This window comes from Ostrinia nubilalis, chromosome 10 (assembly GCF_963855985.1).
Source record: "Ostrinia nubilalis chromosome 10, ilOstNubi1.1, whole genome shotgun sequence".
Taxonomy (NCBI): Eukaryota; Metazoa; Arthropoda; class Insecta; order Lepidoptera; family Crambidae; genus Ostrinia; species Ostrinia nubilalis.
Window position 1 is genome coordinate 15,979,515 of NC_087097.1, and position 576,716 is coordinate 16,556,230.

General features: G+C 41.4%; 24 protein-coding genes and 6 long non-coding RNA genes across 43 annotated transcripts in view; 17 read left to right on the forward strand and 13 right to left on the reverse strand.

Moving 5' to 3' along the window:
* Window positions 1-8,179: 8,179 nt before the first annotated feature.
* On the reverse strand, window positions 8,180-17,080 carry LOC135075475 (uncharacterized). Its single transcript, XM_063969914.1, has 2 exons — window positions 16,942-17,080; window positions 8,180-8,850 (listed from the first exon to the last, which is right to left on the reverse strand). The coding sequence occupies exons 1-2, from the start codon at window positions 17,078-17,080 to the stop codon at window positions 8,297-8,299; spliced, it is 693 nt and encodes a 230-aa protein (XP_063825984.1). The 3' UTR covers window positions 8,180-8,296.
* A 57,795-nt stretch (window positions 17,081-74,875) lies between these two features.
* Window positions 74,876-91,919, forward strand: LOC135075366 (ubiquitin-like modifier-activating enzyme 1). The gene is made up of 10 exons (XM_063969812.1): window positions 74,876-75,949; window positions 78,441-78,848; window positions 79,034-79,292; window positions 81,787-81,962; window positions 83,539-83,760; window positions 86,272-86,523; window positions 88,140-88,445; window positions 89,026-89,341; window positions 90,004-90,206; window positions 91,097-91,919. The coding sequence occupies exons 1-10, from the start codon at window positions 75,215-75,217 to the stop codon at window positions 91,349-91,351; spliced, it is 3,132 nt and encodes a 1,043-aa protein (XP_063825882.1). The 5' UTR covers window positions 74,876-75,214; the 3' UTR covers window positions 91,352-91,919.
* An 814-nt stretch (window positions 91,920-92,733) lies between these two features.
* Window positions 92,734-103,878, reverse strand: LOC135075358 (uncharacterized). 2 transcript variants are annotated; one of them, XM_063969797.1, is made up of 7 exons: window positions 103,725-103,878; window positions 103,358-103,504; window positions 100,868-102,958; window positions 99,407-99,595; window positions 97,981-98,120; window positions 94,523-94,611; window positions 92,734-93,787 (listed from the first exon to the last, which is right to left on the reverse strand). In XM_063969797.1, exons 2-7 carry the CDS (start codon window positions 103,448-103,450, stop codon window positions 93,717-93,719), a joined length of 2,673 nt encoding a protein of 890 aa, XP_063825867.1. In that variant the 5' UTR covers window positions 103,451-103,504; window positions 103,725-103,878; the 3' UTR covers window positions 92,734-93,716. The 2 variants fall into 2 exon arrangements, with proteins under 2 accessions (XP_063825867.1, XP_063825866.1); XM_063969796.1 differs by having other exon boundaries at window positions 103,358-103,511.
* Window positions 103,879-104,255: 377 nt separating this feature from the next.
* LOC135075627 (protein-S-isoprenylcysteine O-methyltransferase) lies at window positions 104,256-108,107 on the forward strand. The gene is made up of 5 exons (XM_063970037.1): window positions 104,256-104,625; window positions 104,959-105,217; window positions 105,401-105,510; window positions 105,969-106,076; window positions 107,612-108,107. The coding sequence occupies exons 1-5, from the start codon at window positions 104,410-104,412 to the stop codon at window positions 107,828-107,830; spliced, it is 912 nt and encodes a 303-aa protein (XP_063826107.1). The 5' UTR covers window positions 104,256-104,409; the 3' UTR covers window positions 107,831-108,107.
* Window positions 108,108-110,444: 2,337 nt separating this feature from the next.
* On the forward strand, window positions 110,445-113,335 carry LOC135075628 (uncharacterized). Its single transcript, XM_063970038.1, has 4 exons — window positions 110,445-110,549; window positions 110,700-111,222; window positions 112,563-112,824; window positions 113,156-113,335. Exons 1-4 carry the CDS (start codon window positions 110,504-110,506, stop codon window positions 113,312-113,314), a joined length of 990 nt encoding a protein of 329 aa, XP_063826108.1. The 5' UTR covers window positions 110,445-110,503; the 3' UTR covers window positions 113,315-113,335.
* Window positions 113,336-118,392: 5,057 nt separating this feature from the next.
* LOC135075361 (uncharacterized) lies at window positions 118,393-137,560 on the forward strand. The gene is made up of 4 exons (XM_063969806.1): window positions 118,393-118,808; window positions 132,662-132,767; window positions 136,315-136,492; window positions 136,829-137,560. The coding sequence occupies exons 1-4, from the start codon at window positions 118,423-118,425 to the stop codon at window positions 137,149-137,151; spliced, it is 993 nt and encodes a 330-aa protein (XP_063825876.1). The 5' UTR covers window positions 118,393-118,422; the 3' UTR covers window positions 137,152-137,560.
* A 3,672-nt stretch (window positions 137,561-141,232) lies between these two features.
* On the forward strand, window positions 141,233-142,911 carry LOC135075477 (rab GTPase-binding effector protein 1-like). The gene is made up of 3 exons (XM_063969915.1): window positions 141,233-141,417; window positions 141,494-141,607; window positions 142,724-142,911. Exons 1-3 carry the CDS (start codon window positions 141,387-141,389, stop codon window positions 142,909-142,911), a joined length of 333 nt encoding a protein of 110 aa, XP_063825985.1. The 5' UTR covers window positions 141,233-141,386.
* Window positions 142,912-146,657: 3,746 nt separating this feature from the next.
* Window positions 146,658-155,667, forward strand: LOC135075629 (uncharacterized). Its single transcript, XR_010258075.1, has 4 exons — window positions 146,658-146,756; window positions 149,987-150,076; window positions 154,695-154,811; window positions 155,594-155,667. It is a non-coding gene; the product is annotated as an uncharacterized LOC135075629 (long non-coding RNA).
* A 1,149-nt stretch (window positions 155,668-156,816) lies between these two features.
* Window positions 156,817-165,397, forward strand: LOC135075478 (early endosome antigen 1-like). The gene is made up of 8 exons (XM_063969916.1): window positions 156,817-156,931; window positions 157,784-158,016; window positions 160,351-160,444; window positions 160,750-161,777; window positions 162,342-162,444; window positions 162,528-162,644; window positions 163,995-164,105; window positions 165,230-165,397. The coding sequence occupies exons 1-8, from the start codon at window positions 156,836-156,838 to the stop codon at window positions 165,395-165,397; spliced, it is 1,950 nt and encodes a 649-aa protein (XP_063825986.1). The 5' UTR covers window positions 156,817-156,835.
* A 4,252-nt stretch (window positions 165,398-169,649) lies between these two features.
* Window positions 169,650-209,086, forward strand: LOC135075364 (structural maintenance of chromosomes protein 1A). The gene is made up of 26 exons (XM_063969811.1): window positions 169,650-169,877; window positions 170,156-170,276; window positions 176,161-176,260; window positions 176,803-176,951; window positions 177,518-177,686; window positions 179,176-179,388; window positions 180,096-181,232; window positions 181,940-182,098; window positions 184,189-184,296; window positions 185,257-185,418; window positions 186,510-186,721; window positions 189,725-189,899; window positions 190,460-190,582; window positions 191,013-191,144; window positions 191,354-191,419; window positions 191,972-192,105; window positions 192,673-192,794; window positions 198,559-198,740; window positions 201,255-201,377; window positions 202,393-202,502; window positions 203,257-203,401; window positions 204,175-204,279; window positions 204,781-204,855; window positions 206,463-206,641; window positions 207,504-207,681; window positions 208,883-209,086. The coding sequence occupies exons 1-26, from the start codon at window positions 169,760-169,762 to the stop codon at window positions 208,940-208,942; spliced, it is 4,557 nt and encodes a 1,518-aa protein (XP_063825881.1). The 5' UTR covers window positions 169,650-169,759; the 3' UTR covers window positions 208,943-209,086.
* A 1,319-nt stretch (window positions 209,087-210,405) lies between these two features.
* Window positions 210,406-210,576, reverse strand: LOC135075354 (uncharacterized). The gene is made up of 2 exons (XR_010258014.1): window positions 210,498-210,576; window positions 210,406-210,464 (listed from the first exon to the last, which is right to left on the reverse strand). It is a non-coding gene; the product is annotated as an uncharacterized LOC135075354 (long non-coding RNA).
* Window positions 210,472-212,524, forward strand: LOC135075353 (transmembrane protein 222). Of its 2 annotated transcripts, none has more exons than XM_063969791.1 (4): window positions 210,472-210,645; window positions 210,777-210,990; window positions 211,231-211,361; window positions 211,535-212,524. In XM_063969791.1, the coding sequence occupies exons 1-4, from the start codon at window positions 210,512-210,514 to the stop codon at window positions 211,611-211,613; spliced, it is 558 nt and encodes a 185-aa protein (XP_063825861.1). In that variant the 5' UTR covers window positions 210,472-210,511; the 3' UTR covers window positions 211,614-212,524. The 2 variants fall into 2 exon arrangements, with proteins under 2 accessions (XP_063825861.1, XP_063825863.1); XM_063969793.1 differs by having other exon boundaries at window positions 210,780-210,990.
* A 1,034-nt stretch (window positions 212,525-213,558) lies between these two features.
* On the reverse strand, window positions 213,559-214,914 carry LOC135075355 (uncharacterized). 2 transcript variants are annotated; one of them, XR_010258015.1, is made up of 5 exons: window positions 214,755-214,914; window positions 214,410-214,517; window positions 214,215-214,302; window positions 214,037-214,102; window positions 213,559-213,841 (listed from the first exon to the last, which is right to left on the reverse strand). It is a non-coding gene; the product is annotated as an uncharacterized LOC135075355 (long non-coding RNA). The 2 variants fall into 2 exon arrangements; XR_010258016.1 differs by lacking the exon at window positions 214,755-214,914 and adding an exon at window positions 214,602-214,745.
* Window positions 214,915-216,496: 1,582 nt separating this feature from the next.
* Window positions 216,497-315,356, forward strand: LOC135075479 (histone deacetylase 4-like). The gene is made up of 19 exons (XM_063969917.1): window positions 216,497-216,682; window positions 221,345-221,387; window positions 291,874-291,986; window positions 293,286-293,357; window positions 294,151-294,258; window positions 295,966-296,202; window positions 296,897-296,970; window positions 297,698-297,849; window positions 298,834-298,938; window positions 300,204-300,436; window positions 301,248-301,454; window positions 302,358-302,557; window positions 302,756-302,875; window positions 303,665-303,806; window positions 304,551-304,762; window positions 308,802-308,940; window positions 311,417-311,653; window positions 314,056-314,196; window positions 315,144-315,356. Exons 2-19 carry the CDS (start codon window positions 221,354-221,356, stop codon window positions 315,354-315,356), a joined length of 2,739 nt encoding a protein of 912 aa, XP_063825987.1. The 5' UTR covers window positions 216,497-216,682; window positions 221,345-221,353.
* Window positions 263,372-264,093, forward strand: LOC135075630 (uncharacterized). Its single transcript, XR_010258076.1, has 2 exons — window positions 263,372-263,753; window positions 263,850-264,093. It is a non-coding gene; the product is annotated as an uncharacterized LOC135075630 (long non-coding RNA).
* A 222-nt stretch (window positions 315,357-315,578) lies between the features above and the next one.
* Window positions 315,579-321,415, forward strand: LOC135075480 (histone deacetylase 4-like). Its single transcript, XM_063969919.1, has 2 exons — window positions 315,579-315,764; window positions 320,573-321,415. Exons 1-2 carry the CDS (start codon window positions 315,579-315,581, stop codon window positions 320,741-320,743), a joined length of 357 nt encoding a protein of 118 aa, XP_063825989.1. The 3' UTR covers window positions 320,744-321,415.
* A 6,837-nt stretch (window positions 321,416-328,252) lies between these two features.
* On the reverse strand, window positions 328,253-340,305 carry LOC135075481 (GATOR2 complex protein MIOS). The gene is made up of 14 exons (XM_063969920.1): window positions 340,095-340,305; window positions 339,804-339,998; window positions 339,104-339,253; window positions 338,869-339,027; window positions 338,417-338,612; window positions 337,262-337,518; window positions 336,436-336,611; window positions 334,778-334,794; window positions 334,496-334,681; window positions 333,442-333,770; window positions 332,813-332,951; window positions 330,650-330,866; window positions 329,656-329,834; window positions 328,253-328,643 (listed from the first exon to the last, which is right to left on the reverse strand). Exons 1-14 carry the CDS (start codon window positions 340,225-340,227, stop codon window positions 328,571-328,573), a joined length of 2,406 nt encoding a protein of 801 aa, XP_063825990.1. The 5' UTR covers window positions 340,228-340,305; the 3' UTR covers window positions 328,253-328,570.
* Window positions 340,306-340,939: 634 nt separating this feature from the next.
* LOC135075363 (ras-related protein Ral-a) lies at window positions 340,940-369,653 on the forward strand. 5 transcript variants are annotated; one of them, XR_010258019.1, is made up of 6 exons: window positions 340,940-341,079; window positions 355,777-355,959; window positions 360,249-360,409; window positions 361,146-361,320; window positions 366,933-368,211; window positions 368,954-369,653. XR_010258019.1 is itself a non-coding variant. In XM_063969810.1 (5 exons), exons 1-5 carry the CDS (start codon window positions 341,545-341,547, stop codon window positions 363,598-363,600), a joined length of 687 nt encoding a protein of 228 aa, XP_063825880.1. In that variant the 5' UTR covers window positions 341,168-341,544; the 3' UTR covers window positions 363,601-366,390. The 5 variants fall into 5 exon arrangements, 2 of the variants coding, with proteins under 2 accessions (XP_063825880.1, XP_063825879.1); XR_010258017.1 differs by lacking the exon at window positions 340,940-341,079 and adding an exon at window positions 341,169-341,598; XR_010258018.1 differs by lacking the exon at window positions 340,940-341,079 and adding an exon at window positions 346,771-346,826.
* Window positions 369,654-371,001: 1,348 nt separating this feature from the next.
* Window positions 371,002-395,664, reverse strand: LOC135075482 (uncharacterized). Its single transcript, XM_063969921.1, has 24 exons — window positions 395,349-395,664; window positions 395,144-395,260; window positions 394,937-395,052; window positions 393,471-393,577; window positions 392,763-392,976; window positions 386,659-386,747; window positions 385,934-386,093; window positions 384,965-385,143; window positions 384,236-384,361; window positions 383,358-383,475; window positions 382,804-382,925; window positions 381,366-381,502; window positions 380,000-380,197; window positions 378,731-378,845; window positions 377,745-377,875; window positions 375,048-375,160; window positions 374,213-374,373; window positions 373,965-374,126; window positions 373,734-373,878; window positions 373,345-373,691; window positions 372,951-373,053; window positions 372,225-372,863; window positions 371,851-372,165; window positions 371,002-371,147 (listed from the first exon to the last, which is right to left on the reverse strand). The coding sequence occupies exons 1-24, from the start codon at window positions 395,446-395,448 to the stop codon at window positions 371,022-371,024; spliced, it is 4,140 nt and encodes a 1,379-aa protein (XP_063825991.1). The 5' UTR covers window positions 395,449-395,664; the 3' UTR covers window positions 371,002-371,021.
* LOC135075632 (uncharacterized) lies at window positions 390,530-391,643 on the reverse strand. Its single transcript, XR_010258077.1, has 2 exons — window positions 391,035-391,643; window positions 390,530-390,748 (listed from the first exon to the last, which is right to left on the reverse strand). It is a non-coding gene; the product is annotated as an uncharacterized LOC135075632 (long non-coding RNA).
* A 783-nt stretch (window positions 395,665-396,447) lies between the features above and the next one.
* Window positions 396,448-430,117, forward strand: LOC135075483 (ubiquitin carboxyl-terminal hydrolase 30 homolog). Its single transcript, XM_063969922.1, has 15 exons — window positions 396,448-396,909; window positions 397,765-397,937; window positions 399,509-399,668; window positions 400,190-400,333; window positions 400,383-400,517; window positions 400,567-400,701; window positions 400,751-400,885; window positions 401,413-401,547; window positions 413,652-413,795; window positions 414,317-414,460; window positions 414,510-414,644; window positions 417,511-417,620; window positions 426,313-426,444; window positions 428,371-428,570; window positions 429,916-430,117. Exons 1-15 carry the CDS (start codon window positions 396,639-396,641, stop codon window positions 430,049-430,051), a joined length of 2,289 nt encoding a protein of 762 aa, XP_063825992.1. The 5' UTR covers window positions 396,448-396,638; the 3' UTR covers window positions 430,052-430,117.
* Window positions 405,086-407,660, reverse strand: LOC135075362 (THAP domain-containing protein 5-like). Its single transcript, XM_063969807.1, has 6 exons — window positions 407,350-407,660; window positions 406,871-407,115; window positions 406,596-406,649; window positions 406,034-406,186; window positions 405,476-405,562; window positions 405,086-405,357 (listed from the first exon to the last, which is right to left on the reverse strand). Exons 1-6 carry the CDS (start codon window positions 407,448-407,450, stop codon window positions 405,200-405,202), a joined length of 798 nt encoding a protein of 265 aa, XP_063825877.1. The 5' UTR covers window positions 407,451-407,660; the 3' UTR covers window positions 405,086-405,199.
* LOC135075369 (uncharacterized) lies at window positions 408,104-413,559 on the forward strand. Its single transcript, XR_010258021.1, has 2 exons — window positions 408,104-408,479; window positions 412,846-413,559. It is a non-coding gene; the product is annotated as an uncharacterized LOC135075369 (long non-coding RNA).
* A 4,268-nt stretch (window positions 430,118-434,385) lies between the features above and the next one.
* On the reverse strand, window positions 434,386-435,451 carry LOC135075356 (eukaryotic translation initiation factor 6). Its single transcript, XM_063969794.1, has one exon. The coding sequence runs from the start codon at window positions 435,314-435,316 to the stop codon at window positions 434,579-434,581; it is 738 nt and encodes a 245-aa protein (XP_063825864.1). The 5' UTR covers window positions 435,317-435,451; the 3' UTR covers window positions 434,386-434,578.
* A 5,806-nt stretch (window positions 435,452-441,257) lies between these two features.
* On the reverse strand, window positions 441,258-507,172 carry LOC135075484 (mucin-2-like). Its single transcript, XM_063969923.1, has 21 exons — window positions 506,848-507,172; window positions 487,576-487,630; window positions 487,049-487,160; window positions 486,530-486,655; window positions 478,751-486,432; window positions 477,482-478,661; window positions 476,903-477,120; window positions 476,423-476,856; window positions 476,303-476,363; window positions 473,306-473,816; window positions 471,658-471,759; window positions 470,999-471,265; window positions 469,826-469,962; window positions 452,418-452,516; window positions 448,925-449,000; window positions 448,678-448,743; window positions 445,208-445,300; window positions 445,040-445,133; window positions 444,259-444,397; window positions 442,823-442,974; window positions 441,258-442,310 (listed from the first exon to the last, which is right to left on the reverse strand). Exons 2-21 carry the CDS (start codon window positions 487,627-487,629, stop codon window positions 442,187-442,189), a joined length of 11,727 nt encoding a protein of 3,908 aa, XP_063825993.1. The 5' UTR covers window position 487,630; window positions 506,848-507,172; the 3' UTR covers window positions 441,258-442,186.
* Window positions 445,613-447,619, reverse strand: LOC135075385 (uncharacterized). The gene has a single exon (XM_063969830.1). The coding sequence runs from the start codon at window positions 447,617-447,619 to the stop codon at window positions 445,613-445,615; it is 2,007 nt and encodes a 668-aa protein (XP_063825900.1).
* A 12,888-nt stretch (window positions 507,173-520,060) lies between the features above and the next one.
* On the reverse strand, window positions 520,061-521,724 carry LOC135075485 (uncharacterized). Its single transcript, XM_063969924.1, has 2 exons — window positions 521,385-521,724; window positions 520,061-520,983 (listed from the first exon to the last, which is right to left on the reverse strand). The coding sequence occupies exons 1-2, from the start codon at window positions 521,722-521,724 to the stop codon at window positions 520,061-520,063; spliced, it is 1,263 nt and encodes a 420-aa protein (XP_063825994.1).
* A 3,438-nt stretch (window positions 521,725-525,162) lies between these two features.
* LOC135075486 (protein deltex) lies at window positions 525,163-551,874 on the reverse strand. Its single transcript, XM_063969925.1, is given in 12 exon segments — window positions 525,163-525,243; window positions 526,920-528,068; window positions 528,697-528,878; window positions 530,402-530,545; window positions 530,548-530,774; window positions 531,790-531,895; window positions 533,292-533,464; window positions 533,912-534,112; window positions 544,045-544,900; window positions 545,808-545,950; window positions 550,929-551,144; window positions 551,524-551,874. Coding segments are annotated over 10 exon segments (2,361 nt in total). The 5' UTR covers window positions 551,128-551,144; window positions 551,524-551,874; the 3' UTR covers window positions 525,163-525,243; window positions 526,920-527,938.
* Window positions 551,875-565,419: 13,545 nt separating this feature from the next.
* On the forward strand, window positions 565,420-569,689 carry LOC135075633 (uncharacterized). The gene is made up of 6 exons (XM_063970039.1): window positions 565,420-566,155; window positions 566,390-566,634; window positions 566,856-566,909; window positions 567,323-567,475; window positions 567,947-568,033; window positions 568,153-569,689. Exons 1-6 carry the CDS (start codon window positions 566,055-566,057, stop codon window positions 569,361-569,363), a joined length of 1,851 nt encoding a protein of 616 aa, XP_063826109.1. The 5' UTR covers window positions 565,420-566,054; the 3' UTR covers window positions 569,364-569,689.
* Window positions 569,690-570,051: 362 nt separating this feature from the next.
* The window catches only part of LOC135075359 (double-stranded RNA-specific editase B2-like), a 13,566-nt gene continuing 6,901 nt past the window's right edge, over window positions 570,052-576,716 (forward strand). For 5 of the 7 annotated variants that reach the window (XM_063969798.1, XM_063969800.1, XM_063969804.1 and 2 more), the window contains exons 1-5: window positions 570,052-570,190; window positions 570,334-570,392; window positions 571,817-571,924; window positions 572,195-572,288; window positions 572,927-573,057. In XM_063969798.1, coding sequence (XP_063825868.1) covers window positions 570,172-570,190; window positions 570,334-570,392; window positions 571,817-571,924; window positions 572,195-572,288; window positions 572,927-573,057 — 411 coding nt within the window. In that variant the 5' untranslated portion in view covers window positions 570,052-570,171. Of the gene's footprint in view, window positions 570,191-570,333; window positions 570,393-570,495; window positions 570,522-571,450; window positions 571,498-571,816; window positions 571,925-572,194; window positions 572,289-572,926; window positions 573,058-576,716 lie in introns of all 7 variants that reach the window. The other 2 variants (XM_063969801.1, XM_063969802.1) reach the window with 2 other exon arrangements.

Below are 576,716 nucleotides of genomic sequence, written 5' to 3' on the forward strand. Positions count from 1 at the left end.
TCGGGACCTTGCTCCTACTTTCCCAAGGCTTCTCGGGAGACGAGACTGTACATCAGAATACACATTTTTGTTCTAAAATAGCACCTAAATACAACTACATAAGAGTCTACAGAGCTTAACTGGATGTGCTGTCGTCGCTACTTGTCCTAAATACGGATTTAATGGGCTAGTTTATTGGAGTAATAAAGTTTTGGGTAAGAAGTTATATGTTACGGTTTGGAGTTATTATACAAGGTTCTAGTGTGTCGATTATACCTAGAGGCGTCCTCCAGTAACTACCACATTTACAAGAGTACATGAAGTTAACTATAATTGTATGTAGATATTATGTTATTACATACTACATATTAAATGTATCTGCTTCTACTGTAGCTTTGTAATTTTAGTGTCAAGTCATTTACGTAGACACGTCCTAAAAGCTAGTACTTAAGGACAAGACATTAGCTAGTGCTGAAAAGTGACAGAAAAAGCTCAGTCACCTCAGTCAGCCCACAGGATGCATAATTTTCAGGGATTCGCTCAGATCAGGCAGTCAGGTTTTAATGGTCCTGGCAACAAACATCATCATAAACTATCATACTATCTAGGTAACACTTAAGAACGCTTACAACTGAAAATATTTGGCAACTATTTCCACGGTGGAAACTACAAACATTGTTGGTCGTGACCCTCAGATATACAGCATGATTGTCGCATACCAGCATTTCCAGCTTAATCACACTGCGCTTGGCAACACGCTACTGCAACAACTGTTTACCGATTTGGCAGGTTCGGCTCTCGGCGGTGCCAAGTTGGTAACCCCGAACTTCATCTTTGAACTTGTGAACTTGTGGGTGTTTAACCTTTTGAGTGGTGACTGTTGACATAATATCTTGAAGACGGTGCAGATAAATAATACGTTCAAAATAAGCTTGTTTCTTTATTGGTTATTCTGTTTGAAGATAAACTTTAGCTCACTTTTTTATCGTGTTCTTTAAACTGAATAGTATCATTAATGTTTTAGGGAGTTTTAAAATTAAATTAGTAAGTTGTAAAACTGTAAGTACAACGCAACAGAAGAAGTAGTAGATTATGTGGTAGTGGTGAGTCTTCATGAGAAGATATGTTTTAAATTATCATACACCCAAAAGATTCAAACACAACAATACTGTTACATAGATTAAAATACTGTTCTGAAGCTACTAAACGTAAATTTACTCAACCCATACATAGGTTTGCTAATTTTCAAAGTGTATTTAAATTATCGTTACCTATTCTTCAACAAAATCACTCAATGAAAACTACAAATGTTTTGTAAGATGCTGATATCTCTTTTTTACATTGAGACTTGAGACGGAATGCATAATCAAATAGGCAACGCAGACTCTTCGACGCCATTTTATTTATTCCACTGCTGTATAAGTTACAATGCCGTGTCCCAAGCTGAATGCAGATGCACTTCCGTTCTTAACTCGTCTCATTAACTAATACGGTTAATTATACGGAAGTTAAGTCTATTTTTAACTCGATAAGTTTAACTCGATCAGTCTATAAATAATGTGGCAATAACGTTTCCTCCTTGGGGGAGGCCTTTGTCCAGCAGTGGACGTCTTTCGGCTGAAACGAACGTTTTCATAAGTGCAATTTAAAAAAGTAAACATCAAAAAAAGTTAACACAACTGAACACGATGGATAACTAGCAAAACTTTTTGTTAAATATAAAAATAACTAAAGATAATTTTATCATCAATCCAATTAACGAAAAATGATAATGGAAGTAGAAAAATTACATCTCATTATATCTACTTCTTATTATATCTACGACTGAAAAAAGTATTATTCATTCAGTTTGCTTGAGAATACTGCTCGTAATGCGGATCATATCAAAAGAAAGTTGAAATATTAATTAACACAGGTAACCTTAATGTACCTACCTATTTAGTTGGAATATCAAGAGAAACTTCACAACAGGCTGTAAGACGTTATGTTATCTCAAGTCCTAACTTGAACCGTAACTATAACGATAACCGGTGTTTTTTGTGTGTAGTTTGACGGATTTTTGGCGTTTTTTAAAGTTAAAGTAAGATGGTGCAACGCGGTCGCGGGAAGAGCCTGGATGCGGGCAGCGCAGGACCGTTCATTATGGAAAACCTTGGGGGGAGGCCTTTGTCCAGCAGTGGACGTCATTTGGCTACGGTGCAACGCAGCTTAGTATAGCCTTGTAAACGTTTCATAGAATACTTCAAATGATACTCAACTCACTTTTCGCTTGCCGGACTTACTGAGACATCGATTTAACCCGAGATATTCGATTTTAGTGAAATATTATCGTCATTTATAAGCAAAATCCCAATATCCATATTTGAGCCGCGTTTCAAAGAGGCTCGAATAAATACCGACAGTCAATACCGACGCAATGACAAATCCTGGATTAGGGCGATTTTACTACAAAAAGAGCGATTTGCGATAATCTCCCGACCCGACCCCGCGCTCGCTACGATTTATAGGGTTGCCAGAGACATTTATTGAACTTTTTTAAACCTTTAAATGCAAAAAAAAAAAAACTTAAGTATACTTAATGCAAAGTGCCCTACGAATGGTTTAGCTAGCCACTTTAGACAAAGTAAGTATAGACAGATGACAGTTGAAATTCTGAAATCGTTTCGGTATTTTTTGCAACTATGTAGTTTCGAAATGATTTCGGCATTTTACTAGTACAAAGAGAGATTTCCGTTAGATTAAGCTCAACGTTTAACGATGGTAAAAATGATTTATTTTTCACAACCCTAAACATCGCCCTGAACTGCACTCAACTACAATCCGTTAGCTTAAAGTTATTTTCGCAAGGTCCCATCTCGAGCCTGCACTTAGCGATGTTGCAACCTTGTCGCGCCAACTCCCTGCATATCCGACGAGCCACTACCACAAGGTTGCATTTCAAACGCGCGCCCAAGAATGTAGAACCTTTTCTAAGTAAATGCTCAGATGCTCACATTCCTGCAGAGTCGAGAGGTTAAGAAAGGGCTGTCTATCTGTAGACCTAAGATGCGTGCCGCGATAAGCAGTTATCACGTTATTTTATCGATTTTCTCCATACATTTTGACGTCGATAAAAGTTATCACGGCGCGCATCTTAGGCCTACTGGTGTAAAATAGACAACAGTTTGTTATTAATAACATGCAACCAGCTAGAAGCAGGGCTTCCCAAAGTGTGTGTGACACTATCCCAAAGACATCGTGAAGCGGTCGAAAATAAATGTAGAGAAAGAAATGAGAGTAGCAGTTTCCAAACTTGAATCACGTTTTAAGAATCTATGGTCAGAAAGCGCATCATTAGCAGCTATTCAACAAAGTAAAATATATAAACATTTTATTTTTTATTATTAGATGAGGGAGTCCTGAGCTAGAGAATAAGTTTCATTAAAATTCTGTTCCTAGCCAAAAACTTACGAAGTAATATCAACTATAATCAGAGTACGCAAGGCTTTTCTAACATTTAACTTTAGTTATCGCATCGCGCCTTAGAAAACTTCGCCTCTATCTAGAAAACTTCTGAGATTCAGCCTAACTTTAGATATTCAGGCTGACTTGTGAGCTAGATTGCACACATTCCGGCGGCCTTTAACGCCAGCCCTACTTGATGTACGGTTCAACTTACTGCCACAACGTTCCATTAGGAGCCAGACGGTAAACGCTTGGAACTTTGTCAAACTGAGGTCAAGGCCGCGTGTGGTTTCGTTAGAAAAAGTTTAAATTGCCACACTTGATATTATAAAATGACGGCAAAGTTGGAGTTTTTGTATAATTAATGATGATAAGCAATTTCAGGAGACAGCATTAGAAGAGCTATGAGCTACAATGACCTGCCTCGGACCTGTTTGATGTTATGTTCCATTAAGTATTGTAATTTGGGACACACCATAAGAGAATAAAAGAAATTACCAAGAAGTACTTATCGTGAAAAAGATGGTTTCAGTAGAGATTATGATTCATAACTGTACATTATTATACTAAACAAACTCTAAATTATTAATGCAAGTATAATTCAGGGAACAAACTTCAGTTTCGGGCGCTACTCCCCGCGGTTAACGTTTATGTAGAGACAGAACATTATACTAAACATGTTGCAAAATAACTCTTATTTCGATTACATAAGGTGCCTAAGTTTAGCTTGATGTGCAGTTTGTACATGATTTAGATACGGCAGTGTTGCCTACTTATAATAATTCAATGCTCTAAATTCCAGAAGCGTGCCTAGATTCAGAAGATTCAAGATTTATGTTGTTTACCCGTATAAACAACGCTAGAATATTAATAAATCTTTTAGAAAACAGACACGCCCGTTTATTTTAGTACCAGGAACGTATATGGTGACGAAATATAAGGCTAGAAATCGTATTAAATCTTAAAGCTTTTATAAATTAAAATAACTATGAAAACCGAGGGGAAACATACATCCATCCCTACTCAATATCGCTACAACGATTAAGTGAAATGATATTTTTTCAGTAGAACTTGATCGTCTTTATAAGCACCCAAAATGTCACATATAAATGGTCACCTGTATTTACAAGGAGCTTTTCTCCGCAAAAAGCTGCACGAACACCGCGTAAGCCCGCGGCGACGCCGAGCTTTACGTAACGTTTGAACTTCAACTTGTGGGATTATATTAAGCTCATTACTGTGGGAACACATTGTTTCGGGCTTTACAAGAAAGCGAATCTTGACTCTCATAGAGTTCAACGAATCTTGTAGAGTAATATTTTGAATAGGAATTATGAAATAGTAACCAAATTACTTTCAAAGGACAATTTTAGGGTTTTTGTGAGTGATTTCAAAATACAAATAGGAAGAACCAGCGAAAAGAGAGCTGTCAAAACGTAACCTTGGTCCTTGATCTTGAATACCCAGCTTTGACGTCACTCCGGAACTTTTCAAAGTCAACTGGACGATATCATATCGATTCTAATTTGGGAACACCAAACTTTGTGACAAACAAAATCATAATCCAAATAAAAGAGGTCAGCTAATATCCTCGGAACTCGTAAACAAGAGTTGCGCACGCATTCCTTTAATTGCCCGTATTAATCTTTGTTTTTCCAGCCTGTTGGAACGTTGCGCCATTTTAGAGGTGACCTTTGGAGACAGACGCTAAGGGCGGATTTACTAGGGATTCTCAAATGTGTCAAACGAACCGAATCCTAATACGTAAACGAAACGAACATCACTGTTAATTTAACAACACAAGTATTAGTGTCCCTAAAATTACTGGCATTAATGCATATTATTCTTTAAGAATTATGAACTCGTGGTCGTTAATTAAAAGTTACTGACCATAATTTCACCCTTTCACTTTTGGTGAAATATGTAGTCGTGAAAGTGTAATCCCTTATTCGATTTTCTGATAAAAGACTTTTACTTACACCTGCTACTGGGGTACTTACTATAAAATTCAATACATAGGTTGGGTTTTAGCACCCAATCTGTAAATTCTGGGCACAGAAGTTTCAGTCTATAAAATTGTTCTGAAAGTAAACCCTTTTTCGTTCGTTTCAGCCAAATGACGTCCATTGCTGTACAAAGGCCTCCTTCAAAGATTTACTATTTACTATCTGCTAAATAATACTTAATTAAATTCCTGTAACTACGTAAACTGCAGCATCATTGCGCAGTGACGTACTTACAATCTACAATCAGTGCTTGTTACGCGACTCCCACGCTTTGGCTCGCAGTCGCACGCCCGCGCATTTCCCTGGCCATAACTTCCATTAGCCACAATATGGACTGACCCGCCACAAAGCTGCAACTAAGTCGGTAAATGTACCACAGTGCACGTCATCTTTGCGCAGCGACGTACAATTTACAATTAGTGCTTGTTACGCGACTCCCACGCTTTGGCTCGCAGTCGCACGCCCGCGCATTTCCCCGGCCATAACTTTCATTAGCCACAATATGGACTGACCCGCCACAAAGCTGCAACTAAGTCGGCGTAATGTACCTATTTCTTACATTTTTTTTTGCGCAGTGATGTACAATTTCCAATCAGTGCTTGTTTTGTTACGCGATGCCGACGTTCTGGCTCGCAAGTTATTGTTCGCACGCCCCCGGATTTTTCTGACCATAACTTCACAATATGGACTGAGTCGCCACATAACTACAATTAGTCGGGCAACTGATGGCATAATAAACCATAGGTCACGTCATTTTTGCGCAATGACGTATACTTATAATAAGGGCTTCTTACTCCTACCCTTTCTTGTAGCTCATTAGCATTGGCCTGGACTGTCACATAGTTGCAATTAGTTCAACCACCACAAAACAACACACTTTCTTTCGCCACTTCTTCTAAGCACCAGTCAATATGTTGTCCCGAAATGGCAAGCTATATTTAGGAGCTATACGATAAATGCACTGAAAACGGCCCATAAAGAATTTTAATTGAATTCTTTGCACCAGTAAAGTACAGTTTACTATCTTTGTAAAGCAACTCCCACGGTCGCTTGCTGGTTCGCACGCCTTTTCATTTCTCTGACCATAACATTCATTAGCTAAGAATTAGCTAAGCGGTAGGACTGGTGTCGGATTTCGATGTTATATCACACTATCTTTGCGCAGTGACGTACGTACAATGACAATCAGTAATTACTAACGTAGCTCCCACGCATCGCAAGTTATTCTCATAACTTTAATCAAATACAGTAATAGCCAGAATGTCAAATTAAATGAACCTGATGAACGCAAATCCTAATAATTGCTTTCGATTTACACAACACTAACAGTAGGTCAAAACGAAAAACCAATTCAGTATTGATATTTGATGCGAGAAAACCATCATAATATCTTCTATTGATTTAAGTCAAATACTCAAGGCGTTGCTAACTGAAAACCAGCATTAACAATTCAGTAGGCAAGTTGTTCGTGAACAATTTCCCAATCAAGTTATCAAACTTTCAAGCTTGATTGGAAACTCTACCTTACGCTTCCTCAGTATCACACTCGTGACGTAGAACAATTGAAGCGTATCATCGAAGCGTGGGCGGTTCAGTCTCCCACGCCTTGCGAACCGGCCATTAAAATTTGCATTTACTTTTATGGTATGAAACTTCACCTTAAAGTTGCGATTAGTCGCAGTTACATTTATAAAATGGGAGATAACAATATTATTTACTACTTGTCTCTTTTGGTGCTATTAACAGATCTAAGTAAATAGATACGTAGCAAATATACTTCAGCCAACGATGGAAACAAGTCCTGGACTAGTTATTTATTATTTGATATTAAATCGTAGTCTTTTTATGTAACGCTTTAAACGCTTATTCCAAATACCAATGTTTTACTTCATTAAACTAAGGAGTTATGTAAGTTAAATCCAATGGTTCGTCCTTATTGAAGCAAATCAATTGTACTAAATACAGTATAGAAAACCCTTTTCTATTTCTTGCTTTTCGGAAAAACGTGCGACTAATCGCATCTATGTGGAGCACATGGCGGCTCCTTTACGTAAGTTCTATCAGCTGTGGGTCCGACTGATATAGATGAGGGTCAAGGGTGCGCTTATTTTTAGCCCCTTTGTTGTATTTCACTTATAATTTTCGCATCAGGACTCAGGAGAAAGGGTACTTAAGCTTTGATGTATTATTGAGGTAACAAGCTTTTGAATGGAAGACAGCACTCACTTATTTGTAAGCTTTGTATCCTTACGTAAGGTACACAAGCTTTTGTAACGAAAAATATTTTGAAAGATTTATTGAAAATATTTAGACGCTTTACCTAACGCTACTGCACAGATTTGATGTTAAGATTAGTCTTTTAACCCTACAAATGCACTTTTTTCACTACAAATGCACTTTTTTCATGTAAAACGTTCCGCCCACTTTTCATGCTTATCTCTACTATTAAGATAAATCCATCCTAGTTTCTTGATTTAAGGTTTTAATTCTAGATTCCACAAATGGTTTACGCGAGTTAATACGTTTTCCAAGAACTCAATGATAGTTCTGTATCTGAATGGGAATCCGAGAAATTAGTAGCGCTAAGCTTCCAAATACTTTCCACAAAACTGCCTCCCAGACTAATCGTTTCGGAGAATCTTTTATTAAGAATCTCCTTCGAGTTACTTCTTTTCAATAATACTTTCAGTTATAAGATTTATAATCATTACAATTTCTTCAGAAATCAATTTCGATTTAAGTGATCTTGTATACGAAAAAAATAAAACGAAAAGTCAACAAAAACGCGTTGTAATAAATAAACACTATGTACACTTAGCTATCAAATAAATAGAATGTCTACATAATTGCGAATAGGAACGTCTCACCTAGCTACTCCTTCTTCGGGAGAAGTAGAGGGAGAGCGGCGCCGTCATGCTGAGCAGGATCACCATCACACACACTAGGACCACCAGCAGGCTGTCCCACCGCCCAAAGAATTCACTGACCGTCCCCTGGCTCGAAGGGGGACACTCGCATGGCTTCATCTTCCCCAGCAGCAGTGCCTTCGAATCCGAACTGGGCATGAAAGAATCATCCGAGCCGATCCTCAGGTTCGGCTGCGACAGCGTCACCCTTTTTTTCTCCTCCCGAAATTCCTCTTTACTGTCCCTACTCTTTAAGTCCGTTTTAGACCTCCCGAACAATTTCGAGATGCTTTTCAGTTTCTTTGGGGAGTCGTCTATCCTCTCTTCGCTTTTGTGCCTGGCTCGAGAGAGGTTCTGACTGCTCTTTTTGCTGAGGTCCCCTGTGCTCAGGATCCCTTTCGACTTGGTGACGGGAATGTGAGAGGTACTAGGAGTGTTTCGCTTGAATATATTCGACCGGCTCTTGAGGAGTTTGTGGGAGGATTTGTTGAGGATAGGGATGATGCCGGAGGTACCTGTGGGCAAAAGGGAGGGTGAGGAATAGGGTAAGGAAGGATCATGGAGGTTGGGAGATGTGGGGTTTCAGGTGTGGTGTTTTAACTCTAAATAATGCCAGTGTTAAAATGCTTAAAACATTTGCGTCGTAATTTTCGTTTAAATTAACTATTCGAGTATATCTCTTTCGCAAAGCAACATTGAGTAGTTTATTTGAAATTCTGCTTTAATGTTGGTAATTTCAGCTATGGCTTTGAACTTGGGAAGCGGCTTGTTCGCAGCCACGAGCAGGTCCAAACAGGCTGAATAATTCATGTGGAACAGCGGCCGTGTGGGCCAAATGTTGCGTTCTCATGCAGGGTCCTATGCCTCACCAATGAGACATGCGTCATCATTAATAATTTATTGGGGAAAATAAGCCCCTAATAAATGTTTAAAAACCGATTCCGTAAAGGACGTTTGAAACATACTTGAAAGCCTTAGAATTAATCTTCATACGAACTTATCCCACACAAATAATTTAACTTCTAAACTAACATCTTTGGCCCCAACTTTGTTTTATATTGGATGGGCTCGCTCTTGATTACAATCTTACCCAAGGGTACTCTGCCGTGATTTATAAAGGAATAAGCTGACGTTTTCTTAGCGAAATAGATTTATACGCTTTGTGTTATCTTCTGCGGAATATTTTGACTATTTTCTTGGCGGTCAGGCCGCAATTTGACACGGTTCGGCATTTTATAAAATCTCGCAAAAAAAGAAATCAACGGGAAGGATTCGTTGACCGGTGACGGTTGTCTAACGGTGTTGCGCAACAATCAAATTTTCTACAAGTAAAAAAGCGGGCAAAATAACTGTTGCGTTGTTAGGGCTTAGGTAGAACTAGAATGGAAGGAATGGCAACGGATTGTGAAGTTTGCCACCAAACCAGGAAGGTATGACGACCACGATCACTTTACCAAGAAGAATAAGGAAAAGAAGAAGAACTAGAAACTTTGAAAGAAATTTCAAATTATTGAGGAAGCAATCCACTCGTAGCGAAAAAATATCTGTACTTCATTCTTTGTACCACTGTGAACTTTGATTGAAGATACTGAGTCAATTCAAAACTACTACATAGAAACCTTTCATCAATTTCCTGGGAATCGTTCTTTATTTCTAGGAGAAAAAGTCTGTAAAACTAACTTCGCGTTTGACCTCAATCTCAACTAATGAAAAGTAACAAAAACAATGAGGTCTAATCAATGTTTAAGTAGCTATCGCCTGGCAAGCAAAAGGTCGTGGGTTCGATTACTACAAAGAAGTCTAAGATTAAACACGCTTATCCCTACCAGATAATCAGGCTGAAGGAGGGCGGAATAATGGACATTAGAATTAAATTCCATTCTTTCACGTTCTGTTTAAAGACACTTATGCCCGTTGGGATTGATGGTGAATCAATCCCCAATTTTTAAGTGAACCCTATAAAAACAAAATTCCTGTAAAGTGTTACCATAGGGGTCACTTAAAATTAGGGATTGATGGTGAAAACGGGCATAAGGCTGAGTGGCACCACCTATTTTTGACCGTAACTTTGACGATAACCGATGCTTTTTGTGTGGATTTTGAAATATTTTTGCCATTTGTTAAAGTTAAAATAAGATGGTGCAACCCAGCCTTCAAAACACTCAATCTAACTGCCGTGACGTGAACAATGGCAAAAAACATACACTCCCGTGCATCATTTTTGTGCAACTTATGAGACAATGGACAATTAATCTGAAGACTGAATAAAACAGTATTCACAAACGATGCTTGCTTAAGTGAAGCAGCAAATCGAACGCACCGCATTGAATAAAGCTCTGTAATCGGTTCGTGTGTCACGCTGTGCGTCCACGCGCACTGTGAGACCTCATAGTAATGTTTGTGAATACGGGTGTTACTGTCTTACTATAATGCTGAAAGTAAGCAACGTCAGCTGTGAAGAATCGTATGTGCTTCACCAATCATTATCCGCGTATCAAATGGATTATCCTACTTTACTTTCTAAAATGTATAGCCCTATAAGGGGTCATCCATAAAGTACGTCACACGTAAAGTGGGGGGGAGGGGGTCGACAAAGTGTGAAATGGTGTGACAAGGGGTGGGAGGGGTCTTAAGTTTCGTGACATCACATTTCAATTGTTTCAAATATTTGATATAATGTTGATTTCATAAAAAAAAATACTTAATTTAAATGGAAATAAAACTAATTTCGGAACTGCTGTTTTAATTTAATAATTTATCGATGTAAAATTGCATATGACGTCACACTAGGGAGGGGGGGTCTCAGAAATGTGACCACCTGTGACAAGGACGGGGGGGGGGGGGGGGCTCAAAAAATCATGAAATTCGTGTCACGTACTTTATGGATGGCCCCTAAATTCTAAATCAACCTTGGAAACTAATAACCTACTTAAATCAAACTTCTACAACTTATTTCATCATGAGGGCGCGACCAAGTTTCGGCTCGTGAACACCGGGTAGAGTTCAGCCGACCCGATAAATGTTTTAGAGGCTGTTAAATATTCAATACCGGGCACTTGTACGGAAAACCTACTTTTTGGTTGATATTTGGAGAAAATTATTTGAAATCGAGAATCTATTTTTCTCAGAAATCAGAGATACAGGTACATTTTTTTATGTGACAGGAGGTAAACGAGCAGACGGACATACATAACATATTACATACATCAATGATTATCTACAATCATGTGGACCTTATCTTAGACTCTAAATCGACAGTTATAGGTATGCCAGTTGGTTCTTGGTGATGATTGTAAACGTTTTAAAATTAATAACAAGTGTCATCATCACATTGTCGGCGTCGAAAGCAAACTAAGTAGACACTAACATGACCTTCACTGGTTAGGATTTTACGGGCGGTCAAGCTGAAGATCCCGGCTACACAGGAGTTACAGAGGTGGGAACGAGTGGTGGGAATAGTCCCGTAAACTAAGTATAAAACCTGGTCCGTTAGCACGTAGAATTTTGTCCAATGACCCCAAGCTACCCATCCTTATCGCTCGCGCGTAATTATATTGCTGTCGCGACTGTGCGACGGGCGCCCGCAGTGAGTGTGCGAGCGCGACAAGGATGGGTAGCTTGGGGTCATTGGACAAAATTCTACGTGCTCACGGACCAGGCTTTAGAAAGAAACTACAACTCCTTGGACCCTCTTGCTCTTACAATCAACACCGCAACATGGTATGAAAGACATACAATTTTTCAAAGCTCGGCTTAAACCTTATAAATCTTGTGATAACGTCCGAGAAAGTAGTGAAAACTTATTTTATTCTCGCTCTTAATGCCTAGGGGATAAGGACTTAGTGGAGTTTAGGGTTTCCTAAGGGAGCACTCACACTGGTGTATATGACCCGAACGTACTGTTATGGTTATGACGCTAGCGGCAACCACGTCTTACTATAATAGTCGTTTACGCCTAATCTAATGCTACACAATTATTATTATGTCATTAGTGGAAACTTTAGGACTGCTTTTGTAGGTTCTTGTGAATTACTAGAAGAATTGCCATGATATCATGCGGTTTGAAATGAAAAAAGATATAAATAACATAATGTAGATATCAAAAACTTTAATGGGGTACTTACTAGCTATAACTTTTCATTCGAAAAATGATATCAGTCTATGTTTTATCGTACTTGTGCTCGGCCCACGTGCAACAGTGCGAAGGCGCCCTAAGGGTCCCAATAAATATCAATTTGATAGGGCATGTTCGCGCCGTATATTTCTCGCGTAATGCCAGCGGAACTTGATACCTTCGCTATAGATTTAGGCCAGATGTTCATCTAAAACTGTCATTTTTAGGAAAAGGGTTTTCAAGGACTGATTTACCTTCACGACAGAAGAAAACGTAAACGTTTTCTATCAATTTGTGAAGAACTAATATTTTTATAACGGGCACATGAAAAGGCTAGTTCAAAAGTAGAAATTGGAAAGCTCTACAACAAAAGAAAAAAGGTCACAACAAAACAATCGATCGCACTGAATAATAACCATCCACTTTCAGCGGGTTCAATTGAGTCTTCGCCACCCTGTTATTAAATACTGTAGAATGGAAATGGAAATTACATTTTTTCAGGGACACGTTTAATTGTAGTGTATATTCTTTTCCTGCTGAACACATGTTGTTGACGCGTTGAAATAACTTTATATTGTATTTCAGACAATGACATGTTTAGACAGGATAATAACAAGTTCATGAAACAACATAATTCAAATTGAGGATAAATTGCGTTATGCCATTACAACTCAAAGAATGAATAAAAAACAATCAGTGAAACAAACGATGAAATAATAAAGGCTCAACAGAGTGTGATTCGAAATGCTACAGCTTCAAAAGAGACAATGTAATGAATTAGTTCAGTGGGGACCGTGATTTCGGAAAGCGATTCGGGATTTTTTCATTCATTTGTCAAAACCATGCAAGATATAATCAAAAACCGGGAAGTCAAAATTCGATTATGACTAAATGTGAATTATCAACTGGCTGACGTCCTTTATGTCAAGTTGCCATTAATACTTGTATGACGTCACTCCTTCGCCACTTAACGATAACTTTTGATTTCAAAGCAACTAAGAACTGAATTTTACTTTCAGTTAATCAAAACTAGGGCTCGCTACATTACGCACATAAATTATGACAATGGGCGACCTGAATTCCCAAAAAAGCCCTGTAAGTGATCAAGTAGAAATAATTAATGAACTTTATCAGTACCCTGTCTGGCATTATATCCAAGATAATTCAGCGAGAAAAATGTCTCGCAAAATCTCGGTGTCGCAAAGTCAACCTTCCCCCCTCCCCTCAGTTCTAGGGAGCGTAGGCGTTTAATATTCACTGCCTTGGCCGTCCTAGGAGAAATCCAGGAAAGTTGGAAAAGCATTTTTGAAGATAGTTTATTTTCAAATAAATTGTGTGAAGTTGACAGCGGATTATTTCAAAATGGAAATGGGAAACTCTCATACCAGATGTAATGTAAAAGTTATATTACCTATTTTACTTTTGATAAACTGGAAATTACTGGAAATTTACAAAATGACATTTTGCAAGAATGATAGATGAAATGTATTTAATATAATCAATACCTCCGCCATTTTTTTTATTAGTAATCCCTTCTTCGCTATCAAAGCCAGACCCAGCATTACAGAAAAATAATCTTTAACAGAACTCTATTTATCATCAGTACCAAAGACAACAGCCACCCCGCTGAGATCAATAATCGCCATTAATATGCAGTCGCGCGCGTCACTGCCTGCAAGAGTGCAGAGGACTGACACTGACGTATGACTACGTCGAAACAATTAATTATTTTTCTGACACTAGGGCGGAGCCACCATCGTGGGAGATGAATTTTGAAATAATGACTTCGTCACTTTTTTGACAGATCTGTTTCGTCAGAAACAACACTGAAGTGTCCCAGATATAGATGACCCACGCTGAACTGTCCCACCAAACTAAATGACAGGGGGGCGCTACCATCGTTCAACTATATGGTTTCCAACATGGCAAAAATCGGAACCAGCAACCCGGTATTGACGGTGGCGCCCCGCTGTCAAAGTCATGGATAGGACAGTTCAGTATTTTGGAACTATATGACATTGACAGTTGAGCGCTGCTATCAAAAATCGGAAAAGTGGCAAAAATCTGATCTAACCTAGTAAAGTAGGATTGTTGCCACTTGGACGTTTCAGAATCGTTTGACTACATGACCTTAGCATCTTTGTTAAACGCATCTTAATCATTTCATCTCCGCAAATCAATTAATGAAATTAATGAGTGAGACTATTTAATTGGTGACCGGAATATGTTTTGCGCTCTTTGCTAACCAGGAAATAAATACCTATTAAATAAATGAAAATCCAAAATTAATAAGTATGTGCTCACAACATTGAGAAAGAAGTCACATGGCAAACGAATGAATAATAAACTAGATCATGAAATAATGATTACTTTCGCCCAACCTTGTAAAAGTTATTCGAATATTTAACAAAGATTCAAGGACTCAGCCCGACTGTCTGGCCTGGCTGCAATACGCAATGCGCACTAACCGCAGTCAAAAGTTTAAACCACAGTTTAATCTCTGATATTATGTTTTTCTGGTTAATTTCGTTGCGGGTCCAATGACAATGACAGTTTAACTTTTCCCCGGGGCAAAATTGACCTTCACTGGTTGGGTTGGCTTGACTGCCAATCAAGCTGTAGATCCTGACTACACAGGAGTTACAGCGGTGGGAACGAGACGTGGGAATAATCCCGTTGATTTTACTTTTTTGCAATGCCATCGGAATAATGCTGTGATCTTAAAATCCTAGTCTTTAATTTTAAAATCAAGCTAATAAAGAAGTTATCAAATAAAAGTTGGTACCTAATTCGCTATCAAACAACATCGTTTAAAAACAAAAATATTTTTCCCTTCCTTCTTTTTAAATAGCTACAAAGCTTGTTTAAACTTCAACGTTTGTGTGCCCCTGTTTAATTCCTCTGCTAAAATTAATAAACTAAGTAGGTCGTCAATATGACAAAACATAATAATTACTTATGCCGCAATATCATTATTCCTTTCTTTTCAATTTCGCGTAACCTTGTTATAATGCGAACTATTTACATGAAAAACTTTTTTTACAAAGCATTAACATTTTGATAATGTAATAACACACAGTTCCAACAACGAGGTCAGGCTATAATACCGGATTACTATGCGAATAATTTAGCAATTTGTTAGCGTCAATAATATTTATTTACATGAATCACTTGAAGTATTTTTCCTGATGAAATGCCTGAAACTCTGACGTATTTGCCTTTGTTATTTTCGGCAATACATATGAAATTAAGTCAGCAGATTTTTAAGTAACACGGTAAATGTTGCGTGCACTGTATTCGAGTGTCAGGAGTTGAACAAATGCCAATTTAGACAATGTCAGGGTGACGACACGACATTGGCACCAACTTGGCGACGACGCTCGTGAGGGCACTCACCTTTTTAATCTTCACGAGACTGAATTTCGACAGTAAAAATCGACTGTGCGAAGGTAATAAAATGAAGTTCAAATCATAAAAACTCGAGCATTGTCTTGGAGTTTGTAATGTGTTCCATCAAACAGAACTGTCTCTTGCTTACGACGACAAATTGCACGACTATAAAACAATTCATCTTAGTTATTGCATCGTTTCTTCACCTAAGTCTGTAAATATGTTATTGCGTACTTTTTGTTTCAACTGTATCAACCATTTGATTAGTATGTAATCGGTTGAATAAAGATAAAATACCTTTATCATAACCCTAATATTATTGACACTGACCTGGTTATAACACTTGCAACGTTATTCTATGACGTATCACCTGCTTCATCAGTTCACAGTACAAATCCCACTGCCGTAACTTTTTGACTAAAGATCAAACATACAATGCAGGTCAAGACAGTCCCAAACCCAATTTTTATTTCATTCGTCGGTAACTCCTATGGTGGCGGGTCGTAGAGCTTCTGCTGTAGCTGATAAAGGAGCCATGTAACCCATGCCATTAACTTGGCTGCGAGTGGCGCTTGGGATCGGCGCACGCGATTACACGACACATAATATGTATTTGGGGTCGTTGGCCGACCACTGCCAAAACTTATAGTGAATGAAGGATCTTTATTGCCCTCGTGCTATCTGCCTACTGTTCATGATCGCCACTGACCTGGCTGCGAGTGGCGCTATGTTGTGGTTGTGCTCGGGGTCGCTGCCCGACTGCTTCAGCTGTAGCTGACGAGGGACCATCGCCCCGCTGCTATGGAGCTGGCACTGACCTGGCTGCGAGTGGCGCTTGGGCTCGGCGACAGCGGCTCGGTGCCGCGCGACACGATCCTGCGGAGCTCGCGGTTGTGCTCGGGGTCGCTGGCCGACTGCTTCAGCTGTAGCTGACGAGGGACCGTCTACCCGCTGCTATGGAGCTGGCACTGACCTGGCTGCGAGTGGCGCTTGGGCTCGGCAATCTTGCGCAGCTCGCGGTTGTACTCGGGGTCACTGGCGAACTGGTTCAGATGTAGCTGGCGAGGGACCGTCTCCCCGCTGCTATGGAGCTGGCACTGACCTGGCTGCGAGTGGCGCTTGGGCTCGGCGGCGGCGCGCGGCGACAGCGGCTCGGTGCCGCGCGACACGATCCTGCGGAGCTCGCGGTTGTGCTCGGGGTCGCTGGCCGACTGCTTCAGCTGTAGCTGACGACTGACCATCTACCCGCTGCTATGGAGCTGGCACTGACCTGGCTGCGAGTGGCGCTTGGGCTCAGCGGCGGCGCGCGGCGACAGCGGCTCGGTGCCGCGCGACACTATCCTGCGGAGCTCGTGGTTGTGCTCGGGGTCGCTGCCCGACTTGTTCAGCTGTAGCTGACGAGGGACCATCTCCCCGCTGCTATGGAGCTGGCACTGACCTGGCTGCGAGTGGCGCTTGGGCTCGGCGGCGGCGCGCGGCGACAGCGGCTCGGTGCCGCGCGACACGATCCTGCGGAGCTCGCGGTTGTTCTCTGGGTCGCTGGCCGACTGCTTCAGCTGTAGCTGACGAGGGGCCATCGCCCCGCTGCTATGGAGCTGGCACTGACCTGGCTGCGAGTGGCGCTTGGGCTCGGCGGCGGCGCGCGGCGACAGCGGCTCGGTGCCGCGCGACACGATCCTGCGGAGCTCGCGGTTGTGCTCGGGGTCACTAGCGGACTGGTTCAGCTGTAGCTGACGAAGGACCATCTCCCCGCTGCTATGGAGCTGGCACTGACCTGGCTGCGAGTGGCGCTTGGGCTCGGCGGCGGCGCGCGGCGACAGCGGCTCGGTGCCGCGCGACACGATCCTGCGGAGCTCGCGGTTGTACTCGGGGTCACTAGCGGACTGGTTCAGCTGTAGCTGACGAAGGACCATCTCCCCGCTGCTATGGAGCTGGCACTGACCTGGCTGCGAGTGGCGCTTGGGCTCGACGGCGGCGCGCGGCGACAGCGGCTCGGTGCCGCGCGACACGATCCTGCGGAGCTCGCGGTTGTGCTCGGGGTCGCTGGCCGACTGCTTCAGTTGTAGCTGAAGAGGGCAGAGGAACCACATCCTGCTGCTATGGAGCTGGCACTGACCTGGCTGCGAGTGGCGCTTGGGCTCGGCGGCGGCGCGCGGCGAAAGCGGCTCGGTGCCGCGCGACACGATCCTGCGGAGCTCGCGGTTGTTCTCTGGGTCGCTGCCCGACTGCTTCAGCTGTAGCTGTCGAGGGACCGTCTCCCCGCTGCTATGGAGCTGGCACTGACCTGGCTGCGAGTGGCGCTTGGGCTCGGCGGCAGCGCGCGGCGACAGCGGCTCGGTGCCGCGCGACACGATCCTGCGGAGCTCGCGGTTGTACTCGGGGTCGCTGGCCGACTGCTTCAGCTGTAGCTGTCGAGGGACCATCTCCCAGCTGCTATGGAGCTGGCACTGACCTGGCTGCGAGTGGCGCTTGGGCTCGGCAATCTTGCGCAGCTCGCGGTTGTACTCGGGTCACTGGCGGATTGGTTCAGCTGTAGCTGACGAGGGACCGTCTCCCCGCTGCTATGGGGCTGGCACTGACCTGGCTGCGAGTGGCGCTTGGGCTCGACGGCGGCGCGCGGCGACAGCGGCTCGGTGCCGCGCGACACGATCCTGCGGAGCTCGCGGTTGTGCTCGGGGTCGCTGCCCGACCACTGCTTCAACTCCGTCACGCCGTCCGCGTGGACCTCCTTCATGAACGACTCGATGAGCTCCTTGCCTGGAGACAATTGATATTGTTACTAGAGAAAAGATATAGGGCTATGATGCTCTAGTTCTTCAAAAGGTACACCTATCAACGGAAACCAATTCTCACGCAAAAAAACCTAATTAATCTGAAGATTTCATAGTCATCATTAATAAATTAGCTCAAAAGAAAGTAATCGAACGAAGGCCAAATGTAGCCAAATAAAATAGACCTGTCGCAAGCTGAAATTGAAATGCCAGAGGGCGGGGAATGTCTGACCGATTGGACTAGTTATGCATAGAAATGTATGATTAGTGTTTAAATATTTTATGGGCTAAGTCGTCTATGAGGACTATGAAGTCGTTGACAGTCTGATTTTCTTACGATGCTTCTCTACACTGGCCCATTTACTGTCTCGAAGCAGTGGTAGGATTAGTACACCAACTGGGACGTCTAAAAGCGCTTTTTACAAGGCTGTTTGCAGAACATAAATAAGTTTTTTAAAAAGGCATAAAAGTTCTCGAGTGGCGGGACCAAGAAGACATAGTGTGGGTCCTGCCCACACTACGTCTCTCACTATGTGCAGCGACGATCTGGTGAAGGTTTTAGGAAAAACCTGGATGCGGGCAGCGCAAGACCGATCGTTGAGGAAATCATTAGGGGAGGCCTATGTTCAGCAGTGGACTATCCTATGGCTGAAATGATGATGATGATGATATGCTGACCTTTGGCGATGTTGGAGGCGTACTGCTTGATGGCGATTTTCTCTATCGTGTTCTCCAGGCCGAAGAAGTTCTTCACGTCGAGCAGCGCCTTCTGCTCGAAGCACGTCCAATCACTGTTCTCGGGGTGAACCTGGGGAAGAAGAGGCATCGTTATTACTGGATCGTGAGGATACCAGATTACTGAGTGGCAATAATGGACAAAAGTTGGTATGATAACATATTTCGTAAATGAAAACATTAACGTAAGCTTGGCTTATAACATAAATTAGGTACCTACTGTTTTAGATGTTTTGTAAAAAAAAATCTTTTTCATTGATAAAACCATCATTCTAAGTATTATCATTGACAGACTTCAGAACTTAGTTGGCAGTTTTAAAACTAAGCAGGTTCAAGTGGTGTGGTAAAACTTAAGACTTGCTGCTTGCTCCGATGGTGAAACATTGAACTTGTCAACTGTTATCTAAAATGGGAGAACTCAAAACTCTCAATATAATTACTTTATCATACAAAGTGTATGTTACACACGGAAGACGTGTGACCACATTGTGATTTCAAACTTTATCTAAAGATTTTAATCTTGTTTACTATTTCCCAAAAATATTGAAACAGCATACAATTTGGGTGCACAGATAAAAGATAAGAGACCAAAACAAACCAAAGATAGCAGCCATCTCTCAGTATTTGTCAACACTATCGTAATTAGTTATCTGATAACGCCGGTCATGTTTTGTTTGATGACATTCTGATAAGCGAGATGCCCTGAGTCTGAACTGAGGGCTGTGTGAGTTTACATCAAACGTCGTCCACTAGCGAGCGCATTAAATATATAAAGATTTTAGTTCTTGAAAGTTTCCGCTAGGGGCGCTGTACAATCCGTCATTTAATGTCACTTTTTTACGCAGTCGACATCGAATGCATTTGACGTAAACAATACGCCCCCTGCTCTTGTTATGGTAGAAGGCGCTGTATTTACTTTGCTATGTTTTTTAGTTACGAAAACCATTGAGCTACCTCTGTAGCATCTATGTGCTCCTCATCATCTCATGGCGTCCTCCGGGCCTTTTGGTGCGAGAGCCAAGAGTACCTATGACCATTCACGCACGTGGAACATCGAGCCGACTTTCGGCGTTTTTCTCTAATGCTCCACATGCTTCGATATAACTATGCCGAAAGAATATTCGAACAATACAGAAGAACTAAGTACATATACAGTGTGTCCGGGCTTGTAGTGATCAAACTTTAATGGCGTAATCTATGGACAATTTTATCGATGAAAATACTTCAAATTTGGGGCTTGACCCATTTGTCGCAAAATTACGAGGATTTAAGTTTTTAATTTTTAGTTTTCACCTATTCCTTCAAAAACAAGTGATAACGTGGGTACAAATTTCATAAATTTTATGGAAGTAAGAATGGATTGAATTAGAAAAAGACATGATTTTTTTCACTTCTTTTTCAGTTATTTTCCAACACAAGAAAAACCAGGTTTTATTTGCATTGTATTATTAGTATTTGAGCTATTCTACAAAACGAATGTAAAGGACAATGACCAAAAATGTATGGAGTGTGGTCCAAATGTCCACCACTAACGAGACCTATGTAGTAAAATAGTATAAAATATGCTGTCAGTAAAAAGTTATGACTGAATGAAAAGTCATGTTTTTCACCTTTTCATCCGAAAAATGTTCTTGATATCATTCTATCCATCGCACATTTTGGACTAATCTATGCATGTTATGTCATGTCGCTTATCATCTCGCATGCTGTGTTAGGTTCTCGCTAAAAGAAAAAAAAAATAAGCTCAGAAGAAAGACAACAATATTGGAATACTTGGAATAATGCGAAAGGGGTAAAATAGTCTTTTTTCCAACTGGTGCGGGGTTATAGATGAATTATACTAGCTGTGCCTACGACTTTGTACGCGTAAAAATAGTTTGAACAATATTTCCCATTTTTACAACATTTGTCTTTACTGCTCCGCCCCTATTGGTTGTAGGGTGATGTTATATAATCTAAAACCATCCTTGATAAATGGGCTATCCACAACAAAAATAATTTTTCAAATCGGACCAGTAGTTCCTGAGATTAGCGCGTAAACTACTACAATTTTTCAAACAGTCATAACTTTTTACTGACAGCTTATTTTTTTTTCATCCCATACTGAAAGTTAATCTTAAAAAGCCAATATAGGTCTCATTAGTGGTGGACATTTGGACCACTTTTGGTCATTGTCCTTTATTAGTCTATGTCTATTAGTTTCGACGTAATTGTTGAACAAAGATACCCCTTCCCAGCCGGTTCCATAGCGCTGCTAACATGCGAAAATGCACTGCCTGAAAGAATCACACAGCCTATTCCGACGCGCTATGGAACCGGCTGGGAAGGGGTATCTTTGTTCAATAATTACGTCAAAACTAATAGACGTAGACTGATAAATTTACATTCGTTTTGTAGAATAGCTCAAATACTAATAATACAATGCAAATAAAACATACCTTAACGACCTGGTTTTTCTTGTATTGGAAAATAACTGAAAAAGAAGTGAAAAAAATCATGTCTTTTTCTAATTCAATCTATTCTTACTTCCATAAAATGTATGAAACTTGTGTCCGTTTTCTACTTGTACTAATAGATAATTTTATTGACTATCGCATGATATCAAATATTCGCTTATTAATGTAAAGTTACCCACGTTTTCACTTGTTTTTGAAGGAAGAGGTGAAAACTAAAAATTAAAAACTTAAATCCTCGTAATTTTGCGACAAATGGGTCAAGCCCCAAAGGACAATGTTCGTTCTCCATACATTGTTCGCCGTTAGATCAACAGTGCCGAAAAAATACTTTCTAGGTTCTAAATGACACAAATCTTTATGTAAGAACAATTATACCTGGCGGACCAATTCTATAAACTTATTGATAGCAATATTGTTATCATAACCTCTTACTTACTAGTATTGTATTATATTATTTTATGCACATCGATTTGGGAGATGTTCTGTATTGTAGTTGTCGCAGCCAAATTGTATTATAATATTGGACGGGTTTTGGAAATAGCTCGGCGTTCCACTTTTATGATTTATTACTTACATTTTGCACGTAAATAAATAACATGAATCCTATGTTTACTTTACACTCTTGACATTTAACACGTGACTTACCAAACTAACTATCTCCATGGTTACCGTCTTAGTCTATGCATGACTAGGGATTGAACAACTTTTAATTGAATATTATTAACAATTCTCGATAATTATTATCGATTGAAAAATATTCGGTATTTGAATCGAAAGATATATTCAATTTTATCAATATCAAAATATTCAATTTTAATAATAAAAAAAATATTATTTACTACTACCTATGAAATGTTCTGAACATTGCCTGGAGCGCTCCCCCAATCCTGGGTTTTCCCTTTCCAAGCTGAGAGGACATCATTTTGGTTCTATCGATACATTATAAAGGTACTTAATATTTGAAATGTATTACCAATTATTGTTATAAGCATTTTGAGCGAATAAAACTTTCAATTCTATTAGAACTTTAGACATTTCTCTCACTTTAAGCGGCATTGGATTTTTCATCGGATTTTGAAACTGTAACAGATATATTAAAGATGATCCCATATTGTTGTCATTGTCTATATCAGTGTTATGATCACAATTCTTTTTATTTTATTCATAACCTTCGACCAGTTGGACACATTAGATAGCTTCTTGTAGTAATCGTGCAATATATTTTTAACTTTTAATTAAAATCTAGTCATACTGTAGCAATATGGACGATTTATTTTATTTACAAGATCGGTATCTTATTGTCTATGATGACCGCAGTCAACATCACTATTACATGGATTCCTAACAATGAAGTACGGCATTGCCTTGTGCCGATTTTACATAGATTTTATCGACACAAATTATGGAACTTCATAGGATTTGGAGCAGGCCACGCCCTAAAATGTCCGGATGTCGTCATAGTATTATGGAATACATATAAAAGACTTTTATTATTTCATTTTCTAATCCTCAAGTGTCCGTTACAATCTAATTAATATTTAAGCATTCAAAAAGTAAGAGATTAATTTTGATACTTTACTGCTGTGCCCAGGAATCTAAGGCGGTTTCTGACAATGTCCTTTGAAGTATTTTCATCGATAAAATTGTCTATAGATTACGCCATTAAAGTTTGATCACTACAAGCCCGGACACACTGTATAGAGTTTGGACACTCTTCACTGAAATTCAGTGTAGCTGACATTTACTTTTTTCTACAAGGTATTATTAATAACGACACTACTTCTTCTTCATATTACTTTCCTTTATTAATTACCGACTCTAGCATGGAGCGTATGTTAATACCTGACATATTATTAGGATCATACCAATCATTTGAAACTAGAAGGTCATACTACAATCCATCAAGTAAGGTAATTGGAAAGTGGAAAGGCAGCAAGGCATTTAGTGATCAATTTACTAAGACCATAATTGGCATTGATAAACGACCAATCTGGGCGTGGACGTTGAAAACTTAATGAGCTGATTACGAGGCGAGGTCGTCCTCGTAATCGTACGGTCATGCATGCCAGATTATAGAGTGCAATAATTTGATAATGCTTAGCTATTTAAAAGACCATTAATTTAATTTTAATTCAATATTCTTGTCATAAAGATTTATAGTAATGATTACACGTATTCTTCGGGAAGAATCGGACATTACGCCAAATTATACCTAGCGTGAAAAACTAGTAGTCAGACCACCAATTTTTGTTGCAAATTCACCCCTATGATAAGTAGATAAGAGGGCACAGTGTTTAACTTGATATCTCGTCGTTTGTACTTACATAACACTTAAAATTAACTAGAAAGATAAAATTGAAATTTGTTGTTAAATGAAAAGATGGTATCGTCGCAATTTATGTCACGACGATTTACGATTTGGACGAGACCTGTAGGCCTAAGATGCGCGCCGTGATAACTTTTATCGACGTAAATTTGTATGGGCAAAATCGATAAAATGGCGTGATAACCGCCTATCACGGCGTGCATCTTAGGCCTACAGTAAGAATCTAATTAATCACTCTTAAAAATTACTAAAATAATTAGGTTGATCCTTGATTGGATTGGAAGTTAAGTATATTTTGATTCGTGAAAAACCTACCCTGTTTATTTATAAATACTTCTAGAATCAACATTATATTATTTATTAATACTTCTCGAATCAACATAAACATAAACAGACGTCTCCAACTCAGGCAGTAAAGTTCGAGCGGCCTCCAAGAATAGACGCCATCCAGGGCTTAATGTAGTGCGGTAATAGTCCTGTTTACGGCTCCAGGATTCCCGGGACGTTTACAGCCAGACTGACTCACAGACGGGTCCCGACAAGGACATGTCTGAGCAGGAATAAGTAGGATTAACACCCTTATTCTGTGACGTTTGTGCTGTCGAGGTGAAGTTGAATGGGAGAAGTGATGGTACATTTTGAAAGTATAAGAATTCGCAATTCTTCCATAAGTGCCATGGGCGACGATAGTGAAAATAATAAATATCTTTGGACAACCTCACACATCGCCATCTAGCCCCAAAGTAAGCAATGCATATTAATTGCTTACTTTGCTAGCATTGTGCATTGTGCATATTTGCATTGTGTTATGGGTGCTAGCTTAACGGATATACTACTTATATACTTTTTTTTTAATACATACATAGTTAGTTAGTTAGTTAGTTTTGCAGGGCAATCGAATACCGCACTTAGCCTCATGATAGGGCCATTGTGCGCGATTTGTGGTTTATCTTCCTACTCCAACCACCCCAGATCCCCCCAGAAGGCGAGCAGCCCGTCCAGGCTGCTGCAGGCTTCCTGTAGCGACGACGGTGATCGAAGAAATTGAGCCCGTTGTTCTTCCACGCTACTGCACTCCATGAGCACATGCTGCGGTGTTTCCTCTGCCTCCATGCACCCCTTGCACAGTGGGCTGTCTGTGACACCTATGTTGTATAGGTGCTTGTTTAGCATACAGTGTCCTGTTATGACACTTAAAACCTTGCGGATGCTGTCCCTGTTTAGTCTGATGAGGCTGCGGGAGAACTTTTTCGATACGTCCGGAACCGCATCTTTTGTTTGCCTGCATCCTTCGCTATTTTTCCATTCTGTGTGGTGTTTTTCTTCTGTTTTGGAACGCAGCCAGTTCCTGATCTGTGCTTGTGGTATCGGCAGTATTGGTTCCGGGCCAAATACTGTTGTGTCTGAACCTCTTTTTGCCAGTTCATCCGCTGCGTCGTTGCCTAAAGAGTTACTGTGCCCTTTGATCCATTGTAGGGTAACTCCATTTACAGCTGCAATGTCTTATAGCGCTTCATGGCATTCCAATATAAGGGCCGTTGTTATTGTGTTGCTTTGTAGCGCTTGCAGTACGGATGCACTATCCGAGATAATTCTTATATTTAGACCTCGGATGTCTCTGGCTGTTACCGCCTGTGCTGCTTTGGTGATTCCAATGCATTCTGCTTGGAAAATTGTATTGTGTTTATCTAAAGTTGTTGATATTCTTATATTAAGATCATTCGAGAAGACACCAGCTCCTGTACCCGTTTGAGTTTTGGAGCCGTCCGTGTATATCCTAACTTCATTGATTCCAGAGTAATCTCGCGTCTCCGCTGTAAGTTGGATATCATATCTTCGGTCGAAAATGTGTTCACAGGGTATCCTATCGATTGGTGGCTCTACACATGGTAGTACATAAAATAGAGTCGGCCATCACAAACAAAGCGTCAACTCTTGCTGTCTTCATAGACATAGAAGGAGCGTTTGATAAAACTATGCACAACAGCATAAACCACGCCCTGGAACAATTCAACGTAGAACCAGCCGTAAGAAGCTGGGTCACTGAACTAGTTAGTAAAAGGGCGGTTCAGGTGGTGGCGAACACGACTACCAGAGCAGAGGTTGTCAGAGGATGCCCTCAAGGAGGCGTCCTATCGCCACTACTATGGAACATGGTAGTGGACAGTCTGTTAAGGAAACTAAATGACAGAGGGTACACGGCCATTGGATATGCAGATGACATCACCATACTGTTAAACGGAGGGGCTGAAAACGTGCTATGTGAAATAATGCGTTCAGCCCTGAACATTGTTGAAAACTGGTGCAGCGACCACCAGTTGTCAGTAAACCCAAACAAAACTGAACTAATCCTTTTCACTAACAAAAGGAAACTACCAGAGCTCCAGCTACCAGAACTCTTTAAAACAAAACTCTCCCTCTCAACACAAGTGAAGTATCTGGGCATCACCTTTGACCACAAATTGAACTGGGCGAGTCACATTGAAAACAAGACAAAGAAAGCCTGTATAGCATTTTATCAGTGTAAAAGACTCATTGGTAGCAGATGGGGTCTTAACCCAAAGATAACACTTTGGCTCTACACATCAGTTATCAGGCCCTCTGTCACTTACGGATCAGTTGTCTGGTGGCCCAGAACAAAACTATCCACAGTAAGATCAAAACTCCAAAGCCTGCAACGTCTAGCAAGCATAGCGGCCACCGGTTGCATGAGAACCACACCATCGGCATCACTTGAGTACCTTCTGAATCTTAGACCCTTAGATCTCATCATTCAGGAGGAAGCGCAAGCAGCCGCTCTAAGACTTAAAGGAAACGGCCTATGGAAGCAAAACAAGGAGACAGGACACTCTGCGATCCTGCAGAAAACCATAAAAGAAATACCTCTCACTTAATACATACATATTATACATAGTAACACCCAGACCCGTCACAGAAATTAAAATTCATCATTTCAATTTCTGCCCGGCCGGGAATCGAACCCGGGACCTCTCGGCATAGTAGTCCGTTCTGAACCACTACACCAAACGGCCGACAAAATGTGTATTTATAGACATCTACTCACTCGATAAAACACCCAGTAGTGGACATTATCAGGGACTTGTTAGGCGATTGTGTGGATGTGGATATCCCATTATCATCACCTGTTGTTTTCCAGCCCGGCTTATAACATCCGGATTCCCTACTGGTTTGTCCCTAGAACAATGTATTATCAGCGAAAGCTTTGGTTGATTAGTTCGGTTTTGAAAGTCCTAAGTCCGGCTAATTCGCAACGAATTACATTGTAAATTTATTGTACGAGAACAATGTGTATTTAAATTACGCGAATTCAATGCACAATCATTGCAGTCAGGTGCTTAATTGTATAATCCCTGCATTCGATGACGAATCAGTACCAGTATTTTGGTATTTCGAAACACACGTGTTTCGTAACACCGTGTATTGTACTAATTAAGTTTATCGCTCGATTGTTTCGATTAATTAGTATTCGTATTGTTAACGAGGATCCTGTAATAAGCCTTCAATGAGGATCAGTACTGTTGTAGAAAATTCAATAAAACTAGTATCTACGTTAATCTTTAAGACATAAGAAAGATATATCTTTTTGAATTATCCAAATCGGACCATTACTTACGAAGATATTAAGTAATAAACATAGGCCGTTTTTGCCGCTAAAAGTCAACGTACGCAAGGCCGCGTGACGTCATTATATCCGAATCGAGCGCAGCCGGCGTACTAATGGGATGGAAAAAATTTTTTTCCGGCTAAACTATCAGTTTTAGAAAAAAACTTTTTATAACATTTATTCTTCAAAATAAAGTAACCTATCGACCAGTAATTTTTAAAAATAAAAATTGTGAATTGAATTCAAATGTGATGAATTTTATTGCTATGTCCAAAAACCACATTTTCATAGGATTCGATGCAATGCGGAGACGCGGTTGGGGTGAGTGTAACTTAATGATTGTTTGTATTGAACATAATAATACTTAATATGATGCTAATACCCAGTTTCTGGCCTGGGGGGGGGGGGGGGGATAAGTCATACCCAGCTTATAGCCTGGGGGGAGGGGCAAGCCTTACCCAGCTTCTGGCCTTGGTGGGAGGGGGGAGAGGCAAGTCATACCCAGTTTCTGGCCTGGGGGGGGGGGGGGGGTAAGTAATACCCAGCTTCCGGCCGAGGGGGAGCATACCTAGCTTATGCTTATGGACTGGGGGAAGGGGCTAGCCTTACCCAGCTTCTGGCTTGGGGAGAGGGGGGGGGGGGTCAAGTCATAACCAGTTTCTAGGGCTCGGGGGGAGGGGCTAGCCTTACCCAGCTTATGGCCTGGGGGAGGGGGGGGGGGGGTCAAGTCATACCCAGTTTCTGGCATTTCTGGCATGGGGGGGGGTGTCATACCCAGCTTCTGGCCGAAGGGGAGTCATAAAATATCCAGCTTATGCTTATGGCCTGGGGGTAGGGGCAAGCCTTACCTAGCTTCTGGCCTGGGGGGAGGGGGAGGGGTCAAGTCATACCCAGTTTCGGGCCGGGGGGGGGGGGGGGGGGGGGGTAAATCATACCCAACTTCTGGCCGAGGGGGAAGTCATGCCCAGTTTATGACCTGGGGAGAGGAGAGGGGCGGGGTAGTCATACCCAGCTTGTAGGCTAAGATTAAATAGATTTCCAGCACGGAGCGGCTGTCCTTCCTGCAGCAGTTGGCCCGCCCATGGGAACGGCGAATAGATAGGTAGGTGCGTAGGTTTAACTCAGAAAAACTAAATAACAGGTAGGTATTAACTATTAAGTGTACATCGAAATGATTTTCATAGCAATGTCATATTGTTAGAAGTTATACAGTACTTATTATTATTCTGTGGTTATACCTTATTGTTAGAAGTAAATAAATTAATACTTATACATTTTTATATTTTACTTGGAAGAAGATATGACTCTAACAACACTTATGTACACTTTATTTGAATAAATCGCCAAATATACCACCGCGGAGACCCCAATCGCGTCTCTGCGTGCCATTGAATCGTATGAGCGTATGGATTTTTTGCGTTATTTTTCACAATTTCCATTTTTAAAAATTACCTATCGATAGCTTACTTTATTCTGATGAATAAATGTCATTACAAGTTTTTCTCTAAAACTGATAATTTGGCTAGAAAAAAATATTTTCTATCCACGCAGTACGCCGGCAGCGTTCGGATCGGATATAATGACGTCATCGTCCCCGCGCCGGGCGGTCAGTGAACTTTTTTAGTAATTTGGCCATAACTTCGTCAATTTTTGTCGTAGAACAAAAATTTTTGCACTGTGTATTAAGGATTTCTTAGCCCTATAAATCTGCATTCACAGCTAAAAATCGAAATGATCCTCATTGGAACACGAGGGGTCACGGCTTTTTGATACTACCTTTAATTAATTATCGTATTGAGTAATTAATTTGGGTAATTTTAGGTGATTAATATTTTAGAAAGTGCTTTTGCGGTTGGTTTAGGCATGTTCTAATCATAATATATCGCACTTTGTTAATTTTATTTATTATTGATTGTTATCATGCGCCATCTACTTACATTAATCATTTTAGTCATCTAAACGATGTTCTAATTAAAACAACTGGTCTGGGGCTTTTGTATTGTATCAATAAAGTATTTGTGGCCACGGAGTCATATTTCTGAACTTTCTACGTAGTTTCCTGGTGTCGGTCTTATACATGAAGTTCATGTTTGCCATTTTATTTTATGGCGGTTGTTCATCTTTTCAAATACCAGAAACTCCTATGGAGCCGTGAGCTTTTAAAGACACTTTATAGAATGGCAATACTCGTATATCCTGTGATCCACACATATGGGCGCGCGTAATGGAGAGCAAACGACAAATCCCGTCGTTTGTCGCGCTGAGTGGCGCATATCTCTCCACACAAAGGAAATGCGGGTATTCGGGGACGCGCGTAAAAATATTATCAAATGGTAGCCCGCTCCGTTGTTGAAGAGATAAATGATGGGTAAACATTCATTGATGTCTAATATTTTATTTTGTACAAGCTTTTGCACGCGGCATCACCCGCGTGTAATTAAATTTGTCACAGATCATTATAATTATAAGTTATAAATAAGCTCATATTTTATTACAACATATGCAGTGTTTACCTTGCCTACTTTTAACGCTATCTGGATTCACTTTAAAGAATCTTTATAGTATTTATTTAATACTAGCTTTCCGCCCGCGGCTTCACCCGCGTGAAAAAAGGGCTGTTTTTAGGGTTTTCCCGGAAATTATTCGAATTTTTCTCGCCAGAAAAACCATCTTTGGACTCCAAGGAACATTAAAAATAGAATAGAATAGAATAGAATATTGTTTATTTAGCACAATACACAATAAATAAAGAATTAGTAAAATTGGTCCAGGTGTTGTTGAGTTATGCGCTTTCCAACGTTTTGCGATTCATTTTTATTATAGAAGCTATGTGTAATAACAACTGTCACCACCACAAAAATGTTCGTAAATAACTGATGATGAACACATCTGCTTTCAATTAAATATTTTTAATATACCTACCTACACGTATAATAAAAATATTTGCTATTTTAGTAATGATTATATTATTGTAAACAGGTAAAACATTTTTTATTTTAATTTAGAACTTCTTCAGCAAGAGAAACAGTATTCTACTAGGCTTCATTTCATTGGACTCGCTCGCAGTTCTTAAAGGACCTTCATTTTTCTTTGTCAATCCGAAGAATACGCGACCGAAGCTATCATCAAAATAGCGTTTCGGAGAAAATTGAAATAGGTACTGAAGAAAAATTGCTCTAAGATTTAATATCAAAACAAGAATGTCACGTAGCGTTATAGCATTTCATTTTCTTTTCAAGCTACACGAGTCGAGAGATCGATACGTCTTCAATAACTATCCTGTTTTGTAGTCGGTACACCGAGGCTTTTTGTTATTTAAATCACACTGTAGGTACTAGGTGAGGAAGACGGTGGGCGGGAGTTTGCATCGTGCGGTCCACACAGCTTATGACCGCAGTCTGTGGAGGAACACTATCTGTGGTCGCGATCCTCATCAGTGAGGGACCGAGGAAGAAGAAGAAGTAGTAGGTGCTTGATGACTACTTTAACATAGTGCATACCAGGGCTTTGAATACCGTTAAAATTCAGGTATCGTTACCTTTGCCAGACGACGATAACGTTAATAGCAAAGGTAACGTTATACCCGGTAACGATACTTTGCATGGCCTTTACCGTTAAGCTGACATACCGTTATCGATAATTTTACCGGTAAGTGATAATGTTACCATGGTCTGGTATTGGTAACGATACCAAATTACATACTAGAAGTATCGTTAAGTAACGTTATTTTATTCTATCTCTTTCTTTCAGATTTCTGAGTCAGTGGTTACATTATAGATTCATGCTATTAGTTATTAGTGTCATCAATTAATAATTGGAATATTATGTACCTAGTTCCTAGATGGTGTAAAGTTTTTTTTAGCAAGCACATTGCGCGCATTATTAAAGAAAAAACCGGCCAAGTGCGTGTCGGACTCACGCACAAAGGGTTCCGTACCATTGATTTATGAAATTAAAATTATTATTTTTTAATTTAAGTTGTTTGTAAGAAAGATTACGCGGTAATAAGCGGTTTACGATTTACGAGGTATTAAAAAAAAACTACTTACTAGATTTAGAAAAAAGTATTTTAGAAACCTCGATATCATTTTTGAAGACCTATCCATAGATACCCCACACGTATGCGTTTGATGAAAAAAATATTTTTGAGATTCAGTTCTAAGTATGGGGAGCCCCCAATATTTTTTTTATTTTTATTTTTGCATCAAAATCTTAATGCGGTTCACAGAATACATCTACTTACCAAGTTTCAACAGTATAGCTCTTATAGTTTCGGAAAAAATGGCTGTGACATACGGACGGACATACGGACGGACAGACGGACGGACGGACAGACAGACAGACATGACGAATCTATAAGAGTTCCGTTTTTGCCATTTGGCTACGGAACCCTAAAAACGCATTATCTATAATTATCTATACTTATGATAAATCAGTAGAGAGGTCAATTCTGTACATGAAATATATTTTCAAAATAACTATCAGGGGGTGATTAATGATCTATACTGATGCCAAAAATGCAACCAGTAAAATTTTTGTCTGTCTGTCTGTCTGTATGTTCCTTATAGAAACAAAAACTACTCGACGGATTTTTACGAAATTTGGTACAATTATTCTTTGTACTTCTGGGCAGGTTATAGGATACTTAACAATTCCCACGGGAGCGGGAAAATTATTTTGTATGAAAATACTAAACCGCTTAAGTAAGACGCTTGAAATTTGGCATGCAGGTGTCTTAGTGAACTTAAAGCTTAGTTACAACAGGATATTACAAAATTCCCACGGGAACGGGAATTAGCGAGATAATCCTTTTGTATGAATAAATCTAAACCGCGTGATAGATGAATGGGGTAAAACGGGATCCACGCGTACGAAGTCGCGGGCGGCCGCTAGTTTACTTATAAATAAATCTTTAGAGAGGTCAATTCTGTACATGAAATATATTTTCAAAATAACTATCAGGGGGTGATAAGTGATCGATACTGATGCCAAAAATGCAATCAGTAAAATTTTTGTCTGTCTGTCTGTCCGTCTGTATGTTACTTATAGAAACAAAAACTACTCTACGGATTTTAACGAAACTTGGTACAATTATTCTTCATACTCCTGGGCAGGTTATAGTATACTAAGGGATTCCCACGGGAATGGGAATTACCGGCAAAATCCTTTGTATGAAAAATCTAAACCGCTTATGTTAGACGCTTGGTCATGCAGGTATCTTAGAAAAGTTAAAGCTTACTTACAACAGGATATTGCAAAATTCCCACGGGAACGGGAGTTAGCGGGAAAAACATTTATTTTGTATGAAAAAATCTAAACCGCTTAAGATAGACTCTTGAAATTTGGCATGCAGGTATCTTAGTAAACTTAAAGCTTAGTTACAACAGGATATTGCAAAATTCCCACGGGATATGGAGTTAGCGGGAAAAAAAAATTGTATGAAAAAATCTAAACCGCTTAAGTTAGACGCTTGAAATTTGGCATGCAAGTATCTTAGTAAACTTCAAGCTTAGATACAACAGGATATTGCAAAATTCCCACGGAAACTGGAATTAGCGGGGAAATCCTTTTGTATGAAAAATATAAACTGCTTAAGTTAGACGCTTGGCATGCAGGTATCTTAGTATACTTAACGCTTATTTGCGACAGGATATTGCAAAATTCCCACGGAAACGGGAGTTAGCGGGAAAAAACATTTATATGAAAAAATCTAAACCGCGTAAGATAGATGAAAGGGGTAAAACGGATCCAGTCATTCCAGTCCTGAGGCAGTCGCTTTTTTGAGAAGGGGCGAAAGCAGGCAGCCTTGCCGGACGCCCGTATGCACCTCGATGTCTTCGGAGATGAGGCCGTCGTGAGTCATCGTACAAGAATATTTCCTATAGATGGCCTTCAGTAGGTCGATGATTTTCGGCGGGACACCAAATGTCAGCGAGTCACGACCATAATACTTGCCTACTTCAGCGTATCAAAGGCTTTTTCAAAGTCTTCAAAGGTTGATAGACTTCCCTTTGCCATTGTGATGCCTGCTCCAAAATGATATGCAAAGTATTGATCTTGTCGATCGGTGCACGAGCAATTCGGGCGGAAGCCGCCTGTTCCCTTCGCAAAAGAGGTTGAACGGCCCCCGATAACCTCTCCAAGATAATCTTGCAGAAAACCTTTGACGGTATCGAGAGCAAAGTGATACCTTTCCAATTCCAGTGATACCTTTCTTTGGCACAGTAATTAAAAGTTAGTTCCGATTATGCGATGCTTCAACTGGGAAGCCTAGGCCTTATTTGCCACCTGAATTTTCGCCCCTATAAGGCGCGTTTTTTGAAGCTTCATGGTTTAAGTCATCCTGGTTTAAGGGCATCTACACGTCTAATGGCTGAACGTTACGTGTGGCCTGGTATGAAGAAGGACTGTCGAAATCGGGCTCGTTCTTGCCTCAAGTGTCAACATAGCAAGGTTAGCAGACATACCCGCACACCTGTTGGTGACATTGATCTTCTTTCCGGCATATCCACGTTGATATTATTGGGCGTCTTCCACTTAGCAAAGGGTTCCAGTACTGTTTTACTGCCGTAGGCCTGGTCCATCAGCAACATAACGGCCGAGGAAGTTGCTGAAACTCTTACTAGGGAATGGATGGCTCGTTTCGGTGTTCCATCTGTGGTAACAACTAGAGTTTGCAATATCGGATAGTTTTCAATTCCAGAACTGATTTCCGATATTGGGCACTCAACTCCGGAATTCCGGTTCTAGTTCCGGAAATGATTAGCGCCTCTCGACAAACATGTACACGTATGTGGCATCCACTTCAGAACCTTGCCCCATCGGTCGTCTGTCTGCGTACTATGTGCGCTGCCCATTGCCACTTTAGCTTGCTAATTCGACCGCTATACAGAAAGGGGTAAATGGGTATATGAGCCGACACTAGCCCATGTTAACGTGGGCATATAAATGATATGGTGAAGTCAGAAATTTGATGTCATCATTTTATCCGATTTGTATGAAAATTAAAATAATTAAAATGAAGATATCAATTTTCTCACTTCACCATACCATTTATGCCCATGTTAACATGGGTTAGTGTCGGCTCAATTATACAAATTTACCTAACACCCTGTATGTCAGGTGACTTTAGTTCGTTTACGAATCTCCTCATTTCTGGTTCGATCTCGAAAAGAAACACTGAGCATAGCACTCTCCTTTGAGCTTATTATAAGGCCTACAGTGAGAAGCCACGTTTCCGAACCGTATGTCATCACTACTAGTAACACACACTGATTGTAAACTTTCGTCTTTAGGCACTGAGGTGTTTTGGTCGAAAATATATTATGACGTAGTTTCCCGAAAGCTGCCCAGTCGAGTTCAATTCGATGTATTATTACATCTCCCTGCCTCACAGTCACAGCTCGCTGCAGAGGAATCGCTCTCGTGCTCAGCCAGGCTTAAAGACCTTATAGCCTGAACGCCAGGCATATTGGCAAGTTAGACTCTTCGGTCTTCTGTATAACCTGCCGTAGTGTATAGATGCGGTATATTGTAAACTTTTCGATGGCCGGCTTCTTCGAGAGGCTATAAGTCATCGGACCTACGCACAGAACTATTTGACTCAGATCCCAGATGGGTCTGTAATTCCTTAATAATAAGGCTTTTACCCCTTTCTTGAAGAAAAACACCACCAAACTTTTGTTCCATGCCTCTGGCATTATTCCCTGAAGTAAGACGGAGTTATAGTCTCTGAAGGACTTTCAGTATCGGTTTATCACCCGCCGCATTCAAAAAGCTTCGAGGTTATTCCGTCATCACCCGGTGCCTTGTTGTTCTTTAGCTGTTTGAGAGCCATCCAATCTTGTATGGGCTGATTTCCGAGATATCTTCTTCTATTTTGTGGCGTCGAACCTTTGACCAGGCATGTAATACGGCTAAGCAATGTAGTAGTACAGGAGGGTGAAGAAGGGCAGCCATAGTAGATAACACAGAGTCATTCAGGAGAGTGCAAATAAGAGTTGCAGCAACCCTAATTAAGGATCGGCTGGGACGAACAAGGATAGGCGAATCCAATTTGCGAGGCTTGACAGGGATGCGTTGGTTAAGGTGGCCCTTTATAAGGCTTGGGAGCTTGCTGGTAACGAGCTATTGGACGTAGAGAGGGTTATTAATTATACGTACATTTTCTACTTTGTCTAAGATAAGCACGAGAACGATTTGTCCAAAACATATGAATGTGGTCATATTCAATGCAGGATTAAGTGCCCTTCAACCTTCATGAAGACCACTTTTCGATAGGGTAAGTCCTTCACTCGGTATAAGTGGAAAACCGAAAAAACGCCCCTTTCAGGGGCCCCCATCACTTAAGCACAAGCACAACCCCGTCGAAGTCTAAAACCTAGGAGAGTCTTTATGGGCAACAAATGAAGCCATTAAAAACGTAATAAAATCTTTTGTAGGAATTATTTCCGATTTGATTAATTTTTGTGTTTAACTCTACTGGCCTATTATTAGTAACTAGCGGCCGCCCGCGACTTCGTACGCGTGGCTCCCGTTTTACCCCCTTCAGCTATCTAACGCGGTTTAGATTTTTTCATACAAAAGTTTTTTAAGTTTTTTTCAAACTTACTATGATTGTATACCTCTAAGTCTGAACTGAGTTACGAGCATTAGAAGTTGATAATTTTACATACTAGATTTGCTTTTATTCGCTCAAGTTTTGTAAGAAATTGCAACAAAATAGTGACATTGTATGTGTAAACAAACAATACCATCCATTATAGGCTCCAGCCATCAGTGTGAAGCAGAATCAGCGCAATAAAAAAGACGCCAATTTCCGGCATTGTTTTTTCTTACAAAACTTGTGCGCAGAAAGCAAATCAAGTATGTAAAATCATCAACTTCTAATGCTCGTAACTCAGTTCAGACTGAGTATAGAGGTATACATGTCATAGTAAGTTTGGTTTATTACACTATTTTGTAACCAAAAAACATAGTTTGGTCGATGGACGCGCGAAAAAAAAAGACGCCAATTTCCGGCATTGTCTTTTACTAAGGTACCTGCATGCCAAATGTCAAGCGTCTAACTTAAGCGGTTTAGATTTTTCACACAAAAGGATTTTCCCGATAATTCCCGGTCCCTTGTGAATTTCGGGAATTCCATGTTGTAACTGAGCTTTAAGTTTATTAAGGTACCTACTTACATGCCAAATTTCAAGCATCTAACTTAAGCGGTTTAGATTTTTCATACAAAAGGATTTTCCCGCGAATTCCCGTTCCCGTGGGAATTTCGGGAATTGCATGTTGTAACTAAGCTTTAAGTTTACTAAGGTACCTACACACCAAATTCCAAGCGTCTAACTTATGCGGTTTAGATTTTTCATACAAATGTTTTTCCCGCTAACTCCCTTTACCGTGGGAATTTTGCAATATCCTGTTGTAACTAAGGTACCTACATGCCAAATTTCAAGCGTCAAACTTAAGCAGTTTAGATTTTTCATACTAATTCTTGTTCCCGGTATACTATCACCTGCCCAGAAGTATCCGTCGAGTAGTTTTTGTTTCTATAAGGAATATACAGACGGACCGACAGACAGACAGGCAAAAATTTTACCGATTGCATTTTTGGCATCAGTATCGATCACTAATCACCCCCTGATAGTTATTTTGAAAATATGTATATTTCATGTACAGAATTGACCTCTCTACAGATTTATTAAAAGTAGGTATAGACATAAAGTTTCGAATACATGCCTCAAAAACTTCCTTATTTAAGGACCTATTTTGAAAACTTAAAATAATTTATGAAAAATTTCAATGCACGAGCACGCGTTTGCGAAACCAAAACCATTTGTTTGTTATTGACTGACGATGTTGCCATTCCGCCGGCTGGCTCGCGTGGCGCGCCGCAGCGCCCGGCGCGCGCTGGCAACAACGCTTTAAGTAACGAAAAAAGTATCGATACTTTTAACGTTAATTTGTTAACGTTATTAAACTGGATTCGATACCACACTACCGTTACCTGTGTTACCGTTAAAATTTTACCTTTATGAAATTACCGTTATTTAACGATTAATAAAGTTAAATTTGGTATCGTTAACAAGCCCTGGTGCATACTATACAGTTGAAATATAGAAGATTTGGCAAAAACTGGCTTGTTATTGCTGACTCTACATTACCAAGTTCTCCAAGATATTCCCAACCCTTAATAGATCTAAAGCAGCCACTTTTATATCTTTTTAAAAGCTCTTATAAATGTATTCATTTCATTACATTTGTGAGGCTGTTCTCACGAATGAACACACCTGTTATCGCTCATTAATTTCGTTCAAATAGGATTTAGAAAACGGCTACCATCGTTTACATTGGATACCATTGACAAATGCAGACTTTCAAGAATATGAAAGGGGAAATTTAAGATGGCGAAACAATTAGCGCATCTATAGTTTAGAAGCGAGAACTTTTCTAATAGTATAAGATCCCGCTATACAGGGTGTTAGGTAAATGGGTATATGAGCCGACAGTAGCCCATGTTAACATGGTCATATAAATGGTATGGTGAAGTCAGAAAATTCATATCTTCATTTTAATTATTTTAATTTCCATACAAATCTGATTTTATAAAATTTATTTTGTATGAAAATTAAAAAAAATAAAATGATGATATCAAATTTCTGACTTCACCATACCATTTATATGACCATGTTAACATGGGCTAGTGTCGGCTCATATACCCATTTACCTAACACCCTGTACAACGACCTTCACCGAGATGCTTATTTGATGAAACATATTTTATATTCAATTTAACATGTCAATAATTATATTGCTTAAGGGTTGCCTAATAAATTTCAGTCCAGGATATGATTAATTAATCATTAAAAAAAGTTTTATTTTTAAATATTTCATCGGTTTGATTATTAAACAAACTCCATACCAATCGAAAGTATGAAGCCCATAGAATATGCAAACGTTAGGTTGCCTATTCTTTTCCAGTCATAACTCTCGGGTTGCCAGGTATAAACAGGTAAATTGATAGAGCATTTTGCATCGGTCTGATAATTTAATCAAATATAAATGAAAATAAAGATTATTTCATTATGAACACGGTGGTATAGGGTTGCCTGCGAAAAATCAGTCCTGAATGACGGTTGTCGAATTTTGTAAAGTGAAATTAAAACTGAAAGGTGACATTTTTCGAGTAGTTGGCAAAATTTGGGAAAGACGAGTTGTATGAGGCGTTTGTGTGTCTTGTCAAGAGGTGTCGCTTGGGTGAAGAAATTTCTCCAGTGTTGCCATGCTTTCGGAGATTTGGTCCAAAAATGTCGAAAGTGGAAATAACGACTTCCGGTCAAAAATTTGGATGACGCCTCCTGCAAAAGGGTCGTACAAATGACATTTGACCATTTTCATCTCGATCACCTGGCAACACTTGCAGCTATGGGGAAAAGTATTTTTTTTCGACATGGGTGTCTTTAAAGTTAAGGACGGACAGAAGGAGATATGGCAGAAAAAATCCAAAAATGGGGTTTGGTCGGTTATACGACCCAAATTATGGGAAAAATCCGAAAATTCAGAAAATCAAGATGGCGACCGAGTGAGCGGCCATTTTGTAAAAAGTTTCAGATTTCTGATTTTTCAAATGCATTTTTTGGGCAGTTGGCAACATTTGGGAAACTCGAGTTGTATAGAGCGATTACGTAGTTTGCTAAGGAGTATCGTTTGGAAAAACAACATTTTCCAGTGTTGCCATACTTATTGCATTTTTCGCTTAATCTAGACCATTTTCCGCGCCGAAACCCATTTTTACTTTTTTTCTAACTTAAACCAATCCCGTGAAACAATTCCTTAAAACCACCCAAGTCCCAAAATTTTGTGGCCCCGTAACTGCCAGTGTTGCCAGGTAATCGAGATAAAAATAGTCAAATGTCATTAGTTTGATCTATTTGCAGGAGGCGTCATCCAAATTTTGGACCAAAAGTCGTTATTTCCATTTTTTACATGTTTTGACCAAATCTTTCAAAGTATGGCAACACTGGAAAATGTTGTTTTTCCAAACGATACTCCTTAGCAAACTACGTAATCGCTCTATACAACTCGAGTTTCCCAAATGTTGCCAACTACTCGAAAAATGTCACCTTTCAGTTTTAATTTCACTTTACAAAATTCGACAACCGTCATTCAGGACTGATTTTTCGCAGGCAACCCTATACCACCGTGTTCATAATGAAATAATCTTTATTTTCATTTATATTTGATTAAATTATCAGACCGATGCAGAATGCTCTATCAATTTACCTGTTTATACCTGGCAACCCGAGAGTTATGACTGGAAAAGAATAGGCAACCTAACGTTTGCATATTCTATGGGCTTCATACTTTCGATTGGTATGGAGTTTGTTTAATAATCAAACCGATGAAATATTTAAAAATAAAACTTTTTTTAATGATTAATTAATCATATCCTGGACTGAAATTTATTAGGCAACCCTTAAGCAATATAATTATTGACATGTTAAATTGAATATAAAATATGTTTCATCAAATAAGCATCTCGGTGAAGGTCCTTGTATAGCGGGATCTTAGACTATAAGAAGTTTATAGAAAGTGCCCCAGCGACTATCGCTCATTTCCAATCCATATCTCATTGCAATTCCACAGACGTACGATGACGTCCGCCGCAGATTGGAAACCAATATCGTTCCTATAGCAGAAACCAACGGGGTTCCTATAGCAATAGGATTATCGTCCGACCGCATTGGTTTGCTAAATATCAACTTTCTACGCGTTGCATCATTGGCGTACTATATCTGTATAATTGATCTACTATTACGATGTTTCCTCCAGTTGGTTAAATATCGGTTTCCTCGTATTACAGTTCGTATGCACGTCCGCGCTAAAATTGCATTTTCAACCGACTTCAAAAAAGGAGGAGGTTCTCAATTCGACCCGTATGTTTTTTTTTTTTTTTCTATGTTTGTTACGCGATAACTCCGCCAATTATGAACCGATTTGAACAAATCTTTTTTCGGCGTATAGGTAATACCTCAAGGGTGGTCCCATTTAAATTTAATAATAGAAAAAACAACCCCCAAGGGTGGAAAATTGGGGATGAACTTTTTTATACGCAATATCTCCGCCGATTATAAATCAATTTGAACGATTATTTTTTTGTTGAATAGGTATTATCAAAAGGGTGGTTTCATGCGAATTTGAAGAAAATATTTCACCCCTAAGGGTGGAAAATTGGGGATGAACTTTTTTATATGCAATATTTTTAATTTTTAGTTTTTTTTGTGTTCACGCATTTGAAGTCGGTTTTATTTTTTTAAAAAGGTAATTATTTAGATGAAATTATATGTTGCCTGGTGAGTGGTGACAGCTCTAGGTCACAGCATTGCATTATTTTAAGGAAATCTAAATAGTCCGTTTAATTTCAAATATACAGGATTACTCTGTCAGTGGGATTCTAGAAGGAGCTATACGTCATCATCAGCACATAAAAGCAAAAATATGAAAACCGTAAACTGCTGATACTATCCCATGTTACACATAAGGATAGCGCCGCGACGCGGTTATGTGTTTCGGCCCTTATCCTTAACTAGCTCCAGTTCAAAATTAAAACAACCGAAATATCATGTGGTCAATATAGAAGATCAATATAATATAAGCTGCAGCATAGCAGCCGAAACGTCAAGCCGTGAGTAGTACATAATGTAACTCATTCATAAACGTCGCGTTAAGACCCGTGTCTTTCTATTTTAATAGAAGATCAAGTCAATAACAACAATATACTCACAAAATACCGGCATTTCTCCACGACCTCGACCCTGGAGGCGAAGGTCTCGTTGGTGGCCTCGATCTCCAGCACCCTACCCTTCAGGTCCAGGTGGTTCTTCTGGATGAAGTAGATGTAGTCGACGCCGATCATCTGGAAACACACGATGCTTCAGTAAAGGGCTTCGAGTAGGGGTTGCCAGGTGTCCGGTTTTTGCTTCGGACATGTTTGGCTTTTTACGGTCTTGTCCAGCCTGTCCGGCTTTTGTTAGGCTTTTTATGTGGCTGCCGCGCCAGGCGAAAGTCGAGCTACAGAATAATATCAAGCGCACGCATCAGGACGTTGGGCAACCGATGATTATAGTACTCACTCGTGTGACACTACAATTAGTGTGCAATCACATGTCCGGTTTTAGGGTAAAATGTCCGGCCAAATGAAGCACAGAGTCCGACTTTTGTGTTTTTGGACCTGGCAACCCTAGCTTCGAGTCATTGTGCAGGAAAGAAACATCCCACCAAAATGGTTTTCTTGTTCTTGCCGTGTCGATAACAAACCTACACAGTGGCAGCCCAAAACTCCGCCACAAGAGTGGCGTTGTCAGCAGTTGGTTCCTTTTAGAACGTAGATGCTTACTAAGACGTTGCAAAATTCAACCCCTTAGGGGTATTTAAAACGGGATCCATGCGTACGAAGTCACGGCGGGCGGCCGCTAATTATAAATTTTCTTATTCTTATTATTCTAAAATTCTACTTTACAAGTGCCTTTATAAAGCACTTTAGACAACAAGACAACAAGGAATTCGTGTATAATCAAAAGCTAATCCAATCTGCCAACAAATTAATTATTTCAGAGATCTTCATCTCAAAGGACTTGGTTAGATAAAGGATCTGCATTTGGCTGGATAAAGGGTAGGAATTCGCTTGAAATAACATTCCCTTTTGCTTTGTTTATCATAAAACAACTTAGATGAGATTATAACAAAACTATGTTATTATGCTAGAACGCCGTAAATTGAGGCTTCTGTAATATCACGTTGTCACTGAAAACAAATTTTGTTTACGAAGATTTCTTTAATTGTTTCGGACTTAATTAAGAGGACTTGGTAATTAATTTATTCATACTTCCCCAAAAAGGTAAATTCGGATGAGCTTTCTGAGAAAACTTTTCAATGAGAGTTTTTCCACGATCTAACGCAATTGCCGAATTACATATTTATATAAAAATCTTTTATGGAAGGTTGTTAAGGTTTGCGTCCTTTGCAAAAATAAAGAAATTTTACTTTCCAAGTTTGGCCAGAAAGGTTGAGGAAGCCTGCCTTCGCATATTTAGCATTGTTAACAAATTGGTAGTTTGGTACTCGTATTCGTATGATTCTTAGTGTTCCTCCACAGACTGCGGTCATAAGCTGTGTGGACCGACTCGTATGATGATCAACCTTAAATATCTGAAGTGGCTGGTGGGTGCAGTGTTTCTATACTTTGAACTTCATGGAGATGGAATAACACCCAATACATTTATTTATTGGCACTTGAGAAGTAATATGTCACCTTTTTGAGCAAGTATGGTGCCTCCACATTGAGCTGGCAGCGGCGCGTGGTGTGCCGCTGGGAATCGTCCGCCGACCAGCTGTCGTCGGTGATAACGCACTTTAGCACCACCGGGATCCGCAGTTCGGGAATCTGCCCTATTCGAGCTTATTTTCTAATTAAGTATGATGAAGTTTTCTTAATCATAACTCACCTTTTTGAGCAAGTATGGCGCCTCTACATTGAGCTGGCAGCGGCGCGTGGTGTGCTGCCGCTGGGAATCGTCCGCCGACCAGCTGTCGTCGGTGATGATGCACTTTAGCACCACCGGGATCCGCAGTTCGGGAATCTGCCCTATTCGTGCTTATTTTCTAAGTAAGTATGATGAAGTTTTCATAATCATAACTCACCTTTTTGAGCAAGTATGGTGCCTCCACATTGAGCTGGCAGCGGCGCGTGGTGTGCCGCTGGGAATCGTCCGCCGACCAGCTGTCGTCGGTGATGACGCACTCCAGCACTACTGGAATCTGAGGGCAGTTCGGGAACCGCCTCTCGTATGCCTGGAACAAACAAAAAGGTGTCTTTAGGTATCATAAATAAGTTACTATTTCCAGCTGTCAAAGGTGACTCGAGTTTCATCCGCCACTTCTTCTCAGCTCCTGTCCAAGTTATATTTGGGACTTGTATCAGTGCCCTGAAAAGGGCTTACATAGTAATGAAGATTTTGATTAGATTTTTGAGCGCCCAAAGTAGGTTGTTAGAAAGAACGAAAAAAATGCTTGAATTTCGATGATTTCTTCGATTGCATAGGGGAGTTGTAATTTGAGTGCTTCAAAAATTGATGTCTTCAGAATTTATAAGACTGTGGAGCTTATTATTCCTACCGTATTTACGTTAAGGTTCAAAACAATGAACAATTTTACTTCTAGCGAGTATCGTTCTGGTAAAATACCATTTCCTTGCTTCAGGCGTTATAAATTTGTGTATTTAACCCAGCCGTTTGCTTAAATAATTACGAGGTTCCAGACAAGACCCCTACAATGACTGCAAACACATAGTTTAATAGAACAAACAAAGTAACGTGTAAGTAATCCAAATTACTGAGCGCTCGACCCACGCAAACAACAGACAAGTTTGATTACTTGAGGGGGTGGTGGGGTGATATTATGTAATGTAAGTTTACAGGGATTACGCTATTTCGTCTGATTTGCTCATATTTTATTTGCAATGTCATGTTCATCCTAAAATACAAAATAGTTTTATGTAGACACAGACAACACTTCTAGATCACAAAAGGAATGGTTCGTTATCTCTTTGTTGTATTTTTAATCATAAGAATTTAGTGCGTTAAGTATTTAGAATTTTAACGGTTCTTAAATCCTGGTCCGTGAGCACGTAGAATTACAGCAACATAATTACGCGCGAGCGATAAGGGTGGGTAGCTTGGAGTCATTGGACAAAATTCTACGTGCTCACGGACCAGGCTTTAGACAATAATGACTTCTATGACTAGCGAAGTTTTAGGCTGAGTTGCACCACCTAACTTAAACGGTAACTATGACGATAACCGGTGCATTTTGTATATAGTTTGACAGATTTTTGACGTTTGTCAAATTTAAAGTAAGATGGTGCAACCCTGCCTTAGTGTCCGCGCCACGCAGCTATGTGTAAACCGTACCTACTACATAACGCTTCTCGTATTCTACCAGAAATGCAAGAAGTCAATCAATGTACTTACTCGTAAATAAAAAATAACCCCGAAGCTTATGGATTCCATATTATTTCCCACGTTTGTTAACAGATCCCTAAGCGTAAAGCCTTTACGCGTACATTTTAAGATGCACTTCGACTTTTATAGAGCTTTGTTCTTAGATTTACGAGGCGCAACTTGATGACGTCATAAAAGCATACTGAATGAAACAACATACAGCAGCGCTGCGAAATTGCAACTATTATAACTACATACTTAGGTGGTAGGTAATAAAGTCCATAACCAGACGGTTTTTATTAAAATCATGGTTGATTGACTGACACCAGGATAAAACTTGTGAATAATAAAAGGATAATTCAATCAACAGTTCGTATTAAATACCTAATAATACATTCTCAAAATTCTCAAAATATCGACACCGCATCGACTCTACTACACTACAGCATTTAAAATGATTTACCATAAACCTCGTGACTTTTACTTGTTCCCATGGATGATGGCGGTGTTAACTCGAGACATTGTTTCGCCGTAAACATTGGATTACAATAGATCCCCACGCAGCACTTACACTTAGGAGAAAAAGAGACAAACCAAATGAATTCGCTGCGGGTCCCATTAATATAGGGACTAACACTCAACCTCCACTGGTTGGGTTTCATTGGAGGAAAATGTGGTGGAATAAGTCTCGAAAACAAATAAGTGATCGTTATTGTATCTTTATATCTTCTCTGCAAGGAAAAAGGGAATCGCACATCTAGAGAGTGGGTGTTAAATGGATCAAAACCACAGATCACAGAAACTAAAGGGAGATGTGAAAAGGGGGCGGGGCCGGTGTCGCAGCAATATGCCCAAAAACAGAGCCCCGATTACGGTATTTTTTAACGTCAACAATCCAGACACGCTTCTCGATTCTGCGATACGATTGGTCGTTCAACAGCGTACGTCAGCTGTTTTGACCAATCGTATTGCAGAATCAGAAACGCGTCTGGATTGTAGACGTTAAAAGTTACCGTAATCGGGGCTCTGAACACATTTCTGCAGACGTCAAAATGTAAACAGTTTACATTGCTTGCGTAGTACTAAAGATTATTCGAACGTTGAGTACTGATACCGCAGTGGATAATGAGGACATATTTGATGACTTTGTGTGTGTCAATTTCCAATGCTACACTGAGTTTCGAACTCAGCGCATTAGTTGGCATCTCTATGATCAAAACAAATCGAAAATCTAAATTAGTATAACTGTGTCGAAATCGTTCAGCGAAGTAGCTCCACAATCTTTCAGTAAAGCGTATCCAGGTCAAGATGACACTGTGCCCACCTGCACTGTGAATCGATGTACTCGTACATAGCATGTATGCTGTTTGTATGACGTTTGTATGTCATCACAAGTCGCCAACAACATCGCTCCATTCAATGTTCCGCTTTGTAAGTTACTATGTAGCGCGATCGTGGTGACAATCGCGTCTTGATAGGGTTGCCAGTAGAAAGTCTTAAAAATATCAAATATAAAAAATAGGAATAAAACCGGTACCGACGTGTTCAAGCAAGATGTGAAAAGAAACAAGCTTTCAATCATATGAGGGACTTTCTATCAATCAATATTCTACCGGCCATAACTGGCTACTTCAAGGTTAATTTTAAGTTTCCAACCACTTCATCTCTCCCTGAGTGAACAAGTCATGTACTTAGCTTAATTTCATCACAAAATGTGTTTAAACAAAAACGTGTGAGCATAAAGTTTTGAAACTTTGGTACTCACACTATTAAAATTCGCTGAAAATCAGCTTCGCGAGATGACTACGATACGATTTTTGCTAAGTGAAAAGTATTTGTTAATTTTTCTCTTTTTTTCCTAAATTCTAAAACTGTTTCCATATTACACTCCACTCACTTCTAGAAGTTTAACGCACCCTTTGATTGGCACCAGCTCCAGCGGAGATAATATTGTTCGCCGTGAACAAAGCGAGGCAACCCTGTTACTGTCGACTGTCAACTGCCAACTAGCACCCCTGTCAGCCAGCGCTGGCGTATTGTGTGATCGGTGTTTTGTTGCTGACAACAGAATGTTGCGGTAACTTACGGAAACAGTGCTGCTTCTATGTTCTGGAGGTTTTGTCTATTTACTTGTTAGTGAGGACGCGTCTATGTAAAGGAATAGGATATGAAAAGGGTCTTACTGGGAACTTAAATAAAAGAGTGAATTGTAGGTATATCGATAAGGCTGCAGCTGGTTTACAATTAGATTTAAGTACTAAACTACCTACTAGGTGGACCGACGATCTGGTAAAGGTCGCAGGAAGAACCTGGATGCGGGTAGCGTAGGACCGTTCATTGTGTAAAACCTCACACATTATGGAAGGCCTTTGTCCAGCAGTGGACGTCATTTGGCTGAAACGAACGAACTAAACTACGCGACGTGGTGTTGCAGAATGACGATCGCGAGTTGGAGGTCCTTATGATGTATGGCTGGGGGCCCAAGCGAGTGGCGGCGCGCTGGTGGTGGTGGGATCCCTTCTGCACATCTGCCGTGCGTCGAAGACAGGTCCACGACAGAATACGTCACCGTAATATTTAATAGCTAACAAAAATATTTATGATTCTGTGATGTAAAATTAAACAATCAATGGTACATACATTGAGCAATGTTTCAAAAAAGACAAAACAATTTGGATAATGAATATGAATGAGGAGGCAACCTATGTACACGTGTGCTTGTTAACCGAGGTTCTAAAATAGAAAACGATATCTAATAAGACGAAATTATGAGTAAAAAAACTACAGAAATATCAAATTAAATCCGAATGGCTTGGCTTTGCCCTTAAAGTATTACAATTTGAAACAAACAAAGATATCGGCTGCTTAAAACTTGTCGACCCAACAATAAGCTGCCTAATTGTAATGCAGATACATGCGTCTCCAACCATAAAGACATTGGATTAAGCCAGATCGAACCGGATCGCATGTACATAAACTCATTGATAGTCCATCGCGCGTATTCGTTACAGTCAAAATATTAAAAGCCTCTAGCGGTAAAGAATAGACTTCATCCAGTAAGTCATGGTAGGTGAGATTAATTTCAGGAGAACAGCTCCTTCCAAATATGTATTTAAGACGTTTATAATCATCAGCAGAGTCTTACAAAGTTAGGACTAAACTTTCACTTAATTGACTATTGACGATGAAGTTGGTCCTGAAGTAACAATGGTGGAAACAAGAAGACCTAATTGGTCTGTCTAGCCATTACTCATCACTGCATCAAACAGCTCCGTAATAACAAATGTTGCCTGCCAGTTCCATCATTCGGTCGGAATCGATTAAGCGAAGATATTGAAATCGAAAACGGTGACGGCCTTCGCCCGCCGGCCGGCGGATATGAAATCGGCTTGCGAAATGGCGTTGGATTCCCCGGCATATTTACTTACGGCAAATTGATGGAATAAGTAAATACGCTTCAGCGAGAAACTACGAATTGTACATAACTTTAACAGCAAATGTTTAGTTTCCATTGGGAGAACATGTGCAAAACGTAATAAAAGTGTAAGTTATGTTCCGGCATTTCCCAGGGCGCCAAAGAAAATTAACTTGGGGTTTTATAGTTCATTCGAATTCAAATAACAGTTTCCGTAAAAGCAAATTTCCATGACCTCGATATAACTTATGAATAAGCCCAAAAGCAATCTTACGGTCTCTACTTTTTGGGGTAACCTACTAATAGCGCCCAAAGTATTATTCCTTGTAATAAATCAATTTTATTTTCCGCACTAGTGGGTTACTGGTCTTAGGCAGGGTACTCACCTGCCACGTATCACGTAACGTACGTAGCATGTATCCAACCTTCAAGTGAGCTGAGTACGGCTCGTCTACGGTCATCGCGTATCTAGCTACGGGCTCCTGGATCCTACTGCGAGCCGCCTTTGTGATCGCAGTGATACCGTATCGCTGCGATCTCCCTGCGAACCACGCGCGAGCAGTTCGCAGCGGGCTCGTGCCTATGTACTCACTTGATACAGCTGATACATTACACGCTACACGGCTGGATGAGTACCCTGCTTAAGGTTTACTTAATCCTAATTCAATAAAAAAGTATTGAATTTACTCTCTTAAAGTTGATATCACATACAGACAGCACTTTTAGTGATCCATGCCATGATTGTTAAAAATACTAATTTTGATAACAATACAGTCGGTCATCTCCTAAAAATATTTATTTTTCCCGATACCTATACAATTCCAGCAAACGCTCGCGTGCCTGAAGTCGTAAAAGTGACCTTTGACAGTGAATGTCTGTAAATGAATTGGGTAAAAAACGGCAATAGGTATTAGGTACCCCCGAGCTCATTGAATGCTATTAAAGCTGTTCCGAGAACGACGCTGAATACACGCGATTCCCGCGAGAGGGCCGTGTATGTACAGGCCAGCACATAAGGCTATACAAATTTGTTGCAAATACCGCAGTGTTCAGGTTGATGTGCCTGTACATTACATTGTATCGACGAATTCACGTGAAGGCAGCTATTAAGACAAGAATCTATTATACACATGGAATTCAATTAGGCTTCTTTTCAATGTGGTCTGTAAACCCCCAAAATATAATGAACCTTTGCTGAAACGTGACAAGGATAAATAGCAGGACGAACGAATCTAGTTTTATGCGAGATAATCTTTCCGTTAGAATTTTAAGAACTGAGATCACAATCTTGGGGTTGGACTTTGAGCCACCATAAGCGTCAAACATAGTGTATTTTCAATTTATTTCTCGCATAAATAAATACTAGAAAAATATAAGCGCGAAACATCAGTTAGGTGATCAATAAGCCTTCAGCTTATGGCAGTAACAGCACACATGGGACATGCCAATTTTGTTTGCAGTAATTCAATATCACTGAGCGTATAGATCGTACATCATGTCGCTTCTGCCAAAGAAAAATATACTCGCATTTTAACCTTGGCTTATCTTTTGCAAATACAAAATAAAATAGAAGGCAATTTCCTGCAATAGAGAAAAAATCGGATGGAAACAATAAGTTTTATTTGTTCAATGGAATAAAACAGGATCGGAAAACTACAAGGATTTTTACGAATTTATAAAATGTAAGTACTCTATCAAAACTTCAGTGGATATAAGAACCATATTTAAAAAGTGGCCATTTCACTCACGAATCAGCCAGAGTAACATGCGAGCAAAATAATGCCCAAAGCCTCATGCAATTAAGAGCTTAATTAAAGGACAAAGACTGTAATTAGAATTACACGCTCTGCCATCTCGAAGAGGGTATTATCTGAGTCCTGGAGAGTCACCGGGACATTTTTAAATGGAATGTGTTGGAAGTGTCACAATGCCATCAAGAAGCTTGTGTCTCTTATCATTTATAGCCTGACCAGGAACATAAAAACCCTGGCATAGAGGCGCGTCAATTGCATTTGATAGTGCAACACTGAGTACAGTCGTACCTGTGTTAAATTAATAGGCTAACTTTATATATCAGGATTCAGGATTACGGGCTAATTTGATATTTTCATAAATTAACGAAAAAATATTATTATAGGTAACCTGATTTAAATAAATTAAATGAAACCATCAATCGAGCTAGTAGAATTTATTTTATTATTCATCAATAATCAAATTCAGAACTTGAATATTCAACTGCAATGTCTGCTCATGAACGCTTCAAACTCGGTACTTCTTTCCCAATCCCATAAAATTCAACACTTAGAAAGTGACAAAATTTTTTCAAATAGGTAGTTGAAACAAACCACAGCTAATTTTCATAGTGGACTGTACTATACGATAAACATGTCAGTCAATTTGACAACCTTTGTCGGAAACATTATTCAATGAAAATATTGTCCGAACCCTTAGTATTTCTCTTCGACAAATACTTTAACACATTGTGAACCAATTTTCTTTCACGACTATAAAAATATTTTAGCAATTTAATTCATAAAACCAATTGCGCACATTTAAAATAAAGTTTGTTTACACTTTGACAGCAATAGACTGACATGCAAGGTGACATGTCAATGAAGTTTTCAGTTACTGTTGCCATTAAAAGAAATTAGTACCATTAGTTTTCCGCAACATGGCGAGGGTTTTTATGTTCCTGGTCAGGCTATAAAACGTCTCTAAGTGTCTTAAATGCTCGGGACACTGACCTCATAATCGTTTTGCCCTACCAGCGAACATATCTGGCAAATGCATGGAAAATCACCGAAACAAACTCAATCACTGCAATATGTATTAATAAAGGTATTGATACTAAAACGTCAAATAAAATGTAGATAAGAGATGAATAGGAAAGATCCTTCACCTCGTGCCTGTGTCTGTGCTACTTATGGATGTCAATTAAGAGCACGTTTGTGTGTTCAATAAACCCCACATGGAGTACTTTCCGTGGATTCTTCTCCAGCTATTTAACACGACTTGAGCAGCAATAATAATCCAATAAAAATAAATCGTAAATACGAGTATAAGTAATGTGATGATAGAATGGCTATAAGTAGAAGAGGATTATCTAAATAAAGAATAATAGTAATAACAATAAAATAACTTTCAAACGTCCTTTTCCCATAATAGGCTTAACTCCCTTTTAGGGATAACCACAACCATACAAATACGATTCCACAGAACATTTAAGTGAGCTCTATTGTGAAATTGAGCGTCTCACGTGTCGCCCCAAAGAATAACAGCGGAACCACAAGGAAAATACTAGAAAATTGTTCCACCAAACGTTAAGAGGGGATTCACTCGCATTGTCTACAAATTCAAATAGCAGGTGTGGGAGGAAAACGCAGACAATATCCTTATTTATCGCCAGCTGCCACGAAGAACTTGCAAAAACAGAAATACCCTTATTTAACTAGAGGTAGAGTCGAAAATTGCAGCGATACTTTGGCAATAACTCACGTAATTCAATTTCAAGAGTTGAATATAAATAACATAAAGCACTTAATGGTCAACGCGATACATATACATACATATGCAATAATAATAATAATCAAATACCTACATACCTGCACAGATAAGAACAAAAGATACTACAAGACGTATCCAAGTATGAGGTAAAGTCGTTAACCTCTGATACTTTATGTTTTTTCATTAATGAAGGTTGAAGAACACAAATAAATTAAAATAATATCTGACTAAAGAAAAGTCGAAAACACAATATTTGTTACGGTAAGGAGAATACCGTGAAATTAGAAAATTTGTGAGTTTACAAACCAGAACGTATATCTTTTTATAATTGTATTGTATGACCTACCATTATAATTTTGAGCATATAAATAAAGTAGCCTTTGAACTAAAAACAAACAACAATTCCTTAGGATAACTAATTGACAATTAGAAAGTTTATTGTCTGACCTGTTATACAAAAGGAAAGAAAACCGTGTCAAATGTCGACCGAATAGTAGAGAAATAGCTCGAGTACTACAATTGACAATAAGTGCTTTATTGCCTCCAATAAATCTGAGCATTGTGTGGTTATAGATACTCATTTAAAACGTATAATAGGTGAAGCCGGGGGTAATATCTTTGGAATTTAGACTCTTCAAAACCAAATCGGCTGAAGGTCAATAGGATATTCTCTGATCGATCACCAGATGTCATGCTATAGTAAAATTAACTAAATAAACTATCGTTGTTATGTCTAAATCAAAATCAAAATCATTTATTCAGTTTAGACCACAAGTGGCACTTATGAACGTCAAAAAATAAAAAATGAAAAGGTAGCCCTTATGGGGCACTTTACATGTCTCCTTATCTTTTGGGCCCTACCAGCGCAGCGCAGTCTGGATTTCACATCAAAAAGATAAGTTGTCCAATTTGCCTTTTATTACATTCGCGAATACTAATAAATCTAATAATAACAATAACGGTTATTGCACTCTACAATAGGACGGTGAATCCTGCGCATCCCAAGCCGCTTTGTATTCTCGTCAAGTGTCCGGCTATTCTCAGACCACCTCGTCAATGCACTGCCGATTCTGTATGCAAATCATTGCCGACAATACGTCGTTCGCGGTTGATGGTGTCGAAATATGGCGATAATGACGGCCATGACACGACTTTGAAATTCGGTAAGGCCGACGAATTTCGAGTTAGGAAGTTGGGAAAACTTTTTCCGTAAATGCGAATGTATTCAGTTATTCCCAGCTGGGGAAACTATTCAGGCCCGGAAAATAGGAAATCAGAAAGACACTATACTCCAAGCATCCCTTGACGCCATTTTTCTATCTTGCATAAGACAGCAAGCAGCTTTCTGTGTATACTCCGGATTTCTTTAGTGTTATCAGACTTCAGAGATACACCATAAACCGATCCCGGTTTTTATTATTGGAGTAGAAGATGTATACCTACTTAAATTCTTTCCATTGATAGATGGAAACACCTAAGGAATTTGGTAAACACCTCGATCAGTTAGTTCGGCAATAAAAATAACTTTTCTATTCTAGTATTCCCAAATGTTAACAAGACCAGTGATATGCCCGTACTTTCGTCGATTTGTGTAACAACCAACAGGCCAGGCTGACGTAAGCAATGTATGACGCACACGCTCAATAGACAGGTTAGTGAATAGTGATAAAGAACACTCACATTAATTGCAGGATGTTCTTCTTCACTGTGCTGTAATAAAGAATGTTAAGAAATGACCAGGCAAGCAAGGCGCCGACCACTATGCGGCAGAAGGAACACCCCAGATTCTTAGTGGGTTCGAGCCCCACATAAACTGTCGTCCCCGGCGGTTTATTCAAAAAATAAGTTGTTTTTCTGTAAAATAAATTGGCTATAGCCAAACTCGAGTCAGTTTAAATATCGGAGATATTATTATTAAGTCTGCAGTCAGTTCACCAGAACACAAGGAAGATGGACTCGTTTATTCCAGTTCAAAAGCCTTTGATCCTAAGAGGAAATAAAAACCAAAATATTTTTTTACTTACTTATCATGATGGTTTAAGCCTCAGCTTTAAAATTAAAAATCCTTGACGGCAAGGTGTTGTTTTAGAAAACAATCGTAAAGATTGCAAACATTTGTGGACCTTGAAACTTTCTACAGCCTAGACAGATCTAGGCCTTGTTTTTTCCTGTTCTTGTTTGCCTAAAAATTAACGGAGAGAATATGGAATAAATTGTCACATGTGTATTTAACGACGCAAATAAACAAGATTTATAATGGGAGACGGTTGCCTGTTAGTTTTTATTACACATAATAAATAAAACGAGTATGGCGCAGTGGGTTCGCACAGTGTTTTATTTTGGCTTAGAAGCGGACATCCCTGTTTTATTGATTCAATCGTTAGATATTACTATTGTGTATAAAATTGATGAAGGAACTAGTAGTTGTATTTGTTTAGTTTCGAAGAAATATTCGATTTTGTGATTTTATAAAAAAAAGAGTTTTAGAAGCATATTTTCTAAAAAAATTACATTAAGTCAGAATTTTGTAAATAAATTTACCTATCACTATAACGTCTACTTTTATGCAAAAATAAATGGTTATTGCTGCAGTAATTTAGGAATTATTTAATAATTTATGATTTTCAGAAAACATTTTTTTCTCCGTTGTCCTAGAAAATTGGCAGCTATATATTTTTTTTTTATAAAATCACAATATCGAATATTTCTTCGAAACTAAGCAAATACAACTACTAGTTCCTTCATCAATTTTATACATAATAGTAATATCTAACGATTGAATTAATAAAACAGGGATGTCCGCTTCTAAGGCAAAATAAAAGACTGTGGTTCGGTACTGTAGGTAGAGAATCGATCATTAGCAGTTTTTCCTCTATCATACTGAATATTATAAAAAATAGTCTTTCACTTTATTTTAATGCACGGGAATTCGCAATCTCTTCACAATTCCTCGTAACACTGAGGCAGTAATGAGTTCAATAAAAATCCCCATCTGAGGGAGTATTTTGTTTATACCATATTTTTCAGAATAACTACGAATTTTTTCATAGTCTAACTCTAAGATGAGCTTGCGCAGAAAACTATTCACTCGCGTCTTTGGGTTTTACCATTACTACTCGAACATCCTGCGTTATGCGGAATCACGAACCGATGTCGTGGTCTAACTAAATAATAATTATCACAATAATAGCCGCAAACGAAGACAAAAGTACAGGTCAGCGATAAAACGAGGAATGCGACGTTTGAACCTGTTATCGAACTTTGCGCCAATTCCGGCGACAGTAACTGTGTCAAAACTGTCCTATCGTCCACGTGACGTTGGCTTTGTTCAAATAAAACATGTCCATGCTTATTATACTAGTACTACAAATCGCCAAATCTTTAACCACATGTATGACTAATCTAGAAAAGCTTGTAATGTGTCATGTGCCTTCACGTTTCAAAATCTTTTGAAGATTCCATCTCTATTTAGATTCTTTAACATCTCATTTACAAGATTACCCGATCCCATTGACGTCCACAGTTAAATACTATGACGACATACAAATAATTACACACAAGGCCAAAGAAATCAATTAACAAAAGACCTTTTGGAAACCTTACAACGTAAGTTAATCCTGTGAACGTCACTGCTGTCACGTGACGCCACTAATAACCGAATGAGAGGCTCGTAATACCATATTGTGTTTCTCTACGGACCCGCCTGCGATTGTCTGAGAACGATTTTAAGGCGCATGCTTCGAAAACATGTATGCTAAGAGGAAAAAAGTCAAGCGTTTCCGATGTTTTTATCCGATAAGTGCTGTATTTTTCACTTAAATCTGTCAGAGTCTGAACTCTACAATCTCATGTGCCTCATACAGCTATACAGTACCGAAATTAGTACAATAGGTACAAATAAAATAGATAGGACTCAAAACGCAAAGAACATTACACTATCTATCAGTCAGAATGTCTACATGAAAACCCTGACTAGTACAAACTTTACCCACGAAGGTCATGATAAGCATAGTAACGTGTAAAGTTAGAAGTTTGAAGGCTTGATTGCAATAGTTTAACATTTCGCATTCAACCCTGGTCGGCCGTGTAAAACCCTAATTTGTAACAACTATTTAGTTGTACTAGCTTTAAGCTAAGAAGACCTCCCTGAATATGAGTATTTAATTTTTTTAATAACGGTAGCTTTTTCTTCTTTTTATGTGTTAAAGGGGAGAAAATGACCTGACTGTGTTCCCTGATGGCTGTGGAACACACAACAACATTTAGTTCAGTACAGAGAACCAAAAGCCACTAAACTCTGCGACTAATCGCGCTCAGATGACTGTAACTTATTTATTACAAATCAATAAACGTATCGCTTCTTCTCCACGATAAATGAATGAAGAGAAACGTAGTATCTCTTGACAATGCTTGTTCTATTTTATGCAATCTCACTTAGGCCGAGTTGCACCACCTAAAATTAACCGTAACTGTAACCGGTGCTTTTGTTTGACAGATTTTTGACGTTTGTTAAAGTTAAAGTAAGATGGTGAAACCCAGCCTTAGTATTCTAGAAGAGACTTTACATGCTACTATAACCCTTAATATGCTCTTACAAGGTTTTCTAGTTCTAGCACAAACATGTTTTGTTATCTCGTCATCTATCGGTACCTCGGCAAAATGGTAAGTGAGAATACTAATTGCTTTAAGTGGGGCACATTATCGGGTAACGCAATGGATCTCAAAATTTGAGATAATAGAGTTGAGTTACTAAACAGAACTGTGTGAATTACCCCAGACGGGAAATATCTTTCAGCAGCAAGAAAAGCAACCTAATCGGAAGTTTTGGATGATTATGTACATAAGAGATTTATGGAAGAACATGATTAGTAAATTACAAAGTTTGAAATTGCCAAATAAGCTCAACCAATTAAGGATGATTTAGTCCTAAGAAGAAAACTTCTTCTTTAAAAAATCAGACTCTTCGGACATAAAATCTTTTATATTGAGAACCAACGGCAAACTGTGAATGGAAGGAGCTAATTAGCAGATCTAGTACCTAGCGACGCCGTCGACGCAAGTTCTAAGAAATTTTTAGAGGATAATTGAGCCAATTTTTAAACATGATATCATAAGATTCAGAATCACGATAATCATTTGGATTTCAACCCTGTGACCTGCGTAAATAGCAGCATCTATACTGTTACTACCTCATACAAAAGGTGTGTAGATGTGATGATTGCCAAATTACATGGAAACGCAACGGGCATTCATTTAGAATTTAACTTATTCCTTCTTCAGCTCGAAAATTGTGAGAACATTCCCGAACAGTAGCTCCTTCAGTTCACGACACAATGACACCAATGATCGTAATCCGCCCGATATCGCCCTCGTTGTGACGTCGTGATGGGCCACGTCCGTCGGAGCTTGTAGAAACGATCCGCCACGTGGGAGTGTTGTTGGAGGGATATACGGTTCCCGAAGAGGCAATACAATCTTTAGGATTGAAAACATGGTGGTTTTACTGTAGAAAACAACCGTTTAATCATCACATAACGCACATACTACGGTAAAATAACGTCATTTATGCAAATGTTGTAATTTTTCAGGGAAAGCATTTGAGAATCCAACATCCTATTGCAACGTACAGTTATCCTCGACTAAACATAAAATGATAATAATTTAACTACAACTTTGAACTTCATTTTAAAGTAAAACCAAACATCTTACTAATCACCATAAATAAAATTTCCTCATACTCAGTTAACTTTTGACAAAAATTGCATAAGTGACGTTTTTGTACCGTATGTGTTAAGATTTAATGAAGAATGAAGAGAAGCTGTGGTGGATCCAGGAGTTAATAGTACCCGACAGAATGTCCAGAATGAAATCCTGGTAACTTCAGACATGGAGCCGAAGCTTCCAGATTAGCATATAATTTCTTCGAGTACGAGTATGTAAAATCGTTTTATTATCTAATCACATTAAGTGCTCGAAAGCATAACGATAAACTTACTCCAACTGTCTGCAAAATAAAGATATTTTTCAGACGTTGTCCTAGGCACTAACATAACAACCCTAGGGACAATTTCGATGCCACTTTAGTAAATTAACTGTCCTGTTTACTTCAGAGCTTATGGCCTGTCTCATACAGGCTATCAATACCCTCCTTGAACACCTCAAGGGACAGTCTCAGACCAGACCTCTTCCAAATTGGTTTATTTTGATAAAAGCCAAAAGCAAAATTATAATGCTTCTTAATTAGATGAGCTTCCAGGAGCAATTAGGGGTTAGGGGTATAGTAGCCCCTAGGGGTGTTAAGGGTAATGATATGAAAGGAGATTAACTACTTACATGATTTAAAGCGTATTTAGTGCTTACTTTTTTTTTTACTTAAGCTACCCCGTTGAAGATTGTGTCAGATAAATAAAATATTAGACAAGGCCATTTAAAGGCACTAACTATCAAACGGCATAGTAGATATACTAGATAAGCCTAATTATCTAGACCAGCGGTTCCCGAATGGTGGTCCGCGGAACCCTGGGGTTCCGTGGAAAGGCCGCAAGGGTTCCGTAAAAAATATTATCCCACGTTTCGTGACCGACGTTGTTCGCTCGCACCGACTTGTTTACGCACAAGAGAGGGGCAGGGCGTGCGGGCGGAGTAGTACGGGGGTTCCGCTAGGAAAAGTATAATCAATTAGGGTTCCTTGGCAAAAAAAAATTGGGAAACCCTGATCTAGACGATTTACTGCAAAACCTAGGCATTAATAGTAAAAATAGAAACGAGCGAGGCTAGGATCCAGTCTTTAAATGGACAGGTCAGGTCGCAGGCTATAATTTGAGAAAATGATCTATAACCACAGCAACTACTTGAATCGCCGACTTTACCACTTGTGTAACAAATTGCTGCGTGCATGAATGAGTTACGCCAACCAACAGACTCGACTCGATAATAAATACACAATGAAGGCTGGTGGATTGGACGAAGATACTCTCCATTGAGTTGTACAGTAAGCTAACGGGTATAGATTTCTTTAAAAAAAATTGTAAACGTAGATATAAATTTAAAATTTCGATGACAATCGTGTAAAACATGAGCGATGAGAGATCGCACTAGATATTTCAACTACCAACCCAACAAGCTACATACTTATTAGTAACTAACTACGTCTTCAGTAAGATATCACGCGCGCGCGCAGTGCTCTAAAACTTTGTCTCGTAACTTTTGTCGCGTAGTATCACCACTATACCATGTATTTGGAATCTACGGTGTTGATGTCAAGCACAAAAGGAACAAATTACCTATCGCGGAGAGCAGTTAAGTTGTCCTTTGTTTACCTTCGCCATACACACGTGTAATTACTTGTACTAATGAAGAAGAAATAAACAAACAATGTATATTGACCAATTTGCTAATCTTAACGCCTTCAAGAGCGATAAACAATTCAGCGTTCTTAAAATAGACTACACGTGTAAGTTAATTTGTTTAATTTTGTAAAACTATTTCAGCAACGCGTATATACCGCTGAAGTTTACACAAACGCGGAATTCATAAACAAGGTTAAGTAACAAAGCTTCTGAAGGATGTATAATTAGATTAGAACGGCGAGACTATATGACATTCGCAATGAAAATTGTGCACAATTTTCTTGTCCACTTTAGGGAAAATCACATCACGGCTGTTCGCGCCACGTTCTGAGATCTTATTCAAAGACAATTAAGGTGATTCACTCTATGGTCCAATACGATTCGATTCGATCATAGTGGAAGTTGCCTAATCTCAAAATTCTTTGTTAATACGTAGGTCTTTTTCAGAGTTATTACATACTTCCCAAATGGTAGCCATCTCTACCATACTACCTAAATGTTAGGTCCAAACAAGTAAATAACAAAAATTCGTGCTTCATAACCCAATCGATAGATTATTATCATGACTTAAGTAAAACTCTTAATGTCTTGTAAGTCCTTTACGTGCTTCCACAATAATTCGCCCAAGAAGCAACGCAACTCGTAAGGCAAAAGATACTAAAACCGGTATCGGACTGGTTCTGCGAATAAGACTAATTATTTTAATAGCGCTGTACTTGTACGTATCGTACAACTCAGTGAGATGGTTATGTCTCTATCAAGAGTACAAACAACCTTGATGTACAAGGCGCTACATGAATACAAAAATGATTATGGAGACTCCTTAATTTCTAGACTTATTAATTTTCAAAATCAATTTAATCGATGTCCTTACCTTGAGAAATGAAGGTAGCCTTCAATGCGGATTGGTATTGAATTTGAATTTGAGGGATTAAATCAATGACATTAATCGCCCCAAATAAGGATCATTATGTCTTGACTTCCAATATTCGCGAAATTATACGACAAATATTAAGCCTAAAATATCTAGGTACTATACCCACCTCTCGATCAACAGCTTAATCTTATCAGTAAGGGCCAATTTTAATCACAATCAGTTAAGGCCAAGTTTGTCCCAGGGGAAAGTTAAACTCGTCGGTAAGCTAGTCTTCTACTCCAGCAGATTTATTCGTGTCCAAACTATCAGCATCAGTTAAAGTAAGATTAATATCCGAATCCTGAAACGACACTGAAAATACAGAATACAGTAAAACATTCACGTTTCTTATCCGTAACTCCGTTAGACAGTATTCTTTCCAATGATATTATATAAAAACAAAAGCAGATATGTTATAAGCGCTCGCGCTGTGAATACTCAAATACGTCCCAATTGGGACGTCTTGTGTTTAGTCTTCGTGTGGCCTGCGTCGTGCGCAATCGCGTGCGTACCACACCGTAAGTTCCTGTGTTCTTACCAAAATAAATAAAAAATGCCATCGTGTGTGTTTCGAAAGTGTACCAATTATGACTCTAAAGTAAACAAAATACAAGGGATCTCTTACCACATGTGATTATGCAAAATTATTTAGTATTTATATTTTCAATTATTTATGCAAACAATCAAGACGCCATGCGCCATGTTCAAGTTAAGAAAGAGAAAGCGATCTTGTTTTGACGTTAGAGCGATAAGGATGCGTGCGATGCGGACATAGACTAGTTAGTGCAGAATCGTTAAAACTATAGCTATCTCTTTCATTTGCGTGCTATTTCGTATCTTTTGTTTCACTTATCAGTTACATTTGTCAATGTGTGCAATTTAGAATAGCTCGGCACGGATTAAAATCGTAATTTCTATGAACGTAACATATCTATAGTTCTATAATATCATTGATTCTTTCTAATTGCGCTCTGCCCTAAAAACTTAATTTCTCTGATAACGACATCCTCAACAATGAGATAAGTGTCGTCGACCCGCCGAAACAGTATTAATCAACAAACCAATTAGGGAACCGCGTCTATTGCCAGCGGGGGAGCGCTGAAAAGCATTACCCAATTTGAAGCGGATCCATAATGGAAATACATGGAACAGGCTCAGGTCTCGGAGCCTTTATGGCAGTGACCCTTCAGTTTTATTTCTGTATGTTTCTGTTATTCATCAGACATAAAAAGGCGGACGAAAAACCAATTATAAAAACGCAAAAATACATACAAGTACCTATATCGCCGTGATTATTTCGAAAATTTATTTCAATTTCAATATTTGCTGTTAAAGCACTTATGAGGTTCTATATTGGCTCACATAAAATTCTAAATCCTATTCTTTGTCTTACTACCGATTTGTGTTCATAATAATCTCTCTTCATAATTTTATTTTTCATACTTTTTTTATTCATACATTTTTATTACTACCATCGGAGCTCATAACAATTAGTAATCATATTTTTTTTATCAATACTGTTAATACCAAGAACCATTTAAAATACATAATTTTTATTTTCAGATCTTTTCTCTTCATAACATTCATTGATCATATTGTTTTAATTAATAATGTTGTTACTAAGAACATACTTCAACTCATAATGTTGTTGTTCAGAATAATTTACTTTATAACAGATATACTCGTATCTTTAAAAAAATCATATATAATCTAATAGAGTAGATAAGCATGCAGAGCATGCAGCATGAAAGCAAGCATGCAGCATGCATTGGTATCTCCTCGTCTCCGGCGCTGCGGGATGTGCAGCCCTTCCGCCCTTGCGTAACGAGGCTCAGGCACCCACGCTTGCTTCCGCAGCTTCGGCTTTTTGGATCGCCATCGGCGCCTTCGGCGCCTCCGCGACCAGCCTCAGCCGCTCCAGCTCACCCGGGCGCCTGAGCCTCGTTACAGCGGGCGAGGGCTGCCCTCCCTCCGCGCCTCCGGCTTTTAAATTACACTCTAGGGGTAGGGCAGACAAGACTACGTGGAGTCTGTTTTGCAGCGATTCGTTTCTGTGCTGTCACGTTAGTTTTGTGGCACAAAATTTGCCTGTTTTGGACCATTTCAAATTAATTTAATGTTAAAATACGATTTAATACGAATATACACATCATGATTTTCAATAATATGGATAAATACACTTATGAGTAATAAATTTATGAAAACAAATATTAGGATACATCACATTTATGAATATTATAGTTATTTATTCGAATGATTATGAGTTTCGATCATTAGTATAGAAAAATATATGAAAACAAATATTAGTAAAAACTAAATGTATGAGTAGTGATATTATGAATATCAATGATTATGTTTTTAAATATGTAGGTTTTAAATTTTTTATGAAGAATGATCATTATGGTATCAAATTGTATGAGAAATATTTTCGGACCTCCAATGATAGGAATTGAAAAGTTATGTAAGAAAATGCGCTACCACTTATGAACATATCTAGCGTCTGCTTAGTGCTGTCGTTAAATTCAACAAACACCGCAAAAACGCGTTTCTTTACTTGTATGAGTGCCCCTTTTTATTTTCAATTCGGTCTTTCATCAAGTAGTAGATCTTCGCCACCTCTCTTTACTGTGGCAGAAAATCGTTATGAAATACGAGTCAAATCAATCATGGCGTGAAAACTACGATCCTATTATTTCAACGCTCGCAAGCAAATGTATGCTGTCCCAGTTTGCAATACGAGCTATATTACTTTGATGGAATTTCCTTTCAGGATGGAGGGTAGGGTGTCCCTCATATGGCCGAAAAAATTTTTTTTTTAGATATTGAAATGCATACCCTCTATTTCTTTTCGTACTACTCAGACATACTTAAATACAAAATTTCATCTTCCTACGTCCACATTAACCCGTGCCGACTTAGCTCTGAAGATTTTGAAAAATGCTGGTTTTAGCTCTTTCGTTATGTAGCTAAATCAATTAAAATATTTATTTTTTATAAAATATTTATAAAAAGAAGATAACATTACAGATCAGACAATATATTTTACTTTTGAGGGACCCTTTTTTACATTCTGGATACAGATTTCCATGCTCCTGAATATTGGCCTGATTTTTGCTACACTGTGCGTAGCAAAAAAAGCTTTTGCTCTTCCTTTGCAGTGATCAAACCATGAAAATCTTGCATAAGCTTTATAGCTCTTTCAGCTGTATCATTAACTACCCTTAAAGAAGCACTTTTTTGCCTTTAAATAGGCAACATCTTTATCTCATATAGAAATGTGTCTCAGGGGGAAATTATTATCAATTTTCAATCGAGAAAATAAATTTATACTCTTGACAGACATAAAACCACTCAATGGTTTTCCAGCAACAATAAATAAGGCAGTATTATTATCAATTCATTAAAAACAGGATAAAAAATTAGTACAAAGTCCTATTTACCATAGAAATAATCATACCTTCTTCAGATGGAATGTATATCTTCCCAGAATCATACATACTCTCTCTTTGTACTTTTACTACAATATTGACGGTGTTTGTTCATGACCTTCATCATCAAAGAGTGATAAAACGGCAATTTCTTCTGATATGAAGTACCAAAGATGTTGACTAAACTTGCTCAGGGCTGCTTTGGAAATCAATTTGTCAACACTCTCATATACCTTTTGGAAAGTGGATGTCAAGAGTTCCTTAAGGCTTTCCTCAGAGCTGGTAAGCTGGTCGTGATGTCATTGCGTTTGTATAGAATCTTGCGTAGTAAGAGATGATGATAAACCTCCGAAACATATTTGCTCTATTTTTTATTTATTTATTTATTTAATTTTCTTTGTCTTGCACTTTCTACTTTCTTAACTAACTTTTTGTCTACACCTTAACACTCTGGACGCCTTGGTTTTATTTGTTTTTGTTAAAATATTTTATTTGTTTTTAAATCCTCCTCACCGCGGCGCTTATAAATCTTGATTTTTTAAAATAATTTTTCTTGCAACTCCCTCCAAGCATGGTGAAGATACACAAGTTTTTTTACACAGTTAGGCTCTGGTAGGATTTATAGCTTTTCCCAAAATATAATACACTCCCGAATGATGAGATTAGAGGTTTCAATAACATTTAATTAACTTCGCAAAATATGTTAAAAACTACTGCAAAAACTTGACGATTAACGGTAAATTTGTGCCTATTATTTGATAAATTTACGTCCCCGACTAAGAAAATACTTTTTTTATTGCTTCTTAATTCCACAGCCATCTTCTAAATGTCAAACAATAGGTGTTTATCACGAGATTAATTGAGAACAAATGACAAATACCGTGAATACGCACCGCTACTGCCGCGCAACATGTTTCGATGCAAGTCGGCACGGGTTATCGTACTCCAAATAAGGTAAAAATTTATTTCCGAGTGTTTTAGAGGCAAACAAACAAAACTAAGACCTATGCGTTACAAATTTAAAACTTTGAAAAATAAGGGACACCCTAATGGAGGGGAACGGTTTCGGAGAATGAGGCTGACAGCTGACGGCCGGTCCATTTATTGGAATCTTTCTGGAATGGTTATTAGGTGTCGGTCGTGATGTAGGCAACTGCTGACACTTGGATATGAGAACGGATGGGAAATGCGCGATTAATGCCAATGAGATAACAAATCGGAAGGGGTCTACTCTGAGCATATGACACACAGCGGATTTAATATATCAAAGTTATGCCGCTTGTCGTTTTAAATAAGAGTTTAACAACAAGCACGTCATTAGACAACAAAAGAAGCCGTCTTTTAGTAATAGAGATAAACTTGCGTGGTCGCTATGTTAAAAGTTTAAATTTTTAGTTAGTAAGAGTAAGGAAATCATTGTTTGTAAGTATTTTTTGGTCTGAGTTTCATGTTATGCATAAATCTACCCCGCGTTTGATAGATACAGCAGCGGTTCATAGAGACATAGAAGATCTGACTCTACACAACCCAGAAGAGGAGTGTCTGCCGTAGCAAACTAAACTCCCCGCGACAGGCGAGTCAAGTGCCCCATAAAATGCGTCTGTCGCCTCGATGAGTCCCATTCACATGCCCGCACGTTGCCGCTCACGCGCTTATGGTTATGGTTATGGCTGATCAATGTTTTTGTTTGTGACCACGCTTCAGTATGTAAATCATAAGTTTTGCTATGAAGATTCTCATGCTCATAGCAATAGCTATAGGGATGCGATGGACCAACGATAACGTGTCGGTGGGTTCATGTGCAGTTCACACGGTAATATCAGCAACAGCATGATAAAAATAATTTTGTGATAGACCGCATCCGTGTTTGATTTTATCTAATCTAGAGTCTAGAGAAAGTTAAGATGTCTAAGATATGAACATTTACACTTAGGACCTCATTATATCGTATTTTGAAGACGGAGAGGAAAACATCGGTTTCTCTTCTCTAGACATAATACACGCGCATAATTGGTCGTCTCTTAATATCTCAAAGGAGCGATTTGTTTTAATGGCGCTTATTCTTCAGTGGATAAACTTCATTATTTCCAAAGGATGGGAAAAGCTCATTAATAAATTCAATAACAGTCACCCTACGCGTTTGATGTATGATATCGTGCAGCCGCCGGGTCACGTACGCGGGAGCATACTCACGTGTTGCGAAAACGTTTTCAAGTGTTTCAGAATGGACACTTTGCGCAATACACCCGAGAACCAAATCGATGTTTGAATTAGGTCTCTACTTCACTTTTGAAGGGTCAAAATAAACGCAGCCCGCATCATGTTTGTCCAGCAGTGGACATCTGAAACGAACGAACGAACCTGACCGCATCCAATGTGACAAAAGTGTTGTCGCTAGGACTTTTAAACAATCAAAAGTTCACAAAAAAGGTTTTGGGTGTGGGAAAGTGAACGCATCACGAATGTAACCATATTTGGTGGTGAAGGTAAACGGTTTATAATTTAATTACATCTAAAGGACGTTACTCCTGCCCAAATATGTCGCGTGCACGTCATGTCGAGACAGACATCCGAAAATGGGTAATCGACATACACTTTATGAACTGACAAAACGCGAGCTTCCAAAGAACGAGAACTAGACACCTATTTGCCAAAGAATTTTAAAAATCTGCTGAACTTCTCTTTGAAGGCTTGGAAGTGCCTAGACACTGATGAGATGGTGGTCTCTTTTAAAAATATTCTAATTTTTTCATTTAAATTCTTATCACTATCACTTCCTAAAAGATGTGATTAAATATGACCTAGGAGGCACCTAGTATTTTTACTTGATTTCGTGCAGCACCGAGTAAATATTTTGACGAAGTCTTTATCTGAAATGATATTCGTAGCATTGTTCCTGTTGACATGGAAGTGATTATCAGATCCTACGTAATGTTGATGCTAACTGTAGCATCACGACATGAGGGCACGAATTGTACCAGCCTCTTGTGGCAGATTTACCTCAACCGTGTTATTGTAAGTAAGGTAGTCATAGTCAACACGTCTTTGTTACAATATTGGATGTTGTGTTGTTAACTTTTTGGCCACTTTGGGTATCACGAACTATTTGACAGTGACTGTACCCATGTCGTCGTCTCTACAAGTTCAATGCACGAAAAGTATAATTAATAAAATACATAATATGCATAATTTGATAAATCCTTAGATTAATAAAACCTAGATAGATAGTCAGTGCACGAAAGGTGAGGCAGATTTTAGTGAGCCTGAATGGCTCACCCGTAAACGTCACATGAACTGTCAAAGTGAAAAATTGGTAAACACGTCCGACGACTTTTAATTAATTAAGACGGTTTGTGCTGTGAAAGGGTGTCTAAATACATCAGAAAAACGAAAGAAAGTCACCAGTGTTACATTTCATAAGTAAGTACTACGATTCGACGCGTACTTTGCTTGAATTTGGCTTTCAAAAATTAAATACGGGAATGATACCAGTAACAAGAAAATTTATTTCCCAATTGTTCGCCGTACAAATACACTTCCTTTTTTATGAAATCGAGACTTTTAAGTCGATTTATCTTATTGTAATTAGGTAGGTACTTTGAATTCAATAAATAAGTAAGTACATGATGCGTTTTGTTTTTGTTAATTATAAAATAATTAAAAACGTATTAAAAATTTCCCTACTTTCGGGAAAATCGCCTTCACTGTCTACACTCCCCAACAAAATTGACACTAATGACATAAGATTTTTGCCTCACTCTTGATGAAGCGTTTGTATGAAGACTATCCATCTAGGTTTTATTAATCTAAGGATAAATCATGATGCAATTAGAATGAACGGAACTCTCTTTGCGCGAGTATTAATTAAATTTTGCCAATTATTCCATTATTTAGTTAACCAATTAAGGTTTTTATTTATTAACACAGTAGGTATGAGCGTTTTAATCAGAAAAGCAAACACATTTTAAATCTGCTCATTAATCATGTGTTTTTAATTACTGGCCAGAAGATAAAATATAACAAGTTTTATGAGTAAATAGAATAAGGGCAACCGAATTCCAATGGGTAGGTGGGTATTTAATTCAGTCACATGACAAAATATTATCTGCAGGGCCACCACTAAACGCCGGGGGACCCATCCTCTTTATTTTTGGTATTAATTTGTCATTTTGGTATTAATAACATCTCTTTGCATCAAGGATAAGGAAAGGACATCATTGTAGAGAGTAGCATAGTTATATCAATGTTATTTTGAAGACTAACGCATCCAAAGATAGACTGAACAAGCTAAACGGCGAAGTGAGAAGCACACAGAGGTATGGTGACATACCGCAAAGGACAGCAATTTTGATTTGTTACGAAATTGATTCCGACGGGCCGCGCCGAGCCCTGACCAGTGTAACCAGTTGACGACGCTGCTGTTTTTCCACGAGATTAATTAACATTATTGCCAACTTATTATTGACTCGGCTATGTTTGAGAGTAGGTAGGTACGACGCTGGTATTGAAAGATACAATCACAAAATTCTTATACATATTTTTAAAGTGAGTGGGAAAATTTCACAGCCACTTGTCTCAAGCCAAGTGGCCACTGGCGCTCGCTCGCACTCTCTCTCAAGCGTGGTTTAGATTGGTTTGCGATACTTCGCGATATCGTTCCCGTGAACCGTGCCTATGTGGGCATTGCTCAAACGCACAGTGTAGGTATGTAGATTGTCTTCTGTTATTTCTATTTTGTGCTACAGTCGACTGTAGGCGGGCGCCTGCAATGCAGTATGCAGTTATCATCGGCTGCAGTCCGCAGCCATCGGAATCCGGAATGTAAAAGTAATCGCGCGCCGACGAGCATTCCAGCGAAATGACACAGGAACGCCACTTTTACATAAATCCTGCAATTCGTAATGTATGCGCTTCTTTAGAATACCTGGACCATACGATGACAAAGCTGATAAGCAAATTTTCAATTATCTTTTTCGTAGGTATAATTCCTTTTCTTTAATACACGATGGCGTTATTTGAGAAATAAATAATGTTAATTTATGTGTTCTCTATCTATCATCAATCTATGCTATTATACGCAAATGTAGTAAGACACGAAAGCTTGTAAGAATTGTTGAATGTTTGTGACTTCTTCAAACTTCACAATATATTAGTTTATAGTTTATAGTCTATTCTTCAGAATAGCACATAGGAGCAGCATAAAGTTTAATATTAAGTAACTTTACTTTAGACTTATTCAATCTGTTGCATAAAGATAGGTAGTTATACTACTATTTATTTTGTATGAAACAATACTTTCTTTACAGTAAATTGTTATTGAATAAACCTATACAAGCCTTGGAAAATAAATATTTACACTTGTACATAGTACTGCCATGGCCTTGGCAAACAATATGGCACATGTAGGTCCATATTATGTTGTTTTTAACTGAAACTATTCCATAGCAATTGATTACATATTTGTTTGTGGGCCCAAGATAAACAAAATGTTAATTAAAACTGTTTATAGTCTTATTCATAGTCCATGTAGACTTTTATATAATTTTTAATGATGAAAACAATTAATAATTTTTTTGTCCACTGTAAAATTATTCAAAAAGGTTAAAATTAAAAAGTTATTTTTAACTGTACAGTTCAGCTTAAATATAAACTGTTAGGTAGGTCAACAAAGGACAATCTTAACTTGAAACATGCTCATTGTTTTTGTTGCAATTACCTACTTGGTAACCCAGAAAGGCATAGTGGAAACAATCTTGCAACAGAGATGTAGCCAATTCTCAGGGTCAAACAGTAACAAGCTGGCAGGCAAATACACACAGCTTTGATGTTGAAAATTCGACATAAACACACATTTTAATGACCTCTAGGGCTAATGTAATGAAGTGCCTAATGTCATTTTGGCATAATGTTCAAAACATTAGGCCCTTTTAGAGCAAGATTTCTTGGGAAGGCTGATCTAATTCGGATTAATGTTATTACAGAAAGAGCTACTTCCTGAGCATGTGTAAACCACTCCAAACTGTATCTACACTAAACATTAAATCAAAATTGGGTAAATTGCCTATGATACGGTGATTTTGAAAAAAATAATTTCCGGTCCATGCTAGTAGAAGCATAGAATGTATAATTTTGAAAACATCAACCTGTAAGACTCATTAGTGTCATTCCAAATTACTCAAATTATGTCTTTTCAAAGAATCATAACTCAATAAAAATTATTGGCATAACATACATGCTAGATCCATGTTTGACTTTGATTCCAAGTTCAAAGCCAAACATTCTAGCGTGTATTCGTCAGCAAACAATAAATATGGGGCCTAACTTTGGCGTTGGGAATAAAACCAGTTTAAATCTGGCAGTGAGAGGTACCTGTAGTCTGGCTGTGAAGAATGAAGATAACCAAAAAGTATAAAAAAAAGTTTTGATTTGCTTTGTTTACAATTTCTACAGCTGATCCTAAACCTAAGGGCAGTGCTACAGTCTCTCCAACGGTGCCAAATTGACTATAGATACATCGAAGCGCTGAAGGGCTTGTACGAAAACGCCACAATGTCGGTCCGCCTCCAGGATCAGAACTCGAAACCTATCCAGTTGCAGCGAGGGGTGAGACAGGGAGATGTCATATCTCCGAAACTGTTCACCACCGCCCTGGAAGATGTTTTCAAGCTTCTGGACTGGAGCGGATTCGGCATAAATATCAACGGCGAGTATATCACACACCTTCGTTTCGCGGACGATATCGTAGTCATGGCTGAGACCGTGGAGGACCTAAACACAATGCTCGATGGCCTCAGTAGAGCCTCTCAACAAGTGGGTCTTAAAATGAACATGGACAAGACAAAAATTATGTCAAATGCCCGTGTTGTACCCACTCCTCTGAAGGTTGGAGACACTACACTCGAACTTGTTGACAATTATGTATACCTGGGACAAACAGTCCAGTTAGGTAGGTCCAACTTCGAGAAAGAGGTTAATCGTCGAATCCAACTCGGCTGGGCAGCGTTCGGGAAGCTTCGCGAAATTCTCACGTCCGAAATACCGCAGTGTCTCAAGACAAAAGTATTTGACCAGTGTGTGTTGCCAGTGATGGTGTATGGCTCTGAGACGTGGTCGCTTACTATGGGCCTCATAAGAAGGCTCAAGGTCACCCAAAGAGCGATGGAGCGTGCTATGCTCGGAGTTTCCCTGCGTGATCGAATCAGAAATGAGGAGATCCGTAGGAGAACCAGAGTGACTGACATAGCCCGCAGAATCGCTAAAATCAAGTGGCAGTGGGCGGGGCACATAGCTCGAAGAGCTGATGGCCGCTGGGGCAGGAAAGTTCTTGAGTGGCGACCACGAGCTGGAAGACGTAGCGTGGGCAGGCCTCCCACTAGGTGGACCGACGATCTGGTAAAGGTCGCGGGAAGTACCTGGATGCAAGCGGCGCAGGACCGGTCTTTGTGGAAATCCTTGGGGGAGGCCTTTGTCCAGCAGTGGACGTCTTTCGGCTGAAACGATACGAACGAACGAACGATCCTAAACCTAAAGATTTCCTATTGGACATTCAAAATAATTTGTTTCTTACGTTTTACCTAGTAGCTACCTAATTAACCTTAAGTAACATCCTTATTTTTGGTTACACTTTGAACACCCTGGGGTAAAAAAAATACCCCAAACGGAAATTGAAAAATTTTAAGTCAATATTTAAAATCAATTTAATTTGCGATTTATAATGTACTAATGGACTCACTAAATTATATTATTGCTTTAAAATAACGTCTATCTAGCATAAAGAACCATCTTAAATCAATCATAACAAAAAACAGAGAATTTTTCATTGGCAACTTAGTCTTCACATTGGTCTTCTAGAAAAATCTTGGAAAGTTATTGTGGGAACCAAAAACTTACAATAATCGGACATTGAATAGGTGTTTTAATAATAATAATAATAATAATAAATACTCTTTATTGCACACCACATTGTAAAAAGAAACAGTGTTTTATACATATTTTAAACACAAAATGAAATAAAACGAAAATTTCTGGCTTTAAAATAAAGCAAAATAAAAAAAACTTATTTTTTTATAAAATTATGAAAAAATATTTTTTATTTATTTTATTCCTAATTATTTTTTCATAACACATCAGACACGCTGAATTATTACGTAATTATCACTTTTGAGCTCTATTTTTGTGTCGAATTTATGAACGCTGTGTTTTGAGAGGATATCTTCAAAGTTCGAAAAGTATCATGTAAATCAAGCTCTATTTATTTCAATGCATTCTCGAGACAACGTGCTACTTAATCGTCATATACATTTTTACTCATTTTGTTTACATATTGTAAAAACCTATTAATAACATGTTAGGTGATGATAAATTAAAGAATGCGTAACTAACACCCTGGGGTACATTTCCACCCCACCTACCTGTACGAGCCAAACGGATGATTTTTTTCACATCTCGCGTCTACGAGCTTAAAGCGCACACTCTGCGTTGAGAATACACAAAACGACATTGCACTAGCTTCGGTAGAAAAAAAGATATGTAAATTTTTATGTGCCTGGGGTAAAAAATTACCCCACGGTGTTACTTAAGGGTTAATACTTTACTTAGATTTGTGCCAATTGCATAAAAAATAATTGTACAATTTTAAAACTGACTAAATTATCATAAATTATAATCTTGTAATATTTTTACTGTTACATCAGATTCTACATTGTTATTCAACAATGTTTTTTTTATATTGTGTAACTTGTTTAAATTATTAAGAAGTCATAAAAATAACAGGTTATGTGTCTACAAGAGACAGATCTCTTTGACCTACCTATAATGTTCACTTCCTCATTCCACATTCTATGACTTCCACCAAGTATGGATGAGGAAATAAACATTTTCAATAAGAATTAACATAACCTTTATACCACATCAATTATTCAAACAAATATTAAAAGTTGTTTATTTTGTAGTAGTCCACAATACAACACCAAGTAACTTAACTTTCAAATTAGTGACCTTGCTGTATGTTGATGCTGTTTTATTCACAAATTAAGAATTGAACATAAAGGAGCCAAAAATAAAGGATAAAATAATGTATAATACTCACTGCCATCACCATCTCGAAGGGGTACTTGTGGACCCTCAAGGGGGACACGTATTCCTGGACCATTTTCGCGAGTTCACTTTGAATCAAGGAGGTAATCAAAAAAAGGATTCGTTAATCCCTCACGTCAAACGTTTCACACAATAGTCATGCTGTTCAAGCACCTTTCACTCCCGATATTGTACAATCAAGAAAATAATCGACGTCAAATCAACACGACAGCGACGTCGTGAACTTGAAACGAGATTGAAAATTGTTGAAATTTCCACTCGGTCAGAAAGGAAACAAAATGGATTGTTTGCTGTGAAGTTAGCGGCCTATGATGTCAAATGTCAAACAAAAAATAAAATTGACAGCTAAAACATTGCCAGTGAGAAAATATTCGGATACACGTTAAAAATATCTCATACAACGGAAAAATTATATTAACGGTAACGTTAAAAATTTATGAGGAACCAATAAAGCTGATTTTACATTGCGATATAATGGCATGAAATGAGTTTATTAACACTAGTTTCAGCAATTCTTTCACGCTTAAACTTAAAGGACAAGTTTTACAGTGCATGCATTGATTTCACAACACTGAAACACTTTTATGTCGTCCGTGCAACAAATTTTATCGTATAAAAGCGACGTGAAACTATTGTCGCGAAAGTGCCCGTATTAAGATGTGTTTTTTGATAAAGCTTCGATGTTGGCGGAGCTCTGAACACAGTGACCAATAGTATTTTTGTAAATCACCTTTTGTTTTAGGAAGTTATTAAATGAGCCGTAATATTAACATTTGGTTAGTAATAAATAATCTTGATATTGTTCAGCAAATGCTGAATGCATGTGTTGCACAATCAACAACAGCCTTGTGGCGACGCCACTACAAACGAGTGACCAACAGATGGCGCTGTTACTACTTCACTATGGCACACTCCGCCGCTCATACAAACCTGCATCGCGGTGACGGAGTTTTAGATCCTGCTAAGTAGGTATATAAAATATAGACAAACCAAGATGGTGTAAATCGGACCTTGGTCCCCGAGCACAACACCCGCTCGGAAGGAAGCACTAACATCTAGCTTCCTTATTGTGGTTGAGCATCATATCCCACATTGGTGACCCCGACGTGATGTGAGACGTGACCTCCATCGCCACCATCTTCGGCATCAGCCTCCGCCATCCTCACCATCTCCGCCACTCCGTCATCAGCTCCAGTCTTCAACAAGCCAGCATCCAGCCTTCAGGGACCATCGCAGATCGCAACCGACCTTCCTGGTTCCTCGGCAGCAAGCAACCGTCACTTCACTGGTCACGGGTACAGCTCTGGCCCAGCTCCACGCCCGACCATCGAAGACGCCTCCGCTCACTATCCCGACTCACCGTGGATAGAGCACCACAACCCGCTCGTCTCGACTCACCGCAGACTTGAGGACACCTGGCACTTGTAAGCTCATCACGCACAGACTGCTGAGCTCATCCTGACGTCATCCACCTCCGGTTCTTCCGGTGGGAGTGGTGTGGCGACGCCACTACAAACGAGTGACCAACAGATGGCGCTGTTACTACTTCACTATGGCACACTCCGCCGCTCATACAAACCTGCATCGCGGTGACGGAGTTTTATATCCTGCCAAGTATATATAGGCAAACCAAGATGGTGTAAATTGGACCTTGGTCCCCGAGCACAACACCCGCTCGGAAGGAAGCACTAACATCTAGCTTCCTTATTGTGGTTGAGCATCATATCCCACAGCCTAAAATGAGACACCAGCGTTCAATTAGATTACCAATACCAATATGGGCTATTATCTCGCCTAACAAACATAGGTAGTGAATGACAGAATATCGAAATGTAATAATGAAAAACAGAATGTTTTTGGTGGGATAATTGTGAAAGAATCATAAAAATATCTCTACAAATAAAGAAGTTAAAGGCCTCAAAGTTGCGCATAACAAATAATTCGCGCCATTTGATCGGTGACGTCACGGCACTCATTCGGAGTACAAACAGTGAACACCCCTGGTCCAGTGCTCTCATCACTCCATGTGCCCTCACGTTGCGTGGATCTGTATCGAAAATAAGTATGAACAGTGCATGGCACGCGACGGGTACCTGCCTGGCGACAGCGAGTTTGAGCTCGTTTGAATCATGTTTATGAGAACTTTGGTCCAATGTGGTAAGCAGGAGCTGAATACGATGCAGCCCCATCGAGTTTGGGTTCATTTGAATCGTATCAATTGACGAGACGATTAACTTTGATCCTCCTATCTGATAACCAGGATATGTGTCCACTGCTGTGATAATATTATGCCCCTAACTAAATGGCAAGTAGCAAGCATTTATAAAATTCTACATAAATAAATAACGTTACTTAATAACGCTATGAAAAAATCTTTTAAGTATCCGAACAGATATCTATTGTTGCCATTTTAGGAGATTCATCCAAAAAAAAGTTAAAAAAACTGTTCTCTTTCCTAGCTGGAAAAGATTACGAAATAAGCATTTTTCATCGTTTTCTGTACTCATTTCATGCATTAATTACTTTATTTATATATATTCTTTGATTTTATACTAATTGCGACTCGCGTTTCATTAATTTTATTAATTAATTTTGCACATTATTTTCCACGTCCTCATGCAACTAACTTCAAGACAGTGAGTAAGCGGGCCTTGTCGAAGCGCGAATGTCGCTTTCCATCATTTGAAGACCAATAATTTCTTCATTGTTCCGTTGAAAAGCGAAGCAAAATTCTGGCAAAATTGTGCGCGTTCGTGCCCGATGTCTAGTGCTGAAGTCGCCGATAATTCCGTTGACCCCCCGGCAAAAAAGCGGAAGCTAAATACAGGAGAATCCCGTTCCAATTCCTCAGCAATGGCGAACAATGGAACGCGCGTGGAAGATGAAATCGACGAAAGTTTGTATTCGAGGCAGCTCTACGTGCTGGGCCACGATGCTATGCGTCGGATGGCAACTTCCGATGTGTTGATTTCGGGTCTCGGAGGACTCGGCGTGGAGATCGCGAAAAATGTGATTCTCGGTGGAGTGAAGTCAGTGACTTTGCACGATGAGCGAACGTGCACGGTTGCCGATTTATCTTCCCAGTTTTACTTGTCGGAGAGTGCCGTGGGTCAGAATCGCGCTCTGGCGTCGTGCGAGCAGCTCGCGGAGTTGAACCACTATGTGCCTACGACCGCCCACACCGGGCCTTTGACTGAAGATTTTTTGAAGAAGTTTCGTGTTGTGGTGCTCACCGGTGCTTCCTGGGCCGAGCAGGAGCGGGTTTCGGCCATCACTCACGCGAACAACATCGCGCTGGTGATCGCGGACACTCGAGGGCTGTTCTCGCAGGTGTTTTGCGACTTCGGGCCGGAGTTCACGGTTGTGGACGTGAACGGCGAGAACCCCGTGTCGGCCATGGTGGCCGATATTACACATGAGTACGAGGCCGTGGTCACTTGCTTGGACGACACCAGGCACGGGCTTGAGGACGGCGACTATGTCACGTTCAGTGAAGTAAGTTTTATTGCTATTTTTACTGTGTTGTGAACGTACATCATTCAGGAAATTATACAACTATTCAATCAGTAAGCATAAAGTAATTTTATTTACATGTTTTTAAAACAGTAAAGTAATATTAGGAAATATTGACTTTATTGTGAAGATTCTATGATAAACTGCAGTAGGACATGACTACAAGAAACTTCACCTACTTTAAAGTGCAAATGTTCATGTATCGTTGACTTACAGAAGATAATATCACCATGACATTAAATTATCACCAGTTTCATCATTACTAAATAGATTAAAACTGATCGAGTTCCCAACCGAGTTGCGCGGGTGTTGTGATCATATGTGTGATAATTTTAAACATAGATCTGTTATAGATAAAATTTACCAACAAATTGTAAATGCTCTTAGCGAGGCCGCGTCACTAGGACGTAATTTTAAAAAGAAAAGAAAAAAAGTTGTAATAGGCTGGAATAAACATGTAGCTGAAGCGCACCGGGAGGCGAAGCAAAAATATCTTTTGTGGTCATGGTACGGTAAACCGACTACAGGCATCTCCTTCAGTCAAATGCTCGAGACTAGAAAAATATTTAAATCGCGTTTGAAGTGGTGTCAGGACCGGGAGAGCCAAATTAAAATGGATATCTTGGCTTCACACCATTCGAAAAACGATTTTCGTTCCTTTTGGAAACATACCAATAAGTTACAAAACAAAGCAAGCCCCCCGGTATGCGTGGACGGTATAAGTGAGCCTAAAGAGATAGCTAACTTGTTTAGAAGTCATTTTGCTGTACAGTCACCATTGGGTCCCTCACAGTCGGAGCTGGATGCTGTCGCCGGAGTGGACAGGGTGATAACGCTTTCCATAAAAGAAATTAAATTAAAAATACAAGCGATGTCTAGAGGGAAATCCCCTGGTCATGACGGTCTCAGCATTGAGCACCTAAAATTTGCTGGGCCACATTTGCCACGATTATTGTACATGTTATACAATTTTTGCATAGGACATGGCTACATCCCTAGTGACATGACAAAAACGGTGGTAGTGCCCATAGTGAAGAATAAGACGGGCGATCTCGCGGACAAAAATAACTATAGGCCTATCTCGCTAGCAACTGTTATCTCCAAGGTCTTTGACGGCTTGCTTAATACACGGCTAAATGGCCACTTTGAACCGCGTGATAGTCAGTTTGGATTTCGGCCAGGGTTGTCAACGGAAAGCGCGGTGTTGTGTCTTAAGCATACAGTCACATACTACACGGAGCGCAAAACTCCCGTATACGCATGCTTTTTAGATCTTTCTAAGGCATTTGACCTGGTCTCATACGACAAATTATGGAAAAAACTTGAAAAAGCACACCTGCCGGTTGAACTCGTAAATATCCTTAAATATTGGTATAAAGACCAGGTCAACAATGTTAAATGGGAGGGAACCATGTCGGATGCGTATGGGTTGGAGTGCGGGGTGAGGCAGGGGGGGTTGTGCTCGCCAACGCTTTTCAACTTGTACGTTGATGACCTCATAGGCGAGCTCAGCAGCACCAGAATCGGCTGTCATATAGATGGAGTTTGCGTCAATAACTTAAGCTACGCGGATGATATGGTGCTGCTGAGCGCGTCTGTGTGTGGTCTGAGAAAATTGGTGGCCAAATGTGAGGAGTATGCGGGGACCCATGGTCTACTTTATAATGTTTTAAAGAGCCAACTCATGGTCTTTGAGGCCAGGGGTAGACGTCATGATGTATTACCACCGGTCTTCCTTAATAACTCTGAACTGAAGAGAGTGCATAAATTTAAATATCTTGGTCACGTATTGACCCCTGGCCTCAAGGATGATGAGGATATAGAAAGAGAACGGCGGGCATTGTCGGTGAGAGCGAACATGCTGGCTCGCAGGTTTGCGCGCTGTACAGCGGATGTCAAGATTGCTCTTTTTAGAGCATATTGTACCTCCTTCTACACGTGTAGCCTGTGGGTTAGATACACTCAAAAAACCTTCAATGCCCTAAGGGTGCAGTACAATAATGCATTCAGGGTGCTGTTGGGACTGCCCCGCTTCTGTAGTGCGTCAGGGATGTTTGCAGAGGCACGGGTCAACTGCTTTTTTACCACAATGCGCAAAAAATGTGCATCCCTGGTGCGCAGGGTCCGGAGTAGTGGCAACAGCATCCTGACCATGATTGCGAGCAGGTTGGATTGTGTGTACGTGAGGCATTGCTGTGACACAGCCTATGGAGTGAAGCGGGGATGACTCATGTATGCATAACCTCACACTTGTGGATTTGGAATTGAAATGAGTATAATTTATTATAATACTTATTTCAACTCTAAATCTAAATCTAAATTCAATTTTACATCTGTTTCAACTCAACTAACATAGTTTTTAAGTGCAATTGTTATTAACAAACTGAGTCCTAGTAACTTGAATAAAGAATGATTTATTATTTATTATTATTATTATTACAGAAAAAAGATAACATTTAATTTTTCTTTTCAGGTTCAAGGCATGACAGAACTGAATGGCTGTGAACCCCGAAAAATCAAAGTGCTAGGACCTTACACTTTCAGCATTGGAGACACTACTAACTTCACAAAATATGAACGTGGAGGTATCGTCACACAGGTCAAGATGCCCAAAAAATTACATTTCAAACCTCTGAAAGAATCCTTCAAAGAGCCTGAGTTTGTTATTACTGATTTTGGCAAGTTTGACTACCCTCAACAACTGCATGCAGGGTTTTCTGCTTTACACAAGTTTGAGGATGGTGAGGGTCGTCTTCCGAAGCCCTGGAGTGACGCAGACGCTGCTAAGTTCATGGATTATGTGAAAGCTGTGTCTTGTGACTGTGACAAGAAGGATGGAGAGCTTGAACTCAATACTGAGCTGCTGGAAACATTCTGCAAGGTAATATTCAAATCTTCTTACATTGCCTACTGTACATTAGTTAGTTTTCTACAATCTCTTTGCTGGTAATGGTACTAAAATCATCATTATCTAATTCCTGTGCAAAACAATCAATATTCTGAATACAAATTGGAAGTGTCAAAGAGTATGTCAGTGGTATTCAATCAATTTAACGTGCTCCCCAGGTGTCATCCGGTGACCTGAACCCAATGAACGCTGCCATCGGCGGTGTGGTTGCCCAGGAGGTGATGAAGGCTTGCTCCGGCAAGTTCCACCCCATCGTCCAGTGGCTCTACCTCGACGCCATCGAGTGCCTCCCCAAGGACCGCTCGCTCCTCACCGAGGAGAACTGCAAGCCCGTCGGATCCAGATATGACGGACAAGTGGCCGTGTTCGGCAAACACTTCCAGAAGAAGCTCGGAGAACTGAAGTACTTCATTGTTGGTGTGTAATTTTTTTTTATTAAGGTATATGTACTAAAAACTAACATACAAGTTCATACAACCATTTATTTGTCCTAAACTACATATACTAATGCAACACAATGCCTCATTTTGGATATATTCATTTACAACGTAATAAGGTACATTTTTGCATGATCTTTAAATGCGACTTTGTTGCGAGCGCGCCTATCCGCAATAGTTAGTTCAAGCTGAAGTATAATTCACTTCAATTTTAAGCTGCCTATAATGACTAGTAAATTGATGCCTAGCCCCGCCACAGAAAAAGGTAAAAACAATCGCGATAGCGTAAAGTCACTGTAAATCGCTTTGTATGCTGTTAGTCCCATGTTCGTGAAATATATAGGTGAAGATTATTTTGAATCTGAGTTGAGTTGCTCGTAGGTTATATGGAATGTTAACAGCATTGTTGTGTTCCGGCAGTTAGAGGTAAGGTAGCCAGAAGGAAAATTAAAATATTGCTCTCTGAACTCTTATTATGTTTCTCTTATTCACTGCAAGAAACTGACTAATTCAATTCGATACGCACGATTGTATTCGCGCTTAAATCGCGTCATCTGGACAAGCTAAGTCGCATATAACCGATTAGACGCTTTAATAAAAGTGATTGTGACCGTGACGTCGCACTACTGGCAAAAACCATTGCCCCTATCAGTGTGTTGTCTGAACTTGTCTCAGACGAGTTGTCTGCCGTATATTATTGTTTATTATCGTGCGCGAGTCATTGACTGACAAGCTTTGGTCGGGCGCGAGACAACAAAAGCCTTTGTCTTATAGTCATGAATTTTATTAAGATGGTGGTAATTACTACTTCAGTATTGCAAAAGATGTTACATATTTATGAGGTCACTGCCATGGGGGAAACTTTCGATATAAAATGTTTGTTGTGTAGAAAAACCAATGAAAAATATGTTATCATAATAAAGTCGTCAATGCCATTCAGTAGAGGCAACAGGAAAACCAGCCCAAGACAACATCACTTGAGTTGAATGAATCATGTTAGCAGAAACTACAACACAGAGGTGATAATAAGTTTCGGTCACATCACATGATATGGATTTTGACAGTAAATATTTGTCTAATCTATTTACAAAAGCCACACCATGAGTGCAAACTTAAACTCTGATTTTTAATTCGACGGAATTTTGACATTACAGAAGTGTTGTCAACATTGAAACATTCCCACTAAGAATGGAGAGCATTTTCACAAATTAAAAAATAATCCTTTCTTGAATTTAAGGTTTCACTTGAAAAACTAAGGCTTAAAAATGTACCGATCGTTTCAAAATGGTTATTTGAATTTTTATTATCATATTTTTGAAGTTACTAAAAAAATTGGGAAATTATTTTTCTATTACTGGACTCCCTGGCCAATAATCCATGGGTTACAAACCTTTTTATGAAAATCCTTTTGTTAATAAAATCTTAGCTTCATAAAATAACCAATTTAACAAGATGCCAATTTTATAATCCAAGTTTATTATGATGACGATAATGATGATTGATGATCAATACATATTTTAGTTTATGATAATATGTTGTTTTACTGTGTTAAAAACAGGTTTTTTTCTATTTAATTTAATCTCTAAAATGTACATAATAATTAGTGTACATTGAATTCACAAAACAAACAATAGTTCATTCTTGTAAGTTGTACTTGATGAAATTTCATTTCATATTATTTATTAATAATTCAAAGCAAAAAAGGCTTATGACATCTGAATTGTCAAAAAATGACAGCTGTCAGAATTCCGTCGAATTAAAAATCGGACTATAGGTAGAAAGGTTTTCATTTTGATATTTTTTGCTCCCAAATAAATGTACGCCATTGCCCTATAATAGGCTGCCTCACAGCATTTATAGTTAATTATTTAGTGTCATATTTTATCAACTTGCTGTGTAATTTTATAAGATAAGAATAAGATAATTTTAATGACTCGCACACAACAAATTAAATAAAAATCTGTGTGGAAAGCTATGATATTATGAAAGTAAAAAAATACTAAATCAACGAATCATATTTAATTGTTTGTAATTGCGCATATTTTTTTAGAAGAAATCCTATCGGCTTTCTGCAGAGAAGTATCTTAAAAACTCTGTCTTGAAACATTTGTCAACCTGTATGAAATCTTATAGATTTTCTGCACACAAGTATTTCATGAACTCCCTTTTGATATATTGACCAATAGGTATCTGTTTACGCCACATCCTTAGCTCAGTAAGATGCCTGAGGTGCGTCCGCAGCTGAAGACTTCGTCCGCCGTCTTTTTTTAACAATTTTAAAAACTGGAGTACCTGACCAGTAAAAAAAACGCATAAAACTTTTTTATTTTCGCAAATAGGCTTTTAAAAAGCACTTTTACGTCCCAGTATTAACCTTACCACAGCTTCGGGACAATAAATGGGCCAGTGCTGAAAAGCAGCGCAAGATACTTAGTCACTATTGTACAACTACAGCCTGTATAATCTGTCTGCAGGCGCGGGCGCTATCGGCTGCGAACTGCTCAAGAACTTCGCGATGATCGGTGTGGGGGCCGACGGCGGCTGCGTCACCGTCACCGACATGGACCTCATCGAGAAGTCCAACCTCAACCGCCAGTTCCTCTTTCGGCCCTACGACGTGCAGAAGCCCAAGTCCAGCACCGCTGCCAGGGTATGTCTTTAATTTTAAGTTGTCCCTAAGTAATGAAGGCTATAGTCCGGTCCCTGAGCACGTAGAATTTTGTCCAATGACCCCAAGCTACCCATCCTTATCGCTCGCGCGTAATTATATTGTTGCGTTCGCACACTCCCTGCTGCCGCCCGTCGCACAAAATTCTACGTGCTCCGCGACCAGACTTTAGACATTAAAGTTTGGCCTATTTCTTCTTCAAAATGACAGCAATTTTGACTAAACATTTAACATGTTTTCTTCTTAATGTGACTAAGATACATCGTCGTGTCGTGGCACCAAGTAGGTGGCGCGATATTCTGTGAAACGAGACTCCACTTCGGGTATCCTCAATGAGTCTTAGGTTTATGGAAACACAAGTACAAAAAGGGTAAATTAACTTCGTCTACAGCTCGTCCTTTATTCACTGGTGCATGATATGATCAATCAAAACACCAAGCATGATTGTACTTGGATTTTTGCCTCTCTATTTGAAAAATGTGGTTATTATTTTGTAAATAACTAACATTCGTACCAAAACACTTGTGTCATTTGATATTATTGTGCAATAATTTCAGCAAATGGTGTAAATATAAGTTTAGTCATTACGTCATCAACTATGGGACTCATTACAGCCGGGTGTTCTGACATCATGACGTGACTAACATGCGTCTGTCTGTTGCACGCGTTTCGTTCGAAACATTATTATGTTGATTCTATGATAAGATAAGGTTTACCCTACAGAAGGAACTCTGATTTTTGATAACAATATATTTGATTTCTCATTACCCTATTGAATAATACAAAAATCTCCTCATCGTTTTACTGACAGTTTCGTATTTTCATAAGTGATGTATTGCAGAAATGTACACACTATTTTAAATGCTATTATGATTGCTCAGCATTTATTGAGCGCGATTAATATGCTGAGTTATGTTAACTGTCTGATCTTAGGCTTTTCGACCAGAACCGCGCTTCGCCGTGTCTCGCCAGGCGCGCGCTGGCGGTGAAACAATAGTTTGAGATGTTAGCAGGCCTGTTCATCTCCGCGAGTTTACATCGAAAACAAAACACGCACGATGGCCCACCTACAGGATACTATTCGACAAGGCCTCACATACGAGCGAACATTGACTCACGCACGCGTATTCTTGTGTATGATGGAAGAAAATAAAGAAAATGGTGTACTAAATACTGTGCAGTATTTAACTGCCTAAATAATAATAAAAACACAGAATGTACTTTTTGCCTCAAGACACTGAGAGGTAAATAAGTACTTAATATTATTCATGATAATTCATGCTAAATTATGTATTTCTTCCGCCATTTTCCGCAGTTTGGCACCTCACGTCATATCATTTTACCGAAGTCAGCCCTATAGCTTCGGCGCAGTGCCGATCACTGACGTTTGTCAACAAAATGGTGCTTGACTCTTGAGACAGGCTAAATTACACCATATTGTTAATGACATTGAGCATACATTTTTTAAATACCTTCGCGAAGTAAAATTTCTGTACGTAGTACTTATTATTCTGTGATGTTAGGCAGAAAATTAAGATTTCCCTATCTCCACCCGCAGGTGATCAAGCGCATGAACCCTTTCATGAACGTGGTGGCGCAGGAAAACCGCGTGTGCCCCGAGACAGAGTGCGTGTACGACGACGCCTTCTTCGAGGCATTGGACGGCGTCGCCAACGCGCTCGACAACGTGGACGCCCGCATCTACATGGACCGCCGCGCCGTCTACTACCGCAAGCCGCTGCTCGAGAGCGGCACGCTCGGCACCAAGGGCAACACGCAGGTCGGTACTCGCGGCTCCCTCGTCTGCTCGCTCGCGCTCCGACAGACGCGCGTCTACATGGACCGCCGCGCCGTCTACTACCGCAAGCCGCTGCTCGAGAGCGGCACGCTCGGCACCAAGGGCAACACGCAGGTCGGTACTGCGGCTCCCTCGTCTGCTCGCTCGCGCTCCGACAGACGCGCGTCTACATGGACCGCCGCGCCGTCTACTACCGCAAGCCGCTGCTCGAGAGCGGCACGCTCGGCACCAAGGGCAACACGCAGGTCGGTACTGCGGCTCCCTCGTCTGCTCGCTCGCGCTCCGACAGACGCGCGTCTACATGGACCGCCGCGCCGTCTACTACCGCAAGCCGCTGCTCGAGAGCGGCACGCTCGGCACCAAGGGCAACACGCAGGTCGGTACTCGCGGCTCCCTCGTCTGCTCGCTCGCGCTCCGACAGACGCGCGTCTACATGGACCGCCGCGCCGTCTACTACCGCAAGCCGCTGCTCGAGAGCGGCACGCTCGGCACCAAGGGCAACACGCAGGTCGGTACTGCGGCTCCCTCGTCTGCTCGCTCGCGCTCCGACAGACGCGCGTCTACATGGACCGCCGCGCCGTCTACTACCGCAAGCCGCTGCTCGAGAGCGGCACGCTCGGCACCAAGGGCAACACGCAGGTCGGTACTCGCGGCTCCCTCGTCTGCTCGCTCGCGCTCCGACAGACGCGCGTCTACATGGACCGCCGCGCCGTCTACTACCGCAAGCCGCTGCTCGAGAGCGGCACGCTCGGCACCAAGGGCAACACGCAGGTCGGTACTGCGGCTCCCTCGTCTGCTCGCTCGCGCTCCGACAGACGCGCGTCTACATGGACCGCCGCGCCGTCTACTACCGCAAGCCGCTGCTCGAGAGCGGCACGCTCGGCACCAAGGGCAACACGCAGGTCGGTACTCGCGGCTCCCTCGTCTGCTCGCTCGCGCTCCGACAGACGCGCGTCTACATGGACCGCCGCGCCGTCTACTACCGCAAGCCGCTGCTCGAGAGCGGCACGCTCGGCACCAAGGGCAACACGCAGGTCGGTACTCGCGGCTCCCTCGTCTGCTCGCTCGCGCTCCGACAGACGCGCGTCTACATGGACCGCCGCGCCGTCTACTACCGCAAGCCGCTGCTCGAGAGCGGCACGCTCGGCACCAAGGGCAACACGCAGGTCGGTACTCGCGGCTCCCTCGTCTGCTCGCTCGCGCTCCGACAGACGCGCGTCTACATGGACCGCCGCGCCGTCTACTACCGCAAGCCGCTGCTCGAGAGCGGCACGCTCGGCACCAAGGGCAACACGCAGGTCGGTACTGCGGCTCCCTCGTCTGCTCGCTCGCGCTCCGACAGACGCGCGTCTACATGGACCGCCGCGCCGTCTACTACCGCAAGCCGCTGCTCGAGAGCGGCACGCTCGGCACCAAGGGCAACACGCAGGTCGGTACTCGCGGCTCCCTCGTCTGCTCGCTCGCGCTCCGACAGACGCGCGTCTACATGGACCGCCGCGCCGTCTACTACCGCAAGCCGCTGCTCGAGAGCGGCACGCTCGGCACCAAGGGCAACACGCAGGTCGGTACTGCGGCTCCCTCGTCTGCTCGCTCGCGCTCCGACAGACGCGCGTCTACATGGACCGCCGCGCCGTCTACTACCGCAAGCCGCTGCTCGAGAGCGGCACGCTCGGCACCAAGGGCAACACGCAGGTCGGTACTCGCGGCTCCCTCGTCTGCTCGCTCGCGCTCCGACAGACGCGCGTCTACATGGACCGCCGCGCCGTCTACTACCGCAAGCCGCTGCTCGAGAGCGGCACGCTCGGCACCAAGGGCAACACGCAGGTCGGTACTCGCGGCTCCCTCGTCTGCTCGCTCGCGCTCCGACAGACGCGCGTCTACATGGACCGCCGCGCCGTCTACTACCGCAAGCCGCTGCTCGAGAGCGGCACGCTCGGCACCAAGGGCAACACGCAGGTCGGTACTCGCGGCTCCCTCGTCTGCTCGCTCGCGCTCCGACAGACGCGCGTCTACATGGACCGCCGCGCCGTCTACTACCGCAAGCCGCTGCTCTCATAAAATGAATGTTATTTTAACAGTAGTATGCTTTTTAAAAGCACTTAGTGAGCTGCACTGGCGGATTGCAAAAGTTTTGAAACCGCTTGCAATCCGCCAGTGTGGCAAGGCCCTTATACACGTCCCAGTATTAACCCTACCACTGCTTCGGGACAATAAATGAGTCAATGTTGAGAAGAAGCAGCGCAAGAAACTCAGGCACTTACCAAGAGATAAAACATCCAGTAAACTAGCAAAAAACAATATTGATGACTAGGCAGCAATGGTCTTTGATCCTAGCCTGTTCCAGGTCAGCTTCTTTTGCAAGGGTTTACAGTCTTTATAAAAAACATGTTACTCGTATGCCTTCGCGGCTCACGTTTTTCTTTCTCTGGGACTTGGCGGATCGTTTGACCTTCTATCATGTACCAACTTAACATTAACCTCATTCCTTCGCAGGTGGTGGTGCCGTTCCTCACCGAGTCCTACAGCTCGTCGCAGGACCCGCCCGAGAAGAGCATCCCGATTTGCACGCTCAAGAACTTCCCCAACGCGATCGAGCACACGCTGCAGTGGGCGCGCGACGAGTTCGAGGGACTGTTCCGTCAGGCCGCCGAGCACGCGGCGCAGTTCCTCCGCGACCCGCAGTTCATCGAGCGCACCATGCGGCTGCCAGGCAGCCAGCCGCTGGACGCCGTCGAGAGCGTGCGGGTGAGTGACGTCACACGGCCTGTCCCGTCAGGCCGCCGAGCACGCGGCGCAGTTCCTCCGCGACCCGCAGTTCATCGAGCGCACCATGCGGCTGCCAGGCAGCCAGCCGCTGGACGCCGTCGAGAGCGTGCGGGTGAGTGACGTCACACGGCCTGTCCCGTCAGGCCGCCGAGCACGCGGCGCAGTTCCTCCGCGACCCGCAGTTCATCGAGCGCACCATGCGGCTGCCAGGCAGCCAGCCGCTGGACGCCGTCGAGAGCGTGCGGGTGAGTGACGTCACACGGCCTGTCCCGTCAGGCCGCCGAGCACGCGGCGCAGTTCCTCCGCGACCCGCAGTTCATCGAGCGCACCATGCGGCTGCCAGGCAGCCAGCCGCTGGACGCCGTCGAGAGCGTGCGGGTGAGTGACGTCACACGGCCTGTCCCGTCAGGCCGCCGAGCACGCGGCGCAGTTCCTCCGCGACCCGCAGTTCATCGAGCGCACCATGCGGCTGCCAGGCAGCCAGCCGCTGGACGCCGTCGAGAGCGTGCGGGTGAGTGACGTCACACGGCCTGTCCCGTCAGGCCGCCGAGCACGCGGCGCAGTTCCTCCGCGACCCGCAGTTCATCGAGCGCACCATGCGGCTGCCAGGCAGCCAGCCGCTCGACGCCGTCGAGAGCGTGCGGGTGAGTGACGTCACACGGCCTGTCCGTCAGGCCGCCGAGCACGCGGCGCAGTACCTCCGCGACCCGCAGTTCATCGAGCGCACCATGCGGCTGCCAGGCAGCCAGCCGCTCGACGCCGTCGAGAGCGTGCGGGTGAGTGACGTCACACGGTTGGAAATGACGTCATCATTTATTTATTTATTTTATTTGCTTATGTCGGTCCTCTCGACGGCTCATAACCTCACTTAGAATCTCAGGCTTTGTGAGCAGTAGCCTTATTCACGTAACAAAACTTCAACAACTACAAAACACTGAGTTGCGATCCTATCGAGTAATCGTTCTATCGAAATGACCCTTATGAATAGGGATTTAGAACTGTTTTTCAATGGGACGACTTCGGAACTTCAGCAAGATCCTGACTGTCAAAATACGTAAATTAGGCCACAGAGCCACAATACGCCGGGCCCGCCAGTAGGCCTAGGATGCGCGCCTAGATAAGCATTTATTGAGGCATTTTTCACGATAAGTCCCTACATTTGACGTCTAAAATCGTCGATAAAATTATCATGGCGCACATCCTAGTGCGACAGGTCTGCGCTGGCCCTTTTACCTAGTTGTCTCCGTCCCAATATATCTGTTATATTCTTTTAATCTTTTTAACGTTAAAATCCTACCCAAAGCAATAGGCTAGATGACTAAATTTCAATTATTTGTCCGTCAGACAGATAATTGCAAAATATTAGACTCATATTTTTTATTTTCTTTCATAATTAAATGATAACAGTGATATGCTACATCGAGTTGAAATGAGTAGATTTTTTACTCAAAAGTGACGTCACGCGACATTTCAACTCAATATAAAAACATGTGTTCAATTTTTTTATATTATCTGTCTGACGGACTAAATATAATTTAGATTTCATTACCCAGTCATCATCCCTATTATTTCAACTAACAAATTCCATTTCCCAGCACGCGATCAACGAGCGTCCGCTCAGCTTCGACGAGTGCGTGACATGGGCGCGGCTGCACTGGGAGGCGCAGTACTGCAACCAGATCAAGCAGCTGCTATACAACTTCCCGCCCGACCAGCAGACCACTAGCGGAGCGCCCTTCTGGGCCGGACCCAAGCGCTGCCCTGCGCCGCTGAACTTTGATCCTGAGGATCCATTGCATTTGGACTACGTGGTGGCAGCCGCTAATTTGCGCGCGCAGGTGTATGGGATTCCGACGTGCGTGGACAGGGAACACATCGCCAAGGTTGCTGCTAGTGTACAGGTAATTGTTTTGTTTTTGGTATATTTTTTTAACAGTGTAGACCACTAGCGGAGCACCCTTCTGGGCTGGACCCAAGCGATGCCCTGCGCCGCTGAACTTTGATCCAGAAGACCCATTGCATTTGGACTATGTGGTGGCAGCTGCTAACTTGCGCGCGCAAGTGTATGGGATTCCGACGTGCGTGGACAGGGAACACATCGCCAAGGTTGCTGCTAGTGTACAGGTAATGTTTTGTTTTTGGTATATTTTTTAACTGTGTGTGTGCTGGGCAAATATTGCTCCTGGGTCCTTCTAGCCTTTCATGTTAAACGGTTTGGAATAATAGTTGTAGTTAAAGAAATAAAGAAAATAACTCCTTAGTTATTCGTCGCTCTAAGAGTTACACTGAATAGCCGGGAAACGGGATTAGTAATGTAGAGTCTCGTAGCAACAACGCCAAAATCAAATGACCTACCATCTATGTAATTCAAAACCTTTGAAATCGTATCAGTCCAAGAGGAATCGTTTATGACTTTTCAAATATCCTAAATTATTCATGTTCACATGATTGAAACTAACACATTTCCCACACCCATTCCAGGTGCCAGAATTCAGTCCCAAGTCAGGCATCAAGATCGCGGTCACCGACGCTCAACTGCAGCAGAACAACGACGAAATGGACCAGGACAAGGTCAAGAACATGATCGCAGAACTGCCTCCTCCATCCAAGCTGGCCGGACTAAACATCACGCCGCTGGACTTCGAGAAAGACGATGATACCAACTTCCACATGGACTTCATCGTGGCTGCTTCTAACCTGCGAGCTGCTAACTACAAGATCCCGCCGGCGGATCGCCACCGCTCTAAATTGATCGCGGGAAAGATCATTCCTGCGATCGCTACGACTACGTCTGTAGGTGAGTGATACGCATTGTGTATAATAGACTGCTACTACTACTGGGTCCAACTTGGCTAGACTTCGAGAAGGACGATGATACCAACTTCCAAATGGAATCCACATCCTCTCCACATCGTGACAGTTTGTAATCTCAAAAAATGCCCCCTTTAGATTTCTCATTAAAACTCCAACTAACTTCTTTCTATCAACATGGTGTGGTATCCCATAAATTCTCGAAGACTTCTCCAGAAGTTTTTCAGGAATTAAATCCTTCTGGGATGCCGCGATCCAGTGTTTAAAGTATTTTACAGTCTACTACTAGTTTTACAGTCGATGGTAGCACAGCACTATTTGTTGGTGGTGCAAGAGGGATTTAAAAATACCCTTTGCACCACCAGTGGTGCAGGCCGGTGGTGCAAAGGGTACAAAAGGATCAACCTTTAGTAATCATGTAGATGATAGATACTTTTTATTGCATATTATACTACAAAACAGACAAAAGAACTAATGAAAGACGTAGTTGTATGGGACCCCACACTAGCGACTTTAGGACGCATCGACGATCCGCGGGCGCTGACAAGAGACGACCCTCGAAAGATGTTAGTGTCCCGCAAAGTCCCGTAGTGAGGTTCACTACATTTTTTGTCCTTTTTTTAACACCATTTTTTTTGCATATTCCAGTGGCCGGGCTGGTGTGCCTCGAGCTGTACAAGCTGGCACAGGGCTTCAACTCGCTGAAGGTGTTCAAGAACGGCTTCGTGAACCTGGCGCTGCCGTTCTTCGGCTTTTCCGAGCCCATCGCCGCGCCCACCAACACCTACTACGGCCACAAGTGGACGCTCTGGGACCGCTTCGAGGTCAAGGGCGAGATCACGCTGCAGCAGGTTGGTGGAACTGCTTTTGATATGCAGTTTAGATTACTTGGTTCAATCAGGCCTATTCATCTCCGCGAGTTTGCATCGAAAACAAAACACGCGCGACTTCACCTCCTGAGATACGTAATTGATAGGACAATCACGAGCGAGTACTGACGCACGCACGTGTCTTTTTCACCCATTTGCATTGTAGACAATAAACCATATTTATAATGTAAAAACGGTGGTGTAATTAATACTGTGCAGTATTTTTACTGCCTGAATAATAATAGAAACACAAAATATAATTCATGCTTATTCATTCGTATATTTCCTCCGCCATTTTCCGCAGTTTGGCACCTCACGTCACACATCATTTTGCCTTCGGCGCAGTACCGATCACTGACGTTTGTCAACAAAATGGTGCTCGACTCTTGAGACAAGCTAAATTACACCATATTGTTAACGACATTGAGCATACATTTTTTTAAATACCTTCGCGAAGAAAATCTTCTGTACGAAGTACTTTTTATTATTCTGTGGTTCAATCCAGGGCTAGCGTCTTTGTGTTGAATAGTTGACGCAACTGCCGAGTGATAGGACTTGAATGGAATTGCAATAGTCCTACCACTTCAGCGCTCGCTAGTTAGCGCTACTGGCGAGTTATAGAGCCTGACTTTGAGTGCAAATGCGAATCGTCTTATCGCTTCATTCCTCACTAATTGGCGTCTCTGTCTAGCTAGACACATGACCGACCTTACTCGCCAGTAGCACCTGCTGGTGAACTCAAATACGGTGGGCAGTGTTTTAATAACAGTATGAAACGCAGTTCAATCTATTAGTTATTTATGTCGTCGATAACAACCGCAAATACTTTGCTTGTTATAATAACGGAACTAAGGGTGTGTCTTTGTCCGCAGTTCCTAGACTACTTCAAGAACGAGCACAAGCTGGAGATCACGATGCTGTCGCAGGGCGTGTGCATGCTGTACTCGTTCTTCATGCCCAAGGCCAAGTGCCAGGAGCGCCTGGCGCTGCCCATGTCGCAGGTCGTGGCCAAGGTCTCCAAGAAGCGCCTCGAGCCACACGTGCGCGCGCTCGTCTTCGAGCTGTGCTGCAACGACGACGCCGGCGAGGACGTCGAGGTGCCCTACGTGCGCTACACGCTGCCCTAGGCGCCGCGAGCCACGCTGCACGCGGGTGTAGGCACGCTACACGCGGGTGTAGGCACGCTACACGCGGGTGTAGGTACGCTACACGTGTAGGCACGCTACACGCGGGTGTAGGTACGCTACACGTGTAGGCACGCTACACGCGGGTGTAGGTACGCTACACGTGTAGGCACGCTACACGCGGGTGTAGGTACGCTACACGTGTAGGCACGCTACACGCGGGTGTGGCCCGCTCCCCGAGCCCGGAAGCCCAGCACGAAATTATGAGGGTATTTTAGGAGAGATGACAAATTGAGACGTTTTATATGGCTCGCGTGCGCGAGAGTGTACAGTGATAGTGATACCGTGTGACTTTATATATTTTTGTGCTTCGAACGCGCTTTCGTCTGTCGATTGTTTCGCCGTATATTTATAGTAGTTTAATTTTATTATTTTTCGCTCACCACTCGCCGAAACGCGCCGGTCGTTTTCGTGATGCAATTGATTTTACACAAAAGTTTATCGGATATTTTTAATGTTCAAATCAGATGGGTCTGTATATGGAAAGAAAAATAAATAAAAATTGAGCAAATGGGTTGTTTCAATCAAACTAGTTAGTAAGTTAGATAACTTTATTGCGTAAAAAATTGTCTTTGCACAAAAATATTGTGGAATAATCTCACTTTGTTCAGCTGGAGTAATACAATTTAGTTATAAATACATTTTAGGCATAATTTTTACTTACAATATCTAAGAATCAAGAAAAATTTCAGCGTAATTTAAACATACAATCTTCAGCAAATACAATCAGCATGAAATTAGAAAATGACTAATAGTAAATGTGAAACTTTAAAATGTTTCCACAGCTCACGAATTATTGGAAATATTATTGAAGAAATTAAAAAATCACTAACAATCAGTGACTAGAGAGATTTCATTAGTATAATGAATGATATTAGATTTATTGCTTTCACTGTTCTAAACCACTAAGGAATTGATTATTATAAGAATGAAGGCTATTATTTATTTGATGTCAGTCTTATGAGTTTTTTTACTTTGTCAAACCATTATTTAACCAAGTTATAAATGTGCAATCAAAAATCCGATTAATTTGTTTGAAACTAAATATCTGTAATGAAAAATTTAAACGTTTTTAAGGTTTAACACATCAGTTTAAAAAAAATACATTATTTTGGCGGTGAACTAGATTTGATACAAAATTACTGCTATTTAATTAATATTGTATGATACGTGTGCATACTTCTACATTTCACTAAAATTATTTGAACTATGTTACCAGAGTTAGATACTTGAATTAACTTTTACCAGGTTCCAACAACCATGCATTGTTATGGTTTTTTATTTCCATGTTTCTTTTCTATATTTTCGCACTTAAATATTAAATGACATTATTAGAAAATGTTTATAAAATAACAGAAAACGGGTTTGTGACAAACTAGGCACTCGCGCTTCGGAAGCCACAGGAAATGTACAACCTTTCAATCACAATATAATGCATTGCTTAATTAATTTGGTTTTAAACCTTGAAAGATACTTGTTATTTAACATTTACTTAACCACAAGCATTTTAATATTTATTAACTGAAATAAAATTAAGTTGGTGATGCTAGCGATAGTCTAACGAGATAATGAGTATGACTTACGATATTTTGTGACCAAGATTATGCGACTTAGATTAATACATAAATTAAAACGTCATGGATTAAAATAGAGCACATACCAATAAGAGAGAAAATACTTCATGTGCAATAAATAAAGTAGGAAATCCATTTAAAGACGATCCGAAATTGCTAAAGAAGCAAAAGGCGATTTTTCTTTGCCGATTAATTTAGGCCGAGTTTACAGCAGCATTCAAATTAGGCGTATAATAAATTGTCAATAATTTATAATAATAATAAATACTTAACGATCACTCGACGCAGGCAAGCAAGTCGGCTTTGTAGGCGAAATATATTTCTGTGATTGATTTTATAATTAACACAAATTACGATACATTTTTATAATTTAACTTTGACTTAACAAGATGAACGCACACACAGAACTATTGTTATAAAATTTTCGTACAAAACTTTATAAAAACGTCATTTCTAACAACCACAAACTAAAAATAAATATTTTATTGAACTTTAAAGTCTGTGACTGCTGGGAATCTAGACTGCTGCGCGGCGTCCAACGTGTTACTGTAATTTAATTAGCGCCAGAAACCTATTGCCGAATTAACATAGCCATATATCACGTCGTCTTGCAAGCGTTCGTTCTAAACATATCCGAATAGTTCCATGCCTGCTCGCCGCGTATCCGAACACAACGCCTACCCTCATTCTCCGTAGAAGCATCCGAGCAGCGGGCAGCGCGCGCGCGCCGCGTGTCAGCGCCATGGCCGCCGCCGCGGGCTGGCCGGGTAGCGAGCTCGGGTGCACTTCTCGCCGCTAAATGTCTCTGGAAATGTTATAAAAACAACAATTAAATTAAGGCACATGGACAGTTAGGCCCATAATATAAAAAATAACGCTCAAGTGTGAGTACGGGATTCGTCCCAGCATTGCAACTGGGATGAGTCCCGTTACCGACTACTCGTATAGCCAGGATCTACAGTTTGGCTCCCAATGAGAAACCCAAACAAAAGTTGAGTAGTCCTGGGGGTAAGCTGACTGTTTTGGAACTAAGAATAGATTTTAATAGAAGTTTACATGGATATAAACAACAACATAATAGATTTTAAATGTGATATTATAGTACATTATATTTAATTTTGGTAAATCAAAGGTAACCGTTTCAATCATAATAATATGTGAACATACTAAAAAACAATAATCACGTTCATGAAAAGATAAAGTAAATGTGACTAAAATGAGATTAACATAAAAGATCCTACGGAATTGCTCATGCTAACATTACATGCTTGTTGCAACAAAAAATAATGTTAAGGTTTACATAAAATAACATTAACAACATAAGACTGCCAACATACAGTGATATCCTAGCGAAGACTGAAAAGTAAATAAAAGAAAACAGAACAACGGCAGCATGCTTGCAATATTCTTATTCGGTGTTACCACGTGACAAATAACGAAATTAATAAGCTTGCAACATTCAAGGCTGTCTTAGAAACAAAAACAGGCGGCTGCCAAGCTGATCAACTGAAATATCTGGCAACATTGAAGTCAGTGTTACCATAGTTGGACTGAGTCATGAGCGAACCCGCCGAAGGGCGCCGGGAGCGTGCCGGGAACGCGCCGGTGTGGCTTTGCGACATTAGGTCCCTGTTTTGTGCAAACAATTGACCTATAGTTGATACATATTCTAGACTTAACTTTAATATTATCTGAAAAAAAAAAACGTACAGGTATTCGGGTATCGATCAGCAATGCATCTACGGTTGGGTTTGTTATCTATGGTATGGTTGATTAGTCAGTTAATCTGTAATGTAACAATATTGAGATAGGAGAACTTTACTTATTATTTAAAAGCCTTCAATTTTATGTAAGAGAGAACTCTAAAAAGCTATTCGAATATTAGAAACTTGTTCCTGTTGTTGTTGTTGTTCAATGTTCCTATAGGAAAATCCCCTTTATGGGGCCGTTCAAGTATTACGTAAGCACCAAGGGGGGGTGGGGGGTCTCTGTTTTGCTTATTTTGATGACATGGGGGGGTAGGGGGGTCTAGATGATGATTACGTCATCGTTAATTATTTACGTTTTTTCGGGGATTCCCGCAAATAATACATATGCGTAGGCACTCGCTTTGAGAACTGATTAGGGGAATTATTACCGCACATTAGGGAAATTTCCGTGCGCTATTCACTTGTTTAATAATTGAGAATGTTACTAGGTATGCAAAATCACTTGAAACCTATGTTACAGTTAAGCTTTTATAGGCATTCAAAGTTCGCATATCGAGTCCCGCCGACGGCCACGTGACCCCGCGTGACGTACATTCACAGTGTCCGCTCACTAGACAACGGATATAAACATACTTAATTTTTTTTTGTAAATACATACATACTTATTATACATATTAACACCCAGTCCCATCACAGAAATTAAAATTGAACCAAACCCAAACTTGATGCGATTATGTCGTTTTATTGCGAATTACCTTCCAGCTCCATCATCAGACCCTGATTACTATATTATACAGTGTGTCCGGGCATGTAGTGATCAAACTTTAAGGGCGTAATCTATGGACAATTTTATCGATGAAAATACTTCAAATTTGGGGCTTGACCCATTTCTCGAAAAATTATATCGATTTAAGTTTTTAATTTTTAGTTTACACCTCTTCTTTAAAAAACAAGTGAAAGCGTGGGTAGCTTAACATTAATAGGCAAATATTTTATATCATGCGATAGCCAATAAAATTATCTATTAGTAGAAGAAGAAACCAGACACAAGTTTCATACATTTTATAGGAGTAAGAATGGATTTAATTAGAAAAATACATTACTTTTTTCACTTCTTTTTCAGTTATTTTCCAACACAAGAAAAACCAGGTCGTTAAGGTATGTTTTATTTGCATTGTATTTTTAGTATTTGAGATATTCTACAAAACGAATGTAAATTTATTAGTCTACGTCTATTAGTTTCGACGTAATTGTTGAACAAAGATACCCCTTCCCAGCGGTTTCCAAAGTAATCGGAATAGGTTGTGTGATTCTTTCAGGCAGTGCATTTTCGCATGTCGCGTGCGCTATGGAAACCGCTGGGAAAGGGTATCTTTGTTCAACAATTACGTCAAAACTAATAGACGTAGACTAATAAATTTACATTCGTTTTGTAGAATAGCTCAAATACTAAAAATACAATGCAAATAAAACATACCTTAACGACCTGGTTTTTCTTGTGTTGGAAAATAACTGAAAAAGAAGTGAAAAAAGTAATGTATTTTTCTAATTAAATCCATTCTAACTCCTATAAAATGTATGAAACTTGTGTCTGGTTTCTTCTTCTACTAATAGATAATTTTATTGGCTATCGCATGATATAAAATATTTGCCTATTAATGTTAAGCTACCCACGCTTTCACTTGTTTTTTAAAGAAGAGGTGTAAACTAAAAATTAAAAACTTAAATCGATGTAATTTTTCGAGAAATGGGTCAAGCCCCAAATTTGAAGTATTTTCATCGATAAAATTGTCCATAGATTACGCCCTTAAAGTTTGATCACTACATGCCCGGACACACTGTATAGAATTAAAGTACTCATTAATACAAAACGAATGAGTTTTATTATAGAGTTCCTATGGTCACCTTCCAGCTCCATCATCAGATCAGCTCCATGTCATCATAATATTGCATGGTCATCCAAATCACATGTGTATGCGAAATTTCAGCTTAATCGGTTGTCCGGAAGTGGGTCTTAATTCAGCTTGCAAGATTCCACCCATACAAATATGAGCCAGTCACTGTACTATGACGTCACGCGCATAAAATGGCGGGCCGGCCGCCGCCCGCACTTTTAAAATTCAATATCTTGGAAACTAATTGACGTATCGAAATAATTCTTTCACGTGTATTTTTTATTTTTAACAGAGAATACAGAAAGCTAAATAACAAAATTAGTGAACATTCTTTATTAACTCTCGTGCCGACACTGCCCATTGAAATTTGAGTCGTAGTCCGCAAAAAATATTTTATACGCGAGGCCAGCCTCCCGCGCGCGTGTTTTGTTTGGATACTAAACGTATTGTAAGCATTGAAAGTTATCATTTGTGTTTATGTTGATGCATAATTGATGCAATTATGTTTGTTATGTTCTTTTTTTCTGATTATATTTTTTTGTTCCTTACTCTATGTGTATCAGTTAAACCTAATATTTTCATGAATTTTCCTATTTTAAAAATTACAATATAAAAAACATTTATACCAAAATGTTTACGTAAGCATAGGGGGAGGGGGTAAGTGCTTTGCTTACTTTTGATGACAAGGGGGGCGGGGGGGTAAAAAATGGTAAGAAATCTGCTTACGTAATACTTGAACGGCCCCTTTGAAGTTTAACCCTTTCGTTTGTTTACTATATCAGGAACTGCCTGTGGGGGGTATAACGTTGAAAGTTGCTGCTCTTATTCACCAGAGTCAGTGCCGTAGGGCATTCGTCCCCTCCCTGGTGGACTAAGGAACCTGCTGAATCAGTGACAGAAACCGTAATTCGATTATTTCGCTGCTGCCTGCTATTCTTATATTAGAAGGTTGTAGATCTTTCCATCCACGAAGACGCGTCCCATCCATTTTTGGTCTCGGTCGCGCGGGGTGTGGGGAGTTTGATCTGAGCAATCCGAGCGTCTTTATTGTAGTGTGCGTGTGCACTCATGGATAATTTAGCGTGTACCGATAACACTCATACGTTAGGGGAAGAATGGTGGGGCGCGTCTTCGTGGATGGAACGATCTATAGTCTGGTCCGTGAGCACGTAGAATTTTGTCCAATGACCCCAAGCTATCCATCCTTATCGCTCGCGCGTAATTATATTGCTGTCGCGACTGTGCGACGGGCGCCCGCAGTGAGTGTGCGAGCGCGACAGCAACATAATTACGCGCGAGCGATAAGGATGGGTAGCTAGGGGTTATTGGACAAAATTCTACGTGCTCACGGACCGGGCTTTATATATCATCAGCTAGTCTTTTAAGTGACTTACGTGGGCCGATGAGCCCTCGGCGGCGGAGGCCTGGCAGCGAGCGCGCGGCGGCGGCCGCGGTCGGCGGCGATCATGGCGCAGCGCTCCGCCGGCGTGCTCGTTATAAACGTGTCGTGAAGCGCGTAGCACGCCGCCGTGATCTGTGGTTTGTTTATTGACAAGTTAAATGTCTATTTCAAGGGCTTTGGCAGAGTAAATACAAATGAGTAGGTCATCTTCATAGAAACGCCCGAGCGCGGTTTGATGTGAGCGCGCCAATACGTATGCGGCGCGCACGCACACACTGACAAAATTTAGCGTGGAATAGCGGTGAGGTGCGCTGCGCTATTTACTCTGGCTTTGGACACTGATGTGTATGTATGATGCTGTCCTTACAATGTTTCAAAGGGTAAGTTCGAACATGCTTTGATAAAGGGTTATAAAAATGCATGCTAAGGTTGCAGGAATTAAAGAAGAATGAACAAACTTTTTTATAATTAAAATGATCGTACATGCTTTGAAAAAAGAGAAATAAAATATGCAAGTAACTCCCATGGTAGAATAGGAGTTAAAATGGTAACAGTTACTTACTTTCATGCTATAAGACTAGGCGAGCTAAAGGTGTTCAAAATTCCATACTTTTATTTTGTAGATGAAGTAGCCCCATGCTTTAGTAAATCAACGTAAAACGCAAATAAAGAGGTATCGTTCATTTGTACACTACTTAAAAAGACTTGTATACCAATCACCAAGTTAAATCACAAGTGCAAAGAATAAGCAAGAGCACAAACAGATGAACATTAATCATGTAATCAGAACCCATGAGGTTAAACCGCAAGTGCAATAAAATAAAGCCATGCAGAACTATGAGGTCGTCCATATACATCTTCACCTACTGATCATGCAGGCAGTACTTAAGCCTGGTCTGTGAGCACGTAAAATTTTGTCCAATGACCCCAAGCTACCCATCCTTATCGCTCGCGCGTAATGAGGGCTATCGTTTTAGCGCTCACCAGTTAGCGCCACTGTAGAGTAAGGTCCTGTCACTTGCTAGTAGCGAAGACAGTGGCACCAACTGGAGAGCGCTAAAGTGGTAAGAGGACTATCGCATTTGCACTCATCAAGATGGCGCCACTGTAGAGTAAGGTCCTGTCAATCGCCAGGGGTGCCAACTGTGAAGTATAAAAACGATAGCCCTCATTATATTGCTGTCGCGCTCGCACACTCACGCAGGCGCCCGTCGCACAGTCGCGACAGCAGTATAATTACGCGCGAGCGATAAGGATGGGTAGCTTGGGGTCATTGGACGAAATTCTACGTGCTCACAGACCAGACTATAGCCTGTGCAATAAAATACAAGCGGGAATACAAATAAACATAATATGAACATGACATGAACCATGCAGATTGCAGAACCATCAGGTCGTCGACATAGTCAAGACCCCACCTGCTGTATGAGCCGGCGATGGAGCCCTACGTCGGCGCCGCGGATGCCCTCGCGCTCCTGATGCAGTTGCAGAGCGCACAGCAGCGCGTCGCGGATGGTCTGCACCGTGCCCTGCACGCGGTCCGTGCGGAGCAGCCGGCGCACCAGGTAGCCTTTCGCGAATGCCACTATTTTGGTCGCCGCCGCTCGCTACAACCCAAGTGACGGTTCATATTTGTTGTACATAAAATTGTGGATGGAACAGCAAGGAATTGGAATAAAATGCCTCTTGTATGTATGATTTGCAAAAAAATTAAATACAGTATAGTAAAGATAGGCAGACGTGCGGAGCCGCCTCCGCACCAGGTAGCTTGTTGCGAAAGCTACTATTTTGGTCGCCGCCGCTCGCTACAACCCAAGTAGCGGTTCAGTCATACATAAAATTGTGGATGGAAGGATCAGCAAGGAATTGGAATAAAATGCCTGATATCTTGATTTGCAAAAACTAAATACAGTATAGTAAAGATAGGCAAACGTGCGGAGCCGCCTCCGCACCAGGTAGCCTGTTGCAATAGCCACTATTTTGGTCGCCGCCGCTCGCTACAACCCAAGTGACGGTTCATTTGTTGTACATAAAATTGTGGATAGAAGGATCAGCAAGGAATTACAATAAAAATGCCTCATCTTGATTTGCAAAAAACTAAATACAGTATAGTAAAGATAGGCAGACGTGCGGAGCCGCCTCCATATCAGGTAGCCTTTCGCGAATGCCACTATTTTGGTCGCCGCCGCTCGCTACAACCCAAGTGACGGTTCATATTTGTTGTACATAAAATTGTGGATGGAAGGATCAGCAAGGAATAACAATAAAAATGCCTTTCTTGATTTGCAAAAAACTAACTAGAGTATAATAAAGATAGGCAGACGTGCGGAGTCGCCTCCGCACCAGGTAGCCTGTTGCGCAAGTAACTTTGGTAGACGCCGCTCGCTACAATCCAAGACGGTTCATTTTGGTACATAAAATTGTGGATGGAAGGTCTAAGTAAGAAGGAACCTCCGGAAGGTGTCAGAAAGAAATGCTCCTTTTATTGACGTGAAAATGAGGCTGTGGCGGACAGCGAAAAATTTCACATCAAGTCGACTGTAGGATCAAGTGGGCTTTACATGGGATTACTCATGATTCAACTTGAACGGAAATATGACTCGGTGATAGATAGTGTATATACACAGTACACACGCCTTCATGGAAAAAAATATTCATCCCATATCCAAGCTAGCAGTATTGAGGAAAAATATAATAACATAGAAAAACCCGAGAAAGTAACCGTTTTGATAAAAGACAGAAGGATAGTGAAAGGAAAATTTAAAAACGGGAAGAATCATAAATAATACAACAACATAAATGTGCAACAAAACCGCGAGAGTTAATCACAGATAACAATTTAACAAATACATATTTTAAAATTGCTAATAAATAGTTACCTGCTCAGCAGTAGGTTGGGAAACGAACTGCTTCATGGGGCGGCGGCAAATGCTCATAGGAGTCTGCAGGGGCTCCTCTAAGCTCCTCAGGGTCACGTCGGGGGTCCTGCTGTGGTGCCCCGACCCGGCGGACAGAGGCGCCCGGTGGACGACGGTAATATCTTTGTTGATCACGGTTCCATTGTGAATGGAGTGACCGTCCTCGCTGTGGTCGGAAGGGAAGGTGACGTTCAGGTCAGCCATCGTGTCGTTCGTTCGATCGGTCAACAGAGGCTCGAAATCACGCTCGGAAGAAGCGCTCGTGTCGTAATTGAGCCGTCTAGAAGTGTTCCTGCTAGTCGGCGAATGGGTCCTAGTTCTGCTGCCATCAGTTTTTATTCTCGGTGACGAAGTTTTAGCACCGTTCTGAGGCCTGGCTATCGGTTGCTGCTTCTTTATATTGCTAGTTATGTCCTTGCTCCGCTTCAACACATCGTCGCAATGGTTAATGTAATTGTTGGTTTCAGTCAAAGTGACCGACACTGGACTGTCAAATCCACTCGACTCCGGCGTCTTGTGGTTGATGAGCTGGCTCAAGCTGACCGGCCCCCTATCGGCGCGGTCATTGTTCTTGTCGGCCCAGGCTTCTTTCGCTTCTACTGGCGACTTTGGGCATATTGTTTTAAGCTGCTTGTACAAAATATTGTTTTGTTCCTCAAACACTTGCTGCAGAAGTTGCTGTTCTTTTTTCTGCTTCTCTACCAGGTTAGCCATCTGTATTAACTGCTGCTTTTGTATTTTCTCGTATAACTCCCTAACTCGTGCGGCGGGGTCCTCCGATTCAGAAATAGGTACCGTCGACGGTTTTGAAGCTACAGATTCTTGACTCGAGTTGGGCGTTTTGGTGGATACCGGTTCCTTGATGGGAACTGCACGCGTGGTGGGCACATTTCTTACGGGACTAAAGGATTTTCTGGGAGGCTGTTTTTGGATAGGTTCAGATTTGGGGATAGGTTTTGTGGGCATGTTAGGACGCCGAGTCTTCTCTTGCACTACTGATCGAGACCTCTGTGGTGATGGTTGTTGAGTTTTCTTTGGAATGGGTTTGGCGACGTTTGTTTTATTAACGCCATTTACTTTTGCCGCATTTATTACATTCTTCTGGTTGAGTTCTAAAGCCATTGAAGACCATTTCACTTTGGCTGATTCTAAGTCCCAGCTTCGACGTTTTTTGCCTGGGGAGCTTAGATTGGAGAATGACTCGCTCATGGAAATGCAGCTCATGTCTATGCCTGTATTCATTGACTGCACCTCGAGGTGAGCTAAAAGCTGGGGACTTGGTTTTAGGAGAGTGTAAGATCTTTGCCTTATTAACTGGGGGCCTATTTGAGATTCTTTCATGCTTTCAGTGTGTATGTCTATGAGGGAGCCAGTAAAGCTTTTGGAACTGAGGGATGATGGTCCATCTTGATTTATAGAAAGGTCAGGGAATGGGTCTGAGAGGATGTCTTTATCAATGCTAAAACTAAAGTTAACAATGTCATCTGTCTTGTTTTGTTGTTTAGAACTCTTTTTGCAGGACTCCACATCAGTCAGAACTTCTTTCTGAGTAACATTTTTAGGGCTATCATAGTCTCTTTCTGGTAGATCAATTGGAGGTGAGGAATGCTGGGGACTTTTCTTTAAAGTTTCTAGAACATTCCTACCAGTTTCATTAATACTTAGACTTAAATCAATTACAAACTTCTTTGGAGAACTTGTGACTGTGGGTGTTGCTATGGTGTTTGAGACGGTAACATTAGAAGTTATATTGTTGTAAAAATCTGTTGTAATAGAACAGGGTGGTGGTGAGTTAAGAATTGACTTTTCTAATGTGGTTTCATTTGTGACTGCTACTATTTTGTCAATGTTGATATTGAAGCCGGCTTGTATTTCTTCTTGGGGCAGCTCATAGCTTTGCTCATTTTCTGGAAGTTCTGGGGCATCTGTCTTATCTTCACTGGAGTCTGAGTCAGTGTCTATGATGTATGGTTTCAGTAGTGATATACGTTTCTCAACTTCTTTAGCCAGAAGCTTGTAGTACTGCATTTCTTTACGGCACTCTTTGGATAGCTGAAAGTCCACAAAATGTTTAGTTTACCAAACTGGCTGAAAAATAACAACATAATATTGCAAAGGTGATCACCTCAACATGGATTAATATAATTATGTTTTTCATGATTGCAATAACAGCAGCAAGTAGACTATAAATGTAATCTTGAGTGGATATAATTGATCTATACATACTAATTAACAGTTTCTGTCTGCAAAGCATAAAAAGTAGAGTACAGAGAGTTTAATTAAGAATTAGAAACTTAATTAGAGGCTAGTATGCATACTGCATGAAACCAGGTCAATGAGCAGTCTCAAGATAAAGATTGTATTGTTTTCTAAAGGAAGAGCGGAGATAAACTGTTATTGTTTAAAACAGACGTGCCCAGTGACCCGTGAGCGATCATAAATCAAACTTACGACTGGCGGCAGAAGGGGCACTCCATTTATCCTCATACAGGACACGTACTGTCCCGACTGCCGAACGGATTTCACGTCCCACGGGTCGTTCATTTCGCCAATTACATCGGCCTTCCACCAGCGAGCGCCCCGGCCTCTGAAGTAGCACTGAAAACTGCGTAAATGCGGACATTAACTCTCCCTCACTCCCATCACTCAGGAAATTGCACAGCACTTTTGAAAGTTCCCCAGACCACCACCGCATAGATTTAAAACCTTTCGAAGGGGAAATTAATTTGGTTGAAAGCCGCCTGCACGATAATCAAGACGATGTAGTCACGGCCTGATTACGTCAGTTGGCAAAAATTTGCGCCGGCACATATATTACCAACTAGAAATTTGAAGCTCGGTCTAACATAGTCACCGCTACATTATTATAAATCACTATAATTATTTAACATTCAATTTAAAGTTTAGTTTGTTGATAGGTTTGTCTCCGAAAAAACTGTGACAAATTTTGAAAACAACAATTCTGTTGTCAATTACGAGTCGGAATGATTGGTTTTACACAAAAATGTAACCAATCATGTTATATGATGCAGAAGAAAATTGTTACTGTTTGGACGGAACAACCAATCAGCGTAGAATTTCGTAGTTACAGTATTTTGTTTTCTACAGTGAAAACTGACTGTTTCTAGAATGTCAAAAAGATCCAAGCAGAGTGTGTTGCCATGGTAACGGTGCAGAAAGTGAATTTTCTTCTTTTTATGAAATACATAAATACTCGGACAGAAAATCACGTTTCATAAGTGTAGTGTGATTTTAAATACTTCCTCAAGATTTCAGATGAATGCATATTGCATTGCACTCATTAATAATTTTAAAAACAAATTTGTCACAATGACAGTCATGACAGGTAACGGAAAAATGTCAGGCAGGAGTTGTTTTGAGTGAATTCTGGATAAAAGTTATTTTGTTACTTTTCCAAGAAATTGTGACCAAATTACTACAAAATAACATCAAACTTTTAAAATTACACTCCCACAAAAAATTCCACACCTCAATGTAGCATTATGGACGTGATAATGTTGAAAAACGTGTGTCCTGCAGGGAGGCAGGCTTTATTCTGTTTTTTTCTCGCTCTGTTGATTTTTACGACTTCCTTCTTCTCCGGGAGTGCTCTAGGGTACACTTCTGAGTTGTGGGCCCTCACCTACTGGGGTCCTGCCTTATACTTCTGCCTCTTCAACTTTATTTTGAGATACTGTTACAAAGGCTTCACATATGAGGTAAGATTCTTATAATTGGCTTAAAACGTACTATAACAACATCTTTCGTAAAATTTAAGTGGTGTTCTAGGTATTCTTAACTTAACGATTGATATTTAATTATATTTTAAGTGTAAGAACTGAAATAAAGTGCTAACCAAAGTGATATTATAAACAGGTGTTAAAAGAAAGCACATTACTTTCTGAAAATTTTAGTTAATTTTCGATGTGTAAAGATGATAATAAAGGTAATTTGTAATTTATAATATAATTATATCTTAAATATTTGTCCTAAAACAGTTATCTGCTAATGTGATTAAACATTATTAATTAATATTTCAATCTGCTTTTTAGGTATTGGTGAGGTCAGCATTCCTTGGCACTGTGTTTGCAACAGGGATCTACATGGCCACATTTGAAGATGGCCTCCGAGTGTTTGGTCTGTACACAATGGTCCTATCCATGTTCCATTTCTCCGAGTTCATGGCGGTAGCGCTCACGAACCCACGGACTTTGACGATAGACTCGTTCATCTTGAACCACAGTGTGCAGTATGGTGTGGCTGCGGTGTCCAGTTGGATAGAATGGGGTGTGGAATATTACTTCTTTCCAGGTTTGTTCTTGATTTGCTTGTGATGTATGACTTTTACTTATTGCCTGTAATAATGACTAACAAGTATTTTTATCTGAAAATCAGTTATTTAAATATTTGTGATTTAAAACAGTAGTGACTGCATGAACAATGTCTATTGTATTTGAAAAATTTTCTGTGCTGATTAATTTAATATTTTTACAGAAATGAAGACCTACTTCTGGGTGTCTGCCCTAGGAGTTGTGATGTGCATTGGTGGGGAGTTGCTGCGGAAATCGGCTATGTTCACTGCCAAGACTAATTTCAATCATACTGTAAGCTAATATTATTTTCGAAACTAACTTTTGGTCATCAATTAATTGTACATTTAATACATATTATTTAGTGGTTATTGAAATATCCCAAAAGCTTTAGTGTTTTCCTTCTTAGAATCTCTAGTGAAAGACTGCACTCTACAGTTCAAATTCTAAATAAATAAATATCTTTGGACATTATTTATTGTTTCTTATTCATTTATTTATTGCATCACTTAAGTATGTACTTATGTACAATAAGGTCTTACATCTAGGTAAGGTAAAAAACACTGCAAGGGTGTTGCAATTTGAGAGTTGTAGTTTGAAAGACATTAAAACTGGATTTGAATATCTAATGACACAACGTCCATAGCAATAAGTCAGAATAAGTTGTGCTCTTTCAAATTTGTATTTCTTTTAGTAGTCAGTTTTGTGTGGTGTACAAATAGAGTGTCCATCTATCTTTCCTCTTCCTGCAGGTGCAATACGTGAAGCGGCCGGACCACCAGCTCGTGACGCACGGCGTGTATGCCATCTGCCGGCACCCCAGCTACGTCGGCTGGTTCTACTGGTCTATTGGCACGCAGGTAGGTCTATTAAATAAATAGATAGATAAAAAGTGTTTACTGCTCAATCCTTGAACCCTTGCTACGTCGCGTCGGCTGATTCTACTGGTCTATTGGCACGCAGGTAGGTCTATTAAATAAATAGATAGATAAAAAGTGTTTACTGCTCAATCCTTGAACCCTTGCTACGTCGCGTCGGCTGGTTCTACTGGTCTATTGGCACGCAGGTAGGTCTATTAGATAAATAGAGAGATAAAAAGTGTTTACTGCTCAATCCTTGAACCCTTGCTACGTCGCGTCGGCTGGTTCTACTGGTCTATTGGCACGCAGGTAGGTCTATTAGATAAATAGAGAGATAAAAAGTGTTTACTGCTCAATCCTTGAACCCTTGCTACGTCGCGTCGGCTGGTTCTACTGGTCTATTGGCACGCAGGTAGGTCTATTAAATAAATAGATAGATAAAAAGTGTTTACTGCTCAATCCTTGAACCCTTGCTACGTCGCGTCGGCTGATTCTACTGGTCTATTGGCACGCAGGTAGGTCTATTAAATAAATAGATAGATAAAAAGTGTTTACTGCTCAATCCTTGAACCCTTGCTACGTCGCGTCGGCTGGTTCTACTGGTCTATTGGCACGCAGGTAGGTCTATTAAATAAATAGATAGATAAAAAGTGTTTACTGCTCAATCCTTGAACCCTTGCTACGTCGCGTCGGCTGATTCTACTGGTCTATTGGCACGCAGGTAGGTCTATTAAATAAATAGATAGATAAAAAGTGTTTACTGCTCAATCCTTGAACCCTTGCTACGTCGCGTCGGCTGGTTCTACTGGTCTATTGGCACGCAGGTAGGTCTATTAGATAAATAGAGAGATAAAAAGTGTTTACTGCTCAATCCTTGAACCCTTGCTACGTCGCGTCGGCTGGTTCTACTGGTCTATTGGCACGCAGGTAGGTCTATTAGATAAATAGAGAGATAAAAAGTGTTTACTGCTCAATCCTTGAACCCTTGCTACGTCGCGTCGGCTGGTTCTACTGGTCTATTGGCACGCAGGTAGGTCTATTAGATAAATAGAGAGATAAAAAGTGTTTACTGCTCAATCCTTGAACCCTTGCTACGTCGCGTTGGCTAGTTCTACTGGTCCATTGGCACACGGGTACAATTTCACTGCTGCATCTCTTGTTACACGATGTTGATAAGATCCGGCTCGAAGGACCAACCTGGTGATATAAAACTTACAGGTTTTTGAGTCGAGTATTTTCGGCTCATATTTGGTGAGTGATTTTCTATTAGTCCAGATCCTTCTTCAATTTTTTGCTGAACGCCATATACAGACACTGAGGTCAGAAAACTCTTGCTTATTTTCATGATTGATTTATATGTTTGTACTTTGAAAGGTTTTAGGTTCTAAAACAGGAGACAAAAGATTTGCGTCTGTAATACATAACAGAAGAAGTTGACTATCACACACACGACATCTTTACTCTATCAGACTCTATCTAGCTATATTTGTGAGTAGAGCGAGTGTAAAACTATTAAACTACATTTCTTATTCCAGATAACCCTTCTAAACCCGTTCTGCTTCATCGTGTACGCTCTTGCATCCTGGACTTTCTTCCGCGAACGAGTCTTCGCCGAGGAGCTGACTCTGCTCGCATTCTTCGGGCCTCAATACGCGGAGTACCAGACCAAGGTCGGGACCGGCCTGCCCTTCATACAGGGACATGTGCCCAGCAACACCAGGCAAGACCTCAGAGATGACCACTGGAGCTACTGAGCGTGTGAGTTAGTTTCATTCTGAAATCATAGATGGCGTTGTGCCTAGTTAGCTCGCGCTGATGAAATGATCGCAATGAGTTAATCGAGATTCTTTAACGTTTATGTGAAGGCTCTGACTATGGTTGTAAGGTGACTTGGATGTAAATGTAATTTAGTTAGATAATTTTTAACAAAATTTCTTCTAGTTTTGGATATAACAAAAAATCAATGACATAACATGAAAACTTTGAAATAATATCAGTGATACTAAATATCCAAATACACATGAATGCAGATGTCACAAAATCCTTCAGTCATCAAAGATGGCGCTGTACTTATTTAACCGTTTGACACGTGATATTGTTTATATCGTCATAGAATATGTAATTGTATTTACTTTTAAACTCAATTTTATTCCGTCGGAAGAAACATACGAACGTTACGTGAAATAATTTAGCTTATTAACTTATTTTTGTTTACCGCTAGTCTTCCCTTCGACATGAAATTGTGCATTTATAGTGATATTACTATTTTTAAGTATATTCCTATTTCTAAGATCGGGGACGGCTTACGAGTTCGACATTTCAGTAATAATACTAGACGGTGTGAGATTCGTTTCGATTTAAGTGCGAATTTCACTAATCCATTAATTTTATCATGCCTTTAAGTATGCACTTATTTTTATGTATGTGGAAGTTGAAGTATACAGGGTGTTAGGTAAATGGGTATATGAGCCGACACTAGCCCATGTTAACATGTGCATGTAAATGGTATGGTGAAGTCAGAATTTTGATATCATCATTTTAATTATTCAAATTTTCTTACAAATCGGATTTTATAAAATTTATTTTGTATGAAAATTTAAAAAAATAAAATGATGATATCAAAATTCTGACTTCACCATACCATTTATATGCCCATGTTAACATGGGCTAGTGTCGGCTCATATATCCATTTACCTAACACCCTGTAGTCGACAGCACATCACTCTTTTGTTGTAAAATCGTACCACGTTTCAGCCAAATGACGTCCACTGCTGGACAAAGGCCTCCCCCAAGAATTTCTATAACGGTCCTGCGCTGCCCGCATCCAGGAACTTCCCGCGACCTTCACCAGATCGTTGTTGGTCCACCTTTGGGGGGCCTGCCTACACTATAATATTATCACAAAATAAGATGGCACTGAGTTTAGCCACAGTTTAGCTTTGTGTGCCGCCTTCTGTGACAGCCAAGTGGCCATAAAGTTGACTACACAGCAACCTTATTCCAATTGTAACAAAGACGTGTTGCGAACTTTTTGGCTACTTAGGATGTCACGAATTATTTGACGCTGGCTGTACACACGCCCACACTGTTAACTATCCATTTCCGTTTTTGCTCTCGCTCTAATCAAATGGCGATTCTTTGCGATAGAACGAGATGACATGACTTTCAATGGGCAGTTAACACTGTTGGCGATAGTACCTACATAGACGCTAATATTTTTAAGCACAAGACTTTAATAATACTTGTTGATTGTTGTATTACTAACTTAATAGCAAATTATTATGAAGTTTTAAAATTAAAAATAATATCCATAGTCTTCATATTGCAAAAATAATATAAATCAATGTTTATCACATTTTATGAAGTTACTAAATCTGAAAAATAAATGTTTTTATATCTATGTTAAAAATAGTTATAATTACATTATTGTAAATAGCAGTACATACCGTTTACAGTTAAACTAGTTATAACAGTTTTATCTTTTTCTCTTGTATCATCTTGGTATCGCGAACATACTTTTTAAAGTTCTTCATGATCCCACTCGAGGCCAAAGAGATAGAAATAGATGGATTAAGTTAAAATCCTGTGTACATACGCAGTGAACCTGTGAAAGTATATTTTTAATGGTATTTTATTGTAAAATAATGCTTTTTTGTACAAAGTTGTGAATTTCTTACTAAAATTATAATATTTGAACTGACAACACGCAAGGATTTTTTTTCGGCTACATCTAAATTCGAGGGTACTCGGATTTTTGCTTATGAAACTAATTCACCCAAATCTTAAACGATGGTACGTTACCTAACTCCTACGATTTTTCGAATATTTTAAACGTACGAGTTTTCAGCGCTAATTCAATCGATTTCCAAGGCCTTTATCGGACGTCTTTCCCAATAATTTGAACTTGAAAACCATGGTTTACCACACCATTGTGTGTGTAAGTATGCAGTGGCGGCGTAAGGCGTAGGCGACGTGGGCCACCGCCTACGGCCTCGCGGAACAAGGGGCCTCGCGCATCAAAAATTTTGCTCACATGTCAAATTCAACTTTTAAATACTATTAAATATAGTTAAATTATTGATAGCTAAACAATGTAGTTAAAATTTTTTTTTTCCAAACCAATTCAGCCATAATCAGACACAAAATTAAGCAACAACACGGTTTTAAGTGACAAACATTATTCTTTGGCGCAAAATTCCTTTAAAAATAATCACTGAATCAAGAAATCAGAAACTGTCAATGAATAGACCATTGACCCGTTTTTTTTTTATTATTTCATAAAATCAGTCTTTAGGTCGCCCCAGAACAAGGCCTCGCGAAATCTGTCTTGCCCACATCAAATTTAGGTCTTGCCCCGCCACTGTAAGTATGCGCAGACGCAACTGCAGTAAACACGCATTGTGTAAGCCGACGCTCGAAGCGGCGACATGGCGAGAACTGTTGTGTTGATTTTCTTACTCGAAGCGATTCCAGGTTAGTGGACAATTTTTAAGTATGCCTAGTATTGTGTCATTATTGTATAGGGCAAGTATTACCAGTAACACTGTGTCATTGTCGTAGCTTCTCTAGAGACCTAAGGCGCTAATGTTGAGCGTACCTACCGCTTGTTTTCTCTTTTTACAGAATCGCCTTTGAAATTGAACCAAACATTGCAAGAAACTCTATCAAAGTTGCCCACTGACCCCCATCACACCATACAAGAATGCAATCCGAATCTTGCCGATTCTGTTCTCCAAAAAGCTTATCTGGAAATGAGAAAAAATAATTCCAATTGGAAACTATTTAAAACCAAAGAAACTCCGAACGAACTCTTTGTACAACTACCCCCCGATAATATTTACAATGTTGATACAATTTTTGATAACTCTATACCAGATTCAGATGAGAATTCGCTCGAAAATACACAACAGTACTTCGAAAAAAATATCCTTACAAATGAAAATGACAATATTAATGAACACATGATAAAAGAAAATAGAAGCCATTCGAAAAGTATTCGTCCGGAAAGTCCGCCATCTTTGGTGGCCATATTTGAAACGCTGTCAAACGTCACTGCGCAGACATGCGCGGGTAGTTTGTTGTCCGCGCACTGGGTGGTTACCGCTGCAAGCTGCGTCGGCGTCTTGAACGAGTTGGATGGAAATGGGTGAGTCCAAACTTTCTTAGTTTAATATTTACGTTATAAGTTCAAACGGCACTCGAGTATTTTACATCCGAGGAGTGAAGAAGTTAACTGAAATAGGTGTATAACCTTGCTTATTAAAGTTTGACCAATCACAGGTTAGAGTTTATTATTTTGGCGTCGTTTGAGAATAGACCGTCCCCAAGTGTTCTATGTCACAAAGAATATGTGTGACCATTGCACTAGGTTGCTGATTTCGCAATCGCGAGGTTGCAGTAATCTGTCATTGAAGAGTGATAGGCGATAGCACTTTACATGCGGGCTTGTGCTCAGTTGTAGAACTATTCGCATAGTAATATTCGCATTTTATTTACTTTTTTGTGCCTAAGTTAATACCGTTTATACTCGACTAGCGGCCGCCCGCGACTTCGTGCGCGTGGATCTCGTTTTACCCCCCCTTCATCTATCTTACGCGGTTCAGATTTTTTCATACAAATGTTTTTTCCCGCTAACTCCCGTTCCCGTGAGAATTTTGCAATATCCTGTTGTAACTAAGCTTAAAGTTTACTAAGGTACCTGCATGCCAAATTTCAAGAGTCTATCTTATGCGGTTTAGATTTTTTCATACAAATGTTTTTTCCCGCCAACTCCCGTTCCCGTGGGAATTTTGCAATATCCTGTTGCAACTAAGCTTTAAGTTTACTAAGGTACCTGCATGCCAAATTTCAAGAGTCTATCTTACGCGGTTTAGATTTTTTCATACAAATGTTTTTTCCCACTAACTCCCGTTCCCATGGGAATTTTGCAATGTCCTGTTGTAACTAAGCTTTAAGTTTACTAAGGTACCTGCATGCCAAATTTCAAGCGTCTAACTTAAGTGGTTTAGATTTTTCGTACAAAAGGATTTTCCCGCTAATTCCCGTTCCCGTGGGAATTCTTAAGTATCCTATAACCTGCCCAGGAGTATGAAGAATAATTGTACCAAGTTTCGTTAAAATCCGTCATGTGGTTTTTGTTTCTATAAGGAACATACAGACAGACAGACAGACAAAAATTTTACTGATTGCATTTTTGGCATCAGTATCGATCACTAATCACCCCCTGATAGTTATTTTGAAAATATATTTCATGTACAGAATTGACCTCTCTACAGATTTATTATAAGTATAGATGTAAGGGGACATCCATATATCGCGTCACACGAATTTCATAGTTTTTGAAATGTGACGTCTCGAAATTTTCGACCTTTCCCACCCCGTTGTGACACAATGTCACACTTCGTCGACCCCTTCCCTCCTCGTTAACATGTGACGTAATATTGATGGCCCCTATACTAAATGTCTAATTCAAATAATCTATTTCAGTGCTAACAGCAAAGAAAAGAGCCGTTACACAATAGTAGCAGGGTCTACAGACCCCCTCATAGATGGGTCTATCCACAACGTCACCGACATCCTTCTCCAACCTTCATCTAAACACCATAAAAATGGCGAGACCTCTGCTTCCTTCAATCCACGTTTGGCCATGATGAGAATCAGTCCAGGACTAGCAGTTGTGAAGATGAGGATACTGAATGATGATGGAAATGTTTCGGATGCTGTGGTCTATGGATGGACCTTGGCCACGGTGAGTTACATGTAGTAGTCATATTTTGAAGATCTTTCCAATTGGACACAATAACTTTTGAGTGTGCTCTGTGCTCTGTATAAGGCGATAAAATATTTTTCAGAAGCGATTTCCTCCTTCCTTCCTCGGCAGACGTAAATTTTTAATTGTTATTTGCACAAACAATATTGAAATTTCGCATGCAATTAATACTTAATTCAATATCTACTGAATTCAACAACTTTACACGATGGTTTTTTATTGACCTATTTTTTCTTCCACTGGCTTTATTTTGACAGGTAAGAGCATGTTCTTCTTTCACGGTCATTCAAATTTTTATTCTTGCTCCCAGAATGAGCCAAGCCACGACGCGATGTTGCCCGTGTCTCTCCCAGTCAAGAAGACCAGCTCGAGTCGGTGCCAATCCCGAGACGGTGGAGTGACGTCACCAACGGCTCTGTGCTTCAGTCCTGCTGTGCCAGTCGCATCTAATGCCACCAAGGTATGTTAAGATTATTGTTTTCATTGTGAATTAGGATTTTTTTATTTAGTGTTATTATTATTTGTGCGTTTAACAAAGAAGATTAAACTGTTATCTACGTAAAACGACACACTAGCACTGTTTAAAAACGGATGAACAGTGCTGCACAGTGCCACTTATCGCTATCGCGAAGCCCATTGCAATAGGACTTCACTAAACATATCATTATGTTGTGACTCGTGACGTCACAAACAACCTTAAGTTACTCTGGGATATGGAACACACTCGATGCATGCTTAAGTGAAGCAGCAAATCGAACGCACAGCGTTGAATAGAGCTCTGTGATTGGTTCATGTGTCACCCCCTGCGTCCACGCGGTCTGAGACCTCATCGATGGCTCCTACGTATACTGGCGTAAGTGAAAAAAGTAAATTTTACAGGAGAGCCATTTTAGTGGCCAGAACCATATTTTTGGGTCATATCTTCTGACCTACTAAAACGAATTTAATGAAATTTCACATTTAGCCTTAACATGTAATGCTTTTGCTACTGCTGTTATCAATTTTTATATTTTTCTTATATATTTTGAGATTTTACGCATTGCCCTTTTACGTCGGCATATTTCTATAATTTCATGTATATTGTTCAACGTAAAGAGACTTAAATGACAACGTAAATATAATATTTTAAGCGATTACTCTCTTTATTTATGCATGTAATTATTTTAATTGTTATCATGTGCTATAGCAATAATAAATCAGTTAGAAAAAGTCGTTTAATGTACCGTTTTACGTTTTAACGCAAATACGTCCATATACTGTGCTCGAGATTTAGTTAGGTCTTTTAACATAATGTGTCATATTTTTAAAAAATATTAATAACTTGAAAAAATCGAATTGCCTAAGGCGGGAATTGAACCCACGATGCCTTAGGCAGTTCGATTTTTTCAAGTTATTTATAATTTTCAAATTAGTTTGAGATGCGACTCTTAACGCTAAAAATTAAATAACTATATAATGTGTCATAATTTATAAATAAAACAATTTGCTAAATATTTTCATGGCTTTATTTAAGATTTGGATTATAAAAAATATATGTTTATGTAAGCAACTACTCGTATAGATTGACGAATCGTATGATTGGGCTTTATACGTGGCGTAGTTTTGCACATACGCCTATTTGCCTAAAATTTTATTTTGTATCTAATGGAAAAAATTTTTTTTTTTCTTACTGATGTTATAGATTAGAGCAAAGTGAAATCATTGCTTAAATAATTGGAAAAAGGCGTAAGCGGCAGTTTCGCCCTTATACGTAGGAGCCATCGTCATGGTGATGTTTGTGAATACGGGCGTAAGGCCTTTACATGTCTCACTACCGTTTTGAAGTCCACCGTCTCAACAAATACATTTGACAAGCGCAAAAAAGTGCCATAAAAAGAGTCATTCTGGGAGTGGGTAGTCAATGCGAAAAAACGCTCAACGGTTGGAATGTGCAGGTGTCAAAATGTCCATACGGACTGGCTGTTAGTGTGGCAAAAAGTATGTACGTCGAAATGAGCAATGGTTAAAATGATCTGAAGTTAAAATGTCTTCGGGTTTATTCGAACAAGCGTCTTATTGTATAATAGCTAACGTAACAAATTACTAACTACTAACGTAACGTAATAAATTACTCTTTTCATTCTGGGAGTGGGTAGTCCCACTCCCAGAATGAAAAGAGTAATAAAACCAATATGATCGCAGTTGGGCGTGGGCGGTCCAGCGTTGGTCGACGGGCGAATGCTGGGGGTGGTATTGGACGATCGGCTGCCACTACTAGTCGAGCCTTTAGCTGCACTCGCGTGGGTACAAGTACTATTAAACGTTGACTCTTTGTGAAGGTAGCATGTTATTTGTAAACAAGATAGGGTTCAACTTTTTTAACTATTTCTTATTATACTTCGTCGCTGCATCCTCGAGATTTTCATATTTACCATGCAGTCCATATTGTGTATTACCAGAATTTAGCTAACAATTTGGGTTCGCAAGTGTGGTGGCACCGCAGACGTGCCATCCATCGGTTAAAACCAATATTTAAACAAAAAACAAACAATAAAAATACATAGAAACCTATAATAAGTACATAGAATAATAAGATACAGAAGGCTATGTTAATGTAACTGAAAGAGATTGAGTGTGTGTGAGATTTCTTAGAGCCTTTCAGCTTTCATTGTCTAGCAAGCAAGGTTCATGTTTCATTCAATCACTACGCCGTAGCCGGAAAGGCTTGGCAAAGTGGTAGGCAATCACTCAAACACATCCAACATACAAACTTTCTTATTTTTTTGGGATGTAGAGTCGGATAAAATCGTTAAGTACTGCTGTTTAACAGCCTGTTTTGCAGAAATAATCACTCACCCGTCAATCCGCGTAAAATCAACAATTAATTAACGTCGTCATCATAATTACAAATTATAATGAATACATTGTACAATTATATTGAATTAATCAAAACTCCGTGCAGTTCTTTTTGTGATATGGAATACGAAAAAGAAATTGTCGGGAAAGTAATTTGAAGAGTCTAGATAGAAATCGTGAAAGCATAAAGTAAACCAAATAAAAATAGTTTTACACGTTCTTGCACTCTCTTATGATTAAATCTTAGAAACAATTAAAACAATAGGCTAAATGATATTCAGCATCTGATATCTCTGCCAGTGGTAGAGATTATTATTGTTTGCATTTGGACAATGCGTTATTTGTTTGTGAATTTTGTCTGTTTACCGACTGCATTAGGTCATGATGATCTGATCATCTATGCTCAATGACAGCCAGTGGTCATATGTTGAGATTTTGACTATCTGCGAAAATCATAGATTTCATTCAAAAACTGAGGTGAAGGACGACATATTTATAGTACACAGATAAATTCCCTGAACTGTCGTTTCCACCACTGCATTTTCCGCACAAGGATTTATAGCTCCATCTTTCCACTATTACCTATTTATTATTACTAGTGGCAAAAGACCAGGATCTACAGCTATCCTAACTTGGTTGCTAATGGAGGCAAACTAAATAATCCTCTGATTCAGATGGCTTTTGTTCGTATAATCATAACATAATGATCATTAATCATTCCTCAATTAATAGATTACTTTCTTCGAACCAAACATAACCACGAGGCTATTTTTATCGGCCTAGAACCTAGATCTTGGCTCCACAGAGTTGTAGTGGTGGAAATAAAGCATGGGAACAGCCCCATTCTTGGCGGTCCGAAATAAACAAAACACAGCCAAGTCGGAACCGCGAAAAAGAGCGGATTGCGCGCACACCGGATTTCCCCCCTTACGTAAACACTGGCATGCAAATCATGTACGTGACGCGGTGTGTTACGAATGGTAACAATCCAATGCATTCGGGCTGCCTTTTAATTACTAGTGCTGGTTCGTGTCGTGATGTATGAGCGAAATCTAGAAAAGAAAGGAAACCATTCTCAGCTTTCTAGGTCCCCAAGGGTGTATGCTGAGTGTTGATGAATCAGTGAGAAAAGAAAAGTAAAAGCATTCTCATACGACAGGATCCATATGTTTTGAGTACATTTTCCCAGTCATTGGATTATCACTCTTGTCAAATTTAATTGGGAAGTTTTGGGAGCTAGTAGAGATCGTTGTGGCCTTGTGACATTTTGTCACCCCTCAGGGTTAGAATTTTAACTCTTATTTTTCCCACGTATTCCAGCCCAGTTTATGTTATGTCAAAGGCCAGGTAAATCAAGGAAGCAAAACAATACGATGAGTGCAAGGCTGCTAATTGGTGACGTCGTCGGTTATGTAAGGAGTGAAGCCCCAGTGCCTTACATTCGAGTGTGGCGTGAGGTTCTGACCTAACCTACGCTTAGGGATGTCGTTTTTATCAACCCTTTACTCGACTGCAGAAAGGAATGTATGCTGCAGAAAGTATCTTGATGTTTTATTAATTGTGACCTCACCTATTTTTGTTGGTGTTGTTAAATTGCTCTTTATCGTCCAAGTGACAAAATCTAAAAATACATTTTAGATTTCGCATGTGCCTTCTTTCGTCTTGATACTTTAATGTTGACAAAGTTGTGACCAAAGTTTAAAACGCCGTGATAAATGGGAATCTTAAAAATCAACTAATCAGTCTGCAAACTTGTTCTAATACCGGTCTTAATTAATTTGAATCGTTAAACTCAAACGCAAATTACTCTACATGGCAAATATGGACGAAGGTAATAAGTAAAATTTAATTTGCCCATCTAGGACTGGTTCCCAGAGAAATACTTAGTTTTCAGTAGTAGTAGAGGGAGAAGGGTAAAGGCAACCCTAGGGAGACTGGTTGAGCGGAACGCCCGTCGATTGTTTAGGCAGTCACGTGACCGTGTATACGGAAACACATGGATCCTCATCAAATTGGTCTGCCTACACTGAGAATTACCGCATTTGAGTTCCACCCAGCTCATCTAGGTAAGTCAGTAGCGTCACATGCTTAACTACTAACTGTCTAAAAGCTGTGCACTAGAGAGATGGACGCTTGGGTTTTGCTACATTCAAGTTAAATTGTTCAATAAAGTTCGTCCATTTGGGAAAGTAATATTTCTACTAAGAAATAACTATGCCCAAGGGCGCAATTGCTAATATTGCATGTTGAGCAAATTTTAATTTCAAAGTAGGTAGGTATAATTTGAAATGTTATCTTTACCCGCGGCCGTACCGCGCGGTGAGGTTACTACTTAACTAAGTTTTAGAGCTTTACTTAGCTGCAGCGCAATCCGCAATGCGTTGTCTTTCACCATCAATCCTATCTATACTTGTTTAAAAATTCAAATAGTTGACCATGTGCATTGCGAGTTGCCTTATTAAATAAGTACAAGGTCTGTTATTTTAAGATGACACTGGCTTCGCTTACGCAAGCCGTATTAAAAAAGAAAAAAAAGCTGTTATCAGAAAAGCTAGTGCGACCAGTTTCCCGCGCGGGCGCTGCATCCACCGTCCGGAAGTGCAAGCCGGGAGCACACGAGTGAAACGCGACACTGACCGCGAGTGACGTCACGGCGAAGAAAGTGGCCGCCAGCGCCGCCGCCGCCGCAGTGGCCGACGCAGCGCCGCGCGCGACGCACGCCTGGCATGGACGAGCGCTAACATGTCCTTCCGGCGGCTCCTGAGCGCCGTGCGCTCGGCGCGGGCCGCGCTCACCCGCGGCGCGCCCCTGGCCGACGGCCTGCTCAAGTCCTTCATCTCGGTGCTGGTGATCCTGTGCATCGCCGTGTCGTCCCCGCCGGCGGCGTCGGCCAAGCCCTTCGCCTTCAGCTTCCCGGCGGGCTGGTCGCTGGCCGGGCTGGTGGGCGGCGCGGGCGCGCGCTCCGACGCCGCCGAGCGCCGCGAGCCCACCGCCGGCGTCAAGCCCTACACGGGCCGGCGCGTGGCCAACGACACGCTGCGCATGATCTACCACCACGACCAGACTGTCGCCGTGGTGGAGCTCGGCCCCGGGAAGCTGCTGCTCAACTGCGAGCTCATCGAGACGCAGTGAGTATTCTAACGATTTGTTTATGTTTACGAATCGCGAATTAATGCAATTCTGCACAAATTATGTAGAACATTCGCATACCGTTGACCGCATTTTTTGGAATAAATTAATATTAGAAATGCTTTTGAATCGATAGGAAAATAATTTTGATATTTGTCAGAGAGGCGCCCGTTCCATTTAATTCGTGTCACCGCAGCATTCTATCGGCGATTTCCAGTTAATTGTTTTCAATTGATCTCGCTGTCGAATAACTGCCGAACTGAATACTTAGAAGGACCATCTGAAATTGAAAATACAACGAAATGAGAAGTTTTATCTATGGAAACAATCGTCGCAAATATGTTTGAACAAATTTTTATACAGAACAATTTTGCCACCAATTTGCAGTCTGCGTCTGAATATTTTTTCAGACCACTGACATTTTTTCAGAGTAGAATCAACCTGGTTTATAAACAATCTCGGTCGGCAACAAGCTCCTTCGGAACAATCGAGCAATAAAACAGATCCCTATGGTGTGGTGGTGGCATAGACAAAGCGTACCTCCCGAGTTTTAACTTTCCACATGACAGTAGAGCCAGACACCAGACCCAGAAAAGTAGAATTCGAGAAAAGCACTAAAACCTACTATAGCAATTTTGTCGTCAAATCACATTCGCACACAAATAATATCAGTACTGAATAATTAACATTGAGTACATTAACCGACGAAGGCTTTTCAGCAGCAGACACAAACCGCCATTAAAATTTCAGTCATTATCTATAAAGCAATCGGTACTCATTTCGCTGTGGGCTGAAACATGCAAGTAATTTAGATAGTATCGAAAAAAATGTTACAGAAAATCGTTTTACCTAAGTAATCATGATTGTTTTACTACCTAGAGCAGACAATATTGCACCAATTTACGCGGATTATGTCCCTTTAAATTTTTAGTAATTTTCCAACATTGAGATAAGATTACCCTTTTGCGAGAAACTGAAGCTAAGAAACTGGTAGGAGAAGGCAACAGTTGTTTTGCCATGCAAGAATAGTTAAATAGAAAAGTCAACCTACGACACTGCCCTGAGGGGTCTTGGTAATCTATCATTTTGTCATACACGCTTTTAGAATAGAGGTGGAAAAGTTCTACGACTCGGGCAATTACTAGGAAAAGCTCAATAACGCCGATTACCAATAAAAAATGCATGAAACCGCACAATCGAAATGTCACGTGACTAAGCGAAGGTCAGGGAAACAGGGGTGATACGTTGATTAGAGCCTGTGTCTAGGTGACTCATATTTATAGCAACCTATTCAATAAATCATGCTATAATTGCTATACATAATAGAAAAAATAACAATTCTACTTTGTAAAAAAATTTTTTCTATCTAGTATTTGGAGCAAATCATTAGGGAATTTTAGCTGAACGTAGCAGGTGTTATTGAACATCGATTTTCAAAAATACGGAAGCTTCAGAATCAGCCTCAGAACTGCACATGAAGTCTTCATTCACTCCGCGTCGTCGCATATCGAATTGCCCATTAAATCTGACCCATCCATGGTTACAGTGCTATAGTTGTTACCGTGCACGAGATATTAGAAGAAAAAGATACTTGATAGTGGATCTTTCAATTGTGTTGTGTGTGTTGCTTCTAGACTATACGTTCTACACATGCCAGTTGTTTTGCATACATTCGTGTTTTTTGGATTTGCTTTTACTTTATGGACTTAACCATATGCTTAGATGTTCTATTCAGTCTACAACAATGTATTATTATAACCATCAATCATTACAGCTAGAGCAACTCCTACATAGCTATCATGGTAATGATGTCAGGGTCGACAGGGACCGCAGGACCCTTGACTGTAAATTGGTGTTATATTATGCCCTTTCCTACACTTTCGATCCAATAATTTACTCAAGCAACAATGTGGTTGATGCTTAAGAGTCTATAGAAAGCTTTGATTGGGTCAAGGTTTAAAGCCCTACTTTACTTTGAAAACCTTATAATTTTTCTTTTAATTCGTCCCTTTTTTCCGGGAAGGAAATGTAGCGCCACCCTTTTCTTTGTTTTATTCTGTGGTTTCTCGTACTCATTTCCATATTTCTGGCTCTGGATTCGCACTATCGCGCAGTCACAAGTTTGTCAGTGTAGCTTAGAAGCTTGCCTGGACATTATGGGACTAACGTTACTCATAATGACTACCGTCGCAGTTTCGTTTGTTTTTTCGCCAATAAATTCACATGGGAATTTTTCCATAGGCTTCCGCTTGAATTAAAGTCCATAGAAATACAATTTGCATTGCGTTAAATAGAAGAAAATGGCCTCAAATTACTTAAAACTGGCTTGTGTAGCGTGAGCAACAGACGGACGTGTTCTGGACAACCATAATTCAGTACCTACTACAATTATTACAAGTTTCCTAGATTCTCTTAGGTATAAGACAAGTTGTTTCCTACTTGCTTAATGGTATACATTAACATGGCATCGACGAAAGCGCTAGGTCTGAAAACATGCGTTAGAAAGGAAATAAAATGAGAAAAGACTAATATGCAGCTGCGGACATAAAGTTTATTATTTTATGTAACGAAAATAACGAAAATTCAGAATCAAATTTAGTTAGTAACTACATTCTAAAACATTAAAATGAAAAATGAGCTAATTATCGATTCGAATATGCCACGTTCGTGTTCGAATCGATTAACTTATCAGAATTACAAATCGATCGAAATAACTTGTCATTCGATCATTTTAAACATGTCATCTGTACCTCTAGTAGGAAAAACTTTCGAGTTCGTTTCGTTGCGTATTCAGTGTCATCGAAAAATTTTGTATGAAAAATTAAACATCGCCCCCTAGGGCGGCTATAATATAGGGGGCGCTGTTTAATTTTTCATACAAAATTTTTCGATGACACTTTGAATACGCAACGAAACGAACTCGAAAGTTTTTCCTACTAGAGGTACTGAAACTGAGGCAGGTTGACGTTTTTTCGCTTACAAAAATTTCATATTTTGCTAGGTATATTGGCAATGACCTCTTAAAATCTAATAATAACTTGTGAAAAATAACAATTTGAAAAGGATATAGGTATCATTTAATTCGACATAAATTGGGTAAATAGCCCCACTTAACTCGATATTGCGAATAAATATCATTAAATTAAAAATCTTCCTCTTTTGTTCAGGGTTGAGCTGATTAAAGATGTGTTGTACTTACTTATTTTATTTACTAGATCACGGAAGTTTTCAACAAGGGGAAATTCCCTTGAAAACATCCAGATCTAAATTGAACCGAACCTTGTTTATCACCCGAGAGATCTTGATCACAATTTTATTATTATGAATTGAATTCTCGTGTTTTTAGTCATCCTGTTTTTGTGATCTCAGAAGCCCTATTGTAAAGATGTTGATACTATTACCGTGTTGATACCTACTTTTTTCCAGTTTAGTAAGGACTTGAAGTGGAATTGAAAGTAAGCATGTCAAATCGGACTCCTGGGTAATCAATCAATCAATCTTCTGGATTTGGAATTGGACTGGGTGTTTTCTATGTATAATATGTATGTATTTACAAAAAAAAAGTATTTAAGTATGTTTATATCCGTTGTCTAGTACCCATAGTAGGTACAAGCTTTGCTTAGTTTGGGACTAGAAGCGCAGTGTAAAATGTCCAAGGATATTTATTTATTTATTATTATTATTACCAGGATCTTTATGAGACGTTTTGAACAGACGCCAAATTTCTACCGTGCAAAGTTAGCACTGCCCTTTGTCCCGTTCTTTCGTTCTCTATCGTACCATTTCTATACTCATGTGATCGTACTATAACGCACGTCATAGCAATCTTCATTAATATGCGTACATTATACACGCTATCTAGACTGTGGGTAAAAGACCTTCAACTTCGAGCGACAGCTGTAGATCTTGTCTAATCCACAGGAAACCCTGAGGACTACACGCATCCGCATCTTGACCGAGAATTTGATCCAGGTCAGGATATGGATGCTTGTAGACCAAGTCCTAGGCTAATTGTAACACAGACCACACGAAACGGCCTTTAAATCAATCTTCAGTCAACATTAGAGCATTTTGTCACATTGAATGCGTTTTGAGGTCTGTGGTCAGGTCAAATGAACGCAGCCCGCACCTGTTAGTTGCGTTCTTTGCTCGTGCGCCCGCACTGTCAGATCACATCACTACAAAATGCATAGAGACCGACAATGTTGTTCATACATGATGCGGTCTGCGTTCACTTTGACCTTATCGCAGATCGCAGAACGCATACAATGTGGAAATCTTTTATGCAACACTTCCGTGCTAGGCAGTGATATCCTGCTATATGATTGACCATTAATGCCTGCGCGCGCGTCGGCCCATAGTTCCTTGCGAACCTTCGCGCGGAAACTCAGCGATTTAGCATTTTTCGCCCATCATCATAGCACTTTATCACTTGCGACATTTCCTTTAATACGCGGTTTGTGACGCCAAAGCGCCGGCGCACGCTTCCCTGCGCGAATTGAACACGATTAAGGAGTTACAACTTCCTCTGAGATTTATTAACTTTAAGGATTTAAACGTAAGTGCTCATACGCTCTGTTTTTTTTTTCGTTTAGTGACAATAAGTGGAGATATTTTTTTGTTTAGGCCAGTTTTTTTATTTGTGTGTTGCTACGTGCCTACAAACATAATAGGGCATCGTAAAATATTGTGATTGTAATAATCGTAAATAAATCAATTTAAAATACCTAAATAGCAACGGAAATAAAACAAGGATAAATACGAGTAATTTTATATTTTGAGAGTTCATTATTGCGTAAACGTAAATTGTAAAATTAACTCTGAATTTTGATTTAACGCACCATTTAACGTATTCTATAGATTTGTATCTGGTCAAAAATCATTATGAATAACATAGGTTCATTATTGAAATATTCCATCGAGGTATCCATCAACTAAATAAAAAAATCGTAATGATTTTCACATAATTTTACAGCAAGTCAGTGCTGGATCATTTAAATAATAATGTATTATTATTGCGAAATGTTAATGCGTCACTCTGACATAATGTTGGTTTAAATTTAACTGAGCCCTTGAGCCCGAGGCAATAGGGCCAACAGGTCGCATCGTTACCTAATGTGTCACAAGTTCACAACACATTCACCTAGACTGGGTTGCACCACCTAACTTTGACCGTAACTATAACGTTAACCGGTGTTTTTTGTATGGAGTTTGACAGATTTTTGACGTTTGTCAAAGTTAAAGTAAGATGGTACAACCCAGCCTTAATCTTTATTCATTAGCACAGATGCTATTTTGCATATTCATGTAAATATCACGAAATAAGATATTACAACTAAATTACACAAATCGTAACGACGAAACAGAAAACATTTGAGCAGAAATTGAGTGATATTTAAAAGAGTACATTGGGTCGATAACTCAATATACTTAACACTTTTGGGCATGGAATGATTAGAAGATTCGTAGTAAAGAAGGTATTGTCATAGTTAAGCTGATTAGCAAGTTAGAGTCGAATGTCGATACTAAGCCGAAGGATCGTTGACCGATTAGGAAGGTTTCATTCCCCGTGATTATCTGTAAACTGCAAAACATAAATGCATATTGTTCGGTTGATATGCCTGGTCAGATGATCTTTGCAATCGTAAAATGATTAGAAACATCAGTAAAATTATCATCATCATCATTAGTCTCGTCTACAGGAGCACGATCCTCTCTAATGAGCAATCAGAATTGTAAAGAAGAGGAGAGGAGACTAGAGTCGGGAGCTAAGTGTTTTTTTAATGTTCTTCTAACTCTTGAGTATATGAAATCCATTAGATTTTACTAACTATATCACACAAGGTTAGTGATTTAGTGGAGGATATCGTCGCAAGGACACCAAGGACGTGTAAATCGATACCCTCCCTGAATCCTTTATGCGCGGGAGTTGTTAGTATGGGCGGAGCGTCGTGAATTATTTAGTGCGTATTCTCGATGCGTCTCTAATAACTTTCCCCTTTATTTGTAGAACAATAGCCTCAGCTGTTTGCATTCGTAATGAGCTGTCTAATCACGATGTTAACCTTTGAGAATTACACTAGTAAGCCGATCGTCTTTGCGTGGAAATATTTAGAACAATTTAATTTATTGGATTTCTAAATTTCATCACCTATCATTGTGTGACAGATTTGTGTTCGGAAAACTGTTGTAAATTCATCTAGCTTTTGTAATCTTACCTTATCTATCATGTAATTGATTAATTTATGAACCATAAACTTTATGTTTGATTGTGGGTTTCAATAGGATTTTTCAGTAATGATTGCTTTGAAATTTATAGAGTCAATACACAAAACTCTATAATCCTTTGATTAGCTAAGCCATAATTTATACGCTTCTATTATGGCGGCTCATAAAGTATGTTGATATGAGTAATATCCCACACTTTGGAAGAAGTGCCCTCCGACGCGATGGTCTAGCTAGGCACCTAGTTAATTTGTTTTTTTTTCTAACGCTCTTGTAATAGAGGCACACGTATGGCGAGACATATATTACACAGTGCCAGCCAACAACAAGTAACTATATAACAGGTGTTGTGACCGCCACATGAAAAATAATAAATCAATTATGTCGGTACCATGAAATCGATACCCTACAGGTGGAGGACAATGTTAATAATTTTCAATGACAAAGCTATGAAAAAGTTCAAGTTAAATATTTTAAATCGAACAACATAAACGTACCTACCAAAACAAATGTAGAGGCCTGTACTAAAATAACAAATTCCCATTTTGAGATTGAAGAATGGATTGCCCGTGGTAAAATCTTGCATTTGTGGTTTATAACAATGTGCAATCTTGAATTTATTGCCTTCCTGAGGGTCGAGTTAGCCTATTGAGTATAAATCATCTTTTTGTGCAGCCAAGAGTGGAGGAAAAAAATATACTTGATTATCTATTGTTAAAGCCTTTCTCAGTGGAGCTAGATGACTTCAGGATGTAGAGTGTGGACATGTCAATTTGCAAAGTCCATCTGCTTTGAAAATGTTCGTTCGTTTCGACCCAATGACATCCACTGCTGGACAAAAGCCTCCCCCAAGGATTTCCATAACGACCGGTCCTATCTGCGCTGCCCACATCCAGGTACTTCCGCGGCCTTCAACAGATCGTTGATCCACCTAGTGGGGCATGCCCACACTACTTCCTCCGGCCTGTAGTCGCCACTCGAGAAATTTTCTGCCCCAGTGGCCATCAGCTCTAAGAGCTACGTGCCCGCCCACTGTCACTTGGTTTTAGCAATTCTGGGAGTTGGAAAATGTAGTCTCTTGAAAAGTAACTTACTATTTGACATGTAACTGTCCATCCTCGCACGAACCTTGTCTGAAGCGCTGAGCGATCTTGTTTCAGACACAATGGTGGCATGCGAACGGCTCAATCAGCCGACAAAGCGGCTCCATTGTGTGCGCCGGACGCGCTAGTCTAGATCCGAGGTCTGGATTTTGACCTGACTAGCCGCAAGCTAACTCTGTGGCACTGATTACAATGTAACACGCTAAAAACGAGCAAATCTATCATATGATTTTGAACTATACGACCGTCATTCTTTCAGATAGTGATTGTGTCTCTACATCTCTTCATTTCGACCCCTGTTTTAATAAACTATGAAATTCAGTGAGATTTTCTTTCAAAAGTGACATTTTGGTCAAGGCAATAAAGCGTCAAAGGTCAACAACTGCTATTACAAGCTAAAATCTAATCAAAACATTATTTTTCCGTCATCATTTCATCAAGAAAAAGGGCGTAAGTTTCTAGAAATAAATGGACTATGAAGAAGAGCTAGACACCTAGTCATACCGGTTCCACTCTCTAGCCGAATATCTCCCCTACGTGGTTATTATCGCGCGATCGCATAACACAATCGCGATCGTTACAGACATTAGACAACGTAAACGCTTTGTATGTACATTGTATGGAAAACTTAAAGCTTTCTCGCCTCTCTCTAAATTAACATGTCTAAATAATTAGCATCAAGGCATTTAAGTCAATCACGTAGCCATTAATTCAATTGTATTTAAAAAAGCTTTCTTATTTTATTTTCATTACTTAATTTTTTAAATTGATTCAGTAGATGGGCAAATATACCACCCTGCAGAAGACCACATCACCTCATCGAGAGAAGCTTTCTTTTTAAAATGCATGTTTGATTAATTTAAGCACTTTAAAATGATGGTCAAGTATTCAACCATGCATTTAAATATTGAAATTCGATTATTCTTGAATCTTGAGCGTGTCGTTGAGCTACGGACCTTAAGGCTCTTCCCAAGCATTTCTTACATTATCAGCTACTTAAAACAGTGAAGAACCAAATTGTTCTAAAATAGATCACAATACGGTTCAGCTTGCATGCTCGGCAACGTGAAGCCGTGTATTGTCCGCTAATGTGATAACTGGAACGCTTTCTCGTCGTGTGCCACGCCCGTATGGAACTTCACACTTCATTTAACTACTGTTTCTTTCTACGAGTATGTTACAAATCTTGGAATACGACTCAATTTTGGAGAAAGTTCACGAGAGTGCTTTGGATTTCTTATTTTGGGTGAAGCTAAAGGGTTTTCGACGCATCTTACCTAAAAATCTCGTCTAAGCATAATAATGTTTCCTTTCATAGGAATCAATATGAAATAGGTATCTTCTGTACTCGTAGTAGAGAGCAATACTTGCAGGCTGTAAGTTATTGGTTTCTATACATAGGTACAAGTCCTAGGCTCGTATGATCGTTATGTCATCTTCAATTCAATTAATTACAGAACTTTCTCTTCATCCTCCGCCTGACTCAGACATGTCAGTCGGCGAAACTTTCCTCCCTTAATCAAGTCACGTTCTAGAAGTGTCAAGTCTGGTCTAGATGCCGAGGGGAGGGGCAGCCATGATTGGATCATTGGATGATTGCGGGCAGGAATCTGACGGGGTTATGCAACGTGGCCGCGAAGTGGCCAAGAGCAACCATGTTCATTTATGCCTCATGTCATTTGTTATTAAATATTAAATTTTGCATAGATCATTGTGAGTGAAGTACATCGGCTTCTATTCACAATTTTACAAACAGCATATTTTTGGAATTACCTTTGTTACATGACAATAATAACGAGTTTATAAATATTTCAGCATTATTGCACGCGTCATGATCACGGAACAATAAAATCAATTCTAATGTTGCTAGTTATTAGTGACCATGAATGTTTTAATGTAGGCCACTGCCACTGTCAATCAATAACCCATCGCCATTGAGAACCAAGATAGAGTGGTTTTGTTAAATAATAGCACTTCTATTTCTTGCCGTTGTTATAAAACAAAGCTACTTATTACTCGTATGTGTCGTCATTTTGGTTCCTCTTGGCCAATTCAGTAGTCAAATTAAGTAACTATCTGGTAAAATTTCACATTGTTATGTAAGTTTTTCGTAACCTCATGAGCTCACTCGAACCTCTTTATCTTGCAACATTTTTTTCTGGTTTTCATCAAAAAGATAAATCATAATCATGCCTTTTTAAATCCTTCTTCATAGACTGTTTCTTCAACATTTTCGCACAATCGTGTTGATTTTCAGGAATTCAAATGCAATGCAATACAATCTTCTCCTATTGTCTCGACTCGGCACGTTCGGAATCAGAATAAATCCTTTATCGATCAAGATTACTTACAAGATCTTAGAATTTTTAGTGTAAAGGCAAGACTAATTGAATTAAAGAATATTTACTATCGTCAGCTTTCATCGTAGAGTCACGCGCGCTTGGTTCCGTGCGGCATGCCCCGTCAAATTGCTCGCGCGATTTGCGAGGGCTAACACGTGAGCGATACAGACGGACAATCTCTTTTATTGTTACAGCACGTTTGTGATACCATTGGCTCTCTCCTCAGCAGACGATGATTCAACCTCGTCAGTTCCGTCTGACTACGTAATAATACGATGTAGAGTAATCTGAACAGTGACCTTCTGAGATTCACTAAAATCATGAGCATTTCATTGGCTTCAGTCTTGAGCGGATAATCCGACAGATTTTGAAGCAGATAAGTTATTTAATAGACGCAACTACTTACCATACAGAATCGTATGGCTGTTAAAACCAGACCAGGTTTTCTAGTTTGTGACAGGTTTGATTTTCAGGTCTTGAAAAGCGAACCTTTCCCAAACTAGAGCCGACTGGTTTTGGGAGAATCTAAAATGGAATATTCGCATGAATATCTTGCGTGGATTACACAAGCGATAATAGGTAGAGTCCCCGTTAGAGAGTATTACCAGACCAGATCAGTATCGGATGGCTGTCCTAGCTACAATCAGATCACCGAAATAGGTGATAGGTAATGTGATTTAACAAAAACATGGTTTTGCCAGGGTCTTATGACGTGTGTGTGGTCAATAATGTGGTTTAAGATAAACCCACGCTCTGCAAATAAATAGGAAGTTGACGATACCGACTTTATTGAGAGATTATTATAATCATTTTCTTCCTTTTTGACCAAATGTAAATCTAATAAATGAACTCAGGCCAAAATCTATCGACCCCAGAAAGAATTCAATTGGTAAATGACCAATTGATTTGATTCTTTACCAGTCAATGTATCTTGGGGAGCTTTCAAGAATATTTTAGCTGGTAAATGGAAGTTAGCTTTGTATGTAACCATAAATAAATATCTAATACTGACGACTGAGTTAACATACCTAACATAAAATCATATCTAATTTAACTTAAAATTGGTCTTAATGGCAATGGTCGCAGCAGTCAAATTGTGAAATATGGAAATCTAGCCCAAGGATGTCTGCTCGACGTGGCTAGAATCGGCTAAATTAAGAACTTCGACTTCGCTTAGCAAAGCCAACGTCAATTACGTGGCTTTTTGCTCATTAGCATTCTTACCTAATATTGTGTCCTTTCGGCAATTAAATTGGCTATGAAATCCACTTGCATGGACTTGACTCTCAGATCTTGTCTAACCAGATTCTATAACTAAACTTGGAATTAACTGGTTGGGTTATGTAAGTATGATAAATACTAAAGCCTATTAATGCTATTGAAAATGACATAAACGACTAATTCCTAGTCTGTTTATGTGCATCCTAATAATGTTTGTTCGTAATAATCGCGCACACTTAAGTTCATAACATATTTTTTTTGCACATTAACGGTTCGTTTACTTGAAATTCGACCTTGTTTATCTTCGGTACTTAAATATTTATAGTTATTTGATTTATAGAATTAGCAAACGCTACTTGATTTATTAAATTAAATACCTAGTAATTAAGTATGTCTAGTTTCCCTTTTTACGGAATCATTAGCTGTTGGCTGCATTCCCGCACATGTTTTTCAATCACTAGGTTGTTGTTGACACTGCAATTTCTATTCCATTATCCTGAGGTAGTCAAGCATGAGTTATGTCCAGCTACCGACATAAATAAACTACGTACCTTATGCACTTCAAGTTCTTCCGTCAAATTGTGCACTTGTACATGATCTAATCTTACGTAATCGTTCGTACCATTACATGATGGGACGATGGGACCATGGTTAGCAGAATCGCCTTGACTGTGGGTCGTATGACAATGATGAATGTGACATATCGTGCATCAACGCTCGAATTAACTACTGGCGCAACCAGTCGAACATTAAATTCGAACTTCTATGTTCTTCTGAATAAGTTCTTTGCGGGTCCAATGACAGTTCAACTTTCCCCCGCCCCGGGACAAACTTGACCTTCACTAGTTGTGTTTATTAACTGTCAAGCTGTAGATCCTGGTTACACAGGAGTTGCAGTGGTGGGAACGAGAAGTAAAAATAGTTACATACTGGCGCAAAAACCTGTGCTGCATTTCAATTTTACAGTGATAAGTATACCGTGTAAACAAGGCATTAAAGTCGGCCATTTACAACCCAAAGCTTAGGCCTTTCGGAATATTAGAAACGTGTACCATACATTCCGGAAATCGTAAAAGCAATGGCGGATACATAAAATAAATTGATTTCTGCCGCAGCTTTCTCACCAACAAAGGAAGGAGAAACTGCTTCGGGGTCAGATACACTAATTACTTAGCAAGAACAAAAGATCTCACTAACAATAGTGTACAAGCACCGGTGGACTTTTACAAAGTTCGCCTATGGAAACTTATTCGCACAATAATTGAGTTGTATTCTTCATGCCATTGTCGTGTGAAATGAGAATTGGTGAGAATGGAGTGTAGTGTAGTGCAGATGTGTATGTCATTCTATGGTTGAAGATTCCGGATGAAGCTCGCTTACATTCATCCACCAGATATCACTTTCCATCAGCCGAGCTAGGAGCCTAGGATGCGTGCGCGCGTGATAAAATCTTATCGACGATTTTAGACTACAAATGTTTGGGCTTATCGCGTAAAATCGATAAAATGGCGCGATAACGTGCATCCTAGGCCTATTAGGGGGGATGCAGATCATAAACTTCCCCGTTATGGGTAAAAAATAATTTCAGAAAATGGTGGTTCAAACTCAATAAAATCAGCAAACATTTGGCTATGAAGAAACATGCGATAAATTATTACCTTTTTTTCATTCATACGACGAATTAATTCACGTAAGCAAATACTCGTTTATTGCAAAAGCAATTTATTGCTACTTTTAGTTAATCAATGTTTTTATTAGCGTGTAAGTACTTACACGAGCTATGAACATGCAATCGCTTTATTGAAAGTGTTCATTAGTTCTGCTGTCAACAACTTAGCAACAAGTTAACACATTATGTAAGTTACCTCGGACAAACACTACTCGTATCTACAAACACTAGGATCAATGCTAGCACTGCACATCAAGCATAAGTAGCGATAAATAAATAAAAAATCAACCAAGTGATGACCAGGGAATCTTAAGAAATTATTGAACCTGGGACCGCTAGTCGCTTCGCTAGTTGTGCGCTTCGCTCTCTGAAACTATTTGAATTGAAAATTGTCTCGTTTGTATTTGTCCAAGGGGGGCGGCGGTTTTAAGTGTTAACTTCTTAAGAAATCGAAAGTTGATGTAAATCTCGTGTAAGGTCTCAATTAGGACTTCGCATTTGTTTTGTTACTGTGTAAGCTATGTTTACTAACCATCTATATATTATCTAGTCGCTAAATGTCAACATTAACCAACCGTAAATGCCGTAAGGTAGGTGCATATGACTTGCGCGAGCTTTCCAAACAAAAAGCGTTATCTCACTTTGTTTACCAACTTTGTCAAGTCAAGCGGACTCGCGACCTAGCCCAGCTGGAACAGTGAGGCTCGGGTGAAAGTGAAGCGTGGGTCAACGCTCGGATGTTATAACATGTGACCTTACTGCAGCGATACTGTGAAACTGTATCAGTGGGTAGGCCGTAGGATTCAGTAGGATGCAGGAAAAGGTAGGAGAAGGGAGAAACTATTCTTGTTTGGACTCATTTAACTATGAGCAGCATGCAGCATCATGGCGCCCAAACATTTCTTAAAGCGTGGAAAAAATGCATAAAACTGCACACCCGTCGCTGTGTTCAGACGACGGGTTACCTATGTTATGTGGGGCTCTCTATCAGAAGGCCTACTGATACATCCAAGAAAGTCCTTCTTTCTGAGCGTAGGAAAAACCGGGAAACAAATCAAACTCTACGAAACCGTTCCTTACCGAATAGGGATAGGAAAAAGTAAAAAAATATCACGTGATATTTTAACGACTTAAATATATTTTTGTTATTTTTTATGATTGAATAATAAAACAACTATCAAATAAATTTATTTGAACAATTAATATTTATATTAATTGTAAAACACAATTAATTTTTATATTAATTGTGTCTCAAATCGCCTATAAATCATACCTCTTTTGTTTTGTTACAGCGATGAAGAAGACACAGCGAGGCTGCTGCGGCAGCTGAGTCGGATCAACAGGCCTCTTGGAGTCACATTCCCGCAGATGATCAAACTAATGAGTCAATGCCAGCAGGTAAATTCATGTCATATATTTTTAAAAGTCTAATATGAAATATGAAACTTTTTACAAGAAAAAAGGGTTAAATTATGAGTTGTGGTAAAGCGAGCAAGCTCCCAACTAAAATAGTTGTGATTAGTAAATATTTGATGTAATAACGGACTGTTAATAATAATAAATAACGAATTAGCGGCTACATAACGATGTAATGTTACATAAAGCAAAAATATGTCGTAATAACTGTTTAAGGCAATTAAAGAAACAACATTTAACCTGTACTATGTGTATTACTTAAAAATAAATAAACACGCGTCGCAGTCACTTACAAAGACTATTTATTATGTGTAATTATTCTTTTGTATGTAGTGGCACTTATCAAATTACTGTATAATATTATAATGTGTCATTCGTTTCATAAATTATTATTGCTAAAACTAAACGTAGCAGTTTATACGACTCATTAAGCAAGTTTTTAAATAGATTATTATACGCACTGTTAATTATTTCATAATAAATAATGTGACGCTTCGTATAATATACATAGATGTTTTTTTTATTATCCACAACGAGGAAGCTCTTGGCCTGTATCTCACCTGATGGTTTCGCATAATATCGATTTACTGGGTTAGCAATATAGGGTTATTGTTTCTTGATGTGGCAAGCGTCTATTACGAATTCAGAGCATGTAAGAAAGACTTCAAGGTAAGCGAATAGACAAAGGCCTAACGCCTCGTAATGCCATTAGATTTGGTAGATGTTGTACAGTTGAAAATATGTTTTACAGACGATACATATCCAATTAAACATAGGAAGTGAAGTGGTATGCTATAGGTACTACATAATAATAATATAAGTAGTTGTAACAGTTGTAACAGGTGCTATAGTGGCACATAACAATATATTCTGATGTGCTATCTAATGTACCTATGTATTATGAATAGGTAAATAAATACAAAACACGATCCAATAGTGACTCGTAGAGCTTAGTGGCACATAGGTTTCACATTACGTATTAAAGCAGAAACTGTCCGCCTACGGTTTCACAGGTTCTTTTCTTAAATGGTTGGATTCTTACTTGTCTAACAGGCATTTTTACGTGGTAGTCAATGGTTATAAGTCTAACATCTTTCAAATAACCTCAGGTGTACCTCAAGGGTCACATCTGGGACCGGTTCTATTTAACATCTTCATCAATGACCTGCCCGAATGCTTTAGTCATTCTACGCCATACTTATTTGCAGATGACCTTAAATTAACACGGACGGTGGAAAGACTGGAAGATGCCTTACTGCTCCAAAGCGACATTGACAAACTGCTATGTTGGTGCGCAAACAACGGCATGGAACTTAACATTAAAAAATGCTCACAAATTACTTTTACCCGGAAGATTAAACCATTTGTTCATAGTTACTCCATGAACGGTTCACCCCTCAATGTAGTTGATATTGTAAGGGACCTAGGAGTCCTGATTGACAGAAAGCTAACATTTGTCCCACACATCGATGCAGTCATCAAGAAAGCGTCAAAATGTTTAGGCTTTATAATGCGAAATTCCAAATCATTTAGGAAAGCAGAAACTAAGATTACTCTATTTAATTCACTGGTACGTAGTTTGATTGAATACTGCTGTGTCGTGTGGCGCCCTCATTATGCTGTACACAGCCTCAGAATAGAGCGAATACAAAAACGCTTTCTTTACCATTTAGCTTACTCTGCAGGCATTGCCAAAAGGGTTGATGGATATGCTTCACGACTCGATTACTTTAAAATAAAAACTTTAGAGAGCAGAAGAACCATTCATGACATATTATTTTTGTCTAAAGTCCTAAATGGTAATATTAACTGTCCAGATCTTCTATCCAAATTTAAATTCAGAGTTCCCACAAGGTATCCCAGAAATCCCATCAATTTTCTATATCCTCCTTTCCGTAAGACGGTACTGGGCTTTAACTCACCAGTCCCGAGGCTCTGTAAGCTTAATAACAATATTAATGGGGATATAGATATTTTTTGCACCTCTTTGAACAGGCTTAAATACCAACTTCATCATCTAAATTAATGTTGATGAGCCTCACTTTTTTAATATTATATATATATTTATTATATACACCTTTAAAAGTGTACCGTGTCAATCTTTCATGCATGCAGTGTTTACCGTACTATTATTGTGCACTTAGTTCTAAGTTATTGTTATCTAATTTTTTGTAAGCATTGGTGTAACAATTATTGGTAAACCAAATAAATAAAATAAATAAAAATAAATAACAATATATTCTGATGTGCTATCTAATATACCTATGTATTACGAATAGGTAAATAAATACAAAACACGATCCAATAGTGACTCGTAGAGCTTCGGCAGCCTTAAGAACTTTCCCTGTGCGTTCAGGGAAAATTGTGAAAGCTAATAGCATTTCCAACCAAGTTAGTACCATAGCGTTCCGACCCATATCAGCTTATACTATAAATGATGGATAATTTAGTAACATTGGGTTAACAATTTCTTCACTTAGAGATGTATTGAAATAGCTCTGAAACTTTCAGCACTTTTTGTATTAAGATATGAGTAACGAGAGTACTAAGTATTATGCTGATAAAAAGCGTAAATAGACAACTGTATTTTTATCAATCAGGAATCAGGTAGTTTTTTTATTGCTCGATTAATTGGCAATGCAATGCTCGGTGTTTCTTTACGAGATCGAATCAGAAATGAGGAGATCCGTAAACGAACTAAAGTCGCTGACATAGCCCGACGGATCAGCAAGCTGAAGTGGCAGTGGGCAGGGCACATAGTACGCAGAACTGACGGCCGATGGGGCAGCAAGGTTCTGGAATGGAGGCCACGTACCGGAAAACGCAGCGTGGGACGTCCACCCACAAGGTGGACCGACGACCTGATAAAGGTAGCGGGAAGGCGCTGGATGCAGGCCGCTACCAACCGTGCGATGTGGAAGTCATTGGGGGAGGCCTATGTTCAGCAGTGGACGTCCTGTGGCTGAAATGATGATGATGATGATGATGAATTGGCAATAAAGTAGGTCTCAGGTACCGACATTACATAAATTTTAGATGTATCCTTTAGTTAGTCATTACTACTTTTAAGGCCACTTATGACTTGATTTCTAAGAACATGCAGCTAACATCAAGGTTAAACATTTTTGCAACATTCTAATAATGCAGCCGGAAAAAAGGACCGCAACTCTTGGAACAGCTACTAATATCGTCTTATTGTAAAGGTTTTAGACTTAAGAACTGAACAATTACATTACTGAATAAAGAGTCAATAGATCGGTATTCTATAAGGTTGGAGATGCAGAGAACGCCTATTAATTAACTTATTACCATGTAACCTGTAGGTATTCCAGACCTTTAAAGCATTAATTGTATTAAACGTTTATGCAAAACTAAACATATGAATATGTCGTCTCTGTACATCCATTTTAATGAACCTAAGCTTGAATGAAATGAGAATACCTAATGGATACACTGTAGTTACCCGCTATTTATTGTTATTAATTGGTGATTGACTGCTTCCCTGACTTTTAATTTGGATGTGTTGCAGGTGGAAGGAGTAGAGGCATCGGATGAGACGAGAAGACCGTTACCAGGAGCCATAAGGGGAGAGTGGCGGCCTGAGGGTGCCGGAGAAAACGCAGCGAGAGCCCGTCTGGACGCCGGTGGTGCCCACGCCGGATTGCTCGGTGGTAGCCCCTTGACGCTGCTGCAGGGGATTATCCCTGGTAAGAGAACAAGTCGATCGCTTAAAAAGTGAAAATTGAAATGAAAAAGGGTTTTCCATGCATAGACCTCAAACTACCATGATAGGTACTTTTTATTCACTTCAATCAATGGTTGGTTACGAATGTTTCGATACTTCACATTGAATAGTCACTACTCACTTTTGCTTACATTTACCTAATTCTGAAGAACTTCTAAAGAATAAAGTCTGCATTTCTATCTACATTGAAGTACATACGGGCCATACGGCATCTTAGGCGTCTATTTTTATCCAACTTATTTTTTTTTTTTTTTTTTCGATAAAAATAATGCTAAAAAAATATTCCATTAACTTACAGGTACAAAATGGTGCGGCACGGGTGACATAGCTGCTGACTACCACGACTTAGGTGCCGATCGTCGCCTCGACCGATGCTGTCGGACGCACGACTTGTGTCCCACGAAGGTGCGGGCCTTCTCCCAGCGATACAACCTCACAAACAACTCGCTGTACAGCAAGTCCCACTGCACCTGTGACGACATGCTGTTCGACTGCCTCAAGGCCACCAACACCTCGGCTTCGCACCTCATGGGCCACATCTACTTCAACCTAGTTCAAGTGCCTTGCTTAGAAGACTTCCCAGCTGGAAGACATTTCAGAGACGCTAAGCAGGGCTTTTAATTACTCATTAGCGAAATAACTTTAAGCGCCATCTAGTAGCGATGTTGTTGATGTCTCTTGCACAGAGTTTTGTTGTATGTTTGTTGCATTTGAAATCCACGTGTAAATAATTAAATTAATATATTCTTCTACGTTAACATTAGTTATCAAACTGTGATATGTCTGTGCCTTTATTAATGTGTAGACGATGGCGCTCGAAAAAATGAAAACAAATAATTTTTTAATTGTATGTTAGTTAAGAAATTAATTTATTTGTTGCAATAACTAATTAAATTTCACGAAAAAATAAACTGTACTCTAGTACTTTACACATAAGAACTATAGTTTATCAAACGACTATTTGTAATTAATTACCAAGAACGATAAATGTGAACCAAATAAAATATATTTATTTTAAATGTTTTATAAATTCGTTTTATTTTTACTTATCAGTTGTGTTACACATGCATCAAGTTACAACTCTTTCATCTTTTAAACCTCGCCCTAAACTCCAATCGTGAACTACCCAATGATATTACAGAACTATTTTTATATAATATCATTGGAACTACCCTAAGCCACTTATCACCAATTTAATTAAATAGGTAAACCAGAAAGCTGCATAAATCATAATGGAGTAGTTTCCATTTTTTTCTATTAATAAAACATGAAAATATAAGTAAAACCAACCAATAATATTTATGAAAGAATCGTGAAAATATCTCTACAAATAAAGAAGTTACAGATGATAGAGAAGCTAAAGATGCGCTTAACAAATCGCACCCTTAATAATGAATGGGCACAACTCCAAAATTCAGTTTTTTGGGAAAAGCCAAAAAACCAATCGGCGGATCGCGGTTTTTTACATAATTGGCTCTAAAATCTTTATTTTATCAGCTACAACTTTCAAATTAAGCATACTTCATCACTGGTATCTGTTATATAGTTTGACATAAGACATTTTTGAAAATATTGATTATGAGTATTAAAAAAAATTGTTTAAAAAAATATTTCAAAGTTAGGCCTTTATTTTACTATTTCTGTTGTTATGATTTTGGGTATTACTTGTACTTGTGCCCATCTAATCCTTAGGCTGAATTGTTTTATATGGCATATTCCCTAATATTGCTCTCTAATATTTAAAAATAAGTGTATAATTCGATTTTTATATTGATTTACGCCCAATAACATTGGGGACAGTTATTGTGCGGTATAGTAGCTTATAGCCAATTCAGTATAAGAGTAGGGTGCTGAATACTAGAAAATTATTAGATATGTCTAATTAGATTAAAATAAAGACTATTAGCTATTTCCCTGAGAAAACCGATATGAAAATACTAATTTTATGCATTCAAAATATGTTTACTTAGATAGATAGGGAGTGGGACTCTTCCCTATAAAAAATATGCTTTTCATCAAATAAAGAAAAAACCTACAAAAACTTTTTCTGTAAGGTTTTCTGTTATGGATTTGTTCAGGATAATCACTTATTGAAGTCCAACAGCCAGTACCTTGGTATCTTTTTCCACTATCCTGCTGTCCTGGTGGAAGGAACCGTTCTCCTTGTCCCTTACTATAATCACCCACATTATGTGGGAATCAGTTCAAATGGCTATTGTAAAAAATACAATTTAATACTCAAATTGGCGTGTGTAATTTTTGAAGGATTTTAGCAACCAATTTTGAACACAAGAATATCCATTCTGGTGTTCTAACATTCCCCAAAAAATATTTTACTACTAAAGCACCTTAGCCATGCTTCAGATTCAATTTGTGTTATATGGTTTACAAATACAGTCTTTTATAAGAGCACGGATTTGCAGTCCATCGAAGATAGCTGCTTTTAATTTTTCCGTACACATCATCATTTTGCTTTTGATCATTTTAGTGATTAGAAAGCTCAATACATATCTTTGGCCCTCCAAATAGAAGCCCTTTATGTCCTGCTTGACTTCAGTATTGCAAAGAGTCTAGGAACACAAGGTTTATGACGATATTGGACACCCAATATTTATTATTTTGTACAATTTTTATCCCAAAGTATGCTTGGTTTGTTATCACAAACTCCGTGATCTTTTTTCTTTGCTTTTGTGTACAATATTTGCCACATATTCATAAAAACTGTTAGTGGTGTTAACACAAGATTTCATTACGAACTCATATTTTTTAAGACAAAAAACACTTTAGAACTTAAATTTAGACAAACTGAAAATTTCAAGGTTTTATAGCTGATCAGTAAAATTGTAGTAACTTTATACGTGAAAAGATAATTTTAAAATAAATTCGATGTATCCTCAGTCCTCAGAATCTGAGTGATTAATTAGCATCAATTTATGTGACCGTAATAAATGAATGAATAATATAATTAAAAATTATAACACTATCATATTATTAAAGTAATTCACCTTTTGGCTGACTAGTGCGTTTGTTCATAAAATAAACAAAGAAAAAGCCAACCCGAGCCCCGAGCGAAGGTTAATAGCCTTAATACGTAGGTTCGTTCGTTTCAGCCAAATGACGTCCACTGCTGGACAAAGGCCTCCCCCAAGGTTTTCCACAATGAACGGTCCTGCGCTGCCCGCATCCAGGCTCTTCCCGCGACCTTTACCAGATCGTCAGTCCACCTAGTAGGAGGCCTGTCCACGCTACGTCTTCCAGCCCGTGGTCGCCACTCGAGAACTTTCCTGCCCCAACGGCCATCGTCTCTACGAGCTATGTGCCCCGCCCACTGCCACTTGATTTTAGCAATTCTGCGAGCTATGTCGGTTACTTTGGTTCTCCTGCGGATCTCCTCATTTCTGATTCGATCACGCAGGGAAACTCCGAGCATAGCCCGCTCCATCGCCCTTTGGGTGACCTTGAGCCTTCTTATGAGGCCCATAGTACACGTAGGTATGTCTCTTATTTTATTAATCATTAGTTTATTTGTCGGGAAGTATTTCATAACCATCGCTTTATTTCTTAGCATCGCGATAAAACATTCTATAGGCTCCTAATCAACCAATAGGTATGAAAATTAATACCAAGAAGCAAATTACTTTTATAGGAGAGTTGTAAATTTAACTACAAACACCCATCCATGGTCCGCCTAACTAAAGTTAAAGTTATATTTTATAATTTTCTATGATTAACGGGACTTTATCAATGTAATAAAAATGAAAATGTAACATATTATTAGAAATATAAGGAATCAATAAGTCTTAGCTCACTAACACTTACTTAAAAGTTTGTCACACAAAGGCACAACTCCAAATTGGACCACAGTCGCGGGGGCCGGATTCGACAAATATCGGCATGTCTCTGATTCAGCCCTTCTAGCGGGAAGATAGACGAAAGTATGGAAGGGGCACAAAATGTAGAACTCTTTTATCTGATCATTGTTTTCGATTTCTGTGAAAGCCATCTTGTAGAACTTACGAAAATGTGCCTCTCTAGTACAAAAAGTAAAAAACCAAAAATTTTGAGTTGTGCCCCTATATTATTAAGGGTGCGAAATATTTCGCGCCATTTGAACGGTGACTTCACGTCACTCTTTCAGAGTACAAATAGTGATTCACCCCTGGTCCAGTGCTGTTGACAGATCCAATTTTACAAAATCTAGTAGGTTTATATTTTCAGCCAGGGTCACACGAGATTCTATTATAGTAAAATTTTGTGACCTTTTTTTAACATAATATCCCAGACCTGGCCATAATAAAACGCCAGGGGTGGTAAACATTGTGGTTGAAACTTAAATAAGGTAATATTATCTGATAAATTAATCAAATACTTAAAACATAGTTAATAAATCAAACAAGACAACAGGTGACAAGGCAACTACCAGTCAAAATATGCTCCGCGAACAACACATTTCAAAATTCCCATATAATACATTTCTACGGTCACGAGAACGCAAGGGTGGCACAGGGGTCAGTCAGGGACGAATTAGTAAGATTTTTTTAGAAAAAAAGATATTAGCAAAGTAAATATTGACAAATATACTTGGCCGTTACTTACAAATACTTTCACGAGTATTTTGGTCACGTAACGTACCGTCACTGGGCAACACTAGTTATTGTCAAACAAACGTCAAAATTATATTTGTCATCATCTGTCATGAGCTGTCATTTTGGTTTCCGCTGTAACACTTCGTAAAATCTTCTTTTTTGCAAAAATATCATCATAAATGTGGTGAAATCCTTGGAATGACGTTGATTATTACAAGACTATTTAAAAATCATCTTTAGTTGTCCAAATTCCTGCACCAGAAGCGCAAAATGTCATCTGAAACCAGTGATGAAAGTAAAGGTGTGTTTTTTTACTTTGCTTCTAGCAAATAGCCTTTAACTAGTTCCGGAGGACGTTATAGTGTTTCTGTTTCAAGTGGAGAGCGCGGAAGGGCGCCCGGGCTCGGCCCCGGAGCAGGCGCGGCGGGAGCTGGAAGAGGAGTTCAACGTGCAGCGAGCGCGAATGAAAGAGCTATTCTTGCAGAAAGAAGGTTCGTCTTTCGTCCCCGGCGGTGCAGGTCTTGGGAGCATGACGTAGACATTAACAGTGTTCGTTGCGTTGCATGTCCATTTACCAATCTCATGTTTTTGTTGGTCGTCAATAACCTGGATGTTGCGTTACAAACAAGGATGCTTGGAAGCGAGCTTGATTGTAGACCCACCTTGTCCCACATGTCCTCACACTCCTTAACTTCTCACCTTTTGATTTTAATGTTGGTGTTGTTGGGTGAACTGATATTAATATTAAAGTTTAGCTGATCGAGTTTTGTATTGTATATTCTTATTACAAGTATTTGGTCTCAGTCGATTCGTTACTACTCAGTGTCTTGTGTTTGTGCAAAATAAATATATTTTATTATAAATAAATTAATTAATTGACAAATTAATAAATACATTAATTTAATTAAATATTTCACATGACCATTTAAATAAATTTATTTAAGCATAGTAAATTAAACTTAGATGTATAAGAGTGTTTTGTGAAATTGTGCTAGTTGAAATATTACATAATTGTCTGTTAGGAAACTAGTTTTGTAAAATTTAATCAAATTTATAAAATGTTACAGTTTTAGGTAGAAGTATCATCAATGTGTTGTGCAATGCACTTACTTTATGTTGAGTGTATTAGAGCACTGATATTACCAAACAAAAATGCGATCACATTTAACTTCTGCATTTTTACCTACATTTTTGTGTCTTGTCCAATTTCAACATTCTTTATGCTCAGTCATTAAAACATTAAGTTTTTTCACAATTTGTGTTGATTCTATTTCTAATTAGAATTAAAAATCCAATTAGATCAGCCATCCTATTTTCATTTAGTCAGATTAGTAACATAGGGTTGAAACACAACAGCATATAGATAGTTTCATTCACGAAGACGCGCCCCACAAATTTTTGGTCTCGGTTGCGCGGGGTGCGGGGAGTTTGATCCGAGCAATCCGAGCGTCATTATTGTAGTGTGCGTGTGCACTCACGGATGATTTAGCGTGTGCCGATAACACTCAAACAGCGGAAGAATGGTGGGGCGCGTCTTCGTGGATGAAACGATCTATATCTGTTGACTTATAAACTTTGGAGTCACCTGTACTTCTGTCCGTTTGCAGAGGACATGAGGAAGGTGCGGCAGGAGAAGGAGCAGCTGGAGTCGGAGGTTCTCGGGCTCCGGGCCGAGCTGCAGCAGCTGCAAACCCTCAGCCACAACCAGAAGTCCGAGATACAGAGCTTGCAGCTGCTAGTCAATGGTAAACAACGTTATACAGCATTTATTTTAGATCAAGCCTACTATCCATAAAACCGAAAGGTCACTGATTGACTGACTGACTGACTCACTCACTCACCACGAAATCTCAGAAACTACAAGTGCTAGGAGTCAAATTTTGCATGACTTACTTGACTTATGGTCCTATGTTCCCTAGATGGGGCAAAGGGGGTCCACAACAGTCCTCCATCTCGTTCGGTCTTGAGCTTCTCGCTTGATCCCGCTCCAGGTCTTGCCGATCTTCTTCGCCTCGTCCGCCACAGTGCGCCGCCAAGTTTGCCTGGGGCGACCACGTTTGCGTTTTCCTTGGGGATTCCAATCCAGAGCCTGCTTAGGGATGTGATCGGGGTCCCTTCGGAGAGTGTGGCCAATCCAGTTCCACTTGCGGCGCTTGATCCAAATTGAGGTTCCTTTTAGAATGTAGGTGCTCACTAAGACGGGTAAAACGGGGGTTGGAAGTTTCCACGCGTACGAAGTCGCGGGCGGCCGCTAGTCTAATATAAAAATCAGCCCCACAATGTGAATAAACAAAGAAAAATGTGAATAAACCCACAATATTATAATAAATAATAATAATAATAAAATCGTTTATTACCAAAATATCATTACATATTTTCTCATAATAATGTTGGACTCCACACTAGGCAAGCCTGTGTCGTGGTTATATCGCAAATGTCATTTCTGATGCCACATACAAGGCGATCCTTTCCGTAATATCAAAATGCTTGTATACAGAGTGCTTATTGCTTCTCAGCCAAATTATATGTTGACACATCTAGAAATAAATTACTATCACTTATTACAGTTGTTCTGGAAAGTGTGGTTTTATTTTACTTACCATATCTACACTGCACTGAGACAAAAGCTTGTGGAAAACTAAAACATGAAGTTCCCCCACATGCAAACTAATTAATGGTTTGATTTAATGAGTATTGATAAATATCCCATTGATAACAACCGTGATAAAGTGACATTTTCCTTTTTATTTGTGAGCTGTTTGAGTGTGAGTAGCGTGCCAGTGATGCTGCAGTCATTCTGCTTAGGATGGGGCCCGAGAGGTGTGTATGCTTGTAATTATAATCTAGCTAGGCTATTTGCATTGTCTGACTCATTGTTATTATGCAAACATATAAGCTGAAAACTTGTTTGCACGATTCTTAGCACTTCAGCAGTACCTTTTCCATTGTCACTTGCTAAATGTACTGATATTATGACCGCGCGCCAATTTTATGCTAGAACTAGCGGCCGCCCGCGACTTCATACGCGTGGATCCCGTTTTACACCCTTAGGGGTGGAGTTTCGTAAAATCCTTTCTTAGCGGATGCCTACGTCATAACATCTACCTGCATGCCAAATTTCAGCCTGATCCGTCCAGTGGTTTGGGCTGTGCGTTGATCACTATGTCAGTCACCTTTGAGTTATTATACATATTTTAGATTCATATTTGAGCAAAGCTGCAGTATCTATTTAGACAAGTGCACCTGGACTTACTTACTCATCTCATTTTCCATCCTTGGGAAACAAAGAAGAACGGTCATCTGTGACCTAGGCCCGACAGAAACGAGACATATCTCAGTTTTTTTGTTATGTCTTAATTAGTTAGATTATACAGGGTGTTACTTTGCATTCTTGCCATATTTACAGAGGTTACTATATTACTGATACTGAACACAAATCCGTAAAAAAATAATGCCCGAAAGATTTTTTTTTTTAATCTTGAGTATTTTATTTTATCGACAATCTGTTAAACACACCACTAATTATCGTAACGCATGCACATCACTTGTTGGCGATGGCAATGGAGACTTTTTTACTTTTTATTGTATTTTTAAATATCTATTGCAATCTATTGTCTTTAAAATGTCTTTTTGACACTTGTAAAAAACTGAAAAATCCATCAAACACAAATCACGTTTTAAATAATACAAAAATGACTGAAGTGTATTCAAACAACGAATAATTTAATCAAAATGGTGCTTGGAGTGTCTGCAAGACGTCTTAGACGAAATGCTTGATGACGTACCCTTAGCATTACACCAAATGCTCTACTACCAGCAGGATGGTGCTCCCCCACAATAAGGACGTCAAGTGCGCGAATAATACGTTTGGTGAACAGTGGATTGGACGAGGGGTCCAGTAGCTTGGCCACCACGATCCTCGGACCTGACACCAATGGATTTTTGGAGTGACTTGAAACGACTGGTATGCGCAGAAGAGATAAACAGTGTAAACGCGTTACATGAAAGGATTGTTTTAGTGAAACTGTGATACAAAACGTTTATGTGTTGCGAAAACTAAAGCGAAAAACCTACGCTTCGCCGTGCTAGACTGTGCCTTCATCAGAACGGAGGACACTTTGAACACTTGCTTCGCAGTACGTAAACTTTGTAAGTAGGAACTTATAAATAAATAATTAATTGTGAATAAGGTGATTTCATTTCATACTTAATTTATTAATTTGTAAAAATAGGGTACAATGTTGTAAATTAATTGAAACCCTATTAATTATTACGTATTTTTGACGGTCCTAAGCCCGTAAAGTAGAAAGGAAAATCTGAAATCAACTGAAGAGTATTTTAAAATAGTTATTATGACTGGATAAAAATGCTGGTACCCAGAGCCATAAAATTAAGAACTAGGCCACGCCCACTAGGTTTATTCTACTTGCATCTGTAGAACGTGCGAGACAAAATTGGTTTATTCCAATTTGTACTGAAAAACCAAATTTACTAAAATCTTAGTGTACTTTCTTTATGGGAGTCTCTTGTTTATCTTAAACTAGCTTTCCGCCCGCGGCTTCGCCCGCGTGGAATTTTGTCTGTCACAGAAAAACTTTATCGCGCGCGTCCCTGTTTCAAAAACCGGGATAAAAACTATCCTATGTTCTTTCCCGGGACTCAAACTATCTCTATGCCAAATTTCATCAAAATCGGTTGCGAGGTTTAAGCGGGAAAGCGTAACAGACAGACAGACAGACAGACAGACAGACAGACAGACAGACAGAGTTACTTTCGCATTTATAATGTGAAATATGGCAAGAATGCAAAGTAACACGGTGTATATTTTTTATATTCGAAATCTATGTATAACACCAAAATATTACCCTTTGTTTTTGTTTAGGCGTTATACAAAAACTACTACAAAATGCCTATTTGTCACCAAAATTGGTAAATGAATGCACCTAAATGTCTATTACAGCTGCTGTGGTATGTATCTAGGTGACCTGGAGATACAGCCGGATTATACAGGGTGGAAAAAATAATAAGTTAGAAAATCCAAAAATTCAATGTTACCAGCTTCCATAATCTGTACCCTATTATTGGTACCATTTGAAAGAGCTCGTGAAGCACTTTCAGAATCAGTAACTAGTTTTTCAATATCTTGTATAGTTTAGAAATAATCGAGTGAGATCACTTATCGTTCCATATGTATAACCACCCTGTATAATCCGGTTGTATCTCCAGGTCACCTAGATACATTCCATAGCAGCTGTAATAGACATTTAGGTACATACATTTACCAATTTTGGTGATAAATAAGCATTTTGTACTAGTTTTTGTATAACGCCTAAACAAAAACAAAGGGTAATATTTTGGTGTTATACATAGATTTCGAATATAAAAAATATATAATTTAACTAATTAAGACATGACAAAAAAACTGAGGTATGTCTCGTTTCTGTCGGGTCTGGGTTTTTTTTGTATGGGGCGTGACCGTTCTTCTTTAGACTTGTAGGGCGATTGTTATAATAAAGGTTGATGTGTTGTGTTTCAGAGACGGTGGAGGCGTCGTCATCAGGCTCGGAGGAGGTGCGGCGGCTGACGGCGCGCGCGCTCGACCTGGAGCGAGAGCTCAACCTGCTCCGACAGCAAAACCAGGTAGGAACCAAGATACACGTACGTTGGCAATACAGGGTGTTTGGTAAATGGGTATATGAGCCGACACTAGCCCATGTTAACATGGTCATATAAATGGTATGGTGAAGTCAGAAATTTGATATCATTTTATTTTTTTTAATTTTCATACAAAATAAATTTTATAAAATCCGATTTATATGAAAATTAAAATAATTAAAATGAAGATATCAATTTTCTGACTTCACCATACCATTTATATGCCCATGTTAACATAGGCTAGTGTTGGCTCATATACCCATTTACCTAACACCCTGTATAAGGCCCCTCGCCCACGGCGACTTTTAACGCGCCTTAGTCGCATTTGCATCGCGAATGTATCGATATAAACGCGCGACCGTGTCCAACGACATCGGGAAGAGAACGAAGGGAGGGTGGCACGGCAACTGTAGCAATCGTTACTGAATCGCGTTTTGATTGCGACAGAAGCGCGACAGTATCATGTTTGCATCACGACTGAATCGTGTTTATGTGGGCGAGGGTTCATAGCTAGCGACTGCATTGCTACTGCATCGCTACAAAAAGTCGCCGTGGGCGAGGGGCTTTAGGTCCGGTGTCCACCAAGGCGGATTTCATTATTCAGGAAACCAGCAAATCTGGATGGTTATTCAAAGCACATCTCCGTTCCGCTCCGCCTTGGTGTAATCTGGGCCTTAGGCTCTGAAGCGGAATCTTCACGCAACTGAGGCTCTTACAAATGAATAAAATAGATGGCAAAAAAGAATTTCTCCAAACAAATGCAAAAAGTTGCAAGTGCAAACTACAACCGCAATTTCTAAAATTATTGAAAAAAAAACTAAATAAGTACACAATAACAGTTATGGTCTAAAAGAGTTTAGAAATTCGGCTCGGCTGTCGAAATTGATGTTACAAGGAATACAACCTACCTATACTCATCATCATCATCATCATCATTTCAGCCACAGGACGTCCACTGCTGAACATAGGCCTCCCCCAATGCTTTCCATGTTGATCGATTGGTAGCGGCCTGCGTCCAGCGCTTCCCTGCTACCTTTACGTCAATCGTCGAATCCAACTCGGCTGGGCAGCGTTCGGGAAACTACGCAACATCTTTTCGTCCAAATTACCTCAATGCCTGAAGACTAGAGTGTATAATCAATGTGTGTTACCAGTGATAACTTATGGCTCGGAAACGTGGCCTCTCACTATAGGCCTTATACCTATACTCACAAGAAAGTATTTGTAACTATAGTAGTTCTTTACTTTTTGAACCGTAAAAGTTAACCGCCCAGACATAAAATTACTGAAATCAAAATTGAGGTTTAATGTTTATTAGATCAAGTCGAAAAGTTAACTTTATGCCTGCTATTACAAATAAATAATTTTATTTGCCCCTAAAAGTAGCTGAAATTATTTTCCAAGTCTACATTTTCTTGTAACTTTCGTGAAAATCACTCCACTACCACTAGGTACAATTTAGAACTTACTGACAATGAAAACAACACGTTTATTGGGTTACCAAAAAATACAAACACTTGTGGCTCAGTAAGCCTGCGTCTTGCGATTGTCACTATCGGTCTGAGGCGTCACTTAGCGCCGTACCCGTTTAATAGTAGTCTTTACGCCGCACTTACGGCGTGCTTCTGCGGTGCCACATCCGGTCGCGTTATCTACCCCTATCCAGGTCTAGGACACACTTTTTATGGGAAAATTATCGTTATTTATAGTTGTATAATACTTAGGAGTTAGGCTTTACGTTGTGTGTGGTATAAGTCATATTACTATTTGGGCATTTTTCTATGAAATTCTACAGAATTTCAAACATGATTTTTAAGGCGAGTTATACAAGTAGCTTATATTTACCATTCTAATTCAACTATGCATTTTATTAATATGAAAAGGTCCACGAATGCATGTTTACACAGAAAACATGTCAAGTAAAAGTGCAATATTATAAATTCATATAACTTACATTTTAATCAAAAATAACTTTATCAATGTCAATTTAAATATTGATAGCAGATTTTTCCGCAAATGTATCCCCGCCCTAACGCTATCGGCGTGTCGATGACGAATTTGCATATTATCGATACGAACCTGCTTACACTGTGGAATTAGTTCTGTTTCACACGGTTTTTGTACGCATACGGAATTCTGTTCAAAGAGCATCCTTTCAAAATTCAGTTTTCAATACTTACGGGCTTCTAAAACTAGTAACTGAAATAGTTCAAACAATTAGTTTTACGTTTCGTGTTCAATGTAAAACATATTGATTTGTAACACCTTAATTGGAATTGGTTTGAATTATTTTCAGTGGTCTACAAGTTTAGCTAGTGGTTGCCAGACTAAGTGTGTTTGACAGTGAATATTTTTTGCATTTGTGGGGAGAATTTGAAAAATTCATTATTCATCAATTCTTTCCCTGAGTCCAGTAAACTTAAAAGAATGTTTTTTTACTTCATGAATGAATTTATTCTATTCTATTTTATACAATTTTGTAAAGGTTCTTATAAACGACCAACATTTTTGGGCAATATTGCAGTAAATTCATTGATATCATCTAAGAAATCGTTACGAATTAGTATAATCTAGACGTAATTAGAATTTGCGTAGCATTATCGATGTTTCCCGCATCGTTCGTCGTTTCCAAGAGCCTTCATTCAGCCTCTTATTTGCTAAGGGGACAACAGTCGCGCGACACGTATCCTTGATTGGTGAAGTACAAGTGACAAAGTTGTTAGACATCGCGACTATCCCTTGTGCATCTGAGGTTTACGTGATATAGTCGCCGGCACGGATCTTGAACGCTAAACGAAATGTTTTGAAGCGGTTATATTAGCAAAGGTATTTCTATTAGCCCATGATGAAAAAAATCGATTACAAAGAGTAAAACAAGTGGAATTTGAGCGCGCATCGAGTGTCGAGCGGGTTGTCCCGTTGGCATCTTGATGTAATCCATGAAATAACAATAGAACTGAAGCATCCATGTTCTAGTTAAGATCATATTAATTTTCCACTCGATATTGGCAGAAATAAACATCCTATAGTGGTTTGGTTGTCTATAAAGAAGAAAACAAAAGTGAATCATTATTTTGGAAGAAATAAACGATGCGCAAAGCGATCCCAGCTCTTTGCTCACGATCAAGATCCGTGCCGCCTATAGTGTGAGTGTGGTAGTGTTGTGACTTGTGATGATGTCGGGAATGTATGTGAGCTTGTCTGGCGCGTGGCAGGAGGTGTCGCTGGCGCCGGCGACGTTCGTGCGGTCGCTGGCGAGGAAGCTCGGCGCTGATGCGGACCTCGAGCCTGCCACCAAGGCTAAGGTGAGCTACATTTATTATTAGACTAGCAGTGCCCGCGACTTCGTACGCGCGAAAATCATTTTTGCTCTGCGCCTATTACTCGTAGCGTGATGTTGTATAGCCTTATAGCCTTCCTCGATAAATGGGCTATCTAACACTGAAATAATTTTTCAAATCGGACCGGTAGTTCCTGAGATTAGCGCGTTCAAGTAAACAAACAAACTCTTCAGCTTTATAATATTAGTATAGATTAAAGGCACAAGTTGGAAGTGGACGAAATGAGGCAGCAGCAGACGACGTGTCGCAGCGACACTACTGGTTTCTATGTATTTCTATGAAATACCATTCGCAGCAAGCGTCATGTCACCTGGGAATATTTAATAAAAATACATACAGGGTGTAAAAAAACCTATCACGAAGACTGAAACTACGCATTCTGTACACCCAACCAAGTAATATTACAAAATATTATTCGTGGGAATTAATTTTTATTTTTAAGATTAAAAAAAATACAATATTCCGCAGCCCGCAATGTACAGCGCGCCACGCAACGCAACGACTTTGCCTATGTGTGTGTGAGTGATTGGAGCGTACGCGCTTTCCCGCCACTACCTACCGCGACCGCAGAAGTATTTTGTACACAAAATTACCAGATTAATCACTTCCTACATTTAAAAAACACATTCCTTTAGCATTTGTTTAGGTTTAGAGCTAAGTACTTACCGACTATTCCACTTCGTCGTCTGGAATCGGCCGCTCCAACCGGACAAGTTGTGGCTCGAACTGACGACCTTCCACGTGCAAGCAAACGCGTGCCCGGTAAAGTGTGTTTTGATGTACGCGCTCCAGTATGCCCTCACGTACAGACCGGTATTTAAGCTCATCAAATACGTCAATAATTTTTTGACGCATTTGTTCGCTGGTCTCACAAGGGCGGTCAAAAACACGGTCTTTTACGTAACCCCACAGAAAAAAGTCTAACGGCGTCAAATCGGGCGAACGGGCAGGCCACGCATGCGGCCCATATCTGCCGATCCAGTGGTCGCCAAACAGCTCCGTCAGCCGCTCCCGAACTGGTCTCACAATGTGAGGCGGCGCACCGTCGTGCTGGTACCACGTATCCCGCAGCTCGGCCAGCGGCATGTCGTCCAAGGCCTCCGACAAGTGTCCATTGATCAAATTCAAATACGCGGCCCCGTCCATTCTAGGTGGCAAGAAAACGGGACCGAGGATCCGGTTCCCCACAATGCCTGCCCACACATTATGCTTCCACCGCGCCTGGAAGCCCGTTTCTTGGGTCTGGTTTGGGTTTACGGCAGACCAGTAGTGAGCATTGCGACGGTTCCACATTCCGTTGTTTGTGAAGGTGCTCTCGTCCGTAAAAATGATGCGCCGCACAAACCCTCGGTCTTGTCTCAGCAGCCACTGACAATAAGCCATGCGGCGCTGGGCGTCGCCCGGGACCAGTGCTTGCACGCGGTGAATTTTGTATGGCCTTTGCCTGTCCCTTCTTAGCACTTTATGCACGGTGGAATGAGACACGACATGACGAGCGCGATGACCATGCCTTCTACGCAGCAGCCTAGCTGCCGATCGCACGCCTAGACGAGGGTTTTCCCTCATCACATTTAGGATGGCTTGTTCCGCCGCAGGTCGTATTTGGCCGCGCCCGCCCTCCAACACTGGCACAATCGGCTGATTGTCCAGCAGGCGTTGTACAGCCCGAACAAAAATACGTGCATCAGTAGGGTGGTGCGCTGTAGGATGTTCAGCCCGATACAGCCGCAGGGCTTCAGATGCATTTCCATGTGCCCTCCCATAACTGTAAACCATGTTTACGTACTCACGAGCACTGTACGTATGGTTAGGCATTTTCCTAACACTCACTCACTCACTATTACCACACTCACTATCACCACACTCACTATCACCACACTCACTATCACACGTTCACACACTAACTACTCAAAACCGCCCGAGAAAACAATTAAAGTCGCAAATTTGCAATGAGAAAAGCGCATTCGATGACCGAAGAAACCGAACTGGCCGCGCGAGTGGCGCTGGCGCGAGGCGCGGAGCGGCCTAGCAACAAAGGCGCTGCCCAGCGCGGCGAGACTGACCAATCACAGTCAAGCAATACGTCTATCGAATGACGTCATCGCTTTGTTATTATTCTTAATTTTCAACTACAAATTTACGTAATTTTTAACATAACAAAACTTTAATTTCGTTAGTTTAGTACATGCAAGTCTATCAACGAATGAGAATGTAAAAGCGGCGGGAAAAATACTTTGTTTAATCTTGGTAACTAAAGATCCGTCCTAGCATACTTAATAATAATTAATGCTCTTAGCAAACTTCCAAAATACTCAAATTTGAATGAATTGTAGATACGCAATCGTTATTAATAAAACAATAATAATACCAATACATTTTGATAGTTATTTCGTGTAATAAAGTTACGTTCATTTAAAATAATCCCAAACAAGACGATGAATTATTTTTTGTAAATTATGAAGAATGTAAGTAATTGGTATGAAAGAAGTGCTAAAAGATATGAAATTTTGTTTAGTTTCTAAAATCAATCGAGTTTATAAACAAAATCTTATCTTTTATCTCATATCGAAAGTGAAGGAACAAGAGTTTGTCGGTGATTTATTTCTAGGCGTTCAGATTGCATTAATAAGTAAGTTAAGTTTTATTTTATTAATTACTATCGTAAAGACGGTAAGTTATTAAGGTAGAGAGCTAGAAATGTAAGCAATAATGAACCTGTGTGTAAAGAGCATTTGTCATCTGTTTACAGTACTTTTTAATGATACAAGTTTATCACACCTGCTTACTACCTGTGATTAGCGATTAAAATTACGTTTATTTAGAATCGCGTGCATGACGATTATTTATTTCAAGTAAATTATTAAGAAAGGAAGTAATGAGTATGGAAGGAGTGAAAAAAGATACTTTTTTATTTAGTTGCTGAAATCATTTAAGTTTACAAGACACACAATCATAACTCCTAACTCGAAAGTGAATGCCTCAATCAACGATAGGCGCAACATTGCTAGGGTGTTTATTCTAGGCGTTTAGAGCGGTGTGGTGTAAGCAATAATTTGAGTTTTACTTTATTAATTTCATTACTATCGTAAAGACTTCAGTTATTGAAGTAGAGAGTTATGAATGTAAAGAATGACGAGCCTGATTCAAAAGACCATTCATTATTCATGTGTTTACGGTACTTTTTAATGACACTACTTGTCTTACGCTTATCACACTTGCGTAGGTACTAGGACCTGTGATACTACATTGTGATAGAATGATGGTTATGCGTAAAAGCATGGTTTAGTTAAAAATGTTAACCAAGGTTCTGTAAGATTTTTTATTTTGCGGAGAGAAACAAATTCGTGTAAAGGGTTTTTATTAATTAAAGGGTAATTTATTAGTTTTTAGAACAAAAACTAAAGTGGTAAGGTGATAAGGTGTAAGTGACTAATTTAAGTACTCATTTCATTTTTACAAATTGGGTAGATTCGTAGTCGTTGAACTCACAGTAGAGTTGAATGACTCACGGGCGAGCGCGGGTTGCGGGGCGTGGGGGCAGCGCCTGAGCGTGTGTGCGCGCGCTACTGTACATTTCTTATTGTAAAGACAAAAGCCTAATTGTGACGAAAATACTCAAAATTTTAATAATGTTTCTTAGAAAAAAAGTTTCTAAATAACGAATTGAAATTGATATTGTAAAAATCTTGAAAAAATAATTCTGACTTTGACCTTCAATATCTCCTAAACCAGAAGTTTCCCAGGTATGGTCCCAAAGAAAAAAATGATCCTCATGATGTGGAGAATAAGTAGCCTTCGGCTTCGGGATAGGTTTTTTTACACCCGTTAGAAAGCGACGTGTCGCGGTGACATGTCGTCTGCAGCTGCGTGCAGTCGGCTACGAACTTGCACCTTTACCCATCAAACCCCAAGCGGTCGCACAAGACCTCGTAACAATTGATTTAAATTGTGTTTCGATTCACACGGCTTAATGGGTTAAAACATCACAAAAAGATCAACAACTCTATCACACTTAATTTTGCATACATTTCGCCTTTTTAGTTTTTAGTGAGTTTTGATAATTTAATAACTGAAGCACCTTAAGCTAAATACTATGGCATCTTTGTGGTTCTTATAAGTATGTCTGATTTTATAACAAAAATGTAAAGTTTTTTGACGTGCTATAATGCCATGCGAAGTTTAACAGAGGGGTAGTAGAAACCACCATGCTAATCTGGCACAAACATCACACTTAACTCTACCTCTATTTCACAGTTTTCTTAATATTTTAATATTGTAACATTTGAGATACGATGTAACAAATAGAGTACACAACGCGTCAAAAGTCCATCACCATTAGCGCTCCTGCACACGACGCCGCACACGCGCCGCCCCCGCGCCTTGCACTGTTTATTCGCGCCGCGTGAAGCCCGCTGCCGCGCCGCCACCGCGCCATGCTTTGAGGGCGCGGCGGCGGCGCGGCGGCGGGATGTACTCGGCGGTATACTCGCGGCGTGGATGAGTGTAGGAGCGCGGCGTCGACGCGGCGGCGGCGTCGTGTGCAGGAGCGCTTAAGCCGTGTATTGAGCTATGGTTTCTGTAGCCCCAGAGTGCCGAGGAGGGCGAGCTGCTGCGCTCCATCAACCAGGCGCTGCACGACGAGATCGCCGCGCTCAAGGGCAAGCTGCGCGACACCGACACGCAACTGCAGGAGGCTTTGGTAAGCGATTCACTGTTCGTAAGTTCCGCAAGTCAAATAGAACTACCATCCAAGGGCGTAGCTACTAAGGGGCAAGGCGGGGCAGTGCCTCAGGGCCCCCAAGCTTAGGGGGCCCCCCGAATCCTTACCAGAAAATCTCAATTGAACTGAACTATTAGTAACTAATTTCTCCCATTTTCAAAATAAGTAGAGAGAAATTCGAAAGTTATACCAAGGTAATTCCCCTAAATTGTTTCTGTGGGTTGGCAGTGTTGTAAATTTGACGGATAGCGATATGTGCGTTTTATTTTATTTGAATGTAAACTAACCTAAACTAATATGATTGACAAAAATAATTATTTAATTAAAAAAAAAATAATGTGATTGACAAAAATAATTATTTAATTAAAAAAAAAAAATGCTGTATTAAAAAAAATAATGCTGTATCAGGAGTAAGTAAGCTTATAATAAATTTAATAAAACTAGATTGCAGTGGGGCCCCATTTTTTTATTTGCCCCAGGGCCCTTGGTTACCTAGCTACGCCACTGCTACCACCGCAAGTTAAAAGTGTACAACGCCATCTAGCGGTGAGCAGTTTCCATACGTGATGTAACAAAGTGGCGTACATATAATTTGATATTGTATCATTAATTAATTGCCCTTTCGTGTAAATAAATATAGCATCCTACCTTACACCATCTTAATTTAATGGATCTTTTAAGGTCACACCAGAATGTATTTGGCTGTAAGAGATACAACAGAAGTTTCAAAATGAATTATGAATATAAAATATTGTTTATAGAAATCTCAAGCGGCGATAACGGGCAGCCCGGTGCCTACCGGCTCCAGCGGGGACGTCAAGACAGATGCAGGTACTTATTCGTTGATTTGATATCAAAATTGTTAAATGTTTCTTGTAATCATAATTTTCTTATGAATTTTTTACGGAATATGTTTTTCTGTAGCCTATACAAACAAATAAAAAAAACCCGGCCAAGTGCATGTCGTGCCGTAGGGTACCGTAGTTGCCCTACGTTACCATAGTATGTTTCAGAAAGGTCGGCAAGGTTTTATGCCCTTACGAGCACGTCAAGATAAAAGCTGAGCGGGAGCCTATTGGGTGGCTCAGTAATTGCTTTTGTTCTTGTTTATATTGTTGTTTTATGTGCACTTATTGTGCCCATATACAGGGTGTTTGGCGGAAGGTTAGACAAACTTCGTGGGTGTATAGGCACAGAATAATAATAAGTACTACGTACAGAAGTTTTACTTCGCGAAGGTGTTTAAAAAAATGTATGCTCAATGTCATTAACAATATGGTGTAATTTAGCCTGTCTCAAGAGTCGAGCACCATTTTGTTGTCAAACGTCAGTGATCGGCACTGCGCGCTGCGCCGAAGCTATAGGGCTGACTTCGGTAAAATGATGTGACGTGAGGTGCCAAACTGCGGAAAATGGCGGAGGAAATACATGATTTAGCATGAATTATCATGAATACTTATTTACCTCTCAGTGTCTTGAGGCAACTCAAAAAATTACATTCTGTGTTTTTATTATTATTTAGGCAGTTAAATACTGCACAGTATTTAGTACACCATTTTCTTTATTTTCTTCCATCATACACAAGAATACGCGTGCGTGAGTCAATGTTCGCTCGTATGTGAGGCCTTGTCGAATAGTATCCTGTAGGTGGGCCATCGTGCGTGTTTTGTTTTCGATGTAAACTCGCGGAGATGAACAGGCCTGGTATAGGTAAGGTCACTAATACAAGTTCGCCCATTTGACCCTAAGCGCTCCTGCACACGACGCCGCCGCCGCGCCCTTGCACTGTTTATACGCGCCGCGTGAAGACCGCTGCCGTGCCGCTGGCGAAATTATGCTTTGACGGCGCGGTGGCGGCGCGGCGGCGGTTTTACTCGGCGCGTATTAACAGTGTAGGGGCGCGGCGACGGCGTCGTGTGCAGGAGCCCTAAGTTTTTTTAACCTACCGCCAAACACCCTGTAGTTTTTATCCCTATCTTGCAGGCGCAGCGCGGCGCTGCGACATGTGCGCCAACTACGAGAAGCAGCTGGTGGCCGAGCAGGCCGCCGCCGACGCCGCGCGCGACCGCGCCCACAAGCGAGACACCGCGCTCAAGCTGGTGAGCATACAGCTTAGTGTTTCTGCTAGATACTGTAGCAGCTTATGGCTAAATTACATCTCCTCACATGATGCTACTTATAGTTTGCCAGGATATCCGAACGGTGAAGGGGTCGGAGTGGCCGACTTGAGATCCGAGGAACGCGGGTTCAAATTCCACCACCGCTCGACTATTGTGGTGAGCCCACTCGTAACACAAGCTTATTTAGCTTAACACGAGGGACTAACGGGACTATTAGTAATTTGTGCATATAATACAAATTGCTAATAAATAATCTTAATAAGTATTAAAAAAAAGTTTAACCATCTCCTCCACATTTATGACACAATAAAAATTTTCTATCGTTAGGGCATTTTCAAAGCATTACATATCCCGATGTAGCTTGCTTTACCACCGTTACAGGACAACATATCGACTGGTGCTCAGAAGAAGTGTCGGAAAAAGTTTACTGTTCACAAAACATCCTTTTCCTCTAATTAAGTATTATAGTATAACTTCTGTGCATCATGTAATTTCGAATTTGTCGGGCGAATCGTTAGTGTGAAAAGGCTCATGCGACGTACAAAAAGTTGATTTGTTCGTTCGTTCGTTTCAGCCAAATGACGTCCACTGCTGGACAAAGGCCTCCCCCAAGGTTTTCCATAATGAACGGTCCTGCGCTGCCCGCATCCAGGCTTTTTCAGTTGAATATCCCAACATATTTTCTTTGGCGTTCCCTACCACCGCTTCTACTGCAGAAACAGCACAGGAAACTCAATTACTATCGGTATTGCTCCAGTAACAGTACAGTCGCTCCCGACTACAGTTCAAGAGAATCCAGCTGCGTTAAAAATCGCTCGCTTCAATCGCCAGGCAACCGAGGAGCTAGAAGGCGTGCGCTCGCTACACGATGAAACAGTACGAGCGTGGCACGCCGAGCGCGCCGCGGCCGCGTCCACGCTGCAAGCGCTGCAGGCCGCTGTGGGCGAGGCGCAGGCCACGCTGCTGGAGCGCGCTGCCAGCGCTCGCGACGCCGAAAGCCGCGCGCTACACGCCGTCACCACGCTCACGGTACACCGCGAGACGCTGCAGAAGAAGCTGGACAGGTGAGGCGTAATTGCCTAAAAAAAGTTTATTAGTCCGTCAATTTCAATATAAAAGAAAAATTGGACACGTATTGTACACACCCCAGGTCCAGTCGAGGGAATGCTAGGCTAAATAAAAGCCAACTTCGCAAACAACGGTATATTGTTCCAAAGATAGTTTATTTCATACAAACAGATTTTACTATACAGGGTGTTAGGTAAATGGGTATATGAGCCGACACTAGCCCATGTTAACATGGTCATATAAATGGTATGGTGAAGTCAGAAAATTGATATCTTCATTTTAATTATTTTAATTTTCATACAAATCGGATTTTATAAAATTTATTTTGTATGAAAATTTAAAAAAATAAAATGATATCAAATTTCTGACTTCACCATACCATTTATATGACCATGTTAACATGGGCTAGTGTCGGCTCATATACCCATTTACCTAACACCCTGTATAAAGGACCCTCCGAATACTTCACTTGCGAGAGCTAAGTAAGCACAGCGCCATCTATTGGTAGTTTTACGAACTTTGTTCTTGTAAACACTTGTACACGTATATTTTTCATTGTCAATCAAACAAATAATTACAAAGTTAAGGTGCGTTGAAGTTCCGCGCGACCTCACAAAGTGCTGCACTTTAAAACACTCATTGACGTCACCAGCCTTTTCTTTTGAACTTAGGCGCGCTTTATCTCTTTAAATTTTCATTAGTTTGAAAAAGTGAAAAATACAAGTTAACTGACGGACTAATTAAAACTCTTTACCCAGGAAACATCCCTATTGTAGATAGTGGAGTACCACCATCATCTGCCCAAATGAATTTATCCTACGGCGGACGAAACCAAATAAATAAACTTTTTACAGCATCCAACTCAGAAGGCACTGATTTAGATATTAAGCTGCCTTTTAAGCTAGAGAAGCTCGACTTGAGATCAGGGCCCCGATTGCGTTAAACAATTTTCAACTGCAATGCGATTAGACGACGAACGAAAATCAGATTTTTGACAAATCAGTATCGCGGTATCGTTTTGACAGTTAGTTCAAACGATGCTAAAATGTAAACGGAGCGCAACTGCGCCTTTACGTAAAAGCTGACAGAAAGCTATTTTTTTTCAAACGCATGTCGAACGCTTCACATACTTTTGCTAAAATAAGATGTTCGGACTTTTAATGGAAAGTGCATAAATCTATTGTTTCGTCTTTTTTAGTGCGTGAACTTTACCGTGATAACGAATTGCACTTCAGCTGGAATGAAAATGGAGCGCTAGTCACGCGCTACTGGAGATAAAATGTGAATGAATTGGAGACATTACAAATTAGCGCAATCGGGGCCCAGCTCTCTCTTCCGAGTCAGAAGAAACCAGCTGGATAGATGAGGCTTAGGCCCTTTTCATATGTCCCGGTTGCCGGCTAACCGGCGCCGGGTACCCGGTGGTGAAGTGTATGGGCATGGTACGTAGCTTAAGCTACGGCGGACGAAACCAAATAAATAAACTTTTTACAGCATCCAACTCAGAAGGCACTGATTTAGATATTAAGCTGCCTTTTAAGCTAGAGAAGCTCGACTTGAGATCAGGGCCCCGATTGCGTTAAACAATTTTCAACTGCAATGCGATTAGACGACGAACGAAAATCAGATTTTTGACAAATCAGTATCGCGGTATCGTTTTGACAGTTAGTTCAAACGATGCTAAAATGTAAACGGAGCGCAACTGCGCCTTTACGTAAAAGCTGACAGAAAGCTATTTTTTTTCAAACGCATGTCGAACGCTTCACATACTTTTGCTAAAATAAGATGTTCGGACTTTTAATGGAAAGTGCATAAATCTATTGTTTCGTCTTTTTTAGTGCGTGAACTTTACCGTGATAACGAATTGCACTTCAGCTGGAATGAAAATGGAGCGCTAGTCACGCGCTACTGGAGATAAAATGTGAATGAATTGGAGACATTACAAATTAGCGCAATCGGGGCCCAGCTCTCTCTTCCGAGTCAGAAGAAACCAGCTGGATAGATGAGGCTTAGGCCCTTTTCATATGTCCCGGTTGCCGGCTAACCGGCGCCGGGTACCCGGTGGTGAAGTGTATGGGCATGGTACGTAGCTTAAGCTTTCACATGTTCCGGCGTAATTAATCCGGCATGCCCATACACTTCACGACCGGGTACCCGGCGCCGGTTAGCCGGCAACCGGGACGTGTGAAAAGGGCCTTAGTGACAGTGCCATAGTTGTTTCTTTCAGGCTATAGGCACTTTTAGACCGTTCTCAAGGAAGCCAGGGGAAAAGCGACAACGGCCATGTGTTTTAATGAGCGATCAAAACTGATATGACATCATTGTTTCAGTTTAGAAAGGGACAACGCGTACCTCATCGGCCAGTACACGAAGAAAGCGGCGGAATTACAGAACGAATTTATAGATCTCCCGGATAACGTCGAGGTAAACACATTTATGTCGCTTTACTGTCCCTATCATTCATTGACCTGTATGACACACTGGAGTGGTTGCTGTCATAATATATCTGTGTCTATTTGAGTTTCGTAATTTTGGCGCAGTAGGCCATACTGTAGGCAGATACGATTGTCCATGGAACTAAAGTTAGTGATGTTTTAACTCGCTTACTCCTTGCAATGTACGTCAAAATTAGTTCTCGGGATAATCGTAGTGCGTTTCAAATTGTCATACAAAATTAGTTGTCATTTGTATGGAGACAGCCTGTCCAGTGTGTAAAAAAATTCTTATAGGAACTACAAGAGCTGGCACTGCGCTTGCGCGAGCAGATGATTGTTTGCGCGGTCGGGCGCGAGGAGGCCGCGCGCGCCGAGCACGAGCTGCGCGCGCAGTTGTTAGAGCACACGCGCCTGCTGCACCAGCACGACGCCGCGCTGGCCGCCGCGCGCGCCGAGCACAGCGACGCCAGGTGGGAGCACACAGTCACAGGAGCCACAGGAGCCGAGCACGAGCTGCTGGAGCACACGCGCCTGCTGCACCAGCACGACGCCGCGCTGGCCGCCGCGCGCGCCGAGCACAGCGACGCCAGGTGGGAGCACACAGTCACAGGAGCCACAGGAGCCGAGCACGAGCTGCTGGAGCACACGCGCCTGCTGCACCAGCACGACGCCGCGCTGGCCGCCGCGCGCGCCGAGCACAGCGACGCCAGGTGGGAGCACACAGTCACAGGAGCCACAGGAGCCGAGCACGAGCTGCTGGAGCACACGCGCCTGCTGCACCAGCACGACGCCGCGCTGGCCGCCGCGCGCGCCGAGCACAGCGACGCCAGGTGGGAGCACACAGTCACAGGAGCCACAGGAGCCGAGCACGAGCTGCTGGAGCACACGCGCCTGCTGCACCAGCACGACGCCGCGCTGGCCGCCGCGCGCGCCGAGCACAGCGACGCCAGGTGGGAGCACACAGTCACAGGAGCCACAGGAGCCGAGCACGAGCTGCTGGAGCACACGCGCCTGCTGCACCAGCACGACGCCGCGCTGGCCGCCGCGCGCGCCGAGCACAGCGACGCCAGGTGGGAGCACACAGTCACAGGAGCCACAGGAGCCGAGCACGAGCTGCTGGAGCACACGCGCCTGCTGCACCAGCACGACGCCGCGCTGGCCGCCGCGCGCGCCGAGCACAGCGACGCCAGGTGGGACATCCTAGCCTGGCTCCCGTGGGGAGTCCGCACTCGTAGGACCCACGCACCGATCACCCGGCAGGATTCCGAGCGAATCTTGCTATGTTTTTTGTTATTTTCAACCGACTTCAAAAAAAGGAGGAGGTTCTCAATTCGACCCGTATGTTTTTTTTTTCTATGTTTGTTACGCGATAACACCGTCAATTATGAACCGATTTGAACAAATCTTTTTTCGGCGTATAGGTAATACCTCAAGGGTGGTCCCATTTAAATTTAATAATAAAAAAAACAACCCCCAAGGGTGGAAAATTGGGGATGAACTTTTTTATACGCAATATCTCCGCCGATTATAAACCAATTTGAACGATAATTTTTTTGTTGAATAGGTATTATCAAAAGGGTGGTTTCATGCGAATTTGAAGAAAATATTTCACCCCCAAGGGTGGAAAATTGGGAATGAACTTTTTTAAATGCAATATCTCCGCCGATTATGAACCAATTTGAACGATTATTTTTTTGTTGAATAGGTATTATCAAATTTTTTTAATTTTTAGTTTTTTTTTGTGTTCACGCATTTGAAGTCGGTTATATATATTTTTTTAAAGTTAATTATCGTTCATTTACAGGTATCCCTGAAATGTCTGACGAATCAAATCCCTTTGACGGATCACGTCTAGTGTTTTGATTACGAGTTTGTGTTTTCGACAGGAAGGAACTGGAGCAGCTGCAGACGGAGCGAGGTCAGCTGTCGGAGCTCGGGGACAAACTGCGGGCCGCCAACGATCTCACGGAACAGCTGCTCGATGACAAGGTGCCTTGACATACTTGTTATGATTCAATCTCACAAAAGCTAGGAACATTGTGCATTTGTAAAGTCGTCTTTTCCTCCCACAGCGGCGGCTGGCGGCGGAGGCGGCTGAGCTTCGCGGGCGCGTGGGCGCGCTGCAGCAGGAGCTCGACAACAGCGAGAAGGTGCAGCAGGACTTCGTGCGCCTCTCGCAGTCGCTGCAGGTGAGCTAGCATGCTGCAGGCGAGCTAGCATGCTGCAGGCGAGCTAGCATGCTGCAGGCGAGCTAGCATGCTGCAGGCGAGCTAGCATGCTGCAGGCGAGCTAGCATGCTGCAGGCGAGCTAGCATGCTGCAGGCGAGCTAGCATGCTGCAGGCGAGCTAGCATGCTGCAGGCGAGCTAGCATGCTGCAGGCGAGCTAGCATGCTGCAGGCGAGCTAGCATGCTGCAGGCGAGCTAGCATGCTGCAGGCGAGCTAGCATGCTGCAGGCGAGCTAGCATGCTGCAGGCGAGCTAGCATGCTGCAGCAGGAGCTCGACAACAGCGAAAAGGTGCAGCAGGACTTCGTGCGCCTCTCGCAGTCGCTGCAGGTGAGCTAGCATGCTGCAGGCGAGCTAGCATGCTGCAGGCGAGCTAGCATGCTGCAGGCGAGCTAGCATGCTGCAGGCGAGCTAGCATGCTGCAGGCGAGCTAGCATGCTGCAGGCGAGCTAGCATGCTGCAGGCGAGCTAGCATGCTGCAGGCGAGCTAGCATGCTGCAGGCGAGCTAGCATGCTGCAGGCGAGCTAGCATGCTGCAGGCGAGCTAGCATGCTGCAGGCGAGCTAGCATGCTGCAGGCGAGCTAGCATGCTGCAGCAGGAGCTCGACAACAGCGAAAAGGTGCAGCAGGACTTCGTGCGCCTCTCGCAGTCGCTGCAGGTGAGCTAGCATGCTGCAGGCGAGCTAGCATGCTGCAGGCGAGCTAGCATGCTGCAGGCGAGCTAGCATGCTGCAGGCGAGCTAGCATGCTGCAGGCGAGCTAGCATGCTGCAGGCGAGCTAGCATGCTGCAGGCGAGCTAGCATGCTGCAGGCGAGCTAGCATGCTTCAGGCGAGCTAGCATGCTGCAGGCGAGCTAGCATGCTGCAGGCGAGCTAGCATGGTGCGGGTGAGCTAGCATGCTGCAGGCGAGCTAGCATGCTGCAGGCGAGCTAGCATGCTGCAGGCGAGCTAGCATTCTGCAGGTGAGCTAGCATGCTGCAGGCGAGCTAGCATGCTGCAGGCGAGCTAGCATGCTGCAGGCGAGCTAGCATGCTGCAGGCGAGCTAGCATGCTGCAGGCGAGCTAGCATTCTGCAGGTGAGCTAGCATGCTGCAGGCGAGCTAGCATGCTGCAGGCGAGCTAGCATGCTGCAGGCGAGCTAGCATGGTGCGGGCGAGCTAGCATGCTGCAGGCGAGCTATAAAGGTCGCAAGGAATAGGCTGGAAGCAGGCCGCAACCGATTACCAATCTTGATACATTGATGTCTATGTGACAGGGTCAACCGAGTAAAAGCAAACCGAGGAAAATTTTATAAACTTCTCGTTGTGTCCAGGTGCAGCTACAGCGCATCCGCGAGGCGGACACGGAGGTGCGCTGGCAGCACGACGATGACGTCAGCGAGTGCCCCGCCTGCCGCGCGCCGCTGCCCAACAACAAGAAGAAGGTACGCACACGAGTGCTGACATGATAATTTTTTTTTTTTATTTTTTTTTATCCATAACGATTAAGCTCTTGGCCTGTATCTCACCTGATGGTAAGTGACGATCAGGCCGAAGGTGGACGCGAGCTTCACCCGGAATCCTCAACCACGGAGGAACTGGCTATCTTACCTCTAACTGTCGGAACACAATTATGCTATTAACATTGTTGTTATGGCGACAGACATCTTAGGTAAGATGGTGGTAGCTAGCCAGGCGGACTTAGAACAAGCCCTACCACCAACCGAACCGAACAGAAAAATCTGCCCCCACTGGGAATCGAACCCGGGACCTCTGCGTCTGAAGCAGGTGGTCTAACCACTAGACCACAGAGGCGGTTATACGCAATATATTATGTTGATAAAATTTCCCATCTCTCGTCTCTATCTTTGAAAATCCCTGGTTGGTAACTCTAACTTGAACGTAAAGGTCAGTTGTGACGCACCTCTTACGGTCAACTATGATAAGGATTAAGTTCTTTATTGACCCATATCAAAGTGATCTCAATCGCGTTCTCCATAGCCCCAACTGTTTCTCTTAAAGAACGCTTTCACATTTAGGCGATTTAGGAGCGCGACAAACGTAACAGACGCGCTGTCGAAAATTTCATACTATGTGACAGCGGATGCATGCCTCTATATTACTTAAGCCTGGTCCGTGAGCACGTAGAATCCCGTCCAATGACCCCAAGCTGCCCATCTTTGTCGCTCGTACGTAATTATGTTGCTGTCGCGCTCGCACACTCACTGCGGGCGCGCGTCGCACAGTCGCGACAGCAACATAATTACGCGCGAGCGATAAGGATGGGTAGCTTGGGGTCATTGGACGGGATTCTACGTGCTCACGGACCAGGCTTTACATGCGCTACTGTCGCGCTTCTAACGCCCTAATGTGAAAGCGCTCAAAGATGCCACATGGGCGTCAACGTTGCGGTGCGTCGCAACGGTGTCGCTCCGTAGTTTTTTTCACCTGTAAAACTAAACTGTGTGCCATACACGCGGCGTCGCAACGCAACGTCAGCGTCTATGTGGCATCTTTTACTTCGGCATTTGTTCCAAAATGTGATAACGTAACGGGTATTCCCTTGCAGGTGCACTGCCGGCACTGCGGACGCATCTTCTGCGCGGCGTGCGCGTCCCACCAGGTGCCCGCCGGCCCGCGCCGCACGCCCGCGCGCGTCTGCAGCGTGTGCCGCACGCTGCTGCAGCCACACACCGCGCCCTACTTCAGCACTGAGCCGCCGCACTCGCCCGCCTAACGCCGCCCGCCTAGCAAACTATACCGAGTCGCCGCAATGAGGGCTATCGTTTTTATACCTAACAGTTGGCACCACTGGCGATTGACAGGACCTTACCGCGCCGTAATGCAGCACCGAGTCGCCGCAATCGCCCGCCTAGCGCGACGCCCACACACGTGCGAGCGTCTACCCCGCCGCAAAAACGCACACCGCGCCCTACTTCAGCACCGAGCCGCCGCACTCGCCCGCCTAGCGTGCCGCCCTAGCAAGCTACAGCCGCCCACCAGGCGCCCAAGCAAGCTACAGCCGCCCACCAGCCGCCCACCAGGCGCCCAAGCAAGCTACAGCCGCCCACCAGGCGCGCCCAAGCAAGCTATAGCCCTGCAGCAAGCGTGCGAGCGTCTGCCCCGCCCCAGAGATGCACACCGCGCCTTAATGAAACACTGAGTCGCCGCACTCGCCCGCCTAGCGTGCCGCCCGCCCTGCCGCCGCCCACCAGGCGCCCAAGCAAGCTACAGCCCTGCAGCAAGCGTGCGAGCGTCTGCCCTGTTCTAAAGACGCAAACCGCGCCGTAATACAGCACCGAATCGCCGCAATTGCCCGCCTAGTGCACTACAGACGCCTGTCGTGCGTGTAATATCGTCTGCCCCGCCCCAGGACCGCCATGGCACTCGGCCACCTAGAGCCCTACTATCATTGCAGCGGGATTAACTTACTGCGAGTCGAATTTGAAGCTCAATACAGCCTATTGTTCTGTAGTACTGCAACTATGACAGCATAGCTCGCGATAGCCGTCAGTGTGCCGAGCATTCCATCTGAATCCTGAATGCCTTGCTCTGCATTCGAGTGTATACCCAACTGCGCAAGTCGAGAAAGACTTGACATGCACTGTTAGGTCACTCGCTAAACTAAGCGACGCGACAGCTGCATGGGTTGCTGATTATAATAATCGGGTATATACGTACCAGTTTTTAATGCTTTAGTACCAAAATCCGGATCCACGTCATTCTTGAGCCATTATATTACGTGCACAGTCCGTCGTTGACACTTCACCTACCCCACAAATGACTGATGGACTCACGCGGTCGCCGGTCTGATCGCGCTGGGAGCCCGACGTATGACGCTGCTCAAGGCTCGCTAGCAATCGCAGATGTGATAAGTTTTTGTTCATTATTATAGCTTAGATAGCTAGAAAATTTTATATATCTATAATATAGGCTCTAAATATAGTCTACCTGAAAGTAGAAACACTTTAGACTTACGATGTGGAATTGATGAGTTATATCAATTTTAATTTGATGTGGTTTTGATGTCTTATAATTTATTTATTATAACACTGAACTAAAAAAAAATTCCTGTTAAAATGAGATAAAACTATGATCATTGCATGGGCCAATAATTAAAACATTGTACAAATTACTATTTATTAAATTGAATTGATTTTTTTGTTCATTAAAACAAGTAATTAAATTCGGACCTTTGGTAAAAAATTATATTATGTTAATGAATTTTTGAGAAAAATCAACTCTAGCAATTTAAGTCAAGTAAATTATGACACTCATATAATATGTATAAAATAAGATTAATATCTATGCTGTGCATTAGCTAGTACGAAGTTCAGTCAATTTAAAATGTCAACAAAGGTTGCTTCTCACATATTGTTATTTGAGTAGAGAGATATACGCATGGTGGATTGTAGAGATTGGAAAATAATTGATTGGGCTTATATGCCATATTTATAGATAGGAGAGGCCTGAATGAGTGGCACTTGTGCCTTTGCGTGTTGTAAAGCCTGGTCCGTGAGCACGTAGAATTTTGTCCAATGACCCATCCTTATCGCTCGCGCGTAATTGAGAATGTTACTAGGTATGCAAAATCACTTGAAACCTATGTTACAGTTAGGCTTTTACATTTACAAATACATTAGTTTTTATTTCATTCAAAAATACCCAGTAGTTATGATTTTATAGGCATTCAAAGTACGCTTAAATATTGAGTGCCGCCGACGGTCACGTGACCCCGCGTGACGTACATTCACAGTATCCGCTCACTAGAAAACGGATATAAACACTTAAATACATTTTTTTTGTAAATACAAACTTATTATACATATTAACACCCAGACCCATCACAGAAATTAAAATTGAACCAAACCCAAACTTGATGCGATTGTGTCGTTTTATTGCGAATTACCTTCCAGCTTCATCATTAGACCCTGATTACTATATAGAATTAAAGTACTCGTCAATACAAAACGAACGAACCCAAACTCGATGGATTTAAGTCGTTTTATTATAGAGTTCCTATGGCCACCTTCCAGCTCCATCATCAAATCAGCTCCATGTCATCATAATATTGCATGGTCATCCAAATCACATGTGTTTGCGAAATTTCAGCTTAATCGGTTGCCTGGAAGTGGGTCTTAATTCAGCTTGCAAGATTCCACCCATACAAATATGAGCCAGTCACTGTAATATGACGTCACGCGCATAAAATGGCGGGCCGGCCGCCGCCCGCACTTTTAAAATTCAATATCTTGGAAACTAATTGACGTATCGAAATAATTCTTTCACGTGTATTTTTTATTTTTAACAGATAATACAGAAAGCTAAAAAACAAAATTAGTGAACATTCTTCATTATATTGCTGTCGCGACTGTGCGACGCGCGCCCACAGTGAGAGTGCGAGCGCAACAGCAACATAATTACGCGCGAGCGATAAGGATGGGTAGCTTGGGGTCATTGGACAAAATTCTACGTGCTCACGGACCAGGCTTTAGAGGCTATATATCAATATTTTATTTATCAATTTATATGTAGAGGTACAAAACGTGTATGTTTTTTTTTCTACTACCCACAGGTGTTTCTACATAAGATGAAATATTATCTGGCCACATTGTTGGGTTTATTGTTACGTAGTAGCAAAGTGTAATACTTTTTTAACGTTATTTAGTTATTATTTATTTAAGCTACATAATATTTTACTTTTAAAGTTTATATCACCTGCGGATTTTCTCATATTTTTGCTTGTGTGAAGAGAAGTTTGTTATTACTTTTAGTGTCGGTATTTGATAGTACTACTCTTATAAATGATACAGATTCCGGGTCAAATGTAGTATATTAATAGATCTAGATATCAAAAAATAGTTTACAGTGAAGAACAGTACCCTGTTATATGTCTTAAACATCGATAATATTGGTTCGTGTGGCGTACTGGTTTTCATATTTTTGAAATAATGGCAATGAATGAAATAATAATAGGTAAACTTCGATCCGTATCAATAGGGATGTGGATATATGTTTCAATTTTGTTAAGTTAAATAAGTGGTGATATTTGATGATAAAAAGTAATTCTATACGATGTGTTTATAAGGTAACATAACAGTGGTGTCCATATCCCTATTGCTAAATAAGTGAACGAGTATAGTTACGCGCCATGTCTCGAACGATTGTAAGTTGTAAAATAAGTATATTTTATTGTAAATACAAGAGCTATGGTTACAAAAACTTGCTATTGTTATTTTTATCCCCTCCACTTTTTAGGATTCCGTAGTCCTGACAAGGAGCCCTTATAGTTTCGTCATGTCCGTCCGTCTGTCTGTCTGTCCATCCGAGGTTTTGCTTAGAGACTGTTGGCACTAGAGAGCTGTAATTTTGTGGAGGTATGTATTCACAAACGATGCTTGCTTAAGTGAAGCAGCAAAACGAACGCACAGCGTTGAATAGAGCTCAGTGATTGGTTCGTATGTCACCCTGTGCGTCCACGAGCACTGTCAGACCTCATAGTAATGTTTGTGAATACGGGCGTAATCACGCCGACAGTGGTAGAATAAAATTATGAAAAATAAACTTTTTTAGGGTAGCTCCCCTCCTAATGTAAAGTGGGGATGAATTTTTTATATACTGAACTTTAAACTTGAGTGAGAAAGTGTTTCCACTGTCGCATTTACATCAAAAGTTTCAAACAAATCATTTATTTCAGTTTCCATTTCGCCGACAATAAAACTGTCACCTAACACTTAGGGGGCCGGAAATCGGGACCCTGAAAAAAATGATGATCCCTTATGGCCTAAGGTGCCCCTTAGGTGTTGGTTAGTCCTGTTAGGTGTTACTTAATATTTCATAGGAATCTCTTAAAAATTAATGGTGAAATAAAATACTCTTCACTCGACTAAATTACTCGACTAGAGCGAATAGAATTTCCGGTTTACATCACTATACGAAAAAACAAAAACTTTGTTTATGGCTCTGTCTGTTGTCTGTCAATGTCAAATATGTCAAAATACTTCTTTCGCGTTGATGTTGTGATGCGCTGTTTGGCGCTTTAATATTTACGTTGAAGGAGCTTAATTCATTAAATTTTTGATGAAACAGTGAATAAAATATGAAAATGCCGGCGTTTTTGAAGTATATAGACATGGAGAATTTCAAGTCCTACCGGGGCCATCACCGGATAGGACCTCTGAAGTCCTTCACTGCTGTTGTAGGTCCCAATGGCTCAGGTGAGAGCTTGGCTGACTTAAAACTACTTAATTCAAATCAGTACTAAGTCTTTAATGTATAAATTGACAATCTAATCAAGCTAGTGTATGTAACTCTGCTAAATATCATTTTTGGAAATGGGTCAAAAATGAACCTATGTGTACCTGTTGCTGTTACTTTGTTGTATATTCTGATATAGTTACCTTTAAAGCAACTAAAATACTAATGAATAATTGACCATATGTATAGGGAAATATTATTCCTGGGTGAGTGTTTAAGTAATATAAAACTTTGACAGGAAAATCAAATTTTATGGATGCTGTGAGTTTTGTGATGGGTGAGAAGACTTCCTTGCTCCGTGTGAAGCGCCTCAGTGACCTGATCCACGGCGCCTCCATCAACAAGCCAGTGTCACGCTGGTAATGTAAAGCTTGGAGATAAAGCAGACCTATTACAATAATCCCAACTAATATTATAAATGCGAAAGTAACTCTGTCTGTCTGTCTGTCTGTCTGTCTGTCTGTCTGTTACGCTTTCCCGCTTAAACCTCGCAACCGATTTTGATGAAATTTGGCATAGAGATAGTTTGAGTCCCGGGAAAGAACATAGGATAGTTTTTATCCCGGTTTTTGAAACAGGGACGCGCGCGATAAAGTTTTTCTGTGACAGACAAAATTCCACGCGGGCGAAGCCGCGGGCGGAAAGCTAGTAACTTAGTAAAGACAATATTTACAAGTTGCTGTAGAACTTTGTCATTTCAATTGTTGCATTGTGCTATGTTTATGTCACGAATGTCTCAAAATAAACTCTTACCCCCTTATTAATAAAAAGTTACACCTAGCATGAACACTGGATTAAAATTGATGTGATTCAGGGATCTTACCAGCACAGTCCTCTGATCTTTAAAACGCAGAGCGCATGCAGTTACGAATAATATACTAACACTTATAAATTATAGTTAATTTCGCGGATGTTTTAGATTTTAAACGGAATCACAGTTTCTTTCTATTCTTGTTTATACTTGACACTTTTTCAACTGACAGAAGTTTTTTCCTTCACAAGATTGTCACTATCTATGTCTATGTTTACTTTTGTAAGGAGTTTCTAAGTCTATCAACTCCAACAATTTCCCTAAACATTTACATAGTACACAATCCTAGCGCCTGGCGTAGAACTGCATATGACGGACGAGGTAGTGCTTTGGTGAGAATATCTGCGATTTGATCCTTTGTTCCGATCCTTACAACGTTGCATATACCCTCAGTTACCAATTCTCTGACGTAAAAATGTCTGAGCCGAATATGCTTCGTTCTCTTATGAAATTCTGGGTTGTGGGCAAGACGAACAGCAGCTTCATTGTCCACATGCAGAACCGGTACGTCCGCAATTGTAGTTAATGCCTGGTATATTCGAGTAAGCCACACTATTTCTCTGCCGGCTTCACTGGCTGCTACAATTTCGGCTTCTGTAGTGGAGATAGCAACCGATGTTTGTCGCTGACTGATCCATGAAACTGTGCCTCCGGAATAGCGACAGATTACTCCCGTCGTGGAACGTCCAGTTTCTGTATCACCTCCGTGGTCGGCGTCGCTAAATCCTTCTAGGATTCCAGGTTTGAGACCAGCTTTATAGGAGATCCCATGCGAAATGGTACCTTTGATGTAGCGCAAGATACGTTTTACCTTAAGCCTATCTGTCTTCGCAGGTTTTTCCAACTTTCTCGAGACAACTCCGATAGCATAAGCAATGTCAGGCCGAGTACCAACCATTAAGTATGCCAAAGCGCCGACAGCTTCTCTATAGGGGAAACTGGAATTTTCCGTTTCTTCTTTCCCTTCTTGAAGAGTCTCTCTCTCAATTGGTGTAGAAACGGGATTGCAGTCACTCATTTGAAAGCGGTCTAATACCTTTTTCGCGTATGCCTCTTGGTTGATGAAGATGGAGCCATCCAATTTTCGATGGATTTGAAGACCAAGATAATATGTCGCTGGTTTCGTCGTTATGCGCAGTCTTTTCTTCAAATCTTCTAAGAAGGTATTAGCCGTGTCTTCATCAGTGGCAGCTACTAACCCGTCATCGACGTACAACGTGATCAGAAGTTTCTTTCCGTTTACTTCTCTTGAATATAAGCAGCAATCAGCTTCGGACTGTTCGAAGCTCATATCTAATCTCAACAAGACCCGTGGCATATACGAATTCACGACCTGAACAAGGACCTCATAGACACCGTGAAACGCCTCGACATCCCGGATCTTCGAGACCCTGGCGAGCGCTACACTCGACACAACAAATACAACCCCCTCCTCTACGCAGATAGAATTGGCACGGTTGAATTTGTGAACAAGCGCGAGCGCAGCAAACCACTTGACAAGCGAAAGGCTCCCACCCGCCCAGGCCTACTAGGGTCCTGCATTCACACCACCACGCCTGACACGTAAATGCTCACTTACGGAATGTGCGAACACATTGTCCTCATTGCCCCTGATAGGGGAACTAAAACTGCGCAATCTGCGAGAAAAATATCACAGAAACAGTTCCACCAACCAAATGATCCCTCTCCCAAGGACCGGTACTCGGATATGAACTATACCCCTAGTGTAATTACTTGCAAACTGTAATAATTTATAAGTAGCTTGTAAGTACACACTCATGAACATGTACCATTAATTAGACGAATAAAAATAATTCTATTCTATTCTATTCTCATATCTAATAGGATCTCTTGAAAGCAAGAGTTCCAGCACCTTGGTGCTTGTTTAAGTCCGTACAGGCTACGGTTAAGCTTAAAAACGGTAGACGTGGACGTTTTTTCCATGAGGTTGCACCCTTCTGACGGTTGAACGTATATTTCTTCCTCGAGCTTTCCGTTCAGAAAGGCTGTGCAGACGTCGAATTGGACCAGGTGTAAATTTTCCTGCGCACTTACACTGAGTAATGCTCGTACAGTAGCCAGGCGTGCCACAGGACTGAAGGTCTGGTCATAGTCTACTCCTTTCCTTTGTCTGTATCCTTTTACGACAAGTCGAGCCTTGTATTTGTCGACCGAGCCATCTGGATTTCTTTTGATCCGTAAAACCCATTTGCATGGAAGTGCTTTTCGTCCTTTTGGCAGTGCACACGGTGTCCAAACGTTCAGGTCTTCGAAGGATTTCAATTCGCTATCCATTGCCCTTTGCCATTCTTCGCGATCGTCCCTTTTCATAGCGTCTGCGAAATTGTTTGGAAATGTTTCAGAAATACAAACGTCATCTCGAAATCTTTTAGGACGTTGAATCAGTGAGCGTTCTCTAAGATTATAGCCGGTTGGCGGTGGTTCCGCGTCATAAAATACTTCTGGAACTGTCGTTTCTTCTTCATGTTCATGGTCTTCATGGAGGACTTGATCCGATTCTTCTCCCTCGAGAACATGATCATGGTCGTTGGAGATCGGTTCGGGTGTATCTCCCTCGTGAACGTGAGTTTGCTCTGGAGCTGTAACTTCTCTTTCTATGTTCGGTTTTGGCGTTATGAAAATTGGGTATTCTCTTGTCTCAACTTCTGTTCTAGGAATTTCACTATCACAGATCGAAAGAGGTTTCTCATCAAAGATTACGTCACGAGAGCGGACGAGCGTCGAGTGTTTTCCGTCTGTGACCCAGATACGGTAGCAGTCTTCATCATACCCGATAAGTCGACCTTTTATCGCCTTTTTTTCGAGTTTTTTACGCTTCTGCTTTGGGATATGGACGTATGCGGTTGAGCCTATTATTCGAAGATGTTTAATAATAGGTTTCTTTCCATACCAAAGTTCATACGGAGATTTGTTACCTGAACTTGTGGGACCTGTTCTGTTCAGAATGTATGCCGCGGTATTAATGAGCTCTGCCCAAAGCACTTGTGGTAAAGGCTCATGAGCATACATCAACGATCTGCCTGTCTCAACTAGGGTTCTGTTCTCCCTTTCGCTTACTCCGTTTTGTTCCGGTGTGTACGGGGTGACGAGTCGCTGTACTATTCCATGAGTGTCTAAAACACTTTTTATGGACGCATTGTCAAATTCGCCGCCGTTGTCACTCAAAAGGCATTTTATGGTGTGTCCGACTGTTTTAGTTTGAGCGATCATCAAAACTAACTTGTCTTTGACCTCGGACTTCTTGCGTATAAAGTACACCATACGGTAGCCGGTAAAGTCGTCTTTAAACAAAACGTAGTACTTATAGTTTGAGAAGCTAGGTTGAAACGGTCCACAAACGTCGGTGTGTACGATTTCTCCGGGCGCGGTAGCTCGGGTTCTTGTACCGAATTTAAGTCGATGCGCCTTTCCAAAGATGCAGCCTTCACAGGTCTCTTTATCCATCGGCAAGTTTAGACCTAGTTCCCGTTGGATCGTCGCTTTTACGTGTCTTTTATTTTGGTGAGCGAGTCTCTCGTGGTACAGTTGCATCGTTGCTGTAGTTGCAAAGACTTCGGGTGGTGTTTCTGGCAGTACGGGTTTTACTTCCAGTCGATATAAACCACCTTGTTTTTGTCTCTTCCCTATTAAGCATACTTTCCCGTTGACAATGACGTTGCATTCAGTTGTCTTGGATGAAAAGGTGCTATTCGGGACTCGGTCGTGAAGTGCGAGTACGGAGAAGAGGTTCTTGCTTATGGCCGGAACGTACCAGACGTCTTGCAGGCTGATGTCGATTTGTTTCCCGTTAACATATCCTCTGAGCTGTACTGTTCCTTTGCCTTTGGCACGGACTTCATTACCAGCGGCCGTTGTAACAGTGTAGTTCTCATTGAAATGTTCGTAGGTTTGGAAAATGTCAGCTCTGTTGGTGACGTGGCTTGTTGCGCCATTATCGATGTACCAGTTCTCGTTGTCCCGTGAAACTGTGAAGATTTCGTTGTCTTCTAAAGACATCAGTAACAAGTTAGCGGTCTTTGAAGTAGAAGGCGTTTCTGTCTGGGTCGGATTTTGACTCTTAGGAGGTCTACCATCACGGATCCATTTTCGACAGTTGCGTACTCTGTGGCCAATACCTAGACAGTAGTTGCATTTAAGCTTCTTGTCCTTCTTCTTCTCCATATTCGAAACCAGGGCTTCCGATTGATGCGAGAGTGCGTTGTTACCTTGCAGTGCTCTTTCAAATGCGCAGAGATGACTGGTTAGGTTTTCTATGGTACGGTTGGATTTGGGCAGGAGGAGCCAGCTACTTCTGAAGCTGAAGTATGAATCGTCAAGCGTGTCCAGTATTTTACAAACAAGTAGCAGTTCGGGTAGCTCTTGGTTACTGTCCTTCTTGAGTTCTTGATTTAATTCAGTCCAGATGTTCTTTAAGTTTGACATGTGGGTGGCTAAGTCGACTGCTCGATCCTTCTTAAAGCTAAAGAAATTCATACACAGGTTGTAGGTTTTATCCTCATTTGTTCCGTCGAACAGCCTGTGGAGTTCTAACCAGACATCACGTACTTTAGTGAACCGCATTACTTTTCGAAGTGTGTCTTCTTGCATATTGGTGGTAAGTATAAGGATAGCACTGGCATCAGCTTTATCAAACTTATCTTTCTGTTGTTGATAAGCTGCCAATTCAGCATCGCCGCATCCGGTAGGTGGACGAGTTGGTTCCTGGAACAATCCTTCTACTACTTCTAGGGCCGACGGTACGGTGCGTAGTAGGCATAAGGCTTTGTACTTCCAGGTGTCCCAGTTTTTTCCATCTAGTAGGCCGATCTGAAGCTTTCCTGTAATACCTTCCATTTTCGTAGTCTGGGCCCGTAACCTGATGTGATTCAGGGATCTTACCAGCACAGTCCTCTGATCTTTAAAACGCAGAGCGCATGCAGTTACGAATAATATACTAACACACTTTTATAAATTATAGTTAATTTCGCGGATGTTTTAGATTTTAAACGGAATCACAGTTTCTTTCTATTCTTGTTTATACTTGACACTTTTTCAACTGACAGAAGTTTTTTCCTTCACAAGATTGTCACTATCTATGTCTATGTTTACTTTTGTAAGGAGTTTCTAAGTCTATCAACTCCAACAAAAATGATCATCATTATTTTCTGCGATAGGATGTCCACTACCACAATTATAGTGACTTGAGTTTCTTGCGCTGCTTCTTGTCAGCACTGGCCCATTTATTGTCCCGAAGCAGTGGTAGAGTTAATACTGGGATGTGTAAAAGTGCTTTTTAAAAGCCTTTTTGCAAAAATAAATGAGTTTTATGAGTTTTTTACTGCTGAACATGATATTTCCATACTAAACTTATTTCCAACTAGGGTGTAATGCCTAGATAATAAATGTTGATAAACTTTGTACCTATTTTGCAGTGCGTCTGTGACGGCCACATTTGTACTGGAAGACATGACTGAGAAGCAGTTCATGCGGTCTGTGGTGGGACAGTCATCCGAGCACAAAATTGATGGACAGGTAAGGTTATTGATCAAACATGCTTGAGAATATTTGCCTAAAGAAGTATGTAGTTTTATCTGCAGTTGTGCCTAGCAAATGACATTTGGCTAACTAATAGGATTTTGAATTTTTGCAAGCATTATTATTTACTTGAAAGAAAACTAAAGCCAGTCTTACCTGGTCCTTAATAATAAAAATCTCACAACACATTGTTGTTTATTTACATATTACTAACCACCTTTGTGGGGTGTGTGAGTGAGTGGGGCCACAGTTAAGAGAAATGATTATGTATAAATAAAAATGAATTGATGTTCGTTAGTCTGATTAAAACTCGAGAACGGCTGGGCCGATTGAGCTGATTTTAGTTTTAAAATGTTTGTCGTAGTCCAGGGTAGGTCTAAACGGTGAGCAAATACGCGCGCGATATTGTTTTTCTGTGACAGACAAAATTCCACGCGGGCGAAGCCGCGGGCGGAAAGCTAGTTTTAAATAAAACTGTAATAACTGTGGATTTTTAAAGCTATAATAAATAAAATAAATAATAAACCACCGATTTGCAGTCGGTGTCGGTGAGCAGCTACCTGGGCGAGCTGGAGAAGCTGGGCATCAACGTGAAGGCCAAGAACTTCCTGGTGTTCCAGGGCGCCGTCGAGAGCATCGCCATGAAGAACCCCAAAGAGAGAACTGCCCTGTTTGAAGAGATCAGTGGGTACGTATCTGGAGCTCAATAAGATGATCCCATGCGATAGATTAAAATAAACACTTGTTTAAATTTTATTAATAACATGTTTACATTTCCTGGTTGGTACCAATAGTAAATGTTGTGCTTGTTTGAGTCCAATTTAAAATATCCAAGGATTGATGTGAGCAGAGGTGGAATTGTGTAAAGCAATCGTAATTATTTGACAGTTCATAACGCACGATTATTCTGTCAAACACTTTGTTTAGCTGACTTTATTGTACATTATGAACTGTCAAATGATTACGATTGCTTTACACAATTCCACCTCAGGTTGGACTATTAGTAAACACTGACTGTTAGTGGTTCTTCATATCTGGCTCAAAGGATCAATTTTTTTCATTAAATGTTTAGTGTGAGAACTGCGCTCGCGCGTAATTATATTGCTCTCGTGACTGTGCGACGGGCGGCCGCAGTGAGTGTGCGAGCGCAACAGCAGTACAATTACGCGCGAGCGATAAGAATGGGTAGCTTGGGGTCATTGGACGAAATTCTATGTGCTTGGCGACCGGACTTTAAACAAAGAATGCTTGCAGGTCGGGCGTGCTAAAGGAGCAGTACGAGGCGTGCCGCGCGGAGGTGAACCGCGCCGACGAGGAGGCGCAATTCTCGTACCAGAAGAAGAAGGGCGTGGCGGCCGAGCGCAAGGAGGCCAAGTTCGAGAAGGAGGAGGCCGAGAAATACACGCGCCTTAAGCAGGAGCTGGTGAGCTACTTACACTAAAGCAAACACAAACACTTTCAGGGGGCATAGTGTGTGTGTGAGTTTACCTCAAACGCATTCGATATTGACTGCGTAAAAAAGTGACATTAAATGTATGACGGATTGTACAGCGCCCGTAGCGGAAACTTTCAAGAACTAAAATCTTCATATATTTTTTTAACGCAGTCGATATCGAATTCGTTTGACGTAAACTCACACTACGCCCTAGTTCACTTTTCAAAGGATCTCGGGCAGGTGAAGCTAGTGGCGATAACTCTTAAGACTTCATTTATAATCCTCGAGACCGATTTTTCTGGCAACCCTAGCTAGGAGTCTCAAATTTTGCATTGGGGTTCCTTTTAAAACGTAGGTGCTCACTAATAATGGATTTTACGAAACTCCACACCTAAGGGGGGTAAAACGGGATCCACGCGTACGAAGTCGCGAGTGGCCGCTAGTTTTAAATACATATTATTTACTCGTTCGTTCGTTCGTTTCAGCCGAAAGACGTCCACTGCTGGACAAAGGCCTCCCCCAAGATTTTCCACAATTAATGGTCCTGCGCTGCCCGCATCCAGGCTTTTCCCATGACCTTTATCAGATCGTCGGTCCGCCTAGTAAGAAAGAAAGATACATTTATTACAATGGACATCACACAAATACAGGCAATTACATAGACATGACAGTGGCACATAATAATGGAAGAAGAAAAAGGTAGTAGAAGGCCTGTCCACGCTACGGTGGTCGCCACTCGAGAACTTTTCTGCCCCAACGACCATCGTCTCTACAAGCTATGTGCCCCGCCCACTGCCACTTGATTTTAGCAATGCTGCGAGCTATGTCGGTCACTTTGGTTCTCTTGGCAGAGATGCGACTTACAGTAAAGCAAAGACAAAAACTTTCAGTTCACTTTTCAAAGGATCTCGGCAGGTAAAGCTACTGCAACCGATAACTAACGCCCGTATTCACAAACGATGCTTGCTTAAGTGAAGCAGCAAATCGAACGCATAGCGTTGAATAGAGCTCTGTGGTAGATTCGTGTGTCACCCTGTGCGTCCACGCGCACTGTGAGACCTCATAATGTTTGTGAATATGGGCGTATGACTCTTCATTTATAAGTCTGGAGACCGATTTTTCAATAAGCTTTAAAATGACGTCAGAGTCACATTTGATAGAGTGGTGTTTTGACAATTCGGATTTTGTTATCCTTACCGTTAGTTAATTACTGGCAACTAGTGGTGACTGAGTTTGTTCCGGCGTTTCTTCTCAGCACTTGCTAATGTTTGTCTCGAAGCGCTGGTAGGGCATAAAAGATAAGGAGACATGTAAAATGCCCCTTAAGGGCTACCTTTTTATCTTACTGTTACGTTCATAAGTGCCTTGTCAATTTTTTTTATCGTACTGCATTTGACGTTCATAAGTACCTGGTCAAAATTGAACAATACATTTTTGATTAGATTTGATTTGAACACTTCTCATCCTATCCCAACAGCAAGAACAAAAGGTGGAGCTCCAGCTGTTCCACCTGTACCACAACGAGAAAGAGATCCAGGGCTACGAGGAGGAGCTTCAACACAAGCAGGCCGAACTGGCCAAGGCCGAGAAGCGGCGCGCCAAGCAAGACGACGCGCTCAAGGACAAGAAGAAAGAGGCGGGAGCCGTGCAGCGCGAGCTCGCCAAGATCGACCAGGACATCCGCGAAGTGGTCAGTACGCTGCAGATGAAGTCCGGTCGCCGAGCAGATAGAATTTCGTCCAATGACCCTGACGCTGGCGTGTAATTATATTGCTGTCGTGCACGCACACTCACTGCGGCCGCCCATCGCACAGTCGCGACAGCAATATAATTCATCATCATCATCATCATTTCAGCCATAGGACGTCCACTGCTGAACATAGGCCTCCCCCAATGCTTTCCATGTTGATCGATTGGTAGCGGCCTGTGTCCAGCGCTTCCCTGCAATATAATTACGTGCGAGTAATAAGGATGGGTAGCTTGGAGTCATTCAATAAAATTATATCTGCTCCGCGACCGGACTTTAGATATTTAAGTCTTAACTTGTGATAAGCATGTATTTTTTATTTTCTCTTTGAGGTCTTTGAAATTCTAAACGGCTGCACTTTGTAGGTCGCGTAGCGAAAGTTGAGGCGAATGCCTACACATTGCACATTCAAGTTCAAAACTCGTATACACTAGCTATCTCGCTCTTGCTAAATGTGTGATAATGAAATGATACAAATCTTTGCTTGTGTTGTTCGGCTCAACTCTCGCAGCGCGAGTGAATAATTTCGTACTATTTTTGCGGTGAGCGCTCGTATACCGCTAAGAGATACTTTGAATTTACGCTTTATCTATTTTTATTAAATTCTTTATCGACATAAAATTCAACTTCATCGCTAACCCATTCAACAGGAAGCGGAGATATCCAAGAAGCGGCCGACGTTCATCAAGGCGAAGGAGCGCGTCACGCACACGCAGAAGAAGTTGGAGAGCGCGATCAAGACTCTGGAGCAGGCGCGGAAGGCGCACGAGGCGCACCAGGCCGACATCCGCAAGCTGGAGGACGAGCTGCGAGAGGTCGAGGAGCAGAAGGCCGCCTGGGAGCACACCGCCGGCGCCGGCACCGCGCGCCGCGCCGACGTGCACCTGGAGGAGGCGCAGGTACACCCGGGGGCGCAGGCCCGCAGCATGCAGCAGCAGGAGGCCGCCTGGGAGCACACCGCCGGCGCCGGCACCGCGCGCCGCGCCGACGTGCACCTGGAGGAGGCGCAGGTACACCCGGGGGCGCAGGCCCGCAGCATGCAGCAGCAGGAGGCCGCCTGGGAGCACACCGCCGGCGCCGGCACCGCGCGCCGCGCCGACGTGCACCTGGAGGAGGCGCAGGTACACCCGGGGGCGCAGGCCCGCAGCATGCAGCAGCAGGAGGCCGCCTGGGAGCACACCGCCGGCGCCGGCACCGCGCGCCGCGCCGACGTGCACCTGGAGGAGGCGCAGGTACACCCGGGGGCGCAGGCCCGCAGCATGCAGCAGCAGGAGGCCGCCTGGGAGCACACCGCCGGCGCCGGCACCGCGCGCCGCGCCGACGTGCACCTGGAGGAGGCGCAGGTACACCCGGGGGCGCAGGCCCGCAGCATGCAGCAGCAGGAGGCCGCCTGGGAGCACACCGCCGGCGCCGGCACCGCGCGCCGCGCCGACGTGCACCTGGAGGAGGCGCAGGTACACCCGGGGGCGCAGGCCCGCAGCATGCAGCAGCAGGAGGCCGCCTGGGAGCACACCGCCGGCGCCGGCACCGCGCGCCGCGCCGACGTGCACCTGGAGGAGGCGCAGGTACACCCGGGGGCGCAGGCCCGCAGCATGCAGCAGCAGGAGGCCGCCTGGGAGCACACCGCCGGCGCCGGCACCGCGCGCCGCGCCGACGTGCACCTGGAGGAGGCGCAGGTACACCCGGGGGCGCAGGCCCGCAGCATGCAGCAGCAGGAGGCCGCCTGGGAGCACACCGCCGGCGCCGGCACCGCGCGCCGCGCCGACGTGCACCTGGAGGAGGCGCAGGTACACCCGGGGGCGCAGGCCCGCAGCATGCAGCAGCAGGAGGCCGCCTGGGAGCACACCGCCGGCGCCGGCACCGGCTAACTTTTCCGCTGGCTTTTTGTGTGTATTCAATGAGGGCTATCGTTTTTATACTTAACAGTTGGCACCCCTGGCGATTGACAGGACCTTACTCTACAGTGGCGCCATCTTAATGAGTGCAAATGCGACAGTTCTCCTACCACTTTAGCGCTCACAAGTTGGCGCCACTGTCTTCGCTACTAGCAAGTGACAGGACCTTACTCTACAGTGGCGCTAACTGGTGAGCGCTAAAATGATAGCCCTCATTGACTGTAATTCTACTAACGTTACACCATGACATCTGATTTTTATGTATAATATTTGGACAATAATTAGAAGTATTTTCCCCAACAACCAAACAGTTTTGACTGTTCCAACTCTTTGCCAGACTGTTTTTTTAGGCTAGCTCCCAAAGCCACGATGACCCAAACTTCATAATTCACCAACAGTATATCCTATATTGGGAGCATACGCTGACAAACTTTCAGCTTTTATAAAATGACGTAGGTCTGGCGTTCATTAGCTCTAAGTCTATTACGTCTATCCATTTGGACTCGCTCGCCGAAATGCACGTTCACACTCAGCTCGATTGACCGAAACTACATCGCATCGCATTTATGTCATCTATAACAGTGTATAATGTATCGCAGATCCGCGAGTACGAGGAGCTGAAGATGGAGGCGTCGCGGCAGGCGGCGCGCTACCTGCAGGAGCTGGACTCCGTGAACCGCGAGCAGAAGGCCGACCAGGACCGCCTGGACAACGAGCTGCGCCGCAAGGGCGAGTTCGAGAACAAGCATCGACAGAAGGTGCGCCCACACAACTCATCCTAAACTAAAGCCTGGTCCGTGAGCACGTAGAATCCCGTCCAATGACCCCAAGCTACCCATCCTTATCGCTCGCGCGTAATTATATTGCTGTCGCGACTGTGCGACGCGCGCCCGCAGTGAGTGTGCGAAACTATATCTATAAAAGCGAAAGGTCATTGACTCACTCATCACGAAATCTCAGAAACAACAAGTGCTAAGAGTCTCAAATTTTGCATAATCCTTTTAGAAAATAGGGACTTACTAAGACGGGAATTTTGCAAAATTGAACCCCACGGGAAACAGGATTCACGCGTACGAAGTCGCTTGCGGCCGCTAGTTATTTTATATTACTAAACATTTGGCACCACTTCAAACTATTATGTTGCATTTTTACCATAAATTATATTGTAGGAGATGTGAAGATTTGCGGCGACCGTCCCTATACAGTGTGAGTCACGTTAAAGTGTACATATGAAAATAGATGAAACTAAACCTATTTTTATCGACAAAAAAGAAGTCAAAAAATTTTTGAGATTTTTTTTTAATTTTTTATAGAATTTTTTTTCTTCCAATTACTTATTGTAAAGAAAACGTAATAACTTTTAAACTAAGCGGTATATCCTGATAAAATAAAAACAGTAATAATGCTAAATAACAGGCGATACTAAAAAAAATACATAAAGTACACAAAAAAGGCCAACAAATAATAAAAAATGATACTTTTTTTAAAAAATCTGCTTAAAAATTCGTGTTTTTTTGGTTATTTGATAAATTTCTCCAAAAAATGCCCCTATAACCGGTAGTTTTTATTACTTTGTATTATTTTCTATCGTATTACCTTCGTAAAACCAAAAATCGCATGTCTCTATCCCTATCACAACGTTTGCAATGATCGTTTGAACTAAGCCTCTCCGGGCGCGCCATTCAACGCTTCGTTAACAACAAAACTGAAAATGGCTCTAGATTTGTAATTTTGATAAAGACAAGTTAGATTTCAAATAAAAACAAAAGATTTCGAAGTAAAATTAGCATTTTAGTTAAAATTAAAATTGTCTCTACCTGTAGCGGAGAATAATGTTGTGGCAGGCCTTTGTTCAAACGATCATAGCAAATGTTGTGATAGGGATAGAGACATGCGATTTTTGGTTTTACAAAGATAATACGATAGAGAATAATAGAAAGTAATAAAAACTACCGGTTATAGGGGCATTTTTTGGAGAAATTTATCAAATAACCAAAAAAACACGAATTTTTAAGCAGTTTTTTTTCAAAAAGTATCATTTTTTATTATTTGTTGGCATTTTTTGTGTATTTTATGTATTATTTTAGTATCGCCTGTTATTTTGCATTATTATTGTTTTTATTTTATCTGGATATACCGCTTAGTTTAAAAGTTATTACGTTTTCTTTACAACAAGTAATTGGAAGAAAAAAAATTCTATAAAAAAATAAAAAAAAATCTCAAAAAATTTTTGACCTCTTTTTTGTCGATAAAAATAGGTCTAGTTTCATCTATTTTCATATGTACACTTTAACGTGACTCACACTGTATAAGTCAGCGCGCAGTGCGACTCGGGCTCACTTTGCCTTCAGCCGTCGCTGCGATCGGAATTCTCGGATTTTGCATTTTGTGTGTTAATTATTTTTGATTGTAATTTGTTTTCTTATTAAAATCAGTGCGAAGTCATTTTTGTCTTTTTAAAAAAGTACTTTCCCTCGGGATTCGCTACAATATATTTATCACTGTCACGGGATTTTGCAAAAAAATACTTTTATAATGGTTAACAGTTATTTACCTTCCCGACCTTTCAACTCGGTTGCACGAGTTATGGTCACGGGCAGACTGAGGAGATACGGCGCCGTCTGCTCGGGCGCAGGATAAATAATTATCTGTTTATCGTTATAAAATTGTTTTTGTTGCAAAATCCCGTAACAGCCATGCGATAATTTTCCTATCGCGCTCACTAGCTGGCGCCACCGTCTTAGCCACTAGCAAATGACAGAACATTACAGTGGCGCCAACCGGCAAATACAATAGCCCCCATTACACTCTTATACATCATAGTAACATTTACACGTATTTGTTGCAGGGTCATGAACGTAACGAAGCTATGAAGAGGGTGGAAAAACTAAACGAGCACATCAAGAGCTCGGAGCAAGCGTTGGAAGAGCAGCGGCGGTTGAGAGCTGAACTACAGGTACGATACCAATTCTCGACCCCGTTGTACGGCGTCGCTTCGGTCTCGTGGCCATCTTGCGTTAACGTTTTGCTATTATAACCGTCTTGCAGTGTCTCTTTGCTCTTATGACTGTACCATGTTTTCGCTATGACCAGCTAGTTCTGGTGAAATGAAATAATAGTTTATTCGGTACATAGGCCCTTTCCAGGGCACTTATACACGTCCCAAATATAGCTTGCCCTACCATCACTTAGAGACAACATAATTATGGGCTGGTGCTGAAAAGAAGTGGCGGAAGAAACTCAGTCACCTTTGTCAGCCTCTTTTTCAATCCAATGCAGTAATTTATAGCTTACATGACACGTAACAAGTGCTATTCAGGTAAAGTCCACGCACTCTACTAGCTGTCATTTAAATAATCGTTTACTTTGTAGTATTTATTTATTTATTAGATCTACCAACATTGTTACATAACAACATGTACACTTAAAAATAACATCCTTTATCATAAGGATTTTCTTAACCTATACTTTGAATTTGAAATAAAGAACTTAAAAAAATCGAACTGCCTAAGGCGGGACTCGAACCCACGCAGTCGCCCGGCATGCGGAAGATAGTGGGTTCGAGTCCCGCTTTAGGCAGTATGATTTTACAAGTTGTTTTTTTTAAATTAAGTTCGAGAAGCGACTCTATTCTCTAAGAAATGTTAATAAGTTTGAATTTATGAATAGGTAGTTCTATAAGAGAATAGCGGCCGCCCGCGACTTCGTCCGCGTGGATCCCGTTTTACCCCCTTTTCCCGAATTTTCTTTGCTATAAACCTCACGGAGCCCGAGACCTTTCCAACGAATGCAAAACCGTGGAAATCGGTTCGTGCGTTCTGGAGTTATAGCGTCAGGGAGGAAAACCCGACTTATTTTTATATAGTAGATTGTGGTGGTGGTACTTTATGGTAGTGTAAGACGTGTGTTTTGGCAGGCCGACGTGGGCGAGTGCCGCGGGCGCGCGGCCGAGTTGCAGGCGCAGCTGGAGGACGTGGCGGGGCAGCTGGGCGACGCGCGCGTCGACAAGCACGAGGAGGCGCGCCGCCGCAAGAAGCAGGAGATCGTCGAGAGCTTCAAGCGGGACATCCCCGGCGTGGTGAGTGCTGTTCAACTACGAACGAACGGAGAGCGGTGAAGGCAGCCGTAGATGGACGATCGGGCGCGCTCGGCAGTCTTCGGTTTTTTTTCTAAAGCCTGGTCCGTGAGCACGTAGAATTTTGTCCAATGACCCCAAGCTACCCATCCTTATCGCTCGCGCGTAATTATATTGCTGTCGCGACTGTGCGACGGGCGCCTGCAGTGAGTGTGCGAGCGCGACAGCAACATAATTACGCGCGAGCGATAAGGATGGGTAGCTTGGGGTCATTGGACAAAATTCTACGTGCTCACGGACCAGGCTTTAATTGTCTTTATTTTCTTCCAAATTAACGGCCGGCCGGCCAAGCAACGTGAATTTTGGAAATATTGGAAAAACTGCAAATCGTCAAATCTACGGTGAATATTTATTTCTTGTAGTTAACAGTGCCAAAACCCTTAGGCCGCGTTTCCACTATGCCGGATCGGCAGATTTGCCAGACGGACAGAGTGTTCACATTACACCGGATCCCGCAAGAAAATGGGACAGTTAACGAGTTCACTTTTGTCAAAAAATACAAGCCGAATGACGCGAGGGACCGATACTGGACAAACTCGTTCACAATGCGCCGGTCCGGTAACAAAACACTCGGTAAAAATTCCGGATTCAGGATAATGTGAATAGCTTCATATAAATTGTACAGCCACTAGCTGTTCCGGGAGGTTTACCGGTCCGGCAGATTTGCCGCTCTGGCGTAGTGCGAACCGGGCATTAGGCCTAGTTCACACAACAAATCGCGCGGTCGCTCGGCCTTAGGGCACGGTTACCGCTTCAGGGCCTCGCCAAAGAGAACCCAGAAACCACCCGGTTGTCGCGCGTGTTTGAAACAGGCCTTACTGTGACGTAGGTCACGCCCGACTGAGCGTGGCGTATTGTGATGTCACCCGGCCAGATTGCGCCCGGTCGTCTTGACTTCTCGTTCCGGGTTGACGAATATACTTAAAGCTTTAATACCTGACATTTTTAGTAATAATAAAATAGTAAAAACAGTAATACTGTCATTTTTCTTAGATGTTAATTGTCGGTCATGCTCACTTCTTCCTTGCCCGCAGTACGACCGCATGATCAACATGTGCCAGCCGACGCACAAGCGTTACAATGTGGCCATCACCAAGGTGCTGGGCAAGTACATGGAAGCCATCGTCGTGGACACCGAGAAGACGGCGCGCCGCTGCATCCAGGTCCTCAAGGAGCGAATGCTGGAGCCCGAGACCTTCCTGCCGCTCGACTACATCCAGGCCAAGCCGCTGCGGGAGAGGCTCAGGTGAGACGGCGCCGCTGCATCCAGGTCCTCAAGGAGCGTATGCTGGAGCCCGAGACCTTCCTGCCGCTCGACTACATCCAGGCCAAGCCGCTGCGGGAGAGGCTCAGGTGAGACGGCGCCGCTGCATCCAGGTCCTCAAGGAGCGTATGCTGGAGCCCGAGACCTTCCTGCCGGGAGACTACATCCAGGCCAAGCCGCTGCGGGAGAGGCTCAGGTGAGACGGCGCCGCTGCATCCAGGTCCTCAAGGAGCGGGTGCTGGAGCCCGAGACCTTCCTGCCGCTCGACTACATCCAGGCCAAGCCGCTGCGGGAGAGGCTCAGGTGAGACGGCGCCGCTGCATCCAGGTCCTCAAGGAGCGTATGCTGGAGCCCGGGACCTTCCTGCCGCTCGACTACATCCAGGCCAAGCCGCTGCGGGAGAGGCTCAGGTGAGACGGCGCCGCTGCATCCAGGTCCTCAAGGAGCGTATGCTGGAGCCCGAGACCTTCCTGCCGGGAGACTACATCCAGGCCAAGCCGCTGCGGGAGAGGCTCAGGTGAGACGGCGCCGCTGCATCCAGGTCCTCAAGGAGCGTATGCTGGAGCCCGAGACCTTCCTGCCGGGAGACTACATCCAGGCCAAGCCGCTGCGGGAGAGGCTCAGGTGAGACGGCGCCGCTGCATCCAGGTCCTCAAGGAGCGGGTGCTGGAGCCCGAGACCTTCCTGCCGCTCGACTACATCCAGGCCAAGCCGCTGCGGGAGAGGCTCAGGTGAGACGGCGCCGCTGCATCCAGGTCCTCAAGGAGCGTATGCTGGAGCCCGGGACCTTCCTGCCGCTCGACTACATCCAGGCCAAGCCGCTGCGGGAGAGGCTCAGGTGAGACGGCGCCGCTGCATCCAGGTCCTCAAGGAGCGTATGCTGGAGCCCGAGACCTTCCTGCCGGGAGACTACATCCAGGCCAAGCCGCTGCGGGAGAGGCTCAGGTGAGACGGCGCCGCTGCATCCAGGTCCTCAAGGAGCGGGTGCTGGAGCCCGAGACCTTCCTGCCGCTCGACTACATCCAGGCCAAGCCGCTGCGGGAGAGGCTCAGGTGAGACGGCGCCGCTGCATCCAGGTCCTCAAGGAGCGTATGCTGGAGCCCGGGACCTTCCTGCCGCTCGACTACATCCAGGCCAAGCCGCTGCGGGAGAGGCTCAGGTGAGACGGCGCCGCTGCATCCAGGTCCTCAAGGAGCGTATGCTGGAGCCCGAGACCTTCCTGCCGGGAGACTACATCCAGGCCAAGCCGCTGCGGGAGAGGCTCAGGTGAGACGGCGCCGCTGCATCCAGGTCCTCAAGGAGCGAATGCTGGAGCCCGAGACCTTCCTGCCGCTCGACTACATCCAGGCCAAGCCGCTGCGGGAGAGGCTCAGGTGAGACGGCGCCGCTGCATCCAGGTCCTCAAGGAGCGTATGCTGGAGCCCGAGACCTTCCTGCCGCTCGACTACATCCAGGCCAAGCCGCTGCGGGAGAGGCTCAGGTGAGACGGCGCCGCTGCATCCAGGTCCTCAAGGAGCGTATGCTGGAGCCCGAGACCTTCCTGCCGCTCGACTACATCCAGGCCAAGCCGCTGCGGGAGAGGCTCAGGTGAGACGGCGCCGCTGCATCCAGGTCCTCAAGGAGCGTATGCTGGAGCCCGAGACCTTCCTGCCGGGAGACTACATCCAGGCCAAGCCGCTGCGGGAGAGGCTCAGGTGAGACGGCGCCGCTGCATCCAGGTCCTCAAGGAGCGAATGCTGGAGCCCGAGACCTTCCTGCCGCTCGACTACATCCAGGCCAAGCCGCTGCGGGAGAGGCTCAGGTGAGACGGCGCCGCTGCATCCAGGTCCTCAAGGAGCGTATGCTGGAGCCCGGGACCTTCCTGCCGCTCGACTACATCCAGGCCAAGCCGCTGCGGGAGAGGCTCAGGTGAGACGGCGCCGCTGCATCCAGGTCCTCAAGGAGCGGGTGCTGGAGCCCGAGACCTTCCTGCCGCTCGACTACATCCAGGCCAAGCCGCTGCGGGAGAGGCTCAGGTGAGACGGCGCCGCTGCATCCAGGTCCTCAAGGAGCGTATGCTGGAGCCCGGGACCTTCCTGCCGCTCGACTACATCCAGGCCAAGCCGCTGCGGGAGAGGCTCAGGTGAGACGGCGCCGCTGCATCCAGGTCCTCAAGGAGCGTATGCTGGAGCCCGGGACCTTCCTGCCGCTCGACTACATCCAGGCCAAGCCGCTGCGGGAGAGGCTCAGGTGAGACGGCGCCGCTGCATCCAGGTCCTCAAGGAGCGTATGCTGGAGCCCGAGACCTTCCTGCCGGGAGACTACATCCAGGCCAAGCCGCTGCGGGAGAGGCTCAGGTGAGACGGCGCCGCTGCATCCAGGTCCTCAAGGAGCGTATGCTGGAGCCCGGGACCTTCCTGCCGGGAGACTACATCCAGGTCAAGCCGCTGCGGGCGAGGCTCAGGTGAATGACTGAAGACACTATCGAAGAAACCAGCTCTTCGTATTTTTAGATCTTCAACTTCTAAATGTTGCTGAACAGGTAAGCACGTCGTACATTAAAAGAAAGAAAAACATTTATTTGGTTCCAACTTAAAATATAACACACAGATAACAAAAAGCAAGTACAAGTTAGAACCAAAATTGGCCACCGCTCAGCATGTGTCATGCTCTGGAGTAGTAAATAAAACCGAGAACATGACGCTGTTATTCTGCGGTGACCATTTTTGGAGAGAGCTGGAATACTGGCCTATAATTAATTATTAACAAACATGAGACAACACACAAAAAAAAAAACAAACAAAAGAGAAAAAACAAAATAAAAAATACAACATTAAACATTATACCGCGCTATCTTCATTTTGACCTACTTTTGCAAATACTCGCGTACATTTCTAGCGTAACAGATTAGAATACAAGTTTGGTCCTTCGAGCCGGATCTCTTGTACATCTCCTTTTCTGGTAAGGTGACATAAACCCTAGGGTACATTGACGTCTTGTCTCCAGGGACATCAAAGAGCCGAAGAACGTAAAGCTGCTGTTCGACGTGCTGCGCTTCGAGCCGCCAGCCATCCACCGCGCCGTGCTGTTCGTGACCAACAACGCGCTGGTCTGCGAGACGCCCGAGGACGCCTCGCGCGTGGCCTACGACCTCGACCGCATCAAGAACTCGCGCTACGACGTATGTACTCTACTGTACACTATCTACAGGGTGTAATTTTTTAATGTTTTAGTTGGTTCAATTCCCGGGTGTGACAAGCTTTTTGGAAAAGTTTAAATGCAGTTCCATTTCTTTTCAAAAATAAAAGAATGTTTTCTTTGAGTTTGGAGGAGGAGGAGGAGGATCCCTTATGAAATGAAATGGTGGCCTTACAAAATTCCACAGTACAGTACCGTACCGTACACTATGTCACTATATTACCGTCTCTTACAGTCCAGTACTCTCCCGTACTACAGTACAGTACTCTCCAGTACGGTACAGCACCCTCCCGTACCGTACAGTAAAATCCGGTCGGTACCGTACTCGGTAGCTGCAAGGCCACCACAGCCGAAACAGTAATGTGTAAATGTCACACACTCATTCTTTGTTAGGTACGAGGTATCATTATGTGAACATCTGTTGCTGAAAATTGTGGGTCCACATTGTATAACTGCCTAAATTGTAAGAGCTAATGTGAATGTGCTAATGTGGTTATGCAATAAACGATTGAGTATTGAAAATAAGTAAAATGTATGTCATAGGCGCTAGCTCTGGACGGCACGTTCTACCAGAAGTCCGGCATCATCTCGGGTGGCTCCTTGGACTTGGCCCGCAAGGCCAAGCGCTGGGACGAGAAGCACCTTTCACAGTTGAAGGCTAAGAAGGTATGTCTAACTTTTGCTTAAATTTTTGTGTGGCATAAAGAAACGCTAATCCGTGGCATCCGTAAAGTGGCAATGGGCAGGGCACGTAGTACGCAGAACTGACGGCCGATGGGGCAGCAAGGTGGAGTCCGATGGAGTGGAGGCCCGTGGAAATCGCAGCGTGGGACGTCCACCCACAAGGTGGACCGACGACCTGATAAAGATAGCAGGAAGGCGCTGGATGTAGGCCGCTACCAACCGTGCGATATGGAAGTCATTGGGGGAGGCCTATGTTCAGCAGTGGACGTTCTGTGGCTGAAATGATGATGATGATAAAAAATGCTTTAATTTCTAAACTTTTCGGCTATTTTTGCGGAAAAATATTTGACGATTGTCAGTACTATTTATTAGTCTATACAAATTAAGAAATTTTGACATTGACTTTTCGCAGGAAAAACTGACAGAAGAACTTCGCGAGTCGATGAAGAAATCGCGTAAGGAGTCGGAGCTGACGACGGTAGACTCACAGATCCGCGGTCTCGAGTCGCGTCTCAAGTACGCCATCACCGACCGCGACACCACGGTAATTTAATTATTCCTTTCCTTACCGGTTAACAATATATTGTTGGTCACTAATTCGGGATTGCTACCATGTACCTTAAATTTTGAGTTTCCGATATTTCGGCACAGTTGCAAGCGCCATGGTCATCGGAAAATTATTTTATTTCTTTCCTTTTTTTATTCCACTGATTTATCATTCAAAAATTTAACGGAATTCCGTTTTTGTTACAGTTGAAACAAATAAAAGCTCTCGACGCGGAGCTTGCAGAGCTTGAAAGGAAAATGGATAATTTTGGTGTAAGTAACTAATCATTTTTATCGAAAATGCTTTGTTTTCCAATTTTCACACCATAGAACCCTGATTCTATTTTATTTACTGTATACCTTTGTAAACACATACAATGTTGCTTTTACTGAGACACTTTGAAATTCAACAATTCCTATCTGAAATTCAATATTGCCAACGAAGTATTTTGATGTAAATTATACAACACAATGTCAACAGATTACGTTTCCTATATTCCTTTGTGATTTTCAGAAGAATCAATTTGCTTTGGATCAATGTGTAAACTAACTTGAAAAATTTAAACCCCCTTATTAATTAAAATTTTACACAAGCGTTGAACAATGGTTTAAAATGACATTTCCTTGCTAAACGTCGCTTTAAACAAATGTTCAACGAGCGTGTAACTTTAATTAGTAAGGGGGACGTATCCCCCTTACCAATAAAAAGTTACACAGTTGTTGATCACTGTTTTAAAATGTCATTTCCATACTAACGTCACTTTAAAACACTGATCAACGAGCGTGTAAGTTTTATTAGTAAGGGGGTATATAAATAAATTGCAGCCGCAAATCGAGAGCATCGAGCACACGATCCTGGAGCGCGACGCCAAGATCCAGCAGGTCAAGGAGAACATGAACAACGTCGAGGACGTCGTCTTCCGCGGCTTCTGCAGGGACATCGGCGTCGCCAACATCCGGTACCACTCACCAAATTATTATTTATTTCATAAATGGTCCGTGACCGTCACTTGGCATGGGGCACACTGGAAACCAGCGCCGTGGCTTTCATCACCGTGGGCTACGGCACATGCTGAGTGAGGTCCAGTTTCAGTGGGAATCTTGTTTGTGAGTTGGTGGCACTGCTCAGTTTACCGTTTTCGTTTTTCTTCCATTATTATGTGCCACTTATGTCTATGTATATTATTATGTTATTGCCTGTATTTGTGTGATGTCCATTGTAATAAATGTATCTTTATTTTTTTCAAAGTCCCATTTGCTGTCTATCACGGTTACAGATATCTATTTAGGAAAACCAAGGTTTTACTGTGTCATACGTTGGGGCACGCACATTATGTAGTTGCTGTTAAAGATGAATCATGCGTACGCCTTTAGGCAATGTGTGTGTGGCTCACGTACAAGTTATTAATCTGTGCATAACCATGATACATCAGTGGTCGCCTCGGCACGCGCAAGCGTGGACCCATTTGAACAAACTGTGACGTCACGACACGACGCTGCAATAACCGCGTCCCTTCCGTCCGCAGGCAGTACGAGGAGCGCGAGCTGCGCGCGCAGCAGGAGCGCGCCAAGCGCCGCATGGAGTTCGAGGCGCACATCGACCGCATCGCCTCCAACCTCGAGTTCGAGCGCTCGCGCGACACGCAGAGTGAGTACCCGCCTGCTGACGTAGCTGCAGGAGCCGCATGGAGTTCGAGGCGCACATCGACCGCATCGCCTCCAACCTCGAGTTCGAGCGCTCGCGCGACACGCAGAGTGAGTACCCGCCTGCTGACGTAGCTGCAGGAGCCGCATGGAGTTCGAGGCGCACATCGACCGCATCGCCTCCAACCTCGAGTTCGAGCGCTCGCGCGACACGCAGAGTGAGTACCCGCCTGCTGACGTAGCTGCAGGAGCCGCATGGAGTTCGAGGCGCACATCGACCGCATCGCCTCCAACCTCGAGTTCGAGCGCTCGCGCGACACGCAGAGTGAGTACCCGCCTGCTGACGTAGCTGCAGGAGCCGCATGGAGTTCGAGGCGCACATCGACCGCATCGCCTCCAACCTCGAGTTCGAGCGCTCGCGCGACACGCAGAGTGAGTACCCGCCTGCTGACGTAGCTGCAGGAGCCGCATGGAGTTCGAGGCGCACATCGACCGCATCGCCTCCAACCTCGAGTTCGAGCGCTCGCGCGACACGCAGAGTGAGTACCCGCCTGCTGACGTAGCTGCAGGAGCCGCATGGAGTTCGAGGCGCACATCGACCGCATCGCCTCCAACCTCGAGTTCGAGCGCTCGCGCGACACGCAGAGTGAGTACCCGCCTGCTGACGTAGCTGCAGGAGCCGCATGGAGTTCGAGGCGCACATCGACCGCATCGCCTCCAACCTCGAGTTCGAGCGCTCGCGCGACACGCAGAGTGAGTACCCGCCTGCTGACGTAGCTGCAGGAGCCGCATGGAGTTCGAGGCGCACATCGACCGCATCGCCTCCAACCTCGAGTTCGAGCGCTCGCGCGACACGCAGAGTGAGTACCCGCCTGCTGACGTAGCTGCAGGAGCCGCATGGAGTTCGAGGCGCACATCGACCGCATCGCCTCCAACCTCGAGTTCGAGCGCTCGCGCGACACGCAGAGTGAGTACCCGCCTGCTGACGTAGCTGCAGGAGCCGCATGGAGTTCGAGGCGCACATCGACCGCATCGCCTCCAACCTCGAGTTCGAGCGCTCGCGCGACACGCAGAGTGAGTAGCGGCGGGTGTCGCGTAGCTAGGGCGTTACCTGTTATGGGGCAATACCCTCCCTAAGTGAGCTGCCACACTGGCGGATTGCAAGCGTTTTAAAACGGAGCGACGACGCGGCGGAAACTTTGTGCATCCGCGGCGACACAGCGTAGACGCCGCGGATGCACAAAGTTTCCGCTGTGTCGCCGCTCCGCTTTGAAAAGGCCTCCGCTTGTCGGCCGTTTGGTGTAGTGGTTCAGAACGGACTACTATGCCGAGAGGTCCCGGGTTCGATTCCCGGCCGGGCAGAAATTGAAATGATGAATTTTAATTTCTGTGACGGGTCTGGGTGTAAATATGTATAATATGTATGTATTTAATAAAAAAAAAGTATATAAGTAGTATATCCGTTAAGCTAGCACCCATAACACAAGCATTGAGTTGCAGAGAGCAGAAATAACAGGAGTAGCAGCGCGCGTTTATTTCCATACAAAAAAATTTCGCCATTTCCTGAGGGGGACGAGGTAATGACATTTGTGTAACAGCTGATGGCGCTGAGACACTATCGATATTTTTGTCGATGAGAATCATTGCTCTATGGTTCATAGTCTATGGCTCGTTTAAAAAAATGATATGAATTAATTTATTATCCTACTAGCTTTCCGCCCGCGGCTTCGCCCGCGTGGAATTTTGTCTGTCACAGAAAAACTTTATCGCGCGCGTCCCTGTTTCAAAAACCGGGATAAAAACTATCCTATGTTCTTTCCCGGGACTCAAACTATCTCTATGCCAAATTTCATCAAAATCGGTTGCGAGGTTTAAGCGGGAAAGCGTAACAGACAGACAGACAGACAGACAGACAGACAGAGTTACTTTCGCATTTATAATATTAGTTGGGATTGGGATGGGAGATTCAACATTTCAGATCTCTATTTAAAGGAAAATACGCAAAAGTTTGGCATTTCTTCCCTAGCACGAATACGAATTGTGAAAGTTAAGAGTTATATGAAAAAAACTAAAAAGTCATTTATATAGGCTCTTAAAAAGCACTTTTACACGTCCCAGTATTAACCCTACCACCATTACCCTACACTACCCATGAAATAGGTACCTAATATTCTTATATACCAAACATGACCCACGGCCATACTCCCTTGGCAAAGGGGATCGACTATCAGCCTTAGGCCCGGTTTCCACCAAAGCAGAGCGGTACGGAGACGAGAGATGTACGACGAAGCTGGCAGGCTATTTCCACCAAAGCGGAGCGGAGAAGAGCGCAGCGGTGCTGAGACGAGAGGAGATGCGTGAGCTGTGCGTAGCTGTTAGCTGTCAGTCTATTGCTATCTATGAAATACCGCACCGCTCCGCACAACTCCACACCGCTCCGCTCTTCTCCGCACCGCAAGGCAGCGTCAAATTCTATAGAAAATCAAGTGCACCTGATTCTTCTCCTCTTGATTCATTTCCATCGAAGCGGAGGGGAGTGAAGATGTGCAAATAAGGGAATCTGATTGGATTCAAAAAACTTCTCTGCTCCACTCCGCCTTAGTGTATGAGCATTTTCATTTTGAGCATTCATGCTCTTTCAATATTCTTTATTACTTTAGCGTATGTGAAGGTACATAGAAGGTTAGTTCAATGTCGAAATTCAACTTTGAAAGATGGTACGGAACTCTGTTTTAATTTTCTTTTGTTCGGTTTATACGTAAAATTATTTACAGGAGAGAAGTAAATCTTTCTAACAATACAATCACCAAGTCGATGTCGATATCGATATTTCATATTGTGCTGTACCACACTAAAATTTCCGCTGGGTGGCCAGCGTATTGAAATAAAAATGTACACACTTTTGACTGACCATAATATGTAAAATAATGAAACAGGCAAATTCCACGAACATAATTAATTGTATTATTACAAACGTTTGGATATAGGATTTATTTACATTAATTAATTAATATATTGGCCAAAGCTGTTATTGGCATTCATACACACTAAACTTCTTTAAGTAAGATTTTCATATAATTACTTTGTATGTAATGTTGTTGGTATGCCTCATTAGATAAATAAATAAATAAATTTTCCAGACTGGCAAAAAAGGAAAGTGAGAAAAACTGAAAAACTTAATTTCAATTTTTATTTACGGTCAAAGTGATAAATGTGAAAATTATGAATAATCGCCGGTTATTATGAATAATTACCGCATGATTTGGTAAATGTGATTAATATGAGGTTATTTATGTGTGTATAAAACTAAATAGGCGGCATAGGGGTGGCTTATTATGCCAAATTATATTAATATCAAAACGTTCAAAAGTTTGGCTGTACAGGAGCATGTACACAAGATGTTGTTCTCTTTTATGAAATTTGTTAGTACTAAGGTTGAATTATTAAATAATCACTGTTAAATGTGACTAATTTATCACTTTTACCGCGACTGTCGGTAATTATTCATAATAACCGGTTATTATTAATATTTCAATTTATCACATTAACCGTAACAAGTACACTATCCTTAAAATATTACACAATTAGGAATTTTTGCTTTCCAGTCATTCCAGTGGCAACACTTCTAGAAATTTAGTTTTTTGCAAATTTAGTGTATTAATTAATGTGAAATAAATAAAATAATATTTACCGATGGAATGTAATGTTGTCCTTTTCAAGATTTGATGTTTCAGATCCCTTCTTACAATTAAAAACACTGCAATTCACCATTTTTATCGCAGCACGTTACTCTTCAATAGTGACATTTGGAATACATATGTCATTGGTGGCGCTGCAACTAGTTTTTATAAACTGAGTGAACCACTGGTCTACTTACATTGCTAGAGGGGATTGCCTGTCAGTTCCACTCCTGTTATTTCTGCTCTCTGATTGAGTTGCTTACTTTGGGGCTAGCTGGCGCTGTGTGAAATTGTCCAAAGATTTATTTATATTTATTTATTTATTTAATCCGCCAGTGTGGCAAGGCCCTTACAATTACCATTGCCCTATCTTAACGACTACCAGAAAAAAACAGCTTTCATCAAACCTCAAATTGTCAAATCGACCCACTATTGCCTCAATAATATCGTAGCCATAAAAGTTACGCGGTGTTCAGCAATGAGCGCGACGCGATGTCGCAAACTGGCGCGTGGGCCGCGAGCGAGGCTGATCACGCTCGTTGTATTAGCCGCGTCGCGCTCCTCGCTGATTTAGGACTCCGTCTCTGTACGGGCGGAATACAGTGGTAGTGTCTTAAGGCTATATTTCACCGGGACACCATGGCGGCGCAACCAGTCGCCGCTACGAACATAGTTACTCACCTGGTGTCCGTTTGGTTGCGCAAAGCTGAATACATTTTGTTGGTAGCCGACGACTGGTTGCGCCGCCCTGGTGTCCCGGTGAAATATAGCCCTTAGGGAATAGGGACTCTAGGCCCACTAGGGAGTTACATAGCTGCCTTCCTGACGGCATATCCCGGGTACGGGAGCGGTGCCTTACAACCACTGCCTTCCGCCCGTACAGTACATACGTCAATTATTGAGGTATGTACTTACTTTATAAAACTGTCAAAACGAAACTCTCCCATAGATTTTGTATGGCACTACAAGCAAGTGACGTTACTATTTTCTGAATTCAATTAAATTACTTTTTTCAATTACAATGGTAACAGTGTCTTTTAAAAAAAAATGTAATATCGAATTATTGGGGAATGGTGTCAAATCGTCTATTATTGCTGCCATAAGTTACGCGGTGTTCAGCAACGAGCGCGACGCGTTGTCGCAAACTGGCACGTAAGCCGCGAGCGAGGCTGATCACTAGAGATGGGTTATACTAGGTAAATTTGATACTAGGTGCACCTATTCCTAGTATTTATTAATACTCGATCCAAATACCTGTTCCACCTAGTACGTAGTAATTTAGCATACTTGACGCGACTAGTGCGGACTAATCCACGTAATATGCTTTAAAATACAATTTTCTTTGAAAAGATACAACCGTAGTATGAATAATGCAATTTGAAATTGAATAATAATTTTATTCCTCCCTTCATACTTCAACAGGCTTAGGATTGTCAACTTAAAAGTTGGCGTATTAGAAGATATCAATTTCATAAAAATATTTACTTATTTTTTCTTATTTACATGAATATGGTTTGACTACGTTTGTGTGCGTTTGCTTCGTCGCGCTCAAATTTGTTTGGTCAGTCAGAGACGGAGTGAATCTCTACGTTCGCACATAAGCTTAGCGAGAAATACTAGGTGCGCGTAATACACGACTACGGATTACGCAATAATAACCTCTATTAATTTGACAGTAGGGTCGGAAATCGTGTAATTTATAAAATACTAGCTTTCCGCCCGCGGCTTCGCCCGCGTGGAATTTTTTCTGTCACAGAAAAACTTTATCGCGCGCGTCCCTGTTTCAAAAACCGGGATAAAAACTATCCTATGTTCTTTCCCGGGACTCAAACTATCTCTATGCCAAATTTCATCAAAATCGGTCGCGAGGTTTAAGCGGGAAAGCGTAACAGACAGACAGAGTTACTTTCGCATTTATAATATTAGTTGGGACTAGGTGGATCAAGTATTTTAAAAATTAGAATAGGTGCCGCCTAGTACTGTAAAATACCTAGTGTGTGGATCTGTTCTAGTAAATACGTCTCATTTATACTGATCACGCTCCTCGCTGATTTAATACTCCGTCTCAAACGCAACTGTCCTCGGCAGAGAACGTGACTCGCTGGGAGCGCACGGTGCAGGACGGCGAGGACGAGCTGGAGGCCGGACGCCAGGCCGAGGCCAAGCAGCGCCAGGACATCGACCGCGAGCTCAAGCGCGCCGACGCCCTCAAGGCCGACCGCGCCGCCGCGCGCGCGCGCTCCCAGGCCGCCGACGACGCGCTCGAGAAGGTAAGATCGCTGGATGCAAGCGGGCGGTATAGAGCCCTAACCTAACCTATAATATGAATACTATTATAGGTTCTATTCAGGGTATTTATACACGTCCTAACATGGTTTAAAAGAATACAAAGGTACCTAAATATCTAATATAGTAACATTTTTATGAAGATACTAGCTTTCCGCCCGCGGCTTCGCCCGCGTGGAATTTTGTCTGTCATAGAAAAACTTTATCGCGCGCGTCCCTGTTTCAAAAACCGGGATAAAAACTATCCTATGTTCTTTCCCGGGACTCAAACTATCTCTATGCCAAATTTCATCAAAATCGGTTGCGAGGTTTAAGCTGGAAAGCGTAACAGACAGACAGACAGACAGAGTTACTTTCGCATTTATAATATTAGTTGGGAAGGAGACATGTAAAGTGTCTCATAAGGGCCACCTTTTCTTTTTTATTACATATTTATTATATTTTGACGTTCATAAGTGCCACTTGTGTGTGTCCTGTTAGCCCCTCGCACTAAGCTAAATATGCTTGTGTCAGGCAGGAGTGAGCTCACCACAACAGTCGAGCGGCGGCGGGGACCGAACCCGCGTTCCCCGGATCACGAATCGGCCAGTCCGACTCCTCCGGAAACAAAGTAGCAGATGAACTCGCCAGAGATGGAGCCGATAACCCTCAAATCGGCGTAGAACCGTTCTGTGGCATTACCAAACAACGAGCCACCACGCTACTAACCGCCCTCTGCAAACAAGAGGCTATTGAGTAGTGGAAGTCTACATCGGGACAAAAACACTCAAAAGCACTCATTCAGGGATATAGCAACAAAGTAACTGAGGAACTGCTAAAGTTCAAAAGATACAAAGCCTGTGCAGTGACTAGAATACTGACCGGCCACTGCAAACTAAACAAACATTAATCGAACATGAACATGACCGAGGAAACTCTGTGCAGATTCTGCCATACAGAAGAAGAAACGGCCATGCATGTTCTTTGCTCATGCTTCCCGCTTATGAGCAAAAGAAGTATCCATCTCGGGCGACACATCATGCACCCGGATGAGATAGCAGATATCACGCTCCAAAGAATCTGAAAATTTACAGACTCAACGGGACTAAGCAGTGAACTCTAAAGACAAGGGCTGCCACAATAGATCAAACCTGGTCGAGTTGGCGCAAATAAAGGCCCAAAAACCAATAATAATAATAATAAGCGGGCGGTAGTTTGAGGCCCCTGAAACGGCAATTGAAACGTAAAAACGGTGGGCTGAGTGTGAGTTTACATCAAACGCGCTCACTAGTAAAAAATGTTTGAAAATTGTAGTTTTTGAACGTTTCCCGCTACCGGGGCGCTGTACAATCCGTCATACGTTATTGTCATTTTTTGATGCGTTCACTTGTAAGCGCGTGTGTTGGCGCTTCTCGGGTCCTCGGGCATCTTCGACATCGATCGGCCATCATCGTCTCCGCGCGAGGCGCCGGCACACTCCGTACGTGCCCGACGCCCACTCAGCCTCACGACCGTCACCGGTGTCAGACGCGGCCCTCCCACGTAGGCGCGAACTAGCGATATATTTTACAATATTATACCTATGAAATACAGTCCGCCTTTAATTTATATATCTGAAGTCTAGTCAGACCCTAACAGCGTGTGAGCGCGTTTTGATGTAAACTCACACTAGGCCCTCGGGTGAAAAAATCAGAAAAGTGAGAAGTGACCAATAATATGATATCTATCACGCATTGACAAAAACATCAACTAATGTGAAGCTGAAAGGTGACAGCTCTATATGACGTCATCGACCGCATCGGTGGGGACAAGTGACTACATTCGGACTGGACTCTCATTTTGTTTTTTGCGTCTTCAGTTTTAACCGTTATGCTTCAACCACTCCAACGCGTGCATAGGCCAATGACAGGTCGCTCGGACTGTCATGGGTCGCGCGACACATAAACGACAAAATTGTGATTGTTATTTCGAACCGTAAATCGTGTTTCTGTAAGCTGTTGATATTTCGGGGAAAACCAATGAAACTCGGAAATATTATATTAACAAACGTATTATATTCCAGACTTCATACATTTACAGGAAGAAAGATGGCGAGAGAAAGAAAAAATGCTGCCAACATGAAACGTCAAAACAAACAATAAAGCCAACATAAATAATAGGGATGTTTCCTGGGTCAAAAAGCAAGAGTTTTAACTAGTCCGTCAGTTAACTTAGCAAAAAATACTCTACACGTATTTTTCACTTTTTCAAACTAATGAAAATTTGAAGAGATAAAGCGCGCCAAAGTTCATAAGAAGAGGCCCGTGACGTCAATGTGTGCATAAAAGTGCCGCACGTTGTGACGTCGTGCGGAACTTCAACGCACCATAACTATGTAATTATTTGTTAGATTGACAAATAAAAATATGTGTCCAATATTTTTTGATATTAAACATGACGGACTAATAAATTTTTTTAGGAAACTAGCCTATTAAATGGTTGCGTTCTCATTTACCAACATAAGCGAATGTTTTTCGCAGGCGCGTAAAGAGGTGCAGACGCTGCAAAAGGAAGTGGCCGGTATTCAGAAGCAGATCGCCGCCACTGAGGCGCGCATCGAGAGCAAGCGCTCCGACCGACACAACATCCTGCGGCAGTGCAAGGTGAGACTGATTGCTCGGAGGCTTGAAGGGTAGCCTGAGGCTTAGTGTGAGCTTACATCGAAAGTCCTCACTAATGAGCGTGTTAAAAAAAATGAAAATTTTAGTTCTTGACAGTTTCCGCTGGAGGCGCTGTACAATCCGTCACATATTTAATGTGATTTTTTTACTCGCTCACTTGTGAAGACGGTTGATGTAAACTGACACTAAGCCCTTTGAATAGTATCATTAGCCTTAACACTTAACAAGAAGTGTTTCGTTTAAAATCATGTTTTTTTAATTGTCATTATTACGTAGAATTTAAGCTTATTGAAGTGGGTTGAAAAAAAGTTTACTTTCATCAATGAAATCGATCCCGTGGCATCTTACAGCAGCTGAGCGTTTTTGAAAAAAATCTACCAGTATACAATTACGAAATGGCAATTTGATATTTCGTTTTATTTTCGTCGTTTTTGGTCATGCGACACCACTTTCAATTTAATTTCAATTGAAACTTTTTTAATATTAGATCCACAAGCGATTCTTTTAGAACAAGTGAGGTTGCTAAATTACCTTCGAATAGCTGGCACGATCAACAGCGAAAGATGAGCTTTATTTATGTGGTAGCTTCTTTAGACATTCCTGAGGCTACATTTGCAAGCACGAAACTGGCGGGGCGACGCGACGTTCGACCGACCGACCGCCCCGCCCATTTCGTGCGCGTCACCATATACTGTCATGTTGTTGTATGCATCGCCATTCGCCGCGCCGCCCTGCTGTCGCAATCACTCGGCCCGTCGCCCGTTTCATGCCCGCAGACTAAGAGCGTTTTCTCATTAGGGCGTTAGAAGCGCGACAGCAGCGCGGCAGCGGCGTTTTTATAATATGAAGTCATGCATCCGCTGTCACATAGTATGAAATTTTCGGCAGTGCGTCTGTTGCGCGTTTGTCGCGCTGCTAAATCGCCCAAATGTGAAAGCGCTCTAAGGGCTCTGCCAGAAGTTCCATGTGATCTAACATCGTATACTGCTGGCTACAGATCGACGACATAATGATCCCGCTGCTGGAGGGCAGCCTGGACGACACGGCCGACCAGGAGTCCGAGCCCTCCTCCGCCTCCACCACGCAGCAGTACAACCGCGACTCCAGGTACCGACCGTCTGTCGTTATTCATTCCACCGGTTTGTAGTTTTGGGCCTCAGAATACAGAACAAACCAGGAGTGTTAGATTACATTTATACGCGGAAACTTGTTTATTTATTTATTACACAACAAGTAACAATCACAACTAGATCATCACTCAAAAAACGTGTACACACAGCATGGTTAAAATATTGCGTAAACAGTATTATATTAACAGTATTAAATATAGTAAATAGGTAGGTAATACAAAATAAGTAGGTAACGTTACTTAGTTATGTCAAAGTAATACCCGAAGAGGAAGCGCAGTTGAGGATCTTTTTGACGTTGCGACGGAATCGGACGTGCTTAGGCTCAAAAATATCGAGATCCAATGATATCGATGTGATGACTTGTGTCCAAAATACTTCTATAAATAAATAAAATATCATTGGACATTTCACACTACTCTTCTAGTCCCAAACTAAGCAAAGCTTGTACTATGTGTACTAGACAATGGATATAAACATACTTAAATACTTTTTTTTTTTAAATACAGTACATTATACATAATAACACCCAGACCCGTCACAGAAATTAAAATTCATCATTTCAATTTCTGCCCGGCCGGGAATCGAACCCGGGACCTCTCGGCATAGAAGTCCGTTTCGAACCATTACACGAAACGGCCGGCCGAATAATAAATACATATTCGTAAAAAAAGTTTTATTACATTACTGCAACCAAACTTAGCACATATTCAGTAGCATGCGGTTTTGTCCAGGATCCGCGTGAACTACCGCTCGCTGCCGGAGAGCCTGAAGGACCTGGAGGAGCCCGACGAGATCAAGCGCAAGGCCGACAAGCTGCAGAAGGCCATCAACGCGCTTCAGAACACCGTCGACAAGATACAGGCGCCCAACATGAGGGTACGCTGCTGTGACAGTGATGAGTGTTTTATTTCTTGTAGAAATTAGTGGTGCCACTGTCCTCTGGACTGGCTGCTGTCATAACATTTTTGTTCCTATTTGATTTTCGCCATTTTGGTGCTGTAGGCCATACTGTAGGCAGATACGAGTGTTCATGGAACTAAAATTATAAGATAAGGTACGTCAAAATTAGTTCTCGGGACACTCGTAGTGACGCTTCAAATTGGCACACAAAATTAGCTGTCATTTGTATAAGACAGCCTGTCCGGCCGGTGCCCCGATTGCGCTAAATATTTTCAACTGCAATGCAACTGGACGACGAAGGAACATCAGCTGTTTTAACAAATCCGTACCGCGGTGTCGTTTTGACAGCTAGTTCAAACGATGCTGTATTATAAATGGAACGCAACTGCGCCTTAGAGTAAAAGCTGACGGAAAGCTACTTTATCTCAAACGCAAGTCAAACGCTTCACAAACATTTGTTGTGTTTTAGTAAGTAGTTTCAAAAGTAAGGTGATCGGACTTTTATTGAAAAGTGCATTAATCCATTGTTCCGTATTTGTTGCGTGTGAACCGCGATACCGAATTGCACTTCAGCTGGAATAAAAACGGAGTGTGACTGGAGTGTGGACTAGAGATAACATGCGAATAAATTGGAGACATTACCAATTAGCATAATCGGGGCTTTGTAGTGGAGATCGGATGACCTTCACGATGAGGCTGTGGTATTCGTCCACTGTGCGTTGTCTGACGTGCTTTATGACGTGTCGCAGGCGATGCAGAAGCTCAACGAGGTGCGCGAGAAAGTGAGCGCCACCAACGAGGCTTTCGTCGTGGCGCGGAAGCGCGCGCACAAGGCCAAGCTTGCCTTCGAGAAGGTACGCCATCTTAACTTCAAATTTATCAACTCATGAAACTCGTTTATTAATTATGCAAGTAGGCTTTCAAAAAACACTTTTAGGCTAAGAACTCATGGCGCAATTTTCACCCGCGCCCGCGGCGGTTGTGGAATTGCGGTTTTATTTCAAAACTCACGGGACCGGCGGGCGCGGGTGAAAATCGCGCCGTGAGTTCTACGCGTCCCAGTATTAACCCTACCACTGCTTACCAGTGCTGACGAGTAGCAGCGCAAAAAACTCAGCACTATTTTGTCAGACTTTAAAATATAAATATTTATACGAGCTAGGCAGTTAAGCATTCCAAACATTTTTATCTTTTAAATAATCATCGACTTTATAGTAGCTCTTTTTCATTATGGTACTTTTAAATACGTTTTGAATGCAACGAAATAGAATCATTGTAAATTGAACTCATTTAATTATCCTCGTCGTAAACGGGTTACAAATGAATATAGATTTGATCAAACTTGCCTCCCACAGGTAAAGAAGGAGCGACACGACAAGTTCATAGATTGCTTCGAGCACGTGGCCAACGAGATAGATGCCATCTACAAGGTATGTACAATATTATTACACGCTAACTTTATCAGTGCTACGTGTGTGCCACCGAATATAGTCCGAATATTTGTCGTAAATGTCACTGTAGTTATAGATCGTTTCATCCACAAAAACGCGCCCCACCATTTTTTGGTCGAGGGAAGAGCGGGGTGCAGGGAGTCTGATCCGAGCAACCCGAGCGTCATTATTGTAGTGTGCATGTGCACTCATGGATGATTTAGCGTGTACCGATAACACTCAAACATTAGCGGAAGAATGGTGGGGCGCGTCTTCGTGGATGAAACGATCAAAATAAAGGCCAAGGCCAGCATGAATTGGATTTTATTGTCACTAATAATAATAATAAATAATAAAAATGCTTTATTTCCTCACCACAACAATCATTACAATATTTTTAATACAATTTAGACTTATAGTAGAATTCGATTATTGTGGGAGACTGATGCCTAAACTAAGCTAAAAGAAGCTTGTATTTCAGGTCATCAGGCCCCCTCCACAAACCAACTTCCCAAAAAAATACATCTATACTAATATTATAAAGAGGAAAGATTTGTAACTATTTTTGTATGTTTGTAATGAATAGGCTCAAAAACCACTGAGTGGATCTTGATGAAACTTTACAGTATTGTTGTTCATAATCCAGAATAACACATAGGCTACAACTTACGACGATCTGTGACAAACGAAACTTCACCCGTGCGAAATCGTGGGCGGAAAGAAGTATTATATAAATATAGAAAAAAGAAAACAAAGTATAAAGATAGATACAGGTTATTGCAATAATCAGTTTTACAGTGTCAAAAGCAGAAACAGTTACACTCAACTCGCTTGTTTAAATACGTCTAAAGTGGTACATTTAATAGCATTTCTGTTTCATTATAATTTAGAGTATTCAGCCATTCAGAAGTTAACACTTTACATTTCACTTTCGTTAGCGGGTATATTGTAAGAATTTTATTGATTTTATTATAAAGGAATCCGCCAAGATAGCAAAAGAACTTCTGTGAAAAAGATGTTGAGAACTTGTGAGTTCGTCGGTCCACTGGCAGTTGACGCCTACGTGGTGAACTTTTAGAGGGGTTTTTGTAAGGGACAAGGATGTGCTGCTTGAGCACTATATGCAATATAAACAGTTGGCGCACTGTTAGGACCTTAGCTTGGGTATACAATTGGAACGTGGGATGTCTATATGTGTGAAAGTAGGAGACCTTGAGAATAGCTCGTTGCGTTCTCTCAAGATCAATGAGGTTTGTTTTGGGCGAGCCTCCCCAGGCAGTGATGCAGTAAGTAATCAGTGACTGCACTAGTGCAAAGTAGACCGATTTGCGCACGAACTCATCAGCAACGTGTCTCAGAGTTCTAAAAACATAAATCATTTTTCTGAGTAATGTTGATCATCAGTGTGGAAATCATTGGGGGAGGCCTATGTTCGGCAGTGGACGTCATATGGCTGAAATGATGTTGATGAATGTGGGAAGTGCCTGGATGCGAGCGGCGCGGGACCGGTCTTTGTGGAAATCCTTAGAGGAGGCCTTTGTCCAGCAGTGGACGTCTTTCGTCTTTTCGAACGAATGTGGATGTTAATTCCCGGGGTGTTCCTCCAGGCGCTGGCCATGAACCAGTCGGCGCAGGCGTTCCTGGGGCCCGAGAACCCGGAAGAGCCGTACCTGGACGGCATCAACTACAACTGCGTGGCGCCCGGCAAGCGCTTCCAGCCCATGTCCAACCTCTCCGGCGGAGAGAAGACCGTCGCCGCGCTCGCGCTGCTCTTCGCCATACACAGGTAGATATCCACCAAGTAGCCACGCTGCATACATGATAGAGGCGCGACGCTCCCACAACGTGTGGTGTCTTGGGTCTGGGCTGGGGTGGTAATAAAATACAGAATACTTACAAACCGCCGTGCGCGCACGTCCGCAAGGATCTGCGGTCGGTCGAGTAATGACCGCCAGCAGATTGCACGCAATGAGGGCTATCGTTTTAGCGCTCACCAGTTAGCGCCACTGTAGAGTAAGGTCCTGTCACTTGCTAGTAGCGAAGACAGTGGCACCAACTGGTGAGCGCTAAAGTGGTAGGAGGACTATCGCATTTGCACTCATCAAGATGGCGCCACTGTAGAGTAAGGTCCTGTCAATCGCTAGGGGTGCCAACTGTTGAGTATAAAAACGATAGCCCTCATTAGTACGTCACACAGAACAAGACAACATCAGATGGATACGCTTACGATCATTTCCATAAGCGGAACAATTTTATTTGAGTTTACTAAGAATACACTAGCCCAGCAATCGTCAACCTTTGGACGTTAAAGATGAAAGGGGCAAAAGTAACGATTAAAAAAAGTTTCACTAAAAATATTGTTGTTATATTTAACAAGGTCGTGGTTGAGTTATTGCCCTCTCTGAAGAATTTATGATTTATCAGACGTTTTGATTTAAAAAAATAACTTTAATTTTAACTGAGAGGTTGCATCTTTACCTACTAAAGAGCTGGCGGGTGGGAGTGTAAACATGTTTTAACGTCAAAGTTCACTGAGATAAGTTATAGAGAAGTGCAGCCTATCTCACCAGCGCAGCTGGCATGTGATTTTGTTCAAAATATATGTATCCATTAATAAATTAAAATTATTGTCAAATGTCGTTTCCCAGTTATCAACCGGCGCCATTCTTCCTTCTCGACGAGATCGACGCGGCGTTGGACAACACCAACATCGGCAAGGTGGCGTCGTATATTCGCTCCAAGCGCGGCAGCCTTCAGACCATCGTCATCTCGCTCAAGGAGGAGTTCTACGGCTGCGCCGACGCGCTCGTCGGGATATGCTCAGAGGTAAGCCAATATAGCTACGAAGGCACATTGGCCATAAGGCCCTTTTCACATGTCCCGGTTGCCGGCTAACCGGCGCCGGGTACCCGGTGGTGAAGTGTATGGGCATGGTACGTAGCTTTCACATGTACCGGCGTAATTAATCCGGCATTAATTACGCCGGTACAAGTGCCGTACCCGGCGCCGGTTAGCCGGCAACCGGGACATGTGAAAAGGGCCTACCACTTGCTTGTTGCTTACTTTGGGGCTAGATGGCGCTGTGTGAAATTGTCCAAAGTTAAATAAATTAAATTAATATTATACAGGGTGTTTGGCGCATCGTGTGCCAAATTTATTTGGCGGATAGAATGGGTCATTTCCTATATTTTCAGCCCCCATAACACGTTCCATGCCAGGCGGCTACTTTTATATGAATTTTTTAGTAATTTCACCAAAATACCCAAATCGCATCATTTAATTTCGATTTAAAAAAAACTACTAGGCGTAGCCTCAAAGTAAACATTTTGTTTTGACGTGCTTTGATGTAGAGTTGCATCAAATTTAAATTTACTGTCAAATATCATCTAGTTTTTTTTAAATTCAGCTTTGAAGTTTTCCGAAAAGTTAAAAATGGACTGAACATTTAAGTTAACATGGCTATAATAAAAAAATTAAAAGAGATAGCGATCTTCGGATTTTATCAAAACTTCTCTAGTCTATCCCCAGTCAAACGGTATACTAATCTTGTTTAAATAATAACAACAACTTCACAAATTCCTTAAATTAGTGCATTGACTCTACTCGGAATGATATTCAAATTTTGAAGTTTGAACCTTTTTTTTACTTTACAATAAGTTCAAAGCAGGTAAAAACTTAACAAAATATTTACTCTGAGGCTACGCCTAGTAGTTATTTTTTTAAATTGAAATTAAATGATGCGATTTGGGTATTTTGGTGAAATTACTAAAAATTAATATAAAAGTAGCCGCCTGGCATGGAACGTGTTATGGGGGCTGAAAATATAGGAAATGACTCATTCTATCCGCCAAATCATTTTGGCACACGATGCGCCAAACACCCTGTATAATTTTAGCGATTTGCTGTCAAAAATACCTGCTTTGTCTTGCATAAAAAAAAAGATTCCCATTGGTTATGCTTCTCTGTCAAATTAAGGAATCGAATAAAAACTGAACTGTAACAATTGTGACGTCAATTTTTCTTGCAGCCTGCGGACTGCCTCGTGAGTGACGTCATCACCCTCAGCCTGGAGAACTACGACGACTGAACCATAGGATAGAAATAAATTAATTTTAACATGAATTTTACAATAATATTACGAATACGATTAGTGCATTCCCGTCGACTTCATTCATCCCGTCGACACCATTAATTGTTAAGTTTCTGACATACAATCTAATGACGTTTGTAAGCAGCGTTTTTTATTTTGGCCGTTCCTCTACGTTGAATGTTATTACCTACTCATATAACATTTACACTGATATCTCTTGCATAATATTTGTTAACTATGAGAATCAGGAGATATGAATAAAAATTAGCCAAGTGCGTGTCGTGCCACGCGCATTGTAGGGTTCCGTAGTTGTCCGTCGTTATAGATGACCCACGCTGAACTGTCCCACCAAACTCAATGACAGGGGGGCGCTACCGTCGTTCAACTATATGGTTTCCAACATGGCAAAAATCGGAACCAGCGATCCGGCATTGACGGTGGCGCCCCACTGTCAATGTCATGGATAGGACAGTTCAGTATTTTGGAACTATACACTTACGGGGCCGGAAATCGGGCCTTTGTTATAAAGTGATCCCTTAAGTAAGACCTAAGGTGTCCCTTAGGTGTTGGTGAAAACGAAGTTCCTGTTAGGTATTGCCTAATATTTCATAGGGGTCACTTAAAAATTAGGGATTGTGTAAACGGGCATTACAACATTTACAACCCCGATTACGGTATAGTTCCAAAATTCTGAACTGTCCTATCCATGACATTGACAATGAGGCGCCACCGTCAATACTGGATCGCTGGTTCCGATTTTTGCCATGTTGGAAACGATTTAATTGATCGATTTTAGCGCCCCCCTGTCATTGAGTTTGGTGGGACAGTTCAACGTGGGTCATCTATAATTTTTAACGTCTTTAATCCAGACGCGCTTCATCGATTCTGCGATACGATTGGTCATAACAGCTGACGTACGCTGTTTTGATTACTATGCTGACCAATCGTATCGCAGAATCGATGAAGCGCGTCTGGATTGGAGACGTTAAAAATTACCGTAACCGGGGCTCTGATTACAACAACAATGCTATGCTAACAATCACAGATTAGAGAGTATGTCTAACCACAGAGTAATAATAAGTACTGCCCCCTTAGACAAAACGCACTTTTTGATCGAATCGAAAATCGAATCCGTCAAAACTCCATACAAAAAAGGGGCTTTTCGACTGGTTTGCGATTATAATTTGCACTTTGTCTAGACCCACTGGTCTAACTAACAATGCTCTTTTCTGCTGAACGCAGCCACATGATATGGGCATTTTTTAGCCGTCTTCAAAAAAGGAGGAGGTTATCAAGTGACGTTTACCATTTTTTAAGAACTGCACAGTGACAGTAGAAAGAAATTCTAAAAAAGGACGCCATTTTACTTACTAAGCGCTCTATTTTCCGCAAAACGCCCCCATTGATATAAAAAAAAAGTTATGCTGTCAATATGACAGATGTCAAAAGTTAATTGTTGATTTGATTACTTTCGATTTCCATGTTTTGGTAGAAATGTAAAAGAATCGATTTGTCTAGCCTTGCGAAGTTAATATGAGTCGATTTGTCTAGCCTTGCGAAGTTAATATGAGCGGCGACCGAAGTCCGGGAAGTCCATTAGACATCGGCGACACCGAACAAGCGGTTCTAATGGATCCTATTGACCACGAAAGGGCAAGGTACCCTTACTGCATAGTTTGGACTCCTATCCCTGTTTTAACGTAAGTTTTTCGTGCTAATAATATTTATTTGCCTCAGTCAACTGTAAAAGTTTGTTGATTCTTTGCGAAGTTTTGATATGCAGTACCGATAATCTAAATAATGTGATAAAAATGTATAATATTTTTCTAAGTAGATGGATCTTCCCCTTCCTTGGCCACATGGGCATTTGTATGTCCAACGGTGTGATCCGAGACTTTGCTGGGCCATACTTCGTGTCGGAAGACTTGATGGCGTTTGGCAATCCCACCAAGTACTGGCAGCTGACCCCGCAGAAGGCGAGCAACGGCCAGTCCGGCTGGGACGCTGCTGTTGCTGAGGCTTCAGAAATATATAAAAAGAGAATGGTGAGGATATGTAGTTGACCATTTCATTTTTAAAATTGCTGTTTAAACAAGTTTGATAAGGTAGGTAGATTTTGTTTATTTAAAAATATTTTCTTGTACATCTTTATTTTTTTTATTTTTTATTTTTTTATGTGATAGGAGGCAAACGAGCTTCTTACTTAATAGTTTTCTGCATCATAAACATATTTATTAATCATTGCTTTATTGCTATTTTAAAGATTGTCTTAATTGTTTTTCCAGCATATCATATTTTATGACAACTGCCACTCCCACGTGGCCACCGCGCTGAACATCATGAACTATGATGGCTGCAAGAATTGGAACATGGTGAAACTAGCACTCTACATGATTCCCTACTCAAGATATGTTAGGTGGGTATTTGCTAGACATTGTACTTTTAACAATCACATTTACATAATGAATATTAATTTTTATTGAAAACAAATGGCCATATTTACAATTTAAATTAAGTTAATTTTGGAATTTGTCAATTGTAGTAGGTTTGTTGGCATATTACCAGTAAAATAAATGTTTTAATTTTCAGTTTTGGGGCATTTCTCAAGACTTGGCTTCCCTTCCTCATCATAGTGGCTTTCATTTGTGGTCTTGCAGCACTCATATAGACTGTCTTTGGAATTGTTGGTGACTTGAATACCAGGTGCTCTATAGAGGGGATGGTGACTGGAAGTGATGATGGTTTCAGATCTTGTTGTTTTGGTCAGTCAGCACAATTTCTACAAAGTCTAAAATACCTAAATGGACCTCTTTAATAGGAAACATAAGTGATGTAATTTACAATATCTACTTTAAAATCAGTTGTTTTTAGTCTCATCAAATTAAGAATTGTATGCTGAACATGATTCATAGTCAAAAAGGTTTTCTTCCACTCTTATAGAACTGATTTTTAATTCCCCAAACAATAAGTTATATCTAGGTATTATATTTTGTTACCAGATTATTATTATTAAAAAGTTATTACTAACTCACATTTTTAGTTAATAATAAACAATTTTTATGATTTAAAATTTTATTTACACCTTTGTCTTAAATAGCTAATTTACAATCTGTTCATATTAACTTCTTGTTGGTAGTATTAATTATGAATGTTATGTATTCCCAGTACTGATAAAACCATAATGTTTTTGATAGCAATTTCTTACCAGTTTTGTATGACTCGTATAGATTTTATTTATGTGGACTGGAAACATTGAAAACAGGACACTTCCCTCACTTGAAATGGGGGGACAATTCAGTGAACATTGGTTGGTTACATCAAAATAAAGTAAAAAAAGAAATAAAATAATAATATAAAATGAAAAAAAGAAATAAAATAATAATATAAAATGATACACTAGACTAGCTACACAATATTGTGACTTAAATCAAAGTTTACATCACTATTTTCTTCTAGATTAATTTTTAGTGCATTTCTACAGTACACAGTAATGGTACATATCATAGCAGTACATACCTCTAAAACTACAGGCTGTATTGTTGAGTAATTTAAATAACAAATATTAAGTCCTTGTGTAAATTCTGGTGTTTCAGTTAGTTACCTCCACTTATTGATAGAATATATTTTGATTTAACAACAAATTTACAAATTAACATCTCTTGAAAACAAGGCACATAAAGCATACTTTAGTTAGTATTATTGTAAAGCTTTATACATAAATTTTTATAACATAATTTTGCTGCAATGTCCATTCAGGGCCAATAATTTTATTATCTTCTTCATGCATTAATGCTAGCATTCCTTCAAGACACTTTTTTCGACTGAAAAATCATATTGATAACTCTCGAGTTTCACTTTATTTGTTAAGTATGCCAGAAGGTCGCCAACTTCAGAAACGAGGGAGTCTTTGTTGGTGGCCATACGAAGTTCACGGCAGAAGGAGAACGGTACGCCTTGAAGATAATGGAAGGATTGATCTATAACAGCTCTCGGTTGGGCTTGAGGCACGGGCGGCGGAGGGCGCAGTGGATACGGACTAGCTGGGGTCGAGCTGCCAGGCACACTGGGGTATATACTTCCTCTTGGCGACGATGGGTCAATTACAACGAAACCATCATCCGGTTTAGGTCCTGGAATGGGTGGCGTGTCATCTTCTACTGGTGATGATCTCCGTTTGCCAAAGAATGACGAAAACATGATGGGAAGGTAGTTTTATTTGGCTCTTATCTCAAAGAACTTGTATTCAGAATAAATTACTTGAATTTACAGAAACAAGCAATAATTCGGTAGGAATCAGGAAAAACTTTCAAATCAATAGCTTATTTTAAATACTAAATACAGGAAAATTTATTTCCCGATGACTCAGAATGTGTTTGTTGGGTTTGTATCACAGATTAGAGAGTATGTCTAAAGACAGATAGGAAACGGCCCTAGTATTTGTTGAACGATAAACAAACTGGTACCGAGCTAGATTGTCCAGTAGGTGGCGCTGTAAACAATATGGCGTCTGCCGCCCACAGATTAAATATATACCTCTCATACTTTTTTTATGATCCGTTCCGTTTCATGTAATGTGTTTAAAAATAAAACTATTGAAGTATACAATAAAACTTTATTGATGAAATATAACATGAAATATTTTGTTTACGAAAATCAATAAGCAATAAAACTACTGGATTTTAAAAGATTACAGTTACTGTTGTGATAACAGTACATTGTTTTAGTTTTTACATTATGTACTCACAGATTGACATTTGTATGTAACTCATATAAAATATGTTGCGTTAAGACTTATAGTAAAATAGTTTAATGTTCTCCATAAATTCACACGTTCACTCTCACGTTGGTTCTGTCCACTCCACTGTAAGCAGGCCAGATCTACATGTTTCTCACCACCTGTAAAATATATGAAATATTTGTAAATTTAGAGCAAAGAGTCACCGTAAGTCTGTAATCTTCTACATCTACATTCTACACTAATATTATAAAGAGTACAGCATATAAACAAGTGATCGATCTATCTATCTACCATGCCTACTGTCTGTTTTGTTTCTAGATTCATACTACTTTGTTAAATGAAAATTAATTTACCTTGTCAAATGTGTACTTGTCAATCAATTACTTAATATATATTCACAGAATCTGGATTCCACCAATCTGTAATCAAATAATTAACTTTTAGGTCTTTCTATTTGATCCTAGATGAAAAGCGTCAGAAGATACGGGTAAGAATGATTTTGAGGGTCTTTTCAATTTTATAGGTACTTACCGAATGTTCTTATAAATAGAAGTTGTTTTAATTGTTATCTGGGTAATTCATCCAACACAAATCTTCCTAATTTAATGCATGGCATAACCTGCAAATGAAATGAGTTCATCATTTGTAATTAAGCATTTTTGGTCTTGTTTTATTGTTTAAATAGGTCTCTTTTAAACTTCATTGAATATGTTGGTTCATCTGGACCTTTTTAAGTAACAGTTGACAATAATGAGCAGCACCAGTGATTCCACAGCAAGCACTTTTATTGTAATTGCTGCTTAACACTTTATAAGTTCGAAGTTCGATATTAACCTGAAACAAATAGGTACTTAGATTCATTGTATAAAACACGTATCATTCACTGTATCCTGCAATCTATGCCTGCAATGTACCTACTTGTATTGTATTTTATGTCCAAAATCCAAAGTATGTTGTTACTCCATGAAACTATCCATATTTGGTTTCCATTGATTTAAATGGAGTTATGAATGATTTTGTAATGAAGATTTAATCCTTTGTGTGGTTCAATACTTAAAACATGATGTTTACTTGAGAGAATTTTTTTCGTAAACAAACATCAATCCAACAGGCAATCCATGCACATGTAGTTCTTATTAATAATGACTGAGAAATTATTGATTTCAATTAGAAACAATTAAAAATCGTAGAAAAACACGTTTTTTCGATGAAAAATTTTTGACGTTTATTTTTTTTTTTAATAATGTCACAGTTGTAGACTTGAGACGGAACTAAAGTGATTAAAGTGAAAATTACGACTTTGAATTATTATACTTTTAAATAACCATTTAATTTATAGAAATCACATAGATTCAATAAAATAATTTATGAATAAAAGCTGAAGTTGTAATTCGAAAAGGTTTCTAAGGTTTCTAACATGCAAAAGACCACTGTCGCATACAGAAGGAAGACAACTATAAAAAAAGTCACTTCCTCTCGGAACTGTCAAAAAAATTCACTCTCTATGGAGCTGTCAAACTCTATGGCGTTTCCACCCCGTGGTTTGTATTTTGACGTTGTCTGTCTGTCAACCAACTGATGAGTGCTGTTTTTTCAACCGACTTCAAAAAAAGGAGGAGGTTCTCAATTCGACCCGTATGTTTTTTTTTTTTTTTTTTTTCTATGTTTGTTACGCGATAACTCCGCCAATTATGAACCGATTTGAACAAATCTTTTTTCAGCGTATAGGTAATACCTCAAGGGTGGTCCCATTTAAATTTAATAATAAAAAAAACAACCCCCAAGGGTTGAAAATTGGGGATGAACTTTTTTATACGCAATATCTCCGCCGATTATAAACCAATTTGAACGATTATTTTTTTGTTGAATAGGTATTATCAAAAGGGTGGTTTCATGCGAATTTGAAGAAAAACTGGTCATGGTAGGTACAACTCCTTAATGCTTAGGAGTTGTAGGATAATTCTTTAAATATTATAAGTACAAATAGACCAACAGTTGTATTCTTTCATGTTTTTAAGGTGGGCTAACGGTTTAAGGTCTTTTTAGGTTTCCTATATTATGGTAACCTGTATTTTGTAGGGAATATTATTTTACACTAGACATTAAGAATATGGTCTCAATGTACTGCCTACCTTCAGTGGTAACATCAAGGTAATAAATAGTTAACTAAAAAGCAAGAAATAAGTAAAATTTTATAAAAAATATAAAACCGACTCCAAAAAACCTACACTAAAAAAAGTAGAAAAATAATGACTAATTACCTACTTATTTATTAGGACGAATTATTAATATTTATGTAGGTATACCATGATTGATACTTTTGGAGTCGGTGCAGGCAAACTTTACATGTTTCATAATCTTGGCACCGACTCCAGAAGTATCAATCATGGTATACCTACATAAATATTAATAATTCGTCCTAATAAATAAGTAGGTAATTAGTCATTATTTTTCTACTTTTTTTAGTGTAGGTTTTTTGGAGTCGGTTTTATATTTTTTATAAAATTTTACTTATTTCTTGCTTTTTATTTTAGGATAATGTTGAGGCACTGAGTAAACTGAATTTGCCACGTTTATATAGGACTAAAATAGTGTTGCTCTTTTTATCGGTTTTGTGCTTTATAACGGGTTTTGATTGATAGAAATTCAGTATGTTTTCATTAACACACTAAACTTAAAAATACTTGGAATCTTATTGGTTCCTCAATAATACATTACTTACTAAATTCATATTAACCAATGATGATAGAGTAAAACAGCGACGTGTGATTTCAACGCAAACACATTATTTTTGATACAAAAAAATACGTCAAATTCTGGTCAAAACATACATTTCCACTTGTTTTGAACAAAATGTGTTAATTTTAATTGAATGTTAAGTTTAAATGTTGATTTTCTTCAAAGTTTATTGAAATATGTTGCCAAACTAGTGTTCGAGACTTTAGTTTTGTGTAATTTCACGAAGAGGGTATTGTTAAGAGTTCGTGGAAGTCCAGCTGGTTTGTATGAGTTCCTATTCATTTTACGCATCGTTTCATGGTTTTTTCATAAACTTGTCTGACCTACAAATCAACTGTTTCAAGAATAAATAATATTTGAGTATATATTACTCAGTTAAATATTTTTTTCAATAATGTACAAAAACATGGATTGAAGTTGATGTAAAAGCTTCATCACAACTACCTACATACCTAAATGATTATTATTTTTATACTTGTTATGTTCTGGTAGTTATATACAAAACACAATACGTATTGGATATTAATGAAACATGAACATTCGCCTCTTTCTAGCTTAAACAAATAAGAATTTTGGCTTGGTTGGAATGATCCAAAGAATGACATTTTGATGATGTAGGTAGTTTTGTATGTTTTGATTAAAAAGAACTACAATATTTAAAGCACAATAAGTAACAATAAATTTTAAGTAATAAAAAAGAACTGCATTATAAAGTATCTGGAACAATATTTAGCGATTTTATTGGGCTCTCTCATACCATGCATATCTCAATAATATGTATACATCTACTATTTACACATCACCAATCAAATATGACAATGCTTGCTTACAAAAGAATAAACCATATGTAGGTACTGTTCTGAAAACAGCTTATACACAGTTCTTAAAATATTACTTTACCGAAATGTGCTTTTTGCTTTTTACCACTCATAACTCTTTTATGTTTACTGGTAGCGAGTTGATTGAGCCAGCACCTGGTATGCATAGAATGATGATTGAGTAGCCTAATATTATTTATTTTATTTACAGAGTATTATCCAATTGGAATCAAAATATTTTCATTGCAATCCCAACTAATATTATAAATGCGAAAGTAACTCTGTCTGTCTGTCTGTCTGTCTGTTACGCTTTCCCGCTTAAACCTCGCAACCGATTTTGATGAAATTTGGCATAGAGATAGTTTGAGTCCCGGGAAAGAACATAGGATAGTTTTTATCCCGGTTTTTGAAACAGGGACGCGCACGATAAAGTTTTTCTGTGACAGACAAAATTCCACGCGGGCGAAGCCGCGGGCGGAAAGCTTTACTAATAAAAATGAGTCTATAATGTAAAGAATTGAAACCAATGTTCCCACATATAATTTCAAATCAAATCAAATCAAATATATTTATTCATAAAACATTTGAAAAATAATCAAATCATTTTATTTATGAAAGTGTAGGTAACATATAATTATTTATCAGCATTGGCTTTTTCTCCCCCTTCAATTTTTTAACAACATAAGATTGCCTATATTCTTCACCTAGGTACATACATATTATACAGCTTAGTTACTTATCATAAATCATTTAATTGCCAGATTAAAGTTACAAATGGTTATTAAAATATTGACCACACCCTATGTAGTATTAATCAAACATTAACAATGTATTGTGTAATTATATTAAAAACTAGTGGCCTGCCCCTGCTTCAGTGTAAATACAGGGTACAGAGTAGGTATTTAACAAAAATTTTAAAAATTATGTTAATAGGAAAAAAGGGTTCTAATGGAAAATTATTTTTTTAAATCTGTTCAATAGTTTTGGAGCCTATTTAATACTAAAATACAAATCTTTCCTCTTTTTATAATATTAATAATTTATTAGTATGAAGAGTTCCAGTAAAGTTTTAGTAAAAATGCATGAATAGGTATTGCTATAAAGTTTGTATCACACATAAATGGCTGTTGTGATTGTAGCATAATTTAGTTTTCTGTAATCTAGTTCCAAGCAAAATTGTTATTCTGGTTTTGAAAAGCATACAATCATATTCAACCTGAGTTGGGTTAATTAATTACTTCGTATTCGTGAGGGTAATTTGTGGGTATTGTGATGTAGATGAGGATCATAGCTTGCTTAAGGTAAGGTGATTAATGCCTAGTTAGTTTGTTGTGAATGGTAAATTAACACTGTATTCACCTAGATAAAATAATATAAAATACACAGTCATAAAATGATTTTCAATTTCGCGACTCAAAAGAAAATTGAATCAGTTCCATGTCGCGCTGCGATAAGCTTTTATCACGTCATTTTATCAATTTTACGCGATAGGATAGGCCCATACATTTGTCGTCGTCGTATTTGATCACGGCGCACATCCTATCCAGGCTGGAGTCACAGAGTAATGTTTAGATTTCCATCCTTTATTTGCGGAGTTACGCGCTGCTACCTTTTTCGCCGGGAAATACTTAGCTGGCCGATGGTGACGGCCAGTAGGATATGTCGTAGTATGAACGTCGAGTCTTTCGTCATCGTAGTGCGCACTCGCTAAAATAATGTTTTGTATAATATTTGAAAGTGTTGTGAATGCTTATACTAAAACGTTTGTTTTTATTTGTATAGAGAACAATAGCGTCTAGACAAACCTAAAGAGGATTTAGGACGCTATTTGGATCAAATATGTAATTGCTCAATAATGAATAATAAATAAAATAAATAAATAAATAAATGTGGGACATCTAGCGGGGACTATCCACTGAAATCCGAGTGTCCACCGGAATCGTCCGCAACTCCGTCTCAGGCTTCGAGGTGCCCACCAATAACTTCCTCCAGTTGTTTTATTTTATCTGCAATCAATTCTGGTTAGTTGGATGGATGGTGGACCCCTAGACAAGTGGCAAAACGTGAAAGTTGTAATTTACACCAGAGCAAAAGAGTTTCGAAATTACAACTGTCACCTTTTACCGCGTGTCTAGCTAGGGGCGCTGGTTAGGTGTATGCAGCGCGTGGCGGCTTCTGAGTTCGAAGATGTCTGTCTATACTTAATCGTTATCCGTCACTCTCTTATCTTGAGACGCTGTCATGAGCGGGAGTGACTGCAAGTACGGAAAATAATATATTGCGGTGTAGATTCGTCGCGTATGCTCTCCATTATAGTTGCAGTAGCCTTTTAGTTATTCTAAATCACTGGAACATACGGTAGGCGAAAAAATAACTTTTAAATTATTTCCAATTTTTTTAAAGGCTCGTTCGCATCATGGTGATTATCCAATATAATGTAGTTCCGGGTTTCACCGATATTTAACAAAAATGATTGACAGTCGACACTGAAATAAATAGAGCGATGCATGCGATTGTTTTATTACAGCTATCATATCTATTAACCATCTATTTTTATGTAGCCAATTTGTTTAGTTTTTGCGTTATTGTATAAACTAATAATAATTTCTCAAATGTTATAGTGTCATGCTTCTCAATCTGGACTGTTACTTAGCTTTATTATTAGTTTTTTTTTTAAAGAGATAACTTGGCATTGTCATTCTCACTAAAATGTCTCTGGGGTGGTGGCGTAGTGAGGCGGGTCGTTACATTCCCTCTAATATGGTCGAGTGAAGCGATGGCTGGTTCACTCGTCATGTCTGTGAACAGGCGCTGCTTTCGGGGACTGGTCAATCCAAGTTATTCAAATTTATGTATGCGAGTCATTTCTACTAGTACCTTAATATGTAAGTCTAGATATTAGCACGTCACTACCTTGTTTAATATACCACGCAATCTTGTATACCTACCCATTCTTATGAAACACCATACAAGAATGCATGGTAAATTCAGTGAACTGCTCCTGAATCGAATGTACCTACTACTACTATTTCTATTTATTTATATTAACCGGCAGACAGTGGTGACTGAGTTTGTTGCGGCGCTTCTTCTCAGCACTTGCCAAATGTTGGTCTCGAAGCGCTGGTAGGGTAAAAAGATTATGAGACATGTAGAGGCTCCTTAAGAGCATATTTTATGACGATTTGTAAGAACTATTTATTAGTCTAAACAAATAAAGAAATTTTGACTTTGACTTTGACTTTGTTATTGCCGTTGCGTCAATTCCGGATCGGCCTCCAGCCTAACATGAGTTTTTTACGATATTTTTTTGTCGACTACACGTGTTGATTCTCATTTGTTCTGTTTTTTGCTAATATTACACGTGTCGCGTTCAGCTCAAATCAGTCTTACTTACGGCTGGCTTACCCTATGTCACAAATTTTTCGTAAAAAGAAGAACCTATGAATTCTCACTCAACCATACATGTATGTAATAAAGCGTAAGAGCGGCAGATATAGCAAAAACACCGTCCTTACTTTATACAGTTTTTATATAAGTTTATTATGTATGTAATAGTTGTGTGTTATGTCCCGGGGCCGCCCGAGCCCTACGGGCGAGCGTTTCCAAGAAGTGTCGCGGCGTAGTTCCAGGGCTACTATTTACTCGCCGCTCCCAATCGATGCCCATCTAATATTCATAAACGGATTTGAGGCCACGTGTAACATAAAAAGTTATTTACTCCATTCGCGTAAATCTTTTGCACGCGACAAACGGAGCTCATTTACGAACAAGGTTAGATAGTGGTCCAGTTGTCAACGTGTGTACCTAGAATTTATTTGACAATTTGATTTTCATGATTGAGTTGAGAGTTCAAAGAAAATCTTTTCAAACGCTTGTTCCTCTCTTCACCACACCCCCTTTAAACGTTTATCAACAGTAAAATCGATTCAGTAAATTTCCATCGGAGGACATTTCAGGCCTTATTTTATCAAGAATTAATTAAGTAGTAGGGATTCACAACGTTGGGAGTGGACGGAATTTCGATTCGGAAGATTTTATCATTATGTCTTCATTTTCGTTTCCTTTTATAAGCAAAAAGTCTTAAAGGTGTTTGTTTGGTTTCAGGTGGCAACAATGGAGGATGATCCCGCGCCCTCATCACATTCAGGTCAGTACATTAGACACCAGTCTCCCTTAGTTGTAATCTAATAATAATCTAGTTGTAAGTACCAAATGCACTTTTATATTATGTTGATTAAGGTGAGAAAATAAACTTAATTTATTATTATTATAGTAGTGCCAAAGTCTGAGAAATCGTTAATTTATTATGCTCCTATGCGTACAGGAAAGCGCAGCGTAGGAAGTCCACCCACAAGGTGGACCGAAGACCTCATAAAGGTAGTAGGAAGGTGCTGGATGCAATCGCTACTAGTGGAATTATTGAAATCAAATCATTGGGGGAGGCCTATGTTCAGCAGTGGACGTCCTATGGTTGAAATGATGATGATGATGATTATGCTCCTGTCATTCCTCCACATTTCTAAGGCGTTTAATAGAGTAGGGATTATTTCTAGTACCTACTTCTTAACGTATAGTTTTTAACCAGTAAGCACCTGATGCACTGCTCAGTTTACTCTTGTTTGTATGTTTTTTTCTTCTTCCATTATTATGCGCCACTGTCATGTCTTTATGTAATTTTTTTTTATGCTAGACAAGGCAGGTATTTGACCGCAATCGCACCTGGTGTTAAGTGAGATGCAGTCTAGGATGGTTAATTGCCTGTATTTGTATGATGTCCATTGTAATAAATGTATCTTTCTTTCTTTCTTCTGATGGAATTGCCGCATTTAAACTTCATTGAAACAGTTTTCATTTAAATTGTCATGAAATTTCATGATTTTCTTTTCTCAATTATCTCGTCACAATATTTTGGTAAACATTTTCGTAGCACCTAAGCAAACTCGACGCTTTGTTGTCTTAACTGTTGATGGTTGGGATAAAATCGTAACAGAATTTCTGGAAACCAAACGTGACAATGTATTGTGAAAGCCTTCGCAAAAGATGAAGACGACAAGCTGACGCTCATTAGGGCTGACCTCAATAAAATCAACAATTAATTATGTCGCTGAAGCTGTATATTTTAATTGCAATCAAAGCGGGAAGCGTGCGGAGGGCGCCTGCGCCGCGGGCCCCGTGGAGCCGTGGGCGGCTGGGGGCTCGGCTCGCACGCCCGCGCCCGCCGATCGATGCGCCCAAGGCCACGGCCGCTATCGATTTTGTATAAATAGCGCCAGCCCTGCCGGGCCCCGCCGCCCCCGCCCGCCCCGCGCGGGCCCCGGAGCGCCGGGCCCTGCACGGTCGGGCTGCTGCCTCAGCTGTTGTTTATTGCTGCACATGGCGTCTTGACAGTGCTAAGTGCAAGAGCTTGTACGAGCTTTTGTCTACGGCGGGAAACCAAAAAGAAATTACAAAGACATCTCTATTTTTTTTATAAAATCTACTTAAATTCTCCTTTTCTCATCATATTGCTATGTGTCTTTCATATTCCCCAGGAAAACCGTCATCCAGGTCTTGAGGTTTTTCTTTTTCTCTGCTTTTCCTATTGTATTCTTAGGCCGCCTTCTCTTGGTCGTCGTGACATGGCCACTTTCTCGATGGTCGTCGGACACATTAATTTACAGGTCCACAAGTGCTTTAAAGACGGTTCTAAAGCACGGGTCTTGGACGCAACATTTCTATATGAGTTACATTAGTACTCACAGCTTCACATTTCAGCTCTGACATTTTTTTTATCACACGTCAGTATCAGCAAGTAATTTACTTACAACATTTCAACAATGTGGTGTTTCCTTCCACTAAAGGTAAAATAAAACTAAGCAGGCAACATTGAAAAATTGTGAAAACTTAATCGGAAGACGCTGCCTTCGCGCTATGAAATTAAGATTTTATTTTATTTTATTTAAGATACAAAGAAACATGGTTAGTGATGGTGCGGTTGTAACCTTCACCCTCGCCACGTGTAAGCGACCCCTTCGCCGGGGTAACGGGCGTGCATGGATGTTACTTCCTGGAAATTTGCTGAAATTTCAAATTATAATAGTATTTGTAAATATTTTTCCGGGAATCCGAGAACTTTTCCGAAGGCTATTAATAGTCTTTTCTTTACTTATCTTAAACAATATGATAAAGGTTTCGAATTATTATTTTCGCGGAAATCTCTGTGTTTCCTTTGTTTATCTCTTCAACTTCTGCCCGCGGCTGCGTTTGCGTGGAATTCGACATTTCACAGAAAGTTTCTGTCGCGCACGTATCGGATCAAAATACGTACTTTGAGTTTTCATATAACTGAAGGGACTTTAAGACTAATTTTCCATTCTTTAAGATTTAGTTTTGCGATAAAAGGCAGCCCCTCTCATAAAGTCCATCTGACTCCATTTATCTCTACACCATAATTCATAAAAAATAGTTTAGATATTAAGTAAAACATAATAGACAAATAAATACAAAACTTGCCTATAGTATTAGTATTGAGTTTTTCATTTACTAGATATTTCCTTAAAAAACAACGAGAACATAGGTACCTAGACAGTGTTTATTTTACCAATGAATATGTAAATACATATTCTAGATGTTTATTAGATACCTCAATCTCTATGTATGGATAGTGTCTACCTATTTGTAGGTATGTCATCATTCTATCTGTTTTGGTACTGACCGTAAGGTGTTCATTCATTAACATGATTAACTCTTTATTTTTATCATGTTTCAGAATTTATTTCCTATAACGATCTTTCATTGGTTTCTAAGCCTTAATTGAATATTTTTTACATAACTCTTGCAATTGACTTGCAAGAATGACATCTAATCGGGGTAAAAATGTGTTAGCCGACAGACAACCGAATTTTTCCTCGCGTAATGCTCATTTTCCTCTCATTTTCCATTTTCTTTCATTTGCGTGCTCTTATCTTACGCCTTTTACTAGTTTTAGCGCCAAATTGACTTATTTTCATTTATTTGAATTCATTATTTATTTCACTGCTGTGAAGCATTAGGTGTGGCAAAGGTGCATTGGTGGACACTAGACTCAAAGACAATAATTTACCGTACACAACTTCATCATATGGGTAAATTATTATAAATTAAGTGACCTTAATAACAAAGAAATTACGAGTATGTTACAAAAAACTCAAGTTTATAAGTTTAATTTCTGAGAAAATGGATGTAGCTCCCAGTTTTCACGACCTTATTGTTGTTTGGATAAGGTTTTTTTCGGCGTAGCAAGTGGGAGGGGTAGGATGTCGGTTGGTAAATGACGCCCCGTTTATCATTTTTCTCTTCGATTGAAAAGAGTTAACGGTTGATGTCGATATTATGGCCTTTCATACTCAAATTGGTATTTGTAATGTGTTTTTTAATAAGCACTTTTTTAAAGATTTATCCTTGCTAACGTTCACGCACGTCAAAAATAACACATTATGCTATTTTGTTGACCCTAGTCTTGACATATTTGTACGTTTTTGTATTGTACTCGTTTGTAGTAAACATTTTTTTTTTTTCAAAACCAAAACCTATTTATTATTTACGCGACTTTAACCTCCATTGGCGTCGCAACTTTTTCAGCTTTTCCTTGGTTTATTACTTTTACAGTAACGATTAATAAAGTGAAATATTTCTTAAGCGATGAATTTACCAATAAAATAAATAAAGTAATATTGAATATTGTTTTTATTATCGTGTCGTGAAGGTTGTATCTCTCGCGCGCTACTTATTCTCTGAAGAGAATTGATACTAATCATATTTACTTTAATTAATTTCGTAGCGAGATCCAATACACTGGTCGGGTTTCCAAGAAGATTAGATGTAGTGGTGGGAAAGAGGACACGCCCCAGTATTGTATTAAGAATACAGATGTTGAATTTTCTTTGAAAATGTTTTGAATTTCTGCCTTCTAAACTGAATAAGCTTTTGTCAAAAGATTTCCACCGCAGCGCCTTCTGTGTCAGCGAGGTGGTTTTGCCAAATATTGACTTTCTCTTTCTTTAAAATATTCGCCAAAATCTATACACCGTTGACGCCATAAAGAGCATCTCTTCGCCATACCACCATGCCCACCATGAGTGATGCTCAGCAAATAAAAACACGAAAGAAAATGACCGGCACCGTTGTTGTGACTGCGGTTGTTTGGATACGAAGGTCAAGGCCTCAAGGGCGCGGGGCGCGGGCGGAGGGCGGAGGGCTGGGCGTGGCCTCCTGAAATAGACTCGCGCCGTTTGTCAACACACGCCTACGCAGCTCGCCCGGGAAGGGGCCCGGGCTTCAGGGGTGGCCCGAGCCAGGCTGTCTACTTACAATAATTATTATTATCTACACTAATATTATAAAGAGGAAAACTTTGTTTGTTTGTTTGGTTGTAATGAATAGGCTCAAAAACTACTGGACCGTTTTTAAAAAATTCTTTTACCATTCGAAAGCTACATTATCCACGAGTAACATAGGCTATATTTTATTTTGGAAAAAAATAGGGTTCCGTAAAATATGTAGATAATGTAGTCCACGCGCGCGAAGCCGCTGGCGGAAAGCTGGTTTAGAATAAAACACGAGCAAGATGTTTAGTTTTGGGCTGGGCAAACAGGCATATAAAACGGTATAATTTAAATTGTCACGGTGAATCGCAAATAGCACTTAGTCCACAATTTTTTTCGCTAGATGATAACAAAGTGAGCAAATTAATCTTTGTTAATTAAAATCTGTTTGTGTTTCCTTTCTCTTTTAAGCCCTTTGAGGTTCATTTAGCTCCTACATATTACCTATTTGGAATAATTAGACATCTTTAATGTAATTATTATCTGTCTGTATAGGAGAACACGCCCATAAAGTAGAAACAATTTATTATACCAAATTAATATACAAAGGTACATCAAAGATTAGGTGGGAGGGAAGTGGCAACCCTGACTACCCCCCTGAGCGAGAGGCGGTAGATTTCCTAATGTCGTGATCGCTTCACCCTGTTGCTAACTGCGTAGATAAATGCTCTGCAGAAAGCCTCCGCGGGGCGATGTTGTGTAAGCCGATTGGAAATCATTTTATTGAAATGTGTATAAATTTTTTTCCTATTAAATGTTTACTGCGTGATAAGTGGAATGTCCAAATTTTAGTAGACGGTTTTTTCATAATAAAGACTTTGAATTGCTTGGCGTTGCTGAATTTTTATGACTTCTTATTATTGAGAAAGTATTTGAAGTTTAATTTCTGATGAAACCAACAAAAAAAAAATTAATCAGGGACTGTTACCAAGTGACGAGCAGAATAAAAGGGGATTTTGTTTGAGTGGCGTTTGATCCTGTTGCTAACTGCTCAAATGAAAATGTTTTTCGTAACTTTAGCCTTTTCAATCAAACAAATCAAACTGACGTTTTGGTCTTAATTTTTTTATCAATCCAAGCAATTTTGTGAAGTGCTGTTTATTGTACTTTTAATTTTATTTTTTGCCCGACTTCAAAAGATTTTTTCCCCTTTTCATTTTATTTTATGATGATCACAAAATGGCATGGCATTGGGCTCTCTATCTCCAATCATGCTCCAGAGAGCTAAGCAGAAAGCTCCGCGAATCTACTTGTGGTTTTCATGTTGTTGCCTTTTGTATATTAATCATATCCCCTTTGTTCTGTAATAATTAGCCTCGACCCCTATTGTGAGTGGTGTTCATAGTTGCCGAGCTACCCTGTGACTCAGCCGGAGCAGTTGGGTCAACATTAAGCTTATACCTAAAGCTCTACTTGGCATTTTGTCATACATTGCTCTATTAGTCTTTCACATGTTCTGGAAAACTGGAGACAACCCTCTATTCTGAGAGTAGATATCACGAAGTCATTTTGATTATTAGACACTCAACCCTATGATAAGTAACGAGGATCAATGCGAATCTTAAGAGCTTAACTCCCCATCAAAGTTGTTTACCGTTTACTAAAAATAAGTCTGGACACGCCCATACCAGGGTTCCGCGGCAAGTTTTCAAATCTATTGTTTTAGAGCTCTGTTTATTTGACCTAAACCTTGACATTAACTTTAACTTCTTCAAATATCCGTTATTAGTTTGTTCCTAGTTATAGCTTTGAACAGTATTCTGCTGAATCTATTATGGTACCACCTGGAAAGGAGAATTTATTTTATTTTTTTATTTAGAAGAAAAACAACTCGGCTTCGGTACTGTTTTCTAGCAATTCTAATATCAGCAGCTCTACCTTTCGTCATACCATTTGTCAAGTAGCAGTCTTCTGTGACAAGTTACCTGATTTACTAATACCTATAACAGTTAATTTAATAAACATGCATAAAACGTTAAATTGAACACTATTGCTAATTGCTATACCTTATAGTTTCAGTGCTGGCAAGCGCTACACGTGTAAAGACTATGTATTCTGATTAGAGCAAACGTTTCTTAGACTTCTTTTTGTGCTGCGGTTATGAAGTTGTTTCTTGGGTTTATGAAGTTAATATCTATTTAGTCTTGTCTGACTTTGTCTTGTTATTGAGATAATTAAACAGCCCTCTTTTTGCTCCGGTCGTCCGCCCCGACCTTAAGAACACGACCCTTGATCTTTGCGGGTAATCTTTTGTAACTAAATAATATCATAAAATTTCGTATTGTACAAAGAGAATAAAAACAGCTATATTAGGTACTAGCTTTCCCCGCCCGGGGCTTCGCCTGCGTGAAATTCTGTCGCGCGCGTACCTGTTTCAAAAACCGGGATAAAAACTATCCTATGTCCTTTCCCGGGACTCAAAATCGGTTCAGTAGTTTAGGCGTGAAAGCAAGACAGACAGAGTTACTTTCGCATTTATAATATTAGTATAGATTTTTATGTTTTCTAAAATTATCTTTGGAAATCACATGAGTCAGTTAGGTACTGAAAAAAAAAATGTTTCTAGAAGTCCATCTTCAGTTTTTCTGTTCGTTCGCGTCAGCCAAATGACGTCCACTTCTAGACAAAGGCCTTTTTCAAGGATTCTTTCTGCATTTAATTTGATAATATTGGTTATTGCTTGCTACTACATTCAACTAATTTGTTAGGTTCATAGAGATTATGAGTTGGTGCAAGTTGGCCGCACATATTACTCGACTAGATTGCATCTAGTTGCAATATCGGGGAGTATAAACGTGCCGGTGGGGCAAATAAGGCTAACTGGAGTTCAAGCTCATATCGAACTGCACACCCTTGTTTGCTAGAGGTTTGTATGCATCATAAACTGACATGACAAACATTGGAGAGTTTCAAGTTCCAGTAAATTGATTGGATAAGTGGGAATAGTTGTGACTCCTGAACATTAATGGGATCTCTAAATTGAATTGTATTTGCCTAGTGTATGAAATTATCTAGCTTGTCTTTTTCTTCTGCCTCGCTTTATCCCGTTACGCGAGTTCAGCTTTTCCAATCATGCATTTAATTCTATCACTAACGTCCTGTTCGTGGTCTCCCAATACTTTGTTGTCCTTTTGAACATTAATTATCCATCTTATTACATAAATTATCTAGCTCGTCTAAAAGAAAAATTAAATAAATAAATATTAGAAAATTGATAAAACCTTAAATGAAAGCAACAGGCAGAATGCATCTTGAGTTCAAGCAGATGGAACAATGCGTACGGCCTATGTAGAGATGAACTTTATAATTTGCTCGTGGCTAACTTACTAATAACTAGACCACTGCATAATTAATTAAGGACTTAACACACCACGTGTACGAATAATAATTAAATTGAAAATTAAAGTGCAGTTTATGATATTGCTGAAAGCTGGCATGTGGAGGCGATCCCGGGCCGAGCGGCCCTGCCACCCCGGGGTGTATGCTGGCCCTTTGGCATAGTTTGTGATGGTTGATATGCAGCCTGCTAGAAATTCAACAACATGCATATTAGGGGTAGGGAGATGGGTTTACCCAGATCTGGAATTGGGGAAATGGGTTTTGAATTTGGAAAATATTTGTGCAAAATGTAAAGTCAATGTCTGTAAAATGCGTAATAATAGGGATTTATTAGTTCAGTTAAAGAAAAGTAATAGTTTAACGCGGTGACACTTGTCTAACAAAATGTTGGTTGTTATAATTCAAACGTTCCCACTATATTTTTAAATTCGTATTTTCTAGAAAATACGGTGAAGTAAACACTTTCATCTCACTGTTCGCGGCGGTCCGTGAATCCATCAATCTTAGTCGTTTCAGCTCCATTATTCAAAGAAAAAACAATTACCTCGGCTCTTTTCTTAGCTAAAAGCTTTCAGCGGTGATTACATCCATCGCTGGAAAACCACTAAGTGCCGGCACTAAACTGCGATCCAGTTCGAACGGCTTCACAACAAACAGCTTAAACTTGTTACTTGCGAAACTAGCGAAACAGCATTAAAGTTCCACAAATAGAAACATTGCGAATACACATCGACTGCCACAGACCGTTGCTATTTATACTGCATAATGTATAAGATGCAATGCTGAGAACCGGTTGCGTATATGCGCCTTAATTCTAAAAATAGCAACAACCCTCTTTCACTTACATAATTATTATTGGTTGGAGGCTGTGCTTCCTGCCGGCCACCCCTCCCGGCCTCCCCCCACCCCCGGCCGGGCCCGCGCGCCAGTCGTGCGTCGACCACCGCGCCGCGCGCACGTCTCTTTGCCGCGTCTGATACGCGCAGATTGGAATGTCCTATGATAATTACTATTGAATATTGATTAATGTCTTAACTTAACATGATGTTTATGAATATATTTAACCGCCCTAGTTCTTAAACCAGTTAACTTTACATGTTACTATGTCTATTAGATTACGTAGTGTTTGGTCTGTGTGATTAGTTTTCGTAACATTAATTAACTGTTATTGTAAACTTAAGATTTGTAGATGTCAACGTAAAATGTTTGTGAAAGTGGAATATAACTTTGTGTAGTTTGTTAGTGTTGTATTGATATTTCAACTGCAAAAATGTCTGGCAATCCGACTGCTGTCGCCACTAAAGGTAAATATTATGTCGAGTATTTGTTGTTTATTATGTGTTTTTTTTTATTTAAAAAATTGCTTTGTTTGAGTACTAAAATAGTTACTTGCTACTGGATACATAATATCAAATACCATTACAATTAAATTAAGAAAAACTCGTTGCGGCCTTTTTTAAAAAGTACCTTAATGATTTATGTAATTATTATTTTTCCAAGAATAGTAAGTTAAATACTGTAAACCTGTTGTACTACCTAGTTGCTAAAATTAGAAAAACAGTTTGGGTATGAAAATTACATTTTGACTTACAAATTAATAGAAAGTGAAATTTTCGAGATATTCCAAAATGAAAGTAGGTCAAAGCTTGTTAACAAGTAACCATACAGCTCAAAGTATTGCTGAAAACTATAAAAAGAGTATGTTGAGATTCAAAATTATCTTTCAATATCGGACAGGTTGCTCATCAACTGCAATACCAATACTATGCAAAACAAAGCTCATTTCGAAAATTGTGTTAGAATCTGTATTGATTCATAAAATGCCTGACTGAAATATGAATATGGAATTTCAATAATGTGTTTAAAGTTCATAAACAAGTAGTTGATTCAATAGAATTCCAAGCATTTCAGTATTTCGGACTATGAAGGTACGCAGCAAGAGAAATTCTCTTAACCAAAGTCATCTCGGGAGCCTACGCTGCCGCAAACTTCGAAACAATTGCGGAATTCATAAAATCCACTGAAAGTAAACAACTTGAACCGGAATGTTACGTTACGGCAAAGGTGCGTCTTTAATTTGGAGCATTCCTCCGTCAAGGGAAAACTAAAAACTTTAAACCCTATTGATTTCGACATTAAGCTTTCGGTGGGGTAAAATGTGCATCATAATGAAACTACTAATACCCATTTAGTCCCAATCGATTCTGGGTTTTTTGGTAATACAAAATGTACCTTAATTGATATTTATTGTCCGTGGTGCATAATCTTTTCTTAAAGGTTTTAAACCTTTGTTTGTCACCTGTCATCCGCTTTGCAATGGAGGGAAGTCGATCCTTAATTTCGAACTCCTCCTATGTTCTTCTGATTAATTTCGTTGCGGGTCCAATGACAGTTTAACTTTCCCCCGGGACAAACTTGACTTTCATTGGTTGGGTTTTTGCGGCGGTCAAGCTGTAGATCCTGGCTACACAGGAGTTGCAGTGGTGGGAACGAGAGGTGGGAATAGTCCCGTAATACAAAATGGACCTTTTCCTGCTCTGAAATCACACGCGTCTTTCTCTTCGGTTATTGTGTGTGCATCCATTTGTTACGATGAGGATATAATATTTCAAACAAACATTAAATTCGATTACTTCTTGAATAAGAATCGAAAACAAACGAATTTCGATTTTTAGACAAAGAATCAATAGAGGAATATGCAACAAAGTAGTTAAGTTGTTCTTAATTAGTATCAGTAAATGGCATTTGCTGCGATTCCTAATGTTTGCTAACTTAATTTGAAAATTACTTTTTAAATACTGGCCTATATGTATCCTATCCGTGTTTATATCCTACGTCAAGCAAAGCCTATGATTCACCAGCATTTCTTTCGTAGATGCTCCTGGTGGAAGGCATCCTTACATTACCATTGTTAGTTGACATTTAAACATTTGCACGACACAAACACCTTTGAATTATCCAAACATTCATTGCCAGCGTTCGCGCTCGCAGACTACAAGGCACCTAACTTGAGGGCGGGTAAACGGAGAGAATTGAGAATAACAACAAATGTTTCATTTACGCTGTCAAATGAGTATTATGAAGCTTTATGTAGCCGGTTCACAAGTAACATATATTTTAAAATAATCTTTCTTTGTTTGAATTTAAAAAAATCAGTTTTGGTTTTCCATACCCCATCATTTTCATATATTTTCTGGGGCCGAAATAAATCGCTAATCTAGCTTTTCCTTTAAGAGCGTTGTAGCAAAAAGTTGGCGTTCGAATTTTAGGTTTTTATTGCTTGACGTCGCGTAGTGAGTGCGCAAACTGCATTTATCTGTACAATTTCAACGCTGCGTCGACTAAACGATCTTAATCCGTCGTTGTATCGTACCTAAGACAGTACATTATACATAATAATAGAGAAATAATGTATAATTTACCTATTTGATTTTTTCTCAGATCAGACTTTTAGCAAAATCAAGTTACGTAATTAATGTATTTTTTACACTAGTAAATCCCGCGACAAGTTTTTAATCTTTAAATTGAGTAAAGTAATAAGTTGATGGGTTTGAAAGAATTTATGTTTTATTTTATTCTTTTTACAGCATCAAAAGCTTGTTTATGAAAAATATTTACCATTTAAATTTTACTTTTGACTTTTTGGTTTTTATGATGCGGGATGGAAAAATTAAAATGTATTCTGATTTTGTGACGTTTCCGCACATAAATATGGATAGGTTAAATAAATAGAATGAAATGTATGAAAACGAGCGTGCCATTTTTTAAACGTTATCTATACTTATATTAAATCTGTAGAGAGGTCAATTCTGTACATGAAATATATTTTCAAAATAACTATCAGGGGGTGATTAGTGATCGATACTGATGCCAAAAATGCAATCAGTAAAATTTTTGTCTGTCTGTCTGTCTGTCCGTCTGTATGTTCCTTATAGAAACAAAAACTACTCGACGGATTTTAACGAAATTTGGTACAATTATTCTTCGTACTCCTGGGCAGGTTATAGGATACTTAGGAATTCCCACAGGAACGGGAATTAGCGGGAAAATCTTTTTGTATGAAAAATCAAAACCGCTTAAATTAGACGCTTGAAATTTGGCATGCAGGTATCTTAGTAAATTTAAAGCTTAGTTACAACAGGATATTGCAAAATTTCCACGGGAACGGGAGTTAGCGGGAAAAAACATTTGTATGAAAAAATCTAAACTGCTTAAGTTAGACGCTTGAAATTTGGCATGCAGGTATCTTAGTAAACTTACAGCTTAGTTACAACAGGATATTGCAAAATTCCCACGGGAACGGGAGTTAGCGGGAAAAAACATTTGTATGAAAAAATCTAAACCGCGTAAGATAGATGAAGGGGTAAAACGGGATCCACGCGTACGAAGTCGCGGGCGGCCGCTAGTCTATAATATGTGTCCATCAAAGAGCTCGTAACTAAACATCGTAAGCGCCATTCAAATTATTATCTAAAAGTTAATAATAAATATTTAGTTTTTGTAAATCTAAACAAGTCAGGAAATCAAAGAGGTAAATACTGATATTAATGTGATTTTATAGAATTTATTATTATAAACCACGGTCGTATAATGCTAAAAAATCAGAGGTAACTTTAAGATATTTATCCATAGAGCAAAATTTATCTAATCGTGTTTTTAAACAGTTATCCCATTAGGTACTTATGCGTTCTGTAATACAAACCCATCAAAAACAATACTTGTCAAAAAACCAAGTCTCACTACTCAGTTGTTCTACGGTAAAAAGTTGTGAGATCCATGTAATACCAAGTCCAGTCCAGGAAATCATTTTACATAAATATGTTGACTTGAAGGTCAATAGTTTTCGTACTCATCCACTTGTTATGTGGGTCTTTGCTATTAGTCCCTTGTTGGAAAGCTTCTTTGATTGTTCCTTCCAACCAGTTATATTTTTCTTGCACCTTCATGCTAGTTGTTTCTCTATTGTAATCTTTAAGTTTTGTCGCTATAGAATTGGCTATTTGGGCCACTTGACATTTGGTATTCATTGATTGACCTTCTGAATGAAAGAGCTGACCTAATTAAAGGAAAAAATACTAAGGATAAAAGAAAACAAATAGCTAAACTCAGTAAAGAAGTAAAAGAAAGTATCAGGAAAGATAGAACTCAGAAAAGAATGGAAACAATTGAGAGACACATCTTACAGACAGGAGGAATAAAAAGGGCATACAAGGAGCTAAATAACAATAAGGACTGGATTGTACAGATGAAAGATAGTAATAACTTGAAGGAAAACAAAAGACAAGGGATACTAGGAATTGCTACAGCTTACTACAAGAAACTATATGAAAACACCAAAGCAGAAAAAGAAGTAAAGTTATTGGAAATCTCGCCTGTACCCAGCATCATACAGGAAGAAATAGAGTTCGCAATAGAAACCCAAAAGAACACCCAAGCTCCAGGACCCGACGGAATAAGCAACGAAGTTCTAAAACAAGCGAAACAGACAATAACACCTATTCTCAAAGAAATCTTTAATGACATCATCAACACAGAAACGATACCCCAGCAATGGACTAAATCAAATATAATCCTTCTGTACAAAAAAGGCGATCAGTATGATATCGGAAATTACCGGCCCATTAGTTTGATGTCTAACCTATACAAAATATTTGCAAAGATCTTACTCAAGAGATTAGAAGGAAAACTCGACGAACAACAGCCAATAGAGCAGGCAGGATTTAGAAGAGACTACTCAGTACTTGATCACATCCATGCTGTGAGACAGATCATCGAAAAATATGCAGAATACCAACTCGTATACTACCTTGCATTCGTCGACTACAGCAAGGCATTCGACTCATTAATACATACATACATCTGGGAGGCGTTAAGAGAACAAGGGATAGAACAAAAATATATAAGATTGATTAGAAATGTATACAAAAACAGCTCGGCGTGCATTCAGCTAGAAAAGAAAGGAGATTCGTTTAGGATACAGAAAGGAGTAAGACAAGGAGATCCTCTCTCTCCCAAACTGTTCTCAGCTGTTCTGGAATCCATCTTCAGAAAGCTTGAATGGGAAAATTTGGGTATAAATATAGACGGCCGCACACTAACACACTTAAGATTTGCCGATGATATTGTGTTATTTGCAAAAACACCAGAAGACCTAAATTCAATGTTAAACGAACTGGCATCGGAGAGCGAAAAAGTAGGGCTAAAATTAAATCCCGAAAAAACCAAAGTAATGACCAACGGAAACGAAAGCAGCATAAAAATAGGCGAATCACAAATTAGCTATGTCGAAGAATACATTTACCTTGGACAGCTGATATCACCCAAAGATAACATAAATAAAGAAATCGAAAGAAGAATAGCGAACAGTTGGAAAAGATACTGGGGCCTAAAAGAAGTAATGAAAGACAAAAACCTTCATATAGCAACAAAGAGTAAATTATTCAACGTCTGCATTCTGCCAGTACTAATGTATGGAAGCCAAACATGGGCCATGACAAAAAACACAATCAATAAAATTGCTATTTGTCAACGAGCAATGGAGAGAAGTATGCTGGGAGTAAAGAGAAGGGACAGAATAAGAAACATTAATATTAGGAAAAATACCAAGATACAGGATGTGACTCTGAAAATAAAAAGGCTAAAATGGAAGTGGTCGGGACACATGGCCCGAGGAAAAGACAAATGGAGCAAAATAATTACACATTGGTACCCAAGGGAAGGAAAAAGGAAAAGAGGCAGGCAACAGAAAAGATGGGATGATGATATTAGGCAGGTTGCAGGCACAAGATGGAGTACAGTAGCCAGGGAGAGATCAGAGTGGAGTAGGTTGGAGGAGGCCTTTGCCAATTGGCAAACGGACCTACAGAAAATAAAGAAGCACGAAATATATGAATGAATAAAATTGTTTAAAAAACACATTACTTAATAGTGTGATGATAAATGTACAGTATACTGTTGTCCGAATAAAAGGCTTAATTATTATTATTATGTTGACTTGGCCATCGCATGAAAACACGTGTAAATTAAATTATTTAGTGCGAAATGAAACGAAATTTTGCATGCCTGTGTAGACATGCAAAATTTCAGCTCAATGGGAAAACGGGAAGTAAGTAAATTGCAAGTTGCAAGATTTTACAACTCCAGATGTCAAAGAAAATAAAAGCTTGTAGATAGCTTTACAAAGAAAAGAAGGATTTATGAAGAAAATAAAAAGTACTGTCTACGATACATTTGTTAGGCCGTGTTGCACCGTCTTACTTTAACATTGACATCAAAATTTTGGATGTCAAAAATCTGTCTAACATAAAACACCGGTTATTGTCAGTTAGGGTCAAAGTTAGGTGGTGCATCTCAGCCTTAGTGTATTTTAATTAAATTTAATACAAATAAGGATGACGAAAATAATCGATAAGTGATCTCACTCGAATATTTCTTATAGTAGGTATACAAGATGTCGAACAAATGGTTACTTACTGAAAAAGTGCTTCATGAGACCTAGCAAACGGCATCAATAATATGTTTAAGAACGAACTGAATCTATTAAAAAAACCTATATTTCCAGCTTTCATACATTTAATACAGTTACAAACAAACACGAAATCAATGGTTTCTGAGAATTCTGAGTGTCTTAATGCCGTCCCCTTTAGCTGTTTATTTAGTATTTATTAATTAGTATCTCTTGATGATATTGTAGCAAGTTAAACCTAAAATCATGTTTTCCGTAAATAATTTAAATAAGAATGGAATTTACGAGTTTTTTGTTTGATTATTATAATATATTACTCAATTAAAAATTTAAATTTAAAAAATTAACACTTCTAATATGGTAGGTATGGCTGGCGGCATACATTTAGTATGAAATTCGGAAACATTGAATTTTCGCATAGATCCAGTTTATTCTTTGACCTATTTATTGTTATTGTTTTAAAGAGCTCATGAAGCACTTACAGGAACAGTAAACAGTTTCTCGATATCTTGTATAATTAAAAATCAAGTGAAATCACTTATCGTTTCCACCCTGTACCTATACTTTTAAAAATAAACTCATTTTATACGTTCATTTGTATAAGTATCTACAATACAAATACCTACCTAACCAACTTAGTTGACGTTTTATAAAACTATTTGTCTAAGTGTCATCGAGCGACCGCTGGTGGATTTGTCATTTACCTGACCTACCCCTTTATTACTAAACGTTTAATATCAGATGAATAGTTACGCACCAATTTCTTTCATTCAGTCGTCAGTAATTTATTGAACTTTTGGAAAAACATGACGAAGCGTTGTGTGACCATACAGACGCTATTCAACTTTTATTAGTAAGGAAGAGTATATTTTATGTTGATAGAAACACAATAGCATAGACTAATGTTTTGACACCCGGTTAAAATTTTTATTAGTCATTTATTTTTTCCTGACCAAACAGATACCATAATAATATCTTTTATCTATTCTACCCATATTCTGTAAGTAAAATAATAAAAAGTTTGAAAAGATAGAAATTACAAGTCCGATTTACCTAAACAAATAAATTAAAAATACTTGCGGATCAAAAGTACTCAATCATACTACAATTTACGAAAAAATCACGCGTGACGCATATACGTCAGTGGGCAGTCAACTGACATAGACCCGGCGTCTACGAGTGCCAAAGCACGACTGATTTATGCCATTTGATGCACCCGATTTTATAGTATTTTCAAATTAATTTTTCATTTGAAGATTGAAGATAGATATTTTTTCTTTTTCACACAATAATAGTACTATGTTTCTTCTTAAGTATAAAGTAGTTTATGTTGCCAAATGACTTTTAGATTATGAGATGTGACCTGTTTTCTTGCAGTAATTTTCTCGAATTTTGACTATCTTAGACATGATAAAAATGCATTTTAATGAATTAAACATCAAAATTTTCTCAATACACTTTCTTCTTTAGGGTATGCTTATTCTAATTAATACATTCTATCTTCTTTCTTAGAAATAAATTTGTTGTAATATTAGTTCAAAGTTGTGCCTTCGCGAGTTACCTGGAAATCGGGCTTTCGAAATTCGCTGTTTTCGTAGGCAAAAATCCAATTTGAACGAGATTTTGTCAATAGACATTCCGTAAAAACGTATGATAATTACGATGATATAAGTCAAAAGAAGCTATAACAATAAATTATATGACTAAAATCATTTCGAAATCTGCCAAATTCTCGATTTCTGCATGAAAAATGTGACAACGCTCTTAAGTGATAGCGGCATTCCGACCAGAATGACAATGAGAGACAGTTAATCCAAAAATGCAGAATTGCCCCATGGAATTTAACATAATGTATTTTGCATACATACAGCAACAATTACTCGAAATGCTCAAGGGGTATCAATAAATATGAAATGATCATAGAACTTCACATGAAAATATATTATTATAGGAAAAGTTGGAATTATTTATAAGTTGTTTTGATATCCCTTGCCAAAAAGTGAAAAGGTACATGGGAAAGATCTAACACCGAAGATTATAGTGTACACTGACGATATTCTACTAATAGCATATCATTGGCAAATATTTAGTACAACTGTAAATACCCAAAATTGCCATTGTTCAGTAAAAAACATATAGCCCGACCAGGAACATAAAAACCCTCGCCGTGTTGCGGAAAACTAATGGTACTAATTTCTTTTAATGGCAACAGTAACTGAAAACTTCATTGACATGTCACCTTGCATGTCAGTCTATTGCTGTCAAAGTGTAAACAAACATTATTTTAAATGTGCGCAATTGATTTTGTGAATTAAACTGCTAAAATCTTTTTATAGTCGTGAAAGAAAAGTGATTCACAATGTGTTAAAGTATTTGTCGAAGAGAAATACTAAGGGTTCGGACAATATTTTCATTGAATAACTAGCGGCCGCCCGCGACTTCGTACGCGTGGATCCTGTTTTACCCCCTTTTCCCGAATTTTCTTTGCTATAAACCTCACGGAGCCCGAGACCTTTCCAACGAATGCAAAACCGTGGAAATCGGTTCGTGCGTTCTGGAGTTATAGCGTCAGGGAGGAAAACCCGACTTATTTTTATATAGTAGATAATGTTTCCGACAAAGGTTGTCAAATTGACTGACATGTTTATCGTATAGTGCAGTCCACTATGAAAATTAGCTGTGGTTTGTTTCAACTACCTATTTTAAAAATTTTTGTCACTTTGTAAGTGTTGAATTTTATGGAATTGGGAAAGAAGTACCGAGTTTGAAGCGTTCATGAGCAGACATTGCAGTTGAATATTCAAGTTCTGAATTTGATTATTGATGAATAATAAAATAAATCCTACTAGCTCGATTGATGGTTTCATTTAATTTATTTAAACCAGGTTACCTATAATAATATTTTTTCGTAAATTTATGAAAATATCAAATTAGCCCATAATCCTGAATCCTGATACATAAAGTTAGCCTATTAATTTAACACAGGTACGACTGTACTTAGTGTTGCACTATCAAATGCAATTGACGCGCCTCTATGCCAGGGTTTTTATGTTCCTGGTCAGGCTATACTTTCTTTATTCAGTTATGGTGCAATCATTCCAACTATGGTGGTTATCAAGTGTTATTAATTGTAAAATAATCAATTATGTAAACCATGGTCTTCCTAATATAAATAAATAAATAAACTAAATTTCTAATTGCATGTGTTTTGTGAAATTGGAATAAAGTTTTTAAATGCTTCATGAAAGTCTCGCGAAAGCTGCGTGACCTGCACCATAAAATTCAACAATCTTGCATTGATGACGCTTATTGCTATATGATCCTTTAGCGTTTATAGGAAAGGGTCTGAAAGGATAAGTTTATTCCTATTTGCACCTTTCATTTCGTCAGAAAAGCTCAAAACTTTTAAATTCATTCTCAATTTTCCTTCACCATTGTCCAAGAAAGGTTGCTGTGGATGACGTAAGCTTCAATGAAATACGCTGTGAAGCCATGTGCCTTAATTCCCACGTAAAGTTTAGTCCGAAATATAAGCCAATACAAAAGGTCAAAGGGTTCATGGTGTAACAGTCATCTCCATTTAACCTGCCCAAAGGTCGGTTGACGTCATGCTGCGTCGGTGACGCGAGCGCTCGCGTGGCGTGCCCTCAGCCCTCGGAAGTTGCCCTCACGCTAACTTTCGATAATATCCCCTTTCACGTGAAGCAAAACTGTAATTGATTTTGTTTTACTAGAATTTATTAGTTCAAATAGCACCTAACTTCTCCAATGTATACCCACTTATGCCATGAGTGGCATTAGTAAATTCTGATGGTGGTAGATGGAATTGGAGATTGATCACGCCAGTAATTTTTTTGATGAATATGCAAAAATTATAACACCATCTAGAAATTTTCACTGTCACATACGAAATTACAGGTATTCCGGTCAATTTCAAATCATATTTCTAGAAAATACTATAAAAAAATTGCCAATGTTGCTTACACCCTTAACTTTAATCACCTATCCCGCGTGGTCAACGCGGAAGAGCAGCAAGTGCCCGCGCGCATATATTTAGTGGCGGTTGACGCACGCGCGGGCCCGCGTCTGCCAGGAGCCGTGACACGCGGGATTTCCCACGGGAACTGACTCATCGCTCGCCGTTAGTTTGTTTCTTTGATGCGTAGATTCGCTGCGGAGGAGATGGTGGCTTAATTGGTGTCGGAGGAACTGCTACACGAAATGTTAAAGGACTTCCTATTTTATCTTCAGTTCGTTTGTTGTTGTTTTGTATCGATGAAGATAAATAAAATGTCTTCTGCATCCGTCACTGACGACGACGGACAGGTCATACCTAGAGTCCTAGAGGAAAAACGAACTAAAATGTTGCCCTGTTTATAACTTTTGTAACTCTTTGTTGGATATACCCGATACCATCTAAATGGGCTCAGTGACCAAACAGCTAATAAAAGTTTGTATTCAACGCGCTTATAACATTAGCTATAATGTCACGAAATGACTTCATTTAACGAGCGTCAGTGCGGTAATAGGTCTATTTTAACTGATGTCCGTTTGGCGCCACCGTTATGAGTAAGGCCCCGTCAGCGCTCCAGTCACCGTCTAAAAAGATGTTGGCACCAACAATCGTCGACGGCAGGATTATCCTCGGATGAGGAGCTAGTGGGATACATTTCCAGTGCTGTCCCTTCGGCGCCGCTGTCAAGGCTAGTTAATATCTCGCTTGTGAGTAAGGCGCCTGTCCCACCAAGCGTAAAGAGGGATTTATTGTAGTTTAAAACCAGATAATCCTTTCTCTAAGCCATTTATGTGCGTTAAAGACCTCGTACTTTGCCGTAATGCTTTAATGACGATATAACATTTATAGCAGCTTTGGCGCCGTCGTCGTTTCTTGTTTGTTTCAAGTTATAGGCGGCGACCATTGGGGTGTTTTCAAAGTGAAAGGATTGACAATGTCACAGACAACTGGGACAGCTGGGGTAGCTCATTTTATTTCTTGCTTTATTTATAGCACTTGCTTTATTTATAACTACACAGTTATTAATTCATAACAATACATGAGTAAAATTACCTGTTGATGTGATGTAACTGCTTTGAGGCAGATCAGCTCTCTGGATGACCGACCAGCTATGGTGTAGCTGTTTTTTGATGGAAGTGTGTGTATGTTTAACGAACTTAAACTGCAAGAAAGTTCGATCCGTCGCCATCCCACGTGTGATACTCGTGAAATTGAGTCAAACGAGCGCACCCCCGCAGAAATTTAACCTGTGAGTGTCGCCGTCATGCGATAAATTTAACCGTGACAAAGCGCCCCCAGATTGATTCCACGAATCGGCGATTGTCTTCCAGCGAAACGGTTGTTTGTTTACGGGCCATATCGCCCGAAGGTCGGCGCTTCGAACGAGGTGGCTTTCGTGGGCAAGGGGTTTCACTAGCTCATAGTTTCAGTAGTAAGTTTTTCCTGACATTTTTACGAGGTCGAGGCCTATTTCTTCGAAGTGGATTTATTACTTTTCCGTGAATTTCACTCCCTTGGTTTTGTTTTTTGTATTGTTCCAATATTTTTCTAAAAATTTGGTATTTGCTTTTTTTTATTTATCTTATATGTAACTAAAACACACTATGTAAATTATATCATTTTATACCTATCAGTTCCGCAAACGATGCAGAATTTATGACAATACCCCACATAATGTAGATGTAATCACTTTAAACGATAATATTTTATCTAGATAATATATTATGCATTAAACATATTTGTGTACACAGTTTACAGAGGTTACGTATCACAAAAACAAAAATAGAGTGTTGCGACTTTCACTTTATTTTGGATGTGCCACTATAGGCCAATTTGGTTATCCGATCAATGTATCAAAAGGCTTACTATGATGCATATCATAATATAAGTTATTCTGTGAATCATATCTATTTCTTTTGTTACAGGTAAGCAACGGTTAAAGTTAACTCAAAATAGGTGAGATCGAAACTGTCGACAATGTAGGGTCATATCGGCATCAACACTATATGATACATTTTGATAATTTAATTCAAGAGTAAAGAAAGTGTAAAGATACATCGAAGGTGACAGAAATAGGCAGCAGCTGATTAGTCAGCGGCGAGACGGCCGCCGCTACAAGTCGCCGTCTCACGGCACAGCGCCGGGCTTTGGTGACTCTTGTTTGTTGATTCAGCCCACACAGAAGAATACGAGAAGATCCAAAACTAAGGTGACATAAATTGGAGTAACGGATATTACTCACGAGCCCACTGGCGCTAGCATTCAGGATATAACTGAGCCACAGTATTTGTTGTTTGTCAGTTGATACAACTCAAAATAAAATGCGTGTGAGGATGCGGAGGTGACATAAATAGGAGCTGGTATTAGTCAGGCGACTGGCGAGACGCGTGACGGACGCAGACGCCGTCTCACGGCGCAGGGTTGACAGCTTGACAGTTGTAATTAGAACAACAAGCACTTCTATCACATTAATAGCAAATGAACTCCTTGACAGTTCTCTGTATTTTGCACAATCCTTTACAAAATAGCAAATAACTTGTTTACTTCTGGTCGTTGTGACACTCTATCAAAGTTTTTGTCTCCTATTGAATCATGTTTTCTCTGCTCCGAACTACCTCCTTCGTTTTCAGGGCTGAAATCGCCAATTTCAGCCGCCCAAAATAAGTAGATCACAATCTAGCCAAAATTAAAAATACCAACAAGACGAAAACTGTTGCAACATACAAGTGTTCGACTCGACTCTATGTCTGAAAGAGGTGATGTAGAGTAGATGCTGGATAATGACGAATCTTGGATCGAGTTACGACGGCTCATGACGCCGCGCGCCGTCTCGGCGGCAAGCAATGGGGGTGTTAACGGCTGTTTTGTTTATTTGACGTCCTTTCGATATTCAAGGGTTGACAGAAGTAGAAGTACTCGTAGTAGGCGGAACAGTACTGAAAAATATTTTCCGACTATAGCTGGAGTTCCTCTATCGCTATTTAGTATTTTTAATTTCAGTTATTATTAGTATTATCTATCTAAATACAATTTTGGTTTTACACGAAGGTTTTCTTTTTTTTTTCACTTGTCACCACATCAATCATCAGAAATATTGAAAAGACATAGGTATCACCTTTTTCTACTCTACATTCCGTAATAATTTAGGATTGGTTTTTAGAGTTCTTTGTTTCGAATTCAGCAGATTATTATTCTGATATGACTTCAATCCTGACTGTGATAGGTCTACTGTCAGCCCTGTGCGCCGACCGGGAACTATTTTGCACGCAATGATCGTATTAATGGCGCGCGATTTGTCGCCGGCGCCGCTTTACGACGACCCACTAACTCTCCAGGGTTTGTTTGCTGTGTCAATATTTGCTATTGTTATCTTTGGGCTTATAAATCAGTTCTAAATCTTTCCGACTCTACTTCGCATTCATATAGATAATGTGAAAAAGTATTGTAGTTACAATTAGGTAGTTATCGTCGAAAGAGAAACAAATTGCCCATGGAATTTCCTCCCTTTTTTGTTCTCCAGTCTCTTAGAGAATATTTTAATGATACTCAATCGTTCTAAAAATTGTATTGATCTACTGATTATCAAATGAGCATCGCAACATTATGATCTTATTGAAATAATTTTGCCTGCAAACTGTGTTACCCAAGAGTGGCATCTCCAAAGCAGTTGTCATAAAGTCCGCAACAAATGAACTTGTCAGAGTTTTGGCAAGTCAAAGCCGAGGTCGCTGTGTCACCGTCTGCTGACGCAGTAGCGGTTAAAACGAACCGTGATTCACACGATCAAAACTAGAAAACTTGATATTTGAGAAGTACTGTTTTATTTAGTTTTTCGGTTGTAATAATTTCAAATTAAATGATTGAGAAGAAAATTGACTAAAAGCTAAATTGTAGATGTTCTTAGATCCTTCCGTTCAGATGCATCTTGTTTGTAAACAAATGAGTTAAACTGTAAGAAAGTAGAAGCACGCAGAACATAGGCTTATGGGTTTTTTGCTACTCTTCAAAGCGAATAAATGGAAGATTATGAGAATCTTTTATGATAAAAAATATGGCACTGTCAACTTCCAATTCTGAATAAAATATTTTTACTATGCCGTCCAATGCGTAGCTAAAACTTGATTGATCACTAACAATATATCCAGATGATTTGATTACATCATGTTTTTTGTATCTATCACATAGTTAATAGCTTTATAATGGCTTATTTTTAATAATCAGCAAGGTTACGAATTGTAGCCTCAGTCCCTATCGGCCACTCGGACGATCACGTGAGCGCTGCGTAACTTGTACAGTTGTGTACTGTGTAGTATTTGTAAATGGGGTTATGTTGGCCTTTATCATGAGAATAGGCTTTCTGATAGGCTTGTGCAAGCAAAAATGATATGGCATATTTTAGCAGTAACATTTTGGTAAGAGAATACGCGTAAAATAAGAGCACTTATTTTGCTACCTGTTGTAAGTTGTCGTATATTAAGTACAGCTTTTTGAGTATCATGTGGACATTATAGTGGATGTGGATGGATAGTTATAAATTCAATTAGTTATTTTTTGGTTTCAAATTGGCCAGTGGTGTTAGATGCTTTTACTTCTAATTCAATTTGTTCTTAAACTTTCACTATGTCATCAGCAGTCATGTCGCAAATGCATTGCCGTACAATACCAAGATATTTTGGTCAATATTTTCCTGTTCAGTGTCTTTGACTTGGAATTTGTGTGTCTTTGGTCACGTTCACATGGCCATAAAGAACTTGGTTTTTATATCATTCATGTTCCGTTTATGTTATATCATAAAATTTTGACGTATGTAGAATCGAAATGACCTCAGGGTAGTCTCAACCTTGTTGAAGTAATTCCTACCTGTTTTATTTATTGTCGAATTGGCTTGTTAAGTTTTTGTTTTTACAATCATTAAAACAACATTTTAATTTCGGAAACTCGTTGACATTACAGTTTTTTATTTATATCTGATAATCTGAATGTCAAAGTCCTCTGGAAAAACCAAAAATATGTATAGTCTCTTTGTATAAAAACCTTTGATGTCCTCTTTTGAAATATTTTTTCTGAAACCTGAATTTTGTCCAAATGAGCTGGTACTCAGAAAATTGCATTCTGGGAAAACTCTTTTACGTCGGTTGGCAAAGTTTTGTTAAAAGCGATGTGTGGTGCGTCACGCTGCGGCGTCGCGCAGCATTCAGCGGCTGAAGCGCTGCGGCCGCCGCGGCGCGGGCTGCGGCGCGTCACGGCGCTCGGGCGCGCTCGGCCGCCGTCGGCGCGCGCGCATCAGTGCCCGTCCGCGAGCCGACCTCACCTGTCGCCTCGACACGGCCACGCCAGTGCCAGAGTAGTGCGCGACGAGCCAACCGCTGACCTGCGGCAGTGCCAGTGAACATACCATGCTCGCGGACATCGCAGTGGATCCTGTTTGTGTCACAGTTCTGTACAGTGCTTAAAAGTGGATTCCAGTGGACTCTACCAGGCCGTGGAGCACGCTCAGAGGCTCGAGCGCTCCCAGGCCATGTATGTCATAAATTTAGGTGAGTCCGCAATCCTCGAGCGTCGCCGCCGATGGTCCACATTCTTGGACGTGCACGACCTACACGGACCTATAATTGGAACTAGACGGAACCGGTATCAGCTCGGTGAAGGAGGTCCGTCCGCATATGCGGCTGTGCATTGTCGTCGTTTATTTAGACCTAGTTTTTATTGCGATATGCAAACCGCCACGAGGCCGGTTTTCGAAATCAGCTTTCTCTTCGCGTTTTTCGGATCCCGCCCCTTCTGTTCCTGGTAGCGGGCAGCGCTCGCGGCCGAATAGCTGTTCGATAACTCGGCTACATCACAGAATACATAATAGTAGCAACAGAAATTGCACTCCTTTGTGTAGGATCAGATGCCGGCATTTTAACGGTAATAATAATAATGCAAAATATCCAACGCACATGGTGCATTCGAAATCGCACCTTACTACTACGCTCACAAGAGCGCAATTTTTTTGTGTTCAGAATTGATCTACCTCACAGCTCAAGCGTCAGGGTTGTTTACGCAAAGTAAAATAAATAAAAACTTAATTTTAAGAAGCATTTACTGTATTTACGATTGGTAAACTTTAATCTAGTGGTGTTTGTATAATCGTACCTTATCTAAAGTACCTATTAATAAACTTCAGTGTTGCGATAATTCGAAATTGGACAAACAGTTTTAAAAGGTGTAAGTGTCGGAAAATAGACACGGTGAAGTAAGGTTAATGTTTTATTAGCTAAAATAATTTTTTTGCTACAGTTTTTTGTCATAAGTATTTCAAAATTATTTAAAAAGTGTAGTTTTTTAAATTATTTAAATCACTACAGTTAATTATAATTCCTAAATATTACGATTTTCCATTAAAGAAGAATAACAGTGCTGTTGGAACAATAAACCTTGATTGCGACGAGGATCGACCGAGCGTGTATAGAAATACGCGTGTGCTCACAAGCGCGTGGCGGCCCTGACCAGTGTTGTTCCTGACAAATTTAGGGTTGCCGTATTCTAATTCTAAAATTGCCGGATTTTTAAGGAAAACTAAGAAAATTGCCGTATCGTATAAAATGTTTATTTGGAAGGTTTAAATTTAAAAAAATACAAGTGATGTATTATGTACTATGCGTATAATACTTTTAAACTTACTTATTTTATTCTTCACTTTTTAAGGTTTTGAATAATTTAGTCCAAGAACCTACCCGGATAAAAGTGAAGAATCTACCAAAATGAGGAAATAACGATTTTAGACATTAAAATCTCGAAGATATGGTTGCATTTTTGGCGTTTCTTTTCGTGGCGCTTCTACTTCATTTATGGTTTACAAGTTTTTGCGTTCCATTAGACGAAATATTTATTTTTTGTTTACTAAAACTCATGAAAAACTCTACTTTACTCAATTGCCGTATATTTTGATACGGTAATCAAAGTGCTGCCGTATACCGTATTTATGGTGCCTAAGATGCCTGAATGCCGTATATTACGGCAATTGCCGTATCAAGAACAACACTGGCCCTGACTGATTTGCAACTTGAAGTTGTCGCGCGCTGTAGGTAATTATCTCGGACGGCATAGGCGAGTGACGGAGGCCTGGCTACATAAACATGTCCGATTCCATTTGGATTTGTGCCTTATTCATAGCGCAGTGTAGGTGCTATGTATGTATGTTTTTATTACAGTTCACGTACGCGATGTGGGCGTGTGTTAGTGTGTTTGCGCTATCGCGTTGCTATTTTCGTCCTCGCCGCCTGTGTGCGCGCGTCGGCACAGGCGCGCGCGCGTGTGCGTGCCGTATCCGCGTTTGTTCTTATCATTTTCTTCGCTGAATGCCGTCGCAAACATAGCGTCTTCGGTCAACATCGCTCACCCATTTCAATAAATGTGCCTTTTAATTGTTTTATGTTTTTATTGAGCCTTATCGACTTTATCGGGATATACACCGTTTATATCGTTATCGAGCCTGTAATATCTTTAACTCTTTTTGGTTGTTTTAGCGTTACATTTGTTTTAGATATCATCGCCAACTTTAACAATTATAGATGTATTATTAAGTGACTATTGATTTACAGTGATGTCATCAGCTAGAATAGCATCGATATTGAATTTGACATTGTGCAATATTTTCCAACTTATAATGATTGTGCTGAATAATAGACATTTTGAATATGCGCTCATATTTATTTTTACCGGGGTTTTGTTGGTTTGTGAGGCAATTGTATTTTTCTGTTTTTATCATTGATCTTCACTACTAAAACAATGAAGGCTGTAAATTTTAAACGGCTTACTCTTGTACGAAAATAAGATTGTTTTGCTTACACTTTGAATTTACGATCTACTAGAGTAGATAGGTACTAAAACTGAATAGCATATCAAATCTAGGTGAACTTTTATTAGTTTTGTTCGAGCACAATCCGCAGTATCAGTGACACATAAAGATAGCGGCTTTCATTCGGCAAACATGTGGTGCAAATATTTGAAGCTGTGACAAAGGTTGGCGTTACAAAAGCTTATTTAGGGTGATTATTATTTAATTTCGTGTCACTGTTATGATGTTGGTAACAAGACGTATTGTATAATCATGTGTGATATTACAACAACGGCGTGTGCGTTGTTTATTGTTGTTGCCTCCAGCATTCTATTCAACTCATGCCGGTTAATGATAGAAGCCTTCAGCAATTGTTGACCGGTATCAGTTCTGTCCTGATAGTGTTCTAGTCTGTCATTTTCATTCCACTCAATTCCATTGTGATTACTTATCATCATTGTTTCAAAACAATTAACTTCTTTATCTTTTAAAATATGCTTTCCACCTTGAAGGTTTATTTTCGCGATTTTATCTCTATGCTATATACCAAAATTGATTCAGAGGTTAAAGGTTATAAAAAGTAACAAACTAACAGAGGCACTTTCAATTTTTAATGCTAGTGTGGGCAAGTAGACGTGGACGGTAGAATAACCTAAAAAATAAATACTCAATATCGTCGTATTCATTCCTAATTAAAATTTTCAAATAACTAGTTTTTCCCACTAAAACAACAACATCGTACCAAACTAAAAAACCTTCGAAGAAGGATATAGATGATGTCACGGATGATATTTTTGCAAAAACAAACAATTGTAAGAATGGCCTTACAAAGTCATAATTTCAATTTTGAAATGTAACTTTTGTAAACTACGTCTTATTAGAGTACGGGCAGCAACGACTGAGCCAAGGGTCAGGACCGGGTCGGCTGCAGTCGTGATGAAATCACCCGAAGCCGGCTTATCTCTTGCGTCTTAATGCCTTCAGCGGTGATTATCGCGGGCACTATTTTGAGACCACTTCTACTCCGTATTATATTAATTACAAAGCTCATAACCTCGTAAGACCGAAGAGTAAATTTTGTCGACTTCTAAGTATCGCCGAATGTGCTTTCAGAAGAACGAATAATTTGAAGTAGTAAACGCCGAGCACTTCGAGTATAAAAATTTCTATGTTAGAGATTTTCTTTTGCATTCATATTTTCAGGGGCCCTATATAATAGTGCATAGAGCTTATTTTAGGTGAAAAATAATAAAAAAATGTTTTCTCTTAAAAGACCATTCGGTATTACAGACTTTAAAAAGGAAAAGTAAATAAATTGTATTTTATGCTTTAAAGTAAAACATAAATGTAACCTTCTTAATAAATTAATACTACATAAAGATACAATAATGATATTAATAAATGTAACTGAGAAGGTACAACGGTTTTTATTTTATTTAATATTTCATAATTAGTACTTTTAAAAGTACTATCGGTTTTATAACATACACTAATGATAGGTTAGAATGTATAAGAAGTAAAGTGAAAATTCATATTAATTATAATATTTACTAAACTAAAAATCAGAACGTTCAAATGGTAAATTTTCTCAATGATATCATAATTTTAAAAGTCCAATACTCAATTCCATCTCAATAGAAAAAATATACAAAAATAAAACTTTCACCATCAAGACCGAATGTTCCTTGCAAAGAACTATTATTTTCAAACGAAAAAAAATCTTACAAAACTACTTCAAATTGGGAAAAATAATTTTTTTGCTTGTTTAGCAGTATTTTAACTTAAATTATACTGATCAGTTTTGCAATTAAACTACGTTAACGCGAAGAAAAAAAATTAATCGCACATCACGTCTTCTCGGACGAACCACCTTGTCAAAGGAAAATGATAATTTGACAGTGACGTTTTGTTTTTTTTATATTAATAAGTTTGGATACCTGATTTTGAATACTTTAAGCCATAGACTATCACTCTTTTTTTTCGATAGGCGCGAATTTTTGAACTCAAATTTATCGCTGAAGTTTTAGTTCCTCTGAAGGCACATCCGGCGATACTTCGAAATCACCTCCGAAAATGTCTCGGCGTTACTGACTACAAAGTTTTAGTTCCTTCTGATGCACATCCGGGCTTACGAGGTTAAACTGATTATAACAATGACATATTTATTTACGCGAGTATCTTTAATGAATTCTTTCACTGCTCATACATAAACTTGTAATAATATTACAGATTTTCACTGGTTTCTGGTAAAATGTTTTCCTTTGTTGGTTTTTTGCTTATGGTAATTATTTTTTCTGAGAGTGCAAAGTTACAAATGCCTTAGATTTAAGTATTCAAGAGACTTACTTTAGTTGAGATTTATGAATACTTGCACAAATAGTTCCTTCTAATATTCCTGCATGTGAAAATACAAAATGATCCGTTAATAAAGAGAACTTGATCTATTAAAATGGCGGGGTAGTGACTGGCGGGCCGAGAGCCAGAGTGGCGCACAGCGCGGAACCAGTCCTGCGCGCGCGCAGCGAACGCTCCAGAAGCCGCAGACCAGCCGGCGGCCACCGGGACACTGACCCCACAAACCTTTGGATATCATTTATCACTTGTTTGCGTTTTCATTTGTTTACAACAAATGGCGGATTATCATTTGTTGTAAGATGTAATCAAAACAATTTCGAATTCAAGTTGGTAACATTTCGTAGCCATTTGAGATGTCTATCTCTAGTAACATTTCTTCAATGCTTGCAATATTGAAAAAACATTTGCTTGACCAAGTTTTGCAAACAGTTATCAAAACTACATACCTCTAACTTATCAATTTTTCTAAGAATTGGTGGCAATAATAATATGTAATTGTTATTCCCTAATAGCATGTTACGTAATGTCGCGTGTGTTTGCTGGTGTGATAGCCGGCAGATGAGCTATAAATAGCTGACACAGTGACGTGAGCGCGATAAGGACGGTAAACAGCGCTTTCTCCACGCTCGGGTACTTCATCGCGTGGCAAAACATCATCATCGCGTTCGATACTCACGTCTGGAGAATTCGAGGTTCCTTGGGAGAACCGCAGTATAATTATATTTCTAATCTGCTTGAATCTTGACTTCATTTAAAGAATTAAATATGAGAAAATCATTAATCAGTTAATCACCGATGTTAATTGACAATCACTCACAATATTCAATGGTTTATTGGTTTTTCTGGATGCTGACATACTTGAGAATTTCTTACTTGGTGCTGTATTGATGGGTCTTTATGTAATAAGCTAGAGCTGGTGTTTCCTTTGTTTCCAATGTCATCTAATTGAGCAGAACGTTGCTATTTTTCCGCCTCGGACGTCATGAGGCGGTCCGGCCCGCGAGTGACGCACGAGTCGGAGTTTGGTGACAGAAATACAATTAGTAAACGCGTCTAGACAGATGCTGCAAAGATCGAAGGATACGTTGCATGCTATCGAATTTTGATTTGCCTAATTGTAAAATTCTTCATTTTGCAGTTGATCGCACAATTAGTCCAGTAGAATTAGCTTTTAAATCGGAAATAATTCCTACAAAAGATTTTATTGTTTTAATGGCTTCATTGGTTGCCCATCAAGACTCTCCTAAGTTTTCGACTTCGACGGAGTTGTGCTTAAGTGGTGGGGGCCCCCGAAAGAGGCATTTTTTCGGTTTTCCGGTTATACCGCGTAAAGGACTTACCCTATCAAAAAGTGGTCTTCATGACGGTTGAAGGGCACTTAATCCTGCATTGAATAAGACCAAATTCATATGTTTTGGACAAACCGTTCTCGCGCCAAAGTTCGGCAAAGTAGAAAATATACGTATAATTAATGACCCTCTCCACGTCCAATGGTTTGTAACCCACAGGCTTCCAAGTCTTGAAAAGGGCCACCTCAACCAGTGTAACCCTATTAAGGCTTACGAGCTTGATGCGCCTATCCTTGTTCGTCCCAGACGTTCCTTAACTGCGGTTGCTGCACCTCTTCCTGGCACTCACCTGAACGACTCTGTGTTACCTACTGTGGCTGCCCCTCTTCCTTTTATTCTCCTGCATGACTACGTTGCCTAGCCGTATGCCTGGTCTAAGGTTCGACGCCAAAAATCAACAACAACAAGTTCATATTAAAACGCTGAAGAGTTTTTTGTTTGTTTGTTTGAACGCGCTAATCTTAAGAATTACTAGTTTGATTGAAATCATTATTTTTGTGTTGAATAGCTCATACATTGAGGAAGGCTATAGGATATATACAATCACTGTACAACTAATAGAGGCGAAACAGTAAAGAAAAATGTTGCAAGCACGGGAAATAGTATTTAAACTATTTTCACTCGTACGAAGTTGATTTTGTGGCGTCGAACCTTGGACCAGGCATATGGCTAAGCAATTAAATCGTACAGGAAGGTGCAAGGAAGAGGGGCAGCCACATTAGGTAACACAGAGTCGTTCAGGAGAGTGCCAGAAAGAGGTGCAGCAACCGCAGTTAAGGAACGGCTGGGACGAACAAGGATAAGCGAATCAAACTCGTGAGCCTTGTTAGGGTTACACTGGTTAAGGCGACCCTTTACAAGGCTTGGAAGCATGTGGGTAACAAGCCATTGGACGTGGAGAGGGTCATTAATTATACGTATATTTTCTACTTTGCCGAACTTTAGCGCGAGAACGGTTTGTCCAAAACATATGAATTTGGTCTTATTCAATGCAGGATTAAGTGCCCTTTAACCGTCATGAAGACCACTTTTCGATACGGTAAGTCCTTTACTAGGCGATATAACCGGAAAACCGAAAAAACGCCCCTTTCGGGGGCCCCCACCACTTAAGCACAACTCCGTCGAAGTCGAAAACTTAGGAGAGTCTTAATGGGCAACTAATGAAGCCATTAAAGCAAAAAAATCTTTTGTAGGAATTATTTCCGATTTAATCAATTTTTGTGTTTAATTCTACTGGCCTAAATAGTTCAGAATGTAACACTTTTACTTTAAATGAGCTACTAGTATTTGCATTGGAATCATTTTACTATACAATTTTTAGTTGCCCGAGTCAGTAAACAAGGCAAATATCTATACTATCTAATAATAAAAGTTTTTTTATGAAAGCAGACTAATAGATATCGAGTACTCGATATCTATTATCGAGTTTCGGTGAACAGATTATTTCTGGTGCTTTTTACAATTCTGTCATCGTAGCATGTCGGATTTCATTGTCTTGATCTAGTCTTTGTGTAGTCTAGTCTACTCTGACATTTCTTTGTCCGATGAGTCTGGCTTCTGTCTGAAGAGAATTCGTTTAAAGGTCAACTTGGGACATGGTGAGATTTCTCGTCTCTCCGTATTATTAAATGCAAGAAATTGAAATTCTCTTATGTTTCTTAGAACCTGGCAATTTCAATCTCAAATTAATTATGCTAGTTTTCAGCGCACGATTTTCAGATTTTTCATTCTGTGTTGGATTGGATACGTATTACAATTGGATATTTTTCATCGTAAACCAATGTGGAACAGGACAATACTCGTACTATTCATGCACCATAATTATGATTCACCGTTTGTATTTCCCTATTGACCCATTCATTGATCGTTTAATACAAAAGGTAGGATGGCTTTGAAACAAATCGTGTGGTCTGCAGATCGACCGCAGTGACGTCAAGAATAGTCAGTTTTGATAAAACGCACAAACAATATGGAGTAATCAAAACAATTTTAATAATAACAAAGCCATTGCTTAATTAACGTTCATTTCTCTGAATTAGCCAAGAATATTTTCAATTAATAACTTATTCCCTTTCTTCGACCTCATTATATCAGTTCTCTACACATCTACAGTATCTACAGTATATTCCACATGCCACTTCATGTTTTGTGCGCATTTAGGTATCTGATTTCTTGGATTCTTGTTGTTATTCGGTGAATCATCCGGTGTTGTTGTTTTTATTATTATACAGTAATTAGTATAGTCGTAAATAATGTTAGAATTCTTGCTCTATTGCGTTTAGTGAGACCAATTAACTAATTGATATTAGTTTGGTTGCGCAGACATCGCGTCAACAAGCACACAAAGAACATATCAAAAAACAGTTTTGAGAGCTCGTTTATCGTATTCAATTCTTTTACTGCATCAAAATATAAATACTTTTCTTTCTTACTGCAAATTTAATTTTAGCAGTTAATAATTGAGTAGATCAATAATAATTGCGCAGAAACTTAATGTGTTGTGTGTGGTTGAGTTGTGGATTTTCATCAACATTTTCCCTTTTGTAAGTATATCATACTATGGTTGTATGTATATTTAGGTATTTGCCTAACGGAATCGCTTAGAATTGGATTCAACTCGTTCAAGCATGAAATTGCCTCTAAAAGTTTTTTCTCATTCTCACTGCGAAATGTTTCCGGGACAAAGTGGTCTGTACTTATATCGGAACAGGAAGTTCATTTAGTCCATTAGTTTTTACTTCGGCTGCTGTCCTCGGGCCCCTTTGAAATAGATTGTATTGAACAGTGATGAAAAATGATTTTCATATAAATTATTGAGGTACTTAGGCGTTTTATTTGTAAGAGTTTGATTCATCATCATCATCATCTCAGCCATAGGACGTCCACTGCTGAATATAGGCCTCCCCCAATGCTTTCCATGTTGCCCGGTTGATAGCGGCCTGCGTCCAGCGCCTTTCTGCTACCTTTATGATGTCGTCGGTCCACCTTGTGGGTGGACGTCCCACGCTGCGTTTTCCGGTACGCGGCCTCCACTCCAGAACCTTGCTGCCCCATCGGCCGTCAGTTCTGCGTACTATGTGCCCAGCCCATTGCCACTTCAGCTTGCTAATCCGTCGGGTTTGATTAGTATCTGAAATATACGCGTCATGTCTATCGCCAGGCCTGGCTCACTCCGCGCGGTACATCCGATAATTACCTACAGCGAAGCGCCCCGCCGGCGGGTATTATATCAGTCGAGTGTCACGCGCGCGCCCGTCAGGACGCTGGCGTGCGTTGCCGCGTTGTATAGATGACCCACGCTGAACTGTCCCACCAAACTCAATGACAGGGGGGCGCTACCATCGTTCAACTATATGGTTTCCAACATGGCAAAAATCGGAACCAGCGATCCGGTATTGACGGTGGCGCACCACTGTCAATGTCATGCATAGGACAGTTCAGTATTTTGGAACTATAGTACCTAATTCCATGATCGAAGTATTATTTAAAAATGGACATAAAGAGAAAGAAATATTATTGTGCGGCGTTCGGGTGTTTAAATTCGAAAAGAAATCTACCGGATTTATCTTTTTTTTCGCTTCCCAAAGATGCTGAAAGGTATGTTGGCCATGTAGGTAATCAAATAATTCTTAGGATAGTATAGGAACCTAACCTACCATGACTACTGCTCAGAATGCGTTCGTTCGTTTCAGCCAAATGACGTCCACTGCTGGACAAAGGCCTCTCCCAAGGTTTTGCGTACTTACCTACTATCGTACCTCATTAAAAATAAGTAGATTAATTATTATTTTACTAGACACTACTAGACAGCAACCCTAACAGCGTAAGAAGAGTTCAGAGGCACGCGATAGAAAGAGACAAAACTTGTAGGTGAATAAAATTGTAGGTACGTAGTGCTGTCCGAGCTGAATTCCACTGTATCGCGTCGTAGCAAGACTCGCATTTATTTAAATCGTCTTGCGGAGTAATCCTTCTGTACCTGTACTATTACTTATTCTGTGCTATCGCCTAGATGTAGGACTCGAAGTATTGACTAGAGATGGGTTATACTAGGTAATTTTGATACTAGGTGCACCTATTCTTAGTATTTATAAATACTCGATCCAAATACCTATTCCACCTAGTACGTAGTAATTTAGCATACTTGACGCGACTAGTGCGGACTAATCCACGTAATATGACTTTAAAATACAATTTTTTTTTAAAAGATACAACCGTAGTATGAATAATGCAATTTGAAATTGAATAATAATTCCTCCCTTCATACTTCAACAAGCTTAGGACTGTCAACTTAAAAGTTGGTGTATTTAAAAGATATCAATTTCATAAAAATATTTACATTTTATTTTTTCTTATTTACATGAATATGGTTTGACTACGTTTGTGTGCATTTGCTTCGTCGCGCTCAAATTTGTTTGGTCAGACAGAGACGGAGTGAATCTCTACGTTCGCACATAAGCTTAGCGAGAAATACTAGGTGCGCGTAATACACGACTACGGATTACGCAATAATAACCTCTATTACTTTGATGGTAGGGTCGGAAATCGTGTAATTTATAAAATACTAGGTGGATCAAGTATTTAAAAAATTGGAAAAAATACCTAGTGTGTGGATCTGTTCTAGTAAATACGTCTCATCTCTAGTATTGACTTTGCATAGTGATGCCATAGATATACTACTAGGTTATGCCATGTAACGTTAGGTAAAGGTCGCACTAGTCACAATAGTGGCACGAGGGTTGCGCGCGTGGGCCGCGGGTGCTCCTGTGGAGGCGCTGGCATTCCGCCGACCTTTACATGACACCGCGTGGGAAGATGTTTGCTTGGCTCCTACCTCTAATAGGTACACAGCCTTTTTGCTTTTATTATCAAACAAAAAACAATTCACGTAAAACAATACACCAGTTGAACAAGCGAAAGGAGAATCCTTGTGGGCGTCAGTCGAAAATCCACAGTAAATTATTCTTTAAGAAATAACGGGTTATCAAAACGCTATCAATCCTTTAGCAGTCCTGCTAGTATCTAGGTAACTAAAAAGTAGATGAATATTACTGACTATAGACTCTGTTATGTATTACCAGTGCGACGATACATTAATTAACTTTTGTTTTCTTTTAGTAATTTTTGATAATATTGATTTCTTCGTCAAAAGTAGGGCTTGTTGTCTGTTGAGTACGTTAAGGTTGAATTTTGAATGAAAGGACTGGTGATGAGAGAAAGACACCTTGCTAGTAAGGAGATGTATTTGCGACTAAACAAAATATTGCGCGCGGCTTATCGCGCTCGAATATGAGGCATTCAACATACCGCCCACCAAAGGACGGCTTTGCGTTGTTTACAAAGGCTGTCCTTTACATAATATTCTACAATAATCATCTATGAAGTTAACAAGTTTAACATTACAATTTTGTTTCCTAATTGAGTTACAATAAGTTACAAAATAAAGTATTTTAGCATCTATTTTACTTTACACGTTTTTTAGTTTATTATTTGATTTACAAATATTTTTAAACTAGATTTAATAACATTTTTTAATTAATATTTTAATAAAGAATTAAATCAATCGAATTATGAATTACGACTTATCTATTGGTAATGCACATAGTTTAGACACCGATCGTTGGGTGACATGCTTGTTGCTCCACACAGTGTACACCCTGCAGACGCCGTCGGGCCCGGGGTGCTTCTCAAGCACGCGGCCGAGCGCCCACTTGCTGGGCGGCGTCTGCTCGTCCTTGAGCAATACGATGTCTCCGAGCTCAAATTCCTTCTGGCGTTTGAGCCACTTAGGGCGTTTTTGGAGTCTGGATAGATACTCAGACTGCCATCTGTGCCAGAAATCTCTAACAAGTCTCTGTGTTAATTGCCAACGCGATAGCCTATTTATGTTGATGTCACGTAAATCAGGATTAGGCACAGAAATTGGAGATTCACCTATCAAAAAGTGTCCGGGGGTGAGTGGCTCTATAACGTCAGTGTCAGTGGTATCCAACGGTGTTAAAGGTCGTGAATTTAAACACGCTTCTATTTGACATAGTGTTGTCGTCATCTCTTCAAATGTCAGGTTTGCAGTCAAAATTCTTTTTAGATGGAATTTTACTGATTTTACGCCCGCCTCCCAAAGGCCGCCAAAGTTTGGGCTATATGGAGGCACGAAGTGCCACTGCGTTCCATCGGCTGCAAGAACATTGACAAGTTCACCTGGGAGCTCTAGGCTTGCTTGCTTCCATGCTGCTGCTAGTTCTTTGTCTGCTCCGATGAAGTTGCGCCCTTGATCGCTCCATAAGTGAGTGCATTTTCCTCTCCTGGCAACAAATCTTCGGAAAGCGCCCATGAATGATTCTGATGTAAGGTCACCGACCAATTCGAGATGTATGGCCTTGACAGCCATACAAACGAATATGGCGATGTAGGCCTTGTTAGATTTTGCACCTCTGCCCTTTGACATTAATACTTGCAAAGGACCGGCAAAATCGACTCCGCTATGAAGAAATGGGCGAGCCTCGTTCACACGTTGTTTGGGTAAGTCGCCCATGAGCTGACTACGACATGCTGCCTTCTGTCTGGCGCATATGAGGCACTTGTAAATATGAGCTTTTACTTCATTTTTTGCTCTTATAATCCAATATTTACTTCTGAGATAGCAAAGAATGATTTGAATACCACCATGCAGAGTCTTTCTATGAGCTTGAGATATAATCAACGAAGTTAACTTGTTCTTTGCTCCAAGTATTATTGGATGTTTAGATTCATCGTCGAGATTAGCATTGTTTAACCTTCCGCCCACCCTGAGAATATTTTTGTCATCCAGGTAGGGGTTAAGAGATTTTAAGTTACTGTCTTTCTGTACATATCCCTTCCTTTTTAGGCTATCTATCTCTTTTGCATGTTCCTTTCCTTGTACTATTTTTATGCATTTTAACAGAGCTTCTTCTAATTCAGTTGTTGTAAATTGTTGATCTATTTCTTCTGGTTTCTTTTTGCTATTTAAAAATCGAATGCTGTAAACTATAATTCTTTGCAACTCTTCTAGTGTATCAAAGTCTTCAAAAAAATCTGTCTCTTCATTCTGAGTCTTAAAATTTACTTCTATGTTTTTCTTCCTTTCAATTTCAGTTGGTATAATATTTGGTCGAGTAAATTTGATTTTATCATCTTTCAGCCATTCTGGCCCTTCCCACCATAACTTTTGGTTTTCTATCAGTTGAAGTAAGTATTGTCCCCTAGAACCAATATCTGCTGGATTCTCTTTGGATATTACGTGAAACCATTGAGTATTGTGAAGATTGTCAAGAATTTCCACAACTCTGTTGCTGACAAAAGGTTTCCAGCGATTGGGGTTTCCAAATAACCATGATAGGACCACAGATGAATCAGTCCAAGCATACACTTGGTTGATAGAAATTCTCATGGCTTTGTGAACTTGTGTCAAAAGTCTAGCCAGCAGTACCGCACCGCAGAGCTCGAGTCTCGGTAGTGTGACTGGTTTGACGGGGGCTACTCGTGTCTTGGATGCAACGATGCCGGTGTCTATCCTACCGCTCTTCGTGACAACTCTGTAATATACTACAGCGCAATAGGCCTTGTTCGATGCATCGCAGAAGCCATGGAGTGAGAAATTTTCCATATCGTCGTCATCAATCTCGATTTGTCTATTGATATGAATTTTATCAAGATGTTCATAGCTTTGCCTCAATTTTAACCATTCGTTTCTAAGTGAACCAGTTACTTCTTCATCCCAGTCCAATTTTTCCACCCACAACTGTTGGATCAATATCTTCGCTGGAATTATTGCAGCTCCAAGCCATCCCAACGGATCAAAAAGTCTTTGGATGTCAGCTAAAATATTTCTCTTGGTAATAAACTTGGGCTCTGGTGGTAAGTTAAAATGATAATGAAATGAGTCTGTACCCATGTTCCAGGTGATTCCAAGAGTCTTCATGATACATTGGTTTGTCAACTCCTTTTTTGTATTAGCACTACGTCGCGAAGGATGTATTTCATTCATGAATTCAGTGTTGTTGGATGCCCATTTTTGAAGAACGAAACCTCCCTTCTCTAGTATTTGAGAAATTTGAGTACTCAGCTGTATAGATTCGGTCACTGAATCTTGAATGCATCCGCTCATACAATCATCCACGAAGAAATCTTCCTTAATAACCTTGGCTGCTGCTGGATAATTCTGTCCCTCGTCTTCGGCTAGTTGCATTAAAGTTTTTATTGCAAGATAAGGCGCAGAAGATATTCCGAATGTGACTCTTAGCAAGCGATATTCTTGAATTTCGTCAGAGCTGGTTTTTCGCCAGAGTATTCTCTGAAAGTCAGTATCTTCTTTTGTAACCAGTATCTGACGATACATTTTCTCGATATCGGCCACAAAAGCGATTGACTTTGTTCGCCATCTCATTATCAGATCTCTTAAGTCATCCTGCAATTGAGGTCCCACCAGCAGTAAGTTGTTCAAAGATTTCCCGTTAGAACCTTCACACGAAGCATCGAACACTAATCTGACACTAGTCGTCTCTTTTCCTTCTCTTACGACTGGATGATAAGGTAAATATACGGCCTTTTTATTGGTCTCTTCCTTAGGAACCCTTTCCATGTGTCCAAGCACAATATACTCTTCGATAACATCATCACACGCTTTCTTCAAACTTGGATTCCTCTCCAATCTTTTCTCATATTGATGAAATCTGTGCAAAGCTGTTTCTCTTGTTTCACCAATCATTTGTAAAGGATCTTCACATTTGAACGGGAGTTTTACAATGTATCGTCCATCAGGTGACCTGGAATGTGATTTAGCGTAAATTTCTTCACACAATCTTTCTTCGGCTGTGAAATGACGTTTGTTTGATGGTTCAATGTCCCACATATTTCTCAGCATGTTGTCTACATCCAGGTGAATATGCATTGCTACGGTATCTTCGTCGGGGATCTGATCATTTATGCTGCCGAATAGTATCCAACCCAGGTTGGTTTCTTGCGCACAGGGTGTTCCTGGGGGGCCTTTGATGAGATTATTCTTGAGTATTTCCGTGTAAACATCTACGCCCAACAAAATGTCGATTTTTCCTGGCACAAAATAATTTGGATCTGCTAATGATAGTCCGTCCAAATGTGACCAATTTCTTGGTGTGATAGACTTGCAAGGCAACTTGGTTGTCAGCTGTGTTGATAATACGTACGCTTTAACATTGAGGCTGAAGTTCTTTTCACATCTCGATAAAACCTCAAGTTGGACCACATGACTGACTGACGTTTTACTAGAACCTACTCCAGTTACCGTACCTTTAACCGAAGTCTTGCGAAGCTTTAGTATTTGAGTCGCTCTCTCGCTTATGAAGGAGGCCTGAGAACCGGAATCGATCAAAGCTCTAAACATACTAACTTGCCCGGACGCACTTTTGATAGGGACTAAAGCCGTGGCTAAAAGAGCCCTTTTATACCGAGAAACAAAGTGCGAGGCAATTAACACATCTTGTTCGTCCTCTGAATGTTCTTCTACATTTGTGTGCATGGATGAAAGTCCTGGTGATGGTTTCTTCTCTTCTTTGCCCGTGGACTCTTGGTTCTTCTTGTGTGAATGTAGAAGTGAGTGGTGACGTCTGCCGCAGATCCTGCATGAAGTTTTTTGTTTGCAGTGAAATACAGGATGCCCGGCAGCAAGACAGTTGTAACAGAGTCGTTGTTCTTTAACAAATTCGCTTCTCTTATCCGGATCCAGTTTTCCAAATTCCTTACAGTGACAAAGCAGGTGGTCTTCCTTACACATGCTGCAAACACGATTCATCGACGTGGTAGCAGTGAATGATCTTTCCTTTATCTTGTCTTTTGGTGCAGTTACAGGTGAAGTTAATTCCAAAGTACAGATACGGTTTTCTAAAAATGTTGTGAAGTTGTTGAATGTGGGTAATTCTTCAAAATATTCAGCACTTACATATGCTTCCCACGCTCTGTGTGATTCTTGGTCCAATTTCTGAATTACCAGAAATATAATTAATGGATCCCAAGTACCGGTGTAAATATTTAATGCATTCAGGCTTGTTAAACATTCTTTGGTGTTGTCTATCAAGGCCTTCAGTTGTGTAGGTGATTGTACATTTACTTTCTTCAAAGAAAAAAGCCTTTTCAAAATAGCATTAACGATTAGCCGTTTGTGACTGTACCTATTTTTCAGGGTGTCCCAAGCAGGTTTGTAATTCTTCTCAGTAATTTGGAAATGCTTGATTGTATTCTTCGCTTCACCGATAACACACGATTTCAGGTAATGTAATTTTTGCACATCACTAAGTCCTTTATTTGCATGGATTAGGGCTACAAATGTATCTTCAAACGATTGCCATTCCTCGTACGCGCCGGAGAATGTTGGTAAATTGATTTGTGGTAATTTGACATCTGGGGTGTAATTATCAGCGCGATCACTTGAGCTGCTCGTATTCAGTGCAGATGATTCCCCTTTCTGTTGACGTGACAGCAACGAGTCTGTCAAATCGGCCTTGAGACACGTATACACTTCTTCACATTCTCCATGCACATCATTGACAAAGTAATTCAAAGTATCTCGGTCACTTTTCGTAGTTAGCTTGAATAACGTCTGATGCGCCGTGCGAAACGAAGTCCAGTACTCATCGATGCATTGAATTTTCGCTTGTAGATAACCCTTTGTTTTTCTTGTCGTTGGACACTTTTTAAAGTTGATTTGTGCCTTCTTTATTAATTCATAAATGTCTTTGAGCTCTTCTATAGACGTTTCTATGTCTGACATTGTGAATTATGTACGTAAACTTCATTTAAAGACACTGCAATATCACTGCATTGATGTTATTTTGTTCCGTGCGTTATAATCACTTGTTTACGCCAACACGTCGCCGTAGGTATCGTAGCCGCGTAGCACCATCTGTTCGTAGCACAATAGCAAACCGGTTGGGTCGACGCGCAGGTAAAAATATGCTCGCCAGTCGATGCAAATTCTCAATTAATTTTACGCAGGAATCCGGCTCGATTTTGACCACTATGTTGAGTACGTTAAGGTTGAATTTTGAATGAAAGGACTGGTGATGAGAGAAAGACACCTTGCTAGTAAGGAGATGTATTTGCGACTAAACAAAATATTGCGCGCGGCTTATCGCGCTCGAATATGAGGCATTCAACATTGTCTATTAAAAGTGACCCATCCTTCGAGTCTAAACCCGTATTCACAAACGATACTTACCTATGCAAAGCAGCAACGCTATGCGAAATGAGACATTTCTCAATGCGTTCCATATGACAAGCCTTTCAATTCATAAACAATACTTAAACGACCCTTGACTATGCAAAATCAGAGTGTTACATAGAGTTCTGTGATTGGTTCGCTTATGTTACGCACTTCACTTCGCTAACTGACATGACATTCCTGTCATTCAAACGGTGCAACGGTTTTTATGTGTCGCTAAATTGTGGATTTGTGAATTAAATAAATATGGATAAAACTACAACTATCGGGTTAGTATGAATACTTCGATTAATAATAATAGTGAAAATCATGTTTCAATCATTATTTTTCAGATAAAAAAGCTGCCGTTTTCTTCTTCCGAAAGAGAGCTGCTGATTGTAGCTTAATAAGAGAAAGGCCTATTATTGAAGACAAGCATATTATTATCCTCTCTAAAATATCGAGTTGACGAAGCAGGCCTGGGAAACTCTAACAGTGGCGTACAATTCTGAACCATATTTTATGTTTCACAAAGGCTCACACATCAACTGAAAAGCTGCTGGAATAATTTAAAGACCCAAAGAATGAAAGAACTTTCTCAGGAATCAATCAAACGTTCTCAACACGCACTAGTAAGTAATGTTTTTAAAATATATAGTACGTAGATTTATGAGGAATAACTAAGCAGAATATACTCAAAGGAATTAAATTCATAATTTGCTTTTCAGGTATCAAGAAATTAAGATTAGTAGTAGCAAGAATGAAGATTAAGACAGAAACAAGAATCAAACGCACCACATTGAATAATATACAACAAGACCAGGCTTTGCACGAGTTGGGGCTACAAAGAGAAAAAATATTGATAGAAAGAGAAAATAATTTGTTAGAACATGAAAAAAAGATTTATGATTTACAAATACATAAAATTAAATTAGACATTGAAGATTGATGAAAATAAAACTTCATTAAAAATTTTATGTTTTATTTGCCACTAGCAACTGATACATTATGTAGGTGGCACTGGAAGGCCTCCTCGTAGTTAATTTCCTCAGGTCTTTTTTTATCAGTGGTAAAAGTATGAAAAGTACCCCATCATGGGAAAACTAAACTAAATTCGTCTGAATTGTAATAATCAAAGGGATTTTGGGAATCCCGTATCACTTTTCTGGTACTTATTCTACTTTGCTCATTGATATACCTAATTATCAAATTCTTCTTCACTACTGTAATCCATTGTAAGATAATATTAATCGAATACAACCATAAATAAAGCAAACAAACCTCAAAAACGAGAATAACCTAAAAATTTTGACATAAATAGACACTATGCGTTGCGTAATACAGCTCCCTGGCTACCTTAGCTTTGCGTTCATTCTAAGGGACGCATAGTGCTTGTCCCCACTGAAGTATCGTCTATGACTAGGTTTTTGGGACCCTGTGCATCCACGCGCACTATGAGGCCTCAAAGTAATGTTTGTGAATACGGGTGTAAATGTGTAGAGTTAGAACAAAACTTTCCGTATGTTCTCGCGTGTAAGTATGTTTCGTGGATATAAAAAGATAATGACATCATGCCTATAATCGGCACATATTATTACGTCGGTTAAGTAATCGCCTCACCTTTATTATTAACATTTTTAATTAAAAATTGTATCGCCGTCTTGTACCTATGCTCTTGGTGTTTTGCTCCGAGCATTTTATCGGGAATAGCACTATTCACTTGTAAATCTTTCAGCGACGTTAATATGGACTTGTAAATAACTTATTATCATCCGAGAACAGTCTTTAACATTAGATTTATTATTTTGTTTACGTAATAAAAATGGAAATGATTGCCTACTCTGACGTCACTTTGTTTATATTATATCATGTCTCCGTGCTGCTCTTGATATATTCCACAAACCATAAAATAATTATTTCCAGAAGAATGATCGAATGCAGAGAGTGTCATAATTGACACATTTTTAGAGCCAGGAATAGTACCGGAGACTAGACTCAATAAATTTTATAACGACTGGCTGGCCTCGCGGCGATTATAACGCCGTCCACTTCAATATTCAAAGAGGCGATGCTATTAATGGGAATGAGATTAGTTGCTGAATATAGCCCATTCCTGATACGCCGGTGGTTTGAAATGCTCTTGTTATTAAATTGGCAGATATGAAGCAGTAAGTTTAATAGAAGAATTACAAAGAACCAGTTACCAGATGATAGCTCTCACGAATGTCGGTATTCCTCCATGACGCGTGAGTTGACGTGTCACAAGATGTAATAAACGGGCACATTTATAGACCAAAGGCCAGCAATTGTGCACAACTCCGCGCGAGCAGGAAGCGGCAATAAACCGGTGTCAGCGGTTCAAGTACCAAAAGCGACCAGATCGCACCACCTGCCGGTGGCACATTGGCGTCCATTGGCCAGCTCGGCGCATGTTGGCGCCGCGGTGGCGTGACGTCACGCAGGAATAGCTCCGCGGATTGTTTCCATCGGCAGCGTTGGCCGATAGCCTATTAGTTCCAGAGTTTACTAGAGGTTACTGGTCTAGCGTTCGAGACCTTCATTGGATAATGGCGCTTGCGTAACTACAATTGTTGTATCCGATAGCGTGTGATTACATCGCCTCGATTACAGTTTATTTTTATCTCACGCTTCACAAGTAGTGTTTTCACGTGTAGTACTAGTGACGCTATAATGTTGTTTGAAATTTTGAATTTTCAATGTTGTCGGATCTTAAAAACACAACTTGAAGGCGGAAAAAATATTAGCTTTATGCGGAAATAATGAAATTTCCATTTGCGTAAACTCCTGCCCAAAATAAGCGAATGGTAATATTTAACTACCATCGTCGCTACGGCGCTATCGCGCTACGAGCCTACGACACGATCGGGAAATTCCACGGCACCCGCTATAGATATAACTATTTGATTCTAACACATCATATTTTATTTCTTACTAGACTAATAGGTATTATTAGTGGTTGTGAGCTAAATCAAGTTGTTTAATCGTAAAATAATCAGTTTCAACATTATCTAAATTGAATTAATTGTTGTTAAGATATAGCCACTGTAATTAACCAAAATAGCCAGGTATCTGATAGCTTATACTGATAATTATTAATAAAAACTTGGACTTTACCACCTGAATATTTTACTATAGAATTTAGATTGCTATTCATAAAAATGTGTTATAAATTCAAGTGCTTCTGACTTATTAAGAGGAGTATTAAACGTATGTTTAAATATGAGGAGGTAATTTTACTTCTGGTAAGTCGATGCAAAGGTAGCGAATTGAAAATCCCCAAAATCTGAAAATGATTTCACTTCTAAGTTTTTAACGGTACTTTGTCCGATGAACTGAACGCGCTATTGTCACGGAATCGTACACGCACTTGACCTGTCTTCGGCGGAGATACTATGTCAGCGACTTGCATTTGGCCAGATGACGCGTGCGCGCAGCAATTGAGCCAATCATAACACACAACAGTTGCTATGGGAATATTCCACTAGACAATATCGTCACGGAAATGGGTTCGTCTCTATACTATTAAGCTTTATATTGATGAAAGTTTATCTTGGGTATAATTTTGTGTCATTGTAGAGCTTTATTACTGCATCTTCTTCTGACTTTACGCTCTTAAAAATCAATCTAGATTCCCGTTTCATTATTCCACCTCCATCAATTTGGATCTGACACATGCTACAGATAGTTCTTCATCAGCAATCGCAGAGTTGATTTCCAAATCTTGCGACTTAGGCCGCTATGGTCATAGCGGTTAAATATCTGTAGTAGCTCTTCTGTCAATGTAGTATCGTTCAAAGAAGCGGTTCGCTACGGCGACCTACCGCACGCGACGCCCACGCGCCGAAGGTCTAGGCCTCGCGTGAACAGGTGGCTCCGGGAACTTTACGGTTTTTGTTTATTCCCCCCAATTAACACGTTTCCCGCGTGCTCGGTGCGTGGGATACTTAAGAGTTGGGATTATAAATACTGATGTTTACTAATTCATAAAAAAAAAGGTATCCCCGATAACCATGTGTGACCTCAACTTAATCAGCATGCATAAATTCACACATCATTTGGACGTAACACACCTTTTTGCCGATCCGCAATGTGGTGGTGATGATTGCGATTATTATGTTCAATTTGATCTCTAATCGTCGACCTGAACCTAAAACACGTCACAAGCAAACCCGGATGTTTATGTTTTTGTTGGTTTCGCCAATGCGCCGTGGCCGCACTCGGCCGCTAATAACGTATTCCCCGCGTGGGCTGGCAGGAATCCGATTCAATGGTTTTACTATGACAGGTTCATTGGTACCGGAAATTGACCTACCTTAATAGTTAAGTTTTACGGTGAATTCAAATCTTACCAGACTTACTTTTGCAATTATTCAGCATCTAGCACATAAGCTCTAAATTACTATATCAGTTAATGTTTAGTGTATGCGTAGATTGCGTAGGCTGTATTGATAACGTTTGCCTTTGAACAAGTGTTTCTGGAAGGTGTCGAAGCCAATGTCACTGGAAAAGTTGAAACATTTGATTACAGTTAATAATACCTTGTAGATAATGCGTAGTAAATATAAGAAGCTCTACTCTACAATGCTGTTCGTAGAGATTTTGCCGTTATGATGCGCAAGAGTAGCTTATACTTCTTGAGCCGGTTCTTCTTCTTGTCGTGTCGACAACAAGCCTATACAGTGTCAGCTCAAAACTCCGCTACAAGAGTTACGCTTGAGCCGGTTTAAAGGCGAAAACGACTTCATCGTCAATACTAACTAAAGTGCCAAAGATCGATTCGAATGGATTAACTGTAATTAGCTTCTGATCAGCCCCAATTGAACTCCTGCGTCACAGTGGAAGTGAAACTAGAAGAAGTCAGTTTCTCCCGATGTCCCGCGCCCACGAAGGGTGGCACTCGCGCCGGATGCGACGTCACAGCCGCGCATTCCGCAGCCGCCGCGAACTATTTTGGCGCGCGCGCACAATTGATTGGCGCTCATGTGTGCACTTGTTACATTGCTGAAACATCTCACTGGCTTCTGAATTGTTTTACAACGGTCGTAAAGTTCGACAGGCTGTTATGGCCTGACACCTTCGTTTTGTCGCACTGCAATGTCTACAGCGATTTTTAAAATACGATTCAAAGAATTTATTAATGAAAATTAGCTGGATAATTCTTCTATTAACAGACTTCATGATTTTAAATGAGTGGAAATGAGTGGATTCCACATAATAATATGTATTATGTATCTGTATATTTGTGCGATTTTGAAGCTTAGCTAGTTTCTTGTCCAATATGTATGTCAATTCTCTTTTAATATGTATTTGACTAATGGTTTTTGGTAATAATTTTCATTTGAAATGTAGGACTTTCCAAACAAAAAATAAATAGGTAGGTAAATAAAGGAGCGATTCATCACTCTTCAATTCACAAGTGATCATTACACTTTTATTCTCACTTTAATCAATAAAGCTGTCAATTGATTCGTCGGGCATAGAGACGGCAATAAAAAATAATTCAGTTGGCTCGCCGTCCGACCTTTTCGGCTCAGTAAAATTAGCCGCGAAATGTTGTAAGTGCCATAAATGGTTCCGTCGCGCTTCTAAATCGGGCGTTTGTCTGTGTGCGTGTCCGTCAACGCGTCTATAAGTTCCCCGCTATTCTGGGGAGGCTATAAACGGCACCTCCCGGCGGCGTAAAATTAGAGATGGCCAAACGACGCCCGAATATATAATGCTCGCACCTGATTGGAGAGACGCCAGCGTTAGCTCTTGTTAGGCTGTTCAGGTGCCGCACTCGATTTATGAAGGCACCACCCAGGTCGACCCGCGCTGACACAGCAATCTGTCAGCATTTCGTTGCGCCCGCGCCAGTGCGGTTGCTAGAGATCCCCAGACGAGAAGTCGCTTGTTTTCTGATGCTTATCTTGTCATTTGTAAATGACTATGTTTAAAATTGATAAAACTTGTAGAACACAGGTGTTCATTCTTTTCATGCGATATAGATAAATGATCTTTAAACAATAAATACCGTAATAACTAAATTATAATGACAGTCCCATGCAATCGATTCTACTTGTTTAATTTTCACCACAGGCACCACAGCCTCAGCTACTCCCGTATGGTGCTACAGTTGGGCGCCAATGTAAAAGTCCGCAAAGAATTTGTTCAATAGAATTTAGAAATCACGTAATAATCTCAGTTGTTGGACACAGTTGGACATGCGATGGTTCATCACACACCGACAGAGACAGTTGAGTAGCTGTGAGGACAGTCGTGTGGATTGTTTGAGTTGGCGCGTGGCGAGGCCAGCATGCCAGCAGCGGCTCGCCCACCGCTTCGTCACCCGCGGCGTCACCGGCGGTTCGGTCGCGGTTACTGAGACTTGACGGCAGTTTAAATGTTAATCAGATCGATGTATTCATGAAGGTTCACACCTATGACTATTGGCTTAGTTTTGGAATAATATTATATGGTAATTCAAATTATTTCATGTTTGCTGGAATATTCAGCCCCCTAGTTATGTGAGTTAGTTACTAACAATTTGTGTTTACTATTAGCTGATCAAATCAGTTCGTTAGTATATTAGTTTCTGGGGCTAACAGGACTTGCCAATTTAAAATACATCTTCATTCTTGAAATGTCTCGTTTATGAGTATTTAATAGTCTAATGCGGCTAGTACATATTAATAACGTCTCTAATTTCGCCAGCACCTATAAAACACGTTGTACTCGTATATTAAAATAGCACCTCCGGATTGTTGAGCAATGCGCATCTGTAACGCGGCCGATTATTGTGTCTGTCTGTCTGGCATTACCTGCAAATGCGCGAAGATTTATTATCGCCGGGTAATGAGCACCGTCCACGTTGGCACCCGCGATCTTCTATTGTTTCAAATCTCCGGCAGTAACTATTCTCGGATGGCAACGTCACATTTATTACTGCCATAGTGTTGATTTTGATAGCGGTAAATATTATTTACGTCCAAACGACATAATTCACGGTTACGCAGCCATATCTCACACAGCTTTTTAGAGATTTATATAGCCGGATATTAAGGGAACAATATGTTCGCTCATGCCATATGCTCGCGCCAATTGAGCTTAGTGATTTTCCAATGTAAACACATCTCGACATGACGCTGTCGCAGCCGGAGGCGTTCGCTGTCTTGTCCAATTAGCTCCCCGCGTCAAACAGATTCGATTCTGTGTAACATGTGCAGTTCATTATTTGCTTATGTTGTACCAGTCTGTTACCTATGTGAATAACGAATTAGTGGTTACAACCATGTTGCACTTATTGCAAATCTTTAAAGTAAACAGAAAATCAGAAATAATGTAGAAGAACGATCATTTCTTAAATAAGACAACTCCATTGTCCATATAACAGTTATATTAAGTATTCTTTAGTTTTACCAATACTTATTTAATTTACCCCAAATATTCAATACCAAATCGAGAAAAACAAGGCTTTTAATTAATTCGTTCTGGTTTGCGTTCAACAAAACATGTTTGTTGCCTATCGTCGTATTACAGGTGATTTTCCGGAATATTTTCCTGTTACATTTGTAGGTGCAGCAACTCATCAATTTTACAAACATATCACGCATGTAAGTCGGACATCCCGTAGTTATGCGCGGTGACGTCACGGCTGCGTGCGCGTCGTTTTCCTCGAGCGTTTACGCAACTTTGTTTACTTGGTGCGGTCACGTGTCATCAGAAAGAAGGGGCGTAGACACTTTGTTTAGTTAATTTTTGTTTAAAAAATACACTGACACTTGCGCTCGTATCTGATTGGGCCCAAGCAGCCATCAGTTGTATTGTTTTTGTTTCAAACTCTTAGATGTTTCTCGAGTCTTTTTTAACTGAGAAATGAAAATATCATGCTGTGAAAATCTCTGGGGCTAAGTACATTTTGGTAGAAAACATAAATTAAGGCTTTCCTGCTGACTAAATGATAGAATAAGGGAGGATTGTTACGGGAAGTACAAATTAAAGCTGAAACTTTTATATTTATTTATTTTTATTTATTTATTTATTTAGAAAAACCATTGCGATGCAATCTGTCTTGCAGGATTACAGCTGAAATTATAATTGCAAAACTAATTACAATATTAATTATAGTAATTACAGTGTTAGTGAGACAGTAAGTGTCACCGTGAGACAGTATGTCTGTTGGTCTGCTAGAGATTTATGGACCACTTTAAATAGTGCCACTAACATTGTGAAACTTTTATGAGCTTGCGCTTTGGGTGTTACCTACCACTTATTGTACATTCACTTAATTTTGTATTATTTACCTATTATGATTCACTGGTTTACGCAAGCAAACATGTTAAGGAATAAGACTTCCTCTATCGTATGATTCGTGTAGGCTCCAACTATAATAATATAACAGTTCTTATGAGCGTAACTCAGGTTAATTGCATAATTATTACAGCAACATTAATAGCTATATTGAGTATTGTTACAATGAAGATTAATTGAATCCAATTCGTCGCAGCTAATCCCCGAGGACTTGGCAAATAACAGTTAATAAAAATCTAGGTATTATTCGATGGCCACGTTTAGATGCACTAGTTTAGCGCTAGGGGTATCTTTCCAAAAACATTTCAATTTAGATCGAAAATCGAATCCGTCAAAACTCCATACAAAAAAGGGGCTTTTCGACCACTTTTCGAAATTTCGACTGGTTTGCGATTATAATTTGCACTTTGTCTAGACCCACTGGTTAGTTCATCCCTATCCTTCATGCTAGTTATCCCAGGGTGATTGAAAGAGAAAAGCAGTATATCGAGAGCATTTTGTGAAGTAGGGTTCGTGTCATGCGCTGCGCCCGCGCTGCGATACCGCGCCTTGACCGCGATGCGGCAGACGGGCGGTCGCCTGCGCGCGCCGACTGCATTTGTGATAACATCATCAGCAACTAGAGGCAGAGTGTTATGTTTTTCATTATACGATGAGTATATTTGAGTAGAAATGTTAGCATGTATATTTTGGGCAGTTTGACGACTTTGGTTTCTGGGTCTCATTCTTTTAGTGTGGTTCTTCTACCCAATGTTCTATTTTCGAAATGAGAACAGATTTTTCTACATTTTCATATTTCCACGAATAGATCATTAGTATTCTTGTGGCGGCCATCTATCATCGATCGTGTAGGCTTTTTGAAGCTTTAAAACATGGCTCTACCATAGAGCTCTTTTGTAAGTTCTTTTAATCTTCATTATTAGGCTGTCTTTCCTTTGTTATTTCTGTCATTGCAAACGAATAACATTATTGCTTTTTAATTGTACCATAATTGATTCGCAATGTACAGTTTATTGCTTGAACTCGATGCATGTAGTCGACCTATTTGCTGCACACTACTGCACTACGTTAGCTAACTGCACATGATTGCACACCACAGAGGTCGCCTGATGTATGCGATGCGCGCGTCGCTCAAATCTCTAGGGCAACTGCTAGTTTCATAATCGTTGCATGCGATGACTGCACTTTGCTATTACTTTCCAATTTGTTACGCCTTTTTTTTCATTCAGTAACAGTTATTTATTTACCGCTCTAGTGCGGAATATTTTGATCAAGTAATTAATTTATTTCTCGTTAATTTGGTGTTTACAAAATGCTTAATTTTCCTTATTTGTCGTCATAATTAGCATTATCGTCTCTCAGACCTGGTGAGCCCTGTTAAGGACGGCAGTTAACACAAAGTTCCGTTGCCTTTATCGCTGTTTGAGTTCTAAAGTCCGCTCGCGCGTGTGGAACTGCACTGATGTACTGTGATTAATTATTTTCGTACCGACAATAATTTATACTTATTCGACATGTTACATTTACTAGTTAACTTGTTAATGAGAAGTTTGGTTGCGTATACGCAAACAGTTACAACGCAATTGATTTTAGTAATTGCATAACTAGAGTAGGTTAATCATGATCATTAACAATATCAGCCAGACGTTTCCTATCGTATTATTATATTTTATATTATTATTATAGCAATTAACATCTTTTTTATTGTATTTTTATTCCGAGCATACTGAATTTAAATCGTGGAATGGTATTAAATGAAAATTTTACTGTAAATATTGATTGGCTAAAGTGTAGTTATTCGGTTTATAGTTCCTTTTGGTTATTGGGTTCCAAGGTGCCGGCAACCCAGTTGAAGCGTATTCCTGGGTGTTTAGCCCGCATAGCATCCATCAGAGTGACAAAATAACCAAAGCTGAAATAGCTCGGATCGGGAGCGTGGCCGCGTGTTGCAACCGCGGCCAGAATAGTGCGCATTGTGCAACGATGCGCCTGCCCAAGGTCCCCGCGCGTGCGCTGCAGCCCATCTGTGCGTAAAATCAGACCAAATAATCAAATATCGTTACTAGAATTTACATCAGTCACTGCTAGCAACGAAAAAAAGATTTATGGAGAGCAAAAACCACGTTATAAAAATTGACATCTTGAATCTGATTTTCTTTAAAAAAACTTCAAGAGTTTCAAGTCTACCAATTGTTGTTATTTATGACTCTATAATACTCAGGTCACCTATGATTCTGTAGTAAAATCACGCCACTCCGAATGTTGTCCCCGATCCACAAAAGCCACTATTTCAGCGTTGTTTATCGCAAAGAGATTTCAACACGCGATAACTATAGGAGATTCCCGGTGACCCAATACATAACTGGGTCACCGTGCTGCGCAGAAAATGTCACGGCGTTAGTTTGTAAACGGGTTTGATTGACGGCGCGTACAACTAACACTAGATTAATTACTCAATATATTATTATCTGGTATTTCAAACGATGATCGATAGTAGGATTAATTAGTAATTACTCACTACCTGCGGCATCTATATTCATTTGAATCTAATTGACCTTTTCTTTGAATTCGCAACAGTTCTGCGGTTGGTAGAGCAAGTCATAACAGAAATTACTCAGCCAATTGAGACGATACTTGGTAATCAACCTAGTAATTAATTAAGAGTTTCCGGTAGTTTAGAAAATATGTTTGTAAACACACTATTTCAAATGAAAAGATTTATACTTCACAACAAATGGCGTTACACACAGACTCGTGTACGTTGACGACGTTGTGGTTGATCGGACGATGCGTCGACGATGCCAACGCAACGGGCGATTGAGCGCGACGCGACGCGGCGGCTGTCAGCGGCTATTGGCAACATTTTTATTGTAAGGAACTAGTATGATAAAGCGCTCACGTCGTTTTAGGTGTCACAATTGTGATCCAGATATATCAATGAAAATTGACGTCCCGAAACCCACGTGTTGGTCTGACGATACTGTGAAAAAAACGTTTCGACACAATACATCATTTAATTGTGTTCTGCCTGGCCCAAAAGAAGTGTAATTAAAAAGAATGCTTCCTGATGTCACTGACTGACCTACTACATAAAACGGTGGACTTAATATTTAGAATGCAAAACTATAATTGAAACAAAAGTATCATTTGATCAAAGCCAACATTTACTTTTACCCAAGAAAGATTTGCATTTTAGCTGTGTATTCGCCAATTACGGCGCAAGTTCTTTCGATGAGTTAGAACAACAGTTGTCTTAATTACGAAAGAAGGGAAGAAAAGAAAGAAACTTTTTAATTAATGTTCGTCTGTCGATCCCGTAAAGCATTCGCCAATCACGGCGCAGACCGTGCGCCGGCGCAGGCGCCAGCTGGCCGCGCAACTGGGGCGGGAATCGGGAAGCGGGCCGCTCCCACGATATATTTAGAATACATGTGTCCAGCTGAGGTTAAAAAACTACAGATAACATCATTATGATACTGATGAGACGACGCTAATTAGGTCAAGTAACTCTCCTCAACAGTTTGTATTTCGGAAACGAGGAGATAGTTGAAGGTCTCATCATTAGGAGGACCTGACCTGACCATCAGAAGAAGTAAGATCTACCGCCTATTGACATAATTTTACTTTAGTTAACAGCACATAATATGTTTTGGAATAATGTTGTCTAAGAATCGACTATTGTTGTACAACTGAAAATCCATCAATTTGAATGGGTTATATGACAAAAACAATATTGATTTAATATAAATTTCGCAATCTTAATTGCCCAATGAAAAATAATAAATTAACATAATCAACATGACAGCAAAATCCAACGTGACCCTAGTATAGGCATTAAGTTCTGTGCTTTACCTACACAGATTTAATAAGCAAAAAGGTAAATACGCATTTCTACGAGTATATCAATATGCTAATGTAGAGTTAAGTCGAACAAAGATCATGAAAACTTTTCTGAAATAGCTCAACATTTACGCTATCAGAATTGAACAACAAGGTAAGTAACCAAAGTTATTTTGCAGAGCTGCATAAATATGTACGAAACAATAGTTTGGTATATCTAAATATAAAACAAACAACGATCGCTATCTTGAACCCGAGTCAGGGTCACTGCTTCTGCGATAGTCTCAACACAGCACAACTCGCTCGGAGCGCACTCCAATGGAAACTTAATCAAGGCGAAACGTGAGCACTTGTTACGTAGGTACGTAAGGGTAAAGAACTTTCCTTAAACTATGTTGATAGTAAGTCTCTAATAAAACTGAAATCGATAATTTAGAACTAGGTATAATCCTTTGAGAGCTCTCGAAAGCTTTTAGATGGTGCTTCATCAATTGAAACTTAATAGGCATTAGCTACTAATTGCTCTTCAAAAATTAAAATTTTATGAAATATTATACTGAAGGGAACGATGGGAAAATTCCTCTTGACAGCCGTATTATTTTCAACGAAAGAGATGGTAAAAAGGATTAAAATAAAACATTCTATTGAAATTTAAAATGTAAATGCCGCTCGATACAGTCATCGCGTCTCGGCGGGATCAAACGGAGGCAAATTCCTCAAAAGGCGTGTCGCTGGTTGATAAGCAAGCCTGAGGTCGTGACTGCAATCGACAAACAAATGAGATGCAGCACTGTACAATGGAAACGTAACAAGGAGACATCTCGGCTCGCGTCGGGAAATTCCTCTTGACGCATCATCGTGGATCGGCTGTAAGGTCGCGAAAACTATAAACACAGTTGCTAACTGTAACATACAATATATAATTTACGGATTAGGAATAACACTAATAAAATTGTACGTACTACAGATTACTAAGGCCACTCAAGAGATAACAACGCGAAATATGAGGAAATTATTGGAAATGAATGGTTTATTGGATTCGAATATTCGAGTAGCTATTTGGAAAAGATTACAAGAGTAATGTCCAAGAGATAATGACAATAATAGTGGCTTAAATTTTAGGCATACTTTATCATCAGAAAAGTTGATGTTATCAGAAAGATAAACAATGTAACTAGGCATAGTTTTACAATATTTGGCTCGTTAGATACTTACGTATAATATTATCTTCTTCATCAGCAGTTTTTTTATAAGTATAGGTTTGACTCGCTATTAATCTTTTCAGTTAAACAACTAAACCCTCAAGGCTAAACTATCTTTAATAGTATCGTCTATAATCTACCAATTAACTGTAAAATTGGTTTTTCAGTTAACAAACGACTGACGCCAAAAAAGGTTCCTATCGCTATTGAGAATCCTTGTGGGAATGGCTTTTTTTGACAGCTCATAAAAAGTATCTCAATGGTAACTTCCTCGAAAATCAAATTCCTTAGGGTTTTCCCAAAGATAGCGACTGCTGATATCAACGGTGTATTTTGTAGTTTGATAAGCGTCGATAAAAGTAATTGTTATAAGTAAACGCATTATCTTGCCAAATGTCGATGCGATAAGTTAATGCGTCTGCCCTTCAACAGTTCCAAGCGTGACGTATGTCTACAGCGCCAAGATAATGATAATACCTGTATTACATCATGCCTTGAGAACCCAGCTGTGAATGTGCATACATTTACGTTTTCCTTTTCGTATACATGGAAATTATACAAGTAGGTATAGGCAGATGTTTAGTTTCCACTGTGCGAGTTCTTGTACTTGTATCCACATGACCCATGGCGTTATGTGTTTGTGGAAGGCGGCTCTTTGTCTCGTCATGTCAAGGGTCATTCGCAAGAGTGGTTCTGCAATGTCACGGTGTCGGTGCGATGCACCAGCTGACAGATAGGCGCGCGCGCAGGAAGGGCGACAACCTCGCCGGATGCGTTATCGACCGAAGGGATTCGCCCGCCCCCTCCCCGCCTGCCCCACCCCCGCGCACCACGCCCACTTGTGGAACGTGCGCCCACGCAGATTGCAATGTTTGGGAAACTGATAATAAAATTCGCGAAGGAAGAACTTTGAAAGAGTTCCAACGTCATGTTACTACCACTCATCAATAAAAGCTTGTCTCAACACTTAAGTTCATAGGAACGAATAATTTTAATAATAATGTAATATTATTTAACCAAAGAGCTACGTCCATCTTTGTAAGATCTGTCACAATATTTAATTGATTGTGGCATTGTCAATAATTTGTCGGTCGTTAATTAAATCCAATCAGTAACAAAATCTCCCAAATAGATTTTCTCAAGTGGATTCACGGCTCGTGGACAAATTGGCTTCTATCCAACATTAACGATTAAATATTAGATTATCATCGTATTATTGTAAGTGCGAAAACGCATGCGTCTCGTTCATGGTTGCGGCAATCGGCGGTCAAAGTCAAGTGTATAGCGAAAGAACACCTTGTAAATTCGGCCGGTGTATTAGAGTCGCCCACTCGAATATTTTTGCGATTGGCGACAACAACGGGTCTAGCGAGCGCTGGCGGCACCGTCCGAAATAGAAACGAAACGACAAAAACTCACTCGCGGAAATCCAGTTCGGTTGACTTCTGAAATAGACGCTCATCTGTGGACAGGGACGCTATCTCTGTGTGTGGCGGTTCACACTTCTGGATCTTCGAAATTTCACAACATTCTGCTACGTGAAAGTAACAAGGTTACTAAAGTTCTTAAAAAATGGTTTACAACATACAAAACTAAATTAATACTGTACTTCGCTTACCACAATGATCTTAATACGGTACACGGTGTAATTAAAATAATATGTTTAGTACGCACCGTAAGCTGGAGTGGTGCGAGTCATTCACATCTACGTGTTTTGCAAGCGTAGTGCGCTTTTAACGTGCTTTGTTTTGTTTTCAGGTAAGGCCGGCCTGGTCGGTTCGATGTCCTCAACAACTAAATAGGAAAATCACAGTTGTTCCCTGAATCATCCACGATTAATGGTTAGTATTTATTTTTATGGTCTCTTTGCCGAATATTTGAACTTTATGCTGAAAAGATGAGTTCTACAATCACCTCGGATCGATTGTGTGATATCTTGCGTTGTTACAGCCGATTGTCGTTTAGCATAATCACAAGACTTTTGCCTTGAAATAGTGATGCTTAAGTTACAGTAATCAAAAATTACGCAAGGGTTAAACAGTCTTGACGTCAACTTCACTCTTCGTCATCGTCAACCCTGAAACTGTTTAATAATAATTAAATTTCGGTACATCATTATCAGCGCTCATATCTACATCGTGGAGTGCTTCTATATTTAGTTGGCAAACACTTCCTACTTGATAAGTAAGTACCTACTCGTGTACTTATCGAGCGGTATGATTAAGTTTGCCTCATCAGACTTGTTCTGCAGCCGTGCAATACTTAACATGTTATTACAATAATTATACCTACGATTGTGATATTTACAATTAAACACACATCTATTATGGTTAGCTCTTGAAAGTGGTTCTTAAGATAATGCTAATGGTCTTGCTAGCTTCTATTTTTAGCTCTTTATTATTAATACCTCCCATTATGTGTAAGGTATTCAGCTCATGCGCTGTAACGAGTAGAACAATACGAATGTAATGTCATGCGTGATTGTGCATTATTCTATTTTGATACCGTCCACCATTATGTCTGTCACGTTTTCATTTTTTATGTCTGAGTGGTACCCATTCGTTATAATTTTTGTAAACGATTAAAGTACTATGGATATTGTTTACAGTTTCAGTCTTTTGATAGAGAATTATTATCAAGACTTTGGCTGCGACATAGATAAAGTGTGTTTGCACAACAATTTGCCAACTTTGGAAGGGTTTTATAATTAATATATATAGATGTGTTTATTTGAACGTTGAAGTAAGTAATTATAGCAAAAATAGAGCATGAAATTAAATAAGCACGCGACATTGCTAATTGGATGTTTTGTTTAGCCTATATTTAGTTGTGTGCGCCGCAACAGTGTTAACGTATATTTAGCACGCGCGCGCCCTTGTGTAAAAATACATTTATTATCAGGTATTGTGTGGTCATTGTGGCCAGTTTACGATTTTCCTCATCCGCGTCTAAATTTAGAAACTCTACTGATTGGCTTTGTTATGGTTAAAATATGTTTATAATTAGATCAAGTGCATTTTCCTTGTTGTCACAACGCGCAAGGCAATACGCAGTCAAGGAAATGGAAAGTATTCAGTGCAGCACATTAAGGTGGTTAAGATGAACAATAGTGGACAAATAGGATAGGATCACAATTCACACCAGAACTATGTTACTTCTGAATATTCTTTCATAGACACAAAATCACAAACAAGGAAGGAAAACCTTAACCTTAAGCTCTACAAAATAGCAACTTAACTTAGGGAAACAAAATTTGTTTTGATACATTTGCTCATTGTGTTTTCCATTTTCCTACTTTAATTCTATTTTTGATGGTGTCGAAGTAAGTAAACAGTGTCTTTTAAAAAGTGTTTTTTATGATTAGGGAACTAAACTTCACCTGTATTGCTTTGTTCATCGATTCGGTATTGCTAATGGCATCAGACGTCATATTTTCTAATTCTGTCTGACAATCGCTTAATCTATTCAATAACAATTAATAAGTCTGAAGTCATCTGACGCTTAGGATTCCGATGATGAGCTCAATCAAGCAGGAATAAATGATTGCATTGCGATACGCCCTCAGGAAAAAATCACTCATATGAATTCCTTACTATGAGCCAATGACAAATGGTAATTTGCTGGCGACTCCCTTGCATTTTTGTTATTTTCATCAATCAGAATCTGCCTTGCTTGCGCCTGTGTGTCAAACTAAGAACTAAATAAACATTTGACAGGTATTCACGTCTCTACGTTATTTATCCAGTAGCATCTTGACCAGCAGCAGATCTGAAACAGAATCTCGTTTAAGTTAATCGGAACTGTTTTTAAGTATAAATGTTATTTATAGTTTTTTTTTTTACACTGTCATTGTGCTACAATTGATACGAGATATTATTGTCGCTGTCAGTTGCACACCTCCGTTACCGAATATGATTGTTGTACAATTAGGGTATAAATAGACTACAATGCCATCGGGAACAATTTGCAAATTGTGTAAGTTGTTACGAACTTCTATTTCTGTACACTTTTTCCATCGTTTTATGATAGTAGCTGTTTTCCAGAAATGACAGATGTCACATTTGGATGTTTTTCGTAGCCGAATCAAGACTGATCTAGATCTTAAACGTCTTGTAGAGATTAGACGTATATCTAAACAATACTTTCATACCTAAGTGAATGAAAAACTCTCTTAAATACAATATAATATCGTATCTGTCTGTTGTTTGGCCTTCACAGCTTGTAAAAATTTCACGGTAGGAAGTAGACGCGTGTCATATGACCTTACGAAAGAGAAAATTCAATGTCTTAAAAACATTTTAGGAATATTTTTGTAATTAAACTCCCAAGTTAATTGGCAACAACTAAAATGTCTTGTTCCTGAAAATTTAACGAACGAATAATAGGAATTTATGATTCATAAAAGTAATTATAGATTATTATTGGTTATTCTTAAATTCGCCAGCCAATTTGAAACCTTATTTACGCAAATCACATCGATGTGTATATTAAAGTAAACATTAGGCTGTAAGTGGGAGTTATGTCCGGCTGCTCTACCTACTCATACCGCAGTGCGGTTGTCGCGCGGTACAGGGCTTGTAATCTGCTTCTTTGAACATCTGTATTCTCTATTTTTTTTTATGTGACAGGAGGCAAACGTGCAGACCATGGACGTGGTTGCAGCATCTTGGCTGGTAATCACCAAAGTGGTGCGAAAGCCGTGTGGTACAAAGCAGGATATATTTCAAGCACTGCGTAACCCGTGCTAAGTCAAGGTTCCCTGAGAATATTAAAATGATGCTCATAGACAGAACTCTTTAAAATTTAAATTTATTTTCTATCAACAATGTCTGGAACAAATCTTAGAAAAAAATGGCAAACAAATGTAGATCTCATGAACACGAATAAATTGGTTCAAGGTTCTATGAATACGTCGTATCTGGGATAAGGATACGTTTTTCCTTTAGATATTTATTTTATTCAGATTTGTTATGAGATCTACCTCACTTGATCTCTACTTACTGTTATCATTATCGTTACCTAGGTTTTAGGTATAAAATTAAATCAGTAGGTAGATGATAGTCATCAGAAAACATAAAAATTATGATGTTAATATTTTTGCATTAATATTTTTTAACTCCTTAACAACTATTAATGTAGTCGAATATAAATTAATATCAAAACGAGTTTTGAAAAATGCTTAACATGTTGTCCTCGACACACTAAATTTAGAAAACCATTGATTACGTCTGCTACTTTTTTATAATCATTACTGGTGTAGAGTTTTATTTATTGGCTCGATTTAATTACATAGGTAAAGTCACCATATTACACTTGACCTTTGCAAAAAAGACACGTCCTATCGATATTTTAAGTTAATGTCAGGGATCATTTATTTTGGTGGTCGAATTTTAATAAATATATTCCACCTTTTGGACCTAATTTTGTGCAAGCGTGAAATGGCATCTTAAATGACTACCATGACAAACAATTCATTTGTATTCTTATTAGTTACAGTGGTTATACCTTCAATCCAGAAACCTTGACCTTATCCGTTGTCATAGTGTCGGTCGTCTTGAAAACTGATTGGATATAATATTTGTTTTCATTTGAAACTAAGTCAAAGGTAGAGCGATTGTTTATTTGTGCCGCCCGCGCACTCCAGTCGTCAGCGGCGCTAAAAATACCCGAGTGGCCACGCGGCGAGATTCGTACCTCTCGATAACGCCATGTGCGATTTGTGTTGTAGAAATTATCATCAAGTTCAGTTCAAAACTAAACACCTGACGTGAAGAAAACAACAAGCTTGTCTAGGAAATTGTTATTCAAGGATACATCTTACATAACATGGGTACACACACATATTACACAATAAGTTGCTTCGAAAACTTTGCATTGAATGGTGGCGCTACTTAAATTATCGGGTACATCCGGTACGGTGATGAGATTTCAATGATATTACTGAAACTAAATGTTTTTTAATTTTAAGATACATAAGTAGTAATGTCTTGATTTTAACTTAAACGAGCGTCGCCAACTAAAACCAGTATCATATTTTTGGATTGCTGAATATTCAACAAACAAGTCATTAAATTACTGAAGACTAATAACTCTGCATTCAGCGAAAATAATAATTTATACAGCAGTGCACGTTCGACTCCAACGTCCTGCATTGTGTCCATGCAAATCAAACGCAGTCCGGAAAATTGGACGTCATTACAACTAACCACTGTTTGCAGTGCCGTCATTTGCATAGCTAACTATCCAAGTTGTTTATGACGCTAAAAATAAATCCTAATGTCAAAGGTTATTTTACAATTCACACAATATAATCCACCAAAGAATTACCGAGCCTTATACTTTATACCGACTTGTTTATTCTTACAGGCGTAGCTAACTTAACAAAGGGGTCCGAAAATAGCTCCTTGTATAACCAACTCCGGGAATAGCTGAACAGTGGGAAAGTATCGAGCGGGCTATAAATAGTGACGCGAGCAAGTTAGCTCTTTGTGCATCGAAATAACCGGGAACCCCTCCCCTAATGGACGCGAGTTTACTCCGAGGGCTATTTCGGGCTCGCGGGCAGGTTACGCCAATTCCGCAGCCACTCCACTGATTTATTTCATGGCGAAATCGTTTTGGTACCTTCTGCTGTTGTTTTAGCTGGAGAACTTGTTATTGGAGCTGCCTCATGGTGCATTTGGATTGTCACAATAACTTATAAAACGTCGAGAGTCGAGACGCTACTGAAGATATCTGGGGGCACGGCAGTGCCCCCACCAAGTCGAGCAAAAAAGCGGCACGGCCGTACCATCCTTTTCTCGAAGCAATTCAGGCCATTTTCGACCGCCTGTAACTTCGTTGTGGATAAAACTAGAAGGCTGAATTTTCATTAGCTATGCAGGCATTGTAAAGACACGGTATATTTAAAATTTCATTCAATTTGAACCAGTAGTTTAAGAATTATAACGGGTCAAAGTTACTTAATTTGCTGAAAATCAGTTTCAAGACAAGCCCTGGCGGTCTTGATGTACGCTGAGCGGGTGCCTTTTTGTCAGAGGGGCACAAGCAGTTAATTGTCCACTTGTTTATTTCTCTCTGTTATAATCTATGTCTTACCTGCTTGTATACCTTTCTTGCAAATAAAAAGTTTTCTATTCTATTCTAATTTTGTCACTCACTGACTCACTGACTCACTGACTCACTGACTCACCGATCATCAAAATTCTAAGGCACTTCTAGCAGACCTAGAAGCTTCAAATTTGGAATATAAGTAGTGTTTGGTGTATGAATCAAGGAAAAACTAAAATATTTGGGGGCACGGTAGTGCAACCGCCAAGTCGAGTAAAATTTTTCAATTTCGGTCCAGTTTTCTAGATACATAACTGCTGTCTACAAAATACGAAAAGAAATGAGATTTGGGAGCACGGTAGTGCAACCGCCAAGTCGAGTAAAATTTTTCAATTTCGGTCCAGTTTTCTAGATACATAACTGCTGTCTACAAAATACAAAAAGAAATGAGATCCCATCAAAAACAATACTTGTCAAAAAAACCAAGTCTCGCAACTCAGTTGTTCTACGATAAAAAGTTGTGAGATCCATGTAATACCAAGTCCAGGCCAGGAAATCTTTAACGTTTTACATAAATATATTGACTTGGCCATCGCATGAAAACACGTGTAAATTAAATTATTTAGTGCGATGGCCAAGTCAATATATTTATGTAAAACGTTAAAGATTTCCTGGCCTGGACTTGGTATTACATGGATCTCACAACTTTTTATCGTAGAACAACTGAGTTGCGAGACTTGGTTTTTTTGACAAGTATTGTTTTTGATGGGTTTAAATTATTGCCAATATACATAATAATATGTGCAGAGATAACATTGTACGAGTATCTCAAAACGTGCTGTGAAATCGTAAATAAGTTTTTATGTTCAATAAACGTTAACCAAAAAACTGGATTCTCTCAAAGGATGTTGCGTGTACAAAATTAGGCGGTGTTCCATAAATAGCTCATCATGGAATGCGCCCATCTGTTTATAGAGTAGGCGCGAAGCGGGGGAGCGCCACTAGTCTATTTGCGGGCCACGAGGGACAGGTTGACAAAAACTCTGTCACGCGCAAGTGTCACGGAGGCGAGGCAGGTGAGGGAATCCCTCGGGCGCAGGTGGATTGAAGCAACGTTGATGACGTACTTATGCGTGGCGAGTTTAATCCCTTTGATCGTTTTCAACGAAAGCGTATACATACTCTTATTATGTGTCCAATTAGCAAATATATTGAGTCTAGTTCTACCGTCTATAGTATGCTCAGTCATATAAATTAATACTTAATAAATCACCTACCTTTTTTTTACCTTGCTACCTTTATAAAATGGGAGATGAAGAAAATAATAGTTATTTGTTTTTCAGATAGTGTATGTTATATCTTGTCAAGAAAGCGTCGTCCCACAAACAAAGAGCCATTCACATGACTCAATGAATCCGGAATCCTTTTAAGAGTTACTACGCCTTTGTATGGTAAACTAATTATAGCCGGTCTATTTATAGCCGTGAATCACTCCTGCGCAGCGCCAGATCTAAACTAGACACGAATTATTGCATTCGTTTGTGACTTGCTATTTTTTACCGAATTTCAACTCAGCAGGAGAGTTCGGTAATAGAATGCAAAATGTCCACCGGTTGCTGAGGAAATATGATTAAAATTTGGTTCATTGTTTAAATCAATTATAAATTCCTGCTAGCTATGTTAATAAGGCGACTAATGAGTGCTTTGTGGAATATTTTTTCTGCTGTTTACCATTTAGAGGCACATGTTTTATTTTTACAAGAGCTGCCTGATTTGTAATGTAAATGAGTTGCAACTTGTAATTTTCTTTCAGTTTGTAACTTAAGCGATGCTGACAATCAGAGTTAAATATTTGTTTTTGCTACTAACCAGTTTGAATGTTTCAAATGGTTTATCTGCATTCAAAGAAACTTAGCATCGTGGCATATTATTTGGTATTTGTATGGAATTTGGCGGACTCTTAGAACTAACCTCATGATTCGGTTCGTTTTGTTTTCGGGCTTCGACAAGCATTTCTGAATCTGATCTTTTGATTATATTCAAAACTTCTTTTTGAAATCCAAATTACCTACCTAACCACCTAGTTTGGAAGTTAGTTTCCAACGCTACGACCAAACGCTTTCTCTTTCTATATTTTTTGTTGTAAAAGCTTTATGCCACCACAGATTTATGAACTTGTATTTTGCGAAACAGATTTACGAAGTTTTTGAGCGTTTAGCAACATTTGCGCAGATAAAATAAGCGTCCGAACCGTCCGATGTGTTATTCATTGCGCCCGCGCCGGAAGCCGCGAACGCCGTGAGGCGCCGATGCTTATCCTGAGATTTACGAACCCGAATGAAAGGCTTCGGGGTAACGTCTTCATCGACGCCCGCGCCGGAATGCCTGTTCATTGTTAAACTGCCATTCGATTGCAGATTATGTTGTCTGCGTTGATTTACATTTTACAACTGTAATTTATACAACAGCATTGCGTATTCCTGAATATAATCACATAATTTTGTATTTGAAACAGTGAATAAAAAGTTCGAGTACTTGAGCAGTTCGTTGTTTCGCTCATTTCAGCCAAATGACGTCAATTGTACGATGATGAAAGTACTTACGATAAAAGGTGAATAAGGAAATCGCTACAAATAAATGCTAACGTTAAGGAAAACCACAACATTCTAAGTAATGTCACTGCAGATATTCTTAATTTCTTATGCATACTATTGGAAAATAATGCATGTCGTTAGATATGTACCTGGTCCTATGTATTTTGAACCTTAAATCAAGGGTCGTAGTCGCAGACTTAAGCTTTTAAAATGATGCATAAAATATTTACGTTATAATCGTACTAATATTACGATTGGTCAGTGAAACACCATGGTTTAGTTGTTTTATCACATTAAAATTACAGTGCCGTGACTTGGCTCGTGGGTTCTTTCAGACTAACGTACATTTAATTCAGAAGTAACAGCATTTCCCGTCTCACTCCCATCGTCGAATATTCTAAATCTATCCCAAATTAATCTATCTGAAAATGAAAGACCAAATTGATTTAGGATCTTTCCGGTGGCGGTTGCATTTAGCCTGGTGAAAATAGCCACGGCTGCGCGCGCGCGTGTAAACAGTTTACACTACGGAAATAGACGCGCGCGCTGCTGGATCGGGGTCTGGAGCGGCCAGGAGTTGGCTTTTATGGGACTTTATTTCGGGAGCCCGCTGGAAGGGAAGCCGGGGATATGGCAGTCTGGAAAAGGGCAAATTTTCAGACGCAACGCATTGACCAATCCGAATTTTTTAAATGAAGAAACATTATTTTGTTGTTTGAAAACTGATTTTCTGTTGTGAAGAGTGAAGTTTTATGCTCGTCAATATAATAAAATAAATAAAATAATAAATATTATTCTGACCTCACTGAACTGCATACATAATTGCTGTTCTCATAAAACACTTGTGTAAACAAGTAACTGGATGCGGGCAGCGCAGGACCGTTCATTGTGGAAAACCTTGGGGGAGGCCTTTGTCCAGCAGTGGACGTCATTTGGCTGAAAAGAAAGAAGAAAGAAAAACAAGTGTTGCATGAATAAATAGAGTTGCTCCCGTCAATTTTTTCAGCTGAACCGACACAAAAGAGGTGATTTCGGTCGTCACTAGGAGACATCTGCTGTTGCCTGCCGATGTCCGAGCAGCACTCTAGGCCAGTGCACGTCATGCGTGCTGCTCGCACGAGCACAAAAACGCACGGTCACGTGGCCGCGGCCATTAACTGGCGTCCAACTGTAAATACTAGGCCCAACCGCGACAATATGACAGAATGCGTGCACATCTCAGACATCACCTCACCTCGCCGAACCGGTCCGCTCTATATTTCGACACCGAGCAAATACCTGCCTACTCGTGTTCCTATGACATATCAAATACATGACATAGCACGTAATTCTATGCCGACATATTTATGCACACATTTTTTACGGACAAATATTTGTCGACACGTTTCGTGGCTCGCGTGCGTGTTCTATTTTTAACTGTTTATAATTTGTAGTGTATTATTCGCCTTCCCGCTCAGGGCCGCGGGTGCGGGAAGGGCGCGGGGCGGGGCGCGGGCGGCTACCTTCGTCCTTCAGTTGTCGCGCGTTGCCGGGCGGGCTATTTTTAGCTGCGGGGGCGGCGGGCGCGCGGGGCCGCTTTGTGTTGATTCTAGCTTTGTTCTGTTTGCATTTTAGTGCTATTCGTAAAACACCTACGCCATCGATGCTGACCGTGAGTAGTCGACTTATCGAAGGTACTTTTTTTCCAAACTCGTGACCGCGCCTCTGATCCGTCACCGAATGGTAATTTACAGCAATGTACCTATGCGGTGTGTTAACCATTTGTGACCTTCGAAACCGGTTGTCTTAAACTGTATCACGTGTTAGGCAATTAAATTAATATTGCTTTAGTCGTTTATTATTAATTATCACAATTTTATTTAAATTTTAGATTTGAAAACCCGGATAAGGTAGGTACACTGGTATTATTGATGACTAGCTTTTGCCCGCGGCTTCACCCGCGTGAAATTTAGTTTGTCACAGATCGTCATAAATTATAACCTATATGTTATTCTGGGTTATAAACAATAATACTACAAAGTTTTATCAAAATCCGTTCAGTAGTTTTTGCGTGAAAGAGTAACAAACATCCAGACATCCTGACATCCAAACTTTCGCATTTATAATATTAGTAGGATTAAGTTATTATTATAGTAAGGGTCCAATTGACCTTAATTTTGTTTTCATAAAGTACCTACGTAGTTATAGAACTTAAAAGTATTAGTACAAGCAAAAAAAAAAACTAAAAATAGAATTACATTGTCGTTTCTTATTATTTATTACATTTTATTTATATTTTTAATTTGAAATCCCGGTTAAAGTACCTACAGTGTTATTGATGATTAAATTACAATGATATATGGTAAGGATCCAATTGACCTTATTTTATTAGAAGTATACAAGTATTTTTTATTGCTAAAAAAAATGTGTTCATAATATTTATTAGCTAAGTCCCTCCCAACTCTAGGTTGCAAGCGCGGGGCTCGTTCGTAGTTCGTAGCCGTGCTACGCGCTACGCGTCCCGTGCAGCCTCGTAGCGCGCTCCCGATTTCGTAGTATAGATAGAGTCTACAATTCTACAGAAATGTTGTGTTAATTCGTAATTCTTTCAGCTAATTTATGCAATTTTGTGTACTTATTTATTATTCTGTGATGTTCATGTTGTGTGCAAGGATATTTCAATACATTTTTGTTATTGACAAATATTTTTTGCATAAATCACAAAGCGTTTGTTTTTCATTCCACTTGGCACCAACGCCATTGTTCGCCAAAGTAAAAGTAGTAACTAAAAGAACTTAAATTGATGTTTGATTGCTTGAGTATCTCATTATCATTTTATAATTGTAATCAAAAATTTACCAAAAGGGATTGACACGTCCAGAACCGGACTGTTAAAGGTGGACGTCAAATGGAAGTCTCAGGATAGAGCCGTCAAAGAGCACTAAAGCTGTCATGAACTGTCACCAGAGCACATTGATGGCTGTCACCGGACGGGATATAGAGACGTCAGTCAGCGTCCGATCGGGCCCAAGTCTAATTACAACGCTTCAGAACCGTCACGAGCCTGCATTATCTATTAGATGAGAAGCGTTTGCCTTGTCCCTAAGTGGGTCACCTCATATGCGATCTCGACCTATTTATAGCTGACTAGCCTTTGACCTAAGTGGTTCATGTATATTTCAGATCTGTCATAGACTGCACAAGGTTTTGACTGCACAACAGTTTCAGTCTAGATTCATTTTTATAATTCACGAAAAATCAAATTATATAGATTGCCCTCTTGGCGAATATTATTAGATTGTAAACAACTTTTAATGCAAAATTTACCTATACATTTACCAAAAGAGGTATCGCTATGGTTCTATTAATATAAATGGAATATAGACTGTTTGTTGTCAACAAATACGATTGTTTCGTCTACAATTTATGGATAGATAAACCCACGCAATTGAGTCGCACGTGCTGTAAAGTTTACGCAGAAATCCACCGGCGCGTCAAACGTATCGATCCGGGGACGTCTCTAGGGCATCTTGGGCCTTATTGTATGCGGGGGCCCGCGCAGCGATGATAGCAACAGAACCAAGGACGTCCCGACCCGGGCGCCACCAGCCCGTCTAAATATAGCCGCGGCCAAAAATAAACTGTCGCACCCCTCCCCCGCCCCGCCCCGCCGCTCGCCCCCAACCCCTCCCAATCCAGTGCTGCCCCCCGACCTACATTTTAAGGGGGCTGAGATGAGGATCTCAATCCCTGAACACGGATCCAACTAAAAAGCCAGCAACAGGTTACCTGATATGAAATGCTAATGATAAATTATGAAAGGTTCGGCTTTTAGCAAAAGGTTCAATCTTCGGAATGCGTATCGTAGGTTGTAATTAAATCTTTCTTTTGGCAATTCTTGGCCTTTGATTTCATAATTAACTACAATGGCTATTCCTATTGTCTATCTATTTAAATACTCTATACTTTAGGTGGGTCTAAATAATACTTAATTGTATTTCCTTTGAGTGTTGAGTGATTAGCGATTATTGCCTCTGAATTATAGCTGTAAAACAACCGCCATTTTAAACTCAAACCATACATTTAACCCTGTACTTAATAGTCATAAAACACTCATAAAGCAAGCAACACACGGCAACAATTCCCAGAACAGTTAGTGCGACAGTTGCGCATGAAACACTGGGACCTCCCCTCTTCCTAGCACGGCCCAGCCGATCCAGGTCACAGGGGCAATGCAGATCTATCGAGAGATTTATCCATATAAAGTTAAAATGAGGACTCGGAATACAATTTATACCCAACTCACACGAATTACGTTACCTCCATATTTGGTACATTCGACTTTGAACCCGGCGTTTTGTACTTAGAATGTATTAATAACTCTTAATAACGCGTTATACTCATAAAACCCATTTAACCAGACTATTATCGCAAACACGTGATGTGTTGCCTACATCCGCTGCTGAATTGTTTATGTAAATGTGACTGTTTCAATAATTCGGACTTGTTTTCGGCACAATTGAATCCCAATGGCGTGGAAAATATGTGTACAATGTTGACATGTGTGATAAATAGGCAAAAAGCCTCAGAGCGAGACCAATGAGGTGTTTGTTGATCCTTGACGTTTGGCAACGACCTATTCTGGCTGCAAATGTCAGTTAGACTTTGATATACCTCGTTGAAAATAAATGTCCTTTATTGTTATTTTAAATACACAGAGTACTAATGACTGAGCTGCTGGTGATAGAATAATAGAATAACAAGACATATAAAAACCTTCAATGACACTAAAATGTATAATGTAAAAATACGCATTATTCAGTACTAGCTTTCCGCCCGCGGCTTCGCCCGCGTGGAATTTTGTCTGTCACAGAAAAACTTTATCGCGCGCGTCCCTGTTTCAAAAACCGGGATAAAAACTATCCTATGTTCTTTCCCGGGACTCAAACTATCTCTATGCCAAATTTCATCAAAATCGGTTGCGAGGTTTAAGCGGGAAAGCGTAACAGACAGACAGACAGACAGAGTTACTTTCGCATTTATAATATTAGTTGGGATAGAGTACTGACGTTAATTTGTTTTTTGCCAAAACAAAAGCAAACAAAATAAACTATTTTTTAGCATGTACATTGTACGTACACTGTACAGTGACCCGGATAATGTGCCTATCGTCGATGTGACTTTGACAAGTAGGTACTAGGTACATAAGTTAAAGTCATTACCTTGCTTACCTAATACCTCCTCACCGACCAAAAATATTAGACCGTCATTTTTGGAAAAAACAAGGTTACCTTGATAGGTACAATTCTGTATTTTTCTTTCAATCATTAGGAAAAGAATAGATGAGATTGATTACAGATACTTAATAAACAAGTCATAAGTTCCTGATGATGAAAATCTTTTATTCTGCTGTTATACTTTCATTCTTGGGCTACTAATTGCACATTTTTCCGAGTCATGGACTTTGGACCATGGACATGGACATTGGTAGACATTATAAACAGCACAATTATGAGCTTAGTAATGTTCTAGGGCAGTGGTTCTTAACCTTAAGTCATGAGGGACCATTTTACCAAATTTCTGTCTTGTCAGGGACCACCTCATAATCGGTCAAAACCAGTTTTACTGCAAAAATCAGTTAAAAGTGGTTTTAACCAAGGTGTGCAAGTGCACTTCGTGGACCACTTGGAATGTCTTCAGGGACCACCAGTGGTCCGCGGACCACCGGTTAAGAACCACTGTTCTAGGGTGTATTAAGAATGTTGTTGTTTTTCCAGAAATGGCCCACGAGGGCGGCGGGTCGGAGGGCTCCCCGCAGCACACGCCGTCGCCCCCGCACCCCGCGCGCCTGCCCCTGGCCGACTCCAGCTTCCACCACCAGATCATGCAGGTGAGCAGATGCATCCAGTCTAAAGTTTATTGAACGCTCGAACGAACGAACAGCTCCTTAAGGGTCAGCTCACAACTGAGTAACTGCAAACAAACATCTAACATCAGAAGTGTAAAACAATCTTAAGACTATAAAAAAATCTCCCGCAAGTAAAACCAGAAGTATGGTTGGTTTATGGTAAAGTCCAATTCATTCGGACTATGAAATTGGTCCATTTACTTTCACCACTATTTGTATTTGGGTTAAGACCCCAAATACAAATAGTGCGCTTATTATTACTGTGTAAAGCACTTTGTCCATTTAGTGAAAGCTGAATACTTGAAGCTAATGAGCGCTCGTCAAGCGCGGCGTGGCCGGAGTTCCCGTGACCTTTTCTCGGAATATTGCACAAACGCGACTCCATCCATCTTGTTTAAACTCGGCCGCAGCGTATTTTTAAAAAGTTCCTGCGCGCCGATATAAATAAACCGATATAAAAACAAGTATATCGCTCCACGCAGCCCGTCTGCACACTATATTTACATGCGTTCCGATGTAATACACGCTTTAATTTTAGACCGAATGTTGATCGCGGCCTCTCGGACTCTCGACGTTGCGAATTCAAAACATTCGAGCTATTAGTGTTTACCGGTGATAATATCAAGTATCCGGCTAGAAGCGGTTATAAATAATTCCGAATACACGTGTTTCGAGAGGAACTCCCACGCATTAATTGAATACGGATATAGTACAAGAAACAGCGGTGGCATCGTACGAGAGCAGCAAGCCGGGCTCCCAGGAATGCCGGCAGGTCCTCCGCCCGCTGCAGGCCCCACGGGACCCCCGCCCACGGCGCGCGCGCAAAACATCCGTCCGCGGGCTATTCGCGGCACGCACGCATTCCGACGTCCGCCATTTTTTTACCGAACCAAAATAATGTCTGCGACGCCAAAAATATGCGCAGACGCTTATACTGCAACCGCTTCTTTTATTTTATACTTTTTACTAAAGCTTCGTCGCAATTTCGGTTCGGTGTACTTCGCTCATTCATTGTTCCAAAACACGTACATTGAACAAAATTAAATCCAAATTGTTTTCTCGATCTTGAGTGTTGTTTGCATGTTTCAAAATTTCATTTAGGCAACTTAGAATCTGATTAAAAATATTTATAAATCAACTCAATGCTGATATTTCAACAACTCTTAAATCCTGCCAATATTTTTGATCAGATTTCTAGACGCTGAGGTCTTGCCCTAACATTTCCGATGCAAGGAGTGTTGAATGGGCTGTGAGTACATATATTTCCTCTCTCCTTGTCAGAGTCAGAGCCCGAGAAAGAACCATATCGCAGAGAGAGCGAAACAAACCTTAGAGAATAATTTCCTGCTGCAAGTGAGTCCAAATTATAATACTTGTGTTGTGTGTCGCATTCAACCAGTCCTGATTTGTGTGCTAATGGCAATGAACACCAGACCTAGATCTAATGAGTCCTGATGTGTGAAATGTTACATCTAGGTTGCATTGCACAGCGTTTGATGTGAAATTCACACTTTAAAGTTGTATGGTAGTTGAATATGACACGATGTTTGATAATTATAAATAACCTGTAATTATTTTACATTTGTGTGGTAAATTGCATTAAATAGATGAGGTAAACGTTAGGTGTAATAAACATCACGAAATAGCTTTGCGAATAATGACACCATACACGACATCACAGGTAATGGTCTAATTTCATTATGTTAAAAATAAATCGCTATTGGCATCTTAAGATTCGTAGCATGAATAGTAACTAAAATTACGTAGTTAATCATGACATTTATTATGCTTTCAAAATTAACCAGGTTGATGGAGATGTAGCTCTCACGCTAAGATATTTCGATTATGATGTTACACCTTACGAAATCTAACACATTACAATAAAATATTCATGCTACGAGCACAAACATACTTGCACGATAACCATAGTAGTGAGCAGCAAAATTAGTCTAACCAAATTAATATTTTTATGTGGCATTATTATACACCGAAAAACCATACGCAACCCAGCAGTGTGGTGAAGTTAACGCTGTTCACTGCTGTGTCGATCAGAACTGATTGGTTTACGGTGTCACCCACAACCATTCACTGTCACCACAGACTTCCGATTGTTCGTGTCTAGTAACTCGACCCTCGCCTGTTCCAGCTGAAGAAGCAGCAGCAGCTCCAGCAGGAGATCCTGCTGCAGCACTTCCAGCAGCAGAGCCAGAAGCTGGCGCAGGAGCACGAGCAGCAGCTTAGGCATCACTTAAAGGTCGGCTTGTTGCAAGTAAAAATTCTTTCATGATAGTGTCCTATATTTCTACCTCTTATTCTTAAAAGCTTAAACAATAATACTATATTAAATTGTTTCTTTCTAGTTAAGTGAAGTAGATATTTGTTATAGAATTCACCAGGTGAAATGCTATTAAGAATAAGAAGGTAGGTAAATGTGTAGTGTGTATTACTTTAGATTGGAGCCACATTATGCCAGAATTGTTTACACATCTGCATCTGCTAATGATAGTAACTATGGATACCCTTATTTTACCTATTAGTTTTGAGGCATATGTTTTCATCCTAATGTGATGCACATTTGTAAATATTGCTCCAATATTTCCCTTTAGAAACTTTATTTAACTGTTTACGTTAAGAATTTCAACAACTAGAAGCGTCCTTCGAATTATTTTCCCTTTAAAATTAGTATAACAACAACAAGCAGTGCCTTGATAATGAAATAGACTTCTGTTAATAGTATCGGCCATAAATATCGCGTTTTCTCGCACGTGATCACCATGAGAACGGCCATGCCAAATCGCGGGCGAAAATACCGCGATTGTTTTATTACGAGGAACCACTCGCCGCTAATTGCGGACCACGGGCCAGCGCCCGACGTGCTGGCCGCCGCAATACATTTGACTTGGGATTTGTAAAACAGATACAAAACACTATTGTTATCCACTATTTGAATTAATTCTTCAATTTTACACGGAATACATAATTATTCTTTTTCTGGTAACTCTTCATGTAGAGTGAGAGATAATTGTCAGCTAAGAGAGTTATTTTAAAACTTGGAATCTAATTTTGAAAGGGATTTGCAAAAAAGCACACATACGCAGTCCAAATATTGGGCCAAACGCGATGTCACGTTAAGAAGCTGCCTGGAATCCCTACCGTTGGCGCAAACTCTGGCGTCGTCGTGTCACTTGGGCCACGATATAAATAGCCATGAATGGTGGCCGGGCCATTTGTAATTACATCATTCATACTCGCCCATTACGTGTGCCTAACTTCGTTAACCGAATCAAGGCGGCACGCAAATTAAACACCACATTTGTTTAAACTCCTCTCAGGATTCATGCTCGGTGTTGTCATCCTTATATTCTCAATTGTTTTCATTAGTATCGACCATAACGTAACACTCAAAAATACCTCGGGTTGGTCAAGATTCACCGTCCAAATTCAGTTTTAGATAATTCATGGAATTATGCGGAAAATGTGGATTGAAGCCAATAACATGTTTGATCGTATTTTGCGGATACTTCTGCTCCTGAGTCAACGCGGCATCCGTGACGCACCTACCAATTACTGCGCGTTACTCACCGTCTTAATGATTTTGATATCAAATCAAATTCGGAATACAATAACAAACGCTCGTATCGTTTGGGTCTTTGCCATCTGTGTTACATCGCCGACCTAATTATCGCGTGGATTCCATTCAGAAGCTTTTTTCTTTGCATATTTTGAATTGGTTCTTTCTTAAGGTGGTTACGTGCTCCGGTAGTTATACATGAGGCATTAAAAGTAAATACAATCAGACACGGCCGAATACTGAAACGATGCTCAAAGTTTTTTACAGACTAATGCAAAATTTTGAAAGATTTGTTTCTTCCAAATATTCACATCACAATCCTGAAGACGTCTCAACTCCGAATATCGTTCCACTATTCGTGCGCAAGTCCTTATGGGATCCTTACTGTAGGTGTTGAGTATGTTTGGGGCCCAGCTTCACCCCGATGATCTGAAGTGCAAGGTAACCCTCCAGATGTGGGAACAGCAGAAGGCGCTGGAGGAGGCGGCGCTGCGAGAGGCGAGGGAGGCGCGCGAGGCTCTGGAGGCGCGCGAGAGGCACGAGCGCGACCGCGCCGAGCTGCTGCGCAAGAAGGACAAGCTCGAGCCCAGCGCCAACGCCTCCTCGCAGGTCAAGCAGAAGCTGCAGGTGAGAACGCACCACACCCGAACGAACTACACTCGGCTTCAAATAAATCGCACCTCACGCGACAAGCACTTTCAAACGTATCTCCACGTTGTCAGAAGAAAATCTTCTTCTTATCGTGTCAACAACAAACCTACACACAAATTCCGCTACAAGAGTGGCGTTGTCAGCAGCATTCATTAAATCCTCTTGCGTGCAGTTGCCCGGGCACTCAAGGTACGAAGAAAGTCTTTAAAAGTTATTGTCGCGGGAGGTGCGATTTATTTGATGTCGATTGTATATTGGAACAGCACCTATTACAAGCTTGACGTGCCGTCGTCTGCACGTAGAAACGTGTCCACATCTGCGTAAGATTAATGCAGCTGCTAAAATCGATACTAATGATTTTTAGATTCAGAAATTCGATGGGTCTCTTTAGACAAAGTAACATGACAGATTTAACTTGAACGTAAAAAAGTCATTGACTTTATGCACGTCGATCTTTAAACTTCCAAATCCAAATAAGTAATACTGCAATACCTGACCTCAAGTGTGGACACGATAGTAACCTAGTAACATGGTGGACCTAAAGCAATCAAGTTAGAGGGATGCATGTCGAACTCACATGATGACCACCGTTGAAGACAGGATCCTCTCGGCTTGTACAGTGGTCGGGCCGATTGCAACAACGTTATCGGTGATTTTATTTGCATTTCAGGAGTTCCTCAAGAAAAAACAGGCGGCCGCTAACGCTAACGGCACGGTCCCCGGGGGGTCGCCTTACAGGAATTGGTAAGAAGTGGCAATGGCATGCGTGTGCTGATGTTTGCTGTCGTGACGTGGACGTAGTTGTATTTCTTACCTTACTTGTCTGTGGATAGATATAAACAATGAATGAACCATTGCAGATAAGATCATGGTTACGTATCTGCTCAAAGATATGAGTATCCGAAATGCTGTTTTTGTTTTTTGAATCAGAAGAATTTCATTTATTTATTCGCTTGGAACTTTCCATTAACGCATAAATGTATTGCTAATCAAAACAAAAACCGACATCACTGACATAGCCGTGCTTATCTTATGTGACGATAATATCTTGTCAAACTCGGCTCCAAATTATCATCTTCTATAATTAACCATTATTGATTATATTAACAAGTGACGTGATTCTTAATTGCAATAAACGTCATTTATCCACTGATGATAATGCAATGAAAATTTCAACGATGAATCAATTTGGCCACACCCTAAAAATCTTCTGTATGACAGTAGACATTTAACATTACCTGCTGTTATAAAAACTGAATTAGGGATCGGGTCAAAGTTTATATGGAACTGTCCACGTTTTTCAAATTATTTGAAAATAAAGTACCTATAGAATAGCCGGCTTTTCGTGTCTATTTTTAAATCTTAGTTTTTTTATGTTATTATTTATTGTAAATAGTGTCCGGTCCTTGCCTTAGTCCTCTCATACACCCAATCAGTTCCAACAGCTATTAACCGCGTGTTTCTCGCGTAGGGGCATAGTGAAGTCATCGTCGGGCGAGTCGATCACGTCGACGGGCGCAACGGCGACGGCGCACCCGTACCGGCTGGCGGCGCCGTTACCGCTGGCGCTGAACGCCGCGCCGCCGCAGCCCTCGCCCAGCGACTACCCGCTGAGGAAGACCGGTGAGTCACTTGACACCTGCTGGTTGGAGGGTAGATGTGACGTGCCGTCTGTGAGGGACACTAGTTTCAAAGTGTCTTGTTGAAGGCAAAAAGGTCTTGAAATTGATGGGGTTTTTTACAAGCCCTATACGACACACTCGATGTCCAATTATATCCAAGTTACGGTCAGTATTTGTGATGTAATTCGTATAATAAATAAAAATCACTACGCGAAAAGATGCATTGCTGAATTTGCTATGACAAATAAATCAAACCGCAGGGCAATTATTCTTTGTATGTCCATTAAAATGTTATAATTGTCCTCTAATGAGCGATCACATAGACTAAATACTTGCTCATATTTGTCACAATTACCGTTGTTTACCCCAAACGACTTGTTACTTAAAACCACACCTTTCTGCCTTGCAATAAGACACATTTTCCATGTCCCCTGCAGACGACACGTGTAGTCGGTGTGTGCTCAGTGACGTCCATATTTATAATACTGCTCCTAAATGCATATTTGTGTGTAATTAGTGATTAGAAAACATACTAATATTAAATTTTGTAAATTAGCATAACATTTTAAAATAATAAAAGTATGGTTTTGTTGATAAAGTCTTAAATATCTTTAGTTAAATCAACATTACGTAGTTAAAAATAAAAGTTTAAACAATAACAGCAACCGTATTGTATTCAATGTAATAACTGCACGCTCGCAAACTCATAAACAATCAAATACCCTAACTAATTTATCGTTTTTGAAAAGTCTGTTATATGGCTCTGGATCAGTGGCCCTGTAAAAGGGCTTCTGTATTTTTGGCTCTATCCATTTTTGGCTCTCTGTCAAGAACCATTAAAGGCTTTGAAATAAAAGCGGATTCGAGCAAGATTCCATAAGATGCATGTAATTCGAGGCTATAACGGCGAGTACCTTTGATTGTTTACGAGTGTGCGGGTGCAGCCTAACCGGCATGGCGTGTTGACGTGTGTGTGCACTAACAGCGTCGGAGCCGAACATGCTGAAGGTGCGTCTGAAGGCGCGCGTCATCGAGCGCCGCGCCTCGCCGCTCGCGCGCCGCCCGCTCAAGCAGCGCGTCAAGCACCGCAGTGAGTACCCAACAGCGAGTTACCGCGAGTTACTACGAGTTATCGCGAGTTACCCCCAGCTACCGCGACTTGCCGCGAGTTACTCCCAGCTACCGCGACTTACCGCCAATCGCAGGTGTCATCGAGCAGCGCCACTATCCTCTCGGATTGCGGACAAAAGTAGAATCACAATTGCTGAGTACCACGCCCGTGATACCGCGCGTCTCGCATGTCCGCCAAGCAGCGCTTTCATCAAACAAAGATAATAGCTATCAATGTTGGTCTAAGGACTTTTTTGTTGTACGTTAGTTCCATTTTTCGCCACATTCTGAGGAGCATACTAACGCGATAAAATTATATTAATTCTTTGGATTTAACAAGACTGAATGGGCATCAGCTTAGGGTAATTGGTAAGAAGAGATGGATATTATCATTTGCTGACAATACCTCAATGCCTCAGATTGAAACCCATTGCCTTCAGCTGTCAATTCATATTCATGACAGTGATATATGGTAGACTTCATGATCGATGACACGTAACAAGTAATACAGCACATGTGCCAATCTTAAGAGATGGCACATAGTAGGTACAAATGATTGTACCATAATACAGGAAGGAGTACTTGTATGTAGTTATTTGTAGGTAATGGAGCAAAATTAAAATTAGATTACATGGTACAATAAGCATAATTTTTGTGCCTAAAAAGTAAAGTATGTTTGTATTTGTCTATAGTATGAAAATTAATTATGCATGCAATAAAATAAAGTGATCGTGAATTTTATTGAATCAAGTGGTTACTAACTTTCGATACGACACGACATTGCAGGTTTGCATGAACTATATTGTTCTATTCTTCTTTTCTAGTGTGGGTTGTAACAATAGTTGTCATAATTTTTATACATTTAATACATGTCCAAGTCAAAATCAGGCTTAATCGAAATTAAATAGTATACGAGTACACTCCGTAAAACAATTTTGCAACAACGTCGATAGGAATTAATATTTTGTATTCTGGAAGTTTCGAATCATGGTGTCAATGGTTGATAAGATATCCGAACGGTGAAGGGGTCGGAGTGGCCGACTCGAGATCCGAGGAACGCGGGTTCGAATCCTACCGCCGCTCGACTAGTGTGGTGAGCCCACTCGTAACACAAGCTTATTTAGCTTAACACGAGGGACTAATGGGACTATTAGTAATTTGGGCAATACAAATTACTAATAATCTTAAAAAAAAAAGATGACAGGCTGTGTTAGAGTAGCGCATTATCAGTCGTTTCGGTTGCAGACTGCGACGGCACGGGGTCGCCGCGCGGCTCGCCGCCGGGCGTGGCGCCGCCGATCCGCGAGGAGGACGAGTGCGGGCGCGCGGCCGAGCTGCTGTTCTCGTCGCCGTCCATGCCCAACATCTCGCTGGGCCGCCCGCACCTGCCGCACGCGCACCTGCCGCACCCGCCCCACCCGCCGCATCCGCCGCACGCCGCGCATCCCACGCCAGCTCAGGTGCGTAACTATAGTCTGGTCTGCGAGCACGTAGAATTTTGTCCAATGACCCCAAGCTACCCATCCTTATCGCTCGCGCGTAATTATATTGCCGTCGCGACTGTGCGACGGGCGCCCGCAGTTAGTGTGCGAGCGCGACAGCAACATTATTACGCGCGAGTAGCTTGGGGTCATTGGATAAAATTCTACGTGCTCGCAGACCAGACTATACCTCATAGACCAGGGCTCTGGTCCAATAGTTTTTCCAGATGAGCCAAATTTCTTGACTGTGGCGACGCCGGGCCACAGCTTTTTGAAAATCAGAGCAAAAGCAAACTATACTAAATTCATAAGGCTATTTATACCACCGCGCGCCGGCTAACTCGCTGGCGGGCAAATTCAAATGCCTTGGCGGGCCACTTCGTGGCCCGCGTGCCTGGGTTTGGCCAGTCTTGTCATAGACGTTACCTCCCTCGTTCTTTGGAGACGAGGACCAGGCAAAGAAGAAGATCTTGTTCTTCGGGGATTCATACTTATCGTCCGTCATAGAACCTTACTGCAGCACCACCTCACAATTTGGCAATCGTAGCGTAGCTGTCTTGCGCAAAATGACGAAAAGAAATGGCAAATTCCGCAATGAGTTATGCTCAAAACTTTTATGACTTGAAGCGATGAGCGAAGTTGGAAAATAAGACTGCTAAATAGCAATCTTATTTTCCAACTTTTGATATAGCGTTCTGTAATGACTGTGAATGACTGTAATTCCGGAATGACTAATCATTAAACTATGTTTTAGAGCAAACGAAAGAAAAGTATATCAGTAAATAAATTGTACTTTTTTATACCTCAGGTGTCAGTATCCCTCCCGCCCGTGTCAGAGGCGGAGGCGTTTTGCCCAACGGTGGGAGTGGGCGTGGGCGGCGTAGGCGTCGGCGTAGGCGCGCGGCTCATCAAACGGCCGCTGGGCCGCACACACTCGGCGCCGCTGCCGCTGGGCGACCCGGCGCTGCAGCCGCCCGTAGCACACCATTACCTCAGGGACCAGATACGAAAAACGGTGAGTGATCAGGATTTAAAATAAAAAAATCCCTTTTTTACTTGAGTTGTCTATTCTTCATATGCTGCGTTTACATTGGTAAAATGGAGAAAAAATACGAGCTACGCGCTCGAGGATTCGATCCAAAGGTAAAGATGGCCGGACGACGCCGCTAGTGATGTTCTTTACTTCTTGTTTGGAGGCATTAGCGATAGTGACGTCCGGCGAGGGGTGAAAATAGGTTGTAAGCGCACTGCGCGGACAGTGAGTTAGTCCTACATTATAATACTAGATGGCGCTGTGCTTATTTAACTCGCGGTATCATTTGATTTTTTCCGATTAAATAGGTAGCAAAATGGTGTTGTACTTAATACCTTTTTAAACAAGTACCTATTGATTAATTTTTGTATGCGGTCTTGCCGACTTGAGTAAGACCGTAATAACTTTAATAATAATATTCATTTGGTTGGTATAGTGCCGTCCAGGGGTGTACTTACCGTCGTATCAATGATACTGGCCCCCCGGGATTCAAATGAATCATTAGACAGGGTAGGTAACTGCCTATGGGCCCTAGCTTTTTCCGCGTACGAGCGGTCCTGTCTGCTAAAAAAAATACCAATGGTGTACCTAATGACCTTTTTACGATGTCATTTTAGGAGGGTCCCCTCTCTAAGGCTGGTTTTAGTGTCACGCGGACCGTCCGGTGCGGACCCGCTCCGCACGGCCAATCTGTATGAACTTCTAGGGAGCGTTTTAGAGTAACGCGGTCCGGAGGAACCGCTCCGCTCCCTAGCAGTTCATACAAATCGGCTGTGCGGAGCGATCCGCACTGACAGTCCGCGTGACACCAAAATCAGCCTAAGACACGCTACGCCGCTGGTGTGGTCACGCGTTCATTGTATGTGTGTGTGTGTGTGTGTGCAGGTCCTGACGCGCGCACACGACGCGGCGGCGCAGCTGCGCGAGGAGGAGGGCGAGGTCATCGACCTGACGGCGCGGCGCAGCGAGCCCGCCCCGCCCCCCGCCGAGCCCGCCCCGCTCGCGCGCGCGCTGTCCTCGCCGCTCGTCGGCGCGCGCGCGCCCGCCACCGGGCTCGCCTACGACCCGCTCATGCTCAAGCACGGGTGAGTGCGGCGCACAGTGTCGGAGCTGACGGCGCACAGCGAGCCCGCCCCGCCCCCCGCCGAGCCCGCCCCGCTCGCGCGCGCGCTGTCCTCGCCGCTCGTCGGCGCGCGCGCGCCCGCCACCGGGCTCGCCTACGACCCGCTCATGCTCAAGCACGGGTGAGTGCGGCGCACAGTGTCGGAGCTGACGGCGCACAGCGAGCCCGCCCCGCCCCCCGCCGAGCCCGCCCCGCTCGCGCGCGCGCTGTCCTCGCCGCTCGTCGGCGCGCGCGCGCCCGCCACCGGGCTCGCCTACGACCCGCTCATGCTCAAGCACGGGTGAGTGCGGCGCACAGTGTCGCAGCTGACGGCGCACAGCGAGCCCGCCCCGCCCCCCGCCGAGCCCGCCCCGCTCGCGCGCGCGTCGGAATGTCTTGTCTCTGTGATGCTGACATTCCACAAAACCCCGTGCTTGTTACTCTAATGAAACTGGCATCATCGGATCGACACCGCATCTGTCTGTCTGTCAACTTAAAACAACGATAATAAATTTATCGGTGAAGGTGTCGGAATCGACGACCTCATAAAGGTAGCGGGAAGGCGCTGGATGCGAGCCGCCACCAACCGGCCATTGCGGAAATTATCGGGGGAGGCCTATGTTCAGCAGTGGACATCCTATGGCTGAAATGATGATGAAAGTGTCGGACTGGCCGACTAGTGATTCGAGAAACGCGGGTTCGATCCCCACCGCTGCTGGACTATTGTGATGAACCCACTTGTATATTTAACTCGATTTTCTCCTGTCTCATAAAAACGGATGGTTAACGGGAAAAAAACTGCGGATCAAGATTCCCTTCTTTTTTTTTGGTTTTGTTTGGTTTGGTACCATCCTTTCTAGAAGCCCGGTCTGTGAGTAATTATATTGCTGTCGCGACTGTGCGACGGGCGCCCGCAGTGAGTGTGCGAGCGCGACAGCAACATAATTACGCGCGAGCGATAAGGATGGGTAGCTTGGGGTCATTGGACAAAATTCTACGTGTTCGCAGACCAGACTATAGTCTAGTACTCGATTTCTTGAAACTTCTGCTTGTGTTGTACCTACATTAATGGATCGGTATTCGGTTGCAGGTGCGGCTGTGGCGCGCACGCCCCGACGCACCCCGAGCACGGTGGGCGGTTACAATCAGTGTGGGCGCGCTTATGTGAGACCGGGCTCAGCGCGCGCACGGAACGCACGCGCCCGCGCAAAGCCACGCTGGAGGAATTACAGGTGAGACATAGACTCGCGGTGGTTGCAGCAGTATTTTGGATCTAATCCCAATGTATCAAGTTTTCTTAATTCAATCTTATAAATAACTAAAAAAACTTACTAAGAGGATGTTGACTCAAAGTGAGTCTTGGCCTCTGACAATAAGAATCTTCACTCTGGTCTGTTCTGCACTTCTCACAAGTTTCAACGTGGAAATCATACAAGACATGTTTATTTTACATATTTTTAAGCTTGTAAGCGCTTTGGACCTGCTTTGTAAACTTACAAGTGTTTTGCATTAATAAATAAATACATAAGTCCTTGGCGACTTCGTCTATCCAGCAGCACCTGGGCCCAAATAAACTTGCTTCACCGCACGATCTTTTTCCATTCTTTCCAGATGCCCAAGCTAGCTTATTATAAATAATAAATTGAAAAAAGCGACTCAATTGCTAAGAAATATTAATACCTAAGCTCATATTTCGTTAATGATGTTTAGCTCAGCTCCTCATTCTTTTTTCTCTCCGAAATGCCATCCTTTGTGCGTATCAGCCCTAGAATCTTCCTCCAGAGTCTCTTCTAAGACAACAGTAGCTCGGTATCTTCTAATAAGAAAAAAGAAGAAACACAACTAACCAACGTAATGTCCTCACTCCCCCAAGTGCCATTCTTTGTGCGTACCAGCCCCAGAATCTTGCTTCAGTTTCCTCTCGGCTCCCAGGAGCTTGGTTTGAAAACAACTAACTACCATCAATATCTCCTCAGTCGGTGCACACAGAAGCGCACGTGCTAACATTCGCGGGCCGCGGGCGCGGCGAGGGCGGCGTGCGGCAGCTGGTGCGGCTGGCGTGCGGCGGCGTGGGCGTCGACGCCGACACCGCCTGGTCGGAGGCGCACACGCCGCCCGCCGCACGCATGGCCGCCGGCGCCGTGCTCGACCTCGCGCTGCGCACCGCGCGCGGGGACCTGCGCAACGGGTGCGTACTCACTGCTCTAAGTGCTTGTTCACGTAACGTGCGGGCGCGGGAAACGTTGCGAGCTCGTGTTCACATTAACCACCAGGCGTTCGCGCGAGTGTGATGTACTATCGTTTCTAGCGACGAGTTCAAACTGGTTGAACTTACCTGACGTCTCGAGTGAAACGCGCGCGCCGCCGCTAGTTTGACATGAACACACACAAACATCTTCACGCGTTGAAATTACCGCGAGCGCTCCGCGCGCACCGGTCGCTAGCTTGCCCGCTAGTTAGACCGCACGTGCGTTCCGTACGTGAACACTTGGAATCACTACATTATGTTTGATATTTCGTCACCGCGCCCGCGAGTTAACGTGAACAAGCTCTAAGGCAGCCGGTGCGGCGGGCGCGGACGCCGACACCGCCTGGTCCGAGGCGCACACGCCGCCCGCCGCGCGCATGGCCGCCGGCGCCGTGCTCGACCTCGCGCTGCGCACCGCGCGCGGGGACCTGCGCAACGGGTGCGTACTCACTGCTCTAGGGCCTATATGACGAAGCTCGACAATGCTGGATGCGATACGGAGAGCCGAGCAAGGACCTGTTTATCACCAGGACCTCACGAGTAGTCGCAGTAACTGGATCGCGCTGCGCGAGTTCGCGCACTCCTGGCACACAATCAGGCGAAGTTATGAGAAGAAGTGATGACATTCATCAACGATAGCAGCCCGACGCGAAGTACCGTATTTGTGGTGTCAAGCCCCAGAAGGGGGAGAATTGACAATGAGAAGGGACAAGGATAAGAGAAATTTGTAGGGAGTCAAGCAAAGCGCCCGGGGAAAGAGCCCAGAGCAAGTACCCGCGCGTTCTCCCGAGATTCGGTTCGTACGCCGTGAGGCAGGAACCATGGGTGGTGGTGGGATTTGCTCTAAGGCAGCCGGCGTGGGCGTGGACGCCGACACCGCCTGGTCGGAGGCGCACACGCCGCCCGCAGCACGCATGGCCGCCGGCGCCGTGCTCGACCTCGCGCTGCGCACCGCGCGCGGGGACCTGCGCAACGGGTGCGTACTTACTGCTCTAAGACAGCCGTGTGACTCCCCACGACTTCCCAGGTTCTTACGGGGCACGGCTGCTTTGACAAGCGGCTGTGCAACATGAGGTTGAGGGACAGTGCGAGCTGCGAGTGCGGTGAGCTCGAGGAGGACCGTCACCGCATACTATGGGATTGTCCCCTATATAGGGACACACGCGAGGAGCTGCTGCAGGGAGTCGCGCTGGAGACGCACGGCCCCGCTTGGTACCCCGATCTAGTTGCGTCAGAGGCGAACTTCAAACGGCTCAAGGCGTTCGCGTACAAGTGGCATACGAGGAGGACAGCACCGAACAGTTCGGCGCCATAGGGTGCCACCCGTTTTGTGATAGTCGCAGCCCCAGAACGGGGAGAGTGGCGCACAGGGACAAGGAAGTAGATCAAAGAATTTGTAGGGAGTCAAGCGTTGCGCGCGGCAGAGTGCAACCTGCTACGGCCAGTTATAACCGCAAGGTTGGCATGGCCATGGGTGGTGGTGGGTTGCTCTAAGGCAGCCGGCGTGGGCGTGGACGCCGACACCGCCTGGTCGGAGGCGCACACGCCGCCCGCCGCGCGCATGGCCGCCGGCGCCGTGCTCGACCTCGCGCTGCGCACCGCGCGCGGGGACCTGCGCAACGGGTGCGTACTCACTGCTCTAGGGCCTATATACGGAGAGCCGAGCAAGGACCTGTTTATCACCAGGACCTCACGAGCAGTCGTAGTAATTGGATCGCGCTGCGCGAGTTCGCGCACTCCTGGCACACAATCAGGCGAAGTTATGAGAAGAAGTGATGACATTCATCAACGATAGCAGCCCGACGCGAAGTACCGTATTTGTGGTGTCAAGCCCCAGAAGGGGGAGAATTGACAATGAGAAGGGACAAGGATAAGAGAAATTTGTAGGGAGTCAAGCAAAGCGCCCGGGGAAAGAGCCCAGAGCAAGTACCCGCGCGTTCTCCCGAGATTCGGTTCGTACGCCGTGAGGCAGGAACCATGGGTGGTGGTGGGTTGCTCTAAGGCAGCCGGTGCGGCGTGGGCGCGGACGCCGACACCGCCTGGTCGGAGGCGCACACGCCGCCCGCAGCACGCATGGCCGCCGGCGCCGTGCTCGACCTCGCGCTGCGCACCGCGCGCGGGGACCTGCGCAACGGGTGCGTACTCACCGCTCTAAGTGCTTGTTCACGTAGGTACGCGCGGGCGCGGGAACGGGTACGGGCGCGGGAAACGTTGCGAGCTCGTGTTCACATTAACCACCAGGCGTTCGCGCGAGTGTGACGTACTATCGTTTCTAGCGACAAGTTCAAACCGGTTGAACTTACCTGACGTCGCGAGTGAAACGCGCGCGCCGCCGCTAGTTTGACATGAACACACACAAACATCTTCACGCGTTGAAATTACCGCGAGCGCTCCGCGCGCACCAGTCGCTAGTATTAGAGGCCGGTAGATCTATTCTCATAAATAAAACACTGGATACTCAACTTTCACATTATATTGCCTTATTTTAGATACAATTCATCACTTAGCACAAAAGCGCGCGGAGTCGTCTCCGCGCGTCCCTCTATTCTGACGTTTGATCCTAGTGTGACATTGACGTATTGTCAATGTCACTATGACAGCAACTCATGGGCCACAACTATATCGTTATTTTAACGTTTTAGATTTTTCATAATTAACACTAGCTTGCTCGCTAGTTAGACCGCACGTGCGTTTCGTACGTGAACACTTGGAATCACTACATTATGTTTGATATTTCGTCACCGCGCCCGCGAGTCAACGTGAACAAGCACTAAGGCAGCCGGTGCGGGCGTGGACGCCGACACCGCCTGGTCGGAGGCGCACACGCCGCCCGCAGCACGCATGGCCGCCGGCGCCGTGCTCGACCTCGCGCTGCGCACCGCGCGCGGGGACCTGCGCAACGGGTGCGTACTCACTGCTCTAAGGCCTCAGTCACAATAAAATTGTCGCCGTTGTTCAGACATTTCGATTGCGAATCGTTCGTTCGTTTCAGCCGAAAGACGTCCACCGCTGGACAAAGGCCTCCCCCAAGGATTTCCAGGAAGACCGGTCCTGCGCCGCTCGCATCCAGTTACCTCCCGCGACCTTCACCAGATCGTCGGTCCACCTAGTGGGAGGCCTGCCCACGTTACGTCTTCCGGCTCGTGGTCGCCACTCAAGAACTTTCCTGCCCCAGCGGCCATCAGCTCTTCGAGCTATGTGCCCCGCCCACTGCCACTTGATTTTAGCGATTCTGCGGGCTATGTCAGTCACTTTGGTTCTCCTACGGATCTCCTCATTTCTGATTCGATCACGCAGGGAAACTCCGATTGCGAATAAAAACAAATATTTCGACAACACAACCCCGAACACAACTCCTTCGCCGCTAAAGCGCCGCGCGAGCTGCCCGCTTGTTTCGAGAGCGGGTCTGCGTTGCCCGCCCCGCTCCCGCGCCGCCGCCGCTCCCGCGCCGCTGCCCGCTAAATTCGAGGCTGAGGCCTAAGGCAGCCGGTGCGGCGGGTGTGGACGCCGACACCGCCTGGTCCGAAAGGAGCCCGCAACCGCTTGCAAACCATTAAAGCCCGGTCTGTGAGCATGTAGAATTTTGTCCAATGACGCGACTGTGCAACGCCCGCAGTGAGTGTGCGAGCGAGACATCAAAATAATTACGCGTGAGCGATAAGGATGGGTAGCTTGGGGTCATTGGACAAAATTCTACTTGCTCGCAGACCAGACTATAGTACGATAAGGCCCTAACACAAGTCGCTCCCGTTGATCGCTGGCGAGTGCCATTGTAGTGTAAGGTCACTGTCGGTTGCTAGTGAGGAAGACGGTGATGGCAACTGGTAAACGCTGAAGCGGTAGGAAGACTATCGCATTTGCAATCACCAGGATGGCGCCACTGTAGAGTAGTCAATCGCCAGTGGTGCCAACTGTTAAATATAAAAACGATAGCTCTTATTGTATATCGTGTGTAACCCATGCATATTGTTCCTTGCAGGTTTGCGGTAGTGCGACCACCGGGACACCACGCGGAGCCGAACCAGGCGATGGGCTTCTGCTTCTTCAACTCCGTGGGCGTGGCCGCGCGCCTGCTGCACACGCGCCTGCGCCTGCAGCGCGTGCTCGTCGTCGACTGGGTGCGTAGCGGGTGACGTCACTGTCTCCACTGTCTCCTGCAGTGAGCCAGGCGACGGGCTTCTGCTTCTTCAACTCCGTGGGCGTGGCCGCGCGCCTGCTGCACACGCGCCTGCGCCTGCAGCGCGTGCTCGTCGTCGACTGGGTGCGTAGCGGGTGACGTCACTGTCTCCACTGTCTCCTGCAGTGAGCCAGGCGACGGGCTTCTGCTTCTTCAACTCCGTGGGCGTGGCCGCGCGCCTGCTGCACACGCGCCTGCGCCTGCAGCGCGTGCTCGTCGTCGACTGGGTGCGTAGCGCACGGTGTGACGTCACTGTCTCCACTGTCTCCTGCAGTGAGTCAGGCGACGGGCTTCTGCTTCTTCAACTCCGTGGGCGTGGCCGCGCGCCTGCTGCACACGCGCCTGCGCCTGCAGCGCGTGCTCGTCGTCGACTGGGTGCGTAGCGGGTGACGTCACTGTCTCCACTGTCTCCTGCAGTGAGCCAGGCGACGGGCTTCTGCTTCTTCAACTCCGTGGGCGTGGCCGCGCGCCTGCTGCACACGCGCCTGCGCCTGCAGCGCGTGCTCGTCGTCGACTGGGTGCGTAGCGGGTGACGTCACTGTCTCCACTGTCTCCTGCAGTGAGCCAGGCGACGGGCTTCTGCTTCTTCAACTCCGTGGGCGTGGCCGCGCGCCTGCTGCACACGCGCCTGCGCCTGCAGCGCGTGCTCGTCGTCGACTGGGTGCGTAGCGGGTGACGTCACTGTCTCCACTGTCTCCTGCAGTGAGCCAGGCGACGGGCTTCTGCTTCTTCAACTCCGTGGGCGTGGCCGCGCGCCTGCTGCACACGCGCCTGCGCCTGCAGCGCGTGCTCGTCGTCGACTGGGTGCGTAGCGGGTGACGTCACTGTCTCCACTGTCTCCTGCAGTGAGCCAGGCGACGGGCTTCTGCTTCTTCAACTCCGTGGGCGTGGCCGCGCGCCTGCTGCACACGCGCCTGCGCCTGCAGCGCGTGCTCGTCGTCGACTGGGTGCGTAGCGGGTGACGTCACTGTCTCCACTGTCTCCTGCAGTGAGCCAGGCGACGGGCTTCTGCTTCTTCAACTCCGTGGGCGTGGCCGCGCGCCTGCTGCACACGCGCCTGCGCCTGCAGCGCGTGCTCGTCGTCGACTGGGTGCGTAGCGGGTGACGTCACTGTCTCCACTGTCTCCTGCAGTGAGCCAGGCGACGGGCTTCTGCTTCTTCAACTCCGTGGGCGTGGCCGCGCGCCTGCTGCACACGCGCCTGCGCCTGCAGCGCGTGCTCGTCGTCGACTGGGTGCGTAGCGGGTGACGTCACTGTCTCCACTGTCTCCTGCAGTGAGCCAGGCGACGGGCTTCTGCTTCTTCAACTCCGTGGGCGTGGCCGCGCGCCTGCTGCACACGCGCCTGCGCCTGCAGCGCGTGCTCGTCGTCGACTGGGTGCGTAGCGGGTGACGTCACTGTCTCCACTGTCTCCTGCAGTGAGCCAGGCGACGGGCTTCTGCTTCTTCAACTCCGTGGGCGTGGCCGCGCGCCTGCTGCACACGCGCCTGCGCCTGCAGCGCGTGCTCGTCGTCGACTGGGTGCGTAGCGGGTGACGTCACTGTCTCCACTGTCTCCTGCAGTGAGCCAGGCGACGGGCTTCTGCTTCTTCAACTCCGTGGGCGTGGCCGCGCGCCTGCTGCACACGCGCCTGCGCCTGCAGCGCGTGCTCGTCGTCGACTGGGTGCGTAGCGCACGGTGTGACGTCACTGTCGCCACTGTCTCCTGCAGTGAGCCAGGCGACGGGCTTCTGCTTCTTCAACTCCGTGGGCGTGGCCGCGCGTCGCACGACCGCACGGTGTGACGTCATCGTCGCTACTAATGCCGGCTGTGTATACTCTCGCCGAGAACCCACGAGACAGGTGGCTCTCGCTACCACTCAGGGTCTTGCTATCGCTCACTCGCTCTCGCCCCCTGTGATCGCACATGAGGCTGTCTCGTGACACGTTCGGGCGAGTCTGGGCGCAACGCACCAATAGACAGTGAGACGAAATGGTAAGGTTTGTTACGATGACGAAAGGGCAACACAGCGCAACGCATTTTTTTTTTAAATATCGAGGTGACAGTTGTCAGTCCAAAGACCGAAATACCATCACAACGCTGCGATAACCGAGTAAGTGAAGTTGCTTTGTGACAACCCACTGATCATGTGGCACTCGTTCATTCGTTTCAGCCAAATAAAGTCCACTGCTGGACAAACAAAGGCCTTCATAACGACAGGTCTTGCGCTGCTCGTGTCTTTACTGTGTGGTACTCAATGCGTTGAAATGCGAAGTTTTTTTGTGACAACGCTTCGTTCAAGTGGCACTCGTTCATTCGTTTTAGCCAAATAACATCCACTTTTGGACAAAGGCCTTCATAACGACCGATCCTGCGCCTTTACTGTGTGGCACTCGATAAATCCCGCCCGTGTAACATGTCCGTAACTTGTGCCCGCAGGACGTGCACCACGGCAACGGCACGCAGCAGATGTTCTACGAGGACCCGCACGTGCTATACATCAGCCTGCACCGGCACGACGACGGCAACTTCTTCCCGGGCACGGGCGCGGCGGCCGAGTGCGGCGCCGGCGCCGGGCTCGGGCTCACCGTCAACGTGGCCTGGCCCGCCGCGCCGCCGCACGGCGACGCCGAGTATCTCGCCGCCTTCCGCTCCGTCGTCATGCCCATCGCCAAGGTAAACAGTGACCGATTATTACATCGCCATGTCTGTGAACAGGCGCTGCTTTCGGGGACTGGTCAATCCAAGTTATTCAAATTTATTCATGCGAGTCATATCTGCTAGTATTTAAGTATCTTAATTTGCAAGTCTAGATATTAGCACGTTACTACCTTGTTTAATATGCCACGCAATTTTGTATACCCATTCTTATAAGATACATCATACAAGAATGCGTGGTAAATTCAGTGAACTGCTCCTGAATCAAATGTACCTACTATTGCTTTTTCTATTTATTTATATTAACCGGCAGACAGTGGTGACTGAGTTTGTTGCGGCGCTTCTTCTCAGCACTTGCCAAATGTTGGTCTCGAAGCGCTGGTAGGGTAAAAAGATTATGAGACATGTAGAGGCTCCTTAAGAGCAAAATGACGATTTGTAAGAACTATTTATTAGTCTAAACAAATAAAGAAAGGACATTGTCAGAAACCGCCTTAGATTCCTGGGCACAGCAGTAAAGTATCAAAATTAATCTCTTACTTTTTGAATACTTAAATATTAATTAGATTGTAACGGACACTTGAGGATTAAAAAATGAAATAATAAAAGTATTTTATATGTATTCCATAATACTATGACGACATCCGGACATTTTAGGGCGTGGCCTGCTCCATATCCTATGAAGTTCCATAATTTGTGTCGATAAAATCTATGTAAAATCGGCACAAGGCAATGCCGTACTTCATTGTTAGGAATCCATGTAATAGTGATGTTGACTGCGGTCATCATAGACAATAAGATACCGATCTTGTAAATAAAATAAATCGTCCAAATTGCTACAGTATGACTAGATTTTAATTAAAAGTTAAAAATATATTGCACGATACTACAAGAAGCTATCTAATGTGTCCAACTGGTCGAAGGTCATGAATAAAATAAAAAGAATTGTGATCATAACACTGATATAGACAATGACAACAATATGGGATCATCTTTAATATAATATCTGTTACAGTTTCAAAATTCGATGAAAAATCCAATGCCGCTTAAAGTGAGAGAAATGTCTAAAGTTCTAATAGAATTGAAAGTTTTATTCGCTCAAAATGCTTATAACAATAATTGGTAATACATTTCAAATATTAAGTACCTTTATAATGTATCGATAGAACCAAAATGATATCCTCTCAGCTTGGAAAGGGAAAACCCAGGATTGGGGGAGCGCTCCAGGCAATTTTTAGAACATTTCATAGGTGGTAGTAAATAATATTTATTTTATTATTAAAATTGAATATTTTGATATTGATAAAATTGAATATATCTTTCGATTCAAATACCGAATATTTTTCAATCGATAATAATTATCGAGAATTGTTAATAATATTCAATTAAAAGTTGTTCAATCCCTAGTCATGCATAGACTAAGACGGTAACCATGGAGATAGTTAGTTTGGTAAGTCACGTGTTAAATGTCAAGAGTGGAAAGTAAACATAGGATTCATGTTATTTATTTACGTGCAAAATGTAAGTAAGTAAATCATAAAAGTGGAACGCCGAGCTATTTCCAAAACCCGTCCAATATTATAATACAATTTGGCTGCGACAACTACAATACAGAACATCTCCCAAATCGATGTGCATAAAATAATATAATACAATACTAGTAAGTAAGAGGTTATGATAACAATATTGCTATCAATAAGTTTATAGAATTGGTCCGCCAGGAATAATTGTTCTTACATAAAGATTTGTGTCATTTAGAACCTAGAAAGTATTATTTCGGCACTGTTGATCTAACGGCGAACAATGTATGGAGAACGAACATTGTCCTTTTGACTTTTACAAAATAACACTCCTTAAAAAGCACATTTATTCTAGGCTAAATTTCGTTGCGGGTCAAATGACAGTTTAACTTTCCCCCCGGGACAAACTTGACCTTCACTGGTTGGGTTTTTATTGGCGAACAAGCTGTAGATCCTGGCTACACAGGAGTTGCAATGGTGGGAACGAGAGGGGGAATAGTCCTGTAGCCCTAAATTACTTATCCACTAGAAGTGGCCTCGGGCCTAGCGGCTGCCTCGTCTCCGCAGAGCAAGTAGGGACACTATTTCAATCTGCGGCACGCCGCATCCTGACGCAAATTCGTAGCTACGAGTCGAGCCATATTGTGTCGTTCGGGCCGAGGCAGCCGTTCGATCCAAGGCTGCCTCTAAAGTCCGGTCGCCGAGCTATGTGACGACGGGCGGCCGCAGTGAGTGTGCGAGCGCGACAGCAATATAATTACGCGCGAGCGATAAGGATAGCTTGGGATCATTGGACGAAATTCTACGTGCTCGACAACCAGACTTTAGTGGATATGATTATGGAATATTTTCTTATTTGTCTAGTCGTAATTTACTAATTGAAACATATTGGGTTTCCAGGAGTACGACCCCGAGATGGTGCTGGTGTCTTGCGGGTTCGACGCGGCGGCCGGGCACCCCGCGCCGCTGGGCGGCTACAGCGTGTCGCCCGCCTGCTTCGCGCACATGACCGCTGATCTCATGACCCTCGCGGGCGGCAAGGTCGGTCCCCGATGTGTCCCCAGCAGTGCGAGCCCGAGTGTGCTGGTGTCGCGCGGGTAGACGCGGCGGCTACAGCGTGTCGCCCGCCTGCTTCGCGCACATGACCGCTGATCTCATGACCCTCGCGGGCGGCAAGGTCGGTCCCCGATGTGTCCCCAGCAGTGCGAGCCCGAGTGTGCTGGTGTCGCAGTTCTCGCGTTGCCTGGATCACGAGTCGGTCAGTCCGACCACTTCACTGTTCGGCTATCGTGGCTTCAATTATTGAGAGTGTACACACGGCCACACTGTTAACTATCTATTTTCGTTCTCATCAAATGGTGATTCTTTGCGATAGAACGAGACGACATGACTGGAAATGGATAGTTAACACTGTTGTCGATGGTACATTTTAATGGCAGGTGCTGCCACCTGAACTTCTGTTTCTAAAGTGTGCAGACTTCGAGAGACTGGATTCCTCGCAAGGTTACACGAGTGTGTAAATAATAATAATGTTTTGAACATCGATTAGATTTCTCGAAGCTTCACGTCATTTAAAATTAAGGATACAATTCTGTTCAAGGTTATTCGACATTTTGACATATTTCCCTTACTGAAACTGTCAATGTGCCAGTTACACCAGGAGTTATTCTCGGATAAAAATTTGGGCGAATTAGGCCTTACGGCCGGTTCACACATATCTCCGTTTTACTGTTCCGTTTTATCGTATACGTTTTTTGTCGTCGATGGCGTATGTAGTTGTATGAGCGACTTCTCACATGACACAGTATTCTGTTTACATTAATACATACATCGACGAAAAAAAAACGTACACGATAAAACGGAACAGTAAAACGGAGACATGTGTGAACCGGCCGTTAGTTGTGTGTTGTGTACTTCAAGTCCATGAAAGTGGGCCAACTTGAATGTTTTCGGCGGCGTCTGTAACGTTCGTTTGTTGTCATTGTCAGGTGGTGCTGTCGCTGGAGGGCGGCTACGACCTGCCGGCGGTGTGCGACTGCGCCGAGGCGTGCGTGCGGGCGCTGCTGGGCGAGCGCCTGCCGCCGCCGCCGCTGGCCGAGCTGGCGCGCGCGCCGCACCCGGCCGCCCAGCGCGCGCTCAAGGCCACGCACGCCGTGCACGAGCACCACTGGCCCACGGTGAGCGACCACATGAAAGAGTGACAGGTGATGCGGTCGCTGGAGGGCGGCTACGACCTGCCGGCGGTGTGCGACTGCGCCGAGGCGTGCGTGCGGGCGCTGCTGGGCGAGCGCCTGCCGCCGCCGCCGCTGGCCGAGCTGGCGCGCGCGCCGCACCCGGCCGCCCAGCGCGCGCTCAAGGCCACGCACGCTGTGCACGAGCACCACTGGCCCACGGTGAGCGACCACATGAAAGAGTGACAGGTGATGCGGTCGCTGGAGGGCGGCTACGACCTGCCGGCGGTGTGCGACTGCGCCGAGGCGTGCGTCCGGGCGCTGCTGGGCGAGCGCCTGCCGCCGCCGCCGCTGGCCGAGCTGGCGCGCGCGCCGCACCCGGCCGCCCAGCGCGCGCTCAAGGCCACGCACGCCGTGCACGAGCACCACTGGCCCACGGTGAGAACCGGCGGCATAATAAAAATCAAAATCAAAAATATTTATTCAGTTTAGACCACAAGTGGCACTTATGAACGTCAATAGAAAATAATAAAAAAAGAAAAGGTAGCCCTTATGGGGCACTTTACATGTCTCCTTATCTTTTGGGCCCTACCAGAGAAAACACTTCGTTCGTTTCAGCCAGATAGAGAAAACACTTCGTTCGTTTCAGCCAAATGACGTCTAAAAGGCTCTCCCCTAGGGATTTCCATAATGACCAGTCCTGCGCTGCCAGCATCCAGGTTCTTTCCCCGACTTCACCAGATCGTCAGACCACCTAGTTGGTGGTAGTAGTTGGGGGTCTGCCCACGCTACGTCTTCTGACCCGTAACCGCCACTCGAGAACTTTTCTACTCATTAATATTACAGTAGAATCCGTTTATTATGACTCCGCCTATATTGACCAACCGGTTATTATGAAAATGTTCTTTATAAAAAAGTCGGAAGTACCTAATGACTTTCCTTACAGTGACATGTCGCTTATTATGACCGATTTTTAATAAATTATGTCCGGTTATAATGACCGACATGATTCTTTACACCTCCGGTAATGTTCGTTGATTCCCGACGACGTTCGGCACGTGGCTAATTTTTGTTTTGAATCTCAGTGAGTATTGACGCTTGAATGTCACGCATTATTTTTCGTTTGTTACTGTGAAAAAATTACATCTCAACGACGTAAAGCATTTACAATTGAGGAGAAAGGTGCAATAGTATGCAGATTAGAAAATGGAGAATCTAACTCATGTCTCGCAAAAGAATTTGGCGTGGGTCATTCGACAATCTCAATGATTTTTAAAAACAAGAACCGCATTAAGAGCGTTGTCACATTTTTCATGCAGAAATCGAGAATTTGGCAGATTTCGAAATGATTTTAGTCATATAATTTATTGTTATAGCTTCTTTTGACTTATATCATCGTAATTATCATACGTTTTTACGGAATGTCTATTGACAAAATCTCGTTCAAATTTGATTTTTGCCTACGAAAACAGCGAATTTCGAAAGCCCGATTTCCAGGTAACTCGCGAAGGCACAACTTTGAACTAATATTACAACAAATTTATTTCTAAGTAAGAAGATAGAATGTATTCATTAGAATAAGCATACCCTGAAGAAGAAAGTGTATTGAGAAAATTTTGATGTTTAATTCATTAAAATGCATTTTTATCATGTCTAAGATAGTCAAAATTCGAGAAAATTACTGCAAGAAAACAGGTCACATCTCATAATCTAAAAGTCATTTGGCAACATAAACTACTTTATACTTAAGAAGAAACATAGTACTATTATTGTGTGAAAAAGAAAAAATATCTATCTTCAATCTTCAAATGAAAAATTAATTTGAAAATACTATAAAATCGGGTGCATCAAATGGCATAAATCAGTCGTGCTTTGGCACTCGTAGACGCCGGGTCTATGTCAGTTGACTGTCCACTGACGTATATGGGTCACGCGTGATTTTTTCGTAAATTGTAGTATGATTGAGTACTTTTGATCCGCGAGTATTTTTAATTTATTTGTTTAGGTAAATCGGACTTGTAATTTCTTTCTTTTCAAACTTTTTATTATTTTACTTACAGAATATGGGTAGAATAGATAAAATATATTGTTATGGTATCTGTTTGGTCAGGAAAAAATAAATGACTAATAAAAATTTTAACAGGGTGTCAAAACATTAGTCTATGCTATTGTGTTTCTACCAACATAAAATATACTCTTCCTTACTAATAAAAGTTGAATAGCGTCTGTATGGTCACACAACGCTTCGTCATGTTTTTCCGAAAGTTCAATTACTGACGACTGAATGAAAGAAATTGGTGCGTAACTATTCATCTGATATTAAACGTTTAGTAATAAAGGGGTAGGTCAGGTAAATGGCAAATCCACCAGCGGTCGCTCGATGCCACTTAGACAAATAGTTTTATAAAACGTCAACTAAGTTGGTTAGGTATTTGTATTGTAGATACTTATACAAATGAACGTATAAAATGAGTTTATTTTTAAAAGTATAGGTACAGGGTGGAAACGATAAGTGATTTCACTTGATTTTTAATTATACAAGATATTGAGAAACTGTTTACTGTTCCTGTAAGTGCTTCATGAGCTCTTTAAAACAATAACAATAAATAGGTCAAAGAATAAACTGGATCTATGCGAAAATTCAATGTTTTCGAATTTCATACTAAATGTATGCCGCCAGCCATACCTACCATATTAGAAGTGTAAATTTTTTAAATTTAAATTTTTAATTGAGTAATATATAATAATCAAACAACAAACTCGTAAATTGCATTCTTATTTAAATTATTTACGGAAAACATGATTTTAGGTTTAACTTGCTACAATATCATCAAGAGATACTAATTAATAAATACTAAATAAACAGATAAAGGGGACGGCATTAAGGCACTCAGAATTCTCAGAAACCATTGATTTCGTGTTTGTTTGTAACTGTATTAAATGTATGAAAGCTGGAAATATAGGTTTTTTGAATAGATTCAGTTCGTTCTTAAACATATTATTGATGCCGTTTGCTAGGTCTCATGAAGCACTTTTTCAGTAAGTAACCATTTGTTCGACATCTTGTATACCTACTATAAGAAATATTCGAGTGAGATCACTTATCGATTATTTTCGTCATCCTTATTTGTATTAAATTTAATTAAAATACACTAAGGCTGAGATGCACCACCTAACTTTGACCCTAACTGACAATAACCGGTGTTTTATGTTAGACAGATTTTTGACATCCAAAATTTTGATGTCAATGTTAAAGTAAGACGGTGCAACACGGCCTAACAAATGTATCGTAGACAGTACTTTTTATTTTCTTCATAAATCTTTCTTTTCTTTGTAAAGCTATCTACCTACAAGCTTTTAATTTCTTTGACGTCTGGAGTTGTAAAATCTTGCAACTTAAAATTTACTTACTTCCCGTTTTCCCATTGAGCTGAAATTTTGCATGTCAACACAGGCATGCAAAATTTCGTTTTCTTTCGCACTAAATAATTTAATTTACACGTGTTTTCATGCGATGGCCAAGTCAATATATTTATGTAAAGCGTTAATGATTTCCTGGAAAGGACTTGGTATTACATGGATCTCACAACTTTTTACCGTAGAACAACTGAGTAGTGAGACTTGGTTTTTTGACAAGTATTGTTTTTGATGGGTTTGTATTACAGAACACATGTGTACCTAATGGGATAACTGTTTAAAAACACGATTAGATAAATTTTGCTCTATGGATAAAAATCTTAAAGTTACCTCTGATTTTTTAGCATTATACGACCGTGGTTTATAATAATAAATTCTATAAAATCACAATGATATCAGTATTTACCTCTTTGATTTCCTGACTTGTTTAGATTTACAAAAACTAAATATTTATTATTAACTTTTAGATAATAATTTGAATGGCACTTACGATGTTTAGTTACGAGCTCTTTGATGGACACAATATTATAGATAATGTTTAAAAAATGGCACGCTCGTTTTCATACATTTCATTCTATACTCAACATCAAATAAACCGCACCTTCCGCGACGCGAACTTTAACGATTTTCTTCTGACACAATCATGGTACCCTAACAATATTGGTGTTATTTGAAAGCCCAATAAATATCCTTAAAGAAAAACACATTTAATTTCTTAATAAATGATTAACATATACCATAAATGTGACTTGAAAAAATACCTCACTTTGGGCCCACCTATGGGATCAATTAGACCAATTTTTATGGTTATAAAACCAAATAATGATTTCACGAGTCCTCTTTAACAGATGGATAGCAATTAAATCCAACTTAACAGTTTTATAGCCATAAAAGTTGGCTCTAGCGTAACTACCTATTTTTTGAAGAAGTGACTCTGGATCCTTCTAAAGACACATTTTTGGGGTTAAAACCTTTCCTTTAATGAAATGAAGGTTAGAACTAGGCTTTTCAATGGTACCAATATTGGTAGGAAGTGGGGATGCATACGTTTGAAAATGCTTGTCGCGGGAGGTGCGATTTATTTGACGTCGAGTGTATTTATTTAACCTATCCATATTTATGTGCGGAAACGTCACAAAATCAGAATAAATTTTAATTTTTCCATCCCGCATCATAAAAACTAAAAAGTCAAATCAAAATTTAAATAGTAAATATTTTTCATAAACAAGCTTTTGATGCTGTAAAAAGAATAAAATAAAACATAAATTCTTTCAAACCCATCAACTTATTACTTTACTCAATTTAAAGATTAAAAACTTGTCACGGGATTTACTAGTGTAAAAAATACATTAATTACGTAACTTGATTTTGCTAAAAGTCTAATCTGAGAAAAAATCAAATGGGTAAATTATACATTATTTCTTTATTATTATGTATGATGTACTGTCTTAGGTACGATACAACTACGGATTAAGATCGTTTAGTCGACGCAGCGTTGAAATTGTACAGATAAATGCAGTTTGCGCACTCACTACGCGACGTCAAGCAATAAAAACCTAAAATTCGAACGCCAACTTTTTGCTACAACGCTCTTAAGCAATCGTTCAATTCAAATGTTTTGAAACCGAAGAGGCTTCGAAAATTTCACAAAACGCTTTGTATGACGTCCGCTTATTATGACGTGTTTGTCAATTCCTTTCGATGTCATTATAAACGGACTCTATTGTATTTACTACTTATCCAAATTGTTTATCACTCCATGTTTATCATTATCATCATTCTAGGTTATTTTTTCCAATATTTTTCTCATGCTCACACTCGTCCCCCAGCTGAAGCGCTACAGCTCGCTGATCGGCATCAGCGCGCTGGAGGCGTCGCCGGCGCTGGTGCCGGGCTCTGCGGAGCGCGACGCCGCCGACACGGCCGCGGCCATGGCCACGCTGTCCATGACGTCCATGGCGCAGCCGCGCGCCGAGCCCATGGAGCAGGACGACAAGTGATTCCAGCCACATTCCACCGCCGCGCCGGCCGCGCCCGCGAGGCGGACCCTGCGTGGTAAAATTAAGACAAATCTTAATTTGAGAGCTTTAAAATGTAGTAAAATATTTTATGTGTACAAATATGTTGTTGTTGTGCGTCCGAGCGAGCGCCCGGCCCGCTCCGAACCAAAGATTGCCCCCGGGGCGGCCCCGGCCTCGGACCGTGGACCCGCCGCGTCGTATCCGTTGAACTTTTCTTGTGGTACTTTCGAGATGTACGCTCACTGTTGCCTGCTCTCTTTCGGTCGCACAAACGTCCGGAAACCGTTTCCGGATCGGATGATTTCTGTTGAATGTTTCGTGCGCGAGCATTTTGTGAACGACGTGCGAACCGTCCGCCGGTGGCGGCGTCGTCTTATGATATTAGCGGATGTCTCGTGATGTATGTTGTTGTCGACTGAGTCGTCGAAGTGCAATAGGCGGGGCGCCCCGCCGCGGGGCCCTCGCCGATATATTTTTGTAAGATGGCTGTCTGTGTGCGTGCGGGGCGACCCTTGTACGATAAACAGAGTTAAAACAAATGTTGTGTCTTTGAAAATTTTATTGTTAAATTGGATACAGATGAAATAATTATTTAATAAATGTATATATATTATATATATATTTGGAAATATATCTGCGAAATTATTTTAATGCCTTTTTCATTACTCACACTCCCGACGATGCGCGGTCACGTCTTCACTGGCGGTAAGATTATTGCGAACAACATTCAGAGGTAGATAATTTTACTTTTAAACTGCAAGAATAACATACAATATTTATGAACTTACTTTATTTATTTATTACTTGCATTAAAATTACTCATTATACAAAAATAACATTTACTTATCATCTAGTATGGATAAAAAAATAATCTTAAATCTATACAGTACATTTTCGCCAACGGCTTTAAAACTTAACTTTTGCACCACATACAAAAATATACAATCATTTATATCTCTATTTCTAAATCCTTCCTCTGGCAAACAAAAGTGAGCAAATTAATAAAAAAGTACAGTCAGTTTACATTATTTCAACAACTTCAATTATGAGGCTCAATAATAAAAGGTGGTACACTCAAAACAGAAACGACTAGAATATCGGTAGTCAAATATAAAACCAAGCTTCATATCATTTGCTATTTTGGTATTCACAATAACATTAAGATATAAAATTAGAAGTAACTAGCATTTTAAAATAAATCTTAGCACCAAGTAAATGCTGATTTAATTGACCCTTATGTACATCGTGATAGTGACTTAGTTTATTTATTTACATCTAAAACCATATAGGATACTAGCGATACAATATATTCTTATTATTTACACATAAAACATTCTTCTCTTGGCAGTTCTTATACACCATTACCAAAACTAAAATAAGGCCTCTCTTTTTTTCTTTAGTGAATGAATAAAGAAAAGTGCTGGAAAGAAAATGGTTCAACTAAGTTCTAGACTAAACTGAAAAGTAGCCGAGAAATGGTTTATATCAAGTCATAATTTAGTTTAAAGAATTGCACAATGGCATCGTTTACGTCTACGTGGAGGCAGAAATGCAGTAAGGATAAGTGGTAAGTGTATAGTTGACTGTAGGAGTATTGAGTAGCTAGCTATGTACCAAGTATAGTAGATTAGTTTTTAATTAAATTAGCTTTGTAAAGCCTGGTCCGTGAGCACGTAGAATCCCGTCCAATGACCCCAAGCTACCCATCCCTATCGCTCGCGCGTAATTATGTTGCTGTCGCGACTGTGCGACGGGCGCCCGCAGTGAGTGTGCGAGCGCGACAGCAACATAATTGCGCGAGCGATAGGGATGGGTAGCTTGGGGTCATTGGACGGGATTCTACGTGCTCACGGACCAGGCTTTAGCTGTAACTATTGCTCTCAAAAAACATACACACACACAACACTTGTAGCAAGTAGTGGTCTATAATGTAGCAACAGTTCTTTCAATCACACGTAACAAGTCTTTATCATTACATCTATACATTACATTTCGCATATGAATGGTTGTTTGGTTCAGAGACTATTTTAATGTAAACACTTACCTAATCATCGACTTGAGAATTGGGGACATAAATGTCCTAATCTAGCATAAACTCATGGTGAAGGGCTAAGCGATTCCCAAGTAACATTTTACTCCATTTAAGAGTTCACATTTAGTTCCAATGTGTACTTAAAGCATTAGTACAGTTCACTCGTGATGTATAAGCTGTATTATTGCAATTAATTACACCTATACCTGTCTAAGGGACTTATAGGAGTGTAGACTAGTGTAGAGTTATACTTTTATACGATTGTTGGTGTTATAATACTCTAACAACTATTCTTTAGTCAGCCATCTGACTAAGAGCATTATAGGAGGGTAGAGATACGGCAACCGCTGTTTAACGGCCTACTTGTACGATGTTATAGAGCTAGCATTTTAATAGAACACACGTGGTCATTTATAAAGCCAAAGGCTGTTATGTTTACTTGTTTTAGACTGTTATACAGCTAGTAGCTGTAGTAGGACTTGTTTGTGATAATTAAAATAACCTTTTTTTACTATCTGTACAAAAGTGTTTCAATGGTTCGCATGTACACTGTAGGCTGTTAAAAGGACTATATGTGTTGTCCATTAACATCAATAGCAGTTTATTTGTCCACAAGTACTACTCTTATTTGCTTTAAGCTGAACATGAATGTGAATGTGATATTCTATTACACATTTCCCCAAGCCTGTTTTTAGTTGTTCATGGTGGTTCTGTACATGATGCAGAGGAAAATATTATGCCTGAACCTGAAATTTTCCTTCAAAATATACAGATATCAGAGTGTGATGATTGCAGTTCTAGTGATAGTGAATACCATTTTGATTTGGACAATTATTTAACCTTTCGCAAAAAAAATAAGAACATGGGCTATTGAAAATCGTATTCCTCATTCCGCTTTGAATAAATTGTCAAGCATAATAAACGAATTTAAACCGGGAACACTACCGTCTGATGCTTTAGGTATTCATACTTGACTATTAGTACCTGGGCTAGGCGATTTAACGGACATTAATAATTTTTATTGCGGATCTCTAAAATTTCAGTATTTGAAAGAATTAAAGATACACAATTGACCTGAACTAGGTACATCTTAAAGCTGTACATAAGTTCACATTAGAATAAATTTATAGACATTAGCGCTGTAGTGGTACAAATGTGGAACTTCATATAGATAACAGCATTCTAACAGAACACATGTGAACCTAATATACGCTCACCGCATTAAATTGGAGTTATAACAGTTCACATAGCCGTATTTCATTTCCACCATTTTGTTCTACATAACCTAAAATATTTACCAAATAAATCTCCAAAATTAATGCAGATTTATCACAAAATTCGCAGATAGAGCGATTGAGTTTTGGTTTCATGTTATAATTAATTACCGTAATATAATTATAATGCCAATCCAATATCAAAAACTGAAAATTGTAGATTTCCTCTCAGCCAGTTTTAAATATTTTAAAATGAATATCGCGTTTTTACAGAGGCGCGTAAATATTTTAGCTGTAAATATGTATACATTTCACGATAAAGTTGCATTCCCAATGGCATTAACATTATTAAGTATTTAAAACCCGTGTTATTATTTGCATAAATGATTATCCGCCCGAGTTGTTTCCCTCTTGGCACTCACGTACAAATACCAAACTAATATTAAAATGTGGAAATAATTTAAGACACGTGAACTTTAGCTAGCATTGGAGTACTTTTGTCGGACTTTATAACTTTGAAAGCTGTGCATTTAGCCACTTGTTACTCTTTATTATCCTCACGTACGTTGTATGGTTCACACTGCGTCCCATATAGTGCCGTAAGTCAGCCTTAAGTACGATGTTACTACTTAAACTGCTATTATAATGCTATTATACTGCTAATGTACAGCCATAGTGAACTTAAGAGCCATTTTACATTTTCGTGCGAATTTCTAAGATTTTGGAAGCATGAATTACTATCTTAAGCAACACCCAGAGATTATTTAATAACTGCGAAAGATAGGTCAATCCTTGGTGTTGACCATTAATGAAACGGATTTACTAAAACTCTTTTGCTTAATTCACAGTGCCCCATCTCCCACAACCATTTTACGGAAAAATTGCCGCAGACTCATTTTCAAAGTCCTGTATCTATTATTTATGCTCATATAATAAGCTTAAAAATATATAGTAATCATCGGACATATATTCTTGTAGTTCATTAATGAAATAGATTCTTGAATTTCATTACCATTATTGAGTAAAATCTAAAAATAATTTGGCAAATTTGAAGATTAACGTCACATTTTGATCGTGGTTTTTGGTTTAAAAACACAACAATAACTGCAATAAAAGTATCCCAAAATAAAGAGTATTCATTGTACAATTGATTTCTACAGTTATTGTTTATATATTAGTAACCACTTTGTCAAAATATTGATGTGAATATCAGTATAAATTACAATGCGCAAGCCGACATCGATTAGTATGGCGCGAGCGCCCGTCAAGGCAGGACCTGTGTCATTTTTCCCGCCGTGACGTTTACGTGCGTTCGTGTCGTGAAGCGGTGATTTGTACGGCGACCAAATACATTTGATACTATGCCGAGAGGCTGTTTCGAGTCAGCCGGCCGAGCAGAAATTGAAATGATGAATTTTAATTTCTTTGACGGATCTGGGTGTAACTATGTATAATATGTAGGTACCATGTATTTAATTTAATAAATAAATTATAAAAAAGTATATCCATTATGCTAGCACCCTTAACACAAGCATATTGGTTGCCTACTTTTGGACTAGATGGCGCTGTGAAATTGTCCAAAGATTTGTTTATTTATTTATCCGCTTTGAGTTTTTTTTCGTGAAGAAGAAAAAGAAGCGTTTCGTTTCGAGATCCAAGCTTTGTTGTTAAATCTATACTAATAAAAGAGGAAAGATTTAATTGTTTGTTTGTTTGGAGGCAATAGGCTCCGAAAAAAAATTCTTTCACGATTTAGAATCCTAATTTTTTTCTATGTAGGCTATAAAATATTTTCAAAAACTTTAGTCCAAAATCTTTGATAAAATTCGACGTTTAATAAATAAATTAATAATACTTTTTTTTTTCAGTACGATTTTAGTACTTGTTTTTCAGAAATTCTACGATTTAACTAAACTTCTGAAGTGTTTATATTCCTATTGATAGATGACGTGCTTCATATTTTATTAAAATTATTACCTGACTAGGTTAAAAAGGTGTGGAATGTTATTTTGGAGATAACTTGGTTCCATAGAAATATAGAGAGATGCTAAGTAATGCGCTGAGTTCGAAACTCAGTGTTGTATTAGAAATTCACACACACAAAGAAATCAAATTATGTGCTCATTATCCACTGCGGTATCAGTATTCAACGTTCGAATAATCTTTAGTACTATGCAAGCAATATAAACTGTTTACATAATGACGTCGCTACTGTCATCATTGCTTTCACAAGCAATATATTCCAATTTGTCCCTTGTCACATTTCCCTTTAGTTTCTGTGATCTGTTTTTGTTTCTAAGTTGATATCAATGAAATATTCCTTAGTACTTTTGATTTAAATTATTTTTTCTTATTTTGACACGTGTTTGAAAAATCAAGGTCAGATTACAATAAAATAACAAGTGAAAACGTAACATTGCATTGCAACTCGCAATTTCGCAATATTGATGAGGAGATTCCATTGGAAAGTCTGTATTCATTCCTAGGATTCCCCTAACACCATCAAATTCAAGAGAATTCAAGAGAGTGCAGTTTCCCATCTCATGCTTAGGGACCACGGTTTAAAATAGTGTGGTTGCATAGAGCCTGCAACGGGCAACCGCGTGCGCAGCTGCTCATACTAATTTTCGAAACAAAAGCAAGTGTTGGCGCCCTCACGAGTTTTAGCGGAGTTCCATATGGTAGCGGGAGTAGACTTAATGGAAATCTATGCTTCTCCAACGATCAGTTGTATGTGGAATACTCCAGAGTATGCGCACACCTGGTGATTTTAGCACCTGAAGGAAAAACAAAAAAACATTGTTTACAAAGAAATCTGCGGCAGGTGTAGTGTTTTAATTTTGTTTTAGTAAGATCTCATAATTTTGTAAGTATTCAAATATTTAAACATAATAATTTGTAGATTTTATATCAAAAAATATAATCATTTTAACAAAATTAATTTTCTTAGAATATTTTAATTCTATTAGAACCATTTTCCACTTCATCGCAGAAGAAGTCGCGGGCAAAAAGCTAATATGAAATATGTAGTATTGCCCGCGGCTTCACCCGCTTGAAATTTAGTTTGTCACAGATCGTCATAAATTATAGCCTATACATTGTTATTCTGGTCGACGCCAGGGATGCATGAGCGTCGCTGTCGCTGGCGACAGGGTCTTCTGGTTCAGGGTTCATGACGTAGGTCTCAGGCAAAATGAAATCCACTCGTAGAAATGAATAAACTCAGTGTATTCACGAAAATAATTACACACAGCACTAGAGTCGTATCGGAACTGAGTGAACCAAAGGTCTTGCGATAGGAACGTCCGACCCGAGTGATAGTTGAACACAGACTGCCTAGTACTGCTGTACTGTACTGTAAAGTTTCATCAAAATCTGTTCAGTAGTTTTTGCGTGAAAGTGTAACAAACATCCAGACATCCACACAAACTTTCGTATTTATAATATTAGTAAGACTAGTAAGAAGTAAAATAGTAAGATGAATTATTTTAGTTATTTCTTTACTTATAATATTTATTTATTTATTTCTTAGCTCTGTCTGATAATGGATCTGGAGGAGATGCAATGGCCACCTCCGTAACAAAACAATAGAACCCTATGGAGTTTGGGCTTGTGTGATTCGCCTTGACGAATATTTCGTATCCAGGGTCCGATGATTATGGGGGCAGATTTTTTTTTTCACTATGTGACTGTCTTTATTTTGTACCTACTTAATATATATCTTACATATTATACCTATTCGTGTTTCATTATTCGTATCCAGGGTCCGATGATGGAGCTGTAAGGGGGCAGATTTTTTTTTCACTATGTGACTGTCTTTATTTTGTACTTAATATATATTTTACCTAATATACCTATTCGTGTTTCATTATGAATCGAAATATAAAAGACTTAATAAACTCTATTAAAAATTTAAATTAATTTATCAAGTTTGAATACCTCATTCTACCTTAAAATTAATAACTTAAATCAAGTCATAATACGGTCACGGCTCAAGATTTTTTTGTCCATTTCAGCGTTCTTTTTACTCTTTTGACGTTGCGTTGACAGCTTTTACCTAAATTCGCGCGGAATATTTTTGTGAAATGGCTCTTAAGGCTGTCTAATTTGTGCCCAAACTGGTTCTATAAAAGCATTATAGCAAGCTATACAGCTCGTATACAGCTGACATACACAGCTTGTGGAGTACATGTGAACGACTATTGAACTCTTAAATGGAGTAAAATGCTACTTGGGTTATGCCCCACCTGGGGCAAGTTGTGCCAAATGAACCACACTGCGAATATAGATCGTTTCATCCACGAAGACGCGCCCCACCAATGTTTGGTCGAGGGAAGCGCGGGGTGCGGAGAGTTTGATCCGAGTAATTCGAGCGTCTTTATGGTAGTGTGCGTGTGCACTCATGGATGACTTAGCGTGTACCGATAACACTCAAACATTAGCGGAAATGGTGGGGCGCGTCTTCGTGGAAGAAACGAGCTATAGCTGAAGGCCTGTCGACTGGACAAAGTTGGTTGTGTTGAGGTGTTACGGTCCTTAGCCGTTCGCGTGCAGTGCGCGCTAGGGGCAGTCGGGCGGGTCCAGCGTGCTGCAGTGGCACGTGCACGAGCTCACCGGGCACTCCGTGTGCTCCCTGGGGACACAAAATTATTATTATTTAGGCTTGATTTCCTTTTAGGCTGACATCGGTGACCGACGTCAGCGGCGCGCACGATTACACACTAGTTCTATGTAATCATCTGCCGCTGACGACGGCGTTGCAGTGCGGTGCTTCATAGAACATTGTGTTTATTCGTACGCTCAACCGATGTACGCGACCGACGTCATCGTAGGAGGAAATCAAGCCTTACATTATTATAAGGTTGATTCTTAGATCAATACAATTAAATGACACCATTGAAGAAAATTCAAGACAGTCAAATGTTAATGTACAAAAATGCTTACAGGGCTACTCTGAAACGTTTACGCAGTTTCAGGTCTATCTGTCAGCGCAATCTCGCTTTGCGTGAGAGGAATGGCAAGATTCGAAACTTTGGATTATGTTTTTCGGAGTAATCCCGCTGTTAGCACGATATAAAATATGTACACATTTCTGAAGTTAAGAAAAAGTGTAATAGGTAGTTACTTTAGCAAGGCAATCGAATCACCTTTGTGTACGATTTGTGGTTTATCATCCTTTTTTTTTTTTTTGCGCAGGAAAATACTTTGCGTATACCCGCCGCAGGATATTGTCGGATGGCAGCAATAGCGGCTGTCACCCGGCAAGTATACCCACTAAAAACCTGCGGTGCACCCTCTGCGTATTACTGGTACGACGCGGGTTGCTTGCGATTCCAACCACGCCGACCGTGGTTTATGATCCTACTACAACTATACTAGATCCTCCCAGAAAGCAAGCAGCCTATCTAGCCCGCTACAGGCTTCTTGCAGCGTTACTAGCGATTCGAACGCCAAATAGTGCAGCCAAAAGGACCACAAAACCTTGAAAGACAGGATTTCCGGGCTAGGATACGCACCGTGATAAAATATTATCGATTATTTTAGACGACAAAAGTATGGGCTTATCGCGTAAAATCGATAAAATTGTGCGATGAAAGCATATCGCGGCACACATCCTAATCCTAAACGAATAGAGCGTTACTCACTTGAACCACTCGAGCAGATGCGCGGCGTGGCCGCCGTGGCGACAGGCCACGCACCAGCTGAACCAGCCGCCGAACTGGCCGCCGCCGCCGCCCGCGCCCGGCGCCGCGCCGCCCAGGTGCAGCGAGCACACGCCGCAGCGCGGCAGCGGCTTGCGGCAGTTGGGGCACGACGAGATTTGCTGCGGAAAAAAAACTTACAATAAATTAGAACAGCGGTTCACGAATGGTGGTCCGCGGAACCCTGGGGTTCCGTGGAAAGGCCGCAAGGGTTCCGTAAAAACTATTATCCCACGTTTCGTGACCCACGTTGTTCGCTCGCACCGACTTGTTTACGCACAAGGGAGGGGCAGGGCGTGCGGGCGGAGTAGTACGGGGGTTCCGCTAGGAAAAGTATAATCAATTAGGGTTCCTTAGCAAAAAAAAATTGGGAAACCCTGAATTAGAACATAGCAATCTTAACTTATTCTTCGTCGCTTGGCAGAGTGGTCGTGGTTGTGACATTTAGTTTGGTGGCAAGCTTCACAAACAGTCACCATTCCTCTAGTATTGCAGCCTTTCTTGTACATTTGTGGAGTGGACCACTGAATGCGATTTTGATTTAATCTGTCATCTAAATGATCGATCTTAACATAAAGACATCCAACTAAACATTTTTATTATATCACACTGGTAATACAATTAATTCCTGTTGTATGTTACACTACACTTTTGTTCGTTAGATAACACACTTGTTGTTAATAGCTATTTTCAGAATAATTAAGTAAAAACAGTAGACTAGGGTAAATTACCGAGTAGGTAATTGAATTTTCAGGATAAGTCGGAATAAACGGAAATTAATAAATTAAGTGATTAGTTTCATAAATATACTTGTTGCTGTAGTTAAAGTCATTTTAATAGTTATCAAGTAGATAACATTCATCGTAAGTATCGTAGACGTAACAAGTACATGCAGAGTTCTAGCGAGATCCGTAAAGTTTAGAATGGGCGAGGGTACCTTCATCTTGGCGGCGGGCGGCGGCAAACGCGCAAACGCAGGACGCGCGGCGGGGCGGGCATGCGGCGCGGCCACCGACTTGCCGCAGTAGGAGCAGGCCACGGCCACGCGGCGGCCGCCCGCCTCGCCCGCGCACGTGTCCAGCGCCGAGCGCGCCCACCACAGCCGCCAGCCGTCCAGCAGCAGCCGGTACGCGCCCAGCCAGCCCGCCGCGTACCTGTGACAACGGTAGCGGTTAAGGAAAGATAAGAACTCCCTTAGACTATACAGGGTGGAAACGATAAGTGATCTCACTCGATTATTTCTAAACTATACAAGATATCAATAAACTAGTTACTGATCCTGAAAGTACTTCATGAGCTCTATCAAACGGTATTAATAATAGGTTACAGAATAAACTGGATCTATCCGAAACTTCAATGTTTCCAGCTTCCATACATTTGGTAAAGTCACATTATTTTGAAAACTACACATGATATCGTAAAACTGATTACTGATTCTAAAAGTGCTTCACAAGCTCTATCCAATGGTATCGATAATAGGTTACAGAATAAACTGGATCTATCCAAAAATTCAATGTTTCCTTCTTCCATACATTTAGTACTACCACAGTCATGACATTCATCTCTTGACAATATTATAGCAAGTAAAGCCTAAAACCAATGTTTTCCATTAATAATTTTAAATAAGAATACAATTTACGTGTTTATTTTAAGAGTTTATTATTAAATAAAAAAAATACACTTCTGATAATGTGTGTCTGGCATACATTTAGTATGGAAGCTGGAAACATTGAATTTTCAAATAGATCCAGTATATTCTGTAACCTATTATTGGTACCGTTTGAAAGAGCTCATGAAGCACTTTCAGGATCAGTAACCAATTTTTCAATATCTTGTGTAGTTTAGAAATAATCGAGTGAGATCACTTAACGTTTCCACCCTGTAGACTGAGTTTGTTCCGGCGTTTCTTCTCAGCACTTGCCATATGTTTATCTCGAAGCGCTGGTAGGGCCCAAAAGATAAGGAGACATGTGAAGTGCCCCATAAGGGCTACCTTTTCTTTTTTTATATTTAAATTTTGACGTTCACAAGTGCCACTTGTGGTCTAAACTGAATAAATATTTTTGATTTTGATTTTATAAACTTTTTAGTTGACCGATAGTTTGGTCGGCCTTCCAACTTGTATAAGGGTCCTCGCCCACGGCAACTTTTTGTGCTAATGTTACGCGCTACGCGACTGCGCGTTAGTAGCGCATTGGCATCACTTCTGTTCTGTAGTGCGTTGCAAATGCGACTTACGTGCGTTAGTAACGATGTTTGGTAAACGCGCCACAAAAAGTCTGCGTGGGCGAGGGCCCGAGGACAAAAAGGCTGTGCGGGATATCATACAATCTGAATATAATAGTTCGTCACAATTTTTATTAGATTTCGTTCAACCAAAAGACACATCTTTTGGTCTTGTCATCATTGCATGCATTACTTGTTTATGTAAAGTTGTGTTGTTGGTAGATCTTTGTCAATAAATAATAATAATAATAACCAAGGAACCTTTCCCAAGCATTTCGATGACGATCGGTCGTGCATTTTCCTGCATTCAGGTGCTACCTGAGACCTTCCTGAAACTAGATCGCCGCTACGCTGAGTGCAAGGCCCGAGTGTATTACGAATAGTTCTTTCAATTTGTGACCATTCTTGAATGTTTTTGCTCCAACAACTATAACTTTACGAGATGGTGTTTTGCCAACTTAAGTCAAAGTAATAGACCTATTTGTCATAAAATGTCTTGCTCTTCTACCCACACTCTTCTACACACTAAGGCCGGGTTCCCACTATGCCGGACCGGCAAATCTCCCGGTCCAGTAAAATCGCCGGAAGGCCTAGCGGCGGTACAAATTGTATGAAGCTGTTCACATTATCCCGGATCCGGCTTTTTCGCCGAGCCCGGCATTTTTACCGAGCGTTTTGTCGCTACAAAATGCCGGCAAAATCACCGGACCGGAGTAATGTGAACGAGTTGCGGCCCACCCCGCCCCGCCCGTGCTCCCCGCACTTCATTCGGCTCGGATTTCGGATCCGGTGATCCGGTGTAATGTGAACACCCTTGTCCGGTGTCCGGTTTCCGGCAGAAATGCCGGTCCGGCATAGTGGGAACCCGGCCTACCTCTCGCGGGGGTCCGCGGCGGCGTCGGCGCGCAGCAGCTCGGGCGGCAGGCAGCGCGCCGCCACCAGCGCCGCCGACTGCACGTCGCCCGTGCGCTCCACCCAGCGCTGCAGCAGCGCCACGCCTTCTAGGCTCGCGCCTGCAACGAGAATAACAATAAGAAATACTCTTTATTGTACACCAAAGAACAGAACAGAAAAAAGAAACACAAGGATAGGTATAACTAGGCGGTCTTATCGAGAATGTACTGTTGCTAAAAGAAACGAATATATTGGAAGGATTCACTGGAGAACCAGTGCTGAGACGAGACGCAGAGATGCGTTACGACACAACACGATAGACAAGTATAAATTCGCCTTAATTCAAAAAAATATTGTGCAATACAATGTCGGCAGATAAACTACTAAAATCAAGTGGCAGTGGGCGGGGCACATAGCTCATAGTGGAGACGATGACCGTTGGGGCAGGAAAGTTCTGGCCTCTTACTAGATGGACCGACGATCTGGTAAAGGTCGCGGGAAGAGCCTGGATGCGGGCAGCGCAGGACCGTTCATTGTGGAAACCTCTGAATAGCAGTGGACGTCATTTGACTGAAACGACAACGACATAAACTGAAATAAATGTCTCACCGGTGAGCAGGATGCCGGACAGGTCGCCGGCCTCCACCAGCTCATCAGTCGTGCGGCGAATATAGTCGTGCAGCTTAGCATCAGACAAATACACGCAGGCGAAGGCCACGCGGTCTTCCAGCCGCATCTCGGTCTCTGCTAAGACCGCGTCGAGCTCAGCCGAGGGGGCGGGCGGCGCGGAGGGCGGGGCAGGCGCGGCCGGCGCGGACGCCGCCAGGAACAGCAGCAGCGCGCGCAGGTACGCGTCCGGCAGCGCCGGCGCCGCCGCTGCTAAAGCGTCGCGCCATAAACGCTCGTCGCTTAGACCAGCCAGCGCCAGTGCCACTACCCTGTGATTCGAAAAGACGGCTTTAGTCATCAAAATGATAACTTCTCAAAATGACAACCGGGATGCGGAATGTCCACTTCTTGAAATTACAACTTCTTAAAATGTCAACTTCGCTAAAAGACAACTTCTCGTAATAATATTGTCTATTTCGGATATTTCGACTATTTGTGGACATTTTGCGTTCCGGTTGTTATTTTGAGAAGTTGTCATTTTGATGACTAAGCCGAAAAGACAGTGTTAGTTACGAGGCTGACAGGCACGCACCAAACTGGAAAGACTTGTAGCTCCAGAAGAATGAGTCGAATGATAACATAGGACGAAGAATAAAAATTTCAAATTGAAGAAATCAAGTGTGGCGTGACAATGTGCGAACTGCCACAGGTATACAATACCCCAGCCGTCTGTTTAAATTCGGCCAGATCGAATTGGTTGGTCAGGATATTATGATAGATAAATTACCTTTTTTGATTTGATTTGGACCTTAGACAATGAGGACTATCGTTTTTATACTTAACAGTTGGCACCCCTGGTGATTGACAGGACCTTACTCTACAGTGGCGCCATCTTGATGAGTGCAAATGCGATAGTCCTCCTACCACTTTAGCACTCACCAGTTGGTGCCACTGTCTTCGCTACTAGCAAGTGACAGGACCTTACTCTACAGTGGCGTAAACTGGTGAGCGCTAAAACGATAGCCCTCATTGCCACCCCGGCGGGGTCACTGACCTGAGCTGCGGCTCGCGCGCGCGCGCCAGCACGTCGAGCGCGTGGCGCAGGCGCAGGTGGAAGGCGGCGAGCGCGGCGGCGCGGCAGGGCGTGCCCGCCGCCTCCGCGCGCTCCACGCCGGCCGCCGCGTTCTCCCAGCCCCAGCCCCAGCCGCACAGCGAAAGCGCGCGCGTGCGCTCGCTGCTCCTACAAGTCACGAGAATAATATTCACTATCGGAGACCAAACAGTACATGAAAAAAACAGACAGACATGACGAATCTATAAGGGTTCCGTTTTTTGCCATTTGGCTACGAAACCCTAAAAAGAGACAACAAAAGACGCTACAAAGCGATTTTCCAAACGACCTAGGGAGAGGACAGAATGTTATGTTTCTGCAACTGCAGCTTATAAAAATGAATACACCTCCACCAACGTGTCGAAGAAACAACACAACTAAAAAGATGCTTCCTGTATAAGTCCCAGTTCATTCAGCCGTGCCAATCCTTTTTGGTCCTTCGAGCCGGATTCGAGAAAACTTAAATACTCGCAAGACAAGAAAGCCTTTGTCTATAAAGTGGACTCTTAGGTAGTGGTCCCACCGCTGGCGAGTAAACGACTAACTATCGGCTATTTTCTCGCTCAAGAAACGTACGAAAGATATCCATTCCGTGTGAATAAAAGAGATGCATATACAAATAGTTAATCGCTGACTGTTCTCACTGCCGGCGACGACTCGTTTTACTAGTTTTGTCGCTGAGCGACGAGCTTTCATAAATAAACTCGCTCAGCGATGCTCGCTCGCTTGATCATTTCTTTTGAGCAGGTTTGCACAGGACTGAGCGACCGCGGGCGAGTGGCGCGAGTAATCGCTCGTCGCACTCGCACACTCGCTTATAGCCCGACGATAAAACTATCGAAACTACACACTCGCTTCCCGCTGATCGCCAACTCGTTTAGTTTCTAGTTTTACTCGTTTCTCGTTCATCGTCGACGGTCGGACCACTCCCTTAATCAGCTACTATCACTTCATGTATAAAAGCAGTTGTACCGACCTGTAGACGGTCTGGCGTCGATGGGGCAGGTCGGGCAGCAGGCAGGGCGAGGCCTCGGAGCGGTAGCCGCCCTCGCCCGCCGCGCGCAGCACCGTGCGCACGCCCGGGTGCTTCCACGGGCTGTTGCGGATGCACCCTGGGAGATATTACACTAGTTAACGACAGACAAAAATGGCTTTTATTACATAACATAAGGGTCTTGCCACACTGGCGGAGACGTCGCGGCTGTGCGGCGAACACGTTTCGCAGCAGCGACATTTTCGCTGCGTCGCCGCCCGCTTTGAAAACGCTTACAATCCGCCAGTGTAGCAGCTCACTATAGAACAACTTACACGTATTCGACTAGACGAGACGACGGCCAAAAATGGGCTCTTACAACCTTAATTAATTACTTATAATACCTTACCTTATAATACCTTATGGACCTTATGGTAAGGAACAACTTACTATGAACATCTGGAACATGTGTGGTAAACTTACCATCTTCGACAAGAGATTTGCTGAGCGCCAAGAAATGCCAGAGTCCACTCAATGCTTCGTCGTCAGCCAGGTCAGCGTTTTGCCATAAATCAGGCTGAAACACAAACATAATAACATAGATACAACAACAGAGAAGAAACTTTTATCCTTCAAAAAGCGTTTCATCGTAATATCGTTTGAAGAAGGATTAGATCAATCCCTTGTTGATGAAAGTTGAAAACAAAGACGATTTAAGACTATAATAGTCCGGTCCCTGAGAACGTAGAATTTTGTCCAATGACCCCAAGCTACCCATCCTTATCGCTCGCGCGTAATTATATTGCACAGTCGCGACAGCAATATAATTACGAGCGAGCGATAAGGATAGGTAGCTTGGGGTCATTGGACACAATTCTACGTGCTCCGCGACCAGACTTTACTAGCATACCTTGAGTCCATAGTCGGTCTGCGCGCGGCGGCGCATAGTGTAGGAGATGTCGTGCAGGTCGCGCTGCTGTGCGTCGGGCAGGAAGCGCAGGCGCCCGCCGCCGCCCGCCCACACCAGCCCGCCGCCGCCCCACGCCACCGTCACGCGCTCGCACACCGTGTAGTCGCACACGCCGCCTGCACAGTACAGAGCCCCGATTACAGTAATTTTTAACGTCTCCAATGCAGACGCGCTTCATCGATTCTGCGATACGATTGCTCAAAACACAAAAAAAAACAGCGTACGTCAGCTGTTTTGACCAATCGTATCGCAAAATCAAAATCGTCGTCACTAAACGTAAAAAAATGTCATTTAAATGTATGACGGATTGTACAGCGCCCCTAGCGGAAACTTTGACGCAGGAAGATTTAATAAAGGCTACTGACAACGCCACTCTTGTAGCGGAGTTTTGGGCTGACGCTGCTGTGTAGGTCTGTTATCGACACGGCTAGAAGAAGAAGCGGAAACTTTCAAAAACTAAAATTTTTATATATTTTTTTAACGCGCTCACTATAGTGAGGACGTTTGATGTAAAACCCTCAGGGATGCGAAGAGCAACTTAAGAATGGGAAGTGAATAGGAATGCTAGAAACAAGAAAAATATTCTTTTTAGTTGCCATCTTATTATTTCATGATTTTGCAGCGATATTAAAAAGTGACAAAGCTAAACACCATAGCATCTTATTTAGTGCAAATCACATGTATTAAGACAGAAATGTGAAGTCTATTCGTAATTCTATCATTGTCTATGATGTTCACATACTATATGGAAACCGATAAGACTCACCTGCTACATTGACAGCCAACAGGCGCGCCTCGTGCGCAGGGTGCCAGCAGAAAGCCGCGAGGGGCGCGGGCGCGGCGGCAGCGGGCGCGGGCGGCGCGGGCGTGACGTCGCGCTCCAGCACGCTCGGGCCGCGCTCCGGCTCCTCGGGCTCCGCCTCCACGGCGCCCTCGGGCTCCGCCGGCGCGCGCCCGCCCTGCTGCACGTCGTGCAGGCGCAGCGCGCTCGCGTCGCGCTGCAGCGACAGCAGCAGGTTGCGTCTGCAGTAATACTCAATACTCAATCGTTTATTGCATAACCACATTCGCATTCACATTAGGTCTTACAATTTAGGCAGTTATACAATGTGGACCCAGTTAGGGCACAGCAACTTTAGGAAGGAGACAGAACGACGATCTTAATAGTTTCAAAAGAAATTAATTAATTAATAACGAATAACGTCGCATGCTCAACAAAAATCTACGAGTACTGCGTGTTTATCCATGGGCCTCATAAGGCTCAAGGTCCAAAGGGCGATGGAGCGAGCTATGCTCGGAGTTTCCCCCGTGATCGAATCAGAAATGAGGAGATCCGCAGGAGAACCAAAGTGACCGAAATAGCTCTAGATTTAGCTTAGAATTTCTAAAATCAAGAGGCAATGGGCGGAGCACATAGCTCGCGCTCGCAGAGACAATGGCCGTTGGGGCAGAAAAGTTCTCGACCGCGGGCCGGAAGACGTAACGTGGACAGGCCTCCCACTGGGTGGACCGACGATCTGAAGGTCGCGGGAACAGCCTGGATGCGGTCGTTATGGAAATACTTGGGGGAGGCCTTCGTCCAGCAGTGGACGTCATTTGGCTGAAACGAACTGCGTGTTTAACACCAGTGTAAACGTCACTGAACTATCGACTGCCACGAGCTAGGGTTGCAGCAGAGTAAATACAAATGAGTAGGTCATCTTCATAGAAACGCACCGAGGTTTGTATGTGAGCGCGCCAATATACGTATGCGGCGCGCACGCACACACTGACAAAATTTTGCGGTGAGGTGCGCCCAATTTTGTCAGTGTGTGCGTGCGCGTCGCATACGTGTTGGCGCGTTCACATACAAACCGCGCCCGTGCGTTCCTATGAAGATGACCTACTCATTTGTATTTACTATGGTTGCAGGGCCACTGACCTGGTGGGGCACCACTGGATGCGCGTGACGTGGCGCGGCTGCGGCAGCGTGAGCAGCGGGCGCTGCAGCGCGCGCGCGTCCCACACGCACACCACGCTCTCGCCGCGCGACGCCAGCTGCCACGGGTTGAAGGGGTCCGAGCACGCGCCGTAGCAGTACCGGCTCGTGGCCACCAGCACGCCCTTGTTCGATAAGTCTGGAAGTAACGACTTTCATCCAGCGGCAGAAGACTACAAATCCGTTATATCCCAATAAGAAGATGACGAGATTAATAAAGAAAGACATAAAACAGATTTGAGGGGAGAAACAAATGAGTCCAATGAAACAAAGATTGGTTACATGCAATGCATGACACAGCCACATTTCTTGCTGCCAATTTTCTTTAAGCATTTACTATTTTAGATGGGAAAAAAATACAATTTATGAAGATCCTCAAAGGGAAACAATCTCACCTCTTAGATCAAATATCTTGATGTATTTAAGATTGACACTAGCCAGCAGAGTACGGTTTGAACAGTTTGACCAAGACACATTGTGGGCTGTCTCCGAGAGACCCATCTCTGCTAGAGGCTTGGCTGAGTCAGGTGTAGGTACCAAGGCTGCTTCTGCACCTGTTGGTCAAGATCAATTATAGTCAAAAGTAATTGAAATTGTCAAATGTATCAATGTCTCATTAAAACAAATTACTTTTGGATTCTTCAGGTGGGGTAGAGCCTCTGTTCACATCCCACAGCAGTATGCAATGGTCGCTGCGGTGTTTCTCCATAGCCACTGCCAGCAGGTTTGTTTCCACGTGGCTCCATGACACCGAGTTGCAAAGCCGAGAGTATCGGGGATCTAGTAATAAAATAGTCAATTATTCTTAATCATTTACTTACATTACTACAACAATAAAACAAGTTCTAATAAGAAAGTATTTAACAATGCATTCTGTTTTAATTTTTCAGGGTAATAATTAATTTTTAATGAGTTTCTTAATAATATAAATCTGGAGGTTATTTATTGGAGACACAGTGACTTATTGAGCATTAATTGCAAGATAATTGGCCTATTATTGTGAGTACACAGACATTTGTATTCAGTTGATAAAGTAGTCACAACAATAAATAATAAATATAGATTTATTGGCTTTCTTATTTACCTTATGAGTTGTAATACACTTCAGATAACATAGTCCTGATTTAAGATTATAGTTTAGGGAAAGATACATACATGTAGCAAGGTCATAAATGTACCTAAACCACCAAAGTTTAGTGTAAAATTGTTATTAACCGCCAATGCAAAAAGAAAGGGGTGTTTATTGTAGCTCCGATAAATAAACCGATTTTCGTTTAGTTTTTTTTAAATGAGAGTTCTCAGCAGTAGGATATGAAGACAGATAACTCACTGAACTCCCTGCCGACCAGCCCCAGCGGGTCGAGGGTCTGCTTGAGCGCGGTGAGCGACACGCGGCCGCTCGCGTGGCCCAGCGCCAGCAGCGGCTCCGCCTGCTCCGGCGCCGCGCTCACGTCCACGCATCGCACGCCGTTCGCGCTCTGCGACGCAATCACCGTCGCCCCGCGGTTGCCCGATATCTGAGTGACTAACGATCACACGCCCCAATCAAAAACACATAAACTATAAATATATAAACAAAACCGACATGGTAAGCGACACAAACAAGACGAAAACCACTTACAAGCAGTCTTTTTCTCAATATCTTTGAGTCTTGAAACCTGATACAAGGTTATGTCGGAACCCCAAATAATGAACTTGTCGTGGTGGACCGGGGACCAGATTACTTCAAGTTTACCCCCCGACATCGTTTCCATCGGGTTCCAGCTAGTTCAGAACATTAATTAAAAGAAAATATTGTCCCAAAAAATTTACGAGGATGTTTTGACAGCCAAATTTTGACATTTGCGTTTTGTTTCAATTGCAAAGGATGAAAATCTTTCAATATTTTTTTTTATTAATAACTAAACGCAACATAACTTCAACTTGGATTTTTGAACGAAAAGTGGGAGTGATACCAGTCCAGAATAATAATATCCTTGGAAACTTATACAAGTTAACTAAACTACTTTTTATTCTGCGATAGAAGTGCAGATTATAAAGAGAGTGAATGAAAAATAATAAAAAACAAATAAGATGGTCACAACACACGATGACACGAGGTAGATGTTTAGAGCAAAAAATTAACGAGTAAAAATTTTAATTTTCTTCTTAAGTCCAGTCGCGGTCGCCGAGCAGATAATTAGGAGTATTAACTAAAATAATAATTTTAAAAGTGCAGCCACAATGATGCATGAGTCCATTGTGAATGCCTGTGTCTTGCAGAAGTTGGTTTGCCGCAGCTATTTGCACACAGTTATACAGTGGTAAACGCTTGCAATTTCAACTTATGCAAGTTTTATTGCTAGTCTAAACCTCTGTTCAGATTATTCCCCAATCTGGAAAAGACTACATTTTATATTTTTTCCCCGTGAGATGGGTAATTAAGTTATTTTATTATAAATAGAGGGCGCTAGCGCTACTCGGACAGCGAGTGATGCCACCCTTCGAATTCGTCATTTTTGACAGGTTTGCGTAAAGTGAAAAACTATTGACAATAAAAGTGAAATCAATTTGTAACAAAACGATTATCAAGGATAAACTGCAGCCGCAGAAGCTTTATTGTATAGGTAAGTCAGAAAATGAAGTGTACCGCCGTTCAGAAAGTGTAACAATGCAGTGCCGTGCCATATTTAGGTTCAGTGACGTGATTGTTTACTATATAGAATGGCAACGCCTCTCGTTCTCCCACAGTTTCTCGCGCATTGTCTTGCCGTTCTCACGTGTTGGTACACTTTTCCCGACCCGATTCATCGAGACGACACTCGGGTCGCGCCTGCTGTTTGAGCAGTCACATCGACTCGGGCTATCACTGTTATTGTGAACTCTGTGAGTCACGAGCCTTCGAATGATTTTCCGTCAATTTTCCTAGAGTTGGTCACAGTTACTGAGAAAATAATTAAAGAGTACCTGAACCGTGAAACGATTGAAGTTGTGAATTGGTGTGGTGTCTCCATAAAGTCAAATTCTGAGTATTATGGGAGTGTGGTGGTTACCTTCTCCTCTCGGCGGGAGAGGATGCTGAGTGTCCAGTTATGTTCTCTGCTCTAGCGTATCAGCTATCTACCACATTTTTAGAGGAGCAAAAGGTATGTTGTTATTAACAGTTGTTAATTACATTTTAAAGATTCCTGATGAATGACTTTGATATCAGAAAATGTTTCTAACTTCAAATGATCTGATCATAAGTAATGAGAACTCATTAACAGCATATTGAAACAATGTCTTGTATGTAATGTTATTGTGAATAATTTTTCTGATGTCTAGCATCATAATGAGTAATCTCATTAGACTTGAGGCAAAAGTAATTAGCAGCTTATTTGCTAAGAAACAGGAGGCAGGTCCTGTAATTTATCAAACAAGTGATTTTTGTAATCACACATCACTATCTGCATATTTTTTTAATTGCAAGTTTAAAAAGTACAATCCATAAGACTTTAGAGCAGTTTACAACTGATTTTATTTCTATATAGTCTTCAAGTAGAGGATAGTTGTTGTTATTACAAAGAATAACATGATACCTAGATTTCAGAATTTAGTTTTGTAATGAATCTAAAATAATGATATCATTCACTGTTAACTATTATAGCAATTATTGTATAAAATCTGTTGTTGTTTTCTAATTAAAAGAAAATGTAATCAATCTATTATTGAATTATGCTTTGAAGCATAACAATAATTATAAGAGTTCAGTGTCCTTAATTGGTATCTTTCATGTTTGTGGGCAGTATCCACTCCGTGCATTGTCACCAGTTTCTATTTCTTACCAAACGAAGTGGAACACATGAACTTTTTGCATTCATCTGCTGTCACTGCACCGCTGTGTTTTTGCGAGTCTGCACTGTTATTGTGTTACACGCACATACCTGTTCACATTGATGAAGAGCAGTCATGCAATAGTTATAGCTAGGAGTAGATCACCCTAATCAATCAATTTTAAAGCTAATAAAATCAATGATGATTAATTGTTAGTGTTTTCTTCAAACATACCTACTTAAATTGATCTTTAATTACATCCCATTCTTTATTGCTTCAGTAACAATCAATCAGCCATCCGCTATTATAAATAAGTTATTGTTTCTGTTGAAATAAGTTATTTTTGGTTCATAAAACAGACCTGTTATTCCAACCAAAGCACTTAATTATTTTTGTGTGACTAGACTTGGACAACAGTAAATAAGATATTTACCCTCCCAATGTTTCAAATATTATAACTTTCATGTTTTCCATTCAAAAGGCGTTGTTCTTTAATTTTCCTGAAAACGAAGAAGTTTATCCCTATCCCATAAGATTTCCAAGTAATCTACACTAGTTTGAATGTTGTGTGAATCATCCCACAATTTCTCGTTATCAGAGCATCGGTTGCGCTCGAGGAGGTTTTAGGGCCGCCGCGCCGAGATAAGCCCAGTGAATGTCGTATCTTGATATACGTCACTCAGACCGTCTATTCGAGACAACTTTTTTCCAAGTCAGACTATCATAATATGCCTGTTATGTATCAAACTTAACGGAAAAGCAGTTTTTCTAAAGCTGCCACATTCATAAAAGTTCCTCTGATCGTTTTCGTTACCCTCCTTGGGTCCTGTTAAAACGGTTTCCTTGTCCAAGTTTTTTTTATACATATATCTTAATCAGTCATTAGTATGTGCGACGAATTACGCTTATTTTGTTATAAGCAACTGCCTCTTAAGGTTCAGCCAAATCAACGCAATTAGCCGGCGTGCAGCGATGGCGATCAATGCTTTTAGGTCTGATCCCCATCGCTGCACGCCGGCTGATCACGTTGGTTTGGCTGAACCTTTCTTATGGGATGGGATCGAAGATCGAACCTCTATTTTCGGGGTACCTTCTAAGTTATAAGTCCTCTTAAGAGACGCGAATAGCGGTATTAGGCAATACGATAGTTAGCACATTTCATCTCTAAACTCGTGTTTTTACGAGATAGAGCTTTCTGTCGGTTCTACATTCAATTACTTACATCTGCAAAATGAAAGAATACATTATTTATTGATGTCTCTAGCAAAAATAAAATGTTTATTTATGTATGATGTGGTGAATGAATCACACATAATTGCAATCGGAAGCTTAATTGGTTTCAGTATTTATTACACCCGACTGGTATTTGTAAATGTGGTCTCTCGTACCAGGTCCGACATGGCACCGGTGAATAAGTAAAACAAATAACATCCCATTTGGCTGTGCACGAAAACAAACTAACCCAATACATGCAATTATTAGAATTATTTTACAGAATCATTATGGCAGGATGTTCTTCACCAACGGTCCTTGACTCCCGCAACGTAGAGGGTATATCTATATCAGTCCTAAAATAGAGGAAAAAAAAGCATCTCTTGGCGTCGGTTTTGTTACGGAAGTCTTCAGTAAAGTGCTGTTATAAAGCACGTTCATATAATTATAGGTATTAATTCGCAATCTCCACTACACCACACCAAAAACGTGCGCGAAAATAACGGAACCCATATGTGTATTAAAACGCCGATTTCTATTTTAGTCACTTTCACTGAATTCACCTTTAACATTAAGGTAATGGAAAAAGATCTCCTTTCTAGTCTGGGTTTCTCTTTACGACACTGTCTGCAGTTATTTCACTATTTTATAATCTTCTTAAGATGAGATGGCTACTTTGTGGCTTATGGTCATTCGTTGGACATTGTATTACAGTACTGTGCTTTATGTGACGCATTGCACATGGTCATTATCTTTTGTCAATGAATTTACAGCTTATCATTTTCCCGCTACACATGTACCGTTGCTTGGCGATAAATGTCAATCGTGATATGTATTTTAATGTTATTGACGTCATGTGAGAGTATTCTTGACTTGTCTGTACAATTGTTATTGTTCCTCTAATGAAATTTGCTTCAACAGTCATAGTTCACATCATATCGCTCTCTAACTAGCTTTCAAAGGCATTTATTGTCTTTCACTGTATCCAAAGTGCCATGTTTGCAATTGCATACTACTGACTCTTGCACTTTTCCTTTACAAATTGTGTTAATTGTTATGGTAATTGACCCATTTTCGAAGCCACAAAATGCGTTCTTTATAACTTTTTTTTGTGTATTTGAGTTATCCGTTCTATATGAAAATTAACTGCTTTACATTACATTGTTGCTCGAATAAAACTACGTCTGGTGTGGTTATATGCGAGGATCCATCTGTTCCATTTATATCGATCACGTGTCTTTGATGGCCGCCTGCTGTAGTCATTCGCGATGGGGGTTACGCTGTAGGCCCGAGGAATGCCTCAAGGGACGCCTACATTATACTCGTCACATTTTATTTAACTCCGACCATACATAGATTGATGAGTCATAGATGTTTTATTTATTTATGTATCTTCTGTCTGTCGTAGCTGTCCAAATAAGAACTCAGATGTCAGACTGTTAGACGTTTATAGCACTGCTTAATTGGTCAAGTGAAACTTTTGGACAGAATATTATGCGTCATCATGATCAAAATATGATTATTTTATTATATTATGACTTCAATCTTGCCTGTTCTTAACGGCTTTAATCCTTCAAGGCCTGCGAATCTAGACACAATAGATAATAATTAATAATCAATTGTTATGGCATTAATTAATGCCGTCTGGGACTCAACCGGTTAATACTGACTTTACGTTTTCTTGGCTCTATCAGTAATGTTGTCAACATAATGGATGGAGTGTGTCAAGAGGAAACGCTATGCGTCGACACTGCTGACTGCACCGTTACAGCGGGAGTGCGTAGCCTACCCGGGAGACAGAGGGTCGTTTTAACGGTTCTACACTTGGCTTTGTTTCCTCAACCAACTGACTAACTGGACTAGCATAGGAATGACGTTGACTGAAGTGATATAAAACACGCGAAAGCTAGTCTAGGGTGCATTGGCGTATATGGGTTATACATTTGGAAAATCTTGTTTTGTATGGGATGACGCTCATGATGAGGCTCCAGATAATAATTATACTGAAGACAAAAACAATAACACTCTCAGACGCTTCAATGTAAATACCTACAGCATATTATTTGTGAATCACTTTTGTTGATCGTGAAAACTTTTCTTCAGTTTTTTGGGTACAAAGTGTTATTACTCACGAATCTTTTGTTATTACCATTACGCTAATAATGGACTACTGTTACAATAGTCACACGGTCACGGGGTCCCCAGTTACAACTGAAGTTAAACAAATCAACACTTAACTGTCCTAAATGCGTGTCACTATACTTAGCATAATGACTAATCAACTACTTAAACCTTCCATCACAATCAAATTAAGGAATTACTATTTCACGTGTGTTAGCGGAAAATGCTCGGACGTGACTCATTAAGTTATGACTAACTCACTAATAGGTATTCATATTTCTGCATTTGGGAAAAATTTAAGCTAAATAAAAAAAAACAATATCGTTATTTGAATCTTGCCAGCATCCCAACGCAAGCGAGATAAACGCAAGCACAATACATCGAATAGGTTTCGTACTCGTGCATTATCTGTAACTCAGGTCTGATAGAGCGATACTCGTATATTGTGATAAGAATTTACTACTTTAAGATTGGGAATAGCGTTTATGGTGTTTTCAGAGAAAAAAATTAGATACGATGACCACCTACTTACACGTGGAAAACTAGTTAACTACAATCTACAACCGCATCGTGAGAACATTGTCAAGAGTAGTATGAATAAGTTTTGACGTAATTTGGGAGCCATAATCGCACCTCGTTTGCGGCGAGTAACTGCAACCCATGTCAAGCCACACCACGCGCCGTTATGTGGTTGGCTACAGATCACTCGACTTGCAAATGACACTTTGTAACCTAAATACGCGCGTGTCACGACTGAAAATAATGACAGTCATAAAATTATAATAAAACATTGACAACTCCATCAACAGCTCAGTATGTAATTCTAACATGATGAAATCCAGAAAGAACAAAAAAGATCTTGAACTGTTCAGGTTGCGCATTATTGGTTATTGTCAAAATACCTTGACCTATTCATGTTAGTAATTCGGAATGTTTGAATGCACGACTAGTGAAAGGAATGATGCATTTCTTGATGCTCGAATTACCTTCCCCCTGATAATAATGTAGATGTTGTTGATGAAAACAATCTAGGTGTCATAATGATCATCACATGATAGTAACAAATAACATACGTTGAGGATAAAACAAATGAGATATAACTGGCAAATTCATTGTTTCCATTCCCGTTTCACAATTACATCAGCGGTCAGTTGTGCCGGGGACACGCACAGAGGAGGACATCACGCGCGGTTAATTGAAATAGCTAATTACCATGGGCTTCTTTTGCGTGAGTATAGTGACGCTGACGCGCCGTCTGCCCGCGCTGAATCACCCGCGATTACATAGGCAAGGTCAGTTGTAATTTAGCCATTGTTTGCATCGGATGCTGCGGCTGCAAGTGTGAGATAAGCCAGCATTAGGTCTGCTTTGTCGGCCAATCTACATATTTGGTATACGACCGGCATCTCTATCGGCTGATATCCATATCTGAATAACGAGCATCATCTCCTCAGTGTACGTCTTCAAATGCATCGTATTGCTTTTTCAGATCACGTTTCTGTTTTACGACTCTTGAAGTTTTTATGATTTGAAATATTCAGCTGAAATGAAATGAGCAGTTCTTTACAATTTGCCATTGTATCCTGAAATGAATAAGATTGTTCGTTTAGGTTGACGGACTTAGTAACACCCTGCCTGAGTTACGTCCGGATGATTTATAAGTTCTCAATGATATGATATCTAGAGATAAATTGGACTGATGTTTTTAACTAACCGCATGCAGGCCAAACTCGGGCACTGAGGGTTCCGTACCTATCCTTATTCTCATCCTTGTGAGACTTGTTGATGGACAGACGTAGTTGGTGATTTTTTCCTTTTGCGGTGCGGATCCCTAAAAAGTGTAAAACCTACAATTTGTATAATGCAAGCGAATATAATAAGTGCAATTTAGAAGTTAATGAACAAATTCTCATTTAATTGTGTTATTTTCTTGTTAAAACATATGGTTTATTTATGAAGATGTTTCATGCGTTGATAAAATGAAGTTAATTATCTACACGCTGGTATATCCACGTTTTCTAATCATCTTATGTTTTCCTTTAGTTTAGTTTTTGCTACTATTTGGTATGACGAATAAATCGATGGATTTTTTTCGCGTTATTGTACTTTAGTGGTCGTAAATGGATTTGTTATCCAGGCTAATCAGGCCATTTCCCATGGCTTAAACCTAATTGACGCGCAACCTACTCTGCTTCCCAATAAACGAAATACATGACTCGTCCTAAAAATAGATCCTTGTTGGGTGTTGTCACAGAATCGATTTCATCTTGTCCCCATTTTTTCGAAAGGCAGTGGTCGCAATACATTGTTGTAATCACTAGTAAATTGGTGCAATGATCAGCGCGAAAGTGTTTTCGAAAGGTTAGCCGGTCTATAAACAAAGTAGCATTTCTTGTATGTGCATTTACTTTTTCCCTTTTTGAAGCAGACTTGAAAATCGGCATCAATGATGTCGAAAGTGTGAAAGTGTTTAGAAAATTTTCCACTCCGTTAATTATAACTTTAATTTAATTTCAAAAAACTCAAATACGAGTTTAATCTGGCCTTTTGCCAGTAGTATTTAATGAAAATAATGATTCAGCAGAACATGCAAATGCTCCAAATACTTCAATTCATACAGTTCTGCTAATCCGTGACCGTCCATGTGATAACGGGAAGTGTGCCGGAGTCGTCACAGTCAGCTAATTGCTGATCACTGATTTGGCTTTGTTTATCCTCCCTTTTCGTATTCCGCTGGAAATACCATAATATCATACGTTACCTGAACAGAATGCGCGCGGAATGCGTTATTACTGCAGAATAGCTTTGTTTTTACTGCGCACTTGGGATTATGGAATCAGTAGTCGTCGACATACTTCCTTATCTTGAAGAGTCGATGAACTCATGGTTAATTAAGGTAATGGTCATGTTTATGTAACCATAATGATGAACCTCATATTGAAAGTCTTAGTGTTGGTTGTTGAAATAATGTGTCGCCTTCGCATTGGCCTCCACTCCATAGCTTGTAAAAAGTAGCCAGGGATTAATAAATTAAATGTTTTTGTACAAAACAAAACTATAAATAAATGAAAGAAAATTAAAAATGTTTATTATACTACACGAAAGCAATTAAGTTAAGATTTTTAAGTAATAAACAAGAATAATATATTGTCATTTTTTTCGTGAGAATTATTTAAAAAAAATACATTTTATTTAGACAAATAATTAATTTTTTCGTAGTAACACACTCCACTCCCGAAATTAGCATTTTGTTTGCTGATGCAGTTGCCAATGATAATGATGATGAAAATTAACATAAATTTTTAAATTTTGCCGCTGTAGGTATCTGTTATTTTTGGTTTCAAGAAGACTGTTCGATTAATAACAGCTAGTACTATGTATGCAAAGTAAGTCAATTAGTATGTAAACGGAGTCTCGAAGCACTTTTACTGAATGGCAGTGGCCGCAATGAAGCCGTTCGTCGGTAGCATTCTGCCAGTCGTGGCTGGTAATTGGCGGCAATGCCCGTTGCTAAATGCAGAATTGATTACTCATTTACGCAACCATTGACCGTGTCAGCTGCGACTGTAAGGAATCGTCAATTTTCTCCGTGATAATTTACATCGATTGGGTGGCAGCTAATCAGATTTCTCTGACGGTGGATGCAATCCTAATTTGGAGGCTTGTCGGTCAATGTCAGTCAGGTTCATTTTAAACAGAGTTTCCTAGAAGAATATAATCTCTATAGGGTATGAGATCATGTTATTCGTTTTTGACACATTTGTGGTCGCCTTCAGTTTACGTCGTTACTACACCATAATAATAATAATAATAAGCCCCGCAGGGCAGCTTTGTGGCGAGCTGTTGGTGAGTAGCGACACCACGGGGCCAGTTGTTAATCCGAGTGCTCCCGAGAGTCGGTCAAGACCCTCGTTTTCGGCTTGCCGAAGTGGAAACCGAGAGGGTCTGCAGGACTTTCACCTCTGGCTTGCCTTAACCGGCCGGCCAGAGTGGAGTCGCTAGAGCTATATGCTCCAGGGGTGGAAGTGTTAAAGGGCATAACGCCGCGAGTAACCTCGGAGAAAGCGCAGCACACCTCTCTACACCCCTGAGCTGGCAGACGCCAATGTTGCCCCTCAGTCCGGTCTATACGACCCATGACGCCAGGGGGGGCCCATTTAGTCGCTGGCTAGTCACCGCCTGCCATTTTTTCAGTCCGAGACTATGAACCAGGCAGGTGTCCCGTAGTCTCCATCCATAGCCCAGCAACCAGTCCATCCATCCTTCATCCATAACCCTAGTCCATTCTCCAATAACTGCAATAGCTCCTGTGCACAGGCTGGGGATGGTCTCTGGCTACATCCCATGATATAGTCAGAGATTAGATCCAGCATGTGCACCACTTTCACTTTTGTCGATTATTTTGCGCTTAAAACGGCCTCTACGTGTTGGATCTGTATCCCCACGCAAGCCTTATAAAGGACCGGGCCACTTTTGACCCGTGAGCTCCAAAGCGTACAAATAATAATAATAATAATAAGCCCCGCAGGGCAGCTTTGTGGCGAGCTGTTGGTGAGTAGCGACACCACGGGGCCAGTTGTTAATCCGAGTGCTCCCGAGAGTCGGTCAAGACCCTCGTCTTCGGCTTGCCGAAGTGGAATCCGAGAGGGTCTGCAGGACTTTCACCTCTGGCTTGCCTTAACCGGCCGGCCAGAGTGGAGTCGCTAGAGCTATATGCTCCAGGGGTGGAAGTGTTAAAGGGCATAACGCCGCGAGTAACTTCGGAGAAAGCGCAGCACACCTCTCTACACCCCTGAGCTGGCAGACGCCAATGTTGCCCCTCAGTCCGGTCTATACGACCCATGACGCCAGGGGGGGCCCATTTAGTCGCTGGCTAGTCACCGCCTGCCATTTTTTCAGTCCGAGACTATGAACCAGGCAGGTGTCCCGTAGTCTCCATCCATAGCCCAGTAACCAGTCCATCCATCCTTCATCCATAACCCTAGTCCATTCTCCAATAACTGCAATAGCTCCTGTGCACAGGCTGGGGATGGTCTCTGGCTACATCCCATGATATAGTCAGGGACTATATCCAGCATGTGCACCACTTTCACTTTTGTCGATTATTTTGCGCTTAAAACGGCCTCTACGTGTTGGATCTGTATCCCCACGCAAGCCTTATAAAGGACCGGGCCACTTTTGACCCGTGAGCTCCAAAGCGTACAAACATAATAATAAATATCTTTGGACAATCTCACACAACGCCATCTAGCCCCAAAGTAAGCAATTCATATGCTTGTGTTATGGGTGCTAGCTTAACGGATATACTCGTACTACTTATATACTTTTTTTTTTTAAATACATACATATTATACATAGTAACACCACAGAATAATAATAAGTACTACGTACAGAAGTTTTTCTTCGCGAAGGTATTCAAAAAAATGTATGCTCAATGTCATCAAGAATATGGTGTAATTTAGCTTGTCTTAAGAGTCGAGCACCGTTTTGTTGACATACGTCAGTGATCGGTACTGTCTTGATGCCATAGGGCTGACTGCTACAAGAAGCTACTGTGTCGCCATCTAGCGCACCACACTTGCATTCACTGCTCTTCGCGGCAACGCGCAGCTACATGCGGCCGCCAGTTATATAGTGTAAGAGCTAGCACCTAAATATTTTATAACACATATAACTGTGACAATTTATTTCACGTGGGCGAAGCCAAAAAGCTAGTAAGAAATAAAAATTCAATTCAGTAGGTATTTCAAACCAAATTTTATTACATAAACAAACATTATACTAATTTCATTATGGGCCCTTAGTATGTGAAAACTGCAATTGACGATATTTCGCACTGTTTTCAATATTAAGTATTACAGAACGTATGTGTGATGGGATGATATTCTCGAAAACACGATTAGAAAAAATTTTTCTCGAAAAAAAAACATTTACCTCTGAATTTTTTTATAAAAGTTTAATATGACCGTGTTTTACAATAAAATTCCTATAAAATCACAAAGGTATCATGTTTGCCTCTTTGATTTCCTGGCTGTTTTAGATTTCAAAAACCTAAATATATTAATTTACTAACTTTCTGATAAAAATGTGAATGGCTCTTACGATGTCCCCCCCTTAAATCAAAATGTCTTTATTTGGTCTATATGCCCATCATCACTACGTAATAATTATAAAAAAAAGTCGCTTTCCTGTCTGTCTGTCCCTATGTATGCTTAGATCTTTAAAACTATGCAACAGATTTTGATACGGTATTTAGGGTTCCGTAGCCAAATGGCAAAAACGGAACCCTTATAGATTCGTCATACAGGGTGGAAACGATAAGTGATCTCAACCGATTATTTCTAAACTATACAAGATATCGAAAAACTGGTTACTGATCCTGAAAGTGCTTCACGAGCTCTTTCAAACGGTGCTAATAATAGGTTTCAGAATAAACTGGAACTATCTGAAAATTCAATGTTTCCAGCTTCCATACATTTGGTAAAGTTACATAATTTTAAAAACTAGGTACACAAGATATCGTAAAACTGTTTACTGATCCTAAAAGTGCTTCACGAGCTCTATCTTACGGTATCAGAATAAATACAGAATAAACTGGATCTATCCTAAAATTCAATGTTTCCGTCTTCCATACATTTAGTACTATCACAGTCATGGCACTCATCTCTTGATAATTTTATAGCAAGTAAAGCCTAAAACTAATGTTTTTCACAAATAATTTTAAATAAGATGCAAGTTACGAGTTAATTTAACCGACTTTTTAAGTTTATTAATTAACAAAAAATAAATTACACTCCTAATAATGTGTCGTCGGCATACATTTAGTATGGAAGCTGGAAACATTGAATTTTAGGATAGTTCCAGTTTATTCTGTAACCTATTATTGGTACCGTTTAAAAGAGCTTGTGAAACACTTTCAGGATCAGGAACCAGTTTTTCGATATCTTGTATAGTTTAGAAATAATCGAGTGAGATCACTTATCGTTTCCACCCTGTATAGTCTGTCTGAACATAGAACGTTTTTGTGCACTTTTTAAAATGAGTTAACCAAGTATATGGCTATTAGACTTGCACACGTCCGTCCGTTTTTTGTAGGATTAATATAATTAAGTAACATTTATTTTTTGCATTCGGCTCTTGGTCTAACCCAAACGAAACACGAACAACTAATGAACTAACAATGAACAAAGTTGATAAATTAGTAATATGTAAATAATGAATTTGTTTTACGAGCTGTCCCGGCGTACCCGCAAATTAATATAAAGTTGTTTAAGTGATTTATAAAATCGCAATATTAATTTTTGAAAGTAGGGTCATTGTGCTGGTTTTCTATCTAACTTCGGTTTTCGTCCATTTCACTGAACTGCCATAAACACATGCGTAAAATTTGAATACAAAGTATTGTATTCACAGAAGGCAGTAGCCATCCCGCGCTAGTTTTGTTGCAATCTATAATGCCTAAGCAACAGTTCTACCTAAATGAAAATGTAATTTAAAAAGTAGTGAGTTCCAAAAAATTACGTAAATGCGCGGCCATACACCGGTCACCGGTACATTGCAGAAATCATCGCGCTAGAAAAAAAACGTGCTGACAGGAAAAGTTTTTGGCACGTATGTCTAATTGATAGCATTATAAACACAATTTTAAGTGTTTATTAAACTTCTTCATACAAAATTAAATCTTAGATGACTAAGGGTCATTTTTTTAAAGCAAAGCTCAGGTCATATAGCAGGCAAATCAACTCGGAAAGGGATCAACAATGTATCGCCTTTTGTGGCATGGAGGTAATAGTGGAGAGGAAATATAGATCTATACAAAAATTCGACAAATTAATGACAAACAGCTGTTTATCTCTTTCTAACTTACCCCTGGTGATGTATAAAAAAAAGAAATAGATAATGTTTGGTCAGTACTCATTCTGGCAACATTTTCATGTGACGTCACTAACTACCTGACTTGTGCCGAGTATGTACCTACATACAAGATTTAAGAAAACAACATATTTATAGGCAATCAGCTGACAACTACACGCACACACACACACACAAATACTTGTCAGCTGATTGCCTATATTGCGGCCATGTTATTTTCTTAAATCGTGTATGTATTTATAATGCGTGTAAATGTGTGCGTAATGTACCGAGTACGTTTATTTTAAAGTTACGCCAAGTCCATGAGACATTGATATACGTCAATGTTTTGCGAGCTGTCATTGCCCTTCGTGCACTGTCATCGGCGAGGCAAGGCGTTTACGTTACGGTGCGGATTGTGTGTGCGTTGCAGTATGGACTTTAGTTGACTGCCTTTATGAGCACTCGAACGACATAAAATAATATGATACATTTATGTAAGGGTATTTTAAGATCACAAAGTTGACAACTCCGATAGTTGGACGAAAACCAGCGCAAAGACCCTATCCTGTTTGACACCTATAATAATTGACAATAGCTGGCTCGGCGAACTTCGGCAAACTAATGTGTGACGTGAAGTGCCAAATCGCGGAAAATGTCGGAAGAAATACATGAATTTGCATGAATTATCATGAATAACAATAACCACTTATTTACCTCTCAGTGTCTTCAGGCAACTTAAAAAAAGTACATTGTGTGTTTTTATTATTATTTAGGCAGTTAAATACTGCACAGTATTTTTTACACAGTATTTTTTTATTTTTTTCCATAATACAAGAGTACGCGTGCGTGTGTCAATGCTCGCTCGTATCTCGTATGTGACGCCTTGTCGAATCGCCTCCTGTAGGTGGGCTATCGTGCGTGTTTTGTTTTCGATGTGAACTCGCGGAGATGAACAGGCCTGGTAACACCCAGACCCGTCACAGAAATTAAAATTCATCATTTAAATTTCTGCCCGGCCGGGAATCGAACCCGGGACCTCTCGGCATAGTAGTCCGTTCTGAACCACTACACCAAACGGCCGACCGTATTTATTTTCTCTCCGGATTTTCGTAAATATTATGCAAAAGAGTTCGTTCTGCCAATCTTCAGTATTGGTAACCGTATCGGAACGTTCAGAAACGGCTGCCATTAGCATTTTGTTGTCTCGACGGTATCGCCAATTTTGGCTCTTGCAAAGTTTTGTTTGGCGCGCTATAAATGGTGTAGCGGTGTTTGACCTTATGAAAATATTTTCGCTTAGTTTAGATAATGAATATTCTTCATTGGTCTGATATTGATGTAACGAGTAGACCAGTAGCACCATAGTGTGAAGCAATTTACATTTACCTAAGTGCATTTTACTGATAAGCGTCGTCAAGTCTGCTTGCGGTGTGCCTCCTCACTATCTTTTATGTCATTTAGGGAATTTAAACTGTTTGTTATCAGCTATTAAAATATATTGAACAACCGATAACATTGTTGTCAGTGTAATACTAACTTTACAGCTTAGATATTGTTCTGATAAAGTGCCGAATCCGCTTTGCCGGTTAATAATATGGACTTGTAAATGCAGTGAGAATATAAACGGTGAATTAATTTGTTTGGAAAGTTAAGTAACTACTAAAAGTACTTAAATAAATTAGGTGGGTATAACTTTATTAATTGGATTTCCAGTTGCGTATCGCGTGAATTCTGTGACCTAACTCAACAGTTTTTTTTTCTACTGTGTATTTATGATTTATGTTTCTTTGAATATTGTCTGGGTCAAATTTTATTACTGTTTCAATAAATTAACAATGAACATAGAGCTAGCTATATCATTCATTTGTAGCATCTATTGTAGCGTGTTATTAAATTTAGTGAAATAACAAGTTTTTAAGTCGACAATAACTTCGTCAATGCAACATTAAGGTTGACTTGCTACATCAAACAAAAGCACCGGTTTTGGTTAGTTGCGGTTAAAATAATGTAGTGTAACTTGGCCTAATTCTTCCCCCTGCTGTCTAGTAATACTACCGCGGGTAGTCCACCTTCACCACTCAAGATTCCCTGTATCACAACACAATGCATTGCCCTCTAAGGGCTATATTTCACCGGGACACCATGGTGGCGCAACCAGTCGCCGGCTACCAACAAAATGTATACAGCTCTATAGAGAGTTACTCACCTGGTGTCCGTTTGGTTGCGCAAAGCTGCATACATTTTGTTGGTAGCGGCGACTGGTTGCGCCGCCATGGTGTCCCGGTGAAATATAGCCTTAACGAAAGCAACTCTGTATTTTCCAGTGTCCGGGCGTGCGGCGCGCCTCCCCAGTGATGTCGAAGAAGCCGGCGGCGGCGCCCACGCTGCACAAGGTGATCATGGTGGGCTCGGGCGGCGTGGGCAAGTCCGCGCTCACGCTGCAGTTCATGTACGACGAGTTCGTCGAAGACTACGAGCCCACGAAGGCAGACAGCTACAGGAAGAAGGTGAGGCCAAACAGAGCGCAGAGAACCACAAAGAGGACTTTTGAATAAGAACTTAACCCTTTAGAACCGCACGTTAGTCCACCCTCATGCGCGTATAGCGGGCCAAAATGGTCTGGTGATGTTGTAATATCGCATTTCAACTCTTGTACTAATACCCTCATTAGTACAAGAGTTGAAATGCGATATTTCGCGAATGAAAGATCCGCTAGATGGCGGGACGTGGATGTGGGGCCTGACTGCTGCGTGATTGGTGGATTTTGACATATCTGTCAATGTCATGTCAAAAATAACCAATCATGCAGCATTTGGACCTCGCGTCTACGTATTGCTATCTGGCGGATTTTTCATTTGCGAAAACCCTCATTGTAAATAAGATGAGACCAAAAATGGTATTAAAATTGTGTTACAACGAATAAGACCTTATTATCTTGTTATTAAATTACAATAAGTTATCAAAAATTACAATAAGTTATCAACTAAAACTGATCTTAACCGTTAGACGAGTATGAAATTATCGATTTCCGTAGATTTAGCTTGTGCCATTATCAGTATTGAGCAAACAGGAGAGGCCGGAAAACATCGGCTCTCTTTGAAGTTGAAGCGACACATTCGTTGACAAACCACGGAAGTGAACTAGTTCGCATATTTGTCACTTTCTTTACTTTCTAAACATATTCTCTCTGATCATAATTTGTAATTATGGCATTTTAATGGGCTTTTAAAACGCATAATATTATTTCTGATTATAACAACGTTGGTTGTTTTGTCTGTTAAAACAAATGCATAGCGGAAACACATTATGTAACTGACATTCAAAAGCAACCAAAGTTAATCAATGATGTCCTATTTACGAAGGCCCCAACAACTTTTCACGATCACGACTTAGCAGACAGTTGATATCCAAGTTAATTACCAGTGAATCAGATTAGAAACGGTAGCTTTCCACGTATAATACGGGTCACCGTGGCCGCTTTACATTTGACACTTAACCTTGCACGTATTTTTTTTTCTGGTGGTTTTACTATGTAGGAATAGTAAAGCCTATCTGAAAGTGGTAAATTCGAGCCCGGTCTTGATTGTTATGCGTACAAATTATGGATGTAAAAACGTCAGACATTCAACATAATATTTTCATTTCTTTATGCACTTAATATGACTTTGACCTGTCATAAGATATGTGACTCGGACGGATACAATATCTTTTTATTTTAAAAAACAAAATGAGAGTATACAGTCTCTTCGAGACGTTGATTAAAAGCCAAGGTTTGTATTATGTGACCACACTAACCTTGGGCAAAGAGCTGCAGTGTCTAGAGTAAATTGCAAGACGAGGTGAATTGCTCAATCCGCGAGTGATGACTTCACTCCGTGTCTGATGACGATGATAGCCCTAATTGGGCTGGGATTGGGAACGGATAAGATCTCAATTGTAAGATCTTTTGCTATTCTGAACACGCATCTACCCACGTACCATCCCGTCGTGTTTTAAGAGACACTTAATTGGGACTATAATGTTTAAAGGACCTTGCTGATCTGATCCGCTATTGACGTGATCCTTTGGGAGGCATTTCTTTTTTTTCTGTCATACAAGAAAAGTAAGTCCACCCATGGTAAAAGTAGGTAGACCGAGAGGTATCTATCTCTTGATTCACCAAGAAAGTAGCTGCATAGTAGCCGTATACTTAACATACTGCACGCATTCTGAACTACGTCCAAAAATGTATGTTCAGAATCTATGAACTATAGTAGGGAATTTAGTGCAATGATTTGTATGGAGACCCCTCCACTTTGGTATAGAAGGCTCATTTTTGCAACAGTGGTTCTTTAGGTGCTCCTGAGTGGATTTCCGTCGGTAGACATCGGGAGCCCCCCCTGTGGTAGCAGGGGGAGGGGGGGCAAGTTTCCTTCTGCCGCGCTTCACTTTAAGGCCCATATCTTCAAAAATATGGGTATTAGGGCAAGTGTGGTATCATTTTCAGATAATTAAAGGATGGCGAATTCATTTCTAGAACAAACTTTTTGCCTTTTTATACAAAAAAATAGAAATATTGAGCAAAATTCACAAAAGCCAAAAAGTATTTTTTTAAATTTTAATTTTAATTTTAATAATAATAATAATAATGTCTTTAATAATAATAATTAATAATAATTTCTATTATTTAATTAATTAATACTAACATAGTTTTAAGCTTACATTGTTACTAACACTATATGGACCCTGGTTCGAAATAAACATATTTTTTTTTATTTTATTTTTTTTTTTTAAATAAACGTCGTTTACTTTTAAACCACTGGAGATAATCTAATTTAAAAAATATGACCTGAAAGCTACATTTATCAGGATTATAAAAATATAACATTGTATGGTACTTTTTTCGCAAAAAGTAGGTGAAAAAAAAATTTTCTATAGGACACAGCGGGCGAATTTTATTGCGCATCGGAAAAAAATATTTATTTTATCCATGAATTCATACTATTTGGTTCATAAGCAAGCAAGGATTATTATTTTAGAATTTATTTAGAGTTGCTGGCACATCAATCTACCATGATTTGTATTTTTTCGTCAATTGATTTTGAACTCTATGTGTGGGACATAAGGTTGAAAATAGCTTAAATACATTTTAATATTGAAAATATCATAAGAAAGCACAAAATAAAGAACTTTAATTTGTCTAAACGTCTTAATGATTATTATTATTTTAATTAACACTTATTTCTACATACTATTGTACCAGTGATAAGGGAAAGGTAAGTGTGAGGAAAATGAGGTTTCACAATCATAGTATAGGAGATATTTTTAGCACAAAGGTTACGGCTGTGACCATTTTAGTTGTTTTTTTCAGACAGCACCAGCTTCTGCACTACTTCTTGCACTTACATCTCACCATTTCCAGGCAAGCCTCGGCAGCTACGGGCAAACCGGTCCATGTAGGCTCCATGTTGCTATCGACTCTGGTCCACCCCCAACCAGTCGGGTAAAGGGAAGACTGAGTCGGTTGCTTGCACCTGATCCAAGCAGACCCATCCTTACAGTATTGATTCATGGACCCCACATGTATTCCACATGCTCGAGAGCTGTCTTCTGTTGTTAGGCCCATTTTGTGGGACATGTGGTTCGTTCCATAATCCTCACACTTACCTTTTGAAACCTCATTTTCCTCACACTTACCTTTCCCTTATCACTGGTACCATAGTATGTAGAAATAAGTGTTAATTAAAATAATAATAATCATTAAGACGTTTAAATTAAAGTTCTTTATTTAGTGCTTTCTTCTTATGATATTTTCAATATTAAAATGTATTTAAGCTATTTTCAACCTTATGTCTCACACATAGAGTTCAAAATCAATTGACGAAATAATACAAATCATGGTAGATTGATGTGCCAGCAACTCTAAATAAATTCTAAAATAATAATCCTTGCTTGCTTATGAACCAAATAGTATGAATTCATGGATAAAATAAATATTTTTTTCCGATGCGCAATAAAATTCGCCCGCTGTGTCCTGTAGAAAAAATTTTTTTCACCTACTTTTTGCGAAAAAAGTACTATACAATGTTATATTTTTATAATCCTGATAAATGTAGCTTTCAGGCCATATTTTTTTAATAAGATTATCTTCAGTGTTTTAAAAGTAAACGACGTTTATTTAAAAAAATACTTTTTGGCTTTTGTGAATTTTGCTCAATATTTCTATTTTTTTGTATGAAAAGGCAAAAAGTTTGTTCTAGAAATGAATTCGCCATCCTTTAATTATCTGAAAATGATACCACACTTGCCCTAATACCCATAGTTTTGAAGATATGGGCCTTAAAGTGAAGCGCGGCGGAAGGAAACTTGCCCCCCCTCCCCCTGCTACCACAGGGGGGGGCTCCCGATGTCTAACGACGGAAATCCACTCAGGAGCACCCAAAGAACCACTGTTGCAAAAATGAGCCTTCTATACCAAAGTGGAGGGGTTCTTGCACTAAATTCCCTACTACTATAGCTGTAGTGTATTTCTGTGCTGAGGTGTGTTGTATGTTCTGCTTTCATTATTCAATAAGAAACAGCCTTGTGTTTAATGTGCCTAAAATTAGGCACGCATTCTTAACTACGCCTAAAGCTTCAACCACACCAACAAAGGCCAATGACAGGTCGCGTGAACAGTCATGGGTCGCGCGACTTGTCATTGGCCTTTTTGATCGCGCCGACGATGGTAATCTGCACGCGTTGGTGTGGCTGAAGCTTCAAAGGAGATTCAAAATACGGATCAGCAGACTGTAGCTACAGTGTTGTCTATTGTCAGGTGGTGCTGGACGGCGAGGAGGTGCAGATCGACATTCTGGACACGGCGGGGCAGGAGGACTACGCCGCCATCCGCGACAACTACTTCCGCTCCGGCGAGGGCTTCCTCTGCGTCTTCTCCATCACGGAACCTGAGAGCTTCGACGCCACGCAGGAGTTCAGGTCAGAGGGGTTTAATAATGACGCCACCAATCAACTGACTTATGCCCGTATTCACAAAACGATGCTTGCTTACGAGAAGCTCTGTGATTGGTCCGTGTCACCCTGTGCGTCCACGCGCACTGTGAGACCTCATAGTAATGTTTGTGAATACGGGCGCCAGTTTTAGGAGCTGACAAAACGCGATTCTCCTATTTTTTTGTTTATTGATACAAGCGAATAACGATACTTAATTAAGTAACTTTCATTTTATATTTTACGGCCTAACGGTCGAAGCACACTTAACAACTCGGAAAGGGATCGTCATCGTATCAACTTGAGCCGTTTAGTGTTCTTTGTTCCTAACCCCTTCGCTGATCCCTTTACGTTAGAGAAAAGGCGACAAGATGACGATCCCTTTCTTATTTGATATGTGTGCTACGTTCGTTCCTTCGTTTCAGCCGAAAGACATCCACTGCTGGACAAAGGCCTCCCCCAAGGGTTTCCACAAAGACCGGTCCTGCGCCGCTCGCATCCAGGCACCTCCCGCGACTTTCACCATTTCGTCGGTCCACTTAGTGGGAGTCTCCGCCACGCTACGTCTTTCGGGTTCGTGGTCGCCTTTCAAGAACTTTCCTGCCCCAGCGGCCATCAGCTCTATTTATTTATTTATTTATTTTATTAGCTCTACGAGCTATGTGCCCCGCCCGCTGCTTAATACGTGAATTCCGATTGACACTCCCGCACCATACGTCCGCAGAGAGCAAATCCTGCGCGTGAAAAACGACGAGAACATCCCGTTCCTGCTGGTGGGCAACAAGTCGGACCTGGCCGACAAGCGCCGCGTGCCGCTCGACGCCTGCCGCGAGCGCGCCGCCGCCTGGCAGGTGCCCTACGTCGAGACCTCCGCCAAGACGCGCGACAACGTCGACAAGGTACACTATACACACATACACATAGATTAGCATAGGATTAATAGCTGCCTCTAAAGCTTGGTCCGTGAGCACGTAAAATCCCGTCCAATGACCCCCAAGCTACCCATCCTTGTCGCTCGCACGTAATTATGTTGCTGTCGCGCTCGCACACTCACTGCGGGCGCGCGTCGCACAGTCGCGACAGCAATATAATTACGCGCGAGCGATAAGGATGGGTAGCTTGGGGTCATTGGACGGGATTCTACGTGCTCACGGACCAGGCTTTAGATAAAATGCGAGAACGACTTCTGAAACAGTTTGGATCTTTATCCAGAATCACCTGGTGACTGTAAGGGGACACCGCAGTCGAATGTTTCTAGACTCTTATGTCCACATTTCATGACACCAAATGATTGGTCACTAGGCAGTGGGGTACCTCGATATATGAATACAACTTGAGTTTAAGGCGTTCGTTCGCTACGGGTGTAGTAAATGACAAAATTACGAACAAATTCACGCGGTGGCAGAAATGTCTGATATTTAGGCTCGTTGACAGCACTATCTATCCATCAGCGAGTAAGCAAAACATGTTAAAGGTTCATATATTTTATCTTAGCTTGTAGGCAGTAACGAGCAACAAGTTGGGCAGGCGCCAAACAAAGGGTAACTCAGTCGAATAATTAAACCGGGCTCCAATGCTACTGCGAGTATCTACTACAATACCCGGCGATAAATTAATATTGCACATCGATAAATATTACACCTTTAGAAAGAGATAATCGGCTAATTTCGGTTTCGTAGAGCGTTATCACTGTCGCACTTGAAAAACGACTGACAATGACGTTTTGTCAAAGTGTAAACAAACTTTATTTTAAATGTGTGCAATTGATTTTGTGAATTAAATTGCTAAAAACTTTTTATAGTCGTGAAAGAAAAGTGGTTCACAATGGTGTTAAAGTATTTGTCTAAGAGAAATACTAAGGGTTCGGAAAATATTTTCATTGAATAATGTTTTGTCAATGACGTTTTGTCAATCGTATATATAGTGTGCGACAGAGATAACTCTCTACGAGCCGAAATTAACCGATTCTCTTTCCAAAGGTCGATGTGCAATATTTAATGCCGGGTACTGTACTTTCGAGCGATTACGAAGTACTGAAGTCTTAGTAAAATACTCAGTTCTTCATGTAACACTGAGCTCGTGACGTGTTCTCACGCTCTAATATGGGTTAAGCACTGTAGGCGGCATAGCATTAACGATAAACGTTTATAAATCCCAAATATTTCATGAACTCAAAGCCCTTGGTAACTTAGAACCGCCAAGTATCACTATTTCTTATTTCTATAAACCGAGATACTGTGTTTATTATTTTTAATTAATTAACAAACTAAGCTAAGCCTGAGCATGCTCGCACGCCTCCAAGTACTGGTAGTCGCCGCGGCTCCGCTCGGCTTAGTTGTTATTGCTCATACTTACAGCTGTGTGCTTTGCTAGACGAATGCTTGCGATTCTTTGACACTTTTCTTCAATACTTATTCGATATTATTAAAATAAAGGAAAAGTGTCACAGATCAGCTAATACTTTTACTTCTTCTTTTATCCACGGTATGTTAACTCGCGCAAAGCACGCAGCTGCTTACATAAATGTCAGTCCGGAATCGTATGATTATTTGGTTGTGGGGTTCATCTGGGGAATCATGTTTCTAAATTGTGTGGGTCTTATTTTCCAAAATATGTATGTAGTTTGTATGTCATGGTTTTCCTGTGGTCTGTTTAATACAAGTGATAATTTGACAAATTATACATAGAATAAATGACAGTTTAACAATACTGTTGGTTTCTATCGTATACGTCGAATTGTTTGTGACGTTTTGAAACCTATGACATAAGTGTTGATTCGTCATGAAAATTCGGTATACGAGTTAAAAACTGATTAAGGGCTGATTTTTCGATCGTTGGCTGAGTTTTAACTGAAGAATAGAACTGTCATTTTGATTTATTTCCCATACTGAAACTGTCAATATGCCAAGCTTATTCTTCAGTTAAAAGTTATCCGGCTATTGAAAAATCAGGCCTAAGTGTGTCGTTTAGTGACGTCACTATTGTGTCGCGTTGTCTCTTTTATTAAACGGGCCTCCGGGCCGCGGTTGTGGTGTGTGTGTGCTGACGGGTGCGGTTGTGTGCAGGTGTTCTTTGACCTGATGCGCGAGATCAGGTCGCGCAAGTCGGACGACACGCGCGCCACCAACGGCGACGTCAAGAAGAAACGCAGGAAAATCATCAAGTGCGCCATATTGTAGAGCTCCCAGCCGGGCGCCCCGAGTGTACTGTGACTAATTTTACGCTGTGCTTCACGCTCTTTTGGTCTCACTGGATTACATTCATTTCGTGTAGAAACAAACCTTGGGGAATTCAATTTTTTTCAAACAAGACAGTAACAAATTCTCGCAACAGCATACACAGTGTTGTTGTTCGTGCGCTAAATGAAACAGAAAAATCTAAATGATTGGTTAATGATTGAATTCCGTAAGATTTGATTCATTATTTTAAACTATATTTTAGTAAGCATTGCAAGATTTAGTAGTCACAAGTATGTTTTGATATTGTATTGCGAATGCAGATTATTTTATAAACAAATGCAGTTGAGAACGGTTCTCATCGAGAATACTCTATTCAATGGAATTTTAATGTTAAGGAAATTATTTATTTTCGAATGGCCACTCATTAGAATTGTTTTCGCAAGACGTTTTGAAGTAGTATCTCACCGATATAAGGTTTGCGAAGCCCATATAGAAGGGACTTATACCCGAGTCGCGGGTAGAACTCCGGCCGCCGCGCTTCGCTTCTGTTCGGAATCGCTGCCATACAATCCTCATTTTACTACGCACGTAGTAAGAATTAAATGCAAACCAGTATGGCAGCGGGGCCTGATTTACTATAGGTTTAAGCGGCAAAGGTTATGTGAGGACCATGGCAAACATGTTACTTTTAGCGTGGACGATTTTGCGACCGGCATCGATGCAGTAGCGTGTGTGTCAAAGTCGTATTGGCTGGTTTGATGATCAGCCGCCAGTCGTCGGACGTCGGCGCTCAAAGCATCATGTCCGCCGCAGCCCTATTGTACTATGATATTCGCCCATTTTGGTGCTGGCATTTTTTGGATGCCGCTCCAGACCGACTCACGGTGTCGGGCGGCATCCCCCTATTGTTATTATTAAGCTTTGTGCTTGCACGTTGTTTTGTATGACGATTTGTAATTTCCTCATTCTAAAATGCAAAATGAAACACGGATAACTGCGGGCGGACTGGGGAATGCCGCAGGGTTCTGTGATGGGCCCTGATGTTCACGATGTGTCTGGTTTCCCGCAGTCCGCCCGCGCAGATTAGATTGCCATTGGTTTTCCGCAGTGACCCGTCTGACAGACGGTGTAGCGTAAGATTTTGTATTTATTTTAAATGGTAAGTGCTAATTGTATCGTGTAATGTGTTGATTGGAGTTGTTGTCCTCTTCAGTGTTTGCAGAAATATTGAATGATACTCGGTGGTTATAAACCTTGATATAAATGTAAAAGGTCCAATGTTGCTTATGGAATAATTGATATTGGTTGATACTAAAAGCGCAACAAATATTGAAATGTCATGGAATCGGAATGATTGGATATTTCTGCAGGCACCGCGTAGTGTGTGATCGTCTGCACGGCTCGTGGATGTCGGCCCGCGGTGTCGCTTCACGACTACACAGTAGATTCAGCGTACTATTGTCAAATGTTTTCTGTGTTCTTATTCTTATACTAAACACAAACTCACAGTGAATGTTAGAATGTACAACTATCGAAAATAATTATTTTAACATAACTATTAGGGCTGTCATCCTGACTGTTCTAACTCGTAGTTTCATTAGATATACCATCGCAACAATAATAAAAAAGAAACAGATTTTTTTAAACCATTCCATAATGACAGCCTTAAACTGCTCAATCAAATACAATATGAAATCTAACAATAAAGTAAATAATAACATTCTCACACAAAATGATATGAATATAACATAATATAAATACACGAATAGTCCCGACTTTGGCAACCAAAGTGGCAGGAACGCAGGAGTACTATGAAGCGGTAACCGAATGGATGTTAGATATGTGCTAGCTATATAACATTACGGTAATGTATGTGATTTGAAATGCAATTTCGTTACAACACGGAACTTGATCAACGAACTGTTGGTGACTCATAGACGCTTATTGGAAGATATGCCATCACTGTTGTCGTTGATTTCATATAATAATAAAAAAGAATACAATAACAATGATTGTACTTGCTATGTAAAAAGATAAAATATATGATTTATGCGGGAATAAACTTTACAGTAAAACGAGAAAGTAGAAACTATTATTTATGTCATTCAGACTCGTAATACCGTATTTTTAGCAGCCTTCTTTGCCTTGTAAGAAAAAGGGCTGATCTGCATTATTGTTGTTTTTATATGAAATCAATGATTATGAAATAAGAAATAGTAATATACTTATATTTTTATTCACTCCATATAATATACCTACCAGGGAATAGGGTTAACGCGGCATTTATAGCAATAACCTCGGACTAGCATAATACGTCCCGACACGACACACTAGGTTACATGAGGGGCCAGTGTCGCGCGGGCTCGTACTGCCAATGTAGTGTCGTAGTATCCACGCGATATATTATATTGAGGCCTAGTCCACGTGTTTCCAGGCTCTTCAATGCCTAAAACGAATTTTTAAATTATTTTTGTATGAAGACAATAGATGTTTTTTTTTTAAATGACATAATAAGATCAGTTTTTTTTTGTTTTTGAAGGTGATGGAAGCAAGTGGACTTCAAATTCTATGATTATTCAATCTGTAAAATAAAAGATTAATATCATAGAATATGATAGAGGCATATCGTATTTTGTACCTACTCGAATGTACTGAAGGTTTTCCTATAGGTTAGTTTTAGTTTACAAATGTATGGAGTATCGATCTGTGTATGAAATGTATATCAGGCACTCACCGGAACAAATTTATAATGGTACGAAAAGATAAGCAGAAATATACTGATTTGCAAAATTACTGTTTATTTATTGAGCTTGATTGTTAATTTTGTATATTTGAAAAAAAAACTTCTGTCAATTTTCCAATTTAAATTGTAATTTTTAAAGTGTGAATGTGGTTAACCATTTGTAATTCTGTTATTCAACTGTCGGCAAAAAGCCAAGTTATGTTGAAGCTATGTAATAAATGAGCAGGGCGCTGGACTGCGTCTTTTGCAAAGTAACTGAAAATCCCGCCAAGAAACGAAATTTAAATAAGCAAGATATTCCATATTGCCATTTTAAGAAACTAAAGTTATTTTGAAACTTTCCCCTTTCGTTATTAGAGATAACGAAGTTAGACAAAAAACACGTCTAAAGATCTGCCCCCTTACTAAAAAAAGTTTTACACGCGTTAAACATTAGTTTAATTTGACATTTTCATACTATACGTCATATTAAACAAGTGTTCAATGAGTCTGTAACTTTTATTAGTAAGGGGGCTACAATATCTTCTTGACGGGTGCTCCAGCCAGCGTCCCAACTACCCTACAGTCCCTTCCTAACCGCTGTCCGCAGGCGTTCCTGACGCTGATCCGCGAGATGTCGCGCCAGAAGAAGGGGCTGGCGGCGGCGGAGCCCGTCGAACACTCCGCGCGCAAGTGCGGGCCTGCCTGCTGCACTATCTGCTAGGAAGACCTACAGCCACTATCTACCTATCTTTGGTTAATGAAGGATTCCATCTGTCTGCCAGAAAGAGTTTAGAAACATTCTCCATTAAAGCCAGATTTATATTTGTCTGACGTGACATGACGCATCAGAACGGAATCGATTTCATACATTACTTAAGCGACACGTTTGAAGATGTCACGACACGAGATAATGCGACACAACACTAGTGCATGAAGCCGCTTCCGTTCTGATGCATTAAGACAGAACACGTCATCAGACAAATATAAATCCCGCATTAGTTTAAGAATTGTAAGACGTTTTTCTATCATTCGTTGGAGATAAAAAAAAGTTTAATAGTATTGTTTTTCTGATAGGCGACATGGACATGTACATTTCTCATTTGTTCGGTGTCGGCTAATGGAAAAACTTCCTCTGAGCAATTATTGGAACATTCTCATATCCTAACGACGGTTCATTCCCGTTGTCCCCACCAGGCTTGTCTGCACTAGTGGGGACAACGGGAATAAACCCCAATAACAAATGAGTAAAACTTTGACTTTTGATACTTGTATGCCTGATATTGCACTGGTAAGAAAGAGACAGTACAATGACTGCCACAAACAAGTGATATCGTTTTTAAAGATATAAGCTCAATTTTAATAACTTTCCCTGTCTCCCCTCAAAAGAAATCGGTGGTTTAAAGCAGTGTTTTTCAACCTGTGGGTCGCGACCCCCTGGGTGGTCGCGAAGCCTCTACATATAGGGGGGTCGCGAGAGATCGTAAAAACTACTTCAGTAAAAAAAATTCTTTTAAAGACAGATAAATCCGAAATCTAATTATAATAAAAAAAAAATTCATACTAGGGGGGTCGTGTCATGAAAAAGGTTGAAAAACACTATTCACTATTACCAGGCCTGTTCATCTCCGCGAGTTTACATCGAAAACAAAACACGCACGATTGCCCCCTACAAGAGTACTATTCGACAAGGCCTCACATACGAGCGAACATTGACTCACGCACGCGTATTCTTGTGTATGATGGAAAAAAATAAAGAAAATGGTGTACTAAATACTGTGCAGTATTTAACTGCCTAAATAATAATAAAAACACAGAATGTACTTTTTTAAGTTGCCTCAAGACACTGAGAGGTAAATAAGTAGTTAATATTATTCATGATAATTCATGCTATAGCCTGACCAGGAACATAAAAACCCTCGCCATGTTGCGGAAAACTAATGGTACTAATTTCTTTTAATGGCAACAGTAACTGAAAACTTCATTGACATGCCACCTTGCATGTCAGTCTATTGCTGTCAAAGTGTAAACAAACTTTATTTTAAATGTGCGCAATTGGTTTTATGAATTAAATTGCTAAAATATTTTTATAGTCGTGAAAGAAAAGTGGTTCACAATGTGTTAAAGTATTTGTCGAAGAGAAATACTAAGGGTTCGGACAATATTTTCATTGAATAATGTTTCCGACAAAGGTTGTCAAATTGACTGACATGTTTATCGTATAGTACAGTCCACTATGAAAATTAGCTGTGGTTTGTTTCAACTACCTATTTTAAAAAATTTGTCACTTTCTAAGTGTTGAATTTTATGGGATTGGGAAAGAAGTAACCGAGTTTGAAGCGTTCATGAGCAGACATTGCAGTTGAATATTCACGTTCTGAATTTGATTATTGATGAATAATAAAATAAATCTACTAGCTCGATTGATGGTTTCATTTAATTTATTTAAATCAGGTTACCTATAATAATATTTTTTCGTTAATTTATGAAAATATCAAATTAGCCCGTAATCCTGAATCCTGATACATAAAGTTAGCCTATTAATTTAACACAGGTACGACTGTACTCGGTGTTGCACTATCAAATGCAATTGACGCGCCTCTATGCCAGGGTTTTTATGTTCCTGGTCAGGCTATAAATCATGTATTTCCTCCGCCATTTTCTGCAGATTGGCACCTCACGTCACATCATTTTACCGAAGTCAGCCCTATAGCTTCGGCGCAGTACCGATCACTGACGTTTGTCAACAAAACTTCTGACAAACTTGCTTGACTCTTGAGACAAGCTAAATTACACCATATTGTTAATGACATTGAGCATACATTTTTTTAAATACCTTCGCGAAGTAAAACTTCTGTACGTAGTACTTATTATTATTCTGTGCTATTACACACCATATCTCAAGAAGGGTCAGTGGTACACTTTAGTCACAACGTGATGTGGATGTGTAATCTTTATCTTTTAGCAGAATGATGCTGAAAAGACTGCTATGTAGATTTTTGAAATATTTTTAAACGACACGAGAAACCATTTAAACTTGACGCACACATGATGTATTTGTAAGAATATAACAATTCGGACGAAATTCTTGAAAACACAATGATTCAGAATATTATGCAAATACATCATGTCTAGTTGCATACTGTGATCAATTAAACACTGCAAAATAAGAATAAAAGCACCATTCAGCCTAAAATAACGATATTATGTATTTATAGCCTTGACTGAGAAAGCAAAAGTACAAGATGCGCTGCATGTTGCCATTTTTTAATTATTATATATTGATAAGGACATAATATAATGTATAAAATAAAACTGTAAATATTTAAAATATCGATTTTTATTGACCCTTTGTATAAAAGCTTATATCGTATTATAAAATTACAACAATAATTCAGTCTGTACATTCTTATCTAGGCATAATCAATCCCTCTTATAATCTAAGCTTTTATTATATAGGATAATTACATATATTTACATTATTTCTTATCATTATCTCGGGTAGTCATTATTAATTTAAATGTTAAATTAAAATTATGCTTATTATTTCTTATTTCCACTTAGGACATGAAGCGTCTTCTTATAATAATTGTCAATATAAATCCTTCTGAACTGTCTTCACGTTAATATAATTTAATTAACGTGAGGATCGTTCAAACTATGTATTTATTTTTACATTGTTAAGATAGTAATAACAAAGCATTATAAAAGGTGAAGTATTAAGTTTTAAGTATAAAATCAACTGTCAAGACTAGGTTGTAATGACTAGTCGTGTTAAACATGAATATTTATCTTTTAAAGCCGTGGAATCTTTCTAATTTTCTGTTGAATCCAATATTAAAGCTGGTATTGACCAGCATAACTGGGGTGGGCTGTCCGATCCCCAGTATCGTTAACCTCTGGTTCCAACACCGGTTACAGTTAACCACCAGGTCACAGCTTACAGCCCTGTGTGTAGAGACGGACGGATGCTCGCGAGCGTTTAGCCAGAGTAAATACAAATGAGTAGGTCATCTTCATAGAAACGCCCGAGCGCGGTTTGTATGTGAGCGCGCCAATACGTATGCGGCGCGCACGCACACACTGACAAAATTTAGCGTTGATTAGCGGGGAGTTGCTCCGAATTTTGTCAGTGTGTATGTTACGGTTAATGTGATAAATTGAAAATTATTAATAATAACCGGTTATTATGAATAATTACCGACAGTCGCGGTAAAAGTGATAAATTAATCACATTTAACAGGGATTATTTAATAATTCAACCTTAGTACTAACACGTACGTGCTCGTGTACAGCCAAACTTTTGAACGTTTTGATATCATATATTAATATAATTTGGCATAATGAGTTTGGAATGTTTCTTGCATAATATTACTTTTCTATGATGCCTATAACATAATGTTTTATTTTAAAGTGAAAAATAGGTTAAGGTGCGGCGGGGGTGGCCCTTGGGCCACCCCTAAGCCGCCTATTTAGTTTTATACACACATAAATGACCTCATATTAATCACATTTACCAAATCATGCGGTAATTATTCATAATAACCGGCGATTATTCATAATTTTCACATTTATCACTTTGACCGTAACATGTATACAAACACATACAAACCACGCTCGGTGCGTTTCTATGAAGATGACCTACTCATTTGTCTAGTTTAGCCGACTTTACTCTAGTTTAGCCGACTGCCGATAGCTGCTAGAGCTGGCAGCGGTGGCCGCAGCCGGCCGGGCAGAGCTGGTGGCGCTCCATCCAGCGCCGCATGTGGTGCAGGTGCCCGCCGTGCGAGCAGCCCTGGCACCACGCGTACAGCCCGCGCACCACCTGCAAGAGGTACGATAAATGGCAATGCCAGATTTTGTATGGAAGGTGGCGTCTTTTTTTTTCGACCAAACCTTATTTTTTGGTTACAAAATAGTGTGATAAACCAAACTTACTATGACATGTATACCTCTAAACTCAGTCTGAACTGAGTTACGAGCATTAGAAGTTAGATGATTTTACATACTAGATTTGCTTTCTGCGCGCATGTTTTGTAAGAAATTGCATAGTAAGTTTGGTTTATTACACTATTTTTTAACCAAAAATCATGGTTTGGTCGATGACCGCGCGAAAAAAAAAGACGCCAATTTCCGGCATTGTCTTTTACCACTTATGTCGTTCACCAGTTATAGATCGTTTCATCTAAGAAGACGCGCCCAACCATTCTTTCGCTAATGTTTGAGTGTTATCGGTACACGCTCAATCATTCATGAGTGCACACGCACACTAAAATAATGACGCTCGGATTGCTCGGATCAAACACCCCGTGCTCCCTCGACTAAAAAAAGATGGGGCGCGTCTTGGATGAAACGAACTATAGCGAGTCGGGTGAACTGTCACCTTGATTCGGCGCCTTGAGTCGCAGGCGGCGTGCGGCCGCGTGCGGCGCCCGCAGCGCCCGCAGCACATGGCACCGACGTCGACTGCTGCGACAGACCTGGTGGCAGACGCAGCACAGTACCTGGTGGCAGACGCAGCACAGTACCTGGTGGCAGACGCAGCACAGGTCGGGCAGGTGGCGCGGCTGGCAGCGGTCGCAGGCGGCGTGCGGCCGCGTGCGGCGCCCGCAGCGCCCGCAGCACATGGCACCGACGTCGACTGCTGCGACAGACCTGGTGGCAGACGCAGCACAGTACCTGGTGGCAGACGCAGCACAGTACCTGGTGGCAGACGCAGCACAGTACCTGGTGGCAGACGCAGCACAGGTCGGGCAGGTGGCGCGGCTGGCAGCGGTCGCAGGCGGCGTGCGGCCGCGTGCGGCGCCCGCAGCGCCCGCAGCACATGGCACCGACGTCGACTGCTGCGACAGACCTGGTGGCAGACGCAGCACAGTACCTGGTGGCAGACGCAGCACAGTACCTGGTGGCAGACGCAGCACAGGTCGGGCAGGTGGCGCGGCTGGCAGCGGTCGCAGGCGGCGTGCGGCCGCGTGCGGCGCCCGCAGCGCCCGCAGCACATGGCACCGACGTCGACTGCTGCGACAGACCTGGTGGCAGACGCAGCACAGTACCTGGTGGCAGACGCAGCACAGTACCTGGTGGCAGACGCAGCACAGGTCGGGCAGGTGGCGCGGCTGGCAGCGGTCGCAGGCGGCGTGCGGCCGCGTGCGGCGCCCGCAGCGCCCGCAGCACATGGCACCGACGTCGACTGCTGCGACAGACCTGGTGGCAGACGCAGCACAGTACCTGGTGGCAGACGCAGCACAGGTCGGGCAGGTGGCGCGGCTGGCAGCGGTCGCAGGCGGCGTGCGGCCGCGTGCGGCGCCCGCAGCGCCCGCAGCACATGGCACCGACGTCGACTGCTGCGACAGACCTGGTGGCAGACGCAGCACAGTACCTGGTGGCAGACGCAGCACAGGTCGGGCAGGTGGCGCGGCTGGCAGCGGTCGCAGGCGGCGTGCGGCCGCGTGCGGCGCCCGCAGCGCCCGCAGCACATGGCCACCGACGTCGACTGCTGCGACAGCGACCACACGCTGCTCAACCACGCGTTGCGGATCACCTGGACACAACACAGTTATGAGAACATACTCTACACATACAGAAGTAGCGACTCATGATGTTTGCCTAATGTCATAACCGCACTCACCTCGGTAGCAACGTTCCACAGTTTGTGTCGTTGCAGCAGCTCGATGTAGCCCAGCAGCCATTGTTCTTGCAGGCTCTCGTCAATGTACGGGAATAAGTCACTCCTATAATACAACAATGAAAGGTCAACGCTCATTTAGAATAAGAGAGTAGATGTTCTTCACAATTTGTACTGTTAATTGTGAAAAATGTAAAACGTTAAAATAACGGTATCGTGCTGTCACAGTGACATTGACGTAGTAATGTCAATGTCACACTAGAAACGTCAGAATAGAGTTGCGCTAGAATTCCGTGGAGGGTAGTTGAACGGGAAGCATAATCGAGCAAAGCGTGCTGGCGCAGCGCGGCGCCCAGCAGCGGCCGCGCGTCCCTACCTGTGCTAGTGTCGCATGTACCTGTGCTCCTGCAGCGCGAGCATGACGGCGGCGGCGGTCTGCACGTCGCCCAGGTCGGCGTGCTGGCGCAGCGCGGCGCCCAGCAGCGGCCGCGCGTCCCTACCTGTGCTAGTGTCGCATGTACCTGTGCTCCTGCAGCGCGAGCATGACGGCGGCGGCGGTCTGCACGTCGCCCAGGTCGGCGTGCTGGCGCAGCGCGGCGCCCAGCAGCGGCCGCGCGTCCCTACCTGTGCTAGTGTCGCATGTACCTGTGCTCCTGCAGCGCGAGCATGACGGCGGCGGCGGTCTGCACGTCGCCCAGGTCGGCGTGCTGGCGCAGCGCGGCGCCCAGCAGCGGCCGCGCGTCCCTACCTGTGCTAGTGTCGCATGTACCTGTGCTCCTGCAGCGCGAGCATGACGGCGGCGGCGGTCTGCACGTCGCCCAGGTCGGCGTGCTGGCGCAGCGCGGCGCCCAGCAGCGGCCGCGCGTCCCTACCTGTGCTAGTGTCGCATGTACCTGTGCTCCTGCAGCGCGAGCATGACGGCGGCGGCGGTCTGCACGTCGCCCAGGTCGGCGTGCTGGCGCAGCGCGGCGCCCAGCAGCGGCCGCGCGTCCCTACCTGTGCTAGTGTCGCATGTACCTGTGCTCCTGCAGCGCGAGCATGACGGCGGCGGCGGTCTGCACGTCGCCCAGGTCGGCGTGCTGGCGCAGCGCGGCGCCCAGCAGCGGCCGCGCGTCCCTACCTGTGCTAGTGTCGCATGTACCTGTGCTCCTGCAGCGCGAGCATGACGGCGGCGGCGGTCTGCACGTCGCCCAGGTCGGCGTGCTGGCGCAGCGCGGCGCCCAGCAGCGGCCGCGCGTCCCTACCTGTGCTAGTGTCGCATGTACCTGTGCTCCTGCAGCGCGAGCATGACGGCGGCGGCGGTCTGCACGTCGCCCAGGTCGGCGTGCTGGCGCAGCGCGGCGCCCAGCAGCGGCCACACGTCCACCAGCGCGCGCCCGCCCTGCCCCGCGCCGCCCACGGCCAGGGCGCCCTCGCCCTCCTCCGTCTGGCGGGGAAACCGATAGATTTTGAGGTTTGATTTATAAGATTTCATATTTAAACTTAGTATCACCGTCCAGAAATACTGTTATGGAATGCTTATAAAACACTTCACAATTCGATATGTGGGTTCATAGCGAAAAGATCACCTAATTGTACTGTTCGTTTGTTTTTTTTTTGTTTTTTGTTCTTGTTGTGTTATTATTATCTACGAAGAACGAAGATAGCATTGAGCCTAAAAAGATACGCGAACTATCAGTTCCAAACATGTTTGGCACAGCCGTACGCTGTAACGAAGAGCTAGAACCCGCTTACTAGCTACTGCGCTGAGCGCTCAGCGGCGACGTTGGCGTCACACTTGGTCTGTAACAGGGTTCGAAAGGATAATTTACATAAGGATAATAACATGGATAATTATCGGTTGATAATAACAAAAAAATGCGCTCGTGAAGGTGAACTGTATTCGAAGTTTTTAAAGAACAATCAGTAACCAAAAACAAAGCAACATTCTCAATGAATAACTTGACTTGAAACAATGTAACATCAAAATTTCTTATGAATCAATATGACAAATGTATCTTATACTGTTGATAATTATCCGATAATTATGACGAAGCGTAATTATCTTGATAATTTCGAACCCTGGTCTGTAATGCTGCTGGGAGCGACTAGTCTACGTACCGCGCTGAGGTCGGCGTGCTGGCTGCCCTTGTCGCTGCCGGTGCTGCACGACGACGGCGGCGAGCTGCCCGCGCCCAGCGGAGACACCGCCGCCGTCACCGTCGAGCCCGAGCCTGCAACATAGAGGAAACAGCTCAGATCATAGAAGGGAATAGATGTGAAACGGGGGCGTGGCGCGTGTCTCCGCGATATGCCCAGAAACGAACATCGCCCGCGACGCCAGGTTAGTCGCGATTCAGTCGTACTGAGGAAATGTTCTCCGATATTGTTGGATAATGCGTCGTAACGTGCAATAACATAAGTGAAACGAAGAACTACAGGAACAATGAAGTCATTTACCACATGTAAGTATTGCAAATCCATTGGTATTTTGCTTATAAATAAAAAAAACTAAACATTTTTACGAACGAATTCAGTGCCGTGACATTTACTGCGATATCGAAATTAGTGGTGATAAAAATTCAAACACGTTGTACATTGACGATTTAGTTAGCAACCACTTTATGTCATGCGTAACTACTGCGCAATGTATTTTATTTCTTCCGATATCCACTGACGCGTGAAAATACACAGTACGGCCGCATGTGCCGGTCGTAACATAGTGCAGGGCTCGTGTTCTAATACGGTTTCCTATTATCGATAAATAGAAGTAAATTATTATTTTCTATTTTCTAATTTTGAATGAAAAAATCATGAGTTGCTTGCGATTTTTAAGTTTTTACAAAAACAATAACAATAGTAGAAGGGATTAGTAACTGTCAACTATGTAATTACTATAAGAGCTAGTTGAAAGCCTAATATAGGCATTATTTTTGATAAACATAGGCGGTACGAATTTCGTCATAATTAAAAAGTTAATGCGCGATAGTAGTTAATAATAATTACAGTGATCCTGTTATTATTATTAAAGTAAATAATAATATATTACCAATATTGTAAATACTGGTAAAAATCGCAAGTACCTACTTAACCCATGACTTTTCATACAAACTTTGTCAGTCTATAACTTTTATACTCCATCGATAACGACATTGAGCTTTGGTTGGGGTAAATTAATATATTAAGGTAACTTCATTTAGTCCCAATAATTGATTCTGAGTTTGACGTCCATACAAAATGGAACTGACTCCTTTATGCAAAAATCGTTAAAGAACATAATAATAACGTATAATAATAAAAAGGTTTTCATACAACTTTTTTTAAACCAATTTCGAGCCTTGCCCCCAGGATTTAAAGTATCGATATCTTATCGACTCCATTTTATCTTTCTTCTCTCTAATTGCTTTTTTCAAAGTGTGCGTCACGTCACGCGGCCATTGATTGGCCATAAGGCACGCCTTCTGGCCAATCACAGCACTTTTAAGCCGGTTGCACATGTTGTCGTAGACTCTCAGTCGCTTTGTTTTTACACAGTTGAATGTGTGTGTGGGAGCTGTGGTGGGGGAAATGTGGGGACACTGGTTCTCGTTGTAGTTACGCGCGACTTCATATCTATTCTCTTTCTATGATCTGAGGGAAACAGGCTATCAATCTAGAGTAGTTACTACATCGTTTATTCTTTGAACTAAGGGCACCAGACCAACCACCATTCTGGGGTGGGAACGGCAGGCCCCCCCGTTATATTCGTGAATGGTCACACCTAATAAAAAGTACATCAATTGCCTTGGCCGATGGTACGTCCCCTGTTGTTAACACACAACAATCATTGCATTTCGTATACTAAAAAGGAGAATGCCCAAAAGTGGTATCGCTCGAAATCTAATTGTACATTGAGGGTACCACACCGTAAATTCCTTTCTTCATTTGTAATGATTTGCGAAAGTAGTAAGAAATTGTAAAACCTCCGGAATAAAATCCGATTTTAATAAAAAGTATTGTAACAATGAGCTGCAATCAGCAACACCTATCACCGAGCAACGACACTACGTAGTTCGCACGGTTGTCAATAGATGGCGCTGTTCGTAGTTAGCTCGCGATATCATTTGATTTTTTCCTGTCCTTAAGTAGTCAGGGCTAACCACAAATCCTTTTCCCCTTGCAAAATGGTATAAATAACATTGGTATGCACGCAAGATTATTTTGTGTTTATATCTGATCCTTATCAAATAACGCTAGCTTTGGCGTAGCTAGGGTTTTTTTTAGGCAGGGTAACTATCCACAAATATAAAACAAGTATTCTAAGGTAAAACATGTAGCTATGCCAATGGACACCATTCATTTCACTTAAACCAAAATTACGTCAAAGTCCGGAGTTTTATAAAAAAAAAAAATAACTGTGCCAAATAGTCCTGTATGCATACTATAAATTAAGCTTTATTCGATTAATGTACAATGAATTTGATAGCGATACCAACTCCCATAGTCACTTGGGCATTCTCCTTTTTTCGAATGGGCGTGGCTAGCCAAATTCTAGTGTACAGATTGCAAGGTCGTCACGTGGTGACTGTCACTGTCAAAAGCTGGTATTATCAGCACACCAGACTGATGTGAGATGTGAGACTGATGTGTGATGAGATGCTTGCTAATTTGTTTAGTACACCATATTAAAATTTTATTTTGTCAAATGTGTAAAGTTGCGCACGTGATATTGGCGGAACAGTGTTCCCAGTGGCGAAAAAACACAAGTTCATCGCCATTAACAAAAGAAGAAGAGAAAGACTAGATATCACAGGTTGAGACAGCGTTGCTTGCTGTTACCTGTGTGTTCAGTGAGCGTAGTTGGCGCGGGCGCGAGCGGCGGCGGGTGGGGCTGGTGGGGCGGCGTGTGGGGGGGCACGGGCGGCGGGGCGGTGCGCAGCGGGGCGGCCATCATCAGAACACCAGACCAGCTGCCACAGCATCAAGCTTGAGTTAGCGTCGTTAGTACCTGTGTGTTCAGTGAGCGTGGGTGGCGTGGGCTGGTGGGGCGGCTGGGCCGGCCGTCATCAGCACACCAGACTAGCTGCCACAGCTTTAAGCTTGAGTTAAGCTCGATTCACACATATCAGTGAAGCCACAGTTCCGTCACAGTGTCCGCTCAGTTCAGTATCAGTGCTACAGTGTTGCGTCAGTGAAATATTTTGAATATTTTAAAATGTCAGAGAGCCGTTTCAATATTCTTGATCAGAAACTATGAAGTAAGTTATTTTGTTTTTGATGCCGCGGCGGCGTCCGTGATCCGACAAAAAATATCGTCGTCAACGAATACGTCCGTGATTGCCGGTGTCGGCACTGACACTGAGAGCACTGAGTCGTCACTGACGCTGACAAGTGGGGATGCGTTCATAGAAACTGTATGAAAGAATATTTCGCACTGTGCCGGTATTGAGCCTGAACTGTGACTTCACTGATATGCGTGAATCGGCCTTTAGCGTCGTTAGTACCTGTGTGTTCGGTGAGGGTGGCAGGCGCGGGAGCTAGGGGCGGCGGGTGGGGCTGGTGGGGCGGGGTGTGCGGCGGGGCGGTGCGCAGCGGGGCGGCCGTCATCAGCACACCAGACTAAAGCCTGGTCCGTGAGTACGTAGAATCCCGTCCAATGACCCCAAGCTGCCCATCGTTGTCGCTCGCACGTAATTATGTTGCTATCGCGCTCGCACACTCACTGCGGGTGCCAGTCGCGCAGTCGCGACAGCAATATAACTACGCGCGAGCGATAAGGATGGGTAGCTAGGGGTCATTGGACAAAATTCTACGTGCTCACAGACCAGACTATAGCTGCCTGCTTCAAGCTTGAGTTGGCGTCGTTAGTACCTGTGTGCTCAGTGAGCGTAGCAGGCGCGGGCGCGAGCGGCGGGGCGGCCGTCATCAGCACACCAGACTCTGCCACAGCATCAAGCTTGAGTTAGCGTCGTTAGTACCTGTGTGTTCGGTGAGGGTGGCGGGCGCGGGCGCGAGGGGCGACGGGTGGGCCGAGTGGGGCTGGTGGGGCGGCGTGTGGGGCGGGGCGGTGCGCAGCGGGAAACCCGTCATCAGCACACCAGACTAGCTGGCACAGCTTTCAGCTTGCGATAACGTTGCTATTACCTGTGTGTTCGGTGAGCGTAAAGTCTGGTCCGTGAGCACGTAGAATTTTATCCAATGACCCCAAGCTACCCATCCTTATCGCTCGCGCGTAATTATGTTGCTATCGCGCTCGCACACTCGCTGCGGGCGCCCGTCGCACAGTCGCGACAGCAATATAATTACGCGCGAGCGATAACGATGGGTAGCTAGGGGTCATTGGACAAAATTCTACGTGCTCACGGACCAGGCTTTAGTTGCCACGGCTTTTAAGCTTGAGCTAGCATCGTCAGTACCTGTGTGTTCGGTGAGGGTGGCGGGCGCGGGCGCGAGGGGCGGCGGGTGGGGCTGGTGGGGCGGCGTGTGGGGCGGCGCGCAGCGGGGCGGCCGTCATCAGCACACCAGACCAGCTGCCACAGCTTCAAGCTTGAGTTAAGCTCGATTCACACATATCACTGAAGCCACAGTTCCGTCACAGTGTCCGCTCAGTTCAGTATCAGTGCTACAGTGTTGCGTCAGTGAAATATTTTGAATATTTACATGTCAGAGAGCCGTTTCAATATTCTTGTTCAGAAATATTCTTGTCCAGACTAGCTGCCACAGCATCAAGCTTGAGTTAGCGTTGCTATTACCTGTGTGTTCGGTGAGGGTGGCAGGCGCGGGCTGGTGGGGCGGGTGGGGCGGGTGGGGCTGGTGGGGGGGCGTGTGGGCCGGCGCGGGCGGCGGGGCGGTGCGCAGCGGGAAGTTCGTCATCAGCACACCAGACTAAAGCCCGGTTGAGCACGTAGAATTTTGTCCAATGACCCCAAGCTACCCATCCTTATCGCTCGCGCGTAATTATATTGCTGTCGCGACTGAATTACGCGCGAGCGATAAAGATGGATAGCTTGGGGTCATTGGACAAAATTCTACGTGCTCACAGACCAGACTATAGCTGCCTACTTCAAGCTTGAGATAGCGTTGCTATTATATACCTGTGTGTTCGGTGAGGGTGGCGGGCGCGGGCGCGAGGGGCGGCGGGTGGGGCGGGTGGGGCTGGTGGGGCGGCGTGTGGGGGGGCGCGGGCGGCGGGGCGGTGCGCAGCGGGAAGGCCTCCTCGGGCAGCGTCCAGTCCGCCGCCTCGATGTCCACGTAGTGCGCCGACGCCGCCGACACCCAGCCCATGTTTTCACCTACAAAAATGTACGCATTATTTTGACACACTTTAGTTTTTTCCGAACCTCGGACTTTTTGTACATTACATACAGATTTTTTAAGTGTACAGAAGCAAGAGTCTTCATTTTTCTGTGCTTCTGCACAAAATGAGGTCCTGCACGAATTGATGGAAATGAAGGATTTGGCCAACATTACACGCTGGCTAGACTGGTAGATATTAGAGTATGGGACTATTCCAATCTCTCGTTTCTACCGTTGTCACTCCTGTATAACCAAGATCTTTACTTTGACTGCCAATAAGATCCAAACAAATGGCAAGCAAGAAGGCTAAAATTCTGAGAGGAAGTGGGTTATACGAATCGTAAATATAGGAGTTCGAAGTTAATGATAATATTAGAGATTCTACTTTATACAAGCTTCCACGAGGATTACATTAGGTATGCTCACTAGCGAGTGCGTCAAATAAATCGTCAAAAAATTTGTTCTTCAAAGTAGCCGAGGGGTACTGTGCAATCTATCATACCACAGAATAATAATAAGTACTACGTACAGAAGTTTTACTTCGCGAAGGTATTTAAAAAAATGTATGCTCAATGTCATTAACAATATGGTGTAATTTAGCCTGTCTCAAGAGTCAAGCACCATTTTGTTGACAAACGTCAGTGATCGGCACTGCGCCGAAGCTATAGGGCTGACTTCGGTAAAATGATGTGACGTGAGGTGCCAAACTGCGGAAAATGGCGGAGGAAATACATGATTTAGCATGAATCATCATGAATAATATTAACTACTTATTTACCTCTCAGTGTCTTGAGGCAACTTAAAAAAGTACATTCTGTGTTTTTATTATTATTTAGGCAGTTAAATTCTGCACAGTATTTAGTACACCATTTTTTTATTTTCTTCCATCATACACAAGAATACGAGTGCGTGAGTCAATGTTCGCTCGTATGTGAGGCCTTGTCGAATAGTATCCTGTAGGTGGGCCATCGTGCGTGTTTTGTTTTCGATGTAAACTCGCGGAGATGAACTGGCCTGATCATACTAGCAAACACAGCTAATGTAAACTCAAATTAAGCCCAAAGGACTCTGGGTACGTACAGTCGAACGTCGGAAGAGTAAACATCTTATTTACCGTTTTAAAAATATTTTGTTGCAAATCTGAAGTGATAATTTTATACGTACTGTCCTCTCGGAGTTGCTTGGCGTACTTGGCGGGCGGGATGTAGATGGTGAGCGTGGGCATGCCCAGCACGCCGCTGTTGTGGAACGACGTCTCCGCCCACTCCTCCGCCTCCTCCAGCGGCTCCTCCTCCACGGCGCTGTGGGATATATCCATTTAGCATTTTTTATCTACAACTAGCTGTGCCCGCGACTTCGTACGCGTGAAAACCCGTTTTCGCAACATTTTTCATTATTGCTCTGCTCCTATTGATTGTAGCGTGATGTCGTATAGCCTATAGCCTTCCGCGATAAAAATTAAATGCGCTATCTAACACTGAAAGAATTTTTGAAATCGGACCAGTAGTTCCGGAGATTAGCGCGTTCAAGTAAACAAACAAACAAATAAACTCTTCAGCTTTATAATATTAGTATAGATTAGTATAGATGAGAGAGCTCTTGGTCTGCGTCTCACTTTTATTCTAACCTTTTATAATTACAAAAAAATCTATTGTCTTTTTCTTGGTCTATTCCTTATTAATCATCTGGATTAGATCACCTAGCGGGGTGATCGAATCCTGGTGATTAAAGTGGACCATGGAGTGGGTCACCTCGGTGATCAAAGTGGACTCTAGGCGACATTTTGGTGTCCTTTGATCGCTAATGGAGGTCTACGGTCTGATGGTTCTCTGTGGTCTTTTGCTTGATGGTTTGTGAATATGTGATACATAATGTTGTATGTGTATAGATGAGGTTCTGGAAAATGTAAGCAATAACTGAATCTCGACTACTTGATTTTATCAAATTATTTGATTTTGGCGAGGCATTTTGATTATGATTCCAGTAGGCCTAGGATGCGCACGTTTATTGTTCCATTTAGCGATTTACGCGATAAGCCCGTACATTTGACATCTAAAATCATCGATAAAATTTTATCACGGCGCGCATCTTATCCGGCTGGTAAGGGTGGAGATGTTTGTCTATATGACATTCGTTCCTTTTTTAAGGAACTGGCAAAGAGGCTCACCGAAGTGACCGGTGCTGAACAAAAGGCTGGCAGCTATTTCGGTCAGAGAATAAGCCTGGCCATTCAACGTGGCAATGTTGCCAGCCTTTTGGGCACCATTCCCGACTGCGGCGCTGAGGGTGAAATATTTTTTGATGTAAGGTCATATCTGCCTCTTGCCTGTAGTGCGGCGGCGGCGGCGGCGGCGGCGGGTTGGCGGGAGGCGGCGGACGCACCAGCTAAAGCCTGGTCCGTGAGCACGTAGAATTTTGTCCAATGACCCCAAGCTATCCATCCTTATCGCTCGCGCGTAATTATATTGCTGTCACGACTGTGCGACCCGCAGTGAGTGTGCGAGCGCGACCGCAATATAATTACGCGCGAGCGATAAGGATGGGTAGCTTGGGGTCATTGGACAAAATTCTACGTGCTCACGGACCAGGCTTTAGTTCATACCTGTAGTGCGGCGGCGGCGGCGGCGGGTCGGCGCGCGGCTCGGGCGGGCGCGGCGGCGGCGGGCGGCGGGAGGCGGCGCGCGCCTCGCACACCGCGCGGACCACCTCCCACACGTGAGCCACCTGATACAAACATACGAGTTAGTAGTAGTCATCATTATCTCCACAGCATCTCGCAGGAGCACGACCGTTATCTAAAGTTCGGTCGCCGAGCATAACATGACTGCCTGAAAGCTCCCTGGCATCCAGGTACCGCCCGCTCGCTGGTCGTTCACTGGGCCTCGACCAACGTCGACTCATCCGGTGGTCTAGTACCGCGCCGAGGGCGGGACAGTGGTGCCAGGTAGAAGCCTGAGGTCAGTCCATCGCCAAAGCGACGCCTCAACCACCGACTGACAAAAGGTAACGACTGGTTTATTTAGTAGAGTAGTATGAGTTTTTCAATCCATCAGGGTGAATTAGATCATGTTTTGCTCCTATGGTGGAATCACTATCTAAATAGTTACGATGATCATGACAAGCTTCTAGGTCAAGTACCAATAATGTAGTCCATACCATGTGCCGGTTGTAGGAGCGCGCGACGGCGGCGTTGCGGGCAGCCAGCTCGTGCGGGCAGGCGCCGCGGATGCGGTAGTGCAGCGCGCACCCCACCAGCGCCGACGTGCGCCGGTCCCTACGCATAAAGGTCAAAGTTTACGTGTTATATTGCAGAGGATTCTTGACTTGAGGTTATAATACTCAATGTATCACCCACATTTGAATTAAATCACTTTGTATTTGATCTCAATGAGGGCTATCGTTTTTATACTTAACAGTTGACACCCCTGGCGATTGACAGGACCTTACTCTACAGTGGCGCCATCTTGATGAGTGCAAATGCGATAGTCCTCCTACCACTTTAGCGCTCACAAGTTGGTGCCACTGTCGGTAACGGTAGCAAGTGACAGGACCTTACTCTACAGTGGCGCTAACTGGTGAGCGCTAAAACGATAGCCCTCAGTGGATGCCATCCCTCTCACGCGAAGCGAGATGTTTATATGAACGACGATGACAGATGGACCCGAAACTACATAAATAGCGTCTCGGAGTAACCCTACGTCGGCGCCCCACGATAATATAGCAATAGAAGAAGGCTTTTGAAGTTATGTTCCATCCTACAAGTCTACGTTATCGCTCGAACCGGCTGCTATTTCTGTACATTTACGATACAGCAATCAAATCTACCTAGATGAGACTTCTCTGTGTTCTAAGAGTCCACAATCGAATTAACTGCAACGTCATAGCGGCATATGCACCCATAACACCTGTAGCAAAAAGAAACTCACATATCGTCTTCGTTGTCATCGTCCACGTCATCACTGCCGTTCACTTGTCCATTGGTTCCTTTCTCGTCGGCCTCCTTGGCCTTCTCGTCAGCCTCCTTAGCGGCCAGCTCGCCGGCCACGGGATCGACGCGCGTGCGGTAGCGGCACAAGGTAGAGGCGGCGCCGCCCGGGAACGCTCGCTCCAGCGCCGCCTGTGCGGATGCGCCTAGCGAGCCGGCCGTCGGCTGCTTGCGGCTGGGGACGAGGTAGGTTTATTTTAGGGAATCATAGATTTAGAGCGCTTTCACGTTAGAAGCACAAAAGCAGCGCGGCAACAGCGTTTTTATATTGTGAAGGCATCCGCTGTCACATAGTATGAAATTTTCGGCAGCGCGACTGTCGCGCTGCTAAATCGCCTAAATGTGAAAACACTTTTAAATCGTGTGTATGGAGAGTAGTGAGGAGATCTGTAGGAGAGTCAAAGGAACCATAGACTACAGAATTGTCAAACTTGAATGGGCGGTGGGCTAACTCGTGCTCTTTCACAAGTGCACAAAGTTCTCGAGTGGCGACGGCGAACTCGAAAATTTCGTGTAGGTAGTCCTCCCACTAGGTAGACCGACAGTCTGGTGAAGGTCGCAGGAACCACCGTTGTGGAAATCTTTCAGTATGGAATTTGGCCAATAGGCGTCATTTAGTTAAAAAGGAGATAAGGAAGACGTAGTTTGGCCAGGCCCCCGACTATCTGATGAAGGACCTGGATGCGAGCAACACAGAAGCGATCGTTGTGGAAATCTTTTGAGAAGGCTTTTGACCAACAGTAGGCAGCATTTTGGTTGAAGAACAATCGGTAGTCACCCCAGTCCGGGCACGACGCGGTCGCCGGGCGGGTGGCAGTAGGGGTGCAGCGCGGGCAGCGGCCGCTCGGGCGCCGCGTGCGCCAGCTCGCCGCGCGCAGAAACACAGACCCCGTGCGGGTTGGCCCACAGCACCGGGTGCGCCGCCTCCGTGAACCGGTGCCGGTACAGGCTGCAGTCCTGCCCACAACACACAGACGATATACATTTGCTGTCATATGCAAACGATAAATAACGGAATATTAAATGATATGTAAGGACCCTCGCCCACGGCGACTCGCCAACGTTTACGAAACACGCGACAGCATCGCTACTAACGACCGTTAGTGGCATTTGCAACGTACTACAGAAGTGATGCCAACGCGCTACAGCAGCGTGACTGCATCGCTACAAAAAGTCACCGTGGGCGAGGGCTCTGAAATGAGTAACTACCATCTTCTGGGCGAACTAGCTTCTCATAGCATCTGCACCCTCCCTGGTGAAATCGTTACCTTGGTACATACAGCGCGATGCAGCGACGCGAGCATGACTTTGGCGCTCCATCGAGTGTTTTGTACGTAAGCTGCAAGCAAGCTTATGACGGATACGCATCTATGACGCTTAGCCTCCGGGGACAGTAGAAGAAAAGAAGAAGCGACCCCATACTATATTTTAAAAGAGGGAATTTGCTACGAATACAAATTGAGTTTTATGATTGTAGTAGAGCTTGGAATGGAAACAATATTTCTTCAAATGACTGGCTTAAAGTGAAAAGTCTAATGACGGCTGTACACTTTCACCCAGAGACCACATGACATGCCGAGTGCGAGAATGTACATGGAGCTCTCACTACCTCGTCTCGCTGTTGCTCACTCTCAGTCTTGTGTTCGCACATAGGGCTATCTCGCGAGACAATCGGGCGAGCCTGGGCTCTCAGACCAGACTTAACAAGAGTGTACTGCATAAGGCCGACATTAGTGAGTGGACTCACCCGGCTGGTGGAGAGGAAGGTGTGCGGGTCGGCCTGCCAGGCGATGGCGGTGGTGACGTCGCGGTGCTCGGCGAAGGTGGCCAGCGGCACGTGCGGCCGGCGCACGTCCCACACGTGCACGGCGCAGTCCAGCACCAGCGCGCACGACGCCACCTGGAACCTGACCACAAACGTGCACTAGTCAATAGTCAACGTCTTCATTGCATTCCATGTTGTACGTAAAGTCTTAAACAATCTATAGTTTCAAACATAGACCCGGTTTGGGAATAGCAACATTGCAACAGATCACGATGGCGGCTCGGCACTTCGTTTTACAAACAAATACCAGCTGCGACTATGAGGGTCAGTAATGAGCACAAGAACGTCCGAATTGTGGAATGACTCTGGCTCGTATTCGTATACGGTTCGAGCCAGTCGCTGTGGTGACGGCTCGAAAAGTCGAAGGAATCAAAAAGTTGTGTATGACGACGTCGTCGTAAAGACGGCTAAGTATGTATAGTGCAGGGGTGACCAATGGTGGATACAATTTGAACTTAGACAAATGACTTGTAGATGAAGACGTCTTTGATTCCGCTGCAGGCAGACGTAAATCATTAGACCTGGCAGCTATTTCGGCAACACGCCTTTAAAATTCAAGGCTAAAGTGATTTAGTTAGTGTTAGTGGCCAACCATAGTTTTGATTAAAATGCATTTAAAAAGATTCATGTTACTTTTGATGACATACTTCTTCTGTGGTCTCCATTTGACGTGTCCAACCGAGGCGATCGTGTATATGGTGTGTTCCAGGTTCGGTTTCGCGTGGATGTCCCAGATCTGTTGACATTGAAATCATGTTTACAAACTATACTCAACATCAAATAAACCGCACCTTCCGCGACGCGAACTTTAACGATTTTCTTCTGACACAATCATGGTGCCCCAACAATATTGGTGTTATTTGAAAGCCCAATAAATATCCTTAAAGAAAGACACATTTGATTTCTTAATAAATGATTAACATATACCATCAATGTGACTTGAAAAAATACCTCACTTTGGGCCCACCTATGGGATCAATTAGACCAATTTTTATGGTTATAAAACCAAATAATGATCTCACGTGTCCTCTTTAACAGATGGATAGCGATTAATCCCAACTTAACAGTTTTATAGCCATAAAAGTTTGCTCAAGCGTAACTACCTATTTTTTGAAGAAGTGACTCTGGATCCTTCTAAAGACACATTTTTGGGGTATAAACCTTTCCTTTAATAAAATGAAGGTTAGAACTAGGCTTTTAAATGGTGCCAATATTGGTGGGAAGTGGGGATGCATACTTTTGAAAATGCTTGTCGCGGGAGGTGCGATTTATTTGATGTCGAGTGTATTTGCTTTTTAGGTGTGCAGTCTATTTGTTTATCAATTTGCTAAGCTCATAAGCAGTCTTTATCATTAAGTGATATCCAATAGGTCAGAAAGAGTGCAATTGTTTTACAATGTGGTAATAAGTACATAATTATGTCTATTGAGACTGTAAGTAGGTGTAGACGATATTATTAACTCCCGCTAAATCAATACTCGTGCTGCAGTTATCTTAATTGACTAACTGATAAACAAAAGCCAAACATAGCAACTGCTGTGCTCGATAGCTCGTGGAGTGTGCTAGAAAAACTAATATTACCATATTGTAACATATTATTGGACTATACAACTTTACTTCTTTGTTACGGCCGAATACTGAAACGCCATTTAAATATTTGACGGCTTCTCAAATAGTTAAGCAGCTCCTAAACTTACATTTCGCATACTCAAAACAATATCTGAGCAGTTCTCAATTTTTAAGCACCTCTCAAATTAAGTTGCACTCAAACGCCACTTAAATGAATTTTCGCATACTGAAACGCCATTCAACGCTAAGCATTACTCAAACAACTGTCAAATCGTCTTAAGCAGCTGTTAAATTTGAGAGTGCTTGCGCGGTATCTTAAATCAGGCCTGGCTCACTCCGCGCGGTACATCCGATAATTACCTACATCGAAGCGCCCCGCCGGCGGGTATTATATCAGTCGAGTGTCACGCGCGCGCTCGTCAGGACGCTGGCGTGCGTTGTAGTATGATTATAATTCTATGATCGAAGTATTATTTAAAAATGGACATAAAGAGAAAGAAATATTGTGCGGCGTTCGGGTGTTTAAATTCGAAAAGTAATCTACCGGATTTATCTTTTTTTTCGCTTCCCAAAGATGCTGAAAGGTATGTTGGCCATGTAGGTAATCAATAATTCTTAGGATAGTATAGGAACCTAACCTACTATGAAGGTTTTCCATAATGAATGCACACTTACCTACATACGTACCTCATTACAAATAAGTACATTAATTATTTTTTCAATAGACAGCAACCCTAACAGCGTAAGAAGAGTTCAGAGGCACGCGATAGAAAGAGACAAAACTTGTAGGTGAATAAAATTGTAGGTACGTAGTGCTGTGCGAGCTGAATTCCACTGTATCGCGTCGTAGCAAGACTCGCATTTATTTAAATCGTCTTGCGGAGTAATCCTTCTGTACCTGTACTATTACTTATTCTGTGCTTAAATCCTATTCTTATACCTAAATCGACCTAAATAGTGGTAAATAATGTGTGTCATCGTTATCATTTCTTTCGAGCCTCGAGGAAATACCTAGATCTAATCGCAGGAACGCAATAAGGCTGAACGCTATTGAAAAATATTATTATAATGACATGCAATTCCGAGCGAGGTTCCGCGTCTCTAAAGAAACGGTGTTGTTTCTGGATTCATAATTTGGAAGCTCTTTGAAACCCACACCAAATGCCATACAACCAGTGGACCAAATACTTATTATAACCCTACTGTTCTACGCAACGAGAAGTTATGAACGTGTACTAGGTGATATCTTCCACATCTAACAGCCAACTGTGCATCGTATAGTGCACGAAGTAACAACCAAAATAGCCGCTATGAAATCGCTTTACATAAACATGCCTATTTCTGAGGATTAAGGGGACATCGCATAGCAGCATTTCCAAGAGTTGTTGATTTGTCAATTTGATGCTCTGTCAGTCAACAATGATAAATGTCAATTGTGGTTACGTTTCGGTCCACGATCGCCACTTAATAGATTTCAACAATAAAAAGTATCACATTTAAAATTATTTTATTAATTAAATAAAAATGCAAGCATTAATTTTTTTATATGATAAAACGAGATTTATATATAATAGAAACTAAAAATAAACTGTTCTATGTTAAGTTGATTGAGTATATTTCCATAAAAGACAATACATAACCAAACGATGCTGCGTGTAATGGATAAAAGACGTAAAGTTATCATTTGTGTAAATGAAAACATACTTTTTTTGGTAAATGTTGCCATTATGTAAACATTTGAGAGCTGCTTAGCTGCAGGGCTAAGATGCGCGCCGTGATAAACTGCTATCGCGGCGTTATATCGATTTTGACGTCACTATATCGTTTTATCTGCCGGCGCTAACATGGCACCCCGAAAATTATCATGTCATCTGTCAAAATGTGATAGTGATAGATTTGTTTTTTTTTTTGTGATAAACCTGGCAAGCCCTAACATGAAGCGCTAACTATATCATATTTTGACATCACGATAGGATAGGATATGGTGTTTTTATCGTCCTCGATCCTTGCCCACGATAGCAAGACGATAGGAGATTAACTTTTTTGCAAGCTACTTTAACTCTATTTATTTATCATTTATAATGGTAAATGACATTTTACGACTAATTTGAGGCTAGTAAAATTCAAAGAAAGGAATCTAGCACCTTTGTGATACTTTTACTTCTAGGTGGAGATTGAGTTCTAGTTCAAGAGTTTATCAGTGTGAGGCGAATCTTGCGACAGTTTATAATCGCTAGCTGCAAAATCTTAGTGCTCCCACAGTCCCACCCACATATTAATTATTACATTACCTACCTTGTAAAATAACCATTACTTACCTACTTAGGTAGGCAGTCAACAGTACATCAGACAATACATATTAAGTTGCAAATGTCGTGAGATACCCCACAGTGTTTAGCTTGATTTAAGTACCTACTGTCATCTGTACATAATCTTGTAAAATTATTGAAAATGGGGCGGAATGTGGTGACCGAGCTTCTTGTGTCTACATCAAACAGTGGCAAGGTCATTGTCAGAAATTAGCATTGGGTGGGATGTGTAATCAAACTTGCTATAATAACAATGAGAATAAATGAATTTTACTAATTTTATAACTTGATGGTGATACCATACATACATTCCACATTACTATCAATCTAATTCCTCCATGTGGTCTTTTTTAAGGGCTTTAATGTGACAGGATGATAATCTTGTACAATTTATTCTATTATAATAAATTCATCATCATCTCAGCCATAGGACGTCCACTGCTGAACTTAGGCCTCCCCCAATGCTTTCCATGTTGCCCGATGGGGCAGCAAGGTTCTGGGGTGGAGGCCGGGTACCGGAATACGCAGCGTGGGACGTCCACCCACAAGGTGGACCGACGACATCATAATGGTAGCAGAAAGGCGCTGGACGCAGGCAATAAATTCATTATTGCAGTGTAATTTCAAAATAATTCAACCATTATTTACAAAATCTTTATTTGGAAAACTTTTGTTTTACAATAGCTATTTATAATTTCAAATACAAACAGAATTCCATGAATTAGTTAGCCTAGCCAGTACCCTTGAAGTTTTTCTTGCTGATTGTTATTGTAAATTTTCATGATAGTGAGCAAGACTTGATTATGTCTGTTTTAGAATGAAATAATCACTCATAATCCCACACTTCTTCATCCACTGTCTGAAAAAAGAAAGAATACTATTTAAACACAATTATAAATATTACAATTACATAAACAGTTCATAAATAGAAACATTTACTTAATCCTATTTGTATTTTAAGTTTACATACAAAATATTGATCACAGTATTATTACACGGTGAAAGAACTATGTGAAATAAATATAGGAAAGAAGGTGAAAGCTTATTTGTAGGAATAAAGATATTTTTCCTTTTCTCCGGTGCTGTTACTTATGAAAATCAAGATCTGCGGAGTATAGCTAATATTTTAGACTTTAGGTACTTACTTTGCTACTTATGAGTGTAACTTTATTTCTCAAATCTCAATAAACTTTCTGACTGCTTCATGTAAGTTAAATAATTACTGTAAACCTCGCATTATGGGGTAGGTAGTGGAGTTCGGTTATTCTGTTAATTTTGAAGACTTCATTCTTTAATACTATCGGTATGATTAGGAATTCTTCATTGTTTTTCTTTAACTTGGTTATCTCTTCGTTTGATATTTTCCGTACTTTAGAAATATTAAAAATAAGACTGGAAACATAAAAATACAATTTTAAAAACACAAACAAATACAATCAAGCAGTCATGTAATGTCAACAAAATTGACATAACTTTTTTTTAATGACGTTCTCACTGCTTTAAGATATGTGTTTTTAGCCGAATTAGTAGCAGAAATGAACGAGATTGAACGAATGAGCTAAAATATTTCAAGGTTGGCCAACATAATAACGCAAATTTTTCTTAATATGGCAACAATTTGGTTATCACGCGATAGCGGTCGATAGACTTTTCTATCGATGGTCCCATGTTAGGGAAAATGATAAAATTATCTACGTGATCGAAAATTGTCTTATCATATCATGTCATTGTCGATGCGCGCATCTTAGGCCTACTGATCACGGCATTCACGGCTTCAAATCCGTTGAGTAGCGTTTGAGAATACCATTTAAAATTGAAGGATACTTAAATTTAGGAGCCCGTCAGCTGAGTGACAGATTTGAGTAGTGTTTCAGTATTCGGCCGTAAGTATTTTATAAGTAACAAAGGATTCTTATTTTCATTTAATTTATTTTTAAAATCATTGTCTGATTCAGCAATAAAGTAGGACACGTGAGATTGTGTTCTCGTGCATAATGGCGGACTTGTCCTGAATTTAGTGCCTAAACTGTGGACAAGTGTTGCAGCGCCTGTGAATAGACACGTTATCGGTGACCTACTTCGCCCGTCTGGGTTACGTCCAGCCGCCTAATGTTAATGACTGATTAAAACTGCGCGTGCCATTTCAAACACAAACTTGTCTATTTGATATGAGTAGTTATGACTAAAACAGTTATTGGTTTGAAATATTCATTTAAGGCGTCACGAGATTTGTACTAAATGCAGGCTGATATCAATGTTGTCCACGCGTTATCGGCAACTTTAGTGTTGTGGGTGGTGGACCGTGTTGATCGCTTAACAATTAGTTAAACCCTCAACTTTTTGTTCACCCTGGTTTATCTATCTTTTATGCTATGCATGCAAGCAATTTAACTAAGTTTTTCATATTTGTAGTAGGTAGATGATAGATGCAATACTTAGTCAAAGCGCACAATGGCCCAATCAAGAGGCCAAGTGTTGTTTCGAATTTCGATTACCATGATAATCTATTCAAATCACATCAGGAAGCCAGCTGCAGTAAATCTCACAGGCCTAGAATACCAAACCCCAAAGAATCTTTTACATTCTCTGTGATAAACCTCAAAATCGCTCTTTATTTCTAGGGTATTTTACCTTGATAGTCTTGTCCCGGGAAGCCGTGGCCAGCCAGGGCAGCTCGGGGTGCCAGTCGCAGGCGAACACGGGCCCCGAGTGCGCCGTGAAGTGCACAAGTTGCTTCCAGCCTCAATATTACCTTGATAGTCTTGTCCCGGGAAGCCGTGGCCAGCCAGGGCAGCTCGGGGTGCCAGTCGCAGGCGAACACGGGCCCCGAGTGCGCCGTGAAGTGCACAAGTTGCTTCCAGCCTCAATATTACCTTGATAGTCTTGTCCCGGGAAGCCGTGGCCAGCCAGGGCAGCTCAGGGTGCCAGTCGCAGGCGAACACGGGCCCCGAGTGCGCCGTGAAGTGCTGCAGGCAGCGCTCGTGGCGGCGCACGTCCCACAGCTGCACGGAGCCGTTCTCGGACACGGCGGCGAACTGGTGCGCCTGGTGCGGGCTGAACTGCACGTCGCGGATCGACTCCGTGTTGCTGGTTTAGTAGACAATAGATAGATAGAAATATTTATCGTAAACCACGCTAGACAAGAAAAGTTGAGGAAGAGAAAGATATGTACAAAAGATATGAGACAATTTAGGCGGTATTATCGCTATAAAGCGATCTCTTTCAGACAACCTAGAGGACACTTGTTAAATAGTCAACAATCAAACCAATGTGACCTAGCATCATCAGTAGCTTCCATTATGGCGCATCCACACATGCCGCCGGCTTTCAGTCTGCCTTGCCAGTAAAAGATGCACGACCGCCGGGTTGGCCGCCGGCCGCGCCCTGCCCGGCATGTGTGGATGCGCCATTATACTCACCCAATGTTATCAGAATAAGCTTATTTATTATTTTATGCCACTCTTCACATTTGAATGCAGGGAGAAGCAAAATATTCCAAAAAGTGTGAAATCAATTGGTGCAAAAACCGTTTTATGCTAACAAAACCTAGGGATAAAATTAGATAAAAAATTGACCTTTACCTGATAAATGTCCTGGCAACTTCTTTCATGCGAAGATCAAAGCATTTCATCATACCATCTTGAGACCCAGATATCAGCAATGCTGGCTCAGTCAGATGGAAGCTAACCTGTTATTAACATAAAAAATAGGGTACAATAAAATTAACTTGATATTGTAATTGTTATTAACCCATTATAGACTAGCGGTCCCATATGGTACCACTTTTTTGAGTGTTTTAATTTGGCTCTATACATTAACACCTGAAAAGAAGCAGTGCTCTGATTGATGCAAGTCGTAGCCAACAGATATGGTCTATACTTCTAGGAATAAAAATTGACAGTTATTCTTTTCAGTTGTGTGTAATTGATGATTGAAGTCAGTGCATCAAATTTTTCTCTTAAAAATTGACGCGCCATTCAAGTAAGTGATCTTATTTTTTTGTGCAATAGTGAAATACTGATTTTGTCACAATATTGTATTTTCTATAAGTTCTCTTATTGTGAAATGGTGTAAAATTACGTCGATAGGTAATAATAATGGGAAATATTGTATGTCAAAATTACTGGTACCGTACGGTACCGCTAGCCGCTTACCGTGTCTTTTTAATTATTTTATGATTTTTAGTTTTTACTGTATTTATTGGGAAGTATGTGATATATTCAATGGTATATAAGGTATACAGGAAGATAAAGTAAAATAGTTTCCTATACTTTACAAAACCATGGGTTTTTATTTATTTTAGATGTAACTTACACGAAACATTGGCAGTTTTGGAGGACGATGAAGGTCCCAAGACGAAGCAGATATTTATAGAACGAACTCAAGATGATTGCAACTCTCGAACAATATTAGAGTATAGAAAATGTAACGTGGGGCTATGTGCAGCGTGCAATGCCAAGCTCCATTCCAAATTTTGGAATATTCAAAGATAAAAATGAATATTGCTTACCCAATATACAGTATTTTTTACATTTAATGTCACTCCTGTTATTAGCTTGTATATTAATACATATAATAATAATAATAAAATATATAATTTACCCTATTTTTATAAAGCCCATGATAAAGATATGTTATAACCGACTGACACGGTAAGAGGCTAGCGGTACCATATGGTACCAGCATTTTTTTTCTAGATTACAGGTCGGATCATTTTTTTAATGCTTGTATAGCATTATGTAGACCATAATTATGAACATATTTCAAAAAAACAAAAATCTGACACTTTAAGAAAACTCAGTCTATAATGGGTTAAAGACCAGTTATGGATCATTAACAATCAATTCAGAATGAATTAACAAGATAACTGGATATACTTAATAGATAAAAGTGTATTTTTAAACAAGCAAATATGGGATTGGCTGTTTAATTAACACTAATTCCATTGTTATTGTTGCTGCAATAATTGATGTAATGGAAAACATTGGTGGTTAGGTATATAGTATGGTTTCTAGATTAGAAGTTTGATATAGGTTGAAGTTCTTACCTTATTGACAGTCCTTTTATGGTCAGAGAAGACATGCTCTTGCTTAGAGCGACCGGAGCGGCCGAGGTTCCACACCACCACAGCCCCATTGGTGGCTGCTGTGGCTAATGTGTTTTCTGGATGAAAAAGTACAGATGATGATAGGAACAATATTGAGGTTTATGTTAGATACAGAAAGAAATATAGTTGTATTTTAATTTTATTCACCTTCAATGGTACTCCAAGCTACATCTATTGAAGAAAAATTCAGGTTCAGGTTTTTGCCAACACGCAGATTACAGACTTCGGTAAATTCAGTTTCCCCAATTGAAAACACTTTGAATACTGTAAAAAAAATAGCATTATTATATGAACCACAAATAAATAAAAAATAATGTTCATAAATCATCATTGTATTAGAATACAATTTTACCATTTCTCCCGGCAATTACAACTTGGCTGCAGTCTTTGTTGAGGGCCAAAGCATTAGCTGGGCCCTCCTGAGAGACGCAAATAGTATTAGAAGGAATCATTTCACTTTAGATACAAAAACACAACGATATAAAATTTGCACTTAAAGTAAGCGGCATTGTTAATAAAGGATGATAGAAACAGACTCAGTTTATTACACTATCACTGCACATGATTACTTTAACGCGGCTAGTAACAGATAAACGTGTGAAATGTTTGTAATCTTCACAAAAACAAAGGTTTGTTTTGATTATTTGCACTAAAATTGAGGTTAGCTAGCTGTCCAGTGTTGCCAACTCGGATTTTGAAAAAGTCGTAGGACAGATTAGAAAATTACGTAGAAATGGTACAATTTCCAAATAGAAAATACGTAGATCTACGTACTTTTTTTTCTGAGTGAAATGAAGAGAGTAGGGGTAGGTAAAAGTAATAAAACGACAATTTATATTACCCTAAAAATAGTACACTTTTATTGTGTATCATTTTCAGACAAATTAAATTTATACATAATTATATTTAATTTTGTTGGAAAGAAGGAAGGAAGTTGAAAAATATCGAAATACAACAACACAACACCTACGAAATCTTAGCACAATCTTAGTTCGAAATATTTTTATAGTGAAGATTCACTTTGACCGTTTGACGGTTTACACACACTGTCACGTCACGTCACGCTGTACAGCATTTTTTCTATGGGGAAATGTCAAAATAACATTAGTTCCGACTTTTGCCACATGCCAAATAACCGTAATCGGAACCTTAATCGAACTTTTTCGCGAAAGTAAAGGAAACGATGCCCATTTAGCCTATTTTGCAAATTTGATAGAAAATACGTAGATTCTGGGACTAAAGTTCGTAGGTTTGCAAGGAAGGCTTAAAATACGTAGATCTACGTAAAAATACGTAGAGTTGGCAACCCTGTAGCTGTCAACCAAATGACAGTCAGCTGTCAACACAACATAACTGACAGAGCTATTTTACCGTTTTTGATGAACGGAAATCGGTTTAGCTTTAATCGATAAGTAAGTGATTTCCTCCGCGTTATGTTTTCGAACGAAATGACAAATGTCACAAAACGTCAAAAAAATGTCAAAGTCGAATTTTCGTCTCCAGTCGTAGGGTTTTCATGAAAAGTAGGAAAAATCCTCAAGATTACACAACATTGTATACTTAGTGGTTTTTAATGTTTAATTATGAATAATATGTAAGGTGCCGTTGACCGGTTGCTAGCTAAATCGTTAGTGTTGGGACAATGGAGAGTGGCGACAGGATTCTTGTGGCTGCGGGGCTTACGGCCGCTGTGGTGGTCGGGGCTTTCGTTCTTTGGGGTCCCGGAGGAGCGCCCCGGGTGCGGAAGAGGCGCGGGCAGATAGCAGGCCTGCAGAACCTGGGCAGGACCTGCTTCCTCAACACATTGCTGCAAGCGCTTGCTGCTTGTCCCGCCTTCATAGATTGGCTGAAGAAATACGCCAAAGCTGATGGCCATAACAGTATGATCACCACACTTTACACTGTTATTGAAGGTTGGTGTGCTATCTTATCATATAATCAAATTGTAGCAATATCTCTTATCATAATCTTTTAATATTAATTATGCAGGACTCAACTAAATAATAAACTTACTGGTGGTATTGGGGAGGTCGCTGTCTCGGCTGCCTCAGCAAGTCTCTGGGCTCTAATATTCCAGACTTGGCCATAAATAAAATAAGAAAAAGAACTATTTTAGTAAGAAAAATCAACATTTTAAATTTAATTTGGAAAATATCACAAGGGAACTGAATTTGTGTGGTTTTTGTTTGATGTGACTGTTTATAATAGAATAATTAATTTTATTTTCAAGTATATTAGATCAGCTTTTTTATCTTAAAGTACTCTGTTTGTTATTCGGTGTTTATCAAAAGTGGGTTATTAAAAACTTTGTTGTGATAGCATTAATACCATTCAACCAATTATATTCTTTTAGAATTCCCTTATTTTAATCAATAACAAAATTAATAATTTAATTAGCAATAAGGTTTTTGCCGTATGCCTAACTAAAAGAAAAGCACCTGTTTAAATTGGAACTAGTGTTGTTTAAGAGTGTTTATGTATTAAGTTCAAAACGCCACCAACAGATGGCGCTGTACGTTATTAACTCGCGCAAATGAAGTATTTTTTGGCTCATACATATATGGGTGACTACAGAGTCCATTTTCGAACAACTTAATACACGTCTTGTCTTAGTACGATACTATTGTGGTTTTATTTGAGTTAACCCTTTAGTACAGTTCAGAACATCGCAAGTTCAGTGTGTTAACAAGTGTGAAAGACAGTCCACTGTGCAGAGGCTGACACCACATCACAGGAGTGTGATGGACTAAAGTTATGTATGGTTTCAGTTGTGAACGGCACGCACGAAGCCGCCCGGGGTACACCAGTGTGCCCGCTGGGCGTGCTACAAGCGTTGCGGGCAGCAGGCTGGGTGGTGCCGGCCGACCAGCAGGACGCGCACGAGCTCATGCACGTGCTGCTGTCCTGCGTCGAGGAGGAGACCCTCGCCATGGCTAAGAAGGTTGGTGGCTGGAACATCCAGATAACTATCAAAAATTATCAAAAACATTTTCATGTAAAATATTGACAAGTCTTGGCTCAAGACGAACCATTGGCTCTAGAGAATACAATCCCGGGATCCCGATTCCCGGGATCCCGGGATCCCGACCATTTTCTGATCCCGAAAATCCCGAGACTGTACTTAGCTAATCCCGGTATTTTCGGGATTGATATAAACAAGTCTATTTTGCATTCTACGATCCGTTGCGCCTTGACTATGACCTTGCCTGGATTATACCTTAGCATAAAATTATACAGTGTGAGTCACGATAAAGTGCACATATAAAATTAGGTGAAACTAGACCTCTTTTTATCGACAAAAAAGAGGTCAAAAAGAGTTTTTTTTTTATTTTGTTATAGATTTTTTTTTCTTCCAATTACTTATTGTAAAGAAAACGTAATAATTTTTTAACTAAGAGGTATCTATACTAATATTATACTTTATTAGTTTGTTTACTTGAACGCGCTAATCTCCGGAACTACTGGTCCGATTTGAAAAATTCTTTCAGTGTTAGATAGCCCATTTATCGAGGAAGGCTATACAACATTATGCTACGATCCATAGGAGTAGAGCAATATTGAAAAATGTTGCGAAAACGGGTTTTCACGCGTACGAAGTCGCGGGCACAACTAGTATCCTGATAAAATAAAAACAGTAATAATGCTAAATAACAGGCGATATTAAAAAATACATAAAATACTCAGGAAATGCCAACAAATAATAAAAAAAATATACTTTTTTTGATTTTTGAGTTTTTATATTTGATAAATTTCTCCATAAAATGGCCTTATAACAGGTAGTTTTTATTACTTTGTATTATTCTCTATCGTATAACCTTCGTAAAACCAAAAACTATCACAACGTTTGCAATTATCGAACCCAATTCCCACATAAGGCTGATCCCGGGATAGTCCCGGGATCCCGGGATTACCCATCAAAAATCCCGTAATCCCGGGATTGAAAAACATGCTCGGGATTGTATTCTCTAATTGGCTCACACTGTAAAATAATGTGGAGCCAAACTGTACATCTTAGACATAATATGTAACATGGCCGTTTTCATTGCTATCACATCTGCTGTTAGATGAGATGCAGTCTAAGGTGGTACCTGCCAGTAAGTGCTTATTCACTCACCCTTTGAAGAGGCTTGGATTATGTGTTTGAGAAAGACAGCAGCAATAATATAATAGCAAAGCAATTTCAATTTTAACTAGAAATATTGTCACCAAACCCAACAAATAGGTTAGTTTGTTTGTTTCAGCCGAAAGACGTCCACTGCTGGACAAAAGGCCTCCCCCAAGGATTTCCACAAAGACCGGTCCTGCTGTATGGTATAATAACAAATAGGTTTGATGACATTACTTTATAGACTGTATTTAGGTGGTAATTGCTGGACTCTTCATAGGGCTTTGTCGAATATATTGCCACCATAATTTGAGCCTTATTCAGGTCGAAAAGCTATGAAGTTTTTAAACATGCTGTGCCCTATAAATGATTAATTAAAATAAAATATGTCGTATATTTTCGTCTAGCCGGGCTGCCTGTCCGACGCGCTAGGGCTGGGCGGCGCGCGCGCGTGGTCGGCGCTGGCGTCGCCCGCGTCGCCGCCCGCCGCGCCCGCCGCCTGGCCGCCGCGGCCCGCGCGTCCTGCCTCCGCCGCGCCCGGCGACGAGCCCGGCCTCGAGGACGCAGGTACACCACAGAATAATAATAAGTACTTCGTACAGAAGATTTTCTTCGCGAAGGTATTTAAAAAAATGTATGCTCAATGTCGTTAACAATATGGTGTAATTTAGCTTGTCTCAAGAGTCGAGCACCATTTTGTTGACAAACGTCAGTGATCGGTACTGCGCCCGAAGACATAGGGCTGACTTCGGTAAAATGATGTGTGACGTGAGGTGCCAAATTGCGAAAAATGGCGGAGGAAATACATGAATAAGCATGAATTATATTTTGTGTTTCTAATATTATTCAGGCAGTTAAAAAATACTGCACAGTATTAATTGCACCACCGTTTTTACATATGGTTTATTGTCTTTACAATGCAAATGGGTGAAGAATACGTGCGTGCGTCAATACTCGCTCGTGATTGTCCTGTCGATTTGGCATCTCAGGAGGGGTAGTCGCGCGTGTTTTGTTTTCGATGCAAACTCGCGGAGATGAACAGGCCTGGGTACACATCTAGTAATCATGACATAACTGCTGCCTGTCAGACGCGCTAGGGCTGGGCGGCGCGCGCGCGTGGTCGGCACTGGCGTCGCCCGCGTCGCCGCCCGCCGCGCCCGCCGCCTGGCCGCCGCGGCCCGCGCGACCCGCCTCCGCCGCGCCCGGCGACGAGCCCGGCCTCGAGGACGCAGGTACATCTCTAGTAATCATGACATAACTGCTGCCTGTCCGACGCGCTAGGGCTGTGCGGCGCGCGCGCGTGGTCGGCACTGGCGTCGCCCGCGTCGCCGCCCGCCGCGCCCGCCGCCTGGCCGCCGCGGCCCGCGCGACCCGCCTCCGCCGCGCCCGGCGACGAGCCCGACCTCGAGGACGCAGGTACACCTCTAGTAATCATGACATAACTGCTGCCTGTCCGACGCGCTAGGGCTGGGCGGCGCGCGCGCGTGGTCGGCACTGGCGTCGCCCGCGTCGCCGCCCGCCGCGCCCGCCGCCTGGCCGCCGCGGCCCGCGCGACCCGCCTCCGCCGCGCCCGGCGACGAGCCCGACCTCGAGGACGCAGGTACATCTCTAGTAATCATGACATAACTGCTGCCTGTCCGACGCGCTAGGGCTGGGCGGCGCGCGCGCGTGGTCGGCACTGGCGTCGCCCGCGTCGCCGCCCGCCGCGCCCGCCGCCTGGCCGCCGCGGCCCGCGCGCCCCGCCTCCGCCGCGCCCGGCGACGAGCCCGGCCTCGAGGACGCAGGTACACCACAGAATAATAAGTACTTCGTACAGAAGATTTTCTTCGCGAAAGTATTTAAAAAAATGTATGCTCAATGTCGTTAACAATATGGTGTAATTTAGCTTGTCTCAAGAGTCGAGCACCATTTTGTTGACAAACGTCAGTGATCGGTACTGCGCCCGAAGACATAGGGCTGACTTCGGTAAAATGATGTGTGACGTGAGGTGCCAAATTGCGAAAAATGGCGGAGGAAATACATGAATAAGCATGAATTATATTTTGTGTTTCTAATATTATTCAGGCAGTTAAAAAATACTGCACAGTATTAATTGCACCACCGTTTTTACATATGGTTTATTGTCTTTACAATGCAAATGGGTGAAGAATACGTGCGTGCGTCAATACTCGCTCGTGATTGTCCTGTCGATTTGGCATCTCAAGAGGGGTAGTCGCGCGTGTTTTGTTTTCGATGCAAACTCGCGGAGATGAACAGGCCTGGGTACACCTCTAGTAATCATGACATAACTGCTGCCTGTCCGACGCGCTAGGGCTGGGCGGCGCGCGCGCGTGGTCGGCACTGGCGTCGCCCGCGTCGCCGCCCGCCGCGCCCGCCGCCTGGCCGCCGCGGCCCGCGCGCCCCGCCTCCGCCGCGCCCGGCGACGAGCCCGACCTCGAGGACGCAGGTACACATCTAGTAATCATGACTGTTAGCGCCATCTATGGGCGCAAGAAAACAACTCATGACGTCAAAGGCGCGGAACCAGAGTGAAGATCGCAGCTAACTTCGCGCCGCTCCGCCCTCCTGTCAACTTAAAATCGAACGTTTCTAACACTAGGGATGGGCAAATGGAAAAAAAATATCGATATTTATCGTATCGATATTTTTCAAATATATCGATATATATCACCCAAGAAATATCGGTATTTCGATATAACGATATTTTTTGCGCAATTTGCAATTATTTATAAAAAATGACAAAATATTCGAAATTTAGAAGCAAACACACATCTGGCTGTTTTAACATCAGTTTAATTATTTAAAAAAACAGCCTACTACATACCTACTCTTTTTCTAAATCGAAATCGGATTGGTCGAATACATGTTGTGACGCATGAGCAGACAGCAGAGCTTTAAAAATATATCGATTTTATTATCTGAAAATAAATATCGAAAATCGATATATCACGGGAAAAAATATCGCTGATTTATATCGATATTTTTCTGAAAAAATATCGATATTTTGATATATCGATATTTTTTACCCAAGCCTATCTAACACTCGACAATTTGATCTCGTTGCATACAGTCTGTAAACCTATCACTTTAAATAAACGTTAAAACCAAAGAGCATAAAAGAGTAAGAGACGGCACTCCATAGATATTTTTTGAGCTCACGCACACATATGCATTTTAGAGAACGACCCGCAAATCTTTACCAACCGCACAAACTACAGGCGGAGCTACCAACATAATGCCTTATTTTCTGACAGTATTAGTGACGTTCGTAATAACTTATCGATTATCGATACTTTGCTAGGGTTGTAATTGCATATCGATATCTAGTATAGGAACCTTCAATATTTTAATGATTACTATTTTTATTTTATACTATGTGTAAGTAAAACGAAGTTTTGTAACGTAAATTATTTATTTCGAAATAAAATAGGTATATTACAATAAGTATTGAACATGACATAGCAGTTGTAGGCATGAGGAATTATTGAAAATTATAACAAAGTACAGAAATGATAATTTTGTAAACTTTTATTTTCACAACTTTTTCTAAGAAAAAATAGGATTTTTATTTATAAACATCTTTAATTTTCTTATCAGCTGATCGAACCTCAGCCTCAAGATTACTTTTCAATGCTTTGTTGCTGTGCTTTTTTACTTTTGTCAGCAAAATTGTTTTCACTTTTTATGAAGCTGTCATTAATGATTTTACAACTTTTTCTTAGAAAAAGGTAACTTAATATTTTAAACATCTTATCATAAATTTCTTTATTATGTTGTTGACATTTAAACCAACTAAAATTACAATTTGTACTCAACATTAAGAAAATGAATTTTCCAACATTTTCCATATATATCTGGTCGGCAATATGGTCATGATAAAATTGTTTAGCTTCATTTACGGTGGTACATAATTGAATTGTTGGATAAACGAGACTTTTTTTATCATGCCACCATTCGCGAAGAGATATATATGTGTTACGGTCAAAGTGATAAATGTGAAAATTATGAATAATCGCCGGTTATTATGAATAATTACCGCATGATTTGGTAAATGTGATTAATATGAGGTCATTTATGTGTGTATAAAACTAAATAAGCGGCTTAGGGGTGGCCCAAGGGCCACCCCCGCCGCACCTTAACCTATTTTTCACTTTAAATCAAAACATTATGTTATAGGCATCATGGAAAAGTAATTTATCCAAGAAACACTCCAAACTCATTATGCCAAATTATATTAATATATGATATCAAAACGTTGAAAAGTTTGGCTGTACACGAGCACGTACACAAGATGTTATTCTCTTTTATAAAATTTGTTAGTACTAAGCTTGAATTATTAAATAATCACTGTTAAATGTGATTCATTTATCACTTTTACCGCGACTGTCGGTAATTATTCATAATAACCGGTTATTATTAATAATTTTCAATTTATCACATTAACCGTAACATATGCATACAAATCATTGTCAACAGGAGTTTTCACGCTCAAACACTCTTCACAAATTAAACAAGAACTGTTTTGTAATAGTTTGGCAGCTAAATACCCGCTTACATATACTACTGGTTGGTTTTCAAGGCTACACAAATTTTCAATGGGCTGTTCTAAGTTTTCAGGGTCCGGGATAGACAACACAGGATAAAATTCAGTGTCTGTGGAATCTTGAACATTAATTTTTATTTCTGTTGTTTTTAAATTAGTTTTTAAAATGTCTTTATATTCCAGCATATGTTTATTGTTGTCTGCTTCACAATTAGCACTTCTGCTATGAGGCACTTTCAGCCCAGTAACCATGCTTGTTTTAAGCGCTGCAGTAAAGTGCGTGATAGTGGGATTTCTATTGGTTACACTGTGTTGCCTAATGATTCCAAATAAGTTTTCCAGAGAGTCTTGGTTAAACTGTCGAAGGTTCATATATTTAAACCCTTCATTCTTTAACTTTTCCCAAATATCGTTTAAGGATTTGATAGATATTTGATATCCCTTTACGCATTTAACATTTTTTAGTATCGTGTTTTCTGCTGTTATAAATTTTATGGTTTTTAACTTATCAGTATAAAAGGTCCAAGACTCAATGTGATTACTTGATGTGGAAACATTTTCCCGGATCCCTTTCTTTACGTCATTTAAAGATGATGGACCATTTGTACAATCAAATAGTTTATCTAACTGTTCAATCACAAATGCTGTATCATTGCAATCAGAAACTTCTTTCCATGCCATCATTTTTAAAATAGCTGCCACGGTATTACTCAGAGCATGCGCAGCATACTTCACCCTCATCTTAGTTTTGAATGTTGGATTTACAATGGTACTATTCAGTTTTTTAAAATTTAAAAAATTTCTGTTGTGTTCTTCTGCAACTACCAAATGCCTCCATTGTGCAATTTTTCCATCGAAAGACATATTTCCACTTTTAAAGAAATTGTTTCGTAATGATTTGAACAAGTGAGGGATGTCATAGATTATAAAAATTTTGTCATTATTTACAGAGAAAAAGTTGCTATCTATGCCTTGTCCACAGTTTCTTTTTAACATGTTAAGAGCTTCTATATTTGTAGATCCCTGATCACAAACTGTTGTTAGAACCATAAATCCGATTTCTTTTAATTTTTTGATGATGTCCGATATAATTTTTGCCAGTTTTGCTGTTGATATTGTGCCTTCCACAAAATAGTGCGCAATATATTGTTTGTATTTATGTTTAGCACCCTGTATCATAAACACTAACGCATGGTCTGCAATTTTCTTTTCTCGTCCCATGTTCTCGCCCTCTCCATAATCCACGTAGCCATCCACTTTATCAGCAATTTCGTTATAAATTATCCGTTTCTTTAACGCCATCTCGTCAAATATTAACGAGCAATATTTATTTTCCTTTGGCATACTTGATGCTTTTGCCTCTAACATATCAATTATATTTTTATTTATACCAGGCTCCATTGGTATATTTTTTAAAATCCTTTGGAGCGCTTTAGTGCTTGGTAGCGTAAACAGCTTTTGCATATAGCGGTATGCTTTAGGGGACCGTTTAAATATAGCCAAAGCATATATTTTGTTGGCTAAAGTCCACCTTTTTCCTTGTGACTTTTTTTTGTTATTCTGCACTACATCCTTTACTAACGATGTCAGCACTTCCGAATCTAACTTGTCTAAATTCACTCTTGACTTCGCTATATTCCTTATTGTTTTTTTTTGCATTTTGTAACTGTCGCCAAAGCCTCTTCTCTTTAATTGTAAATGTTGATGAAGTGTCTGTAATAAAAACATTTCCATTAGTAAAAAAAACAACATTAAAGCAAATTGAATTGAATATTGGTTAATTAATCAGCAATTTTACTTAGTTTTTTAAATTAGGTATGTTTTATCTTACCTTTCATTTCAATGTTTTTCTTAGGTCTTTTATAACTGTGGACTAATATTTCTGCCTGTGCATCTTGATGGCAAATGTTTTTATCATCTGAAATATTATAAATATGCAAATAAGTTTAAAATTTATTTTGTTGTTTTATGAAACATATTATTTCCAAATCAATCAATCATTATCAAGTTTTAAAAAAATGCAAAGACAGGATAATGATAGCTCTTCTCATAAAATATGAAGCGTGGGCCCACCTTCAATAACAATGACATAATATTAAAATAAAGGCATTTAGAGGTTTTAATGTTCTGCATTCTGGATGCGGTCTGCGGGTATGTCAAGACAATCTGTAAGTGGTCGTGATAAGGCAATCAGTCACGTGTGCTTTGCGTTCTTTGTTCGTATCCGCACGGTCAAATCGCATTAATATAAAATGTACAGAAACCTAGAATGTTGTACATATAAGTTCATTTTGACCTGACTGCAGACTGCTGAACGCATCCAGGGTGGCATTCTTTAGTTTGAGGGAAGGCATATTTTAGAAGGTAAATAATTAGTTTGTACACTTACCATGAGTAATGGGTTTATAGGTCATATGTTCTGGTGCATTGGAAGTAGAAGGAAGAGGTTCAAAAGTTGTTTTCGCAGAAATACCAGAATCTGGTATATCCACAGCTCCCAAACATGTTGAATTTAGTTGTTTGGTTGTAGTTGTAAGGGGAACTGAAAGCAGATAATGAAATGTGAATTGGGTAATAAAATGTCATGTTCTTACCCAACTTTAGGGTACAATCAGTCTAGTACATGTCTTGCTCACATTAAAAATTACTAGCTTATAAATATTATTAAACTAGCTGACCTGGCTAATTAATGTAGATTGCCTAAAATTTTTCAAATTGGTCCGGTACTTTTTTTGAAGAATTTGTATTACACAAATTACTAAAGTCCCTCTAACTCAACACACATTCTAAGCTAAATTGTGTTACGAGTGGGTTTACTACAATATTCAAGCTGTGGGGTTCTAACCCGCACTTTAGGCTATCTTGGCTTCGAGTTACGGAGCCGATCAAATACAAACAAACAATTAAATATTTCCTTTTTATATTATTAGTATAATTTTAGATAAACATACCTCGTTCAACTGGATTTGACTTCTTTGGAATGCAATATGAATGATCATAAAGAACTGTAACAAAGTATAGATATAATTAATAATTGAAATTATATATTATTTATTGATAAGCATACAACACATGTTTGTGGTTACAAAGAAAGAACCTTGTTAAATTGCATTCGGTTGGTTTGTTTTGGAAACCAAAGAAAATTAATTAAGACATCTAAATAATTCAGAAAAATTGATAGATAGTAAATTAAATTTAAAAAAAATAATTGAAGTCATCATCATACCTGTCTTGAGGTTTTCTTTATTGGAGTCTTTTACATGAAGAGGAAACTCTGTCAAAACTTCATCTGGCAAGATGGGATTGCTCAATTCCAGTGTTGGAATAGCTGAGTTCTTCAGCCGAGTTCCTTTGGCATTGAAGGATTCAGGAGTGAAGTGCCCACCACAAACAAACTTCAGTTGGTGTAACTTTTCAATAGGTACATATGCTAAGTCTTCTATGCCAGCATTTTTAACCCACATTCGACAACTGAAATAAGAAATACCTATTAGAAAAGAAAAAGAATAACAAACTGAAATTTATTCATCAACTAATTTCTTTTAGTATTGTTATGCAATTCATTTACAGAGTACGAAACAAAATACTGAAATTAAAAATTGGTTATGGTTATTTACTGTATGATTAAAAATATTAATCCCAGCCTTTAAGTTTACACAATCAGTAAAATTATCTTGTAATAAATGAGTGTTATTAGAAACTTACCGGTCAGAATCCAGAGGAAACCTACTCAAAAGTAAGGGTGATCCACCACGACTTCGCCTCTTATTACAAATAACGCACTTCTTGTTGTTTCTACTCTCCATTATCAGTAGAAGCCTAAAATGAAATAGGTATTAATTAAACAAAGCCTATAATTTCTCTCCAACCAGTGTCAATGCCCTGGTTCATGCATTTACCAGTTTTGAAAGTACATTTACATTTTCATCACATAGGGTTGTTTTTAATGAAAAATAGATTTGTAATAGATCTAATATTTCAAGTAAGTAGATAACATACCCATTAAACAGAAAAGTAAATAAGAGTTTAAACTTCTGTAGAAGTTGAAACACAGCTTATTTAGAGACTCTTTCTCTATCTCACAAAAAACATAACACTGAACAGCAAACTTTATCACGCCCGATACGGAGGAACTTAATCAACTCAACGTAAACGACAGAAAAGTTTATTTACAGTAATATTGCACCAAATCTGAGAAAATAACTTCACACGAATCAATTCGCCGGTTTAAAACTCAAACTCAATTATTGACAGACATTTTTTTTCATTTGTCAAACTAACAATACTACCAACATAAGGACACTAACAATTATTTTTAGTATGGTGGTATTGATCCGCGGGTTCCTCTGCTATAGTGAAATCAATCCAAAATGCACTTTATTACTTAAGGGATAAGGTTGTATATCAATTGCTACATATAGAGACTAGTTTTTGTATGAGAAGTGTCTACCCACTGGTTAAAACCGTAATTTCAATAATAATTAGTCATTGAAGAGACCCTTATTCCTACATATATTCGAAAGTCTGAGCTCGAAACATGTTCCTTCGCGCCGGATGACATGTTCCATCGCACCAGCTGACGGGATTCAAGATACCACAGAAGTCGATACCTGTTGCGTGTCAAGAGAGAAACCCTGTGAAAGAAGCAGCTCTGGAATAACGGTCAGGTTAAACCACTCCTTTCCCTTCCTATTTTAATCGATTTGTGCTAATATTGTGTCGCGTTTGCGGATTTCAGTCGATATTTCAACCGTTACAACTACCTACCTACGTTGTCGCGTTGGTGGGTGCCGGGTCTGCCTATTGCAACGAGCGTCGGGGTGATCTATACGATTGTAAGTACCTTTTGTTTCCTAAATTCTTCTCAAAATGAGCGAGGATAGCGATAGATCAAAGCTGAATGTACCAAAGTCAAGAGAGGGTAGTCATTCGCCTTCTAGAGAACTTAAATTAACCGTTTCAGACCTCAAAAAACAAAGAGGAATTCTGAAAGGTCGTGTAACTTCTTTTGAAAGCTATATTTTTAAATTTCAGAATTTGGTTATTACAAAATGTCAAGCAGTTGAACTAAATTTAAGAATTTTGAAGTTAGAATCAGTTATTGATGAGTTTTACAAAATTCAAGATAAAATCGAACAGTTTTGTGATGAAAATGATCTTTCAATAAATATTGAGTACCGCGAAAGCTTCGAAGAACAATATTTTCGAAGTGTTTCTGTCGCTAAAGTAATTATAGAAGACCAAAGTAATAACCAAAATTCGGTAAATACGCAGGTTTCAAGTGACAAAAATGCATCGTTACAAATTAAATTACCTGACATCAAATTACCCTCTTTTAGTGGTTCGTATGATGACTGGCTCGAATTCAAAAATTCGTATTTAACGATGATACACGGACGGGCAGATTTAAATGCGATTCATAAATTTCACTACTTGCGGTCATCACTTAGCGGTGGTGCTTTACAGGTTATAAGTGCATTAGAGTTCACAGCAGAAAATTATACCCACGCATGGGAATTGTTACACAATAGATTTCAAAATGATCGACTTTTGGTGCACAACCATGTCAAAGCCTTATTTTCTATACCTAATATAACTAAGGAATCTCCTTTGCTCATTAGAAAACTCATAGATTCTATTTTGCGAAATTTACGTTCATTGAAATCGTTGGGCGAGCCCACAGAATCATGGGATACACTAATTATATACTTAATTGTCTGCAAACTTGATTCTTCGACCGAACGCGAATGGGAAACTTATAAGGGAACACTTATTTCTGGTTTTCAAGGCCAAGAAATTAAACGTAAATTAATATTAAACGACTTGTTAACATTCCTAAGAAATAGAGCTGATTTGTTGGAAATGGTGAACGTCAGTAGTAACGCAAATAGTGCTCATAGTTTTCACAAGCCCCCTAATTCTCATTACAATAAATATCACAGTAAACAATTTCATGATTCGAAACCGCAGGTAGCACAAACACACACTCAGAGTTATGTAGCTACAAATAACGGGAAAACGACCAAACGTAACCGTTGTTGTGAGATGTGTCGCGGAAATCATGCTTTATATATGTGTAGTATGTTTTTGAATTTATCAATCGAGGATAGGTACAAATTAGTAAATGAAAAGAAACTTTGCCATAATTGTCTGCGCGGTGGCCATTCTATAACTAACTGTTATTTCGGGCCGTGCCAACAGTGTAAATGTAAACACAATAGCTTGTTACATAAAGAATTAAAAGAAAATACAATGTGCAATGTTAACTCTGAGTCAAGCACATCTCAAATAAAGTCGACCGTAATGCATTCATCGTTAGGTTCGCATTGCCACGATAATTTAAACACCGCTCAGCTGACTACACAAACAAAACAAGTTTTGTTACCTACCGCGCTAGTTGAAGTGATCGACGAAAACAATATGCGACACACAGCCCGCGCGCTTTTAGATAGCGGTAGTCAGCATTGTTTTGTATCAGAAGCGTTTTGTAAACGAATAAATTACACGAATTATATACAGTCCATTGTTCAAATTTCTGGAGTGGGACAGTCGGTCACACAATCCAATAAATTATGCGATTTAAATATACGATCAAAATTAAACGATTTTTATACGCTTATTCGGTGTTATGTTTTGCCATGTAATATAACATCATTCTTGCCAACAATGAATATTAACGTAGAATCAATACGAATACCTGAAAATATTCAACTTGCAGATCCTACTTACAATATACCCTCTGAAGTTGATTTATTGATTGGAGTGGATGTTTTTTGGGATCTTTTAAACGAAAATAAAATACGATTAGCATCGGGATTATATTTACAAGATTCAAAATTAGGTTGGGTCATTTCAGGACCTATTTATACGAATAAATTGCAATCGAAAAATAATACCGTCCGATGTAACTTTATTCAAAATGTCAGCATAGATTTACAATTAAAAAAGTTTTGGGAATTAGAAGAGTTATCAAAAAAACATACTCTTACTAATTCCGAACGTGAATGCGAAGAAATATTTATAAATACAACTAAACGTGAATTAGACGGCAGATTTTCAGTACGTATACCACTGAAAGATTCAGCCGATTCTTTAGGTGACTCCTATACGACAGCTTATAAACGATTTATTGCATTAGAAAGCCGTGTGGTGACGGCAGAGTAGAATACATTTGTCACCAACCCCTACTCTTCCCGCGGGTGTCGTAAGAGGCGACTTAGGGACTACACATCAAACAGAGAATGGGCAGCAGCGCTCTCTGAAAAACATCAATCTTTTAAACTGCGATCTCCAACCCGCCTGCCTAGCGTGGAGATTATGGCAAAACCCTCCACTATAGTGGAGGAGGCTCATAGTCCAGCAGTGGACTGTAAAGGGCTGTTGATGATGATGATGATTGCATTAGAACGAAAATTAAAAACAAAGTTGTGGCTGTGTAAACTCGATTGGGACGATCCCGTTCCAAACGATGTCTCAATTAAGTTCACAAATTTTGTTGATTCAATTAAAAAATACTTATACGAAATAAAAATTCCACGATTCATAAGGAGTATTCATACTAAACGTTTAGAATTACATATTTTCTCAGACGCGTCACAGGAAGCTTATGGCGCTTGTGCTTATGTACGATTAATACTGAATGATAACACTACACGAATGAATTTACTATGTGCAAAAAGTAAAGTAGCACCGCTTAAAACTATCAGCATTCCTAAATTGGAGTTGTGTGGTTCGTTGATAGGTGCACGCTTATATAAAAATATTATCGAGTCTCTAAGCTTAACATTCGATTCTGTTTATTTCTGGACAGATTCGACCATCGTCATTGGTTGGTTAAGTATGTCACAGCATTTACTTAAAACATTTGTCCAAAATCGAGTCACAGAAATTAATGAACTAACAAATGATACATTGTGGTTTCATGTTGAAAGCCAAAATAACCCAGCTGACCTAGTGTCAAGGGGTTTAAACGCTGTCGAACTCAAAAATAATAATTTATGGTGGCATGGTCCCAGTTACTTGCATTGTTCTGAGTGGTCACCTAGCAAACAACCAATGACACATTGTAAAGACTTACCTGAAACAAAAACTACAAGCGTAAGTACTTTATGCATCAATTCAGAAAACATATTCGATTTTGATAGATTCTCATCTTTCAATAGATTAAAACGTACGGGAGCCTACTTACTTAGATTTATTTATAACGCGCGTAATAAACAGCTGAGGCGAACCGGTTCCTTATCTGCCGCTGAGTTGAGCGAGTCGCAGCAAATGTTGTGTCGATTCGCACAGATGCAATCGTTTCCCTCGCTTTATAACAACTTACTCAAAGGATTGCCTTTAGAAAAATGCAAGGAATCTAATAAAGTTATCGGTTTAAATGTATTTTTAGACAGTTCTAAAGTAATTCGTGTTGGCGGGCGACTTTGTAATGCGACCAACTTTGAGTTTGATAAACAACATCCGATGTTGTTGTGTAGCAAAAGTCGATTTACAATACTTTTGTTTGAATATCAACATAAAACGTTACTTCATGCGGGACTTCATGCACTATCCGTGAAAGTTGGTGGCCGCTAGCAGGTAGAAATCTTGCCAGGAAGGTAGTACATCAGTGTGTAACGTGCGTTCGTATGAAAGGCAATGTTTTCAAACCTATAATGGGAAATTTACCCGTGGAACGATTAGAGTCAGGTTTTCCTTTTTTACGTACTGGCGTAGATTATGCCGGGCCAGTCTTTATACTCAATCGCAAAGGGCGAGGTGCAAAATTAATTAAAGGTTATATCTGCCTATTTATTTGTTTTGTAACACGATGCATTCACTTGGAACTCGTAAGTAGCTTATCAACAGCTGATTATATTTTAGCTTTAAAACGTTTTATGTCTAGACGAGGAAAACCTCAAGAAATATTTTCCGATAATGGAAAGAACTTTTTCGGTGCAGAAAAAGAATTTCCGCTTGATTCTAATATTAATTGTAATAAAATAATCGATATAGCTGCAAATGATGGTATTACATTTAAATTTATTCCTCCCTATTCTGCTCATTTTGGGGGATTTTGGGAAGCAGGGGTCAAATCGTGTAAGTATCACCTGAGACGCATACTAGGCAATGCTAATTTAACATACGAGGAATTTAGCACGGTATTAGCACAAATCGAAGCCGTCCTGAATTCCCGTCCTTTGTCATGTTTATCCACAGATCCCTCCGACTACCTTCCCTTAACTCCATCCCACTTCCTCATTGGCCGCCCCCTGACCGCTCCAGCCGCTGTCGACATCACCGAGGCACAGACTAGACGCCTGACACGCTACGACAGGATCGAACAGCTTCGCCAACACTTCTGGAAGCGCTGGGCCACTGAATACGTCACTGAGCTTCAAATTCGAACCAAGTGGAAGACAAACACAAATGAAATAAAACTGGATAGTCTAGTTTTAATCAAGGACGATCAACAACCACCACTCAAGTGGAGATTGGGAAGAATTGCTGAAATTTTTCCCGGCAAAGATGGAGTTGCACGCGTCGCAAACATTCGAACATCGACTGGAATAGTGAAGCGGGCGTTTTCAAAACTTTGTCCTCTTCCGCTTCCTACAACAAATGAAAATGAAGATTGCATCGCTTCAATCAACAATCAATGAAACTAAACGAAGATCGAAGAACCTACTACCGGACTACATTTTGAAAGTCAATCATGACCTTTCAAGGCTGGCGGTATGTTAGCGCCATCTATGGGCGCAAGAAAACAACTCATGACGTCAAAGGCGCGGAACCAGAGTGAAGATCGCAGCTAACTTCGCGCCGCTCCGCCCTCCTGTCAACTTAAAATCGAACGTTTCTAACACTCGACAATTTGATCTCGTTGCATACAGTCTGTAAACCTATCACTTTAAATAAACGTTAAAACCGTAATTTCAATAATAATTAGTCATTGAAGAGACCCTTATTCCTACATATATTCGAAAGTCTGAGCTCGAAACAATGACATAACTGCTGCCTGTCAGACGCGCTAGGGCTGGGCGGCGCGCGCGCGTGGTCGGCGCTGGCGTCGCCCGCGTCGCCGCCCGCCGCGCCCGCCGCCTGGCCGCCGCGGCCCGCGCGCCCCGCCTCCGCCGCGCCCGGCGACGAGCCCGGCCTCGAGGACGCAGGTACACCACAGAATAATAATAAGTACTTCGTACAGAAGATTTTCTTCGCGAAGGTATTTAAAAAAATGTATGCTCAATGTCGTTAACAATATGGTGTAATTTAGCTTGTCTCAAGAGTCGAGCACCATTTTGTTGACAAACGTCAGTGATCGGTACTGCGCCCGAAGACATAGGGCTGACTTCGGTAAAATGATGTGTGACGTGAGGTGCCAAATTGCGAAAAATGGCGGAGGAAATACATGAATAAGCATGAATTATATTTTGTGTTTCTAATATTATTCAGGCAGTTAAAAAATACTGCACAGTATTAATTGCACCACCGTTTTTACATATGGTTTATTGTCTTTACAATGCAAATGGGTGAAGAATACGTGCGTGCGTCAATACTCGCTCGTGATTGTCCTGTCGATTTGGCATCTCAGGAGGGGTAGTCGCGCGTGTTTTGTTTTCGATGCAAACTCGCGGAGATGAACAGGCCTGGGTACACATCTAGTAATCATGACATAACTGCTGCCTGTCAGACGCGCTAGGGCTGGGCGGCGCGCGCGCGTGGTCGGCACTGGCGTCGCCGGCGTCGCCGCCCGCCGCGCCCGCCGCCTGGCCGCCGCGGCCCGCGCGCCCCGCCTCCGCCGCGCCCGGCGACGAGCCCGACCTCGAGGACGCAGGTACATCTCTAGTAATCATGACATAACTGCTGCCTGTCCGACGCGCTAGGGCTGGGCGGCGCGCGCGCGTGGTCGGCACTGGCGTCGCCCGCGTCGCCGCCCGCCGCGCCCGCCGCCTGGCCGCCGCGGCCCGCGCGCCCCGCCTCCGCCGCGCCCGGCGACGAGCCCGACCTCGAGGACGCAGGTACACCTTCAGCACTACTATTTGCAACTAACATACGCGAAATTTGAGTTTGAGAATGAATCTACTTCTCTTTCGTAAATTGTCTTATGGCACAAAAAAAATATCGAAACTTGAAGTACAACTTTACTAAGTTTTCAAATCAAATCAAATCAAAAATATTTATTCAGTTTAGACCACAAGTGGCACTTATGAACGTCAATAGAAAATAATAAAAAAAGAAAAGGTAGCCCTTATGGGGCACTTTACATGTCTCCTTATCTTTACCAGGCCTGTTCATCTCCATGACTTTACATCGAAAACAAAACCAGCACGATGGCACCCTACAGGATTACTATTCGACAAGGCCTCACATACGAGTGAGCATTACCTTCCTTCGCGAAGTAAACCTTCTGTACGAAGTACTTATTATTATTCTGTGGTTTACTGCTACATTCACATAATTTCAAATTCAATTTTTTATTGTTATTCCATAGAAAACACCAAGAAGAGCAGTTGTTTTATTTGTTTAAATGTCCCATGGCATCTAAAGCTTTTATAAAAGCCTAGGATTGGCACTACCTGCACATCGCAGACCTCTAGACGTTACAAATTTAATAAGGTTGTGGACACGCCCATCGTTCCCAATATAGTGAATCTGCACCTGGTTCATACATAATAATACACTACCTATTGTCAAACCAGCTTTTCTATATAAGATTTTAAATTTTCGCGTTCCATTTGTAAGACCCGTTTTTATATTTTAGTTGAAACTAAAGCCCAGTCGCCGAGCACGTATAATTTTGTCCAATGACCCCAAGGTACTTATCCTTATCGCTCGCGCATAATTATGTTGCTGTCGCGCTCGCACACTCACTGCGGCCGCCCCGTCGCACAGTCGCGACAGCAATATAATTACACGCGAGCGATAAGGATGGGTAGCTTAGGGTCATTGGACGAAATTGTACGTGCTCGGCGACTGGACATACTTTTCATTTTTCATCAAGAATGTTATTTTCTCCAGAGCCGGCGGCGCCGCTGCGCAAGGGCGTGTCGCGGTCGTTCTGCCACCTGAGCAGCGTGGGGCGGCGCTGGTGCGCGGCGCCCGCCCGGCCCGCGCCCGCGCCGCCCTTCCGCGGCACGCTGGCCGAGCGCCTGCACTGCACCGTCTGCAGCGCCAAGGTACCGAGGGGTTTGAGGCTAATGGAAAAACAAAATAAACTGCTGATACATCTCATCTGCTATAGTCCGGTCGCCGAGCAGATAGAATTTCGTTCAATGACCCCAAGCTACCCATCCTTAACGCTCGCGCGTAATTATACAGGGTGTTAGGTAAATGGGTATATGAGTCGACACTCTGCTAACATGGGCATATAAATGGTATGGTGAAGTCAGAAATTTGATATCATCATTTTTTTTTTTTTAATTTTCATACAAAATAAATTTTATAAAATCCGATTTGTATGAAAATTAAAATAATTAAAATGAAGATATCAATTTTCTGACTTCACCATACCATTTATATGCCCATGTTAACATGGGCTAGTGTCGGCTCATATACCCATTTACCTAACACCCTGTATTGCTGTCGCGCCTGTGCGACGGACGGCCGCAGTTAGTGTGCGTAGCTTGGGGTCATTGGACGAAATTCTACGTGCTCGACGACCGGGCTTTATAGACGTATCACGTAACACGGTCCCATTTAAAATATAATTTTGTTTATCTGACATTCTCGTCTCGGTCCCGAAGCAGTGGTAGGGTTATTACTAGGACGTGTAAAAGTTCTTTTTAAAAGCCTATTTGCAGAAATAAAATGAGTTTTATGACTATTGTCCCCGGCCGGCGCCATAAAGTACGACATTGTATCGCAAAAAACCGTTGTCTATTTGCAGAGTCCCGTCCGCTACGACAAGTTCGACAGCATCTCGCTGTCCATGGCCAACGCCAGCACCGGGCTCACGGGCTCCTTTAGTCTACCCGGTAAGTTACATTTTATTGAATTGTCTTCAATTCATTTATTGCAAACTAAATAGTTATATTGTAATGTAAAACGAGCTGCTAAGTTTAGGGTGATGTCTCATCTCAATTCAACATAGTCAGAATTCAAATAGATCAGAGAAATCAAGTAATAGGGCGCCTTCAAATTAGAGGCGCGAGGAAGCGCTACAGTGGCGTCACTGTGCAGCTGTGGCGCGCCAGTTCTAGTTTTCATTTCATATGATGACGCGCGTCGCGTTCATTACGACAATATTGCAGCGACTGGCAGCGCGTCACAGTGGCTCCACGCCTCTAACTCGAAGGCGCCCTTAAACACTGGTCATCACAAAAATCGACCCTCCCGCGACAAGCACTTTTCAAACGTATGCATCCCCACTTCCCACCAATATTGGCACCATTTGAAAGCCTAGTTCTAAACTTCGTTTCATTAAAGGAAAGGTTTTTACCCCAAAAATGTGTTTTTCGAAGGATCCAGAGTCACTTTTTCAAAAAATAGGTAGTTACGCTTGAGCCAACTTTTATGGTTTTAATACTGTTAAGTTGGGATTAATCGCTATCCATCTGTTAAAAAGGACACGTAAGATCGTTATTTGGTTTTATAACCACAAAAATTGGTCTACTTGGTCTCAGAGGTGAGCTCAAAGTTAGGTCTTTTTTCAAGTCACATTGATTGTATATCGCGTTTATGTTAATCGTTTATTAAGAAATTAAATGTGTTTTTCTTTAAGGATATTTGTTTGGCTTTCAAATAACACCAATATTGTTGGGGCACCATGATTGTGTCAGAAGAAAATCTTGAAAGTTCGCGTCGCGTAAGGTGCGATTTATTTGATGCCGAGTGTAGTTTATGTACTTGTTGTCATCGAGAGTATTATAAGTCCTGGGCCGGCAGGGTTGTTGCGCGCGTTCACGGCGCCCGAGCTGGTGGCGGGCGTGCGCTGCGACAAGTGCTGCGGCGCCGAAGACAGCACCAAGCACATCCGCACCGTCAGCTTCGGGAAGGTATGCCTTATTTTACGATGTCCTAAACGCCTCCCCTAAACTAAACTGACGAAGGCCTCCCCCAATGATTTTCCACAACTGTCCGAATCCAGGTACACTTATCGCGATCTTCACCAGATCAACGGTCTACCTAGTGCAGTGGTTCTTAACCTTTCAGTCATGAGGGACCATTTTACCAAATTTCTGTCTTGTCAGGGACCACCTCATACCTAATCGCTCAAAACCAGTTTGACTGCAAAAATCAGTTAAAAGTGGTTTTGACCAAGGTGTGCAAGTTCACTTCGTGGACCACTTGGAATGCTTCCAGGGACCACCAGTGGTCCGCGGACCACCGGTTAAGAACCATTGACCTAGTGGGAGGCCTGCCCACCTTCGCTACGTTTTGGTCGCCACTCGATAACTTCTCTGCCTCAGCGACCATCAGCTATACGAGATAATATACTTGTGAAAATTTTTGTAACGTTGTCGCTGAATGTGACGGATACCTTGTATGTGGCACAACGTAATGGTGTTTGTTTTACCAGAAAAATCTGTGCCGCGTGGATACCTGAAATGCTGAGTTTTTTAATTAATTAGAACAGGTTTTAACGTGATATGCGGATAGGTAACATTGAAATATTAGTTTTAAGCACTTTTAGTTATAGTAATTGCATGTATGCGTGTTTGTCTTGTTGGTTGTCCTAATAAATAAAATAAATAAATATTACCTCCCGGTTTCGACCACGTCAGTCAGCCAAGGACCACAGCCAGTGCAACTCGGTTGAAACGCGCACGCGTATCGCCTTAAAACCTGTTTAAGGCCGGGTAGCAGAGAAAATGGCGAAAATGAGGTTTTCATTTTTCATTTTTAAGGTACTAAACAGTAAAATTAAAGGCTAAGATTTTTACTGGGCATAGTTGAGGATATTTTCTAGGGCTATTAACGGATGGAAACACGATTTGATGAAGTTGACTCGATAGAATATATTCCCAAAGTTACCTCTATTCGTTTTCTATTTATGGTTTTATTTTTAAAATAAGCGATTTGAGATTCTAAATCTTTTACTAAACTAAAGTTCAGAAATAACTTGAGGGCTTTTAACGGATGAAATTTTTATATTGCGTCTTATTTAGTTACTATGTTAAAAAATGTGGAAAAAATCGTTCATGACGGCTTGGACAATCTCAATCAGTCGCGCGGTGGCGCTTACGGAGGACGGACGCGTGTCAGTTTTTTGGCCGTGACAGTTCGCGATTTGTCAATATTTTTGACAATGATGACTTTGATGAGTCACAGTATAATAATATCAGTGTTACTGGAGAAAGCTTAAATTTTTGATAATTAAGAATTATCAATTTTGTCTACCTATTGAAATTTAAATCGTTCGCATCCTTTTAAACGAAGACTCTACTCATGATACATAGTACATTCCTCAAATATGAGACAAAACCAATGAGTTAAAATTTCATTTTAATAGTACCTACATACAATCGTCTTACACTCTTTAGAAGAGCACACTGACACAAATAAATAATAAAAAATACTGTCTAAGGTCTGTAGCTAAAGGTCTGAGCTGTAAGATAGAAGAATCTTCTAGCCAAAAAGATGGCAGATGCAGCAGATGTCAACGGATTTAAAACTGGAGTTCATATGACTCCTTGTAGACTTGAGTGTCTAGAGCGTCCCTTCCTCCACCATGCGTAAGAATTTTCAAAAAAATACTGTCTAAGGTCTGTAGCTAAAGGTCTACGCTGCAAGATGGAAGAATCTTCTACCCAAAAAGATGGCAGATGCAGCAGATGTCAACGGATTTAAAACTGGAGTTCATATGACTCCTTGTAGACTTGAGTGTCTAGAGCGTCCCTTCCTCCACCATGCGTAAGAATTTTCAAAAAAATACTGTCTAAGGTCTGTAGCTAAAGGTCTACGCTGCAAGATGGAAGAATCTTCTACCCAAAAAGATGGCAGATGCAGCAGATGTCAATGGATTTAAAACTGGAGTTCATGTGACTCCTTGTAGACTTGAGTGTCTATAGAGCGTCCCTTCCTCCACCATGCGTAAGAATGTTTCAAAAATACTGTCTAAGGTCTGTAGCTAAAGGTCTAAGCCGTAAGATAGAAGAATCTTATAGCCAAAAACATGGCAGATGCAGCAGATATCAACGGATTTAAAACTGGAGTTCATGTGTATCCTTGTAGTTTTGAGTCTCTAGAGCAGTGGTTCTTAACCTTTAAGTCATGAGGGACCATTTTACCAAATTTCTGTCTTGTCAGGGACCACCTCAAAATCGGTCAAAACCAGTTTGACTGCAAAGATCAGTTAAAAGTGGTTTTGACCAAGGTGTGCAAGTGCACATCGTGGACCACTTGGAATGCCTCCAGGGACCACCAGTGGTCCGCGGACCACCGGTTAAGAACCACTGCTCTAGAGCGTCCCTTCCTCCACCATGCGTAAGAATGTTTCAAAAATACTGTCTAAGGTCTGTAGCTAAAGGTCTAAGCTGCAAGATAAAAGAATCTTCTAGCCAATAACTTTAAAACTATAATTTGAACGAATTTTGCTATTAGTGGACAAATTTCTGCTCACGATGGACTAATTATCTGCTATACTCTCGACTCTCTAAAGCACAACATTTATAAAAAAAAATCTGCGGTAATGCACTCCAGGTAACAGTGTGTGATGCTCATTGCTCATAGTGATTTTCGATACAGAGCCCCGTACATACGTTATACATAAATTATGGAAAGAAAACATCCAGACCAATACAAACAAATATGTATGCAATTTTAGTATGATATTTTTATTTATTAACAAACAAAAAGACTGAACAAAATTGATGCGTGTACTGATTAATGTAATTAACTACATGCAAAGCTTTGTGAATTGCAACAACTATAATTTATTATCCAAGCTCTAAATAATCGCTACTACGAGTAACTGGTCATAAAATGTTTTTCCAATTGCTCAAGCTCCCGAGGATCTACCGATAGGTCGGGTGACGTAATCTTGAAATTCTTTTAGCCGGCGCGGAACTTCCGGAAGGTCGGGTGACGCCACGCCTCTTTGAACCGTGTTTACTTTGGCAGTTATATTCTATACTAGCTGACCCGGCGAACTTTGTTCCGCCTTAATGGCAATAAATAAGCAGACTTTTTTTTTTATTTCGAACGGGATAAAAAGTATCCTATGTCCTTCTCCTGGCTCTAAACTACCTCCCTGACAATTTTCAGCTAAATCGGTTCAGCCGTTCTTGAGTTATAAGTGGAGTAACTAACACGACTTTCTTTTATATATATAGATTTATTCGATTCTAAAATATATTCCCAAAAATTTTGAAAGTTGTTTTAATTTGTATCACTTGGATATGATTTGTATTAGAAAGTGCTGTGAGTGTGACGCTTGAACGGAAGGAAGTCAACCTAACCTAACCAACTGCGTATTTCTAAACTGCGTATTTCTATACTGTGTAGCCGCGAGAGCTCTTTGGCGCGCTGTCTTCGGCGAAGTATTGCGCGCGCAGATTTTGACAACGCGAAATACCTACTTTAGCAGAAATACCAAGCCTTAAAGTAATTCAATTATACAACGGGAATATTTAAAATGAATTGCTGAGTTTTTCATAGTTAATTGACCGAATGAGGGCTATCGTTTTTATACTTAACAGTTGGCACCCCTGGCGATTGACAGGACCTTACTCTACAGTGGCGCCATCTTGATGAGTGCAATTGCGATAGTCCTCCTACCACTTTAGCGCTCACCAGTTGGTGCCACTGTCTTCGCTACTTGCAAGTGACAGGACCTTACTCTACAGTGGCGTTAAGAGCGTTTACGTCTAGCGTGGCATGTCAAGTTTAGGTAATTTCGATGCTATTTTTATTCACACTAAAATAATTGTGACTGTGTGCGTGTTCTCACGCTCTATAGTCAAACCAAAATACTTTGATCCACCATCGTAAAAATGTGCCAGGCTGTCAAGTGACAGCTCAAGGAAACTATAAAATCTTCAAATCTTCCAACACCGACTCCATAATTATAAATCATGGTATATATTAGTCCTAATAAATAATAAATACGTAAATTCTTTATCAAATAGTAAATTATCAAAGGTTTTTGAGAATATTTTATACAGCCTATGTTCAGCAGAAAAAAAATTGAATTTTAATGGTGAGAGATTTTTTCAAATCGGTTCTATTCAAAACAAACTTGTCCTGTTAACTATTCTTTTTCAACCGACTTCAAAAAAAGGAGGAGGTTCTCAATTCGACCCGTATGTTTTTTTTTTTTTTTTTTTTTCTATGTTTGTTACGCGATAACTCCGCCAATTATGAACCGATTTCAACAAATCTTTTTTCGGCGTATAGGTAATACCTCAAGGGTGGTCCCATTTAAATTTAATAATAAAAAAAACAACCCCCAAGGGTGGAAAATTGGGGATGAACTTTTTTATACGCAATATCTCCGCCGATTATAAACCAATTTGAACGATTATTTTTTTGTTGAATAGGTATTATCAAAAGGGTGGTTTCATGCGAATTTGAAGAAAATATTTCAGCCCCAAGGGTGGAAAATTGGGGATGAACTTTTTTATACGCAATATCTCCGCCGATTATGAACCAATTTGAACGATTATTTTTTTGTTGAATAGGTATTGTCAAAAGGGTGGTTTCATGCGAATTTGAAGAAAAACTGGTCATGGTAGGTACAACTCCTTAATGCTTAGGAGTTGTAGGATAATTCTTTAAATATTTTAAGTACAAATAGACCAACAGTTGTATTCTTTCATGTTTTTAAGGTGGGCTGACGGTTTAAGGTCTTTTTAGGTTTCCTATATGGTAACCTGTATTTTGTAGGGAATATTATTTTACACTAGACATGAAGAATATGGTCTCAATGTACTGCCTACCTTCAGTGGTAACATCAAGGTAATAATTAGTTAACTAAAAAGCAAGAAATAAGTAAAATTTTATAAAAAAAATAAAACCGACTCCAAAAAACCTACACCAAAAAAAGTAGAAAAATAATTACTAATTACCTACTTATTTATTAGGACGAATTATTAATATTTATGTAGGTATACCATGATTGATACTTTTGGAGTCGGTGCAGGCAAACTTTACACGTTTCATAATCTTGGCACCGACTCCAGAAGTATCAATCATGGTATACCTACATAAATATTAATAATTCGTCCTAATAAATAAGTAGGTAATTAGTAATTATTTTTCTACTTTTTAGTGTAGGTTTTTTGTTTATCCGGAAAATGCATAACATTTCATACCCACCAGCTACGGGGGCAGCTAGTGGGTTATGTGGGGTTCTTCCTACTAGAAGGTGGGTAGCCCCTACACCCACTAAAAACCTGACTGTTTCTGCCATGATCCATTTGAGTGATATGAGGGAACGCGGGACATCGCCATTGGCTGTTGCCTGTAGCATTCGTCCTTAGCCGCCACCAGACACCTCCGTGTCTAGCGACCGAGGCCTGTTAGGAAGGGACAGTTGGAGACCATAAGCTGTCCTCTTGCGCCCAGGGTGTCGGCGGCGGATAACCGGAGTGTCGGCTGAGGCCTCTCGCTCCCGCTTTCCACTGTTTCTTTCTGTGAAAGAACACTTTCACAGAAAGTAAGCACACTATACCATAAGATTATTTGTCTCATAAGAATATATTTTATACTAATGTAGATATTGTTTCCGAAATCGAGCGGGTTCATTTCGTACCTGTACGCTTCATGCGTTCTCTAGCAAAAGCTGAAAATGAGTGTTCTGCCCTTTTGAGGTGTAGCTCTTTGCTTTTTGCATCGCTGCGGCACACATCACTCTGACGCAGGGAACTATTTGAAACGCTAGTCATCTTTATCTTCTGTTGTTTTGTCACTTTTGTTATGTTGCAACTGTTGAAATTATTACTAACCTGTGTAACAAAATACCAGTGGTGTCACCTAGTGTGTTTCTTGACTAACTAACTTTATTTCTAAATTGAATTGAATTTCAATAGCAACTATACATAATGTGTGTGTTAAAAGCATTAAAAAAAGTGTGTGTTACAACAAATAAATATCTATCTATCTCACGCCTCTTCCCGATTGGTAGGGAGAGGTCATTTCCAACCGCCGCTCGTTCGCTTAGGCTGGGCACTGTTGGAGCGTGTCAGTCTGCTGCGGTGACTCACGTGCCAAGACTGCAGTGTTAACTGACAACCATCTACAGGCTCTCGGCCTATACGATGGAGGAATGGCCCGAAGCACCCATGGCCCGGTAGAACCTGGGTCGCCCTATGTGTGAGGCGATCATGCCGACGCACCCACTCCTCTAATACAGGCAGAACTGCCTCTATGGTGCGACGTAAAATTTGGCTGACGGCCAGGCGTACCCTTCAGCACTCTAGGGCCTAGATCCTCAAGCCTCTACCTTTTGGTTTTCACCTCTCGTGGTGCACGTACACGTACATTTCCCCTTGGGACCTATGGTCACCTCGCAACTGGCGTCTATTCTCGGTTGTCGACACTAGCTTTGTCGCCACTGAGGATAAATGGCATAAATAATATGGATTGTCACCAGTGGCGACACATACTTTCCCAGTTGTAGCTACAGGCTTTCTCACAACTTATGACAAATTAGAAAAATACATCCCAATTATGCCTAGTGGGGACGTACACAAATATTGACGCAAATGTCATCGTGCATGACATACGTAAAGTAAAAGTCAAGTAAGACCAGATGAATACAAATATTATTAATTTTATTTTGAACTAGCGGCCGCCCGCGACTTCGTACGCGTGGACCTCGTTTTACTCCTTAGTTCGTAAAATCTGTTGTTTGATATCATGTTGATAGATGGCGTTTCACGGCTTCCCCCCGGCGTTTACCCGTGGTCCCCCCAACATGTCCCCCTGGTGGGTCCACGGGTAATTTTTTTTACCCGTTGTCCCACCGTTCTGAACAGTTTTTGCCAGTGGGTCTACGGGTAATTTATTTTAACCATAGTCCCACCGCACAGTGGTAAACGTTGCATGTCACAAAAATCGATAAAATAAAATAGAAAGTCTATTCTTTTTTACATCAAGTTTAATTAAAAAATAATTGGAAATAAAATAAAATAAAATAAATAAGAATAAGAACTGGCCTATATGTTAATCTGGGTTATAAACAATAATACTGTAAAATTTCAACAAAATCCGTTCAGTAGTTTTTGAGTGAAAGAGTAACAAACATCCAGACATCCAGACATCCAAACTTTCGAATTTATAATATTAGTAGGATTAGTAGGAAGGATAGTGGGATTGTTATACGTCGCCACTAATGACAATATTTTTTTTCCCATTTATCCTCAGTAGGGACATAGTCAGTGTCCACAACCGGGAATAGACGGACTGCGGATAATATGCGGTATCCACGAATTACCTCAGCCTGTGCCTCAGTGATATCATGCGTTGCGCTTTTTTCGACAGTAGGATGCTCCACGACTACACAGCACTGTGCCATACTCGAGCCCCATATAGGACCAATGCGCGACGCAAAAGTATAGTCAGCGACTCAGTGCGGCCGAGCCTCCGAGATTATGCATCAACTGGCTTAGTGCGCCGGCGGTAGCCAAAAGCTTATGGGTGAGACGATTCAAGTGGCCGTCAAATGACCACTGTCCAACTAACTACAATCCGAGGTACCTACCGCAAAGATTTTCCGACTGTAATATGTTGTGTATGTTCCCCCTACAACTAGGTGGGACCCTGCTGGCAGAGCATTCCTATTAACTATTCTGTAACCACCTATTTATGGCAAATAAATTATTAGTATTATTCCTCTTTATAATATTAGTATACATAGTACATAACTTGCTGTTCCAAATTTTCGTCATTCGTTTTCGTTTCATCGCTAAAAATAACTTAATTTTATTTTTCATTACGTCTGAAATAGAATTTGTTGTAAAAATAGACTGTAATGAAAAATAACAATAAAATATTTTAATTACCACGTGATCGCAAAATCTACCACCAAGATTTTGCGGATACACTATAAAAGTCCAGCTACCTGTCAAAGATCAACGTACGCGTGACACATGTCAGCAGAGCACCGAGCGACGTGACCTCACTCTGGAACGCCTCGAGGCGGACTGAATGAGTGCGCGGCGTTTTATAGCACTTTTCAAATACAAATAGAAAAAAAATTACAATGAATTATTTTAAATTTCAAAGTAAATATTTTAGATAAGATATTCTTCTATTATATTAAGCTATTTTTGTGTTGAATAAAGGCAGAATATTGGAGAAAAAATCACTTTGATTTTTGGGTTTTTCACGTTCTTTTAATTTGTGATTTCTTATTGTAAAATGCTTAAATCTAAAAATTTTCTCAGATAACTATTTGCCCAAGGATCTATGCTATAGGATATAAATGTTTGTTAAATCGTTTTCACAGTATTTTTATAAAAATTTCAGCTTGTAAACTGACGCTAAAGTGGAAATTTACAAAACCTGTGTGGACTTATCTTGATAGAATTCTTAAATACTAAACTAATCGCAATATTTTCTCAATTAACTATTTAGACGACGAAATTGCCTAACTATTTATGCCTATAACATATTTGTAATATTACTGGTTAATGATTGTAACGAGTTGAAAAAGTACTGTTTTTGCACCAAACGGCGTAAACGCTCTTAACTGGTGAGCGCTAAAACGATAGCCCTCATTGAACGAATGTGTTATCCCCGCAGCTGCCGGCGTGCCTGTGCCTGCACATCGGGCGCGTGGAGTGGGCGCGCGGCGCGCTCAGCAAGCGCGCGGAGCACGTGGCCTTCCCCGAGGCGCTGTCGCTCGCGCCCTACGCGCACCCCACGCCGCCGCCGGTAACGGTCAATGTAGATGTTTGTTTATGTGTTCTCAGCAGGGTTCGAAATTATCAAGATAATTACGCTTCATGATAATTATCGGATAATTATCAGATAATTAGCGGATAATTATCAACAGTATAAGATACATTTGTCATATTGTTTCATAAGAAATTTTGAATGCGAACTTACTTTACTTACTTTATGTTTTTAGTTGTTGATTGTTGTCAAGTTATCCATCGCTAGTCACAAAGCTTGAAAAATGGATAAACATTTTGACGCTAGATAACTAGTGATCATTGTGGAGCTAAATCGATAGGTTTTATAACTATCTATGTTGATTAAGGCCCACGACAAGACGCAAGTGCAGAAATACACGTTCGAATACTTCGAACACAGTTCATTTTCACGAGAGCATTTTTTTTTATTATCAGCCGATCATTATCCATCTGTTATTATCCTTTCGAACCCTGGTTCTCAGTCTAAAATATTGGTTCCCCAAGGAGGGGGGGCAAATACCTTTAAAGGGGGGCGCGGGCCATCTGTAACAAACCTGCGACCGCTGAAAGAATGCATTCCAGACTGCTCGATACGACCAATAAATAATCTTGACTAGAGGAGGGCGCGGAATTTTTTGTATGGTCGAAAGGGGGCGCTTCTCAAATAAGTTTGGGAACCAAATGGTATAAAGCCTTGCGCATGCTCATGAGGCGAATGTGCACCTAAGCATGCTTAAGTGGATACAAGGCTTAAGAGGATGCTTCAAGTAACGTACAGTCTCCAACACATTGGACTTTTATTTTTGCTGAAATATAACACCTAAAAGGAACCGTATTGTCTGAACAGATTTTACTTTAATATACTGTTTCTTCAAAAGTAAATATATTAGAGGCTCTGCCTGCATAATAATGTACGAAAATCACTGCGTCTCGCCGTCCCGTGTCTGTGCCACATCAATGTGCTGCACGTAGTTACCGTTAACTCTAAAGTGGCCAAAAAGTTCACAACACAACCTTATTCAAATTGGAACAAAAATATGTGAACTTATTGACTACTTTGGGTGTTACGAACTATTTGATTTTGTACTATCTTTCAATACAGACACGCCTGCTAGCGTCCACGCGAGTTTTAACGGAGGCCCTTATATCCTTGTGTCACAGCGGTGGTCAACTGAGGGATAGAGCGATTCATTTAAAAAAAAATAATGATAGTCCCTTGTTTTATCGTTCGCAGTAGGATGACTGCTTGACGTCGTATAATTTTATCAATGTGTTAATTTTACAAGAAAGTTATTCAAAATTAAAAACAACGTTAAAAACCAACGTACGTGCGTACTAGCCCTTAGGTAATAAATAGGTAATAAATTATCTCACCTATTAAGCGTTATATTACCATCCGATCTAACCCACCACCACCCATGGTTCTTCCTGCCTCACGGCGTGCGAACCGAATCTCGGGAGAGCGCGCGGGTACTTGCTCTGGGCTCCTTTCCCCGGGCGCTTTGCTTGACTCCCTACAAATTTCTCTGATCCATGTCCCTTCTCATAGTCAATTCTCCCCCTTCTGGGGCTTGACACCACAAATACGGTACTTCGCGTCGGGCTGCTAGCGTTGATAAATGTCATCACTTCTTCTCATAATTTCGCCTGATTGTGTGCCAGGAGTGCGCGAACTCGCGCAGCGCGATCCAGTTACTGCGACTACTCGTGAGGTCCTGGTGATAAACAGGTCCTTGCTCGGCTCTCCGTATCGCATCCAGCATTTTCTGTCGAGCTTCGCCATAGAGGTTACATTCCCAAAGTGCGTGATCGCGGCTCTCTTCGACTCCCTCGCCGCATGGGCATAGTGCAGACTCGCACAGCGTCATCCTGTGTAGGCGCTGCCTGAAGCACCCGTGCCCAGTTTTACCATCCGATCTATCTGAACGTGAATATTGTCCCCCAGCAGGTGAACCTAGCATCCCTAGTCTCAGAAGGGCGCCTGCGCAGCGGGTTATGCGCGGCCAACACAGAGGCAGCGTCGGCGACGGGCGTGACGGCGGAGCGCGCGCTGTACCGGCTCGTGGCGGTGGTGGTGCACGTGGGCGGCCCGCGCTCCGGGCACTTCGCCACCTACCGCCGCGGGAACGGCTTCGAGGCCAAGAGGTCAGCTACTGGCTTTGTCTCCTTGTGATTCAGTGGGAGACAATGAGGGGTTTCGCGATTGAAAAATCCGCCAGGCAATACGTAGACGCGAGGTCCAAATGGTGTATGATTGGTTATTTTTGACATGACATTGACAGATATGTCAAAATCTACCAATCACGCAGCATTTGGACCTCGCGACGTATTGCCATCTGGCGGATTTTTCAATCGCGAAAACCCTCATTGAGAGACGTTGCCTTTCATTTCAAAGACAATAATGATAGTCGCTCGTAGAGTCCCCGCAGTCTACCGAATTTTAGAAGGCCGACAATTGAATCGACTTCCGATTATGTGTGAGGAATCAGCCGATGTTGTGTGCACGTTAACAGCCCAACCCAACTATTGACCGACAAAAAGTCTGTGGCCTGCGCCTAGGCTTAATAGTCGTCGCGGTGTCAATCGTATATTTATCATCGTTCGTTTCAGCCAAATGACGTCCACTGCTGGACAAAGGCCTCCCCCAAGGTTTTCCACAATGAACGGTCCTGCGCTGCCCGCATCCAGGCTCTTCCCGCGACCTTTACCAGATCGTCGGTCCACCTAGTAAGAGGCCTGCCCACGCTACGTCTTCCAGCCCGTGGTCGCCACTCGAGAACTTTCCTGCCCCAACGGCCATCGTCTCTACGAGCTATGTGCCCCGCCCACTGCCACTTGATTTTAGCAATCCTGCGAGCTATGTCGGTTACTTTGGTTCTCCTGCGGATCTCCTCATTTCTGATTCGATCACGCAGGGAAACTCCGAGCATAGCCCGCTCCATCGCCCTTTGGGTGACCTTGAGCCTTCTTATGAGGCCCATAGTGAGCGACCACGTCTCAGATCCGTATACCATCACTGGCAACACGCATTGGTCAAATACTTTCGACTTGAGACACTGCGGTATTTCGGACGTGAGTATATGGCGAAGCTTCCCGAACGCTGCCCATCCGAGTTGGATTCGACGATTGACCTCTTTCTCGAAGAATATTTATCATGTGTTAATTTAAAAAAAAGTGAACAAATACCTACTGAAAAACCAACGTTTTTAATTTAAAAAAGTGAGCAAAATTTTATTGTCACTATAATCTAAATTCAGTAAATTTTTCTGCATAACCCAAAGGTAAACTGGATGAGAATGATGATTAAGTTCGCCTAATGTTAATTAATAATTATTTTGGCATTGAAGTATAAATAAATAAATAAATTTCCTTCACTCGATAACCTTGGTTCGCCTATAATTTGACCGATTTTGAAAAAGAAAGTATAATACTGCGAAATTAAGTCTAAGTTTTGATCTGTCTGTCATTCACCCATCGCTCCACTCCCCAGATGGTGGTACACATCAGACACGCTGGTGCACGAGGTGTCGCTGGCGGAGGTGCTGCGCTGCGCCGCCTACATGCTGTTCTACGAGCGAGCCGCGCCCGACGCCGCCCTACGCGCCGCCGCCACGCAGCACTTCTAGCCGCCCACCGCTTGACCCAGCCCGGGCACACGCCGAGGCCACGTGATTCGATCGAGGCTGATCTGTGTAAACAGATGTGACGCAGAAGCGCCGACCACGCCTCTTTAGGCTAAGAACTCACGGCGCGATTTACACCCGCGCCCGCGGCGGTTGTGGAATTGCAGTTTTATTTCAAAACTCACGACGCGGTTATTTGCGCGGTTATTCTAAGAACTCACGACGCGATTTTAAATCGCGCCGCATGCTAAGTCACTGGTACAAAATGGTCGCCCGCCGATCGGGCGGTTATCGCGCGGACGAAAACCGCCGAGCGGGGCCCGATTACAACCGCGCCCGCTGCGGGCGAAAACCGCGTCGTGAGTTGTGCATTAGTGGTCACGGGGAAGCGAAAGTCCAGCCGGGCTAGGATGCGCGCCGTGATATACTTTATCGACGTCAAAGACATGTATGAGCAAAATCGATAAAATTGCGTGATTACCGCTTATCGCGGCGCGCATTCTAAGCCTACAGGCTTAATATCACTCTCATTCTCTGCGCCACGAGACGAGAATCAGAGGCCTAACGCTTCTTCTGCAAATATTTCTTAACTTTTTGTGGTTGTAAAACTTAAGATACGTCCCGCTTACGTGCGACTGAGCGAACGGTAAAAACCATACCTTACTTATGTCACTTGACGACTATAAAAACGTGTGTTGTAATTTTTCTAGTAACTTCAGCAGTCTTAAGAAACTCTCGAAATCTAACGTACGAGATATGAATAAAAATAAATACTCAACTCTACGAGAAATATAAAATTAGTAGGTTGATAACATTTATAGGTAATTCTGTGTACTTAAGCAGTGGTGGTCACGAAACGCGAAATATTATATTAATTGGAACTGAAAAGGGTAAACCAAATTTTATTAACCTAATCTAACTACACATGTGAAAATGTTTGCGATTGTGACAATGCATAGGTCTTTAATTAATTAATAAAATGTGAATAGGATAATGATAATATACAGTAAATTTAAAACTCCCTTCAGCACTCTAAGAAGTGAAAAATCTAAGAAACTGAATAATAAAAAAGTTGAAATTGCTCTTCAAATATTTACTTTATTTATATGCCTTTTAGTCCAGTCAATGAATGCCTTAACGACGGTGTAGAGAGAAATCCGTGGAACACAATTTCTGACCTCGGGACTTTATTTAGACTAGTTAGGAGGTGAACATAGCAAAAGTCCCCGCCCTTAGCCCTTGAGCCGGCGGGGAGAGGGGGGTTTAAAGGTACTACTTTTCGGTTTTTCGCTTAATCCTCGGAAACTATGCGTCCTAGTGACATGACTACTATGAACCAAAAAAATCTTATTCAATTTGCTACATGTGAGACGGTCAAGTTTTTCTATGTCTTTTATAGTTTTCACGGCATCTGCTCTAGATGGTCTGTAATATTGAAAATTTTATTTTTGTCTTACATGTTCCCATCAGGAGAAAATTGACTAAATCAACATTAAGCCAACATTTTAGACATGCGGGAGCATGTTAAGCCTAGTTCCAGGGAGGGGACTGCACCGTGCGTATATTTAGACGTCCCAATTGGAGCCACTTTTGACTCCTCATCACTCAAAAACTACTGTGCATTAACACTTCAAATTTGGCTCATGTGTTGAGGCTTGCAATGTAAACATCAGCTTCAAATTTCATAAATATACCTCAAATGGTTATTTAGGTATTGACGTTCAAAAATCGACATTTAGAACACTAAAATCTATCTATCACCTGTGAAATGTTAAAATTTACTGGTTTTTTATTTGTTCCTTTTTATTTACACATCTACCTATCTGGATGCCAAATTTGAACCTTCAAGGTCATCTTGAAGTTGTTAGAATTTGGTCTATAGGTCAGATATGTAGATTTTTAGACGTCAATACCTAAAGAACCGTTTGAGGTATATTTATGAAATTTAAAGCTGACGTTTATCTTGCAAGTCTCAACACATGAGCCAAATTTGAAATGTTAATACACAGTAGTTTTTGAGTGATGAGGAGTCATAAGTGGCTCCAATTGGGTCGTCTAAATATACGCACGGTGCAGTCCCCTCCCTGGAACTAGGCTTAACATACTCCCGCATGTCTAAAATGTTTGCTTAATGTTGGTTTAGTCGATTTTCTCCTGATGGAAACATGTAAGACAAAAATTAAATTTCCAATATTACAGACCTTCTAGAGCAGATGCCGTGAAAACTATAAAAGATATAGAAAAACTTGACCGTCTCACCTGTAGCAAATTAAATAAGCTTTTTTTGGTTCATAGTAGTCATGTCACTAGGACGCATAGTTTCCGAGGATTAAGCGAAAAACCGAAAAGTGGTACCTTTAAACCCCCCTCACCCCGCCGGCTCAAGGGCTAAGGGCGGGGACTTTTGCTATGTTCACCTCCTAACTAGTTCAAATAAAGTCCCGAAGTCAGAATTTGTGTTCCACGGATTTCCATCTATAATGCTTTATTGACTGGACTATTTATTTAACAATATCAAAATTTACTATAAAAAAAAACCTGCATTAATTCTCAAAAAAAATGCGCGATTGTGTTATAATTTGCATGTATCTGGAAAAAAATTGGCTGTGCATAATGTTAATTCTAAAAGCACCTATTGTATATATTGGCAAACAAAGATAAGAATTACTAAATTTAACTTTTGTCCAAATTATTGCTCTATTGTAACTTTACTGCAATATGAATAAGTATTATTCTTCGAGTCAGTGTCAGTTGTAAATACATACATACTTGAATAGAATATTTTCACTTCTGCCATTGAATTTTTAAAGCTAATTTTCACATAGCAACTTTTTTAGCATAATTAAATTGTGTCCTTTTCATTAATTAGGATAAGGAGATATTCTGGTTGCAATGTGAATTTCTAGCCCATTTTCTTATAAGAGCATAATCAATTTTGTATTTCTCCACTACTTTAAAAGAAATTCGTGTATTTTCTACTGCATTTACAAACACTACATATCTGACGCACTTATCTTAAACATGCATTTATTTTTCATTGAGGGTTGTTAGGGTAAATTGTTGAGATAGGTAACTGTGTGCCATTTGATACTGTGACTGAAAGACAACTGTGCTTTGTTGAATGAGTATAACTTTTTATTGATCAGCACAAAATTATTTATAAGATTAGAAAGTTATAATTATATCCCACAGGTGAAAATTTTGAATAATAATAAAGAGAGTTTAAAAAGTTGTGTTATGCAAATGATATTGTAATGTTCATCAAATTTTTGATAATTATGTGGCTATGAGGGTGATGAAAATCATCATGAATATTTCAATTTTTCATGTGCCTCTTGTTTTGTATGTTATATTTATGGCTATAAAGTTGCTTGTTTCATAACATGAATGTTTTTGTGTTTGCTCATTATTTTATAGTTTGACTAACTGTATAGTGAGTTATTGAGTATTGAAACAACCAAAATGTGTAAACATGGGAGCATTATTTCAACTGTTGATGGCATAAAATCAATAACAATTTATGAGCCCATGTTTCAATGGTCTAACAATAGCTAGCCTAAGTTTAGTTCATAGTAAATACAGCAATAATATTTGCTTGGGTAAAAATTTCCTACCTCTTTTATTTACTTACTTAATTTTTAGAGGTTGACCATGTTATGTATTAAATATAGGTAGTTTAGTGTTTAAATTACACAAGTGTATCAGAATTATATTCAGAGTTATTGTATAAATCTGATAACAAAATGGGTTTGGATTAGGCAAAGACAGTTCAGTCTTAAAATTGAGAATAGTGATATTCCATACAGATGTGCCTAAATAATTGTGGGAAAATGTAAAAGTTCATGAGAGAATCTTTGGTTATAACCTAGATCAATATGTATTTAATTCAAGTCAATCTTCTGATTCATTGTCATGCATGAGTCATCAACATAAAGTTAAAATTGATTTCTTGTAGCGCAATAAAAGTTTTACATTCTTTATTTTGCAATCGGTAGCTTCCTGAGTATAACAGTACTGTGTTGAATTTAATTATGCAATGGAAACTTAAAATAAAATTGTTGAAGTTATTTCTTATTAAACATTGTTGTGTTGCTTTATAGGCTTTGTTCCTGTTGTTGGTTAAGGAGTATACTTCCAGAGAAACTTGTGTGGCAACTGTAGATATGGATGACCATTTTATTTGATAATTGTGTTTATAATAAACTATATTGTAAGTGCACTGGTTTTACTATTCTTGATAATTACTGATAAATCCATGACTGTTTACTGATAACAGAGTTATGCTGCTTCTTCAACTGAATGAGTGCAAATGGAATTAGAGGAAATAAGACATTGCATAATATTTTGAATGATATAATATTACTTACATTTATTTATTTGAAACAGGTCAAAGACGCATTGGTGTATGTTGTGCAATCTGCTCTACAGACAACAACAGAGTAAAACATCAATTTCTTTTACAAATCAAAACAAAAACTTGCAATAAACAAATATCACATAAGTTTAAGTGTGTTTTAACCACAGTCAATGTTATGACATACTATCAATGAGAGAAGCACGCATCGTAGATGTTATCGCTGTCGGTTTAGCATCATTCAATTTGAATACACTTTCGATTACTGATATTTCTGTTGATGTGGTGTCCATGCCGCAGAATGCGCACCAATCGTTGACCACGAGGCCCGCGGCGATCACCTCGCTGCCCCTGTTGACTGTACCGGCCACCAGCGGCACCTGCAGGAGGGACGACAGCTCGTCCTGGTCCTGGATGGTCGTCTTGGGGTGCACGAGGCCGCCTCTGTTGCTGAGCGCGGCGTAGGTGCCGACGAGCACGTTGCCCGCCACCGTCTGCCGGAACACCTCGACGTCCAGCGTGTCGGCCAGGATCTCCTCGGTGTCGCGGTCGAGGTCGGGGTGCACGAGCGCGACGTAGTCGTTGCAGGCGATGACGTTGCCCAGCGCGCTGAGCCGCTCCTCCACGCGTTGGACCTTCACGTTGTCCGGGAGACTGTTTCTGATGTGTTGCAACTCTGTGTCGGTGGTGGAGGAGGGCACGATGAGCCCGTTCTTGTTGGCCACGGTCATGCGGCCGATGATGCGGCAGCCGGCGATGCTCGCGTGCACCACGGGGATCGTCTCCGCCAGCTCGGCCTCGAACACGCTGTAGAAATTTTCGGACCCGCCGATTGCGACGAGGCAGTACGAATTTGTCAATTTGCTGAACACTCCCACTTCATTATTGTTTTCGAATTGCACACGAACCGCCATGATTGGAATTTATATTTTTACTGTGATTTCCAAGTATTTCACAAGATTTAACAACCGAAACCTTCACGTGGGGAGAAGAAAAACAACGACGGAACAGTCAAACGTTTGACGTCAGTTTGACGTTTTCCGCCATCATGTTCAGTAGTTTTATTGTAAAAAATCGAAATGTGATCGATTTAGTCGATTGTTTGTGAAAATTCAATAATATTTAATTCTCACTAATTTTCATTATTTGCGAACTGATATTACCATATAACTACACCATACTTATGTGTTACTATTAAAATGTAATTAGTTACATAGAAATTTGGAAACATTGTTTTTTTTACTTTTATCGACTAAAGCAATTGAAATACTTTAGTTCATTTCGATCTATTTCCATCACTAAACATGACATATATTTTGACATTAAAAACGGATGTGTTCAATGTATTTTTATTTTAACTTACTCTATTATTATTTTTCTCAATTTTTTTATATTCGTAAATAGTTTTATGAAATTAATATTTTTTAATGAAAAGTAGAAATATTATGATTTACCTAGTTAAAATAATATATTATTTGAAATTTTCGCCTCATGATCGAATGTGACAGCGACACCTGGTGGCGTTCATTTGGTACATATTTGGCAGATTGACAGTGTCATTTAGGACGTTCAACCATTTGCAACGGTTTTTCCATCTCAAAAACAAAAAAACACTAAATTAAACAATATGTCCCTGCAACCACAATGAAAAATGCGCAAATTTGTAGCGCTGAATTGTTTGGTGGACTACAACGACATCGAGACCTTCCCCAGTGATGCCATTCAAAACCTAAGACAAGCCGTACTCTTCCCTTCCGTGTACAAGCCAAACATTCAGGAAGCGTTACAACGAATCAACTTTACATACCATCGGACTTGCAGCTACTCGGACCTCATACGGGTATGTTCAAAAGTGTTAATAAAATTAAATTAGTATAAACCTAGAGTAATATAGATCTACCGTCATTCACCTACATAAAAAGTAATTGGTTAAATCAGTTGGTAACATGATAGATATTGGTAGTAGGTAGGTTAAGTAGCTAAAATAAGAAAGGAAAAAACTCATGGAGTTTTTTTTGCAATCGTTGAGGGTAGGTTAATATTTTTAAGATCTACCTTACCTACGAGTCGTTCTGTGCCGGTGGTGTGCTTATTATACTTAAATCACTCAGTGGCATACAAAAGTACTTAGCTAAGAATAAAAAAAATATAGAAAAACCATCTTTTGTTATTAAGCGCGGATCCGTTCAACTTTTGAGTAAGTAGTCGTGGTGGTTGATCGACTTTCTTTGTTTGATTCTCACTCTCGATAGATGGTTGGCGTATTTAAATATTGTTTGTGGTGTCGTGCAGGAATGTAACGTCGTGGAAGGTGAGACGCTGCTGATGTTCTGGGGCTGCAACCGCTCCGAGAGCAGGTTCACCGTCATGTCGGCCTCGAGTTGCTCCTCTGTCCACGCGCCGGTAAGCATTCTGCCTACACTTCGATTTGGAGAATATTTGAGATATTTTGTTGTTACACATGAATTGGCCGCTAGGCTTCCTACTCAAATTTCGTCGATCCTACTTTTTTTTTTGAGGTCCACAATTTGACAGAACATTTCTTAGATTACCTCCTGGTAAAACTTCTAGCGAGATTTATAAGTGAGGGGCAATTTTTAAATGCTTACATAGGTACTTAAATACTCAAGGAATGGCTCGTTATTCTGTCTGTTTGGTGCAGCCCAGCGCACAAAGCAGCATGCGCGAGCGAGAGCTGCGCTCCACGGCGCAGCAGACCGATATCAGCTGCCGCCACTCCCCCGGGATCGCCTCGCCAGGTACATCCCTTATGACTGACTAGTATTTTTGGATTTTTTGCATCCATTGCGCCATTTTTTTTTATAAAATTCACTACCTTACCTTTCAACTTTGGTCCTTTCGTTTGTCAGAGAATTGTTCCGTCATTCTGTAACTTGTAGTTAGGGAGGTTTTTTCGCACAAGATAGGTTGCCGTTCGGTTACGGTTTTTATTGCATGAAGAGTATACAGCTTGCTAGTAATTATTGTAGAAAGTTAGGGCTTGTTCCAACTGAGACACCCCATTTTTTGCAGGATCTCATTTAGATAACGCAAAAAACCGATCCATTCGAATTTCGAACACATGTCATGACATGACAGTCCAGCTTTGCGGGATACTGCATCAATGGATGATCTGGATCCCACAAAACTAGAGTGATCCCACAAATCTAGATTGTCATGGGAACGAGCCCTGATGCTGTGGCCGAGCTCCATGACTGTATGTCGGCAGTGTCGATGTGCTCGGCGGAGGAGGCGCGGCAGTTGCGCGCGCGCATCGCCGACTCGCTGACGTTCTCGTCGCCGGCGTCGTCGCTGCTGCCGCCCGCCGGCCGCTCCATGTCCATCCTCGGCTCCGTCTGCGCGCTGCTGCTCAACAAGCAGGTCTGGACCACCTAACTAGCCTTCGTAGAACACATGTCACTTACTTAGGCCCGATTCGACCAAACTTTTATCCGAGAATAACTCCTTATATCTGGCACAATGACAGTTTCAATATGGGAAATAAGTAGGTATGTCAAAATGTGTATTCTTGTTTGGTCGAATCCACCCTTAATTGCTTAGCAGTCCTAGATTGAACATTCCTGCTTCTTACAATCCACTGATAACATTGTATTGTGATACGTAGGTACTACTCATAATTTTATATTCTGCTTTGAGCTCTGCGCTTAGTCATGGATGTGCATGAAATTATTTTATGGCTTCTTTGTTATTGACCTTAATCCAAGCTTAGGCTTAAAGCCAGATTTATACACCTACCTGACGTAATTGTGTCGTGAAGCATCTCTGTTTCATACTAAAATGTGTCGTATCGTGATGGCTTCTGACGTTTGCATAATGTATGAAACCGATTCCTTTAGGCATCACGAATTCACGACACAACACATCAGACAAATATACGCGGCTTTTTTAAGAACAAGACACAGCTGAAATGCTATTGCAGGGTTCGTCAGCGTGCCCCAAAGAGGTGTCTAGTTTCACGGGCAGCCGCACGTCGGACAACATCTGCCGCATCTGCTTCGGCGGCGAGTCGGCGGAGCGGCTGGTGCGGCCGTGCTCGTGCCGCGGCACCATCGCCGCCGTGCACCGCTCGTGCCTGGAGCGCTGGCTGCTGCAGGCCGCCACCTCGTACTGCGAGCTGTGCCGCCACCACTACGTCGTCACCAGGAGCCACAAGTGAGTGATAGATAAGTACTGCTTGTAAAGCTTTGGCAGCTGCTTGACTAATTTAGATTAAACAATCGGAATAATTGACTAAGTTTTAATATGCTGTAATATTTTGCTATGCTTTGGGACTACTTACTGCTAGGGCTAGGAGTATGTATGTATGTAAGTACTTAACTACTTATACTTGTAAATCAGCCTTAAGCGATAGACCTATAGTGGCGGAATTAAAAACATGGAAATCATCCGTTGATACACTCTTTTATGTAGGCTTACGTTCTGTACAGTCTGCTCTGCCGATTAATAGTGCCTGAGTTTCTTGCGCTTCTTCTTCTCAGCACTGGCCCATTTATTATCCCGAAGCAATGGTAGCGTTAATACTGGGACGTGTTGTAAAAGTTGCCTATTTGAAAAATAAACGAGTTTTTTTTTGCTTTTAAAGCCTACGTACCTAATCCCTACTTCCCTATTCATATTAAGTATAAATAAATGCGAAAGTAACTTTTGTCTGTCTGTGTCGATTTCACGACTAAACCACTGAACTGATTTTAATGTTTGGCACAGAGATAGTTTGAGTCCCGGGAAAGGACATAGGATAGTATTTTTAACCCGGTTTTTGAAACAGGGACGCGCGCTATAAAGTTTTTCTGTGACAAACAAAATTTCACGCGAGCGAAGCCGCGGGCGGAAAGCTAGTCTTAGGAAGTTTTCTGACTTGTCGGCGCGGCAACGGCACGACATCAGCACACTTGATATACGCGGTACCGAAAGCTTACCAAGCGCTTATATTTCAATGGAGCGTTCCTGATTGGCGCGGCATGTACGGCAGCCGGTGCCGGTGCCGCACACAGACTCAATCAGGAACGCTCCATTGAAATATAGGCGCTCGGTAAGCTTTCGGTACCGCGTATGCCGAGCGTTCTGATCACTGCTGATGTCGTGCCGACAAGTCAGAAAACGGCCTTAACCGCTTGAGTCCCAGACGGCATTCATTAATGTCATAACAATGAGGGCTATCGTTTTTACACTTAACAGTTGGCACCCCTGGCGATTGACAGGACCTTACTCTACAGAGGCGCCATCTTGATGAGTGCAAATGCGATAGTCCTCCTACCACTTTAGCACTCACCAGATGGTGCCACTGTCTTCGCTACTTGCAAGTGACAGGACCTTACTCTACAGTGGCGCTAACTGGTGAGCGCTAAAACGATAGCCCTCATTGATTATCTATTGTGTCTAGATTCGCGGGCCTTGAAGGATTAAATAAGCCGGTGGTTGCAGGTGGTCGTGGATGCGGTCGATGGCGGAGTGGGCGTGGTCGGGGCGCGGGCGCGCGCTGGCCGCGGACTTGTGGCGCGGCGCGGCGCTGGGCGCGGCCAGCGTGCTGGGCACGGCGCGCGCGCTGCACGCCTGCGACGCCGTGCTCCAGGCGGGCGCGCGGCGCGGGGGCGGCGCCGCGCTCGCCGCCAACCTCTTCTCCTCGCTGCTCATCGGCATCATTGGTGAGGGCACTGCATGCGGGTATCTAAGCCTGTGCAGTCAGCGGCAAATAGTTCGCAACAGGTCTTTGTCAAAATTGGAAGGTTGTGTAAAGCCTAGTCCGTGAGCACGTAGAATTTTGTCCAATGACCCCAAGCTACCCATCCTTATCGCTTGCGGGTAATTATGTTGCCGTCGCGCTCGCACACTCACTGCAGACGCCCGTCGCACAGTCGCGACAACAATATAATTACGCGCGAGCGATAAGGATGGGTAGCTTGGGGGGTCATTGGACAAAATTCTACGTGCTCACGGACCAGGCTTTAGCTAACTTTTTGGTCACTTTGAGTGTCACAAAACTATTTGAAGCTGACTGTACTATTTATTTGCTTGTCACAGCTGCCATTATATCAAAAGTGTTGCTTAGTTTTTTATAATTGTTTTTTTCAAATTGATTGTGCAGTTTAGGAGCCTGTTGTGAACGTTTTGATGCTTTCATCGCTTTGTGATTGAAATATGGATTAAGGAAAGGAAATTTACTAATTTGTATAGATAGTTGATCAGAAAAGTTACAGATGGGCGATTTTGCCTCGAGCTGATTCAAGGAGGGGTAAAGTGGAATGATATTCATCATTAGCAGATCAACGCTTGCAATCCGCCAGTGTGGCAAGGCCCTAAAAGTGATGGATATTTTCAAGCTTAAAGCTAATTTGCCTCTCATATATGGCTGCTAGCATGTTTTTTTTGAGTGCCTATGCTTATGATCTGGTTTTTCAGAATTTCAGATATTCAAGAAAAAGTATTTATCACTCCAGTTTAGTCTGTTTCACCGCAGGCGCCCTGAACGGGCTGCTGACGACGTGGATGCTGCTGAAGATCCAGGAGCACCAGCTGTCGTGGCGCGCCTGGCGCGACTCCACGCTGCACGTGCGCGTGGCGCTCGGCGACTCCCCGCGCGCGTCCGCCGCCACGCTCGTGGCGCCCCGTGACGTCACCCCTCCCGCCGCCGCCACCGCCGACCGCGCCACCAACGTCGCCGACCCCTTCATGGTCGCGCTGCCCTACCCGCTGTTCCCGGACCCCTAGTGAACCTGTTGCGACATGACGGCGGGATACGTCTGCTTTCTGGCGACGTCGACCGCGTGCTTCCTTCTTCTCTTCTCGGTGGTCGTGGTGCGACACTGGACGCGACCGCAGGCGGAATGAAACGCAGGATCCATTGTTAATCATATTTATTTCATTATCGATATAAATTAACGTAATAATAATATCAATTTCATAAAAGTCAGTAGGCGATTATTTCAAGCTGTTATTATTGTCAAATGTAATAGTAGTCCAGTAGCGGATATGAAAATTGTTAATGATTCGTAATAAACGTCGGTACTTTGCGTACTCTGAGTGCGGATACGACTTCCTTATGAATTATAAGAAAAAGCGATCCCGAAGAAATGAATAGCGAAAGTACGCGTATAAAATCTACAGACTATGACCTGAGTCGATCGGTACGGTTAGTCAACTTACGAGCTAATATAAAAGAAATCACATACATCTTGAGATTATACAATAAATAGGAGGACTTATACGAGACTGCGCTTGGAGAAACGACGAGTCGGGCGGACGCGACGATAAACATCTGACAAATAACAAACAAACAATATCAACAACATACGCTCTTTGGACGCCGCGACGCACTCCCGATAACGATACACTTTGTGACTTTAGCGTTCAACTACTGCGATCCAGCCCGCGCTGGCGGGACGATGCCGCACTTCGGAAATACACCAGCCGCCATATTCGGCTTCTGACGCCGACTATTCTAAATGATCAAACAATTTGGCATATGGACTGCAATCGTCCTTAAAACAAAGCAACCAGAAGCAGAATATGGTGATAATAATAATATACTGAAACTGTTACTTTTCACAGGTTTAGTTCTTCTTATAGAAATAACGTAAACTTCAGCTACAGTTTTGACTAGTGAAACCAATCGGTAGAAATAGCCTTATCAGATTACCAGAGGTTAACAAAAGTAACAGTTTCGAGTTTAGCCCGTTCACTTTAGGATTGAACAGTGAACGTGTTAAACTTCCAGACAACGATCAGCTGGTATCGAGGGTTGAAGCGCGGCGTGGTCGGACGGTGCTTCAGTTGTGGTCCTTGAAGCGGCGGTGGATGGCCTGCACGTACGTGAACACGCACTTCCAGTCCGGTTTGCGCATGGCCACCATGTCGTCCACATCCAGCAGCGGGTAGATGCCCGCCTTCTCACTGGAACGAGAACTACATTAGCTTACAAATGTTAGGATAGTTAGGAGGTACAGTTAGCGTCACACAGTTCGTGACACCCAAAGTGGCCAAAAAGTTGACAACACAACCTTATTTAAATGTAATAAAAACGTGTTGCGAACTTTTTGACCGTTTTGGGTGTCACGATCACGAACTATTTGACGCTGACTGTACTAGGATATTCTTATAATGTCCACGCTCGCTCTGGCTACAAAATGTATCTCATAGTTAGATGTATCACGTGGCCCATGCCTGTTACAAATAGGGATTGTTAGTTTGTTTTAGGGGGTTTGATAATTAATGTTGTCAGGATATTTATCTTCTCATTTCTTTCCAAACTTAGGAACCAAACGATTTGCGATCGCTTACGTTAAATCAAATACCAAATCTTTTACATGGACAATTTTTTTGTGAACTCTCATCGACTCCGGTTGATGGAAAAGGGAAGCATGCGATCGAGGTGCACTATGCTTATGAAGTTATCGTGTACTCACTCAGCAATTTTGAAGGCGAGCGTGAAGTTGTGGCGGCGCTTGTCGGGCGTGAGCGCGGCGTAGTCGAAGGCGTCGGGCAGGAAGTGGTGCAGCAGCGCGCAGAACGCCAGCCCGTCCGCCCAGCTCGTCGAGAAGTTCTCCAGCTTCACATTCTGCCCCAACGACAATGTTCACACGTTACTCTAATATTTTACACATTTTTGGGGGAATTCTTGATTTATACCTGATATCTCTGTTTCTATTTTTGTTTCTTTAGGCGTTTTAATATTATTTATTTTTTATTCACGTTATCTTGTAAAAAATCTAAAGCTACTATTTACATAAAACACAAAAACGTAAGAGATTAAGATTATATTTTACAAATATTGAAATAGTATCTACATTATGTTTTATCTTACATACAATCACAAAGACAACTACTGCTACCTTATTAATTAACAAACATAACATGTTTAATTTACATTGTATAAATGCGAAATTACAGGTGTCTAGTGCATTACAACCGTGTCTCTAAAGGAACTAGGTGACACAATCGAATATCTAGTGGTTGGGTGTTCAATTTCTTAACGTTTGTGACATTATTTACAGTTCTCTTTGTAAAGTACACTTCAGTTATTATCACGAAAACTCATGCATTATATTTCATTTCATGTAGTCACACACTTCGAGTAAAATATCTAAAATCAACACATGCTAAAGTTAATAAAAAAAAACCGGTTGATTGTTAATTATTTATGTCAAAATTCACTCTTCCATCTTCAGGTGGCCGTTATTGTTTAATGTAAATATTATAAACATGTAATTTATAGCACATACTTAAATATTTATTTCATGTTATCATACAAAATTATGATATTACATAAGTTGGTAACGTGATGATAATGTGAAGAAGTAATATTTTGTATTATTGTTAAATAATATTATGTATTACGTATAGGATATATACAGAAAATAGCGTAGGCAAAATGAAGCGTCAGGAGAAGCGGTGTAACTTAGTGGTGGTGACGTCAGCCGTGTTAATGTCGCGCGGCCCTCATGCTGCAGCACCGGCGACGCGCTAACACCCGATACATCCGTGCGCCCGTACACTTACACTGATGCACATTTTTCTTGTAACTATGTACAGAAGAATATACTACATTGCTGCATTGATGACATCATTGATCTCAGTTATGGTTATTGCCAAATAACAATTTAATAAAAAAAATGCCCATCAGTTATTGAAATGTTTCGAAACACCCCAATAAGTTCATATTTCAGGATCAAATAAGCTTGAAAGTGTTGTTCAATGGAAATCTATTCAACGTTGCAACATTATTGTGATTTATAGATTCGGTGTACATCGACGACATACTACTGGAAAGTGCGGAGTCTATGTACACAGGTGCAGTAAACGTAGTGGGGCGTTGCGTGTGCAGGACGGTTGTGAAGTGTACCTCGTAGTCCCGGGTCTTGTCGCGACACCACTGCAGCAACCGTTCTTTAATAGTGAGGGCGCTGGCTTGCAGCGCGGGGTCCGTGAACTTGAAGTACGGCTGCGACGGAGAGCCCGGGCTCTGCGGAGTCTTGGGCGAGCTACAACCGGGGGCTCAGGTTAGTCGGGCGCTCGCTGCCGGCTCGTACTCGTTAGTCCCGCGGCTCGCTCGGCGCGATTGGTCAGTATTAGGTGCGCTGTCATGTCGAGTGCCTGACGCGTGTGCGAGTTATGGACGCGATGTCAATCACTGGTTATTTACAAGTAACGAGTGCTGCGTCATGTCATGTCGTTTGCTACGTTTCAGCCGAGCAGTCGATTGGAATGAACACGATGCCTTTATAGAACAAGCATATACGTGTGAGTATGTAGTTGAGTTTTTAGTTATGTTTGCATCCATTGCAGGTATATACTTATTCTCGTATGAGTAAGACGTTGTAATGAAGCGACTATTGTACTGGTTATAAAGATTATACTGATGTTTAATATTTACTTGTTTTATCCCTTATTCGTATCCAGAGATATCGCTGCCAAAATAAATAAATATATGTATTATACTAAATATGAAGCAGAAAGATGGAATAATAAATATTTGTTTATTATATTGGCACTAACTCGTAATAATTTGTCTTCGTATTTACTAAGTACATATTATATTCTTTAGTTTTGATTTTAGTGTATTTTGATGTTTATTCGTAAACCAATAATTTCTCGGGGTCGCGGTCGGTCGGAACTAAACTTACTTGGGACTGTTGGTGGAATTTTGCTTCTCAAGCTGACGGAACTTGGCGAACGGCGACACGGGCTTCGGTGCCGGCCGGCTCATGCTCTCGATCACTGAAACATCATCACCATTAATATCACGGAGTCAACGTTACAGATAATAACTATTCTTAAATGCGAAATTTTACCTTTCGAAGACTTAGTAGTGGTACTACTGCTAACAGTTTTTTCAGACGAGTCCCTCCTCACGCTCGATGTCACAGTGGTTACTTCTTCTTCCTCTGGAAACAGAAAAAATCATAAATTTCTCAGTCGCGACGAGATCGGCGCTAACACTAAACTCTGAACACTAGGAAAACGAGTAGCAAGACATACAGATGATACTTATAAGCTATTAGTCAAAATAACACTGTTATAGGAATCGGTGAAATGAATACGGATGTAACACATATGTACAACGACACGGGGGAGGCGCGACGCGGGGGACGGGGCATGCGACGGCTGGGCGCGACACAAGCACAGGCAGCCCACACACACACGACTCACGCGCGTCTCGCTCGTCTCCGTCCTAACCAGTGGAATGTGCGCGGGCGCTACGCGAGCGCCGACACCAGGTCCTCGAACGCGTCGTCGGCGTTGCTCTCGTCGAGGAACTGCAGCTCCGCCACCGTCGGCATCGTGCGGCTGCGGCCCAGCGAGTAGGCCTGCGGCGCCGGCCGGCCGCGGCGCTGCGCCGGCGCCCGGGCCGCCTGCCCGCCGAAGTACGCCTCCACGGTCCTCTTCTTCTCCGTGAGCTCGTCGCGCGCGATGCCGCCCTCGAACAGCTTCGGCACGGCCAGCAGGTGCATGGACTTGGCGCGCGCGACCACCCTGCGCGGCGACGCGGCCGGCGAGCGCTCGGCCAGCTGGCTCCACGAGCCGGAGCGGCTGAGCGGGCTGGAGGCGCCGGAGCCGCCGGACAGCACGGACTCGCGGGACGCGGCGAGCGGGCTGCGCGGGCCCGCCGGGGACAGGAAGCTCTCGGGCTCGACGGGGGGCGGGCGGGGCTTTGGGGGCGCGTGCTGGGGGGAGGGGCCGGTCTGTACAGGGACCCGTACCTGACTCCTGGCGGCCTCGCGCTTTTTCCGCTCTACGTGGGCCGCGTCGCGTTTCGGAAAGGAGACTCTGTCGAGCGCGCCCTTGAGGCTGTCGCGGCGCGCGTCGTCGTGGCGCGTGCGCACGCCGGCCGTGATGGTGGCGGCGCCGCGCACGGGCCCGCGCATGACGCGCGTCTCCACGCTGCCGTGCTCCGTGGTGGGCCCGTCGTCGTGCGGGCCCGCGTGCCCGTTCTGGGCCGGGCCGGCCCGCGCGCGGTGGGCGGGCGGGGCGCCGGGCGAGCGCGCGAGGCCGCCGCGGTCTTGCTCGTTCATGACGACGTCGGGCAGGTAGTCGACCTTGTGCGCGCGCGCCTTCTCGATGTCGGGCGTCTGCTGCAGCGGCACGAAGGTGGACACGTCGGCGGGCGTGTAGTCGGTGACGGTGTAGGCGGGCGGCGCGGGCTTGCGCTCGCCGGGCTCCGCGTGGCCGTTGGTCGTCGGCTCGTGGCGAGCTCGCTCCCGAATTTGTCTCTCGTAAAACTCGATCTGCAGTTTTTGCGCGTCGACTTTGGGCACGAACGGAGCGGACCCGGCGTAGGGTTTGGCGTCGTCCACTTTCCTCACGAGCTCCGGGGCGGCGAGGTGGTTCTGGCTCGGAATGGTCTTTACGGGGTAGCTTTGGACCTGCGGGGGCGCGTGAGTCGGCGGCGTGGGGAGGTTGGGTATGTACGGTCTCTCGCTGTAAGCGGGCGGGGCCATCGGCGGCGGCGGCGGGGATTCATATTTATTGAAAACGTTATTGACGACTCTCCTGGGCCGGTCGTTTTCGGGCACGGCCCAGGGCACGCTCTGGACGGGCGGGCTGGCGACCGTCGGGTGGCCCGTGCCGTTGTAGGCGGGGGGAGGCGGCTCCGTGGTCGAGGACGCCGCGCTGTTCAGCACCGAGGGCGGACTCCACACGTGGGCCGGGGCGCTCGTGGGCGACGTGATTTTGGCGGGCGGTTTGAACGCCGACATCGGGGCGTGCGAGAACTGGTTGACCGGGATCGGTTTCGCGACGAAGGGTTTGACGACGACGGGCCTCGTGGGGGACTGCGGCACGGGCGGCGGGAGCGGCGCGCGCGGCTCCCGGCGCTCGGCCGTCCACGGCGGCTTGACGACGTTGTTGTTGGTGACGTCGGCGAGGAAGCGGCGCGGGCGCGGCGCGGAGGGCGAGGGCGACTCGTCCGCCGCCCGCCAGAAGCGCCGCGCCGACGACGAGCTCGACGATCGACTGTGGGTGTCCCGCTCGCGGCTTTCGAACGCGTGCTTGATGTTCCCGAATCGACTGCTCCAGTTCGATTGGCCGTTGACGGTCACCTGATTCTCCTCGTTTTTACGCATGAACGCGACGAATTTCCTATCGTTCTCCGTTTGAGGTTGAAACTTGGGCACCGCGGGGCCGCGCGCGTCGTCGTCGGTGTCGCTGTCCAGCTTGTAGCCGGCGAGCGGGCGGCCGATGTCGATCGTGTTCGCGCGCTTCATGCGACTCCGCTTGTTGTTGCTGAATCTGTTGAGAGGTTTCGAGATCTCCTCGGCCGGGGACGGAGGTGCTGCAAAATTGTAAGTCGGGGGGAGGGGCTTGTACAGGGGCGCGCGCACCCTGGGCTCGTCCCGGACCACCGGTTTCTGGGTGACGGTCGGCGCGGCCACCGGAGGAGGTGACCTTCGACGCTCCGGGGCCCGTCGCGGATATACCGGGGCGGCCTCGCGCGCCTGCGCGTCAAATTTAGTGGCGATGGCGGCTATGCCACTTTTGGCATCGGACGCGCGACGCAACGCCGGCTGGAAGGGGAGCTGCGGTTGTTGCAAAGGTTGCGGTTGTTGCAGAGGTTGCGGTTGTTGCAGAGGTTGCGGTTGTTGCAGAGGCTGCGATTGCTGCGGTGGCTGCGGCGGTTGCGGGAGCGGTTGCTGCGGTCGCTGAACCGGTTGAGTTTGGCCTCCGTCCGCGATCGAGTGCCTAAAGAAGTCCGGCTTGCGCGGGGCCGGCGCCCGGCGCTCCACGACCCGCGCGTCCCTGCTGACCCGCGGGGGGTCGACGAAGCTCGCCGAGTGCTGGATCGGCGCCGGCTTCTGCCGCGAGGCGACCGCGTCGTGGAAGCTGACGTCCTCGTCGACGCTCGGCTTGCGCTCGGGCGTGCGCGGCTGGCTCGAGGCCTCCGAGGCGCCGCTGGAGGGCTCGGGCTCGAGCTCGGGTGCCCCCAGCGCGAGCGCGTCGCGGTCCACGAGGCGGCGCGCCTGCGCGAGCTCCTCGTGCGTGACGCCGACGGTGTGTCTTGCGGCGCGGCTGCGGCGGCGCGGGCGGCGGCGGCAGCCGTCCAGGCGGTCGGCGGCCTGCAGCGCGTCCTCGAGACGGTCGGCCAGCGCCAGCAGCGCGCGCGCCTGCGGGTGGTCGGCGGGCGGCGCGAGCGCGGCGCGCAGGCGGGCGAGCGAGCGGCGCACGTCGGCGACCACGTCGGCGCCGGCCGCGCCCAGCCCGGCCAGCAGGCGCGAGCCGCCGCCGCCCAGCAGCCCCTGCAGCAGCGGGAGGAGGAGGGACTCACCGCGCGCGTCGCCGTCCGCGGGCTCGCCGGCCGCCGCCAGCGCCTCCGTCACGGCGCTCGCGCACGCTGCGGACGTTCGGGTTTTGTTAGAAAGTGCATTCGTTTAACACGACGAGACATTACATTCATAAGTGCCACTAGTGGTCTAAATTGAAAAAAAAAATCATTTTGATTTTTTGATTTTGACATCGGTGACTGATGTCGGTGCGATAGAGATCATTCGGCATCTTTATGGGCGGAGACTCACCTTCTTGTTCAGCCATGAGGTTGCGGATGCGCGCGCGTATTCGACGACGCTGCTCGTAGTCGGTGCACTCGTCCAACTGAAACGCGAATTAGCACCGATATAATGTTAACTTTAATTATTTTAAAAATAAAATGAGAATCAATTGATTCAAATGTGTTTGATTATTTAAAAACAATCACCATCACGTTAGCTTTTATCCCCCGATATTGATTCAACATTGTACAATACTATCCCGTCTCAAGTGTTAGTGAAATTCACCACGTCGATAAAGAAAGCTTTGGAGCGCTAATAACGCAATAACTAACAAGTATTGGAGTGGTCAATATATCACACGTAACGAGAAATGACTGGCGATTAATTTAACTCGGATATTTCGGATTGAGCCGTGCGTGCGCGCGGCGCGCGGAGTGACCACGTTTTGGCGCAGCCTCTCCTCACATTCACATTGTTTGTCATTGTAACCGCTTTCTACTAGATAATCCGCTTTGCGTCTATGATGCTAAAGTCCCAATTCAGTTGCGATCGTGTTTGCCCGTGCGTACAAGCATTGCGGCAGTGCCGGAAGTGGACACGCGGAAGTGAACTGCCCTAAATCACTTTTCATTAATTGTCATCTGACCTGCTCCAGTATCCATTCAAATTGATAGTCATTATTGTGAATTATCTACTAATGGTAATCTGACCCAAATTGCACAGCATACGAATTAGGACTTCATAGTTTCTATAATGATTATTTCATTGACTTTTAAGAACATGAGCCTAATTAAATTAACAATTAACGTCACATATGAACAGAGATTCTCTCCAACCAACATGTCATATTGTCTACCGTCAAACATGAAATCATTAATCACAATTGGATGTTACAAATCATAGGTAATTAAATAAATAATGAAATGAATAATGTATTTTTCCCAAATGTGTCCTCCATCTTGCAGAGCGGCCAGCAGCCGCAGAGCCCTAGTGGTGTCCCGGCGGCGCGCGCGCAGTTCCCACGCTGTCGCCGGCGGATTACCCGCCATTACGTGCGGGCCCAGTCCACAGGCGGGCAGCGAAATTATTCAAAAGGGAAAATAAAGGCCGAAAACTTTAGATATTATTCAATCAAACGATGAAAGAGCTGAAGCCTTCCAATAAGAAGTTAGCGAGACTCTGACCAATGAAATTGGCTAGCTAGGTAAGGTTGATGCGGGAAAAGCCTGGATGCGGGCAGCGCAGGACCGTTCATTGTGGAAAACCTTGGGGGAGGCCTTTGTCCAGCAGTGGACGTCATTTGGATGAAACGAGGTAAGGTTGGTCAATTTGATGGTTATTTTGTTTATTATCATGTCTCTTTGTGGGATACTCGAGACACAATATTTAACAGACAAACAGTGAGCGATCTTATTTTTCGCTTTCTCGTTATTATACGTGTCGATTGCAGGTACCGCCACCGCTTTCGACATAAGTACGAGTATTTGTGTAGTACAATTAGAATAGAATAGAATAGAATACCTTTATTCAGCATTAACATTTATGTGCATGCATACATGTACAGAGGTTAAATATTACTGAGCCATGCTGAAAAGGCGCCCGCTCAGCGAAAATCGTGACATGACACACACAAGTCGTCAAGTCACGAAGCTGGTTTTCAGCGGGTACCAACATGGGGGTTATTATGTTGTTGGTCGCTGCCTCTTTAGACTCGGGCCGCCGGTCGTCAGCTGGACAACTTGTAGCAGCCTCCGGCAGGTGTCTCGGCGTCAGCCACACGGCTAATCGCCGCGCGCCCTGTGGTTTCTCACTTGGCTAATTGATAAACGCTGAGAACGAGTTTCAGCTTGTCTTGTGTCAATTTATAAGTCTAGCTGGATCACGAACGGATTTTTTTGCAAATACAGGTAAGAACAGAATGATATTTAATAATTTTCCAGGTTTTAGAGTTAACATACGCTTTTGAAGGTCTTAAGAAGGTCTTTGTTAAGTTGCATGCAAGTGTTGTGTTTCAGAAGATGGTATTACGTCAAAATGCTACATAGGTCGCTAGGCTCCCCAGATTTCTTTCCCATTGTCTTACGAAGCGTCGCGAACGGACACGCAAGTCGCAACATAACGGCATGACGCGCGGCGCTGTAACCGCGTTAGACACGGCCGCACGCGCACGCGCACACGTAACGTGCAACGCATGCAGTGGGCTTGCTTGTTGCTGCGACTAGCGCATCACATTGACAACAATCAATCACATCTTAAACGTACCTGAATACCTGTAAATACCTCTAATAAATAAGCTGATAATACCTCTATGTGACAACAAATAGACTAATGCCCATTTTCACCATCAATCCCTAATTTTTAAGTGAACCCTATGAAAACAAAATTCCTGTTATGTGTTACCATAGGGGTCACTTAAAAATTAGGGATTGATGGTGAAAATAGGCATAAGCCTGTAAATACCTCTAATAAATAAGCTGATAATACCTCTATGTGACAACAAATAGACTAAGAAGGTATATCACTTACTTAAGTATACCCATGTACACCAGCGTCGGGGCACGCGTGGCTCGATTAATGCTGAGCGGGCGCCTTTTTGGCACAAAAATATGCGTGTATAGTTTTAAGTCCCTTTGTTCTGTTTTTTACTTTTTCTTTTTGTGTCAAATAAAGTTTTTCTTATTCTTATGTGAAATGAAATCGTGAATATCGTTCGTAAGTTCGTATGAAATATGTTTTCCTTTAGAACAAACTACACCACAATAGTTTCTAGCATCATGTTTAAGACTACCATACGTAAATACATTGTGGTCGTAGCACTCTTAATTTCACCATGATGGTGCCGTACGCGCTGCGAGTGTGAGCCGGATGAGCCGAGGACGTCCATCGGCGAAGCCCAATGAAGCTTTCTCACAGCAAACTTGATAATCATTGCTGGTAATGTTGTTTGATTAGGCCATTTGACGTATTTCAGAGCAATTCTAGTCATACTTCAACCTGTTGACAGCCATACCTTTATTAATCACATACTTAGTTGTATGTAATTTATGTAAAGCACCTAAGTCAATAAATATTATTTGATTAACATTCGGTATGTAGATACTAGTTCAATATTGGAATGCAATGTCGTAATAAGCATAGGAGCATGTGAGCTCATATGAGCATACTAAATTTCATATAACGAAAGTGAGAGCAATGAGTGGTCAATTACATCAAAGTTCAATGACTCAGATGAGCGGTTGGTTCTTTAGTAAAAATCAATTTCAATTTGGCTAGTCATGTGACGTCGTAGATGGACAGAATGATAAAATATTGGACCGTATAAATTTTAGGTTGATGGCAAATAAATACGAAAAGTAAACAGTTGGCAGACCATCAGGAAGTGGGTCAATGATAAAGAAGAAAACTGTAATAAACAATTGCCGCTGAATGGGATCAAACAAATCTGGATAGCACAAGGGACAGCTAATCTTAACTGTGGATGGATGATGTCAATAATGGTGATGATGATGAAGACACTCACGAGTTTCCTCAAGACGCGCTCGTCCCAGCACTGCTCGAGATCGAACTCCTCGACGCTGCGGGTGCTGCTGACCTTGCCGCCGCTGCTGCGGACTGTCTCCTGCGGGACAAGCAAAACTCGGTTAGCACAGGAACTGGACAACATGAAACTAAAAGGTTAGAGAATGCTTCTTACAAACGAACTCACAATCTTATAATATCCTACTTTACCTCTTTATAATAATATTAGAGACTGTCAAATAATTGATTGTTGTTTGGACTTAGAAGCTTAAACTATGATTCCTGTAACGTCGAATCTTAAAGAACCTTTAACACTCTTGGGAAATTTAAGAAAAGGGGTTGAACATATGAAAGTATCGTCAATCTTACGCGAGCCAAAGTATTGTTTGGTTACTGTTTACATAGATCATCATGTTCCCAAAAATATACAGCACATTGTCCCATCATGACATCAGCATGCGAACGTTAAGAAATCATCGAGTTTCACGCGTCTATTTCGAGCAACTATCGTAGTGGAAAAGACCTTGTCGGAGCGCGCCCTTCCTCTGGCACTCTCTTTTATTTTTAAATAATTGGAAAACCCTTGAAAAACTCTTCAAGTGTGTGGTAAATGTCGGCTTTATCTTTTTTATGAGCATCATTATTAGAAACTACATTTTATAGTGCGCTACTTTCTTGAAAATATAGAGATCTTTAGGATCGGCGGCTCCTCTTGCTTATTATTTATTCTCTGATATTTTGACAGAATGAGAATCTGAATGGACATTTAAATAAGAATCGTCATATTATTATTTAGTTTAATGTACCTAGAGAGCCAATTTTGGAGCTAAATAAGACATTCATCGTTATGATTTGGTATTGTCTATCTAGGATATGTATGTATCTGTTGTAGCTCCAGCGGTGTCTAACCACAGTGTAAGGTTTATCCAGTCTACGAAGGCCTGTGGTAATGCGGTTTTGAATTGAGGCCGGCAATACTCGATATTGCTATTCGATTCCGGTCGAGATCCAATTTTTCTTGAGTCGACGCAATAAAGCAATAAATAAGCCCCACAGATAAACATGCTTCTAAATCTCCTGAGATCTAAAACTCACACTACGAGTTTATTATTTATTATTTGTAGTTATTTTTGTAAACATTTGCAGATATCGAGACTGCAGTCAAGGTCAGTGTCGAGCTAATTTAATGTTACACAAGTTATATCACTGCAATAACAAATAGACCGCAGCTGAGGTTCGCCATTTTTCCGTGTGGGAGGGTACTTAATCGCCGAAAATCCAATAAATATAGATACGTCACAGATAGAAAAGATCAGTCGCCTCTTAGAAAAAGTTCGTGCCTTCGCAATCGAAGATAAATAGTTTAATACGAACCACATTAAACTGCACCAAAAATCTAATGCCGATCTGGCTTTCTTGTGCAAAGGACTTGATTGAAAAGCTTTCTTATTCGTCACTCAAATGGGTTATCTGTTCTCCAAGGGCTACGCCCGCATCTCATCGGCCTTCCAGTACAAATATACTACGGTACTGCTAGTTGTAGATTTTTATTACTTTTGCGAATAAATCTCGCGTCGGTCTGGTTTCATGGCTGACGGAGCTTCCTGGTCAGTTAATGGACTTTCTGGTCAATGAAAGATGTTCAAGTATAAATATAACTTTATGAGAATCTCGTAAATCGCAGCCGTACGCGTGTTTCTGATGTTATAAAAGTTTAGAGAATTAGAGAAAACTGGTTTCATTTGGTTGGTTATAAAATGTCGATGGCAATAGAAAATAACTGAACGATTTCAGGGTTTAGATTACAAGTTTCTGCTTTGAACTCGTCGAATCAATTTAAAAATTGGGTGTGTCTGGCGCATTAGGGACGACCTATTTTTTCCATCAATGTAAGTGTGATGAACGAGCCCATTGATATTGCTGAAGTTGCGTACGAGTGGTTGCGTCTACATTATAATTTGACGCCAATTTGTCGACGCGCTTGTGTAATCAATTCGTCGTATGATGATAGCCTTTCATTGATTTTTATAGGTTCGTTATTGTAAGATTTTATTAGTTACGAAACGAAAAATAATAATGACCTTTTCAAAAGCACAGATTTGATTTTGAGGTTATAATTTTTTCCTGTTACTTTAGTTGCACCTATGAACTGTCCACTGCTGTATATCGACTGTTCTAACAATAGATATTCAGCGGATTAGAATCATACACTAATAGCAAGGGTACAGATCCTAAATGCAGTTCAAGATCAAGCGCCATGCTGGTGTCATCGCGGCTATTTAGCGGATGCAGCGTGAGCGCGCCGGGCGCTGGGCGCGCGCCAGCCCGGAAACACTCTTAGCTGGAACTGTGTCCTTTGCTTGCTGTTAGGTTCTTGCATGGTGACAAAAATGAAATAATACAATCTAAGTCTATCTGTTTTTTGTGATCAAATAGGTAAGTGTTATGAATATTCTCTACATATCCAAACAAAATCTGACATCAGGATTGTGTTCTGATCTCAGATGTTGCCACCCAGTTGTTTATTTTGCTTCTCTACCTTTCCACTTAATCTGATGAGTATTGCTTAAATAGAAAACACCATTTATGAACATGTCTTTGAGCATCACTGTATATTAATTACGTTCTTCGTTAAACAGCTTTGTCATCCTAAGGAAGCATTAGTTCGACAAATATTTAGCATGTCATCAACGCACTGCTAACAAACGATGGACCGTGTATTATTATTTGCAGTTAATGCTATTAATGTTCAACGTCGTAGGTTTTGTAACATGAAGTTTTATTGAATGGAATGCAAGCTGCATTTGGACATAAAGACAGAAACCCGGATGAGTAATCCCGTCCGCTGTGGTCTTATTGCATTCAAAGGAGTCCCATTTTAAACTCGTTGCACTTGTACAAAGTAGCGTCCAGTTTCTAATGTGATGTGAAGAAACTTTTAACGGCGCGGTTGAAGTGAAAAGCCTTATGGATTGAGCACTTCCTAAGGTACTGGTTGTGGCTAATGGGTTCCCAGTAGCGTAGGTTAGTACCTACTACATGTTAATGTGCCACATGAGCGATAAAGGGTTATGGTTTGTTGGAGGAAAGTTGAGGTTACTAGGTACAAGCTCTAGAATATTTTTGTGGCAGGTTGGTAATAGGATTGACGTGCATCTAGACTGAGGGCCTATTTCTTTAAATCCTTACGAATCTAATTGAGACTTAAAAGGGCAATTTAATTAGGTGAGTTGAAAATAGTGAAAAATTGATGCGGGTTAAAGCAATACTTTGGCTGCAGATTTGCTGATTTGAGCTACATTTTCAATACAGATCACGGTAAGTAGGTATAGTATCATGGTGTTGTTTGGAGAGTTCTGTGACATGACATCAGTCTTCGCTTGTTAATCTTCGACGCAGTAAACTAATAGGTAAGTGAATCATCTCCAGAGCATCTGCTGTCATGACGGCGATCCGTCAGTGCTGCCAAGATGGCGGCACGTGCTGCTGCCGTGAAATGTTTGGACATGTGCAGGAGGAGCACGCGCTCGTTATTTACTTACTATCTTGAGTGTGGATTGTTGCCATTTTCCTATTATACACTTCGTATGACCTTTGAGTTTTACCCAGTAGCCTAAATGATGGTTAAAGAAGATATTTCTACAATCTAAATTGATTTTACTGCCTTTTAACTAGCCAGTTCATTAAGCTACTGTACCTACTAACTTCTCATATACAATTTATAGTATAGAGTTATAGTTATAGCGTGACAGTGTAACCGACCGGCATTGTAGTAATATTTATAGGCGGGCGAGAAGATCACTGGGCCAGATTTTTGGCAGGTCACCGCGCGGCATCGACCGCGGCTAAAATACGCGCGCGCGCGCACGCCATACAACGTGATTCGCTCCTCCTGAACTTTTCCGTCTAGTTTACAGATTTATTATATTCTCTCGGTGACTATCTTCATAACAAAGAAGACATAAGACTACATAAGTGCGCTTAATTACGTAATAGGCAATAATAAATTATGTGCAAATGTGGATTAATAATTTTAACTTTGAATCAGTCTAGATTCTAGACTGTTCTAGACTCTAGAACTTCAAATAAGAACATCAAAGTTTAGACCTTAACCAGGTCTTTAAACACCTATTGAAAGTACCTAGGATATCGATTTCAGTCCGATCTACAAGTTGTGAGTTAAAAGCTTGCGTCGCGTGCGCATCAAAGCATTGTGTGTCCAAACGACTGGCGAGAAGTCAGGCAGACGCGATCGTTGGACGCGCTACAAATCGAGCTTTGACTTACAACAATTAATCTCTGATCCGGGTGCATTAGCTTTTTGTTACATATTTTCTTCTTACTCTGATGCACCCTGAGTGCTTTCATTTCATACATTATCATGCGTCTTAGTTATTTAGTGTATTTTTCATTCAATTCGCTCTGGCTATTTTCATCCGGTGTTCTTGTAGAGCTTTGCATGACTTCTGTCCATTCAACTTTTTAGCATTCGCCAAACGAACGGACCACATCCGTCATCTACATCTGGGAAGTTGTCTGTTATAAATAAAATTTAATGGGAAATGTGTTTGGAACGCCAAATGGCCCCACATTATAAATAAATCATACCATGATAGAGCATGTTGGAAGTCCTCATTATTTTAGAATTATACCTGTTTGTGAACAAAGTGATTGAAACAAATGAAAGTGGGTGAACACGGTACGGAGAGTCATAAAACAAGCAAGACTTTGAGCCTTATTACAGTGCTGTTGCAACCAGTAATAAAAACCTTGTTTTCCTTTAGTTTCGGCGTAAATCGTATCGCGAAGAAGTCGTCGAGGAATCGATAGAGTCATCAGAGGGATCAATGGTCGGCGCGTTCCGGGAACATGCGCGCGCGCAAAAAGAGGAAATGTCGCACAACAGACGCAGACGATATTTTTGGACGCCCACATTTATAAAAGTCCGTTAATTTGTTTAAAACAAGATGATATGTGACATCTGGCTTTAAACAAAGATGCTTTTTGAAATTTACACTATTATCTTACTTTGTAGCAGCAGCTTTTTGTAATTTTGTTTTTAGCGGTCATTTACCGGCGCAGGTATACTTTTCCAACCATTTTGACGATAGGTAGGACGATTTTAGAACATAAAAATCATTATCAAAAGACAGGTATTAATAGAGGTGAAACTACGCTGGCAAAAAAGTGATTTATAGAGCGATTATGAATAATGCTGTTTTGTCTGTCTGTCAGCTACTCACTGTGTCAATCCTACTGATGCGCAGACGTCGTTGCCGGCACAGAATGGCCGATAACAAGTGTATCGGTCGATCGCGCTCGAGCGCGGCATCACGCGCGGGTTCGCAAGAAGCGATCTAGCGGCTAACGGCGCGTGCCGAGATATGCGCGCGGGCAGATGCGATGATAGCTAAGGTTGCCTTTGACGTAAAAGCTGTCAGATACTTGATTCGTAAGTCACTAATCAAAATAGATTTAGTTGTATGTGTATTATTGCGACTTGTTATAAGTACGAGTACAAGAAGACAAATGAAAATATAAATCGATGGCAAACAAATAATTAATTTCTCACCACACGCATGAGAAGTAATTATGACTACAAAGATGTATCATATTTGCCAGCTTTACAGTGGTGGTGGTAACCCTGTGTGAGAGTGGTTAGCACGCGCGCGCCGCAGTTTTTGCAACAATGCGATGATTGCGATCATCGGCGCTGCAAAAACGCGGAAAGGAAATAGGAGCGGCGGATCTGGAGCGCATGCGCATACCCGCGTGTCAGCTGGTCGTCCGTCCGTCAGTCAGTCCTAATGCATGCTGATTCGTGACATGTTAATGATAGCACAAACACCAACTTGTATCTGACTATTGAAAACGTCAATAGTCAGATAGCTACAAATTGGTGTTATAAGTACGTAATACTTAGGTAAGTAGGATATTTTAATATGCATTAAGCTAAATCTAATGTGTATACCTACCTAAGTGTACGTATTACATCCGAATCTCAAGTAGGTACTTAGGAATGTATAGGTAGCCTAGAGTATATTGACTTCATATTTTGTTTGCAAACATTTCGCTGTTTTGAAATGTTGGCTACATTATGAGTGAAAGGCAATCTTAGAAAATAGGAAAGGGATAACCTTATTGAGTATAATTGGATAAGTTAGTCACCTCCGCCGAGGAAGATAAAAAGCGGGATAACAACATCGAGAGCAAACGGCAAAAAGAGAAATGGACACTGGCTTTTTACTGTTACAAAAATGTGAAACCGGGGATACAGTCGCGGCTGCGGTGCGCACGCGGCGATTTAGATCGCAAGTGCTTTGGAAATAGTTACGTGGTGATTGCGATGAAATGATTTTATATACTTTACTTAACACGAGTTAAGACTGAGGGGAAATGTACTGTACCGAAAACATCTACCTTATATGTGAGGTAAATTAAACATGCAGTTGTTTATCGAGATAAGGCGATGTGAGGTTTCCATTTTCATATAATAGTCTAATTTTTACTGTAATTTGATGCTATAAATCATGTTAACCACTTGTTTGCATGCTCTACATTTATGATTGATTTAAATAATTGCTTACGAAGTATTTTACTTCAGTTATGATAGTATCTTTTGTAAAGAATTTATTAATTCAATGGCTAATTAAAGTGAATGTTAATTACAGACGGGCAGTGGAAACGATAGGTAGCAGTTTCGCGACGCGTACATTAAAAAAGCGTGGAGATACGCTTATGGTCACTCAGTTGTCTGGGAAAAGTGTTGACGCAACAAAAAAGTTTTTGACAATAGAGGTAGATAAAATCGGGTAATCTGAAATAACACCCCTGCGGATGAGAGTTGTGTCTCTGTGAAGCTCATAGAATCAAGAAGTGAAAAATCAGTCTAGTACCAAAATCATTTTTTGACCTTGCACCGAGTGTTCCCTGTCCCGATTCCTTTGTTCAGTCCAGCCTCAAGGTTGCGATCTTGGCCTTTGCGACATTCGCCAAGTCTGAAGGGAAGAGCCAAATAGGGGCGTCACACGCGCGGGCGCAGCTTGGCGTGCCACCAGGCGCAGGGTTGACGAGTGACAACAACATCAATGGACAAGGAAAATATCGTGTCCCTAAAACACTTCCTTGGTTAGATGATTTGAATTCCGGCCGGCAATTTTCAGATGCAGCAAAGCAGTAAATATATTAATTTTGGATTAATTCTTCTAACTACTGTAAGTAATTTGTTCAGTAATAAATTAACTGGACGTGTCTTTTACTAACATAACGTCAGATAGGTATAAACATTTCTTTTCGGGGTTGGCGATACTGAATGGTACAAGTCTTGTACCATTCATACTATCCACTTAGTTATGTGTAGAGGCGTTGTTCTCATTAGCTTTGTAATAAACCAATCAAATAAATTGGCACTTACACCAATTAACGAAATCACTTTTATTTTCATTCGTTCATCATTATCATTAGTCATCGAATTGGACTCAATGGGGCGAGGTGACAATAGTTGATTTAGGAGGCTCGTCTCTATAATGACTGTGACGATTGAAAGACGACTTTAGTAGCTTCAAGACAGTGTTTAGGTTTTATTGTGTAGTCTCTACAGTCTTGTTTTGGTTGAAGAAGATGTTAGCATCTTTTGAATAGAGTTCAAAGTCCTTTAAAGTGGTGTGTCAGTGAGGTGCGCGCGCGTCCATTTCGGCAGTCGATGGGTATCGGCGTATCGGGACGATTGACCCACTTCTATTTGGCGCAGGCGCGGGTATAATTAGCCGGAGTGAACGCCCGAGCCTCGGGTTACGATTAACCTGAGGGAGGTGAGCGCGATGCACAACTAATCGCTACTTGGAAAAATAATAAATAGCTACGTAAAATAAAATAGGCTTGAATCCGATTTCTTCGTTGAGAATTCTGTCCAATCGAGCCGTTTCAGATGAGTTCGGTCGTTTCAGTGGCGAGCACTTCATTAGATACTGTGCAGAATGTTAGCTTCTTACGGATGCTTCGTTCGTTTCAGCCGAAAGACGTCCACTGCTGGACAAAGGCCTCCCCCAAGGATTTCCACGAAGACTGATCCTGCGCCGCTCGCATCCAGGCACCTCCCGCAACCTTCACCAGATCGTCGGTCTACCTAGTGGGAGGCCTGCCCAGGCTACGTCTTCCGGCTCGTGGTCGCCACTCAAGAACTTACTGCCACTTGATTTTAGCGATTCTGCGGGCTATGTCAGTCACTCTGGTTCTCCTACGGATGCTTATTGCTTGTCAAGTAGGAATAAAGTATAAATTACCATAAATTGAGGTCATATACGTATCATGTGTTAAACCATGTTAAAATGTATGAACTGTATTATGTATGTGACTTTGTTGGTGTACCTAATAAATAAATAAATAAATAAATAATTACTGGTACTGTATTTTTGATCTTGTTTGTCTCTTTGGATTCTCTTCTAGTATTCTATTAACCCTCGGAATCTATGAATTATTTTTCAGTGATTTTTTTTAAAATTTGAACATTAATAAAAGCAATGTCCGCTGGTCCTGCGCCCACGCCCTCAGCCTTGGGTCGGTGACAAATCAAAACTATTTCATTCAATTACCGGCGTGCCAATACAAATCGATGCCGATACAATGCTCTCTGCTCTACCACTTGCGGCTGAACATTCGCTATGTTTACTAGCATCGCTCGCGTAATCGTTTAATTTTAGATCTTAATGCTCTGCGTGTTTGTTGTCGGAGTCTCAGCTCAAGTATTTTCAGAATAACGGTGCGGAGAAAGTATTTGTAATTTAAACGGTTCAAATTTAATGAACACACGGTAGAGTGAACAACATTAAATACAGGCATGAAACGGTTTATATTTAATGCATTTTAAAACCGAGACACTCGCATGCATAAGCCGTCAACATCGTCAACACGATTTAACAATGTTTAAAATGTGACTAAATGGTGTCAAGTTTTGTCCAGTCAAATACTTCCGAAGAATCTACATTAAGAAAGTAAAGTACTAAGTAAGTACCTGTAAGTACCTACGAGTTTCTCTAATAATTATTGAAGAACAAAGCACATTAATACTTACGAGTATGTAGTATCTAACTATTATTATGGTAGTAACAAGACGATGGCTACAGAGCCTTCCACAAGCAAATTGGACAACGTTGACCCCGGGTCAACGAGGGTACTTCGAGATATCACACCTGCGAGAGCTTTGACCTGAGCTTAAAGCTCAGCAATATTTAAACGCGTGAGATAACTCTTTGAAGGTTTAACTGCTAAGGTAGAGCCTATCCAATATATTTTACAGAAATTTATTCAGCGAAATCCTTTATAAGAGACTAGCTTTCCGCCCGCGGCTTCGCCCGCGTGGAATTTTGTCTGTCACAGAAAAACATTATTGCGCGCGTCCCTGTTTCAAAAACCACTAAAAACTATCCTATGTCCTTTCCCGGGACTCCAACTATTTCTATGCCAAATTTCATCAAAATCGGTTCAGTGGTTTAGGCGTGAAAGCAAAACAGACAGACAGACAGACAGACAGAGTTACTTTCGGATTTATAATATTAGTATAGAAGATAGTAGGTATAGATTCTACAGGCAGCTTTAGACACTTGAGCAATTTTCTATGCATTTATCTAGTAGGAGGATTAAAACACAAGCTGTTACACTTTAGATCAACCAGTAGCATGTTTTTGTTCGATATAGTCATTATTCTGCAACAGACCGCAAGTTGAAATACATTATGGTAAGAAATGTAGAGCTACGACTACATTTCAATTTGTTCTGCGGTGGTGGTTAGCGGTAATAGCAGCATTAATATGGACGAGCATGGATGTGAAAACGACATTATAGATGCAACATTTTCTTGCTAAAGTAGTAACCTAATTTGTCTTAAAATAATGTTTTAAGGGTTGACAAAGACGACAAAGTCAACCAAACTTTAGGCTTTACTTTTTGCTTGCCTTCTGGGGGGGTCTGGGGTGGTTTGAGTAGGAAGAAAAACCACAAATCGCGCACAATGGCCCAATCATGAGGCTAAGTGCGGTATTCTATTGCCCTGCAAAACTAACTAGTGGTTCATAAATGCTCCAATATTCCATTGAAAATAGCAAGACTATTGAAATATTTAGATCATTCATGTAATCTTGAATGTAGATGTCGTCCATTTGGTGTGGTGGTTCAGAACGGACTACTATGCCAAGAGGTCCCGGGTTCGATTCCCGGCCGGGCAGAAATTGAAATGATGAATACAGATTATACGAAGAACTCTACCTTAAGACTTGACGTTATTATTGGAACATTTATTAATAACTATACACACAAAACAAGACAACAATAACAACAAACAGATTAAATAGTAAGTACCTAACAGGTACTTTGGGAAAGGTAAACAACCTGACTCAAAGTAGCAAGTAGTAAAGGTAGTCAAGCCATAATCGTTGGCGACAAGCGCTTGTTTAATGGTTATGATGAGGTTGACGCGGCGCACGCGCATCGCGGCGATCATCTGAGATCGTTGTCTGCGCGCAGCGACACTTTCAACGCCTAACCCTTTGAAGTAAAAGCGCCGTAAGTTGTTTTATTGTGTTTTTAATAGGTTCGCGATTGTTGAACATCGCGAGTAAGTAGATTAAATTCCTCTGTAATTTCTTATTAGTTGCTATTTTGTGCGATTTGGTGATATACTCGTAGTTAATTTCAGTAAAATCAATCAAATTCTAATAAAATAGCGCTTCCAACATAACAATTTTTGTGACATATCATTTAAAAACATTCTGATAGCAAGTTTGTCTGCTGTCAACTGAATGGTTAAAAAATACAGAAACATATCAGTGCCCGTGTCGGTGTCAGTGCGTCATAAATAACTTCTAACGAGGAAAAGTTACATTTCACGACGAAAATAAAACAAAATTATAAAATAACTAGCGGATATGTAGTGTAATAACTCTTATGAAAAGAGAGGTCTTAATTAAATAATCATAATTTTACAAAATAGAGCTTTGTGAAGTTGAGTGAAACTACCTGAAAACTGTAGTCACTTCCTCTATAGGTATTTGTAAAGAAAAAGATAAAAAGAGTGTAGACAAAAACAAAATCAGCTGAATAAAGGGGTAGAACCTCTGTGGCAACAGCTTCCATAGAAAAATGTTCGATCCCCATATTATCCTTTCTAGCACCCATGTAGAGGCAAAATCGGCTCACAAAATTCAATTGCATATACGTGTCAATAAAGTTTTTTTATTATCTAATAACTTAAAATGGGTACACAAGTTTATTGTTTAATTAATTCACTAACGAATAGATAATATAACAATTATTTTAATGGGCGTTTGTTCGAAATAACAAGGTTTTGTTGTCGTGAGTCCTACTTTTGAGAAGCCAATAATTTATCTTCGGAGTGCTTTACCTCAGCGGGCGTATTTGCGATATTAAGCTGCGTGTGCACTAGAGCGATATCATGTAGTGTACGCACAGTTAAGTAGAATTTGAAAAACCTCTGTCATATATGTACAATAATATGCCATTCATTGTATTGGTCGCAATATTCAGAAACCGAGAATATTCGTAAATGTAGAGTTGAATTATTATCGGAGCGTGTCTATGCACATAATTATTGAGTATTTTTTATCCATGAAAATGAATAATATTGAGAAAGGTTGTGTGACTTGATAAATACTTTGACATGTATTTGGGCGAGCAAGTTCGCTGGCGAACGCTCAGTCCTAGTAAGGATGCACCTTACCTTTATCACATGTACTTTCTACGAGATAAGGCTTATAACATGATTAGTGTGGAAAGGGCCGGGCGTAGAAAGTCCTCATCGTGTGATTGGGCGGTGATGATATCTGATCTATAGCGGCACAGAGGAGCTGGCCACTTCGGCTGCATTAGGTAGGTACTATTTTTTTAGATAATGTCTTTTTTTTTTAAAGATTAATAGCAATTTGTATTGCACAAATTACTAATAGTTACGTTAGCCCCTCGTGTTAAGCTAAATAAGCTTGTATTACGAGTGGGCTCACCACAATAGTCGAGTGGCGGTGGGATTCGAACCCGCGTTCCTCGGATCTCGAGTCGGCCAATCCGTCCTCTTCGCCGTTCGGCTATCGTGGTTATCCATGTATCATTAATTCACAATTAACTTGTAAAAATGTTCGATTTGTTTAGTAAACGAAATAAGTAAGATTGTTCTAATTTACAGTAAATCGGGGAAAAAAATATGTGGTTGTGGACGTTATAATACTTATAATTCTATACTACTAGGATAAAATCCAATAAATCATTCGAAAATAATCCTGAGCCTAGACAAAATCGAAATTTCAAAACATTCTATTCATATCCGAATTCTTTCCTTGAGAGATGTCGTATTTTCAACACGTCTTTAACTCTAGAGGTTAAACTCTCTAAATATTTCAGACTGTCGGTATTTTTATTTTCTATTTGTTGTGGCGCTTTTCGTCGGTGCCGTGACACACCGCCGCGGCGGACGGCGAGCATGATGGACGCAATGTCAAGCCGGTGTAGGTCACGAGTGACACGCGAGAGCCTGTGATGGACCAAGGTGCCGGTCGAGGTTAGGGATGGAAACGGATATGTCATTAGTGACAAATGATTTGAACGTGACTCATTCCAGAGAAAAAAAAACTGCTTTTAAATATGTATTGTGGTAGACTTACCAAGAGATTTTGAATAAGTGTTTAAAATATAAACTATTTACTGCCTTATAAAACGCACAAACAGATAAAACCCTTTTAATGACCGGTTGCAAAGTGGAGTGGTCCAAATTATTAATTCAAAAATGAATTGGTTAAAAACTGGAAGAAAAACTAAAAAATAATTTATAAAATAAATAAATGAAGCCTCCTAGAGTTTGTAAACGTGAAGAGATATACCTACATATTAGGTAGAGAATTGCTAAATTAATAATGTCAAAATCAGGATGGTTGGACAGGCGGGATTGCCGTGTGTAGATTGCGGCTACAGGTTGTTCTTTATTTCCATTTAATGTGACTGCTATTATTTACATTTTGAGTTATAATTAAATGCTAATAATATTTTTTTTATTTATAAATTAATAATTTTACTAAAAAATAAATTAAAAATCTCACTTACCGAATGGGGGTGGAAAAAAACTGTAATCCTGAAACTGGAACTTCACTACTTTGCTGCCCTTACGGGACTGCACTAGGGGTATTTTAATTGATTGATTGTTAAATTTAATATCATATCATAATTAATGATATCTATATTTGTTTAATTTAAGTCATAATTAGTTGGCGCGCACCGCTCTGCGCCGGAGTGCGGATCGGACTGCGCGCGCGCCCGCCTCTGACGTCACCGCGCCGAATATAGCGGCGTCCCCTCTTCAATCAACTTTACACCCTATTTTCAATCAGCAAAGTGCAAGTTTCAGTACAGCTAGTTGCCGGTTATGTTCTTTTTGGGGTAGTGAAAAGGAAATGTCGGCGCTGAGCGTGTTATTTTTGCCGCGTTTTCGCGCTTTCCGCGCGTGGCTTAAAACGGCAATAGTCGCGCGCGCACTGCGTTCGGCTTCGCTTTTGTTTACTAGAGGAAATAATAGCGCTGGTCGCTGTCCAAATGCAGACGCGTGCGCAGAAGGGATGATTTGCGGAATGTAAAAGGAAGAAAGGGCGCGCTTGCACAATGAAACGAAACTCATTTGTTTGCGAGAAACAAGTGAATGAGTTTTGGAATGTTTTGTTTCAAAGAACTTAAAGCGCTGGCAAGCATTTCAATGTTTTATGCCATAAAGTAGATTTTGCTAGGAAGTCATTACGATTACACTGAAGTAGGACAATTTTTTTTTCACTTGAAACTAGACTGAATTTAAACTTTTATTTAGCTTAAGTATATTTTTATCTAGACTGCTAAAAAAGTTTGGTCATAGTGGAAATTTTTAGAGTAGTTAAGTTTATGCCTTATTGTATCATGCATGACGTAATAATATTTGTGTTTATAGTTGGGCCTAATGAATATTTAAGTGTAGGTCGTGACTCTACATTATGGCGAGCGTCTTAAATTATAGTTAATTACTATCTTCCTTGTGTCCGCGTGGGCGGTTATTTTGCGACTACTTAGGAGAATAGACTGTAATTATTTTGTCATTGTCTTGTACAATGCGTGAGTACGTACGTCTATAGTTCAAAATAGATTATGTGTAATAAATGTTTGGGTCAATGGATCGAAAATTGTTTTCTTATTAAATGGACTGCCAAGTAGGTAAGCTTAGCAAGAATATAAGGTATCATAGGTATACTCGTACATATTGTACCTGAAGTCAAATAGGGAAGATACACTCGGCATCAAATAAATCGCACCTCCCACGACAAGCACTTATCAAACGTATGCATCCCCACTTCCCACCAACATTGGTACCATTTGAAAGCCTAGTTCTAAACTTCATTTCATTAAACGAAAGGTTTTTACCCCAAAAATGTTTTTTTTTTTTTTTTTTTTATATAAATATCCTTGGACATTTTTACACTGCGCCTCTAGTCCCAAACTAAGCAAAGCTTGTACTATGGGTACTAGACGACGGGATAAACATACTTAAATACTTTTTTTTGTCTTTACAAGGATTCAGAGTCACTTCTTCAAAAAATAGGTAGTTACGCTATAGCCATTTTTTATGACTATAAAACTGTTAAGTTGGGATTAATCGCTATCCATCTGTTAAAGAGGACACGTGAGATCTTTATTTGGTTTTATAACCATAAAAATTGGTCTAATTGATCCCAGAGGTGAGCCCAAAGTGAGGTCTATTTTCAAGTCACATTTATGGTATATGTTAATCATTTATTTAGAAATGAAATGTATTTTTCTTTAAGGATATTTATTGGGCTTTCAAATAATACCAATATTGTTGGGGTACCATGATTGTGTCAGAAGAAAATCTTTAAAGTTCGCGTCGCGGTTTATTTGATGTTGAGTGTAGTTTGCCTATATCCTATAACGTAATTAGGTAATTGATATACCACACCAGTCAATTGACATACTTTTTATGAACTACAAATTCGATATTAGTACCTACCTAAGTACTTACAACAATTCAGAGTTATCATTTTACCCAACTCACAAATAATTTACTTAGTTATTACAATTTCAGGCAGGTTTATTGGTTTATTTATATGTATAGGGGCGGAAACTACACAATTTTGATACCAAACCTTTTTTTTGTTGTATTAGAATAAATAAAAATATTGTTGTTGAACTTCAAAATTCATAGTTAGTATGTAACTCCCAGTTAAATGGCGGCGAACTGATACCCAGATACCGCGCAAACTTACTCACGCTCTTACTACGAGTAAATACAGAGTGTCATCAACAGTTGCCGTCTGCTTTCTGTTTATATTTTACTTGCTTATCTTCAACACAATTTCGATCGTGATTTTTAAGAAGAACGTCATGGTTTCTTCGTTTATATTTGTTGCAGTCTGTTAATTACAACAGGACTTCTGAGTAATGCAAGACAGTGCTTTAATGTCTACTACATAATTACATGTCTACTGAATAGTAACAAAGACATTGTAGTTGGTAAATCAATACAGTTAGAGGCAATAAAGAATGCACATCGTACTTTGAAAAGAGACAATCGGCTGATTTTGGTTTCGTAGAGCGTTGTCTTTGTCGTACAATAGCAACATCAGACGTCGTTCAAAATGTATAATATGGAGTTGTTTACACCCCAAATTTAAGGTTATCCTACTTAATATTATAAATGCGAAAGTTTGGATGTCATGATGTCTGGATGTCTGGATGTTTGTTACTCTTTCACGCAAAAACTACTGAACGGATTTTGTTGAAACTTTACAGTATTACTGTTTATAACCCAGATTAACATATAGGCTATAATTTATGACGATCTGTGACATACTAAATTTCACGCGAGTGAAACCGCGGGCAAAAGCTAGTTTTAAATAAATACGTTAAAAGATATTTACATTTTTCATCAACACCCTGTATAGTCGCAGAGTCCAGTTCTTGCCAATAGTGACAATCTGGATTAGACGATGATACAGATGTTACAGCGCATTGCTAGCTCTGGCATGCTGGATGACATATTATTGTTCCGCACCTTATGTAACTTACTCAGGTGGTTTTGTCTGTTTACGATTATTTACAGACTGATTCGATAAAAGCGCATAAAGATGGTGGCGGATTTACCAGTAGAATGAGTAGGCTGGTTGGAGCCTAAGGCGGTAGAATTAGGGGTCGCAAAGGGGTCTATCGAATTTTAAAGGACGGGTGAAAGATGTGAATTGGTAGGTTGTGATAGGTCACCTTTTCAGCAGCAATTCGCTATACCTAGACGTCACAGGAAAGACATAGACTATTTCGTATTGAACAGAAGTCTAGCCAGTGGCGTAGCGTGCCTTAGTCGGGCCACAGAATAAGTAATAGTACAGGTACAGAAGGATTACTCCGCAAGACGATTTAAATAACTGCGAGTCTTGCTACGACGCGATACAGTGGAATTCAGCTCGCACAGCACTACGTACCTACAATTTTATTCACCTACAAGTTATGTCTCTTTCTATCGCGTGCCTCTGAACTCTTCTTACGCTGTTAGGGTTGCTGTCTAGTGAAAATAATAATTAATCTACTTATTTGTAATGAGGTACGTATGTAGGTAAGTATGCATTCATTATGGAAAACCTTGGGAGAGGCCTTTGTCCAGCAGTGGACGTCATTTGGCTGAAACGAACGAACACATTCTGAGCAGTAGTCATAGTAGGTTAGGTTCCTATACTATCCTAAGAATTATTGATTACCTACATGGCAAACATACCTTTCAGCATCTTTGGGAAGCGAAAAAAAAAGATAAATCCGGTAGATTACTTTTCGAATTTAAACACCCGAACGCCGCACAATAATTCTTTCTCTTTATGTCCATTTTTAAATAATACTTCGATCATAGAATTATAATCATACTACAACGCACGCCAGCGTCTTGACGGGCGCGCGCGTGACACTCGACTGATATAATACCCGCCGGCGGGGCGCTTCGCTGTAGGTAATTATCGGATGTACCGCGCGGAGTGAGCCAGGCCTGGTCGGGCCCTGTATTAAAATTTGATAAGTTTCAACTAAAAATGGTTTTTGCAAAATTACAGAAATTTCTTAGGCAATGAGGGTTTTCGCGAATGAAAAATCCGCCAGATGGCAATACGTAGGCGCGAGGTCCAAATGCTGCATGATTGGTTATTTTTGACATGACATTGACAGATATGTCAAAATCCACCAATCACACAGCAGTCAAACCCCACATCCACGACCCGCCATCTAGCGGATCTTTTATTCGCGAAAACCCTCATTGCCTACTCTGTCTAATCCGAAATAGTCCGGCCAGCTACGCTCCTGAGTCCAACAGTGAAGTGATAAGGCTGGATATTGACTAACCTGCTTGACGGAGACCTTCCCGCCGGGGCGCTCGGTGACGTAGGCCTGCATGCCGCTCATGAGCACGGTGGCGCCCAGGAACTTGTTGAGCAGCGCGCGCGCCTCGCTGTCCTCCGACGAGTCGCCCTCCTGGATCACTGAGGAGGGACGCAGGCGTTAGAAATTACTAAAGCCTGGTCCATCAGCACGTAGAATTTTGTCCAATGACCCCAAGCTACCCATCATTATCGCTCGCGCGCAATGATGTTGCTGTCGCGATCGCACACTCACTGCGGGCGCCCGTCGCACATTCGCGACAGCAATATAATTACGCACGAGCGATAAGGATGGGTAGCTTGGGGTCATTGGAAAAAATTCTACGTGCTCACGGACCAGGCTTTAGTCAAAAAATAAACTCATAAAGGTACGGGACTATTCCCACCTCTCGTTCCCACCACTGCAACTCCTGTGTAGCCAGGATCTACAGCTTGACCGCCAATAAAAAACCAACCAGTGAAGGTCAAGTTTGTCCCGGGGGAAAATTAAACTGTCGTTGGACCCACGACGAAATTAATCAGAAGAACATAAAGGTAGCAGGAAGGCGCTGGATGCAGGCTGCTACCAATCGGCGACCTCATAAAGGTGGCATTTGCTGGAAGGCGCTGGATACAGGCCGCTACCAATCGGTCATTATGGAAATGATTGGGGGAGGTCTATGTTCAGCAGTGGATGTCTTATGGCTAAAATGATGAGTCAAAAAATGACAACACTGAAGGAAAATTGAGCATTCTGACGTGGTGTCTTAAGTCAGCGACGTGTCGTGCGACGAGCGTGTTCAAACCAATGGCATCGCTTGCTTGCGGCTTACGTGTAAGAAAATTAAATTAGGGTAATCAAGACAACCATATTTAATATTTCTGACAAGTTTCATTAAATGATTTTCAAGACGTGATGCATACTGATATGAACTGCTCAGCTTTGAGTAATTCAAGTTTCGGACGACGATACTATATCGTTGCGGTCGCTAGTTACTTAAACTTGTTTAATTTACGATGTATTGATTAATCTGTTTTTTTTTTTGCGTGTAGGACTTGTTTACCGGATGTCACCTTCTTTCACCCGCATGAGAATACGTCACTAGAGGTGAAGAAACTTGTGAAAACATATGACCCATTGAGTATAGTAGGTACTCACCGATGTCAGCATTCTTCATCCGCGTCAGTATGTCTTGCACGCCGGTGACCTTCGTGGAGCTGTCGAGGAAGGAGCGCTCCTGGCCGGCCTGGTGCGTGGTGACGTGGTGCGAGACGCTGCGGTGCGAGGTGGTGCTGTGGTGCGAGGGCACCACGCGCCGCGTCGTGGTGGTGGTGGTGACGCGCCCGTCGCGGTCCGTGGTCGACGACACTACGGTGCTGTCTTCTACAGAGCCCAGGCTATGCTCGCTGTCGGTGCGCGCGAGACCTGATGGTATATTGTAAAGTGAATACGACAAAACGAACGACAAAAGTAAGATCTAAGTTCATTGCAAAATAGCACTAATCACAAATACAAAACATGCAGGTACCGCAATGTTTATTTTGATGTGCAGTCGACTGTACTACTTACTGCTGTAACATGTTACTGTAACTAAGTACTTTTGTATGTTACGTCCGTTATCGTAACTAACGGGCAGTAAGAGAATTATGGATTGCAAAACAATTCTTAATGAAATAAATACCTACTTGAGTATCGAATATTAATTGTTACATAGAAATCGACATCACTCTAGACTAGATCTTTAATATTACAGTTAAGAAAGTACAAGTTCGATCCAAAGACATTTAAGTTTTTGACAAATGTATCTGGCTACTGACCGGCGTGCGTGGAGGAGTCGCTGGACACGGAGTCCTTCATGCCGGCCGTGCGCAGGATCAGCCCCGCCTTCGGGTACGCGCTGCGCTCGCTCCGAGGCTCACCTGCCACCACAATGGGACGTCAGAATCGAAGGACGCACAATAAAGTTACACTTCTACCTGCACTTGAACGTTCAACGTATGGAAATTAAATTATTATAAAAGTGTAGAACGACGGTACTCGAATATCGAAACGCACAAAAAAAAAATTACTTGCTACATAAATAAACAAAACAAGTACGCATATTCGCCGTCCGCATCCACATGATTGCGAATTATTATTCCTTTTTCGAATTCAAAAGAAACTGCCGCAACCGTCACTTCACAACAAACAAATGACAAACAATAGTACGCTGTTTGTTTTACTTGTCACTTCACTTTTTCATAACGGCCGGTATTTTGCCATGCGATTGTCTCCGGTCCGCTCTGGCGTGACGCGGTCCATCGACTGAAACCTTCGCTTTTACTGAACAATATAAGTATGAAAGCGGCTTGCGCAAGCGTTGTCGCGGTTCACGCGATCGTTGCGTTATGCCGATATTCGGCGCAATCACCAAAAGATGCAATCACAATGTTCACAATACGGGTAGACTAGCGATAGACGCGGCGCCACCTGCGGTGAGGTTCCGAAATGTTGAAGAACCAGCATAAATAAAAAGTAGCTGTCATTGACAGGACTTATTCAAATTAAAATCCGTAAGATAGTTATACCAAAGAAGATGGCTTAATATTAATTTACGTTAAATTATTTTTAATCCATGGATTACGCCTTTTTCATTTGTCAGTCGTTTTTTATGCAATTATAAATTTCAAATGACAGTATGTGCGACGCACGTTGTGCGTAGCGAGATTAATCAATTGACGTGTTTAATTTTATCATTTGTATTTAATAGTTTTAATCACGTCGAAAATGTATTTTACGTAGTAAAAAAATTAAGAAAACGAATTCGGGATTTAGAAATTACCTAATTTCTAAATCCCGAATTCGTTTTCTTAATTTTTTTACTACGTAAAATACATTTTCGAAATTACCTAATTTCTAAATCCCGAATTCGTTACGTAGAAGTAGACGTCAAATATATTTTTAAGAGTAAATTACCATTTTACATAAACCATCGTTTGTTTACCACTGTGACAGAGGGTGTAGGCAAACCTGAGAAAAAGTTGAAGACCTTTCTCTGATCGTGTCCATTGTCATCCTAAATGGTTCAAAGCTTGTTAGCGGAGCGGAAAATTAGTTATTATTTATTTATTAATACAAATCTGATGCAGGAACACGATTCAGATGGATTTATTTTATTAGAATTTCAATAGAATAGAGATTCTATCGTATTGTTGGTTCTAAACAAGATAAGAAATGCCGATGTTATTTATTGAAGTTTTATTAATTGTTTGAATAAAAGATTGGAGTGATCTCTATAACCGAGATTCTCATTACGTATCGCAGCGATTATGCATCGCATTCGCAATGAAGTGACTGGCAAACGCCGGTAGACAAAAAGTAGCGCATTATTATATTTTTTATAGTAAGATGTTGAACGTGTGGCTAAACTGGTAGTCGACTGTGTATTTTTAAGACAAGTCTACGTTACAAAATCAAATCACTTACTCGCACTTTTGATGTATTTCTCCGTGAGCGACTTGACCGAGCTCTGCCTGACGGTCTTCTTGTCCTCTCTCCGCTGTACCCTCTCCGTCCTCTCGTGCCGGTCCTCGGTCCTGTGAGCGCGCGGCCTCTCCTCCTTACTCTCCACCCTCTCCTGTCTGACCTCCGTTATCCTCTCCTCTCTGCCTTCAGGAGCCTGCCTCTCAACAGTGATTCTCTCCTTTCTACCCTCCGTTTGGTGTCTATCAGAAGCGATTCTCTCCTGCCTGCCTTCTGTTTTTGACGTCGTCCTATTCTGTCGCCCCTCCGTGTATTTGTTCGAGGTCAACCTATCCTGTTTTTCCTCGGTGACCCGTTTGTCGGTCGCTCTGTCCTGTCGGTCCTCGATCATCCTGTCCTCCGAGCCGAGCCTGTCGTGCGCGGCGCTGGTGACGTCAGAGATGTCCTCGATGCGGGTGTCGATGACGCGGCGGTCGCTGTGCGTGAACTGGTCGAGTGCGGCGCGCTCCTCCTTCTAAAACAAAATATTTTAAACGTCAGTAAGTGCAGTCCGTACCGAGAGCCCACTCACACTTCGCGTTATGAATTGCTTGTGACTGGACTGTCCAAATTCAGAATAACCGACGCATTTCCCACCAACAATGCTTTCCAATGAGAGCAAAAAAGGAATGACATTGACTCATAAATGTATAATGAGTCATAAGAGCCATGACCTGCTAGGTAAAAGGATTTTAATGTAATGTAATGGGCACTTATTAGAAAAATAAAGATACATAAATGTGAAAATACGAAACTATAATTTATTTATTTATTTATTTTATGGAAAACAAACAGCATATATGCATTATTAATAGATGAGGCGGTTAAGATCAAAAATGCCTTACATAGTTTTCACAAATAGCATATCAAGATACAATCCAAAACAAAACCATTTAGCATGCAGTATAACTACAATATATGAAAAAAGTTAAAACAATACAAAAAATACCTACTAAAGCCATACCAAAATAGCAGAATATTAAGCAGTAAACAGATACTTCAACTTTTTACCGGGAGAGTGCTAAAGTGTCGTCAAAGAATTCTTTATTACTTTGATTTTTGAAGTAGTTCGGTCTCACAATATGAAAAAGGTCAACATTTTCAGAATAATTGCTGTTAAAAGTTTTGAAAACTCTGTTAAAGAAGGAATTGCGTCCATAATTAGTGGTACATGCATCAACGTCAAGTCTAAGATAATTTCTCCTGACATTGGCACGAGTTGGCACCTGTAACTTGATTCGCGAAAGAAGCTCACTGCAGTCTATTTTACCATTAATTAGGTTATGGAGGAAGGTAAGATCAGCGACTTCTCTTCGCAGTTTTAATGGAAGTAGATGATGATGCTTACAGTCAGCCTCGTAAGTCGTGCCCATTATCCGGTGTTTGAAGTTTAAAAATCTAAGAAACTTTTTCTGAATTTTTTCAATTTTTTGTATGTAATAATCATATTGGGGATTCCATGCTTGACATGCATATTCAAGCTGGCTTCTAACCAGTGAACAATATAATATTTTAAGTGACTTAGCCATTTTAAAGTTTTTCGTGAGTCTAATTACGAATCCAAGGGTTTTTGTGGCTTTAGAAGTTATTGAGTCAATATGCCTGTCAAGAAGAAGCTTAGGGTCCAGAATGACGCCAAGATCTCGTATATATTCGGTTCTCTGAAGCGCTTGCCCGTTTAATGTGTACTTGTAGAATATTGCATTTCGGGATCTAGTGAATGTCATACAGCTACATTTGGAAATGTTAAGATCAAGTTTATTTAAGATACAATAACGGTGCAGTCTATCCAGATCCTGCTGCAAGTGAATACAATCACTCAAAGTGCTAACTTTTTTGTATACCTTCATGTCATCAGCAAATAATAGACACCGAGAATGAATGAAACATTTATGAATGTCATTTATAAAAAGTATAAATAACAGTGGACCCAGGATCGAACCCTGTGGAACGCCTGATGGAATGGCGGAGAAACGTGAATTAGAAGAGAAACCATTAAGAACTACAGTCTGACATCTATCCGCGATGTAGGATCGAAACCATCTAAAGAGATCCCCGTGAATTCCAGCGGACTGTAGCTTAGTGAGCAGGATCGCGTGATCAATTCGGTCAAATGCTTTGGTATAATCTGTATATATTGTGTCAATCTGGCCTCCGGACTGCATACCATGAGATACGTCATCCAGAAATGCCACGAGATTGCTAGCTGTAGATCTTCCTCTTAAGAAACCATGTTGCTGGGGTGCATAATAATAGGCATTGAATTTTGCGGAGGAACTTACATAGAAAATTATGACGAATACAGCATTAACTTTTTTGGTGAATACAATTGATTCCCACCGTTGCTTGCATGAGTAATAGTAACGGTACCGTCCGAACCAGACATCACAGACATGCGACATCTACTTCCGGTTCAGCATACTCGTCGGTCTCGGTACAGTCGACAGCAAAACAGATTAATACATCTTTACACGTAAGATATCATACTGTTTACTTTGATGTGCTGTTGTTCGTACGAATGCGATATAAATCATCAATAAATCGGTAAATGGAGAATTTGGCCTACACTATACTCCCCCGCTAGTCAGACTGGTTTGTCCCTCAGTCGCCTTTTCGTTATCTAGAGGAACCGGATCGTGCTATTGTACTCTGCCAGATCAAACGGCAAGGAGACAAGTACTAAAGCCCGGTCCGTGAGCACGTAGAATTTTGTCCAATGACCCCTAGCTACCCATCCTTATCGCTCGCGCGTAATTATATTGCTGTCGCGACTGTGCGACTGGCATCCGCAGTGAGTGTGCGAGCGCGATAGCAACATAATTACGCGCGAGCGATAAGGATGGGTAGCTAGGGGTCATTGGACAAAATTCTACGTGTTCACGGACCAGACTATAGTGAAGATGAGTTTCTGCGCTCAGCAGCCGCTCCAGAGAGCTAGAGTGCGCCGTGACTGATACTTGCCGTGTGCACGTCCTGGTAGGAGGCGCCGGTGTCGCCGCCGAAGCGCTCGGTGGTGGTGAGGCTGGCAGCAGCCGCTCCGGCGCCTCAGGCGAGCTAGAGTGCGCCGTGACCGATACTTGCCGTGTGCACGTCCTGGTAGGAGGCGCCGGTGTCGCCGCCGAAGCGCTCGGTGGTGGTGAGGCTGGCAGCAGCCGCTCCGGCGCCTCAGGCGAGCTAGAGTGCGCCGTGACTGATACTTGCCGTGTGCACGTCCTGGTAGGAGGCGCCGGTGTCGCCGCCGAAGCGCTCGGTGGTGGTGAGGCTGGCAGCAGCCGCTCCGGCGCCTCAGGCGAGCTAGAGTGCGCCGTGACCGATACTTGCCGTGTGCACGTCCTGGTAGGAGGCGCCGGTGTCGCCGCCGAAGCGCTCGGTGGTGGTGAGGCTGGCAGCAGCCGCTCCGGCGCCTCAGGCGAGCTAGAGTGCGCCGTGACCGATACTTGCCGTGTGCACGTCCTGGTAGGAGGCGCCGGTGTCGCCGCCGAAGCGCTCGGTGGTGGTGAGGCTGGCAGCAGCCGCTCCGGCGCCTCAGGCGAGCTAGAGTGCGCCGTGACCGATACTTGCCGTGTGCACGTCCTGGTAGGAGGCGCCGGTGTCGCCGCCGAAGCGCTTGGTGGTGGTGATGGCGGCGAGCCCGTGCAGGCGCGACGGCCGCTCGCCCTGCGCCCGCAGCAGGCGCTCGAGCGCGTCGGGCGAGCTGGAGTAGGCGGTGACGGACACGGAGCCTTCAGGTGAGCTACCGTTGCGCGAGTGGAACTCTTGCCGGATCACCGTGCCTTTGACTGAGGACAACGTTTTATTGAAACATGTCGTTTTTGATACGTCTTATTAATACAATTTGACACTTGCAGGTTTACTGTAAATATATTCAAATAGGATGTGTTTATATTCGACACGCCCCGGTTATGACGTGTAAAGATTACGCATCCGAAAATGTCAATATTTTTTATGTGTAACAGTTTAACAACGAGTGCTTAATAGTGAGTGTGTTATCTTACTTTTAATGTAGTTTCAGTAAACGTTTTACTTGTGCAAGAATAACAATCCGACTGCCGAGATAAGCGTCTCGGCACTTGTACAAACATTTGTTTTGTGAATGATGCGGTGACTCAGTGTAGTGTAAGGTTTGTAGCACTCGATTACCTCGGACGTTCGAGGCGCCGTTGCGGAGAGCCTTGATGCCGAAGAGAGGCTTCCCGTCGGAGTCCAGCGGCCCCGGCCCGTAGCTCGACGTGATGACGTCGATGGGCTTCGATATCACTTTCGAAGGACTCGTCGCGCGGTACTTAGGTTTCTCAGCTTCGATCTTCCTGCTGCTGAATGTCCTCGTTTCGGAAGTGATCTTTTTCAAATTCCTGTTCGTCACCCAGGACGGTTTATCTTCTTGCACCGTCTTCGTCGGCACTTTCTTGTCGATCTCATAAACGGTCTTGATAATCGTTTCCTTCTTGCTTGTGTCCGACTTCTGCCGTTTTATGACTGGACTAGGAGACTTTTCGCGCAGTCTATCATTCTGGATCTCCTGACGCTCGGGACTTCGTTTTTTCTCAGGCGATGGAGATCTTTTCCCGTTCATATGCACGATTTCAATTTCATCTTTTGATGACGTCCGCTCCGTGTGGCTCCTCAACGTCGACGAAGTCACATGTTTGGTCTCCGTCACCTTGATTTCTTCAGCCTGTTTCACGGTCTTCCGAGCAGCAGTATCGGCTTTCTTAGTTTTAGCCTCGGCGAACTTAAGTTTATCGCTTTCGTTCATTCCTGCCTTCTTCATGTAGGCCGTCGCGTACTCATTGAATCGATTCGATTTGGGCTTGGCAGGAGCCGCTTTGCTAGGAGACGTGGTTCTAGTCTTCTTTTCTGGGCTGGGCTGCCTGACAGGGCTTCTCGTTTTAGTGGCTACCTTTGGAATCGGTTTTTCTGGGCTGCGGGTTCGCTGCCGGGTCAAGTCGCCGACCGCTTTCGCGGGTTCCTTTGCGTGACCGTTCAACAGCACCGAGGTGTCCCTGGGCTGGCTTCGTTCAGGCTTCTGCGGCGCCGTTTTTGCCAGACGATCTGGTGAAGGAGCTTTTTGTGGCGTGGCCTTCGGGTGGCGCTCCGGTGAGGTAGTTCTTTGGGGAGTCGATTTCGACTGACGGTCAGGCGACCTGCCGTAGCTGCGTCGATCGGGAGATCTGGAATGTGACACTCGCAGCGTGCTCTGTTTCGTCACCCTCAAGTGATTAGAATCGTCATGCGTCCGCTCGGTCTCCGCCGTCTTCCTGGCCACTCTTATCTGAGCTCGGATGCGTCGCCTCTGCTCGTAGCCCGCGACCTTTTCCAACTGAAAATAGAAAACGGTCAGTAAAAACACAGGCACATCGAAGCTACGGAAATAACACACATCAGCATGCAAAAGATTCGGGCACTGACCATTTGTTCCAGGAGGTCCAGATCGTAGATATCTTCGATGCAGGGCTGGTGGTGGTCGAGGCTGCGGCGGCGCTCGGGCGCGCGCTCGGCGCTGGCGCGGCGCAGCTCGACGCCGAACTTGCCGCTTCCCCGCCGGCTGCTCGCTTCCGTCTCCTCCACGATTTTCGTTTCTTCCTTAATCTGGCTAGTTTTCGTCGGACGCTGGTATCCAGGCACCTTATCCTGGGGCGTCTTTTCGGCGTCCGGCCGCAAGTTGGGCGATTCGGCTCTCTGTGCGGGATGGCGAGCGGTCGCCGTTTTGCCGGCCGCGGTGGTTTCGGCGCTTTGCCGCATCGGCGAGCGAGTCCGCGGGACTTCCGGCGACTGCGTCGTGAGACGGGTCGGGCTGCCTCGCGGCTTGTCGTCGAGCACGCGGCCGTGGTGCGGCGCGCGAGCGGGAGTCTTCCCGACGGGACGGTCTTCGACTTCTGGCGCGTCGGGCGCGGCGTCCGCTTCGCTGTCCGCGTCCAACGCATCGAAGCCGTCTTCGATGGACGGATGAAGAACGATCGTGGAATCTGTTTTCGGGGACTTCTTGATCACGCCGATGTCCGTTAGCTTTGTTGTCTTCGATGTGGTGTCTTTCGTCTTTTGAGTGGTTGCGATGTTCTCGAACAGAGCTTTAGCCTTTTTGACGGCTTCGCTGCTCCGCAAAGTCGTTATTTTTATTGTGGGCGTTTTTTCGGTGGGCCTCAAGTTTGGACCGGAGTGATCTTTGACCTTGGCGTGGGATGAGGTGGTTTCCTTTGCGAAGGAGCCCAGTTTGTGGTCACCGCTGTCACGAGTCTTAACGTTTCTTTCGGTATCTTTGTTATTGTCGTTACCGCCAGTTACAACGGTTTCTTCGGGGGTAGTTATGCTGTGTTCTGTCTCCTCAGTATCGTCATCTATATTTCCAACTATTTTTCTCATAATAAGATCATGTTGTTCTTTAATCTTCTTTTCCTTTTCCTCTACCTCTTGGGACTGGGTGAGGAACTGCTCAGCTGTTTTCACGAATTTATTAACTTTGTCAGAAACGCTTAGTAAACAATCATCGCTCTTTAATGATTCGTCAACATCATTCAAACTGGGGCGCTCCACTTTTTGTGCTGGCTTTGTTTTCGAAACTTTTGTATTTTCTGCCGTTTCAACAAACAAATGAGCCTTATCATTTACACTTAGTTTTGTGTAATCATCCTGATAAATCGTATTTCTATCATATTCATCAACAATCTTACGTGATGGGCTTCTGCTATCTTTAGTATCTCTCGGACCCTTAGCAAACTTATTTACTTTCTCAGACACAGACAACAGACACTCGTCGGACTTTAAGTTTTCGTCAATGTAATCTGAATGAACTTTTATTTCAGTTTCTTTGAAATATTTCGTAGCATCCTTTTTATCTTTATTTACCGTCTCAATTTTGTTAGTAAACTTGGTAACTTTATCATTGACGCTCAATAGACATTCATCAGATTCAGTGATGCGACTGTCTGATACTTTGACAAATAACTCGTCATCCTCGCATATTTCAACAATATCGTCAACAAGAGATTCCGCCTCGTGGATGGTGTGATGAGTGCGTTGGCGAAAATCATCGTCTGGCTCATTTACTTCGTCAGGGAACCTAGGTGTACCGATGTCCTCTTCTCCAAAATTTATTGGAGTTGGGCATATTCTATCGGGAGAATTTTCTCTGGATGATTTAGCTTGTTGTACATCAATAATGACATCATCATCGTCCGTGGACGTATTTAATGCCGTAGCTGATTTTGGTTTACTTGGCAACTTACTCTGCGAGACCGATATGGTTGGTTTCTGAAGTCTGCTTGTAGGAGAGTGTTTTGAAGTTTTTGTGGACGGTGTATCGTTCACTTGTATTTCAGGTTTTGACTTCATTCTCTGTGGCGAAGGCTTCTTAGTCTTCAAGGATAAGTCACTCGTAGTTCGCGTTACTTTTGCATCTGTATCTTTCTTAATGATCGATGAATTTTTAGGTGTAGGAGCTCGTTTTGGTTCAGGCTCATTATACTTGGTAGGCGTTTGAATTTTGCTGGTTGTTTTTATTGTTGACGATTTTGTGAAACTAGATTGCGACGTTGTTCCAGAAGTTTTCTTTGTTTCTGTTGTAACAATTGTTTTATCAGCTTTAGTGGGCGATGTGATGTTGGTCGTCGGCTTACGACTGCCGGGAGAATGAACGGGTTCTCTTGGTTTAATTCCGCTAGCTTTTGGAACTTGTGGCGATTGCGGGCGCTCAATGGAGCTTGGCGCTTTCTTAGGGGAGATACTTCTTGATTTACCTGGTGATTCTGGTGCTTTGTCTCCTTTAGTTGGACTGGAAGCTGTTGTAGGTTTTTTGACTGGTGAGACATTTCGAGACGATGGTTTACTTGGCGTCTTTTGACTGGTCGGTTCTTTTGATTTATCAGTCTTAGTTTTCTTAGCATGAGCGTCATCATCCTTGAATGTAGTTTGTACATCCATGGTATCTTCATGGTGAGTAGTAATTTGGACATTATCAACACACTCTTCAGTGATGATATCAATATCCTTTAAACTAGTCGTAGACTTAGGAGGACTTTGGCCACGTGTTGGAGATTTTTCAGATCTATTCGGTGAAAGTTTTCGTAAGGACTTTTGTACTTTGGCCAGAACTTCTTGTTCCCTTTCTGAAATAACAAAATCTTCAGTATCTATTGTAATTTTAGAGGTTTTCTTTTCAGGCGAAGGGGTTCGAGAATGTGTAGGTTCCTGAGGCTGCCTCTCCGGAGCCACGCTCGATGGAACTTTCGCATGCCGTGTTGGTGATTTGGATTTTTCTCGATGGACTTGCGTAGTTTTAGAATCTCTTTCCTCTACATCGTATGTCTCTTGTTTGATTAAATGAGACGACCTAGGTATGATTTCTGATGTGTCTTGTGGCTTACGTGTTGGAGAATGTGTTTTCCCTGGGTAGCCCTGGGTGACCTTGGTATAATGAGTTTCATCGCTTTCTTCAACGTTGTAAGTGTCTTGTTTGATCAAATAGGTCGATGTAGGTATCGTTCCAGATGGTTCCTTTGGCTTACGAGTTGGAGACGTTGATTTTCCAGGATAGCCTCGAATGACCTTTGAATCTTTTGTATCTTCGCTTTTTTCTATATCGTAAGTTTCCTGCTTGATCAAATGGGTAGACTTAGGTATAATGCCAGATGGTTCCTTGGGTTTACGCGTTGGAGACATTGATTTTCTTGAATGAACTGTCGTTACATTAGAATCCTTCTCTTCTTCAGTTTCAACAACATCGTAAGTCTCCTGTTTGATCAAATGAGAAGATTTTGTATAAGTAGGAGTCACACCTTCATTAGATAGTGGCTCTTTAGTAGGCGAACGGACGTCTTTCGCTGGAGATCTACGGTCTGGACTTGTAGATTTACGTTGATGTTTTATTACATCTTCTGTCGTGGTAGAATGTTTTGTAATATCTGTCACGTCAGACTTGGTCTCCTTTACAGTTGTGCTTTCCTCGACATCATAAGTCTCATGTCTTATTAAAGTAGCTGAAGTTGGTTTCATATAGCCGGGCTGTTTTCCAGGACTTGCTGGTCGTTTCGATGGCGATGGTTCCCTAGTTTGTTTGTCAATGGGTTTCTTTGTGGTTGCTGCTGACGGCTTGCGCTCTGGACTCTTGCTGGATCTCGAATTAGGTTTAGACGGGGAAGTCGTTCTTGGTGTTTGTGGTGATCCTTTGTGGCTTATTTTGCGTTCAGGACTCTGACTTAGCCTCGAAGGATATTCGTCCTTGGGGCTATCTCTAGGACTCCTTTTTTCGGGACTCATACTCGATCGGATAGGCTTTATTACTTTAGGTTTATTCTCTCTAGTCTTTTGCGTGTCTTTTCTTGACAGATGGTACTCATCATAAGTGGTGTCAGTTGTGTCACATTTCATCTCCGAAAATATGTCTTGTAATTTTGTTGGTGAACTATCCCTTGATGTAGGTTTTCGTGCACCTGGACGAGAGTCTCTTATAATTTGTTCACGCTCCTTAGTAATGAAGTCGGTTTGCGTAACTTCTGTAACTTTAGTTTCCTTTTGGTTGGGGTATTTAAACGGCGTATCATCTTTCGGGCTCGGAGTTAAGTAAGGAGACATATTAGGTGAACCAGTGTCGGCCTCAGGCTCATTCAAAAGAAGGGTTTTCTTAGTTGCAGTTTTGTTTGTATTGTCTTCCATCATACCTAGGATTTTTCGACATCGCTCTTCGTAAGTCTCTCGTCTTTCCAAAGGTGGCTTAGGCTTGGCTACGGGCTCGCCAGTTGGCTGGTCAGGATGATCCTTCTTTACAATTTTGTGCTCGGGATGATCGGGAGTTTCAACCGTTGGCGACACCTGAAAACTAGACGGAGGCTTCTCAGTCGGGGACACTCGGTTTGTGTAATTGACAGGTTTCTTTAAAGAGCTCTTTCTTGGCAGACTGTCTGTTGGTGTGCCTCGTTTCTCAGGAGATGGTGATCTGCATGGAATTTTAGAAGGTGATGGTGTTCGAGTAAATTCAAGGGTATCAGGTCGCCTTTGATAAGTAGTCACCTCATCAGTTTCACTGGTCACCACGTAAGTGTCTTCATCGTCCAAGTCTGTTACTATGGTTTGTTGCGGTCGCGGTGAGCTGAAGTACACAAATCCACTGACAGAGGTCGTGGGTGAGCTTTGTCCCGTCGATGGTGCAGTCTCAACCGGTTTAGGCTTTCGTGTGGGACTAGTCGAAGGAGTGACGAGTTGTCTGGGACGATCTTTAGTAACCGTTTTCTTGTTGATCTCCTCGGTTGTTCTCTCCACATTAATAAACTCATTCGTATGCTTAAATTTAGAATCTTTTGTGACAGACTTGGTGGGCGACACACTATCCCTTGGAGTCTTTTTAGTGGGCGAGGATGGGACGTCAGGAACTTTTCTAGGAGAACTAGATTTTTCGCGACGCGTTAAGGAGTCGTATCGACTCTGTTCTGTGGTGATTTGTGTAACTTCATCCACATTATGTTGCGAGTTTCGCTGTTTTTTTTCGTACGTTCCAAATTTAGACGGCGAGCCTTCCTTGCTAGGGACATCTTTGGTCGATTTTTCCGAATCCTTTATCGTCGAGGGTTTGTCTTTCACAGGGGATGAGTAGTCTCTATCGGTAGGTTTTTGTTGATGCGTTGTGACATCATCGGTGTAACTAGTGTACTTCGTAACGTCTGTAAGATCTATTTCTGTTGTCGAATTTTTCGTTACCTTTTCGACTTGATCTTGAGTAAAAGTAACAGGCCCCTTAGGAGGAGACGGCGAACGAGAAGTTTTCCTTAGTGTTGACCGCGGAGTGTCGGGGCGGCTGTCACCTGGGGGGCTGTGGCGTGCCGGAGATGGACTTTGCTCGTGTGCGCGGTGTGTGTTCTCAGTTGTTCGGTAGTCTTTTTCTGTAACGCTCACGTCTTGCCTACCAGTACGAGTGTACATTTTAGTTTCTTCATCGATGAATGTGTAATGATCTTCTGTTGCTTTTGTTATCTTCGATTGTCTAGCGGGTGACTTCCTATCGGGGCTCGCGGAGGGCTTATGAGGTGCACTTCTCGGTGCATCAGTCGTAGGACTGGTCTTGGTGGTCGCCGTCGGTCTCATATATCCGGGTTTTCTCTCGGGGCTGACTCTCGGTTGCTGAGGTGTAGCTTCCTTTTGATAAGCAGGCTTCCTTTCGGGACTCGAACTGGGTCTCGTATTGAGCTTTGAAGGAGAAGTGTTACGTGGGAAATTGGCGGTAGGACTTGAATATTGGTCTGCAGGAATCTTATATCCTGGGGTCGAGTCAGTCGGAGTAGAATATTCTTTCGTAGGGCTTTTTGTGGTTCCCTCACCTGGTTTTCTGGTAGGGCTCTGACTAGGTCTCGTAGAATATGTATCATTATGATCTCGAGGCTTCGAGGGAGAAGTATGTCTAGGAAAGCTATCCGCTGGGGTGCCATCAAACGCAGGCTTCCTATCGGGGCTCGGGCTAGTTCTCTGTCCCTTGGGTGCTGGTTTTCGATCAGGACTCACGCTCGGTCTCATCGAATGACCCACAGGCCTAGACGGGGAAGTCGTTCGAGGGTGGTTGTCAGCTGGACCGGTTTTGTTCGGAGAGCTCCTGTCGGGACTGGCACTCGGGCGGTACGTATAATCTTGAAGTTTCTTATCAGGGCTAACGCTGTATCTCGGTCGAGATCCGTCCTGCGGCTTTCTATCCGGACTGGAGCCAGGTCTAGTGGGAGATTTTCCGTGGGGAGGTCTTCCCTCGGGACTGGTGTACCTGTGCGTCTTGCTCTCGGTCACTGATTGCGTAGAATGAGAGCTCGAGTATCTATCGGACACGGTACGAGTCGGGGACTGTCTGTCGACTTTGCTGGGACTCCCGCCGCGGCTCGGAGGCTTCCTGGAGGTCTTGTCGGGGCTGACGCTGCTCCTCAGGGACGACGTGCTCGACTGAAAAGTGCGGCCGCCCGGCGACGAGGCGCGCGTGGAGGGCCGCGTGGAGGGCGGCGTGTCGGCGCGCAGCGAGCTGGCCCAGGCCTGCTGCGACGGGCTCCAGTCGTTGCTTATCTTCTTTTGAGAAAAATCAGTTTGGTACGTCGTCTGGTATCTCTCCGTGCTCGTTTTTCTCTCGACCACTTCCTCGACCTTATTATCTCTGGTCGTGTGATGAACTCGTTCCGCCGTACTCTTGGGCTGATCGCACTCCTGCGGACCGGGTCGCCGCGCGCTCCTCTCGTCCGTGATGACGTCATGTCTGATTTCGTTCAGATCGGACTCGAGCCGCTGCTTGTTCACTCTCTTCTGACTGTCGTAGGTGTCGTTCTCGGTCGTCGTATAGTGTGTTCGATGATCCCTTTTGAAATCATAGTCGTCGGACGTCTTTTGGGAGTCCACGATGTCAACGAAATCATTGTCGACATTGTGACGGGTAATTTTCGAGGTCGATTCCCTCACGTCAGATTTTTGTTGTGATGTGGATCGATATGACTTGTTCTCGCTCGTGGTGCGGTGCTCGCGGTGCTCGGCGCGGCTGACGTGCGCGGGCGCGCGGAACTCGCGGCGCGTGCTGGTGACGCGCGTGCCGTCGGGCAGCCGGCGCGTCTCCACGATCACTTTGGTGTCGTCGTCGGGGTAGTCCACCTTCCTGGACACCAGTTCCCCGGTTTCCAAATCGCTCCTTCTCAAGTTTTGTTCGTAGTCGTTAGTCACCTCTCTCCTCTGCGTTTCTTCGGTACGGTTAGTGTCGCGCGTGAATTGTCGTCGGTCACAGTCGTCGTCGGTTAAATATGGCACTGGGTCGAGTTTCGTCGAGGAGACCTGCTGGAACTTGGACGTGGAGGAGGAGCTGGTCTTCGAGGACGAAACGTGGGTTCCGTCGTCGGTCTGGCGCACGACGTGCTCGCGGGCCGCCGTGCTGGTGGAGCTCTCGTCGCGCTTGAGACTGGAATGGTCGTCCTGGTACTCGGTGTGGGCGCGGCGCTGCGTGTCGAGCGCGGCGAAGTGCCCGCGGCCGCCCGGCACGTCGTAGTGTCCCGCCACGTCGGCGGCGACGGTGCGCACGCGCGTGTGGCCGTCGTCGCTGGTCGTGTTCTCGGACTCGACGTTCCAGCCGGCGTTGGAGAGCTCCTTCAGATCTGCAAAGAGTTCGGGCGTTATTGGCGGCGCGGGCTCGCGGGCGGGTGTTACCGGTTAGGAAGCGTTAGTCGGTTATTGTATCGGTGTGGTAGGCACCTTGGCCGCGGTACGTGAACTCCTTGGGCGGGGAGCCCGCGTCGCGCACCTCCTTGCTCTTCATGGACTGGAAGCTCTGGTCGGCGAAGGACTTCACGTGGCCCTGCGTCGACGTGAACTCACAACCTGTCGAGGGGGGCACACACGGCTACTCTAGAGGCTTTACGTAAACAGTATAAATACGGCACAGATAAATGTAGGCTCGGAGGCATATACTTCTACATATAAGTGTATGAGTAACAAAGGGTGACACACATAACTAGTGTTTGCTTTTTCAAATATATTTCTACAAGCGTGAGACGGTGTTCGCTAATCTCGTCATAAAACTGTCTCATAAAATAATAGTATAATTACATTACATATTTATTAACGACAATATTAAGCGCACGGACTACTACTATGCATATTAAGCACATTTAATTTTATTAAGCTAGTGGTTCAACAACGTAATAAAGTTAGAAAGGGCTTGATGAGATCACTGAGTGTGCACAAAGGGTATTATTGCAAGAGGAAGGCTACCTTTGTCGCCGGCGGGCTCCGGCGAGTAAAGGTTGCGCAGGCGCTCCTCGCGCAGGCGGTACATGTGTGCGCGGATCTCTTTCTTGCGGGAGAAGTCCTCTGTCTGCTGCCACTGGAAACGTTAAGTAAACTAATTAAAATAAAGTGAGATTTAGACCACTCATTTAGACCCCGATTAAGAGTTTCTCTGAAGAGGAGAAGATTCGACTTCAGTTGTTAATAAGAGGGGTTATTCGTTCATTATTATTAGAGGTTAGCCTCTTTAGCGTTTATTGAGTAAATAAGACTTAAGTAGTAGTTTAAAGAATTAAGCGTGTTGTATGATCATTAACTAGCTTCAATTCTACACAGACATGCAGTTAGTTGCTCCTTTTCGTTTCGTAATAGCTATTGCAACTGTAACCTCTTGCTATTGATATTCACCAGGCGTTTATCCATGCATCTTAATTCTTTCATTCAACATTGGAGTCATAAAATAAAATATAATATGATGAAACAAAAGTCATTATAATAATATAATAGCTTACCATACGTCGCAACACGTCCTCGTCGCGAATAAGTGACACGTCTCCTTCAGACATTCTGTGAACAAATTAAAATGGAAATAAGTAACAAGCACTTAAGCAATTCAAATTATTTATGTTTCAATAAATAGGTATAGTAGTAATTTCATCACATTAAAATTTAGTATCTTGTATATTTAAATAAACATAGCCGTATAGAGGCATTGCCAAAGAAGGACATGTTTCTGATGCCACATTAAATAAAGTGACATGATCATAAGACTGTACAGCTCTACATTGCGTAATGGTCAATGCAGTCATTCCGCGAACAACCTAAAAAACTATAAAAATAACAAGCTTTTTGTAGCACCCATATAATTATGTGTGAGACAGTCAATAACAATACCTACATTTTTATTCAGACAGCACCAATTTTTGTGACATACATTTTAATTAACCCTCAAGGCTGTCTACCGTTGACTCTCAGGCCTCAGCTCCAAGCGTCGCATATACAATATTAATTTTGCAAAAAATTTTTATTTGTAATATTACATTAACTTAAAATGACTAAAAACTAAAATTTAAAAATTACTAATGATAAAAACTATTTACAAAATAAAAAATACTTCACCCCCAGCGCCGCAGTCAGGAATCGTGCCCAAAAGGCTGGCAGCATTGCCACGTTGAATGGCCAGGCTAATTCTCTGACCAAAATAGCTGCCAGCCTTTTGATCACCGGTCACCTCGGTGAGCCTCTTTGCCAGTTCCTTATAAAAGGAACGAGCGCTTGGACCCCATGGTCCCATAGTCTCAACCCCAAACGGCATAAATATATAACTCTCATTGAGAGCTGCATATTTGCGCCGCTTGGAGCACTCAGCCGAGGCCGCCGCCGCGCCTGCGGCAAGGGAGGTACCTCCTGTATGAGACGGAGCAAGCGTATCCGCGCATGTTGCGTCCCACACAAGAGGACGTCCCTGCTTCCAGGGAATGAGCGTCATGCCGTCAGGTCTCTTGCCGTCGTCACGGAGTATGCCGTTAGGCTCTAAAACTGCTGGCACATTGACATGAATAAATATGTAATTTATTTTTATGAAAGTATCATAATCATCTTGATTGAAAGCATCTAGGTACCTAAGTTAAGTACTTATCATTATCCCAATTTACTATTTAAAAAATACCTACCTACTAAGGCGTAATACTTAGGCAAGGATAGTGTTTTATTTAATTTCGTATTATGTATCTGGAATTTTCAATCGGTTACTAATAAAATTCGCGTTATATTGACCGAGTATGTACTGGAACATATACAGGAATGAGTGATTGTTTAATATTATTTTACCAACTGCAATGAATGAAGCAGCGCCGGAAAATACAGTGCATATAAAGGTATTTATGCCAATGTTTACGCTGACGACTCGTGGAGAGACCAATTGAACTTGCTGAAGCGCATGCGTCTTTCAGGCCAATTGTGCAGCGACCTTCGCACCCTAATATGCTGACAATTTCATGCCTTGCATTGACACAAATCAAGGAAGTAAAATATGTGCTATACTATGGTAAAACAAATCCTATAGACTGAAAAATATTATTGATGCATTGGATATTCTTTTGAAGACTCACAAAAAATCATATCGTAAGTAGAGTACGTTACGGTTTTGAATTGAATCATTCTAAATTTCTGATACTATAATTATGATTAATAAACGAGGATCTGAGCACTAGAGCCAAATTTCAGGCACTGAATGAGTAGATGTAGTTAATTACGTACATTCATAACTGGTTAAAGGGACCGACTGCATTCGACTTGCAATTTTCTTTACTGGTTCCAATTCTGGACGTATCAGACAGAACGCTTTCAGGAATTCAGATGATTGCTTTCTTGAGCAATAAAATTTTGTGTCAATTGATAAGCAGCAACTTTTATCGGCCTACAATTAAGTGCATCGATGACTTCACGTCGACCTTCCAGCAATGTCATACAGATTATTTTGTTTGTGCCCTGAGTCACGCATCCTCGCAAGCACGAGGGCTGCCTTGAGCGCCAGATGGCGACTTGTTCAACAGCAGGTACACTTGTCCGCCATGTTGGGCTGAGTGCCACCCCGGCGCCCTTGTCCTACTGCAAAACGGCTGTATATGGACTCAGCATAAGCCTGTGGTTTTGCCTTTACGGGGCAGTTAGGTACTGCAGCGTTGAAAAAAATGTGGCACAAGCGTAATTTGTAGTTAAGATAGTCATCGGTTTGTGGAGCTGATTAATAAATGCATGAAGATTGTAAAAAGATTTACCGGATGGAAAGAAAAATCTTTACAATTAGTTATTTATCTACGTATGGGTAAATAAAAGTACATAATATGTTACAATACTGTTTCCACAGATTCTTTGCTCATTACACTTTCTCAGAAACGCTTAAGGGAGTCGCGAAACTAAAAAGTAAACAAAAGCCGCAGTCGCCGAAGATGAACTCACGCGCACAGCCGGTGACGTCACTGCGCAGGAGTTGATGACAGTCGCGTGATGCAACTAGTCTGCTGTCGGCGCCGGTAATGATGATGTATCGATTGTTTGGACATTTGTCGAGTGATGAAAGAGTTTAAGTGCGAGAGACAGTTACAAGTGATGATCTGATGGCTGTTGGAACTGGCCAAGTAGTTAAGTAATACTCTTACCTACTTGTTCAAATAAATTTGTGCCACACTATCGCCTTCTGTCATGGTCTTAAATCAGGGAATGGTTGTAGCATTGTGTAAACGGTTACCAGACAACGCATTTCTGTCGACTAATTAATGAATTGCTTAACTGGATGTGAACAAGCAATGGTACCGGGCAGTAATCACCTTTTACTGCGCCTTGTACAAATTACAGGCGGGCCATGCGCCCTGCCGCGCCCGGGATCCGAAGGCTTGACCTGGCCAACGAGAGGTGAGCTTTCTAACTACCAGGCTAATGGGCAGACACTGTGATTGCCTATATTTTAGACAAGCTATCGCCCGCGGCTCCGCTTCCGTAAAACTCAGTTTGTATAGAAGAAAGTGGAAGGCGCATCCTCGTCAATCCTCTATTTATAATAATGCTCAACGACACCGGCTATAAAAACTAATAAGGTAGAAGGAGGCTAACATTACATTTAACGAACAGAATTATTTAGGTAAAGTTATAACGTAATGTCCTACTTCAACATTAGGTAACGTAACTTAGTTGCAGTCGTTCTGCAGTTACGTGGACGCGAGCATATTCCAATAGACGACAGCTAAATAAAGTCATTAAAATCTTATTTTATCAGTAGTAACAAAGTAAACAAACTAACTTATTTGCATTGTAATCGAAAGGCATCAACACAAACACATTGTCCCACTGACTCTACTGCAGTCTTTGTTCAGGGAGTGACTAAACCAATAATTGTTTTCTCACTTACTCGTTAGTGTTTGTGACACGGTCTTAACAAGCAATTAGCTGGTGCTTGTAAATGGGCAGTGACGTCACTCCACAGCCTGCTATCAGTGTCAGCTATCACGGCTGGCCACCCAGGAGCGGTTGCGTACGCGCCGGCAGGATTACGAGATAAACGCCATCGGAGCTTTTAGGGTGACATAGTTTCGACGTGATTTCCGAAAGAAGTGTGTTCTTAAGTATACGAGTAAAAGTGTGTTTTGGGATTAACTGGATAGATGACCAAAAAAGCCTAGTGGTTATTAATATTATGATCAAACAAAGGAAACATTAAAGTCTTAACATAGTCGAGTTTGGAAACAAGGCCATTTATACACGATATGCAGTGCAGTAGGGAAGGATTTTGTAAATTTATTTGAGTCAAAGTAAAGAGGTACAGAATACATAAATGCCTACTAGAACGTCCAGACTGATGTCAAACCTGCCGTAAGAGCAACGTAACGTGACTCGTCCAAGGTTGTAAGGGCCAAGATAGCAAGTAAGTATTCGTAGAAAGTGCTCGTTCGGCCCGTCCGCGGACGAGTGTCGTCTCGCACCAGCCTTGACCCTGCGCGCGCGCCGACACTGTTGCCATGCCAACGCCGGCCATTTGGAAAGAAAAAGTGCAGGAATACACGCCAGCAATATGTTGTCCCTAATGAAAGAACAACACCAACTGTAAAACAGTGAAGCGAGAAAAACAGCACCAAACTTTATTATTAATACAAAACAAAAACTGAGAACCTGCTTTAATGAAGGTCGCTAGAGGTTAAGATTTTTTCATAATGTCATAGGTTACCTAAAGAAATCTATCAAGTAATCAAGCAGGATATGGACGAAAGGTTTCAATTCTAAAATAAAATATAAGTAAATCTAAAAATTAGTACGTGCATTAGCGTAGGTAAAGACGCTTGCCCCACTGGAATGTAACCATCTGGTATAGAAGACGAAGGAAGAAACATTAAACATGATTGAACGAGGTAAGGTACGAGTAAATTATGTCATTTCATCGAGAAAATACAAAATGTTAGAGTCGCAAAAAGTCTACCCACGCCACGTATTGCAAAACTTCGAATAAAGCGCCATTTTAAGAAAATAAAAATAAAAAATTCAATTATTGAGCCGTTAAGAATTCCTACTTGTATAAGAAAGCAAGTACGAAACGTTAAATATCGAATTGCTCCACATTCGTAATATTAATGGATGTAAATGATTTTATGGCTTCGAACTAATTTCAGACTGACTTGCATTCTCCTTATCAAGATACAGTAAATTCTACTTGTAATGTCTTTACTGACGGTAAAGCACGAAGCTGGCTTGCAACAAATTCAATTAAATGTATTGTTAAGGCGCGTCCACTCTAGCTTTTAAGCCTTAGTTAGAAATGTTATATGAGCAATATTTGATTCGCAAGCTAGTTAATAACTTATCAGCCGCTCGCTATTCAAAGTATTGCTTCGTGTACATTGAATGCCACTAAAACACACAACATACAGTAACCAAGAGCAGCAGTTAAAAGAAGAAGCCGACGTCCTGCCGATTAATGACAGTAAAGGACTGGAATTAATAACAGTTCGTATTCGCAGTAAACATCATCATCACTCGGGTAGACTACACAGAAACAGGGTACTAGGTACTAGCTACTACTTCCACGTTCACTCTCGTTGAGGACACGCCTTTAGGAAGATGTTAATCTCCGTGCGTAAGGAACAATGATGACGGACGACGCTTCCGTGACCGAGCTGATGCGTCATTTATCTAAATACATGCAGGAGGAACGACGGACTTTGTCGATATTATTAAGTAATCTTCTTCCATCGTCATTCTTCGAAAAGAATTGTTACTTTCTTTTCAACAATTTCAGAGATTTTAAGATTGCTGTAAATTAGGAGTTAGAAACTAAAAAATCAAAGTCAAAAAAATTCTGAAAACGAGTCTGTCGGTAAATAATTTTGATTGTAAAACTCATTGATTCAGACTCTATTTAAAATTGATCTTTTAAGAATTAAAAATGGAGTCTAATTACCAAAGATCATCTGTTTATTTTGTTGATAATAATAAATAGCCGATTAAAATAAATAAACAGGCGCCATCTTCATTTACGAGTAGTAAAGTTCGAATCCCATCGGGATAACGATTGGCTTAACGGGAAACTCATTAATTTTGTCAGTTAAAACGCTGTAAAGTAAAGACAGTTAATTTTGCATATCGCTATAAAAGTCTATGTTAAGCCATAACAACTTTTATTGCTTTTAATCGTTTAGTTTTGAGAATTTATCGTCGTAAAACACCGTGAGAAATCAACAGTGGAAATGAAAAGTAAACATTAATAATAAACATTTATTACCTACTACGTACACCTACTTCCCAACAACATGAAAGCGACACTTAGGTTTTTTTTTTTTTTTTTTATCTCCAGCCGAAATTACCGGAGTTTGGTTTTTGCAAGGTAATGGTATTATAACTTAGGTTATTAGTATGATTTATTTCGTATTCAAAGATTACCCTGTCACACACAACACGGGATATTGCCAAGGATCATCACGTAAAAGGTATGGAGACAAACGTATTCGTTTTTTATTAGTAACTAGCTGACCCGGCGAACTTCGTACCGCCTTAGCGTAGAGATTTTCTTTATATTTTTTTCCGTAAAAACCTTGTACAGAGTATTAGAAAACTACAAAAAAAAATCAGCCAAATCGGTCAAGCCGTTTTCATGTTATGTCGTGACAACGGAAAACGGGTTTCATTTTTATATATATAGAATATTTAGTAAGTACCTTTAATAAGTACATAATAAAATAAAAACAAATAACGTATAATAAAAAGTACCGCAAAATAATAGCCCTGTTTTTGCATGAGCTTCAAAAATGAACGAGGTAGTTAACTATCTAATAAGGCGCTGGAATTCGTTTGGTGTAGGTACGTCTACGATATTAACCTTTGCCGGCATTCCGGCCTTATCTGATGCGCTGCCTCTATTTATTTACTCAGTTCAAATGCGCAGTTTCTGCAGTTTACTGAAGCAGAAATATTTTATGGTTAAATGATACCAGCTTTAAATTAGTTTTAAAGTAAGTTTTTCTGAGTAAGTACTCACTCAAATTAAATACTAAAAATAGTTGTGAAAAGTAAAGAAAGTGTTAAACTAGAGAAACGAACACTCCACGCACTGAATAACAAATCGAGCAAATTGGCAAATCGAAAAATTATTCAAAAGCTTCTCTAAAACCCAGGGCCAATGTCAGTAAAAGTGCTTTCACTGCATCACAAGTAAACATGTGATTGCGATGCGCGGTGGCGTCAGTATGCCGGCCGCGTCTGCGTCTGCGCAACTACAGTTTTGCGGAAACCTCCGCGTGATGTCACGCGCCGGATGTAGGAAATGTAAGGCTTTTACTGAGTAGGTTTGTGGATGGAATCGTAATATCGTCTTTGTAGCATTTTTGATGCCGGTTCATCATCTATAAGTTGTAGGAACTATTCAAATGTTTCGTTACGTAATTTTGTTACGTCCTTACCGACTCTACTGTGGACTCCACCTAATCGCTTTTTACACTTTATCCCATATTATTTTCCTTTTACACTTTTTTGTACGGTATTTATTTAGTTTTACATAACTTGCTTGCTTGCTACAAACCGTTTTACTAATGCAAATATATGGTTTGCGTTAGGATTAAACATTAATCAGTAGATACTTATGAGTAATTACATATTGCGTCTAATAAATTACCGTCTCGCCTCCCTTCACGTTCCACAAATATGGAGTTGCATCAATCAAACAAACAACCAAATTAAGGTGATAAGATCATCTGCGCTCACGCACTCGTCTCGTCGCGCATTCAATTGCAAAATTGGCAATAACTTGTCAAATAACACTTATCGCAGCCTTGCACGTGGGCCGGGTGATGTCACACGCAAATATCCTCCGAAGGTCTGCGCGGACAATCGGCTTGATGACCGGAAGAAAACGAAACATTGGGACATAAAAAATTGCAAAGCAACGGAGACAATCATTAGTGGGCTTTGATCCCGTTATCAGAAAAGGAGAGTTTTCTAAATGGATCGATAAAAAAAATGGATACCTAGACGAAGACGGAGGATTTTAGGCCAAGAGACACAAGTTTAATAATTGTTAGACAGTCTGAAATAAAGTTGACGTTATAATTATAGACCGAATGATACTTTTTTAATTTAAATACTAGGTAGAGGCTAACAGTAAACGAGTAAAGAGAAACAGACGGTAACACGTCCAGCGAGATACCATCGGCTCGGTTATTGAAAGCACGAAAGCCATCGATTGATCTTTATCGGACAAAGGAGTAATTACAGTCTCCAGATGATCGATATAAAACTGTGCAACGGGGCAGGCCCTCTGCCCGTCCCAATCTCAATCGCTGGACAGTTTTAACCCATAAGTTAAAATTAAATATTCTCAAAGGAAAATAAAGAAAAAGTACCAATCTTCGTACATTTTTGTTAATTTGGAATGGAAATAAAGTTAGATTCACCACGCGTAGGAAAAACATGTTGTAAATCCATGTCTTTCTATTCCAACATTTTTGTCAGAAGTCGAAATTGAAGTGACTACCTACCTACTACATAGTAAATACCATTTGACTAAAGTCACAGAGATACAAATTCTTCCTGCAACGATAAATGGTAAAAAACGCGTTAATCTATAGTGAATCTAATCGCAGAGCCTAAACTTGCAATTCACAGTCGGCTTCATAGTCGATTAAGCGATCAAAATATTTATTTGAAAAATATCACGTTTTATTTAAAAAAGCGTGTGGCCAAGGACTGTAGATACAAAATATTTAATGGATGGAATTAGGTATTAGACTCATCCAATTCTTTAATAGAATAGGTTAAGGAAAAACCAAAATTAAAAACACGAAAGCAATAGGAACGAATAGCTGATTCAGTAGACCCAGTTACAAGTACTTTTAAGTATACAACATAGGAGCCTTCAATTATTGTGTTAAAATAAATTAGCCATATTTAGTTACACGATAAAGTATCAGGTCATGTTAATAAACGCGTGCAAAGCCTAGATCTCGGCTCCAATGATCTCACAACCGGCTCGGTTTGAGGCTGAATGGCGTGAGTCAGCCACCCACTGCACCACTTGTTTGGATGATCGATTGTTTGCCAGAATCGATTGTGTTCCTGTTTCTAAGAGTGAGAGCACACTCAATAGTTTGCGCTCAAAGACTTAAGTAGTCAAAGTTCTAACTTTCCAAAGGAACTTCTCGGCAAGATTGCATAAATCGCAGATTCAATCACAATCAAAGCGATAAAATCTATCCGCGGAATCTATCTTCAGCTGAGCCTTATGTTGATTCTGTCATTCGGTCAATCAGTCACGGAACAAGTAGCATGAAGGTGAAACACGATGTGGTATGGCATTTTAATGTCCATCTAACATTGAGAAAGTAAAAACTGAATGCTACCATGCATTCGCAATATCTTCAAGTGTCGAGTGTGCTCGGGCCACAATGATTGACGACAACATGCTAATGTGTGCTGATGATGTGTCAACGCGGAAACACCAAAAGCTAAGTGGAACGTTGATTGTGGTAATCTGACAGCTGGTGTCAAATTTGTTAAGGATCAAGATGACGATTGAGACAATAAAAACCGCGAATAACATGACGAGACAGCTGAGGACATTTGGACAGTGCACCAAAATAGAACAAGAATGACAAGTATCTTTACACACTGCGGATTTGATACTGAGAAGAATTAATATTAATCGCTTCAAGAGTCATCCAACATTGACCACTTCACCTTTTTTGGATTGTTTACCTACATGCTCTTTACCACAACCATTTCTAGGTTACTTCTATTAGAGATACCTACTTGAAAAAACAGATGATCGTATGCTGGTTTTAGCAATTACATATCACCCACCAGTCTCGAGGTATGTGCCCAAATGCCTTCTACGGGCCGCTCTAAATGGGCCCTTGCTTATAAGGAAAATTGTCCGACCAAGCAAAAAACAGTGACAGATGCAGAATAAGTAAAACTTATAGATCTTCGTGACAGTGTTCTGAATTGAATAGGTACTTCTAATGCTCAATTTGGAATACAACGGAACAAAGTAAACGACGACAAAGAATTTTAATGAATTCAATTCAAACTTTAGAAAGCTGAAACATTCAAATTTAAGTTAAAATGACGCTATTAATTTTTCCAATATGCAAATTATAGTTAAAGAACTAAGTATTACATGTCTGGAGCAAATGGGTATGATAGGTATTCAAACAAGGATTTTCAAATGATGTTTTCAATGAAACAAGTTTGTGGAGGGATAGTTAACGTATTCCAACGTCTTGTAATTATGATAATAAAAAACGTAATACTCATTATTGTGAGGGGTTTGTACAAGGGCTTGTGTTGGGTCCACGAGTAATGGCGGCCGGCTCCCAGCCGAGTGAGACTTCACTCACGGTATATTATTGGGTTATTAAGTCTGCGTGGTGCATAAATTCTGCGAGCATTAACGCAAGTCTAGACTAGTGAGGTGCTACATCTTGGAGGATGGCAGTTTGATGCTCGAGTCTGGGGATGAGATAATCATCATTAACTACTCGCTTATGGATGTCCATTAAGCAGTGGATTGTAACTCGTACTCCTTAGTTAATAAACTTCGATCTGAACCAAATTGATAATTCCTACTAATTGACTTTATACAATCAATACTCGCGTATTTGCAGCCGTGAATGCTACGATTTGCAGAAATTCTGAGGAAACTCTTGAAATTTTTTAGTGTAAACTTCTCGAATTTCCTTAGAAAAAAATTCAAGATGAGCCAGTAAGTTTTGCAAACAGGCATCACTAGCGCCGCGCAGGATCGGGAGTGCGCACGCCACACGCGCATCGGAACTGGTTTGCGGCCGTGGGTGCCGCCGCCTTGTTTGTTTTGTGCGCTCGCGCCGGCCAATAATGCTGCCAACGTTGGCTCCAATGAGACCATCAATAGCCTCCACTGAAGGAACGAAAATCTTTATGATATCTACTTAAACTCCATTGGACGGTCTTGGTAGTTGAAATTACGTTTATCTCCAGCAAGAAATGATCCATTAAAGTAGTTAGGTATTACAAAAAAGTTGAAGACTAATCTTAGTGTTCATTTTTTGTCAGCTGGCTTATGAATTTATAGGCATCAACCACAGATTTGAATTCATTAGTTGTGGTTTTTGCTGGCGAAGTGGCTGGTTGTGGTTTATTTTTTATGGGGTTGCGTGTTTAACAAAGCCGTTTACTAGGATTCAATTTAAGAATGTTTTGATTTCCATTGGCAATGGCAATGGAAACGAATGGGTTCAAAACAAAATTGAAGATATAAATTCGCAACGAGTTAGAACTAAGTATTCTACAGACGCGTCTAAACGCCGAATTAGGAGTTGTTATTTTTTACGATATGCAAATTCAGATTATGGTTTGGGCATATGAATTTATTTAAAAGCCTTTTAGGGCATAAACGCCTACACCGCTGGTATGAGCCGACTTTGCTTAGCAACGCTGCGAACACAATGTTATTTCCGAGAATATCTTGTTCAAGCAGACAAAGAGGCACTTTAGATGTTTATAGGTATCTGGATAAGAACTTTTTGTATGTAGAACTTTTTACGCCGTATAAACCTAACTAGAAAGCTCCAGAGTCCAGAAAGACGGTTCAATTATTCAGTCTTGAATACATCGTGGTTCTCATGTCCTGCGCCCGTGATTGCGCGAATTATTTATCTATGCAGAAAATAAACACTATTAATGCATCATGTAGGTATGCTAATAGCCCGCGAATGATGTCTGCCGACAGTCGATTGCGTCGATTGGACATGTTTTTCTATTGGACGTTGATTGAAGGAAATTATAGTGTTTACCTTCCCGAGCGACATTTAAAACAAGATTACAGCGTGGTTTATAAATAGACTGTAGTTTTACAAGCATAATATGAGAATATTATGGGAAATTTCTAAACACTTAAATGGTTTCTTTTCCCAAAGTTAAGTACATACGTTTTCGTAGTTTAATTTCAAGGTGCAGCATGTGCTCATAGAGCCTGTGTATCTAACAATTTCCTTCTCCAGGCCGTATAGGTACATAGCTAGCAGAGTACAGAGTACAGTGGGTGCGTTATTGTCCGCAACAGGTCGCGGTGCGCGGGCGCATGAAGGCTGCGTATCGGATGTTCTCTATTCAGGCCGCTGCAGCGCGCAGGACTTGCATTTGCTGCTTTTCCAGTCTTGTTACTTGTTACGTGTCCAGTCTGTCCACAAGATGTGTTGCGTTTCTTTTTGTCTTGGGAAGTGCAATGTGCTTCACCAAAAAATTTGCTATGTTCGACACAGCAGATACTGTCCAAAATTATTTGAAGATCCTAATGGATTTAAATATAGGTAGGCTGATATGTTGTGTGTCCATACCAATAACGGCAGCTAATCCTACGCTATTCTAATGTCTGACTTGATCTACCTATTAGTCGGGATTGTTTTGAGAACGACTCTGACGGGCTCGGGTTACGTTCGCGATCGCTCCATGCGCGAACACTTCGCGGAATTGTCACCAATTCCTATCTAACTCTTGTCCCTAAAGATAAAATAGGTATTTACTTACTCCTACCGTCTAAAACATTTCAAAAGTAGTACATTAACGTTGTAGGAAGGTACATAATCTTCATCTTTTAATCAACCACTAATAAGAGATAGTCCTTCAAAGGATAGAAAATATATTTATAAAACTGTGTCATAAATAGAAAACTGGGGTTATCTCGGAGTTTTAACACATTTCTGGGGTATCAATGCCGACTTAGTAAAAACCTTCGTGCCGTAACTCATCATCCAAGATCAATATTTACGATTCCATTTCAAAGTAATCAATTCCATAAGCAAATGACACCTACGTGATATTTGTTTCAACGTTTCTGTGAATTAAATGGCTCGAGCAATTTCAATTTTATAAATGACATCACTTACTGTGGTGGGCGACCCGACTTCATTTCTAGCGTAAGTAAATGAATGGTTATATTTTACTGATAAATACACCCTGTTCTGCATGAGATCACTTGCGGACTAGAAATTGGCGAACTTCAGACAATGAAACAATCGAATTTTAATTGATATTGATGAAAAAATTCAGATGTTTATGTTTTTTTTTTTGCGTTATCTCTTTTTCAGCTTTGTTGGAGGAGCTTTCTTTTGTAAAGATGGCTAAATATTATATTAGTTAGGTTTCAGTTCAATATAGTTATGTGACTTTTTAGTCACATTAAATATTAAAGTATGTTTGTGTGCTAATGTATAGCAATAACTACTAAATTACAAACTCATTGACTAATGTCGCACATCGTCAGCGCTATTTAGATAATATTTTCCTGATATTTTGAACCCGTTAATTTGAACCAGATAAATGTAATAAATGAAATCATGTTACATTGTTATATGTATAAGGAAACAACAAGATAATATTTAAGACTGAGATATTAAATATGTAAATAGGTAGGTCTAGCATCATAACATAGGTAGGAGAGGATTTTACGTGTAGAGATAAAAGTATCAATTGTAGGTAAATATTATTTTATGAACACCTAATAATAGTTCGCAAATAACATTATGTTTATGTTTGCATGTATATTTATGATTCTGTTTTCTTTAAGTTAACATGTTGATAAGTTATTATGTTTTTTGTAAACAAATTACCCGAACAAACAGATTAAACTGTTACTAAGTAATCTCTTTTTCTTTATGATTAGGTAATCATACATTCAAATTCAAATTATTTGATATCAGTTAAATTTTTTGGACAGACATTTTGTTGCGTTTAGATATTCCGTTTCATGTGTTCAATGATTTTATTCAAATTAGTACATGTACACTTTTAAAAATGTCAATATACAAGAAGAATAAAACAATAAAAGCCATTAACATATCTTATTCATTTACACCAAATAAACAAACTAAGTATTACGAAACTTTATTTCAGGCAAAAGTCATGCACTTACCACCTTTCCATACACCACCCCCTCTCAACTATCACTAAATAGAAGAAACTTCTCACAAGCCAGACAAAGTATTCTTAGACCCTATCTGAGAAGAGAATAAGGCTCCTAGACTCGGCAAGGCACAGGCGGCGCGGATTCAGTCTACGCGCAAGTGCCGCCTCGGCGCGGGCCGCAGATGCGCCTACGCCGCGTGTCGGGCTAACATGACGGTGACACCACTAATTATTGACTGCCCAAAACTCAAAAACACCCACGAACTACCATAAACCAAACATTATTCACTCGACTGCACCAGAAGGAGGGTTATATAACCCCCATTTACAAAAATTACTAATAAGAAAATAACTACATCAAACAACGAAGAAGCTACAACAATGCAAAACCCAGAGCGAAATTATTGAAAGGAAATAATAATGACAAGCATGAAATCGACAATAACAACGGTGGTGACAGCAGAGCGCGTTGCCGGTTACTTCACTGCGCGTTCATTTCGCTAAGCTATGAACAAAAGAAGTAACGAAACGATATGAAAGTGTTTTTGTCACCTAGTTAAAAGTGATAACACCACAACACAAAAAAGCAATAATCTAGTAAACTCACAGGTTTGTTTACTTAATGTTGAATGAAGTGTGTAATTTTGTCACACGAAAGAAGATTTGCCAATGTTCAGCATGTAAGCCCAGCCGCCAGTGCGCTACCTGGCAGTAATGGCATTATAAGTGCCAGTGACGCCACCCGACTTCGATCACAATCGGCTATCCTGCCTCCCTCTTCCTCTAACCTCCTCCAGGGTTTGCACTGAGGCGGATAACAAACTCAAACGTCTGGACGATGTCATTAGAGGAGGGGTCACTGAATTCTTGAACGTTTCAGACAATCACTATACTAAAGGGAAGGAGGTTTCCAAAAGTGACATATACCAATCTACGGATGAATTAGTCAATCCTAACAACTAATTAATCCGTATATTGGTTTTATGGCAGTTTCATTGAAGAATAGGTGTTTGCGCACAAAATGATTCTTTTAACTTTAGACGGCTTCATTGAGTAAAATATTTCCCAATGAAAACTGAAAACTTTCCTATTCCATGTCCAGCAGGCCCTGCGGCCCTGGTGACCGTGAGCCGCGCATCATCGCCGCATTTACAGCGACATTGCACCGCCGCGTGGGCGCATCGCGATCGGTTCAGTTGCATGCGATTACTGGCTAGTGACGTATGCGTTACTGTATGAAAGGTAAATATCGATGATCAGTAAACCTAAACCACAATCAAATAAATAAAGAAGATTTATAACTAGCGGTTTCTTGTAAACAAAGGCTAAGTTTTACCTATAAAATAAACTACCCATTGTTTTAGACTACATATTTTAAAAAGGTTTCAGGTATTCATAACTCACATGAAGATGGTACTGGTAAATGGTAATTAAAGAAAAATATCCCTCGAAAAAATCGAGAAAAAAACACTGCCTTATAACATAATTCGTAAAAGTAACCTCTCTGTTCTCGCAATCATCGATATCGACATCAACATAAGGACATCCTTTCGTGACAGGCTCAATGGAGACGGATGCGAGCCTGGAAGGCCACTCGGTCTAGTTGTACGGAACCCGTTTTACATCACGACTCATATTTCTAAGTGGAAAAGTTAATCTACCCACGAACGGTCCTAGATTTATGAGGAATGTGGGAAATTGGATGTTTGTGATTTCCTTAGTATGTGACTCAAGCTGAATTACATTGGAAATGAGTTTACGCGCAATTATATTTCAACGGGAAAAATTGCTCGACTCTTTATCTGAGGCAGAAAACAGGTTCTGGACGGTATGGCCACAAAATATGGCAAAGTTTTATTTGGCTTGTTCTTGAGATGTTGAAACATGAGGATCCAAATAAAATTATTTAAGGATTTCTGAGGAGTTTGCAAGATTTCTGTTATTCCTTTCATTTCCACTTACACCCGAACTGAGTTGGTAACAGTTAAGTTCCAACTAATTATCAAAGTAGGTAAGAATAGGAATGAAGTAATTTCTCAAAGGGTTAAAGCTCGAAAGACATAATGTATGTGGTCCACTCCACTCTTACACTCGTCACGGCGTGTGCGCACCAAACACCGTGAGAATGCACATTGCACGTACGAGTAGAACCATTGGTGAAATTAGACGAACTTTAAGAACTTTGATAAATGCTGATGTGTTCAATTTTCTTCGGATTCTGGAAGCGATTATAATATTGTTCATCATAATTAAGTTTTGTGCCGCACCATACCTAATTAATAACAAGAATAATGCATATTTATTAGCATAAAAAGATAGCATTAATGAGGGTTGTTACAGTACAATAGTGCTAGCGAAGAGCCCATTGTAATACGATAAAAAACATCACTAATAATAAAATTCATGATGCAAGCCACAATATGAAAATAAAAATGTAGGCAATAGCAACTCGTGCGTTTAGGAGTAAAGAGAACGATACCGTTGAGAAATAGTAACTAAAATCATACAATGGTGGTATTATGCACATAAATCAATTTCATTCATTCAATTTCATTAATTTTAAAAATATTTCTCTCAACTTTTATAAATTTTTCCGTAATTGGAGTGTGACCGACCTCCCAGCGGCCATTACTGGTCACACGCATTAACAATGGGAGTACATAGCAACCGGCGCACCTAGATTCAACTTTAATTGTGGGTATTGAAATAAAATCTAAAACAATTAGGTTTCTTTAAGATTCTTGCCAGCTAACCGTAGATCATAACTTCCAACTCCAAGTTACAGTGTAACAATCAAGAATAATTTAACATACAATACTATCTAATACTCGTATCTACTATAGTCCAGACACTTACTTTAAAGTAGAGCATCGGTTAATATTTCGTGATACAGTCGGTATTGTCACCAATATTATCAGGAAGGATATTTTTAAGAGTGAGCCACCGAGTGTGGGCAGTGGATGTCGGCGTGATTGGAGCTGATTGGGCGAGCTCTAGACAACATTAGGTAATTTTGAGCATAGCCAAAAGCTAATAGCCAGACTATTTTCACGTTATTCACTGTTCCATCAGTAAATCATCAAAAACATTTCTAAGAAGCCGCCAAGAACTGAATATACTCAGAAACACGATTCGCTCCAATGAAAACAACCGACATCAGTTCAGAAACGTACGACACTTTCAAGGAGATGATGGAAAATCGTTGTCATGCTTTTCCAGGATGGAAAAGATGGGGTTAACTGGGATTGCAATGGAGAATTGCCCCAAGTTGATCCAATTTTGGAAAACGGTTACATAACAAATTACGTTACATGGATAAAAAGAAGACTTCAAATAAGTTAAATGGTGTTCCTGATCTCAAAGACCTGTATGATGAGAAAGACGAGGCAATAGTTATTGCCATTAACGGGAAACCACAAGCGATGGCAGTATTTAGTAGCAAGTGCGTGAGAGGCGTGGGTGGCGCGGGATGGGTGGCCTGAAGAGCGGCTTATCAGAACTGATACTGGAATGAAAATCGGATTGAAATGCCGTTCAGATACAAACGTGATTTTTTGACATGATTGTTGTAAAAATAATTTCAGACAAAACCCTACCCATCTGCCATGGGGTTGCTCTTATGGCATTATCTTCTGTGGTGATTAGTTGAATGTACAATAACTTTGGTCTGCTTTCATTGATCAACATTTTAGCTGTCTTTGTATTGGCGTAGGAAAAATGTCCCAATCTACGGAATAGCAGCGAAGTGATAGCGCACGCGCACCCGTGAGGTCTCTGCGCTTGCGTCAGGCGCGTCACAATCGTAGAGGTGATAACGAAGGCATTACATAAACTTTATTTATAGGTTTCGCAAAAAGCTACAACTAATTAGTAAATAATGTATAAGATTTCACCTAAGGACTTCACTCTGTTTCTTAAGGAAATTCGTTACATTTAGTTAATTGGATTTCTTAAAATATCTTCGGTGTTTTGATGCTGGCCGATATTGTGGTATGTGAGTAACCCAATGCAAAATAAATCAAACAAAAACTTACACCCTACGGTATAGGCATTCAAGCTCTTTAATAAGCTAGACCTAGTCAATTATTAGTAGATAATCTGGGATCTGAGTTGCGGGGAGGTTTATACGCAGGCCGTTAACTGATAGTTCCAGCTGCTAAACTATAGGGTTTGTAAAGGTGTTTAGCAGAGGAAGTTTTTATGCTGAGATGATAAAAACTATGGGTCTACTGAGACTTATAAAGGAATAGGAAGGGGTTAAGGCCTATTATTAAGATCTACTGTGGTAAGTAACAATCTCGTTTGAAATGCGACGAAACGAGCCGAAGGCAATACCGGACGGTGACAACCGCTAAACATAGGTAACGATCTCTAAACAAAGCAATACGATTTGTCCACTAAAAGGATGTTATTGGATTCCAATCGGAAAGGAGTTGGTCATCGGCTAAGTATTTAAGGTATTTGTTGTAACCCAAACAATCGATTAAGTAAGTGGTATTGATGGATAGTGTCTATAAAGACAATAATGTAGATAATTGCCTGTTAAGTTAGGTCAGTGTGGCAGCGTAATATTGAGTAAAAGACGAGTGTTTGTGTACGGCAACTGCCGATAAAAGTGAAGAACCAAATATTGAGAAATGACAATTGTATCGAGGCCGGGGTTGATACGGCGACAACTCATAATTACTTTTAAATTAAGTGAAATTACCAGCTGCGGCACAAGGCCGGAGCCGTAATTCGTAGGTACCTACTGGAACCATAATGTCGCGAGTGACATTATTAACATCCTTCGATATGAAAAGTAATGAGCCAGATCGTTTAAAGATAAAATTAACAATTTTGGAGAAACTGAAACCCGCAATTACATTATTCCTTTTGCTTTTACTTGAAGAAGCATGAAGGCTGAATGAGGGTGGAATCATAAGCATAAGCTCTCTTAAGTACGTATAATTTATCAAAAGACCCTATACATAGAAACTGATAGAAAAGTCTTGTACACAGGAAAACACAATAGTAGCTGCTACATACAAAATGATTTTGAAGTTAGGAGTTGGTAGTATTTAAGGAATTTGGAAGTAATTTCGAAACTTGACAGATTTAATTTCCAAATTACAATAAAAGTCGTACTAACAGCATTCGCCGTCTGGTCATAATTACAGTTAAAAGCCGTGACAATCTTATTGACCCACTCATCGGTTACCTTTGCCTCCTTTGCATTACAATCGCATGAATCACCGATGGGAAGGGAGGTCTCGAATTCTTCGGGGTCAACTACCTATGGGTTGGGTACCAAAAGTTTTTGACACCATGCCCTACCTATATGACAGAGTAAAATTTAACTTAAATATGGCAATTCTTAACCATATCTTACGTATGTAAATAAAAACCCGTTCTTTGTTCAAAATGATTGGACGTTAAATATTGTTCCAGCTAACTAAGAACGCGCGGATAAATCTAACATAAAGAACGGATCGGTAGACAATAATGTATCGCCGAAAAGAATTCAAGAAACAGGTGAGTAAACACGAGTGGCAACATCAGAAGCATACAGGTGAGTTATTTGTTTTGGTCCCGACGAACAAAGCGGCGCATTCTCGTCGCGACGGCCAAACAACCGGCGTCGTGTCATGAGGATGACACAAGTCATCATAATAACACTAACATTAATTGGTTACTCCGCAAACAATACAAATGCCTCGCATTCCCAAAATATAACCACGGAACGAGTTAAACCAGCTAGAGGTTCCATGAATGAGGCGTAAAGTATAAATTATGCGCGGGCACGTTGAGAATACTGAGCTGTCAAAGACCCGCGGGAGCGAGCCCGACCGGCTCGTGTTGACTCAAATACAACAGCAACTCACCTGAGCGCCGGCGCCGCCGTCAGCGACCACCGCCCGTTAACATTTAAAATTCGCCAACTCTGTCTTCAGTGCACAGTTCGCTGGTTTCGTTTTCACCTTTGCGTTAATTAATAAGAGTAACAGTTAATTAAGCTCACTTATTAAGTTATAGCGAAGCGGGTGTTAGTGGTTAACGAGGATCGTTCATAAATATGGCGGTGAGTTCGCGAAGTCGTTTCGTTCGTCCGACCGCTCGGCATGCACTTTAGGGTCACTCGGGGTCGGGGTGTTGTTGTTTTTTCGCGGGGCTTCGAGCGGAGCGTGCAGCGTGCGGCGCGTGCGGCGTCCGAGCGATCACTGATCACTGCCGCGGAGTGACCTGCGCCCGCGCCGAGCCTGCGCCTCCCTCATCCCTCTCCTGCAGGCTTTCGTTCGTCTTTCGTGCTCCAAAAGATAAAACACTTATCGGCCGCGTTCCAAGAAAGCGAGACACAACACACGACCTCTCACTAATTAGCCTAAGTGCGTTATTTATATTGATACGATAAAAAACTTGTTTGTACATTTGACAACGGCCTATACAATAAATTAAATTGTCGTAGGAATTCAATAATAATAAAACGTATACTAATGAACAAAACGCCTTCATGGAACATGTTATTGCTCAAAAATACAATCTTGCTGATGATGATATTATTAAAACAAAACTTAATAGGCACATACATAGAAATAATATGTTGGGAATATGGGGTTGGTTACCCATGATTTTGTCTACGTAAACTATGACAAATAAGTAATAGTAAGATATTAGAGAGGCTTAATAAAGCAATAAATGCAATGGTTTTCCACATTACACAATGGATTACGAATCCGCCGGAGGACAATGACGGGGCGAAAGCCTTAGACGAGTCAGGCTAGGAGTTTCTTTCTTTAACGTAAAATCACCTGATCCAGCACGAGCCTTTGTATGCGCTACAGTACTTCTAGAACCTGCATCCGGAGCGTCTCTTTATTAATTACAGTGCAAGCTATTGCAGGAGGAATAATACTGCGCGGAGCCGGCGCAAGAAGACATTACTGCAGGTTATTAGCACTAGACACAGGCGAACCAAGCGCAGACCCTTACTCGTCACATCTAAAGCTAACTAGTAAACTAAAAATTATGAGGGAAAGTGCACTCGGCACTGAACAATGTAACGCTGTCAAATGTTAAGCTTCAAGATCCGATCGGACCATGTTCTGGACATAATTTAACATCGAAACTTGTTTCCACTCAATAATAAATCATAATATTATAATTTACAGCGCGGATCGGAATCAGATTATCATATTTTAAAACAGACGACCAATACGCGTCGTCAATCATAATTAAGATCAATTTATCGGTACAGATTAGTTCACTAAAACCTTTTTCTTATCAGCGACGGGCTACGACCATGTCCCGTAAGTGGTTCCGATAGTGCTCGCTTTCTTCCTGCAGCTAAATAAATAACTTTCTAGTAAGTAGATAAAGGAAATAAACCATCCAGTAAATGAAGACGTTTGTTTGCAAATGTGACCGAAGGTTGTACTAGAAGCTGTTGAATATACATGCGTGGGCGCAGGGATACTGAGCTCAGACGCGAGCCAGCCAAGGTGTAGGTTCGACGAAGGTGACGTGACTCAGGCCGGCGTAAACCTTGCGATTTACTGCCAATATGCCATTTCATTTTAATGACAAGGCAATAAAACATTATGTTTGATGATCCAGCCAGAAGGGATACATTGCCGATGATGTCACTTTACTCGATAGTCTTCTCTTAGAAAACAAAAGTATGAGCAGTGTTACTTAATTCGCAATATTATTATTACTCTCAGTCAACTAACGATTACCAAGAATTCATCAAATATTAATAACATTATTAGGAAAACACCAAGTAAACACAATTGCACGAAAATCAGGGCAAGCATTAGTCATGCAGTTGAAGTTATTTACAGAGTCGTGTCACAGGTCAAGCAGTCGTGACATGGTGTGACATAAATAAATATAGAAGACTCGCAGTTGGTCATGCCTTGCGAGATTAGTAAATAAATGATCGAACAAATAAGCTACTGCTACCTAGGTACATTGCTTATGAAATTTCTCATTTTAAAGCTGTGTTCATCGCGTGTTTAACTTTTTTGTAATGGTACCATAGGTTTATCGGTAATAGTGGTTGAGCCAAATGTTGGTGGCTTTTATTGTCCTAAAATGTTACAGATTATGAATTATTCGCCCAGTGCTTCTCATAAAGTGGCAGAAATGGTGGATGTTAAAGCAACAATTAAAAACGAAGGCACATTTTAAATTGTATTAGACTCAGCGATTTCATTCAAAGAAAAATATGAGTAGTTTCAATTTTCCGTTTATAGAAGTTACCATAATAGCGATAATGAAATTCAGAATTCGCCAAAATGAAAAAATACGTGCGCGGGCGCATCCCACGCACACACATGATGTCACTGTTCATTGATGGGTGTGACGTCACACATTTGCATCACAATGAGCGAGACGTCTCTGGAGGCATTGTGCTAGGTTCTACCATATCAGAGCTTCTGCTGGCAGGTGAATCAGGTATTTGGCTCGCTGCCCTAGAATGTCAAACAAAGTATTGCAGAGCTTTAAAACATTAACAATATCATCTAAAGCGCACCGATCATCTTTTGCGGAAATGATACATGGGAATTTTGAAATAATGTTTACCTCATTCGCGTTTGATTTGCAGATAGATTGGTGATTCAATTTGAAAAACACAGACGAAAAATTTGAAAAAGCCTAAAGCTTCAACCACACCAAAGCGTGCAGATCGCCATCGCTGGCACGATTAAAAGCCAATGACAGGTCGCGCGACCCATGACAATCCGCGCGACCTAGTCATTGGCCTATGATCGCGCCGGCGATGGCGATCTGATGCACGCATTGCCGGTGTGATTGAAGCATAAGAGAACTTTGATCCCAGCAAAACTTGTTAGCAATTAATGTATAACTTATGTATATAAAATTAAGACAACAGTTCTAGGCACTTTTAGTTATAGTAATTCCATTGTATGCGTGTTTGTCTTGTTGGTAGTCAGCTGCGAACGCAGTGTTTGGGATGCATTGCAAGTGACACCGGGTCACCGGTGACTAGCGGATAGCAAATTAGTACAAACATAGGACGTTTTCTATTCGTGGGCGTGTGTCATCGCGGGCCAAATTACACTTCGTTTAGTTTCAATATTTTATAATTAATGTATCTAATTTTATGTTTTGGGTTAAGTCAAATGAGGCTAAATATTAAACATTGTCACTTTTAAAAATACAACACAGGATATTATCATGTGTTCATCAAATTAAAGTACGATCCAGTAAAAGTGACGTGTGCGGACTACTCCAAAGTCAAATAAGCACAAGATTTACTCTTACTTTGGGAATTATAAAATCATCGTGCCCGGGAAATGAACCAAGTCCATAGACATCAATTAACCAGTTCAGCGCGATCACGGTTCATGATGGATTAAAATTATGTCATTAGGACAGAGAAAGACCACGTAAATTCTGAAAATGAAGACTGGAAAGCACTACGAATGAGTATGTACGAATATACCTAGCTTATCAAAGTTAAGATAGCATAATGTGTTTGTTGATCTGTTAACGATTATGTTAGACTGTCATATTTTGTAAAATCATGATGACATTCAGATACAACCTACATTCAGTCAGCCTGCTCATAAATTAAATTATCGCGACGTTTGTGACCAACTCCAAACAAACACAATGAATACTTAGGTGTCTGAGACGAAATAGGAGTATTATTAATAGTCATAAATCTGGACTGGTAGACACATTTTTGTTTGAAATATCTATCTACTTAAACGCGTAGGCGAGTAATAAAACTATAGGAAAACATTGGCGAAGCATTTAACTTATTGAGCTATCATTAGAATTTTAATAGCGGAAACTAAATAGGTACGATCCATGAAACTTTATGAGACTGGTTGTATGCACCAGCATTAATTTAACATGTCTGTTTTATACTTTTATGTCTACTCGTATTTTATGGCTATACTCAATTTCAAATAAGGTTTACATGAATTTCCATCTCCAATGTTCACAAGAAAAATCTTGATGTGTGGGCACTGGGCAGTCCCATTTTACCCCAAGATGTGCAAGAAGAACTCGAGTATTATGGTCATTTAAGTCACGCATGACCACGACATCTTGTTTGATGTCAACAAAGCTCATACAACATAAGTTATCTGATAACAATATCTGATAAGTTATCTGGAAACAATTTTAATCCTCCTCTGTCAAGCATCAATTTGAGGATCCAGAGACCGAATGCAAATGGTCAAAACTCTCAGCTTTCCGCTATAATTACGAACAACATCTTTAGTAATACCGGTGGCGATCGGCGATGCCTGCGCGAGAGCGCCTTATAAGGACGCAGGGCAACGTCGGCCCACGCAGCATCGCACTCATAACCTGTGTATCATTCATACATAATATGCACCAATACCAATGCATTTACAAATTTTCTTCAAAACTTTCAACTCTCTTATCAATTTTAAGAATTTCCATAGGCGAAGCGACGTGTTCTCGTTACTGAAGATGATACCGACCGTGGGAAAAATCTATATTTATCCATTTATTTTCTTATCACGTTCCTCCTTACTTTTAGTAAATAGCTTAAAAATGTGTAAATTGCTTTATAATTAATGACATCGATTCCTATTCAATGCGTATGCAGTGCGTTTCAGCTATAACGCAGTAAAGCGCGTGCGCACGACGCACGTGCGCGCGTGAGCGATGCACACGCATACGAGTTACTCGTATTTGCATTTATTCGGTAATTTGGTACGAGTACATGTCGGTAAAAGGGTGGACATGTCGATAAAATATACCTAGTACCTACCTACCGATAGTTAAAACTTATAATACACCAGGCATATTAAAAAGTCTCTAAGCAACGAGAAGAACACGCCATAACCGTAAACATCAAACAGTATTGTTAGCAAACAAAACAGATAACTCGCGGCGTCAAAACAGATAATCACAATAAGTGCGCACGCGCAGGTACGACGATACAGTGATTCTGATTAACCGTCAATTAGTTTAGTGATTGCTGAAAAACTGTTACACGCGTAATATGTTGTTTGTTTTAAGGAAAAATAGAGGATGGATATTAAATCGTTTCATTTGGGAAGTTGGGTCACATTTCGTTCGTTCGTTCGTTTCAGCCAAATGACGTCCACTGCTGGACAAAAGCCTCCCCCAAGGTTTTCCACAATGAACGGTCCTGCGCTGCCCGCATCCAGTGTCACATTTGCTTGTCCCCTATCTCTGCGTCTTACGGGTGATTATGACGTCGAAATGTAGAACAAGACTTAAAAACAGGCTTACCGAAGCGTTGGGTATGGTGGCTGATGTCTTGTCTTGGTGCTCCATGGGGGAAGCTCACACCAAGTAGTGGACTGGAATTGGCTGAAATGTTCAATGAGGGTAGTAATTTTCTTTACTTCTGACTTCTGACACATCTTGACACTTCGCGTCTTGAAGCCTGCATCGAGACTCCAGACTTTTCTCGCGTCTCTGGAGAAATGTAAAATATAAGTCAGAATCACGAGCAGCTTCGAATCTTCGAGTTGCGCGTGCCCTTAGGCCGCGGCGCAGATTAGCGGGTCGGCTTGAAGCGACGCGTGGGCACGACCTTGGGTTGGACACTCGCAAACAAATGCACCCGACTGCATTACGTACGTAAACAAAGATATTATTTTCTGTGTAAAATAAAAAATAAATCAATAAAATATACATATGGATGGTAATGAGAAAACTTTTTAGTTTGCAACCATTGCAAGGCGCAAGAAGTTTGGCTTAGTTTACGTGGAGGGTATTAGCATCGTTGGACGTACATCGTCCATTGGTATCTTTTCTCCTTCTCCTCGGATTTATTCATGGTTAAGTATTTTTAGTAATTTTTCCCTAATGTTAAAATTGACACGAGACTTTCACAGAGTCTAACCAGGGACAGCAGGAGCGCGTACACAGCGAGCGTAGTTCACCAATACGATCGATTTCAACGCGTTAGCCCGCACAGACTTTATTTTTGTCTTATTCTTTAATTAAAATGTTTCAGTCTGTTTGGTTTTTTGGTGATCATCTTACATCTTATGAAAAAATACGCCATAAAAATGCGCCGTATTTTTTTCTATTACCGATGGCAAAAAAGTAAAAATACCTATACCTATAGTCCAGTCAAAATAGACATGAACCCTGCAATAATTCGCATACAGCTGAAAATTGGTACGAATGTTCGGAGCACCATTATGAATTAACTGTGAAAAGTCCCCATCGATCCGACATGTGCTAAAAAAAAAATTCTATGTCAAACTTTAAAAATACGGGTTTTTGAGATTTTCAGCCAAATGGTAAGTTTTATTACAAAAATATGTATGACAAGGTTTAAGACCATACAATTATCTATCAAAATTGTCTATACACTTTCTCCTAAGAGTCAGAGTTTCTGAGATTCGATGATCCGAAGAGTCAAAAAAGGGTTTTCTTTATAACGGTCTTACACATAAATCCAATGTGATATCGCCTCGTGCCACGACTCAGCACTGTATCATGATGTGTTGTCGACGTCGAATATAAAATGATTAACCTCAATGTCATTTGTCATCTTTAATTGTCGAAAAATGTTTGCAACTTAGACGAAGGACTGCACCGTGAGTTTCTAAGATACGAAGTTTTCGTGTCTATTATGTTTAAGAGCTCATATATGCACACGTCACTACTCTACATGTAACTCTATGGTCACTCTTTTAGCCCGGTCAAGTCAAAAAATCCAGGTTATAATAATTCGCATAGAGCTGAAAATTTGTGTGAATGTTGAGAACACCATCCTTAATGAAATGTCAAAAGTCCCCAACGATCCGTCATTTGAAAAAAAAAATTACGAAGTCCAAGTTTTTTGCATTTTTCCACCAAACAGTAAACTTATCATAAGAAATGATAAGAAATAGTAGTAGATCATAAAATTATCTATTAAAATTGTCTTTGCCCGTTTTTCCTAAGAGTCACCGTTTATGTGGTAACGATGCAAAAAGTTGGAGAATTCGCATTCTGTTAACTATTCCACAAGTCCACAACTTCAACTCTATCAAAATAGTTTTGAATTGAACAGGACAACAAATACATCTTAAAAAATGCCTACTGGGGAAACCTAGTAAAAAAATGCGCCAAATAACCCTAATAGGTGTTGTGGAAACATGTGCATATAACGAGAACATCTTAACTAACTTTTTGAATCGTTCTACCTCATAATCGGTGACTCTTAGGAAAAAGGGGTAAAGACAATTTTAATAGATAATTTTATGATCTACTATTATTTCTTATCTATTTTTATGATAAGTTTACTACTTAGCCAAAAAATGCAAATAACTTGGGACTTCGAAAACTTTTTTTTTAAATGACGGATCGTCGGGGACTTTTGACATTTCATTTAGGATGGTGTTCTTAACATTCACACAAATTTTCAGCTCTATGTGAATTATTATAACCTGGATTGTCTAACTTGGTCGGGCTAAAAGAGTGACCATAGAGTTACATGTAGAGTAGTGACGTGTGCATATAAGAGCTCTTAAACATAATAGACACGAAAACTTCGTATCTTAGAAACTCACGGTGCAGTCCTTCGTCTAAGTTGCAAACATTTTTCGACAATTAAAGATGACAAACGACATTGAGGTTAATCATTTTATATTCGACGTCGACAACACATCATGATACAATGCTGTGTCGTGGCACGAGGCGATATCACATTGGATTTATGTGTAAGACCGTTATGAAGATAACACTTTTTTGACTCTTCGGATCATCGAATCTCAAAAACGCTGACTCTTAGGAGAAAGTGTTAAGACAATTTTGATAGATAATTGTATGGTCTTTAACCTTGTCATACACATTTTTGTGATAAAACTTACCGTTTGGCTGAAAATCTCAAAAACCCGTATTTTTTAAGTTTGACCTTGAATATTTTTTTTAGCACATGTCGGATCGATGGGGACTTTTCACAGTTAATTCATAATGGTGCTCCGAACATTCGTACCAATTTTCAGCTGTATGCGAATTATTGCAGGGTTCATGTCTAATTTGACTGGACTACTAGCTATGTAGCTATAATGTCGGCAATATAGTGCGAACCACATTACTTTCATGGAAGTAAGCACCGATGTGGGCAGAAGGATAAGTTACCGTGTCGCAAGGCTGTCGCAACGCGGGCGCAGCGCCGCCGCAGCGACCGCAGCGTGACACATTCGCAGCCGGCATCACCCGGTACCCACACCCTTTGACGAACGAGCTTAAGTTGCAAGGTGTCAAATCAGCTACACTGCTTTCTATTAAATAACAGGTAATCAATGAAAAACAAAATATTGTCTTTTGGTGGTACTTTACTGAATTTATAAAATGAGATTACTTAGTCGGCACGAAAACTAAAAAGCGTCTTTATTTAAGGTCATAAATACTAAGCACAACTCTTTTCTTTACACCTGAAGAGTTATTTATTTAAATCTATTAAGAACATAAAGGTCAGAAAGACTGCTATAGAATACATTTTATGTAACAAAATGCGTAATAATTTTAATAGTTTACCTTTGTTAATCTCATATCCGTTTATCCGTTGCATAAACTTAAAAGCTTTGCAACTATGAATTAACAGATGGCAGTACTTTAAAAAGCTTTTAGACGACGATAAATCACTTTCTCAGGACAGACGAATGACGATGTTCGAAAGTGAGAGTGGCGGGACAAGTGGCAGGAGCACGACCGCTGACGGATGGCTGCCGAGGATGCTGTCGTGATCGGATTGTTTAGGCTTACTGTTTCAGTCTATAGTGAAGAAAGTTTGTTTTTTGAAAGAATTTTTCGTGATGCAATCACACAGCAGAGCCTCTTGGAAAGAATAAAATGGAAGGTCTTTGCCCTTTTGTTGGGCTAATGTTAGAGCATTGAGTTATCTAGGGTTTGTAAGGGGCGAAAGGGCTCGTCTGAATGTCAGATTCAGTCAAATAATTAATATCTTTTTTGGTTATCCTCTATGTCACTACCCAGAAAGAACAGGCAGTTATTGGCGTTCTTGAGGCTCTTACATCACACTTTAAAACTTAAAGATTTTGCATATCTTTATGCCGAATTAAAGCCATAATAAACAATCAGGTCAGGTCATAATTATAATGTAAACAGCACTATGTCATCCGTTCCAAGAAGTTCTAAAAATAGTCCTCGTTTTTGTCCTTATATTTTACGCCTGTCTGCCCCATACAGATTTTGTAACAGAGCGCAAAATGCATGATTGCACTTATGTTATAGCCTCAATGTCACCGTATTTCACTTATAAAATTCTTTATGTTATAATTTAGCAAAGATTTGGTTACAACAAAATTAACAAATGGTTTATTCAACGGAGTTTTGATTTAGTATTGTACTTAGTATAAGTATTATTTGATGTTTAGTATCTATCAAGTATTGGTTACTATCTCTACAGACAGTCCAGTTTGTAACATTCAAGAAAATGAGAACAGAAAAGAATCTTAAGTTTTAGCCTAACACATCATTAACCAACTGCCACAGAAGAATAAGCACAAACGTCGATACAGCCGGGTACAACTTTCCATCCCTCTGACCTGTCTTCACGCATTAACTATATTACTATTTAAATGTGGTTACAATTACCATTTTAATTACAATTTAAATCTCATTTGACTCTGAGATGTAAATAGGCCACGGGCAGCGGTGCATTCGCGAGAAATCATTTTCCTGTTCGTCGGTGAGTTTAGACCTTATATGGAGATACAAGCTGGTGCTTAGTTTAACGGCCATTGTAAAAATAGAATAAGGAGATGCGTTGATAACTAACGCTTAGGTAATTACTAAATGGCTATTTAGGCAAATTAGTGTTAGTTAGCCATATCCATACATAATGTTGTTGAGTGTGTTTACGAAAGATTAAATATTCAAGGCAGAAATTTCGTTTGTGAATTAACTGATGATTTACTGAATTGGCGAAAGTACGGCGATCTGTTGTCAAACTTCACGTTGCCATAAGTCTGGCGTGCCTCGTTTGGTATACGTTTCGTAACTCTGAATTAACTAACCCATTTCTGATATTAGCTTTAGGACTACAAACGAATACTATATTTATGTGATCAACCGAAACACATGCAAGCGAAGCTGCAAGAAAAGGCTGCATAGTACTGTTTGCCCTCTCGCATTCCATGACAGCGCGGCCGGCGCGGGCGCAGCTCGAAACCGAGAGTGGCCAGCAATGGCGCGCCGTATACGGAACACGCCGCCCTTGTGCCATATGCAGGGGGTGAATGCCAGGGCTGCTGCGATATGTTTTCAAAGGCAGACATATGTACGACTGATTGGGCTTTTGACGATAAATCTAAATCCAAAACAATGACCAAACATGAAAACTAACTATCAACTTTATACGCGGCTCTATCGAACGTTTCAAAAGGACAACTGGACTAGACGATGCGTGTATGAAGTTTCGGGCACACGGTACGCGCGGAAATTACCGTTGACCAAGCTCGCAATCAGTAGATCAAGAAAATATCTTTATCTATACGACCAACAATTTGCAAGTCGGGAGAAAATCTCTATCAAAACATACATACTCAATCCGAAATCAATATACTTACTTTAGTCTGAATTTGGGACACAAGTTAGATTCTCATTGAGGTACCTACCTGTCAGCCCTACTTGTGACATTCTGAATGCACCATACACGAAGAGCAGGCATGCACGTTACAGTCTATTCGTACAGTTCAGCACACAAAAAAGTGACACAATTTAAATTTTTAGCACTACGCAATACGCATATACCTACCAAAAGCTGATTAGTTGAAATTAAACTGGACTGAAAAGCTATTTGGCCTAAACTACCCTTAGTTAGCGCCTAATTCATTACGGTAAAGTATAACTGAACCAATCTGATAATGATGCTACGAAGAGTTACCATTGGTACCGGCAGACTCGCTTGCTCATCAGAACAAAAACCTGAAAGTTCAAGTTAAGAATAAAATTGCCGACCTTAAACTTTCTTTTTGTGCCGACTGTATTCACAAGCTCCGCGATTTATCGGCGATGCAACATGTATGAGGCCTTCGCTTCCAAAACGAGGATTTATTGCTCCGCTACATTGTGCCTACATATCGTTAACATTTCTCGATAAATTACCAGTAAAAATGAGGCTACGTCATTTTCCTCAAGATTAATGAACAAAACTTAATTAAATCGCACGGGCACCTCGATATCTCAACTGCATCGGGGGGGTTAAAATTAACCGACTGATAGAATTCAGTGCGAAGAAATGTAACGTCTGCTGTATCATACATCCCATATTCAAATATCCTTATCCCATGGATATGATACATACAAGATCTAGCTTCTACGAGTACTATTCAAAAATGCCATTTCTTCTTAACACGTAGAATATTTCGATAAATGTCTTACTAGAAAATGTATCTATAACAGAAACTTATCAATGCACAAAGTGAGAAGTGTTTGTCTAAGACGTACATGTGTAACAAGCCGCGTGTCTGTGTCAACACAAACTACAATTGTTCCCTTATCAATGTTATCGTTGTTCTATACCTTGATACATCTGATGCATATTATTAACAAAGAAATACAGTCGATTAGCCTGGATCGATTGAACCGAACAGACGCAAACATCAACTTAAGTACAGCTAAGAGCTCCCACATTGTAGGAATTCTGTCTGACACGTGCCAAACAAAGGATTACCCTGAAATGCAATTGTTGTCAAGTTAACTGCAACCAGTTTATGCTAAAATCTCAATTAATATGCTAAAATAAGCAATAGTGCGGACGCGAAGCTTTGCTTAATTACGAAGTATTATTATGACCACTTGACGTAGGCACTGGTGTATCCAATGCAGCTACATAAAATATAAGCATATTATTACCTACTCGTAAGTCATGAATCATTTATCCAATTAGTTTTCAAAAAAGCTCTTTTACATTACAATTACTTATGTCTCTACCTATTGTTTCAGGACAATAACACGCATAAACACCTGTTCACAATTAAGTTAGATTTTGTTAGCGATTCATGCAGTAACTTGGCCTTTCAATAAGGTTCTTCAGAAAATGAAGAGGTGTCATTATTTCAACGCACACCTCATCATTCTGCGCGAGTCAGCGCGAGCTTCAAGAACGCAGCGTGACGCGGTCACGGCGCCCGCGCCGCGCCGGCCGGCCTTCGTCAGACAATGCCTGCCTGCTGTTGCGTGATGCACAGAAAGGAACGCTAATGTATCCCGTACGCAGAAATGATAAAAAGATCATTTTCTCCAGCAGGCGATTCGCGGTGTTTTTCAGTGTCAGTCGTTATGCATCTCAACAATCAACAATGTTGAGCTTACAGATGAATTTTAACGTGTTTTATTTGACATGCTGCTGAATTAGCTGCTTAAATCTTATAAGAGCGATATAAGACACATTACAAGATTTCATTATTACTTTTCATAGCTAATAATAATTTAGCTACATAAACAAACAAATTAATCAACAAAGAACCTCCCAATCAATGTTAACATCAACTTTAGCTTTCTATTCACTCTCCGTATTCAATTGCGATTTCTCTAATCCCATAAATCAGTCAAAGCTGCGCAACGACATTAGCAAATAGTTATTTTTCTCCCGATACGGCGCGCGTGACATGGCCATAGGCGCCGGCGCACCAGCCGGCCGGCCATATGGCGCGTCCGCGGCTTACTTACATCATATGCGCAGGATCTGGCCGCTTTGCAATCTCGTTCGATTCTAAGACGCTTATGGAAAACGACTACAACTGGCCACGTACATATTCAGTTAGTATTCTCATGCAACAACTCTGTATGCTCTCCTAATCCATGGCAAAAAGCGAAAAAATCGCAATGTTGCTGGATGAAATGAAACAAAATATTACACCAACTATTTATTTATTGTAATAAAAAAGCACCTGCACACATTAACCCAAAACAGTGAACTATTAAATCGTACCTGTAATACCAACGTGTTTGCCTTCCATTTTTGGTTTTTACCAAATCGACTCAGTTTACGCGTCATCGCTACGACTAATATGGCCCAGACTTTATCGCTTCATCTTAGCTTAATATTTACGAGTACAAGTTCAGTCTACAGCACTAATATTCTTACGGCTCTCAAGGTTGATTCAGAACGAATCTCTCGACAAACTCTTCGGCAACTTCCAGCTGTCGGTTTTTATAAATAGGGTCCTCATTCGCGTGAGCCAGGACGGGTTCCGAGCGATCATCCACGAAATACTTGTCGAAGGTGACCGGATCATCGAAAGTCTTCTGAGCGACCACCGGATCCATCAAAACGTAGGGGAATATGCTGATCGCCTCGCACAACCCGAACCTGCGGCTCCGTTCGCACCACCTCAGAAACTCCTCCCTATCGAATCCCAGATCGTTAAGCTTTCGCTTCGTGGCATCGTCCAGCGACTCGTAAAACACACAATAATAGTAGTGCAGGATCTTCCTCTCGTGCTGCTCGCGGAACGACCGCGAGGTGGTCAGGTACAGAAACGCCATCAGATCGAAGGACGGAGGCCCGTAGCGGATGCATTGGAAGTCGATCAGCAGCGCGTTGGCGGGCAGGCCGTTCTCGTATTTAAACATGATGTTATTCGGCCACATGTCCTTGTGGAGCACCACGTTGAGGGTGTCCTCGTGGAGCGTCAGGTCGTCGCAGGCCGCCAGGAATCCGTGATGAATTTTGTCCTCCAGGCCGGGGATGTCCTTGAGAGGCTTCGTCGAGAAGGCGGTCAGGATGTTGGTCGTGAGTTTGGCGGCGGCGGTGAGCCAGGGCGACGCGACGAAGTTGGGCTCGGTCAGGGTGGACTCGTGCTCCCGGTAGAAGCTGTGTGGCTTGTCGAATCGGGCTTCGTGCTTGGCGACGGCGGCGTGGCAGCGGGCCAGCGACGCGGCCGCGACCAGCACGTGCGGGAGATCTAAAGTCCGGTTGTGCGGGCGCGTGGCGTAGCCCTGCACGTGCAGGTCCGGGAGCACGAGGATCGACTCGTTGCATACGAGGGCTCTTGTGCACCAGGGGTTCGGGCCTGGAATTGAAATATTGCACTTAACTTTATGATTTACCTATGGTTGACTTCGATGAAGTAACATAAGTGGTTGGTTAGGTGAGATTGTATTTATTTATTTTTATATACAAATAATTAATTTTCCAAATACTATTTTAGGTCAAACAGCTTTTGGATATTAGTTTTTCATCCATCATTCGTAAGTAATTTAGTGTCACAGGTGAGCTAAATAAAAGTTTCTAATAAGGGCACATGGGAAATATTCTGAATGGCAACTTAATTGGAACTTTTCATGAAGTAAGACTAGACTGCATCTCACTTAACACCAGGTGCGATTGCGGTCAAATACCTGCCTTGGCTAGCATAAAAAAAAAAAAAAAAAAAAAAGAAGGATTAAAAAGAAATAAATTTTTATTACTTACCTTCCGAAGCACGCATCTTCTCAATTAATTGGAACATGATCATCTCTCTCCTATAAAAGTTGTTTCTATCAATGAAATCTATCTTCGGCTTATTGTCGAACGGCATACATTTCGCGAACAAGTGAATCGTCTTCGTCCTTCCTTCGAGCTTGACGTTCAGACGTATCTTCAGATGTACGCCTAGGAAACCTGCAAGACCTTCGGTCGCCGGCTTGATCGAATAGTCCGTCAACTGCCACGGCTCCTCGCCCTCATATTCTTTGACTATCTGATGGAGCTGCTTCTCCGTCAGAATGTCTTCAAGCGCCTGCTGCTTAATAACACTGTTTCCGCCCATCATGACGCTATGACGTTCACCTCATTAAGCTTGCCGATAACGCATGACATCTGTTTTATACCCATTCATATCTTTAGAACTGAAGAACGTTGTTCCTGTCACAATAACCTAATAGACAAACGTTTTGGCCTTTACGACCGTCGGAATAAAGGATACCAAGGAGCTTGCGACGAGGGACAAATAGTGCATTATCTTAGATAGCGAATGATTTATTTTCGCCTAGCGAAATATTGGTTTTGGGTTTATTATGATGCTGTAACACCATTATTAGCGCATTTGCAATCGTCGAATCTAAATATTTATTAAACGCATGTTACAATGATTCTCAAAGTTTTATGGGTAGATGTTGGTTCACAGTGGAAGGGCCTAAAAGATTAAGAATTATGAGACATGTAAAGAAAAGTCCCTCTTAGGGGCTACTATTTATTATTATTTTGACGTTCATAAGTGCCAAATATTGGTTAAAATTGAATCGATTTTTTCATTTTCAATGTAATAACTCTTAAATCAAAGAATTACAAAAAATGTTATCCCGGGTTTACGGTAAGGATGTTCTCATTTATTGTCAATCACTCACGATACACATTATAATAATACTTATGCAACTACTCCGTTGAAATTGTCTATATTTTTTTATAGTCAGAGTTAGATTAAAGCCGGTGGCGGTTACGTTAACTAGGGTATTATCATCGGATGATGCTGTTGACCTGATGGTCATTCAGTCTCCATATACGGGGCAAGCAAATGGAGAATTTAGCCTACACTAGCCAGACGAGTTAGGATTGAGGGTATGCCTCGCTCAAACTTTGGAATCCACTGAACTTAATTAATTATTATTGTAATTCATCGTCATGCATGACTTTAAAAAGTACTCTTGTATATTTTCTGTGACGTCATGGTGTATTTAATTTATATGAATAGAAGGCAAATACGACAAGTTATATTACTATTGCCAATATTAAATGTTCACTATCAAGATTTCCATCATCTTCTATCGTGTGTGATATAGCAATAGCAAGATGTGCTTGTCAGTAGCGGCGTAAGGGGGGGGCGGTGGGGGCGGTCCGCCCCGGGTGCCAAGCATTAGGGGGTGACACAAGTCGCGCAGATTAGTACTTACTGGCACATCTGCATGGCAAACCTGCGGTCTATGTCATGAGTCATGATACGATTGTCTTTCAATCTTCGAATCAGTAGGTAACCCCAAAATCCTGGGGGGTACCAGGGGGTGCCTTAGGACTTATGACGGGGGGGGGGGGGTGATCGCCCCGGGTGCCAACCCATGCTACGCCGCCACTGGTGCTTGTATCATAATAGTCTTACATACAGTAACTGTAGTAGTTACATTTCGTATTTTTGTTCGATATTAATACAACTGGGATATGCTTAGTTTGACTTCCTATTTTATTTATAACTCAATAAATAAAACCAATAAATTACATGTATATTTATTAAACTTTATTGTCTTAAAATAAACGTCTATGATATTTTATATCTATAATAATACTTGTAACAAGTGTAAACTATTCTTAGACGTTGCTACTTATCAGCAACTTTAATTTACTTTCCTCTATGTAAAGCTTACGATTGGAAGTTAGTTTATATTGGGAAGACATTAATGGCAATAAACGATAAATAATATAGATCATACAAAATATTTCTAATCTACATAAGGCACTTACTGGCAAGATTCTTAATTTACGAATAATTCGAAAATACTGATAGATGCATATCTGCCCGTCCCTTTCATGTATACAATAAATATTTACGGCAGAAAGAGAAAGGCAATATGTGAGCAATATCAGTCTCTTTAATACATTTAACTAGAATATACTATAATTATCTATCTATGTATAATATACTTATGATTACATAACTCTCTTTGTCATGGAAAACTTGTGTCATTGGAAGACAAATAATGTAATAATAAATACAGTAAATATAGCACTTGGATATGAAATACATTTTGATATGAATTTGTACAAACTAATACATTTCACTAGTGCTAAATAACCATTATATTAAAACTACATAATATTATTTACTCATTTAAAATATTTTGGTATTTTATTGGAAGAACTTATGATATTATACATGCAAACATTTTACTTATTCTAACTGAGAGATATTTTCGTGTATTCAATAGTGCCGATATCTCAAAATTTGTCTCATTGTACCTTACATTTGTATATGTATTTAAATGGCAAAAAACAAAGATAAAGTGACTGCTCTAATTTGTTTTTGTTCTTTTCTATTAATGTAATACAGAAAAAGAACATTGTCTTTACAAAGTCTTGAATAGAAGAAATGTCATTAAAACATTGGATGTCGTAGTTTTACTATCTCAATAGTTTAATTGTCAATTATAGTTGCAACCCTTGTAAATGCAGATCTATTGTTTCAGTCTTCATTTGGAAATACTGGTTAATAGTCTAGCGTTCATAAGTTACTTCACTTTCAACTTGAAAACTTCGTTGAAGCCACTGTTTTATAAATATCTCAAATCAATCGAGTCACATATGTCATCTCGAGTACCGCCTAAATAAATAGAGTTGAAGACAGTATACTAGAGGTTTGTGACTATTTAGCCTCTATCAAACTAAGCATTTCGCTGTCCATCGACAATAGCGGTAGAAGGCACGCATTATTCGCACTCGTATTACAAAATTGTTTCAGGCGTTCATAGCAATTTGCTTTTGATCGAATTCTAGTTTCGAAAACGCCAAAATGTATTTTTTTTTAAATATATTTACGGATATAAAGACTAAATTTTAAATATTTCCGGAAATAATGATTTACTCATTTTGTTATTTTCGTTTAACAATAAATGTATGAAGGTGATTTAACATGTAAATAATTGATTAATTTTTGTTTTTGACTTGTGTTAATTTTATCATAATATCGTTTATTTTAAGAGATTACAATTTTGTCGCAGTAAATATCTTTTTACGAGTAATAATTTTATACACATATTTTGTTAATAAAAACATTTTAACATAGAAATCATAACCAAATTCAAAAATCAATTTCATAGAACTCTGAACGATTACCTGTCTCCACTCCCACAATCTTGCGGCTATAGTCTGGTCTGCGAGCACGTAGAATTTTCTCCAATGACCCCAAGCTACCCATCCTTATCGCTCGCGCGTAATTATATTGCTGTCGCGACTGTGCGACGGGCGCCCGCAGTGAGTGTGCGAGCGCGACAGCAACATAATTACGCGCGAGCGATAAGGATGGGTAGCTTGGGGTCATTGGAGAAAATTCTACGTGCTCACGGAGCAGGCTTTACCATAGCACAGTGGTGTTGTGTCACCGTGCCTCGGGCATGAGCGCGTGGAGGCGGGCGAGGGCGGCGTGTAGCGCGGCGTCGGCGGCGGCGGCGGGCGCGGGGTAGTGGGCGGCGGCGGCGGGCGGCGGCGGCGCGCGCCACGCCACCACGTGCTCGCGGCCTGTCGTCTGTGACGCGCACACGCCGAATAGGAGACCGGCTGCCCATAGGCTGCGCAGCGCTGACAGCACCTAAGCACGATGTTTGTCTTAGGCCTGGTTCAGACGCAGCGATAATCGCACGGTTGCCCGCAGTTCTCAAACAATTTCATCAAACTTTAAGTACACGGATATCGCATCAGTGCCTCGCTAATGAGAACCACCAGGAATTGCGCGGTTATCATGCGTGTCAACATTGAATAGCTCGTACAATTTATAACTTTGACTTAAAAAATATTCTGATAACCATTTATCAATACCTCACAGAGGTAAAATACTTTATAAACGTGACGTTATGACGTCCATTAAAATTCAAAAATATGATTTTCAAAATTATTATTACTGACGAGATAGCTACCATGTACTTACCTTAATTTTGAGTTTCTGATATTTCGGCACTGTTGCAAGTGCCATAGTCACGGAATAACTGAAGGAAATTGCGGGTGAGATGTTAAGGGCAGACATATCGGTCTACCCTCTTTCGCAGTCTTTTATTACGATTGCCTCCCGTACCGCTGATCACTAACTCACTATTTTTTCGCAACTGTTCTCGACACACAACCACAGAATAAGTAATAGTACAGGTACAGAAGGATTACTCCGCAAGACGATTTAAATAAATGCGAGTCTTGCTACGACGCGATACAGTGGAATTCAGCTCGCACAGCACTACGTACCTACAATTTTATTCACCTACAAGTTTTGTCTCTTTCTATCGCGTGCCTCTGAACTCTTCTTACGCTGTTAGGGTTGCTGTCTAGTGAAAAAATAATTAATCTACTTATTTGTAATGAGGTACGTAAGTAGGTAAGTATGCATTCATTATGGAAAACCTTGGGAGAGGCCTTTGTCCAGCAGTGGACGTCATTTGGCTGAAACGAACGAACGCATTCTGAGCAGTAGTCATAGTAGGTTAGGTTCCTATACTATCCTAAGAATTATTTATTTATTTATTCTAGAAGGCTGCTTGAAGGCTTACAGAAAATCCAACGCGCCAACAAGTTATAGGTACAATCGTGCAAATAATATCAATTAAAAATGTCAATATTGTGTACAATTGTCAAGTAAAACGATAACAAATCAGTCAAATAAAATCAAAAATTAAATACATAAATAATTGTCTTAGAATGTCATATTACCTACATAATAAGAATAAGTATTAAATATTATTATGTCCAGATATTAGTATTAATGTCCATATTATTGATTACCTACATGGCCAACATACCTTTCAGCATCTTTGGGAAGCGAAAAAAAAAGATAAATCCGGTAGATTACTTTGCGAATTTAAACACCCGAACGCCGCACAATATTTCTTTCTCTTTATGTCCATTTTTAAATAATACTTCGATCATAGAATTATAATCATACTACAACGCACGCCAGCGTCCTGACGAGCGCGCGCGTGACACTCGACTGATATAATACCCGCCGGCGGGGCGCTTCGCTGTAGGTAATTATCGGATGTACCGCGCGGAGTGAGCCAGGCCTGACACAACACTTACTCCGTGACCATGGCGCTTGCAACAGTACCAAGATATCAGAAACTCACAATTAAGGTACATGGTAGCAATCCCGTTAGTAATAATAATTATGTTAGTGACCATGAACAATTAAAACAATATATGATTTTCAAATCAAGAAACTTCTTACCACATTACCACTTCAGGACAACAAATGCAATATAATGCAAGTGAATGCCGTGTTACCTGGCGTCCGAGCGGCGTGTCGGGCAGCAGCGTGTGCCGCGGGAAGCCCACGGCGTAGTAGGGCGCGCCCGGCGCCGGGTGCCGCGGGCCCTGCCGCCCCGCCTGGAAGCTACAAGTGAATGTCTGTTACCTGGCGTCCGAGCGGCGTGTCGGGCAGCAGCGTGTGCCGCGGGAAGCCCACGGCGTAGTAGGGCGCGCCCGGCGCCGGGTGCCGCGGGCCCTGCCGCCCCGCCTGGAAGCTACAAGTGAATGTCTGTTACCTGGCGTCCGAGCGGCGTGTCGGGCAGCAGCGTGTGCCGCGGGAAGCCCACGGCGTAGTAGGGCGCGCCCGGCGCCGGGTGCCGCGGGCCCTGCCGCCCCGCCTGGAAGCTACAAGTGAATGTCTGTTACCTGGCGTCCGAGCGGCGTGTCGGGCAGCAGCGTGTGCCGCGGGAAGCCCACGGCGTAGTAGGGCGCGCCCGGCGCCGGGTGCCGCGGGCCCTGCCGCCCCGCCTGGAAGCTACAAGTGAATGTCTGTTACCTGGCGTCCGAGCGGCGTGTCGGGCAGCAGCGTGTGCCGCGGGAAGCCCACGGCGTAGTAGGGCGCGCCCGGCGCCGGGTGCCGCGGGCCCTGCCGCCCCGCCTGGAAGCTACAAGTGAATGTCTGTTACCTGGCGTCCGAGCGGCGTGTCGGGCAGCAGCGTGTGCCGCGGGAAGCCCACGGCGTAGTAGGGCGCGCCCGGCGCCGGGTGCCGCGGGCCCTGCCGCCCCGCCTGGAAGCTACAAGTGAATGTCTGTTACCTGGCGTCCGAGCGGCGTGTCGGGCAGCAGCGTGTGCCGCGGGAAGCCCACGGCGTAGTAGGGCGCGCCCGGCGCCGGGTGCCGCGGGCCCTGCCGCCCCGCCTGGAAGCTACAAGTGAATGTCTGTTACCTGGCGTCCGAGCGGCGTGTCGGGCAGCAGCGTGTGCCGCGGGAAGCCCACGGCGTAGTAGGGCGCGCCCGGCGCCGGGTGCCGCGGGCCCTGCCGCCCCGCCTGGAAGCTACAAGTGAATGTCTGTTACCTGGCGTCCGAGCGGCGTGTCGGGCAGCAGCGTGTGCCGCGGGAAGCCCACGGCGTAGTAGGGCGCGCCCGGCGCCGGGTGCCGCGGGCCCTGCCGCCCCGACTGGAAGCTACAAGCATTAGAGTTAATGATACTGCATGTGAACTGAGCCTAATGGAAAGCTCCTAGCAACGGCATAGAGCAGACGGTAATCCGCTATAGCGGGCCAAAAAACCTCTATAAAAACAACCAGAGGAGGAGAATGGTGGACCCCTCGAAGCTGGAGAGACTCACTTGGTACCATAGCTTGAGAAGGAGCCACGGACCAATGCCCAAGTTAGGACAGTAACTCGTGGTTTTGTTTCATTATCCGGAAGACACCGCCCCTCCCTCTGTAGACCCCAAGAGTATACGAGAGGAAATGGGAAAGTATTGACTAATGGTTATGCGAAAGGCATTTTCCGAAGTTAAAAAAAAATGTGAAAAGAAATGCTCGAAACAACCACTACAAAATGTATTTGTAAAGTCCGGTCGCCGAGCACGCAGAATTTCGTCCAATGACCCCAAGCTACCCATCCTTATCGCTCCCGCGTAATTATATTGCTGTCACGACTTTACGACGGGGGGCGCAGTGAGTGTGCGAGCGCATCGATAAGGATGGGTAGCTTGGGGTCATTGGACGAAATTCTACGTGCTCGGCGACCGGACTTAGTAGTTGACAGCCGAGGATGCTCCGAGATATCGTGTTCACAACACACCTGTAAGTGATGAGTATCGACGAGCAGTGCGGGTAGGGCGGCAGCGGCGTGGGCTGCAGGCTCCACGCCATGCTGCCGGCCGGCTGCGCGCCGCCCTCCCCGCCCGCGCCCGCGCCCGCGCCCGCGCCCTCGGAGCGACCGTACACGCGCCCGCACACCAGGCACTCGATGTATAGCGCCTCCTGCGTAAAGACAAAACACGTCAACATGATTATAGTGGTAATGGTAAGCCTCGTGTCCACTTGAGCAGCCTCTTCTTGAGGCAGACTGAGGCTGCTCAAGTAAGCTCGAACTCCACTAGAGCAGTCTTTCCCAAAGTGGGCGATAACGCCCCCTTGTGGGCGCTACAGGCTTAAAGGGGGGCGGTAAGAGACCCAGAAAAAAAATCGGGACGTTGTGTAGAGGCTTGGGAGGCGTCATTTACTAGGTTTCTTAGACACCGACTGAGCACTCGACCCTCGACTACAAATGGGGGCGCTAAAAAGAATTTATTCTCAAAGTGGGCAGTAGACAAAATAAGTTTGGAAACCGCTGCACTAGAGACAGACTCGGGTCGAACAACCACCTCGACACGCGGTTGCTCAAATGGAGACTCGAATTCAACCTGAGGCACGACACGTTGCGAAGCAAATTTCGTCGCTGTGGATTGAGCTACATTTTGTCGGGACGAGGCAGCCGCTCAGCCCAGTGGAGGTCTGGTTGAACAGACGCTTCAGATGTCGAGTTGGCTAATGCAGCGTTTACCGGCACGAGCTACTGAGCTAGTAGTGTGACCAGTTCAGCATGGCATGGCATGTAAGCGCCCGCGGAATGCAGGTCTGGTCCAACGTAGGAATCAGACACCCGCGCAAGTTTCTGGTCCTGTTATTTTATTTTGTCGTTCACAAGTACGAGATCATCATCATCAACATTTCAGCCATAGAACGTCCACTGCTGAACATAGTGTTAAAAACGATGGAGTGGACTGTATTAGGTGGATAGGCCTGCCGGTGGTGATATTAATATGCTAGAAGCAAGGAAACTCCAAAAAAGGGCCAAAACAGTAGGTATATTGCAGCTCAAAACATTAACACGAGAGAGTACAAAAGGCAACTTCAAAAAAAAAACAATATTAAAAAAAAGTAAAAAACCATAAACAATTATCAAAAAGGATTGCTGGCCAAACTGCCAGCAACACATAGGCCTCCCCCAATGCTTTCCATGTTGATCGATTGGTAGCGGCCTGCGTCCAGCGCTTCCCTGCTACCTTTATGATGTCGTCGGTCCACCTCGTGGTGTGAAGTACGAAATATTGGTTCAAATTGGACAAAATTGATTAGGCCCAGAACAGACGGTGAAACACAACTGCAACTGCTAGTTACTCTTGAGTTGCATCTAAGTTTCTGCCATAACGTCCGTTGAGAGACCACACATGACGCGACCAGTTTGAAACTTTCAGTTTCAGTTTCATTCATCAAAATCTTCAGATAGTTGCAGTTTCGTTGCAGTTGCGTTTCACCGTCTGTTCTGGGCCTTAGACTCACGCCAGCGGCGCGCAGGCGCTCCAGCTGCGTGTTGAGGCAGTGCAGGTGCAGCATGTGCTGGCAGCGAGTCAGGGCCACAGCGGGCGCGGGGCCCCGCAGCGCGCGCAGGCAGGCGGGGCACAGCGCGCCCCACTGCGGGCACCCAGCCGCACAACGTTCATAAAACATGTAATTAGACTCACGCCAGCCGCCCGCAGGCGCTCCAGCTGCGTGTTGAGGCAGTGCAGGTGCAGCATGTGCTGGCAGCGAGTCAGGGCCACAGCGGGCGCGGGGCCCCGCAGCGCGCGCAGGCAGGCGGGGCACAGCGCGCCCCACTGCGGGCCCGCCTCCGCACAACGTTCATAAAACATTTAATTAGACTCACGCCAGCCGCCCGCAGGCGCTCCAGCTGCGTGTTGAGGCAGTGCAGGTGCAGCATGTGCTGGCAGCGAGTCAGCGCGACGGCAGGGGCGGGGCCCCGCAGCGCGCGCAGGCAGGCGGGGCACAGCGCGCCCCACTGCGGGCACGCCTCCGCGCGCACCCAGCCGCACACGCTCGCCGCCGCGCTGTCCGAGCCTGGCGCACATAGATAAGTTAGCAAAACAGAGGTGGAATTGTGTAAAGCAACGACAGTTCATAACGTACGATTATTCTGTCAAACGCTTTGTTTAACTGACTTACTTTATCGTACGTTATGAACTGTCAAATGATTACGATTGCTTTACACAATAGGGATGTTTCCTGGGTCAAAAAGCAAGAGTTTTAATTAGTCCGTCAGTTAACTTATCAAAAAATACTCTACACGTACTTTTCACTTTTTCAAACTAATGAAAATTTAAAGAGATAAAGCGCGCCAAAGTTCATAAGAAGAGGCCCGTGACGTCAATGCTTGCATAAAAGTGCCGCGCTTTGTGACGTCGTGCGGAACTTCAACGCACCATAACTATGTAATTATTTGTTAGATTGACAAATAAAAATATTATATGTGTCCAATATTTTTTGATATTAAACATGACGGATTAAAACAATTTTTTTTAGGAAACTAGCCTATTCCACCTCAGAATTAGGATCAAATCGTGGGTCATATCGCGAAAAGGCTTATCTAACAAAATGATGATATTGAGTTAAACAAACCAGTTATAAAAACCTCACAAAAGATCGTAACTGAATTCTTTGTCAGGAAGCCAGTATTGACAGTTAAAAAGGGCCCGAAATGCATTTTTCCATACTTAAAATTTTCTATAAATTTCGTTCCTGTAAAATTTACAAAAATCAGTTACGTCTTTTCGTGATTCGACCCACGAAATGTCACGTGGATATCACCTCTCCCATTGTCCTAGCTAGATAAAACAAACGCGAAATAGCAATGCATCTCGATACAAAAATATCAAGTATGTAATTTGTTGTATAAAATTGGTCTACGTAATCACGTGTCATGTTACGTATTGGTCACATTACGTCACGTCGCTTCATGTCGGGTTCCGTCGCTCATCTCAGACAACGGGTCAGCCTCGGTACACTGAGACAGTGACCCCACAACTGCAGTTGTTGGTATATTACAGACAGAAGACAATAATGTCGACCAACTCACCGACAATAGTTCCGTCGGAGGTGGGCGGGGGCTCGGGCGCGCGCGGCGCGTCGAACACGTCGTCGCTGCCCGCGCTGCAGTTCAGCAGCTCGCCCACGGACCCTTGCTGTTGCCAGAAAGACACTTGGTTTAAAAAAAGACATATAGCAATGTTTAAAGATATTAAAATAACGGGGATTCCATTTGCAGTGTATTACGATTTGATATAAAAAATATTGGATATTGATAAAACGGCGCCAGAAACTAAGAACAGTGTCTTAGTTTCTGGCGCCGTTTGTCAAATACATTGCACAATCCTAACATGTGATCGGAGCTGTAGAGGTGCAGAGAGAGAAAGAAGGCTGTGCCGTTTCACGAGCGCCATAAAAAAGACCTCGACTGCCGCTCGCACGCTACAAAAAATGTAAGCGCCGCGCTGTCTCGCACGCTACAGACAGTGTACCCGCCGTGTCTCGCTACAGACAGTGCACCCGCCGTGTCTCGCTACAGACGGTGTACCCGCCGTGTCTCGCTACAGACAGTGTACCCGCCGTGTCTCGCTACAGACAGTGCACCCGCCGTGTCTCGCTACAGACGGTGTACCCGCCGTGTCTCGCTACAGACAGTGTACCCGCCGTGTCTCGCTACAGACAGTGCACCCGCCGTGTCTCGCTACAGACAGTGTACCCGCCGTGTCTCGCTACAGACGGTGTACCCGCCGTGTCTCGCTACAGACGGTGTACCCGCCGTGTCTCGCTACAGACGGTGTACCCGCCGTGTCTCGCTACAGACAGTGTACCCGCCGTGTCTCGCTACAGACAGTGCACCCGCCGTGTCTCGCTACAGACAGTGCACCCGCCGTGTCTCGCTACAGACAGTGCACCCGCCGTGTCTCGCTACAGACAGTGCACCCGCCGTGTCTCGCTACAGACAGTGCACCCGCCGTGTCTCGCTACAGACAGTGCACCCGCCGTGTCTCGCTACAGACAGTGCACCCGCCGTGTCTCGCTACAGACAGTGTACCCGCCGTGTCTCGCTACAGACAGTGCACCCGCCGTGTCTCGCTACAGACAGTGCACCCGCCGTGTCTCGCTACAGACAGTGCACCCGCCGTGTCTCGCTACAGACAGTGTACCCGCCGTGTCTCGCTACAGACAGTGCACCCGCCGTGTCTCGCTACAGACAGTGTACCCGCCGTGTCTCGCTACAGACAGTGCACCCGCCGTGTCTCGCTACAGACAGTGCACCCGCCGTGTCTCGCTACAGACAGTGCACCCGCCGTGTCTCGCTACAGACAGTGTACCCGCCGTGTCTCGCTACAGACAGTGCACCCGCCGTGTCTCGCTACAGACAGTGCACCCGCCGTGTCTCGCTACAGACAGTGCACCCGCCGTGTCTCGCTACAGACAGTGTACCCGCCGTGTCTCGCTACAGACAGTGCACCCGCCGTGTCTCGCTACAGACAGTGTACCCGCCGTGTCTCGCTACAGACAGTGTACCCGCCGTGTCTCGCTACAGTGTACCTGCAGGCTGTCCTTGCTCTCGTGGCTCAGGTACGTGGACACGGTGTCGACGCTGTGGCGGCGCCCCGAGCGCGTGCTGCCGCACTCGGGCTCGCCGCACTGCTTCTGCTCCGCCGCGCTGTCTCGCGGCGCCTTGTGCTCCACGGGAGCGGCCGGGGGCTTGTTGCTGTTACCTGGAGATCATTTTGACGTAATGAAACAGAGCCAAAATCTATAATCTTTCACTATTAGCACGCCTAGATTGTCCGTTGTGTAGTAGCAGCCCCAAAACTGGGAGAGTCGCTTCATAGGGACAAAGACTACAACAAAGAACTTAGCATTGCGCGCGGCAGAGTGCAACCTGCACGGCAGACGCAGTTCCGCGTGCATCTCCCGCGATTCGGCCAGTTATAACCAGAAGGTTGGAATGGCCATGGGTGGTGGTGGGTTTTTCGTGAGGGACAATTGACTAAGAGAAGGGACATGGATCAAAGAAACTTGTAGGGAGTCAAGCAAAGCGCCCGGGGAAAGGAGCTCAGAGCAAGTACTTCTACTCCCGAGATTCGGTTCGTACGCCGTGAAGCCCGTGAGGCAGGAAGAACCATGGGTGGAGGTGGGATTTGTCGCATAAAGACACTCACTGAATATGTTGAGGTTGTGCAAGATCTGCCGGGCCAGGCCGGGCTTGCGGTCGCGCGGCGAGGCGCTGCGGGCGCCGGCGCGGCGCGGCGCGGGCGCGGGCGGCGGCGCGGGCGCGGCCGGCATGGACTGCGCCGACTGCGCCGACTGTACCGACTGCACGCTCGAGCCCGTGTGTTGCTGAGGGATGCGCGGCCGCCGCGCTGCGAGACGGAATTTAAACATGACTGAATACTCCTTAGGGCTATATTTCACCGAGACACCATGGCGGCGCAACCAGTCGCCGGCTACCAACAAAATGTATACAGCTCTATAGAGAGTTACTCGCCTGGTGTCCGTTTGGTTGCGCAAAGCTGTATACATTTTGTTGGTAACGGCGACTGGTTGCGCCGCCACGGTGTCCCGGTGGAATATAAAAGAGAGTACGTTTGTTGACGTTATCTTACTTGAAAATTGATTAAAATTAAATAACAAATAACTAGTCACTGCCTTTCTATTTGTTAGTTTTTTTTTTTGCAACAGTCCACATTGCATGCCGTGGCAGCCTCTAATTAAGACAACACTTAGTTCTAAGCATAGCTGGGCATTAACTCGTTAATCCGTTAATCGTTAATTAACGAAGTTAACATTTCTATTAAGGCCGGGTAGCAGAGAAAATGGCGAAAATGAGGTTTTCATTTTTCATTTTTGAGGTACTAAACAGTAAAATTAAAGGCTAAGATTTTTATTGGGCATAGTTGAGGATATTTTCGAGGGCTATTAACGGATGGAAACACGATTTGATGAAGTTGACTCGATAGAATAAATTCCCAAAGTTACCTCTATTCGTTTTCTATTTATGGTTTTATTTTTAAAATAAGCGATTTGAGATTCTAAATCTTTTACTAAACTAAAGTTCAGAAATAACTTGAGGGCTTTTAACGGATGAAATTTTTATATTGCGTCTTATTTAGTTACTATGTTAAAAAATGTGGAAAAAATCGTCCATGACGGCTTGGACAATCTCAATCAGTCGCGCGGTGGCGCTTACGGAGGACGGACGCGTGTCAGTTTTATGGCCGTGACAGTTCGCGATTTGTCAATATTTTTGACAATGATGACTTTGATGAGTCACAGTATAATAATATCAGTGTTACTGGAGAAAGCTTAAATTTTTGATAATTAAAAATTATCAATTTTGTCTACCTATTGAAATTTAAATCGTTCGCAACCTTTTAAACGAAGACTCTACTCATGATACATAGTACATTCCTCAAATATGAGACAAAACCAATGAGTTAAAATTACATTTTAATAGTACCTACATACAATCGTCTTACACTCTTTAGAAGAGCACACTGACACAAATAAATAATTAAAAATACTGTCTAAGTTCTGTAGCTAAAGGTCTAAGCTGTAAGATAGAAGAATCTTCTAGCCAAAAAGATGGCAGATGCAGCAGATGTCAACGGATTTAAAACTGGAGTTCATATGACTCCTTGTAGACTTGAGTCTCTAGAGCGTCCCTTCCTCCACCATGCGTAAGAATTTTCACAAAAATACTGTCTAAGGTCTGTAGCTAAAGGTCTAAGCTGCAAGATAGAAGAATCTTCTAGCCAAAAAGATGGCAGATGCAGCAGATGTCAACGGATTTAAAACTGGAGTTCATGTGACTCCTTGTAGACTTCAGTGTCTAGAGCGTCCCTTCCTCCACCATGCGTAAGAATTTTCACAAAAATACTGTCTAAGGTCTGTAGCTAAAGGTCTACGCTGCAAGATGGAAGAATCTTCTAGCCAAAAAGATGGCAGATGCAGCAGATGTCAACGGATTTAAAACTTGGAGTTCATGTGACTCCTTCTAGACTTGAGTCTCTAGAGCGTCCCTTCCTCCACCATGCGTAAAAGTTTTCCAAAAATACTGTCTGAGGTCTGTAATAAAAGTCTAAACTGCAAGATAGAAGAATCTTTTAGCCAAAAACATGGCAGATGCAGCATATATCAACGGATTTAAGACTGGACTGGCACCACCTTGCAATGTCATCCTCTCATTGTTATCTGTAATGTAACTTATTTTTAAAATGTATTTAAAAAATAAAATGTTCGTTTTATTATTTCAATAATCTGACCTCTCAACTCAACTACACTACACAAACACCTTTGTTCGCAACTGTACTGACGAAACCTCGATATTATACCGTTCATTTAAGATGGCAAGCTATTTGCTGCGGTAATGCACTCCAGGTAACCGTGTGTGATGCTTATTGCTCATAGTGATTTTCGATACAGAGCCCCGTACTAGGGTTTCTGATTTCTCGACTTATTTTTTTTCTCGAGTTTCGGGAATTCTCGAGGCCAAAGTCTCGAGTTTTCTCGGGTCTCGAGTCTTTTAATTAAAACTGTTGAAATCGGTTGAAATTTAATAAAAAACACGGGTTTTTATTAATGTTATAATGTGTCTGGGTTATAATCAATAATACTGTAAAGTTTCAACAAAATCCGTTCAGCAGTTTTTGCGTGAAAGAGTAACAAACATCCAGACATCCACACAAACTTTCGCATTTATAATATTAGTAGGATAATTTATAACTTAGTAATTAACTAAAGGAACAAAAGTCATAAAGTCGCGTGTACTTTAAGGATTAATAACCATAAATATCTGGAGCTCCAATTGAATTACTTGTTTTCCAAAGAACACGTCAAGTACAAATTAATTGAAAAATTACGATACTAAACCTACATTTACAAAAAAAAAAACCTTTTAAATAAATTTTTAAACTTAAAGATAACGACTTGAATAAACGTATTTACGAGTACCTAAACTAACAAATAGTTAACAAAAAAAAATCAGTCAGTTATACAAACATAATGAAATACCTATAGCATACTCGTAGGTGAACATTATTAGTTTTTTCGAGTTCGAGAAAGCTCGAGCAGAAACCCTACCCCGTACATATGTTATACATAAATTATGGAAAGAAAACACCCAGACAAATACAAACAAATATGTATGCAATTTTAGTATGATATTTTTATTTATTAATAAACAATAAGACTGAACAAAATTGATGCGTGTACTGATTAATGTAATTAACCACATGCAAAGCTTTGTGAATTGCAACAACTATAATTTATTATCCAAGCTCTAAATAATCGCTACTACGAGTAACATAACTGATCATAAAATGTTTTTCCAATCGCTCAAGCTCCCGAGGATCTACCGATAGGTCGGGTGACGTAATCTTGAAATTCTTTTAGCCGGCGCGGAACTTCCGGAAGGTCGGGTGACGCCACGCCTCTTTGAACCGTGTTTACTTTGGCAGTTATATTCTACTAGCTTTCCGCCCGCGGCTTCGCCCGCGTGGAATTTTGTCTGTCACAGAAAAACAATATCGCGCGCGTATTTACTCACCGTTTAGACCTGGACTACGATAAACATTTTAAAACCAAAATCAGCTCAATCGGCCCAGTCGTTCTAGAGTTATAATCAGACTAACGAACATCAATTCATTTTTATTTATATAGATAGATAGATGATAGCTAGCGGCCGCCCGCGACTTCGTACGCGTGGATCCCGTTTTACCCCCTTCATCTATCTTCAGCGGTTAACTCCAGTTCCCTTAGGAATTTTGCAATATCCTGTTGTAACTAAGCTTTAAGTTTACTAAGGTACCTGCATGCCAAATTTCAAGCGTCTATCTTACGCAGTTTAGATTTTTTCATACATATGTTTTTTCCCGCTAACTCCCGTTCCCGTGGGAATTTTACGATATCCTGTTGTACCTAAGCTTTAAATTTACTAAGATACCTGCACACCAAATTTCAAGCATCTAACTTAAGCGGTTTAGATTTTTCATACAAAAGGATTTTTCCGCTAATTCCCGTTCCCGTGGTAATTTCGGGATTTCCTTTCTTAGTGCACCTCTACGGTACCTAAACTACGTCCCTTCCAAATTTCAAGTGCCTACGTTTAGCCGTTTAGGCTGTGCGTTGATCTGTCAGTCAGTCAGTCAGTTTCTCCTTTTATATATTTAGAAGATTAGATGATAGCTAGCGGCCGCCCGCGACTTCGTACGCGTGGATCCCGTTTTATCCCCTTCATCTATCTTAAGCGGTTAACTCCCGTTCCCGTAGGAATTTTGCAATATCCTGTTGTAACTAAGCTTAAAGTTTACTAAGGTACCTGCATGCCAAATTTCAAGCGTCTATCTTACGCAGTTTAGATTTTTTCATACATATGCTTTTTCCCGCTAACTCCCGTTCCCGTGAGAATTTTACGATATCCTGTTGTACCTAAGCTTTAAATTTACTAAGGTACCTGCATGCCAAATTTCAAGCGTCTATCTTACACAGTTTAGATTTTTTCATACACATGTTTTTTCCCGGTAACTCCCGTTCCCGTGGGAATTTTACGATATCCTGTTGTACCTAAGCTTTAAGTTTACTAAGGTACCTGCACACCAAATTTCAAGCATCTAACTTAAGCGGTTTAGATTGTTCATACAAAAGGATTTTTCCGCTAATTCCCGTTCCCGTGGGAATTTCGGGAATTCCTTTCTTAGTGCACCTCTACGGTACCTAAACTACGTCCCTTCCAAATTTCAAGTGCCTACGTTTAGCCGTTTAGGCTGTGCGTTGATCTGTCAGTCAGTCAGTCAGTTTCTCCTTTTATATATTTAGATTAGATGATAGCTAGCGGCCGCCCGCGACTTCGTACGCGTGGATCCCGTTTTATCCCCTTCATCTATCTTAAGCGGTTTAGATTTTTTTCAAACAAATGTTTTTCCCGCTAACTCCCGTTCCCGTAGGAATTTTGCAATATCCTGTTGTAACTAAGCTTTAAGTTTACTAAGGTACCTGCATGCGAAATTTCAAGCGTCTATCTTACGCAGTTTAGATTTTTTCATACATATGTTTTTTCCCGCCAACTCCCGTTCCTGTGGGAATTTTACGATATCCTGTTGTACCTAAGCTTTAAGTTTACTAAGGTACCTGCACACCAAATTTCAAGCATCTAACTTAAGCGGTTTAGATTTTTCATACAAAAGGATTTTTCCGCTAATTCCCGTTCCCGTGGTAATTTCGGGAATTCCTTTCTTAGCGCACCTCTACGGTACCTAAACTACGTCCCTTCCAAATTTCAAGTGCCTACGTTTAGCCGTTTAGGCTGTGCGTTGATCTGTCAGTCAGTCAGTCAGTTTCTCCTTTTATATATTTAGATATTTATTCGATTCTAAAATATATTCCCAAAAATTTTGAAAGTTGTTTTAATTTGTATCACTTGGATATGATTTGTATTAGAAAGTGCTGTGAGTGTGACGCTTGAACGGAAGGAAGTCAACCTAACCTAACCAACTGCGTATTTCTAAACTGCGTATTTCTATACTTTGTAGCCGCGAGAGCTCTTTGGCGCGCTGTCTTCAGCGAAGTATTGCGCGCGCAGATTTTGACAGCGCGAAATACCTACTTTAGCAGAAATACCAAGCCTTAACGGATTAACTTTTAAGTTAACTTTAAAAAATGTTAACGGACTCGTTAACTTCCGTTAAATTATCTTAAGTCCGTTAATCGTTAATCCAGTACCTACTATTTTCCAAAAAAATACAGCAGGCACGCTGAAAAACGCGTTCTGACAAGTACGTTCGGGCTTCCAGAACTTTCAGAACCCAAAACAACAGTTTTTGTAACCAGATCACTAACGACACTTGTTTGTATGTGTGGGACAACTCTTGCAACTGAATTTAAGACCAGTTTTCCTGAACCGATTAAGCTGGGTATACTTATGTAAGTACGATGACAATGCAATGTTATGGTACCATTGCTGGTCTGATGATGGAGTCATGAGGTGGCCATAGGAACTCCTAAATGAAACGGCGGCATCGCATCGAATTTGGGTTCGTTGGATTTGTCTTTTTGTGCACTTTAGTACTAGATGATGTCCAGGGTCCTGATGATGGAGTCAGGAGGTGGCCATAGGAATTCCTAAACGAAACGGTGGAAACTTATCGAGTTGGGGTTTGCTGGATTTGTCTTTTCGAGCACTTTGGTGCTAAATTGTATTGTAATTGAAGCAAGGCTCTGAGATTGAAATACTACTAAAAAGTGTTTTAAACTTTTTAGGGTTCCGTAGCCAAATGGCATAAAACGGAACCCTTATAGATTCGTCATGTCTGTCTGTCTGTCCGTCCGTATGTCACAGCCATTTTTTTCCGAAACTATAAGAGCTATACTGTTGAAACTTGGTAGGTCGATTGGTAGGCAGTATTCTGTGAACCGCACTAAGATTTTGATGCAAAAATAAAAAAAATAATAATAAATATTGGGGGCTCCCCATACTTAGAACTGAAACTAAATTTTTTTTTTTCATCACACACATACGTACGTGTGGGGTATCTATATATAGATAGGTCTTCAAAAATGATATCGAGGTTTCTAAAATTTTTTTTTTCTAAACCGAATAGTTTGCGTGACAGACGCTTCCAAAGTGGAAAAAAGGGGGGGGGGCCTCTAACTTCTAAAATAAGAAAATGAAAAATCTAAAAAAATAACAAAATATGATGTACATTACTATAAAAACTATCAACGAAAATTGTTTTGAATGAGATCTAGTAAGCAGTTTTTTTTAATACCTCTTAAACTTAAATTAAAAAAATAATAATTTTAATTTCATAAATCAATGGTACGGAACCCTTTGTGCGTGAGTCCGAAACGCACTTGGCCGGTTTTTTTAAAAAACAAGCTTTTATTCTGAAATGCAGTTGTACCTACTAAAACGAAAAAATAATTGTACTTATGCAAGGTTCAAATAATTTCGAAGGCAAACATAAATGAGTAATAAATTCCATGCGCGATACAAGCTTTCGAAATTATTTGGAACCTTGCATACAATTATTTTTTTCGTTTTATTATCATGTGTTAACGGATTAACGATTAACGTTAACTTGCGTTAAATCTTGCGAAATGTAACGTTTTAACGTTTAACGAAGTTAATTTTTTTATTAACGGTTTAACGATTAACGAAGTTAACTATTTGATTAACGGTGCCCAGCTATGGTTCTAAGCACTTTTAGTTATAGTAATTCATTTCCATGTATGCGTGTTTGTCTTGTTGGTTGTCCTAGTGAAAAAATAAAATAAAAATAAATTTGGAACTTAATTTTCATACAATAATAAATCAAACTTAAGTCTGTCTATAGAGGTGTCGCGGCTATGATTCATAGTATGAATAAAAACAATGGTGTAATGTTACAAGGTAAAGACGCTATAACGTCACGTGTATTTATATTGGCACGTATCTACTCTTCAAATATTGTTTAAACCCAACCTACTTTAACTATAATGTTAAATAGGTGGATCGGAAATTTGATAGGACTGATTTTTAAGGAATTAAAAATAAAACAAAAATATATTTTAGCATATTCATACAGAACGCCAATATTAATAATTTTATTTGCTAACACATACTTAATATACAATATTTAATTCCATATAATTTGCTCCACAAGTTTCAATAAGTGCGGATACAAGTTGGTCGGCATGAACCTTCCCATCACGAAGTCGAGGTGATTGAACGACGGGTACGGGAGCTCCTGGTAGTGGAACACGTTGGGCAGCGCTCGTAGCAGGCGCCGGCCGGCCCGCGGCGGCGCCAGGAAGTCACCGGCGCCCACCAGCAGCGCCACCCGCATCGACACATTCCTCAAGGCGAACTCCGGCGCCTCCGCCACTCCGTACGTCGCCAGGTTCCTCTCTGCCCCGTAGTCGTACTTGGCGAACTTGCCCGACCTCGACAGCTGAATCAGGTGATCCGACATCTTCCTGCTGCTCCCGTCGGGGTAGTGCCCGAAAAATGTGGAAGCGAACTCCGGCTCGAAGCCCCTCGGGTCGGGCCCGAACGCCTCGAACATCAGCCCCTCCACGCAGACCCCGTACCCGTCGGGCCCGAGACACGTCTCGTTGAAGACGGGCCACTGCCGGTCGAACTCGTTCGTGGCGGTGGTGGCCACCTCGAACTCGGTGAACGCGTCGACGGCGCGCCGCGAGCCGACGAGCCCTCTCGCGTGTCCGAGGAAGGCCACCGGCCCGAGCGATATCAGCGCCTCGATTTTCTCGTTGTACTCTGGCTTCTCCGCCGCCATCGCGAAGAAATTGGCCGCGCCGGTCGAGTGAGCGATCGCGAGCAGCCGCTTCTGCCGGGTTTCTCTCAGGATATAATCGATGGTCGCCGGCAAGTCGTGGACCCCCTGCTCGTAGAAGGAGTAGTTGTAGAAGCGGTCCTTCTGCAGCTTCGGGTCGAGGGCGACGTGGCGGCGGGACTCGAGCGCGCCGCGGAAGTTGACGGCCCACACGTCGCAGCCGCGGCGCGCCAGCGCGAGCGCCGGCGACAGGCGGCCGCGCAGCAGCCAGCTGTAGGCCGAGAAGCTGTTCCCGTGCGCCAGCAGCGCGGGCCGCCGCGGGTCGCCCGGGATGTGGTACAGCGCCAGGATGTACCCGTCCTCGGTGATCACGTCTCGCTCCTCGGCGTCCGGGAAGCCGTACTTGGCGGCGAGGCCGATCCAATCCAATCTTCCATCCTCGCTCAGCAGAGCGGAGCGCGGCAGGAGCTCGTGCAGAAACGATCGACCGCTGTTGCAGCAAAATAATAACAGCACCGTGGACGTGAGCGCTGAACTGAACTTCATTGTTAATAAGAGACGGACAGACGCAGCGGCACGTTTTTGATGTTGTGCGTCATTCACGTGAATTTATGGATTTTATACCAAATGCGACTCGCAGATGTTACAGATATATTTGCTATGTATGTCAAATGTTGAAATGCCTATTTTCGTTCAATGTAAAGAAAGAACTGTATTTTTAGATCTAGGTATTGTGATACGACTATCTCTCCGTAACATTTTTTTTTTCTGTTCACTTTTATCATAACCTAAGTTTCAAAAAATTTACAAAACGATCCGCTTGTGATTTTTTTTTCGTTGTAATTTAACCCATTGCCTACAACAATATAAATTTTAAATGTCTCAAAATGCTAGCAGAACAACAGCTGAACAAATATAAGTGAGAAACGGAACATGCGTTTCGTACAGCAGTATAAATCGCTGATAAACAAGACATCGCCGAAATCTTGGACGTCTCAAACGAAATAATAAGTAGGTAACTAAATCAAAATTAAACATTTAAAAAAGCCCTGAAACGTAACGCCCATGTTATAATATTCCAATTCACTCTGGCAATAAGATCGCACGCATCAACGATCGCGTAGACTTCAGGCAAAGAGCGCCGCAGCGCGCCGTCATGCGCGCCACGCTCAGCATCTGACTCACCTAGGCTTGCCATCCGGGTTTCCCCGGATTTGTTTTAATTTAAAGGTCCGGGGAGCGTTCGAGTGGAGTTTTATTTGTTGTCCGGGTATAAAAAAAACTTTACTTTTATAGCGTTCCCGCACGCGCAGACCAACCAGCTGGCCGAGGCGCCGCTCACGCGCGCAGTGTTGCCAGAAGGTTACTTTTGTAACCTTTTAGGTGATTTTTGAACTGCATTGGTTACTTTTAGGTTACACTAATAAAAGGTTACTTTTTGGTGATTTTTCGAATTTGTAGAATTAACTTTCAAAATGTTGATGTTTTCTAATGAATTTTCATTAATAATAACACTTTGTATGAATTTTATCTAATTAAGAGTCGAAGATGAAAGATGTTAGTACGAATCTGTTTTTCTGACAAGACCCTACTGGCAACACTGCACGCGCGCCTTGCGCACTATTAACTTGATAGCGGAACAAGTGGACGTGTTTGCGTGTTCTCTGAGTGAATTCACAAGGACAAAATGGCTTTGGGTATTATTAGTTATAAAATGTAAATAGATACTGTATGGTTAGTTTTTAAGTTATTATTAAGCCTACCTAGATTAAGTTATGCTATCGCATTAGGTTTTAAGTACCTGTAAAGATAGTGATAATGTGTGTGGAAATAAATAAATAAATAAAAACCTGTTGAAATATTCTGGGCTCTGAAATCAGGGGTTTTCACACATCTCATCCTGTAGGCCTAGGATGCGCGCCGTGATAAGCGTTTATCCTACATTTTTCGTCTAAAATCATCGATAAGATTTCATGACGGCGCGCATCCTAGCCCGGCAGGTTATATTGTAACCGTGGACTCACCGGGCTCCTGCGGCGCCTGGCGCGTGAGCGGGTAGGGCGGCTGCGGCGCGCGCCGGAGCAGGCGCACGTGGCCGCCGGCGCGCGCCGTCATGCGCCAGGTGACTGTAGACTCACCGGGCTCCTGCGGCGCCTGGCGCGTGAGCGGGTAGGGCGGCTGCGGCGCGCGCCGGAGCAGGCGCACGTGGCCGCCGGCGCGCGCCGTCATGCGCCAGGTGACCGTAGACTCACCGGGCTCCTGCGGCGCCTGGCGCGTGAGCGGGTAGGGCGGCTGCGGCGCGCGCCGGAGCAGGCGCACGTGGCCGCCGGCGCGCGCCGTCATGCGCCAGGTGACTGTAGACTCACCGGGCTCCTGCGGCGCCTGGCGCGTGAGCGGGTAGGGCGGCTGCGGCGCGCGCCGGAGCAGGCGCACGTGGCCGCCGGCGCGCGCCGTCATGCGCCAGGTGACTGTAGACTCACTGGGCTCCTGCGGCGCCTGGCGCGTGAGCGGGTAGGGCGGCTGCGGCGCGCGCCGGAGCAGGCGCACGTGGCCGCCGGCGCGCGCCGTCATGCGCCAGGTGACTGTAGACTCACCGGGCTCCTGCGGCGCCTGGCGCGTGAGCGGGTAGGGCGGCTGCGGCGCGCGCCGGAGCAGGCGCACGTGGCCGCCGGCGCGCGCCGTCATGCGCCAGGTGACTGTAGACTCACCGGGCTCCTGCGGCGCCTGGCGCGTGAGCGGGTAGGGCGGCTGCGGCGCGCGCCGGAGCAGGCGCACGTGGCCGCCGGCGCGCGCCGTCATGCGCGCCACGCTCAGCGCCCAGCCGCCCGCCGCCACGCTCTCCGCGCCGCCGCACCACGCCTCCTCCACCACGCATTGCATCTGACAGTAAAGTGGAATATTAGGATCCTTGCTTGCCATGTGTAAGACGCAATCCACCGGGCCAGGTAGATCAGAGCTCTAATGAGGGTTTTCGCGAATGAAAGATCCGCTAGATGGTGGGACGTGGATGTGGGGTCTGACTGCTGCGTGATTGGTGAATTTTGACATATCTGTCAATGTCATGTCAAAAATAACCAATCATTTGGACCTCGCGTCTACGTATTGCCATCCGGCGGATTTTTCATTCGCGAAAACCTTCATTCACGTATTTTGAAACAGTCAAAATGTCGTTGACGTTTAGAAGTCGTCCTATTGAAAAACATTCTTAAGTAGGTACGTATTCACGTGTCATTTCAATAGAAAACTCGATAGGATTGCAACTCAGCGATTTGTAATTTTTAACGTTTGGGCTTCAAAATGGACAATAGGTGAATACCACAGAGGCACGATCGAATACGCATAAAAACGAAATCGAAACAAAATCGGGCGATTAGTACGTGAATACGAAAAGTGACACCAGCGATCAAATCGCTTGCATGTCGTTGAAGTTTGATACGTGAATTAGGCCACAGATAAATCAGTAGGCCTAAGATGCGCGCCGTGATAACGTTTATCGACGTCAAAATGTATGGGCAAAATCGACAAAATGGCGTGATAACCGCTTATCGCGGCGCGCATCTTAGGCCTACAGAGCCCCGATTACGGTAACTTTTATAACGTCTACAATCCAGACGCGTTTCTGATTCTGCGATACGATTGGTCAAAACAGCTGACGTACGCTGTTGAACGACCAATCGTATCGCAGAATCGAGAAGCGTGTCTGGATTGTTGACGTTAAAAATTACCGTAATCGGGGCTCAGGTCTGTGATGTAGTTTCTCCGAGCACCAGCCAGTCGCTGTACGCACCTCCATGGGCAGCGGCTCGTAGTTGAGCTCGGCGGCGTGCGGCGCGGCGGTGAAGCGCGCCCACTCCCAGCGCACGCCGCGCCCGGCCGGCGAGCCCACGCCGTAGCACGAGCGCCGCACCAGGCACTCCGCCGACCCGCCCTCTGCCGACACCCAACCGCTCGGTGAGGCTAAGAACTCATGGCGCGATTTTCACCCGCGCCCGCGACCGTTGTGGAATTGCGGTTTTATTTCAAAACTCACGGGACAGGTTATTTGCGCGGTTACGCAGCTGCCGATCAACGCCCACAAACGTAGCGGGCGATAATCGCAAGAAGGGATCAGCGGGACCCGCATACAACCGCGCACACTTCATATCTACTATATAAAAATAAGTCGGGTTTTCCTCCCTAACGCTATAACTCCAGAACGCACGAACCGATTTCCACGGTTTTGCATTCGTTGGAAAGGTCTCGGGCTCCGTGAGGTTTATAGCAAAGAAAATTCAGGAAAAATTTCAACAGAAAAGCGGGAAGGGGGTAAAACGGGATCCACGCGTACGAAGTCGCGGGCAGCCGCTAGTTTACTTATGTATCTACATTCTATAGAAGCCGCGGGCCCGCAACCGTCGCGGGCGCGGGTAAAAATCGCGCCGTGAGTTCTTAGCCTGAATGTAACTGTCGAGGGGATCACAAGGACTCTTTTCGCCAACGATGCGACCCCCAGAAAGTATTCTCAATGACACCAAATCAATTTGAAGAGTTGCTCTTGCAACTAGACAAATTATATTACATTGTTAGGTACATAGCTGGGCATTAACTCGTTAATCCGTTAATCGTTAATTAACGAAGTTAACATTTCTATTAACGGATTAACTTTTAAGTTAACTTTAAAAAATGTTAACGGACTCGTTAACTTCCGTTAAACTATCCTAAGTCCGTTAATCGTTAATCCAGTACCTACTATTTACCAAAAAGATACAGCAGGCACGCTTAAAAAAGCTAGAAAAACGCGTTCTGACAAGTACGTTCGGGCTTCCAGAACTTCCAGAACCCAAAACAACAGTTTCTGTAACCAGATCACTAACGAAACGATATAGAAAATGATATTGTTTATTTATTTATTTATTTACAAACTTGTTAGGCCAGTAGAATTAAACACAAAATTGAATTAAATCGGAAATAATTCATACTAAAGATTTTAGTGCTTTAATGGCTTCATTAGTTGCCCACAAAGACCGTTTTTGACCGTTTTCCTAGGTTTTGGACTTCGACGGAGTTGTGCTTAAGTGGTGGGGGCCCCCGAAAGGGGAGCTTTTTCGGTTTTCCGGTTATACCGCGTAAAGGACTTACCATATCGAAAAGTGGTCTTCCTGACGGTTGAAGGGCATTTAATCCTGCATTAAATAAGACCAAATTCATATGTTTTGAACAAACCGTTCTCGTGCAAATGTTCGGCAAAGTAGAAAATATGTGTATAATTAACGACCCTCTCCACGTCCAATGGCTCGTTACCCGCAGGCTTCCAAGTCTTGAAAAGGAGCGCCTCAACCAGTGTAACCCTATCAAGGCTTACGAGCTGGATGCGCCTATCCTTGTTCGTCCCAGCCGTTCCTTAACTGCGGTTGCTGCACCTCTTCCTGGCACTCACCTGAACGACTCTGTGTTACCTACTGTGGCTGCCCCTCTTCCTTGTATCCTCCTGCACGACTACGTTGCCTAGCCGTATGCCTGGTCTGAGGTTCGACGCCAAAAATCAACAACAACAAGTTCATATTAAAACGCTGAAGAGTTTTTTGTTTGTTTGTTTGAACGCGCTAAATCTCAAGAATTACTAGTTTGATTGAAATAATTATTTTTGTGTTGAATAGCTCATAAATTGAGGCAGGCTATAGAAATATATACAATCACTCTACGACCAATAGAGGCGAAGCAGTAAAAAAAAATGTTGCAAGCACGGAAAATAGTATTTAAACTATTTTCTTACGAAGTTGATTTTGTGGCGTCGAGCCTTGGACCAGGCATATGGCTAAGCAATGCAATCGTACAGAAGGGTACAAGAAAGAGGGGCAGCTACATTAGGTAACACAGAGTCGTTCAGGAGAGTGCCAGGAAGTGGTACAGCAACCGCAGTTAAGGAACGGCTGGGACGAACAAGGATAAGCGAATCCAACTCGTGAGCCTTGACAGGGATACGCTGGTTAAGGCGGACCTTTACAAGGCTTGGGAGCCTACGGGTGACGAGCTATTGGACGTGGAGAGGGTCATTAATTATACACATATTTTCTACTTTGCCGAACATTTGCACGAGAACGGTTTGTCCAAAACATATGAATTTGGTCTTATTTAATGCAGGATTAAATGCCCTTCACCCGTCAGGAAGACCACTTTTCGATAGGGTAAGTCCTTTAGGCGGTATAACCGGAAAACCTAAAAAGCGCCCCTTTGGGGGCGCTTTTTAGGTTACCCCCACCACTTAAGCACAACTCAGTCGAAGTCGAAAACCTAGGAGATTCTTAATGGGCAACCAATGAAGCCATTAAAGCAATAAAATCTTTTGTAGGAATTATTTCCGATTTAAAATATAATTCTACTGGCCGGGACAAATTTTACAACTGAATTTATGATCAGTTTTCCTCAACCGATTGAGCTGAAATTTAGTATACTTATGTAAGTACAATGACAATGCAATGTTATGGTACCATTGAGCTGGTCAGATGGTGGAGTCAGGAGGTGGCCATAGGAACTCCTAAATGAAACGGCGGCATCGCATCGAATTTGGGTTCGTTGGATTTGTCTTTTCGAGCACTTTAGTACTAGATGATGTCCAGGCTCCTGATGATGGAGTCAGGAGGTGGCCATAGGAATTCCTAAACGAAACGGTGGAAACTTATCGAGTTTGGGTTAGTTGGATTTGTCTTTTTGTTTGAGCACTTTGGTGCTAAATTGTATTGTAATTGAACCAAGGCTCTGAGATTGAGATACCTACTAATAATAAAAAGTGTAAAATCAAATTATAATATTAAATTTAAAAACAGGCTTTTATTCTGAAATGGAGTTGTACAAAAACGAAAAAAATAATTGTACTTATGCAAGGTTCAAATAATTTCGAAAGCTAACAGGTAGCGCAAACATAAAAGAGGAAATAAATTCCATGCGCGATACAAGCTTTCGAAATTATTTGAACCTTTCATACATTTTTTTTCGTTTTATTATCATGTTAACGGATTAACGATTAACGTTAACTTGCGTTAAATCTTGCGAAATATAACGTTTTAACGTTTAACGAAGTTAATTTTTTTATTAACGGTTTAACGATTAACGAAGTTAACTATTTGATTAACGGTGCCCAGCTATGGTTAGGTACACATTTCACATAGGTGTAGCATGTAACTGATTTAAGTCAGTGCCTGAGGTATGGGATGGGAGTGACACTGACATATGATGTGACGGAGCATTCAAGACTGAAGCTGAAGTTCGTTCGTTCGTTTCAGCCAAATGACGTCCACTGCTGGACAAAGGCCTCCTCCAAGGTTTTCCACAATGCACGGTCCTGCGCTGCCCGCATCCAGGCTTTTCCCGCGACCTTTACAAGATCGTCGCTCCACCTAGTAGGAGGCCTGCCCACGCTACGTCTTCCAGCCCGTGGTCGCCACTCGAGAACTTTTCTGCCCCAACGGTCATCGTCTCTACGAGCTACGTGCCCCGCCCACTGCCACTTGGTTTTAGCAATTCTGCGAGCTATGTCGGTCACTTTGGTTCTCCTGCGGATCTCCTCATTTCTGATTCGATCACGCAGGGAAACTCCAAGCATGGCCCGCTCCATCGCCCTTTGGGTGACCTTGAGCCTTCTTATGAGGCCCATAATAAGCGACCACGTTTCAGATCCATAAATCAACACTGGCAACACACACTGCTCGAAGACTTTTGTTTTGAGAAGAAGCTGAAGTGTCGTTGATGTTTGATGTCACTAAAACACCCTCGCATGCCACCCCCATACCTCAGGCGCTGAGTTGCTCAGTTATGCTCTAAACCAGTGTTTCTTAACCTGTGGTCTGCAGACCCCGGGGGCTCAATTACTAGAAATCAATCATTCAAAACAAAAATTACATTCTACATTTTGATTAGATAAAAACCAATTTGATTTGTGTAAACATAGTTTTTAGTGTTTCAGTACCCTGATAACCTTGCAAAAAGAAATGCTATTGAGGTCATAATGCACACCATGTCTCAACAAAGTTAAAAAAAAAACTGTAATGTTACTATACTCAACATCAAATAAATCGCACCTTCCGCGACGCGAACTTTAAAGATTTTCTTCTGACATAATCATGGTGCCCCAACAATATTGGTGTTATTTGAAAGCCCAATAAATAAACTTAAAGAAAAACACATTTTATTTTTAACAAAACAATTAACAGGTACCATAAATGTCACATGAAAAAAGGCCTTACTTGGGGCTCACCTCTGGGATCAATTACACCAATTTTTGTGGTTATAGAACCAAATAATGATCTTACGTGTCTTTTTTAACAGATGGATAGCGATTAATCCCAACTTAACAGTTTTATAGCCATAAAAGTTGGCTCAAGCGTAACTACCAATTTTTTGAAGAAGTGACTCTGGATCCTTCTAAAAACACATTTTTGGGATAAAAACCTTTCCTTTAATGAAATGAAGGTTAGAACTAGGCTTTCAAATGCAACCAATGTTGGTGGGAAGTGGGGATGCATACGTTTGAGAAGTGCTTGTTGCGGGAGGTGTGATTTATTTGATGCCGAGTGTATTTGGTGTGCGTAATACATAAATCAATGCTTCCATACTGATTGATAGATTACAATAAATTGATTAATGTTAAAAGTATCATAATCTTTCACTGCATCTCTTGTGGAAAAGAAAACTAGATATTTTAAATTGTCTGGAGCACTGCATAATGCATATCTGCATCCAAATGAATACAATATTTAATGTACCTTGTTTGTTTAGTGTTAATTAGTAATTAAAGTTGTCTCTTTATGATTTCTCAAAACTCATGTTCACTCATTACCAGTCACCAATTATTATCAATAAATTATTCTACTGTTAGATTAGATATTGCACAAATCAATTTCAACATTTACATTTTTGTAGGTATTAAACTAACCTGGAGTATCCAAACATTGTGTAAGTGTTCTCAAATTGACATAGTGCCCTCTGAGCGCTGGATCGGCATCTGCTAATACAACCCTCGTCAGCTTCTTAGCGTGGGCTCGCTCCAGGGTGCGCGTCACTGCAGGCGTGTGCGGCAGCCACTGGCCGCCACTCTGCCACTCCCACACCACCACACAGTGGACCGACGACATCACCGCTGTTGGTACATCTTTAGAAAAAAATAAAGATGAAATAACCAGTCACATTTCAGTTTCAACTAAATAATGAAACATAACATACATTTATAGTTCATATTGGAAAATATGATGTACTACTAGTGTTCAGATTGTATTATAATACCCTTAAAGTCAGATAATAGTGGCTAAAACCAACAATAACTTCACTACACAAGTGTATGCAAACTGATGCAGAACAGTGGTTCAATGTAAACTGATAGTTAAATACACAAGGAGAATACCAGAATATAGAATCAATTGTTGACACAACGTTCCAATAACATCGGTTCAAGCTTCAGTTTACGTTCAGATAGCCTATTGGACAATTAAAAATGAGTGCACCTAATTAATGTGTAAACAACGGCAACTTACTTGGTCCTCTGATAACTTCCAACACGTTTACTCAATTAACAATTTATACAAATTAACATCAATTTACATTTCTTCAGAAACTTATCTCCAAAGACTCCAAACAAGAATGTAAATGAATCGGTCGGTATCATAGAATGTCAAGTGAGACTTGTAACTTACAAACGCACAAACTACCTATAATTGACACCATAATTCAAAAAATAAATACAAATTTTAGGATGTATTAAAGTCAAAACCTGTGCAGCTGTGGTTAAGACATATTGTTAAAAGTTTAAAACGTAGTTTTAAGAAATAAATTGTTGACTTTTTAATGCTTTTTTGACAGTTCAGCTAACTGCAACAAGTGAGCCATAGAGATTTTTTTTTTGGTTTCGTTCTTTCCTCTTGCAGGAAAAGGCAAAGGCATTCGCCATACAGCCAAGTCTTCAGTTTGTATTCACAGAGACGGCGCGAGAGAGAGGAAACATTTTCATTTTGAAGCCGACTGAGTAATTTCCCTTCAATATTATTTTTTTCCCTTTAACTTCGGCTTTGAATTTCTTCAAATTTCTTCTTTAGTGGTAACTAAGAACTTGTATAATGCTACGAAACAGTTTTCATTTTTGAGAAGATCAGGTAGAGAGCGCGGGATGACTTCTGGTTCTTTATAAACTTGTAATAAGTCTTCTATCAAAATGAGTCTTTGGAGTGAAAATATAGAACACTCGAAGAATATGTGATGGAGGGATTGATTAGCTTGATTGCAGAATGAGCATGATGGGGAGGTGATCATGTTCATCCGGTGGAGATGTTCATTAAAACGGCCATGTCCAATTCTTAATCTTGATATGTAAGAATAAAACTTTCTGTTCTTATAGGTTCCTTTTGTAAACCAGGGCTTTCCTATTCCATGGTTAATCTGGTGGTACCATTTTCCTTTAGTTTGAATACTTTCTTGCCAGTGGTCTAGCCATTTTTTCTTCATTAGTTCTTTTAAAAGGGTTGAACAGTCTGTATATGATATTTTGATCTTTTTAACAGGTACTACATCTGATGTGTTTGTTATAAGCTTAGCTAAAGTGTCTGCCTCTTCATTGCCCACCACGCCCACATGTGAAGGTGTCCAGAAAAAAATAATATCTCTGCCCATGTTACATAGTTTGTGATATTTTTCTTTTATTTGAAAAATAATATAGTTTGTTTTTGCGTTATGACACGGGTTCGACAAAGCTTCTAAAACACTCATGCTGTCGGAAACTATTATCCATTTTTCAATGTTTGAATGCTCAATGTACTCCAGAGCAGCCAGCACTGCGCATGCCTCGGCAGTATAAATACTTGCTGCAGATGGTAATTTTATCCCATGACCAATCTTGACATTTAAGTCATAAAATGCCATAGAAACCTTATCTTCGGTTTTTGAACCATCAGTGTATATTTGTCTATAGCCTTCCCAAGAATTAAGTTCATTATTTACAACATATTTACAAGAAAGTTTTTTTATTAATTATTACATTTATAAAACAAAACTTACTGTCATATTCACCTCCATAACACGGTAATAAATCGCTAGTATGTACATTATTATCATCTTTTAACCTTTTGATATCCGATAGCACAGTACTCAAATAAGAAGGAAAATTAATTTGTAATAACTTAGTCGTTAATAAACTATTATTTACAGACAACAATCTCATCAAAAACGTTTGTCTAAGATAATCAAATCTAATGAATAAAGGAGGTAAGTTGCACTCGATTTGCATTGAATTAATTGGTGAGGTGTTCATTGCTCCTAATATAAGTCGCAAATTCTTATTTTGGATTTTTTCAAGTTTCTCTACAAGTTTCTTATCAGAGGCAAAACAAAAAAATGCATATTCAAAATGGCTTCTTACCAAAGATTTATATAATAATAAAAGTATTTTAGGATCTGCACCCCAATTGGTTCCAGTAAGAGATTTAAGAATATTTGTAGCACGTAGAGATCTTTCTATAAGGCAATCAACATAGGGTTTCCAAGAGAAGTTTTGTTGGAAAGTAACACCTAAGAATTTTGCACCTGATTCCAGTGGTAGTTCTTGATGGTTATATTTAATACCCGAACTTAATAAATGTATGCAGCGTTTCTTAAAAACAACAACTTTACTTTTATTTGCATTAACGTGGACAAATTTGGGCCTTGAGTATATATTGCTAAATCATCTGCAAATTGTAAATTACATATTTGGGGATCAGGTCCCAAAATTTCATTTAGCCTATGAATGTATATAATATACAACAACGGGCTCAAAATACCTCCTTGACAAACTCCTTTGAAAGAGAGTCTTGGACCATATAATTTATTATTAAGTTTAACATGTACTAAGCGATTATTTAAAAAATTATGTAACCAGGCCACAATTTTAGTTGGAAGACCTAATGAAGAGAGAATCGAGGATAACACAGTAAGATTGACATTGTTAAAGGCACCGACAATATCAAAGAAAACGCAGATTAGATAGTTATTTTCTTTTAAAGCCTTTTGTATGTCTGTGTATAAACAACCTAAACTTTCACGAGCGGAACGCCCACGTCTGAACCCAAATTGATTGCTTGGAAGCAAATTATTACTTTCTATGTAAAACTCCAGACGCTGTTTTATCAATTGTTCAAAAATTTTACCTACACACGATGTTAAAGCTATCGGACGATATGAGTCTGGACTATTTTTATCTTTATTCGGTTTTAATATGGGAACTAAGCAGTCAGTCTTCCATTGACCTGGAATCAGATTTTCCTTCCACAAACTATTAATGATAAATAGAAATTTTAATAGGTTTTTTTTTATTTAATTTTTTTAACATTTTATAAGAGATAAAATCCAAGCCGCAAGCGGTGTCCTTTCGTGATTTGATCGCTGATATAAGCTCAGTAAACGTAAACATGCTTAACAGATAAGAATTTGCATTACTTGCTGTACAATTAGTGAAATCTAATGGTGGCGATTCTGCATGGTCTGGAGTGTATTTCGTAAGAAAATCATGAACCCAAAGCGGACAAGAATCATTCTGCGAAAACTTGCAATTATTACTTTTATTAAATTTACGTAAAGTATTCCAAATAAGAGATATGGGAGTAAATCTACTTAAATTTGAACAAAATTCTTTCCAACTCTCAATTTTCTCTGTATTAATAACACGCTTTTTTAGGGCTTGTAATTTTTTAAAATGTATATAATTTTCAAGAGTAGGGTCATTTTTGAATTGCACGTAAGCTTCTTTCGAGTTTTGTACAGCACTAGCACAGCGATCATTCCACCAAGGAACCGAAAGACGTTTAGATTTTTTAACTGACGATCTGTGTGGAACGAAACGTTGAGATTGACTTTTTTTATTTGAGTTTGGCATTGACATATTTACAGCTGACTTGATGATGTCACAAAAGTTGTTGTACAATTCCAAAACATTGCTATTAGACACTGTAAAATCATACAACATTTCATTGACTAACTTTGAGTAATGTTTCCAATTAACTAGTTTAAGATTAGGATGATCAGGGATATCAGTACCTGCTGGCATGTATGTTAGACGTGGTTGCGATGCAGTTGTTAATAGTTGTATTGAGGTTATTGTGGGTAAATGATAACTACCAAGTGGATCATCGTGCACTTTCCAGTCACAGCATAAAGCTAAACAGGGGCTCACCATAGTCAAGTCAAGTCCGTTCGGTCTCCAGACATGTGTTCCCACAGTCGTAACCTGTTTATCATTTAATAAAACTAAATCACAATCATCTAAACTATCTAAAATATCTCGTCCTCGACTGTCTACAGTGTTACAGCCCCATATGGTATGATGGGCGTTAAAATCTCCAGCTACAATAACTGGCTTTGGCAAACTTACAATTAAATCTGAAAATTTCTTTATATGAAATCTAGGTGAACTATTAGTAGGACAATAAACTGAAACTATTGTGTATGATTTATTATTGATTGTGATTTGAACTGCTAAATTTTGTAATGAGTTATCAAAATAAGTTTGAAGTCTACAATATTGAATTCTTTCATGAATCAGAATGGCTACTCCATTATGATAATTTCCACAGTCATTTCGCTCTATTTTATAACCTTTTACCTTAAATTTGTGAATAGGCTTTAGCCAAGTCTCAGATATTACAGCAATATCTATACAATTATCATAAATAAACTTAGTAAATAAATTACGATTGCACAGAAAGCTCTGAGCATTCCATTGAACTATATTTATTTGCTCTTCGAATTTGATGAATTAAAATTTTTACTGAAAGTGTCTGTAAGAATATCTAAAATGTTTTTGGATGAAATAGTTGTGTTGTTGCTTTTATTTAATGTTATAATTTTAACTATTGACTCTATTAAAAGATTCATTACCGTTGCATCAGAGTTCAATATAGACATTAAGTTGTTTTCAGGCTTTGGTAAGTATTTATTATTTGTTCTCAATTCTGGAAAGGTTTGTTTACTAGATATGTCTGCATAAGTGGGAGCTTTAACAAATTTCACTCTATTTTCTTGTATTTTCTTTTGTTTTATTGGACATTGTGCTGAAATACTAACATGGTTTCCTTTGCAATGAGAGCATACTGCATTTTCTTTAGGAGTTGGACAATCTTTATAATTGTGTCCATTACTGCAAATTGAGCACCGTTCCTCGTTCTTACAATACTTGGAAATGTGACCATACCTCTGGCAGCGGTAACATTGCTTAACTGGAGGGATGTACTGGGAGATGCTGTGCCTCCAGCCGCCCAGCTCCACGAAGTCTGGCAGGGTCGTGGCCGCAAAAGTGATGGCGACTGTCCCTGTGGGCTGACGGGAGAAACCTTCAGTTGTGGTGTCTTTGCGGAAGAATCTGCGAACGCTGATAATCTTCTTACTACTGCTCAACATGGTAAAGATTTTTTTGTTATTGTACTTTATAGGCACATTTCGAATTATCCCCGTGGTTTCGGTGGATGAAGCTGGAATGCTGGCTTTGAACTGATTATCACTTAAAAAGGTTTTATTATTCAGTAGTGCATTGGCTAGACCTGGCTTTTCAAAGTAGACTCCTATTTTGTACTTGTTGAGTGCTTTCAAATACTTAACGCCTTTATTGTACCTTCTCAGAACGTTGGAAAGAGATAATAAATCTCTGTTACCAATGGGCCTCTGGCTATCAGATGACTCTATGAAGACTACGAATTCAAAAGCTGCAGAGTCCTCTGGGTATAACCTGGTGTAGTCAGTAACATAATACGGAACAAGGACACTTCCCTGACCATCCTCCACCTCGGAATCTGATGAACTGGTATCGCCGTTGCTGCGATCGCCCGGATCCAAACCGGTGACCTCCACTTTTTTCCTTTTTTTGCTACCCCTCCCCATCGTCTTAATAAACTTTCCTAACAACAAAAATCTAACAGATTTAGTTTAATTAATTTAAAACTTTCGGAAGCGCGTCTTTCCACTTCGAAGTTTCCCGCCTTTTTTTTTTTCTGAGCCATAGAGAAGTAAGCAATCAACACGTTCCGTTACAAGTAGGCACTTGTCTATAGGCACAATCACAGAGCACGTAATGGCAAAATATTTTTGGAATTAGGTAAATAATAAATAAATATGAATAAATTCGAAACCATTTAGTCAAAACCATAAAAGGAAAATTTATTTTTATACACGTAAGAGTCTATCATATAAAAATTATCATTTTGTTAAATTAATTAACGCGTGTGGTGTCATGCATGGTGTGCCGGTGTGCGTGGTATTTTAAATTAAAAAAAAAAAGTTTGACGCGTTGCGAGTTGCGAGGTACGTGACACACTCGCTAACAATTAATATCGATATTGATTGAAATTGTTATTTCGAATGATTATACTAGCTGTGCCCGCGACTTAGTACGCGTGAAAAAAGTTTGCTTAATATTTTCTGTTTTTAAAACATTTTTGGGTATTTCGCCGAAACAGTAAATTTCCTGTGTCCAGGCAGGCGAACACATGTTTTTTTTTATATCTAATATGTATAAAACTATTTTTATGGGAAAGTTCATCAAAAGTTTTATTTGTTTTTGCTTACAATAGCAGAAACTACAAATAATACCGTAGAAAAACTTAATCAAAAGTAGTTTGTCTAATTTCCTTGTTATGTCCATTACTGTTGTTTGCCAAAATGAAGGCACAATATTATAACAAATTGAAGCGTAATTTCATTCTAATAGCACTGTCTTTATATTTGAGAAACGTTTGGCTATCGGCTATCGGAAAATAAAAACTTTAAATGTCAAATACTTGAAAGGAAGGAAATAAAGTGAAGTTAAGTTCTTGTCCGAGTCAAAAGTATAATTTCCCTGGGTCTTCTTTTCGACCATTGTAGTTACGAAACGAAAGAACTTAGAATGTAATGCACTGCACCGTTACACCTTTTGCTCCGCCCCTATTGGCTGTAGGGCCTGTAGGGTGATGTTAAGCATCAAAGAGCATAAAAGAGTAAGAGACGGCACTCCATAGATATTTTTTGAGCTCACGCACACATATGCATTTTAGAGAACGACCCGCAAATCTTTACCAACCGCACAAACTACGGGCGGAGCTACCAACATAATGCCTTATTTTCTGACAGTATTAGTGACGTTCGTAATAACTTATCGATTATCGATACTTTGCTAGGGTTGTAATTGCATATCGATATCTAGTATAGGAACCTTCAATATTTTAATGATTACTATTTTTATTTTATACTATGTGTAAGTAAAACGAAGTTTTGTAACGTAAATTATTTATTTCGAAATAAAATAGGTATATTACAATAAGTATTGAACATGACATAGCAGTTGTAGGCATGAGGAATTATTGAAAATTATAACAAAGTACAGAAATGATAATTTTGTAAACTTTTATTTTCACAACTTTTTCTAAGAAAAAATAGGATTTTTATTTATAAACATCTTTAATTTTCTTATCAGCTGATCGAACCTCAGCCTCAAGATTACTTTTCAATGCTTTGTTGCTGTGCTTTTTTACTTTTGTCAGCAAAATTGTTTTCACTTTTTATGAAGCTGTCATTAATGATTTTACAACTTTTTCTTAGAAAAAGGTAACTTAATATTTTAAACATCTTATCATAAATGTCTTTATTATGTTGTTGACATTTAAACCAACTAAAATTACAATTTGTACTCAACATTAAGAAAATGAATTTTCCAACATTTTCCATATATATCTGGTCGGCAATATGGTCATGATAAAATTGTTTAGCTTCATTTACGGTGGTACATAATTGAATTGTTGGATAAACGAGACTTTTTTTATCATGCCACCATTCGCGAAGAGATATATATGTGTCGGCGCCGGACACAGATGCTGCAAATTATTATTGATGATTAATAGTACCAATCTTAATATTATGTTATCTGTAGAAATCTGTAGAGCAGAAGGTTTGTGATTCCTAAACGTAACACCCAACTGATGCGCAGAAAAAGATAACTGTCATTGAGTTGTGTCATGTCAAGTGTGAGCGGGCGGCTGCGAGGTTATCTTTGAAAGCGTGTTGAGTTTGGTGGAACGTTAAATTGTAGGAAAAGTGGTTGTCTACCATCCAAGATATTATCTCCTTGCCCGTTAACCCACGCCTATGGAGATTCCACCCCTAGAGTTCCTTCTGATAGAGACCCAGTGCCTTTATCAGAAGTGGGATTCGAAGGGCACTATTCAAAGGAGATAAATCTTTCGGCATGCACACCTACGCTACGCAACTCATCAAGTTTTACATGGAGGATGCTGGCTCAGACATTGAGAGTTGGTGCAGGTTGACGGAAATTATTGTGATTGACGTAAACTGGAAGGGCCTTTGTGAGTGAGTGAGTTGAGGGGGCCGGGCCAAAGTCGCCCGGGCCACCCTGTTGCCGTGGTTGAAGGGGCTGTTTACGCCCGGGCCACGCTGGTGTAATGTTGGTATCCTGATCGCACGGCTGCATGCCTGGATCAGCAGTAATAGTGGTAGTTGGGTTTGAGGTAACTGGTTGAAGGAGCCTTGGCTTAAGCCTTGCGCATCGGGCCATGTTACCTAAACTCTGGTTTCCTGGTCGGCCAGCTGTAATGTGTTGGTTTCCTGGTCGGGCCAGCTGTAAAGTTTTGGTTTCCTGGTCGGCGGGGCCTCACCCCGGGCCAGCTGCAATGTTTTGGTTTCCTGGTCGGCGGGGCCTCACCCCGGGCCAGCTGAAATGTTTTGGTTTCCTAGTCGGCGGGGCCTCACCCCGGGCCAGCTGTAATGTTTTGGTTTCCTGGTCGGCGGGGCCTCACCCCGGGCCAGCTGCAATGTTTTGGTTTCCTGGTCGGGCCTGACGCCCGGGCCAGCTGTAATGTTTTGGTTTCCTGGTCGGGCTTCGCGCCCGGGCCAGCTGTAATGGTTTGGTTTCCTGATCCAGGGTCATCACGCCCTGATCAGCTGTATTTATTGTGATTCTACGATCTGATATTCACACACTCTGTAGTCAGGAATGGACGAGCTGTGATAATAAGAAATTGAATGTTTACAGATGGACAAACCCTGGACTAAGCGCACGAGGCCGTGCGATAGTCAGGCTGGCCGTGTCGGCGCCGGACACAGATGCTGCAAATTATTATTGATGATTAATAGTACCAATCTTAATATTATGTTATCTGTAGAAATCTGTAGAGCAGAAGGTTTGTGATTCCTAAACGTAACACCCAACTGATGCGCAGAAAAAGATAACTGTCATTGAGTTGTGTCATGTCAAGTGTGAGCGGGCGGCTGCGAGGTTATCTTTGAAAGCGTGTTGAGTTTGGTGGAACGTTAAATTGTAGGAAAAGTGGTTGTCTACCATCCAAGATATTATCTCCTTGCCCGTTAACCCACGCCTATGGAGATTCCACCCCTAGAGTTCCTTCTGATAGAGACCCAGTGCCTTTATATGCATACAAATCATTGTCAACAGGAGTTTTCACGCTCAAACACTCTTCACAAATTAAACAAGAACTGTTCTGTAATAGTTTGGCAGCTAAATACCCGCTTACATATACTACTGGTTGGTTTTCAAGGCTACACAAATTTTCAATGGGCTGTTCTAAGTTTTCAGGGTCCGGGATAGACAACACAGGATAAAATTCAGTGTCTGTGGAATCTTGAACATTAATTTTTATTTCTGTTGTTTTTAAATTAGTTTTTAAAATGTCTTTATATTCCAGCATATGTTTATTGTTGTCTGCTTCACAATTAGCACTTCTGCTATGAGGCACTTTCAGCCCAGTAACCATGCTTGTTTTAAGCGCTGCAGTAAAGTGCGTGATAGTGGGATTTCTATTGGTTACACTGTGTTGCCTAATGATTCCAAATAAGTTTTCCAGAGAGTCTTGGTTAAACTGTCTAAGGTTCATATATTTAAACCCTTCATTCTTTAACTTTTCCCAAATATCGTTTAAGGATTTGATAGATATTTGATATCCCTTTACGCATTTAACATTTTTTAGTATCGTGTTTTCTGCTGTTATAAATTTTATGGTTTTTAACTTATCAGTATAAAAGGTCCAAGACTCAATGTGATTACTTGATGTGGAAACATTTTCCCGGATCCCTTTCTTTACGTCATTTAAAGATGATGGACCATTTGTACAATCAAATAGTTTATCTAACTGTTCAATCACAAATGCTGTATCATTGCAATCAGAAACTTCTTTCCATGCCATCATTTTTAAAATAGCTGCCACGGTATTACTCAGAGCATGCGCAGCATACTTCACCCTCATCTTAGTTTTGAATGTTGGATTTACAATGGTACTATTCAGTTTTTTAAAATATAAAAAATTTCTGTTGTGTTCTTCTGCAACTACCAAATGCCTCCATTGTGCAATTTTTCCATCGAAAGACATATTTCCACTTTTAAAGAAATTATTTCGTAATGATTTGAACAAGTGAGGGATGTCATAGATTATAAAAATTTTGTCATTATTTACAGAGAAAAAGTTGCTATCTATGCCTTGTCCACAGTTTCTTTTTAACATGTTAAGAGCTCCTATATTTGTAGATCCCTGATCACAAACTGTTGTTAGAACCATAAATCCGATTTCTTTTAATTTTTTGATGATGTCCGATATAATTTTTGCCAGTTTTGCTGTTGATATTGTGCCTTCCACAAAATAGTGCGCAATATATTGTTTGTATTTATGTTTAGCACCCTGTATCATAAACACTAACGCATGGTCTGCAATTTTCTTTTCTCGTCCCATGTTCTCGCCCTCTCCATAATCCACGTAGCCATCCACTTTATCAGCAATTTCGTTATAAATTATCCGTTTCTTTAACGCCATCTCGTCAAATATTAACGAGCAATATTTATTTTCCTTTGGCATACTTGATGCTTTTGCCTCTAACATATCAATTATATTTTTATTTATACCAGGCTCCATTGGTATATTTTTTAAAATCCTTTGGAGCGTTTTAGTGCTTGGTAGCGTAAACAGCTTTTGCATATAGCGGTATGCTTTAGGGGACCGTTTAAATATAGCCAAAGCATATATTTTGTTGGCTAAAGTCCACCTTTTTCCTTGTGACTTTTTTTTGTTATTCTGCACTACATCCTTTACTAACGATGTCAGCACTTCCGAATCTAACTTGTCTAAATTCACTCTTGACTTCGCTATATTCCTTATTGTTTTTTTTGCATTTTGTAACTGTCGCCAAAGCCTCTTCTCTTTAATTGTAAATGTTGATGAAGTGTCTGTAATAAAAACATTTCCATTAGTAAAAAAAACAACATTAAAGCAAATTGAATTGAATATTGGTTAATTAATCAGCAATTTTACTTAGTTTTTTAAATTAGGTATGTTTTATCTTACCTTTCATTTCAATGTTTTTCTTAGGTCTTTTATAACTGTGGACTAATATTTCTGCCTGTGCATCTTGATGGCAAATGTTTTTATCATCTGAAATATTATAAATATGCAAATAAGTTTAAAATTTATTTTGTTGTTTTATGAAACATATTATTTCCAAATCAATCAATCATTATCAAGTTTTAAAAAAATGCAAAGACAGGATAATGATAGCTCTTCTCATAAAATATGAAGCGTGGGCCCACCTTCAATAACAATGACATAATATTAAATTAAAGGCATTTAGAGGTTTTAATGTTCTGCATTCTGGATGCGGTCTGCGGGTATGTCAAGACAATCTGTAAGTGGTCGTGATAAGGCAATCAGTCACGTGTGCTTTGCGTTCTTTGTTCGTATCCGCACGGTCAAATCGCATTAATATAAAATGTACAGAAACCTAGAATGTTGTACATATAAGTTCATTTTGACCTGACTGCAGACTGCAGAACGCATCCAGGGTGGCATTCTTTAGTTTGAGGGAAGGCATATTTTAGAAGGTAAATAATTAGTTTGTACACTTACCATGAGTAATGGGTTTATAGGTCATATGTTCTGGTGCATTGGAAGTAGAAGGAAGAGGTTCAAAAGTTGTTTTCGCAGAAATACCAGAATCTGGTATATCCACAGCTCCCAAACATGTTGAATTTAGTTGTTTGGTTGTAGTTGTAAGGGGAACTGAAAGCAGATAATGAAATGTGAATTGGGTAATAAAATGTCATGTTCTTTTCTTACCCAACTTTAGGGTACAATCAGTCTAGTACATGTCTTGCTCACATTAAAAATTACTAGCTTATAAATATTATTAAACTAGCTGACCTGGCTAATTAATGTAGATTGCCTAAAATTTTTCAAATTGGTCCGGTACTTTTTTTGAAGAATTTGTATTACACAAATTACTAAAGTCCCTCTAACTCAACACACATTCTAAGCTAAATTGTGTTACGAGTGGGTTTACTACAATATTCAAGCTGTGGGGTTCTAACCCGCACTTTAGGCTATCTTGGCTTCGAGTTACGGAGCCGATCAAATACAAACAAACAATTAAATATTTCCTTTTTATATTATTAGTATAATTTTAGATAAACATACCTCGTTCAACTGGATTTGACTTCTTTGGAATGCAATATGAATGATCATAAAGAACTGTAACAAAGTATAGATATAATTAATAATTGAAATTATATATTATTTATTGATAAGCATACAACACATGTTTGTGGTTACAAAGAAAGAACCTTGTTAAATTGCAATCGGTTGGTTTGTTTTGGAAACCAAAGAAAATTAATTAAGACATCTAAATAATTCAGAAAAATTGATAGATAGTAAATTAAATTTAAAAAAAATAATTGAAGTCATCATCATACCTGTCTTGAGGTTTTCTTTATTGGAGTCTTTTACATGAAGAGGAAACTCTGTCAAAACTTCATCTGGCAAGATGGGATTGCTCAATTCCAGTGTTGGAATAGCTGAGTTCTTCAGCCGAGTTCCTTTGGCATTGAAGGATTCAGGAGTGAAGTGCCCACCACAAACAAACTTCAGTTGGTGTAACTTTTCAATAGGTACATATGCTAAGTCTTCTATGCCAGCATTTTTAACCCACATTCGACAACTGAAATAAGAAATACCTATTAGAAAAGAAAAAGAATAACAAACTGAAATTTATTCATCAACTAATTTCTTTTAGTATTGTTATGCAATTCATTTACAGAGTACGAAACAAAATACTGAAATTAAAAATTGGTTATGGTTATTTACTGTATGATTAAAAATATTAATCCCAGCCTTTAAGTTTACACAATCAGTAAAATTATCTTGTAATAAATGAGTGTTATTAGAAACTTACCGGTCAGAATCCAGAGGAAACCTACTCAAAAGTAAGGGTGATCCACCACGACTTCGCCTCTTATTACAAATAACGCACTTCTTGTTGTTTCTACTCTCCATTATCAGTAGAAGCCTAAAATGAAATAGGTATTAATTAAACAAAGCCTATAATTTCTCTCCAACCAGTGTCAATGCCCTGGTTCATGCATTTACCAGTTTTGAAAGTACATTTACATTTTCATCACATAGGGTTGTTTTTAATGAAAAATAGATTTGTAATAGATCTAATATTTCAAGTAAGTAGATAACATACCCATTAAACAGAAAAGTAAATAAGAGTTTAAACTTCTGTAGAAGTTGAAACACAGCTTATTTAAAAGAGTCTCTATCTCACAAAAAACATAACACTGAACAGCAAACTTTATCACGCCCGATACGGAGGAACTTAATCAACTCAACGTAAACGACAGAAAAGTTTATTTACAGTAATATTGCACCAAATCTGAGAAAATAACTTCACACGAATCAATTCGCCGGTTTAAAACTCTAACTCAATTGACAGACATTTTTTTTCATTTGTCAAACTAACAATACTACCAACATAAGGACACTAACAATTATTTTTAGTATGGTGGTATTGATCCGCGGGTTCCCCTGCTATAGTGAAATCAATCCAAAATGCACTTTATTTCTTAAGGGATAAGGTTGTATATCAATTGCTACATATAGAGACTAGTTTTTGTATGAGAAGTGTCTACCCACTGTTAAGCATCATAAATATTTTTTCAAAAAGGATTAGTAGTTCCTGAACTTCCTGAGATTAGCGCGTTTCATCAATCACAAACAAACTTTTCAGTTTTTTTAATACGCTAAGATTAATATAGAAGTATAGATTCGTAATAAACTTTAAAGGAAGGCTTACAGAAATTCCAAATCGCCAACAAGTATTAGGGTGTATTAACGCCAACAAGTATCATATCATAGCGTAGCACATAAGTTGATAGTACTATCAATTACTAGTATGTATCATCTTAAAATCGGTAGCCCAACATCTGAACTCCTCCTGTGGGTCTAGAGTGCACACAACAAAGTGTACATTGTAATAAATAATGTTCACGCGCCATCGATAGTCATCGATAGCATTGACATGAATACGATTACGAGATTTACGAGTACAACACTACAGACTCTTTTATGCTCTTTGCACAGTGGGTAGACACTTCTCATACAAAAACTAGTCTCTATATGTAGCAATTGATATACAACCTTATCCTTTAAGCAATAAAGTGCATTTTGGATTGATTTTACTATAGCAGGGGAACCCGCGGATCAATACCACCATACTAAAAATAATTGTTAGTGTCCTTATGTTGGTAGTATTGTTAGTTTGACAAATGAAAAAAAATGTCTGTCAATTGAGTTTGAGTTTTAAACCGGCGAATTGATTCGTGTGAAGTTATTTTCTCAGATTTGGTGCAATATTACTGTAAATAAACTTTTCTGTCGTTTACGTTGAGTTGATTAAGTTCCTCCGTATCGGGCGTGATAAAGTTTGCTGTTCAGTGTTATGTTTTTTGTGAGATAGAGACTCTTTTAAATAAGCTGTGTTTCAACTTCTACAGAAGTTTAAACTCTTATTTACTTTTCTGTTTAATGGGTATGTTATCTACTTACTTGAAATATTACATCTATTACAAATCTATTTTTCATTAAAAACAACCCTATGTGATGAAAATGTAAATGTACTTTCAAAACTGGTAAATGCATGAACCAGGGCATTGACACTGGTTGGAGAGAAATTATAGGCTTTGTTTAATTAATACCTATTTCATTTTAGGCTTCTACTGATAATGGAGAGTAGAAACAACAAGAAGTGCGTTATTTGTAATAAGAGGCGAAGTCGTGGTGGATCACCCTTACTTTTGAGTAGGTTTCCTCTGGATTCTGACCGGTGAGTTTCTAATAACACTCATTTATTACAAGATAATTTTACTGATTGTGTAAACTTAAAGGCTGGGATTAATATTTTTAATCATACAGTAAATAACCATAACCAATTTTTAATTTCAGTATTTTGTTTCGTACTCTGCAAATGAATTGCATAACAATACTAAAAGAAATTAGTTGATGAATAAATTTCAGTTTGTTATTCTTTTTCTTTTCTAATAGGTATTTCTTATTTCAGTTGTCGAATGTGGGTTAAAAATGCTGGCTTAGAAGACTTAGCATATGTACCTATTGAAAAGTTACACCAACTGAAGTTTGTTTGTGGTGGGCACTTCACTCCTGAATCCTTCAATGCCAAAGGAACTCGGCTGAAGAACTCAGCTATTCCAACACTGGAATTGAGCAATCCCATCTTTCCAGATGAAGTTTTGACAGAGTTTCCTCTTCATGTAAAAGACTCCAATAAAGAAAACCTCAAGACAGGTATGATGATGACTTCAATTATTTTTTTTAAATTTAATTTACTATCTATCAATTTTTCTGAATTATTTAGATGTCTTAATTAATTTTCTTTGGTTTCCAAAACAAACCAACCGAATGCAATTTAACAAGGTTCTTTCTTTGTAACCACAAACATGTGTTGTATGCTTATCAATAAATAATATATAATTTCAATTATTAATTATATCTATACTTTGTTACAGTTCTTTATGATCATTCATATTGCATTCCAAAGAAGTCAAATCCAGTTGAACGAGGTATGTTTATCTAAAATTATACTAATAATATAAAAAGGAAATATTTAATTGTTTGTTTGTATTTGATCGGCTCCGTAACTCGAGCCAAGATAGCCTAAAGTGCGGGTTAGAACCCCACAGCTTGAATATTGTAGTAAACCCACTCGTAACACAATTTAGCTTAGAATGTGTGTTGAGTTAGAGGGACTTTAGTAATTTGTGTAATACAAATTCTTCAAAAAAAGTACCGGACCAATTTGAAAAATTTTAGGCAATCTACATTAATTAGCCAGGTCAGCTAGTTTAATAATATTTATAAGCTAGTAATTTTTAATGTGAGCAAGACATGTACTAGACTGATTGTACCCTAAAGTTGGGTAAGAAAAGAACATGACATTTTATTACCCAATTCACATTTCATTATCTGCTTTCAGTTCCCCTTACAACTACAACCAAACAACTAAATTCAACATGTTTGGGAGCTGTGGATATACCAGATTCTGGTATTTCTGCGAAAACAACTTTTGAACCTCTTCCTTCTACTTCCAATGCACCAGAACATATGACCTATAAACCCATTACTCATGGTAAGTGTACAAACTAATTATTTACCTTCTAAAATATGCCTTCCCTCAAACTAAAGAATGCCACCCTGGATGCGTTCTGCAGTCTGCAGTCAGGTCAAAATGAACTTATATGTACAACATTCTAGGTTTCTGTACATTTTATATTAATGCGATTTGACCGTGCGGATACGAACAAAGAACGCAAAGCACACGTGACTGATTGCCTTATCACGACCACTTACAGATTGTCTTGACATACCCGCAGACCGCATCCAGAATGCAGAACATTAAAACCTCTAAATGCCTTTAATTTAATATTATGTCATTGTTATTGAAGGTGGGCCCACGCTTCATATTTTATGAGAAGAGCTATCATTATCCTGTCTTTGCATTTTTTTAAAACTTGATAATGATTGATTGATTTGGAAATAATATGTTTCATAAAACAACAAAATAAATTTTAAACTAATTTGCATATTTATAATATTTCAGATGATAAAAACATTTGCCATCAAGATGCACAGGCAGAAATATTAGTCCACAGTTATAAAAGACCTAAGAAAAACATTGAAATGAAAGGTAAGATAAAACATACCTAATTTAAAAAACTAAGTAAAATTGCTGATTAATTAACCAATATTCAATTCAATTTGCTTTAATGTTGTTTTTTTTTACTAATGGAAATGTTTTTATTACAGACACTTCATCAACATTTACAATTAAAGAGAAGAGGCTTTGGCGACAGTTACAAAATGCAAAAAAAACAATAAGGAATATAGCGAAGGTAGTTGCAGAAGAACACAACAGAAATTTTTTAAATATTAAAAAACTGAATAGTACCATTGTAAATCCAACATTCAAAACTAAGATGAGGGTGAAGTATGCTGCGCATGCTCTGAGTAATACCGTGGCAGCTATTTTAAAAATGATGGCATGGAAAGAAGTTTCTGATTGCAATGATACAGCATTTGTGATTGAACAGTTAGATAAACTATTTGATTGTACAAATGGTCCATCATCTTTAAATGACGTAAAGAAAGGGATCCGGGAAAATGTTTCCACATCAAGTAATCACATTGAGTCTTGGACCTTTTATACTGATAAGTTAAAAACCATAAAATTTATAACAGCAGAAAACACGATACTAAAAAATGTTAAATGCGTAAAGGGATATCAAATATCTATCAAATCCTTAAACGATATTTGGGAAAAGTTAAAGAATGAAGGGTTTAAATATATGAACCTTAGACAGTTTAACCAAGACTCTCTGGAAAACTTATTTGGAATCATTAGGCAACACAGTGTAACCAATAGAAATCCCACTATCACGCACTTTACTGCAGCGCTTAAAACAAGCATGGTTACTGGGCTGAAAGTGCCTCATAGCAGAAGTGCTAATTGTGAAGCAGACAACAATAAACATATGCTGGAATATAAAGACATTTTAAAAACTAATTTAAAAACAACAGAAATAAAAATTAATGTTCAAGATTCCACAGACACTGAATTTTATCCTGTGTTGTCTATCCCGGACCCTGAAAACTTAGAACAGCCCATTGAAAATTTGTGTAGCCTTGAAAACCAACCAGTAGTATATGTAAGCGGGTATTTAGCTGCCAAACTATTACAGAACAGTTCTTGTTTAATTTGTGAAGAGTGTTTGAGCGTGAAAACTCCTGTTGACAATGATTTGTATGCATATATATCTCTTCGCGAATGGTGGCATGATAAAAAAAGTCTCGTTTATCCAACAATTCAATTATGTACCACCGTAAATGAAGCTAAACAATTTTATCATGACCATATTGCCGACCAGATATATATGGAAAATGTTGGAAAATTCATTTTCTTAATGTTGAGTACAAATTGTAATTTTAGTTGGTTTAAATGTCAACAACATAATAAATAAATTTATGATAAGATGTTTAAAATATTAAGTTACCTTTTTCTAAGAAAAAGTTGTAAAATCATTAATGACAGCCTCATAAAAAGTGAAAACAATTTTGCTGACAAAAGTAAAAAAGCACAGCAACAAAGCATTGAAAAGTAATCTTAGGGCTGAGGTTCGATCAGCTGATAAGAAAATTAAAGATGTTTATAAATAAAAATCCTATTTTTTCTTAGAAAAAGTTGTGAAAATAAAAGTTTACAAAATTATCATTTCTGTACTTTGTTATAATTTTCAATAATTCCTCATGCCTACAACTGCTATGTCATGTTCAATACTTATTGTAATATACCTATTTTATTTCGAAATAAATAATTTACGTTACAAAACTTCGTTTTACTTACACATAGTATAAAATAAAAAGAGTAATCATTAAAATATTGAAGGTTCCTATACTAGATATCGATATGCAATTACAACCCTAGCAAAGTATCGATAATCGATAAGTTATTACGAACGTCACTAATACTGTCAGAAAATAAGGCATTATGTTGGTAGCTCCGCCTGTAGTTTGTGCGGTTGGTAAAGATTTGCGGGTCGTTCTCTAAAATGCATATGTGTGCGTGAGCTCAAAAAATATCTATGGAGTGCCGTCTCTTACTCTTTTATGCTCTTTGTCTTTGCACTACAGTGTGAGTTTGCATTGCAAGGCAGGCAAACGGGACATCACCGCCAGCCATTTTGATTGGTGTCAAAGATTTGGAGAAGTGTGGATTTGGTATTTATTCACTTTTTTCAGTAATAATCAAAGCCCGTGTTTCACTCCAGCATGGTTTTTAACAATAAATGTAAGTACTATAATATGAATAACTTGTTTTTGCGTCGTGTCTTTTCTATGAATCATCCGTACTTACCAAAAACACCATTGTTATTGATTTTCTACCGGCACAGCCAACTGTTCCTCATATTTAACACTATTCGACTTTCGCAGATAATACGCGCCACTCCGGACGCTACAACACCGCGGGACAGTTCGTTTCAGCTGGTGTCGTAAGTATCAGTCGATGTTGTTTATTTATTGAACGTAAAATTTCCATGTCCTCTTCCATATTACTATTTACATACTTAAGTAAAACTTGATTATATATCGCAGCAGAATGCCGAGCCCCAAGCGCCCTGGTACTGGCTATGCAAAGTCACCAGTTACCCTCTGACTGGCACTGACACCTAATCATCTTGCCAGCATTGTGTGAAACTGGAGCATGACATTTACATTCTCCCCACTTTCTTGCAATGTTTGGCTCCCACCAGTGGCCTTGCTCATCACGGTGTTTCTCAAAATTGTTACATTAATGCCTGTGGTGAGACATTTTAAGATGTGGGTATAAGCCTCTCGGAAGGTAGCGGTGTATATCGAGAATGCAATATGATCATGAGAAAAATATCTCGTGGGCATGTAGGGTTCTCTAAACTTAAGTAGACAGTAAGCTGCTCCGGATTCCTGGCATGTAAGAACCCTCTAAAATTGTAACAAAGAAATTGCTTTCTGTAAATTAATGACATAAAAAGAGATCTAAACATATAAAAACTACTCTAACACCAGCAATGACTCGTTTCTAATGCAGTTTTATGCATACAGCAAATGGTGCAATTTTATTGGGTGAGAACATGATAGGAATATGGATAGAGCTGGGCAATGTGATACCACCTTCACTGCGTGACAGATGATGAATGAGTCCAGTACCAGTAGCGGCGTAAGGGGGGGGCGGTGGGGGCGGTCCGCCCCGGGTGCCAAGCATCAGGGGGTGACACAAGTCGCGCAGATTACTACTCACTGGATGTGCATGTGGATTGAGTGAATCTTCGAATCGGTAGGTAACCCCAAAAAATCCTGGGGGATACCAGGGGGTGCCATAGGACTTAGGGAGGGGGGGGGGGGGGGGGGGGGGTGATCGCCCCGGGTGCCAACCCATGCTACGCCGCCACTGTCCAGTACAGTATCCTTGTTACACATAGTCGCAGTTTGGTTGTAAATATCCTATCCTCGCGTGATCGATATGTAAGAGTGAGAGGTGAGACACATGGCCCACACAGCTGAACCATACCAGCTGGCCGGGCGCCCTGCAGCCGGAGCATGAGCGGTCCCCACAAGTTGGTGAGTCTTAGAGTATATCGGATTAAAACGTCATGAGTTTCTTTAAGAAATCTGAATTTGCCATTTCATTTCTCATTTTATAAACTTAAATTAGATACAGGTTATTTTATTCCTAGAAATATTCTATAATTTTGAGGTAAGTTTATGATTAACATTTCACCACATCTGTAATAATTAGCGATCATTAACACTAATGACTTCTTAATGCATCGTCAGTTCAGGCTATCAAGTCAGGTTTGTGGAAAGCGCTTATCACTATCCTCATAAATTCAGTTGAGGAAACTAGTGTTTTGGTATTGACGATTGTTGTGACTGCCAGAACCAGCAGCTGACGCCGCCGCCGCAGCATCCGCAGCAGCCGCCGCTGCGCCAGCCGCACCAGGCCGCGCCCGGCGCCAAGCCGTCCATCGCGCAACAAGCCATTGTGGTTCGTAGCACGCCTTTGTTAAAAAAATACATAGCCTACCAGTGTTGCCACTGACAACCAAAATTGCTGAGTCATAATTACGACCAGGTCGAGTTAACTGCGCACCTGGTGACCGTGACGTGACATCGACGCTCTGGTACGAACGGGGCAACGCGGGGAGATGTGCGAAGGAGAGTCGCATTCCATCGGGGTTTGCAGTTAACTCGACCGGGTTGTAGTGTCTTTTAGCTGTTAATGTTTATTAATGTAATATTGGCGTAATTTATACAGAAACCAGACGTGGAAATGAAGGTAGAGGGTAGCGTGGAGGGCTCCGAGGACGGCGCGGCGCGCCCGCACTGGATGAAGGCCAAGCTGCCGGGAGGTCAGTGCCCGGGGTCTATGTGCCTTGGATTTTTTAGTTTTTCAAGCTTATTTATTTCTCATATCTACATTTTTGGGGGGGATTGTTAACAAATAAAACGGTAGACAAATATAACAATGCCGGAAATTGGCGTCTGTTTTTTTTCGCGCGGCCATCGACCAAACCTTGTTTTTGATTACAAAATAGTGTAATAAACCAAACTTACTATGACATGTACACCTCTAAACTCAGTCTGAACTGAGTTACGAGCATTAGAAGTTTAATGATTTTACATACTAGATTTGCTTTTTGCGCGTAAGTTTTGTAAGAAATTGCAACAAAATAGTGACATTGTATGTGTAAACAAACAATACCATCCATTAAAGGCTCCAGACATCAGTATGTACATACAAAATCTGGCATTGCCATTTACTAAATAAGTTAAGACTACATTATCTTCTCAGAAGACAATAAAATCACAAAAACGAAGTTTATAAGTGCAAATATTTTAGCTTAGTCTAATGTTTGTAAGATTTGTGCCAGTAACAGCTGTTGTAACTCTAAAGACAAGGGCTGCCACAATAGATCAAACCTGGTCGAGCTGGCGCAAATGAAGGCCCAAAAAACCAATAATAATAATAGCTGTTGTTGTGACGCAGTCAAGAAGCTGAGCAAGCGCGAGAAGCGGCGGCGCCAGAACGAGCACCTGCGGCGCATCATCACGCCCAAGAACGCGCTCATGGTGCTCAACGAGATGATGCTGCACGAGCAGCTCACCAACGTGAGCCAGGTCCTAACCCACATCTTACTAAGGCCCAGAACAGACGGTGAAACGAAACTGCAACTTTCTGATGATTCTGATGAATGAAACTGAAACTTTCAAACTGGTCGCGTCATGTGTGTTCTCTCAACGGACGCTATGGCAGAAACTTAGATGCAACTCAAAAGTAACTAGCAGTTGCAGTTTCGTTGCACCGTCTGTTCTGGGCCTAACACTTTTTTGTTTATTTAACGTTAAACCTTTGTAATCCCTTGAAAGGGAGGCAGATAACAGTGAATGAGTTTCTTACGCTGCTTCTTTTCGGCACCGGGATGTGTAAAAGAGCTTTTTAAAAGCCTACTTGCAAAATAAATCAATTTAAATTATGCCGTAGCCGTGATATGAGATACCGTATTTGCGCTTACTACGCTCACTAGTTGGCGCCACTGTTTTGCCCACTAGTGAGCGAGTGACATAACTTTACTACAGCATCAAATGTTCATGACACCCAAAGTGGTCAAAAAGTTGACAACACAAACACAACCTTATTTTAATTATAACAAAGACGTGTTGCGACCTTTTTGGCTACTTTGGATGTCACGAACTATTTGACGCTGTCTGTACCAACTGCTGCAAATACGGTAGCTCTCATGAAGACATTTATATCCATTGCATGTCACCTCAACTGGTTCAGGCAATAATATAATTACTGTTGTTTCTTTCGTGGCTATAGTCTTGTCTGCGAGCACGTAGAATTTTGTCCAATGACCCCATCCTTATCGCTCGCGCGTAATTATATTGCTGTCGCGACTGTGCGACGGGCGCCCGCAGTGAGTGTGCGAGCGCGACAGCAACATAATAAGGTTTAAAGATTCTTTATTTCTCAATAAAAACATAATTGTCACTTACTTGAGAACAAAATTAAACTAAGTATAATTTACATTTGAATCGTTCGCACCGACATGTTTTATAAAAAGCATTGGCTTTAGCAAATTATACCATCTGATTGGCGATAAAAAGTAAATCAGTATAATATAGGTTCAAAACAAAATTAAATATAATTTTCTAAATTGTAAATATTAGTTTTAGACATTAAATTTAATAAGTAAGGCTCATTCTACAACGTCATGAATATGTAGGGCAAGTTTCTTTTTAAAAATATTTAGGGAGTCAATGCTTTTTATTGATGCGGGTAGTTTATTAAACAACTGTGCTCCCTCAAAGTTAAGCATTCGCTTGCCGTAATTTGTGCGTATCTTGGGTAGAACCAAATAGCTAGCGCGACGGCGCGTGCGCTTCGGAACCTGTTCTGACCGCGTCATCAGAGTGAGCGACGTATGGATGGTTTTATTCAATACGTTGCGTATGAGCAGGCAGGTATAATACATAAATAATTTTTTAATGTTCATAATTTGTGTTTCGCTATAAATCTTGGAAGTGGATGTGAGGTACGGATAATGAAATAATAATTTAATGATTTTATTTTGTAAGACTTGGAGTTCGGATATTTTTGTTTTTGAAGCACTACCCCAGATTTCAACAAGGTATATTAGGTGGGATTTTACAAGTGAGTTGTATATATTGTATCTTGATTTGCGGGGTATGCATCGTACTATGGGGCGTAAAGAAGCCATTAATGCGGAAATTTTTTTCTTAATATGGTCAATATGAACGTTCCATGTTAAGTGGCTATCTAAATAAAGACCTAAATATTTTTCGTGTTTTTTTTCTTGTAAGGATGTAGTGAAGATTGTCAATGGGTTGAATGGAGGTATGTGCTTATTCTTTGCTTTAAAAATAATGTATGAAGTTTTAGATGCATTAATTGTTAATAGATTTTGTTGCAACCAGGTTGTGAGAGTGTCAAGATCATGTTGGGCATGTGAGATTAGATTATTCATGGATGGCCCAAAATAGAACAAACAGGTGTCATCAGCGTATAAGGTAATATGACCGTGTAGTCCAATTTTATCTATACTATTTATGTAGATTAAAAATAGCAGGGGGCCTAGTACGGATCCCTGTGGAACCCCGTAATGAATTGGAAGAGTTCTGCTCTGGCTATCGCCGATTTTAACAATTTGTAGCCGGTCATTCAGGTAGGAGGTGAACATTTTGAGTGCGTTGCCACCGATCCCTATCACTGCAAGCTTTCTAAGTAGGAGTTCATGGCTCACGGTATCGAACGCCTTTTGAAGATCTATAAATATACCCAGAACGATATTCTTACGATCAATATTTTGCCTGATTTTAGTAATAAGATCAAGTGTTGCAGCCAAGGTGTTACTTTTAGGTCGAAAGCCAAATTGGCGATCACTAATGAATTCTATGGACTGTAGATATGACTCTAAGCGTTCGTATAAAATCTTTTCTAGAATTTTTGATAGTATGGGTAAGACAGAAATTGGACGATAGTTTCCTGGATCGGTTTTTGTGCCTGATTTGTACACCGGAGTCACTTTGGCTAGTTTTAATGAGTCTGGAAAGTGTCCCTCAGCTAATAAAACGTTCAAACATTCGGTTAATCTATCGATTATTAAGCCTTTGATACATTTAATAGCTTTGGAACTGATACCATCCAGACCAGTGCTACAGTTAGGGTCAAGGCCATCAATGATCCTTGAAACTTCGTCAGCAGTACATGGTTTCAACGACATAAGTCCTGATGTGTTGTTCAGTGTGTTCTGTGATAGATTGGTTTGATGTGTGTTATTAGAATGTAGTGTGATTTTGTTGGCCAGAACAGATCCGATAGTGGAAAAATATTGGTTAAATATATTACAAATACCTTCGGGGTCAGATGATATATTAGTTGATGTTACTAATTTTGGAGGAGCACAGCTGCTTTTCATTTTAAGATTAGATAGATTATTTATGAGACTCCAAGTCTTCTTGGGGTTGTTTTTGCAATCACGGAATTTGCCATAATAATAAGCATCTTTGGTCATTTTGATCTTATTGGCCACTTCCTCTTTTACTCTTGTATATGTGTTTTCTAACGTAGTATTATTCGGGTCTTTTTTATATTCAATCCATAGTTCATTCCTTTGGTTAATAGCATTAAGGATATCTCTGTTGATCCAATCTTTTAGTGGTGGGTTCTGCTTCTTAAACTTGGTTATTTTACTTCTTTCTATATTTATCTTAATTGTTTCTTCTAGTTGCTTAAAATTCATATTATGTGTATTTTCTAAATCTATTTTTTTAACCGATGTATGCAGTTGTTCATAATCCAAAGCTTTGTAGGCAATCCGCTTGATTGGAGGTGGCTTGTATTTCTTCAATGAAAGGTAGATTTGTCGATGATCAGACATTGCGGAATCACACAAAGCAAAATGATAAAGTTCATTTTTTAAATTTGTACTGACGTGATCTAGAATTGTTTTCTTTGTTGCAGCTTCTCTTGTAAAAAAATCTTTGTGGATCTTGTTGAGAATTTTGTATCCAGCTTCTTTTAAAGTGTTTTTATATAAGCGTCTTTTTCTACTACTTTCCAGCAAATCTATGTTAAAATCTCCAAAAATTAGCGATCTTTTTCGTTGCTGTAGTTGTATATCAATAGTGTCAATGAAAGTGTTGAGATTTGTATCTCCTGGATAGTAAACGACACCAATGTCAAGGGCGTATTTTTTCAGTTTTATCCAGAGATAGTTATTACCTCCCGAGTAAATTGATTCATCCAGACTATG

Bases quoted from the DNA above. Each gene is read 5' to 3' on its own strand.
- LOC135075475 (XM_063969914.1), bottom strand. From the start codon at position 17,080: ATGGTCAGTCGTCAGCTACAGCTGAAGCAGTCGGCCAGCGACCCCGAG. The intron at 8,851-16,941 runs GTCAGTGCCAGC...TTTTGCCCACAG, and splicing joins CAAGCGCCACTCGCAGCCAG to GTACCTCCGGCATCATCCCT.
- LOC135075366 (XM_063969812.1), top strand. From the start codon at position 75,215: ATGTCTAGTGCTGAAGTCGCCGATAATTCCGTTGACCCCCCGGCAAAA. The intron at 75,950-78,440 runs GTAAGTTTTATT...TTTTCTTTTCAG, and splicing joins ACTATGTCACGTTCAGTGAA to GTTCAAGGCATGACAGAACT. The intron at 89,342-90,003 runs GTGAGTGATACG...TGCATATTCCAG, and splicing joins CGCTACGACTACGTCTGTAG to TGGCCGGGCTGGTGTGCCTC.
- LOC135075358 (XM_063969797.1), bottom strand. From the start codon at position 103,450: ATGAACGACCCGTGGGACGTGAAATCCGTTCGGCAGTCGGGACAGTAC. The intron at 98,121-99,406 runs GTGGGGTCTTGA...AACAAACCACAG, and splicing joins ATCGCCGGCTCATACAGCAG to ATCACGGCGGCGTGCTACGC. The intron at 94,612-97,980 runs GTAAGTCACTTA...TGCACAAAACAG, and splicing joins CCGAGGGCTCATCGGCCCAC to GGACCTAATGTCGCAAAGCC.
- LOC135075627 (XM_063970037.1), top strand. From the start codon at position 104,410: ATGGACGTGATAATGTTGAAAAACGTGTGTCCTGCAGGGAGGCAGGCT. The intron at 105,218-105,400 runs GTTTGTTCTTGA...ATATTTTTACAG, and splicing joins GGAATATTACTTCTTTCCAG to AAATGAAGACCTACTTCTGG. The intron at 106,077-107,611 runs GTAGGTCTATTA...TTCTTATTCCAG, and splicing joins ACTGGTCTATTGGCACGCAG to ATAACCCTTCTAAACCCGTT.
- LOC135075628 (XM_063970038.1), top strand. From the start codon at position 110,504: ATGGCGAGAACTGTTGTGTTGATTTTCTTACTCGAAGCGATTCCAG. The intron at 111,223-112,562 runs GTGAGTCCAAAC...AATCTATTTCAG, and splicing joins AACGAGTTGGATGGAAATGG to TGCTAACAGCAAAGAAAAGA. The intron at 112,825-113,155 runs GTGAGTTACATG...TCTTGCTCCCAG, and splicing joins ATGGATGGACCTTGGCCACG to AATGAGCCAAGCCACGACGC.
- LOC135075361 (XM_063969806.1), top strand. From the start codon at position 118,423: ATGTCCTTCCGGCGGCTCCTGAGCGCCGTGCGCTCGGCGCGGGCCGCG. The intron at 118,809-132,661 runs GTGAGTATTCTA...GTTTTGTTACAG, and splicing joins TGCGAGCTCATCGAGACGCA to CGATGAAGAAGACACAGCGA. The intron at 136,493-136,828 runs GTAAGAGAACAA...ATTAACTTACAG, and splicing joins GCTGCAGGGGATTATCCCTG to GTACAAAATGGTGCGGCACG.
- LOC135075477 (XM_063969915.1), top strand. From the start codon at position 141,387: ATGTCATCTGAAACCAGTGATGAAAGTAAAG. The intron at 141,418-141,493 runs GTGTGTTTTTTT...TTCTGTTTCAAG, and splicing joins AACCAGTGATGAAAGTAAAG to TGGAGAGCGCGGAAGGGCGC. The intron at 141,608-142,723 runs GTTCGTCTTTCG...GTCCGTTTGCAG, and splicing joins GCTATTCTTGCAGAAAGAAG to AGGACATGAGGAAGGTGCGG.
- LOC135075478 (XM_063969916.1), top strand. From the start codon at position 156,836: ATGTGCGCCAACTACGAGAAGCAGCTGGTGGCCGAGCAGGCCGCCGCC. The intron at 156,932-157,783 runs GTGAGCATACAG...TTCAATCGCCAG, and splicing joins GAGACACCGCGCTCAAGCTG to GCAACCGAGGAGCTAGAAGG. The intron at 160,445-160,749 runs GTAAACACATTT...AAATTCTTATAG, and splicing joins ATCTCCCGGATAACGTCGAG to GAACTACAAGAGCTGGCACT.
- LOC135075364 (XM_063969811.1), top strand. From the start codon at position 169,760: ATGAAAATGCCGGCGTTTTTGAAGTATATAGACATGGAGAATTTCAAG. The intron at 189,900-190,459 runs GTATGTACTCTA...TGTATGTCATAG, and splicing joins TCAAGAACTCGCGCTACGAC to GCGCTAGCTCTGGACGGCAC. The intron at 192,106-192,672 runs GTACCACTCACC...TTCCGTCCGCAG, and splicing joins ATCGGCGTCGCCAACATCCG to GCAGTACGAGGAGCGCGAGC.
- LOC135075353 (XM_063969791.1), top strand. From the start codon at position 210,512: ATGAGCGGCGACCGAAGTCCGGGAAGTCCATTAGACATCGGCGACACC. The intron at 210,646-210,776 runs GTAAGTTTTTCG...TATTTTTCTAAG, and splicing joins ACTCCTATCCCTGTTTTAAC to TAGATGGATCTTCCCCTTCC. The intron at 211,362-211,534 runs GTGGGTATTTGC...TTTAATTTTCAG, and splicing joins CCCTACTCAAGATATGTTAG to TTTTGGGGCATTTCTCAAGA.
- LOC135075479 (XM_063969917.1), top strand. From the start codon at position 221,354: ATGGAGGATGATCCCGCGCCCTCATCACATTCAG. The intron at 296,203-296,896 runs GTGAGAACGCAC...TTTGCATTTCAG, and splicing joins AGGTCAAGCAGAAGCTGCAG to GAGTTCCTCAAGAAAAAACA. The intron at 297,850-298,833 runs GTGAGTCACTTG...GTGCACTAACAG, and splicing joins CTACCCGCTGAGGAAGACCG to CGTCGGAGCCGAACATGCTG.
- LOC135075480 (XM_063969919.1), top strand. From the start codon at position 315,579: ATGCGGTCGCTGGAGGGCGGCTACGACCTGCCGGCGGTGTGCGACTGC. The intron at 315,765-320,572 runs GTGAGAACCGGC...CTCGTCCCCCAG, and splicing joins ACGAGCACCACTGGCCCACG to CTGAAGCGCTACAGCTCGCT.
- LOC135075481 (XM_063969920.1), bottom strand. From the start codon at position 340,227: ATGGAAACGATGTCGGGGGGTAAACTTGAAGTAATCTGGTCCCCGGTC. The intron at 333,771-334,495 runs GTCAGTGACCCC...TTCGAATCACAG, and splicing joins GCGCGCGAGCCGCAGCTCAG to GGTAGTGGCACTGGCGCTGG. The intron at 328,644-329,655 runs GTGAGTAACGCT...TTGTGTCCCCAG, and splicing joins CATCTGCTCGAGTGGTTCAA to GGAGCACACGGAGTGCCCGG.
- LOC135075363 (XM_063969810.1), top strand. From the start codon at position 341,545: ATGTTCTCTGCTCTAGCGTATCAGCTATCTACCACATTTTTAGAGGAG. The intron at 355,960-360,248 runs GTGAGGCCAAAC...GTCTATTGTCAG, and splicing joins CAGACAGCTACAGGAAGAAG to GTGGTGCTGGACGGCGAGGA. The intron at 360,410-361,145 runs GTCAGAGGGGTT...ATACGTCCGCAG, and splicing joins GACGCCACGCAGGAGTTCAG to AGAGCAAATCCTGCGCGTGA.
- LOC135075482 (XM_063969921.1), bottom strand. From the start codon at position 395,448: ATGATTCCTTCTAATACTATTTGCGTCTCTCAGGAGGGCCCAGCTAAT. The intron at 374,127-374,212 runs GTACATGCGACA...GGCGACGTGCAG, and splicing joins CTCGCGCTGCAGGAGCACAG to ACCGCCGCCGCCGTCATGCT. The intron at 372,864-372,950 runs GTGAGTGCGGTT...TGTTGTGTCCAG, and splicing joins TGTGGAACGTTGCTACCGAG to GTGATCCGCAACGCGTGGTT.
- LOC135075483 (XM_063969922.1), top strand. From the start codon at position 396,639: ATGGAGAGTGGCGACAGGATTCTTGTGGCTGCGGGGCTTACGGCCGCT. The intron at 400,886-401,412 runs GTACACCACAGA...CCGACGCGCTAG, and splicing joins GCCCGGCCTCGAGGACGCAG to GGCTGGGCGGCGCGCGCGCG. The intron at 428,571-429,915 runs GTCAGCTACTGG...TCCACTCCCCAG, and splicing joins AACGGCTTCGAGGCCAAGAG to ATGGTGGTACACATCAGACA.
- LOC135075362 (XM_063969807.1), bottom strand. From the start codon at position 407,450: ATGGAGAGTAGAAACAACAAGAAGTGCGTTATTTGTAATAAGAGGCGA. The intron at 406,187-406,595 runs GTATGTTTATCT...ATCTGCTTTCAG, and splicing joins GTCAAATCCAGTTGAACGAG to TTCCCCTTACAACTACAACC. The intron at 405,563-406,033 runs GTAAGTGTACAA...ATAATATTTCAG, and splicing joins CTATAAACCCATTACTCATG to ATGATAAAAACATTTGCCAT.
- LOC135075356 (XM_063969794.1), bottom strand. From the start codon at position 435,316: ATGGCGGTTCGTGTGCAATTCGAAAACAATAATGAAGTGGGAGTGTTC.
- LOC135075385 (XM_063969830.1), bottom strand. From the start codon at position 447,619: ATGAAGCGCGCGAACACGATCGACATCGGCCGCCCGCTCGCCGGCTAC.
- LOC135075484 (XM_063969923.1), bottom strand. From the start codon at position 487,629: ATGTCTGAAGGAGACGTGTCACTTATTCGCGACGAGGACGTGTTGCGA. The intron at 476,364-476,422 runs GCAAGTATCGGT...GGCTGCTGCCAG, and splicing joins CCTACCAGGACGTGCACACG to CCTCACCACCACCGAGCGCT. The intron at 452,517-469,825 runs GTTAGTCAATAT...CTTGTCCCGCAG, and splicing joins GGAAGGTCTCCGTCAAGCAG to GAGACAGTCCGCAGCAGCGG.
- LOC135075485 (XM_063969924.1), bottom strand. From the start codon at position 521,724: ATGATGGGCGGAAACAGTGTTATTAAGCAGCAGGCGCTTGAAGACATT. The intron at 520,984-521,384 runs GTAAGTAATAAA...TTTCAATTCCAG, and splicing joins GAAGATGCGTGCTTCGGAAG to GCCCGAACCCCTGGTGCACA.
- LOC135075633 (XM_063970039.1), top strand. From the start codon at position 566,055: ATGGAGAGTAGAAACAACAAGAAGTGCGTTATTTGTAATAAGAGGCGA. The intron at 566,156-566,389 runs GTGAGTTTCTAA...TTCTTATTTCAG, and splicing joins TTTCCTCTGGATTCTGACCG to TTGTCGAATGTGGGTTAAAA. The intron at 566,910-567,322 runs GTATGTTTATCT...ATCTGCTTTCAG, and splicing joins GTCAAATCCAGTTGAACGAG to TTCCCCTTACAACTACAACC.